Source organism: Eumetopias jubatus, unplaced genomic scaffold (assembly GCF_037043125.1).
Source record: "Eumetopias jubatus isolate StellerSeaLion01/CBP00866 unplaced genomic scaffold, mEumJub1_p1.0 scaffold_2, whole genome shotgun sequence".
Taxonomy (NCBI): Eukaryota; Metazoa; Chordata; class Mammalia; order Carnivora; family Otariidae; genus Eumetopias; species Eumetopias jubatus.
The window spans coordinates 177,068,887-177,645,602 of NW_028274808.1; the positions used below are offsets into that span (position 1 = coordinate 177,068,887).

The 576,716-nt window shown below is 35.8% G+C and overlaps 1 protein-coding gene across 1 annotated transcript; it reads right to left on the bottom strand.

Moving 5' to 3' along the window:
* Positions 1-68,889: 68,889 nt before the first annotated feature.
* Positions 68,890-474,915, bottom strand: PCDH7 (protocadherin 7). Its single transcript, XM_028089455.2, has 3 exons — positions 471,724-474,915; positions 287,939-288,155; positions 68,890-69,266 (listed from the first exon to the last, which is right to left on the bottom strand). Exons 1-3 carry the CDS (start codon positions 474,913-474,915, stop codon positions 68,890-68,892), a joined length of 3,786 nt encoding a protein of 1,261 aa, XP_027945256.1.
* Positions 474,916-576,716: the final 101,801 nt, after the last annotated feature.

Sequence of the window (576,716 nt, forward strand, 5' to 3'; positions counted from 1 at the left end):
AATTTATTAAAATTGTTATCTTGTCAACATATTACTTCTGTGGCTTACTTCACATTCTTCTATATAACTTCTTTCTAGCCTCAACAATTCCTCTATTTTTTTGAAGAACCTGAGGTAAAAGATATAACATTCAAGTTATCCTATATGATTTTGACATATGCATATATGCACGTCTATAGCATTCTATAGTCTATAAGCTAAGGCATAACATCTAAGGTAAGTGGATAAAATAGGTGTGATTATTTGTTTATTAATGTTTTCCATGTGGTTTTTAAGCTGATTGTACAAATAATTAGAATTTATTTATATTCAGATAATTGACCTTTATACAGTGAAAGATCCCTTAATTCTTATAGCTATCTAAAGTTCTCAAAATGCATATTTGTTTCATGTTTTGCTATGACACAAGCAGCAACCCATTTCCTTGCAGTAGGCACTGTTACATGATTTTCTAAAAATAAATCATATTAGCAAAACTAAAAGGATTTTGGAGCTTTGGCATGATGTATCAGTGTGTGAGCTTCCAATATTTCCTTGGTAAGCATAAAAGCTTACTAAGTGAGCTGCTGAAGGATAAAAAAAAAAATCACGTTAGTTTTGCTTATATTTTTATTTAAGTCTCCCTCAGACAATTTCTAAATTTGTTCAGTCATTCAATAAATATTTATTGTGTGCCTACATGTCAAGCACTCTTTGAGGGACTAGAGATACACAATGAACCAAACCAAAATCACTGTACTAATGGATTTTATACTCGTGTATGTTGCGGAAAGGGAGTATTACAAAAATTAGATATTTGAATAACTTGATAATGTTTATATTGTTGATATAAAATAAGGTATGGTAAGTGAAATAGTGATACCTGGATGAGTGTTGCTAATTGATATCAGAGAGCAAGGGGGGGATGCTTCTCTGATAAGGTCACATTTCAGTAGAGATTTAAATTAAGTAAGAAGATGAGACCCACAGATAATCCTGTCAAAGAGCATCCCAAGCACACATGGTAGAGTAATGCAAAGGAAAGAAATAGGATCTTTCTTATTTTCAGGGAATAATAAGAGGCAGTGTGGTTAGAGTGTTTTATGTTCTCATCACCGATGTTTGGGTTTAATAATAATCCTTCATGTAAGACCATTTTAAAACTGACTAAATGTTTGCATATATTTTTGTGTTGATTCATACAACATGCTTGCAGTATCTTTGGAAGTTATTATCTTAACTTTATAAAGGAAGAAACAGAAGTCCAAAGATTTTTAAGGGCTCTCCCTCAATCCTCACAACTGTTGAAGGCTGAACTGGTACTAGAATCCAAATCTCCTGATTCCTGGCCCATTTTGCTCCTTATTATATTTGCATCAGAGTTAAACTAGACTGGGGTTTGATTATTCTCTGAAATATCCAACCCACAACTTGAGAATCTAGAAACAAAACCTGAAACAAAACCTCTACATAAAAATTACATTCCTAAGAGCAACCATAGTGACTATCTGCTGAAATCTTCACATTGTAGAGAGGGGGGAACAATAGCTAAGGGATAATATATTACTGAAGCTTATAAGGCACTTGAATCTAAAATTGTTTTTCTCCTGGGGCACCTGGGTGGCTCAGGCAGTTAAGTGTCTGCCTTCGGCTCAGGTCATGATCCCAGGGTCCTGGGATCAAGCCCCACATCGGGCTCCCTGCTTGGCAGGAAGCCTGCTTCTCCCTCTCCCACTCCCCCTGCTTGTGTTCCCTCTCTCGCTGTCTCTATCTCTGTCAAATAAATAAATAAAAATATTTAAAAAAATAAAAAAATAAAATAAAATTATTTTTCTAAGAGATAGGTTATTTCATTGGTTTTAGATAAAAATATTATCAACCATCCTTCAATAGCTAATTGATGTGAGACTTTAAAATAGTTCAAGTCCAAATACCCAGGATATATCAGAATGTCTATTTAGCATCCTCTGAATATATGCCATCCTCCTACCAGTTCTTTGATTCCTTTCATATTCCCTCCTGAGAGCACATTTACATTCTCTCCACCTATGGAAGTCTCTTCAGTTGTTTGAGATATAATTTATGGCACCACCCTGCCAATTATATATTTCTCATAGACGTCAGAACACCCTTAATGTTTGCGCTTACTAGTCCTTTTTCAGCCAAGATATGTTTTCTTATTGTCAGTTAGTGTTTCAATGTATCTGTCCTAACATCCCTAAAAAAAAAAATGATAAACTTTTATGGACCGTTTGTATTTCCAGCTTCTTTGTTTTATACATATACGCAAACATACCTATACATGTGCACATATGCATGTGCATATATGACAATCTCTTAACAAAAATGGTTAATGTTAATGATAAAAAAGAATGATCTCTACTAGAATGACTGGTTGTGTAAAATATGTTCTTATGAACCGTTCCATCTTCTAGAATCTTATAATTTTAGTGTCTATTTTAAGTTAAATTTATAAGTATCATGTCCATTTCAAATCAAATATTTACTAATCTCCCTTTGTAGATATGGAGAAAAAAGTTCAAAATGTAGTGTCTTTTATGCAAATGCTTAATTTTTTTTTTTCAAATCAATCTCCAAGTACTGAAATGATACATAAATGAATTAGTCTTTAAAAATTAAAATATTAGAAGTAAATCTGTTCTTTGTCTCTTGCTGGCAACCCCAGACTTCTCCCCATTCTACGACCATTGTCCCTGCTCAAAATGAGTTAATTGAGTATTCTTTCTGAGGTTTTTCTCTGCATTGACACACATATCTATTTGTCCACAGATGCATCCTTACTATTTTGGTCTGTGACAGATAAATAGATGGTAGATAGATATGGATAGATAAATATAGAATGTTTATATGTATAATTTTTGTATAATATAAACAATATCCCTATTACATATTCTTCTACAACTTATTATTTTTCACATATTATTTCTTGGAAATACACTATGCTTGTACATACCAATATACATCTTTTTTTTTAAATACCAGACACAATATTCTACAGTAGGAAATAACACAATGAGTGTATTTAAAATAAAAATTTGGGATATTTCAAGGACCTCCTTTTAATAAGAATCAGAGAAATTTTCTCCATGAAACTCTCTGAAAAAGCCCCGTATTAAGTGAGCTAAGCATTAACAGTTCTTTTGCCAGTAAGTTGAACCCTTACACTCCCTAATTATGTCTCAAGGGTTTAATAACCTGGCAGACAGAAGGAAATCAGTTTCATGCTTATTCCAAAAATTCTTTAATGGAAAAGAACTTTGCACTGTTTTATATACTCAAGACAAATCAACTGTTAAACCACGTTTTTTTTTTTTTTTGGAATTAGGAACAAGTGGCATAACCTACATTAAGATTTTTACTAAGGAAAAGACATTTTCTAATAGCATATATAAGAGTGAAGGTGATAATTCAAAACAAAAATGAACTCAAAGAAATGTGAAAAAATTAACAATCATACAGACATGCTTTCTGATTATCAGTGAATCACAGGGAAAAAGTAAATCACCTTTCATTTGAAGACATGGAAATTGACTAGAGACTCAGGTACTCGGATAAACCAAAATATTTTGGGTTTTAGTGTGAATATAGTAGACACATATCCCAGGAGAAAAATTAATTTTAATTCTTGCCCGAGGTACACTACACAAAGAGTATCAATAAATAATTTTGGACCTGCTTTGTGGGGATAATTTTTTACAACCTAAAATGCAGGGAGCAATAGCAATCTGAGACCATGGTTACCTTTTTTATTACTAAATTTTAATTGACACACAACTTTCTATTAATTTCAGGTGTACAACATAATGAGTTGATATTTGTATACACTGAGGAATGATCACCACAGTAAGTCTAGTTACCATCCATCATTAGGGTTATCTCCTCCTGGAGTCCTAGTCCTGGGCCAGACAACACTACACATAAAGCACTAAATGAAGAAACCAGAAGATAAAGCAAAGCAGTCACTAAACTTGATATTTCAAAAGACACACAAAACCAGAGTGACAAAAGTTCTGTCCTGAGAAAACAGCACAGAAGCCTAGAATGGGGGTAGGATTTGGATAGGTCAAAATGTAGCAAAGTAATCTTTTTTTAAAAGATTTATTTATTGGGCGCCTGGCTGGCTCAGTTGGTTAAGCGACTGCCTTCGGCTCAGGTCGTGATCCTGGAGTCCCGGGATAGAGTCCCGCATCGGGCTCCCTGCGCAGCGGGGAGTCTGCTTCTCCCTCTGACCCTCTCCCCTCTCATGCTCTCTCTCTATCTCATTCTCTCTCTCTTAAATAAATAAATAAATAAAATCTTTAAAAAAGAAAAAAAAAGATTTATTTATTTATTTTAGAGTTGGGGGGAGGAAGGGAGAGAGAATCCCAAGGGGACCCCACTGAGTGTAGAGCCCAAGGGTCGAGAGGGGTTGTGGGGAGAGGGGGACTCTATCTCACAACCCTGAGATCATGACCAGAGCCAAAATTAAGAGTTGGACGCTTAACCAACTGAGCACCCAGGCGCCCTTCAATGGAATCTTTATCAAGGATATCTAATTTCTAAATGAATTAGTATCTCAAGATACTGGTTTAGTAACAGAATTCCTCAAACAATCAAATAAAACGAAATATAAAAAATGAAATGCAACGCTACATTGAAGTAAACAACAACAACAACAACAACAAAGAGATTATTTTGGAGGAAAACACAAAACCCTGTAGAAATTATAGACCAAATAACTTCACTTTTGCTCCCAAAGTATGGTGGACAACCCATAATTCAAGAAGACTTTACATCACAAGGGCATCTCAAATATATTTGCCCCAGTGTATAAGTTATTTTGAATGAATGTCACTATTCGACACATACTGGAAAGAAAATTAGTTAATCCAGGCAATCCTGTGACAGTGCCACAACACACACATTCAATATAGTTGACATTACATTATGGGTAACAAGCCTGGGTTGTGCTAGATAAAAAGAATAATGTCAATAGACAACGTTTGAATACTTACTATGTGTTAGGCAATACACCAAGCATTGTGTACAGATTTACTCATTTAATTATCACAATAACAGGAGAAGATGTTAATAACCCTATTTTAGATGAGAAAATTTTAGCATGGAAGAAAAAACAAGAGACTAGACAAGGAAGAGAAAGAATGTTGGAGAACCAGAAAATATGTGGACTCACATTCAAAGATCCACAAAGCTGAAATAAATTTTTTGGCTATTCTTTCAAGGCTGATACATTCCAAGATGGTTGTTCCTCTTTCAAACTGCTCATAAAATACAACATGGCATAAAAATTAGATGAATTTAGCTCTAGGAAGACTCCCATTTAAAGGTGTTAACTGAAAAGTGAAACAACTATTAATTTCTGGAAATAACTACTGGAAATTAAACTAGATCACAAAAGGAGTAACCAATGATTGAAATCAATATTTGTCAAAGCATATTCATAAGGATCACTGTGCTTTCAAAACTATGGTGTATTTGGTGATGAGCACTTAGCTGAACTCTTCCCATTTTTCTAATAATTAAACTCAATTTAAAGGGAAAAGGATCTAAACCAGAGACATAACAGTTTCTTAAACGCTGGCATGTTGATATCTGATATTTAGGTAATATGTACAACTGTACACTTTTTAACTTAAGGCAGAAAAGGTAACTGCTTTATATTTAGAAAGACAAAAATGTCTATTTGAAATATTTCCCAAGATTCCTCCCTGACAATCATTTTTCTGACTTTCCTTTTCTTTCACATTTTCTGTGAAGAAAGGATATAGTTGCACTTTCCATAAAAAGGTCAACTTAATCCAAAAACGGATGTTTTACCTACATATAGTTTTTTGTGAATAATGCAGATATTAGTAAATATCAGAAATTATAAGTAGATGTTTGGTAATATTTTTGTCAGCAAATTATGCTAAATGCACTATTCAAAGACATTTTCCTCTATGTCTCTGTGCAATTTGAAGAAATCTTTAAGTATAGGAAATCTGCAATCAGAAGACATAAAAAAAAAAAAAACTTGCGATTGGGAAAGTGGGCATTTTAGACTAAAACATTTGGAGAATTGACTATTCCGTTGTGGTGTAATACTCCTTTCTTTCTTGATAGATCCCTTACTCTAACTTCAAAAGTTCTGTCATGTGCTTTGCTTTTTATTTTTAAAACTTGCTGCTACAGCATTCTTACTCATAGAATCGTCCAATCATCAAGGCTTCTATATTATTGTCCAATCATGAAGGCACTTAAATTATTTTGATTTCCTGCATGTTTTTTCTTTATAATCAAAATAATTAAAGAAAATAAAGAAAACAGCCTAGGGTGGCATTATCACACTTGCTTGAATAAACAATGCCCAATTATTTTATACTTGCCCCATAAAACTTTACTTGTTCTTTTTTTTCTTCTTTCCTCTAAACACAAAAGTAAAAATTATTTTTTAAATAAGAGAAATAAAGTCAGGAGCTTTTTCCCCACTATGGATATCATTTTGACAGTGAGCCCATCCTATTTCTTGTATTTTGCCTAGTTAGTATTCCTTAACGTATGTTTCTCTCTTCTGGTTAGATGTGACCCTTGTCATGAGTTAACCTCAAAATACTTTTCATTATCCTATTCTACAATGTAGAATAAGTTAAGATACAAGATTTCCCTCTTTCGTGACTTCCATGGGTTATGTTAATCAAAGAAATATTTCTTTCAGTTTGAGCAACAAATCTCAGAGAATGATACAGTTTTTTCTAAGATACCTTATAAAGGGTCTTGACAGGCAATAAATTTATGAATAGTCACAAAATAACTGACAGTTTCCATGACTCATATTAAATCACAAGGGAGCAGTCTTCCATTTACCCACTCTGTTACATAGTACACATATTGGAAACTCATTTTTATTTAATGTAATGTAAACTAGTCTCACTAGGAAGTGAGTATCTTCGCTCAGACAACTCTGCAATCTCGTTTGTCTGCCTAGACAAGCTAATCTGATTGTAATCATGTTACTTATCTTTTAATTTCTTTTGAAGTTAACATACATCAGAAGTGGCATTCAGCTGGGAATCACATAGGTAAAATTGATTTTTAACATGTTTAAATGTTTCAGGGCCTGGGCGTGTGTTTTTAGATATGCAATCTTAAACCACCCTGGGTGGGAGTCCAACAGGGAAACTGCAGGCATAAATTCAATGGTGAAATAGAACAAGACTGTAATAATGCAAACATAATTGTAAGGTCCTGGTGATTTTGATCTCACTGATTTTTTTTTTCAAAGTGAATTGGACATAGATAATGATTACCAAATGCACACACATATTATTATAGAACTGAGAACCTACAGTTGTTCAAACAATGCCTGGCTGCCCTATGCTTCTTGAATTGGATCTACCTACAATATCAGAAACAAATATTAGGGAAAACAATAATAGTATCTTTTATTCTAAACTGAATTCATGAGAAAGATTAATAAGAGCAGCAATTAATAGCCAAGCCATTTCAAAATGAGGCAAACAAACTGAAAATTTTACTAGGATAACCACTGTTCGGGCAGCAAACCTAGAATCCGTTGGAAGTGATGATCATTTTATCTAATCCATGATCTTGTACAAACTACTTGATCTGAGAAAGATCTGAGAAGGCTTCAGTTTCAGGATGTTGAATTCAGTAATCTCCCAAAGTTCCTTCTCCAGGAATCTAGTGCTGAGAACATGTACCATGGTGAGATGGACCCATGAGGAGATGTCCAGGTAATAAATAATGGGATAATAGCCAGCTATGCAATTAGAAAGCCAGATCCAGAACCATAATGACAATAGTCTGGTGGTAGAAATCATAGCAGATGGCTGTACTTAGGGAGGGTGATCAATCACAGCATTGTGGTAACTAAAAGTTAGAAAAAACTAACTGCCCATCATTAGAGGAATAGATGAGTAGAATGTGGAATACTAATGGAACAATTATTAAAAAATAATATATATAAGAATAATTTAAAAAATATATAAATAATATACATATATATCACACATATACACATAGATGCACAGAATATGAGAGAAAGAGAGAGGTTTCAAGGACAAAATAAAAAGTGGAAAAAAAAACAAATCACATTAACATTCATACTTTTTAAATCCCACTCTCTAAACTAAAATTGTTGCAAATAAAAATATGTGTATAGAAGTATACACACTGACCTCCTGGTGGTATTTGCCTCTGGAAACATGGACAGGGATTGTTTTAAAGAAAGTATGATTACAAAAATTGTTATATTATTCTTTGTGATTTTCTGTTTGTACGTGTATTTAGGTAATGAAAAAAAAAAAGAAAATATAAGGTAGAGTGACATCACCAAGATGACAATGCAAGTTGTTTCTGACTCTGCTCCCCTGATAAGAACAACTAACAACTATTCAAGAACAAAACACCACTGAGAGAAGCCTAGAACATGGGGATGAGGCTAAAGCAGCCCCCGTGCACCACAGAGACCAAGACACATGGCATTAGAAGAGAAATAGAAGTAGCTACACATTGATTACATTTCCCTTTACCCAGGCCAGCACACACCATCTAGAGAGGTCTCCCCTGAGTGTCTGCCTCCTTCAATGGAAAAAGAGAATCCAGGAAGGACATCTAGTGCCCCCTCTCTCACTTTGTGGGAGCCTCTCTCACTTTGTGTCACTTTGTGGGAACCCCTACTCTGTTCTCACACCACAGGGATTGCAGGGAAATCTGTAAGGCTCATCCACTGGGAAGATGACTGTGGTGAAGATGGGAGGAGGAACCTGTAAAAACCAGCACACATATTTTGGCAGATTGATGTGAATCAAGAATATCTGCACCCCACTGAATTTCCTTGAGTCAAGATTTGCATCCTCAAATGAGGAGTTTTGCCAGCCTTAGAGACTGGTTTGCTCTTGCCTCAGCAAGACACTGAGTCACACACAGCCCCACCCACTGTGGAGAATGTCTCCTGGACACATCTTAACAGAGGGGCTGGTGAGAACATTTGGAAGCTATGTATTTCAGCAATGCTCAAGCTGAGAGACAGGCAGCAAAGGTGATCATCTCCAGAACAAAGCCAGTTCTGGGGAGGGACAATTCCTATGCCATCCATAAGAAGGGAGATTAACTGATAGCCAAGACTGTGGGTAGCTCTCCGGGCCTGGAGAGATGGTTTGCAAAATTGAGAGTTGCCTGGAGTGACCCTTCCCCATCCCACCCAGGCAAGGGAGCTGAGCCACAGCTCCACCCACCTATTGTGGCTCCTGTCCCCATCTGGACAGAGAATAACCTGGAAGCTGTGCATCCCAGCAGTGCTTGAACTGAAACAAGGGTGGGTGAGCCAGTATTTTGGAGAGCAAAGTCAGTGCATCTGTTTGGCCAGGGAACTTGGGGTAAGTGTAGGCTTGAATTAAGGCAACAGAGACTTTTACTGACCTTAGACCTACTTCTCCTATTGTGCCTGGGCAGGAAAACTAATTTATAGCACCACTCATTAATGAATACTGCCTCCAGTCAGCCTAACCAGGGAATATAACAAGAACACATAGGATTTGCATAGCCCATCCAACAGCACTGCTTACAGTGGCACTTGAACAGAGAGCACAATCTGTGGCTTCCCCCATCTGCAAAGCAAAACTGGTGGCCTCACCTAACCCTGGAATTCAGTGCACACTCTTGCTTGATTCAGGTCACTAAACAACAAGGTGTACAAATCCTGTGTCCTACTGTGCTGTTCTGCCAGGACAGACAAGCTATTTTACAGCCCTATTTACAACTGAACATACTACCCAGTCCTGACCAGAGAATCAAGGCAATCACAGAGCCCATCCTACAACTTCACTTGGATAGGAAATCAAATCAGCAGTTCTATCCATCTGTTTTCAGTCGTCATACCCCTCTCATCCCTAACCTCAGAGTTCAATTGCCTTACCCAAATGATAGACCATACTAATAGGCCCCACCTGCCCAAGCATATTATGACCTTACACAGCCAGAAACCCAAACAGAGCTGACCAATGAAGATCTGTCTCTGCCAAAGCAAACATGTAAAGTCTGGAAGAGGAACGCGATTACTCAGATGCACAGATACCAATGTAAGGAATCAAGGATTGTGAAAAAGCAGGTCAATATGACACCACCAAAGGAAATGATTAAAGCTCTCATAACTGATCTTAAAGAAATGGAGATCTATGTGCTGTCAGACAAAGAATTCAGTGCAACCCTCTTAAGGAAGTTTAATGAACTACAAGAAAGCATAGATAATGAAATTAGGAAAACAATGCATGGACAAATGAGATTGGCTAAGTGATAGAAACCATCAAAACAAAACAGAAATCCTAGAAGTGAAAATACAGTAAGTAAACTGAAAGTGCAAGAGAGAGTTTCAAAGCAGACTCAACCATGTGGAAGAAAGAATCAGCAACCTAGAGGATAGGACGTTACAAATTATCCAGTCAGAGGAACAAAATAACAGGGGCGCCTGGGTGTCTCAGTCATTAAGCCTCTGCCTTCGGCTCAGGTCATGATCTCAGGGTCCTGGGATCAAGCCCCGCATTGGGCTCCCTGCTCCATGGGAAGCCTGCTTCTCCCTCTCCCACTTCCCATGCTTGTGTTCCTGCTCTCTCTGTGTCTCTCTCTGTCAAATAAATAAATAAAATCTTTAAAAAAAATAAAGAACAGGAAGAAAGAGTGAAGAAAGCCTATGACACTTATGGGACACAATAAAAAGAAACAATAATCGCATTATGGAAAAGAAGAAGAGAAAGAGAAAAGGCAGAAAATATATTGAAAGCAATCATGGCAGAAAACTTCCTGAACTTGGAGAGAGAAGTGGACATGTAGATCTATGAGGCCCAGAGGACTCTAAATAGCTTAAACCCAAATAGGGCTACAGTGAGACACATTATAATTAAATTGTCAAAAGTCAAAGACAAAGAAAGAATTCTAAAAGTAGCAAGATAAAAAAAGGGAAGTTATGTACAAGGGAACCCCCACAACCTCTAGACTTTATCAAAGGAAATGTTCCAGGCCAACAGAGAATGGGAATACATATTCAAATAGTGAAAGAAAAAAAAAAAAAAAAAACCTGTCAATTGGGAATACTATACCCAGCAAAGCAGATCTTCAGAAATAAAGAAGGGATAAAGACTTTCCTGAACAAACTAAAGCTGAGGGAGTTCATTACCATTTGACTTGCCTTACAAGAAATGATAACGAGTTCTTTGAGTGGAAATAAAAAGGACACTAATTGACATCATAAAAACTTAAAAAGGTAGTGTAAAATCCATTGATAATAGTAACTGTGTAGTCAAAGTTTGATTCTATAATTTGGTAATGATGGTGCATAATTCACTTACAACCTTAGTTTAAAAGTTAAAAACATGAACATAGTAAAAATAACCAGAATTATAATAATATGTTATTAGTTATACGGTATAAAAAGTATGTAACCTAAAATATGAGAGAGAAGAGAAGCAAAAGTATAAATTTTTGGAATTATATTGAAACTAAGTCGTTATCTACTTAAAATAAGAAGCTATAATTTTAACATATTTATGTAAATTTCATGGTAACCACAATGGGAAAGCCTGTAGGAATTATATAAAAGAATATGATAAAGAAGTCAAAGCATACCAAAAAACAGAAAAGCATGAAAAATGACAGCAGGTTAAGAAACAAGACACAACAGATTTACAGAACAACCAGAAAACAGTTAAAATGGCAATAGTAAGTGCTTACCTGTCAATAATTACTTTAAAATGGATATATTAATTCCCCAATCAAAAGACAGAGAATGCCTGGATAGATTAAAAAAAAAAAAAAGGATCCAACCATATGCTGCCTACAATAGGCTTACGTAAGCCTTAAAGACACATATGGACTGAGTAAATGAATGGAAGAAGTCACTTCAAGCAAATGATAACTAGAAAAAGCAGGAGTAGCTATACTTATATCAGGCATAATAGACCTTAAACTAAAAATGGTCAAAAGAGACAGAGAACGTCATTACATAATGATAAGGAGGTTGATCTATCAAGATGTAACAACTGTAAATATTTATGCACCAACATCAGAGCACCTTAACATACAAAGCAAAAACTAACAGAGCTAGAAACAGAATAAATAGTAATACAATAATTAGATAGAGACTTCATTACCCCACTTCAAAAATGAATAGATCATCCAGACAAAGAATTGATAAATAGCAGATTTGAACAACACTATAGACCAAAGGGACCTAACAGACATATATAGAACACTCTACCAAACAACAGCAGAAAACTCATCTTTCTCAAGTACATGCACAACATCCTCTAAGATAAACCACTTTAGGCCACCAAACAAGTCTTAGCAAATTCAAGAAGATTGAAATTATACCAAGTATCTTCTCGTTCCACAGCAGCATGAAACTAGAAATCAATAATAGGAAAAAAAAAAAACTGGAAAATTCTGAACACATGGAAATTAAACAACACTCTCCTGAAGAACCAATGGATCAAAGAAGAAATTAAAAGGGAAATAAAATAGTTTCTTGAAATAAACAAAAATGGAAACACAACAAACCAGACATTCTGGAATGCAGCAAAAGCATTTTAATTTTGAAGATCTTATTTATTTATTTGACAGAGGGAGAAATAGCAGCTAGTGAGAGAAGGAACACAAGCAGGGGGAGTAGGAGAGGGAGAAGCAGGCTTCCTGCAGAGCAGGGAGCCCGATATGGGGCTCAATCCCAGGACTCTGGGATCATGACCTGAGCTGAAGGCAGATGCTTAATGACTTAGCCACCCAGGCGCCCTGCAGCAAAAGCATTTTTAAGAGGGAAGTTCAAGGCAATAAATACTTATGTTAAGAAGCAAGAAAGATCCCAAATAAACAACCTAACTTTATACTTTAAGGAACTTTAGAAAAAGAGCAAACTGAGCCCAAATTTAGCAGAAGAAATTTAACATAATAAAGATTAGAGCAGGGGCGCCTGGGTGGCTCAGACATTGAGCGTCTGCCTTCGGCTCAGGTCATGATCCCAGGGTCCTAGGATCGATCCTCGCATCAGGCTCCCTGCTCAGCGTGAAGCCGGCTTCTCCCTCTGGCCCTGCTTGTGTTCCTTCTCTAACTGTGTCTCTCTCTGTCAAATAAATAAAATCTTAAAAAAAAAAAGATAAAAAGCTTTTAATAAAAAAGAGATTAGAGAAGAAATAAATGAAATGAGAAGAGAAAACAATAGAAAAGATTAAACAAACTAAAAGTTGGTTCTTTGAAAAAATAAACAAAACTGACAAAACTTTAACTACATCAACCAAATAAAAAAAAGGACCCAAATCAACAAAATTATAAATGAAAAAGAAGACATTGCAATTGATAACACAGAAATTTAAAGGATAATAAGGGGCTTCTTCAAACTATATACCAACAATGAACAAACTAGAAGAAACAGAAAAATTTTTAGAAATATACCATTCACCAAGACTGAATCAAGAAAAAATAGAAAATCTGAACAAACTGATAGTAAGGATGTTTGAATCAGCAATCAAAAATCTCCCAAAGAAGACAAGTCCAAGACCTGATGGTTTCACTCGTGAATTTTAGCAAACATTTAAAGAATTAACATCAATCCTTCTTAAACTCTTCTAAAAATCAAGGAGGAGAGAACACTTCCAAACTCATTTGACAAGACCAACAATATCCTGACACGAAAACCAAAAAGGACACTATTATAAAAGAAAACTACAGGCCCCAATATTCTTAATGAATATAGATGCAAAAACTCTTCATAAAATACTAGCAAACTGAATTCAGCAACACATTAAAAGGACCATTCACCATATCATGTAGGATCTATCCCTGAGATGCAAGGATGGTTTAACATATGCAAATCAATGTAATACTTTGTATTAATAGAATGAAATAAAATAATCATATGCTCATCTGAATAGATTAAAAAATGACAAAATTGGACATCCATTCATGATAAAAAGTCCTTACAACTTAGGTGTAGAAGGAACATATTTCAACATAATAAGGCCATATATGATAAGCCCATAGCTAACATCATACTCAGTGGTGAAGCATTGAAAGCTTTTCCTCTAAGATCAGAAACAAGACTCCTATTCAACATAGTACTGGAAGTCCTAGCCAGAACAATCAGGAAAGAAAAAGAAACAATATATATCAGAACTGTAAAGGAAGAAATAAAACTGTCTCTTTTTTCAGATGACATGATTTTATATAGAGAAAATCTTGAAGACTCAACCAAAGAACTGTTAGATCTTATCAATGATTTCAGTAAAATTAAAGGCTAAAAAATTATACAAAAATAGTGTCTCTATGCACTAACAATGAATTTTCTGAAAAAAAAATCAATCCCATTTACACAAGCTCAAAAGCAATGAAATACTTAGCAATAAATTCAACCAAGGAGAATAAAGATCTCTATTCCAAAAACAACAAGAAATTAATGAAAGAAATTGAAGAAGACACAAATAAGTTCAAAGGTATCCTGTGTTCATGGATTAGAAGAATTAATATTCTTAAAATTTCAATACTGCCAAAAGCCATCTATAGAGCTAATGCAATCCCTATCAAGATTCCAAAGGCATTTTTCACAAAGGTAGAAAAAACACTGTTAAAATTTATATGGTACCACAAAAGACCCTAAATAGGCCAAAAAAAAAAAAAAAAAAAACCTGATAAGAACAATGCTGGAAATGTCATGCTCCCTGAATTCAAGATATACTACAAAGCTATAGTTTTGAAAACATTTTGATACTTGGGTACCTGGGTGGCTCAGTCAGTGAAGCGTCGGCCTTCCACTCAGGTCATGATTTTTGGATCCTGGGATCGAGCCCTGCCTCAGGCTCTCTGCTCAGTGGTGAGTGTGCTCCTCCCTCTCTCTCTATCTCTCAAATAAATAAAATTAAAAAAAAAAAAAGCCAGTATGATACTGGTATAACAAATGGACAAATAGATTAACAGAACAGAACCAAAAGCCCAGAAATAAATTCAAGCATAAATAGTCCACCAATATTTGACAAGGGAGCCAATAATACTCAATGGAGAAAAGACAGTATCTTCAAGAAATTGTGCTGCAATCATTGGATATTCACTTGTAAAAGAATAAAACTGGACCCCTATCTCACACCACTTAAAAATTAACTTGAAATGAATTAAAGACTGAAATGTAAAACTTAAAAAATCATAAAACTCCTAGAGGAAAGCAGAAATAAAACTCCTTGATGTGGGCCTTGGTATTGACTTTTTGGACATAACATCTAAAGCACAAGAAACAAAATCAAAAATAAGTGGGACTACATCAAACTAAAAAGGTTCTGTATAGCAAAAATAAACCATCAACAAAGTGAAAGACAACCTGTGGAAGGGGAAGAAAATAATTTGTAAACCATGTATCTGATAAGAGGTTAATATTCAAAAGATACAAAGAACTTATACAACTCAATAACAACAACAACAACAACAAAACCCAAATAACCCAATTAAGAGATGGGCAAAAAACCTGAGTAGACAACTTTCCAAAGAAGATGTGGAAAATGCCAGCAAATACACGAAAAGATGTTTAACATCATCAGAGAAATGCAAATTAAAACCACAATAAGACATCACCTCATTATTCCTGTTAGAATGGCTATCATCAAAAGATAAGAGATAACAAATGCTGGTGTGGATGTGGAAAAAAGAGACCCTTGTAACTGTTGGTGAGTTTGTAAATTGGTGCAGCCAAAACAGTAGAGAGAATCCTCAAAAAATTAAAAATAGAACTACTGTATGATTTAGCAATTCCACTTCTGGGTATATGCCCAAAAGAAGCAAAGACACTAACTCAAAAATATATATGCACCCCACCTTTGTAGCAGCATTATTGACACTAGCCAAACCATAGAAACAACCAAGTGTCCATCGGTGACTAAATGGATAAAGAAAATATGGTACACACACACACACATACACGGAAATATAACTCAGACATAAAACAGGATGAAATCTTGCCATTTGTAACATCGGTGTGCCTAGAGGATATTTTGTTAAGTGAAATAAGTCAGTCTGAGAAAGACAAATACCATATTATTTCACTTATATGTGGAATCTAAACAAAACAAAACAAATGAATAAACACATACACAAAAAGCAAAAATAGACCAAAAATAGAGAAAACAAACTGATGATTTCCAGAGGGGAGGGAGGTGGAGGGATGCAAAATGGGTGAAGAGGAGTGGGAGATACAGGCTTCCAGTTATGGAATGAATAAGTCACAGGTAGAGAAGGCACAGCATAGGGAATAGAGTCAATGGTGTGGTAATAGCGTTGTGTGGTGACAGATGGAAACCACACTTTTGGTGAGCACAGCGGAATGTATGGAGTTGTTGAATCACTATGTTGTACACCTGAAACTAAGGTAACATTGTGAGTCAACTATAATTTTTAAAAAGAGTAAAAAAATCAAAACTGATAGTAAGGATGTTATTATTCCATACTTCACCCATGCCTCAGAATTAATTTGAGATGAACCAGAGACTTAAAGCTAAAATCATAGATCTCTAGGAGATAAAGTAGAGAAGAATATCTTTGGAACCTTAAAACAGTTGAACATGTTTTAGCCTAGACACAAAAAGTACTAAGTAAAAATAAATGATAAGTTGGGTTTCATAAAAATTAAAAATTTCTGCTTATCAAAAGGCAATGTTAAGACCATTAAGCCACAGGCTCATAGGAAATATAATGCCAAAAAATTGTATCCCGCATTTTAAAATGACTCTTATACATTAATAATGAAATTTTAAACAATCCAGTAAAAATGGTCTAAAGACTTGAACAGACATTTGAAATAGAAGATATACAAGTACCTTGAAAACATCTTCAACATTATTAATCAGTAAAATGAATATCAAAGTAACAATGAGACAAAGAGATTTCACTCTCTTTAGAATAGCAAAATTTAAATGTCTGACATTACCAAATACTGGCAAGGATGTAGCACCTGTAAATCTCCTACATTGCTGGCAGGGGTATAAAATGGCTCACTTTGGAGCACTGATCTGATAATGTTATCAATTTCTGATAAAGTTAAATAAATATCTCCCCTAATTGGGCGACAGAGAAAGGATAAACAGCTTGTGTTATAACCGTATCATGAGATACCACTAGGAATGAACATTTTGCTGAATGAAAGAGGTCAAAAATAATTGTTTCTTGGAGAATGGAAATTGACTATAAGATGCACAAAAAATTGTGAGGGCGCCTGGGTGGCTCCGTTGCTTGGGCGACTGCCTTCAGCTCGGGTCATGATCCTGGAGTCCCGGGATCTAGTCCCGCATCAGTCTCCCTGCTCAGCGGGGAGTCAGCTTCTCCCTCTGACCCTACCCCTTCTCATGTGCTCTCTCTCTCTCTCATTCTCTCTCTCAAATAAATAAATAAATAAAATCTTAAAAAAAAAAACAAAAAATTTTGAGATGATGAAAATGTTTTATATCTTGCTTTGCATGGTGGTTGCATTGCCATATAAATTTAACAAACTCATTCAAATGAACACTTAAATCATATGCATTTTATTTTACGTAAAGTACACCTCAACGGGGAAAAAACAACAACGAAGAAAAAGTAAAATTACAACCAATCAAATCAACAAGTATGACTACCAGAATGAGTAATATAGAACTTGTGGGAAAGTATACTAGAGACTCCACTGTGAATCAGATTCCCCCAGGCAGTGAGAGGATTGAAGTCAGTATTAAAAAATACTTTGATTCTGTCCTCCAAAATTCTGCTTACATTTACCTTGGTGAGGAGGACTAAGTATGCAGAAGACTTCATGACAAATAGAATATTGTTGATACGTAAAGCATAGAAGTTAAAATAGATCTAAACCACACAAAACATTTGCTTCATGTCTAATACATGAGACTCTGAATCAGCATTTATCAACTGTGTGTTTACAGAATTAATCTTAGAAAAATGAGCACAGCTCCTAAAGAGTCATTTCAACACATTTTCCAAAAATGCATTGTTAACACAGGAAGTTAGCCAGTATTTTAAAAAATCCTCTTGGCTCTAAATTTATCATTATGCAATCATCATTGAAAAGAAAGTAAGAGGTCATCTAACCTTTTTTCTAAGCAGAGCCGTTGGGGTAGTATTGGGATAAGTTTTTGAATTTCTGTTCCAAATCTTCCTTTTTGCTGGGGGTAACAGTGACCTGTTGTGATACCCTCAGGCTAATGTTGTCCTTGTAACAAGAGTATTTATTTAGCTTTTGCAAACATTAAGTGAAAACAGGTGATGCATAGCATTGGGCTGCAGAACATGGTTGTGTAATTAAAGAAAATTCTTTTGCTCTGCTTCATCTAAAGGCTTATGAACTGATTTTAGCCATGTTCCTTTTCAGAGAAAATAAAAATAATAAAGGACAACTGTTGGCATTAGTCAGAAGGTATAAACTTCATGATCCCTGGGCGACTCATTCAACAAATATGTATGCAGTCCTAAGTTTTCGTAATATGGTGCTGGTCACTATGGGGTAAACATACAAAATAATACAATGTCCTTGACCTCAAAGAATTCAACGTTAAGGGTCCTGTTGCCTGTCGGTGTTTGGAGATGTCAGCTAGTTACCCTCTTGCTCTGTAGGTTCTCTAAGGTAGATCCTGGGCAAAACGGAGTCAGAAGAGAATAAGTCTATCAAGTTAATTTATGACTACCCAAAATTCAGATGCCCCAGTAAAGGTGGATGAGAGGACAGCACTGCGATGTATAATCAGGGTAAGGTGGACACTATTTATTACTCTTCTAGCTTCCCCTCTGTGCCCCTGTCCCTCCTTCAATAATTCACCACTGATTTCTCTCCATTTGTCCTCATTGAGGGTAAATCTGACAAAACAGATGCTTATCCAATACAACAGTAAAGACTGTTTATCCTTAGGGATTAATATGCATTTTATCTCCCTGTCTGAATGTTTCAAGATAAACCTAGTGCTACACAGCAGCTTCTCCCACGGTGACAGGCTCTTAGTGGCCCTAAACAGTCCTGGAATATATCAGCTATCTGACACCTACAATCTCTTTCATTAACATATTGCAGCCCCTGAGTCCTGCTGGTGGAACATTATCTGGTTATTTTGCATTCCCTGAAATTTACAGCCAAATTCTCAATCAAATGAGTAGAAAGATTTTAGGGGGTGCCCAACACTTCATTCAGTATGACTTTATTAATTTGTATCTAGTTAAAAAAGAAAACAAATTATAACACAGAACTCCAGAGAAACCTTTAAAGTATGTATTAAAAAGTTGCTTTGAAACATAGGAAACATGAAATAGAAATTAATTAAACTGATACCATTTATTCCACTAATGAGCAAATATTTAAAGAATTTGATTTGTCATCCGGCTGCCAATATGAGAGCTCCTTCAATAAGGAGTTGCTATCCCCTTGCTTATTAAATTAAATTTTTAAAGTATCTGTTCTTTTGTGGGCTCTTGGTGAAAAATACAAGTACAGTAAAATGAGGTTAGAGATCTAACAACTTTAAAATATTTTAGGTTACCTCATGGGCATATGAATTAATTAGATTAACATAATTATTGAAGCCCATCTTAATATGTAGGAGGACAATGACATAGGAAAAAGGAAGCTGAAACATTCTAATGACTTCATGAATATTATTATGTAATAACACAGTTTCTAATAGGGTAAAGAACCAACAGAACCAGATGATAATTCCCTCACTTAGAGCAAGATTCTCTTTGCTTTTATTATCATTGCCAACTGTTAACCAAAACACAGTAAATATACAAACTTGCATACATACACATACACAAGTACAAACACACACACACACACACACACACACACACAAAACAGAATTTATTGATTTTGTCAACAATCATTCATCTTTCATTTTGTATTTTGTGATTCATGTCTATGAAAAGAATAGATGACATGCACGCTTTGCACTTACAAAAAATAATAATAAAGGGTATCAAAGGTTAAGAAACAAGTATTAAAATAAAGTCATGCTTTTCAAGTCCAGTGGTTAAACTATTTTGGTCAAATATAGTAGTCACTATAAAGAGCAGACACATCATTGTTTCCCTGTTAGCAATGGCTAAATATTATTCCTTTGCTATTTCAATAGCAAACTGCAGGCCTTTGGAGCCAGCAGGCTCTCCTCAAGGACTTGCTGATGTGTAGCAAAAATATTTTAGTGTGAAAAAACTACTCCCTAGTGCACTTGTTTGCAAACTGCTGAATTTCTAGATAACTCTGTGTTCGAGGACTATTTTTGATAGTGCAGATCTGGTGCTGAAATGCCTCTTAAGAATCAACACTTCTTTTCTTTCTTTCTTTCTTTTTTTTTCTTTTTTACTCGCAGCATGACAAACCCAGTAGAAACACAAAGCTGCTTGGGTAGCAATTTTTTATTTTGTACAGTAATTTGTTGTGTTGAACCCAGACCTCTCTGTTTCATGCTTACAAAACAGTAAAAAGCAGTCAAGTGAAATGCAAATTAATATGAAACTCAAATACTCAACAGCTTTCAACTTAGTAGACTCAATTGCCAAAAGAATGTAAAGCAAAGATTTAACACTGCTGTTAATTATACTTTCTTGCCAGAAACACTTTTGCCATTACCTAGAAACTGTAAAGAATTGTTTTATTTCATCCAGAAATTTCTGTGTGATTTAATTACTGTTTATTTCTGTTTTATCTTCATCTGCTTTAAGTTAACATAAAATCTAGCAAATAAGCAAATTCTTTTCTTTAATGTTTCTGTTGAGATGTACATAAAACTGAAGTCCATTTAATTCCACGATAAAGTCTAGTTAAAGTAAGACTGAATTTATTTTTCAGTAATTTATATAGATTAAATGTTTATTTTTGTGTTCTCTACTACTGGGAATATGCTTTTGCATACTAATTTAATCTATTTATGCTAATAAACTTCTAACACATCAGAATTTCTTTTTTTTTTTAAAGATTTTATTTATTTTTATTTGTGAGAGAGAGAATGAGAGACAGAGAGCATGAGAGGGAAGAGGGTCAGAGGGAGAGGCAGACCCCCTGCTGAGCAGGGAGCCCGATGTGGGACTCGATCCCAGGACTCCAGGATCATGACCTGAGCCAAAGGCAGTCGCCTAACCAACTGAGCCACCCAGGCGCCCAACACATCAGAATTTCAATACATTTTTGAAAGTGAAATTAATATTATAGATAATTGAGACTGTTATATAATCTTGTGTTTACACTATAGCCTTACCTTACAAAAACATTTTACTATTCATAAACGGGGTGCCATATTTCATATTATGTTCCAGTTTTGAAAAGACAAGATGTGTTGTTTCCTTTGGGGAATTCAATATCCCCTGAGGGAACACACATTTAAACAAACAATTACAATATAAATACTAAGTATTATGAGTGTTTTTCATGAAATCAATATCTTTTGTTCTATCAACAGGTACATCAGACTCATCCACAATGTGATTTTTTGATTCCTCTGGATACCAGGTCCAAATAGGTCAGGAGTCTAGTGATTGAGCTTTTGTTTAGATATTTTCCAATCATGTTAGCTACAGCAGTAATTGCCCAATTCACCACCATTTCCACCACTCCCTTATTGTCATATAGAAGGCCAGAGTATCTCTTTGGTTACCACAATCATTAAGTTTGAGACCCTTCAAGTTGTCCCACCTTTAATAAATAACATAAAACCTCAGGTTGACTGTATCAACAAAACTCCATTGTAATTCTAGCTGAAATACTCAATTACCATTGGCTAACTGACAAATCTCCACTTTACTTTTCAATATGAGAACACATGCCACCCTTCATACGCTAGCGTGACATTACTGACCTACCATCTGCCTTGAGAATTTTTCCTAATGGTGAGAATAGATTTTCTCAGATCCATATACACCTGGTCCCTTTTTGACAAAGAGCATGCATTTGGAGACAGCTGGCCAAACTTAGGGGCATGCTCTGTGGCTGTGGAACACGGCACAGTTAGCTGGCCCACATGGGGACTGAACCTTGGCCTCATTAGTAATATACTGTAATCAGTTGAACTCAATAGTCACTAACAGCTCTATTGGAAACCAACAATATGCTCAGTTATCCACTATGAATATGTTCTTTCTTAAGTGTGTTGGACCAGAGATTCTCTATGACAAATATTAAATTTTCCCTTTTTTCCTCTGTCATTTCTGGTAAGAGAAAGACTTGCTGCTTATCTTTTCCTCTATTTTTCTCCAACAATGCTTTTCTCCTTCAGCTTGCTTTATAATGTGCATATTTCTCTGGGACCCTCTCTATTCCAACCATGCATATTATGTAGGAGCAATTGGTGGTCATAACCTGAAATATGTTAATGTCACATAGCTTCAGAGAATGGGTCACATGCAATATAAATCTCTCAATGGGGGCTGAGGAGAAAGGTAGACTTTGAAAAGAAAATTTTCTCACCAAGGAATACTAGGACAATTATTTCACTAAATTAATTTGATCCTTCAGGTATTGTGAGGTTGGAGTGGTTATGGTGAGAAATACCAATGATTTTCTACAATTGCGTAGCCACTTTCAACTTTAGGCTCATGGACATTTAGAGCTGGAAAAAGTCCTGAGTACATCTAACCCACTTAAATTCAAAGAGACTAAATAATTTTTCAAATTTACAAAAGCTGGATAATGACAGAGTTGAATTTTTAGTTAAAGTATAATCTATTCTGCTATAACAAAGAAACCCATAGAGTTGAGTTTGTTTTTCCATTATTAAAAGGACTAAGAAAACAATGGATATTATTGAACATGTAGAAGTCTCTGGTGTAGTAGAATTCTAATGACTTAATTACAAAGTTAGTAGTCTTTTTTTTAAAATTATTATGTTCATCATTTGTTTTTGATGTAGTGTTCAATGATTTCATCAGTTGTGTATAACACCCGTACTCATCACCACACGTGCCCTCCTTAATACCCATCACCCGGTGTAGTCTTTATAGGACAATAAACTTACAATTTAAGTAACATATCCTGTTGTTAAAAATTACTATTTTATTAAAATTTCATATCAGAATACCATCTTTGCGGTCACCTTAGATGGACTTTTCTCATATCTTTTGTGATCTCCTCATTGTACTCTTTATATGAAAAAAAAGTGAAAAATTTAATGTATACATAGTATACTAAAGATAGAGTAAGTCTTCAAGAGTCCAATGTTTCAACCTAATTGAGCAAATTAAATAGTGATAGACTCATCGACATGATCTTAAAACTTTATTGAATCAAAATTAGAGTATTATGACATTTCCATGTAAAGGAATTTGAACATTTATTTCAAAATTAACTTATACCACAGAATAGTATTCAAAAGGACTTTTATATGTTTCATTGGACAAGATCTAGTGCCTGGAATATTTGAAACAATTAAGTCATGCAAATAAATTTTTGAATAAATGGTTGAATAAAAAAATGGATGAATGAATGAACCATTTCCCCAAGAATAATTTTGATTATGTCATAACTAGAGTGGTCTGTACAGATTAAATATTTAAAAACCGCTTGTTGAATTAAATTCATAAGTTCCCCATCAGATGATTACTTATCACTTTTTGTCTCTTAGGTAATTAAAAACAATTTTCATCCTCTTTGACTTTCAGGATTAAGAATTTGGTAGTCAAAATATGTGTGCATCTATACTAGGTCCAAAGCTTGCTAGATCTTTTTTTTTTTTTCCCAGCTATTTAAATGCCCCCATGTTTCATATCAGAACATTAGAAGGTGAGTGATATAAATGTCTTTCTACACATATCAATGAAATATCCTAAGACACTTGCTATCTTTACATTCAGGAGTATCAGAAAGTTCCAGTAACTTTTATTTTTTTCCTTCTGGCTCTCTACTTGTAGAACAAAATGTAATATATTTGCTATATTTTCCCAAGTCTCCCCAAGCCATCTCTTGTCCTTTCCATTATTTTTCCCCTTTGAATTTCCTGTCATCTCTCTTCCTGGCTTATAAAAGCATATCCCAAAGATTTCCCAAGAATATGCTGTAGGAGTTCTTTTAAGGAGTTCTTACTATCTTAGCTCTTGGATGGGAGTTGGAAAAAAAAAAAAAAGCCACTGGAGACAGTGGGACGTACTGTACTGTTGGCCTGACTATAAAGTCTAGTACTATCTCTTTGTTTCCCTTTCTCTTGGAAAAGTTCTGGCTTAGAGCCACAACCCAATCTTTTGCCCCATGCCTCCAGACCAGCTGACTAGCTGGCACCACACCCTTAGGAGCAAGGAATTCTTGCCTTTGTAGGGTTTAACTGTCATTGCTCAGGAATTTTATGCAGTATGATAATTTCTCTGCTTCCCATAAATACTGTCTACTTTTAGAAGAACTGTACTTACTGTGTTTGAGTTGGTGACAACCATACGACATTGTATGCAGAGACTTCAAAATACAGAAATTAATTTTGAAAACACATACCATGTAATCTAGTGGGACCACTAGAATACATTGAAATATATAACAGATGATTTTATTGTAAAATTTCTAAATCTAATAACTTATTTCCTGTGCTTTACGAATTCAATTTTAAGAGCATTTCCAAGGTCTGGTTATAATAAAGTACCTCTTCATTAACGTTTGTTTCTACTAGCTATAAACTAGTGACATCAATACTTCTATTTCTTGAGTTTATATTTTAAAGCAATTTTAGAACTCTAGGGTTATTTTGCTTTCTATTTTGTTAACTGGCTGAAAATTTCAAGCATCTAAGTGAATAAACTATAGAGTGATGACACGTCTATGCATCTGTTCTGTGACATATAGTTAAAGCATACAAATAGAAATTAATTTTATTAGGAAGGCATGCATAAAAACATTAGCATCTTTTCATATAAACTGAGTTTTCATGGCTCTGTGAAATTTCTTTTTTTTAAATTAAAGATTTATTTATTTGAGAGAGAGAGAGAATGAGTGGGTGTGTGCAGGGTGGGGAGGGGTAGAGGGAAAGGGAGAGAGAATCCCAGGTGGACTCCCCACTGACTGTGGAGCCCAACATGAGGTTCAATCTCATCACCCCGAGATCATGACCTGAGCTGAAATCAAGACTCAAACAATCAACTGAGCCACCCAGGCACCCCAGCTCTACAAAATTGCTATATGAAATTTCTCTGAAACCAAATTAGCCAAAATAGAACCAATCAAGTTCCACAAATTAAAGGCTATATATATCTTTAAAAATTTGCAAATTTGGTGAAACTCATTTTTCTGAAATTAAAAAGAATAAAGGAAAACAAAGAAAAAGCACAGGATGGCAACTGGGAAAAGACTTTAATAGAAGACAGGATAACTTCTTTGAAATATTCGAAAAGCTATACTGTGGAGGGATCTTTTATTTTGAAGCCCAAAGAGTAGACCAAGGAGTATTAAATAAAAATCACAGGAAAATTGATTATATTTTATTATGTGGGTTTTCAATAAGAATTGCTGAGCAAGCAGTCATTGCCTTTGAGGTTGTGAGGGTCCTATTAGGGCAGGTATCCTGAGACTTACTGACAGAATGCCATCGTATTGAGGGTTATGGTGAACAAGGCCAATTGTATGCCAAAAAACAACCAAAAAAACAGTGACCACATAAGAAGTTTGATTTGACATTCATCCCAAAATTACATCTGCTGTTTATTAAATTCTCCTCCCGTCTAGCCTGAAATCCTCCTCCTTAGTAATCTCTAAACAAAACAAAACAAAACAAAACAACAAAACAAAACAAAAATAAAAACAAACAAACAGAAAACCTAGAATATAAGGACATTGTGTCCCAAAAGCCCTCATTAAAATAGACATAAGTAACCTAGTTATGCCCTTCTAGGCCTATCCCATTATCATATTAGAATGTGCTAAGTTATCAGAACAACTTGTTGACATAGATAAAGGTGATTTTCAACGGGGAATACTACCAAATATAACAGCAGCGAGCACTGGGAGTAAGAAAGTAAAACTCGTGGATGAAAATACAGATCTGGAGGGCACCTGGGTGGCTCAGTCGGTTAAGCGACTGCCTCCGGCTCAGGTCATGGTCCTGGAGTCCCTGGATCGAGTCCTGCATCGGGCTCCCTGCTCAGCAGGGAGTCTGCTTCTGCCTCTGACCCTCCCCCACCATGTGCTTTCTCTCTCTCTCATTCTCTCTCTCTCAAATAAATAAAATCTTAAAAAAAAGAAAGAAAGAATACAGATCTGGAAAGATATTGTTAACAGAAAGAGTAGAAAACTGGCTTAAAAGGAAACAAACATTCCCATTTGCCTGTTTTACCCAGGACATCAAAAGAGTCCTTGTTCATTAACTCCCACATAAATTCATTCTTTTCTCAAAGTATGTTCAGCCCTTCGGATGAGCCAGATACTCTCCCAGGCTCTGAGAAAAGTGCAACGATCATGATGGAGAAAGCTGTTGCCCATGAGGTGTTCACAGTCTACCAGGGAATTCCGAAGAAAACAACCTAGAGCACAACAATGAGGTGCTATCCAGAGAACCCAAATAAAAAGTATCTCATCCAACTCTTGCAAAAATTAAAAGACAAAAAGTAAAATTGTATCAATATTGGAAGTGTTCCATCTGGCTTTGCCAAGAAACTAGGAAGACAGATGAGCAGTTCTCAATATTAAACTACATTGATTGATCTTAGATAATAGTTTCTGGAACAACACTCATCAATTTAATTTTGTGACAACTCTTGTTTATATTTCTGTACTACTTGAACAGGTAATTTATTTAAAAAAGTTAATAAATTTAAAAAATACATAAAGTAATAAGGATATAATTAAAAATATCTCTCTCAGCTCTGCCCCATATCCACCCATTTCCTCGCTACCTCCCCTAAAAGTACAGTGACCATTATTCCATTCTTATTAACCATTGTCATGTTTATGCAGGTAAATATTAGTATAAAATTCTCTATTTTTATGTAAAAGATAGAGTAATATTCATGCTATTCTGTACTTAGTTTTTTCCCCACATAATATCTCTTAGCAATCCTTCTATATTAGTCCATAGAGAGCTTTCTCATTCATTTTTATAGCTGTATACTAGTCCATTCTGTGGATGAACAGTTTTATCTAAATTTATCTAAATAGTCCTGTTTTGATAGACATCTATTTTATTTTCTTTCATTTGTTATAACAAATTATGCTCAATAAATAATATTTTCATGCATCATTTCTGTAGTGCAAAGGTATTTGTAGAATGTATTCTTAGAATTGTTTGATTAAAGTGGATATATATAGGCAATTTTGATTAATTTTACTAATGTGGATATAAAAGGTAAAAATGATATCTAGGTGTGATTCAGTTTGGATTTTTACATGGTCAAAACTGTTTTCAGTAGCCTTTATTCTGAAAAGACAGTTCGGTTATAAAGTCTTGGTTCACAGTTGTTCTCTTCAGTATCATGGAGGCTGCTTCTCTGTCTTCATTGGTTGAATTTTGTTCTAAAGAAATAAGGCTAGACTTAACTGTCCCCTTTGAAGAGATTCTGCCTTTAAATTCTTTTATTTTATTCTGATGCATCTTGCTGTTGACCCTTCCTGGTGAAATTTATTTTCACACTTGACCTAAAAATATAGATTTTTGTATCCTGACAATATAGTCTTTAAGTTTTATTTCATTTTTCTTGAAATGTATCATTTCACCTTCAAATATACTTTTAAACTTTAAATACTCTTTTATTTTTTTAAAGATTTTATTTATTTATTTGAGAGAGCGGGGAGAATGAGTGGGGGTGGAGGGGGAGAGGGAGAGGGAGAAACAGACTCCCTACTGAGCAGGGAGCCTGATGTGGGGACCCTGGGATCATGACCTGAGCCAAAGGCAGACACTTAACTGACTGAGCCACACGGGCGCCCCTGAAATACACTTTCAATGAAATAATATTTTCTCTGGCTTTCTTTTTTGGGTACCACACACGTACTTATGTTGGACCTCCTGTGTGTGTCTTTGGTAATTCTTTTCTACTCTCTTTCTTACTGCTTTTCCTGTTTCTATTATTTTTACCTGTATTGTAATTGTCCTTTATGCTTCTAAATCCTTCTGCATTTTATTTTGATAATGATGTTGTTTTTCTTCTCTTTCATTCTGATTCTAGCACTTGGGTTTCATCTCCTTCTGTTACCTAGCATCGCTTTCCTGAGGCTTTTCAAAAAGGCTTCATTTTTTTTCTTAAAAATTCTTGGCCTGGTGTTAGTTTATAGTTTTCATCTGCTTTCTTAAAATAATAAATTTTGGCTGCACTTGTTTTGTCTTTTTAAAAATTCTGCACCTTTTTCTTCTAACTGCTTATTATATCTTTGCTTTGATGCTGAGTATCACCCTTCATCGGAAGAGGTGCCTTTTCACAACTATTATGTGAAAAGAATGCTGTTTTGAAAAACAATAGCATAACTCATAAATGTTATAAATTGTTTTTTGTCTTTACATGTGTCATGGAAAGTTCAAAAGTTACGTTGCAAAGGTGCTCTTTTCAGAAGAATCCCGTGAAGAATATGGAAAGTAGGACATCAGGGTCACCTTGTAGGCTTAACAAAACAAGCCCCCCCACCCCGCCTTGGTTTGTGAAGGAATCATCTTGCAAATGCAACTTGATTAAACTTCGTGTAGCTCTGCATCCTCTTTTCCTATTATTTAGCACCCAGAAGGTTTTTCCTGTGGGCCCTCCTCACCCCAATTTCCACTTCTCTTTTCTCTATAAGAGATTCAGGATTTTCACTTCATGATGATGCCCTTGCTTTCAGGAAGTGTGTTACTGGTTTTGTCTGAGATTTGTCACCAATTGGCCTTTTCTCCACTCTATTTTTTTGTTGTCGTTCACTTTACTTCCTCCAGTTGAGGTTTTGTTGTTTTTGTTTTTGTTTTTTTGCCCTATTTTAGATGTTTTTAGTAGACCTTGCTCTTATTTTAAAGTGTGAATTTTATCTTTCTTCTAGCTTTTCTTAAATAATAATTGAATTTTGTTCTTTTGAGTTCCTGGAAGGAAAGGAAATAGATGATAATTTACACAGCTGTACTCTTTCTGGTGGTTATTTAGTTTAAAAAAGAAATAACAAACACTGGGATGGGGGAAGAAATGGATTTTGTCTATTGGGTCTCAATTCTTCAAATGGTAGTAAGCACTGATTCAGATATCAAACTTCTTTTTACAACTGTGTTATAACCAAATATAGAGGAACATTGTCCTTGAGGAATTAAAAGCTTTTTTGACAGAGACATGAAAAACCTATGGTTTTCCTCAATAGTATTTTTTCTTTACCACCATAAAATAGACAGATGCTATGAAAGCCAAATGTTGGTAAGTTTCGTTGTTGATACTTTTAACTTGATTGCAGTGCAGTTTGAAAACTCACACATGAAATTAAGTTTTCAACAAGATTCCACCATGCTCCTTTTTTTGTTTGTTTGTTTCACTAATATTACACCTGCAATCAACCAATTGCTTGCTCAAGAGGTTAATTAGCTACACCTGCATTTTTGCACTGCAATTTTGGTGACCTTTTGAAGTTAATATTTATGCCTTTATTCACATTTCTAACTTGCTAAGCTAACCAATAGTAGTTTTTTGCCTTAACTGTTTAAAGATATCTTTCATGTTTCCAAGGTAAATTTGGAGGAAAGCAATTGATAGCTAACAATGATTTAATCAAAGAGTTGAGTTCTTTTTATTTGCAAAATGAACAAATTATGACATTTTCCAAGGAAACAGTACTTACAAATAAACAAAAGAAACTTAGGAATCAATTTTTAAGTGTTAAATAAAACTATTATGTGAAAAAAATGCTATTTTGAAAAACAATAGCATAACTCATAAATGTTATAAATTGTTTGTTGTCTTTATATGTGTCATGGAAGTTTCAAAAGTTACATTGCAAAGGTGCTCTTTATGCAGTCTGAATGGTCACCTCCACAACAGAAATTAATTACTGGGGCTCCTGGACCCTTGAGATTTTTATCTTTTGCCAAGTGATGTCTAAGTTCAAGTCCTGGTAATTTGAAATAAAGTCAAACAGACAAACCACTTAACCTGAGATGAAAATTAATGGTTGGAAATGAATTAACTCCTTAAATATTTAATTACTTACGGATATAAAAGTCAGTGGTCAGGATCAAAGGTAAACTTTTGACATACTGTTACTCAGCAGGGTTTTTCATGACTAAAATCTTTGATTTATTTTTAAGAAATATTTAGAAAGTTTAAGAAAATTTTAAGAAAGTAAATTTAAAAAATAAGCAAATGGCAACTCGAGTTTGTTCTGAGAATACTTGAATCCTATAGTCTCTGTTCTATCTCAATTTTTCTTCAAATGTGCTATTTAATAGATGCTAAAATCCCACCAGCACTAACCTACGAAAACTATTAGCTTGTTGAGACCTTGATAACTTTAGAAATAATAAACCAACCCAAAGTGACCAAATGTGTTGTCAACTGTGAGGCCGGATAGATTTGTTGTACATTTCCTGTGTCTGTTACTCTCATTTATGAAGACGAATTTGCAAAGGAAAGAGGAGAAGATAGATTTATTATATGTTGTTCTATTATCCTTCCTCTTTCAGGATTTGCCAGGTCTATGGCCCTTGACCAAGAATTGTGTTTACTAAATTATACTTAGGTGGTTTGCTATTGTTCAGGTTGAAGGAGCTCATAAGAAATCACCCCTGGGAAATGCAGCAATGTTTTTACTGTAAGGATGTTAGTGAAACCATGATCCACTGCATTATACATTATCTTTTTTTATCAGAACCTTGGGGAAATGCCTCTGGACTTTTCCAGAGTAGCTGAGTTTCCTGTGAATCAGGAGTTCATTCCTGTTTCATGGATACTATGAATGTCTTGTCTTGATAGATTTTCCTTTTCCTATTCATTGCCAAGAAGCTTAAAGCCAACACTATGATCATACTTTAAGAGATTAATATGTTTGACATGCATTTTATGTGTTCATCATCTTCCGCATGTATTTTCTCTTTGCTCTTTATTTTCCTTATTTATTTAGGATAAGTGGAGGGAATATAACTATTACCTAAAGAAACCAGATATATTCAAAACTGAATGTGCAAAGACTTTATTGCCAATAGAACCTCATTTTAGAATAAACTTTGATCAAAGTTATATTAACTGTAATTTACTAGCACTGTAACATTTTCTAACAGTTTCTAACAATTTTAGAGCCAAATTTTAAAAAAAAGGAAAATTTAGAAAGCGTGAAGGGAGATATTTCTTTGCAAACCACTTGCTTCCTCCTGCAGAGTTAAATTGTGTGAGCTGTGTGTATGTATGTGTGTGTATGTGTGTGTAGTCCTATGTGACAAACATAATAGTTGCTCACACACCATTTCTCTGCTGACGGAGCCTTGATTTTTTTTTAAAGATTGATTGATTGATTTATTTATTTATTTATTTATTTATTTGTTTGTTTGTTTATGAGAGAGAGAGAGAGAGAGAGAGAGAAGGAGCATGTAGGGTGGAGGAGCAAAGGGAGAAAGAGAGAGGGAATCTCAGCTGGGCATGGAGACTGTTTTGGGACTCAATCCCACAACCCTGAGATTATGACCTGAGCTGAAACTGAGAGGCACTTAACTGACTGAAGCACCCAGGTGCCTCAGAGCCTTGATTTTCTTAAGGCATCAGGAGAAATCCCTTGATCTCAGAGAAAGTGGGCCTAAAACCTCTTGGTTAGGGAGTGGTTACTATCCTTTCTCATGAAAGAAGTGAAGGAAAATTCTGCTAAGGGTCTTTGTGTAAAAGTAATTTCAAAAAGAGGAAAACAGCACGAGAAATTGTCTTACTGTCATGGCTTGCACTCTTCTTTAGAGTTAGGTCTTGATATCTGGAGCTGCAACATCCTTCTTATAACAACAAAGGAACAAACTTAGAATTAAAAGACCAACATTCTGAGGATCATAGAGTAAAAGAAGGAAAGATTCTAGGTTCTTTTTGATACTACTGAGTATTTGAACCAGCACTATCACCTTTTCTCCTACAAACTTGTATAGAGAAAAAATATTATTAGTGATACTTAAATTTTTAAAATGTTACTTGCAATTGAGTGTAATCCTGATGATGTAGTCTTAGAAGACAAAGGCTAGAAAATGTTTTTAAGTCTGGCCAATTTCTCCTAGTGAATGATAACAGAAAGAAGGATTATATCCTCTATGGTCATAATGCTGAAGTTTATTAAATTTTTCTGTACAATTCATAGTCTGACAACTTTTTTTCTATGCCTTTATTGTTACCTGTCACAGAAGGTATCTGCTTATTAGAAAAGTTAAACCAACAGGTATTTTTACTTTCCTATGTTTACTTTTAAGCTTTTGAATTGTGTGCATGTATATATATATATATATATATATATATATATATATACATATATTTAAATTTTAACAGTTGATAATGAACCACATGACTGTTTTTCCAAAATTGATTTTTTATTGAAATATAACTGACATACAATATCCTATTAGTTTTATGTATACATCATAGTAATTCAATATTTTTATGCAATAAAAAATGATCCCGATGACAAGTCTTGTTACCCATATGTCCCAAAATTAATATTTTGCATGTGGATATCCTTTGTGTTTTGTGGGAGACTTATCCAATTTCAATTTGAAATCTATAATGGGAAGCCATTTTTCATTTAACACACATTATAATTGAATGCTTCCAAAAGAAAACCTGGTACTTATTGCAGTAATTCTGGATTAGAAATGGGATGATACGTACAGAAAAGAAAAAAAGAAAAACTATAGAGAATTTCTCTACAGAAATGAAACAGAAAGCAAATTTAAAAAAGGCAGAAATGGTACAAACAGTGAAAACTATTAGTGGAAAGTGTACGAAATAAAATGCAGAACTGTGAACAAGAATATGACATTGAGTAATGAAACAAAAAAATATCAGAGAAGTGATATACCATATAAAATATTCAGAAAACATTTGTCATTTGTCTAACACTGTACCAAAAGACTTGCATTTAGATTTACATGTAAGACTTGCAACCACCCTACTAAGTAAGTTATATTCTTATCACTATTTTGCAAGCAAGAAAACTCAGCCCTGGAGAGATACAGTAACTTACAATTACACAACTATTAATTAAAGCAAAGATTGATTCATGTCTTAGCATAATTATAAAGTCTATACTTCCAATAATATTGTAGTCACTCTTAGTAAATGTATTAGTACAACAAGGTATATTCCTATATAGATCATATCTTCATTTTTGTCTAACATACATTTGTATATTCATCTATACCCCAAATTCTATTCTCCCATTAATGCTTCAGAGACTTTAGAACTAAAGTCAAATGTTATAATTTGAGCATTCACGCAATACAAAATTTTACCATTGTACATATCAGCCAAACTGTTTTCAGCAACCATTTTCATTTCTGCTCCTCAATTAATGTTAATCACTGTGATTATGCTAATCTAGGTTGTATACAGTATACAAGAAATAACAAGGAGAACCATTTTAGACTAAACAGCTAAAACAAGATCCACAGTAGACACAAATACTTGAATTGTAAATAATTTGAATTAGGTCATATGCTGAATAAACAGGAAATTTATTTAAATATTGAAGAACAAACAGAATTTTCTATTTAGAATGGTACATCATAGTATTTATCTCTTGATATTTATGTTTTCACATTATTTCTGCTCTTTATGTACTTTCACATTATTCTGAAAAACAATATATCAATCTAAAAGACAATGATAACAGTTTTGTCTAAATTGACATGCAAGTTGATTGCTCTCAACAATACTGTTTGACTCTTCATTAGGTAATACAACACAGGATGATGGTACACACCGCACACATAACCTTTGGGGAGCTAAAATGTTGTCCCTCTACCAGTGCTTGGTAGCAAAGGCAGCTGTGAAAAAACTTGGTGTCTGAGGAAAATGTGTTTCCCTACATATACATATAAAAATATTCTCCCATGTTTAGAAGCAATTGGAAAAAGTTAAACTCCTACAATCAAAAAATGTCACTATATATTACAGCCTATATTATCCAATCTGTTCCCACACCATTGTCAAACTTGATAAACCATCTAGCTGAAACATAACATCTACACAGGCCAGGAACTTTAGGCTGATTTTAAAGGAGTGTTTCCTTGCACAATAAAGTAATGTAACAAAACAAACAAACAACTGCTTATTTTAATTTAAAATTTTGATAATTTGTACATTATTGACATTTTTGCATTAACATTGACTTAATAATTTACTTTAAAATAGAATTATATCATAAAATATAAACAAATTTATGTATAATGTTATAAAATATTATATAATATATATTTATATACAATTATGTACATATATAAATTAATGTATTGTAAATATAAATTATGTAAAAATAAATATTTTATATTTATAAATTTATAAAATACAAATATATAATATACACATATACTATAAAATATAAATTATTGTCATACTATATTGATGGGTTATATATTATATCTGTAATACACAAGTATTATTTATCCTAACTACCAAATGTTTCAGGGCTCCTTAAACTTTGTGCCTGAAGTAAGTTGGCCCACTCACTTCAACTGCTCCCATCCTATTCTTTATGAATCTGTTCTAATTTTATATGTCAAGATTCATATAAAAGTACAGGCACACCCAATGAACAGTCTCTATAAAGCTGAGACGTAGGACACATTGTGGTCTTTCTTTTAGAGAATTGCAGAAGAAAAAATCATAACAAGCAATTACCTGTGCTAAGGGTTTTCTTAGATGGAATAGGACAAGGGGGGAAGAAAATTGCCCTATTTTCATGAGCATGCAGATGAAGGTGTAAAGCTATTTCATACCATACTTCCTTGTTTCGAAAAAGCTAAGACTTTTTTCTTTTTTTTTTATAAAGTAGGGGAGATTTGGCTACCAATTTAAGCAAATGTATTAGAACTATTACATCCAAATATGTGGTGTCTTCAAAATGGTCATCTTTATTGACTAATTCCAATGAAGTAGCCATCAGCGTTTTGTAATTTTTTCCTGTGACTTGATTTCAGAACTAGATTATGAGCCATAGGGATGAAGCAGTCTTGTTAATTTAGAGGCACAACACATTTTGTCTTAAAATAATTTTGCCAATTTAAGTGCCTAACACTTACATGAGATGAATTTCTACTATTACTAGAAACCAAGTCTACTTGCTAAGAATGGCCACCTGCCAAGATTAATTGAATTTAAATGATTTAAGCAAGCTTCAAAAGATATTTCCAAAAAAAATTAGAAAATATCTTACTATATACAGATTTTGAAATAAGAAAACAATGCTAGTTCACACTCATTTATAAATAGGTTTGCCAAAACTAAGTTGAATCATTTTATCACCATACCTTGTACATTATTTGTAGTTAATATCCTTTGATAGACTATAGATTAGTAGTTATGGTGGTTTTCTACAGTAAAATCATAAAATCAAAGACTATATATATATATATACACGTATATATTTAATATATATATTAAAAATACCTTTGAAAGTCCCCAAATGTTCTCTCTCATTAAGTTCAAATCAGCATGAGGTTGAAGGTATATCTTCCATCTTATTTCTTAGAATAAATTGTGGTTTCTTCAACTTGAACACTGAGTGAAATAGTTGGATTATATTCAGGAACCATATTTTAAATATATATATATATATATATATATATATATATACTAGAAACCCACTCAGTATGGTGATTAGTTCACACTGTGGAACATATGTGGGAACCAAGGCCACGTAATGGAAAAGTGACTTTCCATTCTAGCTCTTCATGTTAATTCTGGATATTTGTTTATTGAGTCACATGTTGGGAAAGATGTCCCGCATCATTTAAAAGGATATTTTTCTCTATCTCTTGTGTATGTTTGTGTGTGTGTGTGTGTGTGTGTGTGTGTGTGTTCAATTTATAGTTTAATTTTGTAAGTAAAATGTAATTATGATGTAACTTGACTGTATTTAATTGAAGACTGATGTCTTTTTTAGAGGTACCTGATAATTATAAAAGAAATTATTTCTTTTTTAAGAAGAAAAATGGTTAGGGTGCCTGGGTGGCTCAGTTGGTTAAGCGACTGCCTTCGGCTCAGGTCATGATCCTGGAGTCCCGGGATCGAGTCCCACATCAGGCTCCCTGCTCAGCGGGGAGTCTGCTTCTCCCTCTGACCCTCTTCCCTCTCGTGCTCTCTATCTCTCATCTCTCTTTCTCTGAAATAAATAAATAAAATCTTTAAAAAAAAAAAAAGAAGAAAAATGTTTATTTTGTTTGAATGGTTATTTTTGTTTAGAATGTTTTAGATGATCCTAATGGTAGAAAAACAAAGTTGAGCTAGGATTAGTTACTTTGTGTGTTAGAAAACCTGGATTAAAACACTTGGCTTACCCACAAATTTGATAACCTAGGTGAAATGGACCAATCCCTTAAAAAATAAAATTTGCAAAAGAAGATATAGACAATTTAAATGAACATATACCTTTTAAAGAAATTGAATCAACATTTAATAACCTATCAAAACAGAAAGAACAAGGCCAGATGGTTTCACTGCTGAATACTACCAAACATTAAAAGATGAAATTTTACCAATTCTCTACAATCTCTTTCAGAGGATAAGAGCAGAAGTCAAACCTCCTAACTCATTCTGAGGCCAGCATTACCTTAATACTAAAACCAGACAGTAAGAAAACTATAGACAAAAATCTCTCATGAACATAGATACGAAATCTTCAATAAAATATTAACAAATTGAATCCAACAATGTATACAAAAGAATTACATATATGACAAAATGGAATGTATTCCAGGTACACAAAACTTGTCCAGCATTCCAAATCACATCAACACATGTGTTACATATGTGTTATTTATCAGATCAACAACTAAAAAAAGAAAAATTGTATGATCAAAGCACTAGGTGCAGAAAAAAGAATTTGACAAAATCTAAAACCCGTTCATGATATATATATATATATATATATATATATATATATATATATAATATACAGGAATAGAGGGGATTTTCCTCAACTTGACAGAGAATATCTAAAAATACTTACAGCTACCATGGTACTTAATGATGAAAAACTCAAAGCCTTCCCTCAAGATCAGGTAAAAGACAAAGATTTACCCTCTCATCTCTCCTTTTAAATATCACATTAGATGTTCTAGTCAATGCAATAAAACAAGAAAAGGAAATAAAAGGTGTCTTGAATAGGAAGGAAAAAATAAAACTGTCTTTGGGTGCAGATGATATATGATCATTGATGTAGAAAACCTGAAAAACACACAAAAACTCCCGGAACTAATAAGTGATTATAGCAAGTTTGCAAAATAAGAGGTTAATATACAAAAGTCAATCACTTTTCTATGTACCAGCAAGGAATGAGTAGAATTTAAAATAAAAACATAATTGCACTTACATTAGATTTGAAAAAATGAAATACTTAGGTATAAACCTAACAAAATAGGCACAAGATCTTTATGAACAAAACTGCAAAAAGAAATTATAAAATCAAAGAAAAACTAACTAAATGGAAAGATACTCCGAGTTTATAGAAGGGAAACTTCAATATTTTCAAGATGTCACTTCTTCCCAAATTGATCTACAGATTAATGCAATCCCAATCAAATCCCAACAAGTTATTTTGTGGATATTGACAAACTGGTACTAAGGAGGAAAGGCAGGCAGGGACAAGCCCCCTCCCTAAGAGGAAATCACACTTAAGAGATTTTACATCACCCTCAAAGAAGCCCTCCACCCTTTCCCATGTGAACAATGACCTGTTAGGCTGATGAGCGTGTGGACAAAAATCTGATTGGGTGACAGGTGCATGGAGAGTTAATCAGATTAAAACAACCTTTCAACAAGTCTATAAAAACCCCTAGACTTAACAAACAAAGAAACAAACAAAAACCTAGACTTAAAAACTCCAGTGGCAACCCTCTTGAGTCCCCTCCCTCTTTGGAAGCTTTGTACTGTTACTCAATAAACTTTATCATCGCTCAATAAATTTTGCTTTGCTGCACACCACCCTTTATCTAGTCTACCTCTCCATTGTCTAAAATTGCGTGACCATGAACCACAGCAGCGAAGAAAAAGAAATCCTGCAACAATACTAAAGTTTTTATGGAGATGCCAAAGACCCAGGTTAGCCAACATAATATTAAAGAAGAACAAAACTGGAGGACTGACATTACCCTACTTTAAGGCTTACCATAAAACTACAGTTATCAAGACAGTGTGGTACTGGTGAAAGAATAGAATAGAATAGTAGCTCAAAAGTAGACCACCATTAATACAGTCAAATAATCACTGACAAAGGAGGGCAATGGAGCGAAGATAGTGTCTTCAACAAATGGTGCTGGAATAACTGGACATCTATATGCAAAAATTAATCTAAACACAGATCTTAGACCCTTCACAAAAAGTAACTCAAAGTAGACCACAGACATAGATGTAAAACACAAAACTATACAACTTCTAAAAAATAACATAGGAGTAAACCTCGATGACCTTGAGTAATGCAATGACTTTTTAGATACAACACTGAACGTACAAACCAAGAAAGAAATAATGAATAAGCTGGACTTCCTTCAAAATTGAAAACAGCTCTGGAAAAGACAATGTCAAGAGAAAGAGAAGACAAGCCATAGACTGGGAAGAATTATTTGCAAGAGATCTGATAAGGACCATTATCCTTTTATTTGTTATCAAAATATATAAAGAACTCTTAAAACTCAACAATAATAAATAAACAAAAACCCCAATTAAAAAAAAAATTGACCAAAGTCCTTAACAGATACCTTTCCAAGAAGATATACACATGGGAAATAAGCATATGAAAATATGTCCCATCATATATCATTGGGAAAATGCAAATTAAAAGAACAAGATACCACTATACACCTTTTAGAATGACTATGATCATTGATAACACAAATGCTGGCAAGGGTATGGAGCAAGAGGAACTCTCATGCCCTGCTGATGGGAATGCAAAATAGTAAAGCCACTTTGGAAGACAATTTGGAGGTTTCTTATGAAACTAAATGCATTCTTACCATATAATCCAGCAACTGTACTCCTACACATTTACCCAGAGGAGTTGAAAACCTGTAACCACACAGAAATCTGCACACACACGGCTATTGCAGCTGTGTTTATATGTGACAAAACTTAAAAGCAGCCAAGATGTTCTTTAATAGGTGAAGAGATAAAGAAACCGGTACATTCAGACAATGGAATATTACTCAGTGCTAAAAAGAAATAAGCTATCATGCCATGAAAATGAATTTAGAAACCTTAAATGCATATGACTAAGTGAAAGAAGGCAATCTGACAAGGCTACAATGCATAGGATTCCAACTATATGACATTCTGGAAAAGGCAAAAGTATGGAGACTGTCAAAAAAACACAGTATTTTCCAGGGGCTTGGGGGGAATGAGGTGGAAAAGGGGGATTATTAGGCAGAACACAGAGGATTTTTAAGGTAGTGAAAATACTCTCTATGAGACCGTAATGACAGATACATGTCATTATTCATTTGACAAACCCACAGAATGTACAACACCAAGAGTGCAACCAAAGGTAAACTATAGACATTAGATGATCATCATGAGTCACTCTAGGTTCTTCAGTTGTAACAAATGGGATGTTGACAATGGGGCAAGCTAAGTGTGTAGGGTAAGGGATATATGTCAGATTTTTGTACCTTCCCCTCAATTTTGCTGTGCACCTAAAAAATTGCTGCTCTAAAAAATTCTTAGTAAAAAATGAAAACAAAACAAAACCATGAATATACAATAAATTAAAAAAGGGAAAAACCCTTGCTGTACCACTTTTTAGTTGAGTGACTCAGTAATTAGATAACATTCTAAATTTTTGCTTACTAATCATAGAAATAAAGGTAAACAGTGTAAAATTCAAGTGAAATTTGTATATTTTCCTTAGAGTGTATTTTTGAAGCATTGTAATAGCTATTTTCCTTTAAAATAAATACACATACAATATACTATGTGTACATATTAAAAACTCTTAAAGTTCTTTGTAATAATTTGTTGTAGTACAAGAAAAACACATGTATATGTAATTTTTAACCCCTCAAAAATTTCACTGGATATATGGAATTTATCTGCATTGTAGGTAGCATATAATCCCACATACTAACACCAAAACACAAAATGAAGTCAGGGAATCTAGCATGTATTTCATCTTACCGAATATTTCCTCATTGGTATTTTTGCTTTTTTCTTCCATTCTTCCTTTCCATACATATTTGTCCTTGCAATATTTTATGAAGTTGAATCCAGAACTAAAGAGCTACAATTTATTAGTAATTGTTGAGTGTTTTAATGGTAGACAAAGACCTATGTCTTCCTCAAGTTCCAGTTCTTGCCACCTGCTTTGGTAGTTTTGACATTGTTTACCAGTTGTATTTAAAAGTAAAGGATAAGGTACAATTATTCAAGGTTCAGGGACTCTGCCAGCTTATCAGTCAATTAAGCACTAGTAAGTTCCTTACATAGCACACACTCATGTGGGCACTGTGAGGAAAGAGAAAGGTATTGATGACAGTCTCTATTTTCAGTTCCTTTTAGTATTTCTCATGTAAAATTGTCATTTCTAACCTTCAGTTTCCCCACATCCTAATACCTATAAATGTCTTTCCTTCCAACTCCAAATACTTAGAATTGCTTCTGTGATATGGCCAAACTCTGACTCATCTGATTGGTCCCCAAAAGTCAAGTCTGTGCCTGAGGCCTTGACCTCTGGGCCGGCCAGGCAGATGATTCAAGCTGAGCCAATCAAAAGTCCTTCCTCTGGGATTTAAAAGTGAGAATAAGAGAATCCAGTCTCAGCTGGAGTCAGTCTCTTGAACAGGAGACATGTTAATGCACACAATGAGCCCCATGGCTCCCTATGGGCTAAGCAGCAGGGAAAGCTGATCTACCAGGAGGAGTTCAGGGAAAGAAAGAAGCATATGTCTCAGAAGGTACAAGAAAAAGAGAAGGGAAGGGTTAAGGCGGGGGGAGACAGGGAGGGGGAGAAGGAATTTCCCCATTTCAGAAGGTTCCAATTTTCTTTTGCAGTACCTGCACTGCCTTCCTTTGAGTTCCAAAAAAACTCACCTATGACCTTAGAATAAATCCTCCTTTGTGGCTTGATCTACCTCAAATATATTTTCACTATTTGTAACAAAAGTGTTCTAACTTAGGTGAACAGCTACCTTTGGGTTTATAGCTCTTATCAAGTAAGTGGATGTGTCCAAAATATGAAAGACTTGTAAGTGAATGATTAAAAACATGTGACTGTCCATATACCAGCTCTCATCAATATCCAGATGCGTCTGGAATTAACAGACACATTCCAGTCCATAACCCCTGGGGAGCATGGCACATTCTCCAGCTGATTCTGGGTTAGAGATATCAGGGTCAGGAAGTTTCTTGGGGCAGTAGATATGCCAAGTGATTTTTATAAGACTCAAGATTACTGGTCTGTTTTTATGCATTTCTTAAACTTTTTTGGCCCTTCAGGGTATGTCTAATATAATAAATCAAAAACAATCCCTTGCTCCATCAACAGAGTTAGGAGAATGTCTTTTATTAAATTCCAATCCTGGGTGAGCTAAGAAAAAACTTCAGATCAAAATTAAAAGCTGAATAAGTTTCATAAGCTTTGTTATTGCTATTTTATCAATTGGAAATCCAGAAAATGCTGCATTCCTGACATACTCCATGCACATCTGGTCTCTCATAATCAGAGAGATGGACAGTAGTGTTAAGATATTTTGAAGGATGCCTGACAAAAAGGCAAAGTTAAAATGACACCTCGTTGCTTAACCTAAGTAGCTAAATCTAGAGAGGAAAATAAAACTCCTCCAGGAAATGCCACGCAGTTAAAGGCAGAACACTTCAAAAGTCCTGAGGAAAGGATCCGAGCTTTAATATAGAAGTTGACTGAAAATGTAAGAACTCTCAGAAGGCTAAAGATGAGGAAATTTACACAGAAATCATTTCTCATCAAGTTTAGAGGCTTAGTGAACTGAGCGATGGCTCACCTGCAAGACTTGGAGATTCTAGTCTCTGGTTTGAAACTAGGGGTCAGTTGTGCAGGCTTTATGGTGACTTCCTCTCAGAAGTGGCATTATCAAGAGAAGAAAGAACAATGTGACTTCACCAAAGTGATGATAGAGGAAGGAGATTGGATTCCGAAGCCTAGTTTTGGTTTTAACTTACCCTCTGTGAAAGAATCGGGAGCAGTAGGTAAAGAATCAGTATTCCATGAACTTTTTAATCTCTCTGTTAATTGTTTTATTATCTACATTGTTCTTACGTGAAGAACATCAGTGGCCTCTTCTAAGAAAAACGTCTTCATGGTTGTGTTCACGTGTGGGTGCTGTGGGTAGAGGGGCTGAATGCCACAATGAGGGAATTCAGTTGAAAAGTCACAGGGACATACCTAGATGCAAGGAGGGAAGAACAGGGTGAGTGTCTGGAATTGAAAGATAAGGGTTTGGAGTCTGTATTAATCAAGAAGTAACTGTAATTACCAGAAAGCCCCATGTGTAGTGAAGGAAAGTGGGTATTAAGCTTTAAAGACCAGTGCTGTTTAGTTAAGACTGAGACTGCTCTGGGTTCTGGAGTAAGGACATCACTCAGGTCTTCTGCTGGTCACTTTCTGGTTGTATGACTTTTTTTTTCCTCAAGATATTTCCTAACATTATTGCAAATACACCCTCTAGCTACACTCACACATTTAATGACTGCAAATTTTACAAAATAAGGATTACATTAGTTTTGTTCACCTTTGTATCTCCTGCATCTAGCATGATGCTTGGGGCATAGTGAGACACAATAGATACTTGTTATATGAGTTAATGAATAAAAAACTGCATTAATTGCTCAACTCCTCTACACCTGCAAAGGCATCACAATTCCCGTCAATGGTGATTTCCTTAACTCTTCCTCTTCCTATTTACCCTAACTTCAGATCTTCTTCTTATCACTCAGGATACTCCAAAATAATGTACCTTTGCAATAGCCTCCTGGTATTACCTTTCTCTATATAATATGCTATCAGTCCTTAAGTTGTTTAATATAAGAAAGCTATTTCAGGGAACATGTAATAATCTTTGATATGAACTAGAAATCCACACACAAAGAAGGAAATAAAAAAGAAATATTCTCTACTGACCTTGCAGCCTACTTTAAATTTACTTCAATTTAAGAGACTCCATGAAACATAAAAGCTGTGTTTTTCAGCTCCGTGTGGATATACTGCACTACATGAAATATTTGGCTTAGTTCAGTGTCTGAATCCAAAAATATCTCCGTATGTTATGGCTGTTGCTATCTCTTACAAAATTAGCTGAACCGTGGAGATAAGAATGTTCTTATGTTTCACATAAGACGTGCACACCATATATACACACACATGGGGGATTGAAGGGAGAGAGGAGCAGACAAAAACAGAAGCTTTCCTAACAAGGAGCACGAAAGCAATAAATATTAAAATCATAAATATTCTGCTGCCGATCTTCAGAGCAGTGGGACCCAGTCACAGGAGCCTGTATAAGTTTACCCAGTGCTAGTTAAATTAATTTATCCCTGTAAAATCTAAAAAAAGAAAGAAAGAAAGGAAGAAAAAGAAAGAAAGAAAGAAGAAAGAAAGAAAGAAAGAAAAAGAAAGAAAGAAAGAAGAAAGAAAGAAAGAAAGAAAAAAAGAAAGAAAGAAAGAAAAGAAATTGTCTCCATCAAATATCCAAGTTGAGACTAAATGTATTAATATTTTTGGCTTCTTTAATCATTAAAAGAAATCTGATATTTCACTTTACAGAATATTTTTTGTTCTATGAGAAAATAGGGTTTGGGAAACTTAATTTTTGAGGGCATCAGGAAAGGATATATAAAAAACCCTATGTAAAAGTAAAATGGTTTCATTTGATCTTATCCTGATTCCGTGTAGTTAGAGACCCCTTCAGTTAAATCTAATTGCCTCAGCTATTAAGGATGGCTTGTGCACTCCTAGGAGTAATCCTACAGAACATTAAAAAAACCCTAAAATCAGATAGATTTAGTTTATTTATGACTCAACGGGCTGGTAGAAAAAATGCAACAACCTGTGGCTTTACCTGGGAAAATAACAGGGAAGGGACCAGAGGACATCTGGGAAACTCTCTCCTCTGTTATCAATAAATACTCATTCTATAACTAACAGAAACTAAGACAACACAATTTAATTCAGGAATTTGAATTAAATAGTTCTATTTGCATGCATAATATATTGGACTATTTAAGGTGGCAAAAGATTAAGGGATAGGAAGATATATAAATACAATGAGCTTACAATTTCATCCTAGTAAAATAATTCTTAAATCCTTAATTCATGCCAAGCTATAAAGTCCTGCATAAATTCTTATTTGTTGCAAAATATTCCACAATGGTTACTTATAGACTTGTACTCTGACAACAGGTTATGTATCAGTTTTAAGAGGAAAACATCTACTTCTATGATGTCAACAAGTCAAATATTCATAGAGAGGTTATGCTAGGCTGGATGCCCTCCTGGGACAGGAAAAGAAAAAAAAATCACTTACCTATAAGAAACTAAATCTTGTAAGGCAGATACATGTATCCAGTTATCAAAATGTAATGTGATAAGTACTGTAACAAAAATATGTAGACTATACTATAGGAACTTGGATGAAAGAGCAATTAATTCTTCACCATCAAGACTAGTTTCAGAAAGATGTCTCTTGAATTGGGCCATGAAAAGAAGAAAGATGCTTCTAAAAGTAGTTTTGTAAAATGCATAATATTTATTCCCAGAAGATGTCCAGAGATTATTTAGGCCTTCCAAATCATATTCCAATTCATTCATTCATTCATTCATTCAATATAATTGACATATAACAGAGATTGGAGGCTGAGCCAATGGAAATAAAATAAGGGATACTTCCTTGACTTAGTCGTAGTAATGTTGGGGCAACAGAAAAGATGACCTCTTTGTTAAGTACATGTAAATTCTTGGGGCGCCTGGGTGGCTCAGTCCTTAAGCATCTGCCTTTGGCTTAGGTCATGATCCCAGGGTTCTGGGATCGATCCCTACCTTGGGCTCTCTGCTCAGCGGGTAGCCTGTTTCTCCCTCTCCTGATCCCCCTGCTTGTGTTCCCTCTCTCGCTGTGTCTCTCTCTCTGTAAAATAAATAAATAAAATCTTTAAAAAATGTATTTAAAAAGAAGAAATAAAATCGAAAGAAGACAAAGGGGAAAAAATGGTTAAAGAGCCAAGATGATAATAACCACCTTTTTTTTTTTTTTGAAGACAGAAGGAGAGAGGGAATCTCAAGCAGACTTGGTGCTGAGCATAGAGCTGGACATGGGGCTTGAAGTCACAATGCTGAGATCATAACCTGAGCTGAAATCAAGAGTCGGACTCTTAACCGAGTCAACCAGGAGCCCCAATAACTATAATTTAATGAGTACTCATTTGATACCAGATATCTCCTTATATTCTTTAAACACTGCACTTCAACCACAAAGTACACACAATCTGCATTTTGTGCATAAGACAAGTGACTTTTCTCAGCCTTCCCCCCGCCCTCCGCCACCCCGGCTATGAGTAGAAGGGTTGAAGAGCTCTGTTTCACAACTGTGTTTTTTACCTCCCATCACTACCCTCATGTAGAAGACAGGGTCTACTGTGCTGCCATATCATTCATGCTTCAACTTCCATGTAAGAACATTGAGGACTATGAGCAGTATCATAGCAAAATTTAGTAGGTTGAGTGCAATGAAAAAATATGTGAATTTTGATATTTTGCAATAATCCCACAAGTTGGATATGTTAAAGACCCGAAACATGCAGGGTCTCCAGGGTCCAATTTTTATGGTTAAAAATCTTTTTTTCTGTCCCCATGCCCTAATTTTATAGTTAAATGCAAACATAGTGACAGAAAAATATATATATAGTATTTTTTATTAGTTACATATACCATATATGTGGTATGACAGGATGCTGTTCCTTATTTCATCTCATATAACACAAACACACACACACACACACAGTTACACTTTTATCCTGAGTTTAAAAATCAAGATAGCAAAGTAGGCTCTAATTTAGGGAACCAGCATTAACCCAGAAACTCTTCCTTTCTCATGTCAGAAAACTGCTACACTTAACAAGTTGTGGCTTAACTTCATTACTGTCATACACTTCATTAGCCTGGAGAAATTTAAGAGGAAATAATCTGTGAGTATATTATAGTTCTGTGGAAAAGATCTCAATCTCTTGAGCTGAAAATCTGTTCATAAGATTTTACTGCCCTCACATTTAATGAAGAAGAAATTAAATTACTTTTATTTTCTGAGAGGAAAAATCTCAGATGATGTATTTGGATATCTAATTAAAATGCTTATATACCTTGCCTAATTAAAACTAGACACTTATTCAAAATAACAGGACATCTAAAGCATCTATTTATAAATAACTCAAACGAAATGCCTGGAAACCAGCAGAAGCAGAGTAACTGAACTCTGTTCATGAACTAACCTTCAAGCTCCTCCACCCACTGCCTTTTCGCAGGAAAACTTTGTGTAAAACAAGCCCTGTCCTGACCAAGCCTTTAAAAGGATCTGCAGTGGTGGTATAGCATAAAGGAAAAATCTCTAAAGCTAAGAGTTTGAATTTTTTCCCCTAGAGTGTTGTGACCACAACCCAGAAATACATCAGTCATGCTGGGATTAGAAGATGTCTCTTTTTTCTTTCTTTTTTTTTTTTTTTTTTTGGTAAGGACTTGAAGGATCTCATGAATGCAAAATGGACCCAAAGAGCCTGCTTATTCTCAACTTGCTTAAGTGTCTTTAATCATAGAAAGAGCCTCTATCTTAGGAGACAGAAACTATTTGTAAAAACCCTGAACAAACCTTGGATGAGAATCTGGGGCACGCTATAACATTTCTAAATAGTTCAATGAATGGGGTAGGATAATGGAATTTTGCCCAGGATATGTAAGAACTTAAAACTTGGTTTTATGAGTGTTAACAAGAACTTTCCTAGAGCCTCAGTCAAAATCCATTAAGTTGCAATCTGCTGTGTTCATTGTCTTTACAAACTCTCAGAGATGATTCATGTTTATCTCTTCAGTCTATTTTTTTTAATATTAGAAGGTACAATTTTAGAGCCAATCAAAAAAGAGAGAACACATTGCATTTAACTGTAATAATTTTGTATGTCTCCCATAGAAATTAAAGATGTCTATAGATGTTTATGAGAAAAGTGCTTTTTCTACAAGATAATAGGACAAAGTTTAGAATAGAGAAGTAATTTTGTGAATTTGTTCTTTCTAAAACAGGCTAACATTTCTGAACGTGTTCACACAGAAAATTTCAAGATCATTGCTTTGGATGAAGATTATATTAGAAAATAGACTGTTAAGAACATTTCCCATAATGCTCTATGTAAATTATTTAAAAGGCTGTCTTCCTTTCTCCTACCTTTCCTCTCTCCCTCCCTCCCTCTCTGTCTGCCTTTCTTCCTTTCTTTCTTACATGTTATTGGGCATCAGATGTTCCATGAACTGGGTTAGTTTCTGGTGACATAATGTTAAATAATTTAGACATACTATGTGTTCTCCTGGAACTTAAAATCTAGTTGAGGAGTCTGTCCATTTTGTTGATCCTAATGGCCAATTGAATCCATCTTGGAGACTACCAAAATAAAAAGCACACTTACCATCTTCAAGTTGGTGAGTATTTCAGTTAGTAAGTGAACATTTTCCATAATCAACTTTAACTCCATTTATAAACCATGAAATCAGCTCTACTTCACCTCAAATATCATTTATTCATCAGTAGTCCAAACCCAGATCTCCCCCCAGGTTTCCTTTAGCATTAAAAAAAAGAAGAAGGAAGTATAACAACCCCTGAAAGAGCATAACAACCATCTAATTAGTTTAACTTTCCTTCAGATTTGCTTATGTTTAAGTGAGGTCCTTTTAATTCCAAAGTTGACCATCTGACATACCTTTCTAAGATCTGAATATTCATATTGATTGACTTGTGTTTGTCTCTTTGCAAATTCTGTATCTTGAATTTTTATTGAAGTTGAGCTATATCAATTATAAACAAACAGACATAGAAGTTGTAATTCACAGAAATTCAGTGGTCTTAAGTAGGCCAAGAACTGTGCTCACAGAATCTCCAGAATTATTTAAGACTCCTTGCAAAGATACAATTCCACAAAGCTGTGCACTCTATTCACCTGGGACCCCTTCTAAAGTTAGCTTCTTCTTGGGCTCTGGAGTGCTACTAGGTTATTCACGGTAGTGAGATATCTCTGATTTATAGAAGACATTTTCTGAAAGAGATATTCATCCAGAGCATTAGAAAGTCTCTATTCCAGCTTCTAAGAGGGTATGTACAAATAGTCAACTGTTCTTTTATGTCTGAGGGGCTGGAGTAAATATGACTTCACTTGTCAATGAGGAGGTTGAACATAGTGATGATGAACACAGACTCTAGAAGTCCATGGTCTTGTTTTGAATTTGTAATTCACTGTTGGGTGACCTTGGACAACTTGCTAAAACTTTGTGTCTTTTTTTCCTCACCTGAAAAGATGATATAATTAATTTTCTCAGAGTTGTCTTCAAGGTTAAATAAGTTAAAATTAATAAAGCTCTTGATGGGCGCCTGGGTGGCTCAGTAGTTAAGCATCTGCCTTCGGCTCAGGTCATGATCTCAGGGTCCTGGGATCGAGTCCCACATCGGCCTCCTTGCTCTGCAGGAAGCCTGCTTCTCCCTCTCCCACTCCCCCTGCTTGTGTTCCTGCTCTCGCTGTCTCTGTCTCTGTCAAATAAATAAATAAAATCTTTAAAAAAAATAAAATTAAATTAAATTAAATTAATAAAGCTCTTGAAATAAGGTCAGACTTAATTGTAAGTTGTGCATATGTGTATATGTGTGTATGTATGTATGTGTGTATGTATACATTAAATTACTTTATGCTAATTTGAAAATCAGCTGTCATTGAATTGAGCAGAGAGATCCAGGAATAATTAAATGATCACATGTCTAAACCTCAACTTTCTTTTATTACAGACACACCTGCTGAATGAATGGAAACATTAAGAAAAAACAAGCTAAATATAATAATCAAAAAATGTGGTAATGGCACAAAAATAGACACATAGATCGATGGAACAGAATAGAAAGCCCAGAAATAAACCGAACATAGTCATTTAATCTATAACAAAAGAGGTAAGAATATAAATGGGGAAAAGACAGTCACTTTCTGGGCTGGAAAACTGGACAGCTATAGGCAAAAGAATAAAACTGAGCCACTTTCTTACATGAGACACAAAAAATAAATTCAAAATGGATTAAAGACCTTAATATGAGAGCCAAAACCAAAATTCCTAAAAGAAACCACAGGTAGTAAACTTTTGGACATTGGCCTTTGCAACATTTTCTAGATATGTCTCCTGAGGTAAGCGAAACAAAAGAAAAAATAAACTATTGGGACTACACCAAAGTAAAAAGATTTTGTACAATGAAGAAAACCATCAACAAAATGAAAAGGCAGTCTATTGAATGGGAGGAGATATTTGTAAATGACATATCCAATAAGGGATAAATATACAAAATATGTGAAGAACTTATACAACTCAACACCAAAATAAAACAAAACAAATAATCTGATTACAAATGGGCAGAGAGAAAAAAAAATGGGCAGAGGACCTGAATAAACACCTTTTCCAAAGAAGACATACAAACAGGCAACAGACACATGAAAAGATGTTCAACATGACTAATTATCAGGGAATGCATATCAAAACCAAAATGACATATCACCTTACAACTGTGAGAATGACTAGAGGCAAAAAGACAAGAAATAACAAGTGTTGATGAAGATGTGGAGAAAAAGGAACCCTCACGAACTCTTGGTGTGAATGTAAATCAGTGTACCTACTTTGGAAAACAGTACGGAATTTTCTCAAAATATTAAAAAATAGAAATATCATATGATACAGTAATTCCACTACTGGATATTTACCCAAAGAAAAACACTAATTCAAAAAGATACATGCACCCTTATGTCTATTGCAGCATTATTTACAATAGGCAAGATATGGAAGCAACCTATGTGTCATTTGATAGATGAATGGATAAAGATGTGGTATATATGCAATGGAATATTACTCAGCCATAAAAAGGAATGAAATCTTGTCGTTTGCAACAACATGGATAGACTTAGAAGGAATTAGGCTAAGTGAAAAAAGTCACATCACAAATACCATGTGATTTCACTTGCATGTGTAATCTAAAAACCAAAACAAATGAACAAACAAAAAAGCAGAAACAGACCTATAAATGCAGAGAACAAAACTGATGGTTGCCAGAGGGAAGAGGGTGAGGGAAAGGGAATAATGAGTGAAGGGAAGTAGGAGATACAGGCTTACAGTTATGGAATGAATAAGACACAGGAATAAAAGGTACAGCATAGGAAATATAGTCAATGGTATTATGATAGTGTTGTATAATGACACATGGTAGGTACAATGTATAGAATTGTCAGATCACTGTGTGGTATACCAGAAATTAATATAAAATTATGTATCAACTATACTTCAGTAAGTAAAAAATGTAAAATAAGCTAAAGAAGAAAGTTTAGCATTCAAGTCAAATAGCCAAGAACAACAGAGAAACCCTATGTGAATTGCAGTGAAAAAGTCATTAAAAACTCTCCTTTGCTGATTATTTATTGCATTGGCAGTAAGAGATAGTAATTACCATGTATCTCTTTTTGTAAAAACACTTGAGGGTAATAACTGTGTCTGTTTTTTTTTTTTTTTTTCCCAAAAGCACATGGGAGGTATGTTATTCTTTTATATTATACTAGTTAGCTGTAGGTGGACGAACTCTTTTCAACTGTGATCTCCTTACTGACTACTCTTATGACATAGGAGCAGTTGAGCAAAATTCACAGAAATTTCAAGAAGGAGACCACTGGTTGTTTTTGTATAGAATAAGGATTTATCTCTGCTTCTGCCCCAGCTCAGAGATACAAATGAGACTATCTCTAAACATAAATTCATTAAGAGATGTAAGAAAAGAGTAGATTCAAAAAGAATAGAGCTATGTAGTCTTTTTACATGTTTGTAAGTAATGTTGGCTTCCCCCCCTCAAATAACTTGCTAGGATTTCAAGTTATTTCAGGGGATTGCATTGTTTACTAGAATCTATTAATGACTTTTTAATACAGTGTGTATGTAGCTAAAGTGATCAAAAGTGAACAAATATTCTTCTGACTATGGGGCACCTGGGTGGTGCAGTTTGTTGGGCCTTTGACTCTTGGTTTTGGCTGGGATTGTGGTATCAGAGTCGTGAGATGTGTCAGGATGTGTCTGCTTGTGATTCCCTCTCCCTCTCCATCTGCTCCTCCCTGCCCATCGCCCTGACACATGTGCACTCTCTCTCTCTCTCAAATGAATAAATCTTGTAAAAAAAAATAGCTTCTGACTTTAAATTCCATTACATTTGTTGCCTAGACAGTATGGGCTGTTACCCTTTGATTTACCTGTATTTACTGCACATGGATTTCTTTTATCACTTAAAAACTCTTAGTTTCCTCATCAAATAAGAAAAGATAGCAACATGTGAAAGAAAGTACCATTTCTTCTCATCATAACTTTTGGTACTCCCATTGACTCAAAGGAATACAGAAAGAAGAAAATGGCTTTTTAAACAGAGAGTAATTCTGAATATCCTTGGCTTTTTGGGTTTAATGTCATTTAAATTGTTGGACCTAGGACTCTCTACTGAATTTATCTTGGTAAAAATAATAAAAATATCATGAAAATGTTATCTATGCAAAATTATCAGTACAGATAGATTCTTAAGTTCAAGCATCATTGGTAGCAATTGTTTCATTTTAATCTCAATGGCAGTATGTAATTTCCTGATAAAATAAAACATATTTCCAGGGCACCTGGGTGGCTCAGTCATTAAGTGTCTGCCTTCAGCTCAGGTCATGATCTCAGGATCCTGGGATCGAGCCCCACGTCAGGTTCCCTGCTCCACGGGGAGGCTGCTTCTCCCTCTTCCTTTGCCTCTCCCCCTGCTTGTGCGCTCTCTCTCTCTGTCTCTGTCACTATCTGTCTCTCTCTATCAAATAGATAAATAAAATCTTTAAAATAAAATAAAATAAAACATATTTCCAAAATTATATGTAGAAAAATGTAATACAAATTATTCTGGAGTCTAAATTTTTGCACAAACTCACAATCTCTCAAATATTTTGCTTTTTGTTAATTATTAAAATTGACTAGAACATTCAAGGCTAAGTTGAAAGTATGTACTACTGGAAAGTGTGTTTCTTTTTAACCTGCCTCAGCAAGGGAAGGAGAAAGGAAGGAATGAGGGAAAGGAATAGAGGGAGAGGAGAAGGAAGGAGAGTGGAAGGGAGGGTGGGAGGGGCAAAAGGAGAAAAAAAGGAAGAAAGGAGGGAGAGAGATCAGAATGGAGGAAAGGAGGGAAGCAGGAAGGCAGGAAAGAAAGAAGAAGGGTGTAGAGGGCTCAAGGGTGAGTGGGGACATCCAGAGAAGAAGAAAACAGAGAGAAAGAGAGAGAGAGAGAGGGAAGTACCATTCTAAGAATATTTTTAAATGTATGCATATAAAATTGACTCTGGTTCAGAACATGAATAACTTTCATTCTTTTGCTCTTAAATGGCTCACTGGATTAGGAAAAAGTCACCTTTATGTAAACACAATAAAATTCTACATTATTGTGTACCATGTAAGAGACCACAAAACATGTGTTTCTCAACAGTCAACACTCTGGCCTGGAATTTGGTCAGATTAAAGAGCAAATGAACCTCTAGAGCAGTGGTTTTCAAACAAATGCAATTTTGACCTCCCTAATCTGGGGTGCGGGGTGGGGACAATTTGCAATGTCTACATAGATTTTTTTTTAAGGGACTTTTTTTTAAGGTTTGATTTATTTATTTGAGAGAGAGAGAATAAGAGACAGAGAGCATGAGAGGGAAGAGGGTCAGAGGGAGAAGCAGACTCCCTGCTGAGCAGGGAGCCCGATGCGGGACTCGATCCCAGGACTCCAGGATCATGACCTGAGCCAAAGGCAGTCGCTTAACCAACTGAGCCACCCAGGCGCCCTGCATAGATTTTTTTTTATTGAATGACTGAGGAGGAGGTGCCCTTGGTGTCTAGTGAGTGGAAGCCAGGTATGCTCCTAACTATCCTTCAATGTCCGGGGTGGCCTCTCACAACACAAATTTATCTGGGCCAAAGTGTTAATAGTGTCACTTTTGAGAAATTTTGCTTAGAAAGAAACCCTTGTCCTGTCCTCACAGTGCATGCTCAGTTAAAGAAAATGCCATGCACAAGACACAATTATTGAAGCAGATCTGAAAGTTCTCATTAGAAGATGATGGAGGACGGTGGTTAAGCACATAGAGGTGTGGGCCTTGAAATCATTCAGATATGGTTTGGGAGTCCTAGATCTTCTCATTAATAGCCAAATAATTTAATTTGACTGAGACTCAGTCTCCCCATCTCAAAATGGAGATCATAAAAGCTAATTTTTCTATTTGCTTAGACATAATTATGGGATGGTATTACACTCAGAGGCTGGAACATGAATAGTTGATACATTACCATGGCTGGTATTATTGTTGTTATTGTTATCATTCTGAAAGCATGAAATTAAACACGTATTAAGAAATTTCTAGGCTTGGATGCCTGGGTGGCTCAGTTGGTTAAGTGACTGCCTTCGGCTCAGGTCATGATCCTGGAGTCCTGGGATCGGGTCCCGCATCGGGCTCCCTGCTCAGCGGGGAGTCTGCTTCTCCCTTTGACCCTCCCCTCTCTCATGCTCTCTCTATCCCATTCTCTCTCTCAAATAAATAAATAAAATCTTTAAAAAAAATGTAAAAAGAAAGAAATTTCTAGGCTTTCCACCAGTTCCCTCCTGTCCTCCAAGTTAACTAAAATTCACATCACTTACATTTCAGCTTATGAAAAGGAAAACTAAGCAAATTTATTTTTTGTCACAAGCATGAAGACCTGCCATCAGCTGACTCCTTTCTAGTTCACATTTTTATAGATTTCTATTCTACTGTTTCATTAACATATGTTCTTCTTTATTATAAACTTCTTAGTCAGTGCCTAGGTTTTAAAAATATTATAGCTAAGCATTCAGGTGGTTATTTATCTTGAACAATTAACAACATTTAATGCCATCTTACATATGTAGACACTGAGATGCATAAAAACAGTAAAAAGAGCATACAGAGGGTGTGTGCGTGTGTGTTTGTGGTCTACTAATTGATTGTTATATATAAAACTCAGAACATATAATTCAGTCATGATTCTAAGGACAGATATTATGATCCACTTTTTTTTTATCATTGCATTACTACAAATCACAGTGCCTTTTCCTGAACAATGAATGAAGATACCTATTAATCAGCAATCGGTCACTCAAAATTAGTGCATTAACGAATGTTGAAACTGTTGAAATAAGCTGAATGATTTAGCAGGAAATGTGCTCAGTTACTTACGGGACTATTATTCCATAACAACATGTAATGTCACTCTTGAAAACCTTTAGTATTGGCACATAATTTTCCCTATTAAAGAGAGACCTCAAAAGCAAAGACAAGACATTAAAGTGTTTTACAAATCTTGGGAGTCTTGGGATTTTACCAATCTTGGGAGTCTTAAGTGGCACTATTCTCTCATCATTTGTGTAACAGGAAATCTGGGGAAGCTGCAGAAAAACCTTTAAATTCTCTATCTCTATCTCCATCTTCAACTCTATCCCCATCCCTGTCTCTGTGTAGCAATATCCATGGGATGGGGCCATAAATAAATGCAAGAAGCAAATATTCCTGCAAGGAAGTGAAAAAAAAAATCCTCGTGAGTTTTTATTTATTTATTAAAAAAAAAAAGCTCCTCTGGATTCAAGAAAGGAAATGGGCAAATGTCTCTCATCCATAAATCAATTCATTCTTCTGCTGTGAGGAAGAGTGGGATGTGGGACAAAAAGCCAGGAATATTTTTGTGAAACTCTCTTTTGTAGGAAATGACAAATGAAGAAATTTTATTTATCTCTCAAATTAAAATTTCAAGGAACAGAGAGATGATTTTGAGCTGGAGAGTCAGAGAGTCCCTTAGATAGGGAATCTAAGCTTGATCTACACATTGTACCATGCACAGGATTTGGACAGGGTTTGGGGAAGCACATCTTTGGGGATTGGGGAAAATGACCTAGAGACTGAACTATATAAGGCAAATTCTGGAATATCGAATACACCTAACTGTGGTGCACAGTAGCCATGAGAAGTCTGGGACAGATACAACTGGAAAGGTGGAAAGATAAAGTGGTATGAATAGAACACTGAGAATATGCATCTGTTTTCTGTGTTTTCAAGTATTTGGTTTTCTCTTCAATGTCTTTAAGCACACACTGTAGGCATTAGGATTAAAATGTTCATTAAAAGGCAGGTGGTAGGTAAACTCTTACAGGGTTCTGTGGAAACAACTCTGGTGCTCTAGGATGCAGATATTATGGAATAACCTTTAGGACACCAAAATCAGAATTGATAAATCCAAACTATTTTCTGTCCTTGGGTCGCCTCTGAATTGGAGAGAGGGTCAAATTGGCTCCCAGATGAGTCACCTATCCAACATGTGGCTACAGGAAAATGGAAAACCTTAACTGTAGGCAACTGGCAAAGGAAAACTGAGCTGACTTTAATAAAATAAGTTAGAAGGAATGCTTGATTGATGAGAAGAGCAGATATCCACCATTGTTGATACAGCAAAATAATGTGAAAGAAAGATTATTATACAGTGTGGGTGTAAAAAATGGAACTGAAGTAGGGCACTTGCAAGACTGCTGTAATGTGGGATGGAGGAACTCCTCTCGCTCCCACTGTGCTCTGGGCATACTGAACACGCAGGTACAATCTCTGATTTCTCTGTTTTCCTACCTTTAGCTGTTAGCGTTGCTATTTCCTATGCTTGGGATATTTATTTTCTTCTTATTGCCTGTTTAACTGCTCTTAATATTTCCATGTTAACCTTTACAAACCTTCTTTATCAGCCTCCCCAGGTGCCTCAGCCAGACCATTTTTGTTTTTTGTTTATGTCCTAAGAACCATATACATTTTTCTCCTGTGGTATTTATAATTGCATTTAGTATTACCAATGTGCCAAGTAACATCTTTCTTGAATGCATGGAGCATATCTTATTCGACTCTGTATCTTCAGTATCAAGCATAGTGGCAAATATTTCTTGAAATATATATATATATTTGTTGAAATATATATATTATATATGATATGATGCCTGTAGCCTCCTTCTGCTACTAAAAGCGGCAGTTTTAGGGATTTCCTTGTGGTTAAGTTAGGTCACATTTTGTTTCATCTCACCCTGGGCTCAACAGATTGCAGCAGGATGACCTGAAAGCAGCCAGTAAGATGACCAACAGCCTATGGGCTTAATCATTTTATCTACCTCAGTCAGACCAGAACAGAACTGAGACCAAAGAATGTTAATTGAATTCATGTTTAAATACCCACATGTGGCTATTGGCTACCATACTGGGCAGAGCTTGTCTAATAAGTACCACTGCTGGTCACAAAGGCAGGAATGGCAGTGGAGACAGAGATGGGCCAAGTCCTGTGGCCAGGACAAGATGAAGAGATTGATGGCATTCAGGAGGTGAAGTGACACTGGTTGGTATAATGAATAACCATCCAGTTCCTTGATGGACAGTGTTTCAGCTGCTGAGTTAGATCCTGAACTTTTTTCTCACAACCCCTGAAACAACCTTTAAATGTCTCAGTTCTTTGAAACATAAGGGCCCCTCATAACACAATTATTGAATCATAAAATACTCAGTGTTTTGTTTTGTTGTTTTTTTAGGAAGGAAGATGCAAACTTTTGAGGATTCACTCCCCTTCCACCATCCCCATTATGCTTACCCTCTGCCCTTTCATTCACCACTCCCAAACACCCTCATATACACTTCTTTTTTTATTTCCCCATTCTGAACCTCTTTCAATTCTTCAAATCTTCATACTTTCTCACACCCCCCTGGCTTTTAGACACTGTTATCTTTGCCTGAAAACTTCATCCTCACTCTTAATCATGGATACCTCTTTGAGTCGCTATTCCTACTGCAAAAGTCTAATATGGATGTCCCACAAGTTATCCTAAACAACTTCTATTTTCTCATCATTAAATATACCAAGTACCAAGTGCTGTGTGGCTTAGCAGTCACAATGTGTCTTTCCTCTGGCTGCCTCCCACCTATATTATATAACTCTATAAGAGAAGGGACCATTCATATCTTGCTCACCACTATACCCCAGATATTTAGCATCATGTTTGATATGCCTCATATATTTCTGTTAAGTTAATAAATGACATCTACATTTCCTGGAGGAAATACACAATGTTAAACAACATAGGGGGTAAAATGATGTATGAGTAACTTTTTGCAAGAAAATGATACATTTTCAGAAATTATGTTCTGAATTTATTAAATTATTCTTATGTATTTGAAAATAAGGAGAAACAACTTTGAAAGTCAGAATGGCAAGGATGACTTTTCTTTAAGGATTTATTTATTTATTTATTTAAAAGGGTGGGGAGGGGAGGGGAGAGAAAGAGAGAAATTTAAGCGGACTCTACCCTAAGCATGGAGCCCCACTTGGGGCTCAACCTCATGACCCTGAGATCATGACCTGAGCCAAAACCAAGAGTCTGATGCTTAACCAACTGGGCCACCCAGGTGCTCCTGCAATGATCATTTTATTTTATTTTATTTTATTTATTTTAAGATTTTATTTATTTGACAGAGAGAGACACAGTGAGCGAGGGAACACAAGCAGGGGGAGTAGAAGAGGGAGAAGTAGGCTTCCCATGGATCAGGGAGCCCGATGCGGGACTTGATCCCAGACTCTGGGATCATGACCTGAGCCGAAGGCAGACGCTTAATGACTGAGCCACCCAGGCGCCCCTGCAATGATCATTTTAATAGATGACTTTTCCAAAAAGTTGTTTACCTGAACAACTAGAGAAGACTGAGAAGTGGCATCACATCTTTCAGAAGCTGTGTTGGAGATATACTTCCTGATTTGAATCTTAGCCTAGAGATTACACTGTGCCTGACAGAGTTGTAACCAAGACTTGCATACTGGTTAAAATTGAATCAAATTACAGCTAAAAAAAAATAAATAAATTTAGAGCTAATGGGAACATCTAGACATTCCCAGATTGAAGTTGACCATGGTGTGAGTAAAATAAATATGTTCCATCAGATTCCTCTATGATGGTTATTTTAAATCTGTGTGGAAGGAAGGATACCTCTGGGAGTTCTTTGCCATGATGCTGTGGGGAAGCAAGTAGGCAGAGATCAAGGCCTTTTTTTCATGAGTCTGATGAAAACAAGCAATGCAAATGCCATTTCCAAATTACTTCTGGCAATCTGGCTCCAAACCACTATCCTAAATCATGTCTTCATATTTGTAACACAGGTTGAAACTGAACCTCAGTATATCCTTCTGTTTACATGGATCTTCCTGCCCTTCATAACGAGTTAAAATATAAATTGGTGCTTTCATCTCCAATGAAACACCAAAGCGATGTATGATTCTTTGTCAGTGTTGGATCTGATTACAATGGAGTGAAGATGATTTTTCCACCTGTGACACTGTCATTATAATCGTCTGACTTACATTTATAGTCAAGTGGGAGTGTTTCTCTGATGACTGAGAGCCTTTATACCTGAGGATAACAAAATGCTGTCTGTGAAGTACTTATAAATCCTAACCAGAGAGAAAAACCAATCATCTATTATACTATTTGTTTTCATCTAATAAAAGATGAAGAAAAACAGAAAAAATGAGCTTGGAGCATGCCAGACAATTTAAGGAAAGATGTCAACAGGCGGTATACTAAACATCTCTCTATGCATCCCAGTAATTGACATAGCAGGAGCATAGCTTAAGTATCACCAAAGAAATGGCTCACCGAATGATGAGTTTCTTTGGATAAGAGCTATATTACGCGTCCTATTCATCTTCTTTACCAATAACATCTATAACCTTGAAGCAAGTTTTCCAGTATAGTAGCATTCTCAACTGCCCTTTTTATTTCTCAAACCATGTTTGGAATGATCGTACCTGTCTGATATGACTGAGAATTTATCTTTTCTTTTATTCACTTGTGTTCCCAGATTATTTTAGTCAATGAGAATATTCATTGTTTCTTACACCAGACATAGATTTTTATAGTTGCTTTTTCAATAACTTCGTTTCCAGAGGTTTAACACAATCAACTACCCCTGACACCTATACGATCAAAATTTACCAACATTCCCAGTTGGAAGCTTCAGAGACAGTCATATTGGAGAACTCATATTGAAATAATCTAATTTACATACTGAAGCACCCATCCATGTTTTCTATGTTGATTAAATACTAGATAATAAGTTCACTGTTGTCCTATATTTTTTTTCCTGCGTGGTTATATATTACTTTCTTCAAAATATAAAATTCACATTTAATTTATAGGCTTAGTAGAGTTCATGTTTAGGCTTTATATGAAGACGATTTCCTTCACACTAGTTTGGTAACAACAAACTCCGAAGTTATGTAGCATATCATATTTACTTTACTGGGATAGGAAATAGCTAATGTCAAATGTCACAGTGGAATGGTAGTCTGACTTTTTTTAAATGCAACTTTCTTTGGGGGCAGATAAAAAGTGTCCAATCTTTTATTTATTTTAAAGATTTTATTTATTTATTTGAGAAGAGAGAGAGAGAGAGATGGAGAGAGAGAAAGAAAAAGTAGGGGGAGAGGCAAAGGGAGAGGGAGAAGCAAACTCCCGGTTGAGCGGGGAGCCCATTGCAGGGCTCGATCCCAGGACACCGAGATCATAACCTGAGCCGAAATCAAGAGCCAGCTGCTTCATCAACTAAGGCACCCAGGTGCCCCTGTCCAATCTTTTAAATCTTTTAAAGTTAAATTGTTTCTTTTATTACTCTCAAATTTATTCACTCAACTGCCCATAATTTTAGAATACTTCAAAATATTCACTTTTTTATATTGTTAATGTAAGACCTGGTCAAGTGTTCAATTTGGAAAACGTAAAAGAGGACAAAAAAGTCACCCCATCTCAAGTATTCTAATACATTTGTCACAGTATTTCTTCTTTTTATTTTGTGCATATTAGATTCTAAATATGAAACTTTATACTATTTTTTACTGAACATAATATAATGAGCTCTTATCTGTGGCATTTAAGTGGAAGTATGGTTAAAGCTTTTGATCCAATGGAAAAAGGCAAATCTCCTACCTCTAAACCAAACTTCCAGAGTAAGACACACTTTTTAATTTTGTATGAAGTGGACAATGATGATTCCTGCATTGAGAAGATTATGAGCTCTTTTCAGGTTGACTAAGGACTTATATACATCGACCTGCATCTCTTATGAAGTCTATCTTTTGTGATCTAGGGATGAGATTTTTACATTGCTGGTCAATGGGCAGGAATGACCCTGATAATTAGGGTAACCACATAATCTAACATGTGAGGGTGATTGTTAGTGACTTTACTGGACAAAGACATGAACCAGGGTTGTCCTGATCAAACAGGGACATACTTAGCTAAGGTATAAGAAGAGGAATTTTAGTGATGGGTTCTCAAATATTAGTATCAATTGAAGTTTTTCCTGTATAACAGGGTCAGCAAACTATAATTCATATCCAGCCCACTGTTTGCTTTTTTATATTTCCTCAGTTAAGAATAGTATTTAAGTGTTTAAATGATTGAAAGAAATCTGGAAATTTGTTTTCCTTCTCAGCATATAAATACCTACACAATATCTTTGGTTTTACTTCTTGAATTGCAAAACCTAAAATATTTGCCATCTAGCCCTTTAGAGAAAAAGTTTGCCAACTTTGTATATGTTTATATCTTCTACTCTAATCATTCATATTGCTTAATACTTTGCTTCTCATCCAAATTTCTGAATTGGTGTTTTTCACAACTGAGTAAGATATAGACCCCTGTAAAGAAAAAGAAAGAAAAAAAAAAAAAAGACCCCTTTGGACTCCAGAGAATGTAATTGTCCCCATAATACGTGGATAAATATTGACTTACAAAGTAAACATTTTATTCTGTTAAATTCAGCTTCAGTTGAGAATTATCACTGAAAACTATTTGTGCTGAAAGATTACTTTGAACCTCATTTGGTAAAACTCAAAAATTATCGTAGAGTACCGGGATCTCTAAAACTCTGCATCTTCTCAGGGAACCATAAACTCTAGTTTAAGAAATACTAATCAAGTATATTCTAGCAGAACTGCAGGGTCTGGAAAAACATTAAAATAACTGTTTCTCTCTGAAGGCAAGGTGTTAAGGGATGCCTGGGTGGCTCAGTCAGTTTATGGACTGACTTTGCCTTCAGGTCAGGATCCCAGGGTCCTGGGATTAAGTCCCCCATCAGTTTCCTTGCTCAGCAGGGAGCCTGCTTGTCCCTCTGCCCGCTGCTCCCCAGCTTGTGCTCTCTCTCTGACAAATAAGTAAATAAAACCTTAAAAGAAACAAACAAACAAACAGGCAGGTGTTAAAACTAAGTAAGTGACCTGGCCATCTTCTTATTTTATTTCTTTATTTTTTTCTACTTATTTTTTTGCCCTCCCTTCCTTTCCATAAAGGTATTATAAGATGGTTTAAATACACAGTCAAATTTTTATAACAATCCATAAAACTGCAATGAAAATGTTCTGTGTAACATTCTATAAAACACACTTGGGAAAAAAAAAAAAACTGACATTATCCAATCAACTTACTACTAATTTTACTAAGGCTGGGATATTGTAATGTACTTTCAATTAAATTACCAAACTAAAACATCTTGTTTTTATCTCTTTCTTTAGATTGCTTATTCAGGTGTTTCTTTAGTGAACACTCTCTTTTTTTAAATTAGGCACATTGATTAACATTTTTATTTTTTAAAACCCATATTAATCTCTAAGACTATATCTGACATTTATTTGTCGACCTCATGCATCTTTCTTATGACCTTTATGGTGATGGATCATTTTAATCATAACTTTTAATGGAAAAAAAAAAAACTGAACATCACGAGTAAACTATAATTTTTGTTTGCCATCACCTGAGAGTGTTAGGGGCAAATTTTACATTTATGAATGATTAAGCATCTTCTACATCTTCCCACAGGAGTTCCAATAAATAGACAAAATTATATCTGTGTGGGTCACACATATTAAATTCAACCAATGAATAAAATTTCCATTTAACCGCAGCACCACAGGAAAAAATAAAGTTAGTGTTAAAGGAGAACAAATGTTTAGTATTCCACATTTTACATTCATATCTTTTCCTCACTCCCTGCAGCTTGGAAAATTTATATTATCTTTGTTAATCACCTTCTTCAGTGCAGTTTATAAACAAGTATTAGAATAGGGATAAAGATAAGAGAAAATAAACAAATGTAAGTTCAGTCCCTGTTCACTTGGCCTTCTAAGAGCTCAAGTAGTGATATTGTACATTTCCATTAAAATAAAGCTGATTGGGTTGCAAATCCTCTAGTCCTTGGTTAGCTACCTAACCTCCAACCACCTCCAGGGGAAATTAGGTTTACTTTCAGAACCGGGAAAAACACAGAGCAAATAACTTGAAGTATGTCAAAGAGCTTTGAGGTGGGGACACAGAAAAAAAGATTAAATATAAAAATGGAAAAGGGACAAGACAAAAACTCAATAAACGAATTTTTTTGTGAAATCAGCCTGTTGAAACCAAAGTAAATTTGGGAATTCTATGATTATCTGATCAATTTTGATAGTGCTGACTGTCCGTTGTGATCATTCAAATCCTAACACCTAGATTATTTATCCAGCCAATGTCCATCAAAACCTCATGGCCTGATAGGTTAGGCCAGGGGTATTCAGCAGGAAGAAATTAGGCTATGCTGTTTTCAAGATTTACAATTTGCTGTCAGAAATCCCATACAAATTACAGTTACTGCCAGGGTATGTTGTACAATGTCAAAAGAAGATAATTACCTGCTAATCTGCATAATTAGTGCCCGCATCCCCCTAATTCCCACTTTACGAATGCCTATTTTATTCGGGTAAATAAGGAGAATTCTTTTCCTTGTCACTCTGCTAAATCATGCAAAATATTTTGATTGGTACATAAGCTAGCCGGTGGGGGGGAAATGTTAATATTGGCAGAACTTTATGTTTTTATTCAATCTGTGAACAATTCAATAAGAGTAAAACCCTTCATACATGGCCCATCTAATAGTTTTTCACCTATTGCAGGTATTATGGGAATTTTGTGATGAATCTTATAAAACATTTGTAAACCATAATGTGTGCTATAAATGTAAGATACTGTTGTGCTAAGTCAAGCTTCTAAGTAACTAGATGAAACTTCCAACAAATCAGAAATGGTAGAATAATGGAGACCTAAGCCTTGGAAGGAATGCACACAACTTTTGTTGGCCTTCTTCATGTATACCTTCTTTCTAAATGTATCACTGTGTTTTTACATGTTTGAGGTTTTTAAAAGAGTAAATTTTTAACCTAAGAATGCAATTTTAGGGTAAAGAGAAATATATATTTGTCAAATCTAAATAGAAAATTTAAAACAAGAATACACAGTGATTTCATTTTATGTACTGTTCCACTGACTTATGTACTGATGTTCAGTTCTCACCATTAGAAATGCAGAAAGCCAAATGAATGCACATATCATTTGTTCACCTCATTACAACTTGCGGCAGACTTTCTCACCATACTTCACTCTTAATTCCTTTTTCAGAGAAGGAAGGCTGCCAGCCACTATCAATTTACAAAGTTATCTTTGATTTAAGGAAGAACATGTCATTCTATATAAAGTACATTGGATTTTCATCCAAGAGAGGGTAAAAAATGGTAGAGAAACTTCCATGCAAGGATCTTGAGAATGCCTAATTTCCTACATAGGTAGGGGTTAGCAGTACTGTTGTGAGATGGGCCAAAAATTCCATAGAATCTATTTGTATATGTAGAAAGTATTTTCTTTCTCTTTTAAGTCTCTGAGTTGGATTAAAGAAGAGAATTTACCTGTTTGAATAGATACCATTAAATCAATAAAGAAGACAGCCATTATAATTAGGAGTAAAATCTGATAACAAAGAGTAAACAGAATAGCCATATATATATATGTGTGTGTGTGTGTGTGTGTGTGTGTGTGTGTGTGTGTGTGTGTATGCTGGTTGATGGAAAAATATTAAAAGCGGAGAAAGCTTAACTAAAGAAAAAATAAGCACAGTAAAAATTCTATTTTTTGCTTCAAATTTTTTTCTCTACATCTCACATGATATATATAAGGCTTTTTTTCATTTCTAATGTTTTTGTAGTCATTACTTTAGATTAAAACCAAACATTTCCTTAACAGAGACACATTCTGACTTAGAATTAGTTATACCTTAAACATGAAATTTCTCTAGATAACACCGGAAAAAATCAATCCTTATATTAATGATAAGTTCCTCTATTGCCCACTTAACATGTAAAAGCCAGCTAGGTAACTGTCTTAGGAATTATTTGGATGAAACTGAAAGATCCAAGTTCTACTCCGTTATAAAGCAAAGTAAAATGCCAGTTATGCACGGTGTCCTCTAAATCAACAATTACTGTAGCATTATCTTCTTTACTCCATCTTAACTTAGCAGAAATCAAACCATTTTAAATCAAACTGGTACACGCATCCATTCACTTCTCGTCCAATCAAAACGGAATTACCTGTCAACAGAGAAGTACGCTTACAAGTGTGAAACCATTTGACCATGTTATATTTTAATTTGCAGAGACAAAAATGACAAGCAATTTATTTACATAAAACTGTACAAAAGCAAATTAAATTATGTAAAGTATTTCATAAATAGTTGGACGAGTGTTTAATACATTTCGCCATGTTTAGCATAGTTGCGTGCATAGTGACTCATAATAAACGATGATAAATTGTTCTCGGCTTCACTATCAACATCCAAGTAGCAGAACAATAGTCAATGATTAACATTACAAACAGATCGTACCACACTGAATGCAAGTGCTTTAAAATGTAGGAAAAGTTGTCTGAAAGTAAACCCTAGGTTGCTGAAAGAATGAGGTATTCCTCTAGATGTTAGATCTACCTCTACCTGGGTCACAACTGACCAGCTTAAAATATTCTTGATCATCTTCACTGTTTTTGTTTTTGTTTTCCCCCTAAGGACACATTGTATATTTATCATGGATACAATGTCCCTAAAATTACTTGGGTCTTCGGATTTCTCAGGCCTGGGTTTAGGATGGCTTGATTCTTGGAGGTTTCTTCTGGTCTGTGTGTTATTTTATTTTCCTATAAGAGAGCTTCCTAGGGTAGCCTTTCAGCCAGACATCTTCAGTACCATCTTAGTTTCTCTTCCCATAAAAATAATGCCTCCCTTGTTTTCTGAAACTCAGGCAACAGGCCAGTCAGAAACCATACAGAAATGATATCTGGAGGTTCAGAATGAGCATTAGATTTTAGACTGAAGCTATAGACGTACACGTAAATTTTAATACACATAAATTTATATAGTTACTCATTAATTTATAAATGTGTCCTAATGTATAATGCATGCAAAGTTCACTTGAGAGTCTTGTGTACAGAAAACAAGTATGGTTTATATATTGTACAACCAAAATGAAACAGCAGCTAAAAGAAAAATAACAAAAAGGAAATAAAGAATAGAAATTTGAAATCAATATTTGACCTTGCAAAATGGACTGATTTCACCCCTGATAATCTCTCTCTGTGTTACTATTACAATAAATGCTTTAGCCTTCTAGTCAGAATTAAGCAGTCCATGTTAATGCCTTAGTTTTGTTTTATGAATGAACGATATTTAAGACTGGTCCATTATCTGAGTTTGTCAGAAGGCAAATTTTTAATATATTATTTATTATTTTCAGAAAATAAACATGGGTAAATATACAGGATCAAAAAAGTTGGGAATAGCCCATTTTCCCTCATTGTCCAAACCCAACAACCGTTTTTTTACCATAACAACAGGTATAAAAGGCACAGTTGCTTGTTTTGCATTCACTCATTTATTTTTTTTGTTTCTTTTTATTGATTTTTTTCAAAAGCACTCTATATATGGAGTGGCACTGGATTTAGCCTATTCAAAATAAAAGTCATACAAACACAAAATATATTTCTGTGTCATGCCAGCTCATTATATAATAAACATGTTATGAGAGCTAATTCTACTAGAATTACTGAGAATACTTACAGTACACTGAATTTTATTCTTTCACACCCATTTTAGTTCTAAAGAAAGGCTCATGAGTTAAATGACAATGACATGGCTGTCTTGAATGTGGTGCAAACGTCATTGGGGAATGTGGATCCAATTAATCCAAAGGTCCAGTATGACCCGTATTAGCTTTATAGACAACAGAAGGGTTTTAAGATAGAGTGAAATGAGCTATCTAATGGTTTCAAGTGTCTCATGAAAGAAAGAAAATAAATGCATTAAAAATGTTTGTTGAACACCTGTGTTATGCAATTGAGTATTTGCTTTGTAACGTGCAAGAAAAAATATGTATACATTTCATAAGTATCTTTAGAAGTATTTTGTCTTAATAGGTACTTACAGATTATACAAGGCAGAACTGCTTTAATGCAGTTTCCTAACAAAGTACTAGAATTGCATCTTTCCATCATGTAAATAATAATCAAACATAAAGATGTTCAATTATTGGTATTTTAGTCCAATGTTTTTGTTTCAATTACATATCTTCTTTCATCCTAACTATTATACATAAACTAACATCAAAATGAAAACTCGATTTATAAGAAAGAGCAGAAGGAAATGACCCCAAAAGAGTAGCCCACCAGAGAAGTGGTTTTCAAGATAAACATTTTGATGACCTATAGTGAGTTCACAACCTCTAGTCCAGGCTACTTCACCTTATAGTCTAAGAAATTCTGTAAAGAATAAAACTATCCAAAGCTACATTATTTCTACAGTTTGCTAGAGAGCCATCAGGCTATGTCCTAACCAGGTTGCAAACATTCAGTGTTAGGAACATTTGCACTTTTCACCTGTTATATCCCCTATTCTGTCCCTGGATTGTCACTTCTGTCTGAATGTCCCAGCTCATAATTTCCAATTATGTTAAATCATCCTCTATAGAACAAACGACCCAAAGTCTGCATATTCTGTGGGTTTTTTTTTTCACTGAAAAAATTGCATATTTTTCCACTCTGAGATGTACATACAAGGAGACATATCACTGACGAGAACTCATTTCTTTCATGTTCCGTCTGGATTTGTTTTAAGACATATCCAATCATGTTCAGAATCACATTAGTGACAAATCAATTAGGGTGTCACCTTGTTTCAATGTTGTGAGTCTTGAAATAGTGCTATATTGCACAGGATTCAAAATTAATGCACTTGTGTTATATGAAAGAGTTCCTTAAACACATAAAAAATACAATTGATAATTTGAAACGTAAATAATAAGACCAGTAAACATCACCTGGATACTAAAATGATAATAGTGATTTTAACTTAAAAGACTGTATACCAACATATCTTTCTTTCCCTAACTACCCACAAATATGGTTTTTACAAGTGGAATCTTCCCTGATAATAGTTTTTGAAACTAAACTTGAACCTTAACTAATTGTCTACTGTAATACCAAAAATACATCATTTAGTTTTTCGTTTTCTGAGCTTTCAAAGAAAACCCATTTTAAAAGAGAATGCATGTTTTCAGGTATAGAAACAATGTAAAAGAAGCTAGTGTTTGAGTATTTCTGTGTGTGCATGGGTTCGGTTGCTTTCGTTGCTTAATGGATTTCCACGTCAAGACCAAATCTGCTTCATGATATCCCTGATCTGCCGTGTGATCTTTGGCCTTTTAATGACACAATTGTTCCAGTTAGTTGATAACAGCGGTGCTGTTCTGAAAAATATATATATATAATTTTTACAAGTTATAATTAGTGTAATTGATATGTGTGGTCAAGATTGTGTGTATACTAAGAATATTTGATGAATATATGGGATTGAAGTGGATACCCCTGACTTGAAAAGAACTATGTATAAGCCAATTTGGGACTGCAATCTCTAACTGGGTATTGTCTAGCTGTCAGTCTTTGTTAGAATTTTAAAGCTTGTGAGGTTCTCAATATTCTTTTTATAGAGTCCCCCTAATAAGAACTGTACTTTTACAGGAACACTATCATTTGGGGGGGATTGCCTTTCATGGTGATTAATCATATTCTGATGGTATGTCTGAAACACATTTTACCTGATCTGTTCTTTGTTTGTTTGTTTTTCGGTTTTTTTGCTTATTGTGGTGTTTTTTTGACCAACCGGATGGCATTCAAACTAAATCAAAGTGACTAAATCATGCTTCAGCTTAGGGGTAATGAGAGTGTATTGTGTTCTGCTAATCAGGCTTGTTACCATGAAAGAAACTTGCAACCATCTTTTTTTTTTTCCTCCTTGGAGGGGGGTGGGGAAGAGGAATAGCGGGTGTTAGGAATAATCCGTGAGGGGGTTAGACATGCAAGTAACAAGGATGGTTTCTACATTGTACATTACAATCAGGCTAACAGTATCACTAAAGGCCTGATCTGGAGGCAGAAGTGGCAGGCAAAGTTTTGTCTCTTTGGTAGCCCCCTCTTTTTGATTACACGGTTTTTGTAAGTTTTTTTGCCCCTTATTCTCCTTCTCATACATGAAAAGAACTTTGCTGTTCTTCTTTATAGCCTACAGGTAAACTTCTCTTCTAGTGAGAGTATTGACAGGAGATGGCTTGTATTCCCCTGTTTTTGTAAGGGGAATATCCTCAGGGTTGGCTTCCTCATTTTTGCTGAAACTAGCTGCACTGAAGGTCTCATAGGAGGAGGTCAACTTTTTGTTTAGGAGGTTTCTGTTGCGGTCACCCATGATCGCGGCCTCACCATTGGCCAGCTTTTCCTGGCTTCCTCGTTCATCAACAGGCATGAAAGTGGAGAGTTTGGGCTGGTTCTTCTTCCTCTCTGGAGAAGTGCGGACCGGCATCCAGCAGGAGTCTGAGTGGCCATATTCATCACACTCACGGGTACACTTCCCAGTCAGGGCTACATCTGGAAGAGGTCTTGAATCTGAAATTCAAGGAGAAGGTGATGTTAAAGTTGGACATTCTGCAACAGGCTTTCCTTATTTGCATGAAATTGGAAGGGGGAGATATATATATTATTTATCATATTATTTTCCTTTTATCTACACCCCATAGTTCATCATTTCCATAGAACAGTTTTTATTTCATATCCATTAAAGATAAGGTTTTGCAAAAACATCGAATATTATGGAAAGAAAAGAATGAACAAACTAATAAATTTAAGCATGTAGAAGACAGGTACATATGCATTTGTTACAGGACAGGGACATGTGTATATTCTCAAGTAGAAATAAAGCACATATATATAGTTGCCTGGGTATAAATCTTTCCACATGCATAAGAAAGGTTATTAAATCCAAATAGATAATTTTCTGTATTTATAAATTATCCCAGAAATCATGTACTTTTGCCAATTGGATTCCTTCCTGCTTATACATTATTCATGGAATGCAAATATGCAAAACCTTATATTTAAAATACATTCTAAAACATCAGGGTGACTCAGAAGTAGAACCTAAATTGACAGAACATCATGTGGTAAAAAGTAAAAAAAAGCAAAGTACAAGTAGGTTAGGGGTGTGAACATACTAGCAATATCATCACCTACCCCACCCTAGCCCACGCCCACTTCCCACCCACCATGCCAAATGACCTAATATGTGCTATAGGAAAATCCCTTAAATGTTCACATAGAAATACATTTGCCAATGTGTTTGCTGAATAGAAAGGTTATGTGAAATGCAGTGCATTGGGTAAATGCAGTCAAGCTCCTAAAGTTTTGATGAAATAGCATGTAGTCCTAATTAATGTTGCTGCCTAGTGGAATGGGAGAAGTCTTCTATTACTATAAAGCTAAGTCATATCTAGACAGCTCTTAGGGATCAGGATTAGAGATGGAAATTAAAAATTACCTGTATACGTAAGTAAATTTGTTAACATGTGTCTGTCTTTGGAGAACAAGTATGTATTTTCTTGTTATTGAAGATTTTTTAACAGACTTTGTTTTTATTTGAAAAAGAGAAAGAGAAAAAACAAAAACAAAACAAAACCCTGTCTTCCTCAACAGATTCTAAAAGAATAACCTCTAGAGTTTTATTTAATATATTTTGTAACTCATTTTATTGCCAAACAAAAGAACATAATATGACTTGTGCTCCAATTTATATCATATGGCATCACTTTTTTTTTTTTTTAACAAGGCTTTGGACTTAAAAGACGGACAAGTTTTAAGCTCTGCAAATATAGTCACAACAATGTAATCAGTGAGATTTGCCTATACATGATCTTAGGTAGATTCGGTTTAAAATTGAAGAGGGGGTTATTTAAATGATCCCCCAAATATTTAGACCCTCTGCCTCTATCTGTACACACCATCCTCTGTACTTTAACATTACATTCCTATTTTGGCTATCATTTGTACAGAAGTTTCGCCCTGCCAAATCTCTCAAATGAAGGCAGTCCAACGCACACCATTTTTTCCTGTCGTGATGGATAACTAAAATATTGACGTTTGTCAGCCCATTGATTTTTGAACCACTATGGCCTGAGATTTTTATGCTGTGTGCTGAGAGCTCAATGAGGAAGTTCCGGTGCTCTTCATAGGAATCTGGAATGACTTTTGTCTTTCCCAAAAGGCAAAATGCAAAGATAATTATTTACTGTCATTCCACATGCTATGTTGCCGTCTGATTTCTACATGGGAAGACCCTATTAATTTTATCATCAAGAGAAAGAGCACTTTCTTATTCATTTTTTTATGCCGAATTCCCTCCGTGTCTCTCAAATACACATTTTAGAAGAATTTAAAAAATCAAACTATTGGCAGATTTTATGAACGGTCTTTGTAATCTAGTTAGTTTAAATGAGCAAAATGTGAGTTCTTTTGAGAATATTTTCTATCCTGGGATACTTTGTTTATCTGAAGCTGACCTAAATGCCTTGAAAAGGAAAAACCCTTATGAAAATGCAAAGTGCAAGATCAGACCTATTTTACTCTAAACATTCTTTTTTTTCTTTATTGCTTTAACAAGTTCAAACTTTTCTTTTTCTCATGTGATAGTGCCTATCAAAGACACAAGAAAATAATCAGGACTAAAGCTACCAAAACAGGGAAGATCTCTTTGAATGTGGTTGTCATTCCCTGCAGAAATGACCCAGAATGTTCTCCAATCAGCTAAGTTTACTTAAGTCTCACACAATGTGTCAGTTTACTTACACAGTGACTTACAGATTCTCTGCTTTTCAGTGATTAATTTGTGTTTCCAGTTTCAAATGTGTAGCACTTTGTTTTTCTTTTGTTTGAGATGCATTTAGAGAGAGCTCAGAGCACTGTTGTGATGATGCAAACTACTCTTACTTGTTGTTTTCCTTGGGTACCTGAACTCTCTGTCGCTCATAAGAAATTATATTTATTTAGATTGATGCAATTTCTCATCAACTAGAAGTGAGAGGCCCTTCAATTTCTTCCCTCAACCTTTACTTCATAGTCTGGATTATTTCCTGCTGAAACTGATTTCCTCTTATTGCTTTTAACAAAAGGCAACTTGTCTTCTCTGCCATCAGGCACATCTCTATCCAAGAAGCTGCCACATCTCTATCCAAGAAGCATGACTTTTAATAAGGATCTCCCGTCATTTCCAAAGTCAAACACTTGATTGGGGACCACAGTGGAAGTTGACAAGCCTAATTGGCTGAGACACGTTGCAGTTTGTCATCAGATTCAGAAAATAATCAAGAAAGGCTATAAGAGATTCATCACGAGCAATCAAAACTTCCAATCTTGATGATTCAAATGAATCCTCAAAAGAAATGCCAATGATTAACAAATGCAATTTGTATTATGTTGTAGTTTATTAAGGGGAGGCATGTGTGGAATAGTACTTTTCTGTGTTCTATATTTTCTTATTTTAATTATGCAAGGTTTTTTTTAACACAAAAGTTACACGGGGTCTTAAAAAATCATCAGACATTCCTTTCTCCCTTTCATAAAAAGACATACTCTTAAAATGTCCTATTTTGTGAAATTATAGAGGCAGACCTTAAACAATTGGTAACCTTCGAAATCTTTCAGTCTTTCACTGAGGATGTGGTTTTGATATCTAAGAACATTACTTCATGCTTTAGTTTAGTACTGTTTCTTTTAAATTTGGACCTGAATGAAGATGGAAAACAGCTCATCATGACTCTTGTGAGTTGGCACTGAGTAAATCAGTAAAAAGTAAAATATTCTATATCAAAATATAATGGTATTTTCTATCAGTTCCTTAGAGCCCTCCTCTGCACCCCCCCACTTAATCACCTCAAACCTCTGGAAGCCTGGATGCAGAAATGCTATTCATTAGATCCTATGGCCACTTTAGCATCACTCGTGAAGTTCTGCTTATGCTCTTTACTAGAGCCATTACATCCATTTAGAGAGTTACAGTCCTTTCTTAGACCTCAAGTTAATTTCCTTCTGAAAGTATGGTTTTAAGCCATCATAATAGCAAACAATTGTAGAACAATTTATAACACAGAAAGTGCTTTCCCACACTCATTGCCTTAACTTATCCTCTCAGCCACAGAGCAGGGAGGATGACCACAGCCAGGGGTCCAGCCGGTGGGAGAGCTGAGGCCAAAGAGTAAGTGTTTTGACTTTCACTTTAGTGTTTCTCATAACACTACAATGCTCCTTCTTAAAATGTAACAGCTGAGTAGTTAGAGGTCAATTACTGCTACTCGTGGCCATAAGAAAAAGCTAGAATCTCCAAAGGAAGAGAAAAATAAAAAAATGTTTGAGCAGCACAGGAAACAGATGCCGCCAACTCACAAATTTTACTACTTAATGCCAGCAATGGTGCAACCTCCCTACATTTCCTAATGTAGAGGAAATGATAACGAATTTAAGAATTCCACCTCTTTCTCTGAAAAGAAGCATATTTGCCCTACTGGGCTCGGTGGATGAGTTGGTCCTGGGAAGATGGTGGTACAGTGACCTCAACAAGAAGCGACAGGCAGACAACAAGTGGAATCATTAGAAATAACAAGGAAAGCTCAGATTTATGCAGGCATTTAGTGTTTCCAGAAGCTGTCCTATACATTTCAGAAACCATACAGGCATCTTTATTACAGAAGAGAACTGTATGGTTAAGACTCTTGAAGACAGCTCTGCACTAGTAAGGATTTTCACATACTGAATTACATATTCTGCCAGAATCCTGGGACTTTACTCCAGGCCCTTGGCTTGGGACTGAAGATACAAGGATATTTTCATCTCCTAAGGGAAGACATGAAAATGTTGCATTTAGTTTTAAAATATTTCCAATGACGTTTTTTGCTTTTTTTTTAAGCTCAGATATTTCATGCTATATGCATAACTTGCTTATTTAACATACAAATTACTTAATTCTCTGATCATGTGATCAGTTGTTAGTCAATGTCTAGATGTTCACACCATTCCTACAATTTGTTCTTTAAATTCAAGCAATAGCATATTCTTAACATTACTTGAAAAAATTTTGCAATGAAAAATTGTGTTATTTTCTCCTTTTGGGGAGAAAAAAACACATACAGCACCTTTTGCTTTTCTTTCTTTGTAAAGTATTTAGTTTTCTTTTTATACTTCTTGACTTTTTGTTATACGAAGATTTCTTTTTCTAGAGGTGTGTCTAAATTCTGGTGTAATTTGGTGGACAATTAAAAAGGTTTTACAAAAGGATGAACAAGAATAAAAAAGACAATTGGTAATGGTTTTCCAACAAATATTTTAACATTACCTTTACTTTCTTAATACAAATGAAAACATCTCTTTTACTCAAGTGATTAAGTAAAGTGCTTGATTTTATTTTTTTATTTTTTAAATTTTTAAAGATCTTATTTATTTATTTGACAGAGAGACGCAGCGAGAGCAGGAACACAAGCAGGGGGAGTGGGAGAGGGAAAAGCAGGCTTCCCGCTGAGCAGGGAGCCCGATGTGGGACTCCATCCCAGGACCCTGGGATCATGACCTGAGCCGAAGGCAGACGCTTAATGACTGAGCCACCCTGGCACCCTAAAGTGCTTGATTTTAAAATAGCTGTTAGAAAATGATTTACTATTTCCTTATATAACACAGTTGAGAGCAAATAATTAAATAAGCCCTTTACTGGAAAATTATTATTGAAGTCATTAAAGATTAGGTGTGAGGGGATGAAATCCAAAAGGCACATATGGAATTAGATCCTTGCCTTTTTGTCTGTTTGGGAAATTTGGGAAAACTAGAAAGGTAAGCACGGAACAGGGACAGGGTAGGAATCACTGATGCAAACAAGCAGTTTGTAATTCTCTAAGTATCTGATTACTCTCTGGAAGAAGGGGAGATTTATAGTTACATAAATGTCACCTAGGGCTACAACAAAGGGCTTAAGATTTCTAAACAGTGTTCTAATTTGTCTCAAGTCGCTTGACCCAACCAAGTTAGAAGAGGATATAAGAATAGCCAGCCTATGCACCCAACCCTAGCTTCAGTGTTACCTATGTCACTCCTAAGCAAGTCCTGATGGAACAGTGAGTTTGTGAGAAGAACAGGGTATTTGGAGTCTCAACATTGTTGAGTGTGATTCTGGATGCATCACGTATAAGCTCTGTGACTTTGGATGAAATTTCTTGGATATAATTTATCTGAGCCTCAAGATCCTCATGAGGGAGATAATAATATCTATTCCCTTATATATTGTAGGGATAAAAGAATTAATGTAGATCATGCTGATTATGGAGTGGCCTCTGGTGTGGTGTAGATATTCAGTAAAGAGGAGGTCATAGCCCCTGAAGACATTTAATATATCTAGATATAGATATATATCTATTTTATCTCTGTAATCTTCCATAAGTGAAATGTGTATTTGGAAATAAGCTTAGGAGCTAGGCTTCTTGGATTCAAATCCTAATTTTGTCACCTAGTATGTAATTGTGAACGAGTGACTTGATTGATTTAAATTACCTCATCTGTATAACAGGTATAAGAAGAAATTAACCTCTTGGGATTATTGTGAGGATTACATGTATTAATATAGGTAAAGTATTTGTAATAATTCTCGACACACAATAGCCCTCAATAAACATTAGCTACTTCAGGTGCACCATTCCTCACTGGCAACTGTGTTCTGAAAAAAGCTTTGAAAACTAACATGTTTTTTTTCTCATAAATTTATACCCCTGACATTCAATACAAGACTGTTCTTCATCTTTATCTCATGTAGTGTAAATATTTATGTTTTTCTATAGAAATAGTGTGTTTAATTAAGGTCACTCTCAGAGTCTTAGATTTTTAAAATAATATATGATACATGCATGATATTACCTTTTTTTAACATATGAAGGACTCTGAATTTCAAGATATATTTGGCTGAAAGATTAACTTATTGTGGAATTAATACCAATCATCAATCAAAAGGGCATGTATTTTGAGTTACTTTTCCAGTAGTACTAAAGACTTTATGTTGATAGAGTCTGCAATATACCAGAGCTACCATCTACTTAGGAAAATACACAAGTTGCTATATCCTGATAGTCTATGTCAGGTACTTATTTCCAGCGAAGATGTATTCAGTATGAGTCATTATGGTTGCTCAAAACTAAAGAGGAAATGCTCTATTATTTGCAGTTATCTTTACAACCTAAACAGATCAACCTCACAATGAATCATTTTTGTTTGAAAGAAATTTGCCCCTAAAATATTAGTTGCTGGCTTGCTACCTTGCTTTGTCTGCATGGGTCACAACATAAGAAGGAGCTCCATTTTTAAGATATGTCAAAAATTAGCGGTAAACTGATCTAAGACTAAGGTTAAAATCAAGGAAAGACAACAAGCAACAGGGCAAATACCTAAAATGCAGCATACCCTTCATACATCAGAAATGATGAAACAAAAAGCCATACAGCAAATGAGCTCTGCGGATTTCATGATGTATATACATGATTGTATCAAATTGTGATACGAGGACAGAAATTCCCCTAACCTCCTTATACACAGCCCTTTGGAATGTGACATCACTATTCTTATGTCAAGATGTAGATTCTCTCTCTGGGTACCTCTTGAAGATGGGGCAGTTTTGATGATTAGAATGTGGCAGAAGTAAAACTATGCTATTTCCACACTAGGTTTCAAGAATTCTAGCAACTTCCTTTGCATTTGCCCTTGGAACCCTGCCATTTCTACCCTGAGAGAAAGCACAATCTAGCTTCTTTGAAGATGAAACACTATTTGAGAAAGAGACTCGGCTGTCTCAGCAGAGCTTACCCCCAGGTAAGGTTTATTCACTTTCCCGGCCAACACAGCCTCATGAGTGAGCCAGGCAGAACTAGCAGGAAGACCACATAGCCAATCCACAGAAATGTGAGGAGTAATAAATCTTTGTTGTTTGAAGCACCTAAATTATGTTTACTTGTTTGTTTGTTTTTTTCCTTTGGGAGGGGAGAGAGTTCATCAATGCAGTGTCGGATCTCTGAGATATTGATCATGGATGTATTATATCATCTTGTGTGCAATAAACAGCTTGAGATCTGGAAATAATATACACTACTCCTTTTATGTCTTCTCGAGAGTAACAAACTGACCAATATTACCAGAAGTTCAACTCTTCCAAAGAACATTTTCAGAGATGTAAGCACTTTTAATTAACAAGTTCAAGCTGAGGGCTACTATAGAAAGCTCTGGAAATCCTGGGTCTGCAATTACAGAATTTCACTGCATTTTATACCTAGGAGTGTTCTAGTTCGAGCTGACATGCCAAGACAATATTAAAATGTTTAAACATATTTGAAAGCATCAGCAAATTTTCTCCGTACCTTAGGCTAAACTCAGTTGAACAGTGATCGGAGGTATCTCAAGAAGCATTTACTGCCCTGAGGCTTAGACCACTGTCATCCTGAATGTGGCATTATCATCTACAGTGGAGACTGTGCACGCCATGTCTCAAGCAGTCTTGCTGAATCAACTCAAACATGAATCTGCTGGTTGGCACATGAAAACTGCACTACAGCATAAAAAGGTATAGTGACTGCCTGGGAGTGATCAATTTATGCATGTCAGAGCTAGGGTTTTATTTCCCTCTTCACACATGAAAATTAGAGGTGGTGGAGGTTAAGGGAGTGCTCAGGGAGCAGAGTGGAAAGACAGGAAGAAAAAGGCTGGAAATGGGAAGATGCTCTGATATTGATCAAAAGAGTTCATAAAACCCAGGAAAAGACTGGGGGCATTTATTTCACAAGTTAACAACTGATTATTCCACTAAAACCCAATTTTGTTTTTTCTGTCATTCATGCTTATTTTCCATTGCAAAGATCCCATCTTTCATAATGTTTCTTCTAGTCTCTTGGATTTTTGTATATTAGAAATTATTTACTTTGGGTGTCATAGACTTCAATAATCTGATGAAAACTAGAAGTATTACCTCCTCCCATAAACGTAGATAGATATGTACCCCCCAAGTTGTGTAAAGTTTCGGTGGAGCTCAAGATACCTGAGTTAGGGTCACAGTATACTTCCAACCTCTTGGTGGATGGGAGAAAGAGGGTATATTTTTTTACTTGACTTTTTTTCCCTTTGAGTTTCAGTCAAAGGTTAAGAAACATTTTACAATGTGACGTGCATCTTCCAAAAATAGAAATTATAGACAGTAAATAAATTACCATTCAAACACTGACAGAAAGATTTAAAACAAATAAACAAAAACAAATTATGAAACTGATTTAGAAGTAAGGAAAATGATCTAGGTTTGATTATGTTAATATTTTAAGTTGGTCATGTAAATGTTCAATTTATAAGGCTTTATATAAATAGCAAATTCATGTTTGGGGATGGATCTACATGATTATTGATCACCAGTTGGAAAATGTGTTCTTTCCTAAAATGTACATCCAACATTTGCTTCAAATCTGTGTCTGGGATTGCCAGCAACCAGATCTTCATTCACTTACCAGAAGATGGGAGGTGAACTCTTATTATTATGAAAATTTATACAAAAACAATAATGATCCAGATGAGGTTTCTTTTTTTTTTTTAAGTTAATGAAATGTGTTAGCCACTTTATATTGGTTTTACTGTAAAGTGTGATGTGGATAAACAAGAAAAGACTTGCAAACATCAACTTAGAGTCACTTTCCAGTAATGGTCTCAAATCTTCAGTTTTCATAATTAACCAGAAAGTTGTAGAATATATATCCTACAATAAATATTAATGTTGTCTTTAAGAATATATGTTTATTCTAAAAATAGTACACAAAGGCCCTATTAACTGTAAGGATATTATCTTTGGATTGTGTTCTTGAAGACAGTGTTCATCTTACCTTTACTTCCCCACATAACGTAATTCTATACAAATAAAGAAGTTAAAAAAAGAAAATTAAAAAAATCAATTAATAGATATTATTTTCTCAAACTTTCTTTCCTCCAACATAAACCACAACAAAGCACTTTTTTTTAAGTAAGTGAGAAGTTAATGAATAGTTCTTGTAATAAGGAGTTGAGGTATGAAATATCTACTTAATGCAAGTATGTTAAATATTAAAACAAATTAATTCGGTATGTGGTGATGTCTTAATTAAGAAGACCATCACTACAGTGGCTATAATGAGATAGAAGATATTTCTAAGTATCTTTTTCTATGCATTATTTTGTGTGAAGTCTAAAATAACCTATATTAAAGCTCAAATCATGCATGAAGTAGAATGGTAATGGAAAGTAATTGTAGCAATTTATATTTATCAAAGCAATATAATTAATTTTTTAATGTGGCAAAAAAAAATAAAAAACAAAAACAAACCAAAAAAACCACAGTAGCCATGCATTTTCTCCTTCAGTGTAGAAATCTTGAGAAACTCTACAATTATTCTAATGATATGACTATTTGCAAATATATTCTCAAACTCTGTGCTTGCAATTACCTGTTGAAATATCTCACAAGTCCTACAGAAAAGCTGATCTGATTGGAAGTACTTCTGTAATAACAGCTCTATTGTAACAGAATCCCATAAGTTATTGTGATTTGGGACAAATACATAAAGTTCCTCCTTTGTGTTCCTTACTAAGGAAGTTCTCACAGAAACTTTTGTTTTGCAGTACTGTTGAGAGATGAGGTTCTGAAAGCTTTTAGTGGGAGCTCAAAAACCATTTATGGCGAGAGTTTTAAAACGGCTGGAAGCTGGCTCCTTAGTCTGGTCAATAAGTTGATCAGTTGAAACTAAATTTGGCATTCACGATTAGGACCAAAAGAGTGTTGAAGAGCTTGGGAGTGCAGAGCAGGTAAATAAAAGGAAAGAGAAGGAAGGAAATGTTCTCTGATGATTAGCAAACAGGACTCAAAGAGCAGCTAAAGTGGGGGAAATCAATGAAGTAACACTGGATCAGTTTGCTTCATTGATTTTTGCTGCTCATTGAAATGTTTTCCTTTATTTACTTCCTATTTCTTCAGAGAGTGGCAAAGTCTCACTGTTGAGACTGTGACTGGCAGACAGGCAAGCTCTGGAGATCCTCTCCTGTCTACATTATACCTCTCATGCTGCATGGATTCAGGGCCACTTCTAATGCTCGATGTGATGCTGCTGCAAGAGCCACCCTGCACAGCTTTTGGGGTGGGGCAGAACAAAGGTTCTTCCCAAGGACCCTACATCATAATCTCCAGAACCCGTGAACATGTTAGCTTACAAGGGATGGGGGAATTAAGGTGTCAGATGGGGTTGAGGTTGTTAATATACTAACCTACAAATAGGGAGATTTTAGGAGGTTAGGCTACAAACAAAAGAATGTGGGCAGGCTCTAGAAACTGGAAAAGGCAATAAATAGATTCTCTCCTCCAGCCTCTAGAAAGGAATGCAGCCCTGTAGAGACTAATTTTAGCCCATGAATGAGGCCCATGTCAAACCTCTGACCTACAGAACTGTAAGAAGACACATTTTTGTTTTTCCAAGATACTCGGTTTGTAGCACTTTGTTACAGTTTCAAGATAAACTTAATACACACTCCCACCTATTTTCTGGTTAGAGTAGGGTCAGCACAGAATTGATGTATTTGACCCTTACCAGCTAGATTTCATCCATGAAAGGAAATAGAATGGAAGGTTTTTGATTTGCAAAAGTTTTCATTGAGTCGTGTTTACCTAAATTTTGAGCATCTGCTCAAGAATTTTCATTTTGCACTTCTGAAAATTTCACTACATTCTAGTATATGATTTCTCAGTGATTTGTCTATGACCAGTCAACAAAGTCCCATTTCTTTTTTGTCCTGGAAAGTACTAACAGTTCATTTTTTCTGAATGATAACTTCCTTCTGTTCCATCCTTCAGTGATAGTTGTTTCTGAGATCATTACAAGAGAGATCAATTTAAGCCGTTCTATATGTGGGTGGTGTGATTCCAAAAAAACAGAAAGAAAGAGAGAGAGAGCACCCATTTGGCATAGTACCTGCCTCTCCTTCATAGGAGAGGCAGGTACTAGGGTGTGACCCTAAAGAGGGCTTTGTCAGGCTTTATCACATTTATGGGGCTCTTGTGACTTCCTGATTTTTATTACTTGAGGGCATTTTTGTGTTTGCTTTTGTTTTTGTTTAGCCTGTTTCACTTCTGGTGGTTAGCAGGAACATGCCTAATAAAAAACACCTTACCATTATTTTAAGAACAGTAAGTAGAGGAACAAGTCTCTCCCTAGTTGAAAACCCTCTTCTATAAATTTCAGTATAAATTTCAAATTCCATGTTTTTTCACAGAAGGCCCTTCAGGATCTGAATCCTGTCTACCTCTTATCCTTAATCTCTTTCCATTCTTACTTACTCCCATTTGCCACTTCAACAGACCTAATGCAGTTGTCATTTCCAGAAAACCTCTTGTTGCCCCATGTGTTCATGATATTAATGTGTTGCTTCTTCTATTATTCCTTGCCTTGTCACCAAACCATTCAAAATCCAGTTCCAAGATGTCTCCTTTGAGATTTCTTCCAAATAGCGTAATTGTGATTTCTCTTGATTTCTTCTCGGTGTAATTGGCCAAGCAGAAAAGGTGAAGTGATTTTTATTTGGTATTTGCAGATCTGAATAAACTTCCCAACTATTCACTCTCCTTATCCCCTTTCAGGGTGTGTTTCTCCAGTTGAGATATGTTTTCTAACAGAACATTGTAGTTGATTGAAAGAAGCCATGGTTGTATTTTAAGAACAAAATACCTCCACCTTCAGTGGAGGCAGTAGGAGGTGCAAAGAGTAAATCTAATGGGAAAACCCCATACTTAGTGGTCACAAGGCTATCCATATGACCTAATTTGTTAAACTTCTTTCCTTATGGATGGTGGCTATTTTAGAGTCTTTAGTGTTGTCAGGACTTCTGGCTGGCACATATACAAATCTTTCACTAATAAACTCGGGGAATAAAATTTATTTTTGGCTTATACACAGCTTATTTCATAAACAAATATTTTCAAAACAAGTTATGAAGGAAAGGTATTCTATGTGATGGTAAAAGTGAAAAGCAGAAGGTTCTCTTCTCTCATTCTTGTAATGTGGGTGTATTTTAATAAGAACTATTGTAGGCATTGTGCCAATCTATTTCAGCTCAACAAATTTTATTTGTCTTTTGGTGGCAACTTGATGGGTACATTTTAAGAAGGTAGGATCATAGGTAATTAGGATAAGTACTTTTCTTACTGAAGACCATGATTCACTCGTTGGTGATTGAACCCATTTAGGAAGTTATAATCAGTATTCACATCATGGTCACATTATTTTGTGAAGATTTTTGTTGTAGTTTTTATATATAGGTATATATACCTTGAGACATTTATATGTGTGTACTCGGTCCCTATATAAAATGGAATTTTTATTTTGGGTCACACTGAAAACTACTGAAAGTCTATAATTTAAATCATATCACAAGGAAGTCTGTGTATTCTTGCCTATTTCTGAGTAAGCTATGTATCATATGATATCTAATACAAAATATAATATATTATATATATAATAGAATATATTAATACAAAATTAATATAATTTTAATATGCCCACAATGTCATGTGAATTTTAAATTGTGTTTTTAACTGTCATTTCAAATGATACTTCAGAGACAAAAAGTTTTATTCTTATTAAAAAAGAATTCAGACAATTCAAAAAATAGGAGCTAGTCATATCCTCAATAACCAGCTCAAGAAGTCTACTGTAAATACAGTTTCTTACCTTGAGACATTCTGAATTTATAATTAGTTCCCTAGATTCCAATTTTCTAGAATTATGTGTAATTGTGATGAGCCTTCTCGTAATTCACTTAAATCCTCTGATACACTTTGATTTATTTCAATCAGCAAAATGGCAACAGACCCTTTCGAAAAGGAAGACTTAATGTGACTTTTTAAAGTCATATAGACATTAAGATGTAGGACACACTTAAGCTGTCTAATTGTACTGCTGGTCTAATGCCTAAGTATTAATCTGTCACTATGTCAAATCACATACATTTAGGCTTTTTTATTTTTTTTTAGTAAAATGTGACTGCACTTAACAAACTCATAGTGTAAAAAATTCATGAGTGCAATTAGAATGTCATGTCTTCTGCAGATGACTTAAGAAAAGCATGAATCAGAACTTAACAGTCCAACATAATTTCATAGTTAATGGTGGTGAAATTATGGTACTGCAACAACTTGAAGGCAGTACAGTGAGATTAGCAGACAGTGACGATCGGCTATTTATCCCCACCATCTGCTGTGCATGCTCGTTATTTAAGTTTTTTTTTTTTTCTCCCAATGTTTTCAGTTTTGACTTTGCCAGCAGTGGGCATCACATAGGAAAACGGGTTTCACGGTGCAAACAGATTTTCCCATGTGTTCAATGAATTAGCTTCACTGGCTATTCTGCAGCTCCCAGGCAGAGAAGACTGGCTGGAGGGAATTAATTTTAGAAAGCTTTTGTGTACTGGCCAGTGTCTTGTACAGCTCAAAGGAATCTTTCTCCATAAGAAACAAAAAAAGATAAAACTACAAGTATTGGAATAATGAAAATCATCGCTGAAACATATGCTTTGGGAGTTCCCTTTGAATGACATACTTAAAATGTATGTGGACCGTATTAACCATTTGGTTATATTCTGTAAGTACTTAAGGGAATCATTTGATGGGAATCTTGCTAATTTGTCAGCCTTCTCTGTTCTGCAAATAAGCCAAGGGCTCGTGGAACTAGGACTTGTTATGGCAGCACAGAGGAACTCGTGAAAATTCTAGTATGGAGACAAAATAAGAGACGGAGTTTCCTGAACAAAGCTGGCATGAAGGGGCGCCTGGGGGGCTCAGTCGGTTAAGCGTCTGCCTTCAGCTCAGGTCATGATCCCAGGGTCCTGGAATCAAGTCCAGCATCGGGCTCCCTGCTGGGTGGGCAGTCTGCTTCTCCCTCTATCCTTCCCTCCTACTTGTGCTCTCTCTCTCTCTCAAATAAATAAATAAAACCTTAAAAAAAAAAAAAAAGCTGGCATGAAGGTTCCAGGTCCATGAAGGTCATAGGTCCCACGAGTGGGGTAACGTAACTTGCAGTATATTCATTCATCCAAAAAAGTTTGATATGTCATGTACTATTCTAAAGCTTTACATCTATTAGCTCATTCAGTTCTCACAGCGACTCTGTGGGAAAGGTTGTATATTACCCCATGTTACAGGTGAGGAAATTAAGGCACAGAGAAGTTAAGTGAGTTACCCAAGAGTCTGTATCTAGCCAGTGATAGAATGAGGTTGCAAACCCAGGCAGTCTGAACTCTTGAGTTGTGCTTTTAGTCGTTGTGCCATGCTACCTCTCAATAAGAGCACACCAACGTACCAGCAACTCAGGTCATATGTTAGAAAAAAAAAAAAAAAGTCTTTGTCTAAGCTGAGTTAAAGCAGGAAAGCATTGTCTGTGTAGAAGGAGTTTTAGTTTGGACAGATAGAAAGGTGAAAACTCGAAAAGCATGTGTGGGTGGAGGTTCCAGGGCCAGAATGACATTGGGACAGACTATGTTCCCTTGGGGTTTTCTCTCACAGCTGTCCCTCAGTTGGTTTTTAAGATGAAGAGTTTTGTGTCCAAGTCAAAATAAGGAGACTAAATTACTGTGGTGGAAAAAGCCTCAAACGTCTATTATTAAAACCATATTCCGCTAAGAAAAAGTTCCATCATCACAATACAGGTCTATTTTGAATTCTGCATGATAGAAAGACACCTCAATTATGAGGTTTGAGATCATTGTCATTCCAGAGACAGGAAAGCCATGTTTGGAAACCACAGTGGGCTGGGCTGAACTTCTGAGAATGGGAGATGCAGAACCACTCCTTGGTGAATTGAATGTGAGAAGTGGAAATAAATGCTTTCACAATAGAAAAGAAGTGTGGACAGTTATTTCTGGCAAACAAAACATCAGAGAGATTATGTAGGACATATTAATCATAATTGGGTTGGTTAAATTAGGAAAGAAATACTGACTGTACTGATTTCTTAAGAGAAAATGAACACAAAACAATACTTGACCTATACTTATCCAACTCGATTCCCTGTATTAATCAGATAATTGATTAATATCCAAATATTTTTTGTTTATTTGAGAATATATAGCTGCAACCCATGGAGCTGAGATTTAATCTCTAGAAATGGGGAAAGTTGTATATATTAGAAGAGAATGTGGTAAAGAGAGTAGTGACTTTAAGAACATTTATATACCTTGTAATTTTTCATAATTGTATCTTGGAGTTTAAAAACCAAGGACTCATGCACTGTGTAAACCTTTATTTTCATTCTGTGAAGACCTTTACTTTCACTTCTCTTCATTGGATAGAATCAATGAATCAGAGTGATTGATACACTGGAATCTGAGCAAAGGAAGTCTGATTCGAGTCCACATTCTGTCACTTATCAGCAATGTAACCTTGAGCAAGTTACTTAACTCTGAGTCTATCTCATTGGGTTGTTTTGATAATTAAATTTTCTAATGCATGCTAAGTGCCCAGTGTAATGATCTACATATAGAAGCACTTAATATATTTTTCTACTGTTATTGCTACTATTGGTCTAATTACTGCTCTAGTTTCTTTTCCAACATACATTTGAATGATAAAATATTCATTCTAAATTATTGAAAATTAATATTTTTACTCAATATCCTCTTTGCTTGGCATAAATTAAAAAGGTCAAAACCTTACATCTTTAGAATATTTACAAGTTAAGTACAGGAAAGCAACAGTTTTCACATATAAATATAGATTTATGTCTTTGTGTTATAAATTATAGTGCCAAATACATATCCTTAAAATAAACCCCCAATGATTTTAAAATTATTTAATTAATAAGTATTAAAATGCATATTACAAGAAACGTAAAAGAAGAAATGCAAAGTAATTTAATTTCAAAGATTAGGTGTACATAATTTAATGATTTTTCTGACAGCATTGTATTTTATAATTACTAGCTGTTCAAAGTTAACTGAAATTTAATCTATTGTGACTTGCAAGTATATAATAATAAAGGCTATAAATAATAATTAGTACTCTGTCATTTACCTAACTAGGTATAATCTCTCATTTCCCCTAAAGAAACAATTTTCACGTAATTACTATTTTGCACAAAATCACATTTTTTTTACTGCTTAAATCTTATTTTTTTTCATATGGGGATATGAGAAAATGGTAAAATTGAGAAACTTAAAAAGAATATGAACTTTCAGGGGCGCCTGGGTGGCTCAGTCGTTAAGCGTCTGCCTTCGGCTCAGGTCATGGTCCCAGGGTCCTGGGATCAAGCCCAGCATCGGGCTCCCTGCTCAGCGGGAAGCCTGCTTCTCCTTCTCCCACTCCCCCTGCTTGTGTTCCCTCTCTCGCTGTCTCTCTCTGTCAAATAAATAAATAAAATCTTAAAAAAAAAAAGAATATGTACTTTCAACACAGTGTAATATCTAGCTTATTAACTTGGGTGGCTTTATAAGCATTAAAAAAAATTTAATCTAAAGAATCTTTAAACAGATTGGAAAGTATAAAAGGTGTAGAATCCCAGTTAATGTGCATTAAATTATCTTCAAAAAAAGGGGGGAAAGTTAAGAAACAGCTTCCTGCTTTGCATGTAAACTAGCCTAAATAATGCAGAGCTTAAGCGCAAAAGCAAGAGAATTTAAAAGGGAAAACAAATATCTGGAGACAACTTGTCTTTTAAAGTAACTGTCAAGGAGAACTTGTCTCTCTGAATAAAAGCGAGCAATGACTTAAGGGATTCATCTATCCTTTGGGGTGTATTAAGGAGTGTCATTTAACTATTAAAAATGTTGTCCAGTCAAAATAAGGACTAATTATCTGCTCATGATATGCCTATATGGCTTCCAAAGGACATGCAGGGATTTGGTATGATTAAATGCATTTCGAATTGCAGTCAGGTTGAGGATTCAGAATAAGTTGATCTGACGAGTAGGACTAGTCCTACATTATTCATGAATATGGGGAACCCGTAAAATAAAATATGCTGCTTACAGTGTGTCCAGATAGTTAGGGCTAAATATTCCAAAATAGTCAGCAACACACTGGATTTTTTGTCTATGAACTAAAAGAAAAGAAAAAAAAAACAAACAAACTTTCGAGTAACTAGTGAATCAGATGTAATAATGATCACATTGAATATTTAACCCCAGGGCTACCAACCAAGAAGGAGAAGCACTATAAACTTTTTCCTGCTGGGAAAGATCTAATTAAATCTGCTATCTTGTGGATAACTAAAGAGATTCCCTTATTTTTTTTCTTCCACGAAATGGAAGTACTTATCGATAAATCACCAAGCCACTATCATTATGCTAGATTAGATTATTTTAAACTAAGTTGGAGTAAGTTAAAATAAATGAATTTTTATGAGAGAGATGTTTTTCTCCCTCCCCTGAGAGTTATAAAATATTCAATGTCATTTCTATTTGGAGTTTGAGAGTGTTTTTCTTTCTATATGGAAAACTAACAACAAATACAAGTTCTCAAGTAGTAATTATATTTTCCTGACAGTATTGAAAAGATACAGGGACATAAAAAATCCATGAGATAAAATATTTCAAATGGCTAAGCATCCACAGAATATTAATTATATTGCTGCTTGCTACAAATTGAGGTATCAGTATTAAATACATTATTCTTAAATTAATTATTCTTAAATTTTTAAGGAATCTTTAAGATGATAGCCCTTCTAATTTGCTCCTCTAACGTTAAAGAAGCAAATCATAGCCACTGATTATTTCTCTCCCACTCTTCCTTCCTTCTTAGTGCTATCCTATTACGTTAACAAAAATAGTCTGCTAATTCATACACACTACCTTCTCAGCTCAAAATTTGTCTTAAATGAACATTTTATTCAACCTGAATTGAGATGGGTTAAAAATATCTTTTTTTTCTTACAGCACCTGGACATGAAAATAAGGACAAAAGGTACAAAGGACATTACAGCCCAAAGACAGCTCTCTGCTTTAACACGATCTTGTGAATAGTGACCATGCGCTGATGATACTCAGCATACCAATGTTCATTAAGATAAATAATTAAGCTATTGTTATGAATGGCAGGCATTTATCCATGCAGAGTGACAAGGATAGCTGCGGAAACACAGAGGTTCATATAAGGGTAAGCTGCCATCATCATAGGAATAGATTATTTAGTGCTTGACGTAATTTAGGGTATTTTTTCCTACTGAATGAGAAGAGAATGAGGCAAGTGTCATTGTGTCCATTTCCCAGATAGTTAAAAGTAAGAGACAAATGCTAAGGGGTTTGTCTGAAAAAACAAATCTAGAAAGTGAAAGAGGTATAAAGACATTGGCTAAGCTAGGGATCACGGAGGAAACATACCTGCTTTCTTATCACTAACTCTATGAGCATATACAAGCTAATTAACCTTGCTTAGCCACTGCCTCCCTACTGACTTGTCGACAGACTGTGAAAAATAAACATGACTCTGTGCCTCAAATTCTTAGATAGGTGCTCCTAAGAAGTTTTCAATAAATATGTGTTTGAGAAAGGAAAGAAGGAAGGAGTAAGGGAAGAAAGGCTGAATCCTCATTTTGTCATCTATTCTTTCTATTCTTTCCTTCATACCTAGCTAGTTTTCAGCGAATATATGGTAATTATAACATAGAGATTGAAAAAATACAAAGAAAGAAAAAATAAAATTAAAAAAAGACTGAGAAAAAGAAAAAATGGTAGAAAAGTTAGGGAAGAAAAAGCAGAAGCAATTGAAAAAAAAAATGAAGGACCACAGGGAAGGAGGGAGGGAGGGAGGGAGGGGGTTGGGAGAGAGAGTAAAGGGGAAGGGAAGAAAGGATGGAAGAAGAGGGAGTATGAGGTAAGGAAGAAGGAAATGGAAGGCAAAAAACTGGAAAAATGAAAGAGAAAGATAATGAGTCTCAGCTTGATGTAGGACTTGTGGAAGAAGGAATATTTACCATTAACGTGATACAGATTTTCAGCTCTGTTTTGAGGTATAGTGTGAGGATTCATTATCAACATTGACTCTCAATGGTCACCGATTCATGACAAATTAATCTAGGTTAGATCTGCGAGAAGCTATGTTAAGAGCCAGAACTCCCCTTCCTTCCTACGTGTCCGGACAGGCTGTACCGTAAGGCTGAAAGAAAATTTAAAAAATGACTCTCCAGGATATTAGCAGATCGGCATGAAAAATAACAGAGAATGAATGAGTTGATCAATCACTTCCTATTATGAACAAAGAAAATATCCAAAAGCCTATGAAATGAATCTAAAGCTGGAACATGGCAGACAAGTTAATGAAAAACTATGGCCCAACAAGGAGCAAAAAAAAAACTGCATTAAGGGAAAAAAGTGTAGATCAATGACGCAGAACAGTTGCACATTTTGTATTACCTACCTTTAACTTCAAAAGGTTTTTAGTAGGACTCTAACCATTCAAAAAAAAGAGTAAGCTAACAGGAGCTGTCTGTTAAATGTATATTGAGATTTCCCTTTTTTTTCTTTTTCTTTTCTTTTAATCCTGTTTGATTCTTGAGTATCCAAACTTATGTAGAGTTTTCTGGATGTTTTAACTAGTTTTGTTTTGTTTTGTTTTTACTGTGTTAAAGAACATACACTTCAAGCTCTGTTTAATTTTAGTGTTTTAAATATTTTAAGTAAACATCACTATTGGTCAGAAGATCCTCATGTGGCCCCTCTTTATCTTTAGTTCTTGTTCATTTACACCATCAGTACCCAAATTATGGCTTTCAGTTGAGGGCAGAACATCCAAAAACAGATTTTAAATTGGATACTACTCAAGTTGATGACATCCTGTTTTTTTGTTTTTTTTGCTTTTTTTTTTTTTTTTAGGGGTTACTAACCATTTAGCCATTAAACCTGCTTTCAGCTAAAATCCTTTTTTTAAACTAGAAATAGGATGGATTAGCTTCCCAGGAAGGAAAAACTTCCAAGTGACTTGGCGAGGCAGAGGCATATGTTTTAGAGCAACATTAAAAAATGTTATTTGAGAATTGTTTAATGTTCCAAAAGAAGTACAACTAATGACCTAAAATTAGTAGAGGATTTAGAATGTTCCCAGTGGCTGATTTCAATTCCCTTTCAAAGTAAATCTGAGTGCTATAATGACAGCAGAGTGCTTATCATAATTTACACAAGCTTTGCTACTTTCTTGCAATGTTGGACATGGATTTAAAAGAGACTGATGAGTTTTTATACGTTTTTGAGGGGTCATCTGACATAAACACAGATTTTTACAGCGACTTATTCAACAAATAGTCACCTGGTATTCCCTACCGATGGACTGTGGGGTTAATTTAAACATGGATCCTATCTTCAAGATGCAGAGAATCTAAGAAAGGGAGACAAGTACATAAGTAACTTTAATCCTTTTAGAAAGCTATAACTTTCATTAAAGAAGTGCGATAAGTTATGTGAAATGTAAAGTAAGAATAAAATTGAGCTTTTGCCATTGAGCCTGTCATTAGAAATGGCAATGCTAGTCCACAAATTCCCCAGCCCCCCCTCCCTTCAGAGGCTGACCTCTACTTCCACATCCTTCCAAACATCATTACCCAGTATTGGATGAAAGATGAAACCTTTTTCCCGTCCCTGAATACGGTGAAAGGGAATTTATGCCTTGTAAATTTCAGCCAATTATCTCCCTCTGTCATTCTATTCTACAGAGAAACAGACATAGCCTCTCCAAAATGGAAAATTTGTGTTTTTATCGATATCATAATGATGCTAATATCCTAGCAGGGGGAAAAAAAAAAAAAAAAAACATATTGGCTTGATACATATCCTTCCCAGAAAATCACTTGGCACATTTTATATACTGATGAATGATTGTGGAATAAATGAATTACTGAATACTAAAGTATTAACTATGTCTCAGCATCATAATACTTATTGCTCTATCAAATGCTTCAAATATGTATAGGAATCTTGAATGTTATTCACGGAAAAGCTCAGGCCTCTAATGGAGCCAGAGGAAATGGAGCTAGACCTCACATCTATTGGTGGATTGAGTAGGAAGCTATGGTAGCATGTGACCGTTTAACCCAGGTAAATTCATTTACTGAATTTTTACTCAAGACATTCCAAAGTACCTATAACTTTTTCCTAGTTCCTTAAAATTCTAAAACACAATCTAGCAAACAAATATTAGATACAATTTACAGATTTTCAGTCAGAATGTTATATAACTTGTTATCATTGGTACTTACACTTACCTGGGTTTACATCATTTACAATTGTATTAAGGCTCACTCTTTTTCTTTTTTTTTTTTTTTCTTTTGTCCTACATAGCCTCCTCTATTTAACTTGCATCTGAAACTTTACTAAGAGAAAAGAGTAAGGGGCAAGATATTTCCAGGGATGACAATGTCATCAAGACCTGTAAGGAGTTTCTAAGGCAGTCTCATAAATTACTTGAGCGGACCATGGTGCCAATGCCTCAGAAAATACCACATAAGGGCTTAAGACACAAACTGTGTCCACCCTAATTCTCTCACTAGGTGATGCAAAGTGATGACATCAATACAGCCTAGCTAAGGGCCTAGCTATGTTGGTGGGCTTTCATGATGTTATAAGTGTCTATGAAACACAAAATGCTCATAAAAGTAGTGTTTTGGTTACTGCCTATAACAGCCAGAATAGTCTGTGAACAGTGATTTATGGACCTTTTTAGAACCAAACCCACTTTTGATAAGCCAAAGATGTCTCATGCTCTTCCAGAGAATTACTGCTGTAAGGGTGTCAAATATAATAATGCCTGCAGGGACTCAACAAAGATGGAAAGATGCAAAAGATTTTGAACACAAGAAAGACTTTTCCAGGGTCAGAGACACTTACATACAAAGAGGGCTTAGACCTCTTAAGATCATTCCAGTTTCCTCCACTGACCAGGCCTGGTCTTGTACAGAGCTTTTAAAACTACATTTAGAGAGAGATTTTTATATATCCTATGGCTCCCAGGAATAAGAGAATGAAGAGTTGTCACATCGTTATTTTTTCTAGGTTCTTTGTAAATACAATTATTTGGGGGAAGAGAAAGAGAGCGAAGCCATTAAACCATACGTAAGGCATTTGGATACAATGGAGGTTTTTCTTATGCATTTTGCAAGAAAAAGAATAAATGTGAATTCAATAGTGATAACAGACCGAATTCTCTGAGCTGGCAAAATGTATATTTTAAACTGATTTTCTGTTGTGTGAGATCCAATTACTTCTGTTAAACTGCTTTAAGATTCAATATCACTTCCTCCCAGCCATGATTATTAGAAGGAAGGAAAGCACAGAATATGTATTTTTCAAAAATTCTTTTCCTAGTTATGCAAGTCATAATAAAGAATCCATTATATTATATTGAGGTAATTATTTATAGTAAATTGTAAGAAAAACAAGAATCCTACAGTTTTCCATGCAGTGAACGAATATAGCTTATACAACATGAGAAACATTTAAAAACAAAATTCGTGAGATGATCATGTTCCTCCTAGAAAATTAAGAAATGAGCCACAGATAAAGAATTCATACTAAAGACCTGCACGTATTTCACAACAAAACTGTGAAGTTATCATGTCAATCATCTTACCAAACTGCTTTTTCTTTCTCAACGGAATATCTTAAAGGGCACAAAAATTATCCATAATAATAATAATATAGTAAAAATTCAAAGGATTGCTAATACTACTTAACACACTTTAAAAAATCATTCCCTACCAAAAAATCATCAAAATATAGTTTGTTCATAAGATTCTTTGTGTTCTTTCTTCAATACCTTCAATTCTGTTAAACTCAAGCTAAACATGACAACTTAATTTGTGATGTGTGTGCTATTGATTTTGTACTGTATTGTACTGTGTATGGTGTGTCTCCTATTTGTAGATTTTCAGTAAGTGGAAGTGGGGAGGGAAAGAAAGGGGTCAGAACGGACAGCAAAACTGAATCAGCGCCTCCCATGCCAATGAAGTAATGAAAAACCGCACTGTTCTTACAGTGGCAATAATGAATATAAATAGACAAAGGACGTTGAATAGCTACTGGGAAAAAAAGAATGAAGCCTCCATTTCAAGAAAGAACCTTTTTCTGCCATCACAGATAGCTTTGTGGACTGGCTAAATTAGGATGCCATATAACCATTTCATGCTTTAAGAGAAGTCTTTGAAAGACAGCTCTCACATTTTTTATCTAAAGAATCTGATTTAATAATAGTTGTACATCTTCTAGTCTCTCTAAATCTCCCCCCCTTTCTCCCTATTTCTTCATCTCTGATTTTAGTAAGGAGTGATTGTGTGTGGTGTGCATGTGTATGTGTGTATGTCTGAGGTAGCTGAGTTTGAGATGAACACTGCTAACATACAGATCCAGATTATGGATGATATATAGGCCAATATCTGCATTATGATAAGTTTACCTAGAAAGCTGTGTCTCAATAGATTCTGGATATTTTAACTTATAGCAATATATGGATTCATTATTTATCCACAGATGCCACACAAGTATGTAATAACTCTTCAATTAAATGTCAGAAGTTGTAATATATTTGTAATTATATTAGGTGATTTCTGTTGACTAGAAATATTTTTAGTTGAAAAATGAAGACAGAATAATATGAAAGCCATTTCAACGGTAGCTGTATGTACTAAAAAATGTTTAACTTGAACATTTCTAAAACTGTCTATAAATTAAGGGACAACATATTAAGAGGATGGCAGATCATGACTAAGAGTTATTTTGTGATTTTGCAAAATTTCTCATAGCCATGTAATCAAAACTCAGTAGGTAAAATACCCTGTTTTATTTCTGAAAACATATTAAAGATAATTCTTGAAACTACATAGATTAAAATAAACTTATTATAAACTTATTAATATAGAATACATTATACAATTTTGGATTTGCTTATGCAGTATAACACCATAAATGGATAATTTACAGGATCAGCAATATAAAATGCTGAAAGTTTAGCTCCCTCATGTCACACAAATTTTGAAGTTAATTTATATAGACGAGGAGGAAAAAATATGTGACATATTCCTTGGGATGAGGATTTATTCTGGTTAAATAAAGTTTTTAAGATCTAATATGCAAGCATCACTACAATTAAAATACAAAATATATTTAACCTTAATAATACAAATATTCTGATTATTTCTTAATAGAAAATCAACTGGAAAGATTCCTTCAACTTGCCACTTGACTTTGCTGATATACAATTCATTCACTCTGAAGAAGGAATATATAGTTATTCAAATATTCTATATAAAAATAGAATTTCTAGAATTTATTTATATCATAAATATTAGACAACAGACATGCTAATGAAATACTAGAAAAAAGGTAGTCATAATTTGAAAAACAATCGATTTATGACACTTGAAAAATTTTCCAAAAAACAATTTCTAAATACAGACAAAAGAAGGTCAATTTTAATATTAAATAGCATTTTTGCTTGCAACGCTAGACCTGTTTGCTTAAAAAAGAAGAAGATAAAAGGGAGCATAAAGGAAAACCCGAAAAAATAAGTCCGCTTTCATCTAAACAGGATCTGAGCAATTATACTGAAATTCATGTAGTGTAAAGAATAGCAGTCCTAGACAGTAAATCTGACTATTATCCCAAATAGCATAATTATCTTCTCTCTACTAAATACTCTATGATCTTTTCAAAAGGATGGGCAGAGGGACTAATTCTCTGTAGTTATGCAAATCCCGCCTAGAAAGAACACTATCGGTAATAGCCATAGGTCAGTTTATTTCAAGATAATATAGCAGGTGCCCACATTGTCAAAATACCTGCATTGTAATTCCATTCCAGTTGCTGTTTTTAATTATGAGGCTCTTCTCAACAGGAAACAATCCCACAGAGAACTGAAACAATTTATTTTAAATACTGTAAACAACAGAGAGGCTCTGCTTCATGGATTCGAGATTCCTGTTCACCCTGAGAGCTCACAGCATGTTACGCCAACTGAACATACAATATTGATAAAGATAGATTCTCATTTCAAAATGTTTTGCCTCATGAAAGACCTTAAGTAGAGATTCAAATGGCTTTTATTCTTAGTAGTAATTACAAATATTATATTTTCTTTGCTGACCTAGTAATATTTTTTACGGAAATACAAACCACTGTACAAATCGAGCACACCAGTTCTACCTCATTGGCACATAAAGTTCCAAGGAAAATATTTGGATAAGAAAGAACTTTGAATGCAAGCCTTCAAACCTATGAATAACTAATTTTTAGAATAATGAAATGTCTCTAAGTTTCCCATACCACATACTAGAAACAAAACTTTATCTGCTTAAAAATGATATATAAAGTCATCAGGCCTAATCAGTCTAGTCAACTGAGGGAAGTTTTCCATTGCTTCTTGCAGGTGAGTATATAAAAAGGCAGCCAAATGGGATTTAAAGAAACTTCATAAAAATAAAGATTTCAGTTAATTAACATCTGTCACCATACTGGCTTCTAGAATTTACAATATTTACACAGTGCTTATTGCCAGTCATGGTTTTAAATGTTTAATTATTAACCCATTTATTTTTTTATCCTCATTTTAGGGACAAGTCTCCAAAAGGTTGAGTCACTTGCCCAAATCACTGTGCTAGTAAGTGTCCCTGCCTGGGTTTGAACTCAGTCTATTTTCTGAGTCTATGGCACACAGAGAATATAGTTGAAGCCAATAGTTAGAGCATAAGAGAAAAACATCTAAAAACCATAACACTTTGCAGGAATGTTGTGATACAGGCACAATTTTGAGCTAATTATAAGGCACGTTAAGTTTGGGAAATGCCTTATCGTCCACTACTTGCTCTAAGAGTGTCTACAACACAAAATTGTTTACTGTTATTAGAATATATCATGTTTTACATTTCTGTGCCTCTGAGAAGAGTTGCTGTTATTCTGGCTTGTTTATTTCATCATGGGTGGAGACTATATCCACTCATGAAAATTTGGAATAAATATCCATATTATTTAAAGTGGTAAATTATTAGAAATATACTGCAAATTACAAAATATGCATTAGTCCACATCTAAGGTACATTGAGAATATTTGTTTGTAACTTGTAAGAATAAGTTAGTTTTCTAGAATAAATAAACAAACCATATATTTTAGGGCTGAATCTTTATGAAATCACAAATATACTAAAACTAAACCTCAACCACAGTAAAGTAGACCCCATAGAGATTTTGTGATATTTGTAATCTGACTCTCAATATGGAGTTCTGTTGAAAAGTGCAGACTTAAATTTAACAATGACTTTAAACATATAATGGCAACATTTCCTACATTAATGTAAACTTGACCCTTAGATGATGTAAATTGCTTTTGGTGTTCTAAGTTTTAATGCTTGTTCTCTCATATCCAAAGACATAAGCTGCATCGTCAAAAGAACGCATTTCCTTCAACAATATCTGTTGCGGGGTATATGTGATGAAAAGCTAGTTTTAAATCTTTCAGCTTAATCAGCAAAACTCATTTTACATCTAACAGAACCTCACATCTTGTAGTTTTCATAATTGAACAAATAAAACCTTTGCAGATACTTTTCAGGAAAAGACGGGAAACCATTAAGGGTTGCCAACAAGTCATTAACACAATCCAAAACTTGTAAGAAGGTATCAGACATATGATCAGCCTTTTCTTCTTTTTCCACTAAACAGCCTAACTGAATAAATACATTCTGTACTCCATATTTCTTGTTCAATTTTCCAGACATGGTAAACTTCAATGGCGGTAGAGAGCCGCTAATTGAAGTTAATCTTGGTCACACATAAATATCTGGCATCAGTTTTCTTGGCAGGAAAATACTAAATATTTAACAGCAAACGACTGGTTTCATAAGTGGTTATTTGCAAGAGGAGGCAGTATATTGTGGATTGTGAGAGTGTTTTCACTTTGGAGCCAGAGTGTTTGTGCTGGAATCAGAGTTCTGCCAATAAGATATGTGGCCTTGGAATCTTTTTAATACTTTTGCCTCAGTTTCCTCAGCTACAAACTGTGCTAAAAATGATACCTAGCTCTCATGGTTGCTGTGAATATTAAATGAAATAAATAATACACAGAACTAAGTTAGAATAGGCCCAGGCAGCCAGGCATGTTTTGCATATTCAGTAAACAATAGCATTGTTTACTGAATGTTCTAATATATTCTTATAGTGATTATTCTATCTATACTCTCCATTTCTAATGCATAATATTGAGCCCTTAGCTGGACATACCTTTGGGCACCAGTCAGGTTATCCTACAGCGAAAAATTTTAGAATGAGTGAGTATGAGGTAAGAATGTAATGGAATCTGCCTGATTTATGAATCCATCACTTACATTAATAGTATCAGTTAAAGGGCCAAATATACCTACCAATGGCAATATCTGTGTGAAGGGCAGAGTACTCATATTTGTATTTAGTGACACATATCTAAGAAAAAAACAAAAAACATCTTCCATCGTTTAAACTAGGGAACTATCAATTTGGTTAGTATTGTCAGAGATAAGCCCCTGAAAATGTTATACTGTGAGAAGCACACACAAGTAAACATGTATTTTTCCTGTCCTCTGCATATAAAAAAAATAAGTATAACACCTATTCATGATAAAAACTGCCAGTAAAGTCATATGTGTCAAACCCAAACTAATATCATACTGAATGATTAAAAACTGAACACTTTTCCGCTAACTTCAGGAATAATATAAGGATGTCCACTCTCACCGCTTTAATTCAAGACAGTCCTGGTCGTTATAGCCATAGCAATCAGACAAGAAAAAGAATTAAAAGACACTCAAACTGGTACGGAAGAAGTAAAACTATCTCTATTTGCAGATGACATAAAATTATATAGAGAAAGTGCTAAAAACTCCATCAAAAAATATTTAGAACTAATAAATGAACCCAGTAAGGTTGGAAGATACAAAATCAACATACAGATATCTTTTGCAAAAAGAGAAATTAAGAAATTAAGAAAACAATCCCATATATAATTGCACCAAAAAGATAAAATACCTAGAAATAAATTTAACTAAGGAAGTAAAAAACCTATACTTTGAAAACTATAAGACACTGATGAAAGAAGATGACACAAACAAATGAAAAAATATTCTATGCTCATGAATTGGAAGAATTAATATGGTTAAAATGTCCAATTACCCAAAGCAATCCACAGATTCATTGCAATAACTGTCAAAATACCAACGGTGTTTTTCAAAGAACTAGAACAAATGATCCTAAAATTTGTATGGAATCACAAAAGACACTGAATAGCCAAAACAATATTGGGAAAGAATAATAAAGCTGGAAGTATCACAATCCCAGATTTCAAATTATAATACAAAGCTATAGTAATCAAAACAGTATGGTACTGGCACAAAAATAGACATATAGATCAATGGAACAGAATAGAGAGCTCAAAATTAAATCCATACTTATACAGTCAATCTATGACAACTATGACAACAAGAGGCAAGAATATACGAGTATATACAAAGAGTCCCTTCAATAAGTGGTGTTGGGAAAACTGGACAGCTATATGCAAAAGAATAAAACTGGACCACTTCCTTACATCATACCCAAAAATAAACTCAAAGTAGATTAAAGACTTAAATGTGAGACCTGAAACCATAAAATTCCTAAAAGAAAACACAGGCAGTAATCTCTTGGACATTGCCCTTAGCAACATATTTATGGATAAGTCTCCTCAGGCATAGGAAACAAAAGCAAAAATAAGCTATTGGCAATATGCCAAAATAAGATGTTGCACAGCAAAGGAAATCATCAGCAAAACAACAGGCAACCCAGTGAGTGGCAGAAGATATTTGCAAATGATATATCCAATAAAGGGTGAATATCCAAACGATATAAAGTCATATACACTTATACATGTCAACTCCAAAGAAACAAATAGTCTGATAAGAAAATAGGAAGAGGGAGTGAATAAACACTTTTCCAAAGAATACATATAGATGGCCAACAGACACATGAAAAAATAACAACACTGTTAATTATCAGAGAAATGCAAATCAAAACCACAGTGAGATATTACTTCATACCTGTCAGAATGGATAGTATCAAAGAAAGACAAGAAACAAATATAAATGAAGATGTGGAAAAAAGGGTACCCTGTACACTTCCAGTGGGAATGCAAGTTGGTGCAACCACTGTGGACAAAAGTATGGAGTCTCCTCAAAATATTAAAAATAGAAATATCATACTATCCAGTAATTTTGCTACTGGGTATTTACCCAAAGAAAACAAAACACTAATTTGAAAAGATACAGGTAGCCTTATGTTTATTGCTGCATTATTTACAATAGACAAGATGTGGAAGCAACCTAAGTGTCCACTCATAGATTAATGTGTAAAGAAGAAATGGTATATATATATATATATATATATACACAATGGGATATTACTCAGCCATAAGAAAGAACTAGACCTTACCATTTGTAACAACATTGATGGACCTAAAGGGTAATATGCTAAGTGAAATAAGTCAGACAAAGAAATATAAATACCATGTGATTTCACTTATATGTGCAATCTAAACACATACACACAACAACAAATGAATAAACAAACAAAAAGATCAGGAATAAACTCATAAATACAGAGGTCAAAATGGTGATCGCCAGAGAGTAGGGGAGTGGGGAATGGGCAAAATAGGTGAAGGGGATTGGGAAATACAGGCTTCTAGTTATTGAATGAACAAGTTACAGGAAAAAGATACAACACAGGGAATATAGTTAAGGGTGTTTAACAGCATTGTATGGTGACAGATAGTAGCTACTCTTATGACCATAACATATTGTATAGAGTTATGGAATCACCATGTTGTACATCTAAAACTAATGTAACATTGTGTGTCAACTATACTTCAATTAAAAAAAAAGACAAGGGATAACAAGTGCTGGTAAGTATGTGAAAAAAAGAGAACTCTTGTACACTGTTGGTGGGAATGTAAGTTGGTACAGTCACTCAAAAACTGAATGGATATTCCCCCAAAAATAAAAAATATGGTCCAATAATTCCACTTCTGGGTATATATCCAAAGGAAATGAAATCACTAGTTCAAAGAGATATCTGCATGCAAGTTTGTTGCAGCGTTATTTACAATAGGCAAGACATGGAATTAACCTGTTTCTATCAACAGATGAGTGAATAAAGAAATTATGAGATATACATATACATGGAATATTATTCAGCCATTAGAAAGAAGGAAATACTGTCATTTGCAGCCACACAGATGAAACTTGAAGGCATTATACCAAGTGAAATAAATCAGACAAAGAAAGACAAATACTGTGTGATCTCATTTATATGTGGAACCTAAAAAAAAATGAACTCATAGGAACAGGACAAATGGGTGGTTGCCAGAGAAGAGACTGTAAGGGGTGGAGGAAATGGTGAAGGCCATCAAAAGGTATAAACTTCCAGGGGCACCTGAGTGGCACGATCAGTTAAGTGCCTGACTTGCTTTCAGATCAGATCCTGATCTCAGGGTCATGAGATGGAACGCTGCATCAGGCTCTGCACTCTGCTCAGAGTCTGCTTGGGATTCTCTCTCCCTCTGTCCCTTCCCCCATGCACTCTCTCTTTCAAATAGATAAATAATCTTAAAAAAAAAAAAAAGCTACAAACTTCCAGCTATAAGGTTAAGAAGTTATAGGGATGTAATATACAGCTTAATGACTACAGTTTATAAAACATATTATACATTTGAAACTTGTTTAAAGAGTAGATATTAAAAGAAAAAAAATAACTATGCAAGGTGATGGATGTTAGCTAAGCTTATTGTAGTAATAATTTCACATTGCCCATTGTATGTCTTACACATATACAATATTATGTATCAATTATAGCTCAATAAAATTGGAAAAAATAAATACCAATTACAGAAATGAGAAAATAGATGATAGATAGATAGATAGATAGATAGATAGATAGATAGACAGATTTAAATCTAAAGGTAAGAATCAGCTAATATTCATTACAATATTCTTACTTTTAAATAATAAATATCCATCTGGTAATATTTTAAGAAATTTGACCTATCCTGTTATATCCTTGATCAATTTTTCTGTTTTGTGGCTCATTGTTTTGTTTTATGTGGAAAAAACTGAGACTGACAACTTTACATCCAACAAGTGGTTAATTAGATTTCTAGAGTATACTTACCAATGATTCTTTTCATAACGTCTTCGTGTTAAATTGCTAAAGTAGCCATAATTCTCTGCCCTCCCAGGTATCCATCCCTATTTTGCAATGTGACTTTGCAACATCTCCCATCACATGGTGGTCTATTTCGCCACACTTTAAATTGCGTCTGACCTTGGAACTTGCTTTGCTCAATGAAACAGGGTGACAGCAACACTGTACACTGTAACACTTCCAGTCTTGGGTGTTCCTGCTCTTGGTTTATTTCTGCCATGCCATGGAAAATAAGGCTGAGCTTGCCTGTTGGGACAGAGTTGCGCCATTGTCCTAGCAGAGAAAAATGGAAGAGTCTAGCCAAGATCAGCAAAGCAACCCCCAGACAACCCACTGTGGACCACAGGAGCAGACTGAGCCCGACCACCAACAGCTCACCATGGCCCAGATAAGAAGAATCACCCCATTGTTAATAAATGCTGATTGTCTTAAGTCACGGAGTCTTGGGTTGGTTTGTTGTCCACTAATAACAAGAGATGGACAAAGTCTTCTCTCCACAGTTTATTCTTTCTCATTGTGTGACTAATGCCTATAATGCTTGACATGCAATGGTGAGGAAAGTGAAAGAAATAGCTATTTACTAATGCATTGTATCTACAATTTATTGCACAGTTACTTTGTATCGGGAATGTTTGAAACATTTTACATGAATTATCTCAGTTAATTTCCTCCCCAATAAAAACAGCAATTGTGAGCACTTTCTGGCTATAAGGTAGGTGCCTATGCAATCATAAAAATAGGGTTTGTCTCTTGTGAAATTTTCACTGAGGATGGTGGAAACCTATTGGCAAAAACACTGAATCACTGAATTAGCAGTTAACTTAGTTAAGAGGATTATTCAATGACTTGGCACCCTTCCCTCCCTCTCTCATATAATTAGAGAGTGCATTTTTTACTGGATGCCTTATCTTATAGTCTACTGTGGTTATAGTTCTATATTTAGAACGTCAGTGTATATCAACTTAATTCTACATTTTTCTCATTAGTAACTTTTTTCCAGAGGTCTCTATTACCCTAAATTTAATATGTAAAAAGAAAAGCTTATTTTTTAGCAGGATAGGACATAGAAGTAGAGTGAATATTTACTGATTTCATGCTATACACATGGTCATGATCTATTTTAGCCTTTGAGATTAAGATAATTTTAAGATATGTTTTCCTTTGGCTGGCATCAGTAATATAGAAATTTCCTTTCCTTTAGTTTTATTTGGAAATATAACAAACTGAAAAAATTTTTTTCAGTACTATATTTTTTTATCTTAGACCTTTACCTTAAGTGCTGGTTCATTTTGCTAGCATAAAAATTAGCGATTTTTTTGGTTATCCCTTAAGCGAATTTAATAGCAGCTACTAATATAAATTCCTTGTTGAGTTCTTCCATGCAAAGTCACTTTACATATATTTAATTATATATACATACAAAATTCCTATGAGAAAGGTAATTTCATACCCATTTTAAGGAATTTAAATTCCTTATTCAAGTTAACAAAGAAAGAAAACCTAGAAAGTCTTTAATTTTACTGACTTCAAAGGCTATATTTTCCCCACTCGATTATAAACTACTTTTATTTCTCTGCACTAAGAACTGTGAGCTTTTTAAAACAGATATTGGTATGGAATCTACTACCCCAAAGCCCAAAGTAAAACTGAAGCAAAGAAAAAGATTAGAAACTCTACTCCCAGATGCCTAGCTCAGTGGTACCTGACTCAGAGGAATATTACACTGACATCTCTTATCATTTTGACTGATGTCCTGTTTCTGTCTCAGAAGAAAAGAACATTTTCCTTCCCCTGTCATCTGTGCAAGCTAAAGCAGGCAGGAGATTGCTTTTGACTCATTCTAATTATCAAAACTGCTTTCTCACTCTCATTACATGGCTTTGGTCTCTCTGCTGAACTACATTGCTTCAGCGATTTTGTATGCCAGTTAATGGGCCTTCTATCACAAATACTTGTATCGCTCTTCCCCAATTCATTGTGAAATATAAAAAAAAAAAAATGCAAATGCAAAATGCATTTCTACTGCCATTTAGCCTTCAATTTACATTCTGTCACCCATGTATTCACGTCATTACTTGGATACTTTAGTGCTTCATTATAAAAAAAAATTGGGTAATTTTATCAGATATATATATATATATATATATATATATACACAGACACATGCACTCTGCTTTGAGAATATATGTACATTATTGATAGGGTTAAGTTTTACAAGGAGGAATACTATAGAAGAACAGTTTGCAAACTACAAGGAGAAAGGAACTATAGAAAATAAGTAAATGGTATTAGCTTTCTGTACTATAAGTAGTTATCTTAAGCAAATAACTATCCAAAAGTTATGAGAAATTACAAGTATAAGTAGGATGAAGAAATTGAAGGAGTAATGGTTAGGAAACCACAATGGATTACTAAGAAGAGGCTGGAGTGGTCATCCTTAATTGAACATATTCATCTATTGACTAATGTCAAGGATGAAATCCATGCTCTTTCATAAATCACACTGCATGCCACTTCTGAAAAGCAAATACTATTCTAAGTGGACCTTATTTTTGAATTAGTAGAAGTCTACATTCTTACATAAGATCCCTTAAACATGAGTATGGCCATTCCACCCACTATTCTTTTTTGTTGTTGTTTCTGTTGCAAATAATTCCACAATAATGGATGTGAAATAAATAGTCACACTCTGGCTTTCTGGGGCCAGGAAGTATGGTTAATAATGTTAAAGAGGAAGTATCATAGCATTCATATTTTAGCCCAAAGGCAGATCCACTTTTAGCACAGATCCCAATCAGGAAGTGACTCTTCTGTCTAAAGCAGCAGACTATCAAACCTCCTTTTCATCCCCAGAGGACACAGGGAAGTCTCACTTCATCAAACTCAGAAGGCCCCAGGCATACAGCAAGAGGATCTCTATTCCACCCATGACATGTACTTGGTGGTTAGCATACTACAGAGACTAAAGCAAGACCAGCAGGTCCTTCAGAGAAGCAGTAGAAAGATTCTGTATTTTCAGGGAATGTTTGCACAATCACTGATAAAAACGTTGAACATTTCTGCAAATAATATTAAGGGTTCAACTCCAGAAAGCCACTTTCCAGCATAGGACAAGATCAGAGAAGGTGGCACAAGAAGGGAAATGAGAGAACCTCAGGAAGAAAAGGATTCAAAACTGGACTGGCACACAGTTGATCGCCTTAAACAAATGTGGTGAAGTGTTTTGTGTGTTTTAATTAGTTTCTGTCTTCACGTAAAATTAATAATACTTGGATCACATATCATCTGAAGTTTTAAAAATCTACATTCCAGGCTTGTGCTTAAATCCCTAGAATGAGCTCTATAATTCTCTATTAATAATCTTTAGAGCCCCAGGGGTGTGTGGGTGGCTCAGTCCGTTAAGCAGCTGCCTTCAGCTCAGGTCATGATCTCTGGGTCCTGGGATGGAGCCCCGCATCGGGCTCCCTGCTCAGCAGGGAGTCTGCTCCCCCCCATCTCTGCACCTCCCTCGACTTGTGCTCTTGTGTATTTGAGCATGTATGCTCTCTCACTCTCTCAAATAAATTAAAAAATCTTTACAAAAATAATAATCTTTAGAGCCCCAAGTTTAACACACACTAACACTCACACATACACTTACAGGCAGTGTTATCAAGAGAATTCTGGAACAGTGAATCACCCCTTCTTTTTTTTTTTTTCATTGCAGTTAAGGTTGCTGTTCCCCAGAGTGACCAGAGTAAGTTTCTAGAACAAACACCTCCAGACAATATAGTCCTAACAGGAATATTCTAGCCAGGGAGTTACTCACTCTTTTACTTAACTACTCTCATACATATTGAGTGGCTTCTAGGAAGTTCTCTTGATATATCTCTGACTTATATCCAGGCAGAATTAAACATAAACATCCTGGATTTTGTGAATCATCCACATGCATTAGTTTAAATATAATATTTTTATTATAATCATCCATATGAACCAGATTTAAAACATAATTTGTTACAAACCTCACAACTGTTATAAGACTGGGTTATTAGCTTTATATTAAAAGTGCCTTTTATTTATACACAAAGTGATATGTGAATTATGACAATCATTCAGCTAGAGTTCAATTCAAAGCGAGGTTTTTGCCTGCACTCTTCCCACAAGCAACTTCATCCCTCTCCCATCCCACTTCATATATGAAAGCAGGCGTTGTTCTCTGGGCCAAAATGAAACTTTTCTGTTTTATTAAGTACATACAAACTGCTACCTTTGAAATATTATGTACAAATTGCCATGGACCTCTCAAGGTACACTCGTATCTTCACAGTAAGTAGCTTATCCCACCTTCTCATCACCGACTCCTGCCAAATTTTACCAACCCAGCTCTGCATACAACACTGACTTCCCTTTAGGTTGGCTCAATTCTTGTTTGAGCTGGCACTAATCGATCAATACGCTCATACTTCAGCTGTTCAAGCAGCAGCTAACCAGGCAGCCACAACAAACACAATTCTGGCAGCTCCTAATGTGTGTCTCTGCCTGTAATTCAGATGCTGTTTGCAAAGAGTTTACATGTAGACCACGTCGCTCTTAGAAAGCTCAGTGCGAGGATTTTCAACAGAAAGCTTATTAGGCACACAGTCCTGCAAATTAAATCATTGTAAGTAGTCGTTCAAAATAGTTTGGGAAGACAGAGTGCATGGTAATGTATTTTTAAACATTAAGACTAATATTTTCTTGGACAAGATCACTGCTATAGCAAATGATAACATTCTGGCAAGAAGCACTGAGCATTGATTCAATTAAGTACTATATCATTTACCTATAAGAACAAACTGATTTCTTCCCAATTTAAATCACAGAAGTTGAGGACAGAAGGGGTGTGTATGACACAAGTCGATTTTATTTTTTTCACTTGCTCTAATTGTATTTGGTGGAAAATACCATTTAGTGCAATTAAGGATGAATGTAACTTCTGTAGACCTCATGGACAGTTCCTTTTGTAGAACACTCTCTGAGCATATTCAATATACAGTCATTAGTCTTGGTCCTATGGTGGTAGAAAAGTAAAGAGAATTTGACGTTTGCACTGGAAGAGCTTATAATATACCAGATAACACAAATAGTGAGAAACTGTAAATGCACAAAGCACTATGCTATAGAAGCCCATATCTGAGGGAGGAATTCTGCCTGAAGAGTTGGCATTTAATCTGGATTTTGAAATGATTGGCTTTTGCCTAGTAAGGAGTGGATGAAGGATGAGGAAAGCACTCCAGTGAATGGTGTGGCACAAGCTTCTGCATGCAGGCATGAAATGATATCATGTATTGGAGGTCCTTAAAGTGATCCAGGATGGATCGTCCAGATTATAGGAGGGCATACGTTTAGAAAAGAAGGTTCTTTACTTCTCTGCTGGTGCTATCCCAAAGGCTTCTAAATCACTAATGTTTCTAAACATGTGGCCTGTGGTATGAGGAAATAGATTTTGGGAAGAACATTCTTACTTCACAGAGAAGAGGCTGAAACAGCTAAGAGGAAACTCTAGTAATTCAGGTAAGAGAATATTGGCAGTACAGCCGGAAAGGAACAGGAGATTGGAAAAACATTTTGAAGATAGAAATTGGAAACATAGAGAGTAAAGTAGAATAAAGGATCAAAGATTTTAAATCAAAGAGCTTTTTATTTTTTTAAAACGGAAGGGATGGTAGGGCTCCTGGGTGGCTCAGTCAGTTAAGTGGCTGACTCTTGATTTTGGCTTAGGTCATGATCTCAGGGTCCTGGGATCAAGCCCTGCGTGGGGCTCTATGCTCAGTGGGGAGTCTGCTGGAGGATTCTCTCGCCCTCTCCCTCTGCCCTTCCCCCCCAACACGCGTGTGCACGCATTCTCTCCCTCTCAAATAAATAAATCTTTTTTTCAAAAGGGAAGGAATGGTAATATGTTAATGGTATTTAACTGGTACAGAGTTGAAAGGTCTATACAAAGTTTTCTCCAAAATAAAAATAAAATTCACCATTATCTAAATTTTCTTAAAAAAAAAGATTTCATTTATTTATTTGACACAGAGAGAGACAGCGAGAGAGGGAACACAAGCAGAGGGAGTAGGAGAGGGAGAAACAGGCTTCCCGTGGAGCAGGGAGCCCGATGTGGAGCTCGATCCCAGGACCCTGGGATCATGAGCTGAGCCGAAGGCAGACGCTTAATGACTGAGCCACCCAGGTGCCCCAAAAGTGCATATTATTAAATGTGAATAATCTAGATCTCATAAGGACTAAATTATATCTCTAAAAGGTAGATTGTTATTATTACTTCTAATATATAAAATCCAAAAAAGGCACAGGAAAATGAAAATCATATGCTTAAATTATGTATAAAGATAAATGTATCTTTGTATATGATACTAGACTGTCACTCTAACATCACAGGCCCTTTTCACTTTTCTTTTGATTACAAAAGCTTTTCCTCATCGTTCCACTTTCAGAGTAAATCTTCAACATCATGAACGCTGATGCTCCCAGGAATGCTGCCTTTTTCTGTTAATCTCAATAGCTCCAGAGAGGCTAGCAAAATAAAGCACTTCATTTCTACATTTTGCACTTGACTTGGCTTAGACTGATACCAGGTGACATTATTACTTTGGGTTTCAGATGTTGTTTAGGGAAGAGGAGAGTGAAATAAAGGATAAAATTATCATTTCAAAGTGGCTACGTTTGGGGGCTACCATACCTACCAGTTTTCATTTAAAGTAACAACTCTTAAGAATGATGGCTATTGCTAGAATTCTCAGTGTCTTATTACATTTTAAATAATTCTCTGTGACTGGCAGATATGAAAACATTAATAGGGCTTGAGAAATGCTCCACAGGGGTAATATTTAAGTTATTAGGGTCAGAGCCAAGAGAAGTTTTTCATGCATAAAGAGATGAGTTTGTTACTACAAAGTATTCCTACCATGTCCTTTCATTTGTAATATAGAATGATGGTTGGTTCGTCCATATTTTACCGGGCGAGCATACAGATGCAATGTGCACACACAGGGACTATCTCTTATATCTTTGAATCGTTCAATGTGCTTTGCAGTGCCTTGCATTTATAAAAAGTATGCTCAATGCATTTTTGTAATATGCTCAGTTTTTAAATATTTCACTTGAAGGGGAGATTTAAAGGTCAATGCTTACTCTGCAAAGATTAGACTTTTCATATTTAGAAATAATACCCCAACATGCAGAAATTCAACACTCGCATATTGTTAGGAATCTAAATGATAACAAAGAGTAGTAGGTTTTCCAGAACACCTAAATATATAAGGTTTAAGGCACTTGCCCTTAAATAGGCTTGACAGTTGTTAATTGCATTTTCCCAAGTATGCTTATTACAAAGAGGAAGGAAAAATGGGTTTAGTTGTGTCTCTCTCTCTCTCTCTCACACACACACACACACACACAAACACACACACTACCCCCAAATCTTCTCACTAAAATACATGAATACCTTAATTATACATACAAGTATAATTTAAAGTGATGCCTAAAATAAGTTCTCTAAAAAATCTTTTTTTATTAAAGATACTGTTTTAGATATAGCAGTTCAAAACCCAGTACATAATTAAATACATATGATGGATTTTGCTGAGTGCTTAAGGCATGTAAAATTTCCTTTGACAATTCAAATTTAAACTCTCTTTAGTTCTTATAAATTTTGCAAGAGTATAATTGACTTAACATTTTTTTCCAAAACAGCTAATACATTACTTTCGTTTCTATCTGGATTTTCATACAAATGAGAATGAGAAATGGAAATAAGAAAAAGCTACCTGGTAATAATCAACAGAGAAGCAGCTTGGGAAAACCAAATGCATTTTTTTCCTTCTCCTGTGCAGTCTTTTGTATAAGGTTTTGGTGATTTTGAATATGATTCATTACAACCAACACAGTAAATAGGTTAAAATTAATTTTAGAGTTGCAAATACTCTGATAGGAATCTGCAGAGAGAATGCTCCAGGCAGAAATTAAGTTTTTCTCTGGAGATTATGAAACCAATTTTCCACATGCCAAAGATATAAGTAAATGCATGTGCAGAACTATCTAGATAAAAGACCATTTTTCTGTAAAGTTAAGTACAAACAATTTATATTAGGTCATGTTCTATTTCCCTGACTCACCCACTCATGACTTGTACTGAAATGGAAAAAGCAGGGAAGAGGGAACCAGGAGATCTGAGAACCAGTTCTGTTGCTTCTCCATAAACTTGAATTAGCCCGTGCTATTTTCCTATAGCTCAGTTTCTCTCCAATGCATGGGTAAAGGAGATTATCCCTAAAGTATCCAGGAACTCCAGAATTCTGCTCTGGCTTCCAGTGCTAACCATGTGAGAAAGCACGAGTGTCTTGCCTGATGAGAACCTTTCTCTATCGGGATTTCCCCAGTAGTTATACTTCAGACCAAGAGTGACCGCATCAGATACTCAAATAAGAAGAATCATATGATGGCACAATGCATCTGGGATTGATTATCTCATCTCAGTCTTACAGAAGTTCTTTGCCTGCAGAAATGCTTAGCCTTTTATTTACATTTTTGTTTGACACTAACTTAACTCCCCTCCCACTCTTTCTCTCCAAACCTGTTTCAGCCCACTGAGCTCCTTACTGCACCCTCTATCAGCCACACTGTTCTTCTTTGACAAATATACCCATCAAAATCTACTTTTGGCCCTCAGCTATAATTTTTATCTTCTCCTTGGGGCCTTTTTTGAATGAAAGAATCTGAGCTATTATTTGATTAAGCTTCAAGCTACAATATGTATGAATTTGTATGAATTTGCATGGCAGTTGTGGTGGTATTTTAATACATCTGCAGCAGGCCAGTGAGAACCGTAGTCAGCCATGTTGCCCTTCCCTCCTTCCCTCCTTCCCTCCTTCCGTCCTTCCTTCCCTCCTTCCGTCCTTCCTTCCCTCCTTCCTTCCCTCCATTCTTCCTTCTTTCCCTTCTTCCCTCCATCCTTCCTTCCTTCCCTTCTTCCCTCCATCCTTCCCTCCTTCCTTCCCTCCATCCTTCCTCCCTTCCCTCCTTCCTTTCCTCCTTCCTTCCCTCCATTCTTCCTTCTTTCCCTTCTTCCCTCCCTCCTTCCTTCCTCCCTCCTTCCCTCCATCCTTCCTTCCTTCCCTCCTTCCTTCCCTCCTTCCTCCTCCCCTCTTTCCTTCCTCCTTCCTTCCTTCCCTCTCTCCTTCCCTCCTTCCTTTGTTCCTTCGCTCCCTCCCTCCCTCCCTCCCTCCTTTCTTCCTTCCTTCCTTCCTTCCTACTTTCCTTCCTTCCTTCCTTCCTTCCTTCCTTCCTTCCTTCCTTCCTTCCTTTGTTTAGCCCAGCATTTACTTTGGCCTCACCATGGTATAGGCACAGGATTAAACACTATTAATGTAAAGATGAATCCATCACGTTCCCTTCCCTCAAGAAGGGGCGGGCACATGTCGATAAATAATCACAATACATTACTACAAATGTTAACAGAGACATATGACAAGTCACCTTTTTATATTTGGGGTTATCATTTGGTTTGGCTTGGTAGTCGAAAGTATGGGCTTAAGAACGTTAATTACCTATCTACTCTAATCACTAGCTGTTTAGTCTTGAAGAGTTTCTTAGCTTCTAAGGTGCTCATTTTATCCACATGGGAAATAGGGAAAATGATACTCTCCTCCTCAGCTTTTAGTAAGAATCAAGCAGATCTGAGGGCAAAGCCTCTCATCCATTATCAATCACTTTCCCTAACATGTATCTCGCATGTAATAGATACCTAATAAATAGGTAATACCTAATAAATATACCTAATACCTAATACCTAATAAATATACCTAATACCTAATACCTAATAAATACCTAATAAATAAAAAAAAATTACTACTTATGAAAAATATATGTCTTCCCAAGATTCTTTGACATTATTTTGAGTGTCTGATCTGCCTATCTGACTGGGGCAAACAGCTTTAGGCAGATTCCCTCCGCAGACACATGCTGTTTGTATAAAGGAAATCCGCTTTACCCAGAGAACAGATAGCATTAAACTCAGACCCACGATACAGGGTAATAGTAACTTCACCTTTGCCTCTTTTTGGCTGCGTAACTAATGCAGTATCTATGCCCTGTAATGAAGCATACTGGCTTTACCAAGACTATGCCTATGGCAAACGAAATAGTTACCTCTCCATCTGTGTTACCGACTGAATTGTGTTCTCCTCCAATTGGTGTATTGCAGCCTTAACCCCCGATGTGACTGCTCTTAGAGGTGATTCCTTTATTTGTTTATCTTTTAAAGATTTTATTTATTTATTTGAGAGGGAGAGAGAAAGAGCATGAGCAGGAAGGGGCAGCAGGAGAGGGAGAAGCAGACTCCCTGCCGAGCAGGGAGCCTGACAGGAGACTCGACTCCAGACCACAGGATCATGAGCTGAGCTGAAGGCAGAGGCTTAACCACTGAGCCACCTAGGCACCTGAGGTGTTTCCTTTAAAGAGATCATTAAAGATAAATGAGTCATAAGGGTAGGGTCTAATCAACAAGGCTGATACCCTTCTAGGAAGAGAAAGAGACACCAGCAGTGTAGTGTATATGCACAGACAGAGGCCATGTGAGGACACAGTTAGCTGCAAGCCAAAGAAAGAGGCCTCGGGAGAAACCAAATCTTCCTACAGCTTGATCTGGGACTTCCAGCCTCCAGAACTGTGAGAAAATACATTTCTGTTGTTTCAGCCACTCGGGCTGTGGTATTTTGTGGGCAGCCACAGCCAACTAATATACTCTGTATTAAAATGCGGACCATTTACGTGTCATGCTCATCTATTGTATTTTAGAGGCAGAACAGACTGCTAGAACCAAGGTTAACTTTCCTGATAACTAAAGCAAGAAAGAGAACCGAATATTTATATTATGTGCGCTCTACCTGGGAAATAACTGCAAAAATCATGAAGTTAAAGTGACCAAACTGATGTGCATCTGAACAGCCTGCTATCAGACCCCCTGCTGTGACGGCACCACTGTTTGCTGCTACCATTTCTTGCAAGGTTAGCTTTGTGGGTCTGAAAAAACTCGTCAACTTCTTTGAGTCCTTGCAAAGTGAGTGTAAAAACATTTACACCGCAGGGCTATTAGGAAGATTAGAAATAATGTAAATATAAACTGGTAAACACGAGGTGCTCAATTTATGATAATGATTATGATGCAGTGTTTTCTAAACGGTGACTCGAGTCGTGCTACAAACACATTTTCATGATGATGAAGCCTGACTTTTTTTCAGTAGTCAGTTATGAGAACTAGAAACTAAAACACCCCCAGAGATGATAATGGAGTTTAAATATGGGAACAGGAAAGCTAACTGGTGTTGCTGGCCTGCCTAAGTGGGCAGTGACATCACTGTTAGGGGAATCAGCAGCTGGTTGATCCACGATCTTGATTCATTTTTATTCCCTCTGGGTAAACGGGTAAAGAAACAAGCCTAGGGTTACCTAGATAGAAGGATATGAAGAATTTGGGGTTACAGGGTTACTCTCAAATACATTCCATGAGGATCATCCACAGCCTGGAAGACCTTTCCTAGAAAATCATTCATTTGAATTAAAAATTATATTATCTGGAAATATAAATTTCTTTAGTAAAGAAAAAGTAATGGTGCCCTACACCTTCAGTGGAGAATTGTGTCTCAGTTTAAAAGACACGTATTTCATAATTAAGAAAAGAGCAAGTACTTACAGTTAACATTTGAAAAGGGGAAAAATATACATATAAAGGTCACAGAACCTAGTTTGCCTTTGAACTAGGCCAGCACTTTTTTTTTAATTATACTTGTATTATACTTGTTGGATTTATCAGGTAGATAGCAAGTTGAATATAAATTCATTAAGCCTCTCCAGGGAAATTACAGAAAAAAGACCGATTACATATTTTTGGAGAAAAAAAATAATCACAGCCAATCAGTGCATATGCATTACTTGAGAAAACAAGTTTGTTTTTTGTTTTTAGTTTTTTAAAGATAGAAATATTTCACTGTGTGATAGTCTAAAAAATTGGCAGGCACATATCATCTATTTGTCATAGTTTAGTGGATGTCAGGATAAGAGACTTAGGGAAAATTTACTTTATCTAAAACAGAAGTTCCATAATAGTGGTATAAAATTCTTTCCATTCCCCTTTCTCTCTCTGTGGAAAAGCACATTCATAAAAACATTGACAGAGAAACTTACTGATAGAAAAAAATTAAAGCAACGTATTTAGTTTTTTATTAATATTCTCACAGTGATCAATTGTAGACCCTGAGAGAGAGTTTACTTATTTTTTTTTGGGGGGGGGAGTTACTTGTTTATTTCTTCTAGAGCACAATAAACTCAATAACAAACTTTATGACCCAATAGAGAGCAAGGATCATAGAATCTACTCACCTGGATTGTTCTTTTCCTCACAAGGACAAATGTCTAATGTCTGAGGCAAACAACATGTCTGGTTATGTTTGACATTGAGAAAAGGTTTTCCTTGTCCATATGTCATTTTATGCTTGAAAGCATGAGATTTGATTACTTCTACACCATCACCTAAACTTTTGCAGCCATGAAATGATCTGTTTTTAAATTCTAGATATAGATTTAACTCACCCTTCTGAGGCTGTAAACCCAACAGGTTGATTATATGCTACAAAAAGAAATTCTAAATCTGCTACCCTTTAATTTAATTGAGAGTGTCTACTGTTACCCAGCATTTTGGGACAAGGTGAAAAGGAGGTTCTTCTTGAGGTCCTTTTTATATCTCTCAATTACTTCCTAATTTTTTCCTCCAGAGGAAATCACCGACTTTCTATTTTCATGTAAGCTTGATCACACCCCCTTCTATATTCGAAAGGTGACTCAAATCTTAGAAAAAGGTAAATGTAAAATGGATTTCCTTGAATATTTAAACTAAATACACCCTAGATACCAGAAATAATGCCATCTGCCTGCCCCAAATTTCTCATGGCAGAAGACCAATTTTATATCTTGCAAATAATTGAGAATATTTTAGGGCCTTGAGAGTATCTTTTGCATGCATGATTGGCCTTTGTTGCATGCTATGTATTTATTATTAGAGAAGTTATGTAATGTAATATTTTGGTACTTACTAGGGGCCTGAAATGTTAGGCAGGTTATTTCCATACAACATTTTTCTATTTATCCTAGGTTACCAGCACCAAACAAAAGGCAGCATCTGATGATGGGAGCACCATGGCAAGACTGCTTCAAGCTTAATGAGATAAGAATCTAAAAAATCCTGCTTAAAGCTAACAAAGCAGCAATATATTGGTAAATGGTCAAGTATGAAACAATCATTCTATAATAATTATTAGAAGAAATACCAAACAGAACAAGGTGACAAATTAACAGAAAATTTCCTAAACACTAAAATAGTGTACAGAGCTTCTTAATTTTTTTTTTCCTGTTTAAAAGCATCTTATTCCCCTTGCAAAAAATCTGTCAACTGGTTCACTCTCAAGCCTCAATCCACCAGTACTTGGCTCTTTGTTAAGAAGAGGTTTTTTTCACCTTTGGAAGAGTGAGGGTTTTGGGGGAGGTTTTTATATTTTCAATATATACATATACGGAAATCACTTTTACAAAATCAGAATGAGTGATTTCTTATAATGCTCCATCACAAAACAGACCTAGACTAAAGACAACAACAGAAGTTATTTTGGAAGATAGGACAAGTATAGAACAAGATGAGCTACTCCCATTCCCTTTGGTTCCTATTCTTAATCATCCTCAGATTCAATACTCTAGGGTAAAGGTGAGGGTATCAGGGAGGGACTCACTAGACTAAAGAAATGTAATTTAAGCTAGGTACAAAATCTACCATGGGACTAATCCTTATAATTAATAGCCTAAGATAAAAGGAAAGAAAATGGCATCCAGGGATATTTAAAGCTAAGATTTCAACCATAAAAATACCCTGCCTATTAGATCTATAATTCCATTCTTTATTATATCTTTGGCTTTCAAACAGGTCAAGGTCTTTCTTGTGTCCAAAAATACCTAACTCCTGGATTTGATTTTTCACCTCAAAGCTGCAACTTCACTAAGAAGATTACTAGTTTGGCTACCAATATTTAAGCCCAAGGATCTTGTTTTCTCAAATCATAAAATAATTATATGGCAAATTGGCATTTGATGCTAACTCTGAATAACTTGTCCCCAAGGCATAATGTTTTCAGTAAAACCGATCATAACATTTAACTTGAATTTCTGGAGGACTTAAAGAAAAATGTGCATTGGCTGCAGACAATGTTTTGGAGGAGCAGCCTTCAGCTGAACCATACATTTTTTGTTGTTGTTGTTTATGTGTTCCCTATCAGTGGTATTTGGATGAAGGGCAGGAATTTCGCTAATGCTCTCTGCAGTTCCATTTGCCTCTAACAGACTCTGTGAAACTGCTCCCAGTCCCACTGCTGGTTGTGGCTTGCTGATTTGCTTCTGTTTATCAGAAATGCTTTCTGTTATCTCAGTATGACCTGTTTGTGATTCTGTGGTATAAAGTAAAACATTTCTTGCCGAGGAAAATGCACATTTCTCCTCATAATCCATGGTGAAGATTTTTCAGTCTTTAAGACCTGCTTTGCCAATTTTGTAGCCTCTCATTGATTTGTTTTAACATGTACTTACATAATAACTGACAAAATGATGGTCATGCAGCCATCTCTCTTTAATGCAAAATCTAAATGGACTGTTTCAGCCCTGCATCAGGATGTCTGGGATGTTTCTATGCTAGAGATCATTGCAGATATCTGCACAGATTCAAATATTTGGTTCTGCTGATCAAATTAGTTTTGATGACTTTATTTACTGAGAGATTTTCTACAGAGTGGAACTATCATCTCATTTTCTCTTTGGCAATGGTAATTTACAAATGGTTTTCACACTCATTATTTCACTCAATCCTTCTTAGAACATTAAAGAGGCAGGGATTATGATCACTATTTTGAGGATGTGGAAATTGTGCAGGTGGAAGTTACAGGAAGTCCCCCAAAGTAGTGGCGAATATAAGCCTCGAATTCACATCTTCTAAAAACATGCCCATCATAAATGGGGAAAAAAGAATGGAAGTGGGATAGTCATTTAAAATTCCAGTTATTAGGTGAAGATAAACTCAAATGACACTAATAAAGGTTTATAGACACCTTCTGTATGATCTTGTGATCTTTTGTTTATGATGGGATTTTCCCATACGTTATCTCATTTAATCTTCACAAACTTGGAAGGAAGAAGGAACTCTTTGGCTCACATGGTTGCCTTTCAAAGTCTCAGAAGTGTAACTCATCCAAGATCACACAACTATTAACTTGGTTAGAGGAGAAACCAAAGATGAATCACAGTGTAGTGAATGTATCTGCAGTGATGCTTTTAAGCAAAGCTTATGTTTGAATTTGAGGTTAAATGATTTCTCTTCCAACTAGTATATAGAGAGAAATTTCTCTATATCTTGCAATTTCATCTCTATAACTTCCAAACAAATCTGTGGAAGACAAAAATGTTTGCCATGTTGCTCAGGAAAATCCCAGCTCTGTATAATATCCTACCACCTCAAGAGATGAACTCAGTGATGGTTAGAGCACAAAGAACTGGAAAGAAGTCTGGAATCACTTTCTCCATACCAAATTTCATTGAGCATCTTTTTTTCTTTTTCTTTCTTTTTCTTTCTTTCTTTCTTTCTTTCTTTCTTTCTTTCTTTCTTTCTTTCTTTCTTTCTTTCTTTCTTTTTCTTTCTTTCTTTCTTTCTTTCTTTCCTTCTTTCTCTTTCTTTCTCTTTATTTCTCTCTCTCTTTCTTTCTTTCTTTCTTTCTTTCTTTCTTTCTTTTTCTTTCTCTCTCTCTCTCTCTCTTTCTTTCTTTCTTTCTTTCTTTCTTTCTTCTTTTTGCAAGGGTGATACAAACAATAGAACATAACTTTTGTACCTTTTGACTGTTACTCAGAGTAAGAGGGAAGCAAGCAGTGCCATTATAGACACCCTCATAAATGTAATTAAGTGAGTGTAATGAAAATGGAGCTTCCTGATATATTTTTTTTTAGTTGTCACAAAGCTCTTACTCTAGGAGGTTCAAAATAATTCCTTGTTGTTTATAGCAAAAGACCATTGCATCCTGTTTGAAAATCAGGTAGTGTCTGCAGGAAGTAAGAATATAGAATCCAAGTGCCTGTCACTGAGCAACCAGTACCCCACTGTACATTACCCTTTGGCAGAATGATGCAGAAGAAAACACTTAAAAGTGAAGTGGGACAGCCTACCTCACAGCTTTGAAATGGAGATGTGCATACACACACACACACACACACACACACACACACACACAGTCGCATACACATATGTATTTGCACAAAAGGACAAAATACTTCCCCCCCATAAAGACAAAATTAGGTAATGAAACAGAATGAGTCTCTGATGGAAAATGGAAGTTGTTTCCACACATTTCCATTTCCATTAGGTCACAGAAATAGAAAAAAATTAGCTTGAGTGGGAATCTGTTTAGGACATGATCTCTGTGGATGGCCGGACTCTTTTGGAGAGGTATGGAAAGGTCAGTGGAATTGGAATTAAGGAGTCTGGTTCCTCTCTTGGTCTCTGGTTTACTCAACTCATTTATAAAATGAACTGTGCATAATCAGAGGCTCTTAAATTTTGTCTATGGGTTGCCTGGCTTAACAGAAATTCCTGGAAAGGTATGCAGAATTGTACAAAACTGTGATTCTAGACAAATGTGTACTTTTCCAGTGAGAAGGTCTTTAACCATCATAATATTCACAAAGTGTCTCATAACTTATATCAGTTAAGAACCATCACAGTAGATGATCTGTAAGGGCCTTTTCAACAGTGATGTTCTCTGATTTTAATACAACAAGTAGTTTCAAAGAAGTGTAACCAAATCTTTCCAGAAAGCAGATACGTTACCACTGCTGATAGATTAGAACCTGATCCAAAACATATCTTGTTTGTAGCTTTTTTTAATTCATATTTTTCTTTCTTCAATGTCTATCCCTATGAAATTCTTTTAATTTCATTTATCATTTGATCCTTCTATCTAACAAAGATAAAGATCTGACATTTTCCTTTTTATATTTATTTGGAAAAGGATAATCTCATTTCTTAGAGATGTAGAAATATGTATATTTTAGAGTATGTATCTATAGAAAATATTTGTACATTACTTTTTTCTATTCATAAAGAAACCTTATTGCACATCAACATTGTACCAAGCACTTCTAAGAACATGGAGTTAGGCAGTTTCTCATAATGTGAAGTATGCAGAAAATTTGAACACGTGCATGGGGAAAGAATAGTAACTCCATCAGGCGAGAGATTACTGAAACGACCACCGGAATGGAAATCATAGTACTTCAGATTGAGCCTGATTGTAATTTCACAATTCAACCATTATAAATACTTCTAATTTTTCATTTCCTTTAATCATGCAAGCATTTATCTACACTCTTTAATTATATACATCCAGAATCTCACTCTCTGTGTTGCTAAATTGTGAAATTCTTCTTGAGTTAAGTGGAAACTTTATTCACAAATGTGTAAGTGGAATTTTATATGTATATTATATAAATATAAATATATATTACATATTTTATATAAATATAAGTGCATATTATATATTTTATAGAAATATAAATACATATTATATATTTTATAAATATAATATATATGTAATTATATATTATATTTTGGTTGAGTAAACCTTCCTCACAATAACTGTGAGAATAAATGGGAGTTTAACTAGGACATAAAGTTATCTATTTCATCAAACTCATTTTTACTTTTTCATTTTAGTAATATTTAATACTAGGATTCATTCAAAATACAGACCATTAACCAATTACTGATTAATAAAAGTTTGAAAAATCACTGTGAATCCACATATTAAATAGGATAACAAAAAAAACCTTTTCTACAATAGTCTATTTTAATACTCTTAATCTCATCAAGTTGAATTTACGTTTTTATTTAAAAAAAACATTTTCTGTAATTATTTTTCTATATTTTCTGCATAATCCATAAATAGTTGAAATCCATAAGCATATATATGAAGGCCATTTAGAGATTTGAATTTTTTTTCAGGTAAGCAATAAATAAAATATGCTAAATATGCACAATTTAAATGTACTTTAAGTTATGCATTTCATATTTTCCATTGGTATTCTTAATATGTTTGACTGCATCTACTGGTGAGTGTTAGGAATTTCGTTATTTCCCGTGCGTGGGTTGTAACCCATCAGCAAGTTCAGGAAGTTGCCTTCAGACTTTGGTGAAAGGATTTAATAATGGCACGTCCAGAAATTTTTTTGTAGAAAATAAGAGTTTAAAAAATGAACTAAGCTAGAAATGAAAGTTGAAAATTACTAATCGTAATCTCACTGAAAATAATCATTATATTAAGAGATAAACTCTAATAATGCTACATGTCAAGTGTAATTTTTTTTAAGATTTTATTTATTTATTTGACAGAGAGAGACACAGCGAGAGAGGGAACACAAGCAGGGGGAGTGGGAGAGGGAGAAGGAGGCTTTCCACTGAGCAGGGAGCCCGGTGTGGGGCTCAATCCCAGGACCCTGGGATCATGATCTGAGCCGAAGGCAGATGCTTAACAACTGAGCCACCCAGGTGCCCCAGTAAAGTGTATTTTAAAAGACTTTTTAACTGAACAAGCTTTTGATTCTTAAACATTTTGAAAAATCACGAGCTTGATGGGGGCACAGGAATGGATCTAGATAACACTTTTCGTAGATATTCTGAAAAGGAGACATTGGAGCTAAATTTTTATTTAAGCATTAATCAATGGATTCAGAACAGAAAATAGTAAAGAGTGGATGTAAAAATAGAACGCTTCTCAGCAATTTGTTAACGTCAAGGACTAAAAAATAATATTCTCATATACAAATGTAGATGTTCTAGAGGAAAAAAAAAATCTTTCTTGGCATCCTTAGAGTGTATGTCCACTTTAGTGTAACTGCAAATATTCTACCTGTTTGAACTACTTTGTTAGTATTTGTTAGCATTTACATTAAAAAAAAGAAACAAAAAACGCTTTCAGGAATCTTTCCTCACCCTCGTCCGTGAAGTCTTTCAGAACAGTGTGTACATTTAAAGGCTTGCACACATCAAAGACCCTCCCCTCATTGGGCACATTTGGCATAAGTGCAACGACCTGAGTAAACTGTCAACTGGCAGGTTCCTCCTCAGGGCCAGTTCTCAGCCTGCACTTGGCATTTAGCCACTAAAATCAAAGGAGAGAGAGGGTGATGACTCGTGGTTTGCATATGTACATGACATCTGAGTCAGGTGTTTCTTAATCACATCTTTAGGGGTAATTATTAGGTCAAATTACGTTTGACAAGCAGCTCTAAAATCTTACTAAGTTATCTTGGGCCTGCAAAAGAAAATTAGCCCACTTTACTCAACAAAAAATGTCTGAAAGCTAAAATGCTGAGCTCATTAATATAGCCGCTTTTAGGACCTTTCCTTATTGTAAGACCCTGATAGTTAGCTGATGGTTCTCTGAATATAATGTTACTTCTCCATTAGCTAAAATTACTATTCAAGGAGCATCATTAAGTAGAATTATGGGGAAAAATGAAAATCGTTATAGGGAGCTTCTGTAAATTGCTTTAAAGAGACTCCCAAGTAAGAAAACGTATCCAAATATGTCACTATTCTAAATTTAACTTTAATATTTCCATACTGGGAGTCACAAAACATGAAAACACAATTATGATTTAAGCTGTTTTTTGATATTTTCATACACAACATTCAATACAGCACCTACCAGTACAGAGATTAGTTTGTAATCTTACTCAACTTCACACGCAAGTAATGCCAAGCAAAGGAAAAAAATAAGAAAACATTTTCTTGGCATTTCATATTTTGGTAAATTAGCCAAAAATCCTTAAATTGTTAAAATAGCAGGGTGGTCTTTAAAAGACATATATGTTTTTTTGTGTATTTATTACAAATTCTTCTTCTGTTCCTAAAATACATTATATTATGTTCCATAGAAAGTATGCCATTTTTAGTTTAAACTATAAAAATAATGTTTTTAGGACATAGTCTAATCATAAATACTAGCATCGTTTTGCCAACTTTTGCCAACAATATGATGCGACGATAGTGTGGTCATTTTCAGTGTAAGAGGTGATGAATGACCAGGAACTCATTTATCTAAAGCAAACAAGTGGTACTCTTAGCTGTTTTCTGGCTGAGTCAGAATTACAAGATAACATGTCTGAAATAGTTCAAAAATGTAGTGCAAATGCACCATATTAGGAAGTAAAGATAGAATACTTAAAGTGTAAGATATTTGGGGGTATTACACGTGATAGTGTGTCATGTAACTAATATAGGTATTGGAGGATAAAGCCATATTTTAATATCATCATTGAAAACATTTAGGGTACTTGAAGCTTTCATTACACTCTACTTGGTAGGTGAAAAGAATTATCATTACTTATTTTCAAAAGTCAATGTTTTCATAATAAATACGTTGGGGACATTGAAAAGATGGTAGACATGGGTACAGATAGACTTTTTTGTTATCCTCTTTATCAAATATGTGTTTTAAAGGATTCAGCAATAATGTTTTAAGTCAAATTGCAATGCAAGATGTTCTGTTCTTTGCTAATTTGGAGAATTATCCCTGATATCCTTGACTCGTGCATTTTAACCAGCAATAGTCGAAATTATAAAGAGCATTAAATAATGACTCTTGCCGTCAAGAAACCTAGAGAGAGAAGGTAGAAACATGAAATGCAAAACAGAATTTGTGGCATGTGTAAGATATAGAGAAAGCCTCGGGGAAAATCAAGAGAAAGTTACTTAACTTTCTTTAAGTGGTTGTTTTATAAATCTAAATTCACCTAAATAACCCTGCTGCTTTTTGTGTTGCTTGTGATCTGTTGATACAGATGTATTAACAGGAATTCTTAAAGTCATAGGCATCTTTCAAAATTATGAAAAATATGTGCTTTTCTGTTAGACCTCTCTACGTGAATAATAATAGGGCACTGTCTCTAATGGATATTCTGCCCAAACATGCTGACAAACAACCTCATAAATACATGGTCTGCTATGGACCTAAAAACATATTCATTATAAGGATACCATGGCTCATGTACAATATAGCGAAGTGGTTAGGAGTACAGGATCTGAGGGAAGAGGGATGGGTTCAAATCGATTTACTCAGTGACTTTGGCATTTTGCCCAAAACTTCTGCCTCACTTTCCTTACAGAAACAATTGGGATCCTAACTGCATCCAGCTTCTTAGAATTGTGATGAGAATTAAATGAGTTAATACATATAAAGTGCTTAAAAGGCTGCTTTTATTAGATCATCATACCAGTCCCTCCATCAACTAATTATTGAGCACCTACTATATGTTCATAATAATTGTCTTAATAGCAATTTATGATGCTCCAGGAAACTGAAGAGAAATACAGAAAATTTCCAGAGTAAAAAAAATAAGTATGTAATAGTTTGAATGAAAAAAATATGTATTATAAGAAATTCTGAATTAATCAACATTATAGTCTCTTTCACATTGGTTTTCAACTTTTCTCAATAGGTTTAGTTAAGGCAGTCAGGGTCCTTTCATTAACATCTGTACATCCACTATTATTTCTCCTGCTGTGTTTGTCATGGTTTCTATCTGCTATTTTACTCAACTTCTCACTACCATAGGTCACCGCACATCAACAGCTGTCTATCTCTAGGTGCCAGGTCACTTCCCTAAAAGAGATGCAGGCTCATTCTAGCAAGGGAATTTTTTTTTTTAGAAAAAAAATATGTGTTTGTTTTTCTTTCCTAAGAACACCAGATCCAAATATAAAGCATAGAATTGTGTCTGGATTTTACCTTAAGGACAACTATCATTCACCGATCTTTATTTATGTAAATCTTCCCATTGAATATTACACAGCCATCATTCCATTTTCTTTACAACATAATGAGTGACAGGGGACATGATGAATTCTGAGAGTGAATAAAGGTGCAGACACCACACGTGGCAAAAAGATTTTGATCTAGCCGTGGCTAGTAGTTGACATACTGATTTAGAAATTATTTGAACAGGGTGACTACCTGCCGTACATTTATTTACTACCAGCATCACAAACCCTGCCATATAATTAATCACACTCTGCACTAGCAGTAAAGAAGTCTGCTCCCCACAATGCAGTGAACAGTTATTTGCTTCTCTCACACTTGGCATTTCTGCAACCCTATTGTGATTTTGTTTCCAGAAAGACTTCTGTCCCTGCTGTTTAGGGATATGTATCTATAATGTCCTGATCCAAGAATTTCATATTCAACAGATGGTATTCTTGGCTATATATTCATTGTGCTTTCTCTGAGCAGAGCTGAGTGCTTAATATTGCTTGTTTTCTGCCAATCATCTCTTAGCCTACAAATGAATTTTGATCAAATCTCTATTATTTCTTGTGCTTTTGCTCTGACCCTTCTGGAATTCTGATCTCTAGCATGAACTAGGAAGATAGCAACATGTTATTGTATGGTCCTGTCTTAAAAGATATACCCAAGACTATAGGTTTATATGTGTAGATAAAGAAAAATATACGTATACTTAACAGAGACAGAAACACATACACACGAATAGTCCTACAAGGAATTTTTTCCTGAAAGTTAAATGTTCTCTACATTATTTTTCCATATGCACACAATACAATATACACATACAGGTGTCTTCAAATCTTGAAAAACCAAAAGAAGATGCTTATTATGCATGATAACGTATTTAGGATTAAGCATCATTTTTTAGCCTACAAATCCCTGTGTGTACGGACAATATGTCTGTATATGGAATGGGATGAAGTAATGCAAAGACAGACACATATACCCACTGTAGGAGAAAACAGATTTCTTAAAAATACTTGTGGGAGATCATCATCTGAAAAGTCTTTTGAAATGCTCCAGAGCAAGAATTAGTTTTTTTGCAGCAATTTTAATTTACTTACTTAAAACCAATAAAAGCAACTCTCCTCTGCATTCTTCCTACTTAAGTCTGGATGTTAAAAGACAATGGAAGGAGAAAGTGATGGGCGCAGTCTAGGCTTTACAGAAAACAGAACTCAAACTTCGTTTTTTTCTACCTCATCTAACAAGCTTCCACAAGGTTACAACAGAAAGATTCTATTTTTCCAAACAAAGCAAAACCAAGAGTGAACTGGATTAACTGATTGAAAAGCCTTCAGTTTCCTGATGCTTTCCTAGCTGGCAAAATCCACTATTTTTCTTTTCAACTTACTTTTTTTTTTTTTTTTTTTTTTTACTTTCTGGCATTCTTTAAAGAGTATCTTCCTGTTGGGCATTAAATCTGCCATCAACAGATTTGACATGATCATTTGTAGACAAAAGCCTGTGATTTCTTAGTGAGGAGGAAAGGATGAAAAATAGAATCAGACAGGTAGGCTTGCCACAATACATTTTTTACTTTAAAATCAATTTTAGCAGTTGCCAAGTGAAGATACTAGTTTAACATTTGTAGCCATCAATTGCATAATGAGAAAGTTGATGAAAATGCCCTACACTTGTTTACAGGAAACTCAATGATTGCATTCAACCACAATGGTAACTTCTCTATTAAAGCAAATGACAACACATGTAACTAATTTCACATCTCAGGCCCTTGATGCAGGGAAATTAAATTCCCGTCCCTGTAAATGGATCTATCATATTATTTCTCAACTTTTAAATATTTCCCTGCAAAGTACTTGTATTTTAATTATTGGAAACCAAACGCAGGCTTCTTTTCTAGTTAGTATTTTATGTATCCATGTTATAGGCAGCTCAGCTTCAGTCTTGATATACTCATATCAGAAAGTGTAGTGGTCTTTCTTAATAATCTGTATCAAAACTATACATCAAATATTTAGATAGAATTCCTGGATAATTTTATTCCTTGAATATAATAAATATAATGAATAGAGTAAATGGCAAACTATTGGCTCAGAACACAGTATGTGTAATAAATGATTATGGGTTTTTCACACTCTTATTTAATTTCCATCTATAATTTAAAAAATGTTTATGACATTAGACATTTCCTATTTATTATTTCAGCATCTCTGAATAAGGCTGGGGAAGCCAATGTTACAAGTAAAAGGTGCTGCATTAATTCCCCTTGTATGTAGTCACAGTCTGACACAGCTGACTTCTTTGATGAGGTCAAGGACTTAGGGCTTCTGCCCCGCCCTGCCCCCTGCTGAGAAATGAGCATATTGAAGACAGGTTGGAGTGCTCTTAGAAACACTGCAGTCTCTCTCCTTAATCCTGCTGGAACATTTACAACATCCTGGGATGTCTCCTTTGAATGTCAAGATTAAGAACGTAATCCTTTAAAATTTGGCTCAGACTCACACGAAAGTGAAGTTAGATTTTTCACTTTTTAAAAAGGATGGCAAAAAGATAGTCTATAGGTAAGTTTCAAGGAAAAGATAATTTCCAAAACAAAACAATTCAGATGGTGGGTAATAAGGCTAAAGATGACATAATTTGAAACATCTTTCTGAAAATTGATTATAACAAGGCAATATCTATATTGTGCAAAAGATATCAAGATAAAGAATAGTTTCTGAATAACCAATAATTTATTCTGATTATAATATTTTATTGAAACTAAATTAAAATTAAATTCTAATAATGTCAAGATTTGTTATAAGACTTGTATATTTGCTGTTTTAAAGCTTTCTCTCATCAATATCTACCAACCATCCAGACACTCACACTTTCAGGTCTAAGTTTAATTCCATCTAAAAATTAGTAAATATCTGAACTATGTTAAGTATGGATGGACAAATCCTTATTTTACCATATTTCATGTATGTAATTCAGAATCAAACCTATGTTTTATAGTTGGGGAAAAATAAATGTAATGTACAGTGTTTCACATGCACATTTAGTATATGGTTCTCCCCTTAGCTAGTTTTAATTGTTGTTACAACTCTGAATTTTGACAATATTGATTTGTTAGCACAGGAAATTTGCAATAAGCTTGGACCATGTTTAATCTAGAAATAATGTGGATTACTTAAGACTTGGATCTCAAGTCCAAGACTTTCAAAGGCAGTTTAGTTAGTTTTACCTACTACTCTGTGTCTATTCTCCCTGTTTCCATAAATTCATTTTCAACTAGAAATAAGAGGAAAGTAAAAAGTAAGTTCTTAAGTTTTTTTTTTAAGATTTTTTATTTATTTATTTGACAGAGATAGAAGCACTAGTAGACAGAGAGGCAGGCAGAGGGAGAAGCAGGCTCCCCGCTGAGCAGGGAGCCCGATGCAGGACTCGATCCCAGGACGCTGGGATCATGACCTGAGCCGAAGGCAGCCGCTTAACCCACTGAGCCACCCAGGCGCCCTTAAGTTTTTTTTTTTTTTAAGAGGTTTCTTACCAAAGCTATCTGATTGTTCTTTTTTTTTTTTTTTTAATAAGAATTTGGGGAATGGGAAAAATGGACCTCGGTAATGTTCTTGAGATAAGCTCACATGACCTCAGCTATCTTGGCCAAAATTCATATAAGGAAACTCAAAATAATGTTGCAATATTGAAAGAGACAGAAATATGAGTCATTGTAGAGGTGTATCACAGGGACTTTTAGTGAGGTTCTAAGCAAAAGAAACTTAAGGGCCAAAGAAAGAAACTGTTGTATGATGCTTCCACTTATAAAATAGTATAGAAAAATATCAAAATGTATATATACATATAGGGTTTTTCATACGATTAAATGATCAAATGATTCAAATGATCAAATGATCAAATAAAATGAGTTTTAGTAGTACATTTTCAACTCACTAATGACTTTTTTTTTTTTATATTTTATTTATTTATTTGAGAGAGAGAATGAGAGATAGCACGAGAGGGAAGAGGGTCAGAGGGAGAAGCAGGAGAAGCAGACTCCCTGCTGAGCAGGGAGCCTGATGCGGGACTCGATCCCGGTACTCCAGGATCATGACCTGAGCCGAAGGCAGTCGCTTAACCAACTGAGCCACCCAGGCGCCCATCACTAATGACTTTTCACACTGATTTTTTTTAAGTACAGTTAAAATTTAATGGGTGTTGTTATTTTTAAGTAATCATGAAATTCTGACATTTTCATCATATTAATTGCATATACCAGTATTTTTGGTATATGAAAGGGTGGGCCAAAGATGAAATATTCTAGTTAAATGCAACTTTCTAAGCAAGTTAAAAAATATCTACGGACTTGTGGGAAAAAAAGTAAAATCAGGTGACATTTTACATTTAACGGTATTTTTTAAAGTAGACAAGGATTTATCCAGTTATATGTAAATGTGTCCAACTAATCATAGGATTTTTGGAAGGCACTATAAAGGATTTAGTCGCTAAATTAGGCCTCTGTTGGAGGAGGCTGCCTTTATTCCATATCAGTATAGACTAGGGTGGTAAAGGGCAATCAGGAGGTTGATTAAATGAAGTGCAAGGAAGGACATAGCCCTTCTTACACAGTGCTTACTCTTATAACTGATATTTTCCTTCTATTCTATTCTTTTTCCTCATCATTTTGCATTTCTTTAATATTCCTTTTTTTTTTTTGCCACTGTGTACCATATTTCTAGGTTCACTCGTTTTAGCTGCAGTAGAATATTACATTGTATGAATCCACCTAAATGTACTAATCTAGATTTCCTTTTTTATTTTTTTGTTTAAAAAATTTATTTTATTTTATTTTATTTTTTTAAGTTTATTTATTTATTTGACAGAGAGGGACACAGCAAGAGAGGGAAAACAAGCAGGGGGAGTAGGAGAGGGAGAAGCAGGCTTCCCGCTGAGCAAAGAGCCCAATGTGGGACTCGATCCCAGGACGCTGGGATCGTGACCTGAGCCGAAGGCAGATGCTTACCAACTGAGCCACCCAGGCGCCCCTAAAAAAATTTTTTTTAGAGAGAGAGAGGGAGAGCACAAGTGGGTAGGGGTAGAGGGAGAAGAAGAGAGAGAATCCCAAGCAGGCTCCCCAGTGAGCACAGAGTCCACCGCAGGGCTCCATAGCAGGCCCCTGAGATCATAACCTGAGCTGAAATCCAGAGTCCCACACTTAATTGACCGAGCCACCCAGGTGTCCCTAAACATACTAATCTAGATTTCTGATAATGGACATTCATATTTTTTCCAAAGCTGCAGTTCACATTCCTGGGCATATCTCAATGTATTAATGCCTAGGAGATTTTCCAAGGTCTATCCTAGGATAAGAATTATTGTGTTGTAGTCTCTGGATATCTTGAATTTTACTAGCTATTGTCAAGCTTTTCTCTAATGTGATTCTATAAACTTGTATTATAAACGGTTATTTGTCAAACAAATAGTGTTTCTCCACAACCTCACCATGCTCTTGGTATTACCTAGGCATTTGCCTTCTTTGGAATTTGATGGTTGTGAAGTATTTAAATATAGTTTCAATCAACGTTTACTTGATCACTAATGAGACTATCTTTTCATGTTTATTGGCCATTTAGATATCATCTCATATCAACTGATATTTTGTCTAGTTTTAAAAATTGGTTTGCACATCCCAGTTTTGCACATATCTTTTCATCCTCTGCGGCATTCTCTTTTTTCACCCAGTTTATGGAGAGATTTGGTTGTATCAAAATTTCTAATATTAATGAAGTCAAATTTATCACAAACTCTCTTTGCAGTTTGTGCTTTTAGTGTCTTATTTGAAAATTAAATTCTCCTCATTCTGAGGTCATAATGTTTTCCTGTGCGATCTATAAGTTTTATATATACATTCTTAAATGGCTGGTCTTTAATCTAATCAGAATCTATTTTGTGCTGTCTGTGAGGTAGAGTTCTATACAACACTCTCACCCCCAATTTTCCCAAGATCATTTATTAATTAGAGTCATTAGATCATTATTTTCCACTGATATCTAATATAGACATTGGTCAAAGATCATGAAGGTTCAATTCCAGACCACTGCAATAAAGTGAGTCAAATGAATTTTTGGTTTCTCAGTGCCTACAAAAGTTATATTTACACTGTACAACAGTCTATTAAGTGTGCAATAGCATTATGTTTAAAAAAATGCATACCTTAGTTAAAAAATACTTTATTGCTTTCACCGAGTCATAATCTTTTTGTTGGTGGATTGTCTTGCCTTGATCTTGATGGCTGCTGACTGTCCGGGGTGGTGGCTGCTGAAGGTTGGGGTGGCTATGGCAATTTCATAGACTAACACAACCATGAAATCTGTCACATCAGTTGACTTCCTCTCGTAAAAAAATTCTCTGTAACATACTGTTTGGTGCTGTTTGATAGCATTGTTAGCACAGTGGAACTTTTCCATAATTGGAGTCAGTCCTTTCAAACCTTGCCCCTGCTTTATCAACTAAGTTTATGTAATATTTTAAATCTTTTTTGGGTTTTTTTGTTTGTTTGTTTCCACAGTCTTCACAACGTCTTCATCAGGTGTAGATTCATTTCAAGAAACTACTTTCTTTGCTCATCCATAAGAAGCAGTTCCCCATCCTTTCAAGCTTTATCATGAGATTGCAGCCATTCAGTCCCATCTTCAGGCTTCACTTCTCATTCGAGTTCTCTTGCTGTTTCTACCACATCTTTAATCACTTTCTCCACTGAAGCCTTGAACCCCTCAATATCATCCATGAGGGTTGAAATCAACCTTCTTTTTCTTCCAAACTCCCGTTAATGTCTCAATTTCGGTCTCTTTCCACGAAACATGAATGTTCTTAATGTCATCTAAAATGGTGAATTCCTTCCAGAAGTGTTTCAATTTACTTTGCTCAGATCCATCAGATGAATCACTATCTATAGCAGCTATACCTATGGAATGTATTTTTTAAATAATAAGACTTGAAAGTTATAATGACTCCTTGATCCATGGGTTTCAGAATGGATATTGTGTTAGCAAATGAACATGAAAACAATAATCCTGTTGTACATCTCCATCAGAACTCTTAGAAGACCAGATGCATTGTGAATGAGCAGTCACATTTTGGAAGGAATTTATTTTTTTCTGAGGAGTAGTTTTCCACAGTGGATTTAAAATATTCAGTAAACTATGCTGTAACACTGTGCCGTCATCTAGGCTTTGTTGTTAATTTATAGAGCACAGGCAGAATAGATTTAGCATCATTCTTAAGGGCATAGAATTTTCACAATGGTAGATGAGGCCTGGCGTCAACTTAGAGTCACCAGCTGTATTAGCCCCTAACAAGAGGGTCAGCCTGCCCTTTGAGGTTTTGAGGCCATCCATTGACTTCTCTCTATGAAAGTCCTAGATGGTATCTTCTTCCAATGTATGGCTGGTTTGTCTACATTGAAAATCTGTTATCTATTATAGCCACCTTCGTGAATTATCTTCACTGGGTTTTCTGCAGCTTCTGCATCAGCACTTGCTACTTCATCTTGTACTTTTATATTATGGAGATGGCTTTTCTTTCCTTAAACCTCATGAACCAACCTCTGCTAGCTTCCAACTTTTCTTCAGCAGCTTCCACACCTCTCTCAGCCTTCACAGAATTGAAGAGAGTAAGGGCTTTGCTCTGGAATAGGTTTTAGCTTAAGAGAATGTTGTGACTGGTTTGATCTATCCAGACCTCTAAAACTTTCTCTGTATCAGCAATAAGTCTGTTTTGCTTTGGTATCATTGTGTGTTCACTCTAGTAGCACTTTTAATTTCCTTCAAAACTTTTTCTTTGCATTCACCATTTGATGAACTCTTTGACACAGGGGCTTAGCTTTTAGCCTATTTTGGCTTCTGACCGGCATTGCTCTCTAAGCTTAAATATTTCTAGCTTTTTTTTTTTTTAATTTTATTATGTTATGTTAGTCACCATACAATACATCATTAGTTTTTGATGTGGTGATCCACGATTCATTGTTTTCGTATATCACCCAGTGCTCCATGCAGTACGTGCCCTCTTTAATACCCATCACCGGGCCAATGCATCCCCCCACCCCCCTCCCCTCTAAAACCCTCAGTTTGTTTCTCAGAGTCCATAGTCTCTCATGGTTCATCTCTCCCTCCGATTTCCTCCCCTTCATTTTTCCCTTCCTTCTCCTAATGTCCTCCATACTATTCCTTATGTTCCACAAATAGGTGAGACCATATAATAATTGACTTTCTCTGCTTGACTTATTTCACTTAGCATAATCTCCTCCAGTCCCATCCATGTTGATGTAAAAGTTGGGTATTCATCCTTTCTGATGGCTGAGTAATAGTCCATTGTATATATGGACCACATCTTATCCACTCATCTGTTGAAGGGCATCTCATCTCTTTCCACAGTTTGGCTATTGCACACATTGCTGCTATGAACATTGGGGTGCATATGGCCCTTCTTTTCACTACATCTGTGTCTTTGGGGTAAATAACCAGTAGTGCAATTGCTGAGTCATAGGATAGCTTTATATTTAAATTTTGAGGCACCTCCACACTGTTTTCCAAAGTGGCTGTACCAAATTGCATTCCCACCAACAGTGTAAGAGGGTTCCCCTTTCTCCACAACCTCTCCAACATTTGTTGTTTCTTGCCCTGTCAATTTTTGCCATTCTAACTGGTGTAAGGTTGTATCTCAATGTGATTTGAATTTCCCTGATGGCTAATGATGATGAAGACATACAAATGGCTAACAGACACATGAAAAAATGTTAATTATCAAACATTTCTAGCTTTTGATTTAAAACGAGTGACGTGTGACTCCTCCTTTCACTTGAACACTTAGAGGCTTTTTAAGATTATTATTTTTTAAGATTTTTTATTTATTCATTTGAGAGAGACAGAGAGAGTGAGCAAGAGCATAAGCAGGGGAGAGGGGCAGAGGGAGAGGGAGAAGCAGATTCCTCACTGAGCAGGGTGCCCAATGACACAGGACTCAATCCCAGGAACCCAGGATCAGAGTAATCTTAGCCTCCTGAGTAGAAGGCAGATGCTTAACAGACTGAGCCACCCAGGGCACCCCAAGTCATTGTAAGATTATTAATTGGCCTAATTTCAATATTGTTGTGTCTCAGGGAATAGGGAGGCTTAAGGAGAGAGAGAGAGACTGAGGAATGGCCAGTTGGTGGAGCAGTCAGCTCCACCACATACAGCATACACACAACATTTACACAACATACACACAAAATACACACAACATTTATTGATTAAGTTTGCTGTCTTATATGTGAGTTCCTCCTATCACCAAATTTGTTTTAAAATTTATCTTGCCAACTCTTGGACCTTTTAATCCCAATTAAATTTGGGGATTGAATTGTTAATTTATCTGAAAAAATACATCCAAGCTTTTTATTGCTTTCAATTAAAAAAAAAATTCTCCGTGAAGAATTGGCTTGAGCATGGCAGATGTTCAAAGCTGAATCTATTATAGGATCTTTCACTAGTTCCACATAAGCTCTCTTGCTGGATCCTGTCTTTCTTACAACTACCATGACATAAGTGACACATCATTTCATTTCCACTTCTACATTTGGCCTTAGCCCCTAGTTTTCCAGGGTGGTACAGACTCTTACTATAACATCTCATCATTTGGACCCTTGTTGAGCAGAAGTAAAAACAGGTACAAGCCAGCTCTCTCCTCTTTATGGTCCACATCTAATTCTTGGGAAACATTTATGTCTTCAACCTCATAAACTCTGGGATGCAGGCTGATCCTAAATCAGCCACCTCATTTTAATTCTTCCATCAAAGCAGCTTGTCAGCTTTTCTCTCTTGTTCTGTAGACTTCTGTCTAGGACTCAGCCAGTGGACCATGTGCCTTCCACATATCAGGGTCATATATCAAATTCTCTAAATAGGATCATTAAGGGCTTTCTTTGGGGGCATCTTGGCATATAGAATGTGCTTCCCTTATCAATTCCACTTTAGAGGGTGGATAAGAAGCATATATGTTATCAAGTCTCACCAGAGCTAGCTCAGGTAACAAGTCTGTACCATACCACAATTCCCTTTTGACCCTTTTTCATAAACATGTCATGGCAAGGGATATTCATAGACAGGCAATAGATCATTTTGAATGTTTCCTTTGAAAATTTGCCATTGATTTGTCTATTGCTCTCTTTAGTATCTGATACCTGTTTTCTCTACAACTCATTCTAACTTACAATTTAACATTTTATTGCAAAAGTCTTGCATACTTGTCATTAGATTTATATATATACATATATACATATATATGTCACCAGATTAATATTTATAGATATAGATAAATAGACATCATTTCTAATCATTACATGTTTTTCTTTTCTTTTTGGTACTAAAGATCTCTAATAAGATTTACTGAAGCAGTGATAAAGAGCATTTTTGCCCACTTTCAAATTTTAGAAGAATTCTTCCAATCTTTCATCACTGAATATAACATTTCATAAGGATTAAGGAAATTCCTTTTTATTCCAAGTTTGCTAAAATTATGTTTTTTTTAAGATTTTATTTATTTATTTGAGAGAGAGAATGAGAGATAGAAAGCACGAGAAGGAAGAGGGTCAGAGGGAGAAGCAGACTCCCTGCTGAGCAGGGAGCCCAATGTGGGACTCGATTCCGGGACTCCAGGATCATGACCTGAGCCGAAGGCAGTCGCTTAACCAACTGAGCCACCCAGGCGCCCTAAAATTATGTTTGACACAAATGAGAGTCGTATCATCATGTCTTGATAAGATCATTGTTTTTCCTACTTTAATCTCTTAATGTGGTGAATTACATTAATAGACAATCTGTGTAATAATGTTGCACACTAGATCACCCTTAATGTTTTGGATCACCATAAAGGAATAGCTCTAACATTAACTGTGTTGAAATGCTGATAAAGTACAATTTTGGCTTTTTCCTTTGGCATATGAATAATTTGAGAAAATAAGAATAAATGTATCTTAGTCGGTATTTGTTTGTTTGCATAAAGTGCAAGATTCTTTATAAATATAAATATATAAAACCAATTTAGGTGTGAAATCATCAGTGCCACAATATATTTTAAATAGTACCATTGCTTCAAATTGACGTCTTATTTATGTTTTAGGAAAGTGGAAAAAAATAAGTTTCTGTCTTTAAGATTTTTCCTTTAGAACATTTCTGCATGAAAAAAGTGTATTTTCTGAAGTGTTTCTTTTTTATACTAATAGACCACAAAAGGCAATGAAATAAAATATGAATTAAAATAATCCTTTTTGATAAAGGATGCTACCACAAAGGGTTAACATGTTGTATCTTAGATGTAGGATTAATTGACATAATTTAATATATATTGAAAGAGTTGGTAACATGAACTTGCTGATGAGTATGTCAGAAGTGGTCCCTCAGACATACTGTGTCATAACAGATGCATTCTTTCCACTCCATTCTAAGAGCTTTCAAAACACCATGATTTCAGATTTCAGCCTACACAGGGGCAAACAAAATAACTGCCTTACTAGAATAATATATATATATGCCAAATATTATTTGCATGCCATTTAACCTCATGGAGATTTTATTTTTTTTTCTTTTCTTTTCTTATGGAGATTTTAGAGATACACACATTCCTATGAGGTGAGAACACACATTGGAACATGCACACTTGATTTCACACCTATGCAACTATGCCATGGCTTGCTGGAATATGTTGCAACCCTTTGATTTTAAACCTATTTGAACTTTGCTCCGGAGGGATATATGGAGGTGAATGGAAAAAAAAAATCATGACAAAGTGGAGTTGTGAAGCTGAAGTTGATTAAAAGAATAGTTAAATAAAGAAAGAAAAGAAGGAAGGAAGGAGGGAGAGAAGAAGGAAGGAAGGAAGGAAGGAAGGAAGGGAACAACTTTGGATGTAAAAAGCTATTGACAAGTCATATTGCTCATTGAATTTAATGTAGTTACAGATGCCACTGCTCATGAGACACAATAGGCCCAAATCCAGACAGGTAGACACTGACTTTTGCTCACCGTTGTGAAAGAGCTAATTTACCTAAAGAGGAACAGAGTTGACCACCTGCCCTGGGGTTCTCCAGCCCTAATCCAGATCTCTGGTTCACAACCTTGGTGCATGGCTCAACTGCCTATGAATCTTTAAAAAAGTGTACATAACCCAGACATAAAGAATCAGAATCTTCATTTAGGTTACACATGTTTTTCTTTAATTGGTGAGGGAAGCTGCTATCAAGGCAGAAATGAAGACTCCGTGAGTCTAAGAGACATACATGCTCAAAGTCCAAGCTGACCAGGTAGCAGAACCAGCTGTGTGATCTCAGCTACTTTCTCCTTTTATTTACCCTAAGTCTCTAGCTGTTTCTATCCTGGCACATTGCTAATCTATAAATAGCACTATATCATCACTATAATTAGTATCATACCGGGCAAAAGGAGCACTTCCAGGCAAATGCAAAGGTCTTATGCATGATTATAGAACAGAACTGAGTAAATCAAACTAAGGCAACAAGAATAAAAAAAGCTTGTCGATGGCAACATATGGTTACCAAGAGATGCACATAACAAATACGATGCCATCACTTTATCCACATCTGTCTCTGTTTGTAAGAAAGGGTGAGGTCCAGTCATATAATTTCTTTTATGCAGGGTCCCTCTCAAAGTCTTTTTTGGTAAAGCCTCAATAAGTCCTCTGCAGACGGGAGGGACGTGGTTGATTACATGCTAGAGCAGGAGGAGAAGAAGAAAGGCTACTAATGTTTCCTCTTAATTCCTATTAATTTTCCTAGTACAAATGATAAGTGATGTACCAGTAGGAATAAATATCATATGTAGAGTGGCAGAGCTAGGCCCCTCAAATAGATGAAACTCTTAACCAAAAACTTTTGCACAGTGTATAAAGGACTAAGAGGCATAAATTCTTCTTTTCAGCCACACCAAAAAACAGTTTGTGCTCATTGTCATTAACACCATCCTTGAAAATAGTGATCTAAATATACAAGAATGACATATTTTCATTTATTCAATTGAACACCTACTGTCTTAGGACCTCAGAAAACAGTAATGAGCTTGACGGACAAGTTATATCTCTCATATTTTGCAATCTAGTGTGTGTGTTGGGGAGGGGACATGTCCAGGGGTAGAATAAATGCATAAGCAAAGAGATAAAGGGAAAAATTTCAGATAATAGGGGTGATGTGGTTGAGGATGGCTAAAGCTTTGGGGTCAGGGACTGCAGCTAATTTAGAATAGATAGTCTAGGTGGTGATCTTTGGGCTAGGATCTTAAAGACAAAACAGCCATGTGCATCTTGGGGAAAAAAGAATGTGGGCAGTAGGGAGAGCAAGTGCAAAGAGCCTGGGTTTCTGAGCTTGATGTGTGAGAGGAATAGATAGAAAGGCAAGTTGGCTGAAATACAGAGAGCCCAGGAGAGAAAAATAGAAGATGAAATCAGGAGTATGTGGGGTACTTTACTATCTATAAAACATGGCTAGGAATTTAGATTTCTTTCTCAAAGATATGGACTGGAAAATTTTGTAGAAAGAATTTAATATGTATGTTGAAAAGATTACAATTTATATATATTCCCCTAAAATAAATACTATATTTTGTTCTATAAGATTACATATGCGAACAGTAAGACAATCCCTCCATATAACCACTATGTATCGTTGATAAGTATTGAGTTTGGTGGAACAGAGGTCAGAGAAACTATTATTTTACTATGTATTGCAGATGTGCGTCTTTTTAGATTTTCATATTCAGAAGCCTTATGTACAAATAACTATAACTTTGCTCTAAAATCCTTCCTTTGGCCATTGAGTTGCTTATGATCTTTAATGAGTTATTATCCCTTCAGTTGCTCTGTTCTTGAGATTAAGAGGTTCATTTCAGACTGAGTAAATAGTGATGAAGCAATTGGGCTAACAGTATATAAGACGAATACTTCAGTTCTTTCTAATGATTGACACATTATAAACTTGATCCAAGATATCAGTATGATGTAGAAGGTACTAGATGTCAGTGAGTTGGTTCACAGTTACAGCGTATTTTGTTTTTGTACACTATAAATCAGCGCCCACTAATGGTGATAAAATTCAACTAAGACCTTGCACTTCTCTACTCAAATACTTGCAAAGACTGTAGGGCTATGGAATAAAGTCCAATCCCTTAAGCACAGAACTCAAGCCTTCCATCTGGACCAATTATGCCCTTCTATACTTGCTTTCATTTACAAATATTTACTCTATCTGCTTTGTCAATTCATCTTATACTCTCCCTATCCACCCTAATATTTACATACCCTTCAGGATCCAGCCCAAATGTTGGCTTCTCTGTTAAATTTTTCCTAATTCTCTCAAGTAGATTTCGTTGATTCATGCATTTTACTCCTGCTAGACTCTGTGAACACTCCAACTGAAGGATTTATGACATTGTCTTGTAATTATCTGTTTTTACTTCCATACCCCACAATAAAGAATTTTACCCTCTTGGACAGGGGCATTACATTTTATTCCCTTTTTTTCTGTTTTTCTTAAAGCTTTTATTTAAATTCCAATTAGTTAATGGGCACCTGGGTGGTTCAGTCAGTTAAATTCCAGTTAGTTATGGGGCGCCTGGGTGGCTCAGTTTTTAAGCATCTGCCTTCGGCTCAGGTCATGATTCGGGGGTCCTTGGATCGAGCCTCTTATCGGGCTTCCTGCTCAGCGGGAAGCCTGCTTCTCCCTCTCCCACTCCCCCTGCTTGTGTTCTCTCGCTGTCTCTCTCTCTCTGTCAAATAAATAAAAATCTTAAAAAAAATCTATTAAAGTCCAGTTAGTTAACGTACAGATTAATATTAGTTTCAAGTGTACAATTTAATGACTCAACACTTACATACAACACCTGCTACTCATCACATGTGCTCCTTAATCCCCATCACCCATTTAACCCATCCCCCCAGCCTCCTCCCCTCCGGTAACAATCAGTTTGTTCTCGATAGTTCAGCTCTATTTCTTGGTTTACCTCTCTCTTTCCCCCACTATGATTAAAATATAAAACTTTTGTACAGTGAAGGAAACAATTAACAAAACTAAAACGCAACTTACAGAAGATATTTGCAAGTGACATATCTGATAAATGGTTAGTATCCAAAATACATAAAAAAGGTATAAAACTCAACACCCAAAAAACAAATAATCCAGAAAAAAAAAATGGGCAGAAGACATGAATAGACATTTTTCCAAAGAAGACAGATGGCCAACAGACACATGAAAAAATGCTCAACATCACTCATCATCAGGGAAATGCAAATCAAAACTACAATGAGATATCACCTCACACCTGTCAGAATGTCTAAAATCAACAACACAGGAAACGACAGATGTTGGCGAAAATGCAGAGCAAGGGGAACAGTGTAAGAGGTTACATTGTTGGTGCAAATACAAACTGGTACAGCCACTCTGGAAAACAGTATGGAGGTGCCTCAGAGAGTTAAAAATAGAGCTACCGTACAACCCAGTAATTGCACTACTAGATATTTATTCAAAGGATACAAACATAGTGATTGGAAGGGGCATGTACACTGCAATGTTTACAGCAACATATCGATAATAGCCAAATTATGGAAAGAGCCCATGTGTCCATCGACTCATGAATGGATAAAGAAGATGTGGTGTATATATATATATATAAAACGGAATATTGCTCAGCCATCAAAAAGAATGAAATCTTGCCATTTGCAACAATGGGGATGGAGCTAGAGGGTATTAGTTAAGCAAAGTAAGTCAGTCAGAGAAAGACAAATATGATTTTACTCATGCGTGGGATTTAAGAAACAAAACAAATGTTCACTTTTTTTTTTTTTGAACTTACCATTAGTGCTATACCAGTGACTAACCCATTGCAGGAACTCAATGAGTTGAACAGATGATTGAACGAACGGATGAATGCTTGCCAGCTATCGTCCTCGTTTTATATTTGATTCATTCCCCTAATGTGATCTGTGTATTGTGATTAAGATAAAATGACTCCCTGAAATGGCTTCAGATTTCTAGCCTTTGTGCTCTTCACTTATGCTGTTCCCTTTTCTTAAAGTTGCCTCCTTCCACTAACATCACTACCTATTAAGTCTTACGCATCTTCCAAAACCCTTCTGCAATGGTTACTCCTCCACAAAGCCTTCCCTGGCTCCTAACCCACGAGCCATCTCTTCCTACTCTGTATTCCTTCACACATTGTCAAGGGGTCCTTTGTTTTTTCTTATCTTTTGTGTCTGTTTATGTTAAACCCTAGTTATTTGTGCACACGTATGTAGGCTTGCATGCAATTATAAGCTTTTCAGATGAGATCATATGTGATTTTCTTTATACTACTCTCTTGCATGAACAGGAGCATATATTTTAGGGCAGTGCAACAGCAAAGCTCAGCAAAGAATAATGGATGTAGTTATAAATTTTATCACGTTTGCATTTTTTTCCAAATAGATTTCACAACTTATTTCTGCCCGCAAAAGCCTTCCCTGAATTGGGATTTTATTTGTCCAAAGGACTTCCTTAGAATTTTATACCAGTTTTGTTATTAATCTAGAGGTGTGCTAATGTGCATCCATATGTGTGTTTTATATTGTTCCAGTACTGTCTTCCAAAGAATACTAGCTTTGTTACATCTCTAAACTTAGAAGAACCAAGATAGTAAAAGTGAGTCACAGGTCTGACACTAGTTTAGAACAAAAAGTAGTTATTTATATGAGCTAATCTAAAAGTAATAATAAATAAATAAAGTGTTTTCCCTCTTTTCAGAATACGCAGGACTGCAGATATCCTATTACTGGTATCCACTATTAATTACAGAATCTCCTTAACACTGCAGGAAAAATAAATCTTTCTAAATTCTGTATTATTGTGTATTTTTAAAAGGGCAAAGAGAAAAAAAAGAACAGCTCACTTAATATTACAATTCTAAGTGAAAGGTGAGGGATTTATGCCTGGGAGGATGATGGGAGTATGTTCTTACAAAATCAGAGCAAAGACTCTGCAGATGAGCCAAGGTGGGTGGGATACATGCAATGAATTGAGCCCTCTCTGCAGACTTACCCCATTATTTTAGCACTAATGAATTGATTTGTCAAACATCAAAAGCTGAAAGAATAGAACTTAAATTTACCTACATTTGCTAAAACCTTCAACTCTTTTCTGTAATTCCAAAGTGTCATTCTGATAGGGTGCTCTAGTGAAAGATGTGTTCAGCACTACTTTTATAAAAGGTTACCTCCCACAAAAATATACCACATTTTCTACCATTTTTTTTTTCTTTCCTGGTGAATAACTGATTTCCTTTCGTATGTATACAAAGAATCTTGTTTGTAAATAAACACTCACATACGTACACAGTAAGCACAGTAGAATGTAAAATGTAGCTTCAGAGAGATGATGAATTTCCAGCTTTGGGGAGTATAATGGCCTCACAGTGAATTAATACTATGCATTTTCTCTATATATTTTTCCTCCACCAGAAACATTTAAAAAAGAATCTTTTAAAGACTATTCTACCTGTGAATGAGCTTTGAATTACCTTTGCTTCTGTCAAAGCCCATTTATCAACCTGACAATGTGAGTCTCTAAAAGCAAATAAGGGCAAGAAGGGGCCCTGCACTCTTGCCTTGGCAGAATTAAGCTTCTTTTCCACAACGGAAAGGCATCCTAGAGACAACTGAAGTATTTTACACAAACTCAGCAAAACACTACATAATGTCTTCTTTGGGAGAGCTCTACAGAAATTCTGTCTGATAGGATTCTGAATGCTCCTACCTTGCAACAGTGCATTGACAATTACATAGATAGATGTGTGCATCTCAATGAATCTAATGTACTCAGTTTTAAAATGCAAAGGTCAGAAGAAAAATAAAACGTTCTCTGTTTTCTACATGGTAACTTCTGATTATGATTATCAAAGTATCTTTTGGTATTTTTATGTATGTTCTCTGAGTTTTTATAGAGAAACTTAAAGATGACATGATTTGGTACTGTTAGAGAAATATTTTCTATAGGCTACAATGATTTTAAAAATCTGATTAGCCTACGTTTAATACAGTGGTCATTTTGTTAATACAAAATGGTTTGCTCAAGCAAATGCCTTACATATAAACATTCAACATCTACACACAGATGTCTGTGTTTTATTAGCCGATGTCCTTGAGACATATCTATGTAACTCGAGCAACTCCCTTTTCACTAATGGAGTGGAACAGTGTAGAGAGAATTCTATTAAACAAAAAGTCAGTCTTATTATTGGATCTTGCTGGATCAATGATGCTAAAAACATTATCCAACCAGTTTGAAAAGTATTCATCGTCAGATGTCTGCCTAAATAATTATGGCCATTTTGTTTAAATGAAGTAACTCAAAAATTATACTGTTAAATGATTTTGTGTGTTGGCCAATCGATAAATCATACTACAGGTCAAGTGAACTTTTGAGAATACCCAGAGAGGAAACTGGCAGTACATAAAAAGCATTCATTCTCACACATGCATGCGTATTTCACACTTTTCCTAGAAGTCACTTTGTATCATTTCTGTCTTCAATGGAAAGGAAAATTCACTTTAGGCTTAGACTACCTTTACCTTTTTAAATTAAAATCTGACTAGATCAGTTCAATTTCAGACTGAAAACCAGATCAGTTACCTTAAGTATTCCAATGATATAGTCATAGTACGGGGGGTGGGAAAGACTATGGCATAATGTTTCAGTTTCCGATGGCCAAACCTCAGAAATTCAGCTAGGAGCTGAATTTGTTGAGAGAACTGCCAACTGAAAAGAAACTAAAACTGAGAAAATTTGAGATTAATTGATATGCTTAGAAAATACACAAAATGCTTGGGAGAGGGGTCAAAAGTTACAAACTTCTCGTTATAAATTAACTAAGTTATGGGGATATAATATACAGCATGGGAACTATAATTAATAACACTGTATCGCTTATTTGTAAGATGCTAAGAAAGTAGATCTTAAAAGTTCTTATCACAAGGAGAAAAATTTTGTAAAAATTTTGTAACTATGTGTGGTGATGGATGTTAACTAGCCTTATTGTGGTCATCATTTTGCAATATATACAAATACCTAATCACTATGTTGTACACCTGAAACTAATATAATGTCATTTATATGTCCAGAAAGAAAGAAAAAGAAAGAAAGAAAGAAAGAAAGAAAGAAAGAAAGAAAGAAAGAAAGAAAGAGAAAAGCAAATACCCCCCCACCCAAATAGCTAATGCTATCTCATTGATGGATATAAAGAGTTAGCATAAATAGAACCTTGACAAAAATATTAGAGGGGCGCCTGGGTGGCTCAGTCAAAGTGTCTGACTCTTGATTTCAGCTCAGGTCATGATCTCAGGCTCCGTGCTTAGCAGGGTGTCTGCTTCTCTCCCTCTCCCTCCTCCCCTCCTCTTGCTCTTTCTTTCTCTCTCTCTCCCTCTCTCTCAAAGAAATAAATCTTAAAAAATTATTAGAAAAAATTATGCCTGTTTGACAGATGGCCCAATAAGAAAAATATCCTTGCCTTTATTCATATAAAGTTTTCAATTTTAAGGAAACTTTAGTATAATTACATCTAAATTTTATTATATTTTGCTCAACAAACTATGCAAAAATGAAAAATTATTTTAAAAGAATTCAAATCTTTAAAGTATTTTTAAGGAAAGGAATTGTAAGATTATCTTTGCTTTCCTTAAGCATTTTTAATGATATATGCAAGGTGATGCAGATTTCTTCTGAGATTTCTCTGCTAATTTTTTTGTTTAAAAAAAATCCTTCAAATTATAGCTGAGAATGCCCTAAATTCCATGTGAAGGAAAGGTGTTTTCATAAAGGAACTTGAGGCAGGAGGTACCATGGAGACTTGCTTATTTCAGCAAAGTTAATGAATTGGGAGTTTTAAAGCCCAGGTTGAACAAAAGGAAGCAAGTCCTCCATTGTTCAGTGTTTCAGTCAGAAGGGCCTCTTCTGCAACAATTGGCAGAGGGCTGTCTTATGGATAAAGTAAACTCCTTTTATAAAAGCTCCCTTTTATCCCTGAGGAAACAGTGGAGTATTTTCGAGGCATTTCTATTGTCTATCGGTTCAGCATTTAGCGCAGACAGAACAATGATTTCAATTGGTAAATACACACATACTAAGAAGTTACATGTACTTAACAAAGAGGTCATCTTTTCTGTTGCCCCAACATTTCTAGGACTAAGTCAAGGAAGTATCCGGAACTATATTTTAAAACAAATGTTATTCTCTGAATTATAGGCCTTATGTCTGCTCTGGAAATAGCAGCATGACCAGTGTAATTATGGCTTCTATGAGTCATGGAGCCTGCTCTAGGCACTGTTCATTCTATTTATCCTCGAGCCCTGGGGCAAATATTCAAAAGTTAAGGAAACAATGACAAAGAACTATGTCAGGTCAAGTTCAATGGCCACAGCCTCCTTTCTTGTAACTCCAACTAAACTTAAGGATCCCAACAGACAGGTTAGGGAGACCTCCTGCCTCCCTGGAAGTCTGCAGTAGTTATGAGGGGACATGCAGGTAGGTCACAGATTGAGGAATGACCTTGTTGGGCTATTACAGAGAATTGGATCCTACTGAAAAATTTGGCCATAGCAATTTTCTCAACAGCAAAATAATTCACTTCACAAGAGAAGTGTCAGATTATTGAATTCTTTGTGCTGAAATGTGCTTTGTACAAGGGTTTATATATTGGACCCTACAAGCCAAATAGAGTTCCTACACCTTCTGTCTGCCTTCAGCTTCTAAATCATGTTGCCATGTGGAAATTTTTATACACCAACAATGTGTTAGGTGAATGTCACTTAATATTTTTCTGTTTTCTCTCCATTTAATAGAATCAAAGGAAGAAGGAAGACCAAAATTATGCGACTTGTAGTTTCAAATATAGAAGAAAAAATTTTAAGTCCCATTTACCCACAATACAAAACTAGCAATACGTTCGGAATGTCCGGTCTCCGTGTTCAGTCTCTCTATAAGTAAGTATATGTTGCCTTTATCAAACTGTACGCTCATAGAGAGAAGAGACTATTATTAAAACTGCCATGAACAATTAGATCATTAAAGAATAGACAACAAATCCTGAAAAGCTTCTTTTGGTATAAGAGAGATTGTGAAGCTTAAAATATTCTTTCTTTCAGAATGGAAGAGTATTTTTGCTGTGCTCATTACTTCATTGTATGTATTATTTATTTCCAACAATTTAATATCTCTCGTTGTGGACAATCTTCTATTATATCTTAGAATGAACTTATCAAGATTCCCCACAGATCTTAAAAGGAAGAAGCTTGTTTGTTCTATTGAAAATTTTTTAAAAAGGCATTGTAAGCCCTTCAAAGAATGAATTAACCTGGTGATATAATGAAAGCTTAGCAAACATTATTTTATTCCACACTCATTTCATATGCTTCTATTTCTTTCTGGTCCCCTGATAATGCTTCATTAGTGGTCTGGTCACTATTTCTCTCTCACTCCCCATGTCCCTCCAGCTAATATTTACTGACACTATGCAAAGTACTGTAACACCAGTGACAAGCCCATGGTGACACAAACCAACACTGTTTGTTCTTCTTTTTCTTCTTTCTTGAGAAAGAAATTGAGTCTCAACAATCTAAAATCTTGGCTCGGAAGGCAGGTATACAGCAGAGCCCAGACTCAAATCCTGGTTCTTCTCATTCCAATTACGCACATTGTGTCGCACTGATGACATTTCTCTGAATTAGACCTCAGGAGTCCTGTCTGTTGAACTGAAATAGATCTTAGAAATCGCTGGAAAAGTCATTCCCAAACCTTGTTGTGTATCTAAGTCACTGGAGAGTAGGTAAAAACCACAGATTCTGGGGACTGGTCCTAAATTCAGATTCCTCTGGATTGGGGTGATCTATGGTGTTCGTAGCATTTTGAACATGCTTCACTGCTGAATCCATGCTCAGTGGATTTGCAAAGCATGAATCTCCTTTGTTTAGAGATGCACTGACTGACACTAGTGAATGTGATAAGGAGAGGGAAAATCCCCAGGCTTCTGATCCTCATATCTATCCTTCTGCTCCATCATGAGCAGCAACTAGTTCTTGTGCATGGCGACTGTCCCTGGGGATTGCATAATTACTATTTTATTTCTCTTGTATTGTCTCTAGTCATTTCTCTTTAGGAAATTGTGAATGAAATGAATGCATTTATTAGGAGAGATACATACCTAAAGTTGTTCATACAACACTGTGTTTTTGCTACTCTTACTTTTGTTAAAGGAAACGGAGCAATTGAACCTTCGTAAAAAAAAAAATATTTAATATCACAGATGGTACCCTCCATATGGGAAAGCATATTTGGGTTGTTAAGTATTGTGTCAGTGGCCTGACCAGAACATATTAAACCCATTTAAAATCAAATTTCATGTCAAAGCACCTTGAAAGAGCAATTCCAGGGTGAAATTCCAAAGGGGGAGCACACAGAACAGGTTAATAGAGCGCATTAGAAGGTGTTTGAGAGACTGTTACATTCTGAGTGTGACTTTGGTGAGTGAGAATGGCTAATAACGATACCCGAGCTAATTTTCCACTTGAATTCTCAGTTTGCTCATACTCCTATATTAAATATGAAGAGAAAAATTAAAGGAATGTGAATTTTCTGAATGCTTTTTAGTGTTTGAGCAGAAAAAAATCAGACTCTAAGTCTTTCTTGGGGGGGTGGTAGTTTATCATGACATTTATCCTTGTGGAATACACCATTAATATTACATTATAGGACTCATTTGTATTAAAAAAATATTTAAGCCAGTCTACTCTAAGCCCTTCCTTTAACATGGAAGAAATGAAGCATTTCCTTCTAATTATTTGCAGGTATTATCTCCTAAATTAGATAGTGCATCTTGAGAAAAAATAGCCCTATGTCACATAGCACTGTAATAGCACAGCCCCTCAAGTGGTGAATTACTTGAATTAGATGTGAATATTCACTGAGTGAAAGATATGGCTGACCAGGAACTAGAGAGCAGTCACTGGTTACATGATTTTTCTGAGGATAGAAGGAACACTCACATTGGAGATAGAGCTTTTGAGAAAAATGTGGCACTGCTAACCAAGTCTAAGATTTAATTACCGTATATTATGAATCTCTCAGTTTCATCTCTATGATCAGTGGAACTCCCTTTTTAACCCTGCAATTTCATCGCACAATCAAAAGTCCTGACATAAAGTAATTTTTGTATTCCCAGTTTCAATAGATTCCAGAGTCATAGGAGGTTTCTGTTAATATTATGATGAACCCTAGGGGGTAGTGATAAGTGTTAATTCTACCTTGATAGAACACTTGTCAAGTTTCTTAAGAGTTCAAAAGCTAAGAAACAGAAACAAAGAAGATAAGGCAAATTTCATGCGGTTACAATGACAGACTGCCAGTGACTTACTCCTCTGTATCCGCTGATTCATTTAATAATCATTTGTTACATCCCTATTGTCTGCGTGATTTTGTTTCTAATGCCACGCATTTCCTAAAGTCCTAACCAACATCCTGCATGTCACATTGCCTCTCCCACTGCCCACGACATGCTTTGTAATTGGAGAAGCATTAATTTTACCCTGAATGTGATCTCTTAGCAACAGGTAAGTGAAGGAAAAGAAAGTTGAAAATTGCAACCCTGACTCCAAACTACAAAGTGAAGACAATTTTCTGTAAAGTCCATTTAATTTAAAATCTCTTTTCTGCCTCTCAGACAGCCTTACCACTAAGCACTGCTATTAAAGTGCTGCTCATTCCACCTCACCAGGAATTGCTCTCCTGGTTGTTACAATGACTCAGAGCCAAGTACACTAGACTGAACTGCCACATGGATCTTATATTTATTGCCAATATGCAGGGGAAAGAATAAGACAAAGTCAAATGTCTAGTGTTCTTGCATTGCCAGAGGAAAATAATAACACACCAGGTTTACACAACATCCCTCAAAGAGGTGTCCTACTTCCTCACAAAAGCACCCTGGGGTGATAAAATACATTACCACATGATTTGACAAATGAAATTCTAAATTAAAAATCTTTAACGACCGTATTCAAAATCAAAGTAAGTCAACGTGAGAACCATAATCAAAAGGTAATTATCTTAATACATGTCAGTGTGAGTCATTCACAATACGCTAGGTGAAAAAAAGCTATGAAGTAATATGTAAACTGAGATTCTAATCGTTTTAGTATCATTGGTGTATATGTCTGTGTATTGGTTTAGGTTTTTTTTTTATGGATTTAATTGTATCCCCCAAAAAGATATGTGGAAGTCCTAACCACCCTTCCCTTTGCAGAATGTGAATTTATTTGGAAATTAGGTCCTTCTGGATGTCCTTAACAGGTGGTCATACTGGAGTAAGGTGGGTCCTTAATTCAATATGACTGGTGTCCTTATAAGAAAAGGGAAAATAGGGGCTCCTGGATAGGTCAGTCAGTTAAGCATCAGCTCTTGATTTCAGCTCAGGTCATGATCTCAGGGTTGTGAGATCAAGCCCCAGGTTTAGCTCTGCACTGGACGTGGAACCTGCTTAAGATTCTCTCTCTCTCCCTCGCCCTCTGTCCCCCTGACTGTCTCCCTCTCTTAAGGAAAGGAAGGAAGGAAGGAAGGAAGGAAGGAAGGAAGGAAGGAAGGAAGGAAGGAAGGAAGGAAGGAAGAAAGAAAGGAAAGAAAGAAAGAAAGAAAGAAAGAAAGAAAGAAAGAAAGAAAGAAAGAAAGAAAGAAAGAACGGAAGGAAGGAAGGAAGGAAGGAAGGAAGGAAAGGGAGAACAATGCAAAGGCAGGTGCACAGGAGAAATGCCATATAGTATCAAATGCCACAGCTGTAAGCCAAGGAGGGTCAAGGATTGCCGCTTTCAGCAGAAGCTAGCAAGAGGCAAGGAAGGATTCTACTTAGAGATTTTGGAAGGATTGGGGCTCTGTAAGCACCTTAGTTTTGGACTCCTAGCCTCTAGAACAGTGAAAAAATAAATTTCTGTTGTTTTAAGCCACCACAGTTTGTGGTACTTTATGATAGCTATAAGAAACTAATACAGTTTGTGTGTGTGTGTGTATGTGGGTGTATGTCAAGACATACATCCCCACTCCCACCAGAACATCATGAAACTACATGGATACATGTCAATATTTTATAAGTTAGTATCTCTTTATGATTGGAGGAAAGGTGACTTTTAAACACATGTTGTTTCCAAATTGTCTATATTAAACATATAATTCTGTTGTAATAAAATAAGAAGTAACAACTAGTCGTAGAAAGACTTGTCTTCAGCATGTACAAGGCAACAGAAACACAATTTAATCTGATTTTCTTCTATTGATAACTTACATGTCTTGGTACCTAACATTCTAAGTTTTCATTTTGAAAACAGTACTAATACTTATTACATGGCCCAAAACATACTGTTGGGCCTTTTTACCTGCTGTTTGTATACTGTGTACTGTAGTACTCACGTTAAAATCAAAAACAGAGACAACTTAAATTATTTTGATCTTTCAATACATTTTTATAGACTTTGTCTCAGTACATCAAGCTTGAAAGTGATATGTATTTTTCAGTTGGAAGTGGGTTGAATCTCTTCCCCAGTTACTACAAGCTATTTGGTTTGGGGCAAATTTCTAAGTCTTAGTCACAGTTTCTTCATTTATAAAATGTAGACATTCATTAAAAAAAAAAACAAAACTACTACACTCCCTGAGTTGTTATGATATATAAAAAAGATAACATATGGGAACTGCTTAGTCTGATGTCTCACACATACATGCTCATTAAATAGTAGATACCATTATACTCCATAGAATGGGACAATCAATTTAAATAATGAACATATTACTTTGAATATCTAGCCCCTTCTCATGAAGGAGATAACATCATTCTTTAAAATCAGTTATCCATCACTTTGAATATAAGCACTGCCCTTAATTTGTGTTGTCTCTTTTAGCAGTTACTTAACCTAAGAATCAGTTTGCTCAACTGCAAAATGGGGAAAAATAATACCTATCTCATTTGAACAGTTTTGGAATAATAATAATAATGCTAATAACTATTATTATTTATTGAGTCCTGATGCTGTGTTAAGCTCTAGATTAAACACTGAATATGAAAAGTAGCATATTAAATTCTTGCAAAATCTTTCTGAATTATTTGGAGGAATCAATCCCTAGGGGTTAAATGTAGGAGAACCACATAAATTGAGTGGAGTTATTCGTTGGTATTAGAAAACAAGAAATATTGTGTACTTACTTGTATTATGCTATCTTCTAAGTATCTAAATAAGCTTTTTGAAAGAAAAGATATACATATATTTTCCCTCCCATTTCAGTAATCTACATATTCTACAGCTGTGATAAATGCTTTGAATAAGTGAATATATTCATAAGTGAGAGAACTAATGAATGAACAAGATCTTCTTTGGAGGTGTCTGAATTTTCAGTTAGGTTTAAGATTTGTAGGCTTAACAAGGTCTTTCTTTTTAAAAACTGGATTTTTGTTTCACCCTGCATGACTGAACTTTATTGTTTTTATTAATTATGTTCAATTAGTGAACATATAGTACATCATTATTTTATGAATCATTGAACACTACATCTAAAACTGGATTTTAACCTTTATTCTCTCAGTGTCATTTTAGACATCCGTTAAGGGTTAACTCAACAAATATACACAATTATACACACAAATATACTCTCTATATGAATATATTACTACACTACACTATGCAGCCTCAAATTTTATGGAAAATAACAACAAAACTTGATGCTTCCTTCAATGTTTTAAAACTATGAAAACATTATTTTTAAAAAAAGTTTGCTTAAATCCTCCCATGTACTTCATACCAATCAAAAGCATGTGTGCGCGTGCGCGCGCGCACACACACACACACACACACACACACACACACACACAAAATCAGGTTTCATGGGACATACACACAGAAACACAAAATTACATTTTGTATGGCCCTGTGGCATTTTGACAAAATGGTCCTGAAAAGAATATGAAGGAAGGGTATGAGGAGACGATTATGAATGTAGAAAGAAATTGTTTTTATTGATTTTCATTGGCAGTACAGTTCATAACATGAGGACTAAATTTATGAAATCAGTTGATTTGGCAGTGAGAAGCAGGCTACCTTTACAACTCAGAAGGTTGGCTCTCATATCCTTGTGATTATTAATTTCTGACTTTCAGTCCTGTTTCTAATGTCAAGTGATAAGAACCAGGATAAAATAAATGATACTAGATATTTTAAATGAACAAAGAAACTATTATTTTTAGAAACACCCTGTACCAAGATCTTAGAATCTATATTGGTTCTTTTATATATTATTTAATTTCTTTCCCATACAATACCTACCCTGTTAAAACAATAAAATTTGACTTGGAAACAGAGAGATAAAATGCAGTATCCTTAGTGCATTCAGATTTATCCTATTGGTCTAGGATGCACTCCGATTTTTTTAAATGTTGGAAATTATACAGTTATAATAGATGGTTATCATACTGCCAATGGCTTTGGGTTTTCTGATAACTTTACAAAAGCCAAATTTCAGATACCATCTTTAATATAGCAAATAAGAGTAACACACAAACTATATGAAACACACAAACTATCCGAAACAATCTGTAAGGATGGTTTCCTTGGATGTTAAACAGTTGCACAATCCACTGTTACTCTCCCTTGTGTATGGTTCTATTTCCATTTGCTTTCTGACACATTATTAAATGCAATCATAAAGCAAAGTGTTTCCTGGAGCAGAAGAGAAGCAGAGGGAAATTATGTTACTCAGAATATCCTAAATTCAATAAACAAAGTCTCTGTGTATATGCACAACCAATTTAACCATGTTGACTCAATTGGTCAATCAATTCTGATTTAAAGCAAAGGTCAGCTCAGGCAAACCAACAATCAATTCAAAGAAAATCAGTAAAAACTTTCAGTTTCAATTTGTGTGCTTTGAATATTATAGGTGATGCAATTACTGTAGAAAAGAAGAAAAATAAAACCACTCTAATTATGTAATACTGAGTTTAAGATTAGTGACTTCCCAAAGTTTTTTTTGTTTTTTGTAAAATATTCTTTTTACTCTTTCTTGCCTCCGGAGATATATTATTTTTAAAATTACTGTAATATAATACATATATTTTACTGCAAAAGAAAGAAATTATTTCAAATGCAAGGAGATGTAGTGTTCTTTGAGAAAAATCTAGATAAATTTTATAATGAAAGAAAACAAGTACGATTTTATATTTTCTAATAGTTATAGTCTCAGACAAAGAAAGATAGGATCTGTAAGAAAAAAATAACCCTCTAATAGAAAATAAAAGCTATGATCTTTGGATTTTGCTTCATCATGTCACTATCTGAACACCATTTACATTATATGATTTAAAAATAAACAAGCAAAGGAAAAATATTTCATAGACCATGCATTGGTCAAAGACAAAACTAATACACCTGTTATCACCAGGTAGTTTCTGCTAAAATAGATATTAAAATAAAATCACAAATATTAAATCTAAGGGACACTACAAATGCACAAAACACAAACTTTTAAAAAAACACAAAAACTGTAACCTAAAGCTTTCTTGTAAACTACGCATGTTTTAGAATTTTATATTCCATAGAAACCAGCCTGACAATAAATGAAGAGCACAGGCATGCTCTTTCAAAGAGAAGTTTGTATTGTGACGTGGTTACAGAGGCTTAGAGAGGTCTGGACAGAAACCAGGATTTCCTTTTTTTTTTTTTTTTTTTAAGTAAGCTCCTCCTCCAGCGTGGAGCCCAACACGGTGGGACTTGAACTAACCACCCTGAGATCAAGACCTGAGCTGAGATCAAGAGTCGGGTGTGCTTAACCAACTGAGCCACCTAGGGGCCCCCCGAGATCTCCTCTTCTACGTGTCAGAAACTTGAGCGAAGTACTTAGCAGCCTGTCTTGTTTTCTTGAGAATAATGAAAACTCCCTGAATTTGTAATGATCTTTAAGCAAAATAATTTGTGCCATGTGCTTACTGCAGAGAATGTTTTAAAACTGGCGTTCAATAAAGGATAGCTATTATCGTTATTGGGACATTATGTAAGTTAAATAAATCAACAATCCATCAGCATGATGGAGAGCTCTTGTTCTTCTAAGAAACCATAATGAAAAATTACTAATTAAAAAAAATTGTAATCAGATTACAAGAAGAAATTACACATTAACCTTCAAATGCACTGATATTGAAAATTTTAAGTTTTGGAGAAGGTATGAAATGCTTGGTCCTTGGGAAGTATTTAAAACAGGGCATATAGAGAGTATTGAAAATATGCTAAGAATTAGTCTAAGTAGATGGCAAAGATGGCGAAACAAGCTTTGGCAGATATCCAATAATAAATCATAAAAATTATCCTCTCAAGGGACTTTAATTAAATGTTTGGCCACGAAGGGCTATCCAAACAATATGGCATTACCCAAGACAAAACCATTTAAGAACCTAATGGTACTGGGAGCCCTTTGGAGATTCAAGAAGTAGGGGTCTCTTTGAAAATTAAATTTTAGAAAAAGCATAATTAAGTGGCCTCAAATAAATTAACTCTCTGTGGGTGGGCTCTTGGTTATTTAAAATGTTAAGGGAAATAATTTATTATCAAAGGAAAATATCTAGTCCCATAACCAAGATCTGGGACTATGCATCCACAAAAACTCTACTTTTTATCTCTGTATCTGAGCAAAGGTAAATTGAACTTGCTACCAGATACAGCTGATTGATTCTGGATAGAACTTAGCCAAACCAGTATAAACCCTTGTGTAAAGATAAAGACTCCTTTTAACGGAAATTAACACAATCCCTACATTTTTTGGTCCTATATGCCTGACTACACACATGTGTTGTAATGACTACAGAAAGGCAGGGCGATTCTAGCCTGAATAATTTTCTAGTTTTCTAAGTTATTTTGCCTTACAATTGCTCAGGCTCTTCAATTTGTAAAAGAAACCTAGTGTAGATGATCTCAAACATTATATTCAGCTCAATAGATGCAAGCTGATGCAGCCACTCTGGAAAACAGTATGGAGGTTCCTCAAAAAGTTGAAAATAGAGCTACCTTATGACCCAGCAATTGCACTACTAGGTATTTACCCCAAAGATACAAATGTAGTGATCTGAAGGGGCATGTGCACCCCAGTGTTTAATAGCAGCAATTTCCACAATAGCCAAACTATGGAAAGAGCCTAGATGTCCATCAACAGATGAATGGATAAAGAAGATGTAGGGTGTATATATATAGACTATACAATGGAATATTATGCAGCCATCAAAATGAAATCTTGTCATTTGCAACGACGTGGGTGGAACTAGAGGGTATGATGCTAAGTGAAATAAGCCAATCAGAGAAAGACAAGTATCATATGATCTCACTGATACGAGGAATTTGAGAAACAAGACAGAGGATCATAGGGGAAGGGAAGGAAAAATGAAACAAGATAAAACCAGAGAGGGAGACAAACCATAAGAGACTCTTAATCTCAGGAAACAAACTGAGGTTTGCTGGAGTGGAGGGGGATGGGAGAGATGGGGTGGCTGGGTGATGGACACTGGGAAGGGTATGTGCTATGGTGAGCGCTGTGAATTGTGTAAGACTGATGAATCACAGACCTGTACCCCTGAAACAAATAATACGTTATATGTTAATAAAAAAATAAGCTCAATATATTATACATGTGAGAAAATAATAGTTTACATAGTAAATATGCAGAACATTTCAGTTATGTTTATATAAATCCATGAGGATTGTATTATTTTAGTATATGTTCAAAACTACTTAACTTGTATCATTTGGAGCCAAATACAACAACATTGAAATGACATAGAGCTTAATCATTAGAAGTAAACTAGTTACATAAGTTATAATGCAGATTATAAATAAATGACAAGAATTTTCATTTTATACAACTTTCCTGTCATGTTCTTAATGAGTGTCAAAATAAGGTGGAAGGACTATACCACAAATTTTTATTTTATTTTATTATTTTTTAAGATTTCATTTATTGATTTGACAGAGAGAGAGAGAGAGAGACAGCCAGAGAGGAAACACAAGCAGGGGGAGTGGGAGAGGGAGAAGCAGGCTTCCCGCCGATCAGGGAGCTCCATGTGGGGCTCGATCCCAGGACCCTGGGATCATGACCTGAGCCAAAGGAAGACGCTTAATGACTGAGCCACCCAGACGCCCCCCAAATTATTTTTTTTAAGATTTTATTTATTTATTTATTTGCGAGAGAGAGAGAAGGGAGACAGTGAGAGAGTACAAGGAGGGAAGAGACGGAGAAGCAGGTGCCCCTGCAGAGCAGGGACCCCGATGCGGGGCTCGATCCCAGGGCCCTGGGATCATGACCTGAGCCGAAGGCAGAAGCTTAACCGACTGAGCCACCCAGCCGTACCCCCCAAATGATTTTTAAACAATAATAATTACACAATGTTGTCAGAAATGTTATTGGGTAAAAATTGTTTAGATTTATATTGTTTTAAGGACACATTGTTTAAAGAAGTTTGGAAAGTCGTATGGATGCTAATTGTGCTTAAGGACTCATGGAACATTTCTTCTCAGAATGAAGATTTCCATCAAAATTGATTGCCATTTCAAGTTAATTCAAATATAAATAACCATAGACGTCTAAAATAAACATGAAAGCAAGCAAATACAAAAAATGGTCTTAAGGAACAATGGTATGATCTATAAAGTCAAGACAAATATCCCAATTTTCAAGAGTAAATTCTGAGAGAAATTTGAAATGTTTCCTAATGATTGTACTTCTCTGTGTAAGAGAAGTTGCTTCACTTTCTGTTGATTCATATACCAGGGCCGATGTTTTTTGCCCAGTGAAAATAGAACAAAAGTTTTTAATCTGCAGCCAGTTACATGGGGCAGTGACCGTCAGATCACAAATAGCTTCACAATTCTGTGCATCACTGCCTCTGTTGATTCTTCTACTTGGGTTTGCTTATTCTATTGTTCCCCTTTGGAATGACTGTCTCTAGAATCCTCTACTCAAAGACTCTATCATGATCTGAAGCACATTTGTCTCTTTGAGAGAGTATTTATGAGGCTTGCCACTAGATGGCCAGCAGAGCTGGTGTGAAAGGCTGCCAGGCAATTAACTTCACTCAGTAATTTTCAAAAATATGACCTAGATTATAAGAAGATCTTTTACCTCCTTAATTAAATCACTTGTCAGATTATATTTATTGTCTCAGGAAGGTCATTAAAATAAAAGTAATGAAAATTTGTAAAATCATGTTTGTTACAGAACGCCATAAATATCATTTACTTCACAGGTAAATGCATTCTGCCTAACAAGATGATTGTTATCCATTTGCATGTTGGACTTATAAGTTTTGGGTTAAAATCTGCTTTGATGGACTGGCATAGGTAAATAAATATTTAACAAATAAATTAGTATTTTTTACACAACCATCAACAATATTTAGGATGAATTCCAAAGAACCTTACTGTTGGAAATATTCCATTAAATAGAATAGATTAAAACAAAAAATATAGTAATAACTCCCCAAGTGAAAATCACATCATTTCTTACTGCAGGTAGATGTCTGTCTTGGAATGAATAAGTGGAAGTTTTTTGTCTTTGTTTTCTCTGTGTTAGTGTGTGTATGTGTGTGTGTGTGTGTGTGTGTGTGTGCATGTTGAGCATTGGGGAGGGAGTCATTGGCTGTCACAGCAAGCCAAAATTTCCCCTAGTGCTCCTATACAAAAATTTTCAATGCTGCAAATTCCTGTCTCATAACAGATTCTTGTTCATAATCTTATTGCTTTCAGTTATCAAAAGCCATTCCAACTTATTTACGTACTTAAATCGTAACAATCTCCTGTGAGTATCTCCTAGATTTTTCTCTTCTTTGACTCCTAACATGGTTTCTATGATTCTCAGGGCATTTAGAAAATTTAATTTTGGGGAGTACGTCTCCTTTTTGAGGATGTAAGGACCCCTCCGATTGTGTTCATAGAATTCGCCATTCTGATGTGTTCTCTGTATTCAGTAGGTACTAAGTAAATTCTTCCTAAAAAAAAGTGAATGGGTGGAGAAATAACTAGTTGCAGTGATGTGTGTATATATATATATATATATATATATATATATATATATATACACAAGTGAATTTACAAATGTGACTTTTTCATACAAGAATTTTTCTAAACCAAGCAAAATTTTTAAATGATGGATTTTTTTCTGATTGTCTTAGTTCTCTTTCGGAGTATGTGGTGTCAACTTTGGTAGCTGAATTCAGTGACAGCATTGAATTCCTATAGTGCTAACTGATACATGGACTTCACATCAGAGGTGAAGGTGTATCATCAGAGCTGAACTCACTCACAGACACATCAGCAAAGTTTTCTTTTCTCTCTAATCACCAATACAGAGAAGCTATTATATGCTTATGAGTAGAAATTCAAGCAATTAACCCCTGAATGCCTGGGTTCTCTCTGAATCAGTATAAAACTGACAATGTTTATTCACATTTGGGTGTGCTTTTATGAATGGACTTAACCAGAGACTAAACTTAATGTTAAATAACATTTTTGTAAATATTAAATTTTTCAAAAATATGTAAATTTTAATATATAAATAGGGAAATTGGTATATTCTTTGATAAACGCATACATATTTATAAGGTTTGTCTCACTTGGATATTTGGTTAATGGATGGAAACTTAAGAAAATGTCATAGACATGGAGAGAAACACCAAATGTCTGTAAAGATGAAGGTGACATCTGGAATCTGCATGAAATACATGTCTCCTCTGTAAAGAGGAGCTCAGCTATTTCCCAGTTGGGTAAAGTATCTCCAGATAGGGTCCTAGTGATCAATAACATTAATGATTAAATGGAAATCTAACTTTCCTTTATAAACAAGACACAACAAAAACATTGGATGTCTTCTTTATCTCAGATTCATCTACCTTAAAAACAAAGTGAAATTTGCAATTAACTGAGTAAACACTACTTTTTGATTCATTATTTCATTAGTTCGCTTCTAGGATGCATTTTTAGCCTCAAAGGAAAACACTAGTAACTACAACTGCCTTAGTTCTAAAATGTGAGAATTATATTGCAATGCTCTGCCAAGAATTTGTCTAATGTTTCCTCTTTGACAAAGATAAGGAGATGCTCCTATGAGAGTACTTAAAGAAGATTATATTTATATCATATTCTTACATTGTAAGGCTCAAATCTAGGACCTGGTATGAAGCCTGATGTTTACGGAGGTGAATGAAGTAGTTGTCATTTGAGATTTTTAAAAATGTGCTAATGTTCAAAGCCATTACACTCCATAATTAGATCTTTAAAAACCTGTCATCACCCAAAGATTTTTTAGGCCTCAAAACATACAGCTCTATAGGAAACATCTTAAAAATTAGTATTTGTAAATTTTCAACTTATTATGTCAATTAGAATATACTTTCTCTGAAATTCAAAAACTTTAACAAAGGAAATGCTTTATAAACCTGAAAATACTGTGTCTAAAAACAAAGCTAACACTCCTTTTTTTTTTTTTTTTTCGGTGGGAGGAAGATATAAAAAACATTTCACTTGAAGAAGAATCACATAAAGGAAGAAATAAAAATATCAGTTATGGAGAAAAGTAGCAAAAGTATGAATTCAAAACTACTGAGTTTCCACATCAAGCCCATATTTGCTACTGTGAAACATAAATGTTTTGTTATTCATATATTCCTGTGGTATCTAGGGACAAAACATGTACAAAAACCGCCGTAAAATAATAGTAAGAAAGAAAGCCAAAAACATTGACAACAGCCAGAAATATAACATAAATGGGATAGAACTAAAATTCTGGCAGGTTGATACAAACATTGGATAAACGCCCTACACTCCACATTTAAAAAAAAAGATAAAAATATTAAATAATAAACATAACAGAGAAAATATTCAAATAAATTGCAGATGTAAGGAGAAATCTGCAGATAAATTCTCTTAATTGGAATCAATAAAAAGACACTGAGGACCTATCAGACCAGATGCACCCATCTGGCACTTTTCACCCTTCTGTCTTGCCCATATAATAGCAACTGAATAGAATCTTTAGCCTTGTTGATCTAAGGGCATTCAAATTACTTCCTTTATGTCAATCATGCTTCATTTTTCCATTACTTTCTTATCTCCTTACACAGAACAGAGGTGCTGAACATTTTTAAAATACGTTAGAAGCACTGGACGTCAATATTTATAAAGCATGGCAGCTCCTTACAAAGTTGATGTGGTTTAAACTAGAGGTATCTCTCACTCTTTCAAATTTTTACCCATTTTAAGAGGTCGTTCTATTTCATCTTGTTTCTTGTAACTCCAGCTGTAAGATTAATAACCATCAACACTTTTTGGACATATTAACTTGGACATGTTAGAGCACTGGGTGTTATACGCAACTAATGAATTGTTGAACACTACAACAAAAACTTATGATGTACTATATGCTGGCTAAATGAACATAATAAGAAATAAAAATAAAAACAAAAAACAATTTTTTAAAATTTTTATTGTTATGCTAATTACCATACATTACATCATTAGTTTTTGATGTAGTGTTCCATGATTCATTGTTTGTGCATAACACCCAGTGCTCCATGCCAAATGTGCCCTCTTTAATACCCATCACCAGGCTAACCCATCCCCCCACTCGCCCTCCTCTCTAGAACCCTCAGCCATTTTCACTCTCGTCCTACAAATCTGTACCAAACAATTCTTCTTATAGATGTTACATTTGCTCTGGCTATTTTCATTTTGCATGTTGTTCCCAAGAAATTCTGTTTTGATTGTTGGAACAAAAAGTGTCCTAGAGTCCAGGTGTTCTTTCTGTTCCAAATGAATATTTTATTATCATTACTGTTGAAAGTAATTTCAAATCGCCAGTACATTTTAGTTGGGTAGCCTATTATTTTTTTTAAATATATTTCACTTAATGGTGGGGGGATCGACAAACTTATAAAATATATCTACCAACTCCTAGGAAATGAAATTCAGCTGTAGGGACAGAACATGCATACATGACAGGGTATGGGACAATCATCGTTGGTAGGGGGCAAATAGCAAGTGAGTGTTAACATACAGAGTGTCATCAAATTACAGTAAAAAAAAAAAAAGTTCAGTGACACGAGCAAAGCAGGGAGCCCCCCCGCCCAAAGATTAAGAAATCAAACTGGATTTTGACATATACAAAGGACCCAAGCCGGTAGCATTGAGAGAAGGATGATGTAGGATGGGGAAATATCAGGAACAAATGCAATGAAGCAAGAGAATAGTTATGTTTGGATGACAGGATAGAGTTTGGAAAGATAGGCTGGGAAAGTCTGAAGGACTATGTTATGAGATGGGAATTGTACAGGACGCATGAGTGAAGGACTTTAGTAGGGAGTGGCGCTATGAAAATGGCAATGGGTATGCTGAGTTGGGGAAGTGAGAAGAGGGGAAGGTAGGGAGGCTGGCTGGAGAGACTCTGAAAGAAATACATGTGGGGGTGCCTGGGTGGCTATCATTAAGGATCTGCCTTCTGCTCAGGTCATGATCCCAGGGTCCTGGGATCGAACCCCACATCAGGCTCCCTGCTCGGCGGGAAGCCTGCTTCTCCCTCTCCCGCTCCCCCTGCTTGTGTTCCTGCTCTCACTGTCTCTCTGTGTCAAATAAATAAATAAAAATCTTAAAAAAAAAAAAGAATACATGTGGGCATTGAGAAGCATGAGATAAAATAGAATGTGTGGCTTCCTTTTGACTTTTATAAATCGCATCTATAAAGAAAACCGTAAATTGCCAATAGAAAAACTATCTTAACTGTTGCAAAGAGAGGGATCTGACAAATGACGTCTCAAAAAAAAAAAGGCATTAAAACTCTGGTAAAAATGTAACTCAATTCCTGAAGAATAGATAACAATCAAAACATAGTATGACTACTTAAAAGGAAAAAAAAAATGAGAAAAAGAGGAGAAAAATCATCAAATAAAAAATTATGAAAAATTTATCTTTATTCTTCAGGGACATGGTTTGATTATATTATTTTCATTTTTTCTTTTCCTTAGAAGAGTCTAAAATTCAGTCTAATATAAGGGATCTCTCTGAGATGCCACACAGTGAGATGGTAGCATCATCAGCAGCTCATCATATTCCACAATGTTTACAGTGTGTCAGTAACAAAGGTCCTTTTGTAATTGCATTGCACATAGATTTTCCAAAATCACTCACGCTTGTTATGATTTTCTGATTCCTGGTCACCTGTTATATGTTTTTGTTTCTTGAAGAGCCTTTTATATTTGGCAGAGTGATTTGAAGCAAAGAATAGAATATTGGGACTCCACGCCCTTCAGGGAAAAAATATATTTTTTAAGTATTTCTTAGCAAAATGGATTTTAGATAGAATCCATTCCATTATTATCTACTATCTCTAAATAAAGGGGGAAAACAACAAACAAACAAACAAGAAACTCATCTACATCGTAAACTCCAAGTCAAGAGTCTGTAAGTTCTTGATGTTCAATAGTACAGTGATAAATTCCATTGTGTGGTTCTGAAATGTTTAGTGGTGAGGATGATATTACTAATAAAAGGTCGATGTTACTGAGAGTAAAAGGAATTCTCTATCAGTTTAACAAAAATTCAAAACATTGGTCCTGGGATCATGGTAAGGAAAAGACACTATTGGTTAAGCCAAGGTTGATAAGGGACTGGCCTGAGAGCCCTTTCCCTCCTACAACAATTGAACACTTCTCTAGTGTCTTAAACACAAAACTGGCAGTTGTATTCAGTATGGAGGCACAAAATTCCATTAACCTCCTATTTGTATATAAAAACAGTAACCTTCACACTTAGTTTACATATTTGCTGAATTAACAATTATCTCTTTAGAGGAAACCATAGAAAAAGGTATATTAGAATACTAGTGATAAGAAAATTAATGCATAATATTAAATGAATGAAATTTTACAACCCACGCTCCCCTCCCCCCCAGACACAGACCAATACTATAGTTTTAAAACAATCAGATCTGTTCCTATTTAGGGCAATGCGTAAAATTTTTCTTCAGAGGGTTACATACCTGATGAGGTGTCAACTCAAGGCTGCTATTTTTGTGTGGTGAAGGTTTAAGTTCTGCTGCTATGCAGGAAAAACATGTGCTTTAGTGCTGTCTCATTGTACTTGTTAAGAATTAAATTTAAAACAAAGGGCATTATTTCAGGGCTTTAATATCTAGATTAAGAAATAGAATCACATTCTAATGTAATTCTAGGATGGCAACTTAGATATATTTTTCTCAATATGAGAAAAAATTGGGGAAAAGACCACATATAAAATCCAGAAATTATTACACTATGGCTAGAAATTAGATTACTTATCTCTAACTTTAATATGCTCTTGCAAGGCACTCTATTTATATAGCTTTGGGGCTCCGATTTCAATATGTATGGTTCATTCATTAATTCATCATACATTGATTATTGAACTCTCAGGTGACAAATTCCTGGAGTACCAGGAACTGGGGATGCCCAGATGCAGAAGACATGATCTCTGTCTTCAAGAAACTCACAGTTCAGTCAGAGAGACAGTCATGTAAACAGATCATTATAATAGAGTGAGACATGCTAACAGATGCTTGCAGAATGGGTCTGTGATGATAGACAAGGCACATTTGCTTGAGGATTCAAGATGGCCTGAAACAGAAAGTGGCATGTGAGCGATATTTTGAAGAAAAGATTGGAGTTTGCAAGGCAGGTTCGATAAGAATCAATGAAAGAAAATGATAAATAGTTATCTAAGTGACTGAGATTCAGGTGCTAGTCACAAAAAATACCCAGCCTGAAGTAGAATAATAGAGTGGAGGAAGATGATGTGAAGGCAGAAAATTTGGCTATAAATGCAAGAATAGTGAAGAGGCCCTGGAAAATCTCTGTGGCCCCATTTTCATTCTTTAAAATATAGATTAAAAATATGGATGCCCAGGGTTCCCAAGGAAAGCATACGAATCTGTTCTGTGAGTTTGGAAGCACCTAATTATACTTAATTTTGTCTAGTGAGTGTAGAAGCGGTGGTCACTTAATTATGAAGATGTGATTCTTAGAAACAGCAAGGCCAAGAGGCAAATTTCACAATTCTCTTTGAACATAAACATTATTTCGGTAAAACATGAGGGTAACAAAGTAATGTCTCATCATATTATGTTATTGTCATTAATGCCCACGAAGCTAATTAATGCTTGAACAAGGGCAATTCATGATAAAGCATGGATTCTATTGAGGAGATATCATTTATAACCAAGTAGCACCTGAACCGATTATTGTCCCTGAAATCTGATTTGGTACATATATCTTTATTTTCCCCAAACTTGTAGTTTATTTATGATCTCATGTAATTGCAGGCATAATTATTATATCATGTGAAAATTATTTTTATGCCTACCTCTACCCATAGGTGGCAAGTATAACAAATAATAATATTGTATTCTACCTGGTAGAGAGCAAGAGTGACAAAATCAACATCCAATTCCAAAACAGAATATCTTTATAAGGTGTTTCTTGAAACTGATGTGCAGAGAATCTGACATGAGCCCTGCGTTTGGCAAGAGCCTGCCTGAGGGTACTTTCCTCTCTCTCCATCTTCCTGAATTATACTCTTGAAGCCAAATCAGAGACTGAATAAGAGAATTTCAAAAGGAAGTGTTGAACACCTAGTATCACAGGCAGAGGTGGCCCCTAATGGTTAGGTATGGATTTATCGACCAATGTAGTAGGCACTTGTGTTTTGGCTGCCAGCAAACACTTCCCCTATTTTTAGGGCAAATACCCTATCCCCTGTCAGGTCTTAGCCCATACTGCTTCTGTGGGGCTAGTTCCATCCCTACTCCTAAGGTAGACACGTGATTCAGGGCTAACCAACTTAGAATAACAACTATCTGCCATCCACATGATTGGTTCAGGTCCATGTGGCCCTACTGGAGACAGTGAGACTCTGCCGGAATGGCTGACAGTTACTATATTTTATTTGCAGAATGAAATTATTTGTCTGAGGATGGAAACAAAGATCAAGAGATGGAGGGAGTCAAGCAGGGTCCTAGTGACCACATTCGACCATATATCCAGCCGAGTGAGGTCAAATCCCAGATTTTTCAGGTACCTAAGATGATGAACTTGCCTGTGATTGAAGGTAATTTGGGTCAAGTTTCTGTCACTTACAATGCAATTCACAGATATGGTCAATATTGACAATTTAGGTTCTATATATCCCTGTTAGGAGCAAGAACAACAAAATGCAAGTATTTTTTTTCTCCATTGCGCCTTCCCTGGCTACCACCCTTCATTGTTCTGAGTTCCTCCTGCAGATCCACACCTGGCCTATTCAATGGCCATCTCCAAACTGCTCTGTCACAGGCTGTCAGTGAGTTTGCAGGGAATGAGTTATGCTTATCCATAACTAAATGATCTTTCATGTGACCTGACACTCAAAGTTACTCTAGTCTCATTTTAGTTTGCTTGCTTTGAAGCCCCTTTCAAGTGGCAATATAAAAATACACCTTTAAAGTATACCCTCAGCATGCTTTTCTGTTTCTAGTTTACAGATGAATTATACCATGTCATCATAGTTGTCTTTTTCCTCACTAGTACTTTATTCTCAAAGGGTATTTTGTCCTTTTACAGCCTGGAGCTCTGTTAGGACAACATTCTAATATGACATTTTTACTAGATCTTCTAGAAGAAGAGCTCACAGTGCACTGAGTTAAATACATTTCCTTTGTTGCATGTCAACAGCAGTCTTACTTAAGGAATTAAACTTATCCTTTTTTCTCTTTCTCAACAGCACTGGTGGGATTCATTCTTCTGAAAAACTGAGTATCTGGCATATGAAGAAATCAACTATTTGGAGTAAAAGCTTAAGGCTTCTGACAACTTTTGTGGGCATCCCATATAAGTTCACTGGGTTGGAACTAAAAGGTCTTTTCCTTGCATAAATGAGCAGAAAGTCTACAAAGTAATTCTCTGCTAATCAGAGAAAATTAGTCTTGGATTCTACTGACATGGAAAGATTCTAACTGGCATCAAGCCTAAGGACTAGTAATAATTATATCACCATGGATTAGAAAGTGTCAATATGTATATCTCTTCAGAACATGTAATTTTTATTAAAAATAGAATAATTGAGTTTAACCCCATACTGTAATATTTTGATTATCAGCATACTTTTGGACTTGATAAATATACACCTTCTTGTCTGGAGACTGATTATAGCCATAGTTAAAAAGTCTGGAAACTTCTTCCATTAATACCTCAATTTTTGTAACTCCTGAGACATTCTTTTTCTTTTACCCATCATTTAATAGCACTTAGTAATTAGCAATAGCTGTGTGTTATACGATTATTTTTGAAAAGGGTTTATTGAGTATCCATTACTGCCACCAATCTTGAACTGCATAGTATAAATACAAACATGTGAAAGGAAAAGATGGGGTCCCTTATGGAACCCATATTCCAAAAATGGATGGATAATTGCCTAAAGTTTAGAGGAGTTTAAATATTATGCAACTATTTTTATTATTGTTAAAATACACAACCAAACCACAAATCACCTATGCAGGTGAAACTTTAAAAATGTTAATTGGAACAGTTTAAATATCTTACAATGTTGTTAATTCTACCTCAATAAATCTGAGTGGGAGGAGTTCATCTGAATACTTTTTTTTAAAGATTTTATTTATTTATTTGAGAGAGAGAGCACATGAGAAGGGGGAGAGTCAGAGGGAGAAGCAGACTCCCTGCTGAGCAGGGAGCCTGATGCGGGACTCGATTCTGGGGCTCCAGGATCATGACCTGAGCCGAAGGCAGTCACTTAACCAACTGAGCCACCCAGGCGCCCTGAATGCTTTTTTTAATGAGATAGAATAAGTGGTGTTTCCCACCACATCAGGCATGATGGGGGATGGTGCTAATCACGCATGAAATAAAGAGCCCAAAGCATCAGAGTAAATCATCAAAGAGGGGTGGCTAGAAGCAGAAAAAAATCAAAATCTTATTTTCCTTTCCTTCAAAGTGCTGACGATCCCTGAGACTTTAGAAAACCTGAAGGAAAACGCAAAACAAATATGCGATTGTGGTGCCACTTCTTTACAAGATTCAAATATAAACTGGCTGCTGACATGTAACAGAATTAAAACCCTTAGTATTAAAAATGAAATAAAATATCAATACAGAATATAGAAATATAGAATAAAATAATTAAAATAATTGAAGAAGTCACTACACATACTAAGTCAAACAGATTTTCTATAGGATGGGAACCTAGCCCTTTTCTAAGAAGTCTCTAAGGTTAGTTCTGAATGCAGAAATTAATACCAGCTTTAAGGAAAGAAATGACCAAAATGAGTGAAGTGTAGGTAAAGACATCTGACACATTTGCCTTTGCAAATAGGAGACATTTTTACTAGATCTTCTGGAAGAAAAGCTAACAGTGCACTGGGTTAAATACATTTCCTTTGTTGCATGTCAAGAGCAGTCTTACTTAAGGAATTAAGCTTATCCTTTTTGCTCTTTCTCAACAGCACTGGTGGGATGCATTCTTCTGAAAAACTTATTAAATAAGACCGTTTCGAACTTGATAAAGCAACATTGTTTTCAAAATGTAGAAATGATGAACTCGCAAAAGAGGCTTTGAAATCCATCAACCATCCAATCAATCAATACATTAACTGAGCAGTCTCTCTCCCCAATTGTACAGCATTTCTCTTTTGATATAGATGAGTGCATTTTGAGAAGTAAATATCGAGAAGGGAGAAATGACAATTGTTTGACTCCTTTGGAGTAATAGCAATTAGATAATCAGCGAAAGGCAGAGACAGTGTGGTTCCTATGACAGAAAGCATTTATCCAAATGATGCAGCTGGTATATGCCCCACTGTTTATAATCCCGAAATAAAAAAAAAAAAATGTAAGCGATGACCAAGTTTTGAGAGCACTGGTTAGCATTTTGAAGCTTGTAAGTTGGCAATCATATTACAGGATAGTGTTCTGATGCAGGGGAGATTGGCTTTCGCATATTTGACCTCAACAGCAACTGAGGAGAAATCCACGTGAAGTTCTTCATTAGTTTCATTAGTTTAATCTTCAAGCACGTGTCAAGTTCATTTCATCTGGTTTTTAAAACTGCTGCGATGTAGTATTTGTATAATCAGAGAAAAAAAAGTTTCAACGATTTGAAGATTAAGCCTATCTTTTTAATTGTAAGTATCTCAGTTAGCTTTAAACCATTAAAATGTGACTACCCACATCCTGTCAAAATCTCATATAAATAAGTACTATTGTGCACAGAAATTCATAGCACCATTACCCTTTCATTCTTTTTTATCTCTTTATATCAATTATTAAATAAACAACCCATGCCTGTGCTTATAAATTTATGCTGGATTTGTAATGTCTAAATTTATAGCTATTTCTGGGCAAAACTGAAAATTATGTTAGAATTTTTTCCCTCTTCTATACCATTTGCAAAGGAAATACTGTAATATGATGGGTACAAATACCATTTAAACAAAAATAATTTCAAAATGTTTAACTTGTTATGCTCTGGAATACTTAATTCAAAAGGGTTTGTTTGTCTCTTGAATATTTACATCTAAGTCACTTTAGAGCAAAGTTTCCACAAAACTATGTGTGTGTGTGTACATAAATTATATGCAATTACATATGCATAGTATATATCTATACATACTTTTAGAAATGTCTTCAAAACTTGAGAATTTTTAAGTCTATGCCTAAACAATTAAAAGCACTGTATAATAGTTTGAAAAAAATAATCAAACATTTTCAATCATCGAGACAAACGACACTTTATACAAATCATAATCTTGATGAGTTGAGTCGTGGCAAGGGCAGGGGAGAACTTTTTGAAATATATAATATTGATGAAATTAGCTTAATATTGCACACATATAACTCATATAATCCTCAAACCACCCAAGGAGAAGGAGTCATTTGTCCATATTCATATTCTCTAAATAGTGGTGCCACTATTTAAACCCAAGAAGTATGACTCCAGAGTCAAGCATGGTGTGTGTACACATACCATGGAAAGTAAAATCATTTACAAGTTATATATCTTAATAGAAAAGTGGGAAAAAGCAATGTTAAGTGGGAACATTTCAAAAGTACCTTCTGAAGCAGGCCCTACACTGGACTATTTATTCTAGCAAAGCCCCAAATTTCATAACCAAAACTTAACTACCTACCCATATCAAATTCAAAAATAAAATACATAAAAAAGATTCTCAGAAACACTTTTTGGTTAGTTGATAGCTAAGATTTAAATAGTCTTCACTATCTTGATAGATCTATAAAACATTACTGACATAAAACCAGTCAAAAGTTTCTAACTTACTGATACACAAGTCAACTTATGATATGTAATAATGGGTAGATTGGGGTGGCTATAAACGGCAGGATTGTGTCCGATGTAAAGAATGCAACGTTGCATTTCAGATAGAAATAGATTAAAATCGCTCTTCAAGTATTGCAAGGGGTCTTATCAATAAAAGATACACATTACAAACCATATAAAACAGGTGACAGTGCCCTCTTGAGGACACTATTGGAAATCTGACACCAGCTACCTGCCCAAGAATTCTCCAAGTAAACTGATCTTCTTTTCTGTATCATCGAATTGCTGCCTTTTGCTCTTACAATTTTAAGATTATACAGAGCAATGAGAGAACTGTTCACACTGATTCTACAAACTTTTCATCAAAAGGCAGACTTTGTAATACTCACTATCAAATTTAATGCAAGGATACAGATGGTATAGTTTTGGTTTCCGTAACTATAGGAAAGATACATTGGAATTATTGAACATATAAAGAGCATTATGTCTTGGTACTGAGGATTTCAGTCAAAACTGTTTTACTAAGTATCCATGCTAAACTATAGCAAATCAGGAATTGTATTCAACAAAAGATTTTAAATATGGTGATATTTGCATTTGCCTTCCATTCTGCTTATCTTGCCATGATTTCTAACAGAAAGAATGTAACAGCCAGTGTGAATGTTTTGTTAAACTCTGATTTAGTTCTTTGGTCTAGATCTTCTATGCTTCATACAGAAGTGAGAATGCCTTCTGTTCTTCCTATTGTTGCCTCTACACACACACACACACACACACACACACACACACACAATGTACAGTTCCTCCTTAAATCTGACATTATAGAAGGTTTACAATCAAAATACAAATGAAACAACTTTGGAGTAAACTGAAAAAAAAACTGCAAAGAAAAAAAAGAAGATAAAAAAATAAAAAGCAGTCTCAGTAGTATAAGAAAGACAGAGATTCAGAGATTCCATTTAGGAAAAAGTATCAGAAATTAAGAAGCAAAAAAAAGACTCTAAAATTCAAATGGATGTTCTGTCTTAAAGTTACCGCAATTCCTATGTTGTCACCTATTCTAGAACAATTTCATAAAATGCCTGGAAAAGACAAGTCATTCATTTGTAAGCTGGCTTGCTTCCTGAAAAATTTAGATCTTTATCCGGATTTCTTCTAGGCCATGGAAAAGAGATGAAAGAGGTGAAAGCTAAAACAATATCCTTGGGAGGGACTCACTCTCCAATCCTTGGTAGCTGGATATCAAACCTGAGGCAAAAAAGCAAGAGGCCAAAAAGCCACTGCATTTTCTCTGTTTATTTGAATTTCAGCTCTGAAAAAATGCTCCAAGCTCATTAAAAATAGCCAATTAATTATCTTAGAGATTCCTTTAATTATCATTTGTTAAAACAGCAAATTATATTACTAAGAACACTAACATATGTTTTATTGTTTCACCACTTCATATTAGGAATTACTCAGTAGTTTACGAATATGGTAGTAATTCATTATCTTGGGTATAATAAAAGATTATTATATTTTAAAATCCAGATAAAATACATAAAATTGAGAGTCTGTGGTCCCCTAGCCTCAGGAGACATAGAAATATCAATCAACAAAATATGAAACCAGTATCTTGTTAGGTTTTTCAAAGTTTGCTTTTGTGTTTGGGTTGCTGCTAATTAAATTAAGAACACAAATGAGAAGGGAGGAAACATGATATCTTTTTGCTACAGAATTCCTATTTTTAGAGAAATAGGGGATGCGAAATTGATAATGCATTGATGTAAAAACCCGTAGTGTTCAAATGTTTATAAGTAGAGTTACACCTTTTGGCTTTTCTCTGCACAGCCTTGAACAAAAATTCTGGAATCCCCTGTGTTAAGGCTGAGAATACCTGGCTTTCTGCACAACCAGCTAATTTCTTGCCACTCCTAAAATGCAGAATCTGTTACATTCCATGAACCCTCTCATCATTTTGCCTCAGTGACAGGCACGACTATTATTATTTACTTACTTATCTATTTATGTCTTTATTTAAATAGGCAGAAATTGACTATTCACGAACGTGCTACCTTCCAGCACAGGTTTCTGCTGAAACCACACCTTCTTTCCTTTCTCTGACCAGTAGAATCCTTTAAGAAATGTAAACTTCATCCCACAATCTCCATCTTCTTATGTTTTGTACAATATTAAGCTCCTTACCCTTTGACCTTTGCCTCCTCATGCCAAAGTTGTTCCCTTGAAGGCTTACAAGGATCTATTTTATAAATTCAATAGCCTGCTCAGGTCTCATCCTCTTAATCTCCTGAAAATACTGAGAGAGGTGAAAAATCCTCAGCCTTCATGACATCATACTTTCTTGATTTTTCCTTTTTTGAGTGTTCCTGTTGTGTCAGACCCCACCTCCACCCACCCCTCACATGCTCAAAGCTTAATCCTTCTCTGTAATATTTCTCCTGTTCTTCTCTATAATGGTTGTTTCAGCAACACCATGGCTTCAAATGTTGCTTCCATGGGGAGGGTTTGTATATCTATATTTCTAAAAGTATCTTTTTTAAGATTTTATTTATTTATTTGAGAGAGAGGGAGAGCAGGAGCAGGGGGAGCAGCATGGGGAGCGGGAGAGGGAGAAGCAGACTCCCCACTGAGCAGAGAGCCGGATGCGGGGCTCGATCTCAGGACCCCGGGACCATGACCTGAGCCGAAGGCAGACATGTAACTGACTGAGCCACCCAGGTGGCCTCTAAAGCTATCTTTCTCTTAGATTTTAATTCTAAATTCCCCATCCTCTCTCTCTTCTCCTGATCATCTGTCTCTGCTTAAACCCTCAAATATTAAACCCTTAAACCCTCAAATATTATGTCAAAGTTTAAATATATCAAATGCCTCCATAAACCAGTCCTCTATTTCTTGTTCTTGAAATGTTTTCATGGCCATCAAATCACCAAGAATTTTCTTGGAAACTTCCCTTTAATTTGTCTTTCTCAAATGAGCTATCACATTTTGTCCATTATATATTTTTATGACTTTCTCATATGTAATTTCCTCTAACCTTGTTACTGTTTCACACGCTTCATGTTTTCTTACAGAAATATTATAATACCTTCTAAATAGACTTCCTCCTTCTGTGTTTCCTCCCTCCACTTTATTCTGTCTCTGGCTGTCAAATTTGTCTTTCTAAAGCTGAGAAATGTACAACAGCCTGCCATTGCATATAAAGGTATGCAATTCTTAATGTATGCATGCAATGTCTTAAGCTGACATACAAGACCTTGTATAATCTGGCCCCATCTTACCTTTCCAATATTTTGTGTGTCTGTGATCATTCCATTGTAATATTCATCGACACAGGTTTAGGGTTCTTTTTTTCACCTTCGTTCATCTTTCCAACTTTTTCCTGCCTATTTGCAATACTCTTCTTAATGTTCACGTATCCAAATTCTGTTGTTTTATTTCTGCACGTGAATGCCACTTACTCTATGAACATGTGTTTAATCCCCTGCCAGAGAAGACAATGCAAGTTACTCATGCTACTTTAAGGATTGTGCATTTTTTCCCATGCATTATTTTATTGAAAGCAATCTCTTTTCTTCTGTTATCCATAACTGCGTATTATCTGTATTTTTCTTACAGTAGTTGCTACAGTTTGCTGAACATCAGATTTATTTTTGTGTAGTTCTCTCTCCCTAAAGAGTAAAATCCTTGAACTTAACAGCCATATATTCTCCTTCTTCAATGTTTAGTTTAGTGCCCCAAAGAAAATAGGCTTGGAGTTAATTTATAAGTCTCTGTTTATTTGAAATAAACTGCATAAACTACTCATAAATATGATACACACATCCATATATGTGTATCTATATAAGCACACCTATATTTACATATATATGAATGTTTTGATGAATTACTGCAACACTATTCATCAAAAAAGTTAAATATCCTCCATGTCAATGTAATTAACAGTCATCAATGCAACATACGGAGATCAAAAGGAAATTAGAAGCTTCTGTTGGGAAAAGTCTTTGTAACAAGAATATCTGACTTATTACTGTTACTCTAATAGTTTGATGATTACCAGGGAAAGTATTGCTAGGCTTTGCTATTTTCTGTTCTTATCTAAAAACAGAGAAGAAAGAAAATGACAATCACTCAAATATGTGGGTAGAAATAAAGCCTCGCAACACTTACGCATATTCAAATGATGTGAATAACTGAGCCCTCTACATTACTAAGAGAGGCTGCACACTTAGCTGATGGAAACCTTCGAGCCCTAACTCACTGAACATTCTGTCGATCAGAAACACTAGTAGTATCTAGCAGCAGTCAGAATGCTGCCTGGATGCACATGATCACCTTTTTGATTAAGTTTCCTATACTCCCATTGCTACCATTTGTCCCCTATTGCACACAACTCTCTTGAAGGAAAAAATAAATAGTTCTACGAACAGAAAGCTTTTATATTCTTGTTTGTTTAATGCCCTTTATGGCATTTATTTATTCCTTAGAAATATTAAAATATGCTTTTATAAAGCAGAATTACCTTTCAAAAAATAGCTCAAATCACTCTGTGGCATTTCCACATCTTCTTCAACATTAGAAACTGTATTGATTGGGCTAAAAAGCTACAGAAGCAAATTGGAACTGCTTGTTGAGGGGAAATTTCCCTGCCCTAATGAAAATGCGAGTAACTAGCAAGCAATTCCAAATGAAGCAATGGTCCACTTGAGGGCAATTCTCTGCTTTGCAGGACTGCTCGATGCAAGGGCCCGACTGGACTTTAACTCGCATGCTATGCTATACTTCTTCAGGGCTTTTCCTAGAATTGCATGATTCCCAACACTCAAGACTCCATGAGTTGATTTTCACTAGTGAGATTAAAAATTGTAGATAATTAGCAGTGACTGGATTTCAACATGTAAAACAAGGAGCTTGCTCTTAAAATGTCCTGAGTAGGAGAAAGTGAGGTAAAGAAAAAAAAAAGTGTCTGAATATTAAATACCAGCATCTGAATATTAAGTCAATGCTCTGTTAGAACATTTTCATCACTCCTAAAGTATACCCAGAAGAATAACCAAACCATTGTTCCATACACTAGGTAATCCCCTTGTGAAGAAACAAATTTCAGAAGAAAATGTATATTGCATCTTCTTTCAGCAGCATTTGGTTTAGAATTCCATCCTAACATATAAGTGGATGTGCAAACACAGAACAAAATCCCTGCAGAGTTCTTCATAACTTGTTTATTATTATGGAACTTTAAATGGTTAATCATGAATATGATCATGCAAGCCCTGTTCAATGGAGGTCCATATCATCAAAAATCTCTTGAACTTCTCCTTTCTTAGAAAGTTGAGAAATTTTTTACCAACCTCACTCCTCATCTCTGTATCCCCATGTGCTTTTCTGGTCCAGGGAGAGTTTTACCACACATGTTATTTGAATGATGACTCGGGAAAAATACTTTTCATTACTAAGTGGCATATGATTTAGTTTTTCTTAATTTGACTTTTCTTTTCCAAACCAAAATATATGAGAGCCATTTATCTGGGCAATTTGGATCTTTAGTGACAGTAGTTTCACCTAAATGGTCCAGATTATGAGAATATTACTAAATTTTGAGGGAGATTGAGCAGGTGATGATAAAGACCTACCTAATGAATTGCTGAATGACTACACTTTTGCCTTGTTTGGGTTTGGCCTACCTAACTTAAGAAACTTTTCCGGTTTCTGACTCATGGTGGATATGCTCTATGCACACAAGGGAAACACCTTATCATTTATTTCAATTAATTTGGTATACCAAAGTGATTTGAACAAAAGTGATTTAAATCATGGTACATATACAAATTTTAAGTGAACATATTTTTATAGCAAAAGGCAATTAAAAAACATTCCTTCTTTTTATGAATGTCATACACAATTTCTTTAGTGAATAAAAACCAGACACAAAGTTCACATCAGTGTGCTTCCTTTTAAGGAAGTTCTATGACAGGAGATCAGGTACAGCTAGTAGATGGTAATAAAACTCACAACAGTGCTTGTTAAGTTGGGTCAGGAACCTTGTGAAGAGGGATAGAGAGGAGACTGCAAAGAGGCAATAGAAAATTTCCTGAGGTGATGGGGAAATATTCTGTATCTTGATTGAGGTGGTGGTTATATGATGTATATATTTGTCAAAACTCACCAAAATATACAGTGAAAAAAAAAACTGTGCATTTCGTTGTACATTATGCAAATTACATCTTAATAAAGTTGATTTACTTAAAAAACAGACATCCAGCCCTGGCCATTGGCTCTCCTGATATTGAAGACAACACCATGTAATCCTAGAACCCTTTTGGAAGCTCTGCTTATATCTAAGCCAGTGATTTTTAAATTGAGTGCAGATTCTAGGTTAGGGGAGCATGACCTTAGTCTGCAACCCCTAGCAGTTCTGTCTGTTGGCTCGGCATTATTGTATGTACTTATCCTGCTTTGAGGATAATCATCTGACTGTTGCTTCTAATTTATTCTCTTTGCTTAAAAGGAAATGTGGTTGATTTTTTTCTTTTTTTCTTTTAGTTATGAAGTGTGCTTATACACACACACACACACCAATCAGCAAAACATTTAGAAAAAATAAGCCTTTCAATCGCTCTTCTAACAAAGTTAGAATGTGTAGAGTCAAGGACTTCTTTCATGTTGTTCCAGAGATAAGAATAAGGGTGAGAATGTGGAGGGCATTAGGAGTAAATCTGGGTCTGTAGAGAAGAGACTTCAGAGCTATCAACTGTGGACAACAGATCATCCTCCTTCAAGACATGTCCCCTCCTCCTGGGCTTTAAAGGCTCTAATGTTCACAGCTGATGATAGAGGAAGTGGTGATGAACACTCAAATATCCTCATACTTACACAAAATGTAGTGACATCTAAAATACTAAAGACACATGCCAAATTGACTCTATGATTTTGCTGTTTCAAACCGCACTGAGTACAAAAGCTAGTATCTGCTGATCTTTAGGGTCGCTGACCCACAGAGAAACGGTATCATGGCTTTGAGGTACTACCATTCAGGATAGTTAATATTTGCTTTGCACTAATGAGCAGGTGCTGTTATAAGTACTTGGTATGTATTATCTAATATTTTCTCTTTGCAAAAACTGTATGTAGTAATTTACTATGATCATTCCTGTATAACACACAAGGAGTCTGCAACTCAGAGAAATTAACTAGCTGATCCTGGGTTTAACGGTAGATCTGTGATTTTAAAATATAAATGTCCCTAGAATACTACATAAGAGTATAATACATAGGAACATTGTTAGCTATAGCAAAGAAGTGGGAATAATTCTAATGTCCATCAATAGAAGAATTGATCAATAAACTCTCACACAGGCCTTCAATGATAACACTACTCACAAATGAAAATCAGTGAACCACAGCTACCTTAACAACATGGATTCATATCATAAACAAAATTTCTGAAAAAAAATTTCTGGTGAGTAAATCAAGTCACAGAAAAATATATGAAGTATGGTGACATCTATATGCAATTCATAAGTGGAAAATATAGAGCAATGTTTTTTAGAGGTACCTATTTGTTAAAATTATAATGAAAAATATATCAATAAAGCTTATTTATTTTCCATATTAATTAATTAATTAATTAATTAATTTCTTCTTCCAGTTCAAATAGCCCCTCAGCTAGCTTTGTGTTCATTTTGCTTATACTTAAGACTTTCATTACTAAGGAAGAAATATTATTTGTTATTTTCATCTCTTATTTTATAATCCAAATAGTATATTTTAATGAATGTTTAGGTTTATAGTGAGTAATACAAGTAATAATTACAGAAAAATTTTAACAAACTATCAGAAATTAAGCATGTGGGACAATGTTTAAAAAAGGTATGTACCAAGTTCCTTTGCTAGTGTCAAAGCCTGATATAGAATGAGTTAGTAGACATTAGTTTGCTCTAAATTTTTTCCCAGGGTCTAGTACTTCAGCTAAATCCTTGAGAACACACTTCTTTTCCATATCTTATAATTTAGTCTCTCCAGCTAGATCTCTGCTTTGACCATACTTCCAGAATTGCAGGTCAGGCTTGCTCTCAGAAGTCTTGGCCTGGGCCCCAACCATCTGCTGCCAGACATGATTGAATCCAATGACTTGCTTGCCTGAATTCTGAATATTGTTTGTTGCCATCTTCCTTTGTGAATGAAATCTGATCATCAGCTAGGAAACACACATCATCCATCATCTACCTGTTTGAGCCACAGTTCTCCTTCCATCAATACACTATCATGATATCATAGTTCATCTGAGTTTCCACTATTTAAAGCAAAATCCACACTGCAAATGCAGGCCACACAGCAGAGAAGTGGTGGGAAACGTGACAACTGCCTAAATATTCTCTGGAGAGCAGTTTTTAGCATTTCTTGTAGAAAAGAAGCAATAAGTAAGACAGAATGATTGAGTTCCATATGAGAAAGTAGAAATATTCCCAACTAAGGTCAGCTATAGGTATTGTTTTAAGAGCATTTCTTTTTTTTTTTTTTTAAGATTTTATTTATTTATTCATGAGAGACAGACAGAGAGAGAGAGAGAGGGAGAGGCAGAGAGAGAAGCAGGCTCCCAAGGAGCAGGGAGCCCGATGCGGGACTCGATCCCAGGACCCTGGGATCATGACCTGAGCCGAAGGCAGACGCTTAACCATCTGAGCCACCCAGGCGCCCCTAAGAGCATTTCTTCAGTCATTTAATTAACCAACATTTAGAGACTCTTGAATGCTTTAATCATTAAAAATACTAAGATGAATACACTTGGCCCATCCTCTCAAAGTGCTCATTAATAATTATATGAGAGGAATAACATGGAAATTTGTTAGAACTCCCATAGAAGTACAAACACAGCACAGTTAGGACTGGGGAAATCCTTTCCAGGAGAGCTCATGATATCTAAACTGAACCATGAATAATATCAGTTAAAGTGACAATAAAATTTGCAAATAGTTGCTGTCTAGTATTTGCCAGTACTTAAGTGAAATAATTTCTAAATATTATTTAATTTAATTCCCAAGTGATTTTTTAGGTTGCATTGTTATTCCCAATATGCGGGTAAAGAAACTGAGTTTCAGAGAGATCAGGTAGGAGGTTTTAAGGATGGAGAACAGGGCATGGGATGGGGCAGAGACGGGGTTGTGCCAAGAAAGAAAATGGCATGAGAGAATTAAGGACTAACTAACGTTAATCCAAAATGAGGGGGATGATGTTGGGATGAGAGGTAAGGATGGCAATGCATATGGAATTTTAAAAGTTTAATTGGGAGTTGCTGCTGCAGGAGAGTGTTTTGCATGTAATTCATTACAGAGAAATATTTTTAATGAAAGAATGAATATTACATGGTTTGCCCCTAACTCAATTTTCTTCTTTGTAATTTAACAAATTTAATATATATTAAAGTGTTAGTTTCAAAATCTTTTGGAGATGGAATCCACTATTATCGTTATACTTTAAGAACTATGATTTCTTAGCTTCCGTGTTAAGTGAAAAAAGAGCAAATAGTATAATAGGAGGAAAACGCTGGTTAAGCAGTCATTTTAATTAAAACAATAATATCACACTGCACATATGGATGCCAAAGACACTTGTAATACCTTATAAATTGTCTATCTTAGTACTTCCTAAGGTTTTGTTCAACTTCGAGGAATGAAAAGCATATCAATCCAGATAGCATTTTCCCCAACAGTAAAAAAAATCAAAGGTGAAAGTCCACTTACAATTTTTCTGTATGTATGTCAAGGAAACACTTATCACTATCACAAACATTTTACTAAATATGCCAAAAATAACTACACACAGAGATTTTAAGATCATTTGCATGCCCCTCAAAATCCTTCCACATCCTCAAGGGACTTTAAAGAAAATACATTTTAAAATAATGAACTGCTTCCCATTTTCCTCTATTAAATGATTATCTGATGTCAGATACTCGTCACTTAGTTGTAGCCTAATGACATGGCAGCACCATCATTTGGGAAATTATAGTCTAATGCCAGGCTCACCTAAAAGTAATTTGCATGCCACCTGCTCTTTGGCTCTGTGGATGACATCAGCTACTGCAGAAACGGAGGGGGAGGGTGTTATTAAGAAGCATAGATGTTCTCTGAGGTCATATCGAATTGATGCTACAGAATAAGCTAAGGACAAGCACATCTCTTACTGGAAGGGATGCCATCACCATGTTTTCTGCCACAAGAGACACGGATTCCTAAAGAACCTCATCGATCACTTAAGGAAAAGTGACCTGAATTCTAATTTTCTTCTCCAAGTATCTGCCTTGAAATATCAGAAAAGCTGTTGATTCTCTATGCCCCAGCCTCCCTGTCTGAGTTGAGGATACAATCTCCCACATTGCAAGGGTGTAATTAATTAAGGTGTAAGCGTTTTCCAACCTGTGGATGAAGGTAACAGGTGCAAATTACCATTTGAAAGAGTGATTCATGTCACCAAGACTAAATGCTGACTAGGGAGGCTTAAATCAACCCTATTTGAAGTTCTATTATTTTTTAAATGCTGACAGAGAATTCACACTTACATACAGCATTGCACAGATAGAATATGCTCCCTGCCCTCTGGGTCTGCCGTTTCAGTGAGACAGATGGCGAGATTACAGAATGAATGTGGAAGCGATGGGCAGGGAAATGACGATAGAGTCTTACAACCCTAAAAAGTTCCGGAATAGCATTACCAGTAGGTAAATGAGACTTAGATAATGGCAATTTCTAAATTTAGATGTTTATCTGAATTTTTGAAAAGGCACTGAGCAGCGAGGCTTCAGTCATCCTTATTCTAAAAATGTGTTTTTAAAATAGGCATCACTCATGCTGATATTTAGAATAAAATGTGAAAGTCAAATACTTAAATGTTTTAAGGCACACAGTTGTTGTTTACATCATAACCATTGTTAACATATATTACTGATGGTGAATAATTATTTCCCTTTTTAATTAAGTAACTCTGTTAGGTTGCCGAGGTTGATTATGAGACGAGGTAATTTTCTGTGAAGAGATGCATTTTAATGCAGTGCCTTTGAAGTCCAGGCCCAGTTTGGTGTGAAGTAGGGGCAGGAATAGGAAGAGAAAGGGAAGGTGATGGAGCATTATGGTAAATTGGGACAAGTCATGAAAAAGAAAGGAGTATTCCCTGAAACTGTAAAGATGTCCTTGACAAAAACAGGAAAGTACATTCCATAGGCTTCTAAGGGGAAGCCTTGAACACCCAACTGAAGTAGAGCCGAGACTTAAAAGTCAGACTTTGGGGAGGGAGAAAATGATCAGGATGAGGGCTCTCGGGGCAAGAGAGTTGAGGTGGGCTTTTGCTGGATGGGGTGAACCTAGATAGGTTTTTTTTTAAAGATTTTATTTATTTATATGAGAGCGAGAGAATGAGAGATAGCACGAGAGGGAAGAGGGTCAGAGGGAGAAGCAGACTCCCTGCCGAGCAGGGAGCCCGACGCGGAACTCGATCCCGGGACTCCAGGATCATGACCTGAGCCGAAGGCAGTCGGTCAACCAACTGAGCCACCGAGGCGCCCGAACCTAGATCGGTTTTAATATAAAAGAAACAGCTACAGAAAAGCTGGACTGAAGATGAGCGTGGATATAAAAGAGGAGGTGAGAGCTCTAAGAAGCATAGGCAGTGGGAACAAAGGATCGGATTAAAAAAATGCAAAAAAAAAAAGGGCCAAAATTAATGCCTGTGATTGTTAAATTGACTCTGCAAGTAAGGGGGGAATAGGGGAGTCAAAAGAACTGCAGACTTAAGACTTCGTGTTGAGTTTTTGAAGCAGATAACAGGATGAAATTGGAGTGAGCCCCCAGAAACCAATTCTACAGCAAAAACAGTCCTCTCTGCTGTGTCTCCTCACTCCATGCTCCTTTTTTGACTCTATTTCTATTTTTTAATAAAACAGACTGAGGTACTATCTGTATTATCAGAGTGAAGATTCTCCAATCAGAGTATTTTTTTCTCAGCACCGTTGTAAAAGACATAACTATAAGCAGTATTTTATAGCTCTATTATTAGGTTGCCTCACGTGGTCTGATAGATCTATTAGTGATACCTGTAGTTTGAGTTATTATCATCTGAGGCCCATCACCAATGGACTAACACAAACACATTTCTGTTGGCTTTACACAGCAACAAGTTAAAAAATAAATAAATGAAAAGAGGACTAATGAAGCTTAAATATCATTATTTCGCATTTAATGTTTATACTTTGCCTTTTTGGGAAACTGTCTTTGGAAAACAAAACCAGATAATATCACTTCAAAATTATTTATTCTGTAAACGTTTCTGAATGCCTACAAACACACTAGGTATTACATTAACCGTGCTTCCTATCTAAAGGTAATCTTCAAGAGAAGACAAGAGAGAAGGATTTCAAAGGATAATAACAAACGCTATTATGCAAATAAATATCAAAAAAGGCACAGTCTTTTTGACAGGAAGCATAAAATCTATTTGTTATTTACTACCGTCTAGTAAACAGATTCCAAGATAAAACATTACTTTATGGCAAAATTCAGATCTTTCAGTCTCATATAAAAAGCAGATTGTTTTAACATTTAAATTTTAGTTTTAAAATAATTTATTTTGATTTAAAAATATGTATAAAGATCAAATGTTCAAAATGACATGTGTATTATTTCCTAAATCCAATCATACTTATATGTTGATAAAAGGTATTTTGTTTTTTGAAAGAGAATATGGGCCATATGAGAACTCTCAAGATATTTGATAGTATATGTAATATACACATGAATAATTCTATAATTAGAGGCCAAGCCTTTTAAGAAGACTGCACATCTGATAAAAAGTTTCTCTGATCTTCAGAGACTGTTTATGATAATGTGACACATACAGATAATCATAGACAAATAATTTTACGAAGGGAGATATAGTAAAGCTTTTTTCCAAAGTTAATTGAAAACGAAACAAGTAACTATACATTTTATCTTTGTTCTTTTTGAGATTGAGCAACAAAACTAGTTAGCCCTGTATAGATACTACACACTACTTATGTATAATTAAAATAATCATGGAAATGTCATAAAAACATTTAAATATTTAATAGAACAAAGTCATGCCACAATCATGAAAGTCTGAAGTTAGATTTCTAGTATGTTTCTGAGGAAACAATCTCTTCTTCATAAGTAATTTTGAAGGAAACTGGCACATAACAGCAGTATTTTTCTAAGGAGATATTTGACTAGGTTTCCAAATGTCTTATTAATTCTCTACCCTAAGAAAGGAAGAAATATTTGAAAAGAATGAAGCCTATTGAATATTTGAAATAATATTTTTAAATAATGACAGATATATTTTATATTCTATCAGATGTGAAACATTTTCATTACTGGTATTGGAAGGCCAACAACTAAGAAATTGAAATGCTTTAATCCGGCATCAAGTTTGTTCACATATGGTAGTAAACTGTCTTTCCAAACTTCACTTACATTATACTATATGTCAGTCTACACCTCAGGCAAACTAGACCACTTGTGATTCCCCAGTGTTCCCAGGCTTACTACCTGCAAAGTTCTTTATACCAGGGTTCTCAACCTTAGGGTATTGAGAATTTGGACATGGTTATTTTTTCTTGTTGGGGGCCTGTTTTGTGAATTATAGGATGGTTAGTAGCATTCTTGACCTCTACTCATTAAATGTCATTTGCATCCCCCCCCACCAGTTATCACAAACAAAAATGTCTCCAGATATTGCCAAATATTCTTAGGCTAGGGGAGAATGCGAGTCACCCTAATAGTAAACACTGTTTAATCCCTTGGTATATACTTATTAAATCTTAACCATCCATCTCCTTCCAGACCAAGATCAAATATGATTTTCCATCCTCCTCATACTATCTTCCACTTGTACCTTATTCTAACAATCCCTTTCTTCCTTAAATTACAAGTATTTACATACAAACCTTATCTACGTCACTAGAACAAAATCTGGTTGAATGTTGGGATTGTGCATTTTCTTCTTTGGTACTTCCTAGAAAGCTTTCTCAGAACAAGGCCCTATACTTCTTAACTACTCAGAAATTGTTGAGCATTTATCCTATAGCAGTCAATATTATTATCACCAAAATAGTCTGGGCCTCTAACATTACTGTCTGTACTACAGATTTTGGAAAAGCAAAACATGATTAATATTAACCAATCTGAAAAATGGTACAGACAAATTCTATTCCTTTTTTTTCTCTTCTTAAAACTGGAGAGTAAGTCATTGCTGTTGAATTCGGTAATGGTCTTGTCTTTTCTCTCTGCAGATAAAGTTCATTACTAAACAAATTAGCTTTTCAATTACTGCTGCTAAGCCATAAGTAATTGGAATTCACTGAAATTTTCATAGTCTTTTTTTCTAGTCCTTTTCTAAGCACCAACAGTTTAAAATAAGATGAAGTTATGCTGCTCTTAATTAAAAAACATATATGAATAAAAAAATGAAACTTGACTTTTAGCCTGAAGACAAACAATTTGGATAACAAACTTCAATTTTTTTTTCCTTTCTCTTTTTTTCTTTCTAAGTCTGTGGTTAAGCCTGGTTAGTGTTTGGATAGAATTCTTAAATGCAGAACTTTGGTTTATTATAGGTAGTAGAGCAAATAACTACATGTCTTGCTCTATTATTTGTGAGGAAACACAACATCCCAGTACTAAGCACTAAGTAATTGCTGAAATAGGTCTAAAAAGGAAGACAAACAGAATGAATGAAGTTTTGAGCCAAATGGAAAATGAAAGGTTAGGCAAGTCTTAAAAAAAAAAAAATGAGTGAACTGGGAGAGGGATGCTTTCAGCCCTCTCCATCTACAGACATTGACATATGTGAAGGATGAGTGCTTCCAGGTTCTCTAGCTCCAGGTGTGAGCCCCAAGGAAGACAAAGCAATTTGAGCATACAATGAAGAAATGCAGATATAATGGGACAAGCCTGGGGTTTAACAGAACAAGTGAGTAAAATCAGGAATCTTGCCAATAACCACCCTACCACATAATGCCCAAGGCAGACTCAATTTATACTTGCAGTCATAGCCATGGGTACTAAATTCACAGTTTGAAGCTCAGTTTGAGTCCTTTGGGGGAGCTGATTCATTCATGACTAAACAACAAGGCATTTTTTCAAGAACTAGTAGAGCTTACCCCTGGTATGGTAGTTTGGTTTGAACTGTATAGTATTGTTTTGAGACTACTTTTGCATTAGTCTTTGTTTCTCTTTCTTTGTTCTCTTAAACTACCCAGATGCCGAAGTCTGCCTCTACCAGTATATGACTCTGAGGCACTAAGCTCTTGTGCTTGAATCCAAGCTTAGTACTTATTTGATATCAGGCATATCTGCCTTCCTGGGGTTTTGAAATTTTGCCCAGGTTCCCCATCCCAGAATTATACTGACTTGTTGGAATTCTGAAGCACTTCATATGGAACATAACATAAACCAAGAGTGGCAGATCCAATGTGTAAACCCAAATATATCTGAATTCAAAGTTCTCTAGAAACTTCTTTGCTACAGCTAGGAGCTAAGTCTTGCTATCCTACACCCAAGAGCTCCTATGTTCTCCTAATGCTGAAGCAGTGTCCCTTCAAGACCCCCAGCTATGCTTCCAGATATCATGTCTTCACACAGTGCTCAGGATCCACCCTAATCAAAGGAACTTGCTGTAAATTCCATTGGCTCCCATCTGTGGAGCTCTCTCCAGATGTCTGGATGTCTAGGACATTTCTGACCCTGTTTTCATATTTAAGAAACACAATCTTCAGAAGACTACCATTTTTACTTTATGATCAGTTAATGGTGTGTTAATTAAAATAGGCATAGCATTTCTACACCAAAAAAAAAAAAAAAAAAAAGACTTGCATGCTTTTACTTTGGGTAACGTTGTTTTTTCCTGGTCACAAAAACACCAGTGATTAAAAGCAAAATGAATTAGCCAGGCCTTCAAAATCAAAGATATATTTAATATTTGCTACATTTCAGAGGGTAGAAGATAAAATTTTGTAATCATCTATGAAAATTACTGCCACCTGTACCAAATTACAACATTTCTGCAGACTTGCTTAATTAGCTGTTCTGGGCATAGTCAATTATCAAAATAAATCAAAGCCACACAGCCACTTTGGGGTTGCTTCTGATCACTGGGGTAGTTATGTTTTGTGACATAAGGATTTTTTCTATTTTTTCCAAAACCATTACACTTCCCAAATCTTCAGATTATTCTAGAATAAGCTGACTTAGCTTCTTTTTTGCAAGATTAGCACATTTCTCAATTTTATTCATCTCATGTGTTTTCTATTATGAAGAACTGTAGTTTAAGTAAGGCTAAAATTAAAACATGCTAGTTAAATAACTATTATTAATCCTAAATTTGGGGTATTTTGAAATGAAGTATTTATCTTCCCCTCTTCTGTTTTAAAGGAAACTTTCACATTTAAATAATCATATTTGAGTATGATGTACTGCGTGAGCATTGAAACAAAGAAACAGGGCTTGTAAAGACTCTCCTTAAACTCTTTTACTCTAAGAATATTCCTAGGTATAACACTACATATGATATCAATTTTTTATATGTCTTAATATACTCACCATGTTAGCGGACGTTATATTAAGCTACTCAAAGTCAGTATCAGACAAAATAAGCTATTTAGCTGGATTAGGAATATTTTCTAGAGTACTTCTCTTATGCTTTAAAATAAAAAAATAAATTAATACTAAAAGTAATAAAAGATATAAAATGATCGTGTCCATTAATATATCATCTAAATATAAAAAGAGTTGCTATACCTAAAATTCAATTGGATAATTTAATTTCCGCAGGAAATTCAAGAATTTCTACAGTTAAATTGAATCAAGTTGATGAAATACCAATAAGAATAATCAGGATTGATACAAAGCAGGTTTGGTCACAATGGGAAATGTTACATACAGTAATGGAGCTTACAATCAGAGCCATGATACATTTTAATGAATGCATATATATACACACACATATATATGAATAGTATACATTTATAGTGAACATATATACACATTCATACATATAAATATAAACATAGGGGATCTTTTTCAGAATTTTTATAAAGAATAATGTAGAATACAGTAAAAAATAGTGTAGGATACTATATTAACACCCAAATAACCAAGGTGTTTGATCGAATGCAAAGCAAAATTTTCTTCACACAGAATATAATGCCTATTTGTGAGAAGGCCCCAGGGAAGCTCAGCTGCCAATTTAAGGGGTCCTTGGGGGGATTAATTTAGTTACTTCAAGACTTAGCAGGGAGGCACTGAGAGTTGAATCTGGAAACGATAAATGTATCTTAACGGTCAGCATAGCTGGGGCTGGGCGTCCTCACGGCAAATCATGCCGGTTCTGTGGGACTTGGTAGAGGATTCTAGTGTCGTAAGCACATTAGATTATCCTTTTTTAAAAGCTTAGATGTTAGCTGCTTACTCTCACTTTTATTTAATATTCAGTAATTTGAAGCTTTTGTGAGAAGGCTTTCAAGCAGATTACTTTTATCAATTAACAAAATTACAAATCAGCCTAAACCAATCAGCTCTGTGGCATCACTGAATGTATTTCTTTTAATGCTGTGGACATGCGACAGTAGCCCGAGAAGTGAGAACACAAATCCACAGGTGTGTGTGTATGTTTGCGTGTGTGTGTGTGTGTGTGTGTGTGTGTGTGTGTGTGTCTGCATGTGTGTGTTTTACTTCCCCCTCCCCCGCCGAAAGAAGCCAAAAGAGGCAACATATTTTTATGGTGAAAATAAGAGGTGTTACAAGTATCAGCAATGTGTAGAAACTTTTTAATTCTGTGGGATGCCAAGGTGGCAGAATGTTGTGTCCCAAAGAAAGAAAATGAGGCGGCAGAACGGCACGTATGCTAACACATACTTGCTCACAGATACACACACGTACAGCCTTAAAGGGAATACATAAAAACTATGCGGCAGACAATGTCTTTATACAGATTTATCATAACATCTGTCAGCGCCATAATATGTTCATAAAACGAGGAACACGGGTCATAAGAGCATGCTCACTTTGGTGTGCCCACCGTGGTTATCTCGACTTCTCTTGCTGCTAGCCGGGCTGTTGTCTTTCAGATCATAGCCTCAGGAATTCTCATGACTACACTCTCCCACACCAAAATGAGAAGTTTAAATTTAAATATATCAAAGTACAACTTGAACGAAAGGAGAGGGGAATAAAACCGTACTTGGAGAGAGAATGCAAATAAAACGCCTAGGATTGGCGGCATAAATAATCTACGTGACTGTGCACAAAGGAAAAAATTCAGGAAGATTAATGAGTTATGAATACATGCCTAAGCCTGGCCAATATTTTGGTACAACAAAGTCAAGGAAGCCTCAATTGGAATGCTGTTGGAATTTCAGTAATGATAGTGTAAGACACGTCCCATAATGGCGCTGACAAATTACTTCATATATACTAGTTACTATAATTGTATGAAATTCTAGAAACGTATAAACTCATAAGTGGTTGTCTGAGAATATCTGCAGCTTACCTGTTAAACACCATTGCTTTTTTGGTCTGTATGGCTTGAAAACTTTTTAGCATTTTTCCCAATGATTTTAGCAGATAGAAGATTTGGGGAATATTGATATTTTCAGTGGGTGCCATGGAAGACACTGTTTTATACTACAAAGACTGAACTTTCAAAATCCAACTGTCATTAAAATTCACCAGGCTTACAATCTATGAAATAATGGGAAAACTGTTTCTTGATTTATTTGAGAAAGAATGACTTAAAAATACAAAAATATTTGGGGCTGCATGTTATCGTAGGAATAGAGAGATTTTAGGTATTTTCTATTAAATAATAGGTGATTTTAAACATTTTTTCCCTCATTCATCTGCAAACTTGCTAATCTAATAATTAGGAAAAAAATCATCCACTTCAAAACAATCTTATAGATTTGCTTGCTATCAAAGAACAATGCAACTCTGTAAATCCTAGCTAAGTGGGATCAAAACATTTCAGCTGAATGACAAGCATACACAAATTCCTCCAAATCCTTATACTCTTTGCCAGAGTTGAGATTTCTTCCAACTCTTACTAGAACTACCTTGAGAAACAAGTCACCCTCCCAGTGCTGTTTGTACACTAACAACCATTTCATTTAACTTCTCATGGTTGAAAATTAAGGGCAGATGCTATGCAAGATGGTAAATGCCACATGCCCTGTATGTGAGGCATTTCCTCTGAAAAATTCTGTGATTTTATGTTATTCTCTTCCTTTCCTTGGATACCTCTTGAGAGAAAAATGATGTAGAACTGTGTATTGCATTAAGCTGCCCTCCCAAAAGGAACAAGATATTACCAGCATCATAAATAATTTTTTAGCAAAATTATTTACTATATAACAAGATTTAAAAATCACAGAAAGCCAAAGTACCTACTAGAATTTTCTTAATAATTATTTAAGTAAATAAAAACACATGTTCTTTCTCTGAGTCATATTGCTATAGTGTATAGTTTCAAGGCCTAAATGCTTTAAGAGAGTCCAGAAAGCAAGAAATAAATGTGATAAGATGGAGAGAGTACATATATTTTACTCACACAGGTTTGGATTCTGGTACTGACCCTGATATTTATTGGTGTCATGATCTTGGATTATAAAATTCTCCTGAGCCTCAGATTCTGTTTCTTCAGTAAGAATAACAAGAATAATTATAAAACCTACAATTTATTGAGGAGAACCTAATATGTTTCAGGCACTGTATTAGGTCCTGTGCATAATAGACTCTGAGTTTTTTCAATAATCCTGTTAACTAGGTATTATTATCCTATTTTATAAACAGATGTAGAAACGGAAGCTAAGGGGAAAAAAGGAACTAAAATATAAACAATATCTACCTTGCAGGTTTTTTTCAAATATTAAAGGAAGTATGTTTTATTCAATGATTGGGTAGTATGCCCTCTCCTCCAAAAGAGTGCATGCCCTTCAAATATTCCTTTTCATAGTTCTCCACACCACTTCAACTTTCTGCAGTTTATCTTTCTTAAAACAGAGAACTCTCTTCTTCAAATGACCACCCATCCACACTGCAGAAATTATCATTTCAAAGTTTTAATGCTTTTCTTACTGGCAGGCATCAATCCATGCTCCTGTCCAAATGGACATCAAGGTCCACCAAGCCACTGACAGGGTTACTCTTTAAGCTGTGCCTCATTACATTCTGTGACCTTGATTTCTAAGACATTATCCTTGCTGGGTTTAGAACGCTGTCCTTTATATATCTCTGAGCATTTCTTCTGTACCCAACTCCTGCTAAATCCCATATATAATTCCTAAGAGCTTTGCTTTGGATTCACAGTCTTTTGTTACTGTAATCTAAGGCAGAGAAATCCTGTAGCATGTATTTTACACATAACCATTCTTCCGTAATTCAAAAAGGAAGGAAGGAAGGAAGGAAGGAAGGAAGGAAGGAAGGAAGGAAGGAAAGGAGGGAAGAAAGAAGGGGGAGGGAAAAAAGAAAGAAGTGGGGAGGGAAGGAGGGTGGAAGGAAGGAAAAATTTGACCCTTATGTGAAGGTAGGCAAGCAAGAGAATGCATAATTATGCCAGAACTCCTTTGTGCTTATATTGTTTTAGGTTCTTTCCTGCACACACACATGTTATTTCATTTACTCCAAACAACAGACCTGCAAATAAGGAATCCTCCTCTGTTTTATTTAGGGTAATTTTAGCCTGAGAAAAAGAAATGTCGAAATACACTCTTAATTTTTGATAGAGCTGGAATTTGAGCCTGGCCTGACGCTTAAACTCTTATTCTTCTTGCCAATTCTCTTAGAAGGCGGAAGGTTAGATGTCAGGTTAAGAATAGGGATAATGAAATATACAATATGTGCAGAAGCCTCATCTGATTTCCATGGTCTGCTTTTACAACCATCAGAGCATTTTGAACCATGGCCAACTTGCATGCAAATAGTGATTCTGGCCTTGCCAATAATCAAGTCTAAATGTGAGAGTCAAAGACTCTACTACTTCCAACCACATCAGCCTGATTTGTTCATTCTCTCCTGTTAGACCTCGATCTCACCACCCAGCCTATTATCTCCTTAAATTCAGAAGTGCCATGCTAACATGTCCTGAATCGTGTTTCAATGTCCATTGCTTAACACTTTCTACTCTCTGATTCTCATTTTCTTCACCTTACTAACTCAAGCCTTTTATTCTTTTTTTAAAGATTTTATTTATTTATTTGAGAGAGTGAGCGATAGCAAGAGAACGCAAGCAATGGGGAGAGAGAGAGAAGCAGGCTCCCCGCTGAGGAGGGAGCCCAACGTGGGGCTTGATCCCAGGACCCTGGGATCATGACCTGAGCCCAAGGCAGACGCTTAACCGACTGAGCCACCCAGGTGCCCCTCAAGCCTTTTGTTCTAAGCCAAGTTTTTTGACATTATTTTCCTGATCATTTTACTTCCCATTCCTTGTCACCTCCAACTTATATTTTTCTCCTCTCAAAATTTTTTTTTATCTTCCCCATCCTTTTCTTTCTTCCTAAATCCTGATCAATTATCTTCATTTTCCTTATCATACTCATCATATCTACCTTGAACTACACCTTAAAGTGCTTATATATTATTTCTATTACTATGTGTAGGGTTTTGAAAGGCAAGCTCCACGTTTGATTCCATACTGTATATCTCTCAAAGCCTAACATGATAGCTTATGTGTAACAGTTTGCAATCGATACTCATCAAAATAGAGATAAATTAAGTATTTACAAGTTACTTTCTAAGAAAAACTGAGCCTACGAATGGAAAAGAATTTAAAAATTCTAGTTACTACTCAAGCTGATAAATTGTAGATCAGTTTACAGTTTAAATATCTGCGTTGCAATCACTTTAAACGTCTAGGTGGTCTACCTTTGATCCAAGAGTGTGTTTTTATGAAATAAACACATAAGAAACAAACAAAATATTCAGTTATTCATTATTCTTAATGTATTCTTCTACTTTCCCACCATGCTTCAGAAAATGTTTTGCTTCATTACCTAAATAGATTTAATTATACAGTAAGCAAAATTATGTACAATAAAACTAAACACTAGGAATTTTAGAGCTTATAGTGTGAATTTTCAAAGTCATTACGTACTCTACTATTAGAAATAATCAGACATCAACTGTGCAAAATCACAAAATCTCTGCAGTGCCAAGAATACCTTTATCAGTAAACCTAGGAGTTATTTTCCATGTGGAACACATGAAATTTGTAAAAATTATTATTAATATCCAAAGGGCACCTGACACAATCAGTTGTAATCACAGTCTGTCATTACAGAAAATCGAAGACTCATTACTGTTAACTATTAAGAGTCCTTCCCAATTTAAACACTGGCTTCACCAAAGTTAATTCAAAGGAAATGTTCTGTATTTCACATCTTTATATAAAAATAATTCCCTCCAGAACCTCAAATATACAAAATAAGATGTGTGAGTTTCCTAATCCAAGGCACATGCACTTTATAATTTTAAAACAACTAAAGATATGTTTCACAATCAAAATTGTTTTATTTTGTGTTTATTTCCTAAAGAAAGTAAATAACTTCCTCAAAGAATTTTCTTCTGTGATAGCAACTAATTAGATGCTCACTCAACCATTTTTTTTCCTCTTCCATGGCTCCAGACTAGATCATATGTCCCCACCTCCCTTGAAATTAGACATGGGCGCATGGCTGACGGGCTAACGAGATGGGGGTCCTAGAGATGTGTGCCATTCCCAGAACTTACCCATTAAAATAAAAAAGTGAGGGTGCTGCTTCTCTTCTCTTTATCTCCTTGAGGAATGAAAAGGATGCTAAGATCTCTGGGGAGGCTAGAGCTACATTATGGAAAGCCACTCCCAGAACATCAGCAATTATTATGTAAACAAGAAATCGACGTCTATTGGGTTAAATCCCTAAATTCTGGGGCTATTTAATACAGCAGTTAACTTATGCTGACCAATAAAACTTCAGCAATGCTTTTCAAAGTATACAATCCTCTTATTAGTTGAGGATTTTTTTTCCTAATCCATTTTGATTATAGATAATTCCCCCAAAGAATGTCTGAAAGAGGAATGGGCAAATTACAGGTTTTTGTGTGAGCTGTAATGAATCTAGTGTATGTTAGGCATGTATTTCCCTAGAGGCTGTATGAGTCCACTTAGGAAAACAATTGAAAGTGTCTTAATGAATTACAAGTAATGACATCTAATTCTCTGGGCCTTTTGCCATTGGACCCCTTGCTCATGCCATTGCTTATCAAACAAAACTGGGAAATTTACATTGAGATTTTTTTTTTCTTTTTCCATGCATGGTTTTATCAGTACAGCTTGATTAAATATGTATGAGATATTTATTGTTCCCTACACTTCTCAGAATAATTTTCTAATGAGTTACTTTATTTTTAAATGTAGCCTAGAAAAATAATGTTTTAAAGAACACAAATCTCATCCTTGAATTCTACCGTTCAGAAAGCAAAATAAAGGAAAAGAGGAAGAAAAACCCAATCAATTTGGATGAGAATATTTGCACACTATCAGTGGGTAAAAATCAATGTGAATCCTAGTCAAACATAGATTTCACAGTGGGAATATATACAGCCCTGCCTTCCTCAAACATTCCCCAAACAAGTGGTTAGTGCCACTGTGAACGGCTGCAATGAGGCCCGGATTACATTTGTATTAAAGCTGATAGAATCGTACTGTTGATTTACTAAACCAAGACTGCTGGGGTCTTAGAGCTTGTGCCACTTTATAGCCGACAGAGAAGTTAGCTTCTGATTCCACATCTCTTCTGCAAAGCTCAAGTATTTCTCTGCCCTTTCATTGTTTTCTTTGTTCTGAAGGGTGACACCCGATGCTGGAGAGAGCTGAAGAGGTATGAGCAACTGCGGTGCCGCCTAAGTTTACTGTTAAATGATGAAAATGGAGCTTGATTTGCCCATAACCCTTTAGAAGCTACTTTAATATCCATAGATGTAGTTCCTGAACGAGAAGGTCCATGAATAAGAGATTCCATTCCTTCCAAGGTGTGTTTGGACCTTCTGAGGAATGTCACTGTTTATGCTGACATTTGGTGAGTTTTTACAATGTTGAAATAAAGATGGAGATTCGGAATTAACTTACTTCTTGTTCGTGTCTATGGGATGCACAGAATCAATGGGGCTTCGCGGGCCTATTTATACTGGTTTTACATGTAGATAACATTTGCCTTTCTTCTTTTTTACTTTTATTTATTTTTTTAAGTTTTATTTAAGTAATCTTTACACCCCACATGGGGCTCGAACTCATGACCCTGAGATCAAGAGTCGCATGCTCTTCAGACTGAGCCAGCATGGCACCCACCTTTCTTCTCTTTAAATTAACACCGATCTGCAGTTATCTCTGATTTTAATAACAGGTTATACCATATTGTTTAACAAATTGTTATCAAGAGGAAAAAAAAATTGAGTTATAAATGCAATCTCTTCTCACTATTGAAACATCAAACACCACTGAAAGTTTTTCAAAAGTGATAATTACCAGAAATCCAACTCCCCAAAGAGAGTTACTATTAAAATTTAGGTAAGTAGCCTTCCAGAATTCCTCCTGCCACTCCTTTAGTTTGCCTTTTCTCCCACTGCACATACACATTCTTCTTTCCTTTTCTTCTCAGAAGCTCACGCTCCCTGCTCCTAGCACAGCACACTAAGCACTTATCAAAATTTTACTCTTAATTTGAGGTGTGTGTGTGTGTGTGTGTGTGTGTGTGAAATACATGTTCCTTCTAGTTAACTGTAGGCTCCACAAAAGCAGAAGTCCTCATTCTATCCTCTAGCAGAGAACACATTGTCTATTTTTTTTCCAAATCTTTATTAAATTTTAGTTAGTTAACATTGATTTCTGGAGTAGAATTTAGTGATTCATCACTTACATATAACACCCAGTGCTCATCACAAGTGCCCTCCTTCATACCCATCACCCTTCTAGCCCAGCCCCCCTACACCTCCTTCCATCAACCCTCAGTTTACAGAACACTGTCTTATACAAAGTAGAATTCAATAAATACTTTTAATGACTAAATTAATGAAAAGCAATTAGACATGCTTTTCTAAATTGTTTAAAACTTCTTATGTCAATAAATACAATTCCAGCAAATCTTAGGCTTTTATATTTCATTTATGGATACATTGTGATTTAACAATGCTCTCATATAGGTATTTCTTTCTTTCTTTATTTTTTCAGTTACTAATAACTGGAAACCAGTATATATGCTCTTTAGCACTTATCTCCTTCTTAGGATAAAGACTGAAACTGGAGTGGTGTATTCATAGGCATACATAGCTACCTGTGATACATATTTTTGAACTACTCATTAAACATCGTGCAGATTTATACATTCTCACCAACTATAAATGGAAGTGCCTATATCTCTTCAGTTTTGTCACAACTGGAAACTATACTTATATTTGAACCTTTGTTATTTATATGGGAGAAAAATTAAGACAGATATTCAACTTTTTTCCCATACTTTGGGGTATTTTCTGGGTTTTGTGTGTGTGTGCATGTTTGTGCGTGTGTATATGTGTGTGTGTTAACAGATTATTTTAGCTTCGAAATATATCCTGGTCTTTTCATGAACTGGATAGGAGATATAAGAAAATCCTGGAGAAGCAAGTTGCAAAAACAAACATATAAGGAAATAATTGCCTCAATTTGTGTGGGGCAATATACATGAGATACTGTTAAGTTTCCGAGGATGTAGGGCCCTCACTTAAGAATCCTGGGTGGTTGCAGTTATTGGCTCAAATTTTTAGTTCTACCAAAACATACCTAACTATCAAAATATATCAAACCTCTAGCTCAAACCTTATAGGAATGCAGAATAAAATGGACATAGTTTCACAGTTTTGCTTTTGTATAAATGATCGAAGAGAAGGCAAGATGTCATCTCTAGGTCCTGAATTGAAAGATGCTAGGTCGAGTCATGGTATGGAGACAGGTGAAGGACAGTGAAGTTGTTGTTGAAGGATACTAGGGAAAACACTGGTCGTAAGGGAGAAAAAGTGTTGAGAAGAATCAAATATGTTGTCTTGAACAAACTTAGTTCACTTATACTCGCCATTTGTTCTAGGTTCATTGAGCTTTGTTTTCTAATCAGAATCCTTTTTTTTTTCATAAATTACATTGGCGAGTATTTTCCTTTTACTGATTCAGCTGAACTAAAAATAAACTGAGATGACTGATGATACAGGAGGAAACCCAAGTCAGGCTAAATATATCAGAATTCTGCAGAAGAAACTTTTTATTTTCCTGTCAATCAACACATGCTGATAATCTTCTTTTCCAGCCTTTTCACCAAGTTAATTAAGATTTCCAAATATTCATAAATGCCAAAGGTTTAAAAAATAATGCTCCATGCTTTGATGTTACAAATCTAGGAATTATTAAAACTGTCTAATTTCTAATTAAAACAAGGCTAAAACTGGCTTTAACTTACTCAGGTAAGTGAAAAGTTTTATTGCTGTAACATTATGGGGTAGAAATGTCATTGTGTTTATTTTGGGTAAGAAATAAAGTCTCTATTGGGGTGCCTGGGTGGCTCAGATGGTTAAGCTTCTGCCTTCGGCTCAGGTCATGATCCCAGGGTCCTGGGATAGAACCCCGCATCTGGCTCCTGGCTCAGCGGGGAGCCTGCTTCTCCCTCGCCCTCTGCCTCTCCCCTGCTCATGCTCTTGCTCTTTCTCTGTATCTCTCTGTTTCAAATGAATAAATAAAATCTTTTAAAAAAAAGAAATAAAGTCTCTGTATTAGTAATTACACTTTTGTACTGCCATCATTAAAAGTTTCTTATATAGAGATCAACATTGTACCTATGTTCAAGGACAAAATCAAAGTGAATTCAACTCTAGAAGAGTTCTTATTTGTTCCCACTTTGATCTATTATTTTTTTTTCTGTTCTGTATTGTTTTAAATCATAGCAACTAATCCAAAAAGCCACACTGCATTTTTTGTACAATTGTTGTTTGATGGTAATGGTGATGGTGGTGGTGATGATGTATGTGCATAGTGTTGCATTTTGATAAAATATATTTGTGTGTATGTTAGAGAGAGAGAGTTCACACTTAGGGTGTCAGGTGACATGCATTACATAGACATTTTTCACCATGTCTAATTGAGTCTATCAATCAGCCGATCTATCTGTGTGTCTATATACATATATATATACATATTTGTTAAATGAATCTGTATACCATCAGCTTCAGAAAAGCAAAGATGCTCTACTTAATTTTTTCAATTCAGAATATCTTTATTCAGTCAGTAAGTGATTCTGAATGCCCGTAACACAGCAGGTACTTGAAACAGTTTATATGTCCCATACATATGGGACCTGTGTATATATGAGTGAGCACAGCTAATAAAGTCCTTGCCCTCACTGAACTTACATTATAGTCCTTACAATTCCATGCCCAGAATGCATTTAAATAATTTAAAAATAATACCTATCACAACTCAATTTTTCATTAGACACATAATCGCTCATGTTAAATATAATTCAAAAGATAGAATTAAAAGTAGAATTTTGGAGGATAGTTAGATCTACAATATGCCTAGAAGGAGTAGGTGTCAATAACATTTTCCTGGGTAGATTTTACAGTGTGTTCACTAGCTGGTTCTGTTCTCTTATACTTGTGTCCACATTTTCAACCACTTTTATTAAATGGACTTTCACATTCATTAAGTAAACCTACAAGTCATGCACAGTATAGAAGAGCTCCATGTTGTAAACCAAAGGAATATAAAACACACACGCACTCAACATACACCACAAAACAAAGCTCATACTCAACTATTGCCTTGAAACACTGGACTGGGATAGTTCGTGTAAGAGTTTTTTTCATCTAAGTTATCCCATATATTGATTCCAAGTTTCTTAAAATTTAACGCTACCCATAGAGACCACAAAATAATAATTTCCTCAACGAATCCTCCCCACCTTATTACACACTACTCATGATAGCTGTTCACTTCTTGCCAAAGCCACTGCACTATACGGGTCCAAGGGAGCCGTTAGCCTATGTAAATGGCACCCCCTGGAGTTGTTCAGTGTGTAACCTATGGGTGAAACATAGGTTCAAATGATGCCCCTTCTCTTGGGCCCCAATTCAATAGTGGTGTTCTATCAGCAAATCTGTTTTTTTTTTTTTTTAGGATTTTATTTATTTATTTGAAAGAGAGAGAGTGAATGAGAGAGAGAGAGAGAACAAGAGTGATGAGGGAGAAGTAGGCTCCCTGCTGAGCAGGGAGCTGGACACGGGGCTAGATCCCAGGACCCTGGGATCATGACCGGGGCTGGAGGCATATGCTTAACTGACTGAGCCACCCAGGCGCCCCAGCAAAATGTTTTTTCAGTTATTTGTTTTGCAAGCTTTTATAGTAAATCGTATGCTTACAAAAATACCGGAATCAATTTTTAGAAAGAATTATTTTAAAACACCAAAAAGAATGTTTCCAAACCCACTTCTTATTCAAAGCATTCTCTCTACGAAGTGGTTTTAAAAACCCATATTACCCTTGCAATCTAATATTCATGAATGTGTAGATATTGCATTACCAGTTACAGATATACATGTATATATTTTCATTGGGTCATTTGGGAATTTAAACATGTTTCGCACATTAGTTTGAAATTGTAAGAAAAACTTGAACATTGGCCTCTACTAGGTTTTGCTTTAATATCCTTGGAAATTTAAAAACCACTTCATTACATTTTTGTAAGAGTTGTTTGGAATTGGCAGGTGGAATGCTGGCCTGTAGTAGTTTAATTGCACAAAATATAATGGATTATGTTACACCCTCCATTTCAGGTCCATTCTTTCTGTTGCCATAAGCTATGTATCTTGGTAACCATAACCACACCACAGAATTAATCTGGGAAAATTAATGAATGCACATATGAACATAATTAATAAATTTCATTATAAAATGCATTTAAATTGGATTTTAGCATTTTCTGTATTAATCGAAGTCTATTCTTACACATGTGATTCATATTTCGATTAACTATTTCTAAAGATCTTCTTATGGATAAAGAATTATGTAAGGTAGCTTTAGAAGGGGCAAAGCTAACACAAGCACTGTCACTGCTCTTGAGGATTTATAATATAGGGTGGAAGGACCTAGTTTTACAAAAAAAAACCTCATATATTAGTAGTTTTACTCTACTAGAAAAGAATGTGTTAAGTGATATAATGCAGACATGGGTGAAGGCTTATGTGGGAGTTGAAAGACAGATTCCAGGCAGTCTGAAATTTTAGAAGAATTAATGGGAGAAGTGAAATTTGTACTGGGTCTTAACGGATGCACAAGGATTTTCTATGTCAGCTTGAAAAATATGTTATCATATATGTATTTTCATGGCAATTCTTGATTGATACGGACAAAGTAATGCATGGTTTGTGCTATGTGTTTCTGTTTGACAAACATATCACTTAATATGTCAATAAAATCTCTAAAACACACTTGGAAATCATCACCTGGGTATTCTCAGTACACTTCTCTAAGATTGTATTATACAACTGTCATGGATTTGGCATTTCATCTTAAAGTGCAGATGTGAATCCAAAATAGCCAGATTGTATTTGTTTGCACAATAAAGCAACTGGTAGTTTGCTGAGTTTATGCATTCTAATTTTCTGGCATTAGAAGACAGGGCATGAAGCAGAGCTGTTGCCATAATGAGAAAGACCAGATAGGAAACCCAAAAGAACTTTCTCAACACACATCTGGAGAGTCAACCATCAGTGCGTCTTCAGGTACACATATGGTGCCAAGGTACCATCATCAATGATATGGCAAAATGCGTCTTCACTGGAAAGGAACTGGGTCAAATTTCAAAATATATTTATCTTTTTCATTCATCCAGTAAATATGTATTGTCTTAAGTAGGCCATGCAAGACAATGTATCTCCTCTCTCTAGCCTACATGCTAGTAGTAGGACACATAAAGAAATACATAAATAAACAAGTATTTACCAGTGATATATCCCTTAAAAAAAGTTAAAATAGGGTTATAGGATGGAAAATGAATCATAGCGAGAGAGGCCTCTTTATAATGATGTTTAATCACCAACTGAGTAATATCCCAATTTTGTCTAACAGGTAATTTTCCTGTGAGGTCATTTAAGGGATGTATATGACTATCTTTTTAAGAAGTCTGGTACACATCTCATGTTTTACAAACTTTCTGTGCATGATCGGGAAGTGATAGAAAAAATGTATTCTCATTTCAGAGAATATGGCCATATTTTAGCCATAATTTTTTTAGGTTCTATTTATTTATTTATTTATTTATTTATTTATTTATTTATTTTAGAAAAGGAGAGAGAGAGAGAGCATGATCAGGGGGAGAAGCAGGCGGAGGAGGAAAGAATCCCAAACAGACTCCATGCTGAGCACAGTGCCCAATGTGGGGCTCAATCCCACGACACTGAGATGGCGACCTGAGCCAAAACCAAGAGTCAGATACTTAACTGACTGAGCCACCCAGGTGCCCCTGGCCATAAATTTTTAAAGATAAAATGAATGTGAAATTACAAACGAAACGTGTGATTTTTCAGCTAGTTTATATGCCATTATGTCTTCCTTTCCCTTTCCTCCTCTTTCCCTTGGCCAACACCTCCTTACCACTCCCCTTCCCTCCCCTCCTCATTTCTCTTCTTTGGTCTTTTTGTATATTCTTCTTTTTCTCATTTTCTCCTCTCTAAAAATTTCACTAGGCATAATTTAAGCTGCCTACAATAGATTTGATATAGAACCACAAAAATTCAGAATACATTGGTATAAACCTTCTTGGGAATTGGTACAGAAATGATTTCATGTACCTTCTGAAAAAGTCAAGTATATATCACTATTAATGTCCCTTTCTCATGATTCATAAGGTAAATATATCTATATGTATTTTACTCTTTAATAGTGGTATTTCAAACAATTTTGTAATTATGCTTTTTTTTTTCTTTTGCTGCTTTTTATCCCCTCTGGCTAGATTTTTGCTCTAAAAGTTAAATAGCCTGCTTCTTTTCTACAGGAATGCACACTTCTGTGTCAATCAGAATTTTAAATGAATTGAAACTATATTACATGCTTTAGCATTGAAAACAAACTTATCATCCCATCCCCCATATCATAGTTTAAAATATCAATATTTTTAGACTTTTTCTTTGGTTTTCTTTGCTCTATTATTCCTTTACAAATATTGGCTTAGATTCCTAAGATATTATTTGTTTCAGAGGTACAGATCTGTGATTCAAGAGTCTTGCACAATTCACAGTGCTCACCATAGCACATACAATGTTAAAAAAAAAAAAAAGAAGAAGAAGAAGATAGCAGGAGGGGAAGAATGAAGGGGGGGAAATCGGAGGGGGAGATGAACCATGAGAGACTATGGACACTGAAAAACAAACTGAGAGTTCTAGAGGGGAGGGGGGTGGGGGGATGGGTTAGCCTGGTGATGGGTATTAAAGAGGGCACGTTCTGCATGGAGCACTGGGTGTTATACACAAACAATGAATCATGGAACACTACATCAAAAACTAATGATGTAATGTATGGTGATTAACATAACAATAAAAAATTTAAAAAAAGATTCCTAAGGTAATTAGTTGCAAATCATAGCTTAAACTGGAAAAATTCAGGAAAAAAGTTGTTCCTCTTAAAAGAGTTATCATAAAGAACATGAATGCTAATGTAAAAGAATGAAATTTTATGTGATATGAACATTTTTTTAAAATCTCATTTATTCTATATGTAAATTACAAAATTCCAGAATTATTCACATGTTTTCTGCAGGACAGTGTCCTCCCTTATCATATACCCATGGTAATTATAAAACATGCAATAAATCACATATAAAATTTATGTGACAAATAAGTCATAATAGCTTTTTGTGTATATTTTAGTCTCTTTTCCCAGTAAAAGATCATGTGTGTGTGTATATATATATATATATATACACACACACACACACACACACAAATATGCACAAACATATTTCTCACAAAGAACAAAGTCTGACAAGAGACTATTTCTCCAGGTTTTAATCCACTTTTTGAAACTTCAGATGAGAACTTTGAGGTTTAAACTGTAAACTATAGTTTCTACTAAGATGGTTGGGTCATAGTCAAAATTTTGTGAATTCACTTCATGCATGAATACATTATAGGTTATTTTTAGTAAATGTTTATATAATGAAGGTGTTTAACTAAAGGGCAAGGATGTTGTAATAAAAGTAATACTTCCTTTATATTAATATATATGACATTATCATTGGAAAAGTGGACCTCAAGAAATCATTATATAGTAGGTATACGCTTTTCAGAAATTTAGAAAACATCTTGCATTTTTTCCACATATGATTTGTAAATTTCCTTGACCAGTATAGTCTCAAACATTAATTTAAGTAAATGAGTCATGTTTATAATTTTATTTTTTATTATTTTTTATTTTTTTTAAAGATTTTATTTATTTATTTGACAGAGAGAGAGATAGCGAGAGCAGAAACACAAGCAGGGGGAGTGGCAGAGGGAGAAGCAGGCTTCCCGCCGAGCAGAGAGCCTGATGCGGGGCTTGATCCCAGGACCCTGGGATCATGACTTGAGCCGAAGGCAGACGCTTAATGACTGAGCCACCCAGGTGCCCCAAGTTTATAATTTTAAAATGTGGTAGTTATTTGATAGATAATGACTATAAAGTTGAGAGTTGAATAAAATATGCCTGATTATTCATTTCTTAAAAATTTCAAATAATCCATTTATGCCCTAGTTTTCTCTGTGGTTCTCACTTCATGGTTCCCACCTCCATCTGCTATAGAGTTTCTGATTTAAAATGTAATCCAACATTGGAAAATGTCTTTGTTGAGCAGAAGGGAGAGGAGAGGAAAGAAGAAGAGGAGGGAAAAGAAATGGTCTGAAAGCCTAGAACTCTATTAAAAGTATGAGTTATTCGCTTGTAATTCAAGATAGTTCACCAGACACTTTCATTCTTGGAAAGGAGCCAACTATCAGGAATAAAAGATCCCTGTTGAATTTTACAAACATACCAAGTTCCAAGAATCGTGTCCATATTTCAGTTGACATACTGAATGAAAAAGCAATTTGATACAATTTCTTATAAAAGCTCAGTTTCTTAATACATTCTTATAAAATGGATTAATGCATTTTTATCTTCCTATTTGATTTCTTTGAGGAATAATCTATCAATATATTCCACAGCTGCTTCAAAACCATGACCTTATGGTTGCCCTTGTCAATCAAACCTACTGTTTGCTATTTACTTTGACTTATTTTGACCACAGTGGTTAACAGAAAGATATGATGTATTTTATAAGAACCCCAAGAAGATAAGGGGCTTGATATTCGTGTAGATACAAGAGAGGAAAGAAGTCAGCTATTTAGATATAGAGAAAAAAAATATTTCTACATATTTATCAGGGAAAGAGAAAGAAACTGGTATTTATTTTCTCTGATGTCCATGTAATATGTTTATTTCCAAATTGCTCTAAAGGTTGGAATTATCATCCTAATCTTTTTATTTATTTAAATACAGTTGAGGAGAATGAGGCTCAATATTACCAAATTATTTTTTCCCCATTTTCTTTATTTTTCCTGTAGATGGAAGTCTCATTAAACATGCTTCTAAGTTGCCTTGTTTTGAAACTATTACCTCTACTTAAAGCATGTGGCAAGAGTTGAAAATGAGACAAGTCATGATATGGCCAAATTTTCGTCCAGAATGCTTATGAATATTGCTTTTACATTTAGTGGAATACAAATATGTTTTTATTTTTATTTTTTTTAAAGATTTTATTTATTTGACAGAGAGAGACACAGCGGGAGAGGGAACACAAGCAGGGGGAAGGGGAGAGGGAGAAGCAGGCTCCCCGCGGAGCAGGGAGCCCGATGCGGGACTGGATCCCAGGACCCTGGGAACATGACCTGAGCCGAAGGCAGATGCTCAACGACTGAGCCACCCAAGTGCCCCAAAATACAAATATATTTTTAATATAAAAGCACAAACTCTTAGAGCACTTCTAAAAATGTACCTTTGACTTCTAACTCACTGTGTCAAACAGTAGAGATAATCAAGTTCAAATTGATTCTTACTGATGAACCATAGCGTTATATATTCCAATTTATTTAGACCTGTTGCAATCATTAAGTTAAATGTTGATTTAATATACCTATCTTAACTTTAAAGAGTAAAGAAGAAAAAGGTAAAGATTTACAGAAAGCATAATATATGCAAATAAATTAAAAACTCCCTTAGGTCTGGACAAAAGGGAGTTTGCAAAAATATGTTCTTTACATTTAAACCTTTGATTTTCTTGAAGTTTCTAATTCTTAATACAGTCTCATTGTAGAAAGGTCAGTTTGAGAAGTCAGGAAAAATGCTTATATGGTGCTCATCCAGGCATGAATTTCAAAACCTTCACAGCTTTATAAATGTGAATGTGGATTGCTTTTGCTTTCAATACATTTTTCTCAATACAATAAAGAGGACAATATTCCAAGTTTGAGGTTTATACCGCAAGGCATTTTTGAATTTTGCAGGCAAAAATAGTCTTACCGTTCAGTAGGGAACACATCTCCCCCCGCCCTCCTTTCTGGCATATAATTCAAAAGTGGCAAAGCTAGCTTTATCTAAGCTCCTAAAAATATTCACCTGTGGCCATATGTCAATAAAAAAAGTTTTACCTCCTAAGAATTGCTCTCTGGAGTTTTACTGGGAAACTCATCTTTACCTCAGCAGTCAATGAATATCAACTATTCAGCTCTGTCTTTACCATCTGCAGCAATATAATTCAGGCAAAGCTAAAGGTGGGGTTTATTTCAGCTTGGAGAAAATCTTTATGGCTAGTTATTAGGGAAGTCAGCCCAAAACAAATTACCTGAAAATACCCTATTACATATTTGCTATGTAGACCAGGGTTAGAGATGGTGAATATACACAGATACAGGAAAGTACTTCCTGATAATAATGTAATTAATTAAAATTAATGACAAACCTCTAACTCTCGGAATATATCTAATTTAGGGATTGGAATTTTGCTCAATTGGAAGTTGCTGAACTTGCTATGACACTGATCGTGGTTTCTGCTATGACTCAAGGCAGGTCTTGCGCAGAAATGGTGTTTTCTTTATATGAACAAAAATATATAATGTGTGTGTGTTTGCATGTGTGTGAACCTTTAATCTTCATATGAATCAGTTACTTGCTTTCAACAAAAATAAAAATATTTCTCTGACTTTGCACACAGCTGCTTCACTATTTCCACTAATTGGAGTGAGGTTTACCAACATCAGAAAGTGGAAGCAAGTGGAATAAGTGGCCTAAAAAAATGTTGTCTAGTGAAAATGTGGTATGTTTGGCAATTTATTGCTTGAGTAAAGCTGATCTGCCATTTTAAATCTATAGGATATTAAACATTACACATTTCAATGTTAGCACCTTTTTATATTTTAATTACACAGAATCAATGTTATATAAAGTTGGATTCCTTTTCAATGCCTCTTGCTTGTATGTCAATGATTTTCCAAAATACCTCTTTATTTTGATTATTAAAGCACCAAGAGTGAACCGTGTCATTGGTGCAAAATGATTTAGCATATTATTTGATGGAATGTAAAGTGTGGTACAGTAGGTAATGGCCAAGAGACTTATCTAAAATTATATAACTCTCCAAATTTGAGAATGTGGTTGGAAAGAAGTTAAGAGCTGAAGTTGAAAATAGAGGAAATAAGAACTATGTTAGCTTAAGGGAAACTTTTTCCTTAAAATTACTTTTTGAAAGGATTTCCTTTAATAGAAACTTTACTGAACTGTAGAAAATAAAGGGAAGCATGGCCAAATAGCATGAGAATCCATGGGTGTAAGAGTTAGTAATAAAACACTGTCCATTCAGTTGTAGGAAATAGGACAAATCGGTTAAATTGGAGCTTCAAAGGATATTTTATAGCTGTTATTCTTTAAAAGGAAACCCTGTAAATTAACAAGAGAAAGTCCGGAAGGGAAAGAAACACTAACATTCATTTAAAAATTGTACTACTTTTATTTTCACCATATTGCCCTGGAAAAATGCACCCTGAGGGTTAATTCATGGATTTATAAAATAAACATTTGGACATGATTTGTGAGGACATGATTTTTAAAAGTAAATCATTTGAGTTATCCAAGTTAAAATCACTCTATGTTTTATGAAACAAGACGCCGTTTCCTAAATTAATCACATGAGTTCCATATTCTTCCCCAAAAGCTAAAACTCAAATTGCTTTTTTTTTCATAAGTAACACACTGACCAAAACAAAACAAAAGAACCAACTAATGAATACATCTCAAAGTCTGAAAAAACTGACAATAGTGTGAACAAAATGTTAGCACCTCCCTGGAATTTGATTTCTTTCTTTTTTTTTTTTTCATAATTCATTTGACTAATGCACCTTTTCTGCTCTCCAGCTGCTGTGCAGTGTGTCTGCCTTCTGTCTTAATATCTCATCGTCTGCCGTCTCCCACAGGTAATTTTCTGACTGTTTCTGTTTATTGTCAAATTTTCATTTCATTCCCTCTCCCCCGCCCCGTGACGCCCACCGCGTGTCCTGCTGCAGTGGTGAAGTAGTGTGCCAAATTTGTAACGGGACAGTTTCTTTTATGACAAGGTTTCAAGGTAAAGCATGTTCACGCAGTAAAAGAAGCTGATTCTGTAATTCACTTTTCAGAGAAGCTTCAAGGGTAATCATGATGTGGTTGCCTTTGAGTCCTGAGGTCATATACTAAAGCTATTACAAATGATTTAATAAATACATATTTAATTATTGAATCACTTTAAGTGCACTATTTAATTTCCTTACCACAGATGGCATGCAATTACTAAATTTGCTCAGGTTTCTCTAAGTAATTTCCATTAACATCCATTTTCACTCTCTTCTTTTTTTCCCTGAAGTTGAAAAACTCTAGACAATTATCTCAAAGTGTGCCCAGATATTAAAAAATAGAAACAAAACATGTAAAAGCACATAAAACCATACCCTCTAGAAACTGCTTCAAAATGCATGAAATACCTCATCGCATTTTTAGGAAAAATATGAACATGAAAACTGGGCTTAAGTTCTTATATTTTAAACTAAAGTTTTAACGTGTATTCTTGTATAATGTGATAATTTTTGCAGTGCAGATAATTGACAAGCCCGCTTCTTCATCAAATTTTCAGGAGGAAAATGAAGGAAAAGCAGGATTAAGAGAAATCTCCAAAATCACAGTCCACCATGCAATACCCTTCACGAATATCAAATAATGCACTTATTGCTGATGCCCTATCAGGCAACTGGCTTTATAAGCACCGGTTAACTAATTCTCCACTAAAAGCTCACGAGAGTGTTACAGAGATTATCTCCATTTTACAGATAGGGAATGGAGATACAGAGAGGGTAAGCTGTCTTCCAAGTCCCTCAGCTTCTAACAGAGGAGAGTGATTTTGTCCAAGCAGACTCTACTTCTAGTGCAGTGACCACTGTGTTCTACTTCACCTCTCAGGTGATATTTCAGATTTCCCCAAGCTAATTTCTGGTAGCTCTCCCCTAGGTGATGAGTAGAGCCCATTTATTACATCTGCTTTTGAAAAAAGATCTACAAGCAACAGCAGGCTATTAAAGGTCACGCTGGTTTTGTTACTGATGAATAAGTTAGATTCACGTTGTACGTAAATGCAACTTTGAAACTTTTCTTACATCTATTTGGATCTCATCTCAATTAAAAAAAATGAAACTGAGACCATGCCTAAATAGATGTCTCCCTTTTTTTATTTTAAGATTATATTTATTTATTTGAGAGAGAGAGAATGAGAGACAGAGAGCACGAGAGGGAAGAGGGTCAGAGGGAGAAGCAGACTCCCTGCTGAGCAGGGAGCCCGATGCGGGACTCGATCCCGGGACTCCAGGATCATGACCTGAGCCGAAGGCAGTCGGTCAACCAACTGAGCCACCCAGGTGCCCTAGATGTCTCCCTTTTGCCCAGAACTCCCAGCAGCCTCAGAGAAGATTTGTTGTTCAGTTGCAATAGCTTCCATTAACCATGGTCTTCCATATGATCCAACCCTCATCATTGACCTTTTTTTTTTCCTTCTAAAATTAGGTTACTTGGTTCTGTTGTATGTGTCCTTGAAAAATTTGTTAGCGTCAAATGTCTTTTGAAAATGGACAAAAAATACATAAATATATGGAAGTGAAACATTTCACTTATATTACCATTTATATTATACACATTTATACACTTATACACAGTTCACATATATTATCTTACTGATTTTAGTTTATTTTATTTATTGTTTTTTTAGAGAGGGAGAAAGAGGGTAGGGGGAGGGGCAGAGGGAGAGAGAGAATCTTAAGCAGACTACAGGCTCAGTGCAGAGCCTAAAGCAGGGTGCCATCTCATGGCCCTGAGATCATGACCCGAGCCAAAATCAAGAGCCAGTCACTTAACCGACTGAGCCACCCAGGTGCCCCTATCTTATTGGTTTAAATCCTAAGATGCACAACTGATCCTTCTCAACCAATTAATGGTATTTAATTTAATGACTCTAAAAAACATGACTAATCACTAAAAATAATAGCCGACATGCCTTAAATTCTTTGTGCCAGACACTGATACCTAACTATTGTACACGTTATCTCATTTAATTCTCATGACAACTATATGAGATAGGTGTCATCATTTTGCTGATGAAGGATGAGGCTCCAGATGAACTTGACCAAGGTCACACTGCTAGTAAGTGATGAAGTTTCCTTGGAGCCCAGGACATTAGATTCCAACTCGACCTGTTAACCTTAGCTCTATACCAGGGCAATCCAGTAGAAAGTTCTGCGGTGATGAATGTGTGCTACAAAATTAGTGGCTAGTATGACTGAGGAAATGAATTTTTAATTGCATTTAATTAATTTAAAAAATAATAGTATGTGGGCTAGTGTTTACCACATGGAACAGTGCTGTGATACTGTTTGCTGTTTTGTTTTACACAAATACATACATTGGGCCTGTGTCTGCTTCTACTAGTAAAATGGTTAAAGTTCTCCATCTGATTCTCAACAAAACAACGTTTAGAAACACAGTGAGGAAATCTTACGTTTTTGAAATCATGTCACGCTGATAACCTAATGGAATATGTGCCTAGTGAGGAAGTCCTTGTAAATCATTTCCTCCCTAGTTTAACCTTTTTTTTTTTTTTTTTTTTACATATAAGACTTGTTTGGAACCTGGGTTTTCCCTTTCAAAGTGTATCCCTCTTTGAAGAAGGGGCAGTGATGTAGTCGTGGAGGAAAGGTCCTTATGCATTTACAGAAGGACAGCTCCCGCTCCCTCCGCAAAAAGGGCTCTGCCCATGGCGCCTCCACACCCGTGCATGTCCTTCCTTCCACTTCACTTCTCGCCTTAAACCCTGTGACTGGGGAGAGGGGCATGGCGAATAAATGCAAAGGAGTGTGACTTCCAGCTTCCCAAACCTTTTCCTTATAAAATAGCCCAAGCAACACTCAGTTCCTCATTTAAAAAAAAAAAAAATATTCACCAACAGATAAAACAACTAACATCTGCAGAGCAATTTTCCCGAGAGATCTCTTACCAGACCAACTGTCTGAAGCCGTAGGCCAAATATGATGAACAGCGCTCTTCGAAATGGAAGTCAGACCCAGAAATTTGAGTTGCCCAGTTTTCACAGAAAGACTATTTCACACAGTTAAGTTACCAGGGGAGGTTTAAGGGATTTTTTGTTTTGTTTTGCTTTGCTTTGTGTTTCATTTTTGACCCCTCCGTACACTAGGTCATCTTGTGTGCTCTGAAGCTAGAGGGTCTGATTTTTATTGTTTCACCCATTGCACTGCATGAGCTTGACCGATTAATTAATCACTTGGAGCTTCTGTTTTTTCATCTTTAAGATAAAAAGGATACAGCTCCTAACTCATAAGATTGTTAAAAATATTGAGTTAATAGACAGTATACCCTACAGAGCCTGACATATAGTAACTGCTCAACAAACATGGGGTATTGCTATTACTTTTATTATTCTTATTAGTCTCACTCCTTCTTTTGGTATCGCCTATACCTCATAGTCTAGAAAATAAAGGATACTCTGCCTTGCATTGGGAATTAGTTATCAGGGGCAGGAATGATTTCTTCCAGCCTTTCTATTTTAGGCCAGGGTTCCACCAATTATTATTTATTTATATACTACAAAACTTAGTATAATGCAGCACATAGCCAATAACCACCAATTATATACAGAATGAAATTAAATGTGTACAATGTGCCATTTTTTTATAGATGGAAAGATTTTCCCCAGCCGTTAGATAATAGGAATTGTGGTCTTGGTAGGTCTGAAGTAAATCTTTAAGGCTAAAAAGAAACTCTTCATTCAAAGTCTTAGCAGGGTTTATATATTCACCCTTCTGGGTCTCAAATGAGTTTGAGGAGAATGTTATTATTTGCCTATACCACCCAAATGCTAGCACTGGATCTGTAAGAAAGAAAGAAATAGAAGAGGAGAGGAGAGGAGAGGAGAGGAGAGGAGAGGAGAGGAGAGAAGGGGAGGGGAGGGGAGGGGAAGGAAAGAAAAAAATTAGAGGGAGGGAAAGAGGGAGAGAGGGAGGAGAAAGAAGGGAAGAAAGAAAGAAAACCTAATTCATTTAATGTTACTTAAAGTGAAGAAACTAGTTTAATATAGTTTAGGGTTCCTAAAAAATGAAGGTTAAAATGAACAAAAAACAATTACGATTTCTAAAGAAACAAATTTAGCATTTTTTGTGGCGAAATGTTTATAGTGTGGAAGCTTCTTTCAGGTATCATTATCCCCCTAGACAAAAAAGTTTCTTAGTGAGGCAGATACTACTATTTAAGATTTACTTTGTACATATTCATTGTCCTTATAAGTAAAATCTTTCAGCTGGAAAGTCTGCAAAGAAAAAGAAGCCAAAGTAACACATTTAAATGAAAGTCAGCTTCTGGCAGGGAGGTTGGGAGGTGATCAAGAGTTTTAATACACATAAACACTTGGTAGGTACTGTAAAAGAAATTTTAAACAAGCATGACTTATTTCTTCTAGAACAACTATGGCTTTTCAAAAGAATGTTACATGTAAATGAATAATGTGAAAATAGTTCTTACTTTTAAAGGAGTACATTTATCTATGGAAGTGTTATAGTTTAAGATAAAGTCATCTACTCTGAGCTAAAGTTTAGACTAAGTAAAATATATAAATTACTTTTCTTGTGACCTCAGTGAGAGAGAGACAGGCTGGCATCAGCACAGGTTGTGGTCTCAGCAGGAGAATTATGATTATAACTGGAGCAGAGCTTCACATATTACAGGAATGCACACGTCAAAATATTTGGGGCTACAACTATAGACAGAATCAATATAACAGACATGACCATTATTCTCCCCCCTGATTTTTCTGTTAAGTTGAGCTAAGAATACCTCAAGGAATAACTATTTCATGCCAAAATTGCAGTAGAATTTGCATTAATTAGTAGAATATACTTTCATTTAAATAAATATTCTACTTTAATGAAATTTTGTTATTGGCTTAGTGTATTTTCCAGTTTTCTTGGATTGTATCTTTATTTCTATTCAAGTCATGCATCAGAAAATATTTTTTTAGCATCCTTGCAACTTTTGGCCTCTATTCTCAAGACCCTTCCAAATAAAGCTTGTAACTCTAGCAGGCTTATTTATGCTTATTACTTAAAAACAAAAACAAAAACAGGTCTACATTAAATATTGGAGAACTTTCAAAGGAACAGTCAAATTTCTGGGCTTTTCAATGATATTAAGTCATGCACATTGTTTCTAGTAGGTGTCTGATTTGGAACTGTGTGAACATGTCCTACGGGTGTGTCCTACGTGTGAAATGGGTGAAATGTACACGGTGCCTGAATGCTTATCATCTTATTGTCTTGAGAGGTTAAGTAACCCAAAAATTAAATTTTGGCCCAAGTCATGTTTGTTCTCTTTGCCCATATAAACTAAATAAAGACATTTATTTTTCAGTTAAAATTTTAAAACTATGTGCATTTATCAGTATGATGGTTATTCTGTATTACGTGAAAAAAAATAAGATGAACAGAATTTGCAGGGGTTGGGGAGGAGTGGTTTGCTATGGTTGTTGACAATAGCAAAGCAGCTTGCTCTACATATTAGAGGAAGCTATGTTCTATCATACTGGCTCAGCATTCTTGATTTTTTTTTTTTTTTTAGTTTATAATTAGTTTAAGTAGTACAATCCAAACAATGCTTTTGTTGTTTTATTGTTGTATACAATTGATTAGTTGGACCTCAATATTATACTTGTTAAGAAAATAATTACTGTGTTGATCATAGAAGCAGGGGTAAATATTTCTGTTCCCAACATCAAATATGAATATATTACTGGATTGTTCCCTTCACTTACGTAACTACTCTCAACAATAAAAATAACGACAAAAGGTACTATTCCAAACAGCTTCTCTATAATCAGAGGACTCACTCTTTCTTCACTTCATGATTTAATTGATGTGGGTAACAAAGGCAAAAGAAAAATTAAATTTCCTTGCTACTTACTGCCCATTGACAAGTCCTTGAAACAGGCAGAGTGACATTCATCTAGGGACTCAACTGCCTTGATGTTGATACTTTGCTAAGGGCAAAAGGCAATCTTAGCCCGACTCTCCAGGATCCTGTGAGTCTACTTTAAACATATAGAAATTCCTCTGGAAGCTCCCTTCATCTCTACCTCCCCTCCGCCCCACCAAGATACATGTTAGGAATCATCCTCCAGACATGTGGCCCACTGATATATATTGGAAGGGTTTCATGACTGAGGGTTTACTAAACAGTAATAAATGACATTTCCTAAAATAGCTAGCCCCTTCAGGGTCCTAGAAACCTGGTTTCCAAAATACCTTGGAGGTTTGTTCTGTCCCTAACAACTTCCCAACTTAAAGGCTGGGAATCGGCCACTTCTCACAACCTCATTGCAGCTCTTCCTGCCCACAGGTCCTATCCCTGTGTTTTAATAACATCACCTTTTTGCACCAAAGACGTCTCAAGTATTCTTTCTTGGCCATTGGCTTCAAACCCTAACATCTTTCCTACATCGTTAGTGACTGTGTTAGTAGGAGCGCTTTTTAACTTCTTTTAAAATGTAAATCCATACTGGTAAATGTGTGTGTCAACTGTGTTAGATTGAATAGAAGTATGTGAGTCCCTATATATTTGAAAAGTATATATATAAGGATGATGATCATCAAACATATCAGGTATGTATCTACATACATAAAAACATCAGATAATTAACAAAATTTGAGGTCCGCTTCAGTGAAAGCACTCCTTACATATACGAGTGTAATTATACATTGACTATGCGTGACGGTGTGTGTGTGTGATGGTGTGTGTGTGTGTGTGTGTGTGTCTGTACGTTCTTACTGATCTTATTATGTTTATACAAGTATATGTTCAATGTTTTATTATAAGAAAATTAAGCTGACATTTAAACCAATTTTTAAAATATATTCTAAAGAAAATATCAGAGCTTGTACCCATAAATACACAACATTTGTCATATTATTTTGTTTTTATATTCAAAATATATTACCTGGCTTTGCCTAATTTAATATGTTTTAACGAGAGCATATGAGTCAAGCTGTGGGACATTTCATGGACTTCTTTTTACCCACAGGCCTTTTTTCTAAGTGGTTATATCTCTAGCCAACTTGTCTTTACTGTAATCCTTGAAAAGAGTAGCTTACATTAGGTTTAAAAATTATTAGACACACAGTTTTACCATCAACATGCTTTTGTCCACATCAGCACTGCTCACAGTCCTAGCTTCACCATTTAATTAATATATTTTCTAAAGTTTCACCATCTTCATAAAAGTGTATAAGTGTGTATACATAGAGTCTATAATACCTAAAATACAAAGGTTAGTCAAGACTGAAGACAATATTAGCACCTCCATCTTGTAACAAGTTTGCTAGATATAAGAAGAATCATCTTTTTTTATTTTTTTTAAGATTTTATTTATTTATTTGAGAGAGAGAGAGAAACAGCATGAGAGAGGAGAGGGTCAGAGGGAGAAGCAGGGTCCCCGCTGAGCTGGGAGCCTGATGTGGGACTCGATCCCAGGACTCAGGTATCATGACCTGAGCAGAAGGCAGTCACATAACCAACTGAGCCACCCAGGCTCCCAAGAATCATCTTTTTAGAATACGGTATTTTCTTATTCCAAACACGGTTTTACTGAATTTTATGTAGATGCACCTTGTGCTGTTTCTTTTACTTTTATGTCACACATTTTGTCTAGAAACAGGAAAGAGGCAGGGAAGGAGAATGGATGGACAGAAGGGAATGAAAGTAAGATGGAAAGTGCTAGAAGAAAGCAACGAATGGCTGTAAATTGCCATCTAGTCTACCACATGCTTATTTTAGGCTTTTCCTCTTTTTCCCTGCAAAAACCAAATAGCATAATTAAGTCTCCTATGTTAGCCAAATTGAAGTGTTCAGAAAATAATTTTCCAAGATCACACATATTTTGACTGCTTATGTTGGTAAAATATAAATGTCAACTGGTTAGTTGTGTTTAAGATACAAGATGTTACGGGCATCATGAGTGAAGGCAAATACATTCAGGTATGAACTAGATACCTGTCTATATTTGAGGACCCTCAGAGAGAGTATCTTTGTTCCAAATTGAGAACTCTTTCTCAGGATGAAAAACATATCCTTCTAGCTTGAATATCTACTAACCTTTATTTTCTAAATGTAAAAATTGACAACAGAAATCTACTGCTGTCTTCTGTAATTCTATAAAATCTTTGCCCACTTCAGCCTTCTCAATGGCAAAGTTAGTCCAGATGGGACCATGAAATTTTTGCAGCAAGTTCTACAGCACATAATTTTGTTCAATAAAGTTATTATGCCACACACAGCTGTATACTGCCATATAAATGAGCACATGTGCAATCGAATTCTTGTATTATAAGTTTTATAAGACTAAAATTGAGATTATACAGCCATACACAATAATTTATTTGAAACATCAACATGTGCTTTGCTCTAGGGTTACACAAATGGTACCATTCCTTTTCCAAGAGAAAAACGTTTGTCATTTAATACTCAGTATTAACACAAATGTTTTCCTCAGAATTATAATCTAAATTAGGTACTTTAAAATGCATCAGTATATCATTAACTTCTTGCTTTAACATATTAGATCTATAGAAGAATCAATTCTCCCTAACAATGGTGAGAGAACCTAATCACTCTCTAAATTTACTTTTAATTAGCATCATCTGCATTAATTGTTGTAGCTGATAGCAAAACATTAGTGTATTGCTATTTTATATTTGAAATGTAATACATCTTTTGGTCTCATGTCTCTCCAAAAGAACCACAGCCATTTTTTTCTGCAATCCCTTAGTAAATATTTTCAGATGCATTGTTCAAGCATTTTCTTTAGGAAACTATGTGAGGCTATATTAATGATGAAATATTCAAATAAATTTCCAAGTAACTATTTGGTCTTGATTTCCTGTGCATGTTTGAGAATATCCTAAAAAAAAATATTTTTCTCTCTCCTCCACTCTTTTCCTCCAAATTCACCAACTCTTGACTAAATTTTGGTGTGATACAAAGGAAATGGTATGTAATCACCAAGCAGCCAAGAGAAAAGAAAGGAATCTACCAATTATTAATTGCCTGCTATTGCCAGCAACTGTCCTATTTTTATACACATTGTATTTTCACAATAATTATGAAGGAGAGGCAATATTTCCATTGTTCCAATGAGAGGAAAAATGCAATAAATAAATAAATAAATAAATAAATAACTACTTAGAGCTCTGAGAAGTTAAATGACTTTCTTTCCAAAGGTAACACAACTAACATTCACAGTCAACTAGTGTTATAGATAATCTAGGTCATAGCCATAGTTCAGGTCCTCTGACCCCAGGTCCAAAGCTCTTTCCTCTACACCACACATTCTGATGGTGTTCCAGCTTCTATCCAGCCTCATTCTTTGTAGAGGAAAACTACAAACAAATTAATAACCAAGCTGCCAATCCAATGAAAGACCAAAAATTGCTTTAATCAAGATTGATTTCTGACATTTGACCAGAGACCCATAATTTTTTGGAGAGAACGACAGCTTCCTTGCCAAGTAAACATTTTCCTTTTTGGCCTAATCTATTTTCCTCTTATATATCCTATGTCATTTAATGATACCACTCTCCACTTGGTTGCCTATAATAGAAATGTTAGCTGTTCCTGATCCCTCCATCTTCCTTATCCCCAAATTCAATCAATTCCTCAATTCTGGGGGTTCAACTATGGAAATATGTCTTTAAGGCAGCTGTCTTCAAATATTGGTGTGCCTCAGATTCCCTGGGGAACTTATTAAAACACAAGTTGCTAGAGGTAATAGATATGTTTAGTACCTTGGTTGTGGTGATGGTATCATAGGTGTATGCATACGTCTAAACTTAATAAGATGGGTACATTGAACATGTACATTTTTTTTGTATATCCATAGGTTGCTGGATGCCATGTCAGAATTTGGTTTCAATAGGTCTAGGATAGTGCCCCAGACAACTGGTATTTTTGGCAAGTTGTCAGGTGATGGCTATTCTTCTGATCTGAGAACCACATCTTGAGAAGCACTGTTCTAATGCACCCTTTTACTCCGTATCACCAGTATCACTTCATGCTCTCCTCATGTCTTGACCAGAAAACCACAAAAAAAATCATCACCTTTCCCATCCCCATCTCTGATCTATCCTGTACAACTTTAATACATAAAAACACTAACCTGATAAATTTAGCCAACTAATTTACATCTCTCACATCTCTCCAATGGTATGCCACTGCCCAGAAAGCAAGATGATCACCTTCATTTTATAGTTTTCACCTACCATGCTCTTCCATTTGTCTAGGCTGTTTCCCTTGCATAAAATGCTCACCTTAATCTCAGTTGGCCAACTCCTACTTACCCTTCAAAATCTATTTGAAAGGTCATATTCTTTGAGGAATATATCCAGACTCCCATGGCAAAGTTCATAATGCCCTACACTGATTTCTTATTGTGCTTAGTACTAGCTCAATTGAATTGATCATTTTATTGTGTTTGATGATCACTTTGGTCCCTTTAAGGGTTTATTTTTATGTGCCTAATCTTCCGCTAGAAAAAAAATAACTATCTTTGGGTATTTTATGATTACTTCTGTCTTCCATCGCCCAATAAAAGTAAGGAGAAAAACCAGATTATTTGTTTGGCCTGCTGACTTTCTTTTATTAAGTGTTCTTTAAAAATGTCTTGATTACAAATATATCATTCAGCATCTATTATCACCTCCAACACTCTTTGTTAATGCAGAGCTGTACTGAGGAAAGAGTTCAACATTATCTGCATGATTTTAGAAAAACAACTTGTATAGGCATGTGTCTCTGAGACACAAATATCTAAGTCAATAGACAGTTATTTTTGCATAATTTAAGTCACTGTCTTTAAATATATACAGACTTTATCTTGATCAGTGTCTCAAGATTTGTCCTGTCTTCACCCTCAGTTTTAAGATTTTTACCTTATATATGAATATTTCAAATTTACTGCCATCCACATTTAAACTTTCTTATAATATAGGCATAGCCTGAACTTCCAATCTATCAAAACATATCTCCTATACTAAATGCATTTTAAAACCTACCGAAAGCTTCACCAAACCAGGGATTGAAACTATTATGGACTAAATTTATAGCAAAAATAATTTCCTTTTATATCATGACATTACTAATATCACTTTTATAAATTTTAAAAATATTTATAAAATGACAAAAAGAATGATGTAAGTTACAGAGAATTATAAAAAAAATTATTTTGCCTTCCTCAATCATTTAATTTTATTGTATCTATCTTTAGCCAGTACATTTTCTAATAAAAATTACCTGCATGGAAATAATATCAGGAGCTTTCAAAAATAAAGTTTCTGAAAAACTGCTCTTTTAATTGCTCTGATTTGAAGAAAAAAAAAGAAGAAAGGAAATGCCCAACATGTGTTTATATCACATTTAAAGTTCACTAATTTTATTGTTATACATCTGTGGCAATTAGCAGCCATTTTAGCTTTGTCCAATAGATAGGGTAAGTTAAAGTTTTCTAAGTCCAGTTAAGTCATTTTCATCACCAAACAGAAGAAAACAATATTGCACTTCAGAGTATATCTTAAAAGATGGGTCTAATTTAAAAACATGAATTGTTACCTTCAAAAAAGTCTTTGTTTTGTGTAAAAACACAAACAGCCAAATTCTAACTCTTAAGCACTACACTCATCATTTATCTCATAATTCACTGTTATTCCCCGATATTACAAAAGCAATGGTGAAAACAATGCCTAATCCACTATAGTTTAAAACTAAGACGGAATCTTTCTGGTATCTGACAAGATGAAAAGAAGTTACCAAACCTCTGCTGAGTTTCTACAGTTTCTGGAGGTACTCTTCAACTCACAGTAGCATGGCCCAAGATAATCTCAGAAGGTCTGAGCAGGTGTGTTAAGCTAACAAAGTCTCTTGGAGAGGCAGAGAATTGCCTTTCCTCTTTCCTTTATTTGGTTTTGTTTCAAAGCCTTTTCTTTCTCATGAAATTTCTACTCTTTCTATCCATGCTGAAAAAAAAAACCGTCACCCACTGGCATTGAATGCCTTTCTATCTTGCATGGCTACTGTGTCCGTTATTAACTTACCCAAGGAACATAGCAAATGATTCCAAATTCTGAGAAGTTTTTTCCTAATTATAACCACCAAATTAAAATGAACAACTTAGTTTTTCTATGTCACTGTGCACTGGCTTTTGGCTATGACTATTTGGAGGAGGTGAAAACTATCTGAAGTTTTTAGGAGGCTTACGTTATAATAAAACATAGTACCAAAAGAGAAACAAAGAGAAAAATCTAAGGAAATACATCGGTGTGTGTGTGTGTGTGTGTGTGTGTGTGTGTGTGAAGTAGAGAGGACAAAGATAATTAGGTAGGTAGATAGATTTTTGTATATTTATGTATTACATTAAATACAAATATATGTATACACACTGTGGTAGGCAGAATAACCAGATCTAATTCTAGGAATCTGTGAACACCTCAGGTTAATGGCAAGAGGAGGATTAAAGTGGCATATCACTTGACTTTAAAATGGGGAGATTATCCTGGATTATCCAGAGGAACCCAATGTAATAATAATAAGGTCTTTAGAAGCAGAAGAGAGAGGCAGAGAAAGAATTAGAGGATGACAGATTTAGAAGTATTTGGCAATGATGCTTTGAAGATGGAGGAAGGGGCCACTGGCAAAAGAATGTGGGGGAGTGGCCCCTAGCAACTGGAAAAGGCAAGAGAAAGGATTGGACCCTAAGGCTTCCAAAAGGAATGCAACTTTGCTGATACTTTGAGTTTAGCCCAGTGAAATCCTCTTTGGGTTTCTGAACTCCAGAACTAAATGATAATAAATTTTTGCTGTTGTAAGCCATTAAGTTTGTAGTAAAACTTTTAAAGCAGCAAAACAAAATTGGACATACACATACATACACTTGACTCATTGTTTATCTTTAAGTTACGCATTCTTTTGTGTTTAAAGATAAACACTGCCTCGAAGCCGACCAATGGAAGTATAAATGCATATCACACATAAAAGTCGCAAACGTAATTTAAAATTTCCTTGTAGCAAATATAAAAAAAATAAAGGGAACCAAGTGACATTAATTCTAATGTGTTTTATTCAACCCACTATATTCAAAATATTATATCAATATGTAATCACAATGGAATTATTAATGAGATATTTTACACTCTTTTTTATTTGTACTAGGTTTTCTGAATCTGAAGTGTATATTGTACTCACATCACATCTGAATTTGAACTGGCCACATTATCGATTGCTCAGTTGTCAAAATTGGCTACCAGCTGCTGTATTGGACAGCACAGATCTACATATCTAGATGTTTTAGCTTTCTGAAGCCAATTTTAGTGATGGTTTTGAATATATCAATATAATTTAAAACTACCATTTTAATAATGTATCTGTTTTTAATAAAGGAGAGTGATTTTTTTATACATTTCGAAGTGCTTGCATTTTGACTTCTGTCAAGACATTGACAAAATGCTAACAGGACCATCTAAAGCTATGAATTATTTTCAAATAACGAAGTGGAAACTTATGGTATTTACATATCTTTCATGCATTTAGGTGAGCATGTTGGAAAGCTGGTCTTTGCATTTCATACCAACTTGTTTTTTATCATTTATTTTTTCCAATTTGAATTTCTGTTTGTCTACTCTATTTTTACTCTTAAAAGCTGGAAATTACATTTTTGTGGCATAAAACAAACTAAAATAAGATGAACTTGCTTCTTTATATCTACTCCTTAATGGCCGCTTATTCATGTCACAGCATAGCTGCCACTAAGCTGTCATGGGTCATGGTGTCTCTTCAGAGATATGAAGGTGAAATACCCGAGTACTGCAGGTGAAAACAAAAGTACTTCAGAGCATCGTCTCTGTGCCTGGCTAAATTCCACCGGTCCCGATTCTTATAATTTGGGATAATTTACACAAAGACAAAATGCACAGTTTATTCCTAGTGAGATTTTAAAGAGACATTTTACAAAAAGATAGCAAATATAGATTATGAGAATTGATGATCTTTCTGAGGGTTTTTAATTCAAGCGAAGCAGGTACTAGGATTTTCCCCATTCTGCTTGTTTTTCTAAACAGAGCTGATACTTCTACCAGCATTTTAAATAACACTACTGCTATTTGAAAATCTCTACCAGGCAGTGCAATCTTTTTCACTGCTTATGTATACATTCTATCCAAATAACTAACAACCTAGCATTGTTTTCCTTTTCTAGTTTCCATATTTAAGCATTTTGGGGAATGGTATAAACTGTGAACATACACCCACACAGAAGCACACTCCTCTAAACATTTGGTAGACATTGCTGCTGTTTTTTTTTGTTTTGTTTTGTTTTAAGCTTATCCTAATCTTCTATTTAATTTGCAATTAACTAAATCTTCCAACCTTAGAATTTTTTTTTTAAGAATCATTACTATTTGGCAAAAACCTTAAATTGAAGGTGTTCTTCAAAACTCTTAAAATATTTTCTTTTCTATAAAAATAAATTAAAATAAACTCCTACATGGGGTTTGTTTTGTTTTATTTTGTTTTGTTTTTTTGTTTTTCCCTGACCTGGCTTTAATTTGCTTTTCTTGTAAAGCTGTAACAAAATCTAAGACGGCATATCTGATCGCCAGATATGGGCATGCTGTTTTTTTGACAATTGTCTAATACATGTGTTAGGGACAGGTTTTCCCTACAACTCACGAAGCATTACACTTTATGAATGATGTCATTCATCATCATTATCAGTCTCCATAGTATCTTGCCACTTTGATGGTTCCTTCTCTATATATTTTAATTCATTCTAGGTTATACATTCATTGGACCCACTGGGCACCATGATTCACTTTGGAAAGGCAAAACATCATAACCCAGTTTTAAAGTATAGGAACGCCTTATTTCTTAGATTTACTTAAAAAAATGTCAAATACAGTTTCCATCCATGGGAAATATGAAAATAACTATCAGAAGAAGCATAGGCTGGTGCATATCTCACAGTTCCTCCATCTTGACATACAGCTGAAGTGAGTGGAATTGAACATCTTAGAAAGCTCTGAGGAGCAGTTTGATGTCTGGGGACTGTTTGTTCAGGAATAGTGGGACAATTGCCCTCCTTGGGCAATGACATTAATGATAGTAGTTGGAAGAGTGGGAATGAAGCACATATTATGTGTATTTTAGTGTTAGTCATTTTTCTTTTTTCTGTTCCAGATGGAAATGGTCACATCCTTCTTGTTCAGCTGATGTGATTTGTAAGATCACAGATTGAAGCTGTTCCCTCTTACAAGGACCGTCCCCTAAGTTTGGCTATAATGAAGAAATTGGTCCCATCTGAAAGGCAACAGGTACATGGCTCAACAATTTTACTATTAAAAGTAAAAACCAGAAGCTCAAGAGGAAGCATCATTGTATTAAATATATTTCTCCTATTTGGGGACAATTCTTTAAACACTTGAACATAGTATCATTTTTCCCCACACTATGTAAGATCGTTGTTATATTGGGGCAGACTTTAAAATCACCCCATAACTTTGTGTAGGCAGAGGAGAAGGAAATGCTAAAACCTACTGGCACAGTTTTCAGTTGGGTTAGGAATTATCCATTTTTAGCCACCTAAAAAAAAAAAAAAAAAAATGTTCCTTTTGAGGACATGTTGCACTTATATGACCCTTTATGTAGCATTCAGAATGAGACCAGGTGACATGGTGACGTTTACTAAATAAACACTACACTAGCTCATTTAATCTCCACCACAATTCTACAATGTATAAAACATTATTATCTGTAGTGATAAAGAAATGGAGGAGTTAAAAAGCTTAATTATTTGCCCGAGGTCACTCAGCTGGTCAGAGAACTAGAACTTGGCCCCATGTCTATTTGACTCCAAAGCCGTGGCCTTAACCATCATACCAGAGAAATGTGAAGGACAGGTTCATGGCTAATATTGCGTAAAATCTTTATAAATTTTTATCAAAATTCCACTACTAAAGAAAAGTTGTATATATATAATTACACACTTATATGCGTGTATAATTCTAATTTGCAAAATATAATTTGATCATGTTCGCTGAGGGAGGAGATTAAAAATGCAGAAGCCAAGATAAGTCATCTGGAATCAACAGAAGGAACCCTGAATCTCCAAAGGAATGATGACCAGTTTTATTTTGGGGGCCGATTTAAAATTCACTAAACTTAAAATATTTAATCTTTGCCTTTTAAAGTGAAATAACGTATCTAAATCCACACTAATATGGCATCCACTGGTCAAATGTGGCTATTTAAATTTAAATTAAGATAGAACAAAAGTTTTAAACATTAATACTTCATTCATATGAGCACTGATCCAATCGGAACAAAGGATTAAGGAAGTTATGTTTTATCAAGGATATTCTACCCTCCCTCTCCCCCCCTCCCTCCCCCATACAGTCTCTGTCTTCCTTCCCCTCTTACAACTACACACTTGGGAAGAAGATAAAACTGTTTGTCATTTTCACATTATCTTTAACAGGATCGAGTCGACAAGTAGTCTGTTCAAATGAAGATGAAGGCTGGCAAAATAGGAACTGACTATTAAGACTTAAGGGTGAGGACTGGGGCTCTTTTAACATCAGCCAACAGTGTATTTCAGGAGACATCATTGAGGACACACATTTCATTGGTGACTTGAGTGCTTCCCCATTACATGGGAAGAGGAAGAGTTTCAAAACAGCATTTGGAAAAGCATGACATCTGAACTGAAAGAGTGTGAGGTGAGAACGAGATGCAGAGATGAACAACGCAATGAGCATTTACATCTATAAAAATCTCTTTTTTTAAAGTGAGGTAAATAGGATGGCTTCTTTCCTTACTCTACCCAGCCCCAATTTTCATTATATACGTAAAGAATTTTAGATAATTATTTTATGCCCATTATGAAAACAAGGGGATGGGATTATACTTAACAATTTCTATAAATGACTTATAAAAGAGTTTGCAAATTTAAAATGGGAGGTTGAGCAAGATGGTAATTTAGATTGTGAACTCATTAAGCAGAAGTAGGCTCATGTTGTGCTTTGTTCCATTTTTTGTTGTTGAAATTGGTTTCAGTGATAAGGACTGGTATCTTGGCATCATTATTTTGAGTAGCATTAATGATTTTGATAACTGTAATAACATTCATCAACTCTAATAAGGCTTTGGATTTCACAAGTGGTTTCCTTAAGTCTATGTAATACCTATTTAATAAGGCTTTTATGCAAAGTGTTTGACTTAAATTCTTTAAAAACATTGTATAGTATATAAAAAGAAAACCTTTGTAAAAGAAATTTCAAAAAAGGAAATTGTGTCTATTTAAAAAAAAAGAAAATTGGTTTTTTGTAAGCATTGGTTAGGATGAGTGAGAATCTTTTCTTTCTTTCTTTCTTTTACACATGGAGGTTAAGAATATTTATGTCAAAACCATAGCATACTGGAAGAGATTCTCTGCTACTAAGGTTATTATGTTGAAAACATTTTTACAGTGTGTGTGTGTGTGTGTGTTTGTCTGTGTGTGTGTCTGTGGGTATATAAACATTGCCCTACTACTTTGAGGTTATCACTGCATACATTTTTCCTCCCTGGGTACACAAATTGTGAATTTTCACAAGTGTGGAATAATGCCTAATGCTTGATCTTATTTAATTCACTACATTACACAAAAATTCTATTATAATTACAGACAGGATGAGCCAAACCATTCAATATTTAATCCTTTATGTAATTAAGTTTATCATTTGTTAGCCTATTAATCTCTATCCATCAACATTATAATATAATTAATCCCTGCATTATATGTTCATATACTACATACACTATTGAGACTCTTTTTAAAAAAAAAATCACATAGCGTATTTGATTAGAAAAAGTAATGATTGATCCATTATCTCTCAATCCCTCTCCCCTCTTTTTGCATTAAATCTGTTTCGGGTTGTTTTTTTTTTTGGCAAGTTGATTGGTAATATGTTGGGAATCTACAACATAGGACTCATTCAATTATTAGATTGTCCTCTGTTTTAGTTCCTTAACTTGGTCACAAATATCTAACTAATGGAGTGGCCTCCAGAACACTGTTAGAGGCTAGGCATGAGGAGAGGTTGGGACTGATACATGGGCTGTGCATTGCCTGTATAAGGACTGCCCATTCTTTTAGTACCTGCAGCTCCTTGGCATGGTGCGGCACCTGTAAAAGGTTAATGAGCATAGAGACTTTCAGGCATAGTGCAAATTACAGACAGACACTACACAGACATCGAACAACAGACAGGCAACATGCACGCTGCAGTCACACTACACGAGGCAGATATTACTGCAGCTCTAGCATTGGAATATCTTACAGAAAATATATATCTAGTTTTCTCCAAACTGGTGAGATACCATTTCCAAGTACAATGTTAAAAAGAGGAAGAAAATTGTTCTTCAACAGCTTTTAAGTAGACTTACATATATTTAGCATAGGTTGCAACCAGATATTGATAGCATCCTTTTTTGTGACAAGTCATTAGAAATCCCCTCCACTTTACTAAATAGATAAATAGATCAATCAATCAATCAGTCCCGGTTCATTCTTTCTAAAATAACTCTTTTTAAAGAAAGCTTGGTTCACTTCCATCCAAAAAGTATTGAATTCACATTTCAGGCACCTTGTCTTCACTATATTAGATAAACATCTTGACTACTAAAAATAAATCATGGTCTAAATCATCTGCAATAAATATTTTAAATAGATGCAAACTCTCTGAACTATTAAAAAGCAAAGTGAGGACTTTTCGATGAACTCAAACTTAAAAAAAAAATCAAGTTGTCAAGTTTTCTAAAAATCCTAAATTATTTGCCTTCAAACTTTCATTCATTGCTCTATGAGAATCATCAAGCATTAATGTACATGCATTAATACTACCATCATTGCAGAGGGCCTGCAGAGAAAGAGTTCTTCCATTCCCAGTTTCATTTTTTAAACAATATCTTGCTATTTTGTAGCACTCAACACTAATACAGAAGTAATCAAATTAGCATTAGTGGCACATGTTGCAAACTTCAATTTGTATTGCTACAACATCAAAGTAAAAATATTTGCATATCAAAAGTAAAAGAGGTAGGATTTAAATTAATATAGGGTCTTAAACAAAATTAAGTAGGCCTTGATGGTAAATTAAATGATAAATAGTTCACAAATATCAAAATTAAATATATTTATATTTTCAAAATAATCTCAAGGCCTATGTACTAAATGCTAATGAAAAATGAATATTAGAAAAAGAATGGAATATGACAGTGCATATGGAAAATGTTGGGTTTCTCATATTCTGAGAATTCTGTTCAAATTTAATTCAGACTATAGTGTTTACATCTATTTATAACCCAGAGTATGTAGGTGATAACTCAGAGTATGTAGGTGATAATTCTATCTATCTATCTAACTATCCAGCATCTATCTAGCACATAATATTTTGAGTCTAATTATTCTCAATATTTCACCAGGTAGGGACATAAAGTGGCTTTGATATACTTGTGGGCATAAACATGCCAAATTAATGTGATTTCTAAAAAATGCATTCCTCCTTTTATCACAGGGTATTTTCATGAAATTTCCATCTGCTTATCACAGTGACTTATGTTTTACTATTCCTTTCTTGTGTGGTAATTCATATGGCCAAATTGGGGGAAACACAAAATTTTATGAATGGGTATTTTTGTGCAATTCATATCTATATGCTTTCCAAGGAATAACATGTTTTCAAAGCTGCAAATCTGTCCTTTTAAATAATTCTCATTCCCGCTTTTTGTAGCTCAGTCTCATCCTGACAGTGACTTAGTGAATGACCATCACTCACAATATAATGCCTTCCCTAGAAATTAAGTATCCCCTAATGTATCTAGGGGGCATTATGTTCTTACTTCCCTGGCATACACTCCTAAATTGCCCTAATATGAGAAGTATTTTCTAGGTCATTAGTATATAACCATGCCCTGATATTTTATTTTGTTTTTTCATATTCTAATATTTAAACTAAAACTTATTCCTATGGTACTACTTTGCTTTGAGATATTTCTAAAATATAAAATAATTAAACGTATTCAAATCTATTTTATCTTTTAATCTTATGCGTGTATTTGAAAATGAAAGAAAATGCTATTTTATGAGCCATTCTCATGATTTAAACTATGTAACATAATTTGAGAAATGCTAATGACAAAATCTCCCAGAGATACTATAAATAGTATCCACAATATTTTATAGCTACTAAATGAGGTTCATAGAGCTGATTTGACATCTATAATTGGAAACATTTGATGTACTAGCCAGGTGTCCTTACAGAAAAGACATATCAGAAATAAGTAAACAAGAAAAAGAAAGGACTTTCAAATGACTTGGGACAAAATAAATATAGTTTATCACGTTCTTCTAACTTCTAGCTTTCAAGTGATCTGTAAGTTATTACATAATATTCAGGCAGGTAAGCAGGCAAAATGAGTATTACTTTCACTTATTAATGAAAGAATTTTATCCTTGGATTACGTTTTGTTATTATTACTATTTTTTTGTTTGTTTATTTGCTTGCTTTTCCCTGTGAGTTGGAAAAGAAGAAGATTTTGGAGTTTGGTAGAACAATGTTGACTAGCTTTGTCCGTGACAAAATCAGAATGGAATGGATTGAGGAGTCAGTTTCTCTAATCTACAACCTAGGAAATTGTAATTACCATGTAGGTGTAAAATATCACAATGTATTATGGAATATTATGCCCAAGACAAAGATATTCTCAAAAGCATCCTATGCTAGAATAATTTCCAATTTTAGATAATAAAAATTGAGTTGTTCAAAGATCACCTTTGTCATTGTTCAACCATTTCTTCATAATGCTACTATGAAGTTATTTGTTTGTTTGTTTATTTATTTATTTGTGGGAGGCAAGTGAATAAGGATTGTCTATACATTTCTCACAAACTTGAATTTGCTACCATATTGAATCATTTGCTGATCTGAAGTGGAAATAATTTTTTTGTTTGTATGCTTTACCTAAGATCCTCATAGCTACCAATGATTTTGTGGGAAATAATAATAATTCTATTCTCAGGAATATGAAGACAATTTAAAAAAAAAAGACTAAAATTGACCGTTTGGGAAGAAAGGACGGAAATCTGAATATTAATGTAATCAATAGCTGTCAGAAGACAAGGAGAAATCACAAGAAGAAATCCACTACAAGCCAAACAAAACTGAAACTTAGATGTCTATAACTCAATAGAAATTATTAATAAAAGAAGGGAAATTTCAGCTTTTAAAGAAGAACTCAGTATGTGAATTAAATTTCCCTTGTTTTTAGAAAGATTAAAAATACCCATCTCAAATCTCTTAACTATTTCAAGTGGAAATTATGAAGTTTTTTAAGATGATTCTCACATAGGACCAAACTTTGGTTTAAGAAGGTCACAGTAATTAGTATATTCTTGGATGATGATGTGTTGCATTGAAAACCATTGTAGTTTGTTGCAGGATAGGAAGATGGTAGTACATCCATGTGTTGTTTAAAAACTAAAAAGACTAGAAGAAATAAAAATTAGATGAAAAGGTAGCAGACTATTTAAGATTAGATAGCTCAAACTTTCCTTTTGCAAATGAGAACACTGAAGCCAAAAAGGTTAATGCTTTGTTCAGAGCCACACATCCTACAGCAGAGCCAGGATTCAATCACAGGTATACAATTTCCAAGAATTGGGAATTTTGCTAATTTCAATATGATTGAGTAAGCCGAAGGAAAATCAACTGAAACTGGATGAAGATCTATTCTATGGTAGGTACTATGGCACATGCTTTGTATACATTTCCAAGAAATGGAAGATCCAAGACCAAATCTACCACTGTTCTCACAATGGCAGTGGTAGGCAAACACTCCACTGGTAAAGACCCTAGATGTTTATAGGCGAGAAATGAGAAACAAAGGCCAGCATTTATCCAAGGATGCCATTTAAAAGACTTTTCTGTTTCAGTGTTTCTATTTATAACGCAAGACTCTATATTAAAACTAACCTCTGTATATTGATCCCTTTCTTCCAGCTTGTCTTTACCTCCCTCAAAGAGTAGTCATGCGATTATTTTTGTGTATTTTATATATTATTATTTATCAATGTATTTGAACTTAGGGTGTGTTTTACTGATTCCCATAATCCTCCAGCTCTGTAAACAATGAACATAATTGTTTTCTTCAAGTCCATCAATCTCAGCACCATAGATACGAGTGTAAGATCATTGCTTGCTATGCTAAGAAGCCTTCGTATAGGCGGTCTCATGAATTTACTACAGAGCAAGTGGGATGCTTTTTGTTAAATGAACACAAAGACTTTCTTCGACTCAGTGGTGTGGGGCACTATGACAGCACTGAATATCAACAGACAAACAGAAATATACTGTTACAATGCTATTATTAGTATTTATAACAGCTCTAGTGCTCTTGATAAATGAAGCCACATTAATTAGTTTCAAGATCTTATTCTCACTTTGGCATATCCACTAGCACTTCTGAACATGCAATTAAAATATTTCAAAATGTCATTTATGTTTCCATTCTACAAGAAATGCATACTGATTATGGCCACTTGACTGGACGAGGTCACATAGATACATACATACATTTAGAAACAAAAATATGTTAACATTTTAGGGGTTTAAGAAATCTCACCTACATTGCTTGCAATAAAAAAAACTGATGAGAAATAAAGCTATCAATGATCACGCAAATGTACAACGACAGTATTTTTCTGAGTATGCAATGTTTCTTGTTATGTAATTTGTTTAAAGGTTTAATCCTGATAAGTTTGCTTTCCTTTTATTTTGGAAAATGTAAATTCAGTGAGGATTTTTGATGGCAATCAGTGAAAATAGACAGCTTTTTTTGACATTTCATAAGTTAAATTATCTCTCTATGGAACAAATAGTATAGCTGATTTGAAGGTTTGATGGTAGCCCATGCACTGACTCTAAAACAAATTAGCAATGCCCCATAAATATTTGGAGATTAATTTTCATCTTTGTCCAGTGACTGCCAAACATACTATGGTTCATATGAAGCATAGTTTAAAATAAAATCATTACTTTTTTTCCTTTTCCATTGAAAACTTAATTATAGATTAGACAGATGAAGAGACCTAAAAATATACACGCATACATACAGATATGTGTGTGTATATAATAACTACTATAATCTTTTTTTCCAAGTAATTTGCCCATGAAAGTCCAACTTGACTTCTTGGGTAGAAGTAGTCAGAGATGAAAGTAAAGCTACAAAAGGGGCCTCCACAGCTACCCTCTTGATCCTAGTAAGAGACAAGAGATGTCTGGATAAGGGAAGAGGCACGAATGTTCTAGGTGCTCTCAGAACTAGACTCAAGTGTCTTCTCCTATCCTGGAGATGTGAAAGACAGCAGAAGAGATGACAGAGGGAGAAGAGCAGATGGAGAAAGTTACTGTTAAACGTGAGTGAGGTCAGTATAGTAGCTGGAAAAAAACCCAGAAATATTGACATCTCCGGTGGCATCTTACACATAACGTAGAGCAAGTCACACAGATTATGCAAAGGATTAGGGGTTGTTTTGCTAATCAGTTTGAAGAGGGAAAAAAATTGAAAAGGGATTCCAAAATTAGAAGTCTGGGTAGAAATGATGGCTTTGATCGGGAGATCAAATCAAACTTCAGTGTCAGGCTTGAATGGCGCCAGGGTTCTGTCTCAGCTGGGTGAGAAAGTACGGAAGGCTCTCCTGAGAGAAAACACCAGAGCATAAGGTGGAATTGTCAGGAAAAGTGAGTGAAGGAGAAATGTGAGCAGAAACTGGGAGAGAAGTTGTAGGTGGGGGAGTTTGCTGGAAAGGCTTGTGAAGACTCCTAAGAGAGATGCTCATGAAAGGGAGAAAAGAAGTAGAGAATGACTCTACCTGCCTCCCCAATTTTTCTTCTGCACACTCCCCTTTGCTCCGACAGCCCTGAATTTCTCTTTCCACGCACCGGCAATAGAAATAGAACAGAGCCTGACCCACAAAGGTGAATGGTACTCTAAAGTGCAAAAGATATGAATTCTCACCATCTCTATGCTGGGCAATAATGAATGAGAGTTAACATTTAAAAAAAAGAAAACCTCAGTGACATAGAGTACAAAGCATTTTCCATATCAGATAGGCATTGGCATCAGAAGTCTTCATAGAAAGGATCAAGGTTAAGAAGGGTGAAGCCTGAATCCTTTATTATTCTTGGATGCTGTATTATAATATATAAACTGATATATTTTATTAATTTAAAAGAGGATCTTTGAGGAGCTTGTACTTTCTTCAGTGATAGAAGAGGGGCTTTTTATTGTCTAAAACTGATTTGATTTCTAATAAAATATTTGCTTCAACCTTGGGCAGCAAGGCAGCAGAGAGTTCAATGTGAGACAATAATATTATGAAAAATTGTGGTATTCTTTTCATGCAGCTCAAAGTCTCCTGTGTTATCCATCAAGTTCATTTCCCTTGTAACTAAATCTGTCATAAATCTAGGCATCCAAAAATGAAATGTTTCCTAACAATAATCTACTGTCAATGAACTTAATAAAGCCTTCAAATGATACAATACTTTCTGGTGGTTTTAAAATTTTTCACAAATAAATTATTGATCTTGGTAGTTGATGATTATAGTAATAATAATCTACAAATAAGGAAAATGAGGTAGAGAGGAGAATGAATTTGTCCCAGCCACTGAAGTTCTACTTTTCTTCTAATCTTTCATGATTATAAACAAATAAAATCATAGGTATATGCATATTCCTCTAGAATTTATATTTAGTCTCTCCAAAATTAACCAAAATTGATTCAATTTTTAAAACTTTAAGAATTGTTGAAAAACTTGAGGTACCTTTTAGGAATAAAATAAGCAGTTTTAACTACAATTATTAGAATTTTTTTTTCCTCACTCAACAATGAATCACTTGTATCTGGGTGAGTATGATACTCCATTCATTTCTTCTTTACAAGCCTTGTGTTTTCTTCTCTTCAGAATCCATTGGAGAATACACAATATGAATATTGAAATTAGGAATAATTCTTAACGTACATGTTTGGCTTCTTTTACATCTCTCACTATCTATTGCCTAGACTAAATTTTGTGAAACATGGAAAGAAATCCCATGTTTGTCCCTAGTAGCTTAATATACTTTTCTGAGAAAAAAAAAAAGAAAAAAGAAAGAAAGAAAAGAAACTACACTAGTTATAACATCTTAATTTTAATAATGATCTTGTGAGTTTCAGATTAGCCTGTCTGAATTATTAGCCTGATACTTAGGAAAATATGTATTTTGTTACCAGAAAGCTCTAGAGTAAATAGTCATGTTGAATACTTTTAACCTAATGTTATTTTACATGAGACTCATAAGATGTTAAGTAAAATTAACACCCTAATTATCTTAAAGCCAGAAGCATCTTCAGGCTCTGCATGAGGAAACAAAGAAATCAGAAGGACACTTATTCCTGAAAATTATTAACACTATTGGTCTCATAGTCCAAACAAAGGAGGCATAGTTGTTGAAACTGTTAACATCACTGTGGCAACAATTCTCTTTTATAGCAATGTCCCAACCTGTTCTCAGGGTGGAGTCCATGATGTCATACCCATGCATAGGAAAATCAACATCATCAGACTGAGGGTTGTGAATAAAAACTTGCTAGAAGGTAACAGAAGAAGCAGTCTGTGTGCAATGAAAATTCACTACTGAAAAATCTTGTCCAACAAGTACTGAAGAACACAATTTATTTTACGTATCCTTGTAATCAGATATTGGGAGAGAGACAAAGGTAATGAAATAGTGCCCGACTTCAAGGGCCTTTCCATCTAATTGGACACCAAAACATATCGAAGTGATGAGTAAGTAACAATATTAGGCAATGAGAATAAAATCAAGACTGGAATTCCAGATCATATGATATTTCTCTGCTATATTGTACATCCCAGAAGAGTATTGTTTGAGAGTGGGAAAAGCTCCTGGTGCAGTTTGGAATAGAACACATTTTCTATTACCAGATTATGGTATATTACAAAAGTCAAAGCATATTTGACCTTTGATTGCAATCGTCAACCAGTACGGAGGTGTAGCTTCGGTCATCTTATGATCTATTTTCATTTTTAACATTTTCTTATTTGGAAAAAGGAGTAAACAAATTATCAGTCAAAGGTTCAGCTTTAATTTCAGATCATGTCAAAATACTTTTTAAGGGATCATTCATTCAAACTATTTGATGATGCATGAATCTTTCCTCACCCATAAAAATAGAAGAGTCACAAATATTAGACACAATTTGTTTTGTGGTTTAGTTTAATAATGAAATTATTTTTATCAATATCCAGTGATAATAATTTCTCTTGCTGTATTTAAGACTGGCTTTTCATCCCTTTATTTAGTTGCAGTGAAAACTGAGTCTTTATTATTTACCAAGAAGTAAACGAAATATCTTGAATTTTTGACAATCATTCACATGTAGTATATTATTTATTGATGTATTTTATTACAGATATTGCTAAAGCAAAATAAGCAAATGGACATTTGTTAAATGCTAGATATTACTGCATAATGTGATTGGATACTTTTAACCCTCACAAAAACTTTGAACATTATTATTCCAATTTTTGCAAAGAATGAAATCAAATCTCAGAAAGTTTAAATAACCTGCTTGAGATCAGATAGTTATGATTTGAATGTAGGTAAATTTGAACCAAATCATCATTTCCCACTAAATCACAGCACTTTTCAATATAAGAATATTTTCTTTTTATTTTTAAGATTTTATTTATTTATTTGACAGAGAATGAGAGAGAGAGAGAGAGAGCACAAGCAGGGGGAGCATCAGGCTCCCTGCTGAACAGGGGGCTGGACATGGAGCTAATCTCAGGACCCTGAGATCATGACCTGAGCCGAAGGCAGACTCTTAACTGACTGAACCACCTAGGGGCCCCACAATACAAGAATATTTTCATAAATAAAAATGTTTACATTCTTCTGACAGCAGGGTTGTATCGACTGTCAAACTCAATGCTAAGATTCTACTGTTCGAGGTCTGAATTAATTCTTACCATGGGATGTGGTATAGAAAAGATATTTTGGAAAATAATCAGTGATCTATAGTCATTTCCTTTTACAGAAGAGGGAATTAAGGCTCAGAAAGGGGAAGTCTGTTGCCCAAGGTCATAAGCATTCTGGATGTTGAGTCAAAATTGAAAACCAGTTCTCCTGGGTACTAATAGCTGTTGATACATTTAAAAGACGTTTTCTTATATATTCACAGGATAAGAAAGTCAGAACCTATGAACTCAGATTTTTAAAAGAATGTCCCTACTATAAATCGGGCCACACATAACATTTAGTTCAGTGCAACATTATAATGACCCTCGGATGTTGGTCATAAAATATGGCCAACCAGCCGAGAAAATTCAGAGCATCCAAGAAAAATAATGAGCTAGAAAGTTTTAGATTTATATGAAGATAGGGCACATGCATGTGTACATCAGTATATGCACAATGGTCACCACCTTATTATTTAAGTACCAAATAATATTCATTTCAAAATGGCCAACATGTGTCTTTAAGAGGGAAAAGACAATTGTTCAAAGTTCTTACAACATTAAAAGCACCTGATTAGATGACCTGCCAGAGATACTGAGGGATCAGGGAAGGAGGAGAAACTCAGAATTTAGGCTGCATGATAAAAAGCCACAGGACTCCGTGAGACTTCCCTGCCTCTCACTGTAATGAGGAAAAGACAGAATGAGTAACTGAATCCTGAAGTGGAATTCAGATAGAGACCTTCTGAGAACAACACAGTGCTGGAAGGTTTGTATTTGGTGATATCTCTTATCTCTTATACAACCATATTCCAAAGCTGGCTGAAATACAAGTCTTATTCTACACACACACATACTCCATCCAGATATGGGAGGCAAAGAGGGAGGGGAAGAAGAAAAATCTTATCTCCAGAAGAAAGTCTTCCACTGAGAGATGAGACACGTCCTACCCTGACTTCAAAACACCTAACTGAGGACTTGACAGATAACAGTGGTCCAGACTATCTGGGGAATGAGGCTTCGGGGCAGAAGAAAATGAGGAGAGGGCCTAAGAAGATTTAGGACAAATACAAAGGTGACAAGAGAAGAGAATCTAGTGTTAAAGAAGCTAGATGTTAGTTCTAAAACTTTCACAAATATGAAAACTAACCTAAATATTGTTAGGACTTTTTTCAGATCAGTGTATACAGGAGGCTTTTAAAGGAAAATATAAGTGTCTGCTTATTTATCAATATTGTCTGTTTAATGAGATTGATGTCTTTAAAATTAAATTTATCCAGATAAAAGTAAAATAACCATACATTTTCATTGGTAATGACTATTTACAAGTAAACACAGATGGATTAAAATAACTTGCTATTACTTATGAAACTAAATTTAGCAAATTGGTTTAGTTTAGTAGTTACTCAGTCTCCAGATAAGCTACTGATTATTTTTAATGACATAAAACAATTCTTATTATTGCCCTGAAAACCAAGATTTATAATTGTTTTTCTCTTACTTAATAATGACTTTTGTTTTAATTCCAAGAACAAGATTAGAAATCGGCGATAGGACCTTGTCAATGGAAACCATTTTCCCATAGAATTGTATTTACTGGCTTTTCTTTAAGCATTTTATATTGAAAGTAGATATAAACCCTCCTGGAGGTACTACAAATCCATTTGTGATTTAAGAGATTAATTTTTGGAAACTTTAGATATTAAACCCATTGAAATTGTGATTTGCATTTGTTAACCAGGAAAATCCTAATTGTGAAGTGATGGGCATTTATGAATAACCACATTACGAGGCTTGTAAATTTTTTCAAAGTAAGCCAAGTGCTCACCTGACTAATGGAAATGCTGCAAGGGGTCTATGGCCAGAGACCAAGGACTGCCTGGGAAGCACTGAAGTTCCCATCTGGTTCAAATACACTCCTTGAAGTAGAGCGTGGGGACAGCTTTCACATTTATAGACAATAAGCACTGATAAATTTTAAAATAATTGCAGTTTCAGGCAGGTCAAAAGGCATCTTTCACAATGGTAACATGAAAAGCAAATCAAGTCTAAGCTGTTATCAGAGTATAAAAAGTGTACGGTAGCTAAAAATGAATGAATAAATGAATGAATGAGACAAATGAATGAAAAATTGGGAAAACTAACATCATCTTGTTTTGTAAAATACATGTACCTTAAAAACATAAAACAAACAGGCACAGGTAATACTATCTCTGAGGAATGTCTGCTGCTGATCATGTGAACAGTTAGTAGTCTTCCTGGGCTATAGGAGACCACTGAGAGTATCAGGGAGGTTTTGCAGGAGTAAAAGTATTCTTAGATGACAGTGATCTCCCCTTTGGAAAGAAAGGGCCTATATTTTTATTAGCATTCATGGAGAAAAAGGACTTTAATGATTTTGAATATACAGCATTACTCATTTCTTAAGAGCATTCCAAAGGGATATGTCCTCTCCCGGAATCTTTTTCATGGCTGTTTTATAAGCCAATCGGCTTTAAAAGAAATGTCAGCCTTTCCCAGTTCCTGGTACAAGAATACACACACACACACACACACACACACACGGGGGGGCGGAGGGGGGAGAGAGGCGGGGGAGGGATGGGGGAGGGAGAGTGAATGAAAGGGAAAATCAGAATGGATTTGAAAAGTACTGCTTTGTCTCCTACTTCTCCAAGGATTGTCTGCGCCTTGCAAACTCTCTGCTGACAGTCAGCGTGGCTGACAGCGCCGAGGTCAGTCACAGGCTATAGAAGGGTGATGCAGCTGCCTTCTTGCCCTGATGGTTCTTCCCAGACAGATCATCTATATGCTGAACTTAAGCTATTAAGAGGGAGAAAGACTATGAGAGAAATAGAAGCCAACTACATAAAGGAACTCTTTCTTTTGTAGCTGTTACTAATTCCCTCCAGCTTACTGCCTCCCAACCCCCGCAACAACTCTGCCTCAAAAATAGCCCCCACAAAATATCATTAAAAAAGAGTGATACTCCAGCATTTTTTAGATGTTTGCTTGCATTAAATATGGCCTGACTACAGAGACTTCTGAGTGGGGCTATCCTTTCCAAAGGAGGTTGTAAAATACTAACTCGCCTGCTTAATTTGTCTTGGCACTCCTGGATGTTTTGGTTAATTATCAGAAATTAGCTTGAGGGAAAGATTAATCTTTTTACTTAGCCAACACACAACTGGTAGTTTCTAGTTAGTCAAGCCCCATGACAGCTTCCACAACTTCTTATCATTATCAAGGAAAATGGGAGGCTTACATGGTGAAAGCATCTGTAAGAAAATTTAATTCCTTAAATATCTAACTCTGGTTATGAAATAAAGAAGGCTTGAATTTAAAAAATCTTTCATATTTAGTGAGAAGGTATTAAGTCTTTATGGAGAATTTCTGTTTTGTTTTCCTTCCCAGATGACCCGAAGTATTATTTCTAGTAATCCAAGAGAGGAGCTCACCTTTAAAAAAGAAAGAAAGAAAGGAAAAGTGCAATGATCAGATTTCATCCACAGACACCTGAACTTAGGACTTGGCATGGGAAACAAGAAGGCATCTAGGAGCGTTTTTCCTTCAATGCAAATTCTCGAGGACACTTGGGCTAAGTGGCAGGGGTATCTGCCACAAGTTTGCACTTTCCACTCCCACAAACACTCCTTGCCATTGCTTTTGTGCTAGAGATCGAGAGAGCCTTGCTTTTAAAAAAAGATGGAAGGTAAATTCACAAAAATACAAGAAGCAACATTTCAGGTTGTATTTATTTATTGTTTCTTAGAGGGAAATTAACTCAATCCATCTGGATAATTTTTCCAAAGCAAAATTGAGAGTTATAATAGAAACTACTAAAATTTCCACCCTCAAGTACAAACTAGACACAAGGAGATATGAACAAAGCTTTAAGGAGAAAAAAAAAAGAAGGAAGGAGTGGAAGAGGGAGAAGCAGGTTTCCCACAGAGCAGGGAGCCCGATGCAGGGCTCGATCCCAGGACCCTGGGATCATGACCTGAGCCGAAGGCAGACGCTTAACGACTGAGCCACCCAGGCGCCCCTGTCCTGGTATATCTTGTCCAGTGCAGTTCACCCCATTCTTACATCCTTTTGCCCATTACCCTGCTGCCATTACCACCACCATTCTCCCATTTAGTGCATTAAACTTTTTGTCTCCTTCCTCAAGTATCAATTATGATTTTTTTTTTTCTTTTGGCAATGCTACTAAGACAATCTGCCTAAAATTCCAATAAGGTAGTTTTCTCTTTGAGAACTGCAGGCAATCCTTCATCAGACTCAAAATTAAACCTCTTGATCTTTTGGTGAAGGGGTCCATGTTTAATCCTAACACATTTATCCAAACTCATCTCCCCAAAAAATACTCTCTCCAAACCAATCCCCCCTCTTGTTCCCAAGCATGTCACAACATTTACCAAACTCTGCTTATGCTCACTCTTTGAGTACCTTCCATTCAACCCTTCACCTATCCAATAACCATTCATTTTGGAGCTCCAGGCTGGTTATGGCATTTCCCATCATCTCTCCCTACCCTTACCATTCTTTTTAATTTTGATTTTTGTCTCTACCATATACTTGGTCAATTAATAGCAAATTTACTATGAGTTTCATTTGTGTCCAACAATACACTCCCATGTATTTTAGGGAATTTGTTTCTGGATGTTTTATTTTCTCAATCATGTCATCTTTTGAGAGGTCAGCAAAGATATCTATCATTTCCTCACATCTCTTAGTAACAGTGAGTATTGATTTCTCATCTAGCAAGTATTCAAGAAATATTTGTAAGAATGAAACTGTCTATACTAGGAGGAAATAAACAGATAGCAAACAAGGTGGTGAGAGGTACACTTTGGAATTAGTTCATTTGAAGAGGAGTGTGAGTTTACGCTGTCAGATGAGTCCAACTCTGTGGGGTGGGGTGGGGCACAGATGAGATAGACCAGGCCTGATTGTGCCTAAGTAATTATATGTCATGGTAAGTGGTATAAGGCTTTGGGTGTGGAATGCTATGGGTGAGGCCAATGATTTTATGAGCAAAATAAGATCTGGGAAGTGTAATGGAGTTTTAGAGATAATTTGTGCTGTAGCGGACAACTACATTAAAAATAGGTTGGGCATTATAATAGTTTTGATTACCTTGTTCTTTGTAAGAGTCATACGCTTCTTGGAAGACCTGTAGAATATACCTACCTCATAAACTGAGTCTTTGACTTTTACCTTTGGAAGGGACTTTGATAGGTCACACTAAACTTCTTTATTTTCTAGATGACAGTGGTCTCCTGATGTTTGCCTCTTATAATCACCATCTTAACTGTGGGAGAGACTTAGAATGGAAATAGCCTCGGGGGGGGGGTACCTACACACAAAGCATAAAAAAATACCCAAATAAAATAAATGCAGGCGTACCTTGTTTTCTTGTGTTTCTCTTTATTGCACTTCACAGGTACTGCATTTTTTACAAATTAAGGGTTTGTGGCAACCCTGCATTAAGCAAGTTTACTGGCACCATTTTTCCAACAGCATTGCTAACTTCATGTCTCTGTGTCACATTCTGGTTAATTCTTGCGATATTTCAAAGTTTTACATTATTATCATATTTGTTATGGTGATCTGTGATCAATAATCTTTGATGTTATTATTATAATTGTTTCGGGGCACCATGAACCATGTTCATATAAGATGGTGAATATAATCCATAGATGTGTGTGTTCCGATCAATAGGTGGTTTCCCTATCTTTCTCCCTCTTCTCAGGCCTCTTTATTCCCTGAGATACAACAATATGGAAATTAGGCCAATTAATAACCCTATGATGATTTCTAAGTATTCAAGTGAAAAGGAAGAAGGAAGAGTCACACATCTCTCACTTCAAATCAAAAGCTAGAAATTATTAAGTTTAGTGAGGGAGACATGTCGAGGGCCAAGACAGATTGAAAGCTAGGCCTCTTGCACCAGTTAACCGAGTTGTGAATGCAAAGGAAAAGTTCTTGAATGAAATTAAAAGTACTACTCCAGTGAGCACACGAATAAGAAAGCAAAACAGCATTATTGCTGATATGGAGAAAGCCTGAGTGGTTTGAATGGATCAAATCAGACATGACATTCCCTTAAGCCAAAGCCCAATCCAGAACAAAGCCCTAACTCTCTTCAATTCTATGAAGGCTGAGAAAGGTGAAGAAGCTGCAGAAGAAAAGTCTGAAACTAGCAGAGTTTGGTTCATGAGGTTTCAGAGAAGAAGCCATTTCTAGAATATGAAAGGGCAAGGTGAAGCAGCAAGTGCTGAGGTAGAAGCTGCAGAAGACCTAGCCAAGATCATTCATGAAGGCAGCTACACTAAAGAACAGATTTTCAATGTAGATGAAACAACCATCTTTTGGATGATTTCATCTAGGACTTCCATAGCTAGAGAAGAGAAGTTAATGCCTGGCTTCAAGACAAGCTGACCCTCTTGTTAGGGGCTAATGAAAATTATGACTTTAAGTTGAAGGCAATGCTCATTTACCATTCCAAAAATCTTAGAGCCCTTGAGAATGATGCTAAATCTACTCAGCCTGTGCTCCATAAATAGAAAAACAAAGCCTGGATGACCACCCATTTGTTTACAACAGGGTTTACTGAATATTTTAAGCCCACTATTGAGATGCACTGCTCAGGGAAAAAAAAAAAAAAAAAAGATTATTTTGAAAATATCACTGCTCACTGACAATGCATCTGGTCACCTGTAAGACCTGATGGAAACGGGTGAGATTAACACGGTTTTCATGCTTACTAACACAAAATCCATTCTGTAGGATCTAGGAGTAATTTTGAGTTTCCAGTCTTATTATTTAAGAAATACATTTTGCAGCTATAGCTGTTGCAAGTAGGGATTGCTCCATTGGATCTGGACAAAGTAAACTGAAAAGTTTCTGGAAAGAATTCATCATTTTAGATGCCATTAAGAACACTCATGATTCATGGAAGGAAATAAAAATATCAACATTAACAGGAGTTTGGAGGTTGATTCCAACCCTCATGGAGGATGTTGAGGGATCCAAGGCTTCAGTGAAGGAGGTGACTGCAGATGTGGTGGAAACAGCAAGAGAACTTGAATGAGATGTGGAGCGTGAAGATGGGACCAAATGGCTTCAATCTCATGATAAAACTTGAACAGATGAGATGCTGCTTCTTATGGATGAGCAAAGAAAATTGCGGAGACGGAATCTACTCTCGGTGATGATGCTGTAAAGATTATTGAAATGACAACAGAAGATTTAGAATATGCCATAAGCTTCACTGATAAAGCAGGGGCAGGGTTTGAGAGGACTGACTCCAATTATGGAAAAAAGTTCTACTGTGGGTAAAATGCTATCAAAAGTATCCCAAGCTACATGGCAAATTTTCATGAAAGGAAGAGTCAAATGATGTGGTGGATTTCATTATTCTTACTTTAAGAAATTGCTACAGCCACCCCAAACTTCAGCAACCACCACCCTGATCAGTTAGCGGCCATCAACATCTAAGACCTTCCAAGACCGTCCACCAGCAAAAAGATTATGACTTGCTGAAAACTAAGAAAATGGTTAGCATTTTTTAACAATAACGAATTTTTCAATTAAGGTATGCACATTGTTTTTAGACATACTGCTATTACACACTTAATAGACTATAGTAGAAACATACTTTTTTTTATGTACTAGGAAACCAAAAAAGTTCATTTCACTTGCTTTATTGCAGTGGCTGGAACCCAACCCACAATCTCTCTCATGTATGCCTGTAAAATTAAAAGCTAACTGTACCAAGTCAGCTGACTGACTTGTATCAAAAGAAATGCTAAGTTAAATTGCCATAATAGCCCACAAATTTTAGCTACTGCAAATGAAATATTGGTATTCAGATAAAGAAAAATTGGAACACTTTTCATTTCCATAATAAGAATTCTGACAATTAAAGACAGAATTATTTTAGTTATACAGAAATTTTTCTTTTATCTTAAAAAAGTGATATGAGGAATGTGTATTATCACAAAGACGGGGGCTTCTTAGATTTTCCATAAATGTTAAGCAAATTATAAATAAAGTCACTTCAATATTTTACTAGCCAGATGAACTCTGTAGCTTACCATTTTAATCACCATTGACATTCTATGGACAATTAATGGTTCATGGGGCTGCTACCAGCCCATTACTAAAAGGAAAAATTGACCTAAAATGTACCACTTGTGCACCTTGGTCAAAAATATTTGAAAACCACTGACAAGGACACTTGTTTCAACTAAGTGGGGGGGAAGAGGGAGATTCTGATTCAAAATTTTGGGGACCCAGAGATCTACAATTTTAATAAAGTGATTCTGCTGCAGATGGCCCTAGGACTACATTTTAAGAAACACTGATCAAATTTACAATAGTTACCCATAAAGCTGGAATTTCTGAGTCACAATTACCTGGGATATTTTAGAGAAATAATCCTGCCTAAACTTGATTTACATAAACACACAGAAGGTGTTTAGGTTTATTTTCTCATTGCTTTGCTGCCAGAATCTGCAGAGTAATTGGAGTATACTTGGGAAGCTTGTTTTGTTTTTTGTTTTGTTTTGTTTCGTTTCCACGGATTAAGAAACCTAAATATCACCTCGGCTAGTCCTTCCTGAAGGCTTCTCTGGCTATATTTGCATTTAGTTTAGCTAAATATATATGTTTATATATTTAGCTAAACTATTAACTATATATTTAGCTAATATATAAATTTTTCTTTATCTGAATACCAATATTTCATTTGCAGTAGCTAAAATTTGTGGGCTCAGAAGCAAACATTCTTTAAGAGCTAATATAGTTCACCTTTCAACTCAACACAGTTGTACCTTCTAAATGAGCTCTAGCAGGGAATTCTTTTGAGTATTTCTAATAATGTGGATCTGATAACTTTAAAAAGTAGATGATTCTATATTTGGATAACCTGAATTATCCTAATGAGGAGCATGTGCTATTTCTTCCCAGGACTTCATCTACCGAACTACAGGACCACTGACCTTACAGTTAGAAGTGTCATTTGTGTTTGAACCTACTCTACACTTTACATATGAGGAACCTGAAGCTTAGGGAGATGAAGTGACTCTCACTGCTTCACAGAACAGCATCTGAAAAGCTGAACTTTTAGTACTTTATACTACAATGACACCCTTTTATATAGTGCTCTGTAGCTATAGAAAATATACTAAATCCCTCTTCCACTTGACAAATCTACTTAATAGTTAGCAATATGTTTTTGTAAACCAGTATTGATTGCCTGGGATACTTCAAGGTAGTAAAGAAAACAATGCTTTCTCCTCGTCTTCTAAAAAATAATAAGAGGAAAAAAATGTCTGGTACTTAAAAGGTATCATTCAACTCATACGAAATGTTATTTGTGTCAGGAAAAAAAGCATAACTACCACTTTGTCACACTTCTGTGTAATTTACAATAAAATGCCTGGAGCGTAATAAGTCTATCTCAAAATTGTTATTAATAAAACCCTATTTATACAACACTTGTTATGTGTCAGGTCCTACATGAAGGACCTGACTGCGGTCTGACTCCCTGGGTGAAAATACTGGACAGGTGAATAAGGCATAGTGAGGAACTCTAAGCCTCCATTACCTTCTGTGTAAAAGGAAGACAATACCACTGTTGTGATGACTCAGTTAATTAACATAATTCAGAGCGCAAAGTCTAGAACAGAGGATGTGATTGATAATCGGTAGTTATCTCTTTAATTCATGCAAAAACTACCTGTGGAAAAAGAGGCTCAGGATGCTCATTTAAGTGTCTAACAACACTCAGCTTCGAAGCACAGAAGATGAGATAGGAACACGAGTCTGTTCGAATCTAATGACTATAATTTTTAATCACTATTTGTATTTAAAGCTGGAGAACAAAAACTTTGAATTTTGTTCCAGGAGATACATGAAAATCACGTACTTCAGTTTTTAGCTGCAGGTATTTCTTTTTGTCTCTGTCTCCCCTCCCTTACTTTAACTTTCTCTCTTCTCCCATCTTTCTTCCCAAGCAGTCTTGGATCTTGGAGACCTAAAAGTCACATACGCTCTTAAAAGCGAGGCTTAGGAAATGGCTGGCAAGTTTGGACGAGCTTCTCTATCGCTCCATTTTTCAATGTGTTAGTCTGTACTGAAGACTCGAGGTATAGGCACCCACACCATTTCCTTTGGGCTTGTCAACATATTTCCTAAATTGCTTTTCCAAAGCGTCCTTCAGTTCCTGGAGGATTCACAGTATAGGAATTGACACTCCTCTGGGTAACGTCTGAGGAAAAAAGTGAAACAAAACCAAACTTCTTTCTTATCTAGGAATTTGCCACGTAGGTGCCACTTAGAGCTTCAAGGAAAAAAGCATGAACGTCATGTCTGAAAGTGTCCAGGGATTCTTTATGCACTGTATCGGGGCAACATTCAAAATATTTAACAAACTGGTAAAGCGAGGGCATGGGGCATTCAGAATGGACACTGGCCGTAAATAACCAGCAAGTCTATGCTCTGCATTCTGACCTAAAACAGGCCTGTCTGTGGGGCTGAAATGACTCTTTGTTCCTGGCACAGTGCTTTAAACAAAACAGGCTCTCAGTAAATATTCTCTGACCGAGATGCATACCAAATGTTGTAAAGAGAAGGAGAGATTTATCATTTTATGCAGGATCCTAGAGCAGTTACATAAGTTTGTGGGAAGAGATAATATTTGTGGACATTAATGTATGAATAGGAATTGTCCAGAAAGAAACAAAGAGAAACACTGTAACAGGGCAAAGGAAACACAGAGGAATACAAGCACATGCACGCTTGAGAAACTTGGAGTTGTCTTGTGTCACTGTAGACTATTACAGCCATTTTCAGTTTTACCACATTTAGTGAGAATTATTTTAACCCAGGTGACATCCTTGTTCACACAGAGACATAAACATTAATAATTATTAGGCAATTCTTCATTAAAGCTCAATTGAAAATAACTGGTGAGTCAACTTAACTATCCTTTCAAAACCCCTGATTAAAAAAAATAATGATTGTTTGTGGAAAAAAATATTCCTGAATAGAAGATTCAGGGTGAGAAGCATGGGGCATAGGGGTTATTTTAGGAGATTAAAGTAGGAAAGAGGCAAAAAGATTATGCTCATGTGTTCCCCCATCAAAAAGTCTCCAAACCCCTCGCTTTTTTACTCTGCCATAATATCCTTTCTATTCATTTATGATCACCATTTTTTCATATTAACAATTTTTGTGTTCTTATTCCCACTGAGTCCTGAATTTGCACAGGACAAGGTCTCTGTATAATGTTTTTTTCCCCTGGAGGCTAAATGATATTTGGAACCCAGTGTCCACTCAAAAAATATTTGCAAAACAAAGTCAAAGAGGAACAGTGAAGACTATATAGAGAATAGTGTTCTCTGTGTCTTATATTTGGTTTATAAGGCATATTTTTAATAAAATCAAGGAAATGCATCTATTTCATGAATGTATATTGGGACCTTTTAGGACCTTCTAAGGGTTAGAATGGGTTGTGAATGAAGGAGACAGAGTCTTTTTACTCCCAAGGTTCTCAATCTAGTGCAAGAGTCAGACACACAAACCAAAGCCCATCTGAGTGGTGATCTGGGCTTTGCAGGAAGTATGTATAAAATACAGCTGTGCGGTTCACTTTAATGATTCCAGGACAAAAGTCTGCAACAATGGGCTTTCAGTGGGGAGAGTCCTATAGATTGGACACTAAAGGTTTAAGCTCAGAGGGTACTGATGCCTCATTCCTTAAATTCTTTGATTCTTGGGCTTGGGAAATGCTACTCAAGACATTTGGTTCTGAAGGCTAACATTTATTAATGCACTTATTTTTAAAGTCATTGTTAAACTGTTCAGATAGATAGAGAGAGAGAGAGAGAGAGAGAGAGTGTGTGTGTGTGTGTGTGTGTGTGTGTGTGTATGAGAGAGAAGAAAATATAAGAATACTGCTAGGATCTTATGAGTTTCTTTAGGAGTAACTGTTTTCTACAGTTGAAAGTATACTTTGGCTTATACAATTATCTGTATTTTCTGCTAATCACAGTCTGTGTAGTTTTATCACAAAAGCATAAATTATAATTTTAAACACAGAGAAAGCAAAGTCAGAAAGACATCATATGCAGACTGGCCACTGAAAAGAATAACATAAACTATAAGAATTGCTAGTTTGTAAATGTGCAGGAAATTATATCTGGCCCAATTTTAGAAAATACCTATTGCCAGGTATTAGGCTCTTTTTATGATTAGTTTTGAAAGTACAGTCTGAAATTACAATTCAAACAAAACCAAGAAAGCAAGAGGCTAAAAGACAATTGTGTTTATGACTTAGATTTTTTTTTTAATATCAGTCATTGCTTTCTCTTCTTGCAATTCTTCTTAGCCATGATCCTTATATGGATTTAAAACAGCTTTAAAATTATTATAATTTTTATGATAAATTGTTTCTACTTTAAATACCCACACTTTATTTAATGAGCTAATTTAAAAATATACAGCACATAGAAAAGTATCAAATTTAAAACTAGATGGTTTTTACAAGATTTTAGCCCAATTCCATAATTTCACAATATGGAAAATTGAGGGATAGAGAGGCTGATAGATTACCTAAGTTTATTTCCTAAGAAGGATTAAAATGGAGGTTCTCAGTGTTCTTAGTTCCCATTTTGGTGCTCTTCTTACTAAATTATATTCTCACAGGAATAATAGGATTTTATCCTTGAGAGCAATTTTGTAACCTGGACTTTCATTTCAGCTTTAACAGTAATTTGATGCATGATCTCAGAGGATCTTTTGCTCACTATTTGCAACATGGTCAAGTCTCAACATAGGGTACCTCCCCTTTTTTTTCAACTACAAATAATATGGAGGCTTTGGGAGAAAGTTGATGGGGATTCTATGTGTGATTTCTAGTTTCTCGTGAAAGTTGGAGGCAAAAAAAACAAAACAACAACACAAAAACAAAACCCTGCCTACTCAATCAATAATCCATATCCCACTCCCCTCAAAAAAAACAAAAATAAAGGAAAGACCAGACCAAACTGAAATATTGTTTCTCTTCCTTTACTCTCCTATTGAAAGAGGCCTCCAAGTTCCCCTGCCCTTTGATTTGAGGGCTAACATTATAGCAGTCATGAAACACCTTATGGATATGAAATCCTGTCACAAAAACAATGACAACTATCCCCAACTAAGGCACTCAAAAGAGTGCATTTTTGTCCTAATCACCATTATAAAAGGGGAAGGATGTAACATGGTTTTAATCCAGTAGAGATATTAAAGTATGTATGACTCAAAGTTCAAATGACCGAGGTGTAACTTCAGTAGAAATTCTGACAGTGTAATTCTGGCTCTGCAATAATATATGCTGATTGAGAACAGGGCTTTACAATTACTTAGAAAGTATCTTCCAAGCTCTGACATCTAGCCAGCAGCAGTCAGGGATCTGCAGTGAAAATCCTTTGATTAAAACAACTCTTGCTTTGGAAAGTCTGATGAGTTATAATGTTGATGGTCAGAAACCATGTGCACATTTAACATGGCCAGGTTATCCACCTAAATCATCTGTGTGCACTGAAAATTAATTGTCTTGAAAGAGTCCAGGGGAAAAAAATGCGTTTTCACTCCATACAAATACATTCGGATGAAAACGGTCATCCTGTCTGGATATTGCTTGAAGATCATCCATAATAATTTGGCTGTGGCTGCTTCTGAAGTTAGGATAAGATTACTTTTTTTCTTTTTTAAACATTTTCTTCTTGAAGTTCCACAAAACTTCAAAGATTATTTTATTTTTGGTGGAAGGATACAGATGAAAGAACACAAAAGGGCAAACTATTTAACAGAACTATCTCCAGCGGAGAAGTTGTGCACTTTCTTTTCTTTAATTCCTTTCAGTGCTTGTGTAGAATGAGGAAGAAATCTACTCTGCCTAGGAAGATTCAACAGCATGAGGTAACATTGTTCAGGAGGGATAAATGCTTAGAATTTTGAAGATCTTTGGTTTTGCATGATTGGGGAAAGGTGATTTGATATCTTATGTGATCTGTAGAGGTAATAGCTTCAGGACAAAGGAGAGGATTGATAAAATACTCTAGCCAAACATATTTAAAATAAAATTATTTTGATGAGAATAATTCATCGCACTTTGAAAAGGCTAGAAACATTAACTTTCATGTTTTTTCCCCAAAACTAGCCATTAATTTTAAAGATGTCATCTTAAATAATTAGAATTATGGAAATACAGATTACTGAATTAATTCACATACCTGCGTGCTTCGGATGATCTAAATTACTTACTTGTTTCCCAACGTGAGTCAGGATCATCAAACATAAATTTACATTGCGGAAAGTCCCTGTTGTATTTTATTATTCCATATATACTCATATTTAATTAAAGTATAAATGTACCTTGTAGATCACCTACTAAATATACCACACAAGCATTGCAAGTTGTATTAGAATACCAACCAAGAGAAACAAAGAGTTGTTGAATTTAAAATAACTGAATATAAGCTAATTAACATATTTCTTACGGATTCTAGAGAATGCCTCAAGTCCTTTGTGTGAAAGAGCATAACATAAATATGAATTAAAAAATAAGCACTCAAGCAAAACTTAAAGCAGTAACTCTGAATACCTCTCACTTTCCCTGAAAGGGAATTTTAGGCAATGGGATGGAAAGCGCCCCTTTACTCTCCATTGGTGGGAATCGCATTAAGAAATGAAACAAAACAGGGGCGCCTGGGTGGCTCAGTCCTTAAGCATCTGCCTTTGGCTCAGGTCATGGTCCCAGGGTCCTGGGATCCAGCCCCGCATCGGGCTCCCTGCTCAGCAGGAAGCCTGCTTCTCCCTCTCCCACTCCCCCTGCTTGTGTTCCCGCTCTCGCTGTCTCTCTCTCTGACAAATAAATAAAATATTAAAAAAAAAAAAAAGAAATGAAACAAAACAAAGCCTTGGCAGCAGTTCATTTAAAATGTGGAAGAGGGAAAGGCCTTCCAAGTTGCTGCCTGAAATGTGCAAGGAAGTAGACTGCAGGTAGAAGAATGCCACTTTATCAGTCTGTGATAGTCTGGGGTTCCTAGTACTACCTCTTTTGTTGTCCAAAGCTCTGAAACTGCACATCTTCTGCTGTTATTTCTGCCTTCCCCAGGGAGGTAAGGAAAAAAAAAAATACATTTGAGGTTCTTCTATGTAAAGATATGAAAAATGAAATGCAATAAGTCCCTAAATAAATATAACTATTGCCACCGAAGGAGCTTAATACACCCCTATGGCTAAACTAAAGCTGTGAATGAGATGTTCCCCAAAGAAAATGAACTCTGAAGTACAGGGTAGACTGTGTTACACCGTTATTGGGAGAAGATAATGTGCAGACAATTTAATGTTATATGAAAATGGAATATTTCTTTTTTTTTAAACTTTTTTTTAAGATTTTATTTATTTATTTGAGAGAGAGAGTGAGAGAGAGAGAGAGAGCATGAGAGAGGGGAGGGTCAGAGGGAGAAGCAGACTCCCCGCTGAGCAGGGAGCCTGATGCAGGACTCGACCCCGGGACTCCAGGATCATGACCTGAGCCGAAGGCAGTTGCTTAACCAACTGAGCCACCCAGGCGCCCTGAAAATGGAATATTTCTTATAAAACCAAAATACAGGCATTTCCTGAAGATCCATCAGGGGAGCAAGAGAAGACATATGTGTTTGAGATGGAGAGGTAATATGTTTGTGTCTAATATATTTCCAAAACTGTCCTGGAGTGGTTCATCCATGTGAAAATATGGCCCCTCTCTTACTGTCACAATCCATAAGACTCCGAGTGATCTTCTGAATTAAGTCTGGTTTGCAGAGTTGAGAAAAGTTTTCACTCATGTCAAAATTTCCCTAGGCCTAAAAAATTACTTTGGAAATGAGAAGAAGGGGTAACTTGCTTGGTTGTGCTGTTTCTTCTCTTACTCTTTTCGGACATTCCAGTCAGATTTGGCAAGTATCATACATTCTAAAATGCACTGTCTATACCATTTTACCATCTATGAACAGTGAAAAACTCAGGACTATCCAGACACTCTATTTGTAAGAAAGAGGGAAAAAAAAGGAGGAAAATAATATAAGCTACTAATAGGGTGACTCCTATGAATTCAATCTAACACATAGTACAGATTGGGCATAAAGGAAGTACTTTATACTATTATTGATTGTTAGATGAAATAAATTACCACCATTTTTGTAAAGGCATATCATATTGTAACAGCACAAATGTATCGTTTGGTATTAATTACCAAGAACTGGGAAAACATCTTCACAATTTAGGGGTCTCAAATATTGGTAGGAAGCCTATACACAAAAAGCAACAAAATGGTATTATCCAGGAAAAGAAACTCAGCAAAGTTAGAAAGGAAAAGGAAATCTCCAATGAATTTTCAGCCTCAAAGCATATGCTTAGTCAACATATGGCATGATATTTTATACTCTGAAGCCTTATTTTTGATTGACCAGATTTACACCAAAAGCCAGAGGAATCTGTTAGTCAGCCCCTATCAGATCTTGATTTTAGCTACCATTAGCCAAGGTTTGAGTTTCATAGGATTGTTTCAATAGTGGACCAATGGCTTACCTTTTCTCTGTTTCTCACCCTGACAACGGCTGTAATATAAGTGTAACCACTTCCCATGATTGGTAAATTCCAGAAACGTAAGTGGTAAGAGGACCTTGTTGATTAGAAAACTGACCATAATACAACTTGGTCTGCAGGCTTATGACCTGCATGGTGGAAGGCCAGCTGAGCTGTTGTCACTGCAGCAGAAATGATACACAAGTGGAACAGCTACTGAGAGAGGTACTAATATGAAGTCAAGACTCTCAATGCAATCTCAAGGCTCATACTCTCACTTAACACAGAATGACTTAACTACCTTTCTAGCTCCGTTGGAAACACACACGCATGAGTGCATGGACATGTGCGTGCACATACACACACATATACATCTTGTAGGTTTCTAAGGACCTGAAGGCTAATAATTTAAGAAAACAATGACTTAGGCTGTACAACCTGAAAATGTCTAGCCGATGTCCTTCCGCACGCATCTCTGGTACTATAATCCACCCAGGGCCAGAAATTTCCCCATCATTTTGCCATACTTATTCAAATTCTATCAGAGAGACCTCTGTTTACTAAACATTTGTTTAAACTGCAGATATCCCTGTTATAAGATACTAAGAGTCTTTCACATATAAGAAGGAATTCAGCTCAAATAATTTGTTTCCTCCAAGACCAACTCGAGTAGTTCAAAAACCAATGTGCATTTTTTTCAGCTGAATTCTGTTGTTCCTGGCACCGGATAAATATGAGTACTGACTGAGAAAAGGCAGAGGCAGATTACCAACCCTGGAAAACAGATTACTTTGTGGGTACAGAGGTAAGTGAGGAAGATTAGTTAGGTCAGAGGAAATGCTTTAAGGCCATTGAGACAAATTTTGAAACAACACCCTCTGGGCATGTTCTATTTGACCAAAGTAGCAGCAGATATATATATACATATATATGTATATATATATATATATCCGCTAGGACAGGTGAGTTGGTTTGGTTCCTTTTTGCAGCAGAAAGATGGCAGTAAAAGCAATGAGATGGTATCAGGTAAGGAGACCAATAGATAAGTCTTATAAAAGCACAGTATATATCAGTATCAGTTGACAACACTCTTAGGTGGTGAAAATCACCATGATTACATTTTCAAATAAGAACATTATGCTGGGGAAAAAAAAGACTATGCTTTTGGTAGACTTAGATATGTTTCAATCATAATGAAACTATGACTAGTTGTCAAGATTTTACATTTTTATAAGCCACTTTAAATCATTTTTTGAATAAGATAGAATATGAATGAAAACATGTTAATTTAAAAGTGTTATTAGAATATAGTAAATATTTTATAACTGGTCTCATAAAAGACCTAATAAGTGACTATTCATTTGGCAAGAGAAGATCTGCTGAAAGATAAAACAGTCCACCTAGAAGACCTATAGACCCATATGTTTTCATTTCAATGTCAAATCACAACTATGCCTTCTTTTTTCTTAATTCCTATATTTTAGTCACCTCTTTAATGGAATCAACTGTAATTTTAAAAATTCTATAATTAAAAAGGGAGCTCAGTTTACTCATATTAATACATTTTAAACTTAAATTTTATTTCCCTTTTCCTCAACTCAGTAGAGGTATTTTCAGTTTTATAGTCTGACTGTGATTTTCTTACTTTATACTGTATAAAATCATGTGATTATAACTGAAGCCTCCCCTTAGCAGCCAAAGTTGATTTGCATCAATAACATCCAGTAAATCCAAGGACAGAAAATGAGATGAAAGAAAGATAAATGGCATTTTAATTAACTGCTATCGGAGAATTAACATTTCTCATCTAATCTTCAGTCTCATGTTTACATTTTTTCTATTTATCCATATTTGAAAATTATTTGTAGCCAAACATTTTTTACACTTGATTCATTTTCTTTTATCCAGAAATAAGCAATTACATGTGTAAGGATTGTTCCTGTAAGATTTAGCATGAAATTTATCCGGTAATTTCTTCATCCGATCTCTTCTGTCACCATTGTGTAAGAGTTCTCTAGAAGATTATCCAAAAAAGGTGACCATGACAGAGGGGTTCCACCTATCATTAGCAGTAGGAAGTAATGTTATAAGGCAGCGTTTGCTTATTCATAAACTGCCTGGCTTACAAGTGTGAATAGTGCCTTGTTACATGACCTAGCCAGAGCCAATTCTCCTTTTCCAGTTCATTCCTAAAAGCATTTCTCTAAGCCATCTACATAGAGATTCATGTTTTAATTGGAAAATATTCTATTATAGACATTTTCTATGCCCTCTCTTCTTTAATGCAGCATCTCCCAATTGCATTGGGGGATTGACCCTTTTATATATCAGTAGGAAATCAGTAGGAAATATGTCCCTCCCTCTTTCCCTCCCTCCCTTCCTCTCTCCCTTTCTATTTCAAGCCATCTGTATAATGCCCACATTAACTATTGGGAGCTTAATGTATGTTGCAATGTTATCATTTTACAGGCAAGAGAACAGAACATGGAGAGGTTAGATTGTCTATCAAAATTTAATAGATAACAATTCAATGCAAATGTTTTACTCTGACAACCAATTACTCATTGCTCAAGTCTATGTCAGGATGCCTGGGCGGCTCAGTTGGTTAAGCGTCTGCCTTCGGCTAAGGTCATGATCCCAGAGTCCTGGGATCGAGCCCCACATCAGGCTCCTTACTTGGTAGGGAGCCCACTTCTCCCTCTCCCTCCTGCTCCCCCTGCTTGTGCTGACGTGCAATAAATAAACAAATAAATAAAATATTTTTAAAAAAGTCTATGTCTCCTTTCACTTAGGATTTGTGCTAAATAAAAATGGAAGCTCTCGATTATTTATTCAAAGTAAAATAGATTAATAAATAACCACTCACTAAAATAGATGAAGGTACACATTTTTAGCGCCGTAAACTATTTCAGATAAAAAAACAACTTTCATTTGCAGCTTAAGTGTCTAAGAATTTCGTTGTCAACAAAGTAAATCCTTAGGTTCCAGGGTTCTAGGCATTAGAGTAACCCACAAACACTTGAAAATTGATTTAATGCCATCAGACTTCTGGAAGAATAAATAATACATACAATTTCCTTATAAATACAACATTCATACAACTACAGGACACATGCTTTCATATAAAATATAACTATGACAAAGTAAATTCCATAACACTTAACAGTAATTTATGTTTTTTTTCTTTTCCCAAAAATGCTCAGGCAATGAGTAGTTACAATGTTTATTCTACTTTTTTTTTTTAACGTAACTCATGTAACAAGACAAAATAATTTATATCTCTGACATTTGGACTGTATGAGAGCCCTGAAAATAGTTCATCATTTTAATTACTAATGGTGCTGTATCTATCACATATTTCCTTAGAGAAAACCACTTTGAAATCTCACAGTTATTTATAATAAATCTTTGGTGTAAAAAAAAGAAGTCCAGATTACTAAAATGCTCCTTTTAGTGCCCCTCAGTTTATGAGTAAAATTCAAAAATATAGTCCTCCTCATCACTGAATCTCATAAACAAACTGCAATTGGAGGTAAAACAAAATGTATACTAAAGCATCACTGCCATTCTTGAATGAAAGACATCTTTGGAAAATGTTAGTGATATTTACACCACATCAAAGATGATCCATTGCTTTCTTAAATTTTCTGAACCATCTAATTTTACCAATCTAGTGCTTTGAGCCTCACACTCTTGAAATAATGAGCAGGCTTTTTTACCCCCTAAAAAAACCAAAAAACATTTAAATAATTGGTATCTTTTTGAAGTAGTGTTCATTCTTAAGGGTTACATTAAAGTGAAATGGCCAGCATACATAACTGTATTTGGAAAAATATATTATTACATACCTTTTAAAATACGTTCATGGTTTATCTGTTCATTATCCTTTTTCTTTCTTAAAAATGTATTCTTAAATTGGTTATGAGATAACTATTCTTTTGCCAGTCATTATTTTAATGATAGTAATGATTTATTATATAGAAGTATTGGTATACTTTTTCTTGATTAAAAGAAATAAATATCATAATTCTCTCTTAAAGAAAACAGACAAAAATGCTACATTCTTTAAAGGTACTATGATATCCCATGATCACTTATTCAGTTATAAACTATTTCACTTCCAGACTGAATGAATTTATTTTGTTAAAATATTACTAGAACTTTAAAGTGCTTGGCCAAAATTACATGAAAAAAATTTTTTTCCGCATGACTTATAACAAATTCTTCTGAAAACTGAAAGAGGCTCGTTAAATGGAATATGACTCAGCCATAAAAAAAGAATGGGATCTTGCCGTTTGCAACCACTTGGACAGAGCTAGAGAGTATTATGCTGAGCAAAATAAGTCAGAGAAATAGAAATACTATATGATCTCACTCATCTGTAGAACTGAAGAAAGAAAACCACTGAGCAAAAGGAAAAAAAAAGAGAGAGGCAAACCAAGAAACAGACTCTTAACTATAGAGAGCAAACTGACGGTTATCAGAGGGGAGGTCGGTGGGAGGAGGGGTGAAATCGGGAATGGGAATTCAGGAGCACTTTTGTGATGAGCTCTGGGTGTTGTATGGAAGCGTTGAATCACTATGCTACACACCAGAAACTAATATTACACTGTATCTTAACTAACTGGAATTTAAATAAAAACTTAAAAAAAGAGGCTTGTTAAAAGGAGACTTTTGTTACATAAAATACATTTCACTTTCTAAATTTTCATTATTCTTTAAATCCAAAATAATGAATTGTTGTTTTAAATATCCATGGTTGTATTTATTTTATGATATATAGTATCTTGATGCCACTATTAAGGCAACTTGGAAGGTCATAAATAGATTCTATGTTTTTTTATACGTATTCACTATGTTGTTATGTTTATGTAATGCTCACCTATTCATGACATGTATTCTGGAAACTTAAAAAAAGAGCCTATCTGCCCAGTGAACCACAGAACCATTGAAGAAGGATCCTTGGGCAGGTCTGGCAGGGTACTAGAAATTTCCTTTCTCCTTCACTCAGGATTCATTCCATGCACATGTAGTTTGTTCTGCTGAATTTTAATCTACCTCCTCTCCTTACTTTCTCATAAAAATACCTTCTACCTATCACAGTTCAGCATATGTTTTCAGTGTCTGAGGCATGACCACAATTTTCTTAAGTCCAAGTGTTGCAAAACATAACCAAATGATTTGATTCTTGCTTCTTTTCTCACTCCTACTGAAGCCAAAAATATTTGGATATTCTCCCCTAACCTAATGCAATCCAGCAGAGTTTGCAGTAAAGCAAATTAGTGTGTTAGCTGAAAGTTACTTTTCCGTTGATTTCCATGATAAAATTAGAACTTCAGTCTCTTGGAAGAAAATGTCTTACGGATATACTGAAAGATACTTACTATGCAAAACCTGTTTAATCCACATATTTAAAGATTTATAGGGGTGCCTGGGTGGCTCAGTTGGTTAAGCGACTGCCTTCAGCTCAGGTCATGATCCTGGAGTCCCGGGATCGAGTCCCGCATCGGGCTCCCTGCTCAGCGGGGAGTCTGCTTCTCCCTCTGATCCTCTTCCCTCTCGTCTCATTCTCTCTCTCAAATAAATAAATAAAATCTTTAAAAAAAAAGATTTAAAGACTTATAATGTATGCCTTTTTGATAACTAGTTCAGAAATAAGGAGAAAAGTCACTGATAGTATGGTGATTTATTGGGGAAAAAAAAAACTTTAAAATAAACCATCTAAAACACCTTTGTAAAACCATCAGCTTTCCCAATCTCATTTTTTTGTTCTCATTTATAAATAGAGAAATCAGTAAAACTATTACATTTTCAATTATCTCACAAAATTGGAGCAATTTCAAATTTAGATCTGCATTTTTTATTGTTTAACAAATATCTGTCTGCATTTTCTTCATTCCTTGAACACGTTGGTTTTTCATGGAGCTATGCTCAACAAAGATCACAAATATTTAAATCCTGAGCAATACGCATACAGTGTCTAAGGACATTTTCCTCCCTGTCAATTAGCTAATATCCTATTACAACCAGCTAATGTGCCTGTGTTAACAATTCTTTTTATAATCAGATGTTCTATTTATTTAATTGATGCCTGTTGCCCTGATTAGAGTGGACAGGCAAGCTTAAATAATGATGGTTGAGTCTGGTTAATGCTTATGATTGGAAATCTTCGGTAACTTGCTCTGCTTTATTGACTAAACTCTGGGGAGGTTGCATACTGTGGTGTCTCCAGCCACAAAATAGAGGTGATAAGATCATATTATGCAGCTCCTGACTTTAAGTTGGAATATATTTTTGACTGGTTTCACGTCTGGCAAAAGTTGTTAGTCGATTACAAAGAATGTTTGTCATGTCAAGCTTTACAAAAGGATGCCAACTTCCTTGCCCCTCCAGGAACACAGCAGGCTACACTACCAAGTGTTTTTCTGTTTCTTATAAATAAAATTGTGTGTTTGCTTCCCTATTTCATCCTGCTGATTCAAGATAAGTAGTGCATCTAAGGACACAAAAGAAAGTGTCAACTCACCAAGATCTATACTTTTAAGCAAGCTACTGTAATAAATTTGGTTGCCTCCATACTGGGATTCAGGAAATCTGGATCACAGCTCTCTCACTGACTGAATGACCTTGAAAAGTTACTTATTTTTTCCTAACTGGCTTTCAAAATGAGGAATTTTCATAATGTCTTCCAGATAAAATAATTTATGATTCTATGTGAATGCTTTATGTTCCACACCTTAATAAATTGAAAACTATGAATCATTAAGTTACTTTAGCAAGTTGTCTTTATTACAATTTTTATTATGGTCAGTAACATTGCAATAGAAAAAAAGCATTCACAATGAGGACAGAAGGTAGAGTCTCCGGATACAAAAGAAGAGATGGCTCCACAAATAAAAATTAGGGACTTTCTCTCCAGAACAGTAGCACTGGTCAGAAGAAAGCACTTTTCTAGAACGCTACAGGCACTTGGCTAACCATCACAATGACTTGTACCGAAAATTCTCAATCACCAATTCCAATGAAATCTTTTGAGACTTATGTTACCAAATTCCAGTACAAAATTATCACTATTATTATGTCTGATGATTACCATGTAATCACAGACCATTAGCATTGGAATTCATTTTGTCTAACTTGCTATCTTACAAATAAATTTCTTTAATAATGGTTTTGAGAAGGGGCGCCTGGGTGGCTCAGACGGTTAAGCGTCTGCCTTTGGCTCAGGTCATGATCCTAGGGTCCTGGGATTGAGCCCCGCACTGGGCTCCTTGCTCAGCGGGAAGCCTGCTTCTCCCTCTCCTTCTACTGTTCCCCCTGCTTGTGCTCTCTTGCTTTCTCTGTCAAATAAACAAATAAAATCTTTAAAAAATATATTCTAAAAAAATAATGGTTTTGAGAAGTTAATCATGCAACATAAGTTTCAACATCCTTTGTGATACAGATTTCAGAACACAGACTATTCTATGGAGTGGATTTTATTATTTCTTAAGGTATAAATTTCATCCTTATATGGAAGCAATTTTCTCCCATTTAAGCCTACTGGCATTCCTTTTGCCCTCAAGAATCATAAAGATTGAGTTCAATCCTTTGTCTCTCTTTTGCATTAAAGTCCTTCAATTACTTCAAGTGGTGGTCCTCTCTTCAACCTGTCTTCCTTAGAGCACCAAACACTTTTCTTAGATTCACCTATTTTTAAAAGCACAATTCTCAGAATCCTTCTAAAGAGAAAGCTCCAGAAAGAAAAATAAATTCGCACGTGCCATCTCCAAAGATTACATCCCTGATCTAACTTGGTCTTTGATGAGCATACTATATCTTGGGGAGGTGAAATATAGTTTTATTGGCAAATCTGGAACAAAACTCTAATTTCTAAAATTCCTTGTCTTCCATACTCTGTAGAAAGTTGGAAGTCACTTTAAAAACAAGCTAGTCAAATTCCTCATTTTAGTGAAGTACATGAGATCTTGAGAGGGTAAGTGATTAATCCAAATATCCTGCATTTCACTCTCCTGTTTCTAAAATACTAGAAGACAGAGTGAAAGATATTAAAGAAATTAAATTGCACATGGAATACATCTTTAATAGCAGTGATAGACAAAGCAGATAGAGGTTTTCTGTTCTTGAGACTATTGCATCAGAATCTTCCATATAATGAAATAACCAAAGGATATTGCTTGGGGAATTGAATCTAAGAAAAGCAGAACGAGGGGCATATATTCATACAAATTACAAAGCAACACTTAGTATTAAAGAGAAAGAATTTATGTAGGCACTGGAGCTTTTGAGAATATAAAGTCAAACATTATAATTACCACATGGAAAATGTTCATTAAGATTACATAGGTTCATAATTTATGAAGCACATCTGAAAATGGAAATCTTGGGGAGGGTCAGGGAAAAGCCATGTGGCATAAAAAGTATTCTCTGCCATCAAATTAATTAAATTTCCAGGTTCTAGTAAAGGCCATATATTCTGTGTAGGCACTCACTAAAAGTCAGATGTGCAGGGCCTCGGAGAGAGTGCTATAATCTACTCATAAATAGAACTCACCGAGGAACACTGATAGAAGTTTGGCATTAAGGAGCACTTTACATAAATGAAAAATTTAGTTTGCAGTAACTTTTATTAAGGAAAGTCTATATCTGACAGGGAATCCTTTATATGTCTTTCAATCCTATTCTGTTCTACTTTGAGCTTTGTGTAACATACTATTCCATATTAGCATAGTAAGTAAAGTCAATAATTTTATTGAGAAAATAAAGTAGTTTTTGTTTTGATTTTGTTTTGTTTGTCTTTTACTTCCACTGATCCACTGATATTATTGTCCACTTAAGGATTTTTTTTTTAAAGTGCCCTTAAAAAAATCTGTTAGAATGATGAACGGGCTTTTCAGAAAAAGACCCATCTCAGGCATCAACCAAAATAAAATATGTATTCAATTAAAAATAAAAAGGTAAGACTGCAAATTTTTTTGCCTTCATTAAATGTTATTTTAAAAATATTAATTCATTTTTCTATCTTTTTTCATCCATTTTTATACATAATGGTATTTATTTTATTTTTATACTATACTATCCACTATTTCAACCATACCTTTATTAATGTAAAAATTCAGATCAAAGCCATATGCTGTTTTAAACTGCGCCTCCCTTTTTTTCTCTGAAGGTATTCAAATGGATTTTCCAGGCTCTTCAAATTGACCAAATATGAGAATATAAGCTGTGGGAGCCCATCCTGAATTCCTTGTTCTATAAAAAAATAAAAAAAGCATTTGCACTAAATGAATGATAAAGGATTTGCAACCAAGCAACATAGAACAATTAGGAGAACTATGGCTTTGACCTAGAAAATAATATATAGACACTATATATGTAAACATTATGATGGAGGGACTGTCTGAATTTATGTCTTGGAAATACTTTCACTTGGAAAAGGAATATAACTTATTATGTGTTTTCCCAAGGAGAAAACCCAGGATAAATGGATTCAAGTTACAGGAAGACAGATTTTGGCTCAATATAAGAAAAAGCTGAGAAGTTAAAGATGTCCCGAAATAGAGTGAGCTACCTCTCGATTTTGTGTCACTGGAATTATTCAAGCAGAGATAAGTGATTCTTATAATGGTGTTAAGGGATGCACGCACAAACTAAGACTAGATTGGTCCACTATAATCTCTCTTAAAATTCCATGACCAGTTCAGCAAACACTTATTCTATGTTCTAGACACTTCACATTAAAAAAAAAAAAAGATAGGAACAATATTCACAGAGCTGATAGATTAATTAATCCTATGATTATCCTGATAGAGAGTATGGTGAGGAGGGATATTCTGACTTGTATCCTAATAGAGCCTTGACTCAATTGTATTCTCTAGGCACAATCTTTTTAGATCTAAATACTCCAAGTTAATGCTGAAACCCTTATCTTGCTCTCAAAAGCACTATTCCCCCCCAGAAAAAGTCCTAGAAATATACAGTGTTCCCAAATCAACGTATCTTAACTTGCCCTTTTTCTTTCCAGCACTTTTACTTCAAAGGATTTTCTAAGAATGAAGGAAACACAAAATCATAAATAAAGTTATTTTTCTATTCCTGCATTGATTTTGTTTTCCCTCCCAGTTTTATTTCATATTTTTTAAAAATCCTCTCAATGTCTGTGGTTTTCAATATGTTTCCTTCAATTTTTTATTGCTTTTCAATTTTTTCATCTTTCCAGACTCTTGTGGTTGCTTTATTCTCAAAAACATTTCTTTTCCTTCTTGATTAATCCCCTTAATCTCATCTATATTTTAATCTCCACTTTTTTCTTTCTTTTCTTTTCTGGTAAACTGATAAGACTCTTACCTATATGGTATGTGTTTCTTTAATTTTCCTATAATATAGAAAAGAATTGCTCTGGTTACCTTTCCTCAAAATATTAGAATGCATTGGTTACATTTTCTTCTTTCCATATGAGATGCAAATATATCTATACTTCTTAACACTAGATTTGGTAAATTTTATAAAATTAAAATTAGCTTTTTTCTGCATTTGCAATTGTTTTATACCTACTTGGTTTTTAATTACAGGTCTCCAATTTGGGAGAAAATAATGAATTAATTTGCCTAATATATTATACAGTGAAAAATCTATGAAGCTAATAATGGTCAAGAGGCACACACCAAGTGGAATGAAAGCAGATGGAGGGACCTATGGATGAGGGGAAAGGTCCACATGCAGGTAAGGAAGATGAACGACTATTTTGTAAACATACACTCATTTGTCCAACATTTAGTGAGTAACAAACACTGTGGACATAGAAGAATTCATAAAAGATAAGATGAAATCATTGTCCTCTACTAAGTCAGAGTTGAATGTGACTTAGAGTCTCAGCTTTGCTTGGGAGAAAACAAGAAAAATTACAGAAGGCACATCCTACTTTAATCAATTCTGAGTGATCATGGCCACATTAGATTTCTCCAAGCCTCATTCTTTTCCTCTTAGATATCGATGATGATCATAATTCTAACTCTACGTTCCTTTGTGTAGATGAATTAAGAAAATGGAGATGAAACTCATTAACATGATGCCTGACACACATTAAATTCTCAGCACAGGTCTGCTAATATTGTTGTGAGCTTTCGAAACTGACCTGGAGAAAGGGCCCTCCAGATGGAGAGACCGAGCTCTGTGAAGGCCTGTGGGTGTGAAAGATAACACCATGTGTAGAAATGCGGTTATGGGGGACAACCAGTGATTTCAAAGCTTTATCAGAGAAGAAGCCATACATTCTTGAATGAAGATGAAATGGTTCAGCCTTCAATGGCTAAAGGTCATATTGGCAAAAATGCATGTAAATCAAAATGATTTGTTTTGTTTATTGAACAAACAAGTCTTCATTATGCTACCACTTTAAAGAATATAACAAATAATGCTGCCGCACACATACACACCTAGAGACACACTATTTTTTTAAGACACAATTACTATTTTAAAGCATCCGCCAACAATTTTCCTAGCCCAAAGGTAGTGTTCTAGTCACATGTCTCAAAATCCTGAGAGAGTCACAAGGGTGTAATGCAGAACCTGACATATCCCCAAAACAAGCCCCTGCAGGAGCTAGAAGGACCAGTTCTTCTAGTGAAAAAGGAAATCAAGGAGGTGGGTGTTTCCCTGTGATGAATAAGTATGTTTTATAGGTTATGACTCTGCTGGAGTTTGAGCCCTGAGGGAACCTAGCTCCTTTCAATATACAGCAGCCTGAACAGAGGTATCTTGGGACTGCTTCAAATGCCACCAAGCTGAGTTGACCAAAAAGAAAAAAAGTTTTGCAGAAAGCAATTAGAATACATTTGGCTCTCATATGTGAATGACATGGCTTTGTGGGGCATTTAGATTTATTTGAACTGGTTTATACCTAATTTTCTATAACCAAATGAGTAAGCATCATTCATCTGCATGCAATTTTGTGCAATGCTTTTGAAAATCCAAATGCGATACTAATTGAATTATGAGTTAAAATTCACAAAACATTCTCATTTTACACTTTTCAAAGGTATATCACAATTGCTCCTGGAAGGTTGAAAGTTGCATACACATACAAGTTGCTTTTCTTTCCTAAATAATCAGTTGAGGAAACTGTGTAACACCTTTCTCCAAAAATTGTATCATTGATTTTCCCATAGTCTTTACATTAAAAAAAAATCTAACTGTGCCAGGAATTCTGAAATGCGTAGCATGCTGACATGTGTAAAGATATACTCCAGTTGAATAAATCTGCCACATCAGGTGACTCTGTGTAGTGTATAAATGCATCTTCTGAATGTCAAGGAGTGAGACTATTAATGAAGAATGCAGAGGACGGGCAGCGGCATTGCCTCATGAGAACCACCATACCTGTTGATTAATGGAGAGGCCTTAACAGCACTCTTCTTCCATGCGTCTTGCCATGAGGAAAGGGGAGGAAGGGAAAGGTAGTGATGGCAGCCACACCTGGGGAAGGGAGATGGGGAAATATGTGAAGGGAAAATCAGCAGCCCCTACACAACGGTGTCCATCCATAGACCTTGCCAATAAAACAATTTCCAAAAACCCTGAACTTGGTTTATTTCTTGCCTTTCAAAAATCATTTATGCAAACTAGGTATTTTGAAAGCTCTCAATAGGAACATTCTAGCAACAAGAACCTTCCAAGTCTAGGGACATAGGGGCTGCTACACGTAATAAGCTACTATCTTATTCTTGCTTGGTTATAAAGGTATAGATTTTTTTTTACAACGTGTTTAAGGAAAAAACTATATAGGATAAACCATACCAAATATATATGTATTTTCACCCCCCACACAGTAGGATTATTATCATTTTCTCATTCTGCCTCTACCTCATTGCTACATGACTGGCTCACAGGGCATTTTCCTTTTTATGTTCTCTTAGGGGTATGTAGTTTTGATATCAAAACAACTTCAAGTTGCTAAGTTAATAAAAAAAGAATTAAATTTAAGTTTCCTATACACCACAAAAGGTCAAAATAATAAAACTTGTAAAAAGGTTTATGTTCTAATTATGTGTTTGTAGACATGATTTAATTGGGACTATCTATAAAATGTGAAGAGTAAATATATAGGATTATATAAAAAGAAATAAAATGAAAATGTTTAATAAACAGTTGATAAGAGTAAATCATTTGAATCTTAATAATGATTAATTGCTTTAATAATATCAATAGATGAGATGATAGATACCACACCTGAAAACCAAACACTGTTACCGGATTTTGCTCTTAGTATTTGTTTTTAAAGAAATCTTTAGCTTTGTATATTTATATTTAGATGCAAACTACACATGAAAAATGATTGCTTTAGACTATTTAGAGAAGCTTATAAAAGCTTAAAAAAGTGGAAATAAACATAAAAATATATGTATATTTTATGAAGAAAAGCGGTATTCTACTGTTTGGAGGGGATGCTGATCATGGAGGAGAATATGCATGTGGGGAGGCAGGAGGTATGTGGGAAATCTCTGTACCTTTCTCTCAATTTTGTTGTGAACCAAACTGCTTTAAAAAGTTAAGTCTTGGGTGCCTGGGTGGCTCAAATGGTTAAGCATCTGCCTTTGGCTCAGGTCATGATCCCAGGGTCCTGGAATCGAGTCCCGCATCAGGCTCCCTGCTCCTTGGGAGACTGCTTCTCCCTCTGTTTCTCTCTCTCTCTCTCACGAATAAATAAAATCTTTAAAAATAAAAAAACTTAAAAAAATAAAAAGTTAAGTCTTAATAAAAAATAGTAAAAAGAAATGAAAGTATTGTAAAATATTTAAAAATAAGAGGGAATTAATTTTTCTTTGTGGAAAAAAAAATTCACCCCTCACACCAATATGTTTCTCAGTGTATTATTTATGGATGGGCTGGGACATTTTTGAATTTTTGTTTAAAGACAGGGATTTTCGTGAATACATGTTTGCATTCTGAACGTGATTCTACCCTTTAATCCTGATGTTTAGGAATGCAACTATCACAAAGATCTTTGGGGTTAGAAGCATGATAATCCTTTTGGTCTTGCCTTAATACTGTTTAGACAAGGTGTCTCAAAATTTTCCAATTTCTCAAGTTCTCTGGTCCTTGACACACTGCTACCTGTTAGCTATCATCTCTGTTTAAAATAACATGACCCACCTCATGCTTAGGCAACAGTATTAGTCAGCCCTTGAATTGAGAAATTTAGAAACTAATTGGTTATCATAAGAGATTAGCATCAAAGAATTCTGAAGGCATATGCAGTGTAGGCCTCCTGAAATTTAAAAAAAAAGCAACTCAAAGTAGAAAACTTAATTTTTATCTGATATGATTAAAGATGATATTTTTATAGCTTCGTTTTTCCTTATAATTTTTTATTTTGTATTTAATTTTAAAATATTGCTATTACACATATTTTAAAATTCAAATCCCTCTTTTAAAGTTAAAACCTACATATACCAGCAATATCAAAGTAAAAAAATTAAACTCAATTATTTCTATATTTAAATATTTCTGAGTATTTTGGGATTAGCATTTTGTCCTTGGAAGAATCAAATATGGGAATTTTGCAAGCCAGAAGAAAAAAGATCCACATGCTCTTAATTTGGGACAAGATCCTTGCATCCAGCATGAAATACAGCATTGTTTGTTTGTTTTTTTTAATATGGCTCCCTAATAGCCTAAGAATTCTATATATAGTAAATTCTTCCTTTGACCTGAGGAAGGGTAGATTATTATGATGTAATATATTTGAAAATTAGCACTATATTGTGGGAGATTCAAAAATAACCAAAGTTATACTTATGAGAAAATCTGGAAAATAAATACACATACACAAGACACAGAAGAACACTAATAGTACAATTTATCAAGATATAATAGTAATATAAAGTGATTTTATAAATAGCTGAGTTTATAAATAATGGAAACAATATGAAACAGTAACCGAAAAGATTAAATTGTAATTGTAAAGAGTCATGAATTCATGGAGTGGAGAACAGAACTTTATGAAGCAAGGAATCTAAAAATAAGAGCTATTTTTTCTTCAGGTGTGAAAGGTAGAGTCCAGGATAATAAAATGATCACTGGTACTAAAGGAATATTTGATAGGAATCTGCTTATGGACCATGATGTAAGCTAGATTTTCACCTGGATAAAAAGGTCAGGGGGAGGCCATATGATCGGTGAAAATAAAAAGTGGATAGAGAGAGGTTTGTGATTATTATTGAACAGCCTTGACATTACAGAGTTTGTAATGAGATTGGTTTTCCAAAAGGGCAGGGATGACATCATAGAGAATACCATGGGACGGCCCATTTTAAAGTCGGACCCTTCTAATTTTTATTTTTGGAAAAATGTATCATCAAGGTAGAAATGCTGGTATTAAGCTACAGATACCAAGGGCTGTGTGACTCAGTGAAGTAAGCACCGAGAACACAATGTTGAACCGTCATAAGGAAGAAGAAGGTCCAAGGTTTGGTTCCTATCCTTAAGGATTACCATCGTTAGGTAGGGAACAAAACTAAGGGTTAAATGTTGTAGTGCATGGAGAAGAGATGGAGGGAGCAGACTTTGACAAGACAGATACTAAACTTCTTCTCAAAGCAGAGTAGGATATGGGTCCAGAATGAAGGAAAGAAGCAGTTTGTAGAAAGGGAAGTTGACACAACCTAATGCAGGGTGGTGGGAAGGAGGCTGTTGAGTGCCGGCAGGCCTGACACGAGTCCAACTAGAATGGATTATGTAGTGGAAGGAACAGCAGAAGACGCCTGGATGTGTGGAAGAGTCACATCTAACAACATAAAGAGATTGCTTTAAGCCATGTGACTGCTGTTCTCTACTTAAACGTCTTAAGCCTTTCTCAAAACCCAGCGTGCCCCCTACAAGGACATCCGAGGAAAGGCTATACACCACAGTACAGAAACATTCCTGATAACAGTACTGCTTTCCTTATGTGTTTGTAAGGTCTGTCTTAAAAGCAAAACTTCTCTAACAATTAGAAACATATTTTAAATCTGGGTCTGACTCTAAAACTTCCCCACAGTCTCTCAGTTTCACACCCAGGGCTCTACTGAAGATGAGCCGTCCAGTATATTCCTCGTCCAGGTCTGATTTTCTTTCATCCTCCATCTTGCTAAGAGTGGCTAAATAATGATCAAAAAGGGCATTTTAATGATCATCATGCTAGCGTCCTGAGTTTGTATGGACAGGGCTAGAGTGTGAACAGGCCAGCCTGGCTGTTTGTGCTAACTCTTGCCAAGACAGGATTAAGAACTGCCCCAGCGGCTATGGGGAGAGGTAGAACCCAAGAACTTTTGCAGAGAAAGGAACGCGACGTGTTCTTATGGCATTCATAAAACTGCGCTACAGCAAATATGACATTGCCCATTGCACTTCTTAGGTATAAAATATACAATCATATAAACCCTGAATGAGATTATTAGTCAAACTTAACTCCTGAGACCACAAGGAAGGAAAAAGCAGGAAACAAAAGGGGGAAAAATGTTCCTGTGTTGGCACCACCTGAACCTTTTTTTTTTTTTTTTGAATCAGTTAAAGTCTTAACTGATTTAAGGTAAAAGAATAGCTGTTAATCCTTTATTCAGCTCTCATTAGTTTTAATGATGTTTTCCTAGATTCCTGAATTATAATTTCTACTCCTAAGATTTAAAGGCATAGATTGCATAGCTTAATGGAAATAAATATCAACTAAGTAAAAATGTTTACTATTAACAGCATACAGCTTTGGTAAAATGGTTGTACAATGAAAAAAATCAGGACAGAGTAAAAAAACATTTTTAAGTGTAAACCTTAGCTACTAATACTGAAGTAATTTGAAATGAGTTTGATATGTATGCATTTAAAGTAGGGTGTATTAATCATATTAAACATGATGTTTACATTTTCTTAACTCTAGAGCTTTGGCTTTTTTCTCTTCAACGGTAGATGTTCATTAATTTTATTTAATATTACACTCTACTTCCTACAAATTAACTATCATAATGACAATTAGAGTATTGCCATATACAGATCTGGAGTTGCGATACATTTTTTGACAATTTTATTAAAATTTTAAGATTTAGTTGTATTAAAAACATTTTATAAAACTTTTAGTAAGTCTATAATATTTTGCTTGTTTTCAAATTCTAATGTTTTACAGATCTGCTCTCCCTAGAAATCTCACTATTTGTATCTGTAACAGTAGGATCTACTCTGTCCATTAGACAAGCTAATAGCCTCCGAATACCTGGTTAATTGTTGATAATGCATTGAATAATGTTCACTTACAATTTTAATTTTAATTAATACATGATTTCACTCCATTGACATAATTAATATTCTAAGTTTACTTTTTACTTAAAAATACATTTTAATGTGGATTCTGCTGATTCTCTTCTTGACTTTTAATTGTTTGAGTCAATTTATAAAATTATAGAAAGCATAAGTCCTCACAAAAGACATTTATAGCTTCTGCAACTGAAGGTTGTTATATCAATTTGATAATTCAATTTTGCTTATCACATATTTCATGAGTGTTCAATCTGTGCTAGTCACTGATTTAGTCAGTGGAACTTGAACATTAAGGTTTCAGGACTTCTTTAAACTCTGAAAAACTATAGAGGAGCCAAAGTGCTTTTGTCTTTATCTGAAGTATATCATCATTGATTTTCCTCATATCTAAAATCTAAATTAAGATGCTTAAAAATAATTAATTGTAAATATATTTGAGAGTTCCCATAAATATTTTTATGAAAATTTATTACCATATTTTTTAAAACCAAAAAACCCTCCATAAGAATGACGCTATGATTAATGCTAATACAGATGTGTGATATTCAAAGAGCTATGTACGAGAGCATCAGTAAGGCCTCACAGAAGAGGTCATAGTTGCAGCCAACTTTAAAGAAAAAATTGGTCAGCAGGAAAGCGATGCAGATGAAAGAGGTTAAGACCATTTCAGTGAAAGAAGGGCATGGCTAGACACAGCAGGTTATAATAGAAAGAACATGTGCTTTTGTTTGACAGATTTTCTTCAAACTCCATCTCAGCCACTCAATAGCTGCATGACTTGGAGCAAATCACCTAAGATCTGTGAGCCACAATTTGCTCTCTTGTGAGCTAATAGAATCTACATATTAAGCATGTCCCAAGAATTGAGATGAAAGATGCAAAGTATTTTCACGTGTGGTGGTTAAGGAGCACACTCAGTAATATACCATTTTTTGGTTGCATATTTAAGGATAGTGAATTGGTTACCACGCCGAGAATATAGAGTACAGGAGGTCAGGGAGAGAGGACAGAAGTTTTAAAGATTTTATTTATTTATTTGACAGAGAGAGACACAGCGAGAGCAGGAACACAAGCAGGGGGAGTGGGAGAGGGAGAATCAGGCTTCCCGCTGAGCAGGGAGCCCGATGTGGAACTCGATCCCGGGACCCCGGGATCACGACCTGAGCCGAGGGCAGACGCTTAACGACTGAGCCACCCAGGTGCCCCGAGAGGACAGAAGTTTTAAACAAGAGTGGAAGGGGCAGCAATGAAGTTGTTTCAGGTTCAAGGTGGATTTGAGTGATTTCAAAAAGAAAACAGAAAAATAATAATATAGTATATAAATAGAACTACTTTGAGAACTTCAAAGGGAATCACTTCTCATGCAGACCTTAGCAAACCCATCGAAAATCTTGATTTCCACTCAGTGTCTTTCTAGCCTTTCTCGGGTCAAGATGGGGAAGGAAAACAAACTGCAATTTTAGAAGAAAACATATTCCAGGATCTTCATAAATATAGAAAGAAATGTGTAAAGGATAACATAGATGGTAGAAAATTTACTTAAGACAGAAATTTAACCAATCTTTTCCATGGCCTATAGAAGAAGTCTCCCTGACCTGAATCTTATAGTTGCATTGAAATCAGATTTCAATTCTATTTAGTAATAAATGAATGAATGAATGAATATATAAATAAGTATATAGTTAATTCCATATGAGAACTGTATTAAGAATTTGAACTAGCAGGGCACCTGGGTGGCTCAGTCGTTAAGCGTCTGCCTTCAGCTCAGGTCATGATCCCAGGGTCCTGGGATCGAGCCCTACATCGGGCTCCCTGCTCAGCGGGAGGCCTGCTTCTCCCTCTCCCACTTCCCCTGCTTGTGTTCCCTCTCTCACTGTGTCTCTCTCTATCAAATAAATAAATAAAATCTTTAAAAAAAAGAATTTGAACTAGCAATTGTGATGTTCTCAACTTGTAGATGATAATTTGCAGATACATAAAGTCCACCCATCAATGTCAATTTATCTAGATAATACTTTTATTGAGAGTGTGGTATGCAAAGAATATTATAATTTTTCCCTATGTTAGGTGTGCACCATCCACATGCTATCTTTGATGTTCAAGGCCCTTGATGGATAGATGGTTAAAAAGAACAATTTCTCAACTACAAAATAAAGATTTCTGTTGATACATCTTAGTTCTATCACCTAAGACAGAAAGGAGAAAAATATAATTAGAGAAGCATGGTTTTGAAATATAGAATATACCCTTCACCAAGACCCAGGTTTAGAACTTTATGAAACACAATAAATATCCTATCTCATGTATAAATACTAAGTGTAGTACACACCAATGATCGATAACAATACGAATTTTAGGTGAGAAAATTTGTAATACTCTACAATACTCTTATGATTAGCTTGTCTCTTTTTGGATATGTTATGTTTTACATTACTCATTGTGACTGATTCCTCTACCACCACAGTGCAACCCAGACCATTATCAGAAGAACAAGAAAAGAAAAAGCATAAAAGCCAAGGTGATAATGGAAATCACGGGTAGACGTTGGCCAGAGAATATTAATTTATTCTTTAATATATTCAGTGAATATTTATTGAGCATCTAGTCTATGCCAGGTATTGCCCTAGTAGTTGGAGAGAACAATAAACAAGAAAACATGGCCTCTGTCCTCCTGGAGCATAAAGTCCAGACGGTAAGATATTTAAGAAACAAATTAGTAAATAAATAAATAAATACCTTTAGTCTACTCAATGCACATACAAATAATTCTAGAGCTTATTTTCAAGAGAATTTTGTTGCAAATATTACATATCATAAAAATTAAACCATGCCTTTATGACCTCTCAAATCTTAACTTTGTAAATATAGTAAAGCTCTGTATCCAAATAGGCAGATATCTAACTCTACCCAACTCTCACCATCTAAGACTTACAAATGATTTGTCCTAAGCTGAAATTAAATATTAGATGATAATTTTTACCCTCATTTTTCTGGCATCATGTTTGTGTGCCTGTACGTTAGGGACTGATGCCATCAACTTTCAGTGATAACTGGAATATAAACTCCCCTTAATCAACCATCCTTCCCTGCAGCAAGATTTGCTTATAGTTTACTCGTTGAAATATTTATTTTCTTTATAACCTTTTATGTTTTTGCTATTTCTCTCCTTTTAGTACCAACTACCATATTCTAACTTTGCCAAGTCAAACAACAGTTGTCAATTCTGAGTGAATTTTGCCACATAAATGTAATAATCTACTAACAATTGGTAAACATTATTTTGTCAAAAACGCTTCAGTCTTAAATAAAATTAGCAGAAGCTATGCGAGGCCATTTTGAGTTTACTGATATGAAAATTAAAAAAAATGGATGATTTCCTTTGTGGAGTTGAAATAACTCCACTCTGTAGTGTTATTTATAATTTTGAACCTCAAGGAATGATGATTCATAGATATGAAGAATGGAAGGAAAATAAAACAGTCTGTTCACCCTATCCTTTATTTGAAAGACTTGAACACTATTCTTAATGTATTTAATTTATTTTTAAAACACAAGTTGTTCTTTGACTACCAAACATCTCAGATGCTTGCAAAAAGTTTTTTTTTTGGTAGTATTTTCTTTTCAACACATTCATGTACAACCAAAGAGATGCGAAGTATGCTCTAAGTTGGAATTCAGTTAATACACAAGAACAGCTTTTTTTTTCAATACTGTCATTTAAATGACATGAAGGAAAATGTTAACTTTGGGCAATGCTATTCCCTCAAAGGATATATCTTATTTCATTATGTATGTGTGAATTCCTAATGTTTTAGTTCAAAGCTATAAAATATGGTTTGAGAAACCTGATAGAGGATAAAACTACAAGGGTAGTACAAGCCCACATATTTTCATACTTCTGCAAATTTACTGATTTCTTTTTATTTCAATCAGCTCTCTGAATTGGCTGACTAGCATCAAATTTAATAAACAGCATGCAGGGGGTCTGCTAATATATGTGAAGAAATTGTTCTCTCTCCCTCACCTCCAGCATATATGCTCTTTTTATATGTCAGTTAAGGAATGCATTTCCTGCATGGGAGGGGGACTTGGAAATAAACCATATGCCACATGGATTTTATTGTAAAAATAACAGCTATGTTTATTTTAAGAATATTGTATAAAAAGAAACTAAGTATTTGTCTTGGTACACTCGATTTGTATATAATGCACAACATAGGCTTTTGTATTTTCCTGTTATATATTTTTTCTAGTTATAAAAATATAATTTTATAAAATCTTATATTGTGTGGCTAAACCTTTTTGGGTCTTTCAGATATCCCATTAGTGTATCAATTCACGGGGGTTCATTATAAGAAGAATCCTGAAATCACCTTTTTGAAAGTTAAAATTTTCCTGGCCAACTACACTAAACTCAATAGAGTTTCAATCAAAATCAATTCAAAAAGTGTGACGATAAAAACTTTCTAAAAGTTTAAGACAAAAAAATATATATATACTCTTTGAAATGTGGACCAAAACTTTTTAAAGTAATTCCTAGGAGATGAAGAAAGAAGTTAAATTTATTTCCCTTTGACATTAGTTAGAGCCCTGAGTCCCTCTTGGCCTACAGGCCAATATTCTTCATTCTAGGGGAATCACTGGTCTCAAATTTTAGGCCCTTGCTCATCAACCTTGGTGTGTTTTTCCTTTAACATAAATCCAATTAACTTCCTACTCTTAAGTGACCCTTCTATTCCTTGCCAATTGAAAGGAACAGGTAAGGGAATACAGTACATCAAAAGAGATAAGCATATGAACATTACATACTGTGTGAGAGCAAGAATTTCCAAAATAAATGTATATTCTAAATTTTCATACATCAAATTTAGATTTGCAAAATCAGGCTGTGCATGATTAGAAATGCTGAAGGCATACCTCTACAGTGGTTTTGAGATTTCAAATTACAACAGCATTCCCTTTTTACAAGGCATTACTAAAATATTCTCCAATGTGTATATTAGATTTCTTTATAGAGACAGTCATGTTCCTACAAGCCATAAATTTAATAAATCACCAGATATATAACTTTCATTCTCACATTTACATTACCAAGTATTTTATGGAGCAATTTTCTTAGTCATAGCAGTGAGACTGTTCAATAATATAAATAAATAAATAAATAAATAAATAAATAAATAAATAAATACTATTTCAACATAAAACCCTTAACTCTAAAAGAAAATAACTATGCTGTAGTCTCACAAGAATACAATCCACTATTAAAGAAAACTCAGTTATCAGGAGGGTCTATCTTGGATTGCCTCCATGAAGGTTTATTACGAGTAGTATCAGAAGGACTTTATTTTAACAAGCATTGCAGAAGCCAAGGACAGTTACAGCTGGGCTCTAGTGCAGAGAGAAAGAGCATGAAAAGCCTAATATACCACAATGCTGAAACTGTTATAAATAACTGGTACATTTACATCATATTTTCATACATTTTCAACAGAAACTTGAAATACAAACTCTGTCAGCTTCGGTCTCAGGCACAGAATTTCTTGTTGAGACCTGTTGCTGTGTATTAACAGTGCCAGACCTAAGTGTTCCCAGGGATGTTTAGGCTTATATTAAAAAACAAAATCCCTTCTAAGGAAAACCAGACCTTTAGGTGTAAAAGATAGTTTGAAATAATGAAATATTTGAGTGATAAATAAAAAAAAAAAACTTGAAGTAATGTTTGAGAATATTCTAAGTTAGCATACAGCTACTTTAACTTAATCAACACAATCTATAAATCTCTATTGTGGAAACATAGATATTCACCTTATATTCTTGAGGGAAGAAAAGCAGTAGAAGGCATTAGAAAACTATAGCCATAACTTAACCTTACAGCCTTTTTGTTGGTATATTATTTAAAGAATTATATTGAATTCCAGGTTGGCATGTTAAGCTATGAGAGAAAATGATCCAAATTTTAAAAAAATTAAGTATTACAAATGTACCATTTGTCATTTAATAAAGTTTACTTTAATATAGAAAATATTACTCATTTTATAATATAAAGTCTCAATAAGTTCGGAGTTTACAACTAATGAAACTATTGAACTTAATAGAACATTTCTAAAAGAAAATCTTTCTGAAGGCATAATTTATTATTCAAATTATCTCCAAGATATGCATTAGCTTTCTCAGCCCAGCATATCAGGGATGGTGTGTGTATATGTACGAGTGTGTGTTTATGTGTGTCTGTATATGTGTTTCCCAAGTGAGCAATGCTGAGATTTCCTAAAGTTTGCTTAGAAATTTCAGAAGGGGCATCTGAAATATACAGTAACTGGAAAGTCAAATTCTCCACATGTTGAGCCATTAAATAAAATATTTGTCCTCAAAATTGTTTAGGAAGGCACATCAGGTAGAAAAAGATAGTCCATGAAGTCCAATCAATAAGGAGACTGGCTAAATGAAGTGCAGAAAATATTATAATGGATCCTTTTGCTCTTTGAGATCAATGGTAGTAACCTTCGTTTAGAAAGAATGTGTGTCCGAGCAATAACATGCAGCAATATTTCTCAAGCTGCTAAAATGAAAAAAAGCTCAGAAGCAGGCATCTCTCCGTGTAGCTATATTATATTTCTGTTCTTTTTTTCCCCTATTGAGGCAAAAGAATTGCCTTATCCACTTCAGAAATGCCATGCTTTCTTCCCATAGGAGGAAATGAAGGCCATGGCATTGATGCTAAAGCATGTATGATAATTGCAAGTGAGCAGCAAGGGCAGATGGGGGCTTTCAGTTGCTTAATGACTAGGTCAATTATTAGCAAACTAAAAATGCCAGTTTCTCAGTTATTATAGATATTTCTACTTAATCCCACAATGAAATATGCACCATCTTTCATGCCTGTGTATTCCTAAATACTTGAAGTGATTCCATATGTCAGATTAAAAATGTACATTCTTGGGCGCCTGGGTGGCTCAGTTGGTTAAGCAACTGCCTTTGGCTCAGGTCATGATCCTGGAGTCCCGGGATCGAGTCCCACATCAGGCTCCCGGCTCAGCAGGGAGTCTGCTTCTCCCTCTGACCCTCACCCTCTCATGCTCTCTGTCTCTCATTCTCTCTCTCGCAAACAAATAAAATCTTAAAAAAAATTAAAATATATATATATTCTTATTTTAGTGTGAAAAACAAATTACAATATTGTAAATGCTAGCGTCAATGGAGTCATCAATCTACCTTTGTAAGCCGTATCTTCTTGCTACTATTAAAAGATTTAACAGGGCATAATACCTGAGTAGGAGGGACTTGGAAATTCTTTTTTTTTTTAAGATTTTATTTATTTATTTGACAGAGAGAGACACAGTGAGAGACGGAACACAAGCAGGGGGAGTGGCAGAGGGAGAAGCAGGCTTCCTGCTGAGCAGGGAGCCCGATGCGGGGCTCGATCCCAGGACCCTGGGATCATGACCTGAGCTGAAGGCAACCGCTAAACGACTGAGCCACCCAGGTGCCCCGAGGGACTTGGAAATTCTTGCAGATGATATATATTCCCTTTAGCTTGTTATGCCAGTGATTTCAAAATTCTTTTCCAATTTATCTTAATTTGTTACTGTATCTAAGGAAGTTTCTTATTTTTTTTGTTTTTTAATTTGAGTAACCTAATTAATCATTCTCACTGGAAAGTTTTGTTTATTTTTATTTTTTTAAAAGAGTTTATTTATTTATTTGACAGACACAGAGAGAGAGGTAGTGAGAGAGAGCACAAGTGGGGAGGTGTTTCACTTGGGAAACACATACACAGGAGCAGGGACCTCAAAGCAGGGCTTGATCAGAGGGCCCTAAAGCCTCTGCCTTAGGCTCAGGTCAAGATCCCAGGGTACTGGGATCAAGCGTAGGCTTCCCTGCTCAGCAGGAAGTCTTATCCTCCCTCTCCCTCTGACTGCCTGCCACTACCCCTTCCCCCCCCCCACCGCCCACCACCACTTGTTCTTTTTTCTTTCTCTCTCTCCCAAAAGAATACAAAAAATCTTTAAAATAAGTGAAAAAAAAAATTCCATAGGGAGGTAGGGGGCTTGTGTTGTAGTTAAAAAATATATGTGCCCAAGTCTTGAAAGAGCTAGAATACTTTCTATTTGATTATGTAATATAAAAATCATAGTTACCACAATCTAATAGTTCTGAAGATAGCAATATGGGTATGAAAGTATTTTTTCCTATATTTATCCTGCAAAGAGGACATTTTAAAAAAGTCTCTGAAAGTTTGTGCATTTAGCCTAAGTTTTTAGCTTATTTTGAAATTTCCAACATTACTGAGACAATATTAAAAATATTAAATAAACCGTTTAAACATCTTTTTAGTGCTTACTTTACTGAATGGTTTGCATAAGTAAAAAGTTAATTGCTTTGTTTCTACAATCTTTAGGAGTCAAGGGACCAACTCCAGAAATGGGCTGCTAATACTGTATTTTCTTATACATGTGCATTAGTCCATCAAGTGAAGCACCTTCCCAATCTCGGCAGAGGGTGCAATGATGTGTGTGTGTGTGTGTGTGTGTGTGTGTGTGTAGAATGAACTACCAAGGAGATACAGGCATAAGGAACAGAATTATCAATTCAACCAGTGAGTAAAGCACCTGGTATTAATCCCTACCCTATTTTGAGTACTGTATTTTGTTAAGCAGATCATATTTTGAGTCTATTATTATTCTGTTGTTCTGAAGAGAAAAAAAAAATCTATTGGCCTTTTCCTGATCTTTATGATATAAAAACTTGACTATTTCACTTATGATCCCAGGTCTCAACATTTATGGAAAGCCACGATTTAGAGTAGTTTTTAATGATGACATATAATACTGTTTTTCCAAAATTACAAAAAAAATGCATTGTGTTTTCTAAATCACACAATAAAAAGAGGGATTCTCTTAATGTCCCTGAAAAATAGGTAAGGAATGGCTTTCTGCCTGTAGACAATGACACAAGATCAATGATTTCCTCAAAACTACATAATAAATGAATGCTTCTATTAAATATAAAATAAACTAATTTTCAACTTAAAGATGATTTTAAATAGAAATAATTATCATAGCTGCAATAAATTTCATGAACTTTAAATGCAGTAATGCAAATATAGCCCTGTGGAGCTAATAGCAAGAAGCAAGAAAGATAAATAATAACAACTCCTATGTATTGAACACCTAGTGTTATCAGTTATTAACCATAATTTTACATATCTTCTTCCCAGTATCATCATCTATAAAATGCAGATAATATTACCTTCCTCAGTGATTCTACAAAGCAAATGAATATGTAGAACCCTCAGGTTAGCACTAATGTACCATAAAATTATTAGTTTATTATTTCAATTTACCTTACCCTTTTTATCATTTATTTTTAGATACTTAATAAGGATACTATTTCATCATTTCAATAAACCTTAATGTAGGTATAATATCCACTTTATGGTATATTGTTCTTTTCTGGTGTTTCATGCTTTTGTGTTTATGTGTGAGCGGGAGTGAGTAAGTCTATAATTCATTTGTCTCTGACATTAGAGATACTGCATGATGACTTCCCTTTAAAATCCTTTCAGCCCTTTATGCTTGAATTGCATTGTAATTAGGGTGTTTTGCACTATACTCTGAAAATTATCTCAAATACTCCATAAAAGTTGATTTCTACATTTATAAATATATTTGGCTTAATTAGCAGCGTGTGTGGAGAAGTGAATAAGTGCTATGAATCGGTGCCTAATTAGCGGAGTCTATCCATACTCTGATTGGCGATCATCTTTGCAAGGCTTTTCTCACTGCCATGAGTATTTGAGAGTCGTCTGTAATTTCAGAGTTTTAAGAACTGTTCTGCTGCTGAATGATCTTTAATAATTATTTGATGAATATCTCTGTGAGTTACTGGTTTCTGTCATTTACTACTCTTTCACAATAAATCCAGGAAAATATATGCAGGCCTCTTAAAGACAGAAGCCACTTAACTGAAGAAAATAAATTTGAAACTATTAATAAGTTTTCTTTGTGGTTTTCACAGAATCATGTTATAAATATTGGCACTTTTTCATAGTACATAGAGAACCATGTGCTCTCAGCCTTGAAAACCAATGAGGATTTCAAAAGGGGCCAAGAAACAATTTACCTATTGGGCGAAATATGTGAGGCCAGCGAACATTTTTGTAGGCAAGAAAACAATCATGCACTTACTAAATATTATGAACACTACAAGTTTGACATGGAAAAGAAAAAGCTGTAGAACCAGAAGAAACTGTGAAGTATACATAAACAAATGAACATAGTAAAGTACTAACTTGATATAATTTTATTAAATGTTAACTACCTAAAAATGTATGTTCAGGTATAACTGCACAACAATCCTTTAAGGAAGATAGGAGAGTAATTATTATAATTCTTGTTCCCATTTTATAAGTGAGTGAGATATTATGTGTATTGATCCAGGCTCCCTTCCTGAAAGAGCGGTGGGACTTGAACAAAGCCTCAAATTTCTGGCATCAATTCTTTGCAAATGTATGTATTATATATATATATAAATATACATATTTATATGTATATAAATTATATATAATATTGACATATATAATTATTATATAGTATTATTACATATTATATATTATAACACAGAAGAATTAAGTTAGATTTAAGAAGGACATTTTAAAATTGAAAATTTATAAGACAGGCAAACTTCTCTAAAAGCTTTCTCAAAAAGAATACAGAAACTTAGTAGTCTGAAATGGTTCAAATATAATGACTTTTAGTATAGAAAATGAATCAGAGTTCCTCAAAATGTCCCAGATGAGGTATTACAGGGGAGAAAATGTATATGGGACGGTGAAGTTGGGAAAGATAAAGATGTAAGGTTATTAGAATGCATAAAATAATAAAAAAATATGAAACCTCAGAATCTATCTATGGGACAGTCCTCTAATCCTCCTTCCAGAAAGAAATGTCAGAGAAATTCAGAAATTTTCATTTGGGTAAATAAGAGTAACGTATTTTCCCTAGTATTTTCAAACACTTAAAAAAAAAAAGGCTAAGTAATCAAGTCAAAAGTTCTACACTTTGTTCTCTGAAATAAAATGTAGTTACTTAAGAAAAACACACATGGGGACCTCTAAACCCATGGACAATTGATAGAACTAATTTAATAGCTACTTGATCCTGAGGACATAGATAATCCCCAGACCTAGGCTACAAAAGAAAAGCACGTGGGTTTGATTTCACAAAACAGGATAAAAACAGTCTGGGGCTGAAATAGGCAGGAATTAGATTTTAGATCTTCATTATTCTGGGAGAAAGAGATGAACCAGTGTTGTCCAAGAGACTAGAAGTGCCTCTCAAAATTGAATTCTCAAAGAACTAGTGAAGGCTGAATACAATTGATCACACCAAATAAAGGGGAGGAAGCTTAAGGTGAAGAACTCTGATAAAATATGGTTCCATCTGAACATGTTGCTTCCAATCACCTGTTTAAAGATGATGTATGGTTAACATTGCCCCTACCAAAGTAAAAGGAAAAAATAAGGATTGGTCCCTAAAACTCAACTTCCTCCAAGTATTTATATAATTGAATACCAAATTTATTTTAGGTGAGAATCATCTGAGAAATTATGAGTATAGAAATAACGATGTTGAAAATTACTTCTCAGTCTGGGAGATGGTTTTGATACACAGTTTTAAGCGTCAGGTGTCACCCACTCCAGAGCAACAGCAAATTAACTGTCAAGGTAAATAATAGATTTGATGAATAATTGTCTGAATGTTTAGATCATGCAAAGATACTTTATAGAATGGACCAGAAGCAAGGAGGGGAATGAAGTTTGGCTATATAAACATGCTTAAAGCTGATAATGAAAAAATAATTTACATATTTTAAGAAAAGATATGCAAAATCTTTAAGAGTTGACCTTAAAGAGAAACAAACAACAAAAACAACAAACACAAGGTAGGGACACAGGATCCCAATTGGTGCCCAGTCCTAAAAGATGCCCTGAATCTAGGAAGCCAAAGCAATCTATTTTTCAGGAGATGATCCATTCAATGGTGGATGTGTTTCATCAGACTTCATCTGGCCTCAAGGGGTCTGGATGATGTCCCTCTTCTGATTCCACCCTCACCAGGCAATCTTTTAAGAGATATGCTGATTTGCCTTGGATCTCCTTAGAGATAAAGTGTACTGTCTGAGAGAAGAAGTAGGGATATTCCTATTTTTGAATGGGATATTCTCCTGCTCAAAATTTGATAAACTGATGCTCAAGTTTGAAATCAGGATCTTGTGATATTGTTGAAAATTGGTCTTGGCTCTGTACAATTCTGTGCACTGATAAAATTTTGATTCTTAGATTGAGGGGGAAAGAATTGCCAGGTACCACCTAGAGTCCATCTGGTAACCAGACAGGTTATCTTTTCTTGGCAAACCCTACATTCCCATACTCTCTATTAAAAGCTTCAGGACAATGGAGAGTGCATACGCCAGGCCAATAAAATGGATATATCTAGAGATGTCTGATAAACCAAATAAGTGTATGTGTGATTAAATAGGAGTTGCATTTTTATTTGGAAATTATTATGCAGCAATTGGTGAGATTATCTTGGGCTGGAAGAAACAAGTTTTATCAATAAAGAACCTATTCATAATTCCTACTAAGCAACAATGAACACAGAAAAAGGAGAATGAATTTATGTGACATTGATGGCTGACCTTCCTTAGATAAGAACAACATCAAAAGAGACATCTGCCTGGCAAATCATTACTAGTAAGTCTTTGCACATAATGTATTTGGAGGCATTTCTTCCCTTGCATGGCGTACTAGCTGTGGTAAGCATCCTCTTTTTTTTTTTTTTTTTAAGATTTTATTTATTTGACAGAGAGAGATACACAGCAATAGAGGGAAGATAAGCAGGGGGAGTGGGAGAGGGAGAAGCAGGCTTCCCCACAGAGCAGGGAGCCCGATGAGGGGCTCGATCCCAGGACCTAGGGATCATGACCTGAGCCGAAGGCAGATGCTTAATTGACTGAGCCACCCAGACATCCCTGTGGTAAGCATCTTTGACATCGCATTTCTGTGGTAGTGTTTACATATCAAATAGCCTGGATTTGGACAGTCCTTGTACTAAGTTGTTTGAATTTATTTCTCAAGCAAATTCTATTTTCATGATTTTCTGTTTTGAAGCATATCTATTTGCACAGTATTACCAATCTTTGATAGCACTCTTACACTGTCAGGAATCCTATAATTACAAAATAAAAATGTTTGATGATGATCAGGAAAATGTTATTATTGGATCTAAACAAAAATGCAATTAGTTAGACACTATTTAAATTTCAAGACAGTGAGGTGGACAATGATGGTCTAGTATAAAGAGAAATATGAAAGTGATATTAGAGGCCAAAACTCATTTAAATGAGTAATTAATATATTACTCAATGAAATATAGCAAAAGCTGTTACACAGAAATTTCAGACTCTGTAGTACTTTCAGTAAATTTTGTAAAAATAATAATTCTGAACAATGGAAGCATTAGATGATTAGAAATTCATTAAGGGGCGTCTGGGTGGCTCAGTTGGTTGAGCAACCAACTCTTGGTTTTGGTTCAGGTCATGATCTCAGGGTTGGGGAATCAAGCTCTGCGTTGGGCTCCATGCTCAGCACAGAGTCTGCGTGAGGATTCTCTCCCTCTGCCCCTCCCTCCTCTCTCTCTTTCTTTCAAATAAATAAATAAGTCTTTAAAAAAAAAGAGATTCATTAAGATTACTGTCAAGGGATGCAACCATGCCCCTGACTTTGATAATGGTATTATAAGGAACTTGTTTTACCTGAAAAAACATTCTCAAGTGTGTTTTTACACTATACTTCCTGGTCTTCAGCTTTCTTAGTAGTCTCACTTCTACTAAATCTCTATCAGAAACACTGGGCCTTTAGACCATATAACTAAATTCAACAATTTTTTTTGGATACCTGTGTGTAGGAATTATTTCAGTTATATCATGCTATGGTGAACAAGGCAAAGGCCCTGTCCTCATTTAGCTTACAGCATCCTCGGAGAGAAGAATGTAAAGAACAATCATATCTCTCAGTTGGGTCTTCTAGTTCTTTTTCTCATCAAGGTCAGCGCGATCATGTATCTGCTTCCTTCATCTCTGTATCACTGTAACAACCACTACTTTCCTAATTCCAAATTTCCCCTCAGCCTGCCACTGCTTGTTTTTGCTTTAAAAAAATATCATTCGTAGGCACCTTCACTGTAACTTACTTCTCCATGATGCTTTTATATTTCAATATTTTTTTCAGATCCCATATTAGTTACCATCTCTTCTCAGCGGCATATGTTCATTGATGGTCTCACTATTCCCAAGATTTTATAATCACCAGGGTGCTAGTGACTCCAAAAGCTGTATTTATGCAATTTATATATACTCCCTAGTTTCAAATGGACATTTTCAATGGCCTGCTAGATGTTTGAATTTTTCAAGGGTACTTTAAAGTCCACATGTCTTAATCAGATTCATTCTCCTGGAAATGTGCTATTCTTTCCATTTTTCCCAAGTTGGCAAAATAGCATCATGGTTCCCCACCCTCTCAGGTTTATCTCCATGACATCACTCATTATTCTCTGTAACTTTACCCATACTTCTCTTATCATATCCCTACTTACCCATCCTTCAGAGCCTGACTGTGGTTTTTCATATCCCCAACTCATCATCCTGTGGTTCTGGTAGCATTTAACCTCTCCATAGAGCCTCCCACGCCTTTACTTTTAAATATCTACATCTGTACACGTCATTTTCCACCACAATATTCAAATGCTTAGGAGGCAGAGAACATGTCTCATTCACCTTTGGATCCTTCATGGTAATTTAAACAACAAATGGTTATTGAACTCAATGAATTCTCAGAGTACTCCAAATTCCCTGTTCATTGTATACAATTTTCAGCTATGACTGCTATGACCTTTTGCTACAAATGCTGGGTTAGTGAAATTCAGCCTCATACTGAATAAAAACAATGGGCATAATTCAGTCTAGACTCTACGGCTCATAGGAAAGCATCCTCAGAGAAGCTTACCGCTCTCAGATCATATGTGGGTCCCCTGATTACCTCATCGACATAGATGGCGAGCATTTCAGAGGAGAAATAAAATTGTAAAAGACATTTTACAATAGAAATGAACGAGTAGACAGTTGTTAAATAGCAGGTTACTGTTCTACTATCTTTTATTACCAATACATTTTATAGCCCTCGCCACAGTTTCATTTGAACACCCAGTATCAAAAATTAGGATTTTTTTGAGATTATCGTATTCTGGCAGTTGAAAATCTGTTTCAAGGAAGCATTTAAATTTGCATATGTTTCAAATATATCTTCATTTTGTAATAAACTTACAATTCTACTTCCTGGACAGTAATGAGAAGGCATGCAAAATAATGAGAGTAATGTCAAACAAACAAACAAACAAACAAAAAACAACCTGTATAAATTAAGTAAAAACTTACCAGATATAAGATTTAAAAACAAGGCAACCTATTGTCTATATTTCAGAGAGAAAAGGAATGTGACATAAAAACAAATACCCATGAACTTAACTTGAATCTTAAGATAGCAATCACAAAAACAATTTGCAACCACAACACAAGGAATAAAATAAAACTGATCTAATCCAATCTTCTATAATCTATTCTAATCATCTTCTTAACTCAAGTAATATAATTGATCTTCTAAAAAGAAATAACAATAACTTAAAAAGATTATTTACAGGCCCTTATTAGTTTTGAAAGGCCTATTTAAATAACACATATTTTTTATTAATTATCCATATTTATAAGCAGAGCGAGAACAGACACATAAAATTAATCTGTCCTGTAGTTTCAACCTGGATTTAATGTGTGCTGCCAATTTCATCACTGATAAATTCTAAAGTTTTTGAAGTAATTATGTTTAGTAACAAGAACAAGCAAAGGAAGATAAAGAAAAGAAAAAACAATAACTTGATTAGAAAAATTAAACAAATAATTTCACTTTATTTGGCATAATGTAAAGCCTCCAGACCAATTTAATAATTATTTTTAAATGACGTAGAGGATGGGTAAGTAGAAAAAGGGGGTACAATACAGATACCATTTCTATGCCTTCTTCCAGTCCAAGATGTTATTTATAATGTAAAAATTTCAGTAAGTGCATTTAAAATAATTTCATCTGTAGAATTTTCCTCTCCCTTCTCTGTACTTCACACTGCTCTGAACTTCTCTAATGAGTTTTCCCTTTTCATGCTACAGTGAATTTATTGAAATCACGGTTGTATCTAACCAACATAAGGACTTGCACCATCAAGGCAGAGATTCTTTCTCATACACTTCAACTTCCTCAGAGAGCCTTGGTCATATTTTATTTTCAACATGTTTGTTGAATCAAATGAATAACCACAGATTTGTCAGTATATAATTACCCCATTAAACAAAAGCCAGGAATATTATTATTCCGCTTTGCTTTACTTAAGAAGATAATGCTTTTCTTACAAAAAAAAAAAAAAATCCCGCAGTAGAAGAGGAAACAATAGAGAGTGTTTTATCCTCGAAGAGGAATATCGAAGTGAAACAGTTTCTCAATAAGTGGACTAAACTCTGAGGTTGAGTTCTAACTACACTTTAAGAGATGAGTTCTAGTGTTTCTTTACCACATAAAAGATGAAGAGTGTTGTCATAATTCAGCAACATCAAATTTTTTATACATATCTCCAGAAAAAAATCAGAGAAGTAATGGAAGTACATAGAGTCTATAGGCAAAAAAGAATGCAAAAAGAAATCATGGCGATAATAGCTTAATGAAAGAAGGAGTTAAACATAGAATGCATTATCTAACAAGTGTGCTGAAATTCAGATAAGCAAATGATTTGAGAGTCTGGAGGCAACAAAGCCACTAACTGACCTCTAAAGTCACTTTGAGATTTGATGAGAGTTCATTCCATCCTCAAATGTCATAAGGGTTCAGCAGAATGATCTAGTTTTAAAGGACCAAATTAGAATAAAAAGGGTAATATGGCCACACATTTTATCAGTGTTAATTATTAATACTGAGATTAAAAAGAAAGGGCTGAGAGTTCGGTAAGCATACTAATTGGACACTTTTTTCAGCTTGTTTTCCCTGTCAGTGTGAATATTTTACAGCGGTTCAAAGGGAAATATACACGTTGAATAATATGCATTCAATTGGAACACCGAGTATAAATGTAAAAATATTTAAAAGCGAGAAAAGAATATAGGAGGGTGATAATGGTTTTTCCCCACTTTGAATGATGAAGAACACAAAGAGTAGGGTTCATTTGATGCCAGAGGACAGAATCTTCTTTTCCTTTCATTTAAGATCCTTGATATATTTAAACATATCTGCTCCTCGGTGGTACCCCTTGATGCACCACAAAAATGAGAAATCGACTAAAAGGTATCCAAGGTGAGAATATGGTTCTTACCAATAATTTTAGAATTGTTATCTTTGTGAGACTAAACATTTTTATGATGCTTTCATGACTAAGCTATTCTGTTATGTCAAATCTACCTGCAGTTAATAATAATCAAAATTATTTATCATTACTATTTGAATAATAGTAAATAATTCTATCACCAATGAATATGGGGAAATTATTGATACTCATTATTTATTTATAAATTATTAGATGTTATTATTTCATTTAGTTGCTTTATTATTGAAGGAAGTGTGGATAAGAATAGTCAGAAAATTGCACTGCTAGGGAGAGGAAAAACCAGGATTCAAACCGAAGACATTAGATTTCAAAGCCTGCTTTTTAAACCACGATACTCTATCCACAACACTGCCTCTTCTCTAGGACAGTATCTTCTTTGGATTCTTTTAGATTGTGCTGCTCAGTTACTGGAAATCTGCTGCAACACACATCTTGATTGCAGACAACCTCTATAATTACCTTCTGTCTCTAATCACCATGAAAAAGCAGAAGTTAGTAAAGTCCTCCAGAAGTGGGGGCATGTGAACTTGGGGATACTTGGGAGGCACAAAGCCATTTCACAGATGGCTAGAAAAGCAGAAAATGCAGTCCACCTTTGGCAATAGAACCCCAGGCAGAAAAGCAGAACCATGCAAAGGAATCCTTTCCAGGGTATGTTAATCTCTTCCTGCAGAAATTAAAAAAAAAAAAAGGCATTTGCAGAGCATTTGTTTTGAGGTATTATTCTTATGCCGTTAACAAGTGTTTGAGCATTTTTGGAAAGATGGAAGACACAGTATTGCTACTTAACTCAATCTAACTGAAAACAGTACAAACCAATGGTGACTAGATGGCAGGACCTTAAAAGTGACTGTTGGAAATTGGGTAGGTGGGAGAAAAGTAGAGAAAGAGCCCTTTATCCCACACAAAGTTATGAGTCTAGACTCCGTTCTCATTATCCTTGGTCTTATTAAAATGGTGTTTCATTTCCAATTGATAGTTCAATTACACTCATTTATTTCTTTTTTTAAATGTTTTAATTTTATTTAAATTTAATTAATTAATATATAATGTATTATAAGTTTCAGAGGTAGAGGTCAGTCTTATATAATATGCTGTGCTCATTACATCTCGTGCCCTCCTTCATGTCCACCACCCAGTTAGCCCTTCCCCACCCCTGCCCCCTCCAGCAACCCTCAGTATTTCTGAGAGCAATGTGAAAAGTCTACGGCAGATACAAAATGGGTTCATGATGGACTGTACCATGGTTTAATCCTCAAAAGCAGTGTACTCTAAATACTATTGAAAACATGTGGAATAAGGATAATGAATAAAACAATGATCAAGCCTAACATATATTTCTGAAAAAGTAAGAAAGTTTGGAATTGGGGGGCTCAGAAATATTAGTGTATAAAAATCAAAATTACCTTTTAAATACCTGAGAAAATCAAGAGACATAAAATTAGTTGGGCATGTTAGAGTGGATAAATTTTTTAACTCATTTAACTTTTTAAAATCTACCCAAAGCTCTCTTTCTATTTGGAGAGTAAATCATCTAGGAAAAATTGGATATAAAGAGAAAATCACAGGTTGGTGGATCTGAGTAAGATTCTAGATTTAATTCTGTTAACTGCCTTACAGATGATTAGAAGCAGATCCAGAGGGAGTAAGTGACCTACCCAACCCTAATGGCAAAATTGGGATTGGAGGTCAAATGGAGTGTTTCTTATATTTGAGTTGTTAAACACTATATATGGTTACAGGATACAGAGCAAAGCCAAATTGGACTTGCAAAGGTAATCCAGGGGTAACTGAAAAGAGTAAGTAGACTATGGCATGAAGTCAAAGGTCAAGATAAATACTGATAATAGATCTAAAGAAATTGTTAAATACTGCTCCAAGAGAAAATCTGAAGACAACGGCATGATGTAGATAAGGGCAAGCTCTTGCATAGTCAGTTTATGCTCTTCATATGATGATGGTTTTAAGCTTAATATTTGGTTTTTACTTGAATTATGAATTCATTACAGTAGGTTTCAATTATTTTAACACTTCCATTATCAAATATTTTATCATTACTCAATGTCCTACCATGAACCCCATATTTTAAAATATTTTATCCCTTTGGCTTAGGTCATGATCTCAGGGTTGTGAGATAGATCCCTGCGTCGGGCTCCATGCTGGGCGTGAAGCCTGCTTAAAATTCTCTCTCTCCTTCTCCCTCTGCCCCCCCATAATAAATAATAAAATAAAATATCCTCCCCCACCAGGTGTATTTTATTGAAATAATAAATAACCAATTTCCCCAATCTTATCAGAAGATCAACATGAAATCATCATATTGATAATAATTCATGAAGAGCAAAGAAAAATATATTAGTGATGTTTTTTATGAATTAATGTATAATTCATAAAAAATTCTTGATTTTTTTAATGATATCATTTCCATTACTGTTTTCCAGAGACCCATGGATGTAAATACCCAGATCTGAAATTATTAAAATTGTGGGACTGATTCTAATTATTAGATTCAGGTTTCATGAAATTATGTTGATTCTTACAGTGTATTCTTTTTCCTAAGCTAATAAGAGAATAAAAAAACCTCATTCATCATTTGGCAGTAAGGTGGGTTGGAACGTAGGATAAAGCTTATTATAAAGCTGATTAATCCACAGGCCTTCTTCATGAAATTGTGTTTATTATGCTAAAATATAGGAAGCAAATAAAAGCTTTTGTAAAACATAAGTGCATTTCACTGCCTATCTACTTAAATTTTCCTTTTAGGTATTTTAGTTATTTTTAGTTACTTCATGACAACTTATTTTCATCATTAACTGTTCTAATGTATACCGAGGTAGTATTATGACCTTGGGATGTTATATTATTGCATTGGAAATTATCTTCTAAACTTTACAATGGAAGTTAATCCAAATATCAGTTATAACTGCATTGTTTCACATAGTTTAAAATTCAAGGAAAATATTTGAGGTAATAATAATTAGGAACTAGGACAGCATCCAAAATGGTATTTTCATGGAAAATCCAATACAAATCTTGATTAAAATCTAACCAAGTAAAACGCTGCAGATTACCTGGATTCCAATTAAATGTGACAAATGAATACTTGACAGGTTTCAATTCCCATTCTATTTATGTCAGAATGATCCATTAATCTTGAAGATGAAATTACCAGAATTCAAGCAATACAATTGTACTTTATGGCTAGATAGTAGTCTGAAAACTTGGACCCAACAAAACTTATTCAAATGTCAACTGCTACATTTGGATCACCCAAAGTGAATCACATCTCCTTCTGTCTTTACCTATAGATCAGGGCTAACATGAATCACAGCAGATGACAACTGATTTTATAAAACTGAATCTCAAGTGTCAGTCACATACAAAAATCAGAAAAATCATTTCTATTATGAGAGTCTTTGCTGTTGACAAGACTGAAAACACGGTTATAAAAAATAACTAAAAGCCTTACTTGGAAAATGTTTCTTAGCAAATTCTTTCTAGTTTCTTAACAAGCTCACCTGTTAAGTTCTCCATGTGTGTTTCCTAAAAAGTAACCAATATGTGTTTGCCTTATATAATTATGCTTATTACTCATCATTTTTTACTTATTTTAAAGGTGTTGAATCCCCTTAAACTCGAAAAACAGAAAAATAATATTAAAATGTGATTATATTGCCAATGATACAAGTCCTTTCTGTTAATATAGCTGACATCCAAAAATCAAGCCTTAATTATACATTATGTTGTTTATTGTGAGATACTTTTTAAAACACAAATAAAAGTATATTATCAAAAGGTAATCACAAGTATAGGAATGTCCTTAAATTAGATCAATCTTGCCTTCCTAGGTGTGTGTGTGTATAATATTATTATAGCATTTTAATTTTTACTTTTGTGCAAAGCATTTCATACATATTTGCCTTAGAAATATATTCATCAGCAATGCAATTCATACCAAAATTTTTATAGTCATTTAAATAGATACTAAAAGTACTTAATTCTTAAAAACCACATCAAACTCCCATCCACGTAAGCATACACCACCATACACACAGATAAGCATGCCTTTATAGCCATAAGGCAAAATGCCATTTTAATTCTGGATTATTAATCAAAAGGGGATATCAATCATCTGACCCTGATACCGCATCTTCTCACCCAGATAACAATGTGAAAAAATAATTATTTAACATGATTTAGTTTAGCCATAATTTCACTTGGGGTCATTTATATCTATTACTCTCTAAGGTTGGATTTTAATATTCATAGGTAAACTTCAAGAAAAAAATCAGATTTTCCTGCATTAATATGCTTTATTTGCATACCATCACTAAAGAAACTGGTATATAACAAAAAGTTAGGATGTCTTATTTCACTTGGGGGTTGGGATGGTGAAAGACAAATCCATTTCGAGTTTTCACTACAGATGAAATGTGTGCGGTTCCCCTTCCTTCCCCTACATATAACCAAATCTCTTTATATACTTGAAAAATAATAAATTTAGTATGAACTTTACCATTCCATTATTTCACACAAACCTACTTCTCAGGCATTTACTTATAACCTGAAATCCAAAAAAAATACATCATTTAATTGTTTTGGGGAACATAAACCAACGTGACAAGGTTTGTAAATACTATTTGAAATCTAACTTTATAACCTAAAAGGAAGTGTATAGGAGGCCAATTGTTGTGGCCCTTATGAGAATCATTTCACAACAGGAGAGGAACCTAGAGTCCTAAAATTTGCTTTCTTCCGTTTCCCTTGCACAAAAATGAGAAAAAAAAACAAAAAACAAAAAAACAAAAACAAAAAAAAACAAAGAACCACGACGTATACTTAAATGAGAGGGGAGTTCTAATAGTATTTACAATACATTTCTGGAGAATAAGATAACACTGTTCTCCTTGTTTGACTCCATTTCAGCTATCACTCAAAAGGAGAGGCTCGCAAATGCTTTGATAAATACCTAGGAAAAGAAAGAGCAAGGTGTGTTTGTTGTCATCTCCTTTCACTAAGGCTGAACAATTACAGTAGAAGAAATAGCTGCATGACAAAAATGAATAGAAGAAAACAATAACACAAGACCCTTCTCAGTTGCTACTGTTTAGGTATTATGAATTAATTTAGGTTTGTTTGTTTTCATAGCAGGTACTACTCCGATTTATTTGGAAATGTGTTTATTTCTGACAGGCTGTTTAAAAATGATGGTGCAAGTTTGGTGGATTTTATCTATAAGGTTATGTTCCTTTATTTGGCATTTCTGTCCTTTAGCAAATATTTATTTTTTTTAGGTAAAATAGTTTTAGTGTCAGCTATTTTATTTGGGTTTTAGACTGAGCTTCACGAGTCTACTTATTATGGCTCGCTAGCGTGATTATGTGTGTGGATGCTGTGTTTGCCCCTACCATTTTCCATATGCTCTGCCTCACCAACACTGCCATCCGGCGTGGTCCTTTCATAGTTGTCCTCTGGGAGTGGAAGGGCACCCAGCCTTGGCCCTGATGAACTCTTACTGCTTGGTGTCTCTGACTCCTCCAGCCCGCTGTCATAGCAACTCTGCAGTGACCCCTGATGTGGGTCCTGAGGCTGACTCACAACAGAAAACGTCACTCTACGAAATGGCTGCAAAAGAAAAGATTCTGAATGTCACTAAAATATAAGATTGTAAATGATCTTATTAAAAAACACACACATTACATACATCAAGCACTGACTACTAATTCAATACAAAATGCTTAGAGATGTTGAAAGCTATTTGGTCAACTGTATTATCTGAGGCAAGTCCTAGAACTTAGATTTTATTATGAAAAAAAAAAAAACCTGGAAAATTCACCTTCTGAAACAGAGATAAGAAAACGGCAATTTCACTAAAACACACATTTAAATCTATGTTAGTACCACATATTCAACCTTTTTCTATTCCTTAGTCTTTACTTCCAGTATGCTTTTCACAAATAGACTCTATAAAAACAAGTGTCACCGATTTGGAAGGCAATAAATATTGAAGTAATCATCGTAAGAATTCATTTTTAATAAAAACTTCAGTTTTAAAACCTTTGTCTATATGATATAATGGTTTTAAAATGAGTGTTCTGGCAGGTGATTTAAACTTAAAGGTACAACTGATGAATAAGAATTTAGATGCAGTGCTGGGAAATAGAAATGTATTTCTTACTTTAGTCATATTAGAAATATTACCTATTGACCTTGATATTGTAAGGGTGGTATTAAAATAATAGATAAACATTTCTTTAACCAGGGAATAGAAAATAAACCAAAAAGTATGCGTTACTATGACTGTTTATAGTTTGTTCAAAAACAAAAATTTATATCATGTAGTGTCCTTAAATTATATGTTAAAAGTGTTGCATATTTTTATCCACAATTTACTATGATACTGAAATTGGCTGCACCGAAGATTTACTATGTATGGAATTTACAAATTATTGTAACTACTAAATAAATTAAAAACTTTAGGCTCATTCAGGGAAAAAAACTAATCTCATGCATTGATAGTGCTACATACATAATAATTGGAAAAAAAATACAAAAAAGGTTCTGTAATATCTGTCCGAGATTATTCTTGGCAATAGTTGTATCCATCAAGAACTCTTGCATGATTTGAAAACGGCATAAATGTATTTTTTAAACATATGACTCAGACTGGTTCTTTTTAATATAAAGCATAAAACTAATGTTGCCAGAAAATAGTAAGAAAGGTAAAAAACCTTTTTTGCCCTTTTATAACTTGAATACTAGTGGTACAAATTACTAGTCAGAACTGGCACCGGTATGATTTTTAAAGTGTTAAGGATAATCTACACATGTAGATTATTAAAGGAAAAGCTACAAACAGTTATGGAATTTCCCCCAAATTTATAAATTGGTTTTGCTACAGACAAACATGCTTCTGCAAATCTTCCCTTTATCTTGTCTCAGAAGACTGGCCAGGAATATTGTCCATTATTGGCATTTTTAACTCAGTACCTTACCTTCCATGTACTTATTTGGATTGTACAAACTTTATAAAATTCTATTATTCATTCTACTTCAAAATCAACCTTTAAAACCGCTGAATCCTATTGTAAAGGAAAAACATTTAAAGTACATTCTCTTCTTTATAATATTTCACTGAATTGGAACTGTAGTAAAACAATTATGAAATATTTCTAGTACAAACAGTATACACATCACAGCCCCAAATTTACTGGCAATAAATTCTAGGAACATTACTCTTATTTCAGTAATAATTCTCACATTTCTTTACAATAGTATGATGTTTCATATATATAAGTAAATGTAGAAATCAATTTGTATTTACTATGTTTTATCTTATGTGCATATATTTTCTTTTAATTTTTTTTTCTATTTATCACTCCCAGCAAATTATCTGGATCTCTTCAGTCTCATCTCAGAAACAACGCTGCCAGTAGTTTCCTAAAACCACATTGTTCTGCACAAAGAAAATGCTTAGTAAATACTACTGAACAATGAGCTTTAAATAACAATGCTGAATTTAGAAAAGAATTCCAGTGGTCATTCAAATGTATCACTTCAAGACATAGCAATATGTTAATATATATATGTAAAGAAAGAGAGAGAGAAAGGAAGGTCAAATGCTGTTCTTGATTCTGCTTTAATGATTTTCAAATCTTTTAGCTCAGTCTTCATTAACCCAAGAGGAAAGATCAAAATGAATACAGAAATATATAATTTGTACTAATAAATTGACAAAGGAAAGTATATAAGAAATTATGAGAAATGTTTCATTTTGATATAAAAGTAGAAAAGACGGTGATGTTTAGCTGAAGGTAGGAAACTCTGAATCTGTAATTAAACGCTGGTTCCACCAAAAGTAGTAATAGGACAGCACAAAGGTGAGAGGCTATGTTTGCAATGAAAAATGTCAAAAATAAAATAATGATCTTTTTATCATGTACTGTATTACAACTTCTATGATTCTGTGCATTTTCTTCATTTCTTACCCTATATTTATTGTATTTTAATTTCCATGAATTATTTTAGGTTACATATTAAATTTAATGATGAAAGAAAAGGTATTACAAATTTAAAATACTAAGATCTATTTATATAACAAATATTTAGATTCATGAATGCTTCATTTTGTATAAAAAGCTTTTTAAAAAAAATAACCTAATGGTTGAAACAAAAATAATTCACAATAAAAATCCCAAATAAAGAGCATCACACAATGGATAATGAAAAAACCCCATCATTTTTAACCACATTTAAAAATATTCCATTAGAATTCAACAATACAATAGCATTATATTACTATCTCAAGCTCTATTTTGATAATTTTGTAAAAACAAAATTCTTCTGGCAAAGTATTTAAGTTGGCAATGTGAACAAATTAGTGCAGAATCCTAAATTCTGAAGGTAAATCCATTGGTGCAAGGGTTAAGCTTTGATTCCAATGGAAAATCAGACATACAAACTAGATAGATAGATGGATGATGATAGATAGTAGAGATAGAAAGACAGATTGATGGGCAGAGAGACAAGTGTTTATGTACCATCATTCATCATCAGGTTGGGTCTATTGAGAAGATAGAGAATTAAAATACAGAATTCACATTATTCATATATTCCAGAAATGCTGACTAAATAAGATATGTGAAGCAGTGTTGACTGTGTGACATGACAGAGAGAATGGATTTGCATTATATATTTAACTATCACTTTGTTAATTATTGATACTCTGAAGGAGAGTGGTTTAAGCAGGTATTCTTAAATCTAGACGTACCTTAGAATGGCCCAGAGAACTTGTGAAAAAACACAAAGCCAATACACAGTTTCAACTTAAACCCAATGAATCAGCGTTCAAAGTGGGACTGGATATCAATAGCTTGTAAAGTCCCTCCAGGCAATGAAGAGGGACTTCATTGAGGAGAGAGGAAGGAGAAACCCTACAACTGAAAGCAGTCAAAAAAACCCCAAACTGTCCCAGGAAGTATGGTGATCCCTTAAATGTTCATGGATTGTGTTTCCCTGGAGAGTAACTAGAAACGTGACTCCATCTTGAGATGCAAAAGTATGGACATGAAAACCTGCAGTGACCTGGGGTATCTGAGCTTTCTATTTTTCTGTCCAGAGTGATAAATGATTTCTTGTCATGCAAAAACAAACTGGTCTTTCTCAAAGAGGAAAAGGCACAAGAGGATGAGAAAAGAATGTCAGCCTTCTAGCACTTTGAAATTGTGAAGATGTGTTCAAAAAGTAAATAAGTAATGCAAGAAAGGGGTATTCAAGAAAAGAATTCCAAAGATTGTGAGTGGAAAATGGGTGACAGGTATACACAAGAGGGAGTGGTACTCAAAGATTTTAGGGAAGCAAATGAATGATATAATTGAATGGATGAGATTGAAGATGTGATGTGACAATTTTGTGCAAAAGACTAGGAAGAAGAAATGTTGGAGGCAGAGAATTATGCCAAGAAAGAGTGAGCTTTGGAGAAACAGCAACGGTAATGGGCAGTGAGGCCATTATAATGTATGGCTGCTTGAATTTAGACATTGTTTCACCATACCTACATTTGTTCTATATTCACTATGTTTCAGGGTTTCGAGGATGTCCCAACAATGGTTCTACAAATTTAAGAAATTCAAAATTGTATAGGTATATAAAAACAGATGATATAGAATATGATTAGGTTTCCAATGAAACAGATATAACAAAATGCCATGAAACCTGCTTAGGATTTAGGGTAGGCATTGCAAAAGAAGGAGTTGTGGGTTGACACCTCTAAAAGAATTTTGATAGAAAACATATCTTTGAGGAATCAGTTATAGTTTCCATATTTGGGGCCAGCAGTAAAAGATTAAAAAAAAAAAAAAAGAGGGTGGATAAGAAAACCAGATCACTTTTGAAACTTGGAAGGATTAGAAGCAGATCATCTTTGGAAAGAAAGAAAATCCTTTATGATCAAAGGCATCACAGATATGGAAAAGAATTATGACTACCATATGCCCATAGGATTCATCCATTAGAAGGTCATTGTTACCTTAAAATCTCTAAATTGTGAAGAATAATTCTATGAGATTAGAGCAAAGGAAGTAAAAGATCAATTTGTATATATATATGGGGAAATGGAGAAACTGAGGACAGACTACTAATTTTTAAAACATAACATAGAAGTAGGATTGCAGTTAAAAAGAAAAAGATTTGTGTAAAGAGTTTTATTTATTTATGCTCATTTTTATCTTTCTTCATTGTTACAGAAAACATTTGCTTTAAGGTAAATATTTGAAGATACAAGCAAAAAGCCCCATAACATAAGGTGCACCGGGAATGAATGAAATCAGAGAACATAAGTAAACTAAGAATGAAGAAAGAAATTAAAAGTAAAATTACAAAGGTAAGGTAAACAGTAAAACATGTTGAGTGATTGCATGCATGGTGTGTGTGTGTGTAATGAGAAAAAAATGGTATGTTAGAAATAATAGAAAAAGGAAAGAATTTTATTCCAAACAACACTATAGATTCGCTATTGACCTCAGACAAGTTAGCTGACCTTTGGTTCTTCTGCCTTAGGCTCAAGGTCTGTAAAATGAAGTTAATGATACCTGCCCCTAACCAACTTAAATTCTCTGAGAAATAATGAGATAGTTTATAAAAAGATCCTTAAGGTCCCTCAAAGACTTATAGTATAAAAGGTATCATACCTCAGGCCACAGCTACATAACTGAAGTGATAACTCCCATTATGTTTTAGGTTGTTTTTGTTTTCCTTGTCTGTTGTGTTTTTGTTTTTAGTGTTGTTGTTTTTTAATATAAAGCTGGCTCAGTAACTCACCAAGTTTCTAAATGGAATTTTAAAAAATTCATATGAAATTTCAAGCCTAGTTCTCCTGTTAATGCACTGCTTTTATTGTTCTAAATTCAAATTATTTGTAAAACAAATATGTACATATGACACCAATTTTTCAAAAAGTATTTGAATCTAATCATCGATTGGGCATGAATATCTCTACAGTCACTTATTTTGGAATGGCATTTATCAACTATTTTTTGTGCCTATTATGATACAGAGAAGAGTTTCACTTGAAGACATACCCTACTATAGGGACTTTTCAGATATTTTAGAGGTTGTTACAAATATATTCAATGGTAACTCCAGATAATATGCAATTCCTGGGGCATTAAGTGTATCTTCATTGTTATCCCAGGCTCCAGCTGATTTAAGTACATCCGAGTTGGCATTGCTTTATAGTCCTATAGACTTAGAATAAGCATTCTCCATTCTTGTATAATTTTATTCACTTTTTATTCTGAAAATCTACAGTTCACGTGGGAAATCGGCAGAAGTGTTAATGGGGATGTCTTCTATCTTCTATTCGCCTGCTGTGGGGAGCCCAGAGTGGCTGCCTCTTTCTTCTCTCCCCTATTCATTGGAAATGCTCATGAGCCCCTGGTAAGAGATGTGTGAATGCAGTTAACATTTCCATATAAAATTAATCTCACAGACTGGGAAGGAAAAACACAGCAAATAAAGATTTAAGTCAGGTGCTGTGGGGTATGCAATGTAACATTCAATAAATACATTTGCTCAGTAATATTTTTGATACTTTTTTTTCTGGAAAATATGAACAGATGCTAAAACTGATATATCAGTAAATTTAGGATTAGGAGAAAGATAGCCTGCTTGATGAGGAAAGGAGTTAGACTACATTTTGGCTATAGAATAAGGCTTGTTATCTAAAGACATTACAAGGGGTAAAGCATTCAAGAGGGGAAAATATGGTGAGCATTTGATTCATTATTCTTTTTTATAAAATTATATCTGCTTAATTGATAATACAAATCACCAAACAATAAACTTAAACCTAGGCAGTCTAACAGGCTTACAGGTCCCATGAGATGTTATCACAATTTCTACTTCAAATATGAACTACCACCAAATTTCATCCTGCTCTTATTCAGAAGGTTCAAAGGAGGTCAAGTCAATACATTTCACATTCATAAGAGAGAGGATTGAAGCAATTTTCTAAAAAAAATTTTAACTATCTAGAAAACTGATGTCAAATTTTACTGTAAGTATGATAACTGCCTCATTTTTATTTTATCTTGCAAATTCATTATTTTTAAAATTTTGAAGACCTATCAAATCACATCTTTTTGAAAGTATTGACAAAAGAACTTGTACTCTTTATAACCTGAAACTTTGAGAAAATTAATTTTGAAACTAATTAATATGCTATTCTGTTTTCAGAATACAATCACTGCCAAATATATATGACATTACTAGGTGTGACCTATTTAAAAAAAATCTTCATGAGAAAGCCCATTGGTAGTTTCTAAGAAAAGCAACAGAGACCGCATGCATATTCACAAATACATGGATAATAATAAAATTTTATTTTTATTCATTCTTAATTGTTAGATTGATTAAAAAGGTGACTACCATACCATGAAAGCACAGATGATGTCCCACAATCAGACACATTTAAAAATATTTGCCTTCTATCTACATTAGCAAATCTTCAAGTTAAAACCCACACAATAAACACTTAGTGTTTTCTTTGATCCGACAGTGGCCAATTTTAGAAAAGGGAAAACCATGGAGGTGAGCTTTGGGAATATCCTGTTATATACACTACACACAGTAAAAGGAAAAACATAGCACTGGGGTAAGAGTGCAGAAACTTTCCCCTTGGAGTTCATTTCTGATAACCTAGTGACACCACATTTATGGGGATTTTATTTGCAAGCGGATAGGACCCTACGGATGCCAGTGGAAAGAACTTCAGGTTAAATCTCTTTCCTTATTGAATACTGCTTTGTGTCTTAAAGACAACTTTATTGAGAACTTTAAATCTGCACCTTCCTTTTTAGCTTCAATAGCTTCTTCATAAGTCGTCTCCTTATCTGGAACTCACATACAGCTGTCTCAGTCACGTCAATTATTTCTGAATGGGCTGAAAAGGCTTTTTTTTTTTTTTTTTCCAATTCACTTAGTTATGTCCATCAAACAGACTTCTAATGACTATCTTTGTCAGTCATAAAACACTGAAACAGTCATGGAGCAGAACATTGCAGCATTCATAAGGAACACTACATTATATTTTTAAAGAGGATCTATCTAAGACTGTGAGATCTTTTCTTGCAAAGGCACAGGTACTTGATTAGTCTGCAAACATTTTCAACTGACGTCAGTGGCTACCGCACAAACATATCTAGGATTCCATGGTGCTTTAGATGGAGTATGTCTGGCAGGACCTTCAAACAAACTTTAATCAGGTCTTTTAAACTTTTTAGGGGCATCTTCTTTTGCTCACATCTCAATGTTTTTTCCATACTTCAAACAGTTTTTCTTTCTTTCAAGTCAATAGCAGATGAAAGGATATTAAAAAGAAACATGTTGAAACACTTGGACTAGTTAATTAAAACACTCATTTAGGGAAAGAGAAGTTAGCTAACTGTATTTATTTCTTTTGACTTGCATGCAACTTCATGTTTGACATTATTATTTGTTCCACAGAAAACTAAGAATGCAGATGATACTTGATGGTTCTTAGTCCAGTAGATTGCAAAATACTAAATATTGCAAAAGAACAATGACTGTCGGTATTAAAACAGTAGCCACTATGGACTGGAAAAGTTCTATTTATTTTACTTATGCTGTCACTTCTCCTCATGCCATCCCTACATGGGTCATATTATATTCTGATTTTGAGAATGAAAAAAAAATAATGAATTTCAGTATTTACTGCAAGAACTACTGTAGCCTTAAAATTCAAATGGGTCTCTTATTTCTCCCCCATAATGAAAAATATCAGGAAGCAGAAGAGCCAAAGCCTAAAATTCTTAGTAAATGCAAGCAAACCATTTTTTCTGAAACTCTGAAAATAGATATTATGCTCTAAAAAACAAATTGTGGATCCTCCATATTGCCAACACAATTGCTTGACCTATCTTTTGCTCTATTTGCTGACTTCTATTAAACCTAGCCCAGGATTAACAAACTTTTTCTGTAAAGGGTCAGAAAGTAAATATTTTAGGCTTTGTAGGTCATAGGTCTCTGGCACAACCACCCAACTCTGCTGTTACAGTGCAAAAAGAGCCACTGAAGACACATAAATGAATGAGTATGGCCATGTTCCAATAATACTTTATTTATGGAAACGGAAATTTGAATTTCATTTAATTTTCCCACTCTGTGAAATGTTACTTAAAATTTTTTCAACCATATGCAAATGTAAAAAATTAAATGTAAAAAATACAACTTTTCTGTTGTAGTAATATTTTTAAATGTCACTGTGGACTTTTCAACTAGTGTTTCAAGTCCTCATAAACACTTTATCCATTATACCTCTGTTTCAATTACAGTGCCTTGAAAATAGTTTATATTCAATTGTCACTTATTAAGATGTATTGATATTTCTTGTCCTTTTTGGAAATAACTCTGAACTGGGAAATCAGGAGAATTGGATTCAAGTACTGGCTCCAATATTAAGTGTGAAATCTGGGGAAAAGACTAATCTTTTAGCTTTAGCATCCTCAACATTAAAACGAAGAAGTTATGGCAGATGATATTTAATATCTTTTCCAGTTCTTTAATTCTCTGAAACTGTAAGAAGATAGGTGTGTTGGATCAGTGAATGGTTGAAATCAGTGATTTTAAAGTAGACTTTGCTCACTCATTAAGAAATTCCTTAGAACACTGCAGGCAAATACTAATGCATCTTGGAATGCATTTACTCATCAAATAAAGATCATGAACAAAAATATGCATAACAATCAAACATTTTAGTCAATTACCTTAATGAAAAGTTACAAAGATGGTATGGTTCCCTCAGGCTTACCATTTTTGTGAAAAAAGTAGAGACATTCACTTGAAATGTCAGCTCCATGTAATATATTTGCCTAATTCTTCCCTATCCTCTGAAACCACCTCTTTTGTGATTCCTTCTTCACTGAACCACATAAAAATGTTGAGTTCCAGGGCTCCTAAGTGGCTCAGTTGGTTGAGATTCCAACTCTTGATTTCAGCTCAGGTCACGATCTCAGGGTCCTGGGATTGAGCCCCATGCGGGGCTCTGCGCTCAGTGGAGAGTCTGCTTCTCTCCTTTTCCCTCTCTCTCTGCCCCTCTCCCTTTAAGTAGGAGCTTAAAAATGTTGAGCTCCTACTGTGTGCTAAAGTCTGTGAGATCTCACTCATCTCTCAAATGTATGATTCCAATAGCAGAGGTTAGCAAGGTTGGTAGGAAATAGGATGGTGAAAGCATGCTGGGTCTTGATTGGATTACACCTCCCACTTCATTTGAGACCCTACCTAGTCCCTTGTAAATTTCCATGTTTACACTCACAGAGAAGTGGGAAAGCAGAGGGAGTCCTAGTTAGGAAAAGAGAATATTGACAAGCAACTAATGAGAAAAATGCTATCTTCACAATGACATTCAATCCAACAAAGACTTACTAAGCATTTGCTTTGTGCCTACCACTGTGCTGAAAAATCTACATGCTGCAAATTCAGGCATTAAGCTCAGTTGGGTAAGTGTAGATTAATCATGCAAAAGCACTCAGAATACAAGCAGAGGTTTCTTTTTTTCTTTTTCTTTTCTTTTGCTATTGTGATAATCATCAAAAGCTCAGTTCACATGCCGCTCAGTTGCTTTGCATGACTACTCTACACACCCATGGAGTTCCAGAAGCAGCTGAATGAGGTCGATAAACCTGTGTCTTATACCACGCAGTTGGAGTTAGTCTGTAGCAGTTCAAGGGAGCAATGCTGAAGAACCAAGGGGAACTGCAGGAAAACTGCCCAGGTTTCCAGCTACTAAAACACCAAAAATGAACAAATAGACAACAATAACAAAGATGAAAAATAGCCTTTCAACAGCTACCTCCTAAAATACACAGAAGCTTAGAAGCGCAGAGAGAAGCCTGCCTCAGGAGCGCCCAACTCAATTCTGCTGAACTGAAGTGAATGAAAATAAAATGTGCATTTTCAGAGGCACTCAAACAGATGCTCTGGATCGTTGTCTCCTTTTTTCCTTTTCCACCATAGGCATTTCACCCAAACTGCACCTGGTGAATCTGTTTAGGAAACTTATGTTTTACATTTAAAAACATTTACTTCTCCTTTTTTACAGAATGGAATTTTGTGCCCTTAAGTAGCTTTCACTGGTCTGGATGGATTAAAATGTCTGACAGGAGTCAAGACAGACAAATGGAGTAAAGCTCTGAAGTGTTACTTAAGCATTTAATTATTAAACTGAGTTGGAACCTGACTCTTGAGCCAGACTATTCTGCCATACAGGGGAACCTTCTGTTTCCTGCCATTCCTGGCAGCTTACTTGTTTTATCTTATTTCTCTGCACTTTGGTAGAAAGAGAAACTACCAGTGTCCATAAGGAAAAATGTATTCAATGGCCAGTATATGGTAATTTTCATTCTTCAGTACAAGTCAAATGACTCTAGAAAAATCAGTGGAAGTGTGTGTGGTGGGCAGAGAAATGGACGCTGCTGATGTCCACCTCCTAATCCCTGGAGCCTGTGAAGAAGTGACCTGACAGACAAAGTGGAATTTAAAATTGCAGATAGAGTTAAGATTGCTCATCAACTGGCCTTAAGATAGAGAGATTATATTGAATTACCTGGGTGGGCCCAATGTAATCACAAAGATTCTTAAAAAAATAGACAGGAAGGGCAGAAAAGGAGAAGAGAATGATGCCATGTGAGAACCGTACTCACCTTTGATAGTTTTGAAGAGAGAGGAAGGGGCCACAGGCCAAGTCATACAGGTGACCTCTAGAAGCTCTTACAGGCAAAGAAGGGAGATTTTCTTCCCGTGCTTCCAGAATAAGCACTACCTACCAACACCCTGACTTTTGGCCCAGGGAGGCCCATTTTGGATTTATGAACTTGAAAACTATAAAGTAACAAATCAGCATAGTTTTAAGCCACCAAATTTTAGGCAATTTGTCACAGAAGTGGTAGGAAATTTAGAGAGTTAACCATGAATCTGACATATGGTGGGGAGGAAATAGAAGTGAAGCATTTGGGCTTAGGCTTCACATTTATGAAAGAGGTTATAGACTCCTCAAATGTGCCGAGGTGTTCCATTCCTGGATCACCCCACCTATAGGACACTGAGAATTAGACATCATTCTAATAATTATACTTATTTTATAAAACACTAAAATACCGTGTTGCCTATTTTATGTTGAAAGTGTTCAGTCAGGGTAAACATGTTAAAATCATCTTCTTAGCCTTATTTTTGTATCTATTATTCTTTGAATACAGTGAAAACACCAATACCAAACAAAACAAATTAAAAAATGAAGTAGACTAGGTCTCTGTCCACTTATACATTTGAGGAAAAACCACTTCAAATGATAATCTCTCCATTGCAATGAAGATCTGATTTCATCTGTGTAACAGATTCTACACTGTACAGTGTTCTATAAAGGATCATGATGAATTGAGCCCAGAATTGTGCGTATAGGCCAAAGATTTAGGGAGCTGATAGAGGCATTAAAAAAATCCATGAACTTGTAAGAAAACATGTAATCCACACAGGAAGAGTGAATAAATCCTAACCGGTGCCAAACTGTAGTTACCGTATTTGTAGACATTGCCTCTTATCTGCTACCTTCTTTCTTTTTTTAAGATTTTTATTTATTTATTTATTTGAGAGGGAGAGAGAGAGAGAGAGCACGCATATATGAGCTGGGGGAGGGAGAAGCAGGCTCTCCGCCAAGCAGGGAACCCAATGCGGGGCCTGATCCCAGGACCCCAGGATCAAGACCTGAGCCGAAGGCAGACGCCCAACCAACTGAGCCACCCAAGCACCCCTACCTTCTTTCTTATTTCCTCTTTATTTCATGTTTGTGTATTAAAGAAACTTTTTAAGAGGATGAATTCTTTGTATAACAACTTGAGCTTTTCAGAGGAAAGAAAAGAAATAATTCACCAGATAAATAATAAATAAGCATGTTGGTGTTTCATGACTCCTTAGGGAAATGAAGATACAACTTGATCCTAACATGAAGCTTCAAAAGGAATTCTTATATAGTACAGAAAGTAGTCAGAAATAGAGGAATTTAATTTTTAGCCATAATTTGAGGATGTAACATAAATAGTCCAATATTTGCCATATATAATTTTAATATTACATGCCACAAGAACAACTTATTTCATTTACCACTTCCTTGAGAAAATACAATTGAATTCTTAAGCTTATGGATAAGGGGCATTTTTAAGTAGGAGAGAAAAAGAAGCAAGTCCACAAGACAATAATGTTATAGGACAATCGTATTTTATTACTACTACTATTTGGCTTTCAAAGCATTTTTACATTTCACATTTGGAAGATACTTGGTGAGCTATATCTAAAATAAAATGTTTTTATTGCTTTTTCTTAACCTTAATTCTTCTTCAAAGTCTGACTTTTTTCCTCCCACACAAGTTTATATACATTGCCATTTTGTACACATTGCTTCAATGATTTCTTAATTTTCACTTTAGAAGGCCAAAATGAAAACACTTTGGGCACCCATAGTTTGTAAAATACATTATAGCATATTAAAGTGTTTAACTCACCAATGCTTCTGCTCCTTGGATCTCATTATATGCATTCTATGTATTAAGAAATAACAATAATGTGCTAACTAAAATTCTGGGAGAAGCAACACAGTTTTGTCACCTCTCTCTCTCTCTCTCTCTAAAAACTTGGGTGGCTCAGTCAGTTAAGCGTCTCCGCCTTCAGCTCATGTCAGGATCCCAGGGTTCTGGGATAGAGCTCTGCATCAGGCTCTCTGCTCAGCAGGAAGCCTGCTTCGCCCTCTCCCTCTGCCTGCCACTCTGCCAGTTTATGGTCTCTCTCTGGCAAGTAAATAAATAAAATCTTTAAAAAATTAAAACTTCAGGTTTTTAATGACCATTACTTATATGGGAAGATTGTGAATTAACTAGGGATGGCACATGTTGTCTTTGCCCAGTTTGACAGAGAACCCTGAAGTAAAACACAGCTGAGCAAGAGACTTACATACTGCAACAACTGATCAATAGAAAGAGAGACGCTTCTAGGGGGTAAACAGTAATTGGTAGCAGACATTTTCTGGAACATGCTGAAAGAAGGCAAAGCCTCCTTACTGATTTAGTTGATAAAGTGTACTTAAAATGCATAGTGATTGGGACTGGGGCACCTGGGTGGCTCAGTTGGCTCAGCACCTGACTCACGATTTCAGCTCAGGTCATGATATCATGGGTCATGCAATCAAACCCCACATCAGGTTCCACACTCAGTGGGGGAGTCTGCTTGAAGACTCTCTCTCTCTCTCTCTGCCCCTCCCTCATTTGCTCTCTCATGTGAGTGCTTTCTCACTTTCTCTAAAATAAATAAATCTTTAAAAAATGCATATTGAAATTCCCTAACACTTCTTGATTGCTTATTATGTGTCCATTCAAAGCTTATTTAATTGTCACAGTAACACTATGGAGTAAATGAGGAAACTGATGCCCATGGAGGTAACTTGTCCATAGTGACACAGTTGCTAAGTGATCCACAGGTTGGTTCTTACTCACCAAGCAATAACTTGGCCTTGACAGAATGCCGAGAAGTTAATAAACAGACAATGAAACCTCTGCATGTATTGACAAGAGCACTGGTTCTTGTCCCAGATGAGCTCACTTAAAAGTAAACCAGGACTACACCAAAAACAAGTCCTCAGCAGAATAAAGTCAACTATTTCAGCCACTTCTGATAAGGGTATTTCACAGTTTCCTTAAGTTCAGTAATTTCAGATTTGAACTCCACTGGACATCACCTGTAGTTCATTGTTACATTTAAGCCACTTGTAAAGGAAAAGATAGGTACTTCACCTTTCACCATATAGGCTTAAGTCATTTTTTTTAAAGTCCAATAAACCTTCCTGCCTTGTCCTACACAGGTCAGCTGTTCTCTACTCTTGCTGCATATTTGAATTACCTGGGAAACTTAAAGCGTAAATATGCTTGGACTACATCCCAAAATTATTTTATGATAGGGCTCAGTATCTATGCCAGCAGGATTAACAATTCATTCAGATCCTAAAGAATACTGGGAAATCATTCTACTTTCCATTTGCCTTGGCTGCCAGGAATCTCAGTGCTCAGTTACCATATATTTATAAGCCTAACTATGGTAGGTATATTTTCTTATTCTCTCTATGTGGCTTTTGAGGTACTAGTTCTATCTTAATAGTCTCATTATGTGTTTTATCATAAAATATCTCAATCCTTTTGGAGGTAGATAACCTACATTTTGAAAATGATTATAGAAAAAGTTAAAAGGAGTTCTCCTTATCATTCACTTTCTTGACTTTGGGGAAAAATGGCTTGGGTGTTATGTTTTAAAAGCTATATTATATTCTAGAGAAAGTAATTTGTAATTAAAATCAGCCATTCTTAGGGCTTTATTCAGAAACAAGATGACTAATGGAGTTTTATTTATTAGTTAATATGGGAATGACCAATATGCCATTAGAGATACAGGAGAATTCATCTTTATGAAGTTTTCTACACTTATCATGAGATATGTAAGACCTATTTTGCTGCTCAGTTAGCAATTAAGTCTTGTATGCTTGGTATTAGCTCTATTTTTGATCATCATGTTTCAAATGTATATTGCTATCCATAACTTTATTTCCATATAATTATATATTAATTCTTCCTTTAGGACTAGGAAATCCCGAGATATAATGTCATCGCTAGGCAGCATCATGAAGAATTACTAAAACCATGTCTTTACCACCTTCTCCTCCTTTGAGCATTTCTTATGCCATTTTTTTCTTTCACTTTCTTTTTCTCCCATATATCTCGAGTCATTCTGCTGATATACTACATCAGCCACCTAGGACAAATTACCCTTTCTCTGTTCTGTGATTTCCATGCACTAATTTGTGAATACCTATGGTAATGGTAACCAGAGTATTTATGTATTGCCTTATAGATGGTATGTTGTTCCTCTCAGGTAACATAGTGTCTTAACCTAACTAAAATACTTGGTGCCTGAAGAAAATCTTTCATAAGTGGTATAAATTTCAAGAATTGTGTGTCTGAGGATTGGGAGAATTTGAGGAGGGAGATTGAACTCTTCAAATCATAATTATTTCTCCTGTTCTTCCTTCAACTGGAAATAGCACTGGACTGGGAGTTGATACCTAAACTTTCTCATTTCAATAGCAATTCAGAAGTGTTTCTTGGATCTCTACTTTGCTTATGCTGGCTTTACCATTCATGAGCTCTATGATATAAGGCAAGATTCTTAATTCCTCTAAGTCTCAGTTCCTAACCTCCAGTGTGGGAGAAAACCAGGAACACTTACATCAGAGTATAGCCAAAAGATTTAAGTTAGACAATCCAGTGAGTCCTAATGTTTGTGTGCATGGCAATCACTGAGGAAATTGCTCAAAAGTACTCAAGAGCCTGTTGCCCCACAACCAGAGAATCTGGTCATTTGCGTTAACAAACAAACAACCTAGATGATTATGACACACATTAAGTTTTGAGAATCACTGATATAAACCATGTAAAACACTTGCCACATTTGTTTTATCAGTATTACAGATGTTATGAACATCACCATTATTATGGTTAACACTGAGATGCTCCTAACAGCAAGCAATAAAGAGGTAGTCAGGGCCACCCATTACCAAGAAATTTAGTTATGGCAAAAACCAATACTAAGAACTGCAGTCATTGATGGCCCCCCTCATTCTTCCCCCTCCCCCAACACACACATAAATGCACGTGGTGAGGAGTTGGTGAAAGACAGCAGGGTATAGAGTCATAGCCAAGTGGGTTTTAGTCTAGAAAGATTCTGGGAGAAGTTAAGGAGACAGAATTCAAAGGATGTAGTCAACAGCAGAGGCAAATCCAAAAAAGGACATCTTGGAAATGACCCGATGATTAAGCCTTGTCCTGGCAGACATGCTATTGCTTCCTACTGGCTGAAAGGCCTAACTGAAAGCAATAGCAGATGCCAGATATCCTACCTTACAGGGAGCAAGCTCAAATGCGATTTGCTTTACAGGAAGGATCTACATATTGTTATCTAACTTTAAGGAACTGGGATAATAAAGGCATGGGGCATTAAGCAAGGGGTGATTATTTAAACGAAAACGATAAAAAATTTACATCTGTACAAAATACACATGTCAGAAAAGTCAAAGTAAAAATAATTTGTAAAATCTGAAACTGTAAAATCTGAAATACTACGTCCCAAAGCCTTCCCTTTAATAAAGTGAGTTTCACTATATTCAAAGTGGATGAAATAGGGATGTCTGGGAATTTGCATTGTTCTAGATAGGCATTTTCAAAATCTATAGTGTAAGAGAACCCTAGAGTAGGGGCTTTCAAAGTTTCTTTGTTGTTTGTGATCACTACCAATAGTAAGAAACACATTTCACATTCTTACCCTGCACACAAGCACACACACACACACACACACACACACACACACACACACAGGAAAGGAAAGTATCATACAACAATTTTTCCTTTACTTCATGCAGTGCATTTTGCAGTGCATATGGATATATATATCCATATTCCATCTCATTCCATTCTCTTCTTTAATTTAAAAATAATTTAACAATTTAGTGGTTAAGATCCACTAAATTGACTGTAGGACCCATTTCTGGGTCTTTACTACAGTGTGAGAAAAAGTGGCATTTGTAAAAAATGGAGATTTCAGCCCCAACCTCCATCTCAAGGTAGACATTTAATAGTCCTGGGGGAGGAGTCAAGAATGTACATTTTATAAGTGTCTTAGGTGATTCTGATCTCCAGAAATACTGTGACCTACAGAGTTAAAAACTTCATTCACATATATAGCTGATTTCACCTTCGTCTGATGCCTTCCATCTTCCTGCCCCTGTTTGCTTCTCCTCTACCATAAAACAGAACTAGAGACAAACTTAGACCTAACTCAATCCCATGCCTGGCACCATATTTAACAGATGAATAAACTGAGCTCCAGAGAGAATAAATGCTAGATATAAATTTACCACCCTCCTCAGATGCCACTGGTTTTTAAATTCCTTCACAGATCCCCATAAATCCCCAAACAAAACAAAACAAAATCAAAAAACCCTTCTCAAATGCAATTTATGATTTACGTCATGCCGACTTTCCCCCCGAGGCTATTTTATGGTTAGCAAATAGAAACATGTTAAACCAATTTGACCAAACTCCACTTTAAATGTATATTTATCTCACCACAAATTGGGAAACCTAACTTCTCAATTTTCTTATTAAAGTTCAACTACAAATATACCTTTGGGGGGAAAGAACATTTCCAGTGTACTCTGGAGTTGCGAGTAAAGGAGAGTATTACAGAGCTGAGAGCTGATTGTACTACAAGCTGTAAAGATATTTCCCATTACTGCCTAAGAAGCACATATATTGAACTAATTGGCTAAAATTTGAAACGATTTCTCAAATAAAACTACAAGCAATCTTGCTACTATTCACACGATATCACTACAGAAAAGTAAATACAACCCATTTTATTTGTGTATACAGTATTGACGTTTACTACTTATTTCAGAAGGGTAAACAGCTAATATGTGTTTTAATCAGTTTGCTTGCCTGGTTATATGTACTCTCTATCATCAAAAACAAAATTATTAATTCACATAGCTTCTGTTAAGGAATTTAGGAATAATAGAGGTTTACTTCTCCTTTAAAAGTCTGTAAAAAATAGAAATATACCCAACTAATCTCCACAAAATAACTTTGAAGGATATTATTAAAACATTTATATTAAGCAGTTATTTTCTATGACTAATTAAAGGAGATCATTGTGTAGGTTAAGAAATACTTTATACCGGGAGTTCCCTTAGAATCACCTTAAAAAGCTCCACAAACACTTTGGTGTGGATAGAAAAAATATTTGAAGTTATTGAATCTCAATCATGACTTAGTCCGCCATAATGTAAAATATTGTTGAATGAATGAAGTAACAAATGAGAAAAATGATTTTTCAACCTCATGTCTTCAAGCCCTTTAAATATTTGCAATATCTGTTAAAAAGGAGTTTGCAAGGTAATTTAGTGGTGCAAACAAAAAGCGGGTAGAGAGAGGAAGTGGGAGGTGTTTGCCTAGCTGTTCAAAAGCATGCTGCTGTCCATGTATGTTCAAAGATACCTTTAAACTGCAAATAATTCACATGTTTGCTTTAAAAAGTAGGATCCAAATTCAGTATAATGTCACCTAATTAGCTATTACTATAAGATATAATAAATATTTTGAAGAAATAAAACTTCATTTAAGACTTCTTTATCAAGTTTTTCACTTCTTCATTAAAATTTTCCACACAATTAGTCTGAGTTAGTGTGGTTTTACTATACCTAATTTGTTAAATTACTGTCTAAATCATTCATCTGTAAGACTAAAAAGGAAAAAAAAAATCATTCCTTGCTCCAGTGATAAGGTTTGTACTACACAAAGTACAAGATAGTTCATAACATTTATAAAAATGGAATTTTGTTATTTTTATCATCATGGCGGGTTAAAGCCCAAGAGAAAAAAAAATCTATAGAAACAAACACATTGAGAATCAGTTCAGCATTGGAATAGCAGTCCAAATCAACAAAAGCAATTAAGCTGCATTGAAATAAATAAAAATTTCAACAAATAGCATTTTATATTTTGTTTGGTTTCCAATTTCACAGTAGGAATTTAGTGATTGTTCAAACCCATATACCTAAATTGTAAATTAAATGCTCTCTAGACATATCAAATTTATAGTCCAAAATGCAAATATAACTGGATTTAGCTAGAAGTTGTTTATGATGTAGTGAGAGACAAAAAATGTCATTAGAATATTTAGAATTATGTCATGGAGTTCAGGAAAGAAACAATAAGCCTTGCAACTCATTATCGCTTATATAGTGAAAATCATCCTTGCTTACAAGATTGGATGGGACCCTTTGAGTACCTTTCACAATGAGCCAGAATTCTATGTAGGGTGCATTAGATGAAATGGAAAATGTAAAACATCAAGAGGGTTTTGAATTAGGGATCTGCTCATTGCACAAAGCAGATACCTTCATTGCTTCCATCCCTTCATGTGCTCAATTTCACTTTGAATGGGTTTGCTAGATTTGTTTGTCATATAAATTCAATTTGAGTAAAGTGACATTTAATGAGGTGCCAAAGCCAGTCCTTAGGGCAACCAGCATCACTGTTCTTACACTTTTGTGTGTGTGTGTGTGTGTGTGTGTGTGTGTGTGTGTGAGTGGGGTGGGGGTTTTATTTTCCACACCCTGGGATGGTCTGCAAGGTAGCAGAACAGAAAATGACTTCCTCAAACATTTACCACTGGTTATCTAAAAGAGAAGTGCTGTTCTGCCTCCTCTTGGAAGCAAAATAACCAGGGAAAATAGCATTTATAATGCAAAAGTAGGTGCGAGAATGGTTGAGATAGACACTATTGTGAAATACAGCTATACTCTAGCACACGTTAGAAATGCATCACATGTTCCTATAGCCAAATTATTTCAAAGCACTATACTAAGCTCATGTTTAAAATAACACTTGCATTTTCTGATTATTTTACATAGGGTACTTAAGTGTTTCTATTGTTCTCAATAGCTGAGATCATGTTATGAATACTATAGATCAATGCATAAGAAGGTACAGTAAAATACAGCAACATCCACCTGATTATGTAGTGTATGCCTTCCTGAATAGACTAAGAAATTTTCCAGAACAGATTTGTCTTCCTTTGTATCCTCCACCATCACTGGCACAAAGTTGATACTCATTGTTTTGGCTGAAATTTTCATGTTCATATTGAAAATCTGTTTAAATTTAAAAATATATATTATTTAAAATTCTGTAAAGAAAGAGGATATACATCACCCTTAGTATAAGAAGATAAAACTGATGCATGACATAATACAATGATAAAAATAAAATAACAATATAATAAAAATAAGTATAATTTATTTAGCACCTACAAACTTGCTAAGTATAATGCTAGAGGTTTTACATATGTTGCTTCATTTATTTCTCACAAGAACCATATGGCAGCATATGAATTATTACCTCCATTTTAGAGAATGAATCTGAGTTTCAGAGAGGTTGAATAATCTTCCAACACTAAAACAGAAAGGGGCAGAGTCAAAATGTAAAGCTAGGTTCTGGGTCATTTCCCAAGAGGAGCTGCTTTCTAATCTAGCAGGAGTTATGTGGTCCATATACAAACATCTGCATTTTTTCATTAAATATTGCTGGTGACAAACACTCACATCAGCAAGATCATATACCTGGATTAAATGATGAGATTATGACCTCAAAACACAGGATCTTCTTTTCCCAAAGGCAACCGGTCTCTAGGTCATGGCCTTGACTTCACTAATACCACACTCTAATCAATTAGGTTTCTCTGGGAAGCTGAAACTTCAGGGAGACTGATAAATATCATTCACTGGTGCCTACTTTGTCACAGACATTGCAACTATTTTCTCCTGACAACTCCCCACTTGATAAAACCTCAATCTAGCAAAGTTTTTCTTCGAGGTAAGAGTTCACTCTTGGGTGTTGGTTTCTGCTTTGAGGGCATTCCAAAGCCGGCCTAAACTGGTTGCAAAGTAAACTTCAAACATCCTGCACTTTCACTGGAGATGATAATTAAAATGTGAGTCTCATTTTGCTGAAAGAATAATTTCTCTAAAACAAAATAGCCCAGGCAGTTAATAAGTCATTATCAAGACTGAAAGACTCTAGATCCAATTCTCCCAGGGAACAGATAGATATCTGCTCGGTACCCTGCACTGTCACATAGAGGAATATGACTGGCTTTAGCCATCATTCTACCATATTTATTAACAAATCCTTAGTTGTAATGACCTAAAATTTACCACTCCCTGGACACTTAATCTAGCACATTCAACCATGGTGATATAGCAGGTATATGTAAGCAGTAGAGTCAATTTTTCATATGGAAGTCAATTTTTCCTATTTCTCTATAATGAGAAATAATATATTTAGGACCAATTAATGGAATAAATAGTACATTTTAATGCAAATGAAATTCACCTCTGGTTTAATTCACAAATGGGATTATAGTTTCTGTAAACATGGTAACAGATTTCTTTGCTAGATATTCATAATCAGCTAAATGAGCCTTATCACCCGAAGATGAACCTTCCAGATCACATATACAGCAAGGCACATTTCTGCAGGTCATTAGCACACATATCTGCAAACCTGAGTATGTGCTAAATTGCTAACTTTAAATCCAAAAGTGGGAATAGCCCTAAGTGATTCAAGAATTTGGAAGACAAACATTGTTACCTCCATTGCAGTCTCCTGAATACTGATACTTGGTGGTACTTTGAAATTTAATAGTAACTCAAGCAACTATATATATATATATATATCTTCCTCAGGACAAATGAATGCCAATTCATACATGTTTAATTTAGGTTAGATTTTTTTGGAAAGTAAAAATAAACCTACTTATTAAGTTACCGCATACTTTGGAAAACAATAACAATAGCAACTTATAAAATTTAAAATTAACATTTAGACAAAAGTATTTTCTGTTTCTTTTGTCACAGAAAGCAATCTAGTTGGAACTTCCAATTTTAAGACCATATAAGATGTGACATAGAACATACAGAATGTGGGGCACCTGGATGGATCAGTTGGTTAAGCGTCTGACTCTTGATTTCAGCTCAAGTCATGATCTCAGGGTCATGAGAGTGAGCCCCATGTCAGGCTTCATGCTGAGCATAAGTCTGCTTGAGATTCTCTCTCTCCCTCTGCCCGCCCCTCCACATGCTCACACGCACGCGCTCTCTCTCTCAAATAAATAAATAAATAAATCTTTAAAAAAGAACATACAGAACGTAACAAAAATTTCATATGAAGAACATAAACTTATTCAGAAAAATGACTTTACAGTACTCATATAACATTTTAAACAATGATAATCACACTTCAATAGACTAGTCAGATTTGATGAGTAGGAAGCTCCCATATGGTACAGTGATTATTTGTGGGAAGGAATGTGTTTTTCTCTTAAATTGTGGCAGAAAGAAATGGCTGAGGTAAACAAGAAATGATGAATCAGTGAGAGAGGTCAGTACATACTATTTAATTGGCAATTGTTCAGTGTCCTAATTTTTTGAAAAGGCCTATCAGATATGTTTCCTCTGTTTTGGGAAATAGAATACCATCGTTAAATAAAAAAAAAAATAGATACATAAATAACTAGGTAAATAAATAAATAAACAGATTCTTTGTTATTTCATTTCCTACATGCATAGTCAATATGAAAAGAGAAAACATATGAATAAAACAATAAGATGTGATTATTCATCTCACAGAATAGATTCTTCATTTACCACTGATTCACTATTTAAAGTCATCAGAGAAAAGTACTAGTGTACTTAAAATACATAATTTCTCACAAATCTATGCAGTTACCATTTATTACATAAAAAAGCCTGCACTTCAGAATTCTGCTTAGAGTGACTATTTTTCTGTTGGCATTATTTTTTTTTAAAGATTTTATTTATTTGACAGAGAGAGCACAAGCAGAGGGAGAGAGAGGGAGAAGCAGTCTCCCTGCTGAGCAAGGAGCCCGATGTGGGACTCGATCCCAGGACCCTGGGATCATGACCCGGGCCGAAGGCAGCCGCTTAACCAACTGAGCCACCCAGGCGTCCCTCTGTTAGCATTATTTGATTCGGTTTCTAATTCACTGTGAAACATTCCAGTGAGTTTCAATACCTTCTCAATTAATTGGGCAATCGCTGGATATGGGATCATTTTCTTCCCTTTTCATGTAGACTCCATCAATATGCAGTTCAGGGAGCCTGTCTTTCCACATAGTCTATTTTACAAGCAACAGTTAATAATTTCTATATTTTATCTAATAAGTTTTTTAGGGTAATACCATATAAAAAACCATTAACTTATTCAACATTCAAACTTGTTTGACAGAATCTCTCTCTTTTCCCTAGGTATTCTATGTTAAGTGCATGTCAGTACATGTAAATTCTGGGGAGAACTTTCCCCTGACCAAATTGTTTGAAAGTCTGACAGTTCACATAAGTGCAAAATAATAAAATTGCCCCCAGTGTTTTTCTGAAGTAATTTATGTGCTGGAAACTCTGAAAAGTGCAATTTAATTCTTAATATAAAATGGCCACTATAAATTGGGAGGGGTGGGGTGGGCACACAGTCAGCTACCTGGTTACAACATGTAATTAATTAAGAGTTTCATAGTAATCAGTAGGTGACCTTTGGTCATCTTTCCTCCTTTGCAAAGTTCGTCACAGCTGCTGTTGTTTTACTTAAAGTTTAAAAAACGGTGGATTTGGATCAGACACTATGGTAATTTAACTCCCAGTGAGTAATCATTTCTTCATTATGAGGGAGAGAAAGTCTACAGATGCCAAGTTCCTAACCAATCATTCATTTAATCCACATGTAACTTGGTGTTCTAATTATATAAATTATTCCACATATTTATCTGCAGTAAATGGCTCTCTGGCTTAGGTCAAAAGCAGGCTTAATATTTGTACAGCACAACGCATATTAAAAAATGAAAGACTGAAATTATAGCACCGGAATCCAGATCCTTTCAGAGAAAAGCAACATTTTCAGTCCATTTAGTAAAGAGCATGCTCCCATTTCCTAAATGGTTCTAAATGGTCAACGCACCTCCAAAATGTAATCAACGTGTTCTCCTAGTCCTGGTAAGACAGACATAATTGTTTACTATATCATGAGACTAAACTAACATAGAAACCCAATTAACTATTTTAATAACTAGAGAGGGGTTAATAGAGGATTCAAAATGACAGTTGGTAATTATAGGCCTCTCCTTCATTTAAACACAGCTAGAAAAGGTGATAAAAAAAAAACAAAAAACAAAAAACATGCAGGCAGAGGAGGTACCGAGTATGGCCACAAAGAGAGCTTTTATTTTTCACCAAGCACTCATGGAGCCATTTACTGTGAGCCTATGCCTAACCTTGGGGAACTTTCTATCCATGTTGCTTCAGCATGACTAATAACAAGGATGCCTCCACAAACTGGGTTGCTACAGTAATTGTAAAGAAAATGTTGCCTATTTTATTGGCATTAGTTACTTCACTTGGATGTTACTAACACAATATTGATATCATTTATTACACAAGGTAAATATAAGGTTATAAATATACCCTTAGAAATGATATGATTTATTTTTGAAAGAGTGTTGGTACAAGGGCGCCTGGGTGGCTCAGTCATTAAGCGTCTGGCTTCGGCTCAGGTCATGATCCCAGGGTCCTGGGATCGAGCCACGCATCAGGTTCCCTGCTCAGCGGGAGGCCTGCTTCTCCCTCTCCCACTCGCCCTGCTTGTGTTCCCTCTCTCATTGTGTCTCTCTCTGTCAAATAAATAAAATCTTTTAAAAAAAAAGTGTTGGTACAATGCACTCCTACATAAATATCTTGTGCATGCCATTTTTCCAAGAAATCTATCAGATTATTGATTCTTTTTTCCCTCTGACCTTGAAAACCATTAAGATAAACTAGTGACTGGAACTCCATTAATGTGCATCAAAATAGATTATCTCTTTTAGAAGATTCTCAAATGTACAAGAACACAGTTGATCATATATTTAGGTCTAAGTGTTCAAAACACTTGACTTTCAGCAGCTGATATTGACTACACAATGATTAAGAAAAATAACAAATGATGAAATCTAATGCAATTCTATCTTTTAGCAGACATATAAAACAAAGTGCATTATAAATCATTTAGTAGTCTAAGTATTTATGTTAAGCATGCAATTAAAATGAAAGTATATTAAGTGTGTAGGACATTTTTTCTATCACCTCAGCTTCAGAATCCTTCAAATTAAATGAGTATGAATTGCATTAAATGAAAATCAGACACACTTGGCATATAAATTATAGCTCTCTTTGACAGTGATTTTTATTTTATATGTTGTAAAGAATATCCCTATAAATACTGGTCAATGGCAAATTTTACTCTAAACTTTTTATTTCTGAAAGTCTGGTAATGATGTCTCCTTAGTTTATGGTTTAAATCACCACAAGCAAACACTCCACATATAACATAGCAAAAATATATCACATCTCCTTTGATGTCTATATTGATACACAACCTGCATTGATCACAATTCTTCTGTGTTCTATACACAGCTCTATTATTGTACTTGTTCTATTGTCTTGCAATTATTTATTCATGATTTATCTGCCTACTATGACTTTTCATTTAGTAAAATTAGGACCCATTTTTGTTTCTGCTGATGAACAAGCACAAAGATTTTCCCTTTTTTATTATAACATTGTGAAGTTTATTAAAATATCATCTTTAAGTATCTCTTATTGAGCAACATTATGAAAGTTCTCTTAGTATTTTTAGTATTTTAGATTCCAAAACCTTTGTAATGTGGTCTAAGATCAACTTGTCATAGTTTATACATGTTATTTTCCCTTTGTAAAGAAACCAGTAGTGAAATATATTGCCTTTATTTTGCCAAACCACAGTTACCTTATTCTATCAAACACTTGGTTACTTTCAAAATACCCTGTAAGTGTTTGATTGGAGTGTTGTCACTTTTAAGTTTATTAAGTCAATGTAAGATGGAACTAAAGTAAAACTGTTATATTCTCAAATTTGTTTTACCATGGATAATTTCAAACATACACAAAATCCAACAAAATTGTATAAGAAGTCCCCAGGCACACATTGGCCAGTCCCTACAACTGTCATCTCAAGAGCACACCTGCCCTAACCTCTCTTCTGTCCACCTCTCTTCCTCTCCAACGACTGAAAGCAAATACTTGATATCACATTATTTCATCCATATTTTACTACTAGTATCTATAAAATATGCACTATTTTTACCAAACCACAACACCATTATCACTCTTAAATAATAATTCCAGGAACCAAACTGAGGGTTACAGTAGGGAGGGGGGTGGGGGGGTGGGTATTAAGTTGGGCACCTGTTGTGATGAGCACTGGGTGTAATACACAACTAATGAATCATTGAACACTACATCAAAAACTAATGATATGTTGGCTAATTGAACATAATAATAATAATAAATTAACAATAATTCCTTAACACCATCAAATTTCCAGTCCATGTTCACATGTTCAATTGTTTCACATATATAATGATTTATGTTTTTCAAGTAGAACCTAAATAAATTCCATATGTAATAACATGGCAATTGACTGCTATTCTTTTCTAAATATAGGTATTCTATCTCACTCTATTTTTCATCTCACCACTTATTTTTTGAAGAGAAACAGAAATCTATCTATCTATCTATCTATCTATCTATCTATCTATCTATCTATCTATCGGTTGATTGCTGTATTACCTCACCATCCAAATTTTGCTGATTGCATTCTCATGGTCAAGTTCAACATTTGTCTCTATCCTGTGGATACATAGGCTTATCAGATCATGAGTGTGTTTTATAAGATTACTTCAGAGAAAGTATCTACAATATTTTTGAATTTTTAAATTGTGGCAGATCCATTACATAAATTCATTTAGAAAACTTCATTGTTGCTTCTATCATGAAAATCAAATGAGTGCCACATGAATGCAGACTTATAAATTTTATTGAACCCAAGTTAACTTTTCTACACATTCTGGCATACAAACTTTCATTTGCAAGACTGAATTTGCACCAAAAGTGTTGAATATAAAATTAAAATTATTTAGACCAAATGATAAGAACAGTTAAAAAAATTTTATGGTGATTAAAAGAAGTTCCTAAAAATGGAGGGAAGGCCTCTTATGTATTTCATGAAGTCCTGTGGCAAACCATGGTGTACCTTAGATAATGAACACGTATCTAGCTTTTGCTGTAGCTCTCAACTGCATTTGGTAGTTGACCATGTGGTTCATTGCATTAAAGACAGCACGATAGTCGTTTATTGAAAACCTACTCTATTCTACTCTTCTGGACTCTTGAAATATAAAGATAAACCTGAGAAGTATTCAGTATAGTATGAAGAAGGACACATACACCCGAATGATTGCTGCAGACTTACTGTTATAAATGTGCTTATAACAACCTCAGCTTTGATGATTCAAGTTGAAGAGAAACAATGGTTATTTTAAGAAATCTGATATTCCTACTATCTACAGAGGATTATTATTTAGTCATAGTTACCTTATCATACCACTGCTTTACTTGCCAAGAATAACATTTTTAACCCTCTTCATGGCCTTTAAGTCACACACACACACACACACACACACACACACACACACACACACACGCCTCTCAAAAGAGGATAAAAATTCTTTGAAAGAGCCTGAGGAAATAACACTTTCGTATTGCTTATTATGTTCCATGTGTTATTATAAGTGTCTTGCCCCTATTACCTCATCTAGTTTACTCAACACAATACATATCATGATACAAATTACTGTATATAAGAAAACTCAGTTTCAGCAGCTTGCCTGACATCTCGCACTAATAAGGGACAGAGCCAAGCGACACATTTTGGCAATATGACCGCAGAGTCTGTGTTTTAACCACTATGATACACTGCCCCTTAATCAAACCATGTAATCAAGAAACAAAAGAGAAAACAACTAATTGTGTCATCTGGGCTGGAGTCAGGCTGGTTGGATTCTGGCTTAGTGACCTTGTGCAGTGTACTCTGTGCCTCTTTCTGTTTATAAAATGTGAATATGGATAGTACTTGCCTCACACAAATTCTGTAAGGATTTACAAAAATGATGTGTACTGTATCTGGCAAGTAGTGAGGTGTTCAAAAATGTTAGCTATTATATTTATCATTATATGCCCGAAACAAAGGTCATGGTATTTAGAATCTGTTTCGAAAAAAGGCAGCCACTGTACGTCCTATATAATATTAAAATAAATAGAAAATGAGGTATTCACAGGGAAATATCTCCTCTCTTGCCTTCCACAGGAATAAAAAGTTACAAAAGGAGAGAGAAAATGGAAAAGAAAACCAATTTATCAGGAAAGAGTAAGGTGGGGCTCTTGGGTGACTCCGATTCTTGATCTCAGTTCAGATTTTGATCTCAGGGTCGTGAGTTTAAGCCCCACATGGGACTCCACACTGGGTGTGGAGCTTACTTAAAAAATATATATATAAAGTAAAGAGTATTGGCACCTATCACAGTTACCTCACTTACTCTTCACCTCAAACTTACAACAAAAGTGTTCTTACTCCCATATTACAGTCAGGAAAACTGAGTCTTGTTGATTATTCAAAACCACACAGTCAGTACATGGCAAAACCAGGCAGATCTGAAACTATATCTCCCTGACATCACAGCTTTTATTTTCTCACTACACCAGTGCTTTTTTATACTATAGGTCCCAAGTTAGAGAGTCATAAAATCATTTTAATGGATTGCAACCAAGATTTAAAAAAAAATAGAAGACAGGAGAAAACATTAGTGCACATCACATGAAGTAAATGCAAACACTATCTGATGGAAGTGTTGAACTTATGTGCATGTGTATATCTATGGGTCTGCTGAGTTGCCATGGAAATTGCATTTCTTAATGTCTGCAGCATTCAAAAAATTTAGAAATACATAGTACCTGTCACATTCCTCATGTTGATGTAACAGTCGAACAGATATTTATTGATGCCCAAACTACTGAGGTCACAATCCAATAATTGCTTAAAACTATACATTTTCTGAAAGCACCTCACAAAAAAGAGGGGAAAAATCAAAATATGTGCAGACACACACACACACGCATATAGATAGTGTGCAGCTTCCTGCTCTGTCTCACATTCCCAGGAAGAGTGAGGAAAATTTGGTGTGATGGGTTATATCATCACTAACAAGCTGAGTGGGTTGATACATCTATTAAATTTTATGTTCCTTGGGTTTTTCCTCTATAAAAAAGAAGGCAACAATTCCTTCTCTCTAATTACCTCCATGGGACTCTGAGCTATTTAGGCAAAAGTCAGTGCAGTGATTTAGAGAAACAGTCAAGGGAGAAGTATGAGTGTGTGTGTGTGTGTGTGTGTGTGTGTGCGCGCGTGCGCGCGTGTGTGTGTGTGCACGCTTAACAGGAAGACATCACTGCTGACGAAAAGAATGGCAAAGTGTATAATAACAAGGCAAAGTATCTGTCTGAAAGAGGAATCACAGCTTCTTGAGACCATGGGATATCCCTATCAGCTGGCTGGGCTTATGGACAGTAAGAGTCACTGGTGATAAATTGGAAAATATGAAGTGCTTGAGAAATGGGGTGGTCTCCACAGGTACGGAAAAATATTGTTTGCTAACCTCAGGCATGGGTTCACGCCTCAGTAATTGCCGCTCTTGCTAAGGCAGTGACCTCCATAAGCTAAAGTTTTACTTCGTCTTTATCTTCTTTCTGCTCTTCAAAGACAAAGGCATGCAATGAAAGATTGATTTCCCCACGTGACTAAAGCTCAGAGATGGTAGATTCACCAAAGTGCATATTTTATTAATTTTACCAATTGCTACAAAGAAAAATGGTTTCTAGCTGTGGAGAATAAGCATTCTCAGGATTGGTGGCCTCAAGTTGTGGCTTCCAGAATAATAAAGGTCCCCATTTGGTGGCCTATAAGTCTGTCCTTCTGCTTTTTGGCCAGTTGTTACTAGTGTTAAAAAAACGTTTTTATCAGGGGCACCTGGTGGCTCAGTCGGTTAAGTGTCTGCCTTCGGCTCAGGTCATGATCTTGGGGTCTTGGGATCGAGTTCTGCATCGGGAATCCCTGCTCAGCGGGGAGTCTGCTTCTCCCTCTCCCTCTGCACCCACCCCGCTCGTGCTCTTTCTCTCTCTCAAATAAATAAAAAATATTTTTAAAAAGTTTTTACCAGTTATTTTATATATGATCCATATTTATATCTCAGCCTTATTAAAATAAAAGTAAGTAAATAAATGAGGGAAAAACCACAATAACTTTAGATTCAAGAAAATGTGCAAGAACCCAATCCCATCAATTAAGGACTATTTCTAAAGAGTTTCAAACACACTGCTGGAAAAAAAAATGTGAAGGTGAAAAGTACAAGTCATGTAAATGAAGATTCAATTTTAGCCAGTTTTAACTTAATATGAGAACAGCAGATGGTGTGACTTATTGAAAGTACTTTTCAATTTTCTGGGCAAAGCAATTTCTTAAATGAAAGGGCTCCTTTAGGCACACAAAAACCTCCGTCCAAAGCTGTTAAGAGACCCAACTGTAGTCACAAAGCTAGAAATGGTGGCAGAAGACAACTAAAACGCAGAGAAATTGCCTCCTCATTTCGGTGAGAGTTAACACAGGTTCTTCAGTGATCTGTGCTTGTGGTAAATGTGTATGGTTATTTCCACCCCTGTGTGGATGGTTGTTCTTTTGACTCGCCACACAGTCATCCTTCTTTTTCTGGTACAAGAACTCGACCACTCCTTTCCTACACTCTGCACCTGTGGGGTGCTGTGTTGATCCCAGCAGCAACTCCAGCATGTATGACAATACCTGGTCCTTCCTTTGCCACAGTGATTGGTCTAGTTTGAGGAAATGTCCTGTTACTCCATACTGATCTTGCTCAAATAAATTGAGCCAGAAAAGGTATGTGATCTGGGTTGGTTCAATGAAAGCTAATATGAGGGTCTGGGAGTTGCGAAGGCATAAATCTGGGTTTATGGCCACCACCATGGATGAGAGACAGTGAGGCCAACACTGAGGAAAGTAAGGAGAATGCAGAAAGCTACCGAATCTTAACAGCATTGTCTGAGCCCCCATATCCAGCCCACCTGTGCAAGATGGCCTCCAGACTTTCATTTAAGTTTGTCCATCCAATTTTGTACTCTCAATGTTTGTTTTATACTATGTCGCTTCTCCCTGTTCTGTTGTTACTCTGTATTACCCTTTGTTACTCAAAGAGTAAACTGTCTGCTTGCATCTTTGCTAAAAAGAATTGGTTACCCTATGAGGCTTCAGGGAACTTAAAGCAATAAGTAGGACAATAAGGAAAAATACAGAAACAAACTTGTCAAGAGATGGAAGAACTCCTGTTCTTGTGTTTGTTTTGTTTTGTTTGCTTCAAGATGTAGGACACAAAGCAAATGATACCTCAGTGGATACAGAACTTTATTAGAAATTCAATGTAGAGGTGTTTATATTGAACTATGCTAATACTGATTTCACTGTTTTTCCATGAATCACAACTATGATACCTCTGTGTCCTATAACAGTTACACAAATTCCACAGATTACTTTAAAACTGTGAAGATGAAGATTTTGTGATTTAGACTATTTTAATTAAGCTGTTTCTATAAAAAGTCTTTTGCAATATAACTTTCCATAGAGCACTTAAAAGCTGCTTTTTTCTTACATAGTTGTGTTTTTCTGTACTATGGGTGACAATAATTTACACATTAGAGACCTTACAGCAAAGATCATATATACACCATCTTTTTTCACTGACTATTTTACCATAGTTAAAATCTCAGCTTTCTTTAACTATTCCTAGGCATTACGCTTTGCCAAGAATTTAAAATTCATTCTAAATTGTGATATACCTAAAGAGTATTTGAATATTCCATCAGTCAATTTAATATATTAATTAAGAGTGGGGTCCCAAACTTTAGGTTTTGAAATGGAAATTATGAATGGGGTTTAGGGGATATGTTAATCACTGAAGTTGTATGCAAAATATTTCAGAACTGTATATCTGGTCATCTCCCCCACACCACCAGCCGCCCCCCCCCCCCCGCTCCCAACACCTGCCAGCCTAGGAAAAGGATCCTAACATTTTTTAAACTCTCAAGGAGGTCTATAATAAAAAAAAATGTTATTAAATAGGAGTAAGCAGAGAAATTTTGATTTTAAGAAGAAAATCAAGAGAAAAGGGAAGCTACTGTTTTCAGGAATTCCATTTTCTACTTATCGTGTTGAAAACCAGCTTCAGTATGTCAGTAGCTGCAGGTGGCTGGGTTATGAATATGTAAAATTAACCATGACATAATCTGCTCAACATTGCATATCATCATTGCAATAATTGCTTTATTGTTCAGTGGTCAGGGTCCCTGCCAGAAAGCATAATCCAAATGAGAATTAAATGCAAGAAGCATATCTCCATGATATCACAATTAAGCTCAGTATAGATAGACCTGAACCTTCAGGACCAATTTATAAACTTTCAAGGATATTGTCACGTAAATGGAAAGAACCAGAGCTCAGGGATGAAATTTTGCAAAAATACACTAGTATGACTTATTATAGTTCTAAACTTTAAAATTACCTTATATAAAAATTTTCTTCTTCATGGAATTCAATTATGTTAAACCTGAAAAATAATCCCTCTTGGTGTTTTTATGTCTGGAGATCATGGTCGGATCACTGTTTCAAGTCATTTATTGAAGAACAAAAGATAAAAACCAATGAAGGAAGGAAGGAAGGAAGGAAGGAGAGAGGGGGGAGAAGGGAAGGGAGAAGGGAAGGGAGAAGGGGAGAGTGGGGGGCAGGAAGAAAGCAAATGGGAGAGAAAGAGGAATAATGAAAGAGAGCATATTTTACATTAACTGCAAATTTGCAGAGAAACTCTCATCTCCTCTAAGTTTAGCTACTTTACTTTTGCTCCGTTCCCTGTCTTATAATATTCAATACACTTTACTGAATATTGTTAATATTGAATTTTGTTAATTTTCCCCATCCATCTATAGTTAGTTAGGATCCTGGCGACTAGGCCACTGAAACAAAAAACAAAACCAAAACCAAAACCAAAAAAAAAAAAAAATAGTAACTTAAAATAGAAAAACATTTCTTTGTTTTGTATCAAATTCCAGAGGTAAGTGATCCAAGCTAGTAAGTAGCTTAGCTCTTGTTCAGCAGGTCAGTTGGGAGCTCAGCTTCCCCTGCCACAGTATATAACATCTTGATTTGGGCCAGGGTCACTGGCTGTCCTTCGATATCCATTCGAGCCTCTTCTTCAACACAGGAACCCAGTGAAAGGCCAGAAAGACCTCATTTCCTAACCTCCCTTGCAGGTAGGGAAAGTCATTTGATTAATTTGTGGGCAACGGCACATGAGTGGAAGTGATATATGATATCTGGATTGTGCTTCTAAAGGACCAGAGGTCACCTCCTTGCTTTTTACTCCCATACCACTGGCTGAAATACAGATGTCACAAAAGGGCCATGATAACCACAGCAACCCAGGACAGGTGGTGACGCATGAAAACAGGAGCCCATTACCTAACATCATAGAACAAGGCAATTATACCAGTATATTGTGTTTTTATGTGAGAGAGAAATAACATTCTACTTTGATTTAAGCTGATATTATTTGGGCCTGTGCCACAACAAGTGAGCCTATATCCTATTGCATTAATATAATATTTGTTGCTCTCCCTCACACTTCTTTTCCTTCTAATACAAGCACACTTCCAAGCTCCAGCAATCCTTTTTTTTTTTTATGTTAGATTGTCTTTGCTATCAGCAAAATAAATTAAAGCACCATAGAGATTTAGAATTCCCATTTAAAAAAAATAATCGTCTCCAAAACTTGTACTTATCTAACCAACTGAATTTCCATATCCAGGCAAGAATTAGCAGTGACGCATTTCCATCCCCATCTATTGATCCCAATGTAAATTGTCTAGGAAGAGAAAAATTTTGCCTAAAGCTGTACGTACTGAATTTTCCACCGAATTCCATGCAGCAACCAGTATAAAAATCAGAAGAGTGAAATCTTAAAAAAATAGAAAATGGAAAAGGTAATAGGATAGAATTTAAAGCAGTATTCCTCAGTGTTGGCATCTGAGATTTACATTATGTGTGGGGAGCTACAATAGTGGACGGAGCGCAGGCCCTGAAGAGGCAGAGGGATGGCTGATCTGTCTTCATCATTGGCTTGCTGCCTAGTTTCTTTCAGGTCAAGCCTTATTTTATTTTACTTTATTTTAATTTAATTTTATTTTATTTTATTTTATTTTATTTTATTTTATTTATTTTATTTTTATTAAGCACAAGAATTGTTGCCTTAGGCATATTTTTCTTTGATACCTACAAGTTCCTCTTCTTACCATTCATTTCTCACTAATCAATACACAATGAGGTGCCAGAGTAATTTCTTTTTTATAAGACTCTTACCACTTCCTGACACTTTTCACATTTCTTCGCTTTCTGATTCTGACACAAGATAGAGAGTTCTTGTCCTTGCTAACAGGCATTTGCTATCCACACATCGGTCCAAACTCTTCTGCTCAGCACTGACCTGTCAAGCTTTGCTTTGCTTTGCTTTGCTTTTCTCTTTTCTTTACTTTTTTCTTTTCTTTTTTTTTCCTTTTTGCTTTTAATTCCTGTCACCCTCCCAAAACTACATGCTGTAGTCTGTGTCCTCACAAAATATCTCTTAGACCTTTCAAATACCCCTCAATCATTACTTAGGACATGTTATGAAGGAAAGAAATCGAAAACAAGAAGACATTTGCATCTGTCAGGGGTAGTAGAGAATATATTACAAAATAGACATCACAGGCAAATGACTTACATCTCTACCTTACGTTTTGCAAGTAAATACCTGTTCTCTGGGGTCTACCAAGTATTTTTAAGCTAAAGCTCTTAACAGATGTACCTTAAAATTTGCATGCAATATTATAATGCAAATGTACAGTTTTATAACAAATTATCCTTCTGCAAGTGTTAAGCATAATGAGTGCATCTACACTATTAGCAACTGCACAGTCTTTAACACATTTTTGGATCTTAAATATAAAAAACGTAATAATAAGAACAGTTGTTTTGACTTCTCACATCCTATGTACATTAAGCCCCAAATAAATATACATTTAATATATCACATACTTAGCATATGTTTACTGCAAATTTGCCTATGAGTAATTTCCATTCTGAATACCCTCCTATTATTCCTAGATGATAAATATAAGGATGTTAGTACTATAAGTTGATGTGAATGCGTGTTGCAATCTGTTACCTTCTCTGGCTGATAAACATGTGAATTGCCAAGGATGAGGTGGAGGGAAGGTGATTTAAAATTCTTATGACTGGCATGCTTCACAGACAGCACAGAAACACCATCAGTACTCGGGAATGTTACAGGCGTCCTTGGTTAGAAGTCACAAATGCTCTTTGGAGAACAATACAACCTCAAAAACTACTTACATAACTGTTCAGCAGCACACTACTTAAAACCAGTGAAACTAATTTTCACCCTACTTACAGAAGAGAACATATGACAGAAGAGAACATTCACAGGCCTTGTTGAAATTAACAGCCTAATGTCTAGCCAGCACCAGGACTACTGGCTTCTTCATAAATCTCTGCTGAATGAATAAATGGTAACTATGTGTAGGAGATACACAGAAAATTGGATTAATGAATTCTTCAGGTAAGAACCTTAAGCTAAGAATCAACAAAGTAGGTATAGATTCAAATGACCCTCAATCACTTTTACATACATTCAAAGTAACCTGAGTGAGTCCGGTGCTGAGAAGCTCTCAGTCAGTTTTGGGTAGAATAGATTGATGCATTAATCTGTGAGAAAGGTAACAGAATGCTCTGGAAAGTGTAAAAAAAAAAATACTGAGGATTCTTATTCTGATTCTGCCACAAACAATGTGTAAGCTTAGACTAGTCAGTTTCTCTAATCTCATCTCTAACATCGAAGAGGTCGATTTGGAGTCTTTGTTATGGATTGAATTATGTCTCCCCTAAATTCATATTTTGAAGTCCTAACCCCCAGCACCTCAGAATGTGACCTTACTTGGAGATAGGGTCTTTACAGGGGTAATCAAGTTGAAGTGAGCTCATAAGGGTGGACTGTAATTCAATATGACTGGTGTTTTTTTTTTTTTTTTTTTAGTTTGAATATTTTATTTTTTTGTATTTTTTAATTTAAATTCAATTAGCCAACATATAGTACATCATTAGTTTTTGACATAGTGTTCAATGATTCACTGGTTGTGTGTGACACCCGGCGCTCATCCCATCGCGTGCCCTCCTTAATGCCCATCACTCAATTACCTCATCCCGCCACCCACCTCCCTTTCCACAGCTCTCATTTTGTTTCCCAGGGTCAAGAGTCTCTCATGGTTTGTCTCCCTCTCTGATTTATCCCCATTTGCCTGACTGGCATTCTTATAAAAAAGGAAACTTAAGGGCACCTGGGTGGCTCAGTCAGTTAAGTGTCTGCTTTCAGATCAAGCCCCACATCAGGCTCCCTGCTCAGTGGGGAGTCTGCTTCTCCCTCTCCCTCTGCCCCTTATGCTCTGTCTCTCTTTCTCTCTCTCTCAAATAAATAAAATCTTTAAAAAAAAAAGGAAATGTGAACACAGAGAGATAATGTGTACAGGGAGAACACAACATGAACAGGAAGATGGTCACACGAGTCAAGGAGAGAAACCTGGAACAGCCCCTTCCCCCACAGCCTTCAGAAGGAACAAGCCATTCATTTCAGATGTCCAGCCTCCAGAACTGTGATAGAGTAAATTTCTGTTGTTTAAAACACCCAGTCTGGGGGCACCTGGCTGGCCCAGTCGGTGGAGTGTGGGATTCTTGATCTTAGCATTGTGGGTTCAAGCCCCACCCTGGGTATAAAGATTACTTAAAAATAAAATATTAAAAAATTTTAGTACTTCATTATAGCAGCCTTAGCAAATTAATGCATTCTCTAACTCTAAAATGTTATGGTTTCAGAGGAGTTGAGATTTCAACAAACTGAAAAAAAAAAAAAAACAATTGAATGCAGACTAGGAAAAAAAAAATGGGTGAGGTTGGGGAGATGTGTATGATATACTAAGTCGGAGAGCAAACACAAGCAATAATATACATTCAGAAGCCACAGTCAACAAACAAACAAACAAATAAATAATATAAATTAATTAATATAAAGCTCCAATGACCATAACTGAAGAGCAAATGCTAAATATTCCAATGAGGCCAGAGTAACCAAGAAACGGTCTCTGCTGTGATAGAAAAAGGGGAGCTACTTAAAAAAACCTATATGAGAGGATAGCTAAAGAGCCACAAAGTCATCAAATAAACAACAGACACCTTTCTTTCAAGTTCAATATTTTAAAATTTATGTAGTACAACTGAAACAACTAGAAAATTTCTGAGCCATTAATTTATAGAGAGCTTCCAAGTAGTAAAAAGATAATTCAAATTTGTATTCCTTAAAATAAAAAATAAAATCTCCAAATATAAAATAAGTAACAAGAACACAAGACTATTTCTATGGATTTGAATTTATCCAACCAGTGCCAGGTGACATCTACATTATGAACATGGGTCATATTACAGGTCATATTCAATGAATAAAAACAGAAATATTCAACTTTAAACTGAACCTCATGACCCTATAAATAGACTGCAAAACCAACAATTGAACAATAGGGAATATGTCCAATATTTCCTCTCACTTTAAGGAAAGTGAGAAACTAGCTAAGTGATCATCATAATTAGTTCTCTGCAGGTAGTTCTCATTATTTAGAAATACATTTAGAAAACAGTATGGAGGTAGCTCAAAAAATTAAAAATAGAAATACCATGCGATCCAGTAATTCCACTACTGATTATTTACCCAAAGAAACCAAAACCCTAATTCAAAGAGATATAAGCACCCCTACATTTATTACAGCATTACTTATAATAATCAAGATATGGAAACAACCTCAGTGTCCACCAATAGATGAATGGATAAATAAGATTTGGAATAAATAAATATATATATATAAAATAAATGTATATAATATGTATTTCATAAATATATAATTATATATTTTATATATAATAAGTATATATTATATTTGTATCATGTTAGAGAAGGACAAATACTGTATGATTTCACTTATCTGTGGAATCTGAAAAACAAAACAAATGAACAAACAAAAACCGAAACAGACTCAAAAATACAGAGAACAAACTGGTGGTCATTAGAAGGAAGGGGGTTGAGGAATGGGCAAAATAGGTGAAGAAAATTAAAACATACACAATTCTAGTTTATAAAATAAGTAAGTCACAGGGATGAAAAGTACAACATAGAGAATATAGTCAATAATATTGGACTAATGTTATATGGTGATGGATGGTAACTACACTTGCCTTGATGAGCACTGTGTAATTTACAAAATTGTCAAATCACTGTGCCATACACCTGAAATTAATACAACATCGTATGTCAACTATATTTCAATAATAAAATTTAAATTAAATCTAAAAAGAAATACTTCTTGATATTAAATTTATACTTTTAAGTTACACTGAAAGTTTATATTTTTCATCAGCAATTTTCTGACTTACCACTCTAATTCTAATTAGAATATACTCTAATTCTTCTGATAAATCTTTATTCTTACTCATTTCCAATAGAAGGAGGCAAATTTCTAAAGATCATGAAGTCAATGTAACCAAGGAAAATATAGTAGACGAGAGGTTTATCTCTGCCATATATCCATGAAAACTTCTCAAGTACACATTAGCAAAATTGTATCCACTTTTATACGTTTGTTTTAAATGAAAGGATTTTAAAATGGCATCAAAATCCTCAGATATAGTAGATAAATATTATTTTAAAAATTTTACTTAAGGCTAACTTCAATTCATTGAATTCCCTTTTCCTTTAAGTCCTTATTGTAACACAAGTGGAACATGTCAGGCAGTACAGCTGGAACACAAAGTGGTTGCTTAACAGTCTAATGCCTTTATCCTTAAATGGTTAAATTTTTTTCAGGTTGATTTATATCCAAATTTTTATAAAGATTGAGATATGCCACATTTTAAAAGTAGGGAGAATATCCTTCCTCACTGTACAGAAGTAGGATAGAGAATAAAAGAGAAACTATTCTTTCATCCTAATATAACTGATAATCAGAAAAATAAATTACTTAGGCCCAAGTAATCATCATGTATTCACTGAGTTCACTCTTTGACATAAATTCAACAAAAATAAAATTCAATAACGCATCCTATTGCTGAGTGACAAGGGAAGCCACTTATAACAATGATGGCCAATGAGTAGGTAACATTTATTGAGTGCTTATTAAGTGCCAGGCGCTGGTCTAATTGCTTTATACGTATTAACTCACTGAATTCTCATAAGCAAGCAAAACGGTAGGCTCTATTATTATCTCAATTTTAATAATGAGAAAAATGAAGCACAGTGATATAAAAGAACCTGCCCAAGATCAAACACCAGAGAGGGTCATTCTGGCTTCACTGTTCTTGCTTGTATTCATTTTGTTATGCTGCCTTTTGCAGAGGAAGATCTATATAGATGGCTACATGTGAATGCCTCCAATGAGTTAGGTAATGTGTAGATGATTTATGTGAATAGTCCTCATTTTACTGATGAGGCCTTGGCATTTACCAAAGTTACGCCTTTCAAGGTTACAGCTACTCAGTGATGGCTGGAGTGTGAATGTATGTGTGTCTGAATTCAAAGCTGGGGTTCATTTCACAATGTTCACAGCCAGGTTATAATGGACCACAGTCTGGCACAGGGGTCTGAAAACTACTGCCCACATGCCAAATCCAGCCTGCCACCTTTTTTTGTAAATAAAGTTTTATTGGAGCTGATATAAGCCATGCTCACTTTGTTAGCAGTTGATGGTTGCTTTCATGTTATAATGGCAGAGTGGAGTAATTGTGACAGAGACTATATGGCCCACAAAGCCAAATTATTTGTTGTTTGGGCCTTTATAAAAAATATTTGCTGACCCCTGGTCTAGGATGCCACTGGTTTAGATCCTGGCATAAATTAAAAGAACCTTGTTATGATTATAGTTACCATCTTTTGTATGTAGTTTATTAATAGGCAAAAATTGTTAAATAAATTTTAGAAGAGGTAACAAAAGAGCCAAATATGCCCATTATGGGTTGAATTATGTCCCCCCAAAAGATATGCTGAAGTCCTAAACTCCCGTACCTATGAATGTGACATTATCTGGAAAATAGGGTCTATGCAAATGTAATCAAGTTAAGACGAGGCCATTAAGAAGAAGTACCCTAATCCAACATGACTAGTGTCCTTATAGGAAGAAAACACTGTGTGAAGACAGAGACACATGCCATGTAATGATGGAGGGAGAGATTGGACTAATGTAGCTACAAGCCAAGGAACTCCAAGGATTGACACCACCAGAAGCTAAGAAGAGGCAAGGAAATATCCCACCCAGAGTCTCAGAGAGTTCACAATCCTGCAGACACCTTGATTTCAGAATTTTAGCCTCCAGAACTGTATGAAAATAAATTTCTGCTGCTTTGAGTAACCATTTTGGGGTGAATCATTATGGTAGCCCTAAGAAACTAATATAAATGCCCTTCAGGCATGTGGAGACAGAGGATAGCACTACATTACTTGTTTTGAATAGTGTATCAGAGGGTTGTCAGCTCCCCATCAATAATTAGTGGGAACAATGTGGCCAAAGCAACAAAGAAAGCAGTCCGCTTTCTTCAGACTGGATGCAGAAGCTCTAGCAGATGGCTCACCTGCTTAGAGGTGGTGGAGTCACAACATTGATGGAGCCTGGGCCCTGGAAATACGCCTGGAACAAAACCCTACTCTCTGCCACCTGGTCTCTATGTGAGAGAAAAGTAAACTTCTATTTAGTTTAAGCCCCTGAAATGTTTTTATTTTATATCAGCTAATATTACATCAACTACATTAACTATTAAATACAAAATCAAGGGACGTCTGGGTGGTGCAATCAGTTGAGCGTCTGACTCTTGGTTTCGGCTCAGGTTGAGATCTCGGGGTTGTGAGATCAAGCCCTGCATCAGGCTCTGAGCTTAGCAGGGGGTCTGCTTGAGATTCTCTCTCCTTCTCCCTCTGCCCCTTCCGTTTGTGCTCTCTCTCTCTCTCAAATAAATAAATAAAATCGTTTAAAAAATACACAAAATCAAGTTGTTCACTATCTCTAGAACTTGAACTCCCCACAGGTATTATGTTATGGTTGCCCTATATACATGTTTAAAACCAAATGAGGAAGAACATTGCCCATGTAAGTTCACAAGCACAGTAACCCGAATTCAAGCAACCTCTGCCATCCATACAAACCCTATATTGGAGCCAAATAAAATAGATGACAGGAGAACATCCAAACTACTGCTCTGTGGTGAACAAAAAAATGAGAAACTCTCAGAATTTTGGCCATTGAAGATGTTTACCTGTACCATGAAGTACAAAATCTAGTGATAAGACTTAGTTGTGGACAACTGGAAAAGAAAAGCAGCCCAAAGATCAATGTGATGCACAGCCAAGACTGCTTGAAACCAGTGCCAGACAAGAGGTGAGGATAAATGAGTCACAGACAGCCTTCCCTTCTGCAAACAAGGCTTCCAAGTGATGCCACCAAAATGTGATCTTTCCACGGGTGCAACAGGGAAATGAATGAGTGCTATTTTTGTACTTCCTAGACGGAACAAGACACTTAGAGAGCAGTGTCTGTCAAAGATGGGTCTCTAAGCCTGCAACTCCACAGAAGCTAGTTAAGATTAGAAGAAACATTTACCTGCCTTGCACAAAGGAAGACGATATGCCAAATGCAAACATTTCCAAACGAGATATTCAAAGTTTTCTTCTTTTTTTTTTTAAAGTAGGTCAACTTGATTATTTTCTGAATTTGCATTGGCTAAATTCCAACTTATCAACCGATGTTTGATAATATTTGCCTTGCCCTTGATGACAAATTCCATTTCTTATAATAAGTCCTCCAGAGATGGTAGATTTATATTCCTGGGGAGCCATGCTGCTGCAGAATCAGTGGTTATACTAGCCCCCCACCGAACTGGCATTATATCTTATAATATCTGTGCTATCTGACAGAATGAATCCAAGATTATCATGTTGTTCTCCATGACTAGCTGGAGGGGAAAAAAAAGTTGTTTAACATCCTTGGCTTTCTTCTGATTTAGTATATTTTTAATTCACTCTTTTTCATTTTACTAATTCTTTTTCATATGGGTGAACTATTTTTGCAGATAAGACCTGAAAAAGTAAAGAAAAAAAAAGTCTCTGAGTGGAAGTCACACTATACATCAGAAAGCTAGAGTTCCAGACAAAAACATCTGTCAACATACGCCTATGCAGATGCATTGCAACACTTTTGGATTTGACAGCTTTACGTTGGATGCGCTCTTGAGTAAAAGAACAAATTGTTTTTGTTTTCTTGATTCTAAAACAACAAGCCTGTGCTAGGGATCAAGAATTTTCAATATTAGATCCTAGCTTTCATCAGTCTCACTTACATAAGCATAGATTTTTCTTCTTTCCACCAGAGGATTTATCATTCAGTTTTATGGCTTAAATGCACACAGGGCACAAAAGAATAGGGAAAATAATTAACCACAAGAAATTGCCATCACACAAACAGAGGTATTTGAATAAGCATCATACAATGGAAGGCGCTGAAAGTAACTCGTTTAAGTAGCTAAATCAGAAAATGCACAGTACCTGCTCCTACGTGCCCTGGAAAAGGCAGACAATTCAGCAAGGAATTTAAGTCAACAGAGCAGTGTTTAAAATTGGGGTTTTGTGAGCTGTACCATTTTGTATGATCCTAACATGCAAATGAACCTAAATCACCATTTCTTCATCTTTAAAATAGCATTATAATAGAGATTAAACGAGGTGATGTATGTAAAACACTTAGCACCAAGCCTCGCATATAGAAATTTGCCAGAAATGGTAGCTTTAAAAAGTGAATATTCATAACAGTTGGTATCATTAACTGAAGTCTTAGTAGTGCATGAATTTTTATTTCTGTCAGAATACATTTCTGACAGCACTACTGAAAAGTAGTGAAAATGATGGATTTTACAAGACATGTAATGATGGATAATAACTATTAATAATAACTAATGTGGCTTCAAATTTGAGCCTCTTTTCGAGAAAGGTTTTGTGACATCCTCTTATAGAAACACCAGCATGACTGACAGCCTTAAGTTTTAACATATATTAAAAAATACCATGCAATTTTTAAACTGTGTCCTAATCTGGGACTATATGTTACTTCCTCAAAATGAGTACTCCGTCCCCGATAAAATTCAAACAGCTTTTTTCAATAGCCCTATAATCAGACTGAAAAATGAATGTTATTTTCCCCTCAGGTGATCCATATGGGTAACAGGGAAAAATAGGCATATTCCACATCACCCCGTGCGTTCTGTCTTCTCCTTTCCCACGAGGAAAGTGGCAATACCAATGAATCACCAAACCTTCTGTGGGCTCCTACCAAGTGAAAGGCACTGTGCCAGTCTCTCAGATGGATACACGGATGTATAAAACGTGCCTCTCCTTCCCCCAAGGAGCTTAGGTGATGAAACCCAGGAGAAAAACATGAAAAGTATGAATGCAAAAGTTATTGGATCTGTCATGTACCATATCAACAGAGGCTATTCCATTGCTCTTATTAAAACAACTATTTTATTGTTAGATGCCCTAGATTGGATGATAAATGTTCTAGATAATCACAAAATATATCACAAACCTTCTACGTTTTCTCCCTGCTAGGGAATATATTCTTTAAAAATAAAACAATTTACTGGAGGGGAGCCTTTGGGAAAAATTAAATTGGCCCCTCACCTCCAGCCCCACCTTTTTCTACCTTAACACAAAGAGGCTAATTCTGCATGGGATAAATGAATCAAATCAGAACTGAAAGTTCAAGCCAGCAATAATTCTCAATCTACGGTTTGTGTTTCTGGAAAGCCACAGAGCTCTGATCTAGGACCTGCACAGACAGCCTGAGCTGACATATCAATTTGATCTCATCACCCTAGGCAAACAGAATCTCCGACTCCATCTAAATAGTAGCGGGGGAAGGTGTTGAAAAGAAATTTCCCGTTTCCACCCCATGGATCTTAGTTTTAAATTACACTTAAGCGCAGGGCTGTTATTTCTTCCTTGTTCCTCTTTTCCTCTAGCTCTGAGTTCTGGTGGTGGAAGGGAGAACAACAAGTTTGCTGCCTATCAAATGAAGACCACATAAGGAAACTTCTTTATTGGCAGTTGGAGGGCTTTATCTGTCCTTCTTCAATCCCTACTTAGCTGGAAACTATTGTCTTATTCCAGTTTACCATGTAAGGACTTCAGAGAAAGGAGTGAAAACATATCAAAAGGAACAATACTTTTTTGCTCAAGATACTATTTATGGAAAGTATTTTCCTTTTATGGTCATGGCTAGAAAGCAAATTATTGCTTCGCAAAGCTGTGTAAGCAAAATATCCATTCACTTCATTTCACAAAAATGCAACCTGAAATATTGAACAGAAATGTTAGAAACTGCAGCAAATTTGCTCTAACTTTATACCAATCAGCCTAAAACTGCCTCTATTAAAAATGCCTAAGTCAAATAAGGAAGGCAGTGGTGTGAACTGGAAGGCACATGGACTTGGGGATCAAAAAAAAATCTCAGTTTTTCTGTTTCAGTCTTAGCTACACAAACTGGCTAAACATCTATTACCTTAAATTTACAATGTTAGTAATAATAATACTTCTTTATTGGGGATGTTTTAGAGAATTTAATGAAATTATTTGGATTTGTTAGGGAGTAAGTAAACCTGTTATGTAATAAGTGAAATTAAATTTCTCTAACAACCCCTTATTACCAACATATAAATAAAGTTAAGCTTCCTGATATAGTCCTTTAGCATGGAAATAGCAGCATCATTCACTGTACCAAGTAAAGCAATGAGGGAAATGGAAGGAACTAGAAGGAGACATGTGATACTGAGCAGAAATAGCTCAAGAGTACCGGCTAATAAGAGAACTTAAAAAAAAAAAAAAGACAAGAGTGGAGGCATATCATGTTCACTTAACAAATGGTAAGTTAGCTAGATGAGATCAGAAAAAAAAAAAAGAAAAAAAGACTGGACTGTGTACAAGATTTTGTCCAATTTTCCACTATGCGAATATATATCGCCAAACGTGAGTGAGATGATAGGAATGAATCTCCTCTTCCCTTAGTCACCTTGGTTCTAACTCCCCCCCCCCCAGCACGTGAGACTCTTGCCATGCCAAGTGTGATTCAAGGTTCAAATAACACATAGTTTTCATGCACTCTATTCTACATGTATGCCAACTACTTCAGCCGGTACCTAACTCAAGAGTCAATTACTCATCACCACAGAAAATACTGGTTCTATTGGGAAGATAGAAGGCATGTACACTTCAACAGTTCTTTTTCTATGAGGTTTTCTAAGGTCATTTTCCTCAAACTGTGATGCCATTGTAAATCATTAGGAATATTTATAAATTACCATTTGCTTTCAACTATTGTTTGAAAGCCTAAATTTTTAAAAGATTTATTTATTTAAGACAGAGTGCACAAGCAGGGGGAGGGGCAGAGGGCAAGGGAGAGGGAGAGAGTGAATCTCAAGTAGACTCCCCTCCGAATGCCAAACCATACATGGGGTTCGATCCCATGACCCCGAGACCATGACCCACACCAAAATCAAGAGTCAGATGCCCAACCAACTGAGCCACCCGGGTGCCCCTCATGGCCTAAATTTCATGAGCTCTTAGAGCTCTACAAGGTTACAAGTTGATATTTAATATCATTAAAGCAACTGTTGCTCAGATGTTCAAGTCCTCTCTGTGAGATTCGTTGAGCCTTATTGGTAGACCAAATGATAGTCCAACCTCTGTTTAAAATCCCTAAGGGATGGGCACTCACTACTTGCCAAGATGCCTATTTCATTTTAGGATATGTCACATTTAAATGCTCTGACACTGACCAGAAGGTACTCTTCTTATAACTCTCCATTACTAACTTGACTACTACAAGCTAATTCCTCCTGAACATGACAAATCTTCAAATATTTGAAATTCAAACATATGATGCCTTATAAATATCCCAAATTGTATATTCTCCAAGTCAAACATTTATAATATCTTCAATGTCTCTTTGCATGGCTCTTTCATCACCTTGATTTCCTACCTCTTAAAAATAATTCCAATTTTTTTAATGCATTATGTAACTTGCCACCTGAGATGCCTAAAAATAAGCACAGTTGTTAGTTTGAAACCTCGTGAGTTTTCCATGTAAAATTTGAAACTGGCCCCCATACACAAAGGGCAGGAAGAGATGGAAGAAAGAGGCAGATCACTCTAGATTGGTAGATGGGGGGGTTTAATAAGCAAGGGAACTTACATATGAGGCTCGTCTTGGGCAGATGCAAGCCAAGTAGACCTCTGCCCAGCACACTAGAAAAGTAAAAGTTATAAAGAGGCCTTACCTGGGTTCAGTCCCATATATCGTCCTGAGAGTCTCAACCAACCACACACGGCTCTCAAAGCTACATCCTTGAAAATGGCTTTGACTATGAAAACAGTGAGCAGATCATGCATTCCAAGGACAGGAGAAGGGGTGGCAAGCCTCATTTCCTGGGTCTAGCTTGCAGGTCAAGAAGTGGTCACGTCCTCTCTATGACCTCCTCCAATAACAATACAACTACTGGGGTGTGACCAGTATGGGACCATCTATCAGCTCCTATTTCTCATGTGCTATCATCTTAATCAAGCCGTCTAAAATCACATGAGCTCAGTTGTGAAAGCTACACTCAGTGCTAACTTACATTAAACTTACAATCACATGAAGTTCTGAACATTTTTTTCATACATGTTGCCTTCAAAGTTTATCTCCTTCATTCTGCCTTTAAGCATCGCCTTTTTAAGAATTTCCTATTATCCATATTAAAGAACATCTTGTGAGACTCCACCCCAATCCAGCCCATAAGAACTGCTGCAGTTGTTCAGTTTGAGATGTTTTGGACCAAGCCACAGTATCTAGGTACCCTGGAAGGTGGAGCATCAGGAGTTTCCTCAGCTGAACTTGGAAAAAGCTATCTTTTCCATTAACAGTGTAAGATGGCTGTTTGAAGAGAACACAAAAGCATCTAATTGGTATGGACTGATTGTATTGTGCAATAAATAGCCTGTTGTCTCTTTAAGTTTAGTATACAGTATATAACCCACAGATTCAAGAATTAAAAAAAAATTAAATCTCACTATTTTCCCTAGTAAACTAAGCTGGTATACCTTGGCAACCATGTAATGTGATGTGTGTGTGTGTTTTCCAATAATTTGTCTTTCTAATACAGAATTAAAGGATTTCTTCAGCGTAACTGTTTATTAACATTGAGCCTAGGACTTCCTCTATTTTCAAGGAAGGAAGAAAGGGAATTAAGATTGCACTTATGGGTTTATTTACGTGTCTGTCTCTCATTATGAGCCTGGGAGTGCTGTGAGGTGAGGGGACATGTTTTATTGGTTTTTGTTTCTAGTGTAATTAATATGCTCCTAATGTAATTAACACATTCCACTGAATGAATAAATATATAAATAAATGAATGAAAAGGTCATATAATTCAAAATCAATATGGGAACAAAGAAATGGTCTTGGAATAATTAACCAACTTCCTCTCTGGTTGCAGAATTCCTCTGCCAGTCTTTTGTGCGCTGTGTTGAGCCGATTACAGATTAAGGTAATTACAGTGAATTCTTGATTACTGGCATGCGGTCTAGCTATTTTGTGGATTACCTATCCCAACTAATTCCAAACTTATCTGCTGCCACCCAGCATATGTCTGAGTTACAGTCAGCCTCAGCGATAGCAGCTGCATGCTTCAGGAAAGCACATTTATGTTGATATTTCTGTACAGAATATATAATTAGGAAATCCATTCTGGTGGGGGTTGAAGAGAACCAACAGGCATTCCAAAATAAACTGCAGAGTTTGTTTTTTAATTCCCAAAGAATATGAGATGATTTGGATAGAAAGTTTCAAACAATTTGGCTATATCTTTTGATATTAGCTTAATGTAGCATAATTGGTATGCAGCTTATTTCCCACCCTGAGACTGGTTACCTGCCTCTAGTACCATTGATAACTGATAATAAGTGCACTTTATCAATTCATTCTTTCATCCAACAAGTATCTTTGACGTGCTACACTGTGCTGGGCAATGTGCTAGGTATTGGACAACTAACATGGGCCAGACAGGTGTGGTTCCTGCCCTTAGGGAGCTTACAATTTACCACTGAGGCAGACCTTGTGGTAGGCAGAATGGTCCCTCAAAGATGCCCCTTATCCCTGATACTTTTGATTCTGTTATGTACATGTCAAGGGGGAACTGAGTTGAAGTTGGAATTAAGGTTTCTAATCAGCTGATCTTTAATACAGGCTGATGATCCCGGATTATCTGGGTGGGCGCAAAGTAATCTTACGGGTCTTTAAATGAGGTAGAGAGTGGCAGAAGTATCAGAACCAGAGAGATGGAATCAGGAGAAAGACCTGATTGGCTGTTGCTGGTTCTGAAGATGGAAGGGGGCCACAAGACAGAATACAGGCAGCCTCTAGAAGCTGGAAAGAAAAAAACTGAATTCTCCCCTAGAGCCTCCAGAAAAAAACACGGTCCTGCCGACATCTTGATTTCAGCCCTGTAAGACACATTTAGGATTTCTGACCTACAGAGCTGTGAAATAATGAATCTGTATTGTTTTAAGCCACAAAATTTGTAGTAATTTTTTTTTTTTTACTGCAGCAATAGGACACTAAGATAAACCCTAAATAATCAAACAGCTTAGACTTTAATTGCAATTGTGTGAAGTAGAATAAAGACCACAAAAAAATGTTCTGTGTGTGTCCTTAGGAAAACTTACCTCTGTTGAGGTGTCAGGAAAAGTTTCCCTGACATTTAAGCTGAGATGTGAAAGAGAAGGAAGAGATCTCAAACTAAACGAAATGAATGTGGAAGAGCTTTGTAGAGAGAGAGAGAGAAGAGCATGCATGAATGATCTGAGGAGAGAAGAAAGTTGGTATTGCTCAAAACCTGAAGAGCCAATGGGGATGATGCAAAGTGATTCTCTGAAGAAGAGACCTAAGGCAATGATAGGGAAATAGCTACAGATCAGACTAAATATGGCCTTATAGGCCATAATACAGATTTTCACTTTTATCCGCTGGGCAGTGGCGCACTTCTGAGGGCTTTATACAGGACACAGATATTACCAGATTTGCATTTTAAGATTATCCGCGCTCTTTTTTGGTTTATGAATTGAATTGGGAAAGAGCATGTAAGTGTAGGAAGATCACGATGGACACTCTCCTAGCTGTACAGATGGGAGATATTGGAGGCTCGTACTAGGGTAGATGCAGAAAAAAATGTAGTAGAGCAAAGGATGGATTCAGAATCATTTGGAGAGATGGACTCTGTAGGAGTTGGTGATTAAAGGTGGGATGAGGAAAGAGCTGGCAGCAATGAATTCTGGTCATTGCTGGTACGAACAATGAAAGAGACAGTGGTTTCACACACATATGGACATGAAAAATATGCTGGTGAAGCAGCCTAGGAAAAAAGACCAGAGGTTCCGGGGCGCCTGGGTGGCTCAGTTGGTTAAGTGTCTGCCTTCAGCTCAGGTCATGGTCCCAGGGTCCTGGGATCGAATCCCGCATTGGGATCCCGGCTCCGCGGGGAATCTACTTGTCCCTCTCCCTCTACCCCTCCTCCTTGCTTGTGCTCTCTCTCTCTCTCTCTCAAGTAAATAAATAAAATCTAAAAAAATATAATGATAATAATAAAAAAGACCAGAGGTTCCTTTTAGGATCTGCTCAGTTTGAGATGCCTCTGGGAAATTCATACAGACACGGTCAGAACAAAACTGAAACACTAGCTAGCCTTTTAGTCACCAGCAAGATGGCACACACTTAGCATGTTTGCTGCTACTCCTTCTTAATAGATTTACAGTTGGCCTCAGAAATCTTTTCAAAATAGTGTTCCAGTAACAATTCCAAAGGGAAGGAAGTTGGCATTGGAACTAAACTTACTTTCTATCTGTGTTCCAGACTACAAGCTATGGCAAATATTAAATTGTTTAGTGGAACTCCGAAAAATGCTAGTCCTCACATTTGGGAAATTTTAAAATGCTCTTTGTGCTTCTTCCCACTTTTCTATTTGAATTTGATTTTAATCGTTCCCATCAAAGACTCGAGCACAATGGGGAATGAATTTGTTTAAATAAGTCTGTGCAAACATCGCTCATTAAAAAAAAAAAGCAAAAACGACCCCTCAATATAATTCTAGATTACTTTACCATCACCACTACCAATCCACCTACATATAGGTACATACACACACATACGTGATAAAATAGAAAAAAATAATCAGTTCCGTTTCTCTTTTAGAATTTCTTCTTCTGGTATCACTAATGTAATTGTGTGTGTGTGTGTGTGTGTGTGTGTGTGTGTGTGTGTTATTTAAACCTGACCATGTTCTGTACCTACAGCTGTGCAAAGCAATTAAGAATATCTGTTTATTTGCTTCTGTGAAAAAAGGCATATTTCCTTCTACAATTATGTTTTTTTTTTTTTTCTGGCTACTAGAGATTATGGTCCTCTACATACTCTAAGAAATTTAATAATTCCTTTATGCCATTTCCATCTCTTTTTATTTATCATGTGATTCTCTATTGGAAGGAGCCTGTGATGATGAGTCCAAATCCCAGAGTCCTGGTCCCAGTCCCACTACTAAGTAGCCATTTCCCTTTTGGCAAGCCACTTTTCATTTTTCCATGGGTTTCCACAATAAAATTAGAATATTGTACTAATTTATTCATAAGTTTTTATAAAGACTTAAAATGCTATAATCTTATTATAAGATGATAATGTTTTAGTTAGTCATTATGAAATTACACACTACATATTAAATGATTCCTTTCCCCGTGCATACATAAATACCACAGGTTATTAATGTATGGCCATAGAAACACAGGGTTCAATTGGAAAAAAATAATGGATGACCATGATGAGATGAAATAAAGATAATCTGAATAAGGAAAATAAGAAAGAGAAAGCAATGGTCTACATATGAGCTTGGAAGATTCAAAATAGAGGGTCAGGAGGTAAATTGAGCATAGTGGAGATATGCTTTGGGGGGGAGGAATGATTGACATAAATCAAATAATAAGTGCCCCTTATTTAACATTAGCTGTTGTGAAAGAAATTCATGGCGACTAAGCCAGCGTTATCACAGAAGAATCAGAAAGGCTTAAAACAACAGGAGCCTGTGAAGATAATAAAATAAAATACAAGCCTCTCCTGCAGTTAAATTTCAGCCTAAGTCACTGACATTAGAGCTTTTTCTTAATTCACAAGGAGCAACAGATTCCTTATAAAGTTGTTATACTTATGCTGAAGTAGGAAAAAGAACTATTTTGTTCATCTTTCAGTATGATCATGTCTCTTGTATTTAAAGTTTAAGGCAATGGAAATGGACAACTTACAGCTGAGCTATACACAACTAGGATGAATCTCATAGACATGCTGTGATTTTGAACCAGAAAACAATTTTAAAACAGGAACATGAGTACTGGAAATCAAGATGGCAATTACCAGTGGTATTTGGGAAACATTGTTTAGGGGAGGCTGTCCTCATTTATATGTTGGTCTACGAAGTAGTTCAACTGATGTGCTCATTTTCTGATGACTTAATGACCAGTACACTTAAAGTTTGTGCAATATTTTTGTGTGCAAATGTCAAAATAAAAGTATTACCAACCTCACCAACGAGTATATGGAGAAAAAGTATAAGTACATATCAATGAGTCAGACTTACATTTGAGAGTCATTGAACATTCAATATTCATGGAATGCCCAAGATGTTGAGGGTACTTCCAGAGGCAGAAGACCACTCCTTCCCCAGGAAAACTCTTACAAGCCAGTTGAAGTGAGACACATATGAACAAATGGTCACAATACAAGGCAACAAACATTAGACCAGGGTTCTCAGCCTCCACCGCACTGACATTTTGGGCTGGATAATTCTTTGTTGTAGGAGTTTGGCTTGTGCATTGGAGGAGGTTTAGCAGTATTCCACTGGCTCCATGCCAGTTGCACCACCCCTGGTTGTGACAACTAAAAACGTCTCCAGAGATTGGCAAATGTTCCCATAAGGGTACAATAACCACCGGTTGAGAACCATTGCCTTAGAACTTGGGGTTGGGAGTGGCAATCTGGGGTTACCAAACAGAGAATAGCTAAATGCATAATGAGAGAATGAGGCATCATTTTCTGGGCAGGAAACCAATACAATATCTTCTTCATTCCATAATATTTTGGAGCAAGGGGAAGTTATTCCATAACCACCAGGCAAAAGTCCAATTTCCCTTAGTGGCGTACTGATTCCAGAACACACATAAAACATAAAAAAAGCTTTGAAACTGCAAAAGGGAGATATGTATTGATAATGTTAAAGCTTCCAAGCCAAAGAAAAAAAATCTCCCTGAATTGGTTTTAATAAATACGAAAGAATTTCTCTGACTTTAGTATTTGTCTCTTGTATATGATCAGAAAATCATTTTTTTTCTTCATTCCCTTAACTCACTTTGGGCAGTAAATTCTTATGATCTGAATTATGTTTCCACAATCATGTGGTTCAGAGCTACACTAAATCACCCTCACGGTACTATATTAAACCTTTGAAAATTGAGTGCTGCAGACATCAGGATGTCAGGGGAACAAGTATTTTCATTTCAAATAAGAAAGACTAAATCAAATGATGCTCCACCTGATCTCACTTAGGACCCTTTAGTTGTTCAGCTGAGAGAAACTACTGAAGAAAGAGCAAAAGGCAAGATTTTTCACAGTGTTTTTATTTAAAACCTGCGGTAACTAAAGATTCAGCGGAAGCAGCAAACTCTAAAATGATATTTGCAATTGGCAGTAATTTGTTATCTTGGTGAAAACACTGGACAAAATACACTCTCAATTCTGAAATATAATTCTGTGCTATCTCAATATACACACACTTCGAAAAAGGACTATTTCAGAGACAAATTTTCCCATTTCACAAATGGCCAAGCCATCGGGACGTAACCCTCGGCCTCTATGGGAAAGGGGACTGTCGGCATGATTTTATACATTGTGAGGGATAGGTTGTTCATGGCAAGGAAGTTTTCAGTGGGGAGAATAACATGATTTTGAGAATTCTGGATCCTATAAGGGAAATATGTTAGGCTACAGAGAATTTCACACTGTTGGCATTTCTCTCTGAAATTCTTGGAGAGCACAGAGCCATTTTTGGCTTGCATCACTGCTAGGCATTTCCACAGCATTTGTACACTAATCATCACTAACACCTAATTATTAATTGTTTTCCAGTTTAAAGAAATGTATCCTGGATAAGCTGAAAGACTAAAGATGAGAATTCAGAGGACTCAGGAAGCTAACTAGCAGTACATTGATACTGACCTCAGTTTCTTTGTTCAAAAAGGAAGGAGTTAAAGGCTATCTATCATTTCAATGAACTTTTTCAGCCCTACTAGCAGATAGAAGACAGAAGACCATACTCTTTCACGTGCCCTTAATAAGATCATGTATTTCCATGCTTTGAATTATACATAGCTTATCATTTAAACTAATAAAAGCCAAAGTGAATCAGAAGTTTAACTTTGAAAAAAAAAAGATGTCAAGTAAAAACCAAACAAAACACACTACTTTTTGTTACTTCAACATAACCTCTAGCTGACTAAAATATGATTATTTTCTACCATTTAAAATATACCAACCATAAATAATTCAGGAAATGTTATTTTGGCATGTACATATATCCAAAGGTAATAGTAGCATTATTTTCTAAACAAGAACAGAAATGAAAACAAAAGTTTCTAAAAATATTAAATAATATAGTACCATGTGAGAAATTCATGAGTGGAAATTAATCGATTAACTACATTAAATTTATGAACCATAATTTTTTTAGAATTTGAGAATAGTCAAAAATCATCTAATTTAAATCCCTCAACTGATAGGGAATGATCACAGCAGAAAATAGAGATTTGGGCGGTCTTTATCTTTGACACTTTGTTGCTTTTTCAACATCACATGTATAGATAGCTGTTTTGCCAAAGTAGTTATTATAACATAATGTGTAGACAAAAAACACATGCATTAATTGCTCAGATGCACCGTGGAGAGAATCTAACCATCATGTGGCCAGTGATGTTATACTGCTTTTGCAGTATATCACTAGGGAATCAGAACCAAGAGAGTGGGGATGAATCAGAGAAAAGTAATTACCTCTACCGGAAAAACAACTCAAGATCGTGTAATGCTGATGTTGAATCATTAGAGGCATCATCCTCACATTCAAAGAACAGCACTTTAAGTGTATAAGGTGAGGCATTGCATCTCGTGTAATGCAACTGATTCAGTAGACAACCCATGAATCTCTTTCCATGTCTCTTTCTTTTGCCCCTCGGCAATCACCTTTTCTTAATCATCAGGAGGTAAGATCTTTCAGACACATACTCCAAAGGTCTATCCAAACCTAGTATATACTGTATAATATGTAGATCACAAGAGGTTTTATGTTAATGATTTTGATTCAGAGAAGTGTTCTATTTAAATAGCATCAAAGCAATTCAATTCAAAAGCAGATGGTAGCATACTGGGTGGTAGAGATTCAAACAAGTATAAAATGTTTGCTTTCCTCCATGAGCCTAGAACCTAGTAATCAAAACTGCAATTAGCCAGCATACTATACTGTGAGTCACATGTTAAGTTTTGAAGGATTTTTTTAAAAAGCTAATACATTCATATTTATTTTCACCAAAAAGTCCTAATACAGATTTTATCACCTCAAAATCTGAATATTAGAAAAAAAAAGAGCAGATGATGCTGCTCTAGGGCCTGGGATAGATTAAGCAAGAAGGCAATCACTTGGGAAGAGAAGATTCTGGGCAGATAAGCAGAACCTCATAACAGCTGGTACTTGTTCACGTAGACTCCCAAAACATGTAAGGAATGATACATGATCTGAAAATTGCGATGAATAGACAAACCATATTTGGGGAATTTAGCCTCAAACTTTCCAATCTGAAATACAGGTGATACTAAAACAAGGAAACAAACAAGAAAACACTAAGTAATCATTTGTTTATACCTATGAATATCCCCTCTGCTCTGCTTCCTCCCAGTACCCTAAAGAGATTTTTTTTTTCCTCTTCAGTAGTATGTGCCTTAAGATCAGAGAATTCGCCAAATCCATTTGTTCCCCTGGGAAATTTTGTTCTTTCTAAGACCTTCACTGGAAACAGAAAGAGCATGCTTTTGAAACCAGAGAGGCCTGGTGCCTCCCACTGCTAACTAAACACATTGCAAAGTATTTGACCTCTTTGACCTCAGATTTGACCTCGGATTTCCCCATCTGCAAAATGGAATTAGGGAGAGCCACCTTTTAGAGCTGCCTTATTTATGTTTGTGCTTGAAAAGAATCTAATGCATGCTAGATGCCCCAAAAAATTGCTAGTTCTCATTTTGTTTACTAATTTTAGCATTTACCAGCCAAGAAAACATAAAAGTTCCCCAGCTTCAGTCACATCTTCATAATAAGCTTAGTTTTTTTTTGGTTTTTCTTCAGAACTAGCATTCAAAGTACCAACTCATTGAGAGACTTCTTTCTCTTCTCACTGAGCTTCACTCAGTCTTTATACTTTCTTGTATCAGGTAGGAACAAATCCTGCTGGCTTTTAGTTTCCTTTCAATGATCTAAACTCTTTGTTTTCCTAACCAGGAATGATCTTTCTTCTAAAGAATCAGAGCCCTCTTCATTTCATAGGCAGTCTTTAAATATTGCACGCTGAGAGGGCAGTCTACAAGTGTTAAAACAGATCTATTGACTTCATCTGGTGTAGTGTGATCTACTAATTATAACCAAAAGGTTGATAAAATCTTTAAATGTTGAAACATTATTACACATCAACCCTTCGTGTTTTTGTTACCTAGCATTCAACTTTGCATCACTGGTGTTGGAAGGAGCCCAGGATGAAAACAACAAAGTTTTGGATAGGCAAATAGAAAGTCCTAAAAAAAAAAAAAAAAGAATGTTGGGTGCCTGGGTGGCTCGGCAGGTTAAGCATCTGCCTTAGGCTCAGGTCACGATCTTGGGGTCCTGGGATGGAGCCCCGCATCAGGCTCTCTGCTCAGCGGGGAGTCTGCTTCTCCCTCTCCCACTTCCTCTGCTTGTGTTCACTCTCTCGCTGTGTCTCTCTCTGTCAAATTAATAAAATCTTTAAAAAAATGAAAGAGAAAATAATAAAAAGAAAAAAATTATTGGTAGGAAGCATCAAGGCTGTAAGATGTAGGGTTCAGCATGAAAAATACAGAACATTAACACTTTTGGCCAAACACATCTGAGGCAATCATCCTTCAGACAATGCAGAATTCCTCTAGGCAAATGATGCTATTGCTACTATTCAATGATAAAATTCCATGTGGTAAATTGAAATAATTTAAGATAGGAATTTAATATATTTAGTTCAGAAACTACTCTCACACAGGACACATTTTTAAAAAAGCTTCATGTGGAGTATCAGCACAATAACAAAATAAAGAACTAAATGCCCAAGGGATACTAACCCAGTGGTAGGAAATCAGTAAACAGCTAATTAGCGTGGTTACATATACTTGGGCATTTGCAACTCTTGCTTAATGAAAGACCTTCTTCCTACAGAGATATTAGCAATATTACTTATTATACAGAGTTTTTTAAAAATAATTTATGGTATTATTTACTATTAACCTGCTCATCTACAGGCCTACCTTTGAATATAATTCCATTAATTAATTACCTCTATGGTTTAGAATATTAAGTTTATCTTCACTGCAAAGAAAAACTTATGATAGCAACAAAACAACAAAAACAGAAGGTAAAAAAAACAAACAAAAAGACATAACTAGTTGGAATGCTTTTTTTAAAACTGAGAAAAATATTTAGAAAATATCACATATATATAAAAAAAGAAAATATCACATATAGAAAGTAAATAGCCTAATAAATTAGAGATTTTACAAGTCAATAAGGACTAAAAGAACGACAGGGTTGTGCTGACACAAATAGGAGAAAAAGACATGAAAAGGGGATTTAAAGTTTTCTGTTGAGGTTTAAAAAAAAAAGGAATTAAAAAAAGGAAAAGAAAAAAAGACTTTTTCATGTAAATCAGAATGGTCAAAATTTTAAGTATTAACAATATTAGCCACGTTAAAGGAAATGGCTACCTCAGGAATTATTGGTACTGTATTACGGTATGAATCGGTGCTGGCAAAATTTCATATGTACATGAATAAGTAAATCTTTGCTTAGAGATATGACTGACAGTATGTTGGCCAAAACGTTAACCATGGGTTGGATTGACTGTTGTAAATTTCTATTTATTTTTAGAATTTTCTTCACTTAAGTTTGTAAAATTTTAAATCTATGCCCAAGTATGTATCATTTTCACAAAAGGAATAATGCTACTTTTATAATGAACTGCAAGTGTTCTTGTTAGAGTTCAGCCCAAATGAACCATGGCACAAAGCAGAAGGCTGAGATCTGGGCTTTGATTCAACATAAACAAAGGAGCAATGGTCCAAGAACAAAGGGGCTAATATAAATTACCTGATTTAGGGTCTCAAACTATAGTTCTAACAAAGCTAAGACCAGTGCAAAGGGGCAGGATATGGAAGAGATGAAACACTATATGAAGTGTCAGCATATTCATACCAGACCATGTTATGTTCATGCTACCAAGCCGGACAACGTGGCTTTCAGTTCCCTTATCTCTGAAATGAGGAGCCTGGGCTCCATTCTGAAACACCTATTCATAACCCAGCCGGGCTTTACTGACAGGAAAAAAGCCTTGTAAGTTTTGCAGGAAGCACTGCAGACAGAAACAAACTGAAATTATAGTGGAAAACAGTTAGCTCCACATAAAAAGTTAACTTGGTGAAACCACATCCTTTATAAAGGTTAAGAGGTTGTGGTCTTCAACAAATAAGATGCTCTGCGTGAGGGGGGGATAACTTCCCTGTGTCACCCTCAATAATAATGTTAATGACTTGATGAAAACAGCATCCAGACAGTCTAAAATGGTTATATTTCCACAGCATCGCTGAACTGAAGCAGACAGCGAAATTAGATTTCTAAAATATGCCTGTTAAAAGAAAGGCATTCAGAAAACACACCCCAGAAGGGAAGTCACTGAAAAAGGTAACAAGGTTGCCATGAGATTCAAACAAAAGGGGAAAAGAAGTTGTGTTTTGACAGTGGGTTTGAAAAGGTTTCATTCAAACATCACCATTAAACTTGTTTTCTAATTTCAGAAAGTATTTCATTACCTCTCTATTTCAACCTTCCCGTTGACTCACCACCACCACCGCTGTTCTTTGGTAATTGAAATACCTGACAAGGTGGAGTCATTTGAGAATTAAAAAAAAAAAAAAGGCTTCCAAAATTATTTTAAGAGTTAGATATACAGTTGCCTAGTCAAATATTGCAAGATTTTGTGTTTAGAATTTAAATCTATTTATCTCTCTTCCTTGCAGTAAAAATCTGGGTTTTGAGAGTCATTAAGCTCATATTTTCATTAAGCCACATATATATATATACATATATATATATGTTATATATCTGTTTAATCTTATTAAGTGAACAAACTATAGTCCTGGTTTACACTGGTTTAAAACATATAAATCAGGGCGCCTGGGTGGCTCAGTCGTTAAGCGTCTGCCTTCGGCTCAGGTCATGATTCCGGGGTCCTGGGATCGAGTCCCGCATCGGGCTCCTTGCTCGGCGGGAAGCCTGCTTTTCCCTCTCCCACTCCCCCTGCTTGTGTTCCTGCTCTCGCTGTGTCTCTCTCTCTGTCAAATAAATAAATAAAATCTTTAAAAAAAAATAAAAATAAAAAATAAAACATATAAATCAGAATATAGCAAGTATCTGTAAAATGACCTAAAATTCATTTCAGTTATGCTTTCTTAAGCATTAGCAGAATACATATACACATATGTGTCAAATTGCTATTTTTCTTTTATAAATACAAAAATGTGTTATCAACCTTATATTGGTATATGACAACTGCAGAATATGGATTCTGCAGTTTTAATATCTGACTTCTAAGATTCAGTAACATCTTGTGATCTTGAATTATTTAAGAAGCTCCAAGTTTAATTTATATTTCTTCTCTACCTAAATTCTCAGCCTAAAAAGGAAAGAGAATACACTCTATTATGAAAAATTGCTTCAAGCAATATCCAGGATTAATACAACTCTTCTACATCCATGCATCTACTCTGTTCAAAAACAAAATATAAATACTCCAAAGGATTACTATAAAAATGGTGACTTAGCACAAAATAGAAAAATAGAGTGCTTTCAATCTTGTAAAATTACTTCCTTCTTTTTTTTCTTTTTGTAATCTGTTAATTTTTCTTGGCATAACCTCTCAGATGCACTAAATTTAGGTTATATTTTGCTTAAAACTACCAAAGAACTCACTGTATTTTCTAAAAATGTTCTCATCCCGTCAAAAGTAAGAAAATGGGTTCAAGCAAAAAAATCAAGAGGGTTAAGTTCTCACTTGGTCCTTCAGTAAAATTCCTTGTCACCACATTCAGCTGATGATTACCCAGACAGTGCCCCTTACATTAACAATGTCGACAGATCCGACATTTTACTGATGGCAATGGCCGTCTGGCAAATTAAAGCAGAATGTAGATTTAATCTCCCCAATGACTTGATAGCCTCAAATGAAGGATTCTCAAATTTCATGGTTCTGACCTATTCAGGGTGAATAAGTGTATAATAAATTACCTGTCCCCTAGCTCTGTAACAAGAACAAGAGCTGGGTTGGACTATCCCTGTGCTAACTCGCATGTATTACTAAGTTTACCAACATAATCTGCATGCCATGGAGCAAAAGATCATCCTATTTAACAGACTTCAAGAAATTAACTTGCACTGATCTATGACCCTATTTGATGCCAATACATTAAGGTGGTAGCAGCAGGTTGCAGAGAAGCCAGATTTCAGGAGAGGCTCATTTGACTGGTGATTAAGGATAACCTCCAGTAAAAGTGATTTCTCATCAGGGAGGCAGAATGTGTTTGCTGCAAAGAGCAAAAGTGCCCACCAGCCAGCCAGACTGTTAGTCACAGCCACACCAAATGTGCGGGTCACAGTCATGCTGGAGAGTCTGGCTAAAGAGACAATGGCTAACTGATGTCTTAGGAAAGGACCAGAGTGGAGAAACAGACACAAAGCCCAGCCGTAAATGAAGGAGCAGCGGGTCTACCTTGATGTTTTGGTCTGAGCATGACAAATTAAAACATCTTTCGAAAGCTTTAATGTATGTTGTGCTTTCCCTAACTCAGGCTGATTAAATTAGAATCTTGATTATCCAGCAATAGTGCTGCCTGTGCATAAGCACCTCCCCAACGTGCAGCTTCCTGTCCTTGTCAACAGACCCAGAAATAACACAACAGCAGATTTTGTGGACACTGAAAATTAGCAATGAGCCTTCTGGCTTCAGAAGGCAAATGGTCCAACTCCACCGTTTGAGCAGAAGAAAAGAAACTTGAACCAAGGTAATGACTAGATCATGATGTTAGGTGAGTCCCTTACCTCCAAACCACAGAGATCCTCATCAGAAGGGTATAAATGATAGTACTTGTTTTGCCTGAAAACAGGTATAAAAATCACAGACATTACAGAAAAGGCAATGCTTTATTTCTTGAATGCTCCTCCAAGTTTATTATCGCCTCTCACCCACCCACCCACACCCTCCCACCTTCCACTTCTATTTCTCCTGATTCCTTCCAACGGATTTTCATGGCAGATCACAACTATAAAAACTCAGACTCCTGGGTAACATTCATAAAAAACCTGCATAGCTCCAGTAGTTTTGCTTTTGCTGCACCAATTTTCACCCGTTTCTTCACAGACCTTTTTGTGTCACCCGCAAGGATGATCCTCAAGGACTTTCTGTCTCTGGATACTGTTTTATCTCTTAAGAGAGTGATAGGAAGATCAAATCAGAGAATTTAAGAAGTGGACAAGACTATTCAAAACCCTCACTTATTTAAGTTGAAATCTGGCCCAGAGAGAATAGGTAATCACAAAAATTATACAGTTAGTGAGTATTAAAAGCTAGTGAGTGGTAATGCAGTTCCCTTGATTTCCAAGTCAGTGCTTGGTATCTGGAGACATTTTTGGTTTTCACAACCGCTGTGGGTAAGAGGGAGTAAATTGCTCCTAACATCTAATGCATAGAGTCCAGGGATGCTGTTAAACATTCTATAAGCCCCACAAGAAAGAAATACACAGTGAGAAATGTTAATAGGGCCAAGATTGAGAAACTCTTAATCTAGATTATGAGATGGGGAAATTGATATTTTTTAAAAGAAGTTGTAATCAAGTTTAAATTATATCTTGAAATGTCAAAGCTAGTGTGTTAATAATGGTTTTCCTTTCAAATTTCCATTCTCTGCACAAATACACCATGAAACAGAATATGTTTCCAATTCTGAATAGAACTGGTATTTACTATCATCACATTTCATTTACCTTGAAATGTTAATTGTGGTACAGCAGGGCTCCATGGTTGATTTAAATTTACATTTGCTTTTAAATTTGATTAATCTAGTCTCTTAGGAGTCCATTCTTCCATAGCTACTCAGACAGAAAATAGGCTTTTGAGTACACAATGATTTAGAAAAAAAATTATTGACTGATTTGGTAGTTACACTTTTACATCTAAAGTGACTTTTAACTTTAAGTAGAAAAAAAAAGGGATGCTAATAGAAGAATAAAATTTATCATCATTTATACTGGATATCTGTCCTGAATATCTTAGGCATGCTGTGACATAGTAATACATAAAAGAGCAAATATAGCTTCAACTTACTTTCCAAATTTCAGAAAATATGCCACCTCTTATGAATATCCATGTTTGATTAAAAAACAAATATAAATATATAAAACTTGAACTAGTCCTCTTAGGAGACAATATGGTGGCTTACAGGACACCATCTTGTGTGTCTAGCTTCCAGCTCAGTTTCTAACTATGCCCTCTTGGACTCTCAGATTGGATACTGCTAAACGTGGGTTAGATGCCTACTATAAGAAGGCTCTTGTGACTATACATAGAAGAGGTAGTCATGAGAAATGGAAGAGAAATAGCATGTCGTACATACCTGATACTCACCAAGCACTCTCCTAGACATTTTATTTCTAACCCTGAAATAGCAAGTACTGGCAGGCACCCTCCCCCTCCCATATCAAGACACAGCTCTATAATCAATAATGTCAATTTCCCAATAATATGGATCCATCATAAAGTCTTTCTCAATGTAGCACTCCAGGAAGCCATTATGAATCAATCCTTACAAAGCAACAGGTTGAATGAAACCCATTTGCCATCCCTGATAAATATTAAGAGCATAAATAAAGAACATTTTGCTGTTCAGTAAGGCTGAATCAACATTGTTGAACAGTTTTTTTTTTTTTTTTTCTGAGATTGGTAGACCTGAGTTTACACTCTGGTTCTGACAGTTCTGTATTAATTTCTACGAATTGCTTCACCCTAGCCTGCCACCCCAAGCTAGAGTAACTGGAATTCTCTGTGAGGAAGGTATAGGAATTTGGAGGGCACATTATTAAGTAAGTGTTTCATGTGCAAAGTTTTAAAATTCTTCCTCCTTTGGGGATTTTTTCAGAAGGATTATTAGGATTCAATAAAGGTCATCAAGTAGTGCTGTTTGATTTGATCACCAAGTGGTTTTCTACTCTGCCACTGTTTTGGTTAACATATTAATAACTTGAGACTCCTTCAAGGAGTCTCAAGAGATTAGGATTCTGGCTGATTAGATAAAGTAATATTACTGAAGGACAGATTCTCCTCCGACATATCCAAAGCCCTTAGTAGCTTGGGCTACAGCCTCGTGTCTGGAATAATTATTTCCCCATCCTCTACCCCTCTAGCCCTCCCCCACACACCCATGCCTTTAGATTCCCTGACTTTGATACAATTGCTAAATTGCATAGTACGTGAATCTGCATATACCTACATATAAACAAATAGCCTTAATTGAGTCTGATAGGATGCCACAACTTGGTAAATTCATGTATTTTGTCACAGCCTCTTAAATATAAACCATTAAAATGGCACAAAGACACTCAGCTTCCTAGCCAGAAATAGAGATGCTTACATCACAACCCTTTTTAGATAGGCAAACACTATTCTTAGGTGTTCTGTCAAAGTAAACAACATAAAATAGCAGAGCATAACTGGCAGTTTCTGCCTATTTTATCTACTTTCCTTGTTTCATTTACTTTTCGTCATAAAATCTCTTTTCCTAGGTTATAACTTAGGTTTTCTCTGAGGGAAAAACACTAAATTTCGTTACTTCTATGTAGACATAACTTGGAAGCTGATTTTTATGTGTATACATGTGTTAGTTTTCAGGAGTAAACTATTATAATTTACCATTCCTATCTGAATATCTCTCAGTAGTGATGTATTCGACCTCAGTGGCCATCAGATTTATCATCTCAACAATCCACTCTGAAGACAAATTAATGATATCCTGCTATGATCTGAATGTCTGTGTCTCCCTCAAACTTCACATGTTGGAATCCTAAAGCCCATAGTGATGGTGTTAGAAAGTAAGGCCTTTGGGAAGTAATTAGGGTCACAGGGATGGCACCTTCTCATGAACGGAATTCATGGTCTTATGAAAGAGACCCCACAGGGCTTCCTCACCCCTTCTACCATGAGAGGTTACAATGAGGAATCTGGGAACAAAAGAAAGTCCCCTTCCAACCACGCTCACACCATGATCTCAGACTTCCAGCCTCCAGAACTGCAAGAAGTAAAACTCTGCTGTTCATAAGCTACCCACTCGGTGGTATGTTGTTACATAGCAGCCTGAACAGACCATGACGTTGTGATTACTTAGAGAAAACTGTACCCCACTCAGTTTCCTAAGCTGGAGAAAAGGTAGAATGCTAGTACTACTAGTGCTATTTCTAAAATACATCTTTCACATGCATGATTTTATTTTAGCCATACAGCTATTTTTATCTCAATGGTGTAGCTGAGGCAAACTGGAACTTAGAGATATTAAATAATTTGACCAATCATTTAGTCTTTAATCCTTACCTTCAGGTAAAATGAATCCCATTTGCCCTTCCTGCTAAAGGTGGAAAATCATGAACATTCTTCTGGTCAGTTATGTTAAATGAACATTCTGAAGCAGAGAATGTCTTATGTATGGTATGTAAAAAACAAATTTTTAGAGCTAGGTAAACCTGTGTTTTAATTCCGACTCTGGGACTTAAAATATAACTTTTCTCAGGGTCAAATATTTAGTAATCCAAAGAACTCATTTCCAAATGAGGTGAATCTGATCCCAGGCCCAAATTTATCCCATTATACCATTATGCCTTCAAAGGAATCCCTGCAATGACGTAAATTTTTTTAATCACTTCTGTGGTACTTAAACATAAACACACACACACACACACACACACACACACACACACACATACTTTCTCAGTCTCAGAAGAACTGAAAGAGAGTTGCAAGGTCATGAAGAACATGTTCTTCAGCCTAAATAAGACACACATTCTGAAAGCATTCTTTAAGTCCCTTTAAATTTTTTTTTTTTTCCAAGGAAGTCCCTTGGTTTGATTCAGTTTCTTCATCAGTTAGAACCAAAGATAAGTCAACAGTAGAGACCAGACATACATAATATTTCTCTTGAGCAGACAGCTGGGAGAATTCAGAGTGCCAGGGAAAGGAAGCATGGTATTAAGGCACAGTGGCAGGTGACACTGGGATAAAATAAGATGGCCTCATGGAGCCCACATAGAATTACCACATGGATAGTCAATCAGGAAGGCAAAGTCTACATACTAGAAGTAAGGAGGCAGTGGATATGAGGTTCCTGTAGTGTCTGGTGGTGAGTACTCAACCATGGGGTAAGGTCCTGCCATAAGTTCCCAGTCCCTTTGAAGCTTAGAAAGAGAAAGTTCATGCATCAAAAATACATATCAAAGGTAGCAACCTAGTTAAACAATTGGATACAAAGCAAGGATGCAGACCTAGAAAGGGTCAAGAATTAGAAATGCTAGCAATAAAACAAAACCAAAAAAACCTGATTTCTTGACCTTACTCTGAATGGATTCAGGACAGATCATTTAGGCTCCTTGAATCTCAGTTTTCTCAAATATAATATGAGATAAGAGTAAATTATCCCAAAAGCTATTTTTACCACAACTCTGTCTATGGCTCCATCAGAGGAGTGAGGAAAAGAACAGTTATTAAAATTGAAGGTAGAGTGAAGGGAAAATCAATATCAAAGCAGACTCAGTGCTTAGCCACCAAGTTGAAGTTTAAAAGTCTATTCCCATTTCTTCCATGAAGACTGAGCACAGACATCAAGATACGGTAAAACCACAAATGATATGTATATGAATCTTGAATACCTTCTTAGTTGAAGTCTTCACAAAAAGTGTAACTTAATTGTACTTATAATAATGCAGGATTATCTAAGAAGAGATAATAGCTGGCATCTACGGAGAAAGACAGTTGGAAACTGTATGAAACTTGAAGACAAGGTGAGAAGAAAATAAAGGACCTGGAAGAGAAAGAATAGCCAAGGGAAGCAGAGGACACTGGTTCTTTCATACAGTAAAAAAGATTATGCTACAGGCAAAGTCATATTGTAGACAAGAGGAGGAACCCTACAAAATTTTAGCTTTCTAGTCAATAATTCTGACCCGAAGCTACAAAGTACAGACCTAGGTCCCAAACTAACACAGACACATCTGTGCTCACAGAGAATGGAGAACCTATTCTGCCTTGGATTTAGGAATTAGAAGTTAAAGAAGAAATAGCAGGAAAGAACAGTGACCTCAAGTGGTTTGGGGCTTGCCGAGGAGGAGTCCAGTGTGGAAGGGTATGGTTAGTGGAAGAATATTATCAATGCTTTGAATTTAGTAAATTAGAGCTCTCAGAACAATCAGCAGGGTTATATTTTACAACCAAGGGAACTTAAACCAAAAAGGTAAAATAAGTTAGCAAAATTATGTAGCCAGTTAATTTTGAATAAGCAGAAGTTATACATATCTAACTAATCTAACTCACATCTGCACATGCACGTGCACACACATACACACATATATTATAGTCTAAGTCTGTCTCTACCATTAATAAAACAGCATCCTTCAAATTGATGAGAATCTGTTCTATGATACCTTTGGCAGGCAGAGGGAAGGCTGAAAGTGACGCGGAATGGAAAAAAAGCCCTGAAGGATCAGAGTCTACTCATTGAGAATCAGGAAACCCATGTTGTGATCTGACAGCTTCTATACCATTATCTGCGTGATCTGGAAGAAATCACCTCAGCTTTAAAATAAGGAAGTCGAACCAACATGATTTTTCATTACAAGAGCCTATGATTTCCCCCAAGCATGCTGTTTGAGGGTCAGTCCTCTCTGGAAAAAGAGCACATGACTGCTAAAAGGCCAAGTTTCATCTAATGGTTTTACAGGTGCCCCTTTGAGTTATAAAAATATAGACATCCCCATGCCATTTTTCTCCACCCAAAAACTACAAATAAATGAATGATTTCAGTTTAAAGGGAAAGTTCAGGGCCAGGAAGTGTTATTAACAATGCAAAAGAATGTTTCAACGGCTTCATTTTTAAATCTATGGAGACCCTACCATGATTTCTCAAAAGGATTCAACCTCAGTAGTGTGCTTTTCCATTTTATAAATAGTAATAAGAAAAGCTCTTGAGAAAAGAAAATAGTATTTCCAAAGCCCAACAGGGAGGGCCAGTTTATCACCTAGCTAGGCAACTGCAATTTTAATTGTATATTTAGGTCATTGGCTATAACGGCCGATGAGCTGGTACCATGAAACATCCTACAATCATTAAAGAAAATGTTAGAAGGAGAGGGAAGTTGTAAATGGAAATGTTAAGAGATTCTTAACTATGCTGTCTTAAATGCTACTGTTGGAATACAAACTGAACTTTAAGCATGATTTAACAGAACTATGAAAAGAAAGACCTCTAAACCCCCACGCTTATTTTCAATTGTACTGAAAGCTAGCAGTGTTGTGTTTATGCCAGACTAATTTAGTCAAGAGTAAAAGTATTCATTTAGGCACAGAGCCCTCACTGCATCTGTCCTCATCTGAAAAGAAACACTAGATAAAAAAGGAAGGAATGCTCTTTGTTCCAGAAATCTTTAAAAGTGCTCAAAAATCACCACTTAATATGCCAGCCCTGTGATAAATATACATTAAAAACATAATTATGCAGAGAATTGCCTGATGATATATTACCTTTACTATGTTTGTTTTTCAATTGATCGTATAGTTGTATATACAGAATACTTCCAATTTTAAAATGTTCTTAAAGTTGCTACCTAGTCAAAGGTTTAGCTCCCTGCAAAGTTTTATGTTCTGCTAAAGATTTCATATCACCACTGCTACACTCACTGAAACTATTTTAGAAGGCAGTTGATGTGAAGGAAGATATATGAATGCACCGTTGTGTAAGTTTGTGTGTATAGCATAGGTAAATAATCCACTTAACATAATGTAATTCCCAAAAGGGAAATAAAAATCATACTGTAGTTTATAAAATTCCTTTGCATTATTAAAATCCACTGTAAGATTAATTTAGAATTGTGATTTTTTTTAGCAAATGGTAGCTAATAATTTCCATCATTCTTAAAAAAAAAAGGCTTTGTAAACCATCTATCTTACATATGGAAAAAATCCAAGTTCACTTGGTTGGCTAAAGAAATGATAATTTAACAGTATACTCTTCACATTTGCATTGTGCCTTTGTCTATGTGAAGGCAAATAAACATTTTGGCAAGTCATATATTAATGCATGTGAGTGTGGGCAACAGTTCTTTCACAGGACAGCTGGATGAGTCCTATAAAGACTTTTTAGCCAAATGTTTATTCTAAAGCCTTCTGATGTGGAGCACAGGGGGGAGGCCTGCCACAAAACTAGCTTGAATCAGCCCCTAATACAGGAAGCTAAAACTACTAATAAGGAGTTCTCAGTTGTGTATATGTTTTGAGCAAGAGGGTGCAAATGTGCACCCATCCTTTGTTAATTTACCACACGTAAAAGAGAGAGAAAAAAGGACATAATCTCAACAGTAGCATTATCAGCAGTTTTTTTTTTTTTTACTCTACTATAATAAATGTATTTTTCTTCCTTATGATTTTTTTAAATTAACATATAATGTATTCTTTATTTCAGGGGTACAGGTCTGTGATTCATCAGTATTACACAATTCACAGTGGTTTTGGTTTTGTTTTTAAGGTAAGCTCTATGCCGAACACGGGGCTTGAACTCATGACCCCAAGGTCAAGAAGTCTCATGCTCCACCAACGGAGGGGGCCAGGCACCCTTGAATAATTATAAATTATGAACAAAGTAAAAGAATTTCCTTTTTATCTCTGCACTCTTGTTTTTTCAAAACCTGATTTCTACACCAAGAACTGGAAGGCCAAATACATGTACACACATACACACACCATGTATTTTGAACAACAATAAAATATAGTTGTGTACATTTACCTTACAAACAATGGTTCTTAACAGAAGGCAATTTCGGGCACCTGGGTGGCTCAGTTGGTTAAGTGACTGCCTTCGGCTCAGGTCATGGTCCCAGAGTCCTGGGATCGAGTCCCACATCTGGCTCCCGGCTCAGCGGGGGGCCTGCTTCTCCCTCTGACCCTCTCCCCTCTCATGCTGTTTCTCTCTCTCTCTCTCTCTCTCTCTCTCTCAAATAAATAAATAAATAAAATCTTAAAAAATATATATATAAAAAAAACAAAAACAGAAGGCAATTTCCCCTTAGGTGACATGGGGCAATGTCAGGAGACATTTTTGATTTCCACAACTGGGGTGGCAGTATTGACATCTCATAAATAGATACCAAGGATGCTGCTAAACATCTTACAATACACAGATCAGCCATTTACAAGCAATAGAATAATCTGGTCCAAAATGTCAACAGTCCCCAGGTTAAGAAACTGCAGTAAATATATTCAGATGTGTAGTGTCACTACTTAAGTAAAAATTTAGTGTGTTGATAAATCTGCCAATTCAACTATCATTTAAAAGATAATTTCAAGATAACAGTAAAATTTTAAAAGTACAGCATTGTTAAACCACAGTGTTGAATCAATTTCAGTGTTCAGTCAATTTCTAGTTTTACAGTATTCAGATGAGAAGAGATGGGAAATCACTCCTTCCATCTTAACTTTACACAGACCTGTTTTTTTCTTCTTAAAAGAACAGATTTTATTCTTTTTAGAGTGGTATTAGGTTCACTGAAAAATTAAGCAGAAAGTATGAATTTTCCGTGTACCTTCTGCCCCACTATCAACAACCTCCCCAAGAGTAGTCCATTTGTTATAACATCAACACATTATCACCTAAAGTTCATAGTTTATCTTAGGGTTCCCCTTGGTGTCACACAATCTATGGGTTTTGACAAATTTATAATGGCATGGATCCACCTTTAAAGTATCACACATAGGGGCACCTGGGTGGCTCAGATGGTTAAGCATCTGCCTTCAGCTCAGGTCATGATCCCAGGGTCCTGGGATCGAGCCCCACATCGGGCTCCCTGCTCCACAGGGAGCCTGCTTCTCCCTCTCCCACTACCCCTGCTCACGTTTTCTCTCTCTCTGTGTCAAATAAATAAATAAAATCTTAAAAAAAAGTATCACACAGACTAAACTGCCCTAAAAATCCTCTCTGCTCTGCTTATACATAATTACTTATTTTTGAACGCACAGACCTGTGTTTTTAAGTTTTAAACACACCACAAGCTAAGTGGTATAATTCCATAATAAATTCATATATTAATTAGATGTATCATGAAGTTGGAATAGTTTTACTAAAATAACGGTAACTTTAACGCAACAAATGATAACAAATTGATATATATAATAAAAGTATCCTGCAAGTTTCCCAAGTTACATGTCTGTGTCAATATAAACATCTCACACTAACATTCACAGTAAATGTGAGACAGTATTTCCATCAAATGCAGCATCTGAGAAGGCTTAACCTCCTGTTAAAAGAACCAATATGCTTTTAATATGTTTCACCTTTTGAGACCAATGTGTAATAAAACCCTCAAATTAAGTAGATTGCATTTTAGCTTAGATAAACTAATAGCACAATTAGAGCACCACATAATTCACCATTACTGCTCCAAGGGAAATCACTTAAGTATTTAAGCTCTTTAGAAGGACTTCTCTGATAAAGTAATGACTATCTACAAAATTCTCCCGAAGATTAGTATTTATCAGTGCCCGTGGTAGGTGAAAAGAAGGAGAGGGGGGCACTTCACATTCTAAGACGCACATTTAGTGGCCAAATCATACACAGATTTTTTTAAGGACATCTGTTCTGCTTCTGACACCCATCCAGAGGTGGCTTGGCTAGTCCCTTCTGATTTTAACCATGTGGAGCACAACTGGAATGACTGAGTCTTAGTTATTATTGATGTATTAATTTTCAGTTTTTTTCAATATTTCTGACCATTATCCCCAAACATGTTTGCTTATTTCATAATATGCAAATTGAAGTTTGCTCAAATGCTTTTTGAAATAAAGGATATTTTGGATAGATAGATAGATAGATAGATAGATACACATATGTAGATAATGTAAACTATATGAACCCTTGATTTGGGGGAAAAAACAACTATATGTTTCCAGAACTTCTTTCTAGTGAGGCTCAAAAAAGGAAAGGCCAAGTATGAAATAAAAAGTAGGCAATGAAAATCCATGAAAGCCAATATATACCTGGAATCCACAAAGTTCATGGATGATTGATTAAAATGTAACTATTTTAAAGCTTATTTTTCTGATAATTATAGCTAACTTTATAAGAAAAAATTAACCTGCTTATTATACTTTTTGATTACTCCCACAGTGGCAATTTTGCAATGATAAGTTGAGTTTTTTATTTTTGTCTTTTGGTAATACTACAAGACTCAGGAAAACTCTACACAAATTATTAGTTTGTCGGGGTGCCTGGTTGGCTCAGTCGGAGGAGCATGCTACTCTTGATCTCAGGGTCATGAGTTCAAGCCCCATGTTGGGCGTGGAGCCTACTTAAAAAAAAATACTAGTTTTTCAGATCATATTGTCCGTGCTTAATTATATGTATTCATTTGGTAAGAGCTAACAAACAATTCTACATACTACACACAAGAATCTAGTGCTTGGGAACCATCCACAATGTAGATTCAAAGTGAGCCACATAAGTAAATAAACTGATTTTCCCAACTTTCCAGCTAAGAAAATTCCTAGACATTGAAGACAAGAGAACCATACAGTGCAGTAATTTTTAATAGGAAATAGAATTTGGTTGTCGAGATCATTTATTTGCTTCTGGACATCATGACTTCTTTTACCACAGACACCTGTAAGAAAATCATCACGGTGAATTTCTGCCTGAGGTTTTAAAAAGAATTTTAAATGCCTAAGCACAGAGAAGTATTTTTGCCACTAGAAGAAAGTTCAGTTCATGTGAACTTATTTAAATAGATTTTTGTACTGGTAAGAAGAAGCTATTCTAATCTTGATGAAAAGGTAAATTGCAATCTCAGCCCAAATGTACCATAAATCTCTAAAGAACAAAATCCAGGGGGGCTGCAGGGGCTAACTTGTTCTTTAGATTATATGTTAAAATTAGCTCAGATAGCTGATTTATTTGTTTGCTTCATGTTTAACAGAACACAAAGTAAGAAAGGCAAAGACAGAAATCAGAAAATGTGACAGTCTTTAAAATTATAACTACATCCTCAACCGAAAAAATTATGCCTATTTAAAGTGCCAGATCTCTTCCTCCCCCAAAAAATGGAAGGAACATTAAAAAGGCGAATGTCCAAGAAAAGAAGAGGTAGGAATAAGATATAATATAGAGCTCAGCTGACATTAAAAAACTATTCCCTAACCATGTTCCAGTTCTTAAAAAAAGTATTCACTTATTCAATAAACATTAATCAAGGCACTACCTTATGCCAGTAGTTGCAATTGCTCGGGCTACAACATTGAAGGAGACAGACACTGTCTCTTCTCTTGTGGAAGGATAAGCAGGGTTTGGTAGATAATAAGCGTATAAATAAGCAAATATCAGGGAATGGTGAGTACTAAGAAAAAAGAAAAAAACAGTAATTATTGCAGGTACACTATTCAAAGTGCTTCATGCTGCCATCATTCTCCCACTTCTTCCTCTGTAGAACCTTCAAGGTTGGTCTGTTAAACCATCGATCTCACTGTGTCCCAGTACCTGCCACAAATTTTCCAGGGCCTCCTACAGAACATAAACTTCCAGGTCCTTCATTAACTGCCTTTTCTGCCTGTTCCCCTCCCAACCCCATCTCCCATACAAAGTGTACCATGACACATTGTATAGAAGTCCATTCATTCATATATTTACCTAATCAGAAAGATATTTATTGGGATGCTCTATGTGCTGCAGACACATGTTGAAGTTAAATATTCATGGTCCCTTCCATTGCAAAAACTTACAATCCAGTATAGAAAACAGACATTAATCAAATCCCACAAAGAAACTACCAAAATGGTATCATCAGAATGAATAAAAAGGGATAGGACCTGGAAGAAATGACAATTGGGCATCTGCTTGCATGTATCTTAAAATGTCTTCATTATGTGTTTCTATGTGTTCAGTGTTCAATAAATATCTGCACTCGAGGGCAGGTTATTTCTGGTTTCCCAACCTAGTATATACAGAACTATACAAAATATTATGAGTGATAAGGAAATCATTTCCAATGGGTTTATATCATCCCTAACGTAGTATACGTAGCTGAGATTGTTTTTAAAAGCAGAGGTAAAAAAACAAAACCCATTTTTTACTATTGTCATGTTTGCTTTCCACATCAAGCTTTCCCCATCGTTCGCACAGCCAACTCATGTGACCAATGGTCTTTATGTTTCTCCTTCCAATGTTCCATGAAATTCCTCCTTAGACTGTGTATTCTTAAAGGACATATAGCTACCTGCTGACACCTCCTCTAGGGGTGAAGGTCTTAGATGTATAGTTAGGAAGATTTTTTGTCTTGAATAGAAAACTCTGGAGAATATTAAACTCACAGCACACTTTTTGTGGGTAGTAACATTTTCATATGTATAATATCCATCCCTAGATGTTAGCCAAGAACCACTGGAAATTATAGGGAGACAAAGAGAATTAGGTTTCAGATTAGGAGTTAGATAATCCTGACCTGGCCTGGTAACGACATTTGTTTATATTCTTATATTCCTGGGTATATGTATCACTTTACATTTTCACATCTTCAGAGGAGTAATTCCAAACCCACATTTGGAGGTTAAACACTCAAGCTATCACCTACTTCCATCTATTTGTGTTTAATGCTTAAGGCTGAAAATGTTTCATAGAGATCATAAAATCACATCATGTCAGAGAAGCAACTTTCTTAGAATGTCTGGAGGGTAATATTTTGGATAGATTAAACTAAAACATCATATCAAGGAAGTTGCTGGCCTGCAAAACATAGCGTTCTTTTTAACTAGAAGATAGAGCACAGAACTGCAGAACAAGAATGGCAGAGACATTTATTTTTTTTTAAAGATTTTATTTATTTATTTGAGAGAGCGAGAATGAGAGAGAGAGAGAGCATACGAGAGGGGGGAGGGTCAGAGGGAGAAGCAGACTCCCTGCTGAGCAGGGAGCCCGATGCGGGACTCGATCCCGGGACTCCAGGATCATGACCTGAGCCGAAGGCAGTCGCTTAACCAACTGAGCCACCCAGGCGCCCACATTTAATTTTTTTTAATGTATAAACAATTTAGCTCCTTGAACTCATTATATCATGATGAAATTTGATACAAAAACCTCTGGAAAAAATCTTACTAAGAAGCAGATTGTGAAGTCTTAAGGTAAAATACATAGCTTCTTTCATTGTCTTCCTTTGTGCCTATCTTAATCGAAGATTGTTATCTTGAAAAGAACAAAACTATACTAGAAAATTAATGTTTCTATCTCCAATTTAATTGTTTCTTTCAGGAGTACATTAGAGCTATTCTAAAGTATTCTTGGCAGGGGCAGTACTTCAGTGTGTACATATCATGATCAGTTGCATTAATTTAAATTCTATAGTCCTCTTTTAAACACATAAAACGCTTATTTTTTAATTTGTCATTTTAAGTGTTTTAGCAAAGAAATTCAAATTCCTCAAAACTGGGTCCTTATGCATGGCAGTGCTTTCCTGCATATGAGAAAGCAAACTCTTGATTTTGCAGAAAAAAAGGGCCAAAGAAATTATATGAGAGCAACTGTATGTCCTTTTACAGCTAGAAGTTGGCTTTACACATTCCACGACTCATAAATAAACAGAAGAGTTCTGTGAACTATATGCAGATGGCTGGGTCTACACTGGGAGCCTTTTGTGATGACTTTGGTTTGCTTCTCTGTTTTGCCATCTCTTAAAATATCTGCAAAAAAATTTTTTTTTGCTCCTCAGAAATAGGACAAGTAGAATCCTGTAACTTGAGAATGTGCCCTTTGCCTCATCGGGGTTTTATAAACCTTGGAGAAATCCATTTTTTTCTCCTCATTTTTGTTCATATAAAAATATCTGCCCCCACAACTGAAACTAAAAAGGTTTTATGTTTTAAATATTTATTGTTTTATTTTTTAAAAATAACACAATAATGGAAATACAATGAGAGAGGTGAATCTGCAAGGTGGTAGAAGGAAGTAAGTAATAAGCAAAAGTGGGGAAAAATCCCACAAACCACATAAAGGAAGAGATGAGATCAGCCACTTAAGTAAGCGAGTTTAAGGTTACCACACTGGCACCGAGCAAAAGTGTTCCTGCCAAGCCCAAATGAGGAAAGGAGTGGGAGGAATAAGGGCATCTGACAAAGCAAGGGGGGGGGTGGTGGAGAAAAGGCACCAAAGTCAAGTGGAAATGCTAAGACAGCAGTTTTGTGTCTTTTTTTTTTCCACCTGATTATGGCAGAGAAATTTTAGCACACTGGTAAGGAACACTGGATATAAAAAAAGAACTGAAATAATATGCATACCCATATTTATATTCATTTAAATATTGCAAATACTTTTATTCAACTATCTCCACTCCTCCACACACACACGCACACAAATAGACACACTCTCACACACACACAAATACACACACACCCTCTCATCACCATTACCACTTGCTTAGCTAATCATATTCTTTCTCAACAGGGAAAGCCGAAGGGCTTTGGCAATGTAAAAAGTATTGACATTTCCCTGATGTATATTCAAAAATCTATATTATAATTCTTTATTCAGCATGCATGAGTCAGCAAAAGATAAACTGTATCTTTAAAAAGGCATGAAGGTTTCCAGTCAAGCCTTTTAAGACTTTACAAATAACATTTCAAGAGGGTTGCGAATGTGGACAAAGATAGCAGATGGCTTTTAGTACAATACTGCTCCAGGATCCTTTGATTTTATTACTTTTGCTTTTTGATGGTGCTCTTTTCTGGTTTGTTTTGATGACTTTGTGGCCTAATGGACTGAAATTAGACAGCCAAGCTGAAAACCCTTAAGTCCTAATGACAGAGAGTGACTTACTGGGTGACCTTGAATAAGTGTTACATTTCCCTCATTGCAGTTTCTATGGCAAAAAATAAAAATTACCCCGACCCGTACCCCTAAAGATGCACTGAGGAGACTAGTAATTATCACTCAATTTGCATAATATGAAATAGTAATATTATCGGCCATTTATTAGCCATTTCCATAAGCCAGACACTATGTCAGGGTCTTAGCATATTTTGTGGCTTTTAATCCTCACAATAGCCATACAAACTATGAACAGTTAACTTCATTTTATATAGATGAAGAAATGAGGCTCAAGAAGTTTGAGGACTTGAACTGGGGTCGGCTGGATCACAAGTCCCCTTTTTCCTTTACTCAACCCGAAGTCTGCTAATGAATACTAATAATTGAGATCAAGATGTTTAGTAATTTTTGGTTATATTAGATATAGTAAGTATGTATACTACATAATATACAGCAATTACAACATATATAGTGATTATATAATACTACATGTAACACATACACATAAATTATTCATTGGTGATGCAATGTTGTAAATTCAGTCTGTCCTTACAGCGCTAGGGTTCCAGTGTTACTTGGTTTTATCTGGTCTATTCTATTGCTGTATTACTTGAAAACAAATACCCAGAAGAAGGAAGAAAGGAAGGCTGCTTTGTTCCTACGGTCCTTAAATGACTATTAGATTTCTAAAAATGTGACTGGCAAATTGATTTGCAAGAAAAGCTGGCCCCTGCTTTGAGAGTGAATTCCTGGATGCTAGCCTTTATTTGGTGGTCCTTGGTTGAAATACTTTCCCTATAAATCACTGCCCTGCAACAGAAAATAAGATCCACAACGCTTTACAGTTCCAGGGAGCATATAAAGAGAGGGAATATGAATCTTCACTAAAGACAGAAAAGAATGGAGGAAGGGAAGGAGGGAGGAAAGTAGGGAGGCAGGAAAGAGAGAGAAAAGAAAGGATTCTTGGACTTCTTGGGCTGCTCTGCCAAAGCCAGGGACTGGCTTGTTAAATAAGTGCTTTCTTCCCCCCCGCCCCCCGCCCCCAGAGGAGCCTTCTGATGGATCATTTCCATGTAACTAAATGCACTTTTTTTCTGTTTTTATTTAAGACTGCAAAGAAAAAATACCTTGAAAATGTGTTTGGAAAATGGTGATAAGTTAAGAATGAGGCAAGGAGTTTGACTGGAATGATCACAGAACTTCTGAAAGTGAAAGTGTCAAGAAAACTGCCTCATTTCTATACATGTCCCAAGATTTCATCCCAGAAAAGGAAGGATCTCGTTCTTGAGACTCTTCAAACTCCTAATTCCGATGCCTGGGGAGAACCACATGCCTATGGTTTCTTTAAAAAAATATGTTTTTCGTTTTCTTTCCTTTTGCCTGCCATTCATCCAGCAAGAGCCTCAAAGCACATTAGAACATTAATTTATAATACTTATGCACATGTAGTGGAATCCCCTAAGATTTTAAGGACTAACTTGCCAATGGAAAATAGGCCATATGGAGCGCCCAGGCATTCAGAACACAACTGAAGTTGATTATCTCCCCTAGCCCCCAGGCCCAGCATGATGAAGAGGATATTTGGCTACACTATTTTGGAACCTAAGATGCTCTTGTGGATTGTGGATGCCAAATTGGAGCAGAAGGAGTCTCATATAAGACAGTAATAGATTCAAACACAATAATGTTATACATATTTCTAATCAATTATTTTTAAAGTATGTACTTTGTTTAGCGCCTTATATTCCAGCTTCATTTATAGAGACATTAACAATAGAGTGAGAATTAATTTGTAGAATCTAGAGAGAAGAAGTTGTATATTAGATTCTCTGGCAAGTATATTAGATTCAACTTCTAAAACAGTACTTTTTCAGAGAACTCATGCAAGTCTGTCAGAATATAAAGGAGAAATTGCATAAAACCTTAGAGTTTCTCCATCCGAAAAGACTGCTGTACATGAACTCCGCCCACCCTCAAAGAGTCTACAGACTCACATATGTTCTTTTTTACCCCCCGTTTTCCATTTTGTTCCTGATTTCCTTCCCTGTGTAACACCAACTTCTTGTGTGTCACGGTGTGCCATATTTTTTTTTTTTTAAATGACTTAACACTTTCCTAGATAAAATGGTGGGCAATTATCTCTGGAATGCTGCAGAAAAGAATTCCTGAAGCCTCTGGCTAGTTGCAGAAGGGCTTACATTAATCACTCTCTCTGCATGCTTGTCTCCTCATACCAGTGTCCAATGTCAACTCAGACAGTCCATGCCGGGCCCTTGATAGAACCTTAAAAGGGCATTACCACACACTGCAGGTGGCCAAAAAGAACAAAGCCCTTGGCTCTGAGTAATTTTAATAATTTCTGTACAGGTCTAATCCACTGCTTTGGGGAAATATTTGTTCCCGAAATCCTTGTTCGACTACTTGCCATATAATTGCTGGTTCAAAAAAAAAAAAAAAAAAAAAAAGTTGCAGTTCTTATATACCAAACCATCCTAGACGTGATGTGTCTGCCGCTTGGTACTTTCTTTTCAAAAATACTGACAAGCAAAAGCTAGCTAGCTTCTCTTTGTTAAATGTTTTGTGTCTCAGAGAGGAGCCTGACATGCCCCACTGTGTCAGCCAGTATGGCTGAAAAGTGAGTCAGCTGTAATGAACTCTAAGGCACTCAGTGCGCTAGTGCAGTTAAACGTGAGTAAATTTGACAGGCATTCAGGGTCACAATAATGTAAATGGGTGTATTCTTCAGGGGATTTTATCTCTGATGTTTGAGACCTGCAGGTATTGTAATGCCATCTTGAAATGACTTGAACCAGTGAGAGCCAGACATTTTTTCTTTCCATTCTCATAACCTCCAGGCCACAGGGTTTTTATCATAATATTATTTTATTCCTGGATCTACTGATCATGTTTTCAAAACCATTACTCTTCACTATACAACTTTCAGGAGAGAAATTTAAATTTTTACAAACCACAGTAAATGTGGCTATGAAGAAACTCACCAATACATACAATCTCCTGGGCAGTATTGGTTATTCCTTATAAAATAATAGGAGTTTTCAATCAAATGATAATACCTTCCCCTACACTTTCTACTGCTTCTGCACTGCTTGATTGTAAATTGTGTTTTTTCTTACCACAAATACATACATACATATATACATATATATATATATATATATATAAAATCCAGATTGTTGGTTGTATACTTTTCTATTTCATATGCTCACTTCCTCCTGTGAGTCTCTGTAGCTTTTCCATAGCACTTAATGCTTGTGGTCTTGTATGCATGAATTTTTTCTCTGTTATCACTGGTAGACTGCTTTCTGTCAAGGCATAGACTACATCTTATTCATCTCTGCTTTATCTGCAGTACCTTATAAAAAATAAATACCCAATAAAGTGATTAAATGAATCAAATAAGTTGGCTTCATGTTTTAGCTTCTCTAGTAACTATCTGAGTCAACCAAATATAGATTATATAAGGTAGTAAAGTAGGGATTAAAAGAATGCAGCTGTGCTTAAAGTGAAATAAGCCTTCTTTTTTAAAAAATTTTGTGATTTTATTGCCCATGTCTTATTCAGAACTATATCTAGTGAAAGAAAAATGCCTTGATTTAATACCTACCTCCTCCTCCCTTTAAAAAAAATATTCAAAATGCCTTCATTTTCATGGATCTGTTTAGTACTAACATCACCTCGTGAAGTAGGTAAAACAGATATTATTAGCCCCACTTTACAGATGGTGAAACAGAGATACAGAAGGGCTGTGAGCTGTCCAAGTTTACCTGTGTTATCAATTAGTAGAAAAAACATTAAAAAGTCCAAGCCCTGGCCTAGGGATCTTACTATATCCTTTCTTCCAGCCCTTGCATGGACTCTGTGATGAGACCTTTGTATGATCGAATCTCTCAACCCATGGGATTCTGTGCTCCCCGAGGATGACGTTTTATTGTTATTACTAATAAAATTATCACTAAATTTTCCTCACACAGCCTAGCATGTGGGACATAACAGACCCCAGAAGATGCATATTAAATTTATTGGAAGCCTAGCAACCAACAAACTGCACCTCCCACCTACTGGTTTATTATTATGTATGTCTTTCCTATGTCTTACCCTATTGAATGTATATGTAATTACACTTCTTAAAGTAATTTTATTAATGTGTTTATATAAAATTACTGTTTCTAAGGTCTAGATATTTTTATTTTCCTCCCCTAAGGGCTAAATATTTCAAGAATAAATTAGGACAGTGGTGAAATACTGCTTTTTGCAGGTTTATCAGATTTCTCCAGAATATCTTACTGTATAAATCTAACAAATAATAAATAATGACCTTGAACAAGGGAATATCCTTAGACAGATGATTATGCAAAGGGAAAAAGCTGATTTGGGTCTGTTTGAACAAATGTCCTGGAAGAGATTCAGGATTTTTTTTTTTACTGTCATCTCTATTGAAAATTAAATGAATATTTTTACCAAAGCCCATCAAATATAATTCAATTCAACAGGCACTTAGTGAAAGGTAACCATGTAGCAGAGAGTAGGTCATAGTTGGGGAGAAGACACATTTCACAAGACATTATCTCTGCCTTCAAAGCAGCAGGAGATTGGAGTGGTTCACAGCTCATTTTCCTCTGGTTCAAATCCTAGCTCTCCTGTAGACCAGCAGTCTAACTTTGGCAAGGTAGCCCTTCTGTGCCTTAATTTCTCTTCTATAAAATGTTGATAATAATTTTCTTTAATGCATTACTTTGGTGCAATGAGCAGGACCAACTACATCATTTATGGGGCCTAGTGCCAAATGCAAATGAAGGGTGCCTTGTTCAAAAATGATCAAGAATTTCAAGATGGTGACAGCAGAGAAGTAAACCAGGTAGAGGCCCTTCTCAGCATGGGGCCCTGTGTGACAATCTAGGCTGATGCCTAAGCAGCCAGCCCTGGTGATTAATCATTATTAATATACATAAAGCAGTTAGAAGAGTGCCTGGCACGTGGTGTTATATTGTAGTATTAGTTTATTAATATTGAAGTTTCACTGAACATGTAAAAAATAGAAAGAAAAATTATAATTTTTTTTTAAGATGCAGGATGGATCTCAACTTTGAATGAACTCTAAAGTCTGTAACAATGTTCTCATCTGCCCTGGATTTGGGGTTCCATCACCAAAATGCACCACTTTATACTTATTTCACAGAGATCATTCTTGTGTCTGTCCTTCACATGAAATGTGAGGGATGTGAGTTCCATCCTTTTTATATGACATTTATATGATACTTTCCATTTGTTTAACTGCATAATTTTTGTCTCAACATAACACAAGTATATTTGTAACAGGGAAGTTTCTTAACAAGAGATTCAAGTCCTGGTCTTTCTACTGTGCAGATGGAAAGTACTTTCATTTCATTGCTTATTTTTTTTCTTAAATTTTCTCCCTAATATCCAATCCTTAACTGTAAAAAAATATACACTTCTGGGATATCAAAATAGAAGTCCACTCAAAGGTGTCCATATTGTAATCCCTGTAATTCATGAATATGTCGTTGGGGGTAAGGTAACATTAAGGTTACAGGCAGAATTATGGTTGCCAAACAGCTGATTGAAAGAGAGGAAATTATCCCGGATTACCCAAGCAGGCTAATATAACCACACAGTCTCTTCCACATGGAAAAGGAGGCAGAAGATATCAGTGCCAGGGTCATGCATTGTCCACTGCTGATTTTGAAGATGGAGGAAGGGGCTCTGAGTCAAGAAATGTGGCCAGGAGCTAGAAGTTGGGAAGACAAGAACAGATCCTCCCCTAGAGCCTTGAGAAAGGAATTCAACCTTTTTTCGCCTTGATTTTTAGCCCACTGAGACCCCTTTAAGACTTCTGACCTCCAGAATGTACAATAATAAATTTGGGATATTTTAAGATATTCAATTTGTGATAACTTACAGCAGCAGTAGGAGAGTAATAGAACATCTATGTATATGTGTGTGCATACACACATGCACACACACCCACATGCACACCCAGATATACTTTTGAGTATTGAGAATGTCTCTCTTTAAGGTCCAGTAAATACCCTCACAAATGCTAGCTGGTCTTGCTGGAATCAGTGAGGAATCGCCCTCCACACTAGATGCCAACAAGCTTCTATCTTTTGACTACAGATACATTGTGGTAGAAAATGCAAAGAGTCTGCTTTTCTTAACCTAGACTGAAAATGTTGACCCTCCACACTGGTTCTACTGCACTGAATCTACTCTTCCATTACTGTGTTGATCACATTTGTCAGTATCCTTAGCCAATAGCCTTATCAGTCAATATCCTTATCTGTCCTACCCACTAGGCAGGGACAACTTGCAGGAGAGGGACTGCATCCTTATTAGTATCTTCCTATCCATGGCATGACAATGCCTGAAACATGGCAGACTCATCAATATTTCTTGATTTAAATTATTGAATGGATGGCTAGAAATTTCTTTAAGCAGGCACACATGTGCACATATACACACTGGGGTAAATTTATACTTTGATTTTATTTACTCCTAACAACAATGTTATGAGATAAGCACCAAATTAGTTAGTAATGTTAGCGATGGATAGGAAGGTCAGATTCAGAAATATTAGGCTTGTGACCAGGAATCATTAGAGCTTTCTAATCACTATTTGAACATTGATCAATAAAAGAGCAATAGGCTTCATGGCTATTAGTTAATATAACATCATATTAACCAAGAATCAGCCAATGCTCACAAGATAGCTAATTTCAGGGTACAGAGAACATACATAATTGTATAAAAGAAAGGAAGAAAAAAAAACTTTTCAGGAGTCTAAAAGTTAGACACTGTTCCTGCTGCATCTGGATGGATAAGTGAGATAAAATTCTCCAAAAGTGGAGTCGCAAGATCTATTTTTATGTTATTATAGGTTGTATCATTTTTAACCAAGACCCAGTTTCATTCAGCCACAGCAAAAACAAAAGTTCACAATTCTGCCTCAACTTGCGATGCTGAACTCACTTCTAGGTGTGAATAAATTTGTATTTTTTTTTTCTCAAAAGAAATTTAACAAATCCCATTTAGTCATGTGTGAGTTACTGTGCTTTTTTAAAGTGCCACTTTGGAGTGTTTACTAAAATGACAAATCACTTAAGTACTGATTCATATGTGGCTAGATCTCAATGAAGGAGCATACATTAAATTTTTTTTTAAATATGAAAATTAAGACAACTGAAATATAAACCATCCGTACAACTTTAATTTTAGGGACAGAATTCATTAGCAGAAGGAACACTTCCTAGCAGAGCATGACAAAGACATTTTATTGATGGCAGTATCAGGAATAACCCTATGGATGGGTGTTTCATGTCCATTTTACACAGATGAGACTTGTTCCCATGGGGAGGAAGGAAAATGGGCCTTCTGTCAGCCTACCGTTTCCCGGGTAAACTGTAGCCGAGTTTGTTTCACTCTATCTCTTCTTGGTTCAGCGTCAGCCTGAGGGGGGAGGTGTTCACAGTGAGTAGAGGCTTATGCTATTATATTTGGTTTTGGTTTTCTTTTAATCAATCAATTAAGAATAATCTTATCAACCACTGAAATGATAGGGGAAAATTTGTTTTTTTTTTTTTTTTTTTAAATCTCTTGGCATAATTATATCCATGGCCCTATTATTATGCCAGGAACTTGTGCCCAGAATTCTACAAAAGTTATTTACCTCACTCAGTTTAAAACTTACTCTATGCAAAACCATTACACCCATTTTACAGAAGAGATTTTCATCCTATAGCTCCTAATGCCAGGATCAAAATTTGAACTCAGTTCTTTGAATTAATCAAGTCGATACCCTGTTTCCTTTCTAGAGTAGTTCTTAAGATGGCAGCATAAAGCAGAAACATATCTCATATGATTAAATTCCAATTATGATTCTCTGTTCTTTTAATTGCCCAGGCATAAGTGGAGGAGGCTTATGAGGGATAATATCTGGTCAGTTGGAGAGGAAGTTGGAACATCACAGGTAACAGGACAGATGCACAAGAGATCTAGCCGTGCAAATGAGAGCAAAGAAAAGTGCAGTCACTAACGTAAGGCCACTTGTGGGGAAATGTGAAATAGTGGGATGCCTGAACATACATATTTTCAGAAAGAATATTTTGATAAAATGCTCTCACTTTACTAACAGCGATTACACTTTTGCTACAAATAACAAAGTCCAGTAAACAGAAAGAGTGAAGTGAGTTGAAGTAGAAGAAAGTTGGGAAATTTTGAAGGCATTATGAGGAAATAAGATTTAGAGGGGACTATGTTAGCTAAAGTTATGTTGGAATACATAAAACATTTAGAAAAATAAGAAGAAACATCATTTGAGAAATAAAAGAAATTCATAAGGATGGTAAGAAGAGCATAAATAATTAACATCCTGGAATGGCTAGAAAGCTAACTAAAAGCAGAGAAATAACTTCAGTGACCCTCAGAAATCCCCCCAGATCTGGGCCCAAGATTTCTACTGTTATTATTTAGTATTAATGCTGCAGAGCAGGAAATAGTAAAGAGAAATGAAGAAAAACAAATCCTACCTAAACCGGGGAAATGAGAGCCAGACATGGAAAGAAAGCAAAAGAAGCATGAAGGATGATTAAAAAAGGAACTAAAATAAAGAAAACATGTTATTTTATTTTTATCTTTTTTAGCCCAAAATAATGAAATCGAAAATGTGCAAAATGTGGTACCTAAATCCATCAACAGCAGGATGTACAAAATTATAATGTCTCTATTACATCACCATATGTAGTACTTTTGATTGCTAATTACACCATCAGATGTATAGACGTATGTGATATGAATAATTTATTTTCTGGGTCTTTTTAAACCTAACTTTGGGTCTTGAATACATTGACAAGATTCAAGCCTACAATGTACATAATGTGGAAATGTAGTTTCAGGCAATTATGATATAAGTATACACTTTTCAAAGCATTCATATTTAATTTAAATAACGTGCATTTAGGTATCTTAGCTGAATTGGATTTGACATGCAGTGCATTTTAAAATGTCTCAGGATGAGAGTCTATTAAAGAAAAGATTGCTATAAAATAGAGACTGATAAGGAGAAAAATGAAAGGAGCAGAATAAATAAGTTTAAAAAAATTATCACATCACGAAACCAGGGCAGATTCTGATTGGCTGGACATGCAATCATGATTTACTAGCCTATTTGCTCTGCTAGCCAATAAATAACATGGTGTCAAGTAGCAACTGTCATATCATAAAGAATGCAGGACATAAAGTGGTCCACATGACAATATATCGTCAACGTGTTTCCATCCCCCTTCTCTTTTAACAATGGCTATAGGGTTTTATTTTTCTTTTTTGCCTTTTTTTTTATTATGTTGTGTTAATCACCATACATTACATCATTAGTTTGATGTTACATAAATTACCTATATTTAATTTACATTGATGATTAGAATCAACGATTCATTGTTTGTGTATAACACCGAGTGCTCCATGCAGTATGTGCCCTCTTTAATACCCATCACCAGGCTAACCCATCCCCCCACCTGCCTCCCCTCTAGAACCCTCAGTCTGTTTCTCAGAGTCCATAGTCCCTCATGGTTCGTCTCCCCCTCCGATTTTCCCCCCTTCATTTTTCCCTTCCTGCTATCTTCTTTTTTTTTTAACATACAATGTATTATTTGTTTCAGACTAACCCCTTCTCTTTTAGAGCACACTGTGTGCAACAAGTTGATAAAGGTCCCTGCATGTTAGTAGCCACATTTCTAAAAACTGTGGATCATGCAAATTATCTGGTTCCTTTTTTTTCCCCTCCCAGTTTATTAGAAACTAAGGTTGGTGGTATTGTAATATTCTCACCTATTTAAAATTATGACACGTGGTAAGATTTCAATCTTGACACCTGGCTATAGAAAAGTTCCCCTTGATTGCTGTTAAGAGAGTTCTGAGCATGTTTCTTTTCTTTTTTTTTTTTAAGATTTTATTTATTTATTTGACAAAGTGAGGGAGCACAAGCAGGGGGAGCAGCAGGCTCACCGAGCAGGGACCCCGATACGGGGCTCGATCCCAGGACGCTGGGATCATGACCTGATCGGAAGGCGGACGCTTAACGACTGAGCCATCCATGTTTCTTAACGGTTGACATTTGAAGAAGTACTTAGTTTACTGCTGCCCATTGCTTCATGAAATAAAGCTGCATCTGTGCGCTCAGGTTTTCACTTATACATGTGGGTATAGTGATACTCTATCCACCAACCACTTTACTTCTGAAGACTGGAATCTGATTTATTAATCGAAATTTTACCCTCCAGATTCGCTTATGATTTGAAAAATTTTAAAACCGCCCCTGAACTTCTTCTCTGCCAATCCATACCTTTTGCTTTCTTAATCTATTTTATACATCTGGGTTTTACGTGTTTTGTAACCAGGAAAATGAAGAGACAATTTTCCATACTTATATGTTTATATGTATTTAATTTACATAAGATATTTAATTAATGCTTGCGGGATGGAGTATGGAATTATACCTTCATTCTTCCTGCCTATAATGTGGTTCCCTGGGTAGACTCCTCTCTGTTTCATCACATACATACCCTAGTACCAGTTCCTTCCAACTCCCTTTCCTTCCAGAACTAAACAGAACAGAATGGCAGCTGGAGAGATTAGTCCAGTTTGAAAAGATGAAGTAACAAAACAAGGAGCAGATACATGCACATCTGCACATATATGTGGGTTAGGTCTGGATTAAACTCAGGTATCAACCTTCGTGTCCAAGTTAGTTAACTCAAAAAAAAAAAAGTCATAATAGCAACATTCAAAAAGCTCTCATGAGGCTCAGAGACCATAAGAAACTTTTATAAAATGTAGTCAAATGACTATTACAAATGGATAAGAAACCTATTGATTAAGTGCCACTATTGATATCTATGGTATTAAAAAAGCCACAAAAACTCAGGGTCAAGATTAAGGGACACTGTACACAGAGACCTGTGAATGCCAGGCAAACCAGGAAATATCTTGGGTACCCATAGTTTTACATAATAGTAAGTATGTATGTTGTGGGTAGAGAAAAGTGAACCACTACTCTAAAAAAGCCACTCTAAATAGAGACCCATGCCCTTTGAACTTTAGTCCACAACTTTAGTCACTTATTTTTTTTTTCCCTCGTGAGTTAATTCAGAAAAACACACATCTATGAGCCACATCTTTTTCATGATGTTTCTTTCACATCGCTATAAAACTCCATGTTGAATACATGTATAGGCACAATGTAGATTAGCTACTCAAAAAGAAAAAAATGTAAATGAGATAACTGGCACTGCTTTCTTGCCACTAAAATAGTGGATAAATGGGCATACCTCAAATATTGACGATGGAATTTAAGGTCATTGAGCCACATTCCACTCAAGAGTTTCATTTTTTGTCACTCACCAGAACCAAATTCATGACTGTGGCTTCAGCAAGGGTATATTAAGTCTATAGAGACTCCTGTCTCTATAGCTTATGCACATGACATTTCCTCTGCTTCCGGTATCTTTTCCTGCTTCTATGCTTTGGATAATATTTATTGAGTACTTAATATGTATCAGCCATTACTCTAATTAAACACATCAACTCCTTTTATTCTCTCAATACTAACAGTAATAGTACCTACCTAGTGCTTTTGAGAACTCAATAACTTACAGTTTGGAGAGCGCTTGGGACACTACACGGCACAAAGAAATTGCTCTGGAAGTGTTTGCCAAACAATCCTATGAAATAGGTTGTATTTGTTACTCTCGTTTGACAGATGAGGCAACGGAAGCAGGGGTAGATAAGGAACCCCCAGGGACCGTGAGCTAATAAGTGGTGCAACTAGACTTTAAACACCAGCAGTTTAACTCCAAAACCTGCATTCTTGGCCACACTTAACCTCTAGGCTCCACCACTTCTCAAAGATGTGCGTATATTGTTCCTTCAACAACTTGACCCGAAACACCTCCAAGACCTTTCCAGAATTTCCATCTGTACACATACCAGACTGGAGGCTTCTTGAGTATCCAAACCACATTCTGTCACATCGTCTTCTCCTCCAGGATATGTCTACACTGATCTGCACACAGCAGATGCACAGCAGATGCACGAGTGCGCATATAGATTGATGGTCTTGGGAGCATAATGTAAATGATAACGTTTTAACTTTAAAAAATTCACAGACATACATTGAATATTTTACACTTAAAAGATATAAATATCAGTTCAGTTTAATTATCCTCTTATTTATTTTTATTTCTGAGTAGATAACACCTAAATACCAATGATCATGCTTTCTGTCCTGATGGTCCTATATTCATATTTTTGTACTTTTTGAAAAATACATACTACCATCTTTACAGACTTGGGTTTGTGCCCCAATTCTAGCAGTGTGAGTGGTACTAGCTGTGAGCTCTGGAAAAGTTACTCAACCTCTAAAGTTTCAAGTGCCTTAGATTTCAAACAGGAATTCCAGTACCTACTTATAAGGTAGTGGGGAGGAGTAAATAAAACAAAATCGTAGTGGGCACAAAGTAAGCATCATATAGTAAGCATGCAAATTGCTTCACAGGCTTTTATACAGATTGAGGTATAAATTTAAAACCAGGGACACCTGGGTGGCTCAGTCGGTTAAGCATCTGCCTCCGACTCATGTCATCATCCCAGGGTGCTGGGATCGAGTCCCACTTCGGGCTCCTTGCTCAGCAGGGAGCCTACTTCTCCCTCTGCCTGCCGCTCCCCCTGCTTGTGCTCTCTCTGTCTTTCTCTCTGATAAATAAATAAATAAATAAATAAATAAATAAATAAATAAATAAATAAAATCTTTAAATTTAAAACCAATAAACAACGGGGCGCCTGGGTGGTTCAGTCAGTTAAGCATCTGCCTTCAGCTCAGGTCATGATCCCAAGGTCCTGGGATTGAGCCCAGCATCGGGCTCCCTGCTCAGCAGGGAGCCTGCTTCTCCATCTCCCACTCTCCCTGCTTGTGTTCCCTCTCTCACTGTGTCTCTCTCTGTCAAATAAATAAATAAAATCTTTAAAAAAATAAAATAAAACCAATAAACATATAAATGAAGTTTAGCTATAAGTTTATTTGGGCTGGATATGTGAATTTTCTTTGTGTTTTTATCTTTCTAATACTAAAGTGGAAATGTATTTCATTGCTTATATACACACTGACTGTTAGAGGTGGGACTCATAAGCGAAAAATCTAGAGTAACACTGGGAAATCTAGTTGAAATTTCAAATTTCCTAAGAATAACCAATAATGAGATAAGAGTACCTTTAAGACTTCTCTAATGACAGCCTCTTCTAAGTGGTATGGTCTACAACGTTTGATGATTTGGAAATTTCTAGATGTTCTTGGATGGGATGTATCCACTTCTGGGTACAGATCCAAAAAGAGAAACTTTCTGGTTCTTATTTCCAAGAGTGATGCTACAGATCAATATTGCCTAAAGTGGAGCATGCCAGGAATGCCGGGAATAAACTCTGGAATGGCTTTTAATATAGTAGATATGTTAGGGGCTCAATTGCTCTAATGATGGATCATTGACAAACTGTACTACTGTGATGCATTTTTAAAAGCATATGTTTACTCCTATACGGTGCTATTCCAGTTTGTCTCAGTGTTCAGTGCATTTTTTTTTGCATTTGTTTTATTTGTGTAGATTATCCCTGTCCCAGAGAATCCTAACCACAATATGACACAATCCACTGACTTACTATGACTCTTGCTTCCCTTCCAAAAAATCCACAATGAATATTTATGATTCTAAACTCAATATAGGTCCTCAAAATAAATAAATACATACATACATACATACATACATACATACATACATACATACATGATAGTGTTTCCATGCCTTTATTGAGTTTATCAAATGGAGTAGAATTTAAGATTTGCCATTAGGTTTTAAAGAATGGTCAGCTCAGGGTGAAGCCCTCTGTGGGGCATGAATAATGAGAAGGATATAGCAATAATGCTTGAAGGGAAAGAAAGAAGAAAGAAGGGAGGGGGAGACAGAGGGGAAAAAATAAAACAGGAGGGAAGATAGAAGAAAATAATAGCCTTTCCAGCCAGATACAAACCAGAAGCCAAATTTGAAGAAAATTCTACATTTGCCCAAGTCATGTTCCTTATTACTTTAAGGTACTGGCAGTTACTTCATCTTATTAAACATTAATTTGAAAAGCCAGTCAATATTTGGCTTAGTCTGACCTACCATTTTAGAATTTTCAAAAAAGAAAAAAGCATAGCCACACAAAATCATATTAATATTGTTTGATATGTTTGAGATGATCCAAAGGCTTAAGCACTTAAACCACTGTAACTCTTTCTCAAAACACCCAACGAAGTTTTGACATTTTCCTTGTCGCTGGATGTGTTCCTTGGGCTTCTATGGAGAAGCAGCTATCCAGAACCACCATCATGGCAAAACAGCGGTTAAGAAAGAAACAACAGCAATACAAATCTGACATGTTTTCTTTTCCCTGGCTTGCTGACAATCCTCAGGAAATGAAACATGTGGTTTTGATGAAGCAGTGCCTTAAATTTTAATGTGGCATTGGTCTATCTTAGGGTTCTAAAGGTTCATGGGCAATACACTAAAAGGGAACTAATAGCTGAGAAGGAAAAACCAACGGAAAGCTTAGTTATACACAAACATTCTGTAAAGTGCAAATTAGAAATTGGGCTATATTACATGGAAATATAACACCACTGATAGTCTTTTGGTTCCTATCACAGATTCTCCAAGTCAACATTGGAAATGAATCACATAAATAATATGCCTTGTCCATAAATTCAGACATAATTCAACAAGGTTGAACAAGTAGGGGGAGAAAGAAATGCAGTGGTAATAGGACCTAGTTTCTAATGTGGTCCTCTTCATCTCGGTTATTGGCATCACCATCTCCTCCATTGTCCAAGATAGGAACCACAGAATAACCTTTATGATTTCGCCTTCATGAACACAACATACCCCCATCTATTCACCAAATTCTATCCATTCATCTTTACATATGCCTCCTCCTAATCCCTCTGCTGCCAGAATTATCTTCCTATAACACATGTCAGATGATTACTCTTTCTAAACTGTTGATGACTTCCTGTTTGCTGCAAGATAAAGTCAAAACACCTTTTCATGGTATTTGATGGCTCCAAGTTACCTGTCATCCCAGTACCATCCCCTAATATTCTGTCCTATACTTCAGCTTCCTTAATCACAAAGGAATAGTCGAGAGTTCGAAGTCATTTCCATGCTCCTAAACTGTGTTTATATTATTTCCTCCTACTCTGCCTTATAAAAGTTTACTTTTGGTCATGGTCAGATACCCTCTTCTCTCTGGAGCAGACCCCTCCTCCAAGGCAAGGCAACATCTCACCACTCTGTCCTTCAGTAACTTGGCATGTGTCTCCATTAACAGGTTGTGGTAGGTTTGGAGAGTTTCATCTTTGAATTGCAAAGGGAAGGTTCACCATCCTTACACAGAAGGAGTGCAACAATTTTGTTTACTCATTTTTTTAAAGATTTTACTTATTTATTTGACAGAGAGATACACAGCGAGAGAGGGAACACAAGCAGGGGGAGTGGGAGAGGGAGAAGCAGACTCTCTGCTGAGCAGGGAGGCCGATGCGGGGCTCGATTCCAGGACCCTGGGATCGTGATCTGAGCCGAAGGCAGACGCCTAACAACTGAGCCACCCAGGCACCCCTGTTTATTCATTTTTTAAGGAAAAAAAATCTTCTAATTGACTTCACTGTATCTCTGCAAAATACCACAACCACAAATTTGAAGATTCCCAGAACACTAAGTTAGACTTCAGAAAATGTAGTGTCATTCTGTCCACTCTTTGGAATGGACAGAGAACACACATAGGCTTGGCGGGCAAATGACCCAGAGAACATGTGGTGGGCAATGACCCGGAGAAAAGATAATGAAGCTTCTAATGCTGTCACAAAGAAGAGCTAAATGAGAAAGATTTCCCAACGGTGAAGGAGGAAACATGTATATGAGAGAAGAAAAAAAGAAACTTCATTTTAATCACATACTATCAGACAGACAGCCATCAAGAGGGGTTCTGCCTTTACTATGACTGATCTTTCTCAGTAATTCTCCTAACTTATGGGCCACTCCAGATTCTGGGTTCTTTCCTCCAGATTTGCCAAAGAATAAAAGGAAACCTCTTTTGCTGAGCAAAACAAGAAGAAAAAAAAAAAAGCACCTTTGGAGTGAGATGTAAATGATAACCCTAAAATTAGAGAAATTGGAAATTGTCATTTTAAGTTGAGTGCTTTTCATTCTGCAGAGGCAGCACTCTCAGACCTGTTCTGAGTCAGTCTATCCCATTCTGGGATCATTTGGGTATGTTAGGTTTTCAACTACTCTAAACATCAAGATTCTAGCTCCTGATATGATCAAGTTAATAGGAACCAAGAGTTTCCATAATATGATTTCAAGGAGTCTCTATCACATTCTGTTCTCTGAAAGTCATTTCTTCAAATGGTTCTCGTTATCAAAGACCCTCAAACACCCAGGTGGCATCATATTTAAATGTGCAGGGACTTTATTGTAATCTCAGCAGTATCTGGCTGTCAGCAAGAAGGTGGTATAATGGACTATAATCATTTTGCACAGAGTAAGGACAGGTCTAGCAGAAAATGTTTAATTCTAGGTGATGGCTCCTGCAGAGTCAGTAAAGGGCACGTACTAATAAGGAACTGCACAAAAGTACTGGTGACGACATGCTCGTTGGAAAAAGCAAGCTCAGCAGATTAGCTGCAGCTAATAGAACCAGTTTACTGCTGCATGTCAAGCTATGAAAAATACCAAAGGACAGGAGCATCAGAGTGAATGGGATAAGAAGATAGCAACCACAATAAAAAGAGATAAATCAGAACACCTGAAACACGCCCCCATATTTTTATTGGCTGAAAGTTAACCACATCACCAAGTCTAACATGGTTAATTATGTTAACCATCTATCAGATCTGTCACACAGAAGTGTGCCCAAAACCTTGCTCAGGACAATCACCACATTTAATTTGTTACAAATATCACACTCTGCGACCAAATTCCTCACTGTACTACTATCAGTCCAAAGCTCATTTCAAGGCATGGTTGTATTGCCATGTGCTACTGCATCCAGGCTCTAAGGCTCCCATCTTTGGTATGTAAAGCTGACTTTTCTTTTTTCTTCTTACTCATGTAGAAAATGTAAAACCAGGTAAGTGAAGGGAAGGATAATGCAGGAAAAGGACTCTGTTGCTTTTAAAAAGGAATGAATTCTTCACACTCTTCCTAAGGGCTTCTGCTGCCACTGGAAGACTGAGGGTCACACGGGTTCTCTACACACCTGGGACCTGACCAGGAGTAACACCAGGGTCCTAAAGCCTCGGGTAGGTCACCTTCTTGGAGGTGCTCCCCAGGACTCTGGAATGAAGTACAGTCCCTGTGCAATGACCAAAAGAAGCACCAATGCTTAAAAGCCACGTACTTGAAATGTCTCACTGAAAACATAAATTTTTAATATAAAGAGGTAGAAGCACAAAATAAGCAAACCAAGATGGATTAATAAAAATGCACACAGTATCCCCACAGGAATGCAAAATAGCTATTTAAGGCTTACAGTACCATTTATCAGCCAGGAAAATAATAACACAAACAAAAGATGAACACACAACGCCTGACCTTTTACACAGCTCACTGTTCGCCTGGGCCAGGCTGTTGCTGTTCAATGCAACACAATGAGAAAATGTTTCTGGATGGGGCATGTGACATTCCAAGCCTAGCATTCACTGGCCTGCACCGTAAAACATTTATAGCATCTGCTCCCCCATTATTTTGAGTAAAAATGAAATTAAATAATAGAAGATCCCGGCAAATAAATGTAAAAGCAGGTGCTCTTCGAAAATGGATTTGCTTAGGTTGGGTGTGGGGGCAGGGGGGGCCCTTCACATGACCTCACTACCAAAGAGTTTAATTAATCATGCCTAGAAGAGAGAGGAAACTCTTGGGTTACCGGCTTGCCCTTTAAGAACTTACTCTACACTATCACCCAATATCTGAGATACCGATCCTTTGCCGTCATCAGTTACTATGCTGTTATGTGATGGGACTTAACTTGATTTATCTAACTCTTAATTTAACTGTTAATAAAAACTGAGCATCAAGGAACATAGCTCACAAGGTTCGGAATAGTGCCTCTGGGATACACATTTTATCCTTCCCACTGTTTCTATTCTGGTTACATCAGTATGCAGAAGCCATTTCAACTGAATATTCCTAGACACAATAACACTGTACATAGAAGGATAGGTTTGGGTTTAAATAAGGAGTTTCAAAGTCTGGCAATTCATATGTGCATATGGCACCAGCACAGGGGAAATCCTGGGTGTCCATGAACACAGGTCATTTGTCACTGGAGATTATATCCCAGAAGAAGCACAGGTGTCTCTTTAAGCTTAAGAAGACAAGTGTATTTGCAGCAGAGGAATATTCCCATATATATATATATATATATATATATGTATATATCAGGCCAACCTAAATGGTGAGAAATCTTGAGTGGACAGGGTTATCTATGCCCTCTCAGACCTTGAGAAGGCCACAGTCATTGGCTTTATCTCAAAACCAGTTTAGCCACATTTGTATTTACTGGACACTGGACCAAGTTAGAGACACACTAAACACCATGAGTCAAGGGCACATGTGGAACTACACACCCCCTTCTCCTCGGGTACCGAGATTGGGCTAAACTCTTTCCCCTGCAGGATATCAGCCCCTCTGGAAGCCCCAAACTACAAGGGAAGGGATGAAAGTCTTATTTTGGATCCATGCTTGGCTGAGAATGCAGAGAAATCACTTTGGGTGATTTCCCAGTATCTGCAGATGGGGTGGTAAAAACCTGGTCTTTGGAATCAGACAGACTTGAGTTTGAATCTGAGTGCTGCCATTTACTATTTCCAAGGTCACAGGGCAAGTTACTTATCCTCCTCTGTAAAATGGGCCAAACAGTGCCTATCTCACATTGTGACAATTCATGGATCCTAGCATAAATGCTTGCTGGAGGAATGTGCATTGTCATGAGGATGTTATAATATCAAAACTTAAGCATTGGTCCATACATATAGTTCTTTAATGAGGCCTAGCAATATATTGAGCTGTGAGGAGAGTGGTGGTGGAAACATGGGCCTAAAATACCCTGCAAAACTCTGTAATGACCTCCGGAGTTTTCTTCACTGTTGTTCCTTTTTATAAATATTTCATTTCCCTCATGTGTCATCTCCAGGAAATCCCTGTAGTCAGCTGTGTTTTTGCAAATGTGCCAAATAATCAGATCACATTTAAAACACAATGTCCACGTTCATATTACAACGTGTCCCTCCCCACAACCCCATTTGCTTCAAAATGAACTGTGTATTTGATATTCTGGTAGCCATTTTTACACAAGATGTGTTACCATGTTGGCTATAACCTACATAATCTCAAAACTTCTTTATTCCTTAAAAAAAACTAGTGTTGTTTACTCAGCATAAGTTTTTTTTTCACAGTAATATGCTCGGTTTCTCATCAGAATAATATATTACTATTTTTAAATCAATTTGAATATGATCTATCATATTTCACGTGTTGTTGCCCATATGGTTCTTTGTAGGCAAGTGCTGGTCAAATACACGACTCCTTGTAGAACACTCTTTTTTCAGGGTCAAACTTAAATATGAGAAGTCATTCGAATTAATATGTCACTTTTTAGATATTCTGCAAGGAATCAAAAAGAACTGTTTTCATTTTTAAAAAAATGCCTGAGTCAAAAGTATGAAAAGAAAGATAACTAAGGACTCAAGGTCCTTCTGGGACTTTTTTATACATGGAGACATTCTCTCAACAAAAAATATATATTTTATTTCTTTTGCAACTTTGGGCCTGTTTTGAAAGTATTCATATTATTTTATCTTTTACTCTATTCTGTGCTATTTTATTTGATGTTATGTCAGTGTTATTTTAATAAGAGATTTTCCTATCGTCAAGCTACCTAAAAGTGTTAATTGAGATAAATCCAAGAGTATTATTTTAAATGTTAAATCTTAACCTGTTAGTACTCTTACTATCTTAGTTGTTCTGGTCAATGTTTTTAGGAGAAGTCAAGATATTGTTAACATATTTGTAGCACTTTTAAAAGATTGGGCATATTGCATATCGATTCTGTGCCTCCATACAGGCTTTATTCACAACTTGTTTATGGTAAACTATCCTCTGGTAAGCTCACTTCCAGGCAGAAAAGGCCCCAATCCCCATATTCAGCCCCAACCCCTTCCAAAAATCTTTCAAATAATTTTCTGGAGGATTTATTTTCCAAAAAGAGATGAGCTTTTTGGTCAAGCCCAGTTATAGGAATTTATTCACCATCCCTTGCTAGAGAAAAGTTTTATATACTGAAAATTATTGAAGCAAAATTCACCAAATAAATGATTTCATAACCCAGTTTAACTTCATTATTCAAGGAACTATCATAACATAACACCCCCATCAAATTAGTGGCAGGGATAGACAATCTGAAGATGAATCATTTAACATGTGCCTAGCCAAACAGCAATGGAGTCTATTTTTACTTTATCTATTCAATTTCCCCCTAACAATGTGAAATTCCTGTACAAGCACAAAGCCATCTGCAGTTAATTAATCACACAATCCACCCAAACATTATCAGATCCCAAAAGAATGAAAAAGTGTGTATATATATATATATATAGAGAGAGAGAGAGAGAGAGAGAGAGAGAGGGAGAGAGAGAGTTAAATAGAGTCTTCATGTAATACATTTAAATCCGGGCATATCTAAATGATCTAGAAAAGGAAGCACAGCTCTGCCAACTAGTTAAGTCTCTAACTTCAAGACAGCAGCACAGACAACCAGACATAGGCTCCCCATCATTCCTTTGTATCCTCTTGATACTCATTTTGCTCCCTAGAAAACAGTTTATATCGAAGGTACATATGACGGGAAATTTCTAAAAGAACTCATCTATTATGAGGCATGGTTCCTCTATCTTCATAAAGAACAAGAAACACATCACCTTCAGAAAAAAAAAAAAAAAAACGCTGCTCATTAGTGTTCTGTGTTCTGTGGGCCATAGCTCAGCCACCTGTCTAATCCTGTGACAACAGGAATGATGTACTCTGAAAAGTGCCCTTCCTTTCCCAGCCAGCAGATAGAAACCCAAAATGGTTAGGAATAGAAATAATTACAGTAAAAATCAATAAGATTAAGCTTTACAACTAGAGGTGGAGGGGAAGAAGAAGAAAAATCCAGCGTCATAAATTTCGCTGTTGGGTTCCATTTTGCAGTCTTTCCTGCCAGTAATCCTCTGGTTTCCAGCTGTTGTCATGCTTACCTGTCAGTCATGTTATTCCTTCAGGGTTCCTTGGTTCCCTGGGATCTTTAAGCTGCAAATATTGAAAAGAACATTGCCCTGGGAACCTGGTGTTCTAGACCCTAATTTCGACTCTCCCAGGAAGAGTGGTTAGGTCTGAGACAAGGGCATTAGACAGATGCTCCCTTAAGTATTTATCAGTAAGGAAGTTCTGGTTGGTCAGTCCTGTGGGGTAAATCTAAAGCTTACTATGGCTATCTAGTGACACATACATATACATGAAATTAATTATGACAAACGGAATTGCTGGGTTCTCCGCAAAGGGAAGGGTCTGCTCTCTCATTGCAGAAAGAAATCATCCGGTATTGGGAATTAACAACAGCCAGTCTCAAACTATGAAAAAAAAAAAAGCTCTCTTTGTGAATCCCAAAGCCTTCCTTCAAGTTGATATGAAAAGTGGTGATATGGAGGCTTCAAGACATTAAATAATTTTCCTTTTCAACACGACACATATTAATGAGTCCCTACTCTTGCCTAGGCACTGCCATAGATATGAAGAGTAGAGCAGTGAACAAAAAACACACAAAAATTCTTAAACGCTTTGAATTTACATTCCAATGAGTGAAAAAGAAATAAGCCAAATTTATTTTGTAAGTATTCTGCACACGCACACACGATGCATATATAGATACTTGCGTCCATGCATACACACTTGCATATCCCAAGCGGGATTGGAGGGAAGAGGAGAAAAGTGGGGTGTTTGGGACCAGGAGGAAAGTGCTATTTAAAATCGGGCAGTGAGGAAGTCCTCACTGCTCACATGACCAGAAGGAGGAAAAAGGCTGAGCAATGTGGGAATTTGGGAGAAACACCCCAGGAGGCAGAGCACATTTAAGGATTCCAAGCAGGAAGTGAACCTGGCCTTGTCCCAAAAACAGGGAAGAGGAAAGTGCAGCTGAACCTGAGTGAGAGGAGTGTGGTCAGAGGTGTCTTTAGAGAGGTAAGTCAGATCATGCATGGTCTTGAAGCTTTGGGCTTTAATCTGAAGTGAAATGGGAAGTCGCTGGAGGCTTCTGAACAGAGGAGTAATTTGAATCATATTTTGCAAGAATTACTCTGACTACGGTTTTAAAAATAGATTGCAATAGGGGTCAGGGTTAGAAGCAGGGAGACTAATTAAGAGTCTTCAGACACATTTTGTCATGCAGAAGAGATAGCAGAAAATTAAACAAAACAATGCAATAGCATGCACGCCCCTGTACAAAAACAAAACAAAACAAACAACAAAAGCTTTTTAACAAAAATCCCCAGCATCCTGAGAAAAACGTAATCACTGACCAGTTAATTTTCTCATAGTATGAATACTCATACTGAAAGGGAAAAGCCAATGGGGATTTAAAAATGCAAGTTCTTTAACAAATTATATAAGTCCCTCATTCTTTATTTGCTTTATATCATTCCTACATCTATTTTTCTACACCTAATAAATGAAATTTATAAAACAGATACATGCAGACAAAAGGAAAAATTGAAACCCAAATGTTTTCTTTATGTATAATGCAGCCTCTTTTATCTTAGAACACACTAATAATTAAACTGAGGCCTAAAAACTCAATTTAAAATATGGAAATAATATAACTACTCAGTGTACTGAAACATAAAGAAAGGATGCAAAATTATTCAGCACTGTGAGTAAATGTCTCAGAAATCATATTGCATCAAGCCCTCACAAAATCCTGTAAGACAAATGGAGATGAAAAACCCAAAGCTTCGAGATGTTAGATAACAGAGCAAGTGAATATCAGGCATGGATTCAGATCCAGGTGTCTAATTCTAGATTCTCTTATATCACACCCGCCATGGTCTTTCTTGAGGCATTTTTTTTCTATAAATTTTCTCAAAATAGAGATTGCACAGCCCAATACCCTAATATCTATGAATGGACAGTACTCTCTCTAACTTGCCTTGATTTGGCCAATCTGTACTCTTTTGGTTTGTTCATTGTATTTCTGGCAACGTGATGTAAGAATAGAGTGCTCTGCTAACTCATGATGAAGTGGACTGATGAGGTTCTTCTATATTTAAATACAAGCAAAAGGCCTTTAATAAAAACATTGAAGAGAAACTCCAAAAATGTCCCCTTCCCCAGTTTTTTTCTGATGAATGCCCTATCCATTAGTATCTTTTTTCTCTTCTCTTTACAGTAAAATCCTGATTTAAATTCACTTAATAAAACTGATCTTGAAAGGCAGGTATATATTTCTGTAAATTTTCATGGTTTGGAGAACAAGTGCTTTGTCTTCCACTACCTAAATGAAGAAATGAAAAAATGTTTCAAAAATAATTCTGAATTCCCAGTAGAAATAGGCACCTCCCACTCTCCAAATCTAAGGGAGGTAAAATATATCTCATTCTAAAATTTTACTTTATTTTGTAAAGAACTGCTATAGATTTAATGTAAAAGAAGCAACATAATTAAAGAGGAAAGTCCCTGCTTACATGTTTTCAAAGGTCAGTGTCAAAACTTGACACAAGAAAATGTGTTTCAAATTGCACCTTTTAAATTTAAATTCCTCTTTAACTATTCTCTGCAAAGTCCATCACTGCAGGAGAGGAGTACTTCAGGGATTTTAGAACTGAAAATAGATCTTAAAGCAAAATATGCTACTAGCAGCATTATATAAAAACTCAGGAGAGAACCTGACATCATTTGAATTTCTTTATATGTGTAAAATATATTTTAAAATACATTTGAAACCCATTTGGCAAAATTTAACTGGATATATTTCTCTAAGTTAACTATAAAGGAAGACAAACAATATATTAAGAGGATAAACAAAACAACTGATTTATCTACAAAACACTGCAAATTAATAATTAATAATTAATCAGGACACTCTCCCTACGTAATTTAGAGATCCGCTTAGTAATACATTGAATGAACCCATTTGCATTTCTTTAATACCTTTTTCTCAAAGTTCTATCTGTAGTGAGATCCTGTGTGTATTTCCCTGACTTTATCATTATATTTTATATATATATATGCACAGGCATATAAATATATATATATATGTATAATCTGCACTAACAAATAAAATGCATGTATATATTTATAGCCTTCATATAACTTACAATTTAAGTTTATTCTCTTTATTACTATAGTGCTATTCATTTCATGCTTGTTAATCTGTCTCAAAGCTGTACTCTCTAAGCCCACCAGATAGTCTTATACTACTTTTTACATTCTCACCACGCCAAACATAATATAGGAAAGCAGATGCTAAATTCATGCGTCTTAATGAACACATCAGTTTTAATAAAAATTATGGAAAAAAATAGACTCTAATCTACTCTTTTACCCTTACATTGGGAATTAAATACGAAGAGCTAGTAACTTATTCTAAAACCTAAAGAATATATTCAGTTAATAAATTCACATAAAGTTTATATTGTATTTTAAGCCTTAGATATCTTTCACAAGGAGATAGGACCTACATGATTTGTTTCCATATGTCTTTGTACCAGCTATTAAGCACAGTGCAATGAATACAAAACAAGAGTCAACAGAGATTTCTAATATAAAAGGACTTCCTCATATAAAAAGAAAATTAAGTAAGTAAAGGAAATAATTTTTGTAGGTCAGGACAAGGTAAAAGTACCACCAACAATGATGCTCAAAGAAGAAAGAGTACATAAAACTGAGTTGTTGGCTGCATTTCACACCGTTTTAAAACATTTCACTGAATAGTGAAATCAACTAAAGGAAATCATAACTAAGTGAGTCAATAATAGAAATTCCTATGACAAATGAAATTTTTACTGTGGATTTTGTATGAAATTAAATCTTACAGAAAAATTTGGAAAATGATAATGAAAAAATGTTCAAAGTGTATTTAAAATGGCATTGGCTTTCTTCTTTTATATATATATATATATATATGAATGCATTACACACTTAATATATGCATACACCCATATTACCTATATATATAAAATATATAGGTAAAAATACATAGGTAAAAAATAAATAGGTAATATATGTAAAAATACATAGGTAATATGTAAAATATATAGGTAATATAGATGTAAATATAGATATTTACATATATGTGTAAACAGCTATATGTAGAATAAGTAAATTTACCTATTTGTAAAAATAGGTAATAAAAACCTGTGGCATAAAGTACATTTGTTTATCCAAATATGAAAAATAATATATAGCAGGGGTTTAAATTTTATGGTAAGTTCAGACATAGATAAATCTAGGTATATGACTTTGAAAAAGTTACCCAAACCTTAAAAAAATAGTGTAAGCAAGGTGGAATTTACTCCATTGCTCTGTAAACCGGAGTTCAGTATCTTTTCTCTACACTATAGGATGTAGTACTAGTGATATACTGTTTCCATTGTGTTTCTGTTTCCCCTACTAGGGCTGCAAAATTCTTGAAGGCAAGGACTGTGCTTTATACAGCCCTACACTCCTTATCTTTAGCATAATGTTTTGCTGTGTCCGCACTTTCTTGAGTGAACAAATGACATTTACTTAAAGGGAACCAGAGACTGATGGAATTCTTGCAAACTTACTCAATGAGTAACACCCCAAAATGAATAGTTTAATTTTAATAATGCCTTCATCTGCCTCCCTTTTAAAATTTTTGGAGTTGCAAATAAATATGCAACAAATGAAAAATGTTTTAAAAACTAGATTTTTCTCCATGTTGAAAAACATCAGTTTCAATAACGAACAGTCCAACTCCTTTTTCATAGGAGGGGCTAGTATCCTCTAGGTTTGAAGATGATGCTATCACCTACCACAAAAATGGCACAGCCTTTTGGCTCCCCTACACTCTCAGTATGACAGATTGTTAAAGTGCTATTCAGAGTCAAGCTAGAGTACAGGATTCTGATTGAGTTACCTCATCTGAGATGTGTTAACCACCAGAAGCCCAATATATCTTCATAATGCTTAGAATTATGTTTCCTTCATTTTCTAATTAAAGGCCTGATTATATTTATGACAGTTAGAGAATTTAATATGTGCATGTTTACTTAGTCGAAAAATGAAATTCATCAGCTCACCTACTATTCACTTTTATGATAATTAGAAAAATGTAAGTAGCCTTAATGTTATTCTCTCAAAGTAAATTAGATGAATAATGTTTTCCCTCCATTACATGAGATGGGAAAGGAAAGAGAATAGGGTTTAGAAAATGAGAGAACATGCCCTTCAAGGAATTGATTAAAGCTTGAATGGAATAAAAACAACAGTTTATGCTAGACTGAAATTTTACTTTATGCTCTAAAATTTTGAAAATAGTTTAACAGAATTCACCAGTATGAATCATGATATGACTCACTTGTTGAATTTGGATGTTGAATTTGCCCTAGAAACTTTATTGACTTATTAGTAAACACTTGTACCCAATATACATAAGAATTCATATTTTGACTAGAGTGTTCAAGCAATCCTACGTGAATTTCTGAGGGAAAGGTGATTTCATTATTTTAAATGTAATTTTGAGATGTTATATTGTTGATAATATTCCCAAAATATACATGGAGAATGATAAAACAAAGAGTGATAAATTCATAGGCCATGATAAGTAAAGACGTTAGGACTTGAAGACAGTCTCAAAGTCCACCCTACTCCCAAACAGATGTCATGGACCAGAAATCAAGAATTTTATAACAGTAAGTTGTATTTGTTTAAACCATCTAGTTCTAAAGCTTTAATTCTCAGAAATCTTAAAGATTCAGAAGCAGGTGTCTTATTCCCCATTCTTGGAATAGGCACGTATCATCTCTTATATAACTTGTCTTTTGCATATACTTGCCTCTGTCACTGAACTGAAAACTTTAATCAGGGGACATGATTTGTGCACCTCTGAATTATTTCACTCTACTCTTTTGCAAGCCTGGGCCTTGGCTTTATCTAATCTTTCCCCTGTCCTCTACCTAATGAAATGGTACTATTATTTCAAGGCCCACTACAAGTGCTCTAAATCTTTTCCTGACTCCCTCTGGCTTCCAGTTGCCTCCAGAGAGAGCCACATCGTGACTTTCATGGACCCGAGGCTCTTTTGTCTCTGAGGAACACTTTCATCATTAGAAAATCTTACAAATTTTATATTATGATTCTGTTGATATAAAGATGAATATGTTAATATTGCATATTAAAACATTTTATCTGACCTAAAAGGTCCTTGTTTTTCTTCTGATTTTAAAAGAAATTAAAACACTGGCATGGGTTCCTAAAAGTATTGTGGGTCCAAAGTATTTACCTACCATGCCCAAGGAAAGACGACTCTACCTCAGTGTCCCCCGCCATGCCAGTTAAAGATTCTATGCTATGTTATCCCCAAAGCATTTTATTAATACACATCCCTGTGCCAAGCAAAGAGCAGCCCCTAAGAAATGATTTTGAATGTTGCTCGTCAATATTTCACCCTTTCTTAATAGGTAATTGATTATGTTTTACCACCCTAATACCTCCCTAAAACTTGTAAGTTCCTCAAAGAAAAGGCCGAGGTCTTATGTACTTTTGTATATCTACAGACTCATAAATTATTTGGTATATAGTAAATATCCATTGATTCAAACGGAATGAAATTGTGCTTATCTTTGCCAGCTCATACCAGAGGCCATTGATTGTCACTCTGAAAGAAATATTCTTTCAAGTAGAGGGTACAGCATCCTTCCCATTGAGGGGAATGTGTGAAGCTTCTGATTGTCATTCAAATGTATTCAGTTGTCCCAACCTCAGATTTGACTTGAAATGGCCGAACAGCTAGAAATTATCCCTAGCAGTAATCTATTTCAAAGAGTCACCATGGGATTTTATGAGTCATGCCCTTATATCGCCATAGTGCCTTTATCTTGACTGCTAAGGTTTAGCCATAAGTCTCAAGATGAAAATACAAAAAAGAAATGACAGAATGAGAAGTTGTCTTGCAAATTATAATTTACAAGAGCTTGCATCAATTATTTATTATACATTTATGTATTTGTTATAATAATAAAATTTGTTTTTATCATATATTTCCAATAAGTATAAAAGCACAAAAAGAAACTAAGAACTTGTATGTGGGATATAATAGTAACTGCAGATCTAATTAATTACTAGCTATTTAATATTGTCCTATATCTACTTACTACTTTAAAATAAACTACAGGGGTTCCTTGGTGGTTCAGTCGGTTGAGTATCCGACTCTTGGTTTTGGCTCAGGTCATGATCTCAGGGTCGTGAGATCGAGCCCCCCGATGGGCTCTGCTATCAGTGGACAGTCTGCTTGAGATTCTCTCCCTCTCCCTCTGCCCTTCCCTCTACTCATGCGCTTGCTCTGTCACTCTCTCTTTCAAATAAATAAATAAATCTTTAAAAATAAAATAAACTACATACATAAACTATTTGTATACTCATTCATTCAACTGATATCTAATAAACGTCTGTTACAGATACTGTAGCAGGTATGAAGAACGAAATGTTACTGCAGATCTCAGTCTAGTGAGACAAGCAATCCCTGGTATTGCATTTACATGATTATTAGGAGAGGTGAACATTTATACCAGAGAAACGAAGTGAGGGGCTCCTAACTCTGATTCAGGTTGCAAGTGAGGAACTTCAGGATTTTGTTAATAAAATCATCAAATGACATATCTAACTATAAAAGTCATAGAAAGAGAACTAAAAAGGCAAAATATAAAGAAGAAAAAAAAATTGTCACCCACAATCCTACCATACAGACTTGAACTACATACTGAAGAACAACGGAAAAGAGAATTTGTGTTCCAGGCATGTACAAAGGCAAAGAGGCGTGAGATGGCATCGCGGAATCAGAAAAGGTGTTAGAACATTAGAGCCAGGGGCACAGTACGCCTTATATATAATGTAAACCAGATCCATCCACTCTGCCTCTGTGGAGAGGGTCACTGGGGGATCAAACGCAGAGAGGCAAGCAGGAGAATTGGTTTCTCCGTATGGGTCCATACAAAAGCACCTCCCCCGCCCCCCTCTGTGCAGCAGGAGGTGTGAAATTAGTGAATATTCACAAACCTCCAAGGGACCAGAGCTCAGAATAAAGCAGAGCTGGAGCAGTTCTACACCTTCTTCCTCTTCAGTAAGAAGATATTTCAGGCTAGGTGGACGATAAAGATTGTCCTATTTCAGAAGCCTGCGTGTGATAACCATCTCTTCCTTCTGTAAGGGAGGGACTTTTACAAAACAGGTTCACATTTTTCATTTCTTTAATTCTTCATTTCAGCACTAAAGATGAGCGGAGAGGGCATTTCCGGGCAACGTGGGACCGAGTAGCCAGTGGCCTGCAGAGCAAGATGCCTCAATTGTATGGTGACTATGGCATCACATACCTCACCCGTTGACTCTCCAGGAAACACAAAGAGAATGCGGAAGACTAATATCAGGAGCGGGTGGAAGAGCAGGAGCAGAGCCTAATCGACAAAACCACTGCATTTCGACAAGAAAAGATATCTCCTACTCCATCACTGCTCCTCCTCTTGCAGGGGCAATGATCCTACACCCCCCACCCCCCAGTCTCCTGGGTCCTCCTCGCCCTGATACGATGCCAGCACCCTATATGAGGGGATCTTCCCATGGTGCCAGTGATAAGCCCTCCTCCTCCTGGGATGATGCCAGTGGGACCAGCTCCTGGAATGAGGCCACCTATGGGAGTCCACATGTCAATGATGCCGAGGCCCCCAGTGATGAGACCTCTCGCCTGTCCCATGATGGTGCCCACCTGGCCAGGAGTGACTCAACCAGACAGAAAAAGAGAGACGGGAACCTCTTTATATCCATTTTTTTAAAGATTTTATTTATTTATTTGAGAGCAAGAGAGAGCAAAAGAGAGCACAAGATGGGGGAGAGACAGAGGGAGAGGGAAAAGCAAACTCCTTGCTGGGCAAGGAGCCCCACTGGGGACTCCATCCCAGGACCCCAGGATCATGACCTGAGCTGAAGGCAGACACTTAACCGACTGAGCCACCCAGGCACCCCTATATCCATTTTATATTACATGTTCTACTTCCCCAGGAGATCCTGGTGTTAATGACCTTGGGTGTTTTCTAACGACAAGACAAGGAAGACTTGCTCCCCCTTCCTATCAGAGAGAATAGTTTTTGCAGGGGAGTTAGTAGGACCAAAAAAAAAAAAAAAATGCAAATTCCCTTTGTATTGTGAAATGTGAAGATAAAACGGTCAACTGTTTTAGTTCAAAATTTTTTTTAAAGTTTAAAAGAATGAAGACTAGCAGAGAGATTCTTCCCACTTGATCACCGCAAAAACGAAGTCTCAGTGAAGTGCAAGAATTTTTTGCTCCAAGTCAGAGTTTCAAAATAGCAGGATCAGAACTAGCATTTCCCTTTCCCTCTTTTCAGTGCAGAGACCTGGGTGTTCAAAGCCTATGAGTTCTATGGTGGAAACACAGAGAATTGGAGGCGGGAGGGGAGCTGATACTGGTACCCAAATTATTAATTTTGAACATTCCTTTTTTTGTCTTAATTTGTTTAGATAATTCCTTTAATTTTCCATTTTGTTGAGTATATGTAGCTACATCATTAATCCAATTTGTTTTTTTAAAAGGTTAGAGGCTTAATAGGGAATGAGAAAAGAAATGATAAACTCTATTTTTTCCAGATACATTTGTAAGCTTTTCAATAGTGAGTCGAATATGAATATTTCATAATTGCGTATTTTCTTTTTGGGGACCAATAGCCATTTAATATAGAAACCATTAATAGAATTACCAGATGGGTGCTTTATTTGCTTTTAAAGTGGTTACAAATAGTAGCAATTAGTCATTGATGAAGACCTCTAAGTAGAGAGGTTTTTCATAATTCAGCACTATGATAATTTTTGGTATCATCTGCAAAACAATAAATACAAAAACGTTTGTAAAAAGCAACATATGTCTTGACAATTTTCTAATTATCTGAGTGTAAAACACTCAATTTCTTCTGCACAGACGGAACTTTTCACATGACACATTTGTACTCCAAAGCCTACAAAAGATTACTAGAAATTAGTGAGCCCATATTTCTACAATTTGTTCTTTTATCTGCTTCTACCCAGTTAGAGTCCAGAGTTATGTTTATTTTTCCCACAAAAAGAGGTACCTGCTTATATGAAAAACAGGGGGAGGATGGGTGTTGAACTGAAAGCTTGAATTTAGTCAGAAATAGCATTAAAAACTAGACTCCACATTTTTCAGTGAAAATAAGAGGGGAAGGATGCCAAATGGAAATCGACCAACTGGTGTTCTTTTAGGAATTGTGCCTAAGTTATCCTGAAGGGGAAAAAATAAGAAAGAGAGAGACTCCAACAGGATACCCTGAAAAAACTTTCTGCTTTACTTGTCAATAAAGAAGGAGAAAACAGTTATTATTCAAACATCTTAACAAGTAAAAAAAAAAAAAAAAAAAAAACTACTGAATATTTTAGACCAGAGAATACAATTTAGAGTGACTTTTGTGATATTTGGAATCTGTCAATTATACTCTTTCTCTCTCCAATCAATAATTGATAGTTGCATTTAACCCCTTCTCTATATGTTTGCTTATTTTGTCAGTACTGGCATTTCTTCGAACCATTCCACAGCTTTTGTATATGTTTGGAGCTCACTCATCTTCTGAAGACACCAACACAGAGACGTGCCTCCGTGCCTGCCCACCTCTTCCTCCCACACCAGCTGAGAAAAGCAGCCGCCCATATCACTGTAGGCTCCCCAGAGATCCCACTGCCACCGCATAAGTTTTTGTCCTTTTGGAAAAAAAGGAACCTGGGTTGAGACCTCTCTTGCTTGCAAGTCTCCAAAAAATTCAGGCTCTAATCAGGATCTCACTTTGGAATTCACAAAATATTCAAAATCAGAAAGCTTCTCTCCATTGGAATTTCGAAAACATGCCAGGAATCACCAAATCTCCTTTTTTCACAAATCGATGAAGACTGACAATATGTGCTGGGTTAGGTCTGGGAATGTAATATTGAGTCAGAACGCTATGCTTCATCAGATTTTTAAAGAAGCAACCAGAATCCAGATATATAATATTTATGCTTTCAGATTACATTTTGAAAGCCTAATTTCCCGTTGAACGGATTTGACAGGGGAATTCTTTTGGCCTGTTTGAGTGACAGAAGAAAAGGTCCGAGTGGTTTTGTTGACTGTGGAAGAGTTGGGAGTCTCCGCGGCGCACTGGTTCCCAACCAGGGCATGCTTGCAGAACGCTTCGGGAGGTTGGATTTTATTCTCCTTGCAATGAAAATCCACTGGAGAATTTTAAATAGTGGAAAGATATATTTGCATTGACACTTTAGAAGGATCACTCCATAGGAAACTGTATTGTGATCATTCCAGGAGAATCAGAGACACAGATGTTGGTGGCTTGAGCTACAGTTCAGAAGATGAGGTGGTGAAATAGGATAACGTTTGGTATAGATTTTTGAGGTAAAGGTAATAGAAACTACTGATGGATTGGGGTGGCATTATAAAGGGAAAAGAGCAAAAGATGATCTCTCTCTTTTTTTTTTTTACCCTGAACAAAGTGAGTGGATATCAGTATTATTCACTCAGAAAGATTTACAAAGAGAGCAAATTAAGGTATTTGAGGGAAAACGCAATGGTTCTGCCTTTGATCTGTTATGTTTGTCATAACATTAATAACTAGCATTGGATGAGCACTTATTCTGAGCCAAGTACTTTTCTAAATGCATATATATTATTTTAATTTATATTCTTTACTTATTTAATCCTCCCAAGTACCCTGGGAAGTAGTTTTTATTATTATTCTCATTTTAGACATAAGAAAACAAAAGTATGGAGAAACTTGCTCTAGTCAGCCAAGCAGAATCTGGTGCCAGAAGCTACTGCAAAACCACTGTGTACTCCTGTCTTTACCTGTGGAAAAGCCAACTAGGTAGCTGTGCTGAGTACGGATCCCAGTGGGACGTTTGAGATGGTGACATACGTAAACAAAATCCAGGAGTACTGCCTGATTTAGACATCTAGTCGAAGCAGCATGGAACACTAAGAAGACATAGTCAGCAAGAGGACAACCGAGTGAATACAGTGATATGAAGTAATCAAGGGAGAGGGAGTGAACAACTGTCCAAATGCCAAGATTTAGACAGGGAGACAGAACTGACCACTGGATTCAGCATAACGAATTCTGATGACCCTGATAGAGCCATGTAGGTGGAATGGAAAGGACCGAAGACCCATAGAGTGGATTTTAAAAATGTTCCTATGTGAGTAAGTGGGGGATGACCATATGGGCAACACTGACAAGTTTGGGTGAAGGAGATCGGAAACACAAGGCAGTAACTGGAGGTGGTAGCTAAGTCAGGAAGATGTGTGTGTATGTGTGTGTGGTTATTTGGGTTCCTTGTGTTTAAGATATGTTATAACCACATGCTTAAATGAAAATTAGTATGACCTAGTGAAGAAAAAGAAATTTATCTACTAGAACATATCTTAGGGTAAATGCAAATTAAGTGTCTGAGAATGGGAATTGCTTGCAGTGAGTTTTAAGTTTTATTCACCTAGATTTCACCACATACTAGAACACTTGAAAACAGTAATCATCTTCCTATCTCAGGGCAAAAAAGGAAGAGGGGCATTCCCTTGGACTTCCCCTCTCGTTCCGGGACATTGTTCTATTATTTTAGTTCAGTAAGTCCTACATATACAAAGCCCCAACAATCAAACTGTCTAACTCTCCCTAAATCTTGTCATCTACAAGTATTTCATCAATTCACTTGATTAATTTGGCGACTGGCTTGTTGTTGTTGTTGTTTTCTCCTTCTATCACTTGTCACTATGCTAGATAATTTGGATGACTCACTCAACTATTTAGCTTCAAAATTCTTTTTTCCCCTATATTCTAGTGACAATCCTTTCTGCTCAGCTTTGACAACCCACACCCACAGATACAAAATGGACTTTTCTAAACAAAAAGTGTTCTACTCTAATATGCATAATTGTGAAATTCTCTCCTCTAATCCCCTGTCCTACTCGCTCACGCCCACAGAAGCTCTTCTTAGGCTTCAAAAGCTGATGCCCTCCACTGCTTTGCCTCTCCATTTTCTAGCAGTCTCCAATTCTTCCTGGCTTGACGCCTGCCCCCACCCCGACACCATACTTTCACGGGTGCAATTGATTCTTCCCTTCTTTGACCTCCTCTCACAGCTGCCTTGCCAATCCCATTACCAAATCATACCACCATCTGTTTGCTCTCCTCCTCCTCCTGGACTGCCAAGAGTTACTGAGAAAATTGAATAACCACGCTGATTGACTCTGCTACAGATTTATGATTTCCAATGTCAGCTGAACTCTCTGCGCTGAGCAGCCCTGTTACTCACTCCTACTTGGCTGGTCTCCCCATTCCACAGAGCAGCTGTTCCCACCACACCCTCCTCAGATGCCCCCTTCTCAGCCTCACTCCCCTCAACCTCAACACACTATTTCTCCTCCTACTGCTGAGAAGATTGTGGCCATCAGGGGTGAACCCCCTTCAGCTTCCCTCCTCTACTTCTCCAAATTTGCCTGTATCTTCACTCACTGGAACTTCATTTTGCAACTCAGAAGAATCCTCATTATTTTATCCATTTGAGCTTTTGATCCCACTCCTTCCTGCCTCTGACAGGATCTTATTTCGTCAATGTTTTCTGTTCAGCCTCTAAACCTCTTTCTTTCAAATATATATTGATATATTTGAACCCACCTATAAACCCACCTAAATTTCCCTATTTTGTAAAAAAGATCTTTCCTCATTTCTTCCACCACCAAACTGCTGTTTCCTTTCTCTCCTGCAAAATTGTTGGCAAAATACCTTGTGTTCAATGGTTCTGCTTACTTTCAACTATTTCCATGAAAGCTGATGTACTCGTAACTGGCCACTATGCTGATGAATCTATTAGAAATGCTGCATAAAGGAGTCTTTTCTCACTCTTCAGTTATGTTGTTTTGAATGCTGGGAGTTTAGCTTTAATATCAATTCCCTCACTTACTAACTGCTTAAATTTGAGCAAGGCATTTAACTTCTCTAAGATTAAGCTCCTTCACATTTAAATTGGGGATGCATGGGTCACTTTTAAGGACAGCCAGGTTTTGAGCAAATTACTTTTCACCTACTGAATTCTGTCTGGTAAGACTATGATTCAAAGTGTGTTGTCTTTCCTTAACCAAAAGGTTGATAATTCACCCCAAAAGAACATGTTGGCATTCCCTCTTTGGAGTCTGAAAAGTAAGCATAGTGATGAACTACATTAACATAATTGGCTTTAAGTCATTCTAGTAGTATCTGAAAGAGAGAGTTTATCAATTCCTACTAACACCTGAATTTACCTCCACCCTCTGGAGCTGGAATAGACTTTTCTTTTTCCCGAGCATGTTCCTTTATCTTCCACTAGTACCTTGTGAGCTCCAGCTCGTTGTCCCCAAAGCTATCTTTGGTTTAAAATATTATTATAAATTTGGTTTCTATTGCATGAAAACAAATTGTGTCATTAGTACTAAATGAGCTAATCTGTGTAACATTTTTAGTGTAGAATCTAGTGCCTAGTAACAGGTAAGTCAATTCTTGCTATCATTATAGCTCTTGATATCGTTACTATTAGTATGTCTACTCCACTCTTACTGAAACATTTTCCGTCTTTGCTTTTCATCACACAATTTCTCCAGATTGCACATTTACTTCAGTTCTCCTTTGTGTTATCCTCACTATCGCTCATCAAGACTGGCCCTTTGCCTCCTCCCATTTTCACTCTGTCTATATTCCCCAGGGAACTCATATACTTGTACGGAGTCACCTGTCACTAAACGTACATGAACTCTTAATTCTTTCCCTTCCCAATCTTACTCTCCTGCATTTCAAATTACACTTTTCCCCCCAAATTCCACTTTTCAATGAAAATGTTCAAAATGAAAATATGAAAAAAAAACTTATTTTCCATTCCTATTTTCTCTCTCCTTTCTTCTCCAGCCTCCAATCATGTACCAAATATTTTACATCCGTCTGTCCATACACATCTTTATCTGTCTCCATAGCGTGCGTCAGAATCACATAATGAGGCTTTATCAGACTGTACTAGTTTCCTCATCAGTCTCCTTTTCTCTAGCATTTTTACTATAAACTGCCCTCCATTCCACCAGCAGAGCCATCATTCTGAAACACTTACTGTGTTATACTCTTGCTCAAAAACTTTCAGTGACTTTGAATACTTACAGTATGAACCCAAACAGCTAGACATAAAATTCAAGGCTCTTCTTGAGCTGAATCAATTTGCTGTTTCCAGTTCATATTGAGTCATCCATCCCATGTTTCCTACACTCTAACCACACTGGATTATGTGACTTTTACCAAATATACAAAGAATTTTGATGTTTTCATTACTTTGCTCATGATATTTTCTCCATTTGAAATGTCTTTCTTCCCTTCTTAGTGTAAGTGAACTATTAACTATTACAAGGTTCAACTAAAAAGTTGTTGTCATGAAACATTTCCCAAATGTCTTCACTTTGTCGTCCTATAGCACTTACAACACATTTGACTTTCTTGGTTTGTTGAAAACACAGATAGTGTCTTTCCCATATTTACATTCTCAGCCTCAAGCACAATTTCTGGGCTAAAGCATGTATTCAATAATTATTATCAAGTAATTGTTTCCCTCTGGTGAGCTTCAGAATAGAAAAATACATTCTGAAATATATATATATATATATATATATATGCATATTTGAATATATGGAAGGTGTATGTGAAGGAAATATATATTTAAAAATATTTTATATAGGTAGATATCTAGATAGATAGATAATATGTGTGCCTCAAAAATAATCTAACACTTTTATACCTTTATACTCCATTGGTTAACGTTTTCAGCCAGTCAGTACATGAGTGAACACAGACATTAGTATTCCTGATAAATATTACCAATGATATCAGTTAAGGTTATATTCTGAATTTGCAAACCGAGCATTGAGAAAATCCTAAATTATATCCATTGAAAAGATATTCTGACAATATGTCATATCAGAGGTTGTACCCTTTCATACTGATATTAGCTAGAAAATTTTAAATTGTCACACCATAGGTAACAGCAACATTAAAGGTATGATGGCATCCCTTGTGAAACCTATCAAAAACAATAAAAATTTCAAACAAAAATACAATCTCTTGTAAAAAATTATATGATAAGGTATACTGAATATGATTTATAGCAGACTTTACATAAATTTCATGATAAAGCATAAAATAGGTATTTTGAAAATTGTGTATTATGAATGTGGCTATTTATATATAAAATCGTGGGTGCAATACTTTGCATACATATGGTATGTGCAACCTCTACATTATGTGGACTATTAACAATGGCTTCAGCAGCACAAAATAACTTTACAAGACACTTTTCTTGAAAGATTTAACAATACAAGTACCACATATTAATCATTATTCATAGACCAGGGATTCTAAATTCTTTAAACACTACATAACCCCTGGCAGGCTATGGGCCCTTTCAGCTCTAACAGAAGGAATCTGACTTTCTTTGATTGCAAGTCAAAGATCAGACAGAAAACATCCAGGCAGAAAGCATCTAGTCTAATAGAATATCTTTTAATTGGAATTAAAGGAGAAAAAATAGAGAGAGAGAGAGAGAGAGAGTAACTCCACAGCCTGTGCCCTTCAATATTGATGATCCTTAAAATTTCACTGTCATGGAACTGCCAGAACTGTCTTACTACAAATGAAGTCCTATGGATTTTTTTTTCAAAAGAAAACAGCAAATCCCATAAACTACAGGACTGTGAAAACCATATCTGCTCTATTTATGGCATAAATCCTTTTTTAAAACCACGAAGCACAAGAAGCAAACAGAAATCACTGAAAATACTTTAATAATATGCTGCAAAATTTAAAATATATATAAAAATAAAAATACTTCTGGATAAGGTCTGAAATAAAAATCAGCTTAGAGCTTGGGCAGTGAGTTCCGTCAATGATAGAGGTAAAAATGGATTCCATGGATTTGATGAGTGATGATTCTTCAGTCTTCAGCCTCAAGATAGCCCCCAAAGCATGACTTCATTTGAGATCATAGCTTAACATCAAGGAAAGTCTCTTTTCACAGTATCAGAGAAAAGGAATTTTATGTTAAAATCATGCTTTGTATCTATCCCAGAAACATCATACAGTCTTGCCATATTGTCACAGGTAAACAGTTCAAGTTGAACTGAGCTCCATGTTCCAAGAATGGTTTTGTGTATATTGATTTTAGAAACCATGCATTAAAATGTAGTTCTTTTGGTATTAATTATACTCATTCCTCTACTAAAGAAATAAGTCTCTAGGGCAGAGTTCTCTACCAGTGCCAAGAAATGACCAAAGACAGCAGTTGTCTCTACGACTTCATGGTCCACATAAAGTGTGACAACTAATGGCACAGCATTCCCAGTCTCCGAGAAATACGTTTCAATTAAAGTGCAACTCAAATCCCTTTAGGGTTATTTTTCTCTTCCCTTTCTGGTGCTTCCTTCCCACTGCTTTGAAAGTTACTCCCCTAACAAATCAAGGTCTCCACTCCCCAGTCTTTAAAGGCCTCTGCTGTCTGGCTCCCATTTCTCCCAGCATCAGGTTGTATCTCCATAATGTGATTCTAATGCCTTATATATTTTGATTTATTTTCCGGCCTCCTTCTATACCATCCTGCCCTGGCACCCACTTGTCCACCAGAGGACATGCCTTCCTTTTTTTTTTTTTTTTTAAAGATTTTATTTATTTATTTGAGAGAGAGAGAGAGAGAGAATGAGAGACAGAGAGCACAAGAGGGAAGAGGGTCAGAGGGAGAAGCAGACTCCCTGCTGAGCAGGGATCCCGATGTGGGACTCGATCCTAGGACTCCAGGATCATGACCTGAGCCGAAGGTAGTCGCTTAACCTACTGAGGCACCCAGGCGCCCAGGACATGCCTTTCTTTTGGTACTATGTGGTTCTCACATCTGGAAAACAGATATTTATCTTACTAACAATAGAGTTCCTGCAATAGAGTAGGTCCTGAGTAACACAGTGGAATGTGAGCTCTAACAGAGTTCATGTGGTTCATGATATACATACGTACATAACTATGTGTATATCACCTTATCTGTGTTACCCAGCATTTGATATTTTGTAGGAATGCAATACCCCCACTGCCTAATCTAGTGTAGGAACTCAATTAGTCTTTATTGAATGACTAATATTTATACACTTTATTGAATGCCTTAGAATCACATAAATTCCCATTTATAGCATCAAGTGAATTCAATCAAGCATCTGTTAATCTCCTATAAGCAAGGCACTTTGCTAAAAACTGGAAGGAGACAATCAATATGAATCAGACTAGGACCTTCCCAATGAAGAGATTATAGTGTAGGAAAGAAATAATATGCATATACACTTACATGCACAAAATATTCCATCATTAGAGATAGGAAGATTCAGGTAGCATAAAAATCACACAGATAAAGTGGCTTAAAATTAACACTAACAACTTAGCAACCAGGAAAAGAGGGAAGGTGGGAATCACTCATGTAAAATTGGAAAGAGAATTGCTGGAGGAGGTGGTAGTATAGGTGAAAATAAACTGGTAGGAAAAGTGCAGAGCAGGGCAAATAAAGTCCCTTGAAAATCACCAGGCTTAACTGGAATGTAGAGTTCACGGAAAAGGAAGAATGGAAGGTAAAAATGGGAGAGAAGGAATAGAGTCGGAGCAATATAAATCTCAATTAAGGAATCTGCAATTTATTTCTTAGAAATTAATAGGCACTAAGCATTCCTGAGCATGGCCTAAGAAGCAATGAGTTGTTCTGTCCTTGCAAGACTTTGGGCAGCAATGTACACAATACTTTAGCCTCCAATGTAATATCTCAATCTACTGTACGTAATTTCTACACAAACATTTATAGCAGTTCCACTACACTTTCCATGCCTAACCATGACTATTTTATCTCATAGTTTTGAACAGTTACCAGCAGCACAAAGAGAGAGAAAGAGAGAGACTCTCACTCTCTCTCTATTTTTTTTAACACGAATTGTTATGATCCAATATTGCTAGATGGCACAGTGAGTGGAATAACTTCTGATAACAGTCATTATGGCATATCAATTTCAAATTCAACTAAACAATAAGTAATGGCAACTACTGGAGGACAGTGGTGGACATTACAAACCACCTACATGAAAAGTACTCAATTTAAAGATCCACCGGTAACATCGCTCTTAAAACAAGCTAATAGAAAAAAATTGCAGCAAAATATTTGAGGAAAACTGAAATAAGGCATTCCCAAACTTCACAGTTAAACAAACCGAATGGCAACCCAAAGGACATGGCAATAACTGAGAAGAGCGTGTCACTGGGCAAAGGGTGCTTCCCCAGGCAGCCTGACACCGTGGATGAGTAGAATTCCAAATGTTCAGAGAAAGAGGAAGTGGAGGTGGGATTATGGGCTTACCTAAACACCCCGCTGAAGTCCACTAGAAAAGGAATAAATACACCTGTTACAGATTTCCCAGTGCTTGTTTTAATGAAAATTTTATTTATTTATTTATTTATTTATTTGAGAGAGTGAGAGAGAGAGAGCATGAGCAGGGGCAGAGAGAGAGGGACAAGCAGACTCCCCACTGAGCAGGGAGCCCAAAGTGGGGCTCGATCCCAGGACCCTGGGATCATGACCTGAGCCGAAGGCAGATGCTTAACTGACTGACTCACCTAGGCGCCCCTTAATGAGTAATTTCTAAATCCAAAGAGATACTCACAGAAACAGCTCAGAGTATGCATTGATAATTGATAATTGATCATTTTTATTATATTCTCATGTGTCGTAAGCATGTCTGCATTTTTTAAAATAATTCCAAAAACATCTTTTTAGAGCCACGCTAAACAAAAAGCTTATTCATGAAGTTTGTGAAGTTTCTACCAACAAATAGTCCTAAATCAAGTTTAGATTCTTGTAAAGATTTAAGGAAATCAGAGTTTAAAGTGAGATAAACCTGCAGTTTGGACCGTAGCCTAACTCGTGATTAGTATAAGACTTCCGGAAAACCTATTTGTCTGTTTTTAATGGCAAATAACTCTTAGGGACACCCACTGTGTGGCAGGCACCATCCTGTATTGCATTAAAACTGCTTCTGGAATCTTTGCTCAACTAGTGAAAAGCTATGTGACCTGTGTCACATTTCTGAGCCTCTCTTTAATAGTACTGTTATTTATACTGGCTCATTTTATGCCAGGCAGTTGTAATACATGGTATATATTAACTTATTCTATGACATACAATTTACATAGTGTATTAATTCATCCTCATTGCCTAATGATGCTATGAGACTGTTATCATCTTCGTTTAAATACAGGAAATGCTAAGTAAGTTGCTCAAGGTCTCAAAGACTAGTACGTAATTGGTGTTCTTTTAATTTATGAATTATATATACCTTTAAATTGTATATTTTCATAGGAAATCCAATAGAGGACAAAATAGAGCAATTCAAATTGTTAGTAAATACAATTCAAACTGAAAGATCACTCAGATCAGATCATTACCGGGTAACTATCACAGCAAAAATTAAATTGCAATTTTTTGATTGCCTGAAGATTATGATAATACGAAACTAAAAAGAAAAGAAGTTTAGGAACATCTTGGAAACACTCTGGTGACTGTCCTAGCACAAATGTTTACTGAATTATTTTGTATCACAAATTCAAATTTGTCCTTATTTTAGAAAGTAGAAGTTACAAGTGATTGTATATTATCAATTATAACTCCATAATTTGTAAATGCTTTCTATTCCATTTGCAGACAATTTCTACAAAATGAAAAAGGAGCAATTTGAATTGATGTGTTAGATGAGGGAATGAGTCAGGGGAAAAAAATAAAACTTAAACAGCTTTCTCTTTATAAGATTTTGCATAACAGAGACTTCAGACTTCCATAAATACTTAGTTCTGTATACAATAAAATATCTGTGAGCGACATAATAACCAGCAATGTTCCAAACGGCATCCATACATTAACTGCCAAAAGAGGCTACAGAACAATTTCTGGAAGGGAGAAAAGAGCCCTCTGGACCTACTGTAGTACGCAAGCTCAAAGGAAACGAATAGCCTAATTATATAGCCATGAAAGAAGCCAACAGATTTCAGTGATTGGGAAAGAAAGCTTGACAAAATCTAGGGATATTAGTCAGATCCTTAAATTATTTCATTTCTTCGCATGTTCTGAATTGTCAGCAGTGTAGAATGAAAAGCACCTCCAGAAGGTTTGTTTGTGCTTTATAGCCTGATATTCATAACAACTGTGTCCATTCTTTATGCTGTTGTTAAAAGGCAAAACCAATCTGTTGGCAGATGACTGTCTTTGGCTGGACAGAAAATTCCATTTTATGTAGTAAAGACAAACACACACAATCTGAATATGTTCTCACTGGGGAGGGAAGAAAGGATGAGAGGCCCCTTTCATGTCATGCACTTGATAAATTATTTCTAAGATGCATATTTTTTTGCTCAGGCCTGTCCAAAGGCAGAGTTCCATTGTGGCTTTCCAAAATGCAATCCTTTATAAGTAATTTCAATGGCCCTTAATAGAATCCTATGAATCACATTATATATTCAAAAATATGATTACCCTAATACACATCTTTTATGTTTGCTCTCAAAATTGTGAGAGGTACTTCTGTTTTATCTAAGTGAAGCCTTTAGGCATTTATTTGTGGTCACTTGCTGCTTAAAATGCAGTTCATTTAATGCTATTGCACATTCAGTTATTTGATATGCTTTTAATTCATGGGAGTATTTCATACCATAAAAATGCTTTTTAAAAAATTTGTTCTGAGTTCAGGAGAAAAAAAGCATATGAATGTTCTTTTATTTTAAAATGAAGAATTATTTTTTTAAAGCATTTAAACAAAACTCTTTTTTTTTTTTAATAAACTCTACCCCCATCGTGGGGCTTGAGCTCATGATGCCAAGATCAAAATTTGCATGCTCTACCTACTGAGCCAGCCAGGCATCCCTCAATGAAAAATTATTTTTAATTCTGGTGCCATGTGACATAACCATCAACAATCCTAAAGTTTTCTTCTTTTTATCATTGTCTCCACTAGACCCATTGGGACTACAATGGCTTAGAAACATCATGAAACATCATGAAACATCATGCTAGTTAAACTGCTAATTAATTGGTATAAGCAATATATTGCATGAAATAGTTTGCTGTATTACACTGTTTTAACTTTTGTGCCATTTCAACTTGGTAACCACTAATTTAGAATCCTTTAATCATGTTCTTTAATCCAAATGTTAATCTCAGATGACAAGAGCACATGATTACTAGGGAGGCTTGGTATAAGATATGTGTTGCATTTCTTCCTAGTATTGAAAAGGGTTTATTGAAAGATAAAAAGATCATGCGTTTACAGATTCTTGATATTCATTTGAATATAACCTCTCGTAAAGTAGAACTAGTTGGAAGTCATCCTCATAAACATTTTCACAAACTTCTCCATCTGAATCGTAAGGCATTTATGTGACTAGACATCATAGAATTTTTATTTAAAAGGCCCATGGGGAAAATTGTTTCCTTAACATTATCCGTGTCTTTCTTAACACAGATTTTTTTTTCCAATTACATGACTTTAACAATCAAGCTTCAATTTGGGGTTCAAAACAGGGCAGATTTTTATGTGATAAATACGCAGGGATTTTAAAAAGTCAACCAGCATAAAGTCAGAATGCACTATATCCGCTTGAAATGTATTATCAGGAGGCAGCCAGTTTCTGATCTTTCTAGAATGCATATACCAAATGTCTGCTTCTTTCATGAACCTGACACATAAGGGAGAAAAAAAAAAAAAATCCTTGCAGACCCGCCTTCTAACAGGAAGAGAGAGAGAGATGAAGAAAGATGAGAGACCGGGGTCCCCCTCACCTGCTATTGAGACAGAACAGAATTTCCACTGACACAATTGGGCAGCAGCAATTAGAAAACAGGCTGAGCTCAAAACTCCAATTTCTTACAACAGGACATGTTCATTTTCCCCCTAACATCTAAGGATACAGTCTAGGAAGGTATTTATTTTTAATTACATTAATCTTAACTCCTCCTTAGAAATTTGTAAAAAAAAAAAAAAAAAAACAAAACATAAGGTAGCTTATTATGGCTGTATTAACAACCATAAAAATACAGAGTAGCCAACTCTTTCATGAAAAAAGTAAAAAATTACTGAAATGTATTGCCTAATAAAAATCTGTAGTTGACTTTGTTTCTTTTCAGATGCTCAGTTGCTAAACTGTGAAATGAAAATATAACTTCCTCATGTTTTCACAAGCAATGCTGTGTGTTCCCAAGAACACAGAGCTGTTCCTCAGGTCTAGATTTTCCTGTCACAATTAGTATTCAATTTATTTTATCCAACACATAGTTTCTAATAAGCAAAACAGCATTTTTAATGATAGTTTATTTGTTTTATCCTCTCCAGTATGCTTAGTTAGCCAATTACAATGTTCAAAATGAAAGCCACTGACTTTCCAGACATTAAATATTATCCAGTCCAAATCAGCCGGTGTTTATTTTGTTTATATTTCACACATTCAGATCTCATCTTTGGTATTTATTACAAAGCACATTTTCTGCTTGATAAAGGGCTTTGAAAATAAAGCCCGGGGCACCTAGGTGGCTCAGTCAGTTAAGCAGTTAAGCATCTGCCTTAGGCTCAGGTCAGGATCTCAGGGTCCTGGGATCAGGCCCCACCGTTGACTCCCTGCTCAGCGGGGAGCCTGCTTCTCTCTCTCCCTCTGCTTGCAGCTCCCCCTGCAAAAATACTTCCAAATAGAACACCTTTGATAGAATTTCTCTCTCTCTGTCAAATAAATAAAATTTTTATTAAAAAAAGCCCTCATCATATATAATAGATACTTATTAAATATTTGCAAAGAATAACAGCTACTTATTTGTGGGTTGGTTATCATAATCAGCATCATCCTTAGTTCTCATGATAATCTGACAAATAATTTATCATTCTTAAGTTTCACAATTTTAAGCTACTAATAATTGGGGAAAATCATACTCCCTTATGATTATAGATAAAGTGATCCTTCAAAAAATTGTTCTTTGACCTTTTAGAAACTTTCATCATTGGATTGTGACAGGTTTGATTTCAGTTTTCACAGCTTCCTTTCACTTGTCTATGCTTGAACAAAATTACAGCTCACAGCGCTCTAAGATTTGAATTGTAGCAGACCAGGAACTGATGAGTTCCCCTGGAGAACCTGTACCTGCACAGTTTTGTGGGTTTCACGCCATAGTGTATGAAGTACATCGAGAACTTGGAGTTACCTTTTCTGTGAGGTGCCTTTTATTTCACTAGTGACAGTGATAATTGAGTTTATTTTAGCCCAGGAACATCTCAGTCAGCAACAACTACACTGTATTCATATGTTAATTATAAAACAACTATACGGAAATTAACAGTTGTCGGCATTTATTGAGTTCTTGTCACACCATACTCACATTACCTGGCTAAATCTCATTTAAAAATCACAATCGATGCATGACATAGATGTTGTTATTAACTTTATATTACATCTGAAGAAACAGAGGCAGAGCCAAGTTACTTGTTCAAAGGTCAGTTTGTGAGGTGTATAAACCACGTTTCGAACCCAGGCAACCTGGATTGCAGACATTGCACTCTTAGCTACTAACATCGTCCTTTGTTTAGCACATGGCATTGTAATAATTAGCCTGTGTGGCTGGAATTCCCATTAGACCGTGAGCTCTCCTGGTTCAAAGAATGCAGTTGCTATTTGCCTCAGTCCACAGCAGTCTTCACTTTCAAATAATGTTTGATGCAAATAGTATGTGGTAACGTATTTTAAGCCTGCAAAACAAGTAAGTCAGAAAAGAATTTCTTCTTCCCTGTCTCCAATATTTAAAGCAGATTTTCTATCACAGATTCCATCTTTATCCAATACTTCTGTGCACTAAGAACTTCGGAATGCCTTTCGCATCTAAGTCATGCATGTTGAATCTGCCGCACTCGCGTTAACAGATGTGTGATCTAAAGAACCAAAAGAAGCCACCTCTGTACCCTAAAATAATTCCAGAACCTATCCCCCATCTTTTACAGTGTTTGGCATGAAAGCTCCGTGACCTACCGGCTGAGTGGAGCCTCTGAAACCAGAGTGGCAGGACACGGAGACCAGCTCTACCTCCTGCTGATTCCGTACCTTTGCAAATTTACCCAAACTCTCTGTGCCTAATTTTCCTCACCTGTAAAATGGATGATATGACAATAATGGTATCTGCTTCATGAGGCTGATATAAATATTAAATAGGGCAATGACTATATCGTCTGCATAGAGTTGACTCTTGGCTACATAAATTGGATGAAAACAGGTGAAGGGGATTAAGAGTACACTTATCTTGGGAAGCCTGCTTCTCCCTCTCCCACTCCCCCTGCCTGTGTTCCCTCTCTCGCTGTGTCTCTCTCTGTCAAACAAATAAATAAAATCTTTAAAAAAAAAAAAAAAGAGTACACTTATCTTGGTGAGCACCGAGTAATACATAGAATTGTTGAAGTGCTACATTGTACACCTGAAACTAATACAACACTGTTTTTTAACTACACTGGAATTAAAATAAAATTAAAACACTAAAAATTAAAAAATAATAAAAAATAGTTATCAAAGAAATATTAAAATCAGTTCAACTAATTTATATTTATCAAAACCAGGAAGTGGAAAAATAGCATACAAAAGAAATAATAACTGGAGCTAAGATGAAAAGCAAGTCTTTTATTCCTCAATAATATTTTTGAAATTTTTTTTATACTTTAGTGAAATTTTTACTTACAGTGGGTTGGTCATGGGAGAGGCTTGGTAGGCGGTCTCCCATCTAAATTTCTAATCTTGTATAATAAAGAATAAACTGACAAAAGTAAATTTTATTACCTAAGTCAGTTCCATAAATGACCAGAAGTTTTGCCAAAATGAAAAAAACCTTCCGTGTGACCAGTTCTCTAAATAAGGATCCCTGAAGTTTATCCATGCCACCTTTATGATTTTGAAAGTGACACCATTTTGCAAGTTAGTAGGCACCCTCCTCCCAGAATTGACATCCAGTATTTGCTCTCACTTTGCTTCATACTGTTTCTCTGACCTTTACCAGTTACAGTAGTAGCTGGAAGCTAAAATAAAAGCACTGTTTTTCTGTGTGAGGCATTTTGTGACTAAACATTAATCCCAAAATTATAATAGTTGCAAGACTCCTCTGCCTGTTGCTTCCCCTAAGCAGAAGACTGTAGGATGAAAGAGCCCACAGCAGTAAACATCAGGGGCGAATGTTTCCTTCTCCTCTGAACCCAACCAGTCTGATCCAAGTCTAGAATGCCTTTGAAGTCAAAGAGACCTTCATGTGCTGATCAATCCTTGGGAGGTAAAGAGCAAGAAAAACTGGTTCTGGCACTTTAATATTCTGCCAGGGAATGCATTCAACTCAGCTCAGAACAAAAAGGTCTTCTCGGTTACAAATTGAGTGATTTTGTACTTGGGTGCCTCTTGGTTCAATTAACTTAGACATACCTATTGATCCCAGAACGTGATTATTTATACTTGAGTACTTATTTCCATTAAGTCAAACTAAGGATGAACAGTAACAACTGTAAATTAGTATTTTCCCTTGCTCTTAACGCATGCGTTCAGCTTTAGGTCAATTTAAGTGGAAAACAGCATGGGATTCCCTTCATACTAATGATCACTATTGAGTATTAATATGATCTGTATTAAGTGTCACGCTGTAATGTTTCCAAGTTATTGAAACCGTTTAAGTTTAGAATTAAAATGATCTAAAAATTGACAGCACGATCCAAACCCATCCTTTAATAGATAAGAAATCTGAGCACATAAAACAACAACAAAAAATTATCCACTGGGTCTGGCTGTTTAGTGGCAGAAGAAAATTTGACATCAAAACTCCTGAGTCAGTCCAGGGCACTTTTCTCTTCACACCCTCGAAATTATCTCTGTCAAACCTTCTCTCTGTATCTAAAGTGGCTAAGCTCTTCACTCTCAAATTGTGAAGATGTGGCGACTATATTCCAAAAACCAGCAACATGAGCATATTTTACAACCTATTATGTTTTAAGAGATTATTAAAATAGGAAATATAGTGTCTTATAAAGCAGTTATTTTTTTATTATTTTGGTCACAGAAAAATATTCAATACAATAGAATTATATAGTTTATAGACTTATAATTTATTATAATAGCATAAATAAAGACAAAAATCCCTGTAATAGTATAGATAGTGTACCAACTTCAATTGATTGTCACATAGAAAGAAGAGGTAAGAATTTTTACTATAAACTTAATCAGCAAGATAAAGAGAAATGAATACAAATACCAGAGAACAATAGTTTCAAAGTTATTATGGCACATGGTGACTACAAAAAATATGTCAATCTGTTTTAAGTATTTATTATCTTATCTATGTTAATATATGATTACTTGTTATTAATTTAGGTTGAAGAGAAGTGAAAAAAACTGTAACTTATAGATAGATTAAAAAGTTATAGTTAAAAATCAAATATTTCCCAGATCTCTTCTATAAGAACATCCATGATTCACAACCTGGTCACTGAGAGAAGTAGCCTGAAAGAGTTATAATAGGACTTTTACAACTGTCTTCAAATTGATATTCACAGGTGCCTACTTTCATTTTCAGACAATGATACTATCTTCATTTAAATGGTCCAATGGCAATAAATATTACACTTAATTGGGGAGCCTTCGCTGTAGTCATTCTATATCAAAATAGCTTTGTTTGTGAATAATAATCTTTAATAATGATGACATATATGAAATGGCTTAAGACAATTTACTCTACCTCTTTACATTCTAGGTAACAAACCAAAGTGCAAATGTCAACCGTTAAATTTTACGTCCTTCCACTTACATGCGCACACACGCAAATGCATCCACATACACTCATACCCATACAAAAATTAGACTTTATACTGTATCTTCAGGTGAGCAAGTAACTATAATGCAGAGGTACTTCCTGCATGCAATTCATCCTTAAAATAAAAAAGGCCTCCTCTGCATACACGAATGCATAAGACCACAAATTTTAAAGGCCAGTTTCCTATTGATATAGTGGCCATACATTTCTTGAACATTTACGTGGTTTACCCTAAATTCAATCAGAAATTGTGTAAAATGTCTGTGAGATATACTGTGACCTATGCTCTGCTTTTACACCATAATAAATTATATTTCAAAACAAGTATCAGAGCGACCTAAATTTTATTTTCTTTCCTGTCCACTAGTTTCTCATTCTCCCTGACTGGCTGTAGTATTTCTTCTTAACGCCTTATTAAATAGCATTGAACAGTCTAATTTTCCCAGAATTCAGTCCTGAGGTATACATTTCCATTTTCTTTGTTGATCTAGCACAGGCTCAGGTGATTTCTACATAACGCATCCAATTAGTTCAAGCAAGACAAATGAAATCACATCTATACTAATCTCCACATTATTAACTATAAACGGAAACAGGATATGTCTCCACTCTTTTGCTTGAGTCCATTCAAGTGCAAACTGAAGGAAAAGGATTTCCTGTTCTTCTTTTCACACTACTGAGTATGATTCTGTTTCTCCACAGTAATTGATAAGATTGCAAAACCTCTCTCACATCCCTCCTTTATTCCATATTGAGAGCTTGATTTTTTTTTCAGTTTGTTTGCCAAGTATGGTTTGTTTCCTTTTTGCAGAGATTTTAAGTCCGTTTTTGTTTTCTTCAAAATCAGAGCTTCATTTTAATCAGATAGTGGTCCTGCCCCTTGGGAATCGATTTCTTTTTACACAAGACAATTCAAGTCTATTAGGATCCAACACACTGAGTTGGAACATTACATGTGTTTCACTTACGAGCACATACATTCATTTTACACGATTCCTCAATGTGGCCAGGGGGGTTCGTGGTCTGCACTGTATCCACCTATAAAAAATACAAAAATATATGTCTGCTTTACAGGGATGTGAGTAGGGTCTTGCTAGCCTAGCTCCAAAGCTTGGGTGCACATCTTGGCTGATAGTATCCTTTCCTTCCTTAAGATGTATTTGCAATGGCCACAACCTCTTTTCAGAAGTCATAGAGACACAACAGTTTGCTACAATTAACAACCCTGGGGCATCTAAATCAATAGGGCTGGCTAATCTCATGGATGCTATCTCTGACAAGAGATATTTGCATGGTAAAAGAAACATTGAATTAATTGTGTTTCAGGCTTCAAGCTTTTCAAGGCTATGAAAATGTCACCAGAAGAGGGGTGGCAGGCTAGTGGGGGTTGCTGACTTTGTTTATATTACAAATACAAAGAAGAATGAAATGGTAATTTTGTTGTCACAGCTTTTACAGCTTACAAATCCTTAAGATCTCAGGGATGTGGGCTTGATCTGAGTGTTCACACCCTTCAGAGTAGCTCTCTTGTCTCCAAACACAATCTTTAGACAGCTCACCATCTCTTTACAGAAATCTGAGCAATTAACATGTTATCAACAAATGGTCTGCTGATCTCAGGTCAAGGATGGATTACTCTACTCTTCAAAGTCCTGACCCTAAAAGGACAATGTTTTCCAACTTTGTATCTAGTCGCACAAATAAAAGTCATGGTAATATTCCTTTAAAACATATTGGTGCTAATGGCAGTTTTAAATAGTGTTAAACATTTCTTTGAATTTGAGACTGACTGATAGGCTGATTTCTGCTCTCAGTGCCAGAAGGTACAAGAGTATTGTCTTCTAGTTTGATGGTACAGTTGATCTTAGTAAAACCTCTAAGTAAGTTTGATGATTGCCAAAAAGACAATAAATCACTTCCATAGAATAAAAATGCTACTGTCCACTACCAAATTATCTATCTTTAAGAATTAGAATCAGTAAAGAGGAATATTCTCCCAAATTTCCAATGTAACAATGCATCAGGACATGAGAATCAAAAGTCAGAAAAGAAGTAAATGATTTATTTCACAGAATAATCCCCCAATTCATTTTTTTAAAATAAATGGTGTAAAAAAAAGCCAAAACAAGTAATATCTAATTTTGAAATTAATTGTTCATATCCAAGAGTGGAAAATGTTTAAACATTGCTCTAATTGCAGATTATCGATATTAGCTGTATAAATTTAAGCAGCTTTAAGATGTCTTAATTTTTTTAATTAATTTTTATCTTTTCCTAGAAATGAAAAGAATATTTTTTTTTTTCTTTCTGTAGCAGCTCTAAAAGCTAACGTAACTTGGGATGCTCTGGCCAATTACACAAGCAAAACACATTTACCAAGGCATCACTGATAAATGAATCTTCATAATTTAAATTTTAAGTTTAAGATGAACATAGTTTATCTTATTTTACACAAGCTATATGTATGACTGCACATTTCATTTCAAAAATGCTTATAAACAAGTGAAAGCTAAATATTTGAAAGTTTCATTTATTGTTTTTTATTCCCAAACCAACCACAAAGATGTAGCCATAATACATGCCAAGACTACATTGGACCTTCCTGTTAGATACTCTTACTGTATATGATGTGTTGCCATAGCATTTATCAAATATTTAACTACTTTCGTGAAGTCCCTCATTTAATTCTCACATCCTATTCAAGGCTGCAATGTGCTCCCTGAAGGCAAATGTCACCTCCATTCTGTTTATTGCTACATTTCTCAGTGTTGGCACATAGTCAGCCCTCAGTGAAAATTGGCTTAATGAATGAATGCATGTTTGAGAATAGCTAATTAAGGGAATCATATTATTTGTCACAACATAGTATTACTATTATCTAATTTTAATATCTGGAAGTCACGCGGTTATCACTGACATTCTATTATTTGTTATATGATTATGCAATAGAGCTTTCTCAAATTGCAGCAAATGCTCTTTACTTTACTAGCATATTATTTTTCCCATTTTTCCACTCTATAATTCTGTCTTAAATTGCCTATCCACCTAAAAATTCTCAAATGTCACTACCTTCTCTTTTTAATAATTCCCATGTAACAGTCATTCTTTTCTTTTCTCTAAGGAAATGTACTATGTAAACTTGTCTACAAGGTTTTTAATAAATGAATACACAAGTAAAGCAATAAAAACAAACATTAGGAAATCAGAGGTGTCAAAATGTTTCATTTTCTATTTTCAAGACCTGACATACTTTCAACTTAAAAGCACACCCAAGAAATAGAATGCATTGAAGTAATAAAGTCACCATACAGCCATGCAGCCTAATGAAATCCTTGTATTAATGTCATTGAAGAATAACAGTTCATAAATTTCATTTCATAAATTAACTATGTAGGAGCCAGTTTCAGGTTCTTGTGATTTTAAGCTTTGATGCACTGAACAAATGCATCTGGGCACTAATATTCACCTGTCACTAGAGCCAAGATAAATGGATTCTTTCCTTACCATTAAAGATTAATGTTTAAAAGTAAAAGTGCATACTTCACATCACTTACTGAGTTCATGGAGAACTACTTAAGAATCACCATTCTGAAAACTGTCATTGGTGAGGATCAGGGTAGAAATGGATGTTAGCAGGATGTGTTTGTTTTGATTTGAATCAGCTAATTAACACAAAGTAACAGACATACTCTTATTAATTCTAAAAAGGAAAAAAAAAAGAAAAAAACCAAGCACTTCAAAACGATAAATAAGGAAATATATACTTTGAAAGGAATATGTGTCAATTTTTCTATTTATTTTTATTAGATATACTTCAAAAGTAAATCACGCACCTATGGAATTGGTATAGATTAAGTACAAGTATCTGTTGAATGTGTTTGCATATAGTTGGCAATATGTAAAACTGCTATGAATATTCATGATTTTCTCCTTGACTGATGCTCAAATCTGGAGAAAAGAAAAAGGTATCACTTAAAGAGCAGAGTCTATTCCAAGGCATGGAGAACCAAACCGATGGTAGTCTCTGTAATCCAGGAACAGGGAAGTAGATATTCATATTTCTGAGCATCAACGTATAGCATAGTAGCTGAACCAGGGCACAGCCACCTACCAGCACTGAAAGTTTATCTGTCACTTTTTAAAAATACTAGAAAATCATTTGATGTGGAAAACAGGACATAACCTAAACGTGGGTTTGGGTGAGTGGAGCACTATGAGGACGACAATTCCGGACAGTATTTTTGTCTTTTCCTTCCTTTTGATTTTTGTAAGTGATGTACCCCAAACCATAAGTTATAACAATTATTAGTTGCTGCAACACCTATATAGGTGTTTACTACAAGATTACACTTAACTAATTTTATTTCACGTAAGTCCTTGTGAAGTAGAAATTGTAATTTTGTTCATTTTACTTATGAGGGAATTGAAGTTCAGAGAGCTTAATCTTCTTACAGAAAATCACACAGATAAGAACCAGGGCCCTAAACCAAAGATTACAGAAGGTATGGAAGGAAATACAAAGCATCATCAGTCCTGGTTCTGAGGACATTTTTCTTGAAGAGACATACAAATACATACATATAAAAGATTACTAACAGTGGGAGGAAGAGAGAAGAGCCAAGCAGGTAAAACTATGAGAGCTCCAGAGAGTGAGAGGAGACTGGGGGGAGGGTAGCAGGCAGAGCACTCACTGACTAACTGAACCTAAGCAGGGTCTTAAGGGAAGAGTTAGCTTGAGATCTACAGAAACAAGGGAAACTACCTGAGAAGAGGCAAAGCTGTGAGGCACATGCAAGGTGAGGTCAGGAGAGAGTGAGCCGATTCCCCCGCCTAAACCAGAGATTTCTATAGTTCCATTCAACTCCATCATGAGGTATTTTCTCCACTTTCTCTACTCAGCTCAAGTCTTCATGTAAGAAGAACCAATGTGATAATTACAAAAACAATTAACAGAACTCTCTGGAACATCCTAAATTAGAAATACACAAACAAAAGAAAATCATAAGGAAGAGAAAATGCATTTACAAAGTGCTGTACTGCAAAAATCTGAGGGTTAAATGGATCCGTGCAGTTTAAAACCATAATGTTCAAAGGTCAACTGTGTTAACATTTTTTTTTTTTAATATAGAACATACACCTTTTTAAAACACTGATTATCTTTTGGGGGTGGAGATTATAGCAGACTTCTACATTCTAAGACCCACATTTCTATACTTTAATTGTTATAACAACTGTGTATTTCTTCAGTAATCAGAAAAAAGTTAGTTGAAAATTATAAATAAATATAAGTAAATAAATAAATAGATAGAAATTAGGATCCCTGCTGTGAGTTGAAAGGATACTTGGGGAGGAAAAGTCCATGTATATTGTCTGCAAAGATGTCTTCTTTATAAAAGCCTCATGCTAGCATTTTAGAAATAGTTATGCCATCTAAGAAAAGAATGAGGACTATGCTTTATTTTACCCACCAAAGGAAAAGATAATTCAGGTAATTTTTAACGGAGTAATTAAATCTCTGTAAATGCAAATTAACTGTATTAAAATGTATATAATTTATGTATTCCAAACTTTTGATGAAAGGTTCACTCACAGAAGCAAATGTAAAAAGGAAATAAAATCCCTTAGTTCACTGAAAAAAAAAGAGAGAAATACACAGACAAATTAAGTTAACTGTCAGAAGCCAGAGAATGCAATTAAAAGAACTATTTGTTAAAACTAATTAAGTATTTGAGGATTCCTGCTCTAGACCGCCTATTCTTAAATGCTAAATCCTGTGTGTCTTAATTCGTAATTTTATTTTTTCTTGTTTTTCTTTTAAATATTTTAAAGACAATTTTCCTAAACCAGGGAGTGACAGAGCTCAATACAAAAAAGACAATACTATACAAGCAAAAACACTAAAATGGATCCTAGCTTTACAGTTCCAATTACATCTGGCCAAAGTTGAGCATTAATGTATTTCCATTCTTAAAGCTCATAATAAAAATGTAAAACGATGCAAACTTAAGGCATCATCATTATCCTCTTCAGACCATAATATTGGCCACTTTTGGAAACAAGAGCAGTGCTGCCTAGGGTTCATGTGCCAAAGCAATAAGCTGCCTGAACAGGGACTAGATGTTAATGAGAAGATGAAGTGAATAGCAAACTCAGCTGTTCTTAAATGCCCCTGAAATTGCAATCGTGCACCTGAAAAATTGAGAGCTACTTGGGGAGTCTTAAACACCCACAGAAAGGAGTATTAAGTAGTCAAAATGTTTCCAGGTGATGGATAAACTCACTAAGAGTTTGATCCACTAACAAGGAAATGAAGTAAGATGTCCAAGGAGTTAATTGAGTCTTGAAAAAGTAAATGAGAGATAGGACAAAAATTACAAAGTCCAGCCATCCAGTTTCCTGCTTTATGGGAGCTATGTTAAAAGTGTAAGAATTGGCACAGTGATCATACGGTCCTTGGGTTAATAATAGAAGAATTTCTAAATTGAATATAATTCTCTTTTAATATTATTTGTGGTTGACCAGCTTCAAAATTTTATGCTTTCTGATAATTAGAAATTTCTAAAAAATGTTTTCATAAATAGTTTTGTAAATACTAAGTGGCACTGATTTAGGGACTGATATGAGCATAATAAAATGTTGACTTTTAGAACACGGAAAGATATTACATTAATAACTAATATAGAAAGACAACTGCAGAGATAAGGGAATTACCTTCTACCAAACTGCATTTTACCAGTAATAATACTGAGGCCCAGAGCAGTGACAAGACATATTCAATATTACACTGCAGACCTAGGATTAAAACTAAATGCCTACACTCCCAATTCAGTGGTTTATTTCCATGCAAATTACAACTTTAAAAAAAATCAAAGATTTTGGGATGAGATTATTTTAATAAAGACCAAGTATCTCTAATTTCACTACATTCCAGTTGTGAAATGCAGAGAAGATATATAAATTGCACAGACGTCCTTTTAACTTATACTACACTTCACATTAATAATGGCAGTGGGCTCATCAAAAAGAACAAATGGCAATGCAAAAAATACAGCAAAATATGGTAAATACCAAAACAAATTCTTTGTACTAAAAACATATCTGCATGAGCTGAAATTGCATAATCTCTTTTTATTTTGAAGAATCTGAAAATTCTTAAGAAATTAATAAAAATGAAGCCAAGCTTTTTTATGGTTTCATTTCAAATTTTCTGGGCGTGGTCCCAATTCATATTATACAGAACTTTTTAAATATGCCTTCTTTGAAAAGGACAGTAAATCTTACTCTTTAAAATAGGTCACAAGTCTTAAAGCACTTAATCAAAAAGCAATATGGTGTTTCCTCACAGAATAAAAAAAAAAAGATTATTTGCTTCTTTTGCTCCTTTGTCTTATAAGTGCAGTGTGATGTATTAGTTTAATTAAAGTCTACCAAATTATCATAAGGATTTTATGTGCTGCAAATAATTGGCTTTTTGTTCTCTGCTCACTTTTTGTTAATGGAAGCAGAACACTTTTTGTTTTTTATGATACTTAGTATAAGATACCACAAAACTACCAAGAGGAAAGGCAAATGAGGTGCCTAATGAAGTGACCTTTGTCATCTTGGACATGAAACAAAATTAAGTCTGCACTAATGCAATGAAAATAAGTCACTGTTTCCAAAGAGTTAAGAGGATAGGTGATATTATGGCTCAGAGCCAAACCATACCAAGAATCCTACCATATATAAAAATGACAATCCTATTAATATGAGAAGCTGATAGGCCCTAAAATGAAGTAAAATGTATAAATAGATCATGTTATAAGATTTTTTTTAGTGTAAAGAATAATGAATCAATCTTTTTTTATGGGACAGATTTAGGTGATAATCCAGACAAAGTATATTACCAGGTATCTTTGATAAGAGACAAATTAAGGATACAATGAACGGAGAATTAATGAATGTATCATATTAAGTGGAAGTTGTTTCAGGAAGTAACAGTATTAACATAAACCCTCTTGCCAAAAAGTGAACTGGAACAAATAATTAAAATATGCATTCATTTACAGGCATAACTACCTCTAACATAGCATAAAAAAATAATCTGTTACACGAAATCAGTTAACTGAGTAATTGTGGTATCTAAAAGACAGAAATTACCGGTGATTTTCTTACAGTATAATTCCTAAAGTATATTACAGAATATGTATAGGACATAAGTGATAATGAGCAGTACTTCTTTTGTTAATAATTTAAAAATGTAATCATTATTCATTTATGACTATCCTAAAAGGAACATAATCTATGTATTACAACAGACTTCTGGAAAATTTGAGCTTAAATTACTGAATTGCTTTTTTAAAAAAATTCTGCTTCTATTCTTGGCCTCATAACATGTTGAAAGCGTTTAATTACTAATAATAACTAACATTCTATTGCATGTTTATGAGACCTCAGGCTAACTTACATGGTCCCTACGAAGTAGATACCATCATTAACCCCATTTAACAATGAAGGGACTTAGGAACTGAGAAATTAACTTGTTCCAAATTACAGATCTTAAAAAAATGGCAGCGTTGAAATTTTAAGAAGTCTCCCCTGGTGTCTGTGCTCTTGACTAGACTCCACTGCCTCTCCAATTAGTGATAACATTGTTCTTGAAAGCAGGCTTTGTCAAACTTGCTATACCTTCTTAAATATACCCAACAGCATTTTTAGGTACAGAATATGATCAAATTTTTAATATATCCATAAAAATTTCAGCGTCCAATCTTAGGTTTATTAAAACTCTTGCTCACTCACTCTCTTTATGACACACACACGCACACACATGCACACACACATCAAAATAATAATTACATTATTACATCTCTGAAGAACCTCCAATATGTGTAACTAATGCTATACTCAGACAGCGTTAAGACTATGTTTTCCTCTCAAAGTCAGTTCTTATGAAACCTCATTGATCGTAAAATGTGCCAAACTAATCATTAGGCCGAGAAAATGATAGTCTTCCCAACTCATGACACATTTTTTGAAGAGAATTCTCTCATTGGTTCTCTCTAAAGAAACACTCCTAAGATGTGCTTCCTCCGTGAGGGCACATGTATGTTTTGAACAGATACACTTGATTTATTCCATTTGTTTTAAGCCAAAGAGTGAAAGGGAATCTTTGACAAAACTGTCATCTTTAAAACACGGTGATATTTCATTTTCCCCTCTGCACTATTTAGATTGCCTGGGACTGAAATGCTTCCAGCAGTTCCTATGTCCAATTTTTCAAAGCTGTCACTTCCTAGCAAATCTGCTTAAGCAAAATACTTATGTTGCTAGAAAACAGAACAAACATACATTGTAAAATACATTCTATTCTTTTTTGCAGGTCAAAGTCTTACTCAAGAATGGGAACTTGGAAGAACGTGTGGAAATAAATTAAAAGATGACTATGATGGATTGGCTTAAGTCAATGAATCTAGTGCACTTCTGATTAGTTTCCAGAGATACACTTGGACTTAGGAGAGTTTTCCACACAATAATCTTATAATCAAAATGTTATTTTCAATGCATTCACTAAAGGTCATTAAATTGAAAAAGAACAAATTCAGAGGAAAATGGGACATTGAAAGATGACCATGGTTAACTCTTCCTCAGTTAATGTCTGTAGCAGCTATTATAATGTACTTGTCAACATTCTCTGTCCCAGAGGGTAACAAAAAATCGTCAAGTGTTACACTTGGAGACCTCTAGCTTTTCAGAATTGTGAGCATCATAACTCATATCCTATGGTACCTTACGAAATGAAAGCACCGCGGAAGCAAAATGCAAAATAATGATTACAAAAATGGTTTGAAAGACAACAAAACTTCAGTTATTACTAAGCAATTTCCAAAATGTGAGAATATGTTTTTAAAAGATTCAGTCATATTGACTTGAAATATGACTCAATATTCTTAACATATAATATACTTTCTGGATACACATATATACACATCCTCTAAATTGTGACTTTTTAGATATGTAGCACATATATTTATCACAGGTGAAACTTTTTTCATGTATGCACAATTACACAATTCTGGCTTAAATTAATCTCTCCAAGTTTATGTGGTAAAAGTTACCTAAGACTTACAATTCCTTCCATTATTTTACAAAGCTAGTCATGTCCCAGCAAAAGCCAAGACTGCTTATGGTCTACAATCTGAAACCCAGTTCTCTCTTGGCACTTTCACACTAGATCTGTCACCCTTTAACACCACAAAATCAATACCCTGGAATGTCATGGTTCTCTGATGGCCCACAAAGTCAAGGCATGATCAATTTCAACTTCCTTACAAGACAGAAATAGACTTAGACAAATAAAAAAAGATTTCATTCAAGTTAAATTCAATAAAACAAAGGAATAAAGGTAGAGAGGAGCAAAGTTGTTAGAATTCAGTCCAATGCATTTACACTGAAATCTAGATCCATTTTTAAGTTCAACTGAACTTCACAACTCAGCCAAAAGGTATGTATCAGAAATTAAAACAAGCTTAGAACTTGCTCCAGTCCCCAGATTAAGAAATACTATCAACTAATTATGTCTGTGTATGTATGCCTATGTTTCCTTCATTGCATTAGTCAATAGGCAGTAGGGAAAGGATGGTCTCTCAGTTCTTTATTGTGTATCCCTAGAAAATAGGATAATTTTTGTCTTCATGGCTCATTAAGAGCAGGAATATTGTCTTTCTTGTCATAAACTATACATCACGTACCTAGAACAGACCATTTAGGGCTTACACAGAGTAAGTCCTTAAATATATTTAATTAGGGTATGAAAATCAATGAATACATTAAATATAATCTTGTACCTAAACTCTTTTGAGGGCAAAAGCCTCCTCTTTCTTGTTCACAGCATGTATCCGTGGCTTCTACTGTGCCTACCACATAGCAGGTACTCAATGAGCACCTGCTGATTTGAATGAATAAAGAATGCCTCCTCTTTTAGACGTCTCTAGTCACATCTATAAAATGTAAAGGAGGGGTATAGAGAGAAGAGGACGGTCCTTGGGTTTACTCGTGGTTATATGTATGTATATACTCTCTTGGATATGTGCAGAGACACAGATTCAAAAGAAATTAATGAAACGGGTCTCTACAGGTCAGAGAAAACTTGGAAAGCAATCTTATTAAGAGAGTTAAAAGAAATTGGAGTTATTCAGTTGAACAAAGAAAATGCTGAAAATGCCCAAGTGAAGCAAACCAGGGTCGGAGGTCCTGTGGTACCGAGACCCGAGTTACTACTTCCAGTCCCACAAAAGCAGACAGTTGAGCTTGGCCCACTCCCTTGTCTTCCTATGCTACTAACAAGAAAAACACACTCCCACCTAGCTTTCTCCTAGAGGAAGCCATATGACAAAATTCTGACCAGTAAGATATAGAGAAAAGTTCTCGTGGAGGGAATCTCTCAGGATAGAAACGAAAGGTGATCAAGGAAAATTTCTCCTTTTCCTTTTCATGCTTCCTCCTTCTCCCTGCCTGAAACAGGGACAGCTTGGCTAGAGAGGCAGCAACCGATTTGGGAATATGAGAAGGAAAACCAAAAACTAAGGATACTGGAGCAGAAGAATAGCCGTATGGTGACTGCTCAGTAAAATTTGCTGAGTGATGACCTCCTGAATCTTATTATAAGGGCAAAGTAAGTCCCTCACTGAACTATGGTTAATGTATTTCTTGCAGCTAAATGCATTATTAAGTGATATATTTGCTAAAGGAAAAAAAAAACAACAGAGAGGGATTAGAAAAAAATTAGAAAAAATATGATTGTAAGGCTGTTGATACTACTCTTAGATAGCAAATACAGGGCTGTGGGTGACTTTGGTCTGATCGACTACCGTGTTTTGCCAAATTTTTTATCAATGACACTCTGCAGAAAGGAGGTAGCTTTTCAGTGTAAGAAGCTCTAAACCAAGAATCAGAAGACATGAATTTTAATTCTGGCTCTGTTACTTAATAACTCACTTAACTTTTAGCAAGAGTTTCTTCAGTAAAAAAATGGGAACCATAGCATTTAGTTGAATAGGAGATTGTTAGGATTAACAATACAAAGTGTGCAGAAACAGTTTTTTTTTTAAGATTCAATTTATTTATTTATTTGAGAAAGCGAGAACGAGAGAGAGAGAGCACATGAGAGGGGGGAGGGTCAGAGGAAGAAGCAGACTCCCCGCCGAGCAGCAGGGAGCCCGATGCGGGACTCGACCCCGGGACTCCAGGATCATGACCTGAGCCGAAGGCAGTCGCCCAACCAACTGAGCCACCCAGGCGCCCAACAGAAACAGTTTTTTGGTGCACAGTGCTTTACCAGTAGCCATGTACGTGAAATGACATAAGAAAAATGTATCAGTAGCCACGTACGTGAAATGACATAATTAAAACATTTAAGTATAGGATCTGGAACACAGTAGATGCTTATTTATTATTATCACTCTTGTTATTATTTGACAGTGTCTGTCCATATTATCTTCTTTTCTAGAATATCTTGCCACAGAAGTAGACCCTCAGCATACCCCTTCTGTCTCATGACCCATGCCTCTGGCTCATGGTTGATTGAAATAATAGTCAATTCTTAACCTCAGCAGAGCCAGAGTTCCTCTCTCTGGCATTTGAAATCGGTACCCAGAAAAAGTACCAGTCTTATAAGTAGATGGGCACGTATCATGTGCATTCAGGACGTATGGAGTTGTCGGCGCATAGTTTACAATTGAGAGTAGAAAAAATAAAACAGATCATCTCCAATGCAGGGAGAGAAAGTGAATGCACAGAGGTAAGAGGTGCAGGGTCAGGGAAAATTCCAGAAAACAGGCACTGGTGGAATTGAACCCCCAATCCACTTCTGAAGATTGGGTTCCATGTATTCTTCATGCCAGCCTAATACATCTTGAGCTAACTTCTCTTACTGGCAATCAAAGAGTTGATAACTAAATAAGTACGTTTGTTTTGGCTTTAGCATTGAAATGTGTTACCAAGTCAGTTATAGGAAATCTGAATCTATGAAAGCTATATAAGGTCACACATAATTCCATTCTGTTTGTATAATTTTATGTTAGCTCTGTGATTTTGGTTTCATAAAGAACTTTATTAAAAAAGACATGTAAATCTGAAACAGAAAGTATTTTCTGATTTATTTATGATTCTTAATGGCTGCAATCATTAAAGAAAATATGAGATTAGTTAAAATCCTGAAGCTATGAAATATTGTCTTGAAATTTTTAATCTGAACATCTTCTTGCAAAATAAATCAAACAAAAACCACATTTATGTATACAATTTTCCCCTTTCCACTCCTGTGAATAGCAAACAGCCTGAGTGAGAAAATACAGATTTTAGGTACCAGAAAATTGAACTGACCAATTTCTAAACCCTCCCTGACTATTTAGTAAATGGTAGGATCCTCTGAGTACATCATGGTACCCAAACCCTAGAATCAAAGTATGGGTTTCCTGAAGGTGGGTAGAGCCAAATTGCTAAACGCTTTTGGATGGAGTCCCAGAATGCAAGGGCTTATGTGTATGGCCTTGTTTTGTTTTGTTGACAGTGAAGAAAAACTCTTGGGTTTCACTATAGTCCTACCTTAACAATAGTCATTTTTCAGATGTAGTACTGGTGAAATATGGTCAGTTTTATGTTGCGAGGACAAAATTATAAATTTGTTCAAAATGAGAAGTACAGATTAAATATAAGAAATGTAGGGGAATATTTCCACCTGGTGACAATAAACAGACTAAATAACACATGTGTCCTGTTTAAGACATTTGGGTAACTTATTTTGTCAATGAAATATTAGCTTCCGATGGAAAGAAGTTTTATGACATGACCTTCCAAGAACAGAGAAGACCCATATTTAGTGTGTTTACACTCACTTTAAATTGTCATAACTTAGATCTAAGCCACCTGCTCACTTTTGGGATTCAGTGGCAAAAAATATGGTGATATAACGTAAGTCTATAAGCTTATACCTTGCATAGCTTCTTTAATAATCAATCTTGAAGTGTACACTGGTTGTTTCTTAAAGACAATTGAAAGATAAACTATCTTTGTTTTTCCCCTCAAAATTTGGTTCATTGCATAATTTCAGCAATAACTGATGGGATCTTGTGCTAATTATTAAATAAACCTTTTGTTAAATTTCCCAATTTTGTTCTTATGTATTTAATAGGAATTTTGACAGTTTTCTAATTTATAACGATCTGAAGCACAGATTACAGCTGTAATTATAACTTCTGTGGTAGAAAAGCAGTTAGCATGATACAAACACTCAATTAGTATTCATGGGGAAGATAAATCTATAAAGAAAGACAAGTAGAATACGTATCACTGAGCACTATATTCCCATCTGAGTTTCATATTTCCCTTCCGATTTACTTCACCCCAGTTTCCATAACAAACATATTGGGTAACAAGGCCAAGACAATCAGTGCTATTTCTTATTGTTAAGAAGCAAGAAGTCATAAACCAGTCTCAAACCGCATCCCATAACTAAGGAAATCTGCCAAAATACATGAAAACAATAATGATTTCTTTCTTGGAGGAAGAGAAAACCTAATGGACTATTTCAAGCAAGGACAAGTTGAACTTGGTGCATTAGCAGTATCTGTGGGATCTACTTTTAGAACAGATACTCTTTGTTTGAAAACAGCGGGAAATGATGTTAATCTGCAAGTGGAGGAAGCCGTTCATGGCTGTCTAATCAGAACGTGGTGTACTTACGGCATCTGCCGTTTCATTTTTCAACTCAGATTATCCACCAAGCCTGTTCCAGTGACCATTATAAGTGCACCACTCTTCATAAATTCAATGGGTGTTTTGCAGGAACAAAACCTGCAGGATTGGACCCTTCAGGCAAAATTTTACCTGCATCATCAAGAATATAGCTGAAAATGCCAATTAATGGTACAAAGCACAAATAATAAATTTCAGCTATAAAAAAAAGCCCTTTACGGACTAAAAACATCACCTATGTAATCTATCCCTGACTCTGCAGGATGGCTCCCTAGAATATTAACAACCAAAGCTATTCAAATAAATTCTTGCTGAAAAGTAAATGCTGCATGAAAAGTGACCTCTTGGCTAAAGAGTTATATGTAAGATAAAAGTGAAGTAAAAAAAAAAAATGCCATTATATATTTAAGTCATTTCATTTTGCAGTTATTAAACTTTAAAGCAAACAAAACTCGCAATGTGGTAGATCGTAATGTGAAGTTCAGGTCTTCAAAATGGGACAGACAACATATAAAAGGACCCTAATAAGCATGAGAGGGTGTATCTTAAAACAGGAACATCTCAAAGTTAAGAATTAAGGGACAATAATGAACACAATGAAAGGGAAATACACACCCACTGAGAAATTTCATTTTGAATCGCGACCTGGGAAGGCAAGTCTTCAAGCCAAATCAAGGCTTATGAGACAAATATATGCATGCCAGGCAAGCAGTGAAAAAAAGCCTTGAAAGAATATCAACACAGATGGGAACGAGATAGCTGACTTGCAGGAAACCATGCGGAGTGACAGCTCGGCAGTATCTCCACACCTTATCTGGCAGCCGACCCTACGGGGCAACACTGCAGCCAAGTCAGCAGGGTCTTTAGGCAGATGTGTCTCAGCACTGGAGGCTGCGTGCAGGAAGTCCTGGTGCCTAGGAGCCTGCGACTCTGCAAATGGGGTTTTAAACCTATATAAACATCAAAACTCGCTACTGGACCCATCGATACCTAACGAGATGCAAATTCTAGGTCTATTTGGGGAAAACTGATCAGAAAGGAAATGTCTGCCAATAATTCCTATGAAAACATTCATTCGACCTGGACCCGTGTTGCTCACGGGATTCAATTGCTTCACATAATATATGGGAGGGGAAATAAAATCATCGCCAATATTAGATTCATTTAGTTGTAAAAAAAAAAAAAAGAACTTACATTTTTTAAGGCAACCTGAAACTATCATCACCTCCTGAACATGATTTGCTCTCCAATACTTGATTTAAAAAACTTCCTTTAAAATGATGCTTTATTTCAATTCGTTTTCACAGCAAATATCATCACCTGTTGGTCCAAACTTGTGTTGCTAAACACAAGTCCCTCTGAGAGAGGTTTCTAGGTGCTTTTAAAGATACACGAGAAAGAGCAGAATAACAGAAATTGAAAATCAAGTCATGGGTAGGATGGAAAATGTATATATATATATATATATATATATACCCACCAGCATCTGGTTAAATATATTCATTGACATCGTAAAAAGCAAAATAGTGTCTGGAAAACACTTTTCTCCTACTTGAAAATTTCCTCCTCTGAAACTTTCACTTAGTTACAATATTTATTGAGCCCAATTTCCTGCTTTAGTATGACTGAATTGCAGGGAGTTAATCTCAGATTCAGGCTGACTGAGGTCTTCCTGTTCATATCGCCTTTGCAAATGGAGCTTCCTGGGGGAGCTGAAAAAGAACCAAATGTTTCACAGCTGAGGCTGTTCACCTGACCTTCTTTTGGTGACAAAATTTTATTCTTTCTTTTTTTAAAGGTCTGGCATTTCCAGTATTAAACAAATGAAAAATGAAAATGTAAACATACAACTTGTAATAGCCAGTAAACTTAGTAAATGTACATTCAATCGTGGAATGAAACAAATTCAGAAATCAAGTAAGACAGAACTGCTAAATCTTTAACAGCTCATCAGTTGATTGATGCATGCCATTAGATTTATTGTAATGGCAGCCATATATTATACCTACCTAAGAATAACCTATCCAAAAATAAGGTAAAATTTTACTATTTTTTTTTCATTATTCCATCTAGTCTTTCTCATTCTGAATATGACATTGCCAAGGTACTATTATTAGATAACCATCTCCAACAAAGTGGTAGTAAATATCAGTTTCAACTGATGAAACTAATTAAGAATGAAGGATTGGAGGTGAGTTACCCAAAATGGAATTTTGCCAGCTCCTTTAATAGTTTTAGTGTATTACGGCTTGAATTTTCCTTTCTGTTGATGTTTCTTTCAGTAGATGGGCAATAAGAAGATTTTTTTGAGAAGTTTAATTTTCTCAAGTTTCCAGTTCCATGTTCTAAGTTGCATGATAAATAATGAATTCTGTCTTGCTAGTAAGATCTGATTTTGCTGCTTTACTTAAATTCTAAAACCCCTTTTCACTCAGTGCCTCTGGGAGACTAAGGGTTTCCTAACTATTGGCAGAGCTACTAAAGTTCTGTAGCTCCAATGAAAGGAAGATTTTCATCAGAGTCTGACTTTTTACCAACAAACCTTCACAGTTCTTGTTACCATCTCTTTCCCTTTTAAAAATGTACCTTGGACTTCTGCTATCAAAAGGTTTCAGATTGGCTGGAATATCCAATAGACACTACCCTGTGCTGTGAAGTTACCCGATCAGTATTTTCTCAGAGGCAAGTTTGCCACTTGATAAATCATTAGCATCACTTCCTGTAGCACTGAGGTTTTCCCTAGGGGTTCCTACTAACTAAGGGCTAATCACCCGTGTTTTTATTTAGCTCCTGAGTTCCAATTAGATCATAGTTTAAAGTGGATAACTGCAGTCTGCTAATTCTTACCTGACAACATAGTGAACAAAGACTACATATTCAGGAAGTATGTTTTATCTTCCCTTTTAACAAACTATACCTCGGTATTGTATCATTAAATGTGAAACCATGCTGAGTTTAGCTGTGCAGGGAAAAGATACTAAAAAGATTTCAGTGGCCATATGTTATTACTATGGGAATTCCTACTGGCTGAGCTATTAACAGCCCACTACTAATTTTAAAACTTGATGTGGCATTATAAAAATGCATCAAAAGCAGGTTTATGTCAATAACAATGTATTACAGGTCAAACTCACCCAAAAAACATTTAAAAGTAGTTTATTAAATATTTGAGATTAAACATTGTCATAAACATTCATTTCCCATTTATAAATCCATTCTTTAAAATCTTTTTAGTATTGCATTTTATACATGTTTGTAAACAGAAATAGAATTCTACTAATTAATTCAAAACTCTTGCAATTTGAAGAGAATGTGATAAAAATTGCAATAACTATAAGACAAATATATCAGACATAACATTCTAGAAAATGCTTTCCTCTGAGTATTTTTTATCAAAAATATTACTAAAATATGAAGAAGACATTTTCTGCTTGCTCTTTTCACTATATGTAGGTCATTGTTTTTTACTTTACATATATAATGTATATATATATATATATTTCATCTATATATATAAAATTTGTCCTCTGAGATTTTATATAATACAGTACTTCTACAACTAACACACATTACTATATGATTATTTATAAATACAGAAGTATCTCAGTTGAGTGGATTTCAAAACATGTGTTTGCCCTCCACACTCTAATGCAGTTTTCATATAATTAAAATTCCCAAATCATGTATTGTCATTGAGCACATCACAACTCTTGTTAGAGCAAATCATTTTGCAAGTGAATTCTTACAAAAGAAAAATAAATAGTAACCAAAATTTGAATTTTAGTTGCCTATTTTTAAATTGTATACAAATACTCTCTCAAATTTCTGATAGTTATAGTATTAGATCAAACGTATAACACAGGAACACTTTACAATTAAGGGGGGGTCATGAAAATTAGTACCTTTTTTTTCCTACATGTAAAGGGAAAGATCCCATTGGTATGGAGTCCCCAGCTACTCTTTCTGGTGACGTCTTTTCTAAGTCCACTAGTGTCTTTTAACAGGCGTCATTTGTTTCTCTTCTCTATCTCAAAGGAGTTTGGCTCCTCCCCACTCCCTCCCAATTATAAATATGCAGTTGGATAATTGACCTACCCCGTTCACTGACGCACGGACTAAATGGAACAGACTATCTTCTAGTAAACCACCAACAACAGGTGGGAGAGGGAGTACTAATTAATCAACCTCAATATCTGAAGTCATTATTGACTCAAATCCTTGGATACCTTTTTCAACTCTCTCATCTATCAAAACACCCCCACCCTCTTACCCACCTGCACATCTCACACACTCATCAGAGAACACAGTAAAAGGGGTTGAAAATTGCATAGAATTTTCAAATAAAATACATGTGCACACATGCATATATAACCAACTTTTATCCCCCTTGGCATCCTAGATTTTACAATCGGGTGCTCGATTTTAAACAATTGTAAAGTCTAGAAAATACAATTGTGATCATAAATAAAAGAACAGTGTATTCCCTTGGTCCATAGAGTACCTGTTCGTTCCAAAGTCTCTGCTAGAAGGACAAGAAAAGCCCATTAAAACACAAAACTGGAAAGAGCACAGCCATGTATGGGATGCTGTTAAGGTTACCTAAAGTTACCAGGGGTTATGAAGACCTAAAGATAACTTTTAGAATGCAAATAAGTAAATAAATAAATAATAAATAAATAAAAATAAATAAATATTTCAAAATGTTAAGAATGATAGAGAAAAATCTCTGTGAGACAACTGATAGTCTATATTCCAGGCCAGAAGGCTATGACTTGCTACATATAAAAGCATCAGAGGACATTAATAAGAGGCCATTTGCTCCTCAATTTAAAAAGGCAAAATGGGATTTGAATATCAAGGTAGGAGGCCTTTTCAAGTTGGTTATCCAATACCATGACTTTAAGTTTATCATTCCAGATAGTCTGCAGGAACAATATGCAGGAAAGGAGACACCTTAATTCATAAACACCACTTTACTATGCTTCTTATTTAGAGGTACTTGAACCCAGTGTAAGGGTCTCCCCTCCTCATTTCCTTAAGTGACCTCTTCTTAATTACAAAAGAAATTCCCTGAGCTGATCATACTTGTAAGAGTACAGATGAAATAAAAAACCAAACATTCAATCAGGTCAACTATGGGCATCAAAGTAGAAGTAGGACTGTAATCTTTGTCTCACAAAAACATGTGGTGAAACCTAAGGCCAGTATTTTAGGTTAACACATTTCATTCACACACTTCATTACTTTCAGTGTCATATAAAGATATAACAGTAACATTTACTTTTACTTCTTTGAAAAATCTTCAGTCACCAAGGGATTGGGCATCATTGCATAGATAAATATGTTAGGGTAAATTATAAACTATAAACACTTTATGATACTAAATTCTTGAATCATTACTTAAAATTAGATACAAGGATTGCTCACTGATGCTCATGAAAATTAAATCTATATAGTAACATGGCCGTTGAACACACATTTAACTAATTTGGGTGAAATTTTTCCAAAATGTGTTCCATACTGACCTGAATTCTTACAGGATACATGAAGACTCCATGATCATTATAAATCCTAACTAAACTACCTGCCTTAGTTTTATCACATATCAACGATTTATGTATATCTTTACTTTCTGGACCCAGATAAAGATTCCCTCTTGGATACCATATATTTTCTTTACCTTTTTGTATCCTTTACTACTGATAGCACAAAACATGTATGTATTATTAAGCCTTTTCATTTGGATTCTAATTGGCTGCTTTAACCAAGTTACAAGTTACAAGCATGGTTTCAATAAGTAGTTTCCAAGTGAGGACTTAGAAATGAATTACATGAGGTTTCCCAAGTACATTTAGTAGCCCTGTTTTTAATTACTTGGTGTTCCTTGCATTTTTCCGAAGTTTCATTTGTATTCCAAATAGTAAAGGGTATACAGTGAATTCATGCTTAAAATGTGTAAACTCACCAAAATGCAAGTAAGTATTTGCAGTAAAAGCAAGAAAAAACTTAGCACACAACTAGGATGTGGGCAGCATAATCTTTCTTTTGCTCTTTCCAAACGGCAGCTTGGGATATTGAGACCCTATTTCATCATTAATGAAAAGGGATTTGAGAAATACCAGGATCAAAAACAAAACTGATCCTGAAATCCCAGGCTAACAGAGCACTCTGGGATTTTACTTCCTACTTCTGACTAGACAGCTATACCCATGAGGTAACAGCTGCACTTGATGTAACAAACACTGTGATTTACTGACTTGGTAACAAATGGAGTCGCAACATTAAGAAAGGTTTGAAGCCTCCACATTCATATTATATATGGGTAGATGATTTTATATGAACAATTTAAGAAAGCATTGATATTTGCTGAATTGTCTACATAGGAGAGATCCCCATGGTGAATCATCTAAAAAAATGCTTTTGGTTTTATTTTTTTCAAGATTTTATTTATTTATTTATTTATTTATTTATTTATTTATTTATTTGAGAGAGAGAATGAGAGAGAGAGAGCATGAGAGGGGAGAGGATCAGAGGGAGAAGCAGGCTCCCTGCTGAGCAGGGAACCCGATGTGTGACTTGATCCCAGGACTCCAGAACCATGACCTGAGCCGAAGGCAGTCACTCAACCAACTGAGCCACCCAGGTGCCCCTAAAAAAATGTTTAACTCTAGTTTGACTTTCTCTATATTGGTATGTTTCTAAGAAATCTTACTCATTTGACCAATGACTATACAATCAGGATTAGAAAATGAAAATTTAAAAATGATACACCCATTTTAGGCAATATAATTTATTTAAATTACTGTTTGCCAGTTATCTATGCCCTTCTCATTAGGGTGAGTAACTAAGTTTGGAACATTAAGATTGTATGTAGATTCATTCTAATGATAAGTAAGTACAGATCCAGGAGGTTGATTTTGCTTAAAATGACTGAAAGAAATCACTTGTTTGTTAGACTGTGTTGTTTACTTTAATTTCACATCTTACAATTGGTTTTAAATTTTCAGAGTACTTGCTGCCTTAATCTGACAATCTAATGCAATCCAGTCCAAGACAGTAATAATAGAAGACTAATGTTTTCCATTTAAGATAATATTTTCTTTGGTCTTTGAAAGTCCTCGAGGGGTAAACTATTTTAATTTAATAGCTGCAATTGATCTTCAAATATTCAGCAATATTAAAAGCAAAGACAGCCTTTTTTTTTTTTAATCAACCAAGTTGGAACTAAAATAAATGAAGATGTTCATGAGTTCAGGAAACAAGGGAAAGAAAATAAGAGTAAATAACTTCTGACAAATAAACTTCTTTGCACAAATGATGATAAGATGTTGCCCTTTAAAAGCTGTAGCTCTTATGGTTTTATTACACAATGGCCTAGTCTAGTTATTTATTTGTTCATTCATACACATAAGATAATGAATAATTGTCAGTAAATGGCCTTTGATTATAATGTTTATTGATTACAATGTTTCCTATTGCCCCAGAAGAAAAAAGCACTCATCTTAAAAAAAATACGAATTCTTAAGAAAAAGCCACTCATGTCAAATTCTGGCATTTTCGTCATACATGGTTTTTATGTCTTGTAAGTTTCTCTCTTCTTATGTTTTGTAAGTTCTCCTTACCATCCCATTCCAAGGATGCTTATTCCAATTCTGGGAGGTTAAGTGACATGAAAGATTAATATATAAGGGTAAATCCCGTTACCTCTGAACTCTATTTTATGATATATGTATATTATACAATCTCTTGAACACGTGTCTAAGACTTTAATATTAGAAAGAAGCCTGCATTTCAGTTAATTGTGTAAGAAATCAGAATAGTATGAAAGAGGGTTGGTTAGCAAGTGTGCTCTGAAATCATGTCAAACTCGTTCTGTCTCTCACTTGATTCACAATTTTGGACATATCAACCTCTGAAGCCTGAGTGTTTTCTCTACCAAAGAGGTAAAATAGCATGCCTATCTCACATTCCTGTTGCATGAATTTTATAATATGATGCATTTTAAGAACTTAGCTTAGTGCTGACCACATGATATGCACAAAATAAAGCATATGCTTATTTAGCATCACAAGCTTATTTACTAGATTCAAAAGCAATTCTCTAAAGCTGTGTTGTCCGATATGGAAGTCATTAGCTCCATGTGGTTATTGAGCATTTGCAATGAGGCTAGTCTGAAATGAGACGAGGCGCTGTCTTTGTAAAATACACACCAGATTTTGAAGACTTCATTTTTACAGAAAGAACAGAAAATATCTCATTAATAATTTTGTATGGATTAAATAGTGAGTGATAATATTTGATATACGGGGCTAAATTAAACCTATAATTAAAATTAATTTCATCTGTTTCCTTTTTACTGTATTATGTGGCTAGTAGAAAATATAAAATTACATGTTTGGTTTGCATTCTATTTATATTGGAGGATGCTGCTCTAAAGTATTTTCCATAACAATGACCCAGGGTACTTCTTTTTTTTTTTAATGTAGGCACCTGGCCCATACCTGAGGTGCACAAAAATGGAACTGTACTTCTTAAAATCTCTCCAGTGAATTTTTCACAGAAAAAATTTGAAAACCATTTCCCGAGGTTTTCACACATTGGATGTTGCCAAGAATCCAGCGTCATCTAAGACCTGTCTAAAAGTCCTGAAAGATTCGACTATTCCTCCTTAATATCTAGTAAGTTTAGAGTATGATACAAGTAAGAGGTATCTATTAAATAAACAGCAGTTCCTCTAGGCAAGCACTCAATGAAGTAGTCAACCTCAGGGTTAAGGGGAACTTGCAGACATCTCATTTTACAAGTAGAGTTGAAGTATGTGGGTCTTTCTTAATGTAGGGTACAAACAGATACAGACAGAACTATAAAGAGGATGATTGTTAAGAGGGCACGCTATATGATCCCATGTGATCCATTACTGGATCTGTTTCTGTAAAAGACACACTGTTGAGCTGGAAAAGGAGGTGAGAAGAGTCAAAACAAAAAGATGTTTTATGAGTTGTGGTTCTTACATGTGCTTGGTTGGGAGGGCTCATTGGTGTCATTGCCCTTTGACGAATCTCCTAGCATAGTGAAGTCTTTTAGAAGTTAATCTAATTAAGAATAAAAAACAGTTTTACAGCTAAAATATTAATATATTAAACTTGTTCAATATAAAATCATATGACAAGCATATGTGAATATGAAGAAAAAAGGTTTCAATTTTTCCATTAATATTATAATTAAATTTCACTCATTGTTTATTCAATTTGTGTGTTTTATTCTCTCATGTGCCAGAACCAGCAAATAAGTGATAACAGGCAACATAAGCATAAGCAAAATGTATAGAAGAAAAATTAAAATTTTAGAAAAAATACATGCATTATTTTTCCAGTAAATTGAAAAAAATACCATTAGTATTTTATTTTAGATGTAGAACAGCTCAGTCTAATTCCAGATACTATCAGAACCACCTGCCATCACAAAAAGAGACACAATCACTGATCAAGAGAGAAGCCGGCACATTCTCTCTGATAGAGTCTAATGGAAGCGAACAACTTCTTAGATCCTTGGAAAGTGGAGAGAAGACTGGAGATAAAGAAATAAGAATCCTGGGAGGAAAGAAGAGTCACAACTCCGAAGAGGCTGTGCTAGCGGAGGGAGGGAGGGGGGGGCAGACAGAAGGATGATAACATTGACATGTGTCAGTAGAAGACCCATCCCCCATTTCTCTGTTCTTCCTCTTTAATGTCCCACCCTTTCAGTATGAGCTGTAAGACAGACATTATAAGGAATTTTGGCAAAGGGAGAGCCACAAATGTGTAGAAATGCTGGGGAATGCTGACCTTGAGAAGGAAACAATAGACCCTGAAGCTTAACTATCACACTTATTGAATTTGTTTGTTTTTTCATTTCAGTAATTATATACATATACTGTGACCATCTATTTCTCCTGTAGAGAGGTGATGCCAATGTTTTGAAGGAAGATTTTAATGAAAAGATAGGCCTAGGTTTCATTATGGGGGATTTAGAGAGTGGGGATTAAACCAAGGGAAATATAACCCTAACCTTTTGAGCCACTTTATGATCCAAAAATAATACGTAGGATAGATCTGTTCTTAGAATGCAGATTTAGGGGCACCTGGCTGGCTCAGTCGGTAGAGTGTGCAACTCATGATCGTGGGGTTGTAGGTTTGAGCCCCATGCTGGATGTAGAGATTACTTAAAAATAAAATCTTTAAAAAAGGAATGCAGATTTATGTATAACAGTTACAATGATGGTACTTTCTTAAATAATCTAGCATTTACTCATTACCTAATGTAAAAATGTTTCATTTAAATTAGATCATACCTTCTTAGAAAATAATCTGAAATGTATTCTTTCTACATGTATGTATATATGTACATAAAACTATATTTTATATATTTTAATGCATTTATTTATTTCATAAAATTATAGTTAAGATACCAAAAATTGTACAGTTCATTTTTTTTCTCTTCACATAAAGATAAACCTCTAGTACCTAATAATTTCACATTCAAGTTCCATCTTTTTACTCTTCCTAGAAAACAGGAGCTTTATCTCTCTCTATAGAACACAGATTAGCATAAAGTTGGCTGTTTGATTGGATATCTTTTGTCTTTCAAAGAACCTTTACTTTCAGAATTTCCTAAAAGCTGATCCATCCAATTCTAGGAAACTCAGTATCATCTGTTTTATCATAAAAATGCATGACCTCAGAGTAACTATAAAATTGCAACAAGGAATCAGGATAGAGAATAGATGGAATGATTTCTGTACCTATCCATAAAGAAGAATGCGACATCCTTGATATGATCACCTCAAAAGCTTCTACCAAAGAAATAAAACAAAACAAAAGCAACACAGATACAAAAAATTTATCTGAATGTGCTAGATTACAGCTTCTAAGATATATATCTATTAAACTAATTAGAATAACTGCATCTGTAACTTCTCAGATAGCATACTCTCTTCTCAGCAAGTCAAACAGCATATAAAAGAGCAGTTTTATATGCTGTAACCAATCCACAGCTGCTCAGTCATCCCAGTGCAAAGCCACACACTCCCAGCCATGTTTTCCTCCCTTCCTGTCTATAAAAGCAGACAGGTGCATTTATCCTCTCTGCCCTTTACTACGCACACAACTGTCATGCTATTGCAGATGGAGATATAGTTTTTATCTTTGTGAATATTGGCTTTCTTCAAATATATATGTGTGGGGATAATAACTGCAATATCGAGAGCCTTCAAGGCAATTTTCACAACCAATGTTACAAATTTACTAGCAGTAACAGCTCATAATGGCAGTATAAGATAAATGTTTTAAATTCTTATAAGGTATTCTACTTGTCTGCCAGTCTTCCAGTGGCTTCCTAGGTACTCAGAGTAAAACCATCTAACCTCTGTTTCTCTCTGAACTTACCTGTAATATTGGCCCTCCCCCGCCCCCTGCCACCACTTCTTCTTTCCTACTATTGTCGTCTTTGATACCATGCCTCAAGTATCCTACGCATGTTTCTAAACTACCCTTGACATTCCTTCTGCCTGGAGAGATCTTCTTTCCAAACAGTTTCCTCCCTTTTCTACTTTAGGTCTTTCTCAAGCATGGCTTTCTTTTTTAAGGCTTTCATTGGCCATCAAATTGAAAATGGCAGTCCTCCTTCACTACACCCTGGCATTTCTCATCTCTTGCCTCTGTGTTTTTTTTTTTCATAGTATTTGCACCATTTAATTTTATACTTTATTTATTCACATCTTATTAATTGTCTGCATCCCTTCCGTAGAATGCAGTTGCATGGGATAGCAGTGATTTTTATCAGTGTTTGATTTGCCATATTTCTGTGCCTTGAGTGCTGCCTGGCACAGAGCACGTTAAATATGTATTAAATGAAAATGTGTTGCTTGCACTCATTCATTTGATCACACAAACCATTCTACAAGCTTTCATTCAGAGCCTACTATGTAGAGGACATTGTGTAGTCAATAATAAATTAGATATAATCCTTTTTCCTGCAAAGGTCACATTATCGTGTGAATAGGCATATAAAAAATTAATTGCAAAGCAAAGTGTTGAGTGTATGTTGAATAAAGACCCAAAGAAGAACAACTCGTGAAGTGTGGGAGGCAGGGAAAACATTGCATAGGAAGTGACATTTGAGCTGAGTCACTGAGTCATGAAATATAAGTGTTCCTGAGGAATAGAGAAGGATCAAAGGACATTGTAGACAGAGAAAAAGCAATGTACCAAGGCTTGGAGCTGAAAGAAGGAAAGGAGGACAGGGGCACCTACGTGGCACAGTCGATTAAGTGACTGACTCTTGGTTTGGGCTCAGGTCATGATCTCAGGATCATGAGATCCAGACTGTCGTCGGGCTCGTGCTCAGCACAGAGTCTGCTTGAGATTCTCTCTCCCTCTCCCTCTGTTCTTCCCGCTAGTGCTGTCTCTCTCTTTCTCTCTCTAATAAATAAATATATATTTTTTTAAAAAAAGGAAAGTAGGAGAAGTAGCAAATAGCAAGTAGTTTAGTGTGGCCAGAGCAGAGAGTTCTTGGGAAATAAATCAAGAAACGTAGATGGTTTAATTCATTTGCTAAAAATCTTTTTGCTCTGCTCATCAGTGTTCACTTTATCCCATGGATGCTACTGGAGGATTTCACACAGAGGAGCTACCTGAGTGATCTAGAAGGAAAGATTTATTTTTTGGAATGATCACTTTGAAGGCAGAGTCGTGAAAGCTGGATGGTCTGTGGATGGAAACCAGAAAGAGGAGTAGAGGTGATGTTCTGGTGAAAGGGAGATAATGAGTTCAATTTTGCACATTTTACATTGAGACCTGAGGGACAGAAATACAGAAATAATTGTCATTTGAAAACAGCTCTTCTGGTAGGTAGTGACTGCTAAAATAAAGAATGTAACTCTTGATAGAAGCTTTGGGGACAAAGAGAGGAGTGAGAAAGATGAGGAAATGTTCAGGGATGTGGGGGTGCACCTAGTATGTAGTGACAGGTGTGATTTAAGCTCTAGGGGTAGAACTTTATAAAAACTGTGGTCTGGCAAAGTTGAAAGGTGCCAACTTCTCAGGCAGAGGTGGCTTAACAAGAACAGTTTTAGGATGGGGGTTAGAGCATAAAGCAGAGAGCAGGGAGCTGACAGCTGAAAGGAAAAAAAGAAAGGAGTATAGTGTGTTAAAGATTCCATTTTATGAATAGAGGGATATGCAGACATTGATACTGTTTAAGATGCTAGACATCTGGTCCCATTTATAAGAAGAGGAAAAAGAACTAATGGGGAGAGAAAGAGTGAATATAACTCAGGCAGAGAATGATTAATGAAGCAATATTGGAGAGGAAATATAGGAGTGGCATCACATACATGGATAAAGACTTTAGCCGTAGCACATTTTTTTGGGCAACCTGATACAGGGACATAAGGGGTTGTAATCATCTGGGGAGTCTGCATAATGTAATGGTTAAGATCAAGGTCTCTGGCCTCAGATGCTCTAGGTTCAAGTTCCATTTTTACCACTTACTGGGTTATATGACATTGACAAGTTACTGAACTCCATGCGTCGGAGTTTTCTCACCTCTTCATCGGGGATGCTAAGGACTCCTTACTCATCGGGTTTTAGGAAGAACCCGTGAGTCAGCCCCCTCCCTGTAAAGCTCTTAAGACAGCCTCTAGCACTACTTGGTCACTATGCAAGTATCTGCTGAGAAAATATCTTAGGAGGGCAAAGGTGTTTCATAGGTTCAGGCCTAGAAGCTTCTTGTTTTCCTGTGAGGAACAGTGAGGTAAGAATGTGGGGGGAGGTGAAAGCAGCATTCAGGGTCTAACAAGAAGCTTATATATAACAGGTTTTCCTGTGTAAATTTCTCTCGCTATAAACAATTATAGAGAGAACCAAAACGGTGCTGTCACCTCCAGCCACCAGCAACAGATGGGGAGAATAGTAGCTTGGTACTAAATTAATAAAAATAAATTTTACTTTAAACACATACACACAGAGCTTTCAGAATCTTACCAGTTTAAAAATAGAGATGCATCTGCAATTGTAAACACTTGGGTTGTTTAAACTTCTAAGATCAAGTACCTTTGAGTTTTACTGCCCCATTGTTATTACAGATGAGTACAAATACTATGAAGTGCCATGCGAGGCCAGTCACTAATTTTAAACAGAGAGAAGCTCTGCAGTCAGAGCCCTGGGCCTCCCACTGGGTTCTATTCCTTATTAACTACATGACCTTAGGCAAGCTAATAAACATTAAGCCTCAGTTTTTTTCATCAGAAAAAATGGCACAAAAATAATATTCAACAGCACCATAAAAATGAGATGACTCGCTCAGCCTAAACACACTTGTATGGTGTCTGGTATATAATAGATCCTCCATCAACGTGGATTTCCTGAAACTGTTATTGTAAATAAAATTGTTGAACCCATCTGAACATCACCAAACAATTATGGACACTCACCAGAAATCCTGACCACCCAGCTACTTGTTAAACTATGCAATTAGATAATGTCAAAAAAAAATACATATGGGTTTCTAAAGGGTTGACTTAAAATATTTAAATACCAAATCAAATTAGAGATAAAATACTGAAATCCTTTAAAAGAGTATCTGTATGTCATATGAAAAATTATGAATCTCTTTAAATGTCTTACATACTTCCCTGAATAGTATTATCTTGTGACCTTCATTTTCTTACAGTAATAACAGTACCTTGATCCTGACAAGATTTATTGTTTCCAACTAATATCTCCTGCATTGGGTGTGAATTTCATTCCCATTAACACCTGACAATTTAGGACTTTTAATTCGTAACTTTTGCAAGCATAAAACACCTTAGACCCTAAATAATCTAAAGTAAATCAATATATCATGTTTTGTGCAGAAGAAAGGGAAAATAATAAAGTGATACATTTCTGCTCACATTGCTGGGGCTGCTTGAATATGACAACCTCCTTCCTTTACACTCGATAAATGACTAGGGAATGCTTAGTCGCTTGCCTGATAGGGAGCTAAACTTATTTCAGGACGTGTCCTAATGAGTCATGGTAGAGGCTAATAGTAACCCCTTCTGCTACTGCCTCCTCCCTCTACCCACTGTTTGCAGCAAATCTTGATGGTTTTGAGGAATTCGGAAGGGTTAACAGCTTGAGGAGATTAAATTTAATACTGACTGCCGAACCTGACTGATTTGACAACCCTGTGTACAGAGATTCAATGTAGCTTATGGAAATGTTGAAACAAACGCTGTTATGTTTCATAGGTTCTATTATCAGAAACACTTTTGGAAAAAAATCAAGGTTTCTATCCATAAATTTCATAAGAGTCAAATTTAATTCAGACCTTATTTTGAATTCTAGATATAATGATTTATCTTTTCCAATACCATTCCTTATTTACAGGTTCAATGAAGTCAGAACGTAATTACTCCTTTGGGAAGAATACTTGGAAGAGGCTACTTCACAATTTTATTACACATATGTAATATTTTTTAAGTCTTCATCCTAAATTAGAATATAAGGAACAAGCCCCAAAGAGTGTAGGCGCTTAATAAATATTTGTCTTCTAACAGAGCATAAAAAGGTCATTGTCAAGGAAGCCCAGCTCAAACAGCCTGAGCCCTTCGTTAAAAATCCAGACGTCCCATGACACAGAGAACACCACTTGGCATAGTGTGTTGCTGTTCATCTCCCCTATACTGTCTGTCTGAAGAAATGTCTCCGTTTGGGTGCCTGGGTGGCTCAGTTGGTTAAGTGACTGCCTTCAGCTCAGGTCATGATCCTGGAGTCCCGGGATCGAGTCCCGCATCGGGCTCCCTGCTCAGCAAGGAGTCTGCTTCTCCCTCTGACCCAACCCCCTCTCGTGCTCTCTCTCTCTCTCATTCTCGCTCTCTCAAATAAATAAATAAGATCTTTAAAAAAAAAAAAAAGAAATGTCTCCGTTTGCCTACAATGCACTTTCACACGTTAACTTAGCAAAATTTGTAATTTATGTGAAAACATACTTCTTATACGATTCTCGCTCACGTAACCATATCACCGCTCGGGAAAATAATGCTGTTCACGGATAACAGCAACTGTGTATAAACTGAGGAACTTTCCTTCTATTGCCTTATCAATAAAAGAAAGAGTTATAAAGGTTATCTCTCTCTTTACAGTTAAAGATACTTGAAAGGAAATGAGATATGTACCAGAAATAAAAAGAATCTGTATGGAAGAGTTAAAAGAAACACTCTGACCTTGTCTTTTATAGTGCCCATTATTGTTTATAATGACTTAAAGAGTTGCCCAGGCATGATGCTGACATTTATGGTGTTTTATCTTCCATATCAGCCAGCTGAGAAGTCTTCCACTTTCATTAATATATTTTAATCAAGATTCCGGGAATCTAAACATTTCTTACTCCTTTCAGAACTTCCCAAAAATCCATGACACCAAGTTCAAATGCTCCCATTCTGAAGCCCTAATATTTTCAACCGACTTAACAGTAATACGTCATTGACTTACCCCTTGAAGAATAAATTATCATTTATTTAAATATCAACAGGTTATGTGGGGCCAAATATCTTTATTCACAAAAATTGTCCCACTCATTTCCAGGTGTTTTCACCCCCAAAGAAGAAAACAAGAGACTGGTTTTAGAAGAATGTGGGTCAAAGTTCTGCAGCCACCAGGAATCGCCAAGATTCTGACTTTCACTGAGGGACAACTAAGGAAGGTCTCCAAAAAGTGTCAAGAGCAAAGGAGGAGTCCACATCTTCTAATATTTATTTGCATTTTTAACATTCCTCACTTTCAGGTCAAAAGATAGTCTTGAACATTTATTATTTTGAGAAGAGGACATATTGAGGCTAACTACTCAATTATAATGATTTTTTTTTCAAGTTTCAGGTCCCAAACGGAAGACGAGAAAGCAGATAGTTGCTGCCCGGAAGAGGAGAAAGCAGATAGTTGCTGCCACACCCTCACTCCAGGCTGAGTCAACTCTTGGTTTGATGTGTTGAAAAAATTGGTAGCCCTGCTCTTTCAGGCCAACAAAGGCAACCAATATCTAAAACAATGTAAAGAAGGTAGCTGAAGGAGAGTGAATGAGTAGGAACTATCTAAACATCGTCTTCGTCTTCAATCATGTTATTTATTTCAGTTCCCTCTCTAACATAAACTACAGAACAAACTATATTCTACCCTCAAAAACCCTTATGGCCACAGGTTTACTATTTCAAAACAGCGAAAAATTGCATTCTAAAAATGGCACTGGGGGGTGTCTGGGTGGCTCAGTCAGCTGAGTGTCTGCCTTCGGCTCAGGTCATGATCTCAGGGTCCTGGGATCGAGTCCCACATTGGGCTCCCTGCTCAGTGGGGAATCTGCTTCTCCCTCTGTGCTCTCACTTCCCCCAGATCTTTAAAATGAAAGAAAGAAAGAAAGAAAGAAAGAAAGGAAGGAAGGAAGGAAGGAAGGAAGGAAGGAAGGAAGGAAGGAAGGAAGGAAAGAAAGAAGAAAGAAAGAAAAAGAAAGAAAGAAAGAAAAAGAAAGAAAGAAAGAAAGAAACAAAGAAAGAAAGAAACAAAGAAAGAAAGAAACAAAGAAAGAAAGAAAGAAAAAGTAGTGGGAAGGAAGAAAACAACATGACAAAAATATTTGCCCCCCTCCATATTTGCTTGGATAAATGAGAGATACACAAGTACATACCCTGTGGGGGGAAAAAGTGTATCTTGCTATCTGAAGATACTTTCTAAATGGAAGCTCCTTCAAAATCTAATTGTCTAGCTGAAAGTGAAGTCTATAATGTCAATTCAAAACATTATTATTTTAAGATTTTATTTATTTATAAAAGAGAGAGTGCACACGTGCACATGTGGGGAGAGGGGAAGAGCGAGAGAGAGAGAGAAAAAAAATCCTAAGCAGACTCTATGCTGAGTGTGGAGCAAGAACCGGAGATCATGACCTTAGCCAAAATCAAGAGTCGTATGTTTATCCCATTGAGCCACCCAGGCGCCCCAGGCAAAAACATTATTTGGCACCAACAAGGCAGGGTGCTTAGTTCTGTGGGGGACACAATGATTAATAATTTTATATAAACCAAACAAAATAGATATATATTCATATGTAAATACCACCAAATTTTTAGGAGCATCCAGATTATAAAAAATTAGGGTTCCAATTCTATAGCTTACAAACTTTCTTTAAATCTGTCCCCCCACTATGATTATATCACAAGTTTCTAAAAGACAATGACACAAGAAATATTTCCCAGTGTGTGTGTGAGGATTGAAGGGATGTTAATAGTTGAGAAACAGAAGAGGGACTCTTATTCTCAACATATTTCTGAGATCTTTGATCCTCTAACACTCTAATCAGAATAGTCCAGCAAAGGACCATTTGTTAAGTGCTATCACTTTTGAACATCAAAATACCTCAGTAAAATCTCCGCTAAATTAAGCTTACTCAGAAGTAATTGAATCTGTACAGCATCAATTTTAGGATATTATTTTAAAAGAATTTAATTTAAGGACAAAATTCTGAATGGCTTGTATCACACAAGGGTATAGAAGTTGGAATTTTTTTAATTAAGTCAGTTTGCATGAGTATTACCCATGTATATCCAATAATTCTCGACTACTTTGAAGTTACAGCTCCAATATCTTAGCATGGTCCATGAAGTCCTTAGAAATAGAAACTCCACCTTATTTTATCACCTACTGTTTCCACTCCATCATAAAGGACACCTCTAATTCTTGTACTCATTCTTCTCGTTTTCCTGTCCAGAAAGCACCTTCTTAGCCTTGAAGACTCTGTCAAGGTCACATACCCTGCAAGGCCTTTCTACATCCCAGGAAAAATTAGTATCTCCCTTCTCTCCCATGCTACTTTATACATAAATGTCCCAGCCATTTGTTTACATGGCTGTCTCTTCTGCTACAACCAAAGCTGCTCCCGGAGTGGGCACCATTTCATATCCATTTGTTGTATCTTCTGTATTTGGACCAATACCTGGCAGGCAGCACATGCTCAGTAACTTGGTAAATGCATGAATGGACAGAAATAGATAAAGGCATATTGTAGAAAAAGGCAAAAACAGATGCTTACTATGTTTTAATATGGTGAACAAACAATATCTCTGGGGAAGAAATTGCAGATGTATTTCTTAATTTTCCTTCTCTCCAAATTTATACCCATGGTTGACTGGTCCCTATGCATACAGATGAACCTATTCACAGACATCATTTCCTCATGGACTCACAGATGTGAATACTAATTTGAGACAGCAATTTATGATTGGGGTTAAATATTTTCTATTTTTTGCCCCTTCCCCACACACCTGTTCTGTCCAATCTTGTCTTTATTCATTATGATCATGTTCTATACCTAGGAAGTTGAGCAATATAGCTCACATTCACAGGATACATTTTTCTCTGGTTTATAGCTAGGTTTGGCCAACGGGAATTCCTGGCCCAGACTAAAGAAGAGGAGAAAGAAGTCAGAGTATTTATTCTCCCAGCCTACAGACCCATTTTGGGTAGCACTCTCCAAATCCTTCTCCTTTCATATTCCATTAACTTCTCTCTCTCCCTGTTCCCATCAGCCTATGGGTGCAACAAAGTGGCTATGGGCAGGAGCTCTCTACCTTGGCATTATTGACGTTTTGAGCACCATATTTCAATGCCATGAGAAGCAATCCTGTGCCCTGTAGGATGTCTAGTGGCATCCCCAGCATCAACCCAGTAGATATAAATAACCTTTTATAACAATTTATAATTTATAGATTACTTTCACCTATTTAATATCACTTGAGCTCCATAACTCTATAAATATTATTAGAATGTTTACTTTTAGGGGCGCCTGAGTGGCGCAGTCCGTTGAGCATCTGACTCTTGGTTTCCGCTCAGGTCATGATTTCACAGTCCTGAGATGGAGCTGTGTTGGGTTCTGTGTTTAGCATGGAGTCTGCTTGAGATTCTCTCTCTCCCTCTCTCTCTGCCCCTCCCCCCAATCACGCACACACACACTCTCTCTCTAAAATAATCTTTTAAAAAAAAGGATGTTTATTTTTACCAATGAGAAAATGAAACCCAAAGATACAGTAACTAATAAACCTATGCCTAAAAATCCTATAGAGCAATAATAATATGTAAAGAATTTCTTATATCCAAGTCAATAATCTTGTTCCATACCGGCTTTGAACTAAACTTCCTTATATTACTATTTGCCTAAATTCCAGACATCACCGGGGCCATTAAGTTTCACATGAAATGCAAAAGTCATAATGGAGTTCTCTGGGCATTATGTTAAATGTGAGTCATGTAGTTAGTCACCTATTATCTCTTTTTCTTCCCCTTAAGAAGAATAATGTTGCAGTCATGTTGTATTGACAGTTGGAATCTTCTTCAAAGATAATGTATTCTGAACATCTTCTACAAAAATGCCCACCAGGATTACAATAGAAAAATAGAATATCTCCAGGCATGCTCATGTATTTGATCATTTTATGTTAAATCAAGAAAGATGCTTAATGCATTTCAGAGTTTCAGAGACTGCTTCTATCTTTCCTCTCCTCTGCCTGCTACCACAGTTATTGTAGAAAACCTGGACCCATTGAAATTTGCTCATTCAGACAAAAAGACAAAAACTGCTACTGGACTTTAAGAAACTAAGCGATGTTCTCTATAGCTTAGCTGGTTAAAGAAACTAAGCGATGTTAACATATGTGTGCCGTGAGAAGTTCAGATATCAAAAAAGGAACAGGTAATGTCTCCATTAGGATCTCAGGGAGCATTGATTGACGAGAATTGGTGAGACCAAATCTTTTCTCCAGAGTCAACATTTCTTTCTTTTCTTTTTTCTTTTTTTTTTTTTTTTTTTGGAGGGGAACACTATCTTGGATTCACTATCTCCAAAGAAATTACATATAAAGTCAAAACATGTCATTTCTTGAGTCGATAACTACTAGTCCAGTCATAGTATGGGCTCTGCAGTCCAACAGATCATAAGCCAGGGTAGTTAGAGAGAGAGTAATTATGACCAGTGCCAGATATAATTACATTCTCCTGCCCTCAAGTTACCCCTGCTGTCATGTTGTCCCTCTAATGGCATCACTGTCAGGCCAAATCCTAGAGAGTAAAGTCACTATCTTTTGTTGAGTTCCAAAATGTACCAGTATCTGTGTATCCATCATCTCATTTAACCCCCACAACACCCTTACAAAGCAGACATTGGTATCTTCCAATTACTAGAATATTGATGTCCAAAGAGGAATCAGATCTACTCCACCTCAAAACTAGTCTCTCCACCTTCACTGCCTCTGGTTGAGTAAATCAGACCCCATCTATCAACAATCATATTATTTGTACATAATAGACACATTATATGTTGAGTAAAGAAACAGTTTGAAAAGTTGCTCCAGTCTTATGGTCCTATTAAAGTTAAGAGTGGAAATCACGAAATCGCCAATCATATTTCTGGTCACATCTCAAAAATTTGATGGGTCCACTTGTGGAACTAAGCTTTTCATCTTACAGAAACAAGAAAACTGATCATTTCAACTTTTTCTATATTAAAATTTTTTCAAATATAGATAAATTGTTTTGAGGGAAAATTAAGATATAGTAGAAGTAACAATGAAATATCTATTGGGTGATAAATTAAAATGTTGAGATTACACAAGAAAAAAAAAGTCCAACTAGAGACTGCCCAAATAACATTTTGTGGTTTGTAAAATGTGGTTATCAAATTTTTGGAATGCTTGCCTATCAGACCTATAGAATAATGCCCCTTCCTCCTACCCCAGCCGTGAAGATGTCCACATCCTAACCCTGTGAATATATGAATATGTTACCTTACATGGCAAAGGGGAATTAAAATTGTAAGTGGAATTAAAGTTTTAATCAACTGACCTTAAAATAAGGAGATTTTCCTGGATTATCCAAGTAGCCCAATGCAATCACAGTGTCCTTAAATACATAAGAGAGGCAGCAGAGTCAGAATGGTATGGACATGAAAATGACTACCAGCTATTTATTGCTGGCTCTGAAGATGGAAGATGGTCAAGAGCCAAAGAATGCAGGCAGGCTCTGGAAGCTGGAAAAAATACAAGAAAATGACTTCTCCTTCCACCTTCCGAAAAAAGCAGCAGAGCCCTGCCAACACATTGATTATAGCCTCGTGAGACCCACTTCAGACTTCTGACCATCAGAACCCTAAGAAATAAATGTTTGTTGCTTAAGCCACCATGTTCACAATAATTTGTTACAAGGGCAGTGGGAAACTAATGTTACACTAAAGTAAAGACTGGAAGACACCTGGAAAATTATGGTTAGATGCATCAGCCAATATCCCAGAGGACATAAACTTTCCTGGTTAAATAGTATCATAATGCCTCTGTTTTCTTAGACACAGTTTGAAGTTAACTATATAAAGCATACTGAAATCTTTTATCTTTACAAAGATGGTTTTAGCCAACACCTTTTTAAAAACCATAATATAGATTGCCATAATGGAGTAACACTCAAAAATGCATTGAAATACTTAAAGTATTAAGGCACATCATATATCTTGTTCAAATGATTAATTATACTGCTCTATTATGATTCATGAAAGAATCCACCATGATACCTGTGGTACAAATGACCTACTGATAAAAATAGCCTGGATTATTAAATCCTCAAAAGTCTGCTGCAACAAACATCTATGTATGGTTTACTAGACTCTACCCAATTAAAATCTTGGAAAACAAAGAAAAGAAGAGGAAAAAAAGAAGGAAGGAAGGAAGGAAAAAAAAAATGCTTCTCTTCCTTCAGCCAGCCTTAGATATTTGAAATAGCCATTGTTAGCTGGAATGTTTTTGCAAGTCAATTTCCAATTCCTACAAATAGTTGCTATTATTAACATATTAAACCACAAATATCCACCAATGTAAATGTACTCTTAATAAAATATTTCAACCATTACCCTGAGGGAATTATACAGAGATTCTGCAAGTTTTTGTAGAAAGTAAATGAGGTAGATTTCAGGAACAGTTACTGAAAATAAGGCCTCAGGAGACTGGAAAAGTGGGTACTCTAGAATTCTAAAAGCCTACGGCACAGAGATGCCAAAACATAGAAGAAGTATTACAACCAAGGCTAACAGTACTAAGTTGCCCATTCCAGAAGATCTACTCCTCTGTTCTCCTTTCATACTGTGGGCCTCACAACTGAAGCTAATTCCCAAAAAATCAATCTGGTTGTTCTTCCAATAAGTAACCTCCTTTTTGGGTCTTTTACCATGAGGCTGGACAAGGACATTTTACAAATGTGGTCCTACTGCGGCTTTTTTAAATACTTTTTAGTATTTATATTATATTATATTTTAGAAATATAACTTAGAATTTTTAAATTATCATCTAAGATAGGGTTATCAGTCTCTGTTACCTCTTGGAAGTGTGGTGCTTGCAGACCAAAATTTACCCTAGGGTTTTAAAAGAGACTATTATTTCTTTAGAGGAAAATATTGTGTATGTGTATATATTTATGTTTATGTTCATATTTATATATATGTGAACTCAGTACATATATGTATATACATGTATGTATGTGTGTGTGTGTATGTAGTATAAATGGAGTAATCTGACCCTGAGTGACGGAGTGGCATTGGCACTAAACAAGGGATACCTTACTGCCACCTGGACACAAAACCAGAGGTCTGTCGTGAAGTGACATCTTTAAGAGATCAAGGGACCAAGAATGATAGGAGAAAATACAACCAGGGTTGTTTTGTTTCCCAATGTTTTCCTCTGTATTCTGGATAGCGTCTCATATGAATCCTTTCATGAGGAAGTCTCACATCAGGCTTTCTGTTCATCCAGAATCCACCAGAATAGAAATATAACTTAGAGAGGCAATCTTAAAAGCTGTCATCGACCAGTCACTTACACAGGACCATCTAAAAGCCAGCTGATAACAAGTACCAGTTTAATAGAAGACATGATAGGTGCTCAGGGGAGAAGGAGAGCACTAGAAGAAATGAAAAGGACCTAAAAATAATTAGAAATTGTAAAAAAAAAATCATTATGATTTTTCTTGGGAAACCCCAGGGATATAACTCTTTTGATAATCAATGCATAAAATAAATACAAGATATAAACATACAAGCTTACATGACTATTTTTAGGAAAATATAACTTATGACTCAGATGAGTTGCTGTATTTTTCAAAGTTGCCTGGAGAGGGTGTAAATATTCCAGTAATGTTGCCGTGATTAAAAACATCTATATAACTCCTCTTTTGGAAATCGCTTGGCAGCCTGTGTCTCTTTTCTTTCAATCTCTACAATGATAGTAACAGTTCCCATTTGAAGGTGAGTTGACATCAGCAAATTACTAAAAGTCATTCAGAGCCAAGTGTGAAGGATTCAGAGTGAACAGTTACAGTGAATAAGTTCAGTTTTTGGTCAAAATCACAGAATGGCTAAAAAGCAGTGAGGCTAACTGAATTGCTCATTAAGTGTTTCTAATTTTAACAGTCAAAGAAAAAAATTCATTAGAGATGCATAAAAAGCAAAAACCTGTTGAAATATAAAGGAGGATGGGGTGTGGAGAAAATACATTCCAATTCCGATCCAATGAGAATAGTTAATGCCCTATGGCCAAGGTTGCAAGACTGATGCAGAAGAAATAAATTATAGCCAAATTATAACTTCCTTGTGAGGTAATTGTCAATTGTCAGCCTCCCTAGGAATCACTAAATCCTTCCCAGGGTATGTATAGCTCCTCTCATAACCCTTAACCGTACTACAGTATAATTATTCCTTTGCCAGTCTGTCTCCTCCACAAGACTCTGAGCCCCTGCCTTACATTCCAAATAAAATGGGACATCAATAATCGGGCATTAAATAAATGAATGAAGAAGACTCATTTGGACATGTAACCTCCAGTTGTCTTACTTAAGGTCTTTCCTGATTTCATGATCATATAGGTTGGTAGGAGCACATCTTAAGCAAACTTTGAGTTCTACCTTTGCTTTTAATAATTTGTAGTTATGCCATCAAGGCATATTGGGAATCCCAAATTTGTTAGTCCTTTGTAGCTTTCTCAGTGCGACTGAGATACAAAAACTTAAAAAAAAAAATTCAGTGTTTAAAATATTCTTATCACTTCTCCGCTTGGTACTCACTGACATCTGACTACGTCTGAGACAGTGAGAAAACTCAGCCTGCTTTGGTGGGAAAAATGAAGGTAGAGCAAGTGTAAAAGCTTACAGGATGCCGGAAAAGAAAAGAGCAACACCTCAGGTATCATAAACTGACTCTGCTGTAGAGAACCCTGAAGGATCGAGGGAGACACGGATTGCCTACAGTACAATGTCTTCTAGGAGACTGCCGAATGCAGAATGTCCGCTTCACTATCATTATTCTAGCAATCTCCCTCCACAACTTGAAACCTAGTGAGATGGTTAATAACTTTTCTAAAAGCAGCTTTCAAAAATGCCAGTATGCCTCCAAAATTTCAATGCTCACTGAACTGATTATTATTATTAGTCTGCAAAGATAAATGTGTGACTCATTTAAAAACAAAATAGTTTGACTTTGTGAGGGTATGCGAAAGTGCACTCCTGTGTGTGTGTGAAAGAAAGAGATTGAGAGATTGGAGGGCTGAAGGATCACAGAATGTTATCTTTTACCCTCTAACACTTTCCTCAAAGCTTGAAATTTTTTTCAGAGCTTTTCAATTATAAGTTTAGGGGGGCAATGTAGGCAATCATGAAAGTACAGAAAAGGTACAACTTCCTATCTCTATTCCCTTAATACTTTTATTTTTTACTATCTTTTGCCTTTGATGAAAAACTTCCTCCCCACCCATCTTTTTCAATTATTCAAAAAAAAAAAAAAAGGCCCCAGTATGAAACCAGCTTAAATGAGAAAAAAAAAAATTCAGCCAAATATTTTTTTGGCCCCTTGAACAAAACCCTCCTTTTATTTTTCTTTTTGTAACTTGAGACTTTCCTCTCCAGTTCTGAAGTATGTTTCTTTTCCTATCTTCAATAAGACATTTTTTGCTTTTACTGAAAGTGATAAAATAATATGTCTTCAATTCTCTTGCAGATGAGTGCTAGGAATAAAATGACAACATAACGCTTAATTTTGATAAGAAGATAGTCTTATAAAAAAAACCAAAACTAATTCTTCTAAGAAAATAGGTTGGCTGGGCGCCTGGGTGGTTCAGTCATTAAGCGTCTGCCTTCGGCTCAGGTCATGATCCCAGGGTCCTGGGATCGAGTCCCACATCGGGCTCCCTGCTCAGCGGGAAGCCTGCTTCTCCCTCTCCCACTCCCCCTGCTTGTGTTCCTGCTCTCGCTGTCTCTCTCTGTCAAATAAATAAATAAAATCTTTAAAAAAGAAAATAGGTCGGCTGCAGCTTTTAGAACCATCACTTCGTTCTGGCTTAATCTCCCTCCATCCTCCCCAAAGATTGTTTACCATAATATGTAATAAAAATTACATTCATCCAATAGCCAATGATTCACTGTTTGATTTTTACAGCTTCTTACCTTTCCCATGGAGAGACAAATAAGTTAGAAACACGAGATAAAGAAAAGTTGAGTGATCTGCTCAACTTCAGAGATCAAGACCAAAATAAATCTTATAAAATCTGCATCTGCCTCTCAGCCAGATTGTAGCCACTAATGTGGAGGCATATTGTGTGGTAAGGCATGCTTTTAGATGTGAGGATCTTTCTGCATTTCAACATCTCTTTATAGGAAGCAGAATGTGATGAATAGTTTCTTTCTTTCTGACGCTTAACAAAAGCAAAACTAAATTCACAACTCAAATGGCAGAGCTCTTACTAATGCTACAAATCCAAAAAGCACCACACAGGTCATCTGTGAACACAAGGTAAGTTGCACAAGCATGCAGGACACAATAATTGAGGGCTAGAAATATGGCTGGATTTCCTTTGTGTAGGCTTCACACAAATCACTCTCCTTTTCTTTGCATGGCGGCTATGTGGCCTGAAATGTAGAACTGAGCATTGCTGATGTAGAGACGAGAAAGGTAGACAGACATATTTGTATAGATGATAAAAGTACTATGTACAATGAATTTATTTTATAAGCCATATCTGTTCTTCCTTCACATTGCACATCCACTGTCAACTGTAATGTGACACAGTGGGGACACTTTATGTCCCTTAAGGATGTCACATCCTCTAATGATTAGCAAACAATATTGTATGTAATATTTAAAAGCATAAGCATATAGGAAAACAAAGATCTTCATTAAACCACTTCTCAGGCTTAAACAGAGCAGTTACATGATTATAAATGTTTCTTTGCCATTAGGAGTCCCTGCCTCGTGCTGTAGTAACAACTGTCTTGTTTTACAAAAAAAAAAAAATCAAAAAGTTCAAAATTCATAGCTGTGAATTCTCAAGGATACATAAGCACTCATTATTATTACTTGCTTACTGTTTAAAGTAGGTATTCATGCTATTTATTACTGAAGATTCAACACAATCCCCACTTATCTAAGTGAATAGAAAAAAACAACACAACTCACAAGGTGTATCCAGGAATCATTTTTTAGAGTGATAATAATATATGCAGAATTTCAGTAGAGTCTTGTAATGTAGTTACGCAAAACACACTGCGTTTTTTTCTTCTGTTTTTCCCTCCCTGAAAGTGTACCAATATCTACATTGATGTTTACAGATTTCGTAACTGATTGCCCATATTCAGACGCTAAATTTCAAACAGCTTTCCAGCTCAAACCAAAGGTATCAACTTTACTTATACTCTACTGATGTAGTCATTTTAGAATGTATTAAAGATGCCTGCATTTAGTAAGCCAATAATAAACAATGACTAATTTCCAGAGTAGTTTGGCTTGAAGATGGTTGTTTCCAAATGGGAGTGAAATTTTTAAGAGAATGTTAAAGAGGTGGTCTGTTGGGTTCCGTAAGAATTCAAGTAAGGCCCGGAAGAGACGAGATGGATTCCTTACCATTTTATCCTACTTTCTTTCCGTTAGTTGGAAATAACTGCAATGCTGGCAATATTTTGAATACCTATTATTAATGAAACAAAATTCTACAAATTTTTAAGTGGCACCACAACAATTTGATTCAATAGTTTTAAAGCTTAAAAAGTTTAAATCATTCCAGTAGTATACAAATATCATTTCAGAGCGTAAGATACAAAATTACTACATAACAGAACCCAGAGTTATATTACAAAGGTACATGTTCAGAGACATTTATTCAGTTGAATAAATATCCTATAATAAAAAGTGTCATCGACACATTAAGAAAATGCTGTCATAGCAAAAAATTAGTAAATCATTATTTTTATAAAGAATGTATTTCAAATGGGCTTTGGTTGTACTCATTCACATTTTAGGGAACTGAAAACATGTCTCATAAATAAATAGAATAATACTATATTTTAAGAGGAAAACTATGACATGATATAGGTCACATTTTAATTGAATGTTTAATAATGAGCAACTAATTTGAGGAAAACCAGAATAAATTACAAAAAAATATTTTATAAGGAATTCACTTTTACTTTGCTTTCTTTCAAATGTTGTGAATATTTAGAAACCAAAAACCAGAAACCCAAAAGAAAAACATGTATTTTCTTTCTGGTAAAAGGTAAATAAAATGTATGTTTTAAAAATCTTCTAGGTAAACTTTTATTCTCTATAAAAAGGCATTTCCTATCCTAAATAAAATGGCAATTTATAAAAATAATGAATTTATGTTTCTTGTATTCATAATATACATAACAGACTATGTGAATACTGAGTGAAGTAAAGAATACTAAGGTAAATGACAAAAAAGGAAAACATATTAATGAGGTGTTCCCAAGAGCAGAGAGTGGGTAGAAGGAGGAAGCGCCCACTAGTCTAAAATCTACCTTCCCATCTTTTGATTTTAACTTTGGTTAAGGTTTAAGATGGTACTATTAAAAAAAAAAATTGGACTGAGGGATCTAATTTCAAGAACAGAGTATAAAAGATATTAAGATAGAAAGGTTAAAATATCACTGAAGCCTTTAAGAGAAATACGTGAATCCAATTTCATTCTTCTAGAACTAGTTGACCATAAATTAGACATGTTCTGTCCACTTCGCATACCAACCACTACGTAGTGGTTGAGGGTGTGGCCCCTTTATTTGACCCTCTGCTCGGCCACTTTACAAATTGTGTTGGTCATTAGCAATTACTCAACCCTGCTGTGTGTGACTTTCCACATCTACAGAGTAATGATAATCAGCTCTATTTCACAGGGTAGTTGTACCTATTTAATGAGTTAATATAGGTAAAATATGTTGGCCAGTGCATAGGATATGGCATGTAATATAAGTTTAGCTATTATTATTTATGTATTACCCCACTGAAATGGAATTTCAATGGGGAAAGATTGTTATCTGTTTTCATGGTTGTTGCTTCTCTACTGTTTAGAACAATGCTTTGCCCACAATCACATAATTGGCATACAATAATCACTCATTCATTGTTTGCTCTGAAATGGCAACTGTATTACCTCTGCGTCCGTACATATATAAATGCATATATATATTATACATACATGCACAAGCACACAGACACTAGTTTCTTATTAAAGGTAAAACATTAGAGAAAAAGGCAAGAAGTTTTAGTAATAAAGTAAATTAAATGTTCCTGACCTAATAGAGTGTGCATTGGTTTGGAAAAAATAGGTATTGCCATCTTTTGTTCTTAATGACATATAGACATGCCATCTCTATCTAAAATTGATCCTTGTGTTCAACAGTTAAAATGCAATGAAAAGCAGATTCAGATGCAATAAAAAAAAAACCTTTAAGTTGATGCCATGATTATTGTCATTTCCCTGAAAAAAAAAAAAGAACTGATTAATCTGCCATTTTTAATATAGGAGGTCAAATGTAAAATTAGCTCTAGAAGCTTAGAAAGGTAATTCTTAGAAAAAGTCTATTCAGCTGTCATGGTCCATTGCCTAGAAATTCTGACCAAAGGCCAGAAAAGAAGGAGTTCCTCTTCCTGACTTTTGATGAGTTTACCCTGTATTACCCTAACAAAATCACCACTTCTTACATCCCATTGGACATATATATAGTTCCTAGGCTGCTCATTACATATTTTATCACATGAATTTTTAAACTTATGAAGCAAATAAAAAGGCACAGTAAAAAAATCCTCAATGTGTCCGTGGATTCATGTAATGATGCAGTGTATTGAATGCATACATATCAATAGTTGGTGAAGAGTCACTCAGAGTGTGGTACCAGATTCAGTACATGTTTGGCAGTTTCCATATGCCATGAGAACTCAGACCCACTGGATCTTTGTCAGACCAATTAAACCACTGGGCATGAAAATCCACTGAGACTGTCCTTAGAAAAGAGGGATTATTAAACCTACATTATTATAGTTTCAACTGACTCTTTCCCCACTTAATTCCTACTGCTTTTCCTTTGGATCTTAATGCTGAAAATATACTAGAAATGTAAGACTACATATTACTATCATCATTTAAAAAGACCTCCTACATTTGTGGAAAACTTCTTGGACTATTTTATATAACGATTGATTTTATATTAACAAATATACTTAGATGCACTTATTGGTTGGCAAAATTAAAATAACTAAGATGCTACTTAATATCACAAATCCCTGTGAAGGCTGAAAATTGCAGGAAGCATTCAATGATGTGCATAAAAATTTAGAGGTAATAAGCTAAAAAATGAACTTCAGTTGTGTCTCCCTAAAATTCATATGCTGAGGCTCCAAACCCCAACGTGACTGATGTGGAGTTATACCCTTTATGGAGGTAATTTGGTTCAAAGAAGTCAGAAGGTGAGGCCCTAATCTATTAGAACTGGTGTCCTTAGAAAGAGGAAGGGAGACAGAAGGCCATTTGAGGACACACTGAGCAGATAGCTGCCTACAACCAGGAAGAGAGTCTTCATCACAAATGAAATTTTCCAGAGCCTTGATCTGGGACTTCCGGTGTTCAGTGCTGCGAGAAAATAAACTTCTGTTACTCAAGCCATCCAGTCTCTAGTATTTTGCCATGGCAGCACTAGCAAGCTGATACTGATTCTCTTTTAAACCTGCTAAGAATACATAGGAGGTATTGTAGACTAGAATAAAATGCGTACCGCAACCTATGTAAATTAAAACCTATCAGGGATACTATGCTAAATATGTAAATATGTAAATTAAAATCTATCAGGGATACCACCACGCTAATAAAAATTGTCAGATTCGGTGAGAGAAGTACGTTGGAGGGGAGATGACTATAGGGAGTTAGTGGACCCTGTTATATGGAGAGGGATGGGATCTAGGAGAGATTCTGTTTTGCTTTTCCCCAGTTACATATGTCACATGGAGATAATAATAAGACCCGCCTCTTGGAGTTGTTAGAAAGGAGTAAATACTATAATGTAGTACGTCCCTTAGCAGAGTGATTGTCGCAGAATAAAAGCTCAGTAACTGATGGCTCTTAGAGACTAGTCATGATGTGTGAAAACAAAATTCCCAGGAAAGATTGCACGGAAGAAGAAATAACTGAAAAAAACGATGGAATTTTTTAAGTGTGAAAATGGCTATCAGATAATATCAAACTGTTACAAGCCGTTCCTAAACCACTTGCTTTACAACAGTGAGCTCTTTCTTCTCCTCCTTCACTATCTAGACGTCAACAGGCACTGAAAGTCTTTCTGATAATAACCAGGACCTGCTGCCGTAGGTAGAGACACACACACCTGTTGCAGCTTAATCAGGGAGCAGCGTAACTTTGAAGAAATGAATCAGGAAAAGAGATTAACAGATGCTTCAAACAAGCAGTAGGACAAATTAAAACAAATTTCCCCCAAAGGAAAACAAACGAAACGAAGAAACTTTTTAATATAATGGGTAGTGAAAATACGCCAAATGTGTAAATGCATCTTAAGGCGGCTTAGAAAAATTTATGGATGACTAGAAATATTACCTTAAATTGTGGTAATGCTTGACAAAGCCCCAATTGTTTTGTGTGACCCCCCTCATAAACCCTGTCATGCACTCAGAGCAGGGGTTGTTAAGTAAAATGACAGAGGACGGTTTCAACAGGCTTCCGGACTCGAAAGGACTTACACAAGGTCACACTGGCCAGTCAGTGACAGAACCGGGACAAGAAGGCAGATGTTCAGACTGTCTTATCCAGCTCATTTTCTATTTTGCCAGAGGCCTTCGAGAAGTGAACTACCGAATAGAAGTTAGGAATTTCAGGGGCTCCCACCCAGAACTGTTGTAGCCTGACCTACCATCTGTAATCAGAACTGAGAAGGGGGCAGTGTTACAAATTCAGGTTTCTAGGCTATAGTGCAGACCTACTAGAATCCAATTTCTGAGAATTGAATGAAATTAGGACAAGAATCAACTACATGGCAATAATGTGGCCACTTTTTTTAATTACAGTAGTCTAATAATAATACGAGGGAGAAGGTGGATATGTTGCTAATGCAGTGGTTGTGGGCTTTTCTTTTTTTCCTTTTTTACTTCTTTGGTCTTATCTTTCTCTCAAAAGTATGGGAGCAGAAAATGAATGGAAACAGAGCAGTTGGACATGATATTCCAGACTAAAAACAAAATCCAAACCAAGCCAAAGCACCTGGTCTAAATGGGAGGAAGTGGGTGTTTACTACTTTTTGACACTAATCTTGCAATCATATCAAGCCACGTACTGTTCTTACGGTTACCGGGGCCTTGGGCCAAAATTCAAGGCCACAAACATTTGCTTTTGTCAGACCTGAAATTCCTTTTTCTGATATAATCTCATTACATCCTGGATGCCTAGCTGGAGTTGGAGACACTTGGTGCCTTAACAGAGTTCTAGTCTTTAAAACTACTGAAGGCTACTCATCCTTCCCCTAAGGCTCTAAGCAGAATCCTCATTTCTTCAGGACTGTTGATCTTGTGAGGTGCTGACCTAGTTATGTGCTTAAAGCAATTTACACCAGGGTGTGCCAAAGACTAAACCCAACTCCTTCAGAAGTCATCTGCAATTTGCATTTGCAATTTAAGAGCGCTCCTTAGAATATGGGCTCCTAAGGAGTATTTTTTTTTTTTTTTGAGTAGAGTTGACACACAATGTTACATTAGTTTCATGTGTACCACAGAGTGATTCAACACTAAGTAGTTGTAAGACATTTCTCAGCACCCACTTCACTGCTCATCACTCCAAGAGCATATTCTCTCTTCTAGACCTCTTTCCTTAGTAAACTAAGTTCATGTTTCTCTTTACAGATATTCCAGGCTCTCACCTTTAAAAGTGACGCTCACCATGGGCTTTCAAAATAAAAGCGGAAACTTATACTTTATCGGTGAGCATGCATTGGTACAGTGAATGAATAATATCTGCGAGAACATGTAAAGTGATGAATACAGACACTCATGCCTATGCTTGGGCATATACGTATCTATTTTTTTCATAAGGAAAGGGATAAGGATAAAGATAAGAATCTGTACGAGATGAGAATAAGGATCGCAAGAAAAATACTGAAAACCAGCATGTTTGCATGTTTCTTCATACCCCTTCAGAATATATCAGAACTCTACTGGGTGGCCAGTGCCTCCCTTACTTGCTTTGCCTATTTACTTAATAGTTTAATTTTATCTTTTTTAAGGGTTTGGTGTTGACACCACCACCAAGGAGGAAGGAGAGAAAATGAGAGTATTTCTCATTTGCTACTGAAATGAGAGTCAGACCCACACAGAGAAGGCAGGGACTCTAGCCAGCCCAGCAGGTAGCCTTTTATCATGGAGAAGTCCACCCAGCAGGGAAAGACAATAACAATCAGGACACTTAGAGTCTGATATAAAAGTGGACATACCATAGTCCAGTAATCCAATATGAAGGGATCTTCAGGGTATCTAGCATCAAAGCCCAAGCCCTTTGTTTGTTGTTCCACAAATATTTATGAGTGTCTCCTATGTGCCAGGCACTCTACTAAGCACTGGGATTACCATGATAGACCAGACAGATTTGGAGGCAGTCCCTGTGAGTTTCATATATATATACCTTGCCTACCTTGCCTATTTTTGCACCGCCTATCTATGTAGACACTTGTTCTAGCCATCGTTTTAATCATATGCCAAAGCCTTGCACTGTGTATTAAAGATCCAGCAAATTAATACAATCTCTATAAAAGGAATGGAAAAAAATCACACACATCCAAGAAAAGTGTTTTGCAAAGTTATAGATTGAAAATTATTCCCAGAGACATAACTGTGGATTTACTTCTTAAGGGCCTTGGATTTTTCTAGAGATAGCTTCAAAAATACAGTTAGACTTAAAGTGACTTACTCAATTCTTAAGGTGTTTGTTTTAAATCACATATGGTATTGTTTACAAATACAGTTAATTAATTAGATCTGCACATTATACCCACAGCCTTTTTGTTTGTTTTTTGTTTTGTTTTTGGTAGTATTAATTGCAGTTTATGACTGCAAAATGTTTGACAACCTGGGACATGTTCTAAGGAGTTCTCCTGAAGTGATTTTACCCAGATAAATCAGAAAACAGACTGTATTCAAAAGCACAGATTTCACAACTTTCCCCAAGTGCTCGCAGTACACTTGAATTCCGACCTGATATTTCTTCAAAGACTTATAAAGTTCTTAAGCTAGTTCCATCAGTCATAAATAAATTGTTCCTTGTTTCAGTTTCCCCACCTCAGAAATAACAATGGTGCTTTTCCTCACAGATTGTTCCAAGGAGCAAATGAGCAAACATAGCATTCAATGCTTTGAAACTTAAGAAGCATGATGCAAATATAATCTATAATTTTCTGCTGCATAATCTTCTTTATAATACACTAATTTCATGAGGATAAAGACTCTATTTTATTATTTTTTTGCATAGCCAGTGCCAGTGCTGATATTAGATGTGTTAAAAGTGATTAAACCAGTCTCTAACATTCTCATTTTCTTTAGATTTTGTGATGGAAAATAAAATATTATTTTATTATTAAAACAAAATATCCCAATGCTGAAATTTATAGGGTATCAGATAGTTTGTTCTCAGTCTGTTTCCATCTGTCCACAGGCACCTCCCTACGTGGTAAATTCCAGTAATCACAAAGGAGGCTGATCAAGAGACCCGAGGTAGATGACGATTGGGGGCAAGAAAGGGGGAGAAAGAGGAAATTTGTGCAAAATAGGAACCAATGGTGACATGTTCGAAGATTAAAACACACACACAAATACACACAGAGAAATGATCATAGGCTTCTCACAAGCTTTTTGCTGGTTGATGAATGCTTCTGGAATAGTATGCTGTTGATGATTCTGATTCAGCTAAACAGTACACTAAAATCTTTGGGAGTGTTATTTTTTTGTTTTGATTTAATATGTTTTCCCAGTAATAGCCATAGTTTCCCACCCAAACAACTGCATCAGTGGTTCTGAACCCTTTTCAACTGCTTCCACAACAAAACACACTTTTTTCCATGGCAACCAAGAACAGGAACACACATACACAACTGCAATAAGGATTGCACACAACATTTACTCTTACTATATCGGTGATGTACTTGGAATGGTTGTGTTTTATTTCACATCTTTCTAATTGTGGTAGAGATGCACTAAATTGAATCATGCATCAATAATGTGTTGCAACTCAGGTTTTCAAAAGGCTGCCTTAGAATGTTCTTTGTGAAAGTATTTATGTATATCCTCTCTATGTGGTTGCAGTTAGATTATCCCAAAATTCTGGACTCTTTTCCTCTATACTTTGTTTTAGAATTGCTATTATTTGTTACAGGATTCACACTTTACGTTTACCTTTGGAAGTTTATTATTTTTGATGAGGAAACATGACATTTTCAAGAACCAGAAAGTGGTAGTAAGTGTTCTTTCACCAGCTTCTTATACTGGTCCTTGTGCTCAAAACAAATTGAGAACTTGAGGATAATTAGGTTTTATTCAGGAATTTCACTACAGTTTCAATAATATTTCTGAAAATGTCATTTTTGCAAAATTAAACAGCTAATAAAATAAAAATCTTGAAATATATACATTAGAGATTTACATGGGTTAAAGTACATTTCCTATCACTCTACATTTTAGTATTCTTCCAATATTTATTTATTATTATTGTTTTTTAGAGAGGATGTGTGTGTGTGTGTGTGTGTGTGTGTGTGGCGGAGGGGGAGAGGGAGAGGGAGAGAGAGAAACTTAAGCAGGCTCCATGCCCAGCGCGGAGCCCAACATGGGGCTCAACTCATGACCCAGAGTCATGACCTGAGCCAAAACCAAGATTTGGACGCTAAACCAACTGAGCAACCCAGGCGCCCCAATATCCTTCAAGTATTTATTTATTTTTATTAAAGGGCTTTTATAGTGACAATAAATCACCAAAAAAAAAAAAAAACAAGAATCTGGTATTCTTAGTATTTCAAAACTTTTGGAAAACTTCGTAGGGCAGATGATATGGTAAATGTATTATAAATTTATCAAACTTTACACACAGAACACTTATGTTTAGGCACAAAAACACATACAACAAACAGAGACATAAATATATAAACATAGAGAGTTAGAGGGACCACCCAGTGTATTCCCTGACTTACCTAGAATATCACTTACACAACTAAAATTCAGCCACTCTCTCTCTCAACAATATCTAAATTCTGAATTCTCGGAAGCAGCCTGAATTTATGTTATCTGACATCAAATAGAATAGCCTTCAGATAAATGTACCACAAAAGCAGGAAGCCACAAATTCTTTCTGAATGTTACTACAGTGACTTCAGGAAATCTAAGTGAAAGATTGCAAATGTTCTTAAGGAATTTAACAACAAAAACTTAAGAATTCTATAGCTAGTACAGATTCTTTGGTCAATTTTTCAAGATTAAGGTTAAACCAGTCCATTGGCAGTAACTGCTTAACACAACATTAATCTCTCAAATTTGTTTTACAAACAATACTTTTCATAAATATTGCTCAAAGTCCTTGCATATAGATGTGTAGGAGCACACACAAATACACACAGTGCCATCTAGAAATACACACACAGAATGAGCAGGAGACACTATCTTTTATTCTAACACACTATCTCACTGGCCTGGAAAAGACTCTGATTCCATAGCCCTTTAAAAATATTGATCAACTTAGGATTTTATCAAAAGTTGGTATTTAAGGTATTACGGACAAAGACTCAATAGGCTTAATTGTCCTGGGTCCACACAAAGCTAGAATCTCAAAAGTATTGTTGAAATGTGCCTTGGGACTTTTTTTTTTTTTTTTAATTTCTGCTAACCAACTCTTTGAGAATGGAATTCCTGGTGATTTAGACATCCATTAGTAGCACATTTCTTTATTAATACTGCTTTCTTTTATAAGTTTTTATTTCAAAAGTATTTTTCCTGAAATGAGGGGAAAAAAACCTGGAAAATCCAATGCACAACAAGGGAAACAAGGAGTGATTGGCTGACACCCCACGGCCAAGGGCAGGCTCCAGCAGGTTTCGGAGTAGCAAGGTCATCAGAGTATGGTGCATAATGGAGCATCATATTAGAGTGGAATTCAGCCAAACACAGTAATATATGGATGTAGACGCATCTGAAAGAAGGAAAATAAAGATTTATGCAGATAAAAAAAAAAAAAAGCCCGAGGAAGACTTTTTCCCCAATGTCTTATACCCAATCAGAATGCTGTGGTAGAGGTTTTGTTGCGGAGAATTTTTATTTACAAATTATCTGTTTGTAAATAATAAAAATGCTCAGGGGGAAAAAGTTAACTTCTCAGATGAATCCTACTCAGAAGCTTTAACAGTTTTTTTTGTTTGTACACAGCATTAGAGTTCAGTACAAACATCACCAAACTCCTGAAAATAAACCTTTATTCCGCCTTTAAAACATTAATTCACCAGAAGTGATAATTAAGATTAGTTTTAGTGGTTTCAGTTCAATTCTTCTTGGAATGTGATTTCTCCCACAACACTAATGCTAAATAAAGCACTGTGTAATGTTCCGAAACAGAGTCCCTACTTTAGAAAAGATTCTAAGGGCTTTTAAAATAAATAAGAGAGAAAAGTAAAGCTGACTCAAGATCTATATGAACAGATCTTACTATTTCTATAGAGTCACAGTAAATAAATGGATGGGGAACCTTGCTATAGTCTAGAAATTGCTTATATACAGCTTAAACATAAAGCTCTAAACAATTATTATACTAAATTTCCAGCATAACCTCCACCACCATCCTGTCCCAGGAAAAGAAATGATGGTAAAATATCTAACAGCATTGGTGGCTATTGTGAAGCAACGGTTGTCACACCATATTCAGTTTTTAAAACAGTTCAAATTTTATTCTTGAAATTAATATCCTGAATTATTAGAATGCATATAAACTTTCATACACACTGTATAGAAAGCTTCTATTAATTTCAATTAAAATTATGTTTTTATAGAGGAGATACTAATCCCAGATAGGAGCTTACATCTGTTGTCACGGTTCTGTTAAAATTAAAAATTCTGTCAATTAACCTGTTGAATATATGTTCTAAACAATGTTAAGTTACTTCAATGAGTATCATCAATTGCTATTTTACATAGGGGAAAAGAACCATTACTATTTTTTGAATATCTATAAAATTTGAATTATAATTTCCCCAATAATTTACAGATAAAAACTATAGCCTAAAACAGAATTCTATTCTATTGCAAAAGAGTCAGTCTTCATAGCCAAATATATAGTTATACAGACAGAGGTAAATCTCAGCAGATTTCTGTCTCTATTGAAAGACATACAGAAAAAGTTACATAAGTTCAATTTTATTCGTAGAGGTAGTATGATAAAAAAAAAAAAACGGAAGTACTGGCCTCTGCATTCCATGACTTGTATCCACACTGGATCCTCAATAATCTTGTGATCTCATCCTAATTACTTTACCATAAAGGCCTCAATTTCTTAAGTTTCATTGCATCAGTCAAGGAACCAGCAGAAAACCAAATTCACACCCCAGTAGTACAGACAGAGAAAGTCCTCAGTCTCTCTTCATATAAAATGAAGGAACTGGTTTGGATGATATCTTTTAATTCTAAAATGTGATGACTCCAGTGATTTTAGATACAAATACTAAATGGTCTATTATATCTTCTTTCAATTTTATATGTGTTGAAAGTTCAAATATGTTCCATATATTAACAAATGAATATCACAGTGAAATAAAAGTCTAATGGCATCATAGTTGGTCTATTGAATTTATCTGTGTTTTTGTGTGGAGAGAGAGAGAGAGAGAGAAAGAGATATCAGGTATATACTTTTCCACAAATAAGGTATGTAATTACTCAAAAATAGAAGATAATAAGAAAGAATGATTTTGCTATATTTATCCAGCTGCATGATTTACTTAAATCTCTAAATTGACTCTGTGGTCTCATGTCTAAGTTATTTATTGACTTGGGATAAGTTTGAGATAAGTTTCAAATTGTCATACTTGGACTTCCATACAAATTTATATATTCAAGGTAGATCAAATCAGTGGATGACCCTTTCCTTATTCAGAGACATCCAGAGATCTAGGTAATGTTGCTTTAGTACATAGCTCCTGACTAAAGACGTAACCTTTCATCAGTTACTAGCCACTTGTCTATTATATCAGGCCAAGTGTAACAAAAATTCCACCATATGCAGATGCACTGTACTTCCTAAAAGTGTTTTTGGTTATACACAGCAGAATCATATTGTAGAAATTATGCTTATCAAATTGAAACTAGAAGCTGTGGTTGGCATCACTCTGAAGATGCATTTCTACTGTAGTATGTATGGTCTAATGTATATACACAAAGAAATTGACGTTTAGTTTTCTCAGTGCTGAAAACTCTAATAGATGATGGCAAGTCACCCATTTGCTTCCAGACTGGAAGTAATTTAAAAAAATAATTTCTGCTCTCTTTTTAACTGAGTATACAATGAATATATTGAATACAATTTGATCAATTAAAGAGAACATTATTCAGACTACATTCTGCAGTTCCAAAGGCAAGGGAAACTATCACTGGACTTAATATGAATTTTTCTTGAGTATTTCTGCATCAGCTACAAATGGGTTTTTAAATTAATGTTTATTCAAGCTGTATTCTCTACTCTTGCCAAAAGTAAAGTACTTTCCTTTCCATTTACTAAATACAATAAAATTTTTACTTGCCAGTGCATTATCTATATATAAGCATGGCATGAATAAACTCAACAGGACCTAAAAACAATAAACAAAGTAGTAACTATACTTTTATATGCTTACTGATCTTTTGGAATTATATTATTTTTTAAGAAAATTGAAAAATATTTAACACATAATAAAACTCTGAAGATTAAAAAATAAGTAGAAAAATAGAATGCCTCTGCCTTTATTTTACAAGTCAAAAGCACAATTGTACTTCCAAGTCACAAAACTTGAACAACCACTATAACCAGGTTTGCCAAGCAAAGGAAAGGTGGACACTTAATCTCAATAATGCTGTCAATGATCCACATTCTGCTCAACTAGACACATTATTTAGTTGAGAGCAAAGGCTTTTGTTTGAACTGCAAAGGCCTGAACTATGGAAACCTGGGCTACATCATCAGTTTTGCTAAGGTGTGATTTTCAGAAAAGAAAAAAGATAATACAGCAACTCTGCAACACACATCTAGATTCTGCCAAAGAGGAACTATAGAAGCTTGATTTGAAAATTTCTAGACCCTGTGAAAGGGGGAAGAGCATTATTTACAAGCTTATTTCCACAAAGCCATTTAATTTATTATAATATAACCATTAACAGGATTTAGGAGCAACACTTTGAAATGTCTAATTCTTACGAAGATAAGAACACTGTAAACAGATATCACTTCCATTGTATCACAGGTAAAGAACTATGGTAGGGCAATTCAAGAAAATTATAAACAAAATGAAGGCTTTATGTCAGATGAAATCTCTGATTTTTAATTAATCCCTATCATAAGCAATTAAAATATGGCATCCCTCAGGGTTTTCCTTAGATAAATTCAGTATCAAAGGGGGGAATTATAACAAAACCTTGTGTTCTTTATTTTATTTTATCTTACATCAAATTTAACCACAGAAAATACATTTTGGCAGTTGTATAACAATTAAAGTTAATATATTTTTAAAATGAAAATAGAAAATCATCTCCTTATGGTACAAACAAAAATCAGAACAAAAAAGATCCTGTTTATTGTGTCAGATGTCTAAACAGAATGTAACTTTGTAAATGGATCCTTTGTCCCCTGACAGCAATATTGAAGAGATGAAGAGTATCAATTACTATTACTAATTACATTAAGGGGAATGTGTTTCATTCTCCTTTATTTCATTTTGGCTCAGCTATTTATTATGGTTAAAACTTTACACATCTTTTGAATACTGAACGACATATAAGCTTTCCAGTCACTTTTGGCAAACTGCATGATTTATACTGATGGCTTTGCAGGTTTTCTATTTTGGTATATGGACTTCTTTGCTCTGTTAAGAGTCTAACACCATACATTAGTTTATTTATAAGCCTATCACTTTGCCTTTTAAATAGGATGCCACAACAGTCTTGATATTGGCTGTCTTAAATGCTCAAGAATATAGAGCCAACCTCATTTGATGAGCCAAACAAAGCTTAAGTGACAGCACAGATCATGTGAGGGGTTTGTATAAAATATCTATAAATCTGCCACTTGATATGTCCCCTCCAAAGTTTAAGATTACACAATTTATAATGCAAATGCCATTCAGCCACGGGACAAAACGTCCTATTAGGATGACAGCGAAGAAGTAAACATTCTGCAGAACGTTCACTTCACACACGTTTGCACCACAAGTTATCATTTTCCAAAGAAATTTCTGTAGATATAAATTTATTTGTGGGTGTTTCTAAGTCAGTCTTAAAAATATAGTATTATTTTAACTAGATGTGTCCTTGTTTACAAAACTGATAAAAGTACCACAAACAAAACAAAAATCTTCTTTTAACTCCAGGTAAAGCAATAACACAATAAATATAAACTCTCCCCTTAATAAATTTCAGGTTAAAAGAAATAAGTAACTCAGGCTCACCGGCATCATGAATTTTCAAAAGCCATTTAATGTAATGAAGTTCAAGCCTGTATTTTCTTGAATTGCTTTGACAATTGAATATAAAACCACATTAAGTCTGTTTCTCCTTATCCAAATAGCTACAGTAAGGTACTCTAAGTAGCAAATATTTCTTTAGGAAATTGATTTTTAAAACTATGAAAGCAATAAGGAATTAGTATCTTTTTTCTATGTCTTTAATGAGCCCATCAATCATATCTTCAATGACGCTATAAAACAAGTTTTTCTTTTGCCTTAATTCTTCTCAGATTGCACATTCCACATGCAAAGCATATTTAATAGAAAAACTATTATTCAATATTATTTGACAGTCATAAATGTGCTTCTTGAGATGAGTTCTCAGGATAAGAAACATATGGTATTTTATTAGTGGGGTTGCTACAGCATTAGACACAGCAGTTTCCAAAGGTTTTACTTGCTGAGTGTCAGACCTTGGTGGGTTGTAAAAAGTAAACTTTGTAAGCATTACATACATCACACAAGCACAACTTCCAAAAATAAATTTTCGATTTTCTGAAGTTCATCTCAAAATATGCTTTTTTAAACTGTTTCCACGTTTCACTGAAAAACAATTGTATCAAATATTCCATATAACTTTAATAGTGTCAGGATATCACAATGCAGACCAAAATTTTCTTGTACACAGTGCATCAAACAAGAACATTTCTGTTGCTTGGTTTAAATAATAAATGGGTCATGTACTTTACTTTTGCTTATAAACTTGTAATACCAAACATGAAGAATGCAAGTGCTAACTGCATAGCCTCACAGAAGTCTAATTGTTACAGACACTGAAGTATTAAAAATGTATATGCAAACAACGAATCATGGAACACTATATCAAAAACTAATGATGTAATGTATGGTGATTAACATAACGTAATAAAATAAAATAAAAAAATGTGGTTTTGTATGATATTTGCATAGTACTGAATATTTTTAAGCCAACATTTATGTCAAAGTAGTCAGTATTTAATTATCTCAGACTTGGTACTATACTTGCATGAACCAGCCTCTGTGATCTGTAAAATCCTACATAATACATAACACAGTTAAAACTTTTATAGTGTCCAATTTGCATAGGCACCAGTAGTAACTTTAGAAATTTTCTCCCTGGATGTAATTATCCACTTAGTAGCCACAAAACAAAATAATTTCAAGTCAAAACTAACCACCCAAACAATACATGCATGTTTATCCTGAAAACAGAAAATGTAGGATGCATTAGTACTGTCAAGTATAAAGTACTGCTTACTTTGAATATGTTCTGAGGTAGGTTAGGAAACACTGGTTTGGTAACTTGGAAAATGCAATGGTGCACCTCGTGTAGATGGCCTGTATTCAACTAATGATATATGAATTAACATTAAATTACTGCCATTAAATTTTTAAATAATAGCTTTAAAAGAGAGAAAACAAAACTTCACAGAAGATGCTCTGTCTCAGAGTTATTAGCCTTTTGTGGGATATTTAAATATATTTGGAATACATCTTACCTGTTTGCTGTACTTGTTATTGGTTTGACAGCTGTATTCAGAGCAGTGATCCGATCCAATTGAAATGTTGTCTCCTGCTCCCACAAATGTGTTGGCTGGTGGTAGATCTTGTACGGCCTGGTGTTTTTTTCCTGCAGTTGGTGACTGGGGGTGAAGCTGGACAGTAGGCAACGGAGAACTAGATTTGTAATGCCTGGCCAGGTCAGGACTGCCAGGCCCCCCGTTAACAGATCGGTATCGCCCCATGCTCGGGCTGTCTGACAGCTTCTCATTGACACTATCATACCTCTGTCCATTTGGTTTAGAAGCTTCTACAGTGACAATGCTGCTGTAGAGAGGCTGCTTAGACTTTTTGTTTTTCTTGTCCTTTTTAGGCTTTTTAGATTTGTCGTGCTGCTGGGGTGTAAAAAAGTCTTCATGATCCTTTTTGCCAGCTTCATAGCCATTTTTATTTTTGGACCGGCAGTACCTTGCCATCACTACAATTAAGATGATTAGAATCACTGTCATAATTCCAGCAACCACCCCAATGACAATACTGAGTCTCTGTTTGCTAATTTCATAACTTGGGTCACCAGCTATATCCTGGGTGAGTGGGGTGTGCAAACTTCTGGCTATCTGGGAGTCAATCACAGTTGCATTAGAAACACTTTCATTGACAAACACATGCACCAGAGTCGTGGTGGACTGGGAAGGCTGCCCACTGTCATTCACTTGCACCACCAACCTGTGCAAGCCATAATGCTTTTGGGTGAGTTTTCCCACTAAAGAAACCACACCACTGGTGGAATCAATCTCAAACAGCTTGAAGGGATTCCCTCCCACAATGCTGTAGTTAAGGTCTGCATTGATGCCATCGTCACTGTCTGTTGCCAACACTGTAGCTACTACTGTCCTGACATTACTTGAAGGTGGCAGTAAAGTGTAGGAAATGTTTCTGGGAAGGGTAACTGTAGGAGCATTGTCATTCTCATCCATCACAAAGAGAGAGACTGTTGCTGTGGCTGATCTGGGAGGATCCCCCCCATCCACAGCCTTGACTCTGAAGGTGTACGTGGTCTGATGTTCCCGGTCAAAAGACATTGTAGAGTAAATGGTCCCTGTGTCATTTTCAATGGAAAAAATGTTACTGTTTTCCTCTATGTAGAGGCTCATCTCTGCATTGCGCCCCTTGTCTGCATCCATCACTGTGACCATCCCCACCGGGCTGTTGGGCTGCAAGTTTTCTTTCACATAAAAGGTAAAGACGTCCTGCATAAACTTAGGGTCATTGTCATTCTTGTCAGCCACCTGCACAATCACCGTGGTGCTGCCCTGCAGCACTGGGATGCCTTTGTCTTTGGCATTAACTTTAAACTCATACCTGTCTGTCTGCTCTCGGTCCAGCACCGTATTGACAAGGATGTCCCCAGAATCAGGATCGATGGCAAAGATCCCCATCACAGAGGAATCCAGAGAGTAGGCAATCTCTGCATTTTTCCCACTGTCCGCGTCTGTCGCCAGCACCGTGGCCACCCTCTCTCCAGGGATGTTGTTCTCCGGAAAGTAAACCTCCACCACGGACTGGCCAAAGACGGGCGGGTTGTCATTGGTGTCTCCTACCTTGACAACCAGGGAGTTGTTGCTGGAGAGGCTGGGGCTGCCCGAGTCCACCGCCACAATGACCACGTTGAATTCCCGGGTGGTCTCATAGTCCAAAGGGGCCGAGGTGTGCAGAAAGTACTTTTTCTTGTTCTGGTCGCCCTCTGTGTCGCTGGCCGGCTTGAGCTGGAAGGGCACGTCACCCACCACGGTGCAGGTGACTACCCCATTCTCGCCTTGGTCTCGGTCGGACACCTGTACCAGAGCAATGGGGGTGTCGACCAGAACATCCTCGGCCACGTTGGCCACCCCGTCCTTGAGTGGGATACGCCCGATCTTGCGGATTTCAATGGACGGAACATTATCGTTCTCGTCCTTGATGTTGAGGACCACTGTGGCCTTGTCGGTTTTGGGGGGCTGCCCGCGGTCGCGGGCCATGACGGTGAAGCGCAGCTGGTTCACCTCCTCGCGGTCGATACGGTGCAGGACACTAAGCCAGCCGGACGTCTCGTCCAGGCGCAGCAGCCGCCGCACGGATTCGGTAGCCGCTCCGAACACATACTCGATCTGTCCGTTGACCCCCACGTCCAGGTCGGCGGCACGCAGCTGCAGGATGGGAGTCCCTGGGGCGCTATTCTCGGCTAGGTCAGCTTCGTACACGCTCTTCTCGAAGCGGGGACTGTTGTCGTTCACGTCGGTGATGAGCACCCTCAGGATGGCCTGAGAGGAGCGAGGCGGGTCGCCACCGTCGCGCACCCGCAGGGTCAGCTCGTACGAGTCGCGTTGTTCCCGATCCAGCGCCCCCTTCACGATCAGCTGTGGCTGCTTCTCGCCATCCGGGGTGTCGGCCACCTGCAGTTCGAACACGCTGCTGCGGCCACTGGGGTTGGTCCCGCCGCCGCCCTCTGGTGCGTCCGGCCGCCTCTTGGAGCCGCCGGGGCCGCCGCCGCTCGCGCCGTTCCCGCCGCCCCCGGGGTAGGGGGCGCTGTCGGCAGGCCCAGCACGCCGGCCCTCGCCGCCGCTGCCGCCGCCGCCGCCGCCGCCACCGCCCCCGGGCTCCTGGAGCAGCTCGTAGCGCTCGATGCCGTTGCGGCCGAAGTCACGGTCGGTGGCGGTGGGTAGCAGGTAGAGAGTGCCCACCGGCCGGTTCTCCTCCACCGTGAGCGTGAGCACGGGTGACGGGAAGGTGGGCGTGTTGTCGTTGATATCCAGTACGATGACCCGACCCTCGAACAGGTCCACCCAGCTCTGCGAGGGCCCGATCACCGACACTTCGAAGTCCAGAAAGCACTCGTTCTCGTCGAAGATCATCTGACACTGGGGCAGCTTTTCGCGGTCGATGCGCCGCTCGCTCGTGCTCAGCTCGCCGGTGAGGTTGTCGATCTTCAGGTACTCCGAGCCCGACTCGAGGCTGAAAGTCACCTCACCCGAGCCAGTCACGATGCCCAGGTCCGAGGCGACGTTGCCGATGCGGACGTCCGCTGGGCCCTCCTCGGCTAGTCGGTATCGGAGTAGTTGCTTGGCGGCCGCCAGGCTGAGCGAGAGCGGCAAGAGGAGACAGCAACCCAGGCACCAGCCGCGCGCCCATCCCGCGGTCCGCATCCTCAGCATCTTCTCCTGCTGCTGCTGCTACTGCTCCTTCTAATCACAGCCCCCTCGGCGCCCCCCTCCTCCAGGGCCGGCCGCCTGCCCTCCTCCCAATCTTCTTCTCTCTCCGGGAAAGGAGGAAGGGAGAGGAGGGGGCAAGAGCACCGTGCGGAATCGGCCAGGGGGACCAGCGATAAATCCTTCTTTTTTATTTTTTTTCCTTCTGCTTCTTCTGAAAGTTATTGTTTCATAATTCATGCAATGGGTGCTAATCGCCCGCTCGCCGGCCGCCGTTTAGTCGCAGTACTCACAGTTCACGGGACACTGCGCGCCGCGGGCTCGGCGCCCCCCCAAAGTCATCCCCGCAGCGGGCGGTGGATCCCGAGCTCCAGTCCCCGCTCTGTCGGATGGGGTCGGAACCGCTCCGGCAGGCGGGCGGTGGAGCCGGGAAGCGGCGGGGAACAAGCCTGCAGCCTCCCCCGCCTGCCAACCCCGTTCGTCTTTGCTGCTACTCGAGTTGAGTCCAATTCACGTTCCAGCCACTCACTCCAGACCCAGCTTCTGCTCCGGCTGCCCAGGCAAACGTGAGTTGCTTCCTGCACGAGGCGCTGGGGCCAGCAACAAGCCAGTCTGAACTCTGACTCCGCTCTGGCAGCGGGGGAGCCAGTCAACAGATCGAGAATGAAAAATTCCTGGCAGGTCGCTTCGGGCACCGTGCAGTGGAGACCACTCGCGTCACACAGCGGTCCACGTCTGGGTCCCCCCCGCGCGCCGAAGAGCAGCCCGAGCCATCTTCAGAGACGCCCAGAGAGTCAGTCCCTTCTCACCCCCAAGAGCTCGGGTTTCTCCTTTTTTCTTAACAACTCTGCGCAAGGTCATTAGTCACGAAGCCGCCGCCTGAAACCGCAGCAGCCGTTCGCCCGCGGGGGCGAAAGGCTGAGCCGTGCGCACCGCGCGGTGCCCAAGTTTGGGTTCGCAGCCGCAGAGTCCGTGCCTTTCCTCACCTGCATTCGGCCCGCAATTCGGAGCACTGGGATCTGCAGCGCTGTGCGCGATTCAGGGAGGAGATTGCAGCCTCTCTCTCTCCCCGCTCTCTCGATCCCTCCCCTCCCTCCCTCTCTCTCCTCCCTCCTCCTCCTCTCTCCTCCCTCCTCTCCTTTCCCCTTTCCCCTTCTCCCACTCTCCCTCCTGCACGCTCCCTCTCCTCCCTCCCAGTCCCAATGCTGGCAACTCGAGCTGAACTTGATCCCTTTGCAGTTCAAAGGTGAGCAAACCAGGCTCGGTGCTCAGGCGACGTTGGCCTGGTGAAAGCCCCCGGCCGGGCTCCCCCAACGGCAATTAACAAAGATGCCCAATTCTGTCCGGATTTCCGAAGAAAAGCCAAAGGCGCTGGGGAGGGGGTGAGCGGGAGGTGGAGTCAGAGACAGCTGCCAAGTAGCTTAAAAAAAAAAAAAAAATCAGTTTGCCAAGGGGAGAAAAAGTGCCAGTCGGTTGTTGCCTCGGAAGTGCCCTGGCACGGCGGGTGAATTCCGCAGTTGTCTCGTCCCCTTTTGCGTCTAGGAGAGTCTGGTGCGGGCGCGCTAGCCGCCCCTTGGACTGCCAAGGCTCAAAGACGCTGAATGGCAAATAGGAAGCTCCCGCTAGTTAGCCGCGAGCCGGAAACCCGCAAGTTTGCCCAAAGTGGCGGCTGCTGCTGGGAGCTCGCTGGCTGGCTTGCGGCTCAAGCTTGTCCCTGAAGCTGCTGCTGCTTGCGGCGGCGGCGGCGGTAGCAGCCTAGCCGCGGAAACTACACACTAACAGAGAGGGAGGGAGGAGGGTTGAGGGGAGGAAGGCAGAAGGGGGTACTAACCAGCTGGCCCGCTCCGGAAAGCCCAGCTTCAGCTCCGGGGGCCACTCCTTGTGTGCACAATCCAGCCAGTCCCCGTCCCCTTTAAGCCAAAGCCTTTCTCCCTCTCCCCAGCGAGCGCAGCCACAGTCCAGTCGGGGCACTTGCTTTCCCTCCCTGGGGCTGGTAAATTTCCTCCTCTCCCTGATTAATGCCTAGTGCGCGTGTGAGAACACTGAAGCGGGTGTCAGGAAAGGTTTCTTTTTTTTTTTTTCCTCCCCCCTTCTCAGACGATGCCCCCCACCCCCCAAAGTGTCTCCGTTTCGCGATTTAGCATCTTGGTTAGGGCATGGTTAAGGGTGGCTTAGGGGATCCTGCGTGCGCCCAGGGAGCCACGTTGCTGTTCTGAGAAACCATGATGGGCTGCAGTGGTTAAAAAAAAGAGAGAGAGAGAGAGAGCATCAAACTCCAGAGAGAGCCAGAGAGGGATCCTTTTTTGGGAGTGCAGACTTTGGAGGGCTGGGGTTGGGGGTTGGGTTGGTGCCTGTCTTTGTTTAAATGCTTGGCATTCCTGTCATCGTGCTTGCTTACGGGGTAGACCGTGTGTGTGTGTGTGTGCGCGCGCGCCTGGGGAATAAACACATGTTGGAAGCCTCGGTGTTATTTTCTGAGCAGAAACCTGCAGCCTTTAGTAACTGGCAAAGTGTAGCGTCACCTATCTGGATAAAAGGGAAATAAACTTTAATGGCAACTTTGTGTACCGAAGTGTCCCTAAGTTCCGTTTCTCTCCTTCTTCTGACTTTGTGCCACTCCATCGTACGTGGTATTCCCCCACGCGAGGCTTCCCCAGTCTTCAATCACAGCCACTGCAGCCCGCCTCATCAGATCTCAGTTGTGCTTGTGTTTTTTAAAACTGTAGCCGTTTGCTCTTCATTTATTTCAGTGGCTAAGGGGGCCCGCCAGGATTAAGTGGGCTGAGACGGGCAGGAGGTATTTGGGGACAATCTTACCATCTCAAGAGAGCAAAGAGGCTGCTGTTGGGATTTGGCTGGCCCTCAGCTCGTCTACCCAATCTATAGGCATCGAAGGGCCTCCCCTTAAAGGAAAATTTAAGATGAAAAGAAGAAAAAAGAAAGAAATCCGTCCAGAGTGGCTACTATGCCTTTACGAGACCTGTGTGTGGAGGCAAAATGATTTAAAGAAGACAAACACCAATAAAGTCTACAAGCAGATGTAGTGCGCGGTTGTTTGGGCGGGCGCAGGCAGCAGAAATGGGGGGAGAGGTGGCTGAGATTTCCAAGGTCTCCCTATAGGGGATCGTGGAGGCGCGGAGGATGAAAGTGCCAGGGAACTGGCGAGTATTTTCCAGTCAGCTAAAGCAGCTGCACTCAGGGTGTAGCGGCTTCTCCTCCCCGGCCAGGCGAGGAACCCGGCCACCCCCACATTCCCCAAGCCCGCCGCCTCCCCAGTCTCTCCGCTCTGTATCTGCAGCATCAGCGAGAAAAACCCCGCGCGCAGACTCAGTGCACACCGCCGCAGTCTGGGGCCGGGGGGCGGGGGCGGGCGCCGCAGCGTTTCCTTGGCCCGCTAAATGGCTGTAATGCTAAATCCCCTTATATTTGGAAAACTCTGGCTTATCAGAATTCTTGCCTTCCACGACACCCGGTCCCCCTTTTTTTCCCCAGGGTCCAAGGTGAAAGAGGGAAGCCTTTTCTGCTCCGCGGCCTTGCGCCCGTGCATTCCGATGCGCGGCAATATGGTGCAGTGCACTCACTCCCCTAACCGCCTTTACTAAGATTTTGCAAACTTCTGGCAGCCGCGTGGGCACAGACTTTGTACACCCACTCTTCCCTCGCCAGACCATAAACTTGAACAAGCCCCTGAGCATCTTCAAACATTCGCCCACAGCTCCGGCGCGCAATCTCCAGGCGCACACTAGCGAGGGGCGAAAGAGTGGGAGGCTTTTCCCCAGAGCGCCGCAAATTTCTTTCCAGATGACGGGGGATGGGGTGTGTGTGTGTGTGTGTGTGTGTGTGTGTGTGTGTGTGTGTGTGCGCGCGCGCGCGCGCGCGCGCAGCGCGTCCTTCACAGTGGAGTGGTTTCCTCATTGCGAGCGGGAGGCAGTCTCCAGTCAGCTCTCCTTACTCATCCCGACCAACTCCGCCGCCGAGCCAAGCCAGCGTGGGAAATGGGTCCGACGTGTGCGGCATGGAGAACAGGGCGCCAGACCGCCGGGGCCGTGAAGCCTCCCGGCTTTCCACCCTCCCCCATCGGTCCCCGCCTCCGACCTCTCCGCGGGAGCAGCCAAGGACCGGCTGCTTTGTCCAGCAGCGCGGTTCTTGGGCAGGGGAACCGAATAGGCGGGGTGGGTGTGTGGGCAAGGTACGAGGAGCTTTCCGGGCGCCCTTGCCGCGGTCGGAGCTCCCAGTCCTCTTCCGCCCCCTGTCTGGGGACTGACACTCCAACTCTAGCCTCCCGCCGGCGCGGAGGATGAATGGAGGCGAGAAGCTGTTTCCCCCACCCCCACCCCATTTCCGCAGTCTTAGAGCCAGTGTCACAAGTGCTCGGCAGTTTCATTAAATGGAACTAGGGGACTTAATCCCACCCCCCCCCAGTACCAGACCTCACCACGGGAATATGATATCCGGATTCGCTCCCACCCACAAACCCCGCCCGGCTTTTCAGACTCGAGGCAGCATTTATCTTCTCAACCTGAGAGGAAAGGGTTCAGAAGGAAATGGGATCGAAAGTGTAACCGGCTGCAATAAATTAAAGAGCCCGCTGCCGCTGTGCCGCTGTTGCGGCTGCTTTGGCGGCCACAACTGAAGATAGAAAACGAGATCAGTTTCCGAAAGCCTGAGTTGATCAGAGTGATAGCACGTCATCGCTTGCTTGAAGCAAAGTGGGAGAAGGTTGAAATGTTGGGGATTTGTGTATTGTCTCTCTCTCTTTTTTTTTTAAGGAATATAAAGAAAAATGACTTCTTGAAACCAAGATATAAAAAAATCGATTAAAATAGAAATGCTATCCCGTTCTAATAAACATTTAATCCAAAACTTGGCCAAAGATTCCTTTTTATATAGAGCCAAATGTCCTGCCCTATACTTACCACAATCGGTAGTTTTTTGTTGTTGTTTTAAATTTACCTACTAACCCTGCCATCTTAAAACTGCTTTGCAGTTAAGAAATTTCAGTGACTGAGCTGAAAAATAGCATTCAAGGTCCGTGATTTAGTTTAAGCTTCAAAAACACAGGAAGGGAAGTAACAAGAACAATAAAAGTTTATGGGTAAGAATACAAAGAAGTAGGCGCCGAAGATAAGATCTCGGGGGGGGGGCTTTCATTTATTATAGACACTGTATTCACTATAGTACAAGAAAAAGGTTAAATACAGTAAACATGATAGCCAGTTCTGGAAAGAAATATAAAGCAGTTTGACGGGAAGGGAGAAAGTGACTCAAGAACTCCACCAAGGGACAAACAGAGGAAATGACACCCCTAGATCTCCAAATCCATTGACCTTTAGTCTTTTTAAAAAGGGTCCTCTATATCCGTTTACACGTGCATATATATGTTTTCCAGGCCTTTATGATCAATCGTTTCTCCAACTACTTTTGATAAAGTTGATTCTGTAGTCTTCCTTTTCCAAGTAATTATTAGAAATTATTGTCCCTTAAACATACATCATTTCAAACAGTAAACTATAACTGCAACACCATTGTCTTATAGCAAGTATGGTTCTGATTCTTGGGCCTGTGAGAAACTTTGGGCAGATTTTGCAGCCTTAAATCCATGCTTGTAGTATTAAAATGAGTAGCAGACTGAAAAAGCTAAATTATTCATTGCAGTAACAGACTTTTTGATGGACATTAAAACTCAGCAGTTTAAATAAGGAAACCACAGATTTCCTTTTAAGCAGGTAATAACTGCTTGCCTCAGTGGTTATTTAATTGGTCTCCAGCCAAGAAATAGAAATCAGTTGTGCTGTTTAAATCATGCAATTATGTTATGCAAAGCCATATACAGTATTACAATGTATTGATAAGAGACAACACAAGAAGTAAACTAAGTTGATTTATACTATTTATTGGATAACTATAAAACATTTCTAAAAGGACAGTATAAAAATTCAGTTCACAGAGAATAAAAAACTCAAGAAAGTAATTTTTAAGTGTTTAAGTATTAATTCATAGGCTATATGATTTGTCTATTGAATATAATGTTTTAGTTTTTAAAATGCCACTTAATAGAAATGATTTTCACTTTTTAAGCACGAATTAATGGTTGATTTTTGTCAATTCCTGAAGTTTTAAATGCCAAAGCATATGCAACACAGCATAGATTTATAGTTTATGTTATATGTAAATTAAGATCTAGTCAGTTATGATAACTGGAAGACACATTGTCTTTTCAGGATAGTTTATGATTTTTTCCCAACTTTACATTAATTTTTATACATTCACAAGAATCTAAGCTTGGGAGAAAATACAGTGGTAGGTCAGAACAGTACATCCTATTATTTGTGGTCATCTGAAGCTCTTCTCTGTCACTATCTATGGTAAAATTGAACATTCCAATGCCCTTTGCAACATGCACTTGAGACATTTGGCATTTCTTTACTACCATGGCAGGATATGTCAAATGCTGCTGTGAATAATGACCTCTAAGCTAGATAAGGTATTGAGGATTTTGGGGGGAAATCTCATTATAATGGCTTGTATGAATATAACACTCAAATAAATGACCTTGCTTGTACTAAGAATGATTGGAAATTATGAATTAGCTTTATAAGTTTTAGCCCCCGACTGTAGTGACCTATGCTAACTAGATCATGTCTTAATTACAAATACGAGGTGGTAGAAAATGTTCATTATTCAATCAAATTTAACCCATTGAATTTAGGAAATTCATAATATGAAATGTATCTAGAGTAAGTAATTTAGTAAATTTGACTGACTAACAGTAATGGATTTTCCAGTGATAGATGCTGACCTTTACATGATAATCACTGGACATTTCCCCAAATATTTCTGCCTTCTGGACCTAGAGTTAATACTGCACTTCTCAGCCCCCTTGTGGCTAGATGAGGCCATTGACTACGTCTGGGCAATTGTGAGGAGAAGCATAAGTTCACTTCCAAAGGGAACATGAGTGCCTGAAAAGAATCATTGTTCAACTTCATCAGTCAAGCTGATTATTAACCTGACCTAGGACCAATACCTGGAGCCCATCAAGAAACTTCAGACCAACACTGACTTTAGAAACTAGTGGTGTTTTCAATGTCGTTTGAGCACTTATTTGATGCATTATTCAAGTAAATGATTAAAAGGCTTACAAAGTAGACAATATGGGTTTCAACTGTAAACTCCACGAATTAGCAGTTGTGCTATTTAGCCACAGGTGGAAATACAGTTCCATCAGCAAGACAAGCTCTTCATAAAGCTGTATAAATTTGTATCTGGTGATTTTTAGTATCAGCAAGCATAATTTTATGTGTTTTTTTTCTAGTAACTGGTGTAGAGTTTAACACTTTGAACAGGACTTTTGATAGAGTACTGTTGATTTGCAGTGAGATGGAAAGATAATAACTATTCTGTGTACTGTGGTTATTATATCCTGTTTGGCTGCATAAACAGATTATCGTTATTGTCTCCAAAATGAACTGGATAAAGGCCCACTATAAGGATGTAAATAGAAGCTTTTAATTCAGCTAACTTATGTATAAAATGTTAAGTGTTTTGATGTATTATGAAGCTAACAGCCGTGATTAGTAACAGTATATATCATCAATAGTATGCATCTGAATTCAGCACTGAAAGGTTTAGGAGATCTTTCTGTTTGAAGAGTGTTTCCTTGTTTCTCTCCGATGTTAGCTACAGCCTGATCATGTCTACCTATTTGGAGGGAAGAGATAGTACCTACCCCTGCCTATTTGGTTACATCTGATATAAAGTTTCCCTTTTCAACTAACAAAGAGGAAGCTTTGCTTCTATCTTTCTTGTCAAACAGATTTATTTAAATCATAGGAAAGAGGGTGAGAGAAAAACAGGGTAAACTTAAAAAGGTAGGACCAAAACTAAGGGAGTGCCCCAGTTTGTTTTGTTTTGCCCTATAAAATAGTACTTTCCAAAGGTCTATAAGCCAATATCACCTTCAACAACCAAAAGTTACTCTCTTTAGGTGTCCTGGTCAGTGCTCTTCAGTTTCTGAATTACTTTCATGGGCAGACTTAATGTGATGCTAATGAAACTTAAACTTTCAGGGCTCTCACTTGATCAACCTCTTCCAAGACCTTGGGGTGAGGGGGAAGCAGTAATGTGTTTGCACAGCCACATGGTTTTGAAATTTGCAATAGTCAGAATTTTAAGTGCAATAGGTTAAGAACACTGCTCTCTTCCACTCCATTTTCCTTTATCACAGTTTTTGTTTCAACGGTGTTAGAGAGTCCCAAGTATGTTGGGGATCTAGTTAAGGGAAATTCAGATGGGGATACTTAGTAGTTAAGGGGAAGTTCGGATGCGGATACATTTAATTTGGGTGTGTTAAGATCTATTTTTGTGGATTCAGTCTTTCCCAGTCATAGCTAAGTTATTGCTGACAACCAGAGCTTCTAAGATTTTGCTCAACATCCACTGTATTGGCACAAAGGTGTAGTGACAGAGATTCTACAGTGATAGAATATTCCCCAGTGTGGGTTCCTGGAGGTATACAGGTGGTGAACTGGAATCCAGGCTTAAGTGTGTGGAGCCAGAAACAAGTCTGTAGAAAGTTCTTCCAATTGCAGTTATCCCCACTTTTTGAAAGTTCCAGTTACACCACTGTGCTTTTATGAAAGACCTACATTAGCCCTTGTTTCTGCTAGCTGAAAGAAATCCAAAGAGGATTTTTGCCTTTACAAAAGAAGGCAAAAAGAAAATAGAGTTGAGTGTTTGTTTTGCCGCAAGCCCTTATAGAGGCAGCATGTGAGAGGGGCGCCCCCAATCTCCTTCCGCGGGAACTACACTCGGCGTCTCAGCCTCAAGCTGCCATAGCTTTGAACCAAGTCTCTGAGCATCTGTGTTTATCTTAGTTTATTTTGTTCACCCTCTAGTGAGACATGTCCTAAAGTATCAGAAAAGCCTAAGAGAGTTTATTTTTTGAGGCTGGGAACATTCAAAACAATTTCCATATAAATTAGTGGTAACTGTTTCTTCCTTTTCTGCCTTTCCAGCTTCTGAAAATTTTCATACGGAACACACTACTTTCGGATAGCAGGGAAACCTGCATTGAACATGTAAAATCCCAAGTGAAGAATGTGCTTTTCATCCATGTCTCATCAAAACGAAAATACCCTCTTGTCAGGAATTAGTTGACAAACCAAGAGATTCACTTAAAAACACACTATTCATTTGAGTCGTGTGTGCAATTTCTAAACAGATATTGTGTAAATACAGAATTTATCAGCATACCTGTGTTTGAGGGCACAGATATATAGTAGTACTGCAAAGTTTGTGTGTTTGTATGTGTAGTGGGTGACTTTTGCATCCCTGTAGAGTTAGCACATTTGACACATGTTTTTCTGATAGTCTGGCACTTGGACATAAAATGACCACCCTATATCCACCAAAGCAGTAAAGATACCTTAAAAAACAAAAAAACACTAGTGTTTCAGTGACTATTCATTAATAAGTCAAATTATGTTGTGTTTACAAAATGATAAAATTTGATATGGTGCAATGCTTTAAGACACTAACTCCATTTGCTTTTCTATATGTCTTAATTTCAGATTGGTTCTATATATCTTTTTTTTCAGAAATGTTGTTCATACCAAAGTTCAAAAAACTAAGAATTATGTGTCAGTTGGGAAAAACATTGTGATGCTTGTTTTTTTTAAATAGGAATTTTTAAATGTGAAGTTTCTTGTGACCTTTTTTTTTACCATTTTAAGTATTATTTTGTAGCTATTTTTCTATCATGTTTCATATTCTTTTTCTTAAAAAAGGTCAACCAAATTATATAAACGTTAGGCCCCACAAAACCTGATTCTTTTCTTGTGTGTAACAATTAAGGGCACAGATAGAGAGTGGTTATAATGAGTAAAATATGGACATCAAAGATTCTCCAAAATCACACATTAAATTCTGCAAAATTAAATAGACGTTAATACTTTATACAACATAATTTATAAACAAATACTGCTGAATGATGTTTTCCTAAGGATAATAAACATATCGCTATGACAAATAAATATTAGACTACACTGTTGGTGCTAGAAGTTGCTAAAATGGCAATGTGGTGGAAAAAGATGGGTGCAGAATTGGGAATCAAAGAAACTGGCTTCGAATTCCAAGATCTTCCTTTTGGACCTATGTGATTTTGATAAATCTCCCTGATACCCTATGTTTTTATCATTTAATTCAATCCACCCAATATATATTTATTTTCTATTTTATATAAGGCCCTGTGTTACATTTTGTAAAATCCAAATCCTTGCTTTTAAATAACTAGTTCATATTTTAATTCTATGTACATAATGGGAGTAATACATCACCATTAGGGCTGTTATGGGTAGTAAATATGATAATTTTATAAGAGAACCTAACACTGCCAGGAACAAATTAAATTCTTAATAAAAGTTATTTTTCCTCTACTACTCCTAATGCTCTCTTGAGGACTTAGGGTCGAATGTCTTAGATTTTGTAGGATCTTCCTTTCTATCTTGTAGGCATGTTCATAGCTTAGAACTCCACTTGTTTACACTTGCACTGCTCTTCATTTGTTCAGAGGTCAACAAACTATAGCCTACATGCCAAACCTGGCCCTTGGCTTATTTTTGTATGGCCTCCTGAGCCATGAATGTTTTGGTGTTTTTTTTTCGTTTGTTTTTACACATTTAAAGGGTTGTTAAAAACAAAGAAAACAGAACAGAGGACAGAGACAGGATATGGTCAACAAAGCCTAAAATATTTACTATCTAGCCTTTAACGGGAAAGGTTTTCTGACATCTGCTATGGAATATCAACTTCATGAGCATTGGAACAATACTGAAAAATACAGTAGATCATGTTACCTGTGAGGAAGGATCTACTGTAACATGCAAGTGCGTGGATGGAATAGATTTTGCTAAGCTCCATATGTAAATCTCCCTATCCACTAAGCTCTAGCTCAAGTATACCCCACGTTACATTACATATCCCATATATAGAGCAATATGCTGCTTTCATTACAATACAAAGAACCTATCGTGTGCTATGTAATGTATTAAAGGTACTTATTCCTCCCACAGACAGGTGGATTTTCTGTCCCCTTGAAAGTGGGCAGATTCTGTGACTGGTTTTATCAATTGCACACAATGGGAGTAACAGGGAGACAGTTCTTGTCTGATGATACATTCTTACAGAAGCAGTCAACTGTCCAGGTACAATGTGACCACCATGCTAGAGGGGTCTCATGGGCTCTAGGCGTGGTAGGTGACACTCTCAGCTGAGCCTGGCCTCCTAGTTATCCCCTCCAAGGTAGTCATGCGAGTCAAGCCGTCATAGACCCTCTAGACCAGTCCACCTGAAAACTGAATACCACTGAGTGCTGACACCACAATTTACATCATTTAGAGCCACTGATTTCCTCAGCTAAGCCCTGCCCAAATTCCTGACCCACCAAATCTGGGTAAAATATAATAAGATATCATTATTTTAAGCTACCCTACTAGAGGGTGGTTTGTTACCCAGCAATAGATAGCTGGAACATGAGTTTCTGTTTGCAAACGTAATGGATGCTGAATGTCAGTTCTAGATTTAATAATGATAATTGTTACTGTATTGTGGCTCATCTATGTGCCAGATACCATTCTCAACACATTTCATAAGGTTATCATTTAATCTTTGAAGATTATCATTTAATAACTCTATGAAGTTATTACATTACAGAGATTATTTTGTACGTGGTACAGAAGAGGAGATGGAGACTTAAGGAGGTTAAGTTTCCTAATAACCCTATGAAGTTATTAGATTATGAGGAATATTTTATTCGTAGTAAGATGAGGACACTGAGATGTAGGGAGGTTGAAAATGTTAAGGAATAAAGAGATATCACAGTTACCAAGTGCCTGAGGCTGGGGGATCCAATTCAATTCATTCATAATGAAAACCCTGGCTCTGATTTATTATAAATAATACCTTATGTTATAATCGGGAACTGATCTAATCAGTTTATGCAGTTTTACCCATAAGCAGACACACCAAACATTTCCATTGTTTATATTACTTTATTTAATTAATCTTATGTGTTTCTCTCTTATAAAAATCTGTCTTCAGTGTAGCTGACTTTAACTGACAATCTCCTCAGAGTTCTGTGGACTGAAACTGAGAGTAGGGCTGTATTTAAATGTACCTATCTCCTTTATGTCAGATCAAAGCAAATGTGCCATTTGTCCATAACTTTCAAGGGCACTATACCTAATTCAAAATGTTTTAAAGGAAATATTCAATCCAAGGAGATTTATTTCCAAAGGTGACACACAATCAATGTTTATGGAAAAATCCCATTCATTGATATTTCATTTCTGCTTTACTGTAATATTTTCTTTGTCTTTGTGACGATCCATGCCACATAAATAGTGTTATGGTGAGTTCTCCTGGGATTTTCAGAAAAAGCCTCTCTTTAAGAGGGTTACTGATAATCTAAGTTTTTTTCTATAGAGCACCATTTTGTAACAATGATAAGAGCAATTGGTACTATTGATTAGATACTTATGATACACCAGGGAAAATTCTAAGCCCTTTATTTTTTTTTAAAGATCGAGGGTTTTTATTACTATTTTATTTATTTGAGAGAGAGCGAGAACAAGAGAAAGAACATGAGCAGGGGGAGCGGCAGGCAGAGGGAGAGGGAGAAGCAGAGTCCCCGATGAGCAGGGAGTCCAATGAGGGATGTGATCCTAGTACCCTGGGATCACTACCTGAGCTGAAGGCAGACACTTAACCAACTGAGACACCCAGGCACCCTGAGCTCTTTACATATATTAAAATACTTAATAAAGATCCCAGTGAATTAATATTCATACCACCTCAAATTTGTATGTACCTTTCTACTTTTTGGCCTCCTTTTGATTCCACATCTTCTGTTATGGCTTTGACCTTCATTATATGCCTGAAGGATAGACAAGTAATGTGACATGAATGGTTGTCTACTGAAAACTAGGAGTATCTTATTTGTAAGTGTCTTAAGTTTCTGTGCTAGTCATTATTCATTATTCACCAAAGTGCATTCCTGATTGGATTCAAGCCAAAGAAGAAATATAATTCCATGATATCTAGAAGTCAGTGGCCATGTGAATTGCTCTGGTCAAAGATAATCTGAGCCGAAATGATGTGGGTCTCTTCCTGGTAGAGGTATTTAAGAGCCAGCACACAGCCCCCCTTTCCTCACCACCCCAGCAGCTGAAGCAAAGTCATTTACTTACGTGCACACCTCTTGTGCTGCAGTCGAAGGACTCTGACCCTTCCTCTGGGGAATCTGAAGTACTAAAATGTGGGCCTGCCTGAGGGCCACTGATGAACATGCTTAGGTAGAACAAAGGAACTCTTATTGAGGCAGAAACAGAGACAGATATTCTCACACAAGGTTATATGTCTGGCATAGGCTGCCTGGGCTCTTTATTTCTTTGTAAGAAGTGTTCCAGGGCCAAGGCCTATTACTATGCGGCTGAGCAGGTATAAAAACACTGCACACGTGAAGCTGCTTTTCCAAATAGGTAACATGACAAGACCAGTGAACTGCTTGAGCATGTACCCATTGCTATATTTTACTTGTTGTGAAGTAAGTCCCAGATCAGAGCATTGCTGAGTGAATCCTATGATGATGGATAAGCATTCTGCAAGCTGATGGATCATAGTTTTGACAGAAGCACTGTAGGCAAGAGAATGCAAATCTGTATCCAGAGTGTTTATTCAGGTAAGAACAAAACATGTTGTTCTTCCATGATGAACATGTTCCTTTCCATGATGGAAGCAGTCCAAAGTAATCCTGCCACAGTGTAGCTGGCTGATGACCATGGGGAATGGTGTCATATTGAGTACTCAGTGTTGGTCTTTGTTGCTGGCAGTTCGGGCACCAGCAGAAGCTCTGACTACAGTTAGCCTTAGTGAGTTGAAGTTCATGTTGCCGAGACCATGCATGGAGATGCAAAATCTCCATCCCTGCCACCACAGCCACTCTGGTCCTGAATCCATTGGGCAATAACAAGGGTGACTGGGAAAAGAGGCTGACTGGTATCCACAGAACAGGTCATCTTATCCACTTGATTGTTAAAAATCATCCTCCATCGAGTTCATTCTTTGATGAGGATTCATATGGGACACAAATATCTCCTTCCTCTCCTTCTTCTTTCTCTTCTTCTTTCTCTCTTTCTTCTCCTTCCCCTCCCCCTCCTTCTTCTTCTTGTTCTTGTTCTTCCTCTTCTTCTTCTTCTTTGCTTATTCAGAGATATCTATCCACATACCTCTTCCCCAAAGTTTCTTATGATAGTTTTCTAGTCATGTTTCTTCCAAGTCTGTGACCATCTAGCCAAACATTTGGCCACAGCTCATGAATCATTATGATCATACACCTGGTCATTTCTCCTTCTCTGTTAAGTGAACAACAGGTGTACTTCTTGACATTCTGATCACTGGTAAGATTTCCTTTCACCATGGTCCTTCAGGAATGTCCCATAAGGGGTTGTAGTGCTCTAACCATCCACTCTCACGTGGTGACTGCATATTGTGTAGAACAATCAGTAAAACCCCAAGTTTTCTCTTCTTCTGTCATCTGATTATAGGGAACCTCCTATGAGGCTTGAGATTCAGACTGGGAGAGAGAAGACAATGTAGCAGGATTGGGGACCATCAGCATTTGGGCTACTTCTTTATGTAATTTCTCTGTGCCATCAGGGCCTGCTTGGGCTTGATAACATATATACCACTTCATCTGATAATAGAATGTTGCTGTATGCACCCAGCTTTATGGCTTAGTGGGTCAGATAACATATAGTTCATGTGGGGAAGCTCAGGTTACATGGTAACTTGGTGGCCCACGGTCAGTTGCTCAGTCTCTACTAAAGCCTAATAGCAGGCCAAGAGCTGTTTCTAAAAAGGTTAGCAGTTATTCACAGAGAATGGCAGGGCTTTGCTCCAATATGTGGAGGGTCTGTGCTGTGATTCACCTATAAGGGTCTGCTAAGGATTCCAAAGAGTATCCCTATCTACCACTGACATTTCAATTACCACTGGATCTGCTGTGTCATATGGCCCAAGTAGCAGAGCAGTTTGTATAGCAGGCTGAATCTATTGCAGAGCTTTCTTTTACTCTGCACTCCACTTAAAACTAGCAGCTTATTGGGCCACTAAGTAAACAAGCAGGAGTACCGCACCCAAATTAGGAATATGTTGCCTCAAAAATCCAAAGAGGCCCACTAGGTGTTGTGCCTTTCTTGGCTATAGTAGGAGCAGGTGCAACAACTTATCCTTCACCTTAAAATGGATATTGGTATGTAACATGCTCCAAACCACTGGACCCCTAAAATCTTACTGAGATAAAAGACCCATGATTTTTGTCAGATTTATTTCCTACTCTCTGATGCACAGATGTCTTAATAATAAGTCCAGAATACTTTCTACTTCTTAGTCACTAGATCCAATCAGCATAAGAGCATCAATGTAATGTACCAGTATGATACTATATGGAAAGGAAAGGTGATCAAGATCCCTGTGAACTAATTTATTGCAGAGGGCTGGAGAGTTGGTATAGCTCTGAGGTAGGAAAATAAAAGTGTAATGTCCACCTATCCAGCCTTGCCAACTGAAAGCAAACTCCTTATGGTCATCCTTATTGACAGAGATGGAGTAAAAAGTATTTATGACATCAATGGCTGATTTCATTAAGTACCAGAGGATGTGTTACTTTTGCTCAAACAATGAGGGAATAATCCATTGTCATTTTCCAAGACCCATTTGTCTTCTGCACAGACCAAACAGGCAAGCTGAATGGAGACATGGGTGAAATCATTGCCCTTGTATCTTTGAAGTCCTTAATAATGGTACTAATCTCTGCAGTCTTCCCAGGAATGAAGCATTGCTTTTAGTGTACTATTTTCCTAGATAGAGGAAGTTCTAGTGGCTTGCACTTGGCCTTTTCCACCATAATAGCCCTCACTGCACAGGTCAAGGAACCAATATGGGGATTCTGCCAATTGTTGAGTACCACATCTATTTCAATTATGCATTCTGGAACTGCAGAAATAACCACAGGATGGGATGGCAGATACACTGGGGCCATTCTAAGAGATAACTGGAAAAAAAAAAAAAGATAACTGAGCTAAAACCTCCATTGATCACCTGACCTTTATAAACCTCTATTCTTTTTTTTTTAAAGATTTTATTTATTTATTTGAGAGAGAGAGAATGAGAGCCAGAGAGCACGAGAGGGAAGAGAGTCAGAGGGAGAAGCAGACTCCCCACTGAGCAGGGAGCCCGATGTGGGACTCGATCCTGGGACTCCAGGATCATGACCTGAGCCGAAGGCAGTTGCTTAACCAACTGAGCCACCCAGGCGCCCCTATAAACCTCTATTCTGACTGTGAACTGCAGTGATGTAAAAGTACACTTTTTTTTAAAGATTTATTTACCTTTTTTGTTTATTTATTTATTTAGAGTGCAAGTGGGGAGAGGGGCAGAGGGAGAGAGTCCCAAGCAGACTCCTTGCTGAGCAGGGAACCTGACTTGGAGCTTGATCTCATGATCCATGAGATCATGACCGCAGCTGAAACCTAAAGCTGGATGCTCAACTGACTGAGCCACCTAGGCACCCCAACAGTACACATTTTTGGTGGCTTACTGGGGTCCTCCCTCAGGGGGACCAGGTTGCCTGCTGTATAACACAAAGGGTTCTGGGTTTATAAACTGGTTCACGACTGGGAATTGATTGGGGGGTTGTTACTCCCTGTTTTTGTGATTCGGGTTAGGCTTTTGCTCACTTGACCTAGATCTTTTCTGCTTATACAAAACAAGTAAGAAGCTTTAGTAAGCTTCTTATTTCATTTCTAGGAATGCCAAAATCAACTAGTCTGTACTAAAGGTCTGAGTGAGTCCGACTATTCTGACCGCTGTTTTAATTCTTCTGTCCATTACCGTAATTACTCCCACCTTGCCTTTTAACAGTTGAATGCCACCACTTGGCCCGTCACTGGAAGATCCAATTCTTCTATTTGCATTTAGGATTCCCAATCCAGTGACCACAGTTCCAACTGTAAGGTCTGGACTACAGAGAAGAGTGATCACAGAGCTCCATAATGATACTCCCCTCCCCTTACTCAAAATATTAATGAATATATATCTTTTGGACCCTGCCAGTGTGGGTGGATTAGGTCTTAAATGACAAATCCACTCTAAGTTTACAGTCTCCCTAAGCCTTTGAATTTTTTCCTTTATACCAACTGATCATGGGACTTAGAGTTGAAAGTCTGAAAAAAAATGCATGGGATTTTAGTAGTACCTAATTAATTATAGCCTTATTAAGTTATCTGATATGGATGTCTTGGATAGTCATCCAAACCTGGAATATTTTTTTGTGGAAATGGGAAATAAACCCTTGCTGTTTTGTGTTCCTGAGATTTTGGGTGTATTTTTTTTAAAGATTTTATTTATTTATTTGACAGAGAGAGAGAGAGAGCGAGAGCAGAAACACAAGCAGGGGGAGTGGGAGAGGGAGAAACAGGCTTCCCGCCGAGCAGGGAGCCCAATGTGGGACTCGATCCCAGGACCCTGGGATCATGACCTAAGCTGAAGGCAGACGCTCAATGACTGAGCCAACCAGGCACCCTGGGGTATATTTATTTCACTGGCATGCTCTAACAAATTCTGATGGCTATAATCTTTTGATCTATAAGATGTGGGATTTTAACTCTGTGTTTCTAAGGTCACTTACAAAATTTACATTCTATGATTTTCAGTTTCCCAAATTCAAATACAGAAACTCAATCATGTGAAAGCAAAACAACTATACCCAAGGCCACTAGGCTCATTAGATGAAATTCTGGGGCTAGAATCGCAGTTTTCTAATTATCTACCCAGTAATCTTTTTCCATTAGACTGACTCATGCTCTTCTAAACTCAGCAATTCTTCAAAATAAACATTATTTGTGAGTGATTTTGATTTTGAAATTAATTGACTGTTATGACAATGTTTAGGATATGTCATTTGAAAATGCCAGGGTAGCTCATCAATAGTCAGTTTCACACGTAAAATTCAATCAAATTCATGTTATTTATCTACTTTGCACCTAGAAATTATCAAAGAACAATGGGACATATGGAAGTATATGATGGACCTAGGGAATTTCATTAATTTTAACTTAACTAGGATGGGATATAATCACACAGAAATCACACATTTAATTTGGTTAATATTAATGTATATCATACTTTGTCTTCTCATTGGAGAACAGCACCCCTCTAGGGTAGGGATAATTAAGATGTAAATTATTAAAGATTGCTTCTTAAGAACTAGCAAATCAGAGTCCATCATCTATTAAGTCAACTATTCAAATTTGTCATTTGAGAACTTGTGCAATTACTCTTATGACACTGTAAAGTGCTCTGAGCATTCTTGGATTGCCTCTTCAGAGTTCTTGAGGGCTTTTTGTGACTCTTCCTTTCATCCTTTGAAGGTGCTATTGATGACTGGAAATGACCATTTAGAGCCTTTTTATGTGAATTAAAAATGTAATAGAATTGGACAACAGTGTATTTATTCAAGTAATAAATTGAAATATCTTATTTTGAGTCTTTTGTGGTTTATAAAAGTGGTTTTGAAGGTAATTATTAAAAACGTATCCTTTAGAAATGCCAAATTATGTGATGATCATTGGAATTAGCCATAGTATCCAAGAGACTATATTAAGGTTAATCATCAAAGATTGATTTAACTGTATGTATGCATCTGAGTATATATAGTATGAATGTTGTATGCAAGTATATGTGTATATGAGACAGAGAAGGAAAAAGATTAATTATTTCATACTTTATGAAAAGTGTTATATCTTTTTTAAATTTTTTTTAAATTAAAATATAATGTATTATTTGTTTCAGGGGTACAGGTCTGTGATTCATCAATTTTACACAATTCACAGCGCTCACCATAGTACATACTCTCCCAGTGTCCATCACCTAGCCACCCCATCCCTCTCATGCCCTTCCACTCCAGCAACCCTCAGTTTGTTTCCTGAGATTAAGAGTCTATTATGGTTTGTCTTCTTTCTTAAATTCCTCAGTGAGATCATATGATACTTGTTTTTCTCTGATTGTCTTATTTCACTTAGCATAATACCCTCTAGTTCCATCTACGTTATTCCAAATAGCAAGATTTCATTTTTTGATGGCTACATAATATTCCATTGTGTGTGTGTGTGTATATATATATATATATATATACCACGTCTTCTTTATCCATTCATCTGTTGAGGGACATCTAGGCTCTTTCCATAGTTTGGCTATTGTGGACATTTTTGCTATTAACATTGGGGTGCATGTGCACCTTCGGATCACTACATTTGTATCTTTGGGGTAAATACCCAGTAGTGCAATTGCTGGGTTGTAGGGTAGCTGTATTTTCAACTTTTTGAGGAACTTCCATACTGTTTTCCAGAGGGGCTGCACCACCTTGCATTCCCAACAACAGTGTAGGAGGGTTTCCCTTTCTCAGCATCCTCACCAACATCTGTTGTTTCCTGAGTGGTTAATTTTAGCCATTCTGACTGGTGTGAGGTGGTATTTCATTGAGGTTTTGATTTGGATTTCCCTGATGCCAAGGGATGGTGAGAACTTTTTCATGTGTCTGTTGGCCATTTGGATGTCTTCTTTGCAGAAATGTCTGTTCATGTCTTCTGCCCATTTCCTGATTGGATTATTTGTTCTTTGATGTTGAGTTTGATAAGTTCTTTATAGATTTTGGATACTAGCCCTTTATCTGATATGCCATTTGCAAATATCTTCTCCCATTCTGTCAGTTGTCTTTTGGTTTTGTCGACTGTTTCCTTTGCTGGGCAAAAGCTTCTTTTCTTGATGAAGTCCCAATAGTTCATTTTTGCCCTTGCTTCCCTTGCCTTTGGCGATGTTTCTAGGAATAAGTTGCTGCAGCTGAAATCGAAGAGGTTGCTGCCTGTGTTCTCAAGGATTTTGATGGATTCCTGTTTCTCATTTAGGTCTTTCATCCATTTTGAGTTTATTTTTGTGTATGGTGTAAGGAAATGGTCCAGTTTCATTCTTCTGCGTGTGGCTGTCCAATTTTCCCAACACCATCTGTTGAAGAGACTGTCTTTTTTCCATTGGACATTCCTTCCTGCTTTGTCGAAGATTAGTTGACCATAAAGTTGAGGGTCCATTTCTGGGCTCTCTATTCTGTTCCACTGATCTATGTGTCTGTTTTTGTGCCAGTACCATAAGGTTTTGATGATTACAGCTTTGTAATAGAGCTTGAAGTCCAGAATTGTGATGTCACCAGCTTTGTTTTTCTTTTTCTTTTTTTATTTTTTTAAAGATTTTATTTATTTGACAGAGAGAGATACAGCGAGAGAAGGAACACAAGGAGGGGGAGTGGGAGAGGGAGAAGCAGGCTTCCTGCTGAGCAGGGAGCCCGATGCAGGGCTCGATCCCAGAACCCTGGGATCATGACCTGAGCCAAAGACAGACACTTAACGACTGAGCCACCCAGGCACCCCATGCTTTTCTTTTTCAACATTCCTCTGGGTATTCGGGGACTTTTCTGGTTCCATACAAATTTTAGGATTATTTGTTCCATTCTTTGAAAAAAAGTCGATGGTATTTTGATAAGGATTGAATTAAATGTGTAGATTTTTTAGGTAGCATAGACATTTTCACAAGATTTGTTCTTCCAATCCACGAACATGGAAAGTTTTTCCATTTCTTTGTGCCTTCCTCAATTTACTTCATGAGTATTCTCTAGTTTCCTGAGTTTTCTTTGGTTAGATTTATTCCTAGGTAGCTTATGGTTTTGGGTGCAATTGTAAATGGGATCGACTCCTTAATTTCTCTTTCTTTTGTCTTATTGTTGGTGTATAGAAATGCAACTGATTTCTGAGCATTGATTTTATATCATGCCACTTTACTGAATTCCTGTACGAGTTCTAGCAGTTTTGGGGTGGAGTCTTTTGGGCTTTCCACATAAAGTATCATATCATCTGCAAAGAGTGAGAGTTTGACTTCTTCTTTGCTGATTCAGAAGACTTTTATTTCTTTTTGTTTTCTGATTGCTGAGGCTAGGATTTCTAGTACTATGTTGAACAGCAGTGGTGATAGTGGACATCCCTGCCATGTTCCTGACCTTAGGGGAAAAGCTCTCAGTTTTTCGCCATTGAGTATGATATTCCCTGTGGGTTTTTCATAGATGGCATTTATGATATTGAGGTATGTTCCCTCTATCCCTACACTGTGAAGAGTTTTAGTCAAGAAAGGATGCTGTACTTTGTCAAATGCTTTCTCTGCATATGTTGAAAAGATGATATGGTTCTTGTTCTTTCTTCTATAATGTATTATATCACATTGATTGATTTGTGGATATTGAATCAACCTTGCAGCCCAGGACAAAATCCCACTTGGTTGTGGTGAATAATCCTTTTAATGTACTCTTGGATACTATTGGCTAGTATTTTGGTGAGAATTTTTTGCATCCATGTTCATCAGGATCATTGGTCTGTAGTTCTCCTTTTTGATGGGGTTTTTGTCTGGTTTGGGGATCAAGGTAATGCTGGCCTTATAAAATGAGTTTGGAAGTTTTCCTTCCATTTCTATTTTTTGGAGCAGTTCAGAAGAATAGGTATAAATTCTTCTTTAAATGTTTGGTAGAATTTCCCTGGGAAGCCATCAGGCCCTGGGCTCTTGTTTGTTGGGAGATTTTTGATTACTGCCTCAATTTCCTTAGTGTTTATGGGTCTGTTCAAGTTTTCTATTTCTTCTTGGTTCAGTTTTGGTAGTTTATACGTCTCTAGGAATGCATCCATTTCTTCCAGATTATCTAATTTGCTGGCATATAGTTGCTCATAATATGTTCTTATGATTGCTTGTATTTCTTATGGTGTTGGTCATTCATGATTTTATTTACTTGGGTCCTTTCTCTTTTCTTTTTGATAAGTCTGGCCAAGGGTTTATCAATCTTATTAATTCTTTCAAAGAACCAGCTCCTAGTTTTGTTGATCTCTTCTACTGTTCTTTTCGTTTCTCTTTCATTGATTTCTGCTTTGATCTTTATTATTTCTCTTCTCTTGCTAGGTTTAGGTTCTATTTGCTGTTCCTTCTCCAGCTCCTTTAGGTGTAGGGTTAGGTTATGTATTTGAGACACTTCTTGTTTCTTGAGAAAGGCTTGTATTGCTATATACTTTCCTCTTAGGACTACCTTTGCTGCCTCCCCCAAATTCTGAACTGTTGTGTTTTCATTTTCGTTTGTTTCCATGAATTTTTTTAATTCTTCTTTAATTTCCTGGTTGACCTGTTCATTCTTTAGTAGGATGCTCTTTAGCCTCCATGTATTTGAGTTCTTTCCAACTTTCCTCTTGTGATTGAGTTCTAGTTTCAAAGCATTGTGGTCTGAAAATATGCAGGGAACGATCCCAATCTTTTGGTAATGGTTGAGACCTGATTTGTGACCTAAGATGTGATCTATTCTGGAGAATGTTCCATGGGCACTAGAGAAGAATGTGTATTCTGTTGCTTTGGAATGGAATGTTCTGAATATATCTGTGAAGTTCATCTGGTCCAGTGTGCCATTTAAAGCGTTTATTTCCTTGTTGATCTTTTGCTTAGATGATCTGTCCATTTCAGTGAGGGGAGTGTTAAAGTCCCCTACTATTATTGTATTATTGTCTATGTGTTTCTTTGCTTTTGTTATTAATTGGCTTATATAATTGGCTGCCCCCATGTTAGGGGCATAGATATTTACAATTGTTAGATCTTCTTGCTGGATAGACCTTTTAGGTATGATGTACTGTCCTTCCTCATCTCTTATTTTAGTCTTTGGTCTAAAATCTAATTTGTCTGTTATAAGGATTGCCACCACAGCTTTCTTTTGATGTCCATTAGCATGGTAAATGGTTTTCCACCCCCTCACTTTCAATCTGGAGGTGTCTTTGGGTCTAAAATTAGTCTCTTGGAGACAGCATATCAATGGGTCTTATTTTTTTATCCAATCTGATATTCTGTCTTTTGATTGGGGCATTTAGCCCATTTACATTCAGGTTAACTATTAAAAGATATGGATTTAGTGCCATTGCATTGCCTGTAGGGTTACTGTTACTGTATATTGTCTCTGTTCCTTTGTGGTCTCTGTTACTTTTAGGCTCTCTTTGCTTAGAGGACCCCTTTCAATATTTCTTGTAGGGCTGGTTTCGTGTTTGCAAATTCCTTTAGTTTTTGTTTGTCCTGGACACTTTTTATCTCTCCTATTTCCAACGACAACCTAGCTAGATATAGTATTCTTTGCTGCATATTTTTCTCATTTAGTGCTCTGAATAATCATGCCAGTCCTTTCTGGCCTGCTGGGTCTCTGTGGATAGGTCTGCTGTCAGTCTAATGTTTCTATCATTGTAGGTTACAAACTTCTTGTCCTGAGCTGCTTTCAGGGTTTTCTCTTTGTCTCTGAGACTCGTAAGTTTTACTATTGGATGTCTGGGTATTTACCTATTTTTATTGATTTTCAGGGGTGTTCTCTGTGCCCCTGGATTTTGATGCCTGTTTCCTTTCCCTAATTAGGGAAGTTCTCTGCTATAATTTGCTCCAATATACCTTCTGCCCCTCTCTCTCTTTTTCTTCTGGGATCCCAATTATTCTGTTGTTTCACTTTATGGTATCACTTATCTCTCAAATTCTCCCCTCCTGATCCAATAGTTGTTTATCTCTCTTTTTCTCAGCTTCTTTCTTCTCCATCATTTGGTCTTCTATATCACTAATTCTCTCTTCTGCCTTATTTATCCTAGCAGTTAGAGCCTCCATTTTTGATTGCACCTCATTAATAGCCTTTTTAATTTCAACTTGGTTAGATTTTAGTTCTTTTATTTCTCGAGAAAGGGATTCTCTAGTATCTTCTATGCTTTTTTCAAGCCCAGCTAGTATCTTTATAATCGTCATTCTGAACTTTAGTTCCAACATCTTGCTAATGTCTTCATTCATTAGGTCCTTGGCAGTCAGTACTGCCTCTTGTTCTTTTTTTTTGAAGTGAGTTTTTCCATCTTATCATTTTGTCCAGAAGAGAATAGATGAATGAGAGAAAAAAATGCTAAAAAAATTCTAAAAGAGTAACAATGACACCAGAAAAATATACACTAAACAAGTCAGAAGGGACCTGAATCCAGGAGGAAAAGAAAGGGGAAAAAAATGAATATGATCAGGCTGGTGATTATAACAGAGACACACACTAGATTTTGGGTGCATTTTGGTCTGTTAGAAGAAATTACCTCCTAAAATTTTAAAGAAAGAAAAGCTTATATATATACAAAAATACAGGTAAATACAATTAAGGGATGGAATATGACTGTAAAGATGAAAAATTAAAAAGATTTTAAAAAAGGAATTGATGAGATAAAAAGTTGGTTGAAAAAAGAATGAAAAAATTAAAAAAAAAGAAAGAGAATGTGATCAGGCAGGAATCTAGGACAACATCATACACTAGATTTAGGGTATATTTTTGTCTGTTAGAAGAAGCTGTATTGTAAAATTTTAAAGAAAGAAATACACACACACACACACACACACACACACAGAGAAAACAAGGTTAAATACAATGAAGAGATAGAATATGACTGTAAAAATAAAAATCTAAAAAAAAATTAAAAAGGATTTGATAAGATGTTGGTTGGAAAAGGGAAGAAGAAAAATTCAACTAAAAAATAGAAAAAGAAAAAAATAAAGAACATTTAAGAAATTAACTTTGAAAGACAAAAGCATCATGGGAAAAAAGCCATGAATTCTATGTTCTGTATTCCCCTAGTGCTGGGGTTTTGCCCTTCTAATTGATCATAAACTTGGTCTTGGCTGGATGTTCTTGCTGATCTTCTGGGGGGAGGGGCCCGTTGCAGTGAGTCTCAAATGTCTTTGCCTGAGGCAGAATTGTCCCGCCCTTGCCAGGGGCCAAGCTAAGTAATCTGTTCAGGTTTGCTCTCCATAGCTTTTGTTCCCTGAAAGCTTTCCCTACAGATTTGGAGCACGAGAGTGAAAATGGCAGCCTCCTATTTCTGGTCCTGGAGGAGCCAAGATCTTGGGGTCCCACTCCTCAGTGAACCCTCAGAGAAAAGCAGTCAATCACTCCTGTCTCCCTGGTCTCTGGCTGCACTCTGTGCTCACCTGGCCTGTGACCAAGCGTTTCTATCTCTGACACATGACCCCATCTGGAGTCTCCAAACCCAGCAGATTACTGTGCCACTCCTCCTGGGGGAAGAAGGGGAGTCTTCCCGGATCTGGCACTTGTTGGGTCCCTGCTCGAAGAGCAGTGGCCCGATTGTGCCATGGATCACAGTTTATGGCAACCCCGAGCCGAAAGCCCACTCCTCTGCTTCCCCACTCTGATACCTGGGAGCTCTGCCACACTCAGGCACCCCCGATCTTTCTGTGACCCCAAGGGTCCTGAGACCACACTCTCCCAGCGAGGGTTCTAACTCCCCCCCACCCCCCGCCACCCCCGCTCAACCACTGGAACAACGTACCTCAGCAGAGCAGACTTCTAAAAGTTCTGATTTTGTGCTCTGCTGCTCTATAACTTGCCAGTAGCTCCCTCCCCCTGCTGTCTATCTTCCCAAATATCGCTTCAGATTCACTTCCCCTCACATTCTACCTTCCAGAAAGTGATCACTTTTTCTGTTCAGAGACTTGCTGCTATTCTTTTCTTCCAACTCCTGTTGAGTCTGGAGGTATTCTGAATTGTTTGATAACTATCTAGCTGGATTCCTGGAACCAGACCAAATTTAGGTCTCCTACTCCTCTGCCATCTTGCTCCTCCTCCCTGAAAGGTGTTATCTCTGTTCTTGAAGCATTTTGGTCTGACTTGAGGAACCAAGGGATAAAAATATACAAAGCAAAATATAAGGAAGCCTGAGCCACAGTACTGCAGGTTTTGAACCAATGTGGTATGACATCAAACAAGGTTTCTTTTTCTAGAGATTTTATTTTTTAAAAGACTTTTTATATATTTATTTGAGAAAGAGAGAGAGAGAAGGCACCGATGGGGGGATGGGCATAGGGAGGGGGAGAAGTGACTCTGCACCGAGCAGGGAGCTCAATGTGGAGTTCAATCCTAGGACCCTAGGATCATGACCTGATCCACCCAAATTCCCCTCTCTAGAAATTTTAAATAAAACAACAGATGGATATTAATGGGTTGATTTTTTTTCTTTTTTCTTTTCTCTCATTTTCTTTCTTTCTTTTTTCTTTCTTTCTTTCTTTCTTTCTTTCTTTCTTTCTTTCTTTCTTTCTTTCTTTCTTTCTTCTTTTTCTTGGCTATAGTATTTCCTGGAGGTAAAAAAAAAAAATGAACAAGATTAATATGAGGTCATTTGTACATCTCTAAAACTTTCTGAATGGGGCAAAATGAAAGGTAGATTATGGATTTACCTTGGAGGACAAGTGAAGGGAAAAATCAAAGGACTCTGTGTGATCATAACTGTACTTCTTCTTTAAGAACCAGTGTTCTGGAAAAGGAAGAGAGGAGCTACCCCCTAAAAGTGCAATTATGAGGATTTAATGAGATCGTGTATATAAAATGTCCAGCAAGAAATCAACATATAACTTATGCTCCATAAATATTAGTTTTATTTCCTCTGGCCATTTCACATATTTGCTGATTATTTGCATAGCTATGGATATAAGATGAAAATGAATAATTTAGCACTGATGTGCAGTATAAAGAGGAAAGAGAGAAGAGATATGATCTAATCAAAATGAGTTAGTCATAATCCCTTGTCTTTGAAAAATAATAATATAGTAAAGTCATATTTATATCAAGCTCTTAACTTTTCATATCTATGATTTCTCTTTTATCCCTTGAATAGCCCCAAGACTGGTCAGGCAAGTTTTTATCATCATGTACTTCATGAGAAAATTAGTGGCTGTGACTTGCTGAAATCATAAAACTATTTTGTACCAGAGTCTAAATCAAAATAGAGATCCCATGTTGGTGGACTGCCTGGAAGATAACCCCCAATTATCCTTGCCTCTTGGTATTTATGTCCTTCTGTAGTATCTTTTTGTGTGGGTAGACCTAGTGACTCACTTTCAATAAACAGATTATGGTGAAAGTAATTGGTGTCACTTCCAACATTAGGTTGAAAAGAGACTGTGGCTTTCATCTTAGACCCTCTCTTGTTCTCTCCTTTGCTTTCTCTGAGAAAATCTGCTGCCATGTTGTGAGTAACCCTATGGAGAGACCCAAATGAACAAGAACTATTTTGTCTGGCCAACATCCAGAAAGAACCTTAAGACTGCCAACAGTCACATGGCTGAGCTTGGATCTTCTGAGCCGACAAATGCCATGTGAGTGAGCTTGGAGGAAGATTCTCACCCAGTCACACCTTATTTTTGAATAAGAATTATCAATTTTATTTTTTTTAATTCTAGTACAGTTAATATATAGTGTTATATGTTCGTTTCAGGTGTCAAATACTATGATTCAACAATTCCATACATTACTCAGTGCTCATCATAAGTGTATGCTTAATCTCTTTCATCTGTTTCAGCATTATCACTTTTATTTATTTATTTATTTATTTATTTATATTATGTTCTGTTAGCCAACATATAGTACATCATTAGCTTTTGATGTAGTGTTCAACAATTCATTAGTTGCATGTAACACTCAGTGCTCATCCCAACACGTGCCCTCCTTAATACCCACCACCCAGTTACCCCATCCCCTTACCCCCTTCCCTTCTGTAACCCTCAGTTTATTTCCCAGAGGCCAGAGTCTCTCATGGTTTTTCTCCCTCTCTGATTTCTTCCCATTCAGTTTTCTGTCTCTCCCCTGTGGTCCTCCATACTATTCCTTATGTTCCACATACAAGTGAAACCATATGATAATTGTCTTTCTCTGCTTGACTTATCTAAATCACATTTAAGAAAAATTAGTAGCATGCTAAACACTACCATTGTAGTTTTAATTTTTTAGAGCATTTAAAAAAGTGAATATAGGTCATAAATACATTTATTTGTGCAAATATATAAAGTAAAAATATGAAGAATTATAATACAATAAGCAAATAGCTTTCACCACTAAAATTATTTTTCAGCATTTTCTAGCCTGTGTCAAAAATCATGAGCACTGGGTGTTATACTGACTGAGGAATCGTTAAATATTACATGAAAAACCAATGGTGTACCATACCTTTGCTAATTGAATTTAAATAAAAAAAGAAAAGAAAAGGAAAAGAAAAAAGAAAACAACAAAAACAAAACAAAACAAAAACTCTTGATTCCAAAGCAATCTATAACATCTTTAAGAACAACGTGTTTTTGTACTAAGGAAAAATTTCTAAGAACTTGGAAAAGCTGAAAATAAAAATTAGTTTTATCAAACATTAAATAACACTGTTTGTTAATATTTGTAAAAGGTGGTATTTTTATTTATGGTAAAAAAAGGTATTCTTTTTTGCATATAGTATCTAAAATCACTTTCCAGATAAAGACTTTTCTAAACATTAATATTTTAATGACACAGGCTGATTAATGCTCTAAGTCTGCAAAAGCATATTTTCTAGCTTGTTTTTTTTTTGTAGATATTTGGGTGTGTGTCTGTGTGTTTTGCTTTGATAAATAATAAGTCAATTGTTAATGTAGGAATGCTTCAGAGAAAATGAATGCTTATTAAGCCTATCCCTTGTTTCTTTCCTTTATTGCCTTTGCCATTTTTAGGTGCAAAAGACGGAATAGTATTTCATGGTATTTAAATATCATCTAGGGATGAACATATCTAATGGGATTGAGATTTATGACGAGCTACCAAATTAGCTTCCATGATGGTCCCCTCTTAAGGAAACCTATTGATTGATTTTAAAACCAAATGCTCATGTGTTTAATTTTCAGGAGGAAGCTTGATTGGAATTTGATGTCTCTGACTCCATGAGCGTCTTTCTTCAAGGGCAGTGAAAATGCAGAATGGCACTTGCCACAGAAAGCAGAAGTACTGTTTGACAAGTAAGAGCAGAGTAAAAATGCAAGATTATAGATATGGTGAGGTGTTCATAGTTGCTGAAGCCAATCTTTCCAAAGTGAAAAAGTGAGACTGCTAGGTGTTCCTCTTTGCTCCCTCCGACAGTCTTGAGGGACTCAAAGTATGTGATCTAGCACTGGGTTTTTCAGATTCTATTTCTATTCTATTTCAGAACTATCTTGTGATATTTCTCCTATCATCTTCTCTTGCTTCTTAATTCCTTTGCCCTCATCTTTTTTTCCTTCTCTTCCTCTTGTTTCTTTAACAAATATATTGACTTTTTAAGTTATAAGTGTAATACTTTCTTCTTGTCAAAGTCAAAGAATACAAATGTATAAAATAAAAATTAAGTAATGTCTCTTTCTCTTTCTAACGTCATCCTCTGTGGTAACAAATGCTAACACATTGGAGGTGTAGCTTTCTTCCATTTTATTCTAATTTCATACAAACATATAACTTATGTATACACACACACACACACATATATATATTAATTCTTGTTCTTTAAAAAAAAATTAAATTGTACCAAACACTGTACTCATTAAATTCCATTTTTGCTTTCAAATGGAACTTCATCCAAGTCAATATGGGCATTATAACTAATTTTTTTAAGTGGTGTAATATTCTATAGCCCGAATGTATTGTATTTTATTCAGTCATTCTCTATACAAAAAGAATGCAATATGGTGATAAGATTTTACCACCAGAAAAAAATGCTTACTTCCATACCAACCTATAGCTGGTGCTTTTACTTCTATAGGATAGGTTCCAAAAGTGAGAGTGGCTAAAATATATTAACAATTTAAATTTTAATAGATATGCCAGATTAATTTTCAAAAAGATTTAAATAATGCACATTTCCTCCATAAAAATCTAAGAATTCCTATTTCTCTATGTTCTGTATTGTATATTCTCAATATCTTTAATTGTCTGTTAGTCTATTTTAAAATGAATATATTTCATTTTAAAAGATTCATTTTTATTTTTATTAGTTTGCATTTTGTTTTTGATTCTAAGATTTTTGGGGAAATAAACTGAAAATCTTATTTTTCCCAGAAATTGTCTTTTAATTTTACTTATTTTACTCTTTGTCACAGATTATATATATATATATATATGAGCATCTGATCAAATCTCAATGTATTCTTCAATGGATTTTATCACTTTCCTTTCTTTTTAATTTGAAGTAAATTTAAAGAAATTAGAATTATTAACCCAGATAAGAAAAAATGTCAAGGACACTAATAGTTTGTAAATTATGACATTCAAGTTACTTTGATAAATTATGTATCTTACATATATTATTTCATGTAGCTTTCATAGGAATTTCAAGAAAGGATAATTTTTTCTTGTGTTATACATGAGGAAATGAAGAGATCACTAAATAAAGGAAGGGAATGAGCATCCAAGCCTCAATGGTTCTAAAGCACATGCATTCAACTGCAACCAATTGTTTCCCAATAGCATTAAACTGATGTCAGATATTTAGGTTCTCGCCAAATGGCTTGGAGTCAGAAACAAAGTAAGAGCTATATAAATAATTAGCACAACACTAGGTACCGATTTTCTAGGTGCCAAACACTAGGCAAGTAACTTAACCTCTATGACAGAATATTAAATTGGAATGTTAAAAAATGAAACTTACCAAATCACCATACAACAAAATGTACTTTCAGACCATGGAGTACATTTTCAAAGGAGGATTCAAAAATGGACGCTGCAGAGTTTATAGATGGGTTAATCCATCGAGAAGATATAATACTTAAAAAAGGCACAGGCATGTAGCAGAGTCCCCCAATACACAAAGCGAAATGACAGGATTAAAGAAAGAGACAATTCAATAATAATAGTTGGAGGTGTCAATACCTCATTTTTTTAAATTTAAATTCAATAGCCAACAAAGAGTACATCATTAGTTTTTGATGTAGTGTTCAATGATTCATTAGTTGAATATAACAGCCAGTGCTCATCACATCATGTGCCTCAATACTTATTTTTAATAAGGAATTATACTATGGAGAATATGAAACCAGTCGAAGATTCCAACAAGACTAGAAAGCAATCACATGTAATAGATATCTGTAGAATACCTGTAGAATAAAGCACTATACCTCAAAACAGCAAAACACTTTTTTTCCAAAGTACACATGGAACAGTCTCCAGCATAGACCCTGGAGGATGTTTTTATGGCTAAGCCATAGGAAAAAAAGCCTTAATAAATTTAAAAGGAATAAAATCATATAAAGTATATTATAAATCAATAAGATGGGGTGCCTGGGTGGCTCAGTGTTAAGCATCTGTCTTGGGCTCAGGTCAAGATTCCAGGGTCCTGGAATCAAGCCCTGCACCTGGCTCCCTGCTCCATGGGAAGCCTGCTTCTCCCTCTCCCACTCCCCCTGCTGTGTTCCCTTTCTCGCTATGTCTTTCTCTGTCAAATAAATAAAATCTTTAAAAAAATCAATAAGAAAAAAATTGGGAAAATCACAAATATATGGACATTATATAACACGATCCTAAATTACCAATGCATCAAAGAAGGAATCACCAAAGAAATCAGAAAATACTTTGAGACAAATGAAAATGAAAACACAACCTAATAAAACTTAGGAAATGCAGTGAATGGAGTTCTTTGAGAGAAATTTATATCTGCAAGTATTTGTATTAGAAAGGAGTATCTCTAATAATTCTACCATAAGACACTGGGAAAAAGAAGAAAAAATAAAATCTAAAGCAAATGGAAAAAAGAAAATAATATGTGTTGGGGTAAAAATGAAGAAAATAGAATACAGAAAAGTGAGAGGAAAAAATCAATGAAAATGAAAATTGTTTCTTTGTGAAGATAAAAAAATTGACAAAACTTTAGGTAGACAGACTAAGAAAAAAGAGAACACTCAAATTACTAAAATCAGAAATTAAAGAGTGACATTACTACTCACCCTAGAGAAATAAAAATCAATGTTCGGGAATATTATAAAGAACTGTATGTCAAAAAATGAGTTAACCTACAAGGAATGGACAAATTCTTAGAAAGGCATAAACTACTGTTCTGAAGAAAAGATTCATGGCAGCCATACTCTCAGTTTTGAAGGGGAAAAAACATTTTATTGCTGTTATAAAGTAAAAACCTGGTGGAAATAGAAAGAAGAGAAGAAAAATCTATGCGTAGATGAGGGCAATAGTAAGCAGTAAAGGAGAATAAGACAAAGTTACATTAAATCGGATACTTAACGACATCCAACCTCTTTAGCTGGGGAAGCCCCGTGGGGACAGCCAAGCTGGAATCCCAATGAAGAGACCTGGACTAACCGAGCGGCCTCCCCTCAGGTGAGACTTCCAACTGACCATCCCCATAAAGGCCGTATTTATAGGGCAAATGACGGGGTCTGAAGTTAAACATGTGTTCGTCTATGTGCAGTTTGGAATGAGCTATATTATCATGTCTTTACGTCTTCAAGGAGCCTGGGCTAGATGTGATTACCTCCCGCTTCCTGGATTCTATTGGAGCGGGAGACAGCCTAGCCTGGAGTCAATATGGATGCAAGGCAAATTTTATAGCTCTTGGCATACAGACCAGAGGGGCCAGTTCTGACCTGGAGGCCAGCTAATGTTCACTAACCAGGCTCCCGAGGTCACTCATGCAGCATGAGTCTCACAAACAACATGCTTTAGCCTGCCAGCCTAGTACAGATCTGGGTGGTCCATTATGCAGGAAAAATCACAGAAACCTCCATCCATACAACCACCAAAAAGCAACTTATGAAGAAATAGAAAATGTGAATAGACCTGTAACAAGTAAGGAGATTGGTAATTTTTAAAAACTTTTCACAAAATATTCCAGGCCCAGATGGTTTCATTGTTGAATTTTAACAAATTTTTAAAGAACAATTAATATGAACTCAATAAACTTTCAAAAAATATAGAAGAGGAGAGAACACTTCTAAAATCATTCTGTAAGATCAGTACTATTCTGATACCAAAACCAGACCCCCCCCAAAAAAAATCACAAAAAAGAAAATTACTGACCAATATCCTTATTAACATATATGCAGAAATCCTGAGCAAAATGCTAGCAAATCAAATTCAGCAACATGTAAAAACAATTATACTCTGTTACAAAATGGGGTTTTATCCCAAGAATGCAAGGTTATTTATCATCTGAAAATCAATTAATGTAATGTTTTATATTAACAGAATAAAGAAAAAAGAACACATGAGCATTTCCATAGGAAGAGAAAAAAAAGCACTTGACAAAATCTGATGCTGTTTATAATTAAAACATGCAACAAAACTGGAATAAAAGGAAACTTTCTCAACCAGATAAAAGACATATATTCAAAAAAAAAAAAAAAAAAACCCACAGTAAGCATTATACATACTGATGAAAGTCTGTGTGCTTTCCCCCAAGATCAGGAACAAGGCAAGGTCGTCTTCTTGTACAACTTCTGTTTAACATTGTGCTAAGGTTCCAGCAAGAGCAATTCAGATAAATGAATGAATGAATGAATGAATGAATGAATGAATCCATCCATCCATCCATCCATCCATCCCATACATACTTCCAGGGACAAAAGGAGGAAGCAAAACTATTTTATTTGCAAATGACATGATATTGAATATAGAAAATCCTTAAGAATGCACAAAAAACTAGAAATAATAAGGGAGTTCTGAAAGGTTGAAGAATGTAAAATCAATATGCAAAAATTATTTGTCTTTTGTGCACTAGAAATAAACAACCAAAATATGAAATTAAGAAGTAATTTCCTATAAAATAACATCAAAAAATAAAATGCTTAGGATAAAATTCAACAGAAAATAAATATAAAATATGTACTCTGAAAACTGCAAAACATTGTTAAAAAAATAAAGACCTAAATCAATGAAAGACTTTCCATATTCCTGGATCAGAAGAATTAGTATTATTAAGATAGCAATATTCCTCTAAATGATCTACAGATTCAATGCATCCCTATCAAAATTCCAGTTTCCTTTTCTGTAGAAATTGACAAGACATTCCTAAAATTCACATGGAAATGAATAGTCAATGCAATCTTTAAAAAGAAGAACAAAGTAGGAGGACTCACACTTCCTGATTTCAAAACTTCTTACAGAGTTACAGCAATTAAGACAGTATGGTACTGGCATAAGTACAGACATATAGATCAATGAAACAGGATTGAGGGGCCAGAAATAAACTCTTATATTTATGGTCAAATGATTTTCAACAAGGGTGCTACGACAATTCAATATGGTAAAAAAATAGTCTTTTCAACACATGGTAGTGGGACAACTGGATATCCATATGCAGGAGAATGAAGTTGGACCCCTTCTTTAAATCATATACAAAAATACCTCAAGATGGATCAAAGACCTAAATATAAGACTCTTACAAAAATTATGAGTTTATCTTTGTGACCTGGGGTTAGGCAAACCTTATATATAACACCCAAAACATAAGCACCAGAAGAAAAAAATAAATTGGACTTTGTCAAAATCAAAACTTTGTGCTACAAACAACATCAAAAAAAAAAAAAATAAAAAGACAACACATATCATGGGATAAAATATTTGCAAATCATATATCTGATAAAGGATTTATATCCAGAATATATAAATAAAACTATAATACATTTTAAGAAGATAGATAACTGAATTAAAAAAAATGGCTAAAGGATCTGAATAGATATTGCTTCAAAGAAGATACACAAATGTCCAATAAGCAAATGAAAAGATACTCAACATCACTAGCTGAAAGGGAAATGCAAATCAAAACCACATGGGGTACCACTTCACATTCATTAGGGTGACTATAATAAAGACAGATGATAAGTGCTGACAACAATATAGAGAAATAAAAATTTTCATACATTGCTGATCAGAATGTAAAACAACATAGATCCTTCAGGAAACACTTTGGCAATTCCTCAAAACATTAAACATAGAGTTACCATACGACCCCACAACTCAACTTCTATGTATATTCCCAGGAGAAGTGAAAACATATGTCCACACAAAAACTTTTACACCAATGTTCATAGCAGCATTATTCATTATAGGCAAAATGTGGAAACAACCTAAATCTCCATTAACTGATGAATGGATAAAGAAAATGTGGTGTGTACATACAATGCTATATTATTTGACAATGAGAAAGAATGGAGTATTTAAACATCCTACCACATGGATAAACCTTGAAAATAGATTAAATGAAAGAAGTGAGTTACCAATGACAATATATTGTATGTTTTATTTAAATGAAATATCCAAAATAGGGAAATCTATAGAGTCAGAAGTAGATTAGTTGTTGTGTAGGACTGGGACAATGAATGAAGAGGAATGGGGAATGAATGCCAGTGTGTACATTATTTCTTTTGGGGGATGAAATGTCTTAGAATTTAATATGGTGATGGTTGCACAAGTGTATGACTATACTAAAAATTATTGAAGTGTATACTTAAAAAAAAAAAGAGATACTCAAAAACCCTGTTAAATGGCTTATTAAGTACTCAGCCACATTGAGAGTATGAAAAAAAAAAAATTCCAGAGCTAGAGATTGGGGAACTTTTCTTTGGTGAGAATTATGCCATGAGTCCCAGCCCCCTCCACTGCAAGGCAGTAGCTTTAAGGTGACTATTCTGAAGGCATATTAACATGTATTTCCAGGACTTTGGAGGACACAGTGGACTTGGTATCTGCAACAAGTTTGTTTAATCTAAAGGATGAAAAACTGGCTGGCTAGAACCCCTGATGGTAGAAATAGAGGAGAGCTTCTGCTTGATTTAGTAATTGAAATCTCCAGAATTTATTCAGGAAAAGGATATGTGAATGTCTCCCATTATCCCACGGATCAAAAGTTAATCATGCACATGAAGAAGATGTGATATAGAATAATCACTGGCCTTGTCCTAGTGAACTACCTTATCTGGAGGGGCAAACAGACCTCCACAAAGGAAATGGAACCCTAGTCAAACTCCCAAGACTGAAAAGGAAAGAAGTTATACCCCATCCCCTCAACCCACAGAATAGACATGTATTGGGCCTTGCTTGACAAAGGAAATGTAGAAATGTCCTGAACAATGGGGAAATCACTAGAACACCTATAGAAACACCAATGAAAGTACTCTTAGTCCAGTCCGCTATGACAAAAATATCATAAACTTGGTGGCTTATAAACAACAAACATTTATTTCTCATAGTTTTGGAGACTGGGAAGTCCAAGATCATGGTAGCATCCGATGAGAGCCCACTTCCTGATTCATAGCCAGTGCCTTCTAGCTGTAACCTCACATAGTGCAAGGGGGAAAGTGGTGAAGGAAGCTTCCTGGGCTTCTTTTATAAGGACACTAATCCCATTCATGAGGTCTCCACCCTCATGACCTAATCACCTCCCCAAATTTCTATCTCCTTATACAATCATATTGAACATTAGCTTTCAACATATGAATTTTGGGAGCACAAACACTCAGACCATAACAGATGTATTATCTTAGGACCAGCTGTTATATTCAAGTTGAAAGAGAAGGAAAAGCTGTGCTAAGCAGAGAAATGGGAGAAGCCAATCAAACATTCCTTATCACATAACCTCTTTCTGCCAGCTATGGGCCCAAACCACAAAAGGGAAGAAGCTTAACTTTAAATCAGCGTCAGAGCTTTGATAATTACTTGAGACCAGAAATTCTATTTATTGATTTGATACTGTATTTTGTGACTTAAAGTCATTGTAGAATTTTCTTGGAGTGACCAGAAAAACTAGTCTAAGTTCACATAGGAGCAGAGAAAAATAAAAATAGCCCCACTGAGTTTATTTAAAAGATAGTGGGGGAGATGGCGCTTGGGTGGCTCAGTCTTTAAAAAAAAAAATCTTAAAAGATAGTGGGGGACACAATAGAAGTTGTTTATAATTATATCCCATTAGTCATGCTTCTTCAAATTCTAAAATGAGAATAAGAATGGCATCCTGTCGGCAGAACTGCCGTGATAAATTTCTCAACTGCCTTACAAATAATGAGTAGTTTTAATCGATGTTATTACTATCATGTTGCTTTTACAATTGTGCACATATCTTCCGGAACAATGATGTTGAACATAATTTCTCCTATAGATAGGAATGTTCTCTGTACTGCCTAATGAAGTTTGCCACCAGCCACATGCAGCTGTTGAGCACATGAACTGAGTGGTCAGGGCAACTGAGGCACTTACTTTTTTATTTCATTTTAATTAATTTAAATCTAAACATAAATAGCTACATGTGGCTACTGTATTGGACATCTCAGATCTAGATGTTTAACAAAAGAAAAAGATCTGGGTCAGAAAAGTGGATTGTAAATTCAAGCCTAAGTTCAGTCAACAAGGAAGACCATTCCAAACCAAATTGTTGTTTCCTTAGTGTAAATGGTGATGCTGGAAAAACCTCACAATGAATCAGAAGCAAGTAGAATTGTAATTTATACACAGATTGGGCTTGTGGGCAACAAGAGTAACAGATATATATATATATAAACTGAAATTTGCCAATGCTGAGTGTATTCAAACTAACTTTTTGACACCTAGTCGGCTTCATTAGTATGGATAACAACTTGCAACTTGCAAGTGGAATTTAAACTATTTTCTAATAATGCAAATTGTTAAACATTGTGTCTTACTAAGAGAAGTCCCACCATCTTATTCTTTATGACTCTTACGTAAAAAAGATGCGTGTCCATCTGATCAGAACATGCTAGCATGTTCAGCGTGGTTCCTCTGTACTATTAGGGGAAGTTACAACCTGGTAAAGAGAAGGACATTCACCTGCCTTTGGTAAAGGCCTTGACCTACTCTGACCTACTCTTTTTCCATAGCCAAGAGGAAAGTTCACTTTAGTAAGCAAGGTAAAAAGCCCTGGAGTGAAAAGGCAGAGGCAGCAGGGTTCCACATTGAAGTCTGCAGACTGGAAGGAAACACTAGAGCACATTTAGCAATATACTCAAGCCATGTCAGATGTGGAGGGAAGTCTTACTGAAATTAGGCAAGTATGGCCTTATTCTAACTCAATACAGAGCCAAACTGCTGTGTACAGTGGTATTTACTAGTGCTGTCCCATTAAAGATTTATGTCCAACTGTGGCATCTTCGGTATAATGGGTATAAGAGCTTAAACTTCATTTTTTATGAGTAATGTTCGAAATTGCTTTTGCTCTCCCCCCCAGCCCACCTGGCCCCATTCTACCCCATGTGCACACTGTTCCTTGTACAGAGCTGGCAGTGCAACCTCTGCTTGGGAATAGGGCAGCTATTAGAGAATTTATAATATTCTAGATATATTCTAAGCTAGAGACTGACTACTATATGTTGCCTGAACTCGACCAGATGCTGTGGCAGCAGATCACACAATCAGGAGTATTCTCAAAACAACGTGAGATTAGAACTGCTTAAGAAGGTAAATGGCTGTTATAAATATATATTTGCATAGCTTGTCTAGCATTTGTAAAGTGCTTACTATATATGTGGCACTTTATATGAATTGTTTCTCATAAATATCCTTATGAAATAAAGTGATATTTTAGCTCCAATTTACAAGGCAAGAAACCAAGACTAAAGACTAAGTAATAACGTGCTCAGTTATTTAATTATTGATAGAGGTCCTGAGCCATTTGTTAAGCACAATGCAATGTGTTCTCTCTGCTATAGAGTAGAATCCTCCCTGTCAATCAAAGTGAAAGGCGGTGTTATCCTCTCCCCGGGGTTATAGTGAAAACAGTGTGCTGCACTCTATAAATACCACTTGTATCTAACCTAAATACTCTTCTCATCTCCTCTTTTTATCATCATGAATATAGAGGACACTGGAGGAGAAGGGATGAACTTGCTAAAGTTGCAACTCTGTGAGGTCCTTATTGGAACCTGATCAAAGGAGCAGGAAACAGCATCCATGAGCATTTGGATCAAACACTCTGACTTCTGTGCCAGTGGGCAAGTCGACTCCAGGAATGGGATATGCCACAAATGGGCTAGCAGAGACATGTTTCTTTCTTTCTTCTTTTTACTAGGTCAGTTTGTGGCACCCAACACCTGGATCCCAGCATCCTAGGTAATATCTCGTCTCCAACGTCCCACCTCATAGGAGCTGGCACAAATCTTCAGATACAGCCACGCACATTCTGACAAAGGACTGTGATCAACAAAATGACACATCCAGTCATCTTTAGTGTGTCTAGATTTGAGCCTAAATAGACCAGAGCTCAAGAATTTACCTTTTACTAAAAGAAAAAAAAAATCCCTCATTTCCTCATTGTCCCCATTTTTTTGTCTTCCCTTTGAGTGTCTTTTTACCCTTTTTTCTTTTTATTTATATTTTTAAAGATTTTATTTATTTATTTGAGAGAGAGAGAATGAGAGACAGAGAGCACAAGAGAGAAGAGGGTCAGAGGGAGAAGCAGACTCCCTGCTGAGCAGGGAGACCGACGCGGGACTCGATCCCGGGACTCCAGGATCATGACCTGAGCCGAAGGCAGTCGCTTAACCAACTGAGTCACCCAGGCGCCCTACCCATTTTTTTTTTTTTTTTCAATCACAGAAAGCCATCAGGTAATTTGGGATCAATAGCAGAAACCAGACAGTTTTCCCTGGCGCCCAATTTGCTCCATATTGAGCTTACCTCAATGAAAGAACTTGAAGACATGATTCTTATTCAGCCTTGTACCCGAGCAAGGCAGAGAACCTATGGGGAACAGAAGGAAGAACACACTGAACACAAGTCACAGAACTGGCTTTTGGTTCCTGCTCTGAGTTTCATCAGCAAAGTGCCTCTGGCCAAGTCATTTAATCTCTTTGATTTGTGGTAGTTTTAGTCTATAAAACAAGGGTATAAAAACTAGGACAATCACTTAAATCTTTTAAAACCCCAACTTTCTATGAGTTTAAAATCTTAAGAGAAAATGTTCCCTCAATATATGTCCAGAAGTCATGTTTTCACTAATCCAGTATCTTCCTTCAATATATTAATGCTTCAAAAGTTAGTTGGACCACACCTCTTATGAGGCTGTGTTTAAATGTCTGTCAGGGTTCTTTGCTGTAAACAACAGACTCTATGCTGGCTACATCAAGCAGACTAGTATATTAGGTTTAAGCAGACAAGTATATCGGTTTAGAGTTTCCTGGAGGGCTAGAGCCAGACTAAGAAGTTACTTCCTCCCATGACTGATGCCAAACCACAAAAGGAGAGGGCATTGGTGGAAATGGGTAGAAGAAAGGCAAATAAGTGTGCAGAATTCATTAGTCAAAAAATTGGCTGCCACTGCATCTATGCACTTAGGATATGGGGACTTGTCCCTGGGTCATTGACACCTCCACCCCTGCCACTACCATTGCAGGGGATGGAGTCTGCGTGGAATGTGTGGTCCTTTTCTCATATTGCTCTCCTACCAATCTGTGTCTCTGTGGGGGCTCCTAATTGTCAGCATCTTGGTCATGTGCCTGCGCCCAGCTGCAGAGAGGCTAACACTGAGTTTTCTGACTTGTACTTTGGAACATCAAGGATTTGTAATGTGAGAAAAAGGGCCAAGAGTAAGGAGATATAAGATATGTTGTTCAGCCACAGTTGAGGACTGTTCTCAATAGCTGTGAAAAAAAAAAAAAGATGTTGCCCTTGACTTCCTCCTCAAGACTGAAGTTTGCTTTTAAAAGTGTCAATATTAAGTCAACATAATAAACATGGAAAACTTTCTTAGGTACATTAAATGAAACTCTGCCTTTTGAAAGAGAAGATTGCTAAACAAAGTGCAAACTTTTTTCCTTGGTGACATGAGATTTTTAATATAAACTCAAATATTATGAACATGATTACAGAGTATAAGGGAACTGATTCCTCAGCATCTGTGCCCTTAAAGGGACTGGTCATAAAAGAACTGATCATTTCTAAATCTGATTTCATTTAGTGGAACTTCTTCCATTTGTAATTATTGTGGGGGTTATGAAATATCCTAGAATCAGATATATCTAGGTTCAAATCCCAGCAGAGGAACCTTGGGCATTCTAATAACATTTCTGATGGTTATAAGAGATGATGAATGTTAACGTGGTTCATGGAGCCTTATACATTGTAAGTACTCGTTGGATAAGAGCTGGTGGTGTGACACCTGCTTTCTTTTCTCTGACTTTTCTCTTAATCAGCCTACCATTACTTTTTCTGATCATGCCTGCCTCTTACTCTGTTAGTTCAAACTCTTCCTCTTTGTTGCTTCTACTCTATTATGAGATTTCTTTTTTAAGAATGTTAGGTTAATAGCTCTTTAGTTTATTGATTACTCAGTTCCAGGTTCTGCATCAGTCCTGTGTGCCTTTATAGGGAATGCTGTAAAGGAATCCCACACCCTACCAATCAGCCTGCATTGTGCTTGACTTCTTGATTTCAAACCTTAATTGCTCATCACTCCCGTTCGGGGTTTCTGGAAAAGCCAGCCTGCCTCGTAATGCTTTGGAGGTAGATTCTAATGTATAATTAAACATCTTACTAGGCAAAGGTTAAAGTGAAAAGAACAACAACAATGAACAATTTTTCTCTCCTCATTAGCACACAAGGAGCGATTTGGAGCTAGAGAAATTTTTCATTCTTATCCAATTCATTTATTACTCAAGATCCTCAGGCAAGATGGTTAACTTCTTTGAAAGATTTTCCTGATCTGTGAAATGGGGGTTCAGTTGCTGCCTTGCAGGGTGGCTGCGATGATGAGAAATACATCGCTTTCCTAGGGCAGTGCCTAGCAGGGAGTTGACGTCCCATGAATGCTCGCTGTCCCAGTCATTGCAGTTGGGAGCAGTAGCCTCCTGAGAAGTGGATGCTGATTAGAAAGAGGTGGAAAAGACACCCCAGGGAAAATATCATCTGCTCCTGCTCAAGGTCAGCCCTGTCAGCCTGCCAGGAGGCAAAGACCTTTAATTTCATGGTGTCATTTTCTATTCCTGAAAGTACAGTCTGACATATATTTGCTTTTTAAATTGAAGTGAACTAAAATTAATCTCATTATGGGAATCTGATAGTCCTTAAGGTACTTGGAGACTCCTGAGTGTCACAAAGCTAGGATCAAAAACCCTGGTAAAATGCCAGCAGGAAAAGCAAAGGCAGCTAAGTGGACGGATGCCTGTGGGGCCAGGGGTGAGGGGGCAGGGGATGCTAATGTATAATTTGACTCCTTTTGACACTTTGTCAAAATATTGTGGCTCAAACAGACATTTAAAGCCTGATTATTTTTGAGAAATCCTTAAAGACCTTACTTGTTGTTTCTTAGTAGACACCTTATATTTTTGAGAGCCATTTAAATGTTATTTAAATGTTATTTAAATATTCAGCAGAGGGCCATTATTAAGCATTAATTTGCACACATACTTTGGGCAACCATGGATTCTGGAGCTGTTCCTGGAGCTTGATGTGTACCTGCTCAACATTAAAGGACAGGAGATATGAATAAAGTATGACCTAGGGTTGTTGTGTTCTCTAGGTGAGAAAGTCTGTGCTTTTCCATAAGAGCAGGAGTTGAGGTGTAGTCCCCGATAATGTTGAATCCTGGAAATCTATTTTTTCTGACAAGGCCTTCCCCTCCTTGTGTTATCGTTTCTCCTGATTAGGCTCTTTATCTTTCCCTTGGTTTGCTGGTTCTTTGACTTTCAGTGGATGGTCTGCTGTCTGCTCTGATGTCTTGAATCTCTGTAGCTTAAATCTGTGAATACAGGACACTTTCTTCCTCATATCTTGAGGGGTCTAGAGCTTCCTGGAGAGGAACCTTTTAAGAATGATAGTTATCACACACCTTAAAATATTTATGCAGCAATTTTGCTTAAACATGTCTGTAACTGTTGCTTTGAATTGAAGCCTCTGTCTTAAGTTCTGTCATTTTCATTTTCTTGACTTTGAGAGCCATTGAAACATCTTGACCCCATAGATATAGCTCTTCCCAAAGATGGAAACTAGGTCCTTTTTTCCTGTAATGACCCTGAAGATTCTTTGTGGGTCTTGGCCCTCTTGCCTGTGACATCCTGTGATACAAGTTTTCCAGACGTCCCTTCCTCATTAGGAAGAGCATAATTCAACATATGTATCCATTCCTTCTATTGGAAGACAAAAAGAATATGGCCCCTCAGGGCAGATTCCCGAGGTTTGTTCAATTTGTATTAGTGGTGTGATCCTTGAGAAGCCACTCCTAGCCTTAATATGCTCATCTGTAAAAATTAGTATCTTAATAACCCCCACCCTAGAGATTATGATGAGTCAATGGCAATAATCCATATAAAGCATATACAACCAAGGGAGAACCTAATTTGGCCTGAGTATATGGAGAACAGGGTGGAAGTATCAGGAGATAAAGATGGGCACTGATTCTTCCGTATTTGAGGATTTGTCTCCCTTGACATGACTACCTAGTGCTCAGTGTATGCCAGGCACCAGGAAAAATGCTTTAAAGACTTGGATCTAGGTTTGTTTGACATCACAATTTATTAACTTCTATATTAATCACCAATTCTGGGGTAGTTATAGATATAGATATTTAGAAATACATTTACCAATGTATATTTATTCTACTTGCTGTTGGTTGTTCTGACAGCTGTCTGTTCCCTGCCCCATCATCTGGAGCTCTTTAATTACATGGGGCCTGCCAACCACCAGAGAGCTTTCTTTGACTTGACATTGTTCTGCTTGTCCAGGGCAAGCTAGAAGTGCTGAAGAATTGATAAATGCCCCACCACCTTCTTGGAGGCTTCCCTTCATGGCTGACTAGAGTTGGTGTACAAACAGCTTAGTTCTCTTGTATGGGTTGTATGGGAGAACACTGATGAAGGATCCCCACTAACTTAGAATTGCTTAGTGGGATTACACTCCAGTTACCTATCATGGTAACTGAATTGGAAACACACACTTTGTTTCCCGTATTCCCTTCCTATCTCACCAACCCACTCCACTATTGGTTTTTCCTAAGACCACCTTCCAGAGAAACGACTTGCAATCAAATCACTTGTTTCAGGGTCTGCTTCTGGGGGAAACAGAACTAACAATGATGCTATGAGAACACGACTTATTGTGAAAATGTCAGAGAAAGTCAGGTCCTGGCACATGGTGCATATTTGTACATTTCTCTGTTGTTGTTGTTTTTTTCATTCATTGATTCATTTTTTGGAGTGAGTGGGTCAGTGTATCACTTCACAGATCCACAGGGTTTCAGACAGCAGCCCAGGAGGCCGGCTGAGAGGCAGAGCCCTGAATGCTGCAACAGTTGATGAGAAAGGAAGCTTTCTGTTGGCCTCACTGGCTCTGGCTACCCACTGCCACAGCACAGGAGGTGCAAATGCTGTCATGATTTTCTTTTTAAAGATTTATTTATTTATTTGAGAGAGAGAGACAGCATGAGCGGGAGGGGCAGAGAGGGAGAAAATATCTCACACAGACTCTGCACCGAGCAGGGAGCCCAACGCAGGGCTCGATTTCACAACCCTGAGATCATGACCTGAGCAGAAACAAAGAGTTGACTGCTTAAGATACTAAGACACCCAGGCGTCCTTGATTTTTTTTTTTTTTTAAATAAAGGCCTTTCTCCTCAGAGTTTACTGAACTTGCTTCTTTTTCGTACCTTATTATGAGTGGCATCATGAAGTAGATCTCAACTAGGAATGAATTTGGTCCTGAAAGATGTTTGACAATTTCTGGGGATATTTTTGACTGTCGCAACTGGGAGGGGATGGTACTGGCATCTAGTGAGTGAAGACCAGAGAAGCTGCTACTAAATATCCAACAATGCACAATACAGCCTCATAACAAAGAACTATTCAGCCCCAAATGTCAATAGTGTTGAGACTGAGAAGCCCTGAATAGGGAAAAAGAATATGTCAATCTGAACTGTAACATCTTGGAGAAGGGTGGGTGTTATTTGTTTTTGAAATAAACTCTATTACATCATGTGAGAGAATAATTGTTTCTGAGAAAGCAATTCAGTCTATTGCAACACTGATCCACAGGACTTTATGCAAAGAGGGAAATCTATATCTGCACCATCCAATATGGGAGTCACTAAACCCACTTGGCTATTGAGCATTTGAAACTGAGGAACTGAATTTGTAATTTTATTGACTTTTAATTAACTTAAATATAAATAGTGACAAATGGCTAGTGAGTACCACATTTGACAGTGCAGGAGTCAGAGAGACCCGAGTTCAAATTGTGACTTGGTCATTTTCTTAGTGGCTATATGACCTCGAGCAAGATATTTGACTTTTCCAAATTTCTGTTTTATCATCTGTACAATGGAGATAATTTGGTACATCCCTTGCAATACTATGGTTAAGGATTAAGGATAAAATTAATTTTATATGAACTGTTAATATTCACCTAGTGATGATTCTTTCTACACCTCAGCCAGCCATAGCAACAGGAATTGGAAACCAGTTAAAATTATACACTCCCATCCCAGAGTCCTGAATTCTCAACCTTATTTATGTCTGTCTTTGGAATTAATTCCGAGTCTATTTGTCTATGTATGTATGAATGTATGAATGTATCTATCTACTTATTCACCTAGCTATCTAATCTATCATCTATCATATTTTAATTACAAAATGTCTAGTCTTAACCCATCCACACACAACCATCCCTTTTATTTTATTTTAACTTTATGTTTGAACCACATTGCCACTTTGCATTCCACTTTAATTATGATTCTGCCTCCTCCAACACTGGGAACCTGGCATGCATTTTGAGACTTTGATAAAGCTCTTCTTTTTTCCACTTCCTGACACCTGCCTCCCATGGAACAAGGCCATTTGTAAATGTTTTCACACAACTGACCATGACATTTACAGATATGGTTTTAGAAAGCCTGTTGGAGAGTTGCATTTAGGAAGAGTAATTAAAGTAAAATTGTGTCTAGACTTTCTCAACAATTCTTGATGCTACTTGAGAAGAAAAAGGTCATCCTAGTTAATTTGAAATATACCTACTTCATGTGGGTTTTATGTAGCTCATATAGTGTTCTGGTCATTCAGAAAGTAAAGAGAATGAATGATCATTCAGAGGACACCATAAAAAAGTATTTAAATGTATGTACTAGATTAACTTTATGTGCACATTTATTAGCTAGTCTGTGAATGAATATGTGAGAGAAAGAAATCAAGATGGAGAGAACGTTTTTGTCTTTTGGGGGTTGGGGAAGGGTATAAACCAGTATATTGAGTAACAGTACATCAGTTCATTTAATTCAACAAAAATCAATAACACCATGACTTATGTAGAATAAGGCATCTTGTAAGAATGATGCCTTGAATACTGGAGTCATAATAAGACTGGATGTCTCCAAGATGCACATTCACAAACATATACACACACAGATACACACAAACACATACACATATACTGACCCACATACCACACATACAGACACATGCAAGTATATTTGAATAAACAGTAAAAGAGAAGAAAGAATACAGGGTTGAAAGAAGCACAGACGTTTTTAAAAGTCAGTACTACATAGGTTTCCACCATATCTTCTCACAAATTTCCATTAGGGTTGTTTTAGTTTTAATATTTAACATAAGTTATATATATATATATATATATATATATATATATATATATATATATATAGTAAACACTTAAAAATTATGTTCTTACTAAAGGCATCCCAGGGATGCCTGGCCATGCTGGGACAGTGTGGGTGTCAGTATGCTTAATAGTTGCTATAGGAAAAAGAAAATGTTTAGCATGTAATGCACAAAATCAAGCTATTGAGTAAAAGGCAAATTTGCTATTATTTAGTAAAATTGGCAACATCAAATATACACACTGTGCATAATTGAAACCAAGAAAATATGCTATTGGTTGCATTAAATTTATTCAAGAACCAAAAGAACTATGGAATTAACTGCATTTATAAACACTATTTCATAACGAATATGGCAATTTAGAAAGACAGTCCTTTAGCCAATTTTTACTTTTGAATCATTGCCATTGTTAATCAATTACCCAAATTGTGATCAAAACAAAACATTTTTATTCAATTTATGTAATAACGTGGGCATACTACTGAATACATATTCTATAAGTTTGGATATTTCTATTTTTTACTTTCTATCTCCCCTTTCATATAGTAGTAATTTAATAAGAAATATTGATTATTTGTGGTCTACTAGTACTGTTCTAGGCACTGGGAAGTGTTAATTTGAAAAAAAACAAAAATACATATATTAAATGAATATATGTGTGTGTTGAAGAGATTTTGAGAGCATTGAATTGAGTTTGTTTTTGTTCAAACACTGTGAGTGGTTAGATGGGATATGATTTCTTTAGAGACCATTGTTCATGTTTTATATATTTCTATTTACTTTTTCTTATCTGATGAATGACCAACCATATTTTTATTGCAATGAAATTTCACTACTATAGAAAGTTCCTGAAGTAGAATGGAGGCAAGGGAAACAGATGAATAAAATACATAAATAACACAACAGCATGTATTATTTAAGAAGTAAAAGCCAAATGTGATTGCAGATAAAGTTTCATTTGGCATAATGATGAGGAACAGAGACATTAGGACTTTAAATATAAATTAAAGTAATACCTATTTAAATATTTTTATCAATTCTTAACAAATTTTTAATGTAACATCAAATATTTTTAGAACACTTTTTCCTGATAGCATAATATGCTTTTTAAGTGACATGACTGGGTAACAAAGGATCTTAGTTCATTAAATTTTCATGGGAAATAAGTATTTTCACATTTACCTAAGGAAACTATCTAGACCAAGGGTGCTGTATGGCTTGGTTGTTAAGACGTGTGCCTTTGAACTCTCTTATACCTGTGGATGAATCTCGATTTTTTGGCATTGTAAACATATCATTTACTACAACATAAACTCTTTAAACAAGTATCATACTGTTCCATTAATAGCCATGATGTTTTAACAAGGACTGGATTTAACTTATTAAAAAAGCTAGGAGGTAGGACAAAATACATGTAACTGTGATTTTCAGGCTGTCCTTGAAAGAAAGGAACAAATAAGTTGTGTTCTATTATACGCTGGCTTTCTATTTAATAGCTTTTTGAATTGTCGGATGAGGGGGAGGAATCTGAAAGTCCAGTGGATTAAATTGAGGAGATGGGGATCTGAGCACAGGGAGGCTGAGGTCACTGTACAAGCTACAAGCCAGAGTTTTGGGAAAGAGGGAGTACACAGCACATTGGTGGTCACTTGGGGCAAGGCATGGGGGGCGTTGACTGTTTGTTAGGGAGTACAGGGATTGTTTTAGGAAGGATGATGTCTTTCTAATCTTGATGGTGATTACATGGATGTGTACATTTTCAAAACCCATCAAAATACAGAATTAAAAATGATACAGTTCATTGTATATTCATTATACTTCAATAAATTTGATTTTTAAAAGCACTCAAAATTGGCAAGAAATAGTTGGAGGAGGAAAAACAGTTGATTTTAGACTCTGGAAAGATTTAATTCAATTTTTTAAAAAATAATTAATATCCAAATTGTATAGGATAATCATTTTAATAAAAATTCTACATTTACTGAATGCTTACCATCTTAGATGCTTTGATTTAAATATTTGGTATGCATGAACTCATTTAATCTTTAGAGGAAACCTATGAAGTAAGGAATAGTATGATTCCCATTCTATAAATGAGGAAACTAAGCATAGGGAGTACAGACAGGAACTAACCCAAGATTTCACTGACATTAAGTGATGGAGTCAGCATTCATTCCCTGGTATTTTGGTTGTTCTTCTAACCACAGCATGAGTCCCTAAAATGTGCTGCCTTATTGGGTTCTGGGAAGACAATGCTGAGCAGAAACAGATGCAATATGGTGAAGAAGGCAGAGATTAATTGAAGAGTGAAAAAATATATTGGAAAATGTCATCTAGGTAGTAAAAAATCCATTTTGAAGCAAATTTAGGATACTATTTTGTAAATATGGAAACATAATTAATGATAGCAATACGATTTTGGCCAAAATTACTGTGTTAATCACTGCCAGTGACATTACTAATTAGCAGACCTGTTTTTTTCAGAAAGCATTTTTCACAATGCATATTGAAATCTTAAGTTTTAAATTAATTTATACCCAGTTATTTCATCATAGGGAACTTAGCCTATGAAAACATCAACTGGGAAAGGAAAAAACTCTAAGGATAAAGTGCTAATTGTCATTTTTCTATGACAGTGAACAATTACAAATATTGTTTTACTCTGCCCAGAAGTAAAATACATTGCTTATCCATTAAAATCATAGTTATAAAGATTGTATAGAGAAATGAGAACAGGCATGATTTAGTCACTAACCCAGGAAAGATATTATATGTGCCAGAGACATCATTTTACATACTGTTATGAATTGAATTGTGTCCCCCAACCTGAATATTTATATACTGAAGACATAACCCCCACTACCTCAGATGACCATGTGCTTTCTCTGGCAATGAAAGGTGAGCAGACATAACATGTGTGTCACATCAGGAAGGTGTTTTATGAGTCTTATACTTCACAATGCCATGACAGCTGGTAACCTTAAAGATGATGGTGACTTTGTCAGTAAAAAGTGCATGAAACAGAGCCTCCAGCTGACCTATGATGTGCCCATAGTGTGAAGAGGAAATAAACCTATGTTGTCTTAACTCACTAGCTCATCCCAAGTAAAATGACTAGCAGGGGACAGACTTTTCTCACAAGATTTTAGTCTGTGTGAGAGCTGTAGAAATAATCAGATGATTATAATTGAATATTAAAAAAATGCCCTGATAAAAGTATGCAAAGAATTTTAAGGGTGCACTTAACCTGGACTAGGAAAATTTCCTGAAGGGAAGTGACACATTAGCTTAGTCTTGAAAGGCAAATAGGAGCTAGTCAGCAGAAGAAAATGAAGCCAGAGAGACGACATGTGTACAAAGGTGAGAATTGCAAATTTCTCATTATATTGGAATGTAATATATGAGGGTCAAATAGTAGAAGTGATGTTTGGGGAGGAGGGTTGACAGGACCCTGGTCCCAGGCACTCTTTATACTATGCTTTCAAGATTGTAAATTCCTTTCTCAGGTATACCTTCCCTCGTCATTGGAAAGTTCACAAAGGAGTGAAATTATCAGTTTCAAATTACAGTTTGAGACTGAAAAGAAAAAGAAAGTACTGTATACATTGTGATTGCCATTATGTAAAATATAAACATGGAGCATTGCAAAGTAATATGCACAAATAGTTACATGACAAAACCATGAACATAGGTAAATCATGTTGCCAATTTAAAATGTTACTATATAGTTTGTTCAATTAAAAGAAAATTCAATAAAGTGGTCTGACTAGGTAAGCAAAATAAGCTAAAAGTATTTTCCCTAAATCTCAAAAACCTATGGGAAATGAAAATATATGTTTATGAAATACAGTTAAAAATCTGATGGGAAAGGACTTATTAAGATAAGCAGCCCAAATACAGATGAAATGAGTTTTATGTAGCTTTCCTGCTAGGAAAATTAACTTATACCAAAGGCAGAATAAATATTTTAAAAGACTATATTTCCAGATTGGAAACTCAGGGAAAGCAAAGAGAAACGAAAAAGAAAGCCAGGTAAACAGAATTCTAAGATGTGTCCTCAACTTTCCTGTTCTCTCGTTATTTAATCAAACACTAATTCAGGTACTCCTGTGAAGGGAGTTTTCAGATGGAAGTAAGATCCCTAATCAACTTAAATATGGAGATTAGTCTAGGTTATCCAGGTGGATCCAATGTAGTCACCGGAGCTCTTATAAGCAGAAGAGGAAGCCAGAAAAGAGAAAGATGGGGTGGAAGGTAAGCAGAGAGATTTGAAGGGTGAGAAAGACTCAACCTTTCATTGCTAGCCCTTGAAGATGGAGGGGTAACCAAGGATTGTGGATAGTCTCTAGAACCTGAGCATAACTACTGGCCGACAGCCCACAAGGAAAAGGGCACTTTACTCCTACACCTAGATGGAATTCTGCCAACAACCTGAATAAATTTAGAAGTAGATCTATCCTAGAGCCTCCAGCAAGGTATGCGACCTCATCATATCTTGATATCAGCTTTGTAATTCCCCAATAAGGTGGCCCAGCTGAACTCACCAGATTTCTCAACTAAAGAAATGTGAGAGAATAAATTTGTGTTGTTTTAAGCTGCTAAGATTGTGACAATTTGTTACAGTAGCAATATAATACTAATCACTTGTAAAAAAATGTCACATTAGATCATAAGGAGATAGTGAAACACATGCTTCAGTCTTTAATCAATTAGAGGTAATATACTACAGTGATCAAAGCTGAAGATTCTGGAGCCAGAGGGCTTAGGATCAAATTCCAGCTTCATCATTAGTTGTGTGACCTTGGGCAGGCCTCTGTCCCTCAGTTTCTTCATCTGTATAAGGGGAATAATGATAGTTCTTACCATTAATTATTAATGAATTATATGTAAGTTTCTTAGAACAGTGTTTAGTATTTGGAAACTTCTGTAAAAGTGTTAGCTACAATTGTTTAATTTGAATCAGTTACACTTTAACCCATGTGTGGATAAGTCCATAGCCTGTTTTGTGTGGGTTAAGAGCTAGGAATGGTTTTTACAAAAAATGTTTTTAGACTCATGAGTTTAGTTCACCTATTTATAGAAAGACTTTCAGATTGGGTAAACAAGAACAAAAATTTAACTTTACACAAACATATCTAAAACAAAATGACAGGATTGTTGGAAATAAAGGATGAAAGAAGAATTAGCAGGGCCCCTGGCTGGCTCAGTAGGAATAGCATAAGAATCTCGATCTCGGGATTGTGAGTTTGAGTGCCACGTTGGGTGTAGAGGTTACTAAAAATATAAACTTACAAAAAAAAAGACAAGTAAAAAAAGAAAGCAACTGAAGTAATAATATTAGAAATAGAAGATAAGGTTAACATTATTTTAATGGATTAAGAATGACTTAAAATATAATTTTTTAAAATATGACTTTGAAAAAAATATGACTTTGGTTATCATATAAAATTTTACCTGCTAGATTGCTATAATTTACTTATGTTTCTATTTTTGAACATTTAGTTTCTTTTTTCCTTTTTTGCTATTTCAGATAAAGCTACATAGAACATCTTTGTAAACGAAGCATTTACCATTTCACTGGATTGGATTCTTTCTTTAGGAAACATTTCTAGAAGTGTAGCTACTAGGTCTGAGCAACTGTTTTAAGATTCCTGATATTATTATCAAGTCAAAAGGATTGTACCAATTAGTACTCCAACCTCATAAATTAATCTTAAACTTTAAATTTTTTTCTGAAATAATTGCTAATCTGTTAAATTCTCTACGAGAGAAGTTAGATATATTTTGACTTCCTCTTAATGTTTGAGAAAAGTGCTTCTCAAATGGCAATGTGCATAAAAATTACCCTGGATCTTTCTAAAATGTAGAGCCTGATGCACTGGATTGGAGTGGAGCCCAAGACCCAGTGTGTGTTTCAACAAGCTCCCAAGTTGTTCTTATGCTGCTGATCTGATCCTGCCGTGAGTACTAGGCTTGAGACTTAAGCTGTAGAGAAGGGTGTAGGAAAGCCTTTCCTGAGTTTTAAATATGAAGCAAGCTTGAAAAAAATCTCTCATTTTAAACCAATGTTTCAAACAGAGCAATTTCCAGATGCTGTCTAATTAGGAAAAGAGGACAACAATCAGGAAAACAAAGGCTTGTTCAGCCTTACAACAAAATGTTATTCACCCAAGGTCTTACACTGGCTCCACTCTGACCCTGGATCCAACTCTGGCCAGTTTCTAGATCCAGTCTGGATAAAGAAATGCTCAAAGTCTCAAAGTTCATAATGAAAAAGCTGTGGACCTAGGGTCCAAGGATCTGAAAGGGACTTTTACCCACTACCTCCAGAGGCACTGAGATGGCAGTGAGCTCAACGGGCTCAGCAGATCCCTACACCTGGGGGTCATCAGGGTCTCCTTATGTTACCTCTTCCGATACCAGAACTGTTAAAACATAAACTGAGGCACATTAAAAATTCTTAATGTTTATTTGAGCAAAAATGGACTCTAACCAGGCAATGCCAAACCAGAAGTGGTTAGGAGTGCTCCCAGTTATGACTTTATTTTGTCCTTCATTTACTTTTGCAAGGTTGTATATTATCACTACTAATGAGCCACTGATAACACTAATTAGTTAATCATCTCTCTTGTTTTGGAATATTTTCCTCGTAAGCTATTTCCTTTTTCTTATTGATTTATGAAAGTTTACTTTATAGTAATAACATTTGGTCTCTGTCCAGAAAGTTGCAAATATCTTCCCATGAATTAGGATTGTCTTTTTTTATTTTTTTTTTTACTTTGTTTCTGATAGTATTTGATCTAGAATATTTCACATCCTAGATATTAAAAATCTATTCATCTTTTATACTATAGCTTCTTTCTTTGCTTTTTATGTTTAGATATATCTTCACTTTCATCCAAGCAAACAAATATATCATCTATTCTTTCAGGGAGGTAATAATTTTAATTCTTAGCATTTCGTATAATAAACATGATGCTTTTACCTTTCAAAAGTTAGCAGTTTTCTAAGCACCATTTGTATTTGAAAATTCATCCTATACCTATTGATTTCAGAATTTTTTATTTATCCTATTCAAAATTACACATTGAATTTTGAAGTACTTTCTCTTATACATATATTTCTCAACAAAATATATGTATAATGTTTAATTTTTAGTTAAAGGGTAAAGATTGAGGTTTCTTAATCTCCAAAATATGACTTTTGAGTTAAAAACAGCTTGTCCATCAGCTTAAAAAATTAAATAAGATTTTGAATACTAAATCATTTTGCAACTGGTTATAAAAAAAATCTCACTTTTTGAGTTATATTTCATATCCTAGCTCCTGTCCTTACATGAATTTTTGTGGCCTTAAAACAAATGTACATTCTTAGTTTCCAGATAATACTATTTTTATTAAGGGCAACACATATGAAGTTCGTGTGCAAGGTTGGGAGGATTTTTTGTTTTGTTTTGTTTCTTAAAATTCACTTTTTTTCCTTCCCAAAACAAAGAATTTAAATATAGCAAAGTTTTCTCCCGAAGCCAAAATGTCTACTTAATTTGTACAGCTAAAGTTATTTCAATTAAAATACAATAAGATATTTAGCAAATATTGTAATACAGAGAAAAATATTATTTTTAGCTATAGAAAAAATGATTCATCTATTAAATTCAAGTTTTATAGCTTAAGATAAGTATATACTTAAAATCTATTTTCTAATAAAAACAAACTGGTTTTCCTCTTCTACTGGTACCCTCATCATCCCAAAGAAATACATCTAAATTTGATACATTGATTGGTTCATTGAGATTGAGCTCTTCAGTAGATGATGTTTAAATATCAATCACCTTATGAATATTTAAATTCAAGAAATGTCAAAGGTTTGCTCATCTTATTTAGTATTAAGAGTTCTTCAAAAATATCAGATAAAATGAGATCATAGTTGGTAACAGTTTAAAACTTTTAAAGGGCTGATCTTTGCATAGTAATACTCCCAAATATTCAGGAGGAAAATATTCAAACATAATATAACCTTTAGATTTTTTTAAAAAGCTTCTTGGATCTCAGCAAAACCTGTTCTATTTAACTTCAACGTTTTCCACTTAACTCTTGATTTGATACAGTGGACTTAATTCTAAAATGATGCATTGGAATGAAAAATCAATTATATTAAGCAATTTTATTGTGTTATTAAAGTAAGTATCAATATAGTGGTTAGTTTTTTTACATTGTTTTTCACTGATTGTATTTAACTTTCTGAAGATCCCCAAAGTCACTTTTATTATATGTTTTTGCTTCTTTTCAGAAAAATATTTAATACTTCAAATTTTGAACTACCTTAAATATGCAAATTAAAAAATACTCACTTATACACAATATAACTTCATGGGTAAAATTTTGTTTCATAAGTGTATACTCTCCTAAGAAGGGATTCAACAGAGTCCTCAGAAAAGCAACTTCTTCTTTTGTATTTAAATGTAATTTAATTCACCAAATGTTATATACATGCCTAAAGTCATTTGTTTATAAAGTTTATCCACTGACTACGCAAACATCAGTGTTCACTGAAGAGTGTATACTGAACCCCTCCTACTTTTTGAGCTTAGATTAAGGGGGGGTGGAGTGGGTACATGTAAGAACAAAGTAATTGCTTCAAAGGAGCATATTGAAAATCTATATTTGTAACTTGTTCTTTATAGATAAATAAAACTACTTCAAAATTGCCCGAAGCTCTCTGACTAAATTCAAAGAAATACTTAGCATCATAAAGTTTTCCAGAGGCAATTTGGGTTTGTGTATGAAGTAAGGGTGGAGGGTTAACATATTGAGGGTCATGTTTGTTGTCTAGGACAGTTCATCGTCCTGTGTTAACATCTCCTACATCTTCTCTATCTGTGACTCCCCCTTCCTCCTCCCATACAGTCTGGAATTACCTTCAACTTTTGACTCAGTTAATCTGTTTGACTCTCCTTTTGATTTCTAACATTATACCTCCCTGACGTTCACAGATCATTTATTTCATCACGGGCCTTCAATCCCAGACTTCATAAAAGATATGCATATCATCTATCTTGCTTGGTTTCTTTCTACCTCTCACCTTTATAAATCGCAATCCATCCTTCAACTTGTCCCCGGACTTGGGTTCCCACCATATCTGTAATTAGTCTCTACAGATTTTTGACAAAGAAAGAGATAATCGTCGTGTCAGTCTTTGCCAAATTAAAATATTTTTCATCTCCTTACATGATTTTCTAAGCAGTCGTCAAATTCCTAAGTTTGACTTTAAGTCTTTTCTAAAAGGACTCATTGTCTTTGTTTTACCTTTTTCCCTTTCTTCTTTTTTTTTTACCTTTTTTCTTTTAAATAAAAAGTATAAAGCATACTATAAAACACCTATGTGTCATTTTCCTGAAATTAACAAATATTAGAGCTGTTCTCAATGTCTAAGAAAGAATAAAGCATTTTACGTGAAGTTGAAATCCACTATGAAATTTATCCCAGGCCCATTCCATTCTCTCCTAGACATATTATCTATATTTCATGTTTCCATTCTTTTGTTCTTCCTTAGAACTGCTCCTGTTAGATTTCAGCCCCCCATCATACACATAACTTCTTTTCAAGGTCACAATGACTTCTAAATCACTAAATAGAGTAAGTAAATCTCAGTTTTTTCTAAAGTAATCTAGCAGCATCATTTGATACATTTGATCACACCTGCCACCTTGAACACATTAATTACTTAGCTTTCAGCATATCACACACAATTTGCTTTCCTCCTGTAAGCTAAATCTTGCTTCCTTGTTCATTTTCTTCTCCTGACTGTCTAAAAATTGGTGTGACTTTGTCATCTTTTCTAATTAATCTCCCCAAGTTAGTGATTTCATTCAGTCTTATGTTTTAAATAAAATTATAGGCTCATAAACTCCTACGTTTTAACATTTTCCTTCTTGCCTCCAAACTTCTACACATGGATCTCTAACTGCCATCTCGAACTTGTATGTTAGTGGAACTCCTAATCTCCTTATACCTGCTGTACCCACAATCTTCCCTATCACTTAATGTCAACTTCTTTCCATTTGCAAGTTGAAAGTTAGATCTTGAATCTAACTTTGACTTTTCTTTCTCTCACATCTCCCATCAAGCCTCGTTAGAGACCTCATGACTCCACTTCAAAACATCTGACCATATCTCAACACCTCCGTTTCTAGTACCATGGTCAGAGGCATCACTTTATCAGTTTGATAGAATATCCTTCTACTTTGTCTCCTTACTAATGCCTTTTGTCCATTTCCATCTACTCATAGCAGCTATAGTGATTCTTTTAAAATAAAAAGGTCATGTCACTTCTTGGCTCAAAACTCCTCCTTCACTCTAAAAGCCAGTCATTACAAAGCTCACAAAGCCACTTTTTTCACTGGCTGTTCATTTTGTCTGAAAGTCTCTTGCCCCACATGTCTGCACTGCTCTCTCCCTGTGCAGACAGTTAGAGTCGCCTAACATTTCCTGCTTTAATAAGAAGGGACTTCGCTACTGCATTTGGATACATGACTTGCTTTGGTTAATGAAATGAACAGAGTGCTATATGTCTTTCCCACACGCTAGCTTTAAGAGCTGTTGTATAATTTATCTTGGACCTCTTCCCTCTGCTCTGAGATCTGCATGATCCAGACAGGGGCTGCTCCTTTGGCCTATGGCCCAGTATGAGACAACAGAGAGCAGAATGACAGTTGACCCATCAGATCCTTGTAACACAAGAGAGAAATATTTGCTATTTGTTGTTGGAAGCCCTTGAAATTGGGATTTTTGCTACTGTATTATACTTAATGAAAGTTAACATAGTGTTACCAAGCATTGGGGTGTTGATTAAACAAACACAAGAATGCTTCACATTGACTTTCCCTGTTGCTAATGGGTGCCCAGGAGACTATTATTGGAGTATCAACAAGGGATTATACAGTGTTATGCAGTGCTGAAGCATTTGGTAAGAAACAGAGTATTGCTAGAGTGCCTTGGTTGACACCGGCTGCTTTTATCTGGCAGTATTAGCAAAATGTGAAATCAGAAAATAATGGCTACCTTGCCAATAAAAATGAATGGGAATATAGAAAACTCAGAAATTCCCAAAGTTTCCAGGTTTGGAAGCTGGCACCATTTCTCATTTCCATCAGATAAAAAAAATAAATAAAACTGGGAGAACCTTTGAAAACAAAGGCTAATGTAAACTCTATCTCTTCTGCAAGAACTAAATTAGAATTGTTGCCTTTAAACACTTTGTTAAAATCTCAAAAATGATTAGGGTAGTGCCTACTAAAAAATTTAACTTAGACAAAATGCCTCAAGGGAAATAAAAAAGATTAAGGCATGGCTTTCCCAACAAAGCTTGGTAAGTTCAAGTTACCTACAATTAAGTCTGGCAAAGAATAATTGTGGCTACGCTACTAACATATAAAGCTGAGTAGAAGAAGAAAAGCTAACTAGGCTTTTGAAAGAGTTGCCCTGCCAAATGAGTCATTAGTCTGGATTTAAAATACACTGTGACTCCCTGAGACTTAAATTTTGGGTTTCTAAACTTCACAGACAGAAAGGAAGTTGAGAAAACTGTGTGTTCCCCTGGGAGAACATACTCTCCAATATCCTCTTCAGATGAGACTGAGGAGGAAAATAGAGAAGGAAAGATCTCCCAGAGGGAGACCTGCTACCAACAGAATAATGGACTGAGTATCTACTTTAAAGGGAACAGAAACAGGGCCTAATTGATGAACATTCTCTTCCTGCAGGGTAAAGGTCCTTTGCAGTATCTCCCTGGGAAGATTTCAGGGTTGCTACAGATCAGTGAGGATTGTCTGTTTCTCCTTCTCACCCTGTTCCAATGGGAATATTTATTGTGGTTAGCCTGTCTACATTCAACCATTGCACATGGTGTTTTTTGGATAGATAACATGACTCGTTAGTTCTTAGATCTCTTGATCAAGAAAACCATGAATGGCACTGATCTAGATTATCATGATTGGGTTGCTTTCCTTTGTGTGGGTGGGACAAGTGTATTTTATGTGAGGAAGGGAGGGAAACAAAATGATATTACTGGTTCCAATCACACTCTGAGACTCCTCTTGAGATAAGTACACTTAGAGAATTGCTATTGGGTTTGATTAAATTACATGCTTTGGCCAATGCAAGGTGAATGGAAATGACAGATGTCATTCCAAGAAGGACATTTAAGGGCATTTTGTGATTCCACCATTTTTTTTTTTTCCTCTGTGACATGGGAATGACATGCTCCTGATAGAGGCAGCTGCTTCAACCTGTTTCCTGGATTTAAAACAACTTAAACCAGTATTACAGCTGATCCATGAAGGTCTTGAGGAATACACACTAGATTTTCTAAATCATGGTGACTTGGGGGTTGTTAATACAACATTACTCAGTGAAAGCCGAATAATAAACCATTATATTCCTTGAAGTCTTTACTCAAATGTCACCTCCGTGATGTCTATTATGTAAGACCCTTTCAAACACCATTCCATCACTTTGAATCTCCTTTATCTCTATTTTTTCCATACCGCCTATCCTCTACAATACTAACAAATTATTTTTTTATGGTCTGCCTCCAGCCAAAGCCTCCACGAGGCCAGGAATTTTTGTCTGTTTGGCAGGATGTTCCTGGCACATCGTAGCCCCTTAAAATATATTTGTTGAATAAATGAATGATGGTGAATTTTATATGCCAACTTGGCTAGGCTATGGTGCTCAGTTATTGATTGAACACTAGTCTAGATGTTTCTGTGAAGGTATTTTCTAGATGTAATTAACACAATCAGTTGGCTTTAAAAGGAGATAACCCTCAATAATGTGGGTGGATCTCCAATCATTTGAAGGTCTTAAGAACAAAAACAGGTTTCCTGGAGATGAAGGAATTATTCCTCAAGACTGTAAAATATAAATATAGCCTGCCAGCCTGGTCTACAAATTTTAGACTCAAGACTGTACCATCAACTTGCCTGAATTTCTAGACTGCCAGCCTGCCCTACAGTTTGGACTTGGCAACTCCCATAATCACATGAACTAATTCATTAAAATAAATCCATGTAGGAGAATATATCTATATATATTTATCTCTCCCATTGGTTCTATTTTTTGAAGAACTCTGTATATAACTTTATATAACCATGTGTAATTTCTATATATAATTATAAATTCTACTTGTTATTTTCAGCATATATTCAAAGTGTAGATCTAATTCATTCACTAGACTGAATCCTCTTTGCTGTGTATATCCTCTCTGCTGTGGTAGGAATATATTACAATTTATTTATTCATTCTCCTCCTGATAGACATTTGTGTTGCATTCAGTTTTATTAGGATGATGCTGCAATGGTCAATTTTACATGTTTCCCTGTATACAGGTAGAATAATTCCTTTAGGGTATTTATCTAGAAATTGATTTGCTCATACAATGCTTATTCTATTAACAAATATGAGAGCTATAACATTTTGTTCACTATAATTTCACAAAACTGTTGAAAAATGTTTTATCAGTAAACATTTTATACACAATAAAATTAATAAATGTTATTAAAAATAAATATTAAAATATAGAATTTTTTGTAAAAAAATTCCTATTTTCTCATTACCTAATTGAACCATAATAAACATTTTGGTGAATTGCTTTCCATTACATTTTAATATAGTTTTTAAAATTTACTTTTGGTTACATAGTTGATGACATATATAATTTTTCAGCCAAATTTCAATTAATAGAAATATTTCCCATGTAATGAATTTTTTCTAAACTTAATTTCCTGTAGTATGGTTTTTGATGAATTAGATGATCTAAAATTCACCCAGTATTTCCCCATTTTTACATGCTTAACTTTTCTATTTTTTTCAATTTCAGTAAGACTGCTATAAAAGCCTCCGTGTAGAGTACTTTTTCTGTATTTAGGATTATTTCTTTGGGCTAAAATGTATGAATATTTTAATGTTCTTTAATATAGTCAGTCTGATTGCCTTCCAAAGGTGTCATACAAATTCACCCTCCCCCCAACATTATACTTTATACATTTGGAATTGCTCATCTCTTTTTAAATGTAGTTTGGTCTGAATAGACACTTTTTATATTAGGTCTTGCTATGAGTTGAATCGTGTTCTCCCTAAAAATGATATATTTAAGTTCTCATTCTCAGGACCTCAGACTGAGAACTCATTTGCAAATAGGGTCTTTGCAGAAATAATTAGGGTAAGGTCAGACTGAAGTAGAGTGGCCCCTGATGCAACATGATTGCACTTAAGGATGGCCTTATGAAGACAGAAACATGGAGAATGCCAAATGGTGACAACGACAGAGATCAGAGACAGGCAAGAGCAAACCGAAACACTGAAGGTTGCTGGTAAATGAGCAGAAGCTAAGATGACAGGAAGGATTCTCCCTGAGTTTCAGAGGACCTGTGGGAAAATAGCTCCGGCTTTACCTTTATTTAAATTCTCTCTCCTTTCTCTTTCTACTCATCTCAATGAAACTGTTTTGCTTTTCTACACAAAGATATGGTCTGGCATTTTCCTCACCCCTGCCCATTTCACAATTTAATTAGTTATGCCTCTATCTTTACTATATAATCTCTTGATATTGTTAGGTTTTTTTGTTTTGTTTTGTTTTATCTTATCACAGTGCTATTGTTTTTGCTAGTTTGCAAGACTTAGGAAGGCAGAAACCATTTTACTTTGTATTCTTCAAGTGCCCAACAGAGTGCTAAGCACATAGTAACAGCTTAATATGTTTATTGAATTAAATACGTTAAATATTTTTAAGGTAATAGAAATGTTATTTTCTGTTTCTATTTGCTTTAATAACGAAAAAGATCTGATATCCTTGTGTGACTCTTGTATGGACTCTGCAGTTGCCTAACAGCCAGGCTTTTGTCATGTTCACTGCTTTACCCTCAATACCTACCATAGTGTCTGCTACCCAACTGGTACTTTAATCTCCAGAGTAATTAGCATCTATAATGCCTTCCTTCAGGTAGTGGACCAAATGCTTTTGAAAATCCAAAGAGAGACTGGCGTACGGTAAACTTTCAATTTTTATTTAGTAAATGAACAAATGGGGTTATGAACCACTTGTATTAGTCTGAGAAAAGCAGAGTTTAATAATTTAAAAAATCAAATTTGATTAGAAAATTGTACTTTAATATTTTAAGAAATTAATTCAAAATGTTTATAATATGTGCCCTTCGACTTATCATTGGCAGTTCATATGTTCAACTACTAAGCATTTTAGGAGTCTGGGAATTTTGTTTCCAATAGCTTCCTCAAAGAAGTAGAGCTTACATTAAAAATAAACCTTTGGAAAGTGCAACCTGATGCAGGAAAAATGTTCATTTTATGGAGAACAACCTGACAAGTTAGAGGTCTCTTTCTCTAGACATTGGGCTTCATTAAATCAAGGGTAATAGCACAGTCTAATCCTTGACAATTTGCATCTTTCATATTTAATTTGAATTTTTCTGCACCATCTATTCCTACTGGTGTATAGTTATCCAATTTTCTATTAAATGAAAAGTGTGAGTTTTTAGTCTCAAGTTCCAAAGATCAGGCATGTTCTTTTCTAACACAAATCTTGAGGTGTCAACACTTTTCAGGCTGATTAAACCTCTTGTCACACAACTAAGTAGTAAAACATAGCCTGGTCGTATGACTTGAGTTACTGTATAGCATGTTTGCAGTCAAGTACCTCTGAAGGAGGAAAAAAATGTACATTTTTACATGGTGCAGCCTTAATTTGTATTCCTCCAGACTACATTTAAACTTAAAAGTTTATAAAAATTTAAAGTTTTACAGACATTTCTTCCTACAGGCTTAAAAGCCTAGCTGACATTTATGAACAAATAAATTTATCACAGAGTGAATATATTTTTTAAACACTTATGGGTGTTCTCCAACCTCACAACATCTGCCAAGCATGAATGACAATGTTTTTAGTTTTAAAGAAAATACATAGTTTAGTATACTAAAAAAAAGGTGAACAAACTGGTATGTGGGGATCACTTAAAGGTTTACATTTACTTCATCAGTAAGTGCAGCTTCAGCTTGGGTACTTAAAGAGTAGGAGGATATTATCACTTTCTATGATTAAATAAGTGCTCAAATATGAAAGTAGGCCTAAGGCTATACCGTAAAAATATTTTGCTGAATTTGATAACTTGCCGGCAACTCTTCCTTTGTTGAACATCTAGGTAGAAGACTCCTTTGCTTCTGGGTTCTGTGAAGCAAAGACCAAGCTTCCCCAAAAGGGAACTTCGATAGCCTGACTATTTGGAAGGTTCAAGGCCCATATGGGCTAGGAAAAAGATTGGTTTGTCAACAAATCTATGACCAAGCTTTGCCTTCTCCTCCACTCTGCCATGTCTCCTTTTTTCGTTGGTCAGTCCTTCTAATAAATGTTTACTTTTTTTTTTAACGATTTTATTTATTTGACAGAAAAAGAGACAGCCAGAGAGGGAATACAAGCAGGGGGAGCGGGAGAGGGAGAAGCAGGCTTCCTGCTGAGCAGGGAGCCGGATGCAGGGCTCCATCCCAGGACCCTGGGATCATGACCTGAGTGGAAGGCAGACGCTTAATGACTGAGCCACCCAGGCACCCCACAAATGTTTACTTTTGTCATTTCTTCAAATCTATAAACTCCTAGGATCTTGGGCTTGGATGGAGATTTTTATTTTTTATTTTGAATCTCCCTGGAATGCTAAGAAATAGAAATTTTGTGAGCACACAGGGAAGAAGGTAATACATTTGTTCAGGAATCTGGAGTGGGAAGGGACCTTGAGAGAACCAGTGAAAACACAAACATAAGGGTGTTAAATGGGGCTCCCATGGCCTGAAAGAGTTAATGCTTCCCTTCTCACATCACAGATTTACTAGGTGGGGAGAGAAAACAAGGAATGAGGAAGGAATGGAAATTAACATTCAAGAGGAAAAATACTTCTTTTTCCCTTACCTGATACATAATGTGCTTACCATGTTGTGTTTCTCCAATAACAGTTGGTATCATTTGTATACATTGTAGAGAATGCAGATGGTTTTCTGCTGAGAATGAGGTAAACCCAGAGGTTACACTGGGAGTAACTAAAGTCTTAAACTATATCCTCATGAATGCTATGTGTGTGTGTGTGTGTGTGTGTGTGTGTGTGTGTGTGTGTGTGTGTGTGTATTTTTTAAATCAAGGCCTTACTACTTAGTACCCCACATATTTTTTTCCTGTGTTTAAAACATATGTGCTCTTGGCCTACTTAGGAAAACTGGAAAAAAAATAAAGAACCAGCAACGCAACACCCACTAGTAAAGCAAAGGCTGGTAGCATAAATGATTGAAGTGTCTTTAAAAACACCTTCCCAGGAGAACAGTCTGCTATTGAAGTTCAGATCAGCAAATATACTTGCCTCATTATTTTTGCATGCCTCACATACCTGCTGCTTTTCCAAACTTCCACATGTTACTTTCTCTCTTTACAAGTGCTATGCTCTCATCTAGTATTTTAAGAAATGAAAGAATCCGAAAACCCTTGAAGAGATGGAATATTTTAAAATGTATTAGTGGGCTAAATATTGAACCATAGTATAAAGATTTGCAAAAGTTGACCCCATTCATATTCAAGTAAAATACCTTCTTTTTAAAACAGTGGTATCAACTAACAAGAATGGATGTACTAGTATAATGGCACTTTAGTTAATCACTTGGCTGAACTTGAACTGGAGACAAGTAATTAATGACACTGAGAATTAGGGAAGGCAATTACTTCTAATTTTTATTAACTTTTATTTTTCCTGAAGTAACGTATTCCTATCAAGTTATAGGTGGGCAATCTGAATTTGTCAGGGCAGAGAGAAAAGTTGATCCCAAATGAGAATAATTTCTTTGATATTTTAAAAATGTATTTAAAAAACTTCTTTCATATGTTCATTTATTAAGCCTACCTTTTTCAAATATCTATGATAGAAATAGCATTGTTTGGGCATTTTGCATGGCTATAAGGATAGCTGTATATAATTTTTCTTGTCACTTGACCTCTCCCAAGATTGTATTAATAGATAGAAAACATATTTTAAATAATTGTAAAATCATTTCAAAATATAGATATCAAGATTGTAAAGAAAATAATATGCTAACATATTGATTTCATGCAGTTAAACACTAAACAAACATTTTAATAATTGCAGGCAGTGATGAGGGTTGGGCAGCAGTATAAAGGCATAGATAGGGAAGGCATGGAGACAGGAAAAACCTGGGAGGGAAGGTTCTGGAAAGGTTTGCTAGGGTCAGTTGAGCAGAGATCTAAAAAATTGAGCAAATGAGCCATAGATAGATCTGGAAGACTAGAGATGGAAGCAGGGCAAAATTATGTACAATGGTGGAGGCCAAATCATGATAAGGAGTGTAGGCTTTAATCTATTGTCAAAAATATAAAAATAGCAAAATTAAAACCACCAGGTCAGTAAAATAGTATATGGTGAAAGTTTATTGTGCATATCAGAACTGTTCATGAACTGAGAGCCTTAAATTCAAAACTGATATGAAGCTCAGAGGCATGGTGTTATAAGAATGGCTTACAAAGAGAAAATGAAGTTCTTTAACTTTTATAGTGGTTAGTTATTACTCTGGAGTTTCTAGACAGCAGGGATTGGATAAAAGCAATTATCTTACACCATTTTTAATAAGACTTAAGTTTCTTTTGAGTATCAGGGGCATTTGTAGAAATAACCTGAGGGTGCCTGGGTGGCTTAGTCGGTTAAGTGACCGACTCTTGATTTTGGCTCAGGTCAAGATCTCAGGGTCCTGAGGTTGAGCCCTGAGTCTGGTTGAGATTCTCTCTCTTCCTCTCACACACATACTCTCTCTCTAAATAAAGACAATCTTTTAAAAAAAGAAATAATTAAGTTTTGCTTATGTTTATGAAATAAGTTAGAATCAGCTTTGCTTACATGGCTTAAATTGTTTTGCCTGCTCAGGGAATTTTCAAGTCGAGTCTCCATTTTGTCCTTTACTTTGACATTATGAATGATGAAAAGCTACATAGGTGTAAGTGTGTAACAGTGTGAGCTAAGAAAGCAAATGGCCTCAGTTTCAATCTGTCTCTTAGTAACCACCTATAATCTGGGGCCAGTTACTCATTTTCCTCATCTGTGAAATGGATAACCTAAGTAAATGTAACCCTCTTATCGAGTTGTGAGAAATAAAGGACCCAATATATGTAGAGGATTAATTGTTCATATTTAACAGTGATCACTCTTCTTACTTGTTGAAAATAGGCCAAAGGAAGCCAGATAGGAAACAAGAAGGCATTTAGGAGGCTATAGAGTATGGAAGTCCATGCCAGAGACAAAGGAGCTCCTGGCAAGTGGTTAGCATTTGAAGTGATGAGATGTGATCAGATTTAACATACATTATGACAGAGAACATGAGAGGACTGCCATAGATCAGATGTGAGTTATAAAAGAGAGGAAACAGAGATTATACCTGAACAACAGGCTCAATAGTGGTAACAACTGCTGAGACTGAGATTATTAGAGGCGATGAGTTGGGTGGGATGGGGAAGAATCAGTAGCCTTGTTTGGATTTTTAGGGTCATGATCTCTATTAGGCATTTATTATATGGAAGCTATCCAAATCTAGTGGGGCTGTTGATGACTGGAGGTGTAAATTTCAGTCACAGATTGGTATTTAAAGCCCTGGGAATGAACAAGGGTGTACAGGCAAAGAAAAGAGTAATGTTAAGGATAAAGACTGGGATGCCATGACACCTAGGAGAAGAAGCAAAAATATAGGGTTGCCAGAGAATTGAAGAGAATCAAGGAGACTGCGGTATTATGGAAAGCAAGTGAAGAAAAGACTTGAGGGAGTGGGATGAGAAATGATGAATACCTGCTTAGTTTGGCATGATGTAGATCAATGGCCACTTTATAAGAACAGTAACCATGATCAAAGCAGTTTGAGAAGAATTAATATGTAAGTGTCAGGGTGAGTCAAGAAGAGCTGGGAGATCAAGATTTGGAAATGCATTAATGAATTAAAACAAATATCAGAGAGAATCTAGAAGAAAATAAAACTGAATAGTTTTATTTCAGTGGTAACTTCCAAAGCTTTGAAATGAAATAGGACGTACAATGAAAACATTAAAATATTTGAATATATACATAATAAAAGCTCTACATAAAGTAAGGGAATATAAAACCTAACAAAGGAAAACATTGAAGCATGACAAACAAAGCATCTATGATAAAGACAATTATAAGTAAAAACATTAAGCTAAAAATGCATAAATACTAATGTATAGAAAAAGATCTTCATACCAGACAAAGTACAGGTGAGCTTGACAAGTGAATTTTAAGTTAAAAATATTAGTAACCATTTTTTAAAGATAACACCAATGATAAATAATACATTTAACACTAGTACACTGTACATTAGTTCTTGGAGGAAATCTTTTTGGATATATAAAAAGAATGTGTATTTAAAGCCATACAACTGTTCCATTAATTTTACCTATTCTGCTCAAAGAAATATATTTCCAAGTACTAATTTAATAGATTAAAAAAAAACCCTATATAACAAGGACAGCAACAGCCATTGATTAAACACTCAATATGGTATATCTATTATTGATTATTTATAAATATTTGCAACTTAATTCATAAAAATACTTTGAACAGTATCTTGCCCATAACAATAGTTATAGACATGAACAAAGAATGGAATGGAAGCTGTCAAAATGAATGATTGTGCTTGTCTTATCAGATTTTCTTTAATATTGCTATTTGTGTGTGAATCATGTGTATGGCTATTTGTCTGTATTCCAATTAGAGAGTAACTCAGGATTCTCTAATTTAGAGGTCAGTATTTTAATGCAAACATGAATTTCTCCCCTACCAGACTCTAAACTCCATGAATACAGTTGCCTTCTCTGTTTTCTCATCATTGTATATCCAGTGTCAAGCTCATGTTTAATTAAATGTTGAATAAATTGGAAGGGAGGGAGGGAGGGAAGGGAAAAAAGAAAGGAATGAAGAAAAGGAATCAGTGACACAATCTTCTTAATCTTCTTCCTCAGTTTTACTTCCACATTTCCACCAATACTTTCTTCACCTCAGATCCATTTAAACACTTTTTCCCCCTTACAAATGCCTCTCTCTGCATACCTAAATACCTAATGATGGGGCGCCTGGGTGGCTCAGTCGTTAAGCGTCTGCCTTCGGCTCAGGTCATGATCTCAGGGTCCTGGGATCGAGTCCCGCATCGGGCTCCTTGCTCTGCGGGAAGCCTGCTTCTCCCTCTCCCACTCCCCCTGCTTGTGTTCCTGCTCTCGCTGTCTCTCTCTCTGTCAAATAAATAAATAAAATCTTAAAAATAAATAAATAAATAAATAAATAAATAAATAAATAAGTACCTAATGATGGCTTCATGAGTCTTCTAGTTAATACAGTTTGGCCCATTGTGGTCATTTTGATTTCTTCTTCAACCTCTATCTACAAAAAGACTCTAAATCCTAGAGACAAATGTATTCATTTATTCACAAATTTAATGAGTCCTGTTGTGAATCTTGGGGGGTAGAGTGAATATAATGCCTCCTGTCAGAGAGATCATGATCTACTGAGGGAGACATAAATATATAGAAAATTGATAGAAAGAGTGACTAAATGCTCAGTCTGAGTTATGTATACTTTTGAAAAATAAGAGGCAATTCATTGACATTCAGATGAGGAAACCTTTCCCAGAGGAGATAAATGCTTTGGGTCTAACAGGAATAAGAAGTTTACATAGGTGATTAAGAAGTTAAGTTAATCTGAGTGCAAAGGCACAAGGCCTTGGCAAAAATATGTTTAGTAATGTCAAGTAATTTGGTATAGCTAGATTCAGGGTATCTGTATATTAGTTCCCTAGGGCTGTCGTAACAAAGGACCATAAATTGGGTAGCTTAAAACAACTGAATTGCATTATTTCTCAGTTCTGGAGACTAGAAGTCCAGAATCAAGGTGTCAGCAGGGTTGGTCCTTCTGAGTGAGAATCTGTTCTATGACTGACTCTCTCCTAGTTTCTGGCAGCCCAGACATTCCTTGGCTTGTAGGTGCAATCTTCCAATATTCCATCTTCATGTGACATTCTCCCTGTGAATCTCTGACTACACATGGCTGTCTTATAACATCAGTCATAGTGGATTAAGCGCTCATCCTACTTCATTGTGCCCTCATTTTAACTCATTACATCTACAACAACCTTATTTCCAAAATGGTCACATTCTGGGGCACTGGGGGATTGGACTTCAGCATATCTTTCTTGGCACAATGTTAAACCCATAACAATGAGTTAGGATAAGGCATAGAGAGATCATAAAAAGTCTTATATAGAATGCTAAGTAATTTGGGTCTTATTCTGAAAACAATGGAAAGATTTTAAATAACATGAGTGGAATTAATAGTCTTATAAAGATAATTAATTCTAGTAGCTCTATGGTAAACCAATTTTAGGAGGGCAGAAAAAATAGGGTGAGTGTTAGAGAAAAAAGTTGAAGGTAGGGCATAAATTAGTTACAGTAACTCAGGAAAAAAAAATATAAGCACCTGAATTTGAATAATGACAAAGGAGTTAGGGAAAACAAAACAAAACAAAACAACATACTCTTCTCCATTACCACTATCACCTTCTCCAGAAACTTGTCACCTTCTTAGACTTAAACATCTTTATATCTCATTAGGATAATTGCCTCCTAGCTGGTCTCCCAACTTCATGACATTTTCCACTCTAATCCTACCTACATTATTACTAAAACAGTTAAATACAATTCTTTAATGACTAATCTTCGGCCATAGAACATACTACTCAATTCAGCCTAGTATTTGTTTCAGTTACTTTTGGCTACAAGGAACACTAAATTCGATTTGTCCCAATCAATGAGAAAATTTACTATCCTAATGGGAAGTCAGAGGTAGAACAGAAATCAGGGTTGGTTGATTCAGTGGGTCAGTTACATTAGCATCTTGCTGTTTTATGATAGCAATTCTTACATCCTCAGGCTGTAATGTCTCTTGTTGCCCCAGACAAGGCAACATAGGAAGAAAGAAGTGACTATCTCTGCCTCTGTTTTCTCTTATCCATAGGGAAACTTTCCCCAGAAGCACCCCTGCTACCTCATGTCTCGTTAGCCAAAAATGACTTAGGGCTGCCCATCCATGAATTCATCATTGACAAGAAAGAGGCATCTAATTACCATAATTGGTTAAGATTAATCATATGAAGTAGAATGTAGGTTGAGTAGTCAAGACAATGTCCTTTTATACACAGTAATTCCAATTAACCCATTTATATTATTAGCTCAACCTATATGTCCAGCTTTGTCTTCCACTACTTAGTATATATGCATTATTGAATAAGGTAACTGTATTAAATTTTAGGGATGCCATAAGAAAATACTAGGTGGTTTAAACACTATAAATTTATTTTCTCACAGTTCTGGAATGTAGGAGTCCAAGCTCGAGGATTTGGTAGAGTTGATTTCTATAGAACCCTCTCTCTTTGGCTTGTTGGTGGCCACCTTCTCACTGTGTCCTCATGTAGCTTTTTCTCTGGGGGTGTGAATCCTTAGTGCCTCCCCGGATGTCCAAGTCTCCTCTTGTTATAAGACACTGGTCAGATTGGATTAGGATCATTTTAACAGCCTCCCTTTAACTTAATTGCTCAATCTTTAAAGGTCCCATCTCCAAATACAGTCACATTTTAAGGTGCTGAAGGTTAGGACTTCAACATAAGAATTTGGAGAGAAGAAGGTTCAGCCTGTAACTGTATCCATGAACATACTCTGAGTATTTTCCTCTTCATAGCTTGGTTCATAGTTATTTCACTGGAAATATTCTCTACCTTATCATGGACTGCCAAAATTATTTCATTTTGTTCAGAATCTACCTCAGTTGTCATCACAACTAAAGCTTTTCTCAGCAGTAGCTTTTAATATCCTCCCAGAATTTTTCATGTACTTTTCTTAGGGAAGCTTCTTCATTTTTTTAATATCACAGTCATTTGTACAATTACCTCCTATCTCCTTTAGATTGTAATATTCTTCAGAGCAGGGACTATATCTTTTTATTTTTGTTTAACCATAGCATCCCTTGAATTATTTAACAGTCTCTTGGCCATAGTTGATATGCAGTATAAACATGTTAATAAAATGTCTATAGAAATATAATTCATTTATAGCCTTATAGGAATTGAGTGGAAGAAGAAATTATTATTTCTCAGGTGATAAAGGGAAGATTGGTGGATGAGTTTAAATTTGAAACAGATCTTGACATGTGGGTAGGATTTTGATAGATGGAGATCTGACAAAAAAAAATTAGAAATTAGGTTAAATCTCCATTCAAACCAGAGTAAAGGAATAGCACAAGCTGAGCTCAGAATCTAAAAGTTGTATTTCTGTGAAATAATATGTAGTCAGTTTGATTACACCACAGAGTTTTGTTATATAGTTTTGAGAGCTAAATCCATAAAGACAGTTTGAGACTAAGTTATAAATGATGCAAATACAATTTTAAAAAGAAGTTGGAATTTCTTTGATAAGTGATGGTGAGTCACTGAAGGATGTCACATATGGGAATCACATTTACCAAAGTATCAGTTAGGAAAAATATGTAGGCTCTACAAATTTTATTAATAAAGGTAGTATGAGGAATGAAAAGAAGATTTGAGGGTTGGGAGATGATGATGAAACTGAAAATATGGAAAGATATCAAATGAAAATGTCCAGAGGCCAGTGTGAAAATAAGATTATAAAAACAATTCTTCTTGCTTTCCAGCATGAGATAAATATTAGAAAGTAAAAGGTATTTCAGTTACTCCAATATATCTACTCACTTATGTAATAGAACTAATCTCTGGCTACACATTAATGCTCACATTTGGAATCTATGCTAATTATGTATTCTGTATCAGGGTAATGCAATTTATTAATCCTTAAGATTTGTTAAAAACCATTTTATCTTTGTCAGATATTTCACAACATATTAATGTGAACAAAATTACATGATATATGATACATATATGTCTTTTTAAATATCTACCTTCTTAGGCATTTCATTTGTAATTAATTTACAGATTGTATATCAAACATAATGTTCCAGATATCACCTCATTAATAAATATAAATATTAAATCAGCTTAACTGAATTTTATTGTGCTCTGTTTTTTTAGCTGGTGAAATTAGGTAACACTTATACTGGATTTTAAATTTTTAATTAAAACCTAGACTAATTCATTGTCCAATTACTTTTCATTTGAAAGATACTATTTTTCTTTGACAAAGTATTTTTAATGAGAGACTATAGATTAGTTTACATTTACCTTTTGGTTATTTGTTTTCTATAGTTAATTACAATGACCAGTAATAAACCAGAGTGTCCATTAATTTATGACTAAGTTATCGGCGGTATTTGCTCTATGTTTGTTAAACCGTCAGTATATCCAACTTAAAACCATTTTAAAAATAAAAGTTCAGCTTTATCAAAATTATTTTTATAGCTGAAAGCATATTATTTATTAACGTTAAAAATATATGTTTAACACTTAGAAAATAACAATATGTATGTATATATACATATATATATATGCTTTTAAAGTAGGTTATGTATATGTAAACATATAAAGTAGAGAAAGATGCAATAAATCAGACAACCTAAGTTAAAATAATGTAAATAGAACAATGTTTTAAAATTGTGGTGAGGAGGGTGCCTGGGTGGCTCAGTCCGTTAAGCGTCTGCCTTCGGCTAAGGTTATGATTCCGGAGTCCCTGGATGGAGTTCCACATTGGGCTCCCTGCCTAGCGGGGAGACTGCTTCTCCTTCTGACTCTCCCCTCTCTTGTGCTTTCTCTCTCTCTCTCTCAAATAAATAAATAAAATCTTTAAAAAACTGCTTTAAAAATTGTGGTGAGGAGACACTCCTCAAGTAATCTGAAGAAAAATATTAAAATTGTACTCTCCTTGACCACCCACCTTTATGGCACAAAGTTTGATTTTGTTTTTCTTTTCTTGTTTTCCTCAGTGATCTATTTTAATTATTAGTTCATTGGTTTTCTTCAGCAGTCTCTTTTTTGTGATATAGTGAATATAGCATGATAAATGCTATAGAAAAAAGAGACATCAGGGAAATGAGGAACACAGGGTAGGGTAAAGCACCACTCACAAGATACCCCATAGGCTGTCCACTACTTACCTTTTAATTCCACCCCTAAATTTTAATGTTTCACACCAAACTACTTTTTTTTTCCACCCCTAAATTTTAATGTTACATCATGTCAAATGCAATTTGACATGATGTAATTTCTCCTTTTTTTCCTCTTCTTTCCTATTCCCCATTTCTCTGTTTAAAATAACAAAGTTTGCACATATCATTTATGATCTCTGGGCTTTGTGATCCCCCCAACTCATCCCATCCCAGGAATTTGGAAATGGATATAAGATTAATTTCAGAGCATTACTCTGGAAATTTAACCACAGCACACAGAAATGAAAATCACGAGAAAGAAATATAAGGTCTCTTAAATCAACTCTTCTGGGCTACAAATAGAGAAAAAAGTGCTATGTGAAAGAAAGAATGTTAGAGTATGAAAAGAAGTGAACATGAACAGTCATGGAATCATAGAAATAGAATCACAGGGAGAATAATTCAATCACCATTTGAATATGTTGGGGAGACAAATATGAGCAAGGTCTGATTCTAATCTTATTGTCTGTCTCATAGTAAGAGAGAAGGAAAAATCAACTGAAAATAATAATTTAAGTATTAACTACATGCTAGAGAAATTCAGAGAGTACAAAAGAAACATGAAAGTTGTAACATTGTACTAACCTAGGGTAGGTTCAATAATGCTTAAATGAAAATTAGTTCTTGTTGAAGAGGGAAAGGATAGTTGTGGCCAAGGAGCCAGGATAAATGGAGATGCGGGAGTGACAAACAGCAAAGTATATTCTAGGGGAAAAAAAAAGTAGTTTGGTGTGAAACATTAAAATTTAGGGGTGGAATTAAAAGGTAAGTAGTGGACAGCCTATGCGGTATCTTGTGAGTGGTGCTTTACCCTACCATGTGTTTCTCATTTCCCTGATGTCTCTTTTTTTCTATAGCATTTATCATCTTCTAACATTTTTACTTATTTTGTTTATTATTTGTCTCTCCTACTAGATCGTTTGAAGAGGGCACATTTGAGGAGCTCAAGCCTAGAGGTAAATGGAGACTCTAGTGGCCTTCTGAAAGAGAAGCCAAAATCAAAATGAAGAGTTCTGTGATTGGAGGAAAGAAGGCTGAGGGACAGGTAGGTAGGTGGGCAAGGGCAGGCCTTCTGTAAGATAATAAAAGCAAGAGGACTTGGTGATGGGTGGGATTAGAGGGTGAGAGATAATGATGTCTTGATTCACTTAGTTTAGTAGGCGGTTGGATATATGACTTTTAGACCCATAGCAAGTTTTGTGGGGGAGATACAGATCTAGGAATGATTAACATGTTTTGTACTGGAAATCTTAAGATGGATAAGATCCTCTAGGAAGTGCTTATAGAGGAAGAACAGAAGAGTTCTAAGAACAAAACCCTGAAATGAATGGAGGGCAGGAGGCTATATAGGACTGGGGAAACGTAACAACATATAAGATCCATCTAGGGGGGTGCCTGAGTGGCTTAGTTGGTTGGGCATCCGACTCTCGTTTTTGATTCAGGTCATGAGTTGTGAGATCAAGCCCAGGTTGAGCCCCCGTAGGGCTTCCCGCTCAGCACGGAGTCTGCTCAAGATTCGCTCCCTCTGCCCCTTCCACTCATGCTCTCTCTCTTTCTCCCTCTCTCAAATAAGTAAATAAATCTTTAAAAAAAAATCCATCAAGGGATTATGTGCATAAGTTAAGAAGAAAGCAAATTTCAGTAATAGTGACATGATTAACAAACTTTAAAGCAGCAGAAAGTTTTATGAAGCTAAACAATGAAACGTGCTCTTTTAACTTGGCAACATATACTGTCCCAAAGATCTTTTCTGTTTCCTGATTTACTGATCATTGACAAATAAATCTGATAATCTATCATTTTACTTCAATGTGCTTTGATTTTAAAAATAAAGTTTCTGGGGGGCAATAACTTGAAAGACAAAACATCTCATAATAGGAAATTCAGGTCACATATAGAGTAATACCTGTAAATGCAAGCTCAGATACCCCTAACACATATGACCCATGACTCCCTGACCTTCCTGGTCTCTTTCCCCAGCAACACCCTACCCCATTCTCTGAGTACTCCTTACCACTTCCCCCAAAACTGTCTAACTCACAAAGATAGCGGTGATTTAGCAGGCAGTCAATAGGTACTCAGCCAAGCTTAGCAAAAGATTTTGCTTCTTAGCTTTTAGGCCATGTCTCTGTAGAATGACTAAGTTGGTTCTGGATTGCTTAATTTATTCTTCATTTTTGCCTCGGATATATTAATAGAACAATCAATCAGATCTTGGCAGCGATCAGAATTGGGCATTAGAGAGTCCAGTACAATGAATTGTGCATAGACTTGCCTCTTTTTTTGGGTAAACAAATAGACCTGACCTTGGTTGTAGAGATGTTACAAATAAATGCACTGTATGGCTTTTTATCACACTTACAATATCTACTTTTCAAATGCATTAAATGAGAATCTTTTTGCTTTATAATCCTTCTGAAAAAAATGGTACAAAAAGTTATTAAATCTGCAGTGTAAAATACACTTAAGCAGGTGGCTCTATCCTCCAGGTGCTTCAGACATTTATTTGCGTTGACAATCATTTAGGCAGCAGCTGGAGAAAGAGATGATCGAGAATGTTATGTTTGTTGCAATTTTGTAAGATTACGTTTGTTTTTGAACATACATTTCTGGCTTTTTATTTTTATTTTTACTTATTTATTTTTAAATATTTTATTTATTTATTTGAGAGAGAGAGAGAGAGAGAGCACAAGCAGAGGGAGAGGGAGAAGCAGTTTCCCTGCTGAGCAGGGAGCCCTATGTGGGGCTTGATCCCAGGACTCTGGGATCATGACCTGAGCCAAAAGCAGACACTTAATGGACTGAGTCACCCAGGTGCACCAACATTTCTGACTTTTTTAAAATGAAAATTATATTGTTTTACAGTTGGAAAAGGTGAAGCCTGTATTACATAGACTAAGAAAATAGAATGGTTTGCAAGGAAAAACGAACATTTTAAGTAAGAGTTATTTATTAATTTATGTGGGAACTTAAGAAATAAGATGTTTTAGGGGAGCCTGGGTGGCTCAGTCTGTTAAGTGTTCGACTCTTGATTCCTCTCAGGTCATGATCTCGGGGTGTGGGATTGAGTCCCTCATCTGGCTCTTCGCTCAGGGGGGATTCTGCTTGGGATTCTCTCTCCCTCTCCCTCTGCTCCTCCCCCCAGCTTTCTCTCTCAAATAAATAAATAAATAAATAAATAAATAAATAAATAAATAAATAAATAAAATCTTAAAAAAAAAAGAAATGAGATGTCTTACAAATGTACCTACGCATTTGCAAAAAGGAGTGAGGCAGTTTAAGGCCATGCAGAAGAGAAATGTGATAGACTTTTGTTTCCACATGATCCCAGTTTTCAAAGTCCATTTGGATCAGAGTTTTAAGAAAAGTTATGTATATGCTGTCTGATCAACAGGAACTGAAAAATTTTGTCCAGTCCTATGTTTATTACCATGGATTCCTTTCATACTATAGAAACATACATACCGAAGGAATCAATGAATGTGGTTGATTATCTTGGCCTGTTTACTTTGGCACCATCTTAAACTCTTGTCTGCTGGGTGATATGGCTTTGAAAGACATGAAGTTTTGAGGGCATTTGTCAAGAGGGAGAAGTTCTTTAGATAATGATAATATATACCTGGAATAGTCAATCAATTTCCTCTTCAAGGATAAGCTTGATGATCATAATGAACCAAATATTCTTTTTTTTTTTTTAGAATTTATTTTTTAAGATTTTATTTATTTATTTGACAGAGAGAGTGAGACAGCGAGAGAGGGAACACAAGCATGGGGAGCGGCAGAGGGAGAAGCAGGCTCCCCGCCGAGCAGGGAGCCCGATGCGGGGCTCGATCCCAGGACCCTGGAATCATGACCTGAGCCAAAGGCAGACACGTAACGACTGAGCCACCGAGGTGCCCCATGAACCAAATATTCTTACATTTAACCAGTTCTGCATAGTTTAAAAATATATTGTTGGTGTGAATGAGATATGCCCTATGTGTTTTTCGATCCCTTTTATCAGGACATTACTGCTTATTGCAGTTTCCAAGGACTTTTATCTAGTTGAAAAAATAATGTAAGTCTCTTCTGCCACCATTCTTACAACCAGAGCATCTGCTAAGAGCTTGTGGATTCTGCTCAAGGTTCAAGTTACCTTAATTTCTTTGGAGCTGTAATTGGATATAAAATAATGAAGTGTGGTCTAGAAAGAAAATTGGTGAAGGGTGAGAAAATACTATTAGAAATATTCTTTATCCAAGGTATTTGCAAAATGTTACTCATCCCTTAAAATTATTGAGTTTTGTATTATATAACTGTGTATAAAAGATATACGTGACTTGGAATTTATAATGGGTGAATTAAAAGTAGTTTTTATGTTGTGTTGGCTAGATAAAAAAGCTTGCTACAATTTTTAGCCTTATTTAATTGCATTTATTTTTCCCTTTCCAATCCTTTTGCTTACTTCATATTTACGAAAATTTTCTCCTTTTTTACCATTTGTTTCTCATGCAAATTTATTATTAGATTTCCTATTATAAATGTCAAAAAGGACTGGTGAGTTTAGAACTTGTGACCCTAAGGTGTTAAAAGAGCATTAAACACTTAGACAAGATCAATCCTGGTATCAAAATGGGTAAATGGCCTGATCTCTGGGAATGTTTTGTTTGTTTGGTTTCTTGAAACAGGTGAACTAATAATACATTCTTCAAAATTACCCTGAGGCATACAGCTTTACATATATAAGATGCTTTACAAATGTTAATTAATGTTAATACCAGCCATATGGCAAAACTTATTTATGATTGGATTCAGACTTGAGAAGTTTCCTAATTTTTATTTCTAAAATATTACCATCTAATTTTAGAATTTTCTCTGGGATATGTAGCCGGCTAAGGGGATGAGGTAGAACAAGGGTGTGCAAAGGTGATCCTGGTAGTGTCTAAACTTATTAGCTCTGTGAATTTAAGCAAGTTACTTGGCTTCTCTGTGCCATAGTTTATTTGCTTATTTGTTTTGTTTTGTTTTTCATTTGTAAAATTTACCGACTTCATAGGGTTCTTATGAGGATTAAAATAATTCCTGTATTTAAAGCCCTTAGTATAGTGCCTGCAACATAGTAAGAGCTCATTTACTGTTAGCTAATGTCCCACTTATTAAGCATTTTATTTTATTTTATTTTTTTTCTTTAAAATTTTTATTGTTATGTTAATCACCATACATCACACCACTAGTTCTTGATGTAGTGTTCCATGATTCATTGCTTGTGTGCAACACCCAGTGCTCCATGCAAACGCGCCCTCCTTAATACCCATCACCAGGCTAACCCATCCCCCCACCCGCCTCCCCTCTAGAACCCTCAGGTTGTTTTTCAGAGTCCATCATCTCTCATGGTTCGTCTCCCCCTCCAATTTACCCCCTTCATTCTTCCCCTCCTGCTATCTTCTTTTTTTTTTCTTAACATATATTGCATTATTTGTTTCAGAGCTACAGATCTGTGATTCAACAGTCTTGCACAATTCACAGCGCTCACCACAGCACATACCCTCCCCAATGTCTATCACCCAGCCACCCCATCCCTCCCACCCCCCACCACTTCAGCAACCCTCAGTTTGTTTCCTGAGATTAAGAATTTATAAAGAACTTATCAAACTATTAAGCATTTTTAAATTCAAACTGCATTTATTGGGCACTTCATAAGTTTAAGAACCTGTAGTAATATCATAGGAATCTTTTAATTAAGACTTTCTAGTTAATACCTGGATATTACAATTCAGCCATTGTTTAAATCACATAATTGTTGCTTTGTCTTCTGGCAATAACAGTTTGAACTCATTCAATTAAATCTAGAGTTCAAAGTGTTCAGTTCTTAGGTTGGCTAATTTAATCTTAAGATTTAGTGCCAAGACAATTACTCCTTTCTGCATTTCTGATTAGCTGTAGTTTATATCCAGCTATTTTGAAATATAATAACAATTATTTTAGGGAAAAACAACATGAATCCTCCATCAAAGAAGGAGAAACAGATAAGTAGCTGGTTCTTTGCTGAGGAATAAATGAAGTTACCTGTTGACATAGAATCTTCCAGGACCTAACTTGATCCAAAAGTTCCAAAAATCATACTTAGGGTGCATAGATCTCTACTTAAATTCAGAAAGTTAGTATTGAATGGGGTCTTATGCAGTGGTAGCATGGCTGCCCACACTTAAAGAAGTTTCTGGCTTTCCTAAAATCACACAGTTGGTAATGGAAGTGAAATCAGAAAGCAGCTCTCTTGATTTTCTGGATAAAAGTATTTACTGCCCTGAGTGCCACCTGTTTTGCAAGCAAGATGTTTAATAAGAACTTGTGGACTTAAATTCAGGACTCTTTCCACTATTTATTGATATCTGTACCTTTAATATTAATCCAGGCTCTGATATTAATATAAATTAGTATCCAGCCTGAAAAATATAAATTACCCTTGGTTAATGATCCCCAGAAGAGAATTAAATAAATATTGTTGTATCCTGGCTTAGATTCTGAGTGTCTTTGTCCCAGTCACTTGTTCTGTTCTCTTTGACCCAGTCACTTTGGGTCCTGTTTCCATGTGATACATCCTTCTGTAGGGTAACTCAGATGACTAGTTACTGGGTAACTTCCATGTGCCCATCATTCCCAGTAGCTGGAATTCCATCTTGTTTCCTTTGCCCTTCCTGTGACTTGACACCCTGCCAAGTTTCTTCTCTAATGCAATTTTCTGGGCACTTTCTTTCCCAGTGACTGGGATTCACTATTGATAGTTTTGCTGGGTGTACCTTCTTGTCTATTCCGGTCCTTTTCCATTATCTTCTCACTTGACTCTCCTTTGATCACCTTCCTCCCCTTCTGCTGTGAAAGATAATCTGCATTTTTTACTTGATTGGGAACATTTGCTAACAGTCCTCTGCCTATGCCTTCACAAGATTCTTTAGTTGTCCTGTAAGTACTCATCAGTTCAGAGCATCATGATCTAAGACCTCTTTCACATAAATAATTTTTAAATAATTATCTATGAACTGAGAAAAAAATAACTGACACTAAAGAATCATCCAAAGAAATGGAGATTGGGTTTGAGTAAACATATGAAAAGTACAGTTTATGTTGTAAAGGGAACATTTCATCCTTTCTGGAGTTGAGGAACAATAACTGCATGTGGATAAAAAACAGTGAGGTGGTGGTTACCCTTCTCATCCTAGTTGCTGAAGCTGGTATTGTCTATACTGTGTCAATTCTCTCTCTAGCTCCAAACACTTGAACCTCTACTGGTAAGGCTGACTACACCAGTCCATGAGTTCACTTCTGAGCATTCTCATAGCTGAAACTTATTCTCTATCCATCACATACCATTTGATTCAGAGTAGGCTGTCAATCACAACATTGACTGGGAACCCTCTGTGACTTGGAATGGTGCCTGTTCTATAGTCCGGGGCTGATGCACTATCTAATTTGTAAGGTTATTGGGATGGTTCATTGAATGAACATTTTAAGCCCTTAGATCTAGGCCTGGCACCTGATGAATTCTCAATAAATATTAATTATGATTAATATTAATTTGTGGGACAAAAAACCTAGTGGAAATTAATTTTTTCAATAATTATTGGTTTAAGAAGCACTTTTTTTTTCACTGGATCAACTTTAACATAGAGAACATGTATACACTACAGCTTTTTTTTTTTTTTTTTGCACTATGCCCAAGGATTTGCCCCCATTTCATAAACAGAATAAAGTAATTATGTGCTTGGGAGTGTGTGGGGAGTTAGGGTCCAGTGTGTTATGACTTTAGGTGCTGCATATTCAAGCAAAAATGTTGGCAGCAGAAGTCACTGGTGCTAAGGTGAATCGTTCCTAGCGGTCTCATCATGCACTTTGTTAAACAGCAGTTGAAGCAAGAAAATTCTAGGCAAAAAGAAGAGGGCTAATGAAAGCCTAGGTGGACAGCCAGGAGAGAAACAGAAGGAGAAAAAGCCAGGGATTATCAAAATCTTGCCAAATAAAAAAAAAAAAAACTTGTCAAATAGAAGGAGAGTGAATGTTAATAAAATGGAGGAGTCTTGATCAACAGTTGGAAGAGTCAAAGGAAAAAATATTAGTTCTCAAACTAGTGAAATGTCTTAGATGTCTGTAGAAAAGTTAACATTGCACTCATTGATTCTGCCCTTTTGGGAAGTAATCAAGGTAGTATCAACCAGCAGTGGATCTTCCTCCTTATGTCTTTATGGCCAGCCAGACTTTTCTTGAAGTCTGTGATGGTTACTTTTATGTGTCAACTTGACTGGACTAAGGGATGCTCAGATAGCTAGTAAAATATTATTTCTGGGTATGTCTGTGAGGGTATCTCTGGAAGAGATTAATTAGCATTTGATTTAGTAGACTGAGTAAAGAAGATCACCCTCACCAATGCAAGTAGGCATTGTCTAATCATTTGAAGGCCAAACAGAAAAAAGGGCAGAGAAAGGGCAAATTCACTCTCTCAGCTTATGCTGAGACACACATCTTTTCCTGCCTTTGGACATCAGGCTTTCAGATTCAGACTGGGATCCATAACATTGGCCCAAAATGCTCAGTCCTTTGGACTCAGATTGAATTATTGCCCTGGCTTTCCTGGTCCTCCAACTTTCAGATTATAGATCATGGGACTTCTTGGCCTCCATAACTGTGTGAGCCAACTCCTATAATAAATCCCCTCTTATATCTATGTATGTATATCCTATGGGTTCTGTTTTCTCTGGAGAGCCCTGGTAAAGGCCATGGCATAAGAGTTATGTGTGAGATGGATTACAACTGGAGAGATATTCAAAGCAGCTTTTACAGCTGTACAATGGACATTATTGCAAGAATAGAGAAGAGGTCAGTGCTTAAATCTTTCTGAAAAAGAATCAATAGATCTAGAGATTGATTATGTTTGTGAATGAAGGAGAGGAAGAAATTAATTATTACATGAAAGGTGGTATAATGAAAATGAGGTGATGTGAAAGGATTGGATGGATTCAGTCTGGAGAAAAGCAACCTGACTCACAAAAACTCCTCCTTCAAGTCAGTTGCAATTTCTTTCACCACTAGCGCCACACGGAGGAGGATAAACCAAAGCCATGCAAAATTTATAATGCATCATGTATGTAGAAGGGAGATAGCACCTAATGGAAAGTTCTTCAAGCGCACTTTGTTTCAGAATTTCTTTTTCCTCGTTGCAATGAGCTCTTTTTTCTCTCTTTTTTTTACAGCATATACAAGCAAATATGGATCTTTGGACAGTATTATTTAAAATACTCATGTCTTCTCCTGTCACATTTTGTGTTGTAAACAAATTGTTATTAAGTTGCAGGGAACATACATAAATAACTTTGAGAGGAATCAGGAAGTTAGGGAATAATACTCGAAGCCTATTTGAAGTAACTATAATTATGGAACAAGAATCCATATTTGCCATACAATAAGAAGCCATAAAATAATCCTTCACATTTATTGGGTTGAACATTTTGATTAGGTCTTGCTGTATAACTGCCAAAAAAAAAAAAAAAAGACAGCATTAAAATCTTCACATGGATAAGTGGAATACCTATGTAATCGATCAATAGCAATTTATTTGGTGTCCATAATATGCTCACCATTAGGCACTAGATATGGCGAAGATTGTTGCATTACCCTGTATCTACGTTTCCCTATTTTTTTTTTTTTTACAAACAGAGACCTAGTATTGATCAGAGTGACCCTTTTATGACATTAGTAATTAATCTGTCAAAAACATGCAATGCCTTCCACATTTTTATTCAGAGGAAAAGACAAAGTTCTTACATAGGCCTCTAAGAACTCCTACACAATCTCAACACTTTTTACTTCTCCAGCTCTGTCTCCTGCTCTTCTCCTCCCTCAGTATGCCCTGATACCTCTGTTGGCCTCCTTGCTTTTTCAAACATGTCTCGTGTTATTCCAATGCAGGGATTTTGTCCTGGCTACTCCCTTTCTCTGAAATGCACTTTCCATGCATATTGACAAAGCTAATTTCTTCCCCTTTGATAAGCCTTTGCTTAAATGTCATCTTCTCAACAAGAGCCACACTGACCAGCATTATTTCTCTTTTTCTCTCTCTTTCTTTAAAACACTTTATTGGTGTATGATACAAAAAAGGTGTCATACAAAAAAGGTGTACAGTATTTAATGTGTACAATTTGATGAGATTGGAGATAAGTATATATCCATGAAACCATGACCACAAACTATGACCTTAATATATCCATTACCGCCAAAACTTTTTCCCTACCCTCTTTATTATTCTCACTCTTTTTAGTTATTATTATTATAAGAACACTTAAGATCTACCCTCTTGGCAAATTTTTAAGTATCTAATACAGTGTCATTAACTATAGGCAATATGCAAATAGTAAATCTCTAGGACTTATTTAACTTGCATAACTATAATTTTGTACCATTTCTCTCTCTGAGCAGCCCCCCACCAACAATAATTCTATTCTATGCTTCTACGAGTTTGACTATTTTAGAATCTTTATAAATGGTATATAGTATTTGTCCTATGACTGGCTTACTTTACTTGCATAATGTCCTCCAGGTTCATCTATGTTGTCGTATATGGAGAATTCCCTTCCTTTTTAGGGCTGAATAATATTCCATCATATATATATATATATATATACACATACATACACACCATATATATTTTTTTTTGTTCATTTGTCTGTTGATGGACACTTAGGTTGTTTCTATATATTGGCTATTGTGAATAGTGCTTCAGTGAAAGTGGGAATGTAGATAATCCTTCAAGATCCTGGGAATTGTTGGGGTACCTGGGTGGCTCAGTTCGTTAAGCAACTGCCTTCATCTCAGGTCATGATCCTGGAGTCCCAGGATCGAGTCCCGCATCGGGCTCCCCATTCAGTGGGGAGTCTGCTTCTCCCTCTGACCCTCCCCCCTCTCATGCTTTCTCTATCTCATTCTCTTTCTCAAATAAATAAATAAAATCTTAATAAAATAAAGATCCTGGGAATTGCTAGATCTTATGGTAGTTCTATTTTTTAATATTTTGAGGACTGCCATACAGTTTTTCATAGAAGTTGTACCAGTTTACATCTCCACAGAGCGTCCAGTTTTTCCCTTTCTCCACATCCCTGCCAACACTTTTTATCTTTCATTTTCTTGGAAATAGCCATTCTAACAGGTGTGAGGTGGTATCTGATTGTGGTTTTGCTTTGCATTTTCCTCTTGACTAGTGATTTTGAGTGCCTTTTTATATACCTGTATATCTTTTTTGGAGAAACGTTTACTTAGGTCCTTTTATTATTTTTTAGTTGGGTTATTTATTTTTTGAATTTTGAGTTCCTTATATATTTTGGATATTAACCCTTTTATCTGATATATGGTTTGCAAATACTTGCTCCCATTCCATAGGTTGCCTATTCATTTGGTCAAGTGTTTCCTTTGTTAAGCAGACGTTTTTTGTTTGTTTCTTTCTCTGATGTCGTCCCATTTGCCTATTTGTGCTTCAGTTACCTGTACTTTTTTTTTAAAGATTTTATTTATTTATTTCAGAGAGAGAGAGAATGAGAGATAGAAAGCACGAGAGGGAAGAGGGTCAGAGGGAGAGGCAGACTCCCTGCTGAGCAGGAAGCCCGATGTGGGACTTGATCCTGGGACTCCAGGATCATGACCTGAGCCGAAGGCAGTCGCTTAACCAACTGAGCCATCCAGGCACCCAGTTGCCTGTACTTTTGATACTATATTCAAGAAATCATTGCCAAGACTAATATCAAGAGACTCTCCCCCTATGATTTCTTTTAGTAGTATTATGGTTTCAAGTCTTATGTTTAAGTATTTAATCTTGTTTATTTAGTTTTTCTGTATTGTGTATTGTACAGTTTCCTTCTTTTGCATATGGAAAAACAGTTTTACAACACCATTTATTTGACTATCCTTTCTTCATTGTGTATTTTGGCACCCTTGTCAAAGATTAGTTGACCATACATATATGCATCAGTTTAAAATACTGGACTCTCTATTATGTTCCATCAGTCTATGTATCTGCTTTTTGCCAGCACCACTCTATTTTAATTACTATAACTTTGTAATATAGCTTGAAATCAAAGAGTGTAATACCTCCAGCTTTGTTCTTCTTGCTCAAAATTGCTTTGGCTAGTCAGGATCTTTTGTGGTTCTATATAAATTTTAGGATTTGCATGAAAATCCTAAAATGTATGAAAAATGCCATTGTGATTTTGATAGGGATTGCATTAAATCTATAAATGGCTTGGGGCGCTTGGGTGGCTCAGTTGGTTGAGCGTCTGCCTTGGGCTAGGGTCATGATCTCAGGATCCTGGGATTGAGCCCCACATCTGGCTCCCTGCTTGGCCGGAGGCCTGCTTTTCCCTCTGCCACTCCCCCTGCTTGTGTTCCCTCTCTTGCTGTGTCTCTCTCTGTCAAATAAATAAATAAAATCTTTAAAAAAAATCTATAAATGGCTTTGAGTAGTAGGGACATTTTAACAATATTATTTTTTCAAACTCACGAACATGGAATGTCTTTCCATTTATTTGTGTCTGCTTTAATTCTTTCTTCAGTGCTTTATGGTTTTCAGTGTACAAGTCATTTACCTCCTTGGTTAAGTTTATTCCTAAGTATTTCATTCTTTTTGATGATATTGTAAATTGAATTGTTAATTTCTTTTTTAGATATTAGTTTGTTGTTGGTATATAAAAATACAACTTATTGAATGTTGATTTTCATATCCTGCAACTTCATTAAATTCATTTATTATTACTGCTTTTTTTGTGGAGTCCTATTGGAAGATGGAAGAGGGATAGTACTGTATTCTACAAACTGAGAAGGCATTTTGAGATCAAAAAGCAAAGCAAGCCACTCCATATTGTTTACACAGAGTTTTATTCAGGATAATTTACTGATGGGAAGGAGGGTAGGTGGATGATGATACAGGCACTGGTCAGCTATTCTCTGCCAAGTCTGGACCTTAATCCACAGATTTTAGAGTGAGAGGAAGTGCAGAGGTCATTATGATGAGGTCAAAGGGTTTAACATTTAACAGACATCATGGGTCCATCTGTTCATCAGACAGGAAGGAGGGGAAGAAATTTTGTTATCTCTACTAGTTATCTAAAAAAAAAAAAAAAACAACTTTAGGGAGAATCAGAACAAGCCCCACAAAATAATGTTAAATTCAGTTTGCTAAGATTTTGATTAGAATTTTTATATCCATGTTCCTCAGGGATATTTTCCTATAGTTTTCTTATGTCATCTCTGGCTTTGGTATAAGGATAATACTGGTCTTATAAAATGAGTTTGGGAGTGTTTCCTCCTCTATTTTTGGAAGAGTATAAAAAAGATAGGTATTAATTTTTTTTAAAATTTTATTTTATTATGTTAGTCACCATATAATACATAATTTTTTTTTTTTGGTGCAAAATGGTGGTTTATTAAAACATGGGGACAGGACCCATGCCCTCCTTAATACCCATCACTGGGCTAACCCATCTCCCCTCCCCCCTCCCCCCTCCCCTCTAAAACCCTCGGTTTGTTTCTCAGAGTCCATAGTCTCTCATGGGGTATTAATTTTTTTTTAATGTTTATAGAATTTACCTATGAAGTCATATGGTCCTGGGCTTTTCTTTGTTCTTTGTTGGGAGATTTTTGGTTACTGATTCAATTTCCTTATTTATTATTGCTTTGTTCAGGCTTTCTATTTTTTCTCGATTCAGTCTTGGTATGTTGTATATTTTTAAGAATTTATTATTATTATTTTTTTAAAGCTTTCCTTTTATTTATTTTTTTATTTATTTTTTTTAAAGATTTTATTTATTTATTTGAGAGAGAGAGAGAATGAGAGATAGAAAGCACGAGAGGGAAGAGGGTCAGAGGGAGAAGCAGACTCCCCGCTGAGCAGGAAGCCCGATGTGGGACTCGATCCCGGGACTCCAGGATCATGACCTGAGCCGAAGGCAGTCGCTTAACCAACTGAGCCACCCAGGCGCCCTCCATTTCATAGGTTGTCCAATATTTGGTATTAATTGTTAATAACATTTCCTTATGATCTTTTTTTATTTCTGTAGCATCTATTGTAATATGTCTTCTTTCATTTCTAATTTTATTTACTGAAGTCTTCTCTCTCTCTCTCTAACCAAGAATTTTCTTGGTTAGTATGGTTAGGAGTTTGTTGCTTTTGTTTTTCTAATGTTTTTCTATACTCAAATTTCTGCTCTGATCTTATATTTTTTCTTCTGTTAACTTTGGGTATAGTCCTTTTTATAGTTCTTTGAGTTATAGAGTTAGGTAGTGTATATGAGATTTTTCTTTTTAATATAGGTACTTGTAAATTTGCCTCTTAGTGCTGATTTTGCTGTATGCCATAAGTTTTGGTATGTTGTGTTTTCATTTGTCTTAAGTATTTTCTAATCTTCCTTTTGATTTCTTTTTCAAAGCAATGGTTGTCTAAGAGTGTGTTGTTTAATTTCCATGTATTTGTGAAGTTTTTCATTTTTTTGTTATTATTTTTGTTTTTAATACATGTAGGTAGGAAAGATACTGAGAATAATTTCAAATATTCTTAATGGTTTAAGGCTTTCTTTGTAAACTAACATATGAGTTATCCTGGAGAATGTTCCAGTTGCACAAGAGAAGAATGTGTTTTCTGCAGCTTTGGGGTAAAATATTCTATATATGTCTTTTAAGTTCAGTTAGTTTATAGTGCTGTTCAAGTCTATTTTTTTTATTGATTTTCTGTCTGGATGATCTGTTCATTATTGACACTAGGGTATTGAAGTCTCCTATTATTATTGTATCTTCTATGTCTCCCTGCAGATCTGTCAATAATTTCCATATATATGTGTGTATGTATATATATATATATATATATATATATGTTAGATGCTCTGGTTTTAGATATATTTATAATTATTATGCCTTCTTGTTGAATTTATTCTTTAATGATTTTGATTTTGTAGTGATGTTCTTTGTCTGTTATGACAGGTTTTGACTTAAGCCCTATTTTGTCTCATATAAATATAGAAATCCTTGGGTTTTTTGGTTACTGTTTCCAAGGATGAACTTTTCCCCATCCCTTTGCTTGAAACCTATGTGTGTTCTTAAATCTAAAGTGACTCTCTTGTAGACAACATACAGTTGGATATATTACCTTTTTAATTCATTCAATCATGCTATTATCTTTAATTGGTGAGTTGAGTGTATATACATGTAATTATTGGTAGGTAAGGACTTACTATTTCCTTAATTGTGTTCTGTCTTGTAGTTCTTTTGTTATTCCCTTCCTCTCTTGCTGTTTTCCTTTGTAATTTGATATTTATTTGTAGGGATACACATTAATTATCCTTTATCTTTTTTCTCTACTATAGGCTTTTTCCCTTGAACTTACAATGGGGTTTGCATAAAAATTTTTGTAGTTATAACTGTCTTATGCTAATAACAACTTAACTTCAATCACATACAAAACCCTACGCTTTTTTTACTATGTTAATTTTTCTAAAATAGAGGCAGTCTTGTCATCTATAGTACCAGTCTTTCCTCATTCATATCTTATATTCAATTTTTCAACTAACCTGCTTATTTTACTTTCATAATAACTCTTTCCCATTCTTTCAATTTCCATTGCTACTTTCCGAATTGTCTGCCCCCCATTCATGATGATGAATTATATTTACTAAAATAGAAATCTGTATTATGTCACTCCATGTTTCATTTTTATTTACTTTTAACCTATAGAATAAAGTACAAACTACTTGTCATTAAATTCAATGCCCTTTGAAATCTGTTTCCATCCTACCTTTTAATAGTAATTCTTTAAATCTAACCCATATTCTCATGTACTGTAAACATTCACACAACTATAAATTTTTGCCCATGTATGCCATGGATTTTCTTCAATATTGCCTTTTCAAGCTCTGCCTTTTAACTGAAAATAGTTCTCTTGTTTGTAAATTTCCTGCTTATTTACATTAACCAGGACACACAGGTTATGCTGCAGTAGCATGCAAGCCCCACACTGGTGGTTTAATATAACAAAACAGTGATAGTCAAAGTATGGTCTACAGACACCTAGGATTACCTGAGATTCTTTTGGTGTATTGGTAAGGACCAAATTGGTTCCAAAATAATGGTAAAATGGTATTGCCTCTTAACCTTATTGACATTTGCATTGATGATGCAATGATGTGGATAAAGATATTGGCATCAAACTGAGTTCCTAGTAGACATTATATTTTTCACAGCACTTTGCTGGCAAGAGGGAAAAAAAGGGCAGTTTCACTTAAAAATGTTCTTGATTTAGCAGTAAAGTGACCAATTGTATTAAATTTTGACCCTTAAGTACATGTCTTTTTAATATACTGTGTGACACAATGGGAAGTATGCATGAAGCACTTCCACTGCAAGCGCAAGTGTGATGGTTGTTTCTAGGAAAAGCACTTGCACAATTGTTTGAGTTGTGAGCTGAATTAAGCACATTTTTCATGGAGCGCCATTATTTGCTTGAGTGGATTACTGACAGAAAAATAATATGCTTGCTTAAAATTGGGCATTAGGAAGACATTTTCTAAAACAAACTAATTAAGTGAGACTTTTAATGCATGGAAAAAAAAAAACTTACAGCTTTTATGACCAATGATATAGTTGAAGATTTCAAGTGAAAGAATTTTGGAAATCATGTCTTCCATTGTGAGCTTGAAAGCGCCCCAATAGGTAATAATTTTGCAATTGAGATTGGTGGTGATATTAACAATTATTATTTTAAAATATTAAATAAAAATGTCAAAAGCTGGAAGATCTGAATAACTCAGTAAAACCAATTTTTTTTTCAGGTGATCAATGCATGATATTACAAAATTATGCTTTGTGAAACAATCCATTCAAGTGCAAGACAGATAAAAGATTTTAACAGAGCAGTATAAAAGTTAATTAATATGGCTTTAGATTTCTTACCACAACTAACCTCTGAGAAAATATAACTCATTGAGTATTTTGGTTTAATATCAAATAATAAGATTCATAATTATCTGAAAAGCCTTAGAACACTCCTCTTTTTTCCAATTACATGTGCAAAGGCAGATTTCCTTTATATACTTCTATTAAAAAAATATAGCTGAACTGATTGAATACAGAAATGTTCTCTTAAGGCAGATATAAAGAAGTTGTAAAAATGTAAATAGGAGGACCTGGGTGGCTCAGTCATTAAGTGTCTGCCTCTGGCTCAGGTCATGAGCCCAGCGTTCTGGGATTGAGCCCTGCATTGGGCTCCCTGCTTGGCCAGGGGTCTTCTTCTCCCTCTCCCACTCCCCCTGCTTGTGTTCCTGCTCTCCCTGTGTCTCTCTCTGTCAAATAAATAATAAAAATATTTGAAAAAAAAATGTAAATGGATGCAACTCTTCTCACTAATTTTGTTTTTTGGAATATAGATGTATTTTACATAAAATATGTTATTTAAGTAAATTACAAATTAAAAGTTTAAAATTTAAAAATCTCTGTTTTAACTCAAACTACAATAATTATTGATAGGTAAAACACACGTAAACAAAAGCTCTTTGGAGTTCTCCATAGTTTTAAGAGAGCAAAAGAGCTCTGAGAGCAACATGTTTCAGAACTATTTCCTAGACATTTCTTCCTCATTCATATTCCATATCTGATGCAAGAGGATAAAAGACTAAATTGATGTTCAGTGACCCAGGATGACAGAGGCTCTACTATTTTGTATTTGTGCCCTCTGTTAATTGTAAATCCTATTAACAACAGCAAGAAAGCAGATATATGACATACATAGCAACATGCTAAATTCTGTTCAGTGGTTTAAAAATATCTAGAGATAGGGAAAGCCAATGAAGGAATATGACATTAGGGAGTTTTAAGCAGGAAGTGGCACTTGAATTAGATCTACAATGAGTGGCTGCATATGGACAGGTTGATGGTGGTACAGGAAGAGTATTGATTGAAATATAAACAACATTAAATAGGTCATGCCAGATTTGTCACAAGTTACCTTCATGGTCATGAGGAACTGATCCCAACTTTAATGGAAGGCCTACATTGGCTTATTGAGGGAGAATATATTTGGAAACCCATTTAAGATTTGATTGTTATGGATTTTTAAAATGAAGCCAAACAGTTTAGATTTGATTTCCTAAATGCAAGGGGTTTCATTTGGGGGAGGCATGTGATGATTGTAGCATTTGAAGGAATATAGATTGGTGTTAAATGGTTCATAGGATGGTTAATTGGATGTAGCTGAGGCTAAAATCAGAAAAGCCAGCTAAGGATTCTTGAACTGATTGTAAGCATTAGCAGTATGGATTTGTGATTGGGGGACAAGGGAGGGAGGGTAGAAAAGATTAGGAGAGGACACATATGAGATAGAATTCAAGGGAAAAATAAATCAGTTTTATTGACTGACCGAATATTGGTAATGAGATATTTGCCTATTACTAGATATCCTTTAATACATATTCTTCTATAGGGCTTTTCTTGACTCTTCAGCCATTCCTTTACTGAGAAAACATTCATCCCAGCACAATGTGCCCATAGGAAGTGTCACTCCTAATTTGTATCATAATTTTTTCCTTACATGCATATTTTGATAGGTGAGTTTCAAAAGTCATTAAGATAATTTCCATGTACCACTGTAGCCTAACACAATGGTTGACACGTAACTAGTGTTTAATAAATATTTGTTGAGTCCATGGTAGTATTGTATAATCAATGTTTCAACTCAAGAAGAATGATTTATTCATTCATCTAATGTTCAGAAATATGTGGATGAATGGCATTAAATAAAAATAGAAAAGTATGTTGGTCAAAGTTTTCATTTTCAATGTCAACTTACTAAATTTTAAAGGCAGAGCTGGGTTATACATAGTGTCTGATACATAGTATAACATTCTTCTTCCCTTTCTGTATTATTTAATAGCATGGCATATGTTCCTAGAAAATATCATACTGTAAGTCAATGTGAGAAACTCTATCAGACAAAATGATGGTGAAAAAAATGTAAAGCAAGATATAAACCTTCACTTAGCACCAGACATTTGCTAGATACTTTCCTAACTGCTTTCTACATATTCATCAATTTAATCCTTAAAATAACCCTATTATTTCTGCTTTCTACATGAAGAAACTGAAACAGAGGATAAGTAACTCATTCAATGTCACATATATGTATCACATATGGATGTGTCACAGACAGTATTTGAGGCAGTCTGTGCTCCTAACTTCTGTCTTTGGAACTGAGATTTTCTTACTAGGACAATATAGAGTTACAAAAATCTCATAAAAATGTCATTAAATTCTGGGGCACCTAGGTGGCTTTGTTGGTTAAGTGTCCAACTCTTGATTTTGGCTCAGTTCATGATTTCAGGGTCCTGAGATCAAGCCCCTTGTCTGGCTCTGTATTCGGTGGGGAGCCTGCTTAAGATTCTCTCTCCCTCTCTTTTTGCCCCTCCCCCTGCTCGCTCTCCCTCTCTCCCTCTCTTTCCAAATAAAATAAATAAATCTTAAAAGATGTCATTAAATTCTATAGGATAGTGTTTGACAGTTGTAAAGGGTACGTTTTTTCTCTTTCAAGAAAGAGCAGTTTGGCTTTTGCCAAATGGAGATTACCTGAATAATTTGCAATTGCTTAGAAAAATCCAATGTATTGGTGATACAAAACAGTCAAATGCTTATTTTACAATAACATCTTAAAGATAAGAATTTAAAATGGAATAATGCAAAACTCTACTATATAGATTTAGAAACTGGAGTTTGGAATATAAGTGCAAAATTGGATATGTAGATGATTCAAAGCCTATGTGAATCTTGGAAATAGCCAAAGACTCTTATTAAATGAAGAAGCAACACATTATATGCTAAGAATTTCTCAAAAAATGTGCATGCAAGAGCTACTAAAATCACGAACACATCATCATTATTATCATTATCATCATCATTTTCATCAGTTGCTATTTTTTAAATATACAGGGTTCATGATACTGAATTAAATGCTGCAAATCCATAAAAATATCTTTTTCATTGCAAAGGAGCTCAAATAATAAAACTCCTGTGGTATTACTAGAAACATTAAAACAGTGGCTCATTTATTGATCAAAGATTAACACTTTCCAACAACCAAAAATGTGACATTATTTTTCAAATAATTCATGTAAGAATGAAATCCTACATGAAAGAGTTAACATAGACTTAAAATTATCTGCAGTCAGACTCTGCTGAATGTTGGAGAATCTGACTCAATATTTGCAACCAATTAAGTTTTCCTATATATAGAGTTGACATTTTTTTTTGCTTAAAAAAATCAAAGTGCCTTTTCTCTTTATTGTTTTGCTGTGGGTAGATTTATGATTTTTAGATGGAAACTTTTTTTTCACAAAAGGGTTGAGATTTGAGATGAAGACTTGAAGTCAAAATGACAGCCTTAATACATATAAGTATACAATCAAATTCAGTGACGTATTTGTTTATTTGAAAATAGAATGAAAATGTGCTTTTTAAAATAAGTATTCAGTTCACATCTTACAAACTAAAATTAAAACTAACGAAGAAATCAAAACACAGTTGTTCTAATCTTAGTTGGTATGTAGAGCAATAAATTAGAATTAAAATAATCATTCTGATTTTTTCCTTAAGAATCAGTAGAAAATAATGGGTCAATCCTCAATAAACTTTAGAAAACTATGATGCACAAGTATCCTTTTTCTTATATATACAAAGGATATGCTTGAAAAGTTGGCAGATATTTAATTTTTTTTGAAACTGATTTAAATTACAGTTGGTTAGAGAAGGTTACAATTAAAATGGCCCTGGTTTAAACAAATGTTTGTTGTATATTGAGAATAATAACTTCACATATCTGTTTAACATAGTGTAACTTTATGTGTGTGTGTATGTGTTGGTTAAAATTAGGCTTGAGCAGATACTCACTTAATTTTAGTACTCATCTGAATTATCTTTTTTTAAGAACTAAAAATATCACTTAGACATTGAAACATCTTATGCAAAGGTTTCTCTTAATTTAAAAAATATAGATAAAAATCTGTTCTCTTCAAACATTTAAGAGGTAATGACTTACATGTAAAAACCACCTTGAGTACTTTTAAAGTTGTGGTTTCCCCCGATGAGTGTCAGAATCACCACCCAGTTCAGTTATGTGGGAATTAACCAAGATCCACAAGGGATGCTTATGCATATACTTACCAAAAATTCATTGCTTTATTGCATTTTTCAAATAAACTTGATTTACAAAAATTCTGCAGTATATTTTATGGACATTTTTGGATTCCCCTGGCATTGCCTCTAGAACCATTAGACACTGGCTTGCTGAGTAAGCAACTCTGTTCCAGTCTGTGGGGTTCCACCACCTAGACTGTTCAGTCCCATACCCAGAGTTTTTCTATCTTTTCCCAGATGTGAATGAAATGATACAACCAAGAGTGTTCAACTAGGCTTAAAATGCCACCTTAGCCAGAAGCAACCAGAAATGCAGCGGAGTTAGCTATTGGCAGGAGAAATTTGACTAATGGAAATAGGCAGCAGAAGGGAGCTAGGTAGATGTATCCTTCTACTTTATCTTTCTTAAAGACTGCTTTGAGACACGATCTCTGCATTTAGCATATCTGAATGTGTATCCCTTAGCTGGCCAGACACATCTGCCATTGACTTGCTGTGTTGCTTTAATGCTCATCAAGAAGCCAGTACAATCCTTCATATCCTTCCCTGTTTAATTTCTATACTCACTTATTTTATCTTGTGTTTTTTAGGAACTCAGGCTAGAATACTATATGTATATAGAATTTAGAAGAAAACTATTAATAGTTTTCTTAATACTTAATACTTAATAGTCAAATACATATGAATTTAGAAGATATTCTAGTTCACATCTACTACAATGAAATGAGTCACAGAAGAAGGAAATCTGTATTAGTATAAGAACTAATAATGCAGAAACCAAGAGTTGCATACAGAACGGAAATTAGCTAATCATGGTGTATGACCATTTTAATGTGGTGTTGAATTTGATTTGTTAGTATTTTTTCAGAATTTTTACATCTATATTCATCAGGAAATATTGGCCTGTATTTTTCTTTTCTTGTAGTGTCCTTAACTGGCTTTGTTGTCAGGGCAATTCTGGCCTCATAAAATGAGTTAGGGAGTATTCTCTCCTCTTCAATTTTCTTGGAAGAGTTTGAAAAGGATTGACATTTATTCTTCTTAAATATTGAGTAAAATTCACTAGTGAAACAATCTGATTCTGGCCTTTTCTTAGTTGGGAGATCTTTATTGATTCAATCTCCTTACTTGTTATTGGTCTGTTCAGCTTTTCTATTTCTTCTTGATTCAGTTTTGGTGTATGGTATGTTAATAGAAACTTATCTATTTTTTTTCTCAGCTTTCTAATATGTTGCCATTAGTTTTTCATAGTAGTTTCTTACAATACTTTGTATTTATGTGGTATCAGGGGTGATGTCTCTACTTTTATAATTTTATTTATTGGGTCCTCAACCACTATAATCAAGTGAAAGTCATCTCTGGAATGTCAGGATAGTTCAACATCTATAAGTCAATATAGGTGATATATCACATTAATAGAATAAAATATTAAAATTATGTGATCAACCCAATAGACGCAGAAAAAGCATTTGACAAAATTCAATATTCATTTATGATAAAAACTTTCAAAACTCGGGTATAGAATGAATGTACCTCAACATAACAAAGGCCATCTATGACAAGTCCATAGTTAATCCTATACACAATAGTAAAATGTTGAAAGCTTTTTCTCTAAGATCAGGAACAAGACTGGGTACCTACTCTCCCAATCCTATTCAACATAGTACTGAACTTCTAGCTTTAGTAATCAGGCAAGAAAAAGAAATAAAAGGTATACAATGTGGAAAGGAAGAACTAAAATTGTCTCTGCAGATGACATGCTTTTATATATAGAAAATCCTAAAGATTTCACCAAAAATCTATTATACCTAATCAACAAATTTACGAAAGTTGCAGAATATAAAATCAACATAAAAAATTCAGTAGTGTTTCTATATACTAACAATGAATCATCTGAAAAAAAAATCCCATTTGCACTAGCATTAACAAAAATACTTATGAATAAATGTATCCAAAGACATGAAAGATCTATACAGTGAAAATGACAAGACATGGAAAAAGAAATTGTATAAAATATAAATAAATGGAAAGATATCCCATGTTCATGGATTGGAAGAATTAATATTACTAAACTATCCATACCCCCAAACCCATTTATAGATTCAATGGAATCCCTAAAAAAAAAAAAAAAAAAAAAAATGATTCCAATGGCTTTTTTTTTTTTTACACAAATAGAAAACATAATCTTAAAATTTGTTTGGAGCCACAGTGTCCCCGAATAGGCAAAGCAATTTTGAACAAAAACAAAGCTGGAGGCATTATACTTCTTGATTACAAACTATGTTACAAAGCTATAGTAATCAAAATAGTATGGCACTGGCATAAAAACAGACACATAGATTAATGGAACAGAATTAAAAGCCCAGAAATAAATCTATCCATACATAGTCAACTAATATTTGACAAGGGTGCCAAGAATATTCAATACAATCTCTTTAATAAATGGTATTGGGAAAAATTGGACATTTACATGTAAAATAATGAAACTCAACCCCTATGTCACACTACTCACAAAAATTAACTCCAAATGGATTGAAGACTCCAATGTTAGAAATGAAAACATAATGCCTCCACCCCCCCCAAAAAATAGGGAAAAATCTCCTTCATATTGGTCTTGGCCATGAGTTTTTTAATGTGACACCAACTGCACAAGCAACAAAAACAAAATCAAAGAGTAAACTAAAAAGCTTCTACACAGCAAAAGAAGTGGTCAACAAAATGAAAGAAGAGATATTAAAACATGAGAAAAATGGCAACTATGAGATGATGGGAGTTAACTAAATTTATGATGGTAATCACTTTGTAATATAAATATATATGTAATTACTACACTGTACACTTTAATACAATGTTATATGTGAGTTCTATCTCAATAAAACTGGAAAATTTAGCTGATATTTGCTTTGTATTTTTGGTTAGGATTTCCTAAATTTTTCAGTTCACAGTCTATGAGAGTCAAAAAAAAAAAAAAAAAATCTTGAGCTCCTTCTCTCATCACTTATGCCCACAAGTCCCTACCAGTCATCGAAAGAAACCATCACTCAGCTACAATTGCCCTTTTGGGAGTGGGAGCTCTCCACTTTCTTTAGCTATTGTGAACTGCAAGAAGCCAGGCAGAAGTGGGAGTGATACTATTTTACCAATTTCACCCCCAACAAGGGAGATGGAGGACAAAGATGGACATGTGTTTTTAAGTTTGATTAGTATGTTTCTAGTCTGAGTCCCTCAAAATAAGCACCCTTTTTCTATTTCCCTTTTCTAAGTAGAAATTTCACTCAAGGAAAATTTATCTTGGAAATCAGAACCATAGTTTTTTATGACCTAGTGGATCTACATTGTCATGTGTAATATCTAGACCAATTCTCTGGATTAAATATAGGTAAATATTTACATCAGAATTTATATTTTTAAAAGTATTACACAGATTATACAAAGTATTGATGAGAATATGGAAAAACAAACTCTCATACACTGATATTTGGAATATAAAATTATAAAACTACTATGGAAATAAATATTCAGTTTCTTTAAAAACTTAAACATAACCCTACCAATATAAATCACCTATTCCACTCCTAGTTTTTTTAAATGAAGTAAATATTTTTTATTAAGCATTTCTTTTTTTATCATTTTATTTTTCATCATACTTATGATGAAATCCCCATCTCCTATTTCACCCATCTCTCCAATCACGTCAAGAGAACTGTTCTTCCTAGTTAAGAGTCTGTTTCTTGGTTTGTCTCTCTCTCTCTCTTTTATTTTCTTTGCTCATTTGTTTTGTCTCTTAAATTCCACATATGAATGAGATTGGATAGTATTTGTCTTTCTCTGATTAACTTATTTTGCATAGCATTATATACTTTAGCTCTATCCATATTGTTACAAATGGCAAGATTTCATTCTTTTTTATAGTGGAATAATATTCCATTGTATATATATATACCACTTCTTTATCCATTCATTTACCAGTGCACACTTGGGTTAATTGCATAATTTGGCTATTGTAAATAATGCTGCAATAAACATAGGGATGCATATATCCCTTTGAATTAGTGTTTTTGTATTCTTTGGGTAAATGCCCAGTAGTGCAAATACTGGATTGTAGGATGGTTCTATTTTTAATTTTTTGATGATACTCCATACTGTTTTCCACAGTGACTGCAACAGTTTGCATTCCTATTAATAGTGAAAAAGGGTTCATTTTTCTTTTTCTCCACATTCTCTCCAACATCTGTTCCTTATTTTTTTTTATTTTAGCCATTTTGACAGGTATGGGTGATATCTCATTGTGATTTTAATTTGCATTTCCCTGATATGAGGCATGTTGAGCATCTTTTCATGGGTTTGTTGGCCATCTGGATGTCTTCTTTGGAGAAATGTCTGTTCATGTCTTCTGCCCATGATTTTTAAATTAGATTATTTGATTTTTGGGTATTGAGTTGTATCAATTCTTTATATATTTTGGATATGAACCCCTTATTGGATATGTCATTTGCAAATATCTTCTCTCATTCCTTGGGTTGCCTTTTAGGTTTGTTGGTTGTTTCCTTCACTGTGCAGAAGCTTTTTATTTTGATGTAGTCCCAATAATTTATTTTTGCTTTTATTTCCTTTGCCTCAGGGGACATATCTAGAAAAATGTTGTTATAGACAATGTCAGAGAAATGTTACTGCCTGTGTTCCCTTCTAGGATTTTTATGGTTTCAGATCTCACATTTAGATTTTTAATTATTTTTTGTGTATGATGAAAGCAAGTGGTCCAATTTCATTCTTTTGCATGTAGCCGTCCAGTTTTTCCAACACCATTTGTTGAAGAGACTGCCTTTTTCCCAATGTATATTCATTCTTTCCTCCTTTGTAGGAGATTACCATATAATTGCGGGTTTATTTCTCGGTTTCCTGTTCTATTCCATTGATCTATGTGTCTATTTTCACTGTTTTAGACTATGTGCCTATTTTATACCATATTAATTACTATCACTTTGTAATATAATTTGAAGTCCAGAATTGTGATACTTCCAGCTATCTTTCTTTTTCAAGATGGCTTTGGCTAATCATGGCCTTTTGTGGTTCCATACAAATTTTAGGATTTTTTGTTCTAGTTCTGTGAAAAATACTGTAGGTAAATTGATAGGGATTGCATTATATCTGTAGATTGCTTTGGGTACTATGGACATTTTAACAATATTTGTTCTTTCAACCCATGAGCATAGTATGTCTTTCCATTTCTTTGTGTCATCTTGAATTTGTTTTATAGTTTTTAGAGTACAGGTCTTTCACCTCTTTGGTTAAGGTTATTCCTAGGTATTTTATTGTTTTTGGTGCAATTGTAAATGAGATTATTTTCTTAATTTCACATTCTGCTGCTTTATTATTAGTGTGTAGGAATGCAACAGATTTCTGTACATTGATTTTGTATACTATGACTTTATCAGTTCTAGGAATTTTTTGGTGGAGTTTTTATGGTTTTCTATATATAGTATCATGTCTTCTACAAATAGTGAGTTTCATTTCTTCCTTACCAATTTGGATGCCTTTTATTTCCTTTTGTTGTCTAATTGCTGTGGCTAGGACTTCTAATAATATGTTGAATAAAAGTGGTGAGAGTGGACATCTTTGTCTTTTTCCTGACTTTATGAGAAAACCTCTCAGTTTTTCCTCATTAAGGATGATGTTAGCTGTGGGTATTTCATATATAACCTTTATTATGTTAAGGTTTGTTTCCTCCAGACTTGCTTTGTTGAGGGTTTTTATCATGAATGGATGTTGTACTTTGTCAAATGCTTTTTTTCTGCATCTGTTGATGATCATATGATGTTTATCCTTTCACTTATTGATGTAAAGTATCCTGGGAATAAATCCCACTTGATCTTGGTGAATGATTTTTTTAATGTACTGTTGGGTTCAGTTTGCTTATATTTTGTTGAGGATTTTTGCATCTATGTTCATCAGAGATATTGGTCTGTAGTTCTCTTTTTTGCAGTGCCTTTATCTGGTTTTGGTATCAGAGTGATACTGGCCTCATAAAATTAATTTAGAAGTTTTTCTCTTGTATTTTTTTTAATAGTTTGAGAAGAATCAGTATTAGCGCTTCTTTAAATGCTTGGTAAAATTCACCTGCCAAAGCTTCCGGTTCTATACTTTGGCTTTTTAGAGTTTTTTGATTACTGATTCAGTTTCATTGCTGGTAATTGATTCTGTTCAAATTTTCTATTTCTTTCTGCTTTTGTTTTGGTAGATTATGTGTTTCTAGGACTCCTAAGTTTTTATTCAAGGGAAATGAAAACGTATATCTGTACAAGCAATTGTGTAAATGTTTTAGCAGGTTTATTTGTAGTATCTGAACACTGGGAAAAACCCCAGTGCCCACCAGCTCTTGAACAGAGAAATAAATTATGCCATATCTATACAATGTAATACTACTAAGCAATACAAAGTAATGATATCTTAATGCAGACAATAATTTGAATCTCTAAATAATTATACTGAGTGAAGAAGGAAGATAAAAAATAGTACATCCTGGGTGACTCCATTTATACAAAATTCTAAGAAATGAAAACTAATCTATAGTGACAGAAAGCAATCAATGGTTGCCTGCGGACAGACAGACAAATGGCAAGACAGGATATAGGGATTACTAAAGTACACAAAGAAACTTTTGCAGGTGATTATTATGTTCAGTTATTTTGATTTGGGTGAAGATTTTAGAGATATACACATATAAAAATTTGTCAAATAGAATATATATGCAGTTTACTATATCCAAGATACCTTGATAAAGCTATAAAATATTACAAATGGATCAAATGCTGTTATTTGCATCCACTAATTATCTATTGCTATGTAACAAATCACTGGAAACTTAGAGGCTTAAAATGACATTTATCATATCACAGTTTCTTTGGCTCTTTTGATCAGGAGAACCTGGGTTCTGTGCCTCAAAGTATCTCACAGACTGTAAGCAAGGAGTTGGCTGGGCAGTAGTCATCACAAGGCTCAGCTAAGAAAATATACACTTCCATATTTAATTCACAGATGGTAGGTGCTAGGATTTAGACACTGTGAACTGTTGGATGATGGTCTCAATTCTTTGCTGTCTGTTGGTGATAGGCTGCCCTTAGGTTCCTTGTCACTTGGGTTTCTCCATAGGGTAGCTCAAAATATGGCAGCTTGCTTCATGAGTGCAAGCAAGTGAGAAGAACAAGAGAGTAAAACACACACACACACATACACACACACACACACACAAACACACACAGAAAAAGAGAGAGAGAGAGAGAACAGGACAGAAGCCATGGTCTTTCTTAACTTGATTTCTGAGATGACATTCCACTTCTTTTGTCATATTCTATTCACTAGAGCCAAGCCAAGAGAAGAGAATGACATAAGAGCATAACTACCAGGAGGGAGGTGTCATGGGAACCATTTCAGAATCTGCCTAACAATTTTGGAGAATTTATTAAAGAATATGGGAATAGAATATATATTAATTAATTGTGTACTTAGTGTCTCACAAGTCATTTACATAAATAGTAATATTGTAAAGGACTATATTAGGAAATTTTCCTTAAGTATTTTGCTTTAACAGTATCATTTTAAAACAATTTTCTTTGGATATTGTCTCATTGATGTCACGGTTGGTGATGTTCATTTGGGCCCAACTTTGATCCAGTCATCAGCCAGCCTACTATCTGTGTTTGGGGTGTGAAGTATGTTGTGACTATATATTAAAAAAAAATTAAAACATGCTCTGTCCTTGAGGAACTAACAATGTTGAAAAGCA

Excerpts from the sequence above, each read along its gene's own strand:
- PCDH7 (XM_028089455.2), bottom strand. The coding sequence starts at position 474,915 with ATGCTGAGGATGCGGACCGCGGGATGGGCGCGCGGCTGGTGCCTGGGT. Across the intron at positions 288,156-471,723 it reads ATAACAAGTACAGCAAACAG|CCATTTCGTAGAGTGACGTT; the intron begins GTAAGATGTATT and ends TTTCTTTTGCAG. Across the intron at positions 69,267-287,938 it reads GGCAGAGCATATGGAAAATG|ATTCAAGACCTCTTCCAGAT; the intron begins GTAGGGGCAAAC and ends CTTGAATTTCAG.